Source organism: Ochotona princeps, chromosome 19 (assembly GCF_030435755.1).
Source record: "Ochotona princeps isolate mOchPri1 chromosome 19, mOchPri1.hap1, whole genome shotgun sequence".
Lineage (NCBI taxonomy): Eukaryota > Metazoa > Chordata > Mammalia > Lagomorpha > Ochotonidae > Ochotona > Ochotona princeps.
This window is the reverse complement of record NC_080850.1, coordinates 43,394,716-43,803,009: the sequence shown is the minus strand read 5'-3', so window position 1 is coordinate 43,803,009 and position 408,294 is coordinate 43,394,716. Positions and strand designations below refer to the sequence as shown.

Sequence of the window (408,294 nt, the reverse complement as noted above, 5' to 3'; positions counted from 1 at the left end):
AATCCCTGGAACTGAGACATTTCTAGCCGCATGGGTCAGGAGACCACGCAATACAATCCATCAACATGGGTGGAGGCTGTTTCTATAGGAGAAGTGTAGTGGAAGCCAGAGTTCTCCGTGCCCTCAGAGGGGTTCATAGGTGTTTATTGTGGAGATGGAAAAGCCTGCCAGGAAGGCTTCCCCACCCAAGTCCCAGGCTCAGCCAGTGCCTTGTGAAATCACTGTGTATTTCAGAGTCCTTGACTGTGCTTTCATCCGGGCGTACTATGCTGGGATGAGGCCAGGGCTGGGGAGGTCCTCTGCCTGGGAAATTCTGCTCCCCCAGGCAGTGCACCATCACCTCAGCTCCAGCAGTTTTGCTTGAGATCTTTGTTTGCAACGGCTGAGTTCCAGGACTGTTCTGCATCCACTGGGTTCCTGCACGCTTTGTGCGTGTGTGTGACCTTACTCGGTACAGTCATCCCCAAATTATACAGGCAAATTGATTCAACCCAATATTTTGGCCATACATCTACTTATTATACAGGGTTGGGCCAGGATAATTGTGCTAATCACTCTGTTTTTCCTGCCTGCTCCCAAAGAAGTCCAAAGTAAAGTTTTAGACAGTCTTGAAATACCCACAAATAGGAACATGTGAAACGCACAGCATGCAGTGACTCAGCAAAGCTGCCATAGTCTCAACAAGAATGGGGAAGACACCTTGGCTTAGGCACAGTGCTGAGTGGATCCATTTGTTGTTTTTAAGATTTATTCATTTGTATTGGAAAGGCAGATTTACAGAGAGGAGAGACAGAGAGAAAGATCTCCCATCCCCTGGTTCACTGCCCAAGTGGCTGCAAGGGCCAGAGCTAAGCTGAACTGAATCTAGGAGCCAGGAGCTTCTTCCTGGTCTCCCACATAGGTGCAGGGCCATCCTTGGGCCATCCTTGACTGCTTTCCCAGGCCACAGTCAGAGAGTTGGATGGGAAGTGGAGCAGCTAGGACACAAACCAGCGTCCATATCACATACAAGGTGAGGATTTAGGTGGCATGCCATCATGCCAGGCCCTAAGTGGATCCATTTGTAAACAGTTCACATCAACTTGGCAAGTAGGTATCATTGTTCTTACAGGTCTGGGGACTGATCTTTAGTCTTAAGAGCAAGTTCAAAATCACACTAAACTTGGAGCAAGAGCTATGGACTAGGGAAGCAAACTTGGCGGTGTTGTGCTTCCAAACCTACCATCTTACCCATTAACTATTTACATTCTAGATATCATCAATCATAATGTTATCCATGCTAATGCAAGTGATCTGACAAATATGAAAATACTTGTACATTTGGTAACCAAGGCAATGGGAATCCTAGCAGGCTTGAAGTGTTGCTGTTCATCTGGGTTAAACTTAGACTAAAGTTCAGACTACCTTGTAATGCATTTCAAGAGAGGCTTCTGTATTTGGCTAATGTTTGGACATCAAATAACAGAAAAAAAATAAAATAGTTCTGAACTCAACTTTGAAATGAGTTACCAGTCAAGACCACAATCAGAAATTCTTAGATGTGGCATTACCTGCCTCCCCCAACCCCTACCCTTCCCCCACCCAAAGTCTTCCTGTGAATCATTAAGTGTGTGAGTTCCTGATTGAAGCAGACAAGCTCTTGGAGTCACACACCCACAGGGATCAGTGAACCTTCCCTAGGGACATCCGGGTGCCATGTATGGGGATTCCATGTGTAGCTCCAGCTCAGGTAGTCCCCAGATGACCTCAGGGTTAAGTCTGGAGCCAGGGCTGTTGGAACGACATCAGCCCAAGCATTCGGGGTCAGTGTCAAGGCAAGTCAAGATTGTCTCCCCACTGATAGGAGAGCACACTCTCTGTGCAGTGAGCCAACATGTTTGCAGACTTTGCAATTCTTTAAAGAAAGTTATTTCATTCTAACAGTTGGCAAACCTCGAAACCGTTCCTATGGGGACACTCTCCTACCTGTCGAAGAGCAGGTACTAGATGAAGGTTATTGGAATAGGATACATTGTTGCTACAGAGAACCAAAACAAAGCCATTTTTTTTAACTCTATTACTGGGCACCATACAAACTTTCACTAAGTGTCCATCAGGTTCGAGTTACAGGGAGAATCCAGGATTCTCATACAGAATGTAGAGTTGCAGGGCACATCCCACCAGGAGGGGACTGAATAAGCTGATCTTAGAAAGGGGAGCTTGAGCACACAGATCTCTCAGGTGCAGCATGGGGCTCTTCCGGAAGCTTCCAGGAAGGGTGTATTATAAAACAAGTATTTCCAAGGAAGTGTCAAGCATGGCTCCTGATGCATTGTTTAGTGCGGGCAATGCTGGCCTGATGCCTTTTGTGCAACAAATGTTGTTATTGACATGTGGGGCCATTTGTGAACAATTAAGGGAGTGAAGGTAGACACCCAGAGACACTGATCCTTGAAGGTGGCCCTCGGTCTTTCTCTGCGTTAGTAGTGTTTCTTCTCTTTGCTCTGTCCCAGCCCAGCTGGCATGCTGGAGTGTCTCATATCAGGGCAGGAAGTTCAGCCCTTTCCTGCCCAGCCCGGAGGGGTCAGCCCTCTCCCTCCTCTGGCAATGCCCCCCTTCCCTTATCGCCCATGGCTCACACACTGACTCACTGTCTGGCCCACATGAACTCCTGGGCCTGGTTACACTGGCCTGGCCTGTGTACCCTTGAGCACTGTGGCAAAAATTGAAAAATGAGGTTTTCCTGCACCCAGAAGAAACAATATAGATATGGTCAGGTTCACAGTTGAGTCCGAACTGGGTGGGGCCGAGAGAACACATAGCAGAAAAGATGCTAATTTCCCACGAGTGGTGTACCTTTACGCTTAGCGCTCGTGACCTCTTGTTATCAATAAGCTCATACAGAAGGTGTTATGCAGAAAACTCTGAGGAAGTCTTCTGTTCTCCACATTCAGATAAACTCAGCTTTGGACATCCCATGGGAGTTGATTTCAGTGGTTTAAATTCCAGCTTCTCCTTTATTGGGTGAAAAAAAAAAAAAAAAGAGGTGATAGGAAAAGGTTCTTGCAACCCAAGATGCCAGGGCACCTGACAGACCTTTCAGTCCTACTAAGGACAACATGAGATTAAGCGTGGGTATAAGAGTGACCACAGATGTGATGAAAATGCAAGACCCAGCTTAGGTCTTGGGGTAGGTCGTATCATTGACTCACACTAGGCACCTACAGGCCAAGGTGTTAGGGACAATGTTTTGGGCTAGATGATGGTCCCCATGGACAGTGGCCCTGTCATTTCCAATGTCTGTGAATATATCCCTGTAGATGGTAAAGAGGCTTTTTAGACCTGATAAGGAGAGTATCTCATTGACCCAGTTGAAATACACAAAGCCTCAAAAGGGGAAGAGGAAGCTGGAGGAGAGGTTGAGGGAGACGGCACAGCAAGGACAGGACTGTGTTCAGGGCTAAGGGCAGCCTCCAGGAGCCAAGGCAGCCCCAGCTGACAGTGAGCAGGGACCCTGAAGCCTCGGCCTCACAAGCTCAGGAAATGAAATTCTCCCAGCAAAGGGAACAAGCAAGGAAGACACTCTTGTCAGTGCTACCATGAAGGAAGGTACTGACCGAGCACTAGAACACACACAGCAGGTTGTACATGGGCTCTGAGCAAGCTCTCTTCTGTGTCCGGCACCAGGCCCTCCTGAGGAGCCACGTGCAGGTCCCAGAGGTGGACCAGATCGTCAGGAGAACCAGAGTGGAGCAAAGGATTTGCAAAAGGACCAGTGTCCTGCTGGATCACCAAGTAAGACACCTGGCATCATGCCCTCCTCTGCACTCTGTCCTCTCAGTCCCCAAGATGCCCACTCCCACCCTCCAGCCACCGCTGCCCAGACTCCTGTTGGAAGCAGATCCCCTGCTCCATGCCCGACTCCCCTCCTCCTCTCCCAGCCTTCCCTTCAGCCCGTGACTGCCTGAGCCCTTTCCCTGTCACTTCGGGTTTCCTGGGGAATAAATCTGAGTGACTTTGCTCTGCTCATGGGCTCATGGGAGATCATGGTTGAACATGTTAGCCCTCCCATGTGAAATAGCTATTTTCAAAGAAGATTTTTAGGATCACAATTGTCCAGAGTTGTAAAATTCCTGTGGTGCAATTTCAGAGTGAGTTGGAATGGAGGGCAAAAGGACACGGGAAGGAGGCCCCTCCTGGACCACGGCATCCTTCATGCTATGACCTAGACTGTCTGGGCTACTCTGACTGGTGGCCACTTACAGCTTTGCAACAGGTGTGTGGGATGAAGACATGAAGAGACTCACCCTGTGTGATGGCCCAGGTAAGATAGAAGATCGCTGCAGGGCAGGTGGTCAGGTTGGCAGAAGGTCTGTTCTGCCTCAAGTCATCCCAGGCTCAAGGCTGATAAGTAACTGCCTTTTTCTACATTCAACAAGTGGTAGGTACTTCAACGATACTGCGGGGAGATCCACGGGCCAAAAGGAGGCTTGCCCACATGGCAGGATGCTCAGGCCAGCCCTGGAAGCAATGCTCATGAGTCCACTCAGGTTCATCATCAACATCCCAGCCACAAGAGGGTGCTGACATGAACGGGGGTGCTGGCGTGAATGGGGTGCTGGTGTGATGTGGGTGCTGGCGTGAACGGGGGCGCTGGCGTGAATGGGGGTGCTGGCGTGAACGGGGGTGCTGGCGTGATGCGGGTGCTGGCGTGATGCGGGTGCTGGTTGTGTAGCATGATGGGAACAAGCACCAAACCAGGGATTTGAGGGGAGGAACTGAGAGCCAGTATGGCCAAGCTGAAATGGAAATCTGCTACTCCTGCTGTCCTGTTCAGGGTCACTCTGCCTTGTCTAGAAGATAAAAGATGTGGGCAAAAACCCAGGGGCACAAGTCAGTGTTCTTGTCGTCAGGGTAGAAATGGTTGAGTAGGCTGAGAAAGAATTAACTGTGGCCATTTTCCTGCAGCAGGGACAACAGCCTCATTCAGTCTGGAGCAACATTGGTCCATTTGCTTGACCAAGTCCTTTCGGGCAGAGTGGCTGGTTAAGTCTCATCAGAGTGGTTGTGGCAGAGAGGAGAGCATTTTACAAAAGCACACGAATGTGTGGATGGCCACAAATGATGATTAGAGAATAAGTTGGTTCTTTATCCTCTAGCTGTGGTTAGGAACCTCCCGCCCTCCCATCCCCAGCCACAGGAGACAGGAGCCCAAGGTGAGAGAGCAGGTAGGGCCTCCTCACAGCAGGGCACTCACGTGCATTGCCGTCAAGCCTGAGCAATCCCCTTCCTGCATTCTACTTCTCTATAAAATTGTCTACACGCTCTCAGAGAAATAGCTTTGATTGCTTTGATAGGATGTGGTGTGGAGTTGAGAATGAACCAGGCATAATGTGTACACACGTACAAGCAGACAGGGAAAGTAGTTGACCCTTCACGGGACATGCAAAGTGGCAGTTACAAGCCAGGGACAGCCAGGGCTGGTACATGTTCCACAGTCATCTTCAGACTCAATTTCTGACTTCCTCAAAGGGGTCTGGATCTTGGGTAAGTGATCCTGGAAGAACAGAGAACATGGGCCAATGTTTACAAGAGCTCAAAGCATCAGAAAGCAATGCATGCTGAGTGTCCTCGTGTTAAGTAACATTGCACAGGCTCTAACTCCCGCAGCCTAAGCATCTCGGAGGACTGAGGTCTTTAGGAAAACATCCCCTGGCTGAGCAGGATGCCTTGGGGAAGAGGCTCACAGAGCGTGTGGGCTATTGCAAAACCTTAGAGTTAGGACTTTGTTTCTGACCCAAGTGGTCTTCCCGCTGGGACCTGTCCACAGAGTGTTCAGTCATTTGATAAGGCAGTTCCTTTGCCTTCATTTGGTTTATTTTTTTTTTTAACACCTCAGTTTCCCAATCAATGTTTCTGTTATTGACGTGCAAACTCATTAAACCTTTCGGCCCTCCAGGCGGTCTTTCAGGGCCTGTGGTGGTCTTTCTGGTGGGCAGAGCCTAGTTGATTAGCTCTAGGGTGCAGGTACTGAGTCAGCCCCTTCCAGATGTGCCGTGAAGGGAAGCAAGGTGGTTCAATCCAGATGTGGCACATGGGCCGGGGTGAGCCCAGAACCTTCAGCCTCCTAGACTTTGGCGTCAACTGACCAGAGCTATCCAAGTTCGTGTTTATTTTTCTTCCTCTCTCTCTCTTTTTTACTTGTTTCCTTCCTAACTGCTACCCAACAATGTGGAATTTTCCAGAGTTAAAAAATTTCAGATCCAAAGGCGGTAAAGCAATTCCATATTCTGTCTAGCAATGAGGCTGGAAGGAGATACCGTTTATAGCTGGAACCATCAGGGTAGGTAGATGGGCAAATTCCCTGGGAGGTGGACAATGGACAGCCAGTCAGAGGGTCAGCTGGAGCAAGGGGGAAGGCTGCAGTCAGGGCTTGGTGGCAAGGGAGCCAGGAAGAAGGTGGTGCTGACAATGTTAAGGTCCAGGATGGCTCCATTCCTTCTAAGCCTTACCCTTCTGCGGATGCTGAAGTTCACTGGACAACTCGTCTGACGTAACTGTTGTCCTTCAGGAGGGTATGGGACAGCAAGATCTCTACAGCAAAAATGTGGATGAGTGGGTGTAGCGAGCCGGAGGATTCCACGTTTGCCCTATTCAGTTTTCTGCTCGCAGTTGCCTTTCTCTATCAATATTGCTGTCTCTATCCTATTGTGTTTGGTCTCTGTTTCTATAAGCAGGCTCATTTCACAGGGCTTGATTAACAGGCACTCAGGAACCACAAGAGGGCAGTATTTAGAAGCAATGAAGACAGAAATCAATACTGAGCAATAGAGCAGGAGTGTAAAATCGCTCGCTCTCTCAAACATGCAGTTGAAACCTACAAAGGATGCCTGCATTTTACTCCTAAAGTCCTATCAAGTGATTTTCCATGGCTCTCCTCCTTTGCCAACTTCTTAAATACGTGGAATGTGGGTGTCCACATGACATCGTGCCTAACACACCGTGTTTCGGGTGGGTTTCTGCCTGGAGACTGCCACCAGGACGTGTGCATTGGTTCTGCCGAAACAGACACATTACTGAAATGACACCCTTATGTCATTAGAAAATGGTTTTCTACCAAGTTTTTGAAGAAGTAATTGCATACATCATGTATTTTTTTTAAAGACTTATTTATTTTTATTGCAAAGTCAGATATACAGAAAGAGAGACAGATCTTCCATCTGATGATTCACTCCCCAAGTGACCGCAATGGCTGGTGCTGCATCGATCCGAAACCAGGAGCCAGGAACTTCCTACAGGTCTCCCACACGGGTGCAGGGTCCCAAGACTTTGGGCCATCCTTGACTGTTTTCCCAGGCCGAGAGCAGGGAGCTGGATGGGAAGTGGAGCAGCCGGGATTAGAACTGGCGCCCATATGGGATCCCAGCGCGTTCAAGGCGAGGACTTTAGCCACTAGGCTATCGTACCAGGCCCACATACATCATGTATTAACTTGTAACACATTTATTGCACACCTAGGAAGTGTGAGGGACCACGAGGAGACCCATCAGTGACTGCCACAAGCAGAGAGAGTGGTGGGATGGTTAGAAGGCATAGGCTGAAAGGAAACCGTTTGAAAGAAGGATGAGCGATTCTGAACAGGGAAAGCAATGAGAAGCTATCCCAGCCTGTGGACCGTGGGATATGGACACTGGCAGTGCTGCCGGGGACAGCCCCCTTGTAATGCTATTCAGAGGAATCCCTTTGAACCTGCTGTAGGTGGTTTTGTTGACAGCCAACCAGAAGTCCATGAGGAAGGGGATGAGGGTGGGAAGTAGCCAGTTCTGGCTCCTTTGGGTCACAGAGAAGCAACACTTACAAAGGCCCCTGCTTTGCTGTAGCGTTCTGCACAAGGGACCACATGTTTTCATTTTGCCCTAGGCTTTGCAAGTCCTCTGGTCAGAGGTCACAGATGCGCAGGAGCTTTTGGGTGAAGTGAGACTGGAGGATTCAGGATCCATCCAGACGTGCGGATGGGTCTCCACCCTCCCCTAAGAAGCCTGAGCTCTGCTTGTGTAGAAGGTAAATGGGGTGAAACACAGGCATCTCACCTAGCAGTGCTTAGGTCCCAGCTCCCAGTGCCCAGTCCCAGCTCCTCTCCTGACTCCAAATTCCTGCTAATACACACGCTGGATGGCAGCAGTGATGGCTCAAGAACTTGAGGCCCTGCCATCCACGAGGGAGACTTGGATTCATTGCCTGCTCCTGGCTTTGATCTAGCCCTGCTGTGGCTGTTCTGGACATCCGGAGAGACTAGCACAGTCTCTCTGTTCCTGCCTCTCAGCTAAATTTTGAAATGTGTATAGTAAATGTGTATAGTAGCTAATGGTCATATAGGGTTCTAGTTGCTAATGTCCTTCTAGCACAAGGTGGAGGTGCTGGGGGGAGGACGGCTCATGGGGAGCTGTGTTTGGGGATCACTATGGACCAGTGGTCAGGCATGCGGAAGGCTGACATGCGGCAACAGGTGTCTCCCTTCCCCCTGGAGCCTATTCTTTTCCTCTCTAAAGTGAGATGTCGGCATTAGAGACTCCTCTAAAGCCCAGTGTAGGCGTGTCATGTCTAACAGATGCTGTCGCCACCCCTACTTTCTGAGTGTGATATCTGCTGGGACAGCCTTCCCAAGCCCAATCCCAAGAATGCAATCTCTTCCATTTCTTCTAACGAGCTGTAGTTGTAACGTTTAGTCCTTTGTTCCTCTCAAATTTTGTTGACCTATAGTATTTGCCAGGGATCTAAGTTTTAACCCAATGACTTTGTTATCTGTACAAACAGGTCCATTGTTTGAATCTTCATTCTGTTCAATTGATCTGTTTCTCTGTGTCAACAACTGTATCACTCCGCCGACATATCTCGAGGGTGTATTGTAACATTCTTTTGCAAAAATGCCCTTGGCTCTTACTCCCTTTGGTCAAATTTTGGAATCATCTTTGTCTAGAAACAAATAGTTTTGTTAGATATTGATTTATGTTGAACTAAATGGAAACATTCAGGAAGAATTGGTATTTCTGCAACATTGACTTTTCATTTAGGAACATGGTACACAATTTGTATTTAAAATCATAAACCTTCCACCCTGAATTCTGTTCAGCCATTTTTTCTTATTTGCTTCTCTTGCCAGCAACTCAATCCTTCATGCGTTTCTATTTGTTTGTGTGTTTGTTTGTTTGTTTTTGCTGTTTTATGAGAATTATGGCATCCCCCTTCTCACAGCTGTGTGGGTTTTACAGATAACTCCCTGGAGCAGGCAGGGAGCAATGTATACGGAGGGAATTGAGAGGTTGAGGATGATAAATATCTTATATTCGTGTTGAGAAATCGCCCGTCTCTCTGCAGCTTCAACATATTTGTTAAATTTGTGTCATTCAATTGAAGCATTTAAGGACAGGCATTTGGCAGGGGAGTTAAGACACCACTCATTATTAGCCTACATGCCATAACGCAGTGATTGGATTCAAGTCCCCTTTGCCACTTCCAATTCCAGCTTTCTAGTGCACGCCCTGGCAGGCAGCAGTAATGGCTCGGGTACTCCCTGCCACCCACACGGACACCCCGATGGAACTCACGGCTCCTGGCTGCGTCTCTTCCTAGCTTGTGCTGTCGTGGACATGAGGAGACTAAATCAACAAATAACAGCGCTCGTTTGCTCTGTCTCTTTGTCTATTTCACAGTCTATTTCTCTGCTTTTCAGATAAACTAAATAAGTAAATGTTTTAAACAATTTTTCTCTTGAGTACGTTAGACACGATTTGGAAAACTCCGTTTTAAATCCTGGAGATACTCATAGCTACCTGTCCCCTGTAATCACAGAGTTCACACTTGGAGCTGGATGCAATGATATCCCAAGCATGACTGCAGACAAATACACAGTTGGAAAAGCACATCACATAGCTCATTTTTTTCTTTCAAGGAAACCAAAATCTTCAGACAAAGAAGGCTTGCAAAATACGGATTTTCAGAAAGAAGAAAATATTTTGTTTTTATTCAGCTAGCTCACTTCCTCCACTGTCCCAGGCTAATCAAAGCATGTGATTAATAACACAGTGTTCCCTTAAAATTGCATCCTGGGAAGTGTTTTCACTTTGAGTTAATGAAAAACACTTGGAAGTCACTGCATGATTTGGAGAAGTGGTTGCTTATTATCCGTGTTTATGAATTAGCAGGGGTTTTAAAGAGCAGCTGAAATGAAGTCAAAGCTGTTTCTTCCTCATCAGCATTTTCCCATCTAGCCTGAAACAGAATGATTGACGAATGTCGGAGGCACTTAGCCCACCACAGCAGCCGGAAAGCAGAGATGGGAGCAGAGATGGTTTTCTGGGAAGCCTGTTGAAAACAGGTCGCCCAGCAGGGGGCAGTAGAAGTTTTCGTTCCCTCCTGGTCATGGCATTCGAAGTTACTCAGTTCTCAACCCTTCATTACGACCAATGTAATTTCAGCTATCTGAGGTCCCCTTGTGCTCAGGAACATAACAACAGTGGGACACAGGGTGGAGGAGAAAAGATGAAAGGGGCTTAAGGCCCTGAGCCATCCAGACCATAAGCAGGGAGCTGGATTGGAAATGGAGCCGCCAGGACACGAACCAGCGACCGAATGGGCATTACAGGTGAAGGTTCAGCCTGGTAAGTCTCTCACTGGCCCTTTGTTTTTGAAGTAGAGTTGGTGGAAACAGAATAGAGTTTGCAGTTTTGAGTATTTTTAAAGATTTATTTTTATTGCAAAGTCAAATATTCAGAGAGGAGGGAAGACAGAGAGGAAGATCTTCCGTCCAGTGATTCACTCCCCAAGTGGCCACAATGGCTGGGAGCTAAGCCGATCTGAAGCCAGGAGCCTAGAGCCTCTTCTAGGTCTCCTGCATGTCCCAAGGTGCTGCTTTCCCAGGCCACAAGCAGGGAGCTGGATGGGAAGCAGGGCTGCCTGGATTAGAACTGGAGCCCATATGGGATCCTGGTGTGTGCAAGGAAAGGGCTTTAAACGCTAGGCTACTGCACTGGACCCGGAGTTTTGAGTTTGAGTTAAAAATCCCAATCACTTCTTATTATCTATGCAATCTTGAGTGAAGGACTCATCCTTTTTGTGCCTCAGTTTCTTAATATATAAAATGGGATCAATGATGGTAGTTACCTCATGGGGTTGTAAGAAACATAATGCACCCCAAACAATGTTATCATGGAAGAACTCAATTATTGGCAAAGATAGCGGAGACAATTAGTGCACCCTGGTAATTCCTTCTCTTACAATCCTCAGGCTCCCTTGCAATTGGGTTAGCACCAGGTGTCTAACTACAGCCAATGACCCGGAACAAAGGCTGAGGGAGGGAAGAGCCATCCTGCCCATGTGCTTGGGAGAGCTAGCCTTCCCTGATGACCACAGCTTGAAGGCCACGTGACTTGTATAGACTAGCTGCAAATCCTGGGATTTCACAGCTAAATTATCGCCACAAGGTAGCTTCATTCTGTAGTGAGACTTGACATTGGATGGAGTTTCTCTGTCAGTATTGTTATCTCTTCATACTTAATGACTAACAACATTCTCAGTTGCAAACAAACTTTTAGTTTTTAATGAGCAAAATGTAATCTAGTTTAAGACAAGGTTCGCTTTTTTTTTTTTAATCTTACCAACCATGAAAGCCCCAGTACTAACAATAACACTTGGCCAAAATTGCTGCTTAAATTTATATTGTTTGTGAAAGTTCTACCCACCTACAATGCGTACAGCAGTCCTCACACATTGTAAAGCATGTAAGAAATTAAAGGCATTTCTTTATCTTTATAGTTTATAATGTGCAACCATGACACAAATGCACCTGTTTCTTGCTCCGTCTTTGCCCCCTTCCCTCCCCTTCCAGCACACACAAATTCAATGTTATCGCTGCTTTCATGAGAGGATGCATTTAAATGCTAGCTCACGCTCGGAACCGAAGGCCTTCAGAGAGCAGGGCTGCAACGATGAGGATAGGAGAAAGAGGAATTGGTGGAGTAGCTATTGGAAAGACCCGAGCTTCATGAATATGAGACTAAAGCAGGAGAATTGTAGACAAGCATGTGTTGGATAAACAAAAGGAAAAGTGTGGATGGTGCATGCCATGCTACGCTGCCAAGACCCCAGTCAAGACCCAGGCATCCGGTTTCCTCTTGGGTGCTGTAGACGCTCAGCTGAGACCCCTTCAGACGCCTGCGTTCAGCTGCATTGGGGCCTCGCTCTCGCCCTGGGCGCAGCTACAGCCAGTGGCTGCTGCTAAGGCATGAAGCCTGAGCCCTCCTGCCCAGTGGAGTGATGTGGTACTGGGAGTCATTGCAGCTGCAGGGCTCCCGGCTTGGGGGGGGCAGTTCTCAGAGGCTCTGCTGCGACAGTATCACCACCTAACCTCTCTCTCTGCTGCTTCCTGTTTCTATGACTTCCCCACAGGTAAGGATTCCAGGAGCGGGCCCAAATTCCCACTTCCAAATTTTCTCTGCGTCAGGGAATATGGGTGAAACAAGCTCTTGGGGAGCTGTAAAAGGCAAAACGAGGTGCGACTTGCTGGCAGGGCGGGGGGTGGTCTTAGAGTCACTAACCGCTTCTGAGTGGGGAAATGACATGGGGGGAGTGGGCTGCGTGGTGGAGTGTAAGGTGGGCAGAGGGAAAGGGCTTCCATTCAGAGAAGCAGAAGCTGCTTTGAGGAGCTGTGCTGGGCAGTTCCACCGTGCAGACCCCAGCATGTGCTCGTGTGGAATGTGTCTCTATGTCTGAGTCCACTTAGGACACTGAGCTACAAGTCTGATGAACAAAAGGGGAATGAAATTCATTCCTTGGAGCAACTTCAAGTATGATCGCTTGCCTCAGGATAGATTTGAGGGTAGCCAGACTTGAGGGTGAATTCTAGGTTTCTGGAAGAGAATCTCATCATTTGGGCAGCTGGCGGAGCTGGTAGAACAGGACCAACTGAGAGAAACTTCAGGCTGAAGTGGAGAGCAAGCCACAGCTGCCACCTGCTCGGCTGGCGTTGGGAGCACGGGCCACAGAATTAGATGTGAGCTGCAGGTGGATTTACCCAGGAGAGAGGCAGACACAGGTGTCAGGACGGATAGCCAAGGGTAGCTCAAGGACGTGAGACATGATGGCAGATTTTGGTCAATAAATCTTACTGTGGCAACTTTTCCTGACAATCTCACCTCACAGTTAGAGCCTTTTCTTTATGCTAATGAGATCCTTTCTTCCCAACTTGCCTTTGGTTTCGTGTTGTTTGCCTTGAGAGATGTTTCCCATGATACTGGCGATAGCAGGGCATCATGTCTTCTGCACTGATGACTCTTACAGTAATGCTTATTGGACAAGAAAACTACATGCACATCTAATAATCATGGCCCATGGAGTCTTGGACAATGGTGATCTTGGCTGAAGGAGTTGTAGAAGTGTTGATTAAGCACTTAGAGCAAAGCACTAGGGAAAAGGTGAGTCTTCTAGAATGTTTTTACAATGAGGTCATTAGTTCATGTGAGCATGGTGTGCTAGGATGGAGCAGATGTTATAAAGGCTCAATGAGGGAATTTCTTTACGGCAAGGACAGAACAAGCGTGAAACCACGTAAGGCAGGGCATGCGCATTGAAGAGTAGCTTGGACTCTAACAAGCCCAGAGGGATGGGACTTACCTGCTTTCTAGGCTGTCGACAAGCTCTTCTTAAGTCTCTACCTCATGCCTAACACACTAAGAGGGAGTGTTTGGCGATTTTGGAAAGGAATGACAATGGATGCAGACGGATGAGCAGAAAGACACAAGGCACCAAGAGGAAACAGGACTAGAATCTGTTTTGTTGAATACATTGGGAGAACGAAGGCTGGATTGAGTGGCTCCTGTAAGAAAACTGTTCAAAGAACAGTCCTGTGAGTTGCAAGCTAACTCTGGGGATCCATGGCTATCGGGAGCAGAGCCCAGCGCAGCATTACATTGTGACTAGAAGTGTCTGTCTGAAGGTCGGGTCACCCCTGTTTATGTTCCAGTCTCCGTCCCTCTGACTGGCATCTTGGCCCGGTTCCTTAGTCTCCACCCCTCAGTTTCCACGTGTACACAATAAAGTGGATGACAGCACTGCATGGGATTGTTGCTGGAAATTAATGACCTGATCCTTGCAGAGCATTCCCCATGATGCAGCGGAAGAGACCGAGCAGAGATTGGCATGTGTGCTGGGGGAAATCGTGCAGGGAAGGGTACAATCTGTCCTCGCCTAGAATCCTGGCCAGAGCCCTTCCTGAGCGCCCCAGGGGGGGTGAGCATGGAAACATCAGCCAGCAGCAGCACAGGATGGGCTCGCTCTGGGGTCATCGGTCTCCCAGCAGACATCCACACCGACTGGCCCTTTCTTTCCCCTTAAGTTTGCAGCTCTCAGGCTGTCTGGGTGCCTGGCACACTGCAGGTACCTTCTGCTGAGGCTTAAGCGATCGTCTCAATTTTTACTTAATAAGAATAATTCATTTGATGTGCCAAGCCTGCATAAATAGTTTTTGGCAGATGAAACAATTTATAAATCCTCAAGAGCTTTTTAGTATTCCCTAGAAAAGGCTTTGCACTTACTATCTGTGTGCCCCAGGGGCCTGTCATATGGAAGGAGTCTTCACTCCAAAACGTAAAAGAGGCAGAGTTGTTCAGAAACAAAAAAGGCTTGACTGTCCTGCACGGGCAAGGCCTTCTCCCACTCACGGTTCGCAGTTAGCATAAAAGCGTGAGCAACGGCCCAGTGCAGAGGGCTGTAGTGGCTAAATCCTTGCCTTGCATCCACCGGGATCCCATATGGGTGCTGTATCCTGGCTGCTTCACTTCCCTTCCAGCTCCTTGCTTGTGGCTTAGGAAAGCGGTTGAGGATGGCCTGGGGACCCTGCCCCCATGTGGGAGACCTGGAGGAAGCTCCTGACTCCTGGCTTTGGATCAGTTTACCTCCAGCCTTGGCGGCTACTTAGGGAATAAACAAGGGGACGGAAGATCTTTCTGTCTCTCCTTCTCTATGTAAATCTACCTTTCCAATAAAAAATAAATCTTTTTTAAAAAATAAAAATAAAACATAAGCAAGACCAGGAATGAACCAAAGTCACAGGGCTTTCCTGATGGCCCTGCGGGGTCTTTTTTTATTATTATTAATTATTATGCATTATGTGACAGTTTCATAGGCTCTGGGAATCCCCCCACCCCTCCGCACGCCCCTCCCCCCTGGTGGATTCCTCCACCTTGGTGCAGTATTACAGACTCTTAATTGACTGGGATGATATTCTACCGGCCCTGTGGGGTCTTTGCATGACAAGGGATAAATGGCTTTCCCTCTTTTTCCTTTGCGCTTGCAAATCCTGCTACATCCGAATTTGTGCTCCTGTGTGTCCCCTGGCCTTCCAGGATGACAGGGTGACTGCATAGGAGGCAGAACTGCAGTAGCCATGGCAAGGGTGGCTTACAAAAGCTTCAGATAAGAAAAAAGCAGCTTACCCCAAGTGACACTGCATGCAATATTTGTGGTGTTTGTCACATCTTTTGTTCTTCCTCCGAGACACAGCAAAGCCAGGTAACAGGAGAGGTGTCCATGTGGCCAGCACCATCTTAGCTGGTCACTTGGGTTATTCTGCCTGCCTAAGGACGAGTTGTGCACACCATGTAGAACAGAGGGGAGTATTTTGAGGTGCATCTTTGCAAGGTATGTAAGTGAATAAAGGTGGCAGAAAGCACTGCCCCAGACATGCTGGTGACAGGCAATATCCGGGTGTCTCACGTATCAGCACATTTTGCAAAAGATGTTGTGATGTGCTTTCTTCGGAGCTGTGTCTTTCAGGATGTTTAGGTGGTGAGCAGCCTTGGGAGGGCAGGCTTGGCATGACCACTAGGAAAGCTTCCCGGAGCCTGAGCTCGGGTGGCTGCCGCTTGCTCACAGCACAGGCCGGTTACAGCTCTCCTCCAGGCGGCCAGGAGGCACCAGGCCAGGGAGCAGCAAAGACATGTCACTCCTTGTGGTGCTCTGTGCAGGAAGCTGATCTCCCCTGGCCAGGGGTCCCACATCTTTTGCCAGCAGCCACAATACTGTGGCAGTCTAGCTTGTTTGTATGCAAGCCAACATCTCAGACTTTTCCCAGTCCTTGATGCCTTGTTCCAAACCTAAAATGATCCCGGAGAACCAGCTCATGTCCAAAAGTCCTGGCTAGCATGCTGAACGTACGGACCCTGGCGGAGCCTTCCCAGATGGGTCTGCGTGTCTCTCACTCCCGTGGATCCTGAGAGCTTTGTCCGGATGTGTGAGGAAGCAGCTGCTATCAATTAGCGCCCACCCACCCCCTCCCCCCACCTTGAGCCCTTATTTCTAGAACGTACTTGAAAGTTGGCTGAAAAGCATTCAGCCCTCAGACACTCTCTAAGCGCTCTCGGCTCTCTGAACCATATGCTGAGGATTAATCCCCTATAAATGGGGAGGACAGTTTGTGTCCAGCAAGGACTCAAAAGGTTCCCACTGGGTGGATTGGCCCAGTTCTAATGATCTTGGGCAGTGAAAAAAACATTCTTTTCACAGAAGGAAACAAAACAAGGGTAGCTCCTGTCTTTGTGGAACTTGGAGACTAAGAAAAAGGGACATGGTAGATTCAGAAGTCGGTAGTTCTGTGAAGAAGTGCCATGCCTTACCACGCAGCATGCTCTAGGAGGCGATGATGAAGCGCGTATTCTTCCCAAATAGCCGATGTACTAGAGCTGAGCAAATAACTCCATCATAAACTTGCCCCTTTTTCTCTTCCCCCTTTTTTTGGTGGGTGGGTCCCAGTGGGGGGTGGTACTTGGATCAAACAGATAAAAAAATACTGAAATGTATATTCTTCACGATTGCACCAAAATAAAATAACATTTCCCTTGAGTCAAGGAGATTCTTGGAAGGTTCTATTTAGCTCTCCCAAGACAACAAAAATATAGGGATTGGTCGGCAGGCCATCGTTGAGAAGTTGAAATCTGTGACTGTGTTATAGGAATCAACAGTGGGAAAGCATCTCACTTTGTGCCTCAAGGGTTGGGTGGACTTCAGGTCTGGAAGGTTGTTCTCACCAGTCCCAACAATGTTCCATCCTCCTCGGAGGTGACTGGCCTGCAGTTAGCAGAAGCTAATCCAGGGAGCATTAAAATAAACCTATTAAAATCATCGCGGGAAAGTGCATGTAAAATGATGGATCATTACTCACATTCTAAAATGAAGTCAGAAGAGTAGACACTTGTGAAATTTTCTAGAAAACGCTCACCTTCTTTCAAGCCGCAGGTTTGATATGAGCAATAAAATTACAGGCCAAGTTCATTAGCAGCATGGGACTGAAAGCAATTGTGGGTTTATGGTGTTGGTTTATAGCATCTCTCTCTTTTGCCTCCCTTCATGTGAAGTGAAATATTTTTATGGTCCTGGTTTTCCAAATTTTCCCAAACTGTGCAGATGATTGACTAAAATCTGAACTTTTGCCTCCTATTTGCAAGGCATAAACATAAAAGCTGTCATAAAGGCTGTTTTTAAGAAAAGACAAGGTGAGGAGAGTTCTGATGGAGAGATTGCTTTATGCAAAGGTGGTGTTTACTCATCTAAATTAAAAGACCCTAATCCCATTGAAATTCTTCTTTTAAGGTGGTTCCAGGAAGGAATTTTTTTATTTTTGTTTTCTTTCTTTCTAGGTCCTGAAATAACTTGCTAAGTAATTAGTTACTGCATGGGAAAAGCAAATTTCAGTAGTGTTTGCATGATTAAAAATGACAGCAGAGCAGCCAAGATGTGGTAGACCAGTTCTCCGCACCTGTCAGCAGTACTGGATGCGTATCTGCTTCATCCTTAATGCTGCATGACCATGCGGATGAGCCTGGCCCTTCTGCAAGGCGCACAGAGCTCATCTTTGCTACCCAGCTATTGCTTCCGACTTGGTGACCTGCACGCCAAGCTCGTCTTGGGCAGGGAATGTTTATGGTGATTGTTTCCTGCTCCTGCAAGCAACACACAGTGCACACTGCTATAAGATCTCTGGTTTCCTTTTCAGAGCATTGCTAACCAATGCATTTTCTCTAGAATGCTCATGCCTTATCCTTTGACATTTTATCTTTATAAGACCTTGACTGGAATTCTTGTTCATCACTTTTGCATCTGTAGGAGAGAGGGAGTCCCTGGGCAAGCTAAAATGGGGTTCATAGGCTCTCCGTGCAAGAAGCAAGTTTCTATTGATCATATTGCCTCCCTTTGGAAATATCCGTGTGGTGTTCAACTTCTTTCCTCACATTCAACGTTTGGTTCTTTCTGGTCCTTCACAGTACAATGTTCCCTGAAGGACTCACAGTGAGTGTGACCACTTTAATCTGAATTCTCCTCTTTGAAAATAAGAGGAGAGGCTGCCTCACATCGTCTCCATGAAGGAAATCCTCTTGCTAGGCCAGAGCAGTCCCACTTTGCCTGCGCAGAGACCAAGCACAGTGCCTCACGATGGCATTGCTCGTAAGGGTTCTCCCTGGGTAGATCTCAGTGATGCCTCCTGAAGAATTTTGGACAGAGTGAGCTATTTCAGTTTCTGGGCATCTGAAACTCCAACAGATGCTGCCATCTTCAGACAGTCCTGTCGACTGTCTGAGGTGCTGTGGCTGGAGCATCCTTCGGATGCATTTCACGTGGTTGGAGCAGGCACTCTTGCTGGCCTGTGTGCTGTTCCATGTCTGTCCAGAGTTTTGAGCGTGGAGGTGCTGACCTTCACACTGGCTATTAGAGCTGCAACAGCAGAGTCAGTTGGAGAGCTTTAAAAATAACACGAATGGAGAAGGCAATTTTCATGCAAAATATAAAACACATAGGTAGGTGAACAAGTCTACACACCTATTTTCATAAACGTATAATGGAGACTGGCATACTGGGGAGTGAAGATACGTTACAATAGGCATCTCTACTCCCAAATAAAAAGGGATTCCTAATGAAGCAGTTAATGCGATACTTGACAACATGACGCTAGATTTTCTACCTCTGTGTATACCTACAATGCCTTGATGTGCTTCAACAGCAGAATGTTAAACTTGTAACTGTTACTAAAGGACTATACCACTGTGATGATGTGGGGGGTGGCAGGACCTGGCGACAGAGGCAAAAAGAGTAAAAGAAAGAACAAGGGAAAGGGAGGAGCCTATACCTATAAAACTGTATCATGGAAAATAATAATGACACGGATTGGGAGATACCAATCCCAGGAATTCAGTCAGTGTGAGAAGCAACGCTGGAATCTGTGTTTTTGTAAGTCTCTCATTGGAGTTTGAGATAATGTTTGGTAAATACTTTTAAAATTCATAGCATCTGTAATCCCTTTCCCTGCATTGTATTTTTCAAAAGACTGATTAATTAATGGGCTTGGAAGGCAGAGCAACAGAGAGGCAGACACAGATAAAGAGATCGCCCATGTGCTGGTCTGGCCCCTCCCCTCTACCCTGCCACCCCAGATAATCAAATCAGCCAATTCTGGGCCAGGCCTAAGCCGGAAAAGCCTGGAACTTTATCTGGGTTTCCCACGTTGGAGGCAGGGGCTGGAGTACTTGAGCCATCATCCGTTGCATTGTCAGATGCCAGAGCAAGAAACTAGATCCAAAGCTTAACTGGCTATGGGATGCGAGGGCTGTATGAGCTGGCTTAAGCTGCAGCATCACAACACTGCCGCTCATGTTTTCTTCATTGAAACAAGGAAATAAAATCATAACCTACAACTTCAAAAAAGTTTTTGGGGGAGAAGAGAATGTGCTTCTTTTTTTGTTTTTTTTTCAAAGCGCTTTCTTTTTAAGGAAGCGCTATCTCGGGCAGACTTGGCAAGGTACCCTAGGTACTCCCTAGTTCTCCCTCTGCCCACGGGCACCAGTCAGAATCACCTAAGTTGTCCTGCAGGAACCGGTGGGAGTGAGATCTCCGTGGTTTCATCTTGCAGCGTGCATTTAATACGCACACTACAGTGGACTGAGGCTGTGCGCCATAGCACTTCCTCTAGGGCTCAGTGCACCACCCAATGGCTTCTGTCTGGAACCTTCTTAGGGGCAGTGGCAGAGGAACAGAGGAGAGAAGAGACTGTGCACACACTCTGCTGATGTCTGCCCAGAGAAGGTCACACAGCTGTGTCTGTCCCACAGGGAGGATGATGAAACATTTAAGAATGAGAACACACCACATAATTCCTCTCAGAGAAGAAGCAGCGTTGGTCTTCAACCACGAGAAAGCAAGTATTGATTTTTGAGTGCCTCCCACGTCCTAGACACTGCCTAAACACTGGGGGTGCTGCTGTAGGTGAGCAACCAAGTCTCTGCACTTGTCCGGCTTTTGTTGGAGGGACAGAGGAGGGAAATAAAAAGTCAATGTTTATCTCTGAAGATGGAAAATAAAGCCAGATAAGAGAATAAAAGTGATAAGGTGATAAGGTGAGAATTCAGTTTAGGCATGGAAATCACTGCAGTGTCTCAAGAAGAAAAGTTTGAGCATAGAATTTAGAGAACAGAAGCCATTCCCAGACTAGAGGAAGGACAGGATGGGACAGAGAGGGCACAGTGGCCAGGACCCAAAGAAACCACGTACAGCATCCTCATTCCAGACTGTGTTCAAGGCCTTGCTCTGGCTCCTCATTCCATCTTCCTGGTAATACATCCTCTCACAGAGAATGGCTCAGGTAGTTGGGTCCCCGCTACCCGTGTGGGCAACCCAGAGTCAGCTACTGGCTCCAGCCTAACTGCACCCTGGCTGATTTGGGCATTTCAAAAATGAACCATTGGGTGAGGATGCTGTATCTTCTCTTTCTCTCTCTCTCTCTCTCTCCCTCCCTCCCTCCCTCCCTGCCAACAAATAAAATAATCAACTTTAAAGAGAAAGCTGCCAAGGCCAGGAATATGTACAGCCTGAAGGATAAAAGGAAGATCGGATTGTCTTATGAAAAGACAAAATAAGGCAAGAGGTCATCAGAAACCTGGTTAGACAGCTCCCTCCAGATTTGGTTAGGGCTTCGAATTTCCTAACAAGGAGATAGCAAGATAGGAAGACATTAGTAATGTTTGAAAAGTATAGGACAGGATCATAATCTCAGTCTAGTGCTATCTTTCCTCCTGATATTTGAGCATAGATTATTTTAAAAAATAAATAAGTGAAAGGGCCTGGTGTGATAGCCTTGTGGCTAAATCATTGCCTTGCATCTGCCAGGACCCCATATGGGCACCAGTTTGTATCCCAGCTGCTCCACATCTCATCTAGCCCCCTGAGCCCATGTGGGAGACCCAGGAGAAGCTCCTGGCTCTTGGCTTCAGATCAGATCAGCTCAGCTCTGGCCGTTGTGACCACTTGGGGAGTGAACCAGCAGATGGGAAATCTTTCTCTTTGTCTCTCCTTATCTCTGTAAATCTGCCTTTCCAATAAAAAATGTTTAAAAAGTAAGTGAAAAGGGGCAATAAATCATTGCCTTTCTCTCTCTCTCTCTCCCTCTCTCTCTTATTCCAGCCTTTCTTAAAGGAAAATATTGTTATCACTTAACAGTTCAGAGAAATGTGTACGAGGTGATTGTGACGTTTTGTGACTCTCATGGACTTTTTACGCAAACCTCAATGATGCAGCCTACCACACAGTTATTGTATATACAGGACACACACACACACACACACACACATATATACACACCAATTACATATTTGATTTACCCTGTGGTTGAAAACTTCAAGTGAATTACTTTTGCTGTTTCTATTTCTCTGTTGTTTTTTTTTTTAATCTATGCTTTAGGCATTTATCTGATTTTCTTTTTATTGCACTTTGGTTTGAAGATGTGACATCATGTTCCTGCCTTGGGGAGTTTATTGAGATTTTGTTTGTAGCTGAAAATGTGTTATACTATCATGAATGAGTGTTCTGTGTCTGGGAAGACGCTTGACAAATGCCTATCTATTTGTTCATGTGCATTTTTTTCTAAATAGTCTACCTAATCATTCACATTTTTGTCTGCATAAATTTCAGAGACAAGTTTAAGTTTGCCAAAGTAGCATACTTGGGCCCGGCGGTGTGGCCTAGTGGCTAAAGTCCTTGCCTTGAACGCCTGGGATCCCATATGGGCGCCGGTTCTAATCCCAGCAGCTCCACTTCCCATCCAGCTCCCAAAGTAGCACACTCTCTTATGATTGAACTCATCTGGTACATGCATCCCTAATTCCTTAGGTCTACACTTCCCATGGCTCTCTACCCCCGTTGGCACCAGCTCAGGGTTGGCAGGGAGAGATAACGGAAAGACAATACCATCGAGTCGAATACAGAGCTTCTTCCATCATCTCTGCTTCGCTAGCTGCAGCCAGATGAGCGGTACATTCGGCAAGCCACACCTCTCCCTGGAGGTGACTACATATAACTGATGCGCAAATCCGTCTCCCGATCTACAAGACTCTAAGATGAACTTGACGTGATGAAGGAAATCGGAAATTCCTTGAGGAAAGACCTGTTTGCCGTAAGACACCATTTTGTAAACTTTTTTTTTTTAAAAATTTATTTTTATTGGAAAGTCAGCTATAAAGAGAGGAGGAGAGACAGAGAGGAAGATCTTCCATCCACTGATTCACTCCCCAAGTGACCACAACAGCTGGAGCTGAGTTGATCTGAAGCCAGGAATCTGGAGCGTCTACCTGGTCTCCCACATGGGTGCAGGGTCCAAAGATTTTCAGTCGTTGTCGACTGCTATCCCAGGCCACAAGTAGGTAGGTGGATAGGAAGTGGGGCTGCTGGGATTAGAACCAGCATCTATATTGGATCTTGACATGTGCAAGGCGAGGACTTTAGCCACAAGGCTAACGTGCCAGGCCCACAACTTTGTAAACTTTTAAAGGGTTGAACAACAGTGCCTTATTTTGAAGGAAAAAAAGTTTGACTTACAAAAAGCTGGAAATATTGTGAGTTCAAATGCATTCTTCCAAAGCAAGTTAAAATTAATTATAGGCATGGAGTATTTAATTCTCACACTAGGCAATTTCATACTAGCCACAGTACTGTGGCGAAAGTAAAACGTGGCATGCCTGTGTGATAACCCGAAACTTTGAGTGATTGGCGCTTTATCGAGCAAGCCTTCTCTGACTTCCAGTTTTTTAGAAAAGGTCACCTCGGGTTTCATTTCGTGCATAAGATGAAATGTATAATTCTGGAAATGAGGAATTTCTCAGATGCATCTGTTGAATATGTCTGAGTTGATTTTAATGTGAATATGTTAGACCTCTTCCTGTGGCTCCATGCAGTCTCCCCCAGCATGCTCTGCACCTCAGCGGGCTGAGGGCTCTCTGACCTGGGAGATACGGCAGGGGTGGCCAACAGGAGCACCAGCAAGAACTGCAGGGAAATGGGAGGGTGAAGTCTAAGGATTTGTATGTCTTTAAGCATGTGCTCTAGTCCGGTCCCTGGCAGCTTGCCATTTATGTTAGCAGAGGATCCCAGTTGTTAAAAGGGGTCCTCTTCGTGCAATCTCTGTTACCTCATTCTCCAAGCAATGCTTCTCCTCACCTTTAGCCCTAACTTATATTTACCCCGACATAGTACCACCCCCTTGGGTTCACCATAGCCACACCTTTGTAAATGTTATCTTTTTCAAAGCATCCTCAAACTCCCCAATCCGAGAGTACCAGCTGTTTCTTGTAAGGACCCTGACTGATAAAGGAAACAAATGACTCCTAAAGCATAAAAAAGGGTGGGGGGTGAAGGGACCAGCTTCCCAGCCAAGCCAAAAGCTATTCATATCTGAATCTCCGACTGTGCAGTTCTGGAAAGCAGTTGCCTCTCTTAACATATTCTTCATTGAGGATTACACATTTTCTGGAGCAAAATCATAATCAGATCCAAAAAGAGTTCTAATATTTTATATACTAATAACATTTAATAGTAATGAGAAAACCCCAGAAACTACCTACCCTTTTGGTTCCCAAATCAGTGAGAAAGCCCAGTGCATTGTTTCTCACTCTGGGACCATAGAAGCTTTTGTCTTCACCCCCCACCAAGTGCAATGGAAGAAGAGAGAGGGGAAGAACTTCCTTAGAGGAAGGACTGAAACAGCTCTATTCCAGAAGGGAGAGAGAAGGAAGAGGAGAGAGAAAGAGAGGAGAGAGAGGGAGAGAGAGAAAGAGAAGAGAAGAGAGAGAGGGAGAGAGATTAAGAGAGAAAAGAGAGAGAGGAGAGAGAGAGAGAACATGCGTATGTCTAAGCATCAGAGTTCACACTCACACATACACACAGCAGGCTTGCAGAGAAAATGTTGTGCTTGTAAGAACTCACTCAGGTACGTGGGTGGGTGGGGACTCACTGGGCTGGGGGCTGTCGCACCCCCTGGGAACCCGAGTTTAGCCATCTGCTGCCATGTTGGCTGTTTGCTGCCAGCTGGCCACAGTTACAGTGGATGGGATCGCGTCCACCCTCCTCCTTTATTCCTTTGCCTTTGGCGAATTTGTAATACAGTGTCACAGGAATATTATAAGTCACAAAATCAGAAAAGAACCAAAACATGCAGTTGTGTAATCAAGTTAAGGTAGGTCTCCACTGTCCGAGTGGAGTAGAATGACTCCAGTGGATTGGTTCTCCAGTCATTTGCACAGGAGTTGAATGATCATAGCTCTTTGCCTTCTTTCTGAGAAAGGAAATTGAAGACCAAAATACAATGGCTGGGTCACTGGAGAGTTTGAGGTGGAGCAAACCAAGAGTGAATCTTTCATTTTAGCGTTTTTCATTTGAGAAATAAAGCCCCTCTGTTGTCATTCAGGATAAAGAGATGAAGTTGTTATTTTTGTTTCAAAATGTGTGCCTCATAACAATTGTGGGCTGCCAGTTTCTTGGATTTATTTTTAGCAACATAGCAAGATATCTCATTAGGTATCTAGTTTAAGTGTATAATCATGTCATGCAATTCAAAAACATTTGTGCATCAGTCTGAGTTTGAAAAAAAAAAACAAGGGTGAGCATTAGAAACCAAGATAACGACTGCCAAAATCAACATTTATTTCCTATTCTCTCAAACCGAGGGGAAACAACTGCCTTTTAAATCAAAATATGATATATGGAGAACCTGGTGGTTATCACCCAGATGGCCGACTCCTCCCAACACCATCCTCCCTGGCAGAAACCACAGAATAATAAATCCACAACTCACTTTTGACCAAAGTTACTAAGAGAGAGCTCTGGAGAACAGAAAACAAAGCTGTGTACGTCCTAAGGAGAACAGAAGGCCAGGGCTGGCTGCAGAAGGCAGGGAAGGCAAGAGAACACCTCTGTCACACCCAGCTCACCCCACATGTGGGGCCAACTTAGAGGCTGTCCAGACCTCTCCCTGATGTAGGAGGGAAGCCGAGGGGCCTGGCTGCCCACTTCTCCAGCAAACGTGCTGCATAGGTTTACATTACCATCAGACAAAACTGAAATCAAGCTGGAAATTTTAAGTCACATAATATTGGAGAATAAAATCTACAATGAAATCACTAATAAGTTCCTTTTAAGTGAATAACAGTACTGTGTATAAGATCTAAATTACGGAAGAGAAGACATGGTTATAAGAACACAGTATTAGTGAAAAACAATGCTTTGCTTTCAAATTTTTCAAGAATGCAGTTTTGAACAGTGGTGTTTGTAGTGATAGGCATGCATATGTTTAATGCCAAAATCCCAGAAACAAAAGGTTTTCTTCAAGAATCCATAGACATTCCCGATTAAATTCCCAGAAGTAGAAATACCATAGCATTATTGATAAACAAAATTCTTTTAATGCTGTAAACAAGCAAGAAACTTAAAAATAGGACAAAAATGCTTTCTAACTGGTTCTTATGTCAAATGAATAATTTTGTAACCATAATTACAAAATATTTAAAAGAAAAATTTCAAGCCATGGTACTAGAAAATAGTAGACATAATAAAATATAACTTGTTAAGCTAGAAAAATGAGAGTGAAAATAAACCAGAAAACTTGCAATAAGGAATTTTTCAAAAAAAGACACAAAAATCCAAAGATTCCAATAAGAATGACAGAGATTATAAATGAATTCAGAACAGGTTCTGCTGTCGGGGTAGGGGACAACAAACACGACCAAACAGATGAATCACTTAATACCAAATCTAAGGGGGAAACAACAAATGCATGAACAACGAAGAGGGGAATGATTGCAGACAATGAGAAAATTATCACAGAAACAATACTCTGAAGTTTACTACCTATATAATGAGATTCAAAATTTAGACTTTTTCCCTAAAAACGTGGATTACTAACGCAGAAGACATTGTACATGTTGTCAATGTTCTTAACAAACTCTGAATCCAGAAGGTACTTTTACTCATATTTTTTATTCCAAGAAATAGATTACTCCAATATGACTTAAATTTTTTCCAGATCAACAAAAAATAAGGAATTCGCTTCAGATTATTTTATGACAGCGTGGTTCTTTCTCTCTCACCCCATCACAAAGTTCTAAATGATATACTAGCAACGATGATTTACCAGTGCATTGAAAGGGTGGTGCAGTGTAACCAAGAAGTACTAACTCTTGGAACATTTCAAATCCAATATTGGGAAATCCATTAGAATTCTTTCAAATCACAAGGTCTACTAAAACGTTTTTATTGGGCCCGGCGGTGTGGTGGCCTAGCGGCTAAAGTCCTCACCTTGAAAGCCCCGGGATCCCATATGGGTGCCGGTTCTAATCCCGGCAGCTCCACTTCCCATCCAGCTCCCTGCTTGTGGCCTGGGAAAGCAGGAGAGGATGGCCCAAAGCTTTGGGACCCTGCACCCGCGTGGGAGACCAGGAAGAGGTTCCAGGTTCCCGGCATCGGATTGGCGCGCATTGGCCTGTTGTGGCTCACTTGGGGAGTGAAACATCGGACAGAAGATCTTCCTCTCTGTCTCTCCTTCTCTCTGTATATCCGACTTTCCAATAATAATAAAAATCTTTAAAAAAAAAAGTTTTTATTGCATTCAGGATCTTTTGCTGTTGTTTTTTTTTTTTTAATTAAAGATGAAAGATATTCAACTTATTTAAGGTACAAAAGTGGATTTCATGTTTGTGGTTATAACAATTTCACTTAAAAATTTCATTAAGCCTATCCAACTATTCATTTTTCTCAAAATGTTTAACATCTATATGTTTTTGTTTAAAATGAAAGCAAGATTTTTTAGGGGCTTATAAATTATACTAAAATAACTTTGTAAAACAGATGAATGAAAGAGCCATGACAATTTGGAAGCATTTTTTTTAAAAGTTCACTGTAAGCTTTCTTGTCCTGTCATACAAAAGGATATATAAACTGCAATTTCTAAAACAGAACTGCTATAAATTGCATAGAAGTGAATTGAAATGAAATAGAATAAAGTAGCCAGAAATAGGCCAAAGAATATGTGGCAGTGAACTGTGGGATAAGATGGCATTTCGCATTGGTAAGATGAATCTGATTTCCAGCAAATAACCTTGAGATTACTGGCTGGACATTTGAGGGGAAAATCGCTTCCAGATGGATCAAAGATTTAAATATGAAGACAAAAAAAAAAAAAAAAAAAGGAAAGAGGAAACAGCAGCTATAAAATACTAGAAGAAAACAGGGTGAATGATATTAAAGTCTTGAAATAGAAAACCTTTCTAAGCTGTTTGAGGACCTTAGGATACATAATAAAATTTGGAAAACTTCCATGAAATTTCTAATAATGAAAGTGCCTCTTAAAGTAAATCTAAAAATAAGGTACAAACTGGGACATATGTGAGAAAGAGTTAATATGGTTGATATATAAAGAGTTTTAGCAAACCAATGGGACACAGTCAAGTATTCCAACAGAAAAATAAATGAAGAAAATGACATATCTCCAAAAGGAAAAAGAAGGGGACTTTAAAGCCTGTGGAGAAGATAGTCATTCTAATGGGGACATGGAAAAGACATTATATATCATTTTTCACTCATGAAATTAGCAGATGTTTCTGTAACTGTAGGGATCACTGAAACATCTAACGCTTCTTAGTGGTGGAAATGTAATTCTATCAGGTTTCTAGAGGACATTGTGGAAGTACATATACACATCTTTAATGTATTTTGGCCTAACAACTCCAGTTCTAGAAATTTAACAATAGGAGACAATTTTATATGTGAAATTAACATATTTATGAGGATTTTCTTTGATGTACCGAAGCAGTCTATACATGTTCCTTGGTATGGAGTTGTCAATAAATTACAGTACAAATTATGGAACACTCCATATCCAATAAAATAACAGCACATGTTTGTGTGTAATTACCCAGAAATCTACTCTTGACATTTCATTTGTACTACCGAGTAACCCCACACAGATGTAGAAGCAATCTGTGACAGAGGAGCAGACAACCCAGTGCCACAAAAATGGCCTTTGTGACTAACAGTGCTGGAACCAACAGGAAACTCACAGGCAAAAAGGTAGTTGAGACACAGACCTTACAGCTTTCAGGAAATGCAACTCAAGATGTATCACAGACTTTAATGTAAAATGCAAAGCTGCAAAACCCCTAGAAGATAAAATAGGAGATCTAGATGACATAGAATGTGGGATAACCTTTTTATATATTGTGCCCAAGATACAGTCCGTGAAGGAAAAAGTTGATAAGCTGGACTTTATTAAATTAGGAACATCTTGCATTTTAAATACATGTAAAGAGAATTAAAAGGCAAACTACAGACTGAGACATATTTGGAAAAGACACACCTGATAAAGGACTTGTATCCCAAATTGACAAAGAACCAGCAGTAACCCCAACTTTAAAATGGGTCAAACCTTTTTACAGATAGAAAGCATCTTTACACCAAGAAGATAGAATGATAGGAGAAGTTGTTTCCTTTGAAGAAATGCAACCTAAGCAATGAAACATCACTTTGCACCCCCCTGAATAATGAATGCCAAATCCAAACCTCTGACAATGCCAAGTGCTGCTAAGGATATGGAGCAAGAGGAATTCTTCCTCACTACGGGTAGTATTGCAAAGTGTAGAAGCACCTTGAACGGCAGTGTGGCAGTCTTTTACAAAACTGAAAACACTCTTGCCATGTAATCCATCGATTAGACTTCTTGGTATTAACCCAAAGGAATTAAAAATGTATGTCCGCATGAAAACCTCCACACAGATATTGATACAGCTTCATCACAGTTGCCAAAGCCTGAAGTCAATTAAGATGTAGGTGAAAAGATATGGATAAAGTGTGATACATCTGGGCAATGGAATATTATTTAATGTTAAAATGATCTCCCAAGCTGGGCAAAAACATTGAAGAAAACTAAATGTATATCGCTGAGTGAAAAAAACCTGAAAAGTTTACGTACTGTGTGGTTCCAACTGTATGCTGTTCTGGGAAACACCCAACTTGGGAGATAGTGGACAGATGAGAGGTTGGCAGGGATTGTACAGAAGGGAGAGGAGGGAGGGATGAAAAGGGAAAATGCCAAGGACCCCTAGGACAGCGAGGCCATTCTGTGTAGCATGTGCGGATATTTCCATCATGTATTTGGCCAGACTCAATGAATGCACAACCCCAAGAGGAAATGTTAACATAGAATGCAGACTTTACAATGCTATAGCCCTGTAGGTCCATCAATTGTAACAAATGTATTGCTCTAGTGTGGGATATTGCTGATGGAGGAGGCTATGCTAGTCAGAGGGAGGAAGATTTGTGGGAAATCTCTGTACTTCCTGTTTTTCTATGACTCTAAATCTGCTCTAAAAATTGTCTTTTTTCGTGAGATTTGTGAAATAATCTCATATCAGAGTTTATTTTGTTGAATTCTTTATATAGTGAAGGGTTAAGCACATGATTATAAAGTAAACTGAAAGTATGTCATTGTAAGAAAAAAATACAAAAAGAAGAAGAGAGCGTGAAAGGGAAGGCAGGCTAGGAGGTATTATGTTCTTAAAACAATATATATACATATGAAAGAGCCCAGCGCAACAGCCTAGTGGCTAAATTCTCGCCTTGCACACACTGAGATCCCATATGGGCAGAGGTTCATGTCCCAACTGCTCCTCTTCCCTTTCAGCTCCCTGCTTGTGGCCTGGGAAAGCAGTCAACGATGGCCCAAAGTCTTGGGACCCTGCACCCATGCGGGAGACCCGGAGGAGCTCCTGGCTCCTGGCTTCGGATCAACTTAGTGCTGGATGTTGGGGAGTGATCCTATGCATGGAAAATTTGTCCCTCCTGCTCTCTGTAAATCTGACTTTCAATAAAAAAATTTTTTTTATTTTTTTTTTAAATCTCTGTAAATGTAAAATATATGAAATTTGTTCTGTTTATATACATTAAAAGATTTTTTTAAAGATTAGAGTTAGAGAACATGAGAGAGAGAGAGAAAACAAGCTTTCATGTGCTGGTTCACTCCCCAAGCGGCTGCAGTGGCCAAGGGTGAGCCAGGCCCATTTGGGGAATTAACCAGGGAATGGAAGATCTCTCTTTACATCTCTGCCTCTCTCTCTTTCTCTCTGAAACTCTGCCTTTCAAAAAAAATTAATTATTTTGAAGAAATCACGCAGGGTGGAATGAATAGAATGAATATTTCTGTTTTTCCTAGGATAGCCAAGATTCTCTCAAAATCTCTATGCACTTTTCTTTTTGATTTATTAATGTTGTCATCCCTGACCCTTGTCATGCCTTTGTCAACGTTTATGGCATTGGTGGGCGTGTCATTTAGTATGTAAATTAGATTATAATGAAGCTTGAAGTCCTCTGGAATAGCTCAGGAAGCCTTTGGAGCTGGTTGAATCCAGTCTACGTCTTCCTGTTCTCAAGGAGAAACATTAGGGTAGGGATGGATATCTAACTGGGCTTTATTTACACTATATTTGTTTTCTTTTTCTTGTTAGCAATAATAACTCAATCCAATCAAATTTAAGGAAAAGAGGTAACTGTTAGCTCAAGTAATTGGGTCCCTGTCCCCACATGGGACGCGTGAATGGAGTCAGCCCCGTTCAGGCAGTTCAGGTGCTGGAGTGTGAACCAGCAGAGGGCAGCACACACGTCTCTGTCTGTCTCTCCCCGATCTTTCTCTCTTATCTCTCTTTCTTCCACTTCTCAAGTAAGTTGAACATACAGATGTTAGAGCTACGTGGTAGTTGTTTGCCTCTTCATTTCGTGCTGTTTTTTCCCATTCGTGTTTCTGCCTTCTCTTTCACACACATGCTCTTTTTCTTAGAGGGCTCTAAGTATTGTTTCTTTCCGTTATCTTTTCACATCTGTTTCCAAACCATCCAAAATCATAGACAAAAGAATCCATGCAAAAAAAAAAAAAAAAAAAAAGAATCCATGCAAAAAGTGAAGGAATTTTCCTTGGGAAGTATTTAAGAGAAAGAAGTAAAGCAAGGGGCTATCTTGTGGCCCCAGAATGTTTGTTAAGCAATGGACTCATCTTGAAATTACTCTTCCATAACAGGCATGATTTTTCTCTCCTAAGTGAGGTTACATACGGTTGCAGGAGGGAAGGGTAGTGTTCTAAAGCCTGTGTGATACTTTGGTACACCTGTATGTGTCTGTTAGTCTGCAGATTCTAGCCCAGGATGTCACGTTGGGACCCAGGTTCATTTCTCAGCAGCTCGGAAGGTAGGCTGCAGGTCCACATATCATCCTTTGAAAAGGTAAGATGCAGATCCGGCTTATCAAAAAGCAAGGAAGACCAAAGTCTGAATATTTTTCATAAAATTGGTAACTTATTAGAATGTACTTTCAGTGATTTCCAATGTGTTGGTATATGGTACAATTTTTCCTATTTAGACCTAACTAAAACAAAATTTGATTCCACGTTACTACATCTTCAATGAAGGTAAATGTTCTGGTTCTCTCCCACCACCATTCTATGTTTTTGTATTATTTCATAAAGGAGAAAAATGCTTCCTTGCTCTCTTAAATACTATTTTTCTTGTCCTGGAACCAAAGATTACTCAATTCAACTTGGGAACCACACTGGGAATGTGTGGAAAATCCTTTGTTGTCTGAGATTTTGACAAGGTGCTTTATCAAGGGCAAACTCTAGAGCCATGAGTTTTATTTTATTGCTGTTGACCAGGGTGATTTGTGGGGCCGAAGGAGCAAGGTGCTAAGAATTTCTCTGGGAAAGCAGGCATCCTAAAGCTTAGTTTCCCACACATGCTCAACGATGGCTTTTGCTCCTCACTGTGGGGCTCTCGGCCTTGGGCAGAGGTATAACCTCGTCTGAGCTTTCAACACCTAGAAGGTATACAGGCCCAAGTCATCGAACCTGTCCTAGGCCACTCTGGAGGCTGCATATGAATGTGCTTTGGGTTTTTGAAATGATTCTCAGGGTAAGGTTCAAAAGCCTTCTTCAATTCCAGACCCTTTGCCAAGATAATACAATCTAGGAACCAATGTTTACCAGCAAGAGTCTGCTTTGTTTGATGGAGGGAGACTCTGTGTGTGTGTGTGTGTGTGTGTGTGTGTAAACTAGACACACCTTCCTCCATGCCTTCATCAGTTTAGTTGCCTATCTTGGAACTCACCCAAGGAGGCCCAACTGCCTGTAGTAGACTCTGATAGGCATTCAGCAAGGTCACGGTGGTAGCCATACCACTCTTTGTACTCAGGTACAAGCATGTCCTTCACCTTGAGGTTCTACTTGTTTTTGCATACGTGGCATGGCATGGTTGCTGGGTGAGCCCTGATGTTATCGGCCTGAGGACACAAATTCAGATGACCATACTTTTGGGGAGCTTATTAACTGGATTTTCAGACTGTGTTTTGCACCTATAACTTCTTCCTTCTTCCTTGTGGATCCTGCCTTATGTTTCGTGGCCTCACTGAAGAAGAATTCCAAACTCTGTGTACCTGCTACAACCGCCAGCTGCCTCTCCTCCTTTGGAGGACCGCTCACCAGACAGTTCCAACATCCTCACTTGGTCAGTGCCTCTGAGGAAGCCATCGGAACTCCTAAACAAGGCAGATCGAGGGCCCGGTGGCGTGGCCTAGTGGCTAAAGTCCTCGCCTTGAACGCGTTGGGATCCCATATGGGCGCCGGTTCTAGTCCCAGTAGCTCCACTTCCCATCCAGCTCCCTGCTTGTGGCCTGGAAAAGCAGTTGAGGACAGCCCAAAGCCTTGGGACTCTGCACCCGTGTGGGAGACCTGGAAGAGGTTCCTGGTTCCCGGCTTCGGATCGGCATAGCATCGGCCGTTGTGCTCACTTGGGGAGTGAATCATCAGACGGAAGATCTTTCTCTCTGTCTCTCCTTCTCTCTGTATATCTGACTTTCCAATAAAAATAAATAAGTCTTTAAAAAAAAAAAAGAAGACAGATCGATTCAAAGACAGAAACATTTTAAGAACAAAAATGTCTGTGGCCGAAGAAGGAATCACCACAGTGTACATTTCATTCTGCAACAGACATAGGTTTTTGACCTCACTTAATATTGAGTGCTAGGTCCCTGTTTGATACACACAGTCAAAACCCTATAGTGTGAGTTTGCCTGTTAGCTTTTCTGTCTTTACAATGGGAGTGAGGCTCCCACAGCGTCTTCCCACAGTGTGGCAGTTCCTCCTACATTTCCTTCTGTTGGCCTTGGACAGTTTCGCAGCAGGATACTGGAGACCCTACTGGAGTCATAGGAGTATCCATGACATTGTCTATAAAGGGAGAAAAAGCAGAGGTACTTTTGCCTGTAACTGTTTTAATCATATACAAGGAAAATCATATTCGAGCCTCATCGATTTTTGGATGCCAAGCTTAAGCTTTGGAGCAAAAAAAAAAAAAAGTATTCAAATGTGTTTTGAATGATCCTCTTTCTTTCTTAAGCATCTGGCAAGCATAAACGACAGAGTATGGGAGAACCTCCATGTTAACAGTGGCCATGTTCCAAAGCACAGCAAGGGATGTGTATTTCAAAAACAGCAACAACAAAGCAGAAACCACAATCAGCCGCCACAGAAGTGACAACCACAGGGATCCTCAAGGGTGGTGACAATGAGTGGAAGGGTAGGCCTTTAAGTCCTGCCAGCAAAATGCAGCCTAATTAAATGACGCCTTAATGATAAAAGCAGATAGGACTTTCACTTCTAGTTTTAATTTTATGGATGAACAGTAAGCTTCAGAAAAACCAAAAAGAACCAAATAAAGTCATCCGATCAGAGTCACCAAAACTCCTCTTCCCATTGTCGCTTTCAGGGACTGCTTTGGCAAGCAAGAGATAAATACAAGCAAACGACAAGCCCTTGATTTTGCCTTAAGTGGCAAAATGCATGAGGAAGACAGGCCTGAGAGAATCCAAGTTGATAAACACGGTCTTATTCATCGGCTTCCTAAGTGCAGTTCAACACAAGGTGCTGTGCTGGAAGCAGCCACACCATGTCAACCCCTGAGTGGAGAGAGCCTGAGGGCCGCAGCTGTGCAGAGGGCATACTCAATGACTCCTCCAAAGCAAGGATCGTCCAGGGAAGCTTGTGTATGGAAGAGTTTAACTAAATAAAGACTGTGGTTCCACAGCAAGCGTTCTGCCTGTGGCAGCAGGGCAATCACACATGGGTCCTGAATGAAGGATGTAGGCCAAAGCCCCCGAACAGTCCATCAGATCAAGCTGAATGGTTTTTCCTGTAGCATTTTAAAACTTTTTTTCCGGGTGAGGAATGGAAGGGAAGGGGGTGGGCAGGAAGGAGGCAGGGAAAGAATTATACAAAGTGAAGGGGGAATAATGATCAAGAAGTTAGTTAAGTTGATTCAGAGCAACTCAGTGGGAGGTCTCTTGGATTTTTTTTTTTTTACATTTTATAGTAAACGCAAAACTGTGTTGGTCTATTTTTCCAAAATTGGCAGCATTTTGTGGCTGTGTTCCTCCACACCCAGTCTGAGTGGGCATAAGGAAAAACCAAGCAGCTGAAAAAAAAAAACACAACTTTTTCTGTCTCCAAGACATTTTAAAACCAATTTCTTTTTACTTTACATCATTATTAAAGACGATTATTTAAACAGAGACACAGGCTACTTTTTGGATATCCTACCCTGGGACTAAAATTAGCAACTAAACCCTTGAATTTAAACCATTCCCAGGTTTGGATCCAGTCGTATTAACCTTTCTACCAGTGTTCCTGCCTCGATTCATCTGATAGCCCCAGGAGATGGACTCTGAAGTCGCACCAGGGCCACGGGGGAAGGAAGTGGTTGAGCAGGACCAAGCATCCTCCTTGGCAGTCTGAGCTTGCAGTGACCACTCTCAATGCTGCCTTAAAAGTGCCTATCCAACGAATAGTATAATACAGAAGCATCAGTAGACTCATCAATTCCAAAATTCTTGGTTCATCATTAAATTCACTCAACAGGGACACATTCGTTAATTAAACATTGAGAAAGGAGGCAAGTTTCCTGTTAGGCAATTTCATACAGTGAGGAAATCAGTCCTTGATTTCAGGAAAAGACTCACCTCCTGTTTGCCAGGTCCTGTCAAGAGTACAAATGGAAGCCCACAGACGATTTGCCCTGATGTTGATTGGCTGCATATTAGCCTTAAATGTTAAAACAATTTAAGCAAAACTGAAGATGTTTGAAGAATAGAAAAATGTCATCAAATCATTTTACGAAAATAAAACTATTTGCATTTCTTTTTTATTGGAAAGTTAGATATACAGAAAGGAGTAGAGACAGAAAGGAAGATTATTGGAAAGTCAGATGCACAGAAAGGAGGAGAGACACACACACACACAGAGAGAGAGAGAGAGAGAGAGAGAGAGAGGAAGCCCTTCCACCCACTGATTCACTCCCAGGCAGCTGCAACAGCCAGAGCTGTGCTGATCTGAAACAAGGAGCCTAGAGCTTCTTCTGGAATTCTCACGCAGGTGCAGGTTCCCAAGGCTTTGGACCATCCTTGACTGCTTTCCCAGGCCACAGACAGGGAGCTGGATGGGGAGCAGGGCCACCGGAACATGAACCGGCAGCCATATGGGATCCCTGCATGTGCAAGGCAAGGACTTTAGCCACTAGGCTACTGCATGGGACCCACTATTTGCATTTCTAACCACTGAGTGGCTCTTTCACTGTCAATTGGAAGAATGAATAATATGTTCCATGCATAATATGCCTAGACTTCAACACAGCATGGGAAGTGTTCAGATATTTCAAACTGCTACCCAGCTGCCACAGGGATACTATACCTCCAGAACCAGAGCCATGAACACAACAGAAAGTAAGGGACTCTGGGCATTACATGGAACTGAGACTATTTCACAAGCTCTCATATCATTCAGCAGAAGGTATTGAGGACAAAGAACAAGAGACAAAACTTTCTCCATTTGATCACAAGAGCTGGAGTTTAGGAGTTACAAGCTCCGTCGTGTCAGGATTCACAATGGAGTCTCAAGTGACTAAGAGCCTGCTTGGTATTCTTGAAGGGATTTAAATGTTGGTATGTATGATTCATGGCACTTATTAATGGGACCCCTGGGTCATGGACCACTTTTATAATTTACTAAGGGAAATAACCGTACAATGGTACCTCAGAATGTTTATGGAAAATGGAATTAAAAGATAATTTTATTTTGCTACAAAATATTTGAGATCTATGCATATGAAGAGTCAAAAAAGCTGATGGGGGCCCAGCGTGATAGCGTAGTGGTTAAAGCCTTGCACACGCTGGGATCCCATATGGGCACCGGTTCTAATCCTGGCAGCTCCACTTCCCATCCAGCTTCCTGCTTGTGGCCTGGGAAAGCAGTCGAGGACACCCCAAAGCCTTGGGACCCTGCACCTGCATGGGAGACCAGGAAGAGCTCCTGGCTCCTGGCTTCGGATTGGCTCAATTCCAAGGCTGTTGTAGCTGCTTGGGGAGTGAATCATTGGACAGATCTTCCTCTGTCTCTCCTCCTCTCTGGATATCCACCTTTCCAGTAAAAAAATAAATCTTAGAAAAAGAGCTATATAAAAAAAAGCTGATGGAAAATGCATATTATGGAAAATCTATGCATCAATTTTAATTTTTTTCTATGAATCCTATTTTTTTTTCCACAAACTTGTTGAGTAGCTGTGTGTGCATTGTTAATTCTATTAGGCCAATCAGTAGAATGGTGTTGTGATAGAAGCATAGCATTCTTTGACTTCGGTCCTCTATATTACCCTTACAAGTACTTTATATACATTATTTTATTTGAACATCAAAGAACAGTAAATAAAAATTACAGAATTAAGGTCCAGAAAGATGAGGTAGCTTGCCAAGCATGTCAGTCAAGAAATGAAATTTTTTTCCAAGAACTACATTTTTATATAAAAGTCTCTTGGACATAGTGGTTTGTCAAATTTTATGATAGGTTTTTAAATATATATTCATGAAGGGCATTGGTGTTTATATTTTGCTCTTCTTATATGCTTGTCAGGTTTTGATTCTCTGTAAAATACTCAGTAGGATCTGTATGTGAGAAAATAAAAGAGCTTGGTTTAAAATGTATATGGAGAAGTCAACAGCCAAGAATAGCCAAGATAATATTGTAGAAGAACCAGGTTGGAAGACTTGCACTCAAATGCATGGAGACATATACATTGACAATTATTAAAACAGCATGGTGATATAATTTGGAAATAGACCCACACCCAAATGGACCTTTGATTTATGACAAAGATGATTTTGCCCAGAAATGAGGAAAGCGAAGTGTTTTCAATAAATGATCATGTGTCATGCACATATAGGAAAAGATAAAATTTTATTCTCCTCTTTATTCATACCAAGACACAGATCACAGAATTAAACACAAAAGGCAAAACACCAATGGTATTAGATGGGAAGGCTTTAGTACATCTCTCTGACATTGAGAGGTGAAGAGATAATTTCACAACTGAATACAAAGGCACCAGCCATGAAGAGAAATATGTACAAATTGGACTATGTTAAAATTAAGTTCTGCTTATAAGAAGACATCGTTATCAGGGCTAAAAGATAAGCCAAAAATATGTAAGGAATCCCTACAACTTAGTAGAGTTCACATAGTAGAAAACTAGGCAAGAAATTTAAGCAGGCATTAAGAAGAAAGAAATGGAAAGGCTCACGCACATTTGCTAGACCTTATTAGTCACTGGGGAAATACAACTCAAAACCACAATGAGATATAATAGTACATTCACGAGCTAAAACTTAAAAATGATTATCAAGGGTTGGCATGGTTGTGAAACGCTCTCATACTTTGGTAGTAGGAATGTAAACTGGGACAAGTAATTTGGAAAGCTCATCTGTGTTATTATCAAACCTGAAAATTATTATTATATGAGCTGGAATTCCACCACTGTGAATATAGCCTACAGAAATACATACATACATGCATCGAAATGCATGGACAAAAATATCCACAATGTTATTATTTTCAGTTGTGCCAAATTGGAAACAAATTGTCCATCAGCAATAAACTGAATAAGTATGTTGTGTTATATTTTACACAATTAAATTATGTTCAAATAGGGGCCATCACAGTGGCATAGGCCTGTAGCAGTGGCATCCCATATGGACACCAGTTTAAGTTGCAACTGTTCCATTTCTGATCCAACTCCTTGCTAATGGCTTGGGAAAGCCACAGAAGATGGGCCCAATAACTTGGGATCCTGTACCCGCATTGGAGGCCTGGGAGAATCTCCTGGCTCCCACCTTTAGATCAGCCCAGCTCTGGCCATAACTACCATTTGGGGAGTGAATCAGTGCATGGAAAATCTCTCTTTCTCTCTCTATAACTCCTACCTTCAAGTAAAATAAATCTTTCATGCTCAAATAAAATGAGTAAACTATACATGAAACAAAATGGATAAAACTAACAAACATTATGTTACATGAGAAAAGACTCAAGTAATTTTGTAGAGTTCAAAAATGTGCAAACCAATCTTTGGGGCAAAGTGTCAGGAACGTGATTACCTTTGTGACGGAAGAGGAGGAATGACACGGGGCTCTGGGACCTCAAAATCACGTTCTATGGCGTGTCAAGCTGTGTGCTTATGATTTAGGTGCTATTCTGTACATGCCAAATACTTTGATACAAGTTTTAAATACACAGTGATGAAATAGAGATAAGACACCAAGGAAAGCCTTTTGCAGGAGGTGACCCAGGAAGTGAATCCTAAAGGAGAAGAGACAATACAGCTAAAGGAAACTTCACTATGTCTCAAAAAGTGAGCGCATTCCCTCACTTTCCCACTGCCTGAGGCCAGTTTGATGACTCATTCATTACGGATCTGCCATTTATCTAAGGACAAGAGGCTGTGACCCAAAACTGATGCATTCGAACGGACTTCAAGACTAAGGAATATTTCCCAATGTGAATACCCTCGCTTCTCTGTCCCCTAGCCCTCCACGCACCAGCTCTGGTGACCAGCACGAGTCCATTCTATTTCTGTGTATCTGAATGTCTTCCGATTCCACAAATAGGTGAGACCATACAGCGTTTGTCTTTCTCTGCCTGGCATATTTCATTCAGCATAATGTCTTTCAGCCTCATCCATGTTGTCTAAAGTGGCAGGATCATTTTAAAGGTTGAATAATAGTTCCTTTTGGTGTGTGTATAATGTCCTTATAGATCCATCCATCACTGCACTCAGCTGTTGATGGACATGTAAGTTCTTTCCATTTCTTGGCTGCAATAAACGTGGGAATGTTAGAAGAATTTGTTGGCTAGATGGTAGTTGTATCTTCTTTCTTTATTATTATTATATTATTTAGGAATATATATACTCTTTTCCACAATGGCTGTATCAATTTGCATTACCACCTCCTGTAACTTGTCAACTTTCTTTAATAGAAGCCATCTAGCAAGTTGCTTTCATTTACTGATGATTTGTGATATCTGGAAACTTTGCCTACGCCCGTTAGGCCTTTCTGTGTCTTCTTTGGGGCAATGTTCTATTAGAGGCCTTTTCTGATCTTTCAATGATGTGTTATTATTGCAGTTGTGCTTGCTTTGCAATTGTGGTGTGGAGTTGGTGAGTTCCTTACACAATCTGCATAGTAACTGCTTTTCAGACACGTGAATTCTAAATATTTTCTCCCATCCTGAAGGCTGTCTGGTTTCTATATGTTCTTTCATTGTGGGGCAGTTTTTGATATGTTTTAGGGTTTTGTTGTTGTTGCCTTTTTTGTGTCAGATCCCAAAAAGGCAGTGTGAAGGAGCTTTTCCTTCACATATTTGTGGGACTTTTATAGTGTTTCGGTGGTTTTTACATTAAGATAAGGTTTTTGTAGGTCTTCCGTCTAGGTCTTCCATTCATTTTGAGCTGATCTCCATGTCTGGTATAAGTGAGGGTATAATTTTTTTTCTGTTTTTTTAGCTGGTTTTTCTTAACAGTATGAATTAAAGGGACCATCCTTTCCTTATTTATTTCTTACCAGTGTTTTTTTGTGAAATATAGTTGACTCTATGTGTTTGAATTGGGGACTCTCTGCTGTGTTCTGCTGACATCCTTTATTTTCATAAAGTTGTGAAATCTCTAGGTTATGAAACAGAATATCTGAAAATTAAGAAACTGTTAATAGTATGATTAATCAGATTCTGGTCCTACAGCTAAGAAAATGGAGTGAGAATTAAAACAGCACCAAAATTTTTCAACTTGTCCAAGTGAGAAAATGCAATTAATTAATGAAACGTAACCAGATACTATTTGTAAAAAGTACTTGTCTCATTTAGGCAAAGTTTTAAGTACAAAAAACATACAGCCTTCCAGAACTAATATCGATAATTCAGTGATAGTAAAATAATTTATTTTGTTAAAATGTATTATCACATCATTTGAAAACAGTGATCTATCATTGTGAGGATATGAACTTTTTTCCAAAATGTATTTTCTCTAAATATATTCTATAAAGTAAATTATGGAAGAAAAAGTAAAATTGGAAATGTTATATGCTTTCCACAGCTGGAAAGAGAAAGCCCTGGGGGACTGCACTGGGGAACTGGCTGAGAGAGAGGAGGACAGGTTAGGGATGAGAAGCTTTGCTCCATTCTGGCCTGCTCCACCTAGGTGGAGCCCAGTGATTGGGTATTCTTCATAGAATATCAAGAAAGCAATGACCAGAAAAATTCTAGTCATATGTGTAGACCGCACATATCTGCAGGTCATGAGCTCTCCTGGGAAATCACGCATGAGTGAACCGTGGGGACAAGGCCAACACTGGCAGGGGGTTTCAGAGGAGCAAGGACTCCACAGACAGAGATAATCAGAAAATCATAGACACATATGTATGTGACATCATTGGGAAAAATAGGGATTGTTATGAGCATAAAATGTAAGGACTGGTAAAATAGAAGAGAAATCCAAATCCAAAATAAAAGGCAAAGGTGAATCCCTGGCTATCTGTCTTAATTGATGTCATAAATATGGATTAGCAATTAGTTAGGAATCCTAACAACACTAAAACAAAAGGGGGAAAATTATGCTGTTCTGATGTTCAATAATATTTTTTGCACTATTCAGAAAATACCCAGAGGTGGACCTTTAGCCTAGTGAGTGTGGCCCCCACATCCTTTACCACATTGTCTGAGTTTAGCTTCTTGTTAACTGTAAACCCCAGGAGGGTAGAGGAGATGGTGCAAGTCATTTTGTCACTGTCAGCCACCCAAACGGGTGACCTGGATTGGATGCCCAGTTCTTGGTTTGGGCCTGGCCTAATTCCCTGCATGTGTGTAAGTATGCTTTGCATATGAATCTCAGGTCAAGGACTGGGAAGGCAAATACGGGTGAGGATTGACGGACATGTGAGCGTCATCATAATAAAAAGTCCTGCAGATGCTAGCTCGGGTCATGGTGTAGTTTAACTTAACACTTTACTGCAGCTTGTCACTTCAGAGACTTGGGTATCCACAGAAGGACTGAAAATGTGCAAATGCGTTGTGGTGATGAAAATCGATTGCAATAAGAACAGGTGAAATCGAAGGACCACTCACATTAACTCTCTCAAGTGATCACAGTGGCAAAGTCAAAGTTTGGTGTGAAACAGGTGTGAAACAGATGCTGTAAGGGTGTGTTCAGGTACTTTTTCTTCTCCAAAAACTTCCCTTTCAACATGTTTTCAAGGATTACACAGCGATGATTCATACTTGCATTGGATATATTCCAGATTGCCTAAGTAGGGACATCTTATAACAGAAGTCACACAAACACTTTCAAGGATTTCACTGGCTTTTATTGGGAGTCACACACAGTGTTTCAGGAAAATACCACGAGAAAACATAAAACTATAATGGGGTATTATAATTATTAGAAGAAAATGAATTGTATTAACAGATTTGCAATGCAGTAGAAAACAGAAAAGTCTTCATTTATTCGTTTTTACTTATCTGAAAGGCAGGACTATAGACAGAAAAGGAGAGAAAGACAGCTCTTCCATCCAATCACTGGTTCATTCCTCAACTACCCAAAACAGCCGGACCTTGACCAGGATGGCACCAGGAACCAGGAAGTCGATCAGGGTCTTCCACATGGGTGGCCGGGGACCAAGTTAGTGAGGCATCATTTGCTGCTAACAATGCTCATTAACAAGAAGCTGAGAGACTAGAACTCACGCACTGTGATGTGGGTACCAGCTTACTAAGTAAAGGAATTTTTTTATAATTGGAAAGTCACATCTACAGAGAGATAGAGATACAGAGAGGAATCTCTTCCATCCACTGGTTCACTCCCCAACTGGCCACAACGGCTGGAGCTAACACAATCTGAAGCCAGGGGCCAGGAGCTTCTTCCAGGTCTCTCATCCAGGTGCAGCATCCGAGGCCATCCTCTATTGCTTTCCCAGGTCACAAGAAGGGACCTGGATGGGAAGTGGAGCAGCTGGGGTAACAAACTGGTGCCCATATGGGATCCTGGCAATGCAAGGAAGATTTAGCTGCTAGGCTATTGCACCAGATCCCCAAGTAGAGGTTTAATGTGCTGTGCCACAACATCTATCCCAAGGAATATTTTTTTTCAGGAATAATTAAACTTTATAAACATGAGACAATAGAACATTACAACAAGACACATTCTCTTGGAGTAATCAGCTTTGAAATATCTGGGGAAAACTGACTATATAAAATATATGAATAATGAATCCCACTATTTTCATTAAATTTATAAGTAGTTCAAATATAATAAAATTGGTAAATTTGTGAGATAATCTTATGGTCAAGTTGTTTGTCAGAAGAAAAAATCATTTATTACACATAAGCAAACCAAGAAAATGTTTAGCCTTCTTTCCATAAATTTTCCAATAGTACTAAAAATGCTAGAAAAGTAATTTTACAAGGTCAGCACCACAGGATGGCAAGCTGAGTCCCTGCCTGTGGCGCCAGTTTCTTATATGACCACAGGTTCAAGTCCTGGCTGCTCCACTTTCAATTAAGCTAATGACCTAGGATGGCCAAGTGCTTTGGCCTCTGCACCCACATGGGAGATCCAAAAGTAGCCCCTGGCTCTTCGCTCTTGGCATCAGAACAGTCCAGCCTGTTGGGGAGTGGAATCTGTGGATGGAAGATTCTGTCTCTTTCTCTCTCTATAACTCCATCTTTCAAATAAGAAAAGGAAATCTTCCATGCCATCTGGAAAACACACAGTTGATTGTGGCACCCATTACAAAATGTATTTGCATATCAAGTCTTATTGTATACCTTGAATATATTCATCTTTACTAGTTAAATACCTTAACACACACACACACACACACACACACACACACACACACACACACAAATAACGCTCGAGGACCTCAGTCAGGAGAACAGGGTGCTCCCGGAGGAACACCTCCCACCTCCCCCGGGCTCCCGCCTCCCGCCTCCCCCACCGCCCACCTCCCCCACCTCCCACCTCCTCCCACCCCCGCCATAGCTTTGAGTTTTCCAGAATGTCTCTTAATAGGGATCAACAGATTCATTTCTTTTATTTAAAGATTTATTTTTATTTATTTGAAAGGCAGAGTTACAGAGCGGGTGGAATGGCCAGAGAGAGATCTTCCATCCATCCTCTGTTTCATGTCCCACGACGGCCACAGCGGCCAGGAGCTGACCAATCTGGATGTCCCACATGGGTTCAAGGAAGGGCCCAAGAACTTGGAGGGTCTTCTCTTGCTTTCCCAGATGCGTTAGCAAAGAATCAGATTAAAGCTGGAGCAGCTGGGACTCAAACCAGTGCCCCATGGGATGACAGTGTTGCAGGCAGCAGCTTAATGTGCAAGGCCACAGTGCTGGACCAGATTATTAATTTCTTTCTTTGGTAAAAGGCTTTCAGGTTTTTCCATGTCTTCTCATAGCTTGCCAGCTCATTTATTTTCAATGATGGTTAATACTCCCTTCTCCAAATTACCACAGTTTATTTGCTCATCCGAAGGACACAGTGGTTGCTGTCATGATTCTGAAATCATGAATAAAGTTGTTATAAACAGCATATAACAGTTCCTGTAATGATTTAGGTTTTCGTGTCTTTTAAGAAACTAAGGGATAGGTTGCTGGGTTATATGGTCATGGTATTTAGTTTGGTAAAAAAAAAAAAAACCTGCCCATTTTCTGAAAAGTTGTTCCATTTTGTGTTCCCATCAGCAACAAATGAGAGTTCTTGTTGCTCCACACCCTTAAACAGCATTTGATGGCATCTGTCCCCTGGATTCTGGCCATTCAAACACATACAAACTGATGTATCACTGCTGATGTATTTTGCAGCTCCCTAATGACCAGCAATAAAGAATAACTTTTCACATGCTTCTTGGGTATCTGTTTATTTTCCATGTGAAATTTCTGTTCAAGTCTCCAACCTGTATTTATGTTTTAATTATGCTGCTCTGAATCTTCTTGTTGCGTTTTGAAATGTCTTTGTATATTTTGGAAAACAGTCCTTCATCAGAATTTGTCTTTGGCAAATATTTTCTCCTACGTTGGGACTAGTCTTGCTCTCTTAATAGAGATGGTATTTGTTTTTAAATTTTTCTTTAAGGGCAAAAGTTATTGTTTCTTATTTAGAATTTTTTTTTTCATGAAATGAAGCTTTACTGATTAGTTCCGAATCTGTCATGGAAGCACTGAAATTGTTGTTTTTTTAAAGATTTATTTTACTTTATTTTTATTGGAAAGTCAGGTACAGAGAGGAGCAGAGAGGAGAGAAAGATCTTCTGTCCGATGATTCACTCCCCAAGTAAGCACAACGGCCGGTGCTATGCCGATCCGAAGCCAGGATCCAGGAACCTCTTCCAGGTCTCCCACACAGGTGCAGAATCCCAAGACTTTGGGCCGTCCTCAACTGTTTTCCCAGACCACAAGCAGGGAGCTGGATGGGAAGTGGAGCAGCTGGGACTAGCACTGGCGCCCATACGCCCATATGGGATCCCGGGGCGTTCAAGGCGAGGACTTTAGCCGCTAGGCCACCGTACCGGGCCCACTGAAATTGTTTTTAAAAGTCTTTTAAACTACTTATTTACTACTTTAATGGAAGCATACTCTGAACAGGTGCATATTTTTAGATAGATCTGTCAAAAACATTTTCATGCAAGTTATCAAATGTGTTATCTTTGCTTGCATATTAAAATATCCTCTCATTCAACAGCAGTTATTGTCAAGAATGTTCTTGTGCCACACTTGGAATCCCAAGTGCTAAAACCCAACCAGTGCCCTCAAGTCTAGGTAGAAAAGCAAGCAGAAATCCAAGCCCAGTGCAAAGTGATAGGCAGCAGCCAGACAACGGGAAGACTCTCCAAGAAAGCTCATGGGGATGAGATTAAAACATACATTTATTTTGGTGCAAAAAATTTTTCGAATTGGTGCAAATGAGCAGTCCTCAAAAAGTTCATGCAAAATTATGAAAAAGCTTCACATAGACGTCAAAATTTGCACTGAAATAAATGTACCTTTTACTTCTACCTATTCTCTATAAACTTTTCAAAGTGCCCTTGAATAGGCATGAAGGGAGGACTGGGAAAAAAGGAGTGTTTAGACATGACTTTCCAGAGGTGGCGACTGGGTTTGAGAATTCTTGTGGGGATTTGGCAGGTTCTGAGTGGAGGTTCTGGGGAGAAACAGACATTCTACCCTGAGATGTAGGAGAATTTAAGGCTAGAAGAACAGCCTGCAGACAAAACACTGAGGAAAGTTTATATTCAAGAAGCAAAAGGGAAAGAGAGATCTTGGAAGAAAACAATATCTGGAGCTCAGTTTTAAAATGACGTAGAATTATCTGCATGCTCCCCTCAAGCCAAAGCAGACATCACCAATACGAACCTCCTATCAGTCTATAGAAAGCCCAGCTCACGGGAGCTCAGGGGGGCTCGTTGTCAAGGCAGACACTCTAGCTAAATTTCAGGGATTCACATGAATGTGTAACTTTAAAAAAAACATTCTCTTTTGGCAATTCAAATATGGGGGAATCGATGAGCACTGACTGTAAGTGCAGTGCTTGGGCACTTTAGAACCATCTGATCAAACAGTGTGGGCTCACTAGATCTCTAGCTTTAAGAGGGAACAGTGTGTAAACTAAACCAATAAACTCCTAAGGATTAATTAACTGATATTTTTTACTTCTATTCATACTCCTTCCTGCCTGAGAAACTTCTAGATGCTCTTTAAAGAAAGGGCTTCTTTTCCATCTACGCTTATTCTCAACATAGCTCAACTGCAAACCTTAGCTCTTTTTGGCAGCTTGCTTCTCTTTAGGGAGCGATCTTTCTCTGACTCAGACTTTTCTGCCATTCCCCCTAGCTCATGTAAGACCTCTACCTACATTTTCCAGTTACATTTCAGCTAAAAGATCCCTTCTTTCCTGTGTGGATAATTCATTTCTCTCTGGTTTATTTTCTCCTATGCAGTTTCTCTGTCTCTTGGAAGAGAGAACCCTTATAGAACTTTCTTAGCTCTGAATATTTTTTTGACCACAGTGATTTAAAGATCTGTTGCAAGTTTTCTCAAATGTAAGAATGAATGCTGGTTAAATATCCAGATTCCCTTGTGATGGAAACTCAAGTAAGACTTATTAATGTACCAGTGAGCTGATTTTTTAAAAAGATTTATTTAATTTCTTTCAAAGCCAGAGTTACAGGCAGGGAGAGGGCACAGCTACACTAATGCATGCTGTGCGTGTGCATGAAGAAAGAGCAAAAGAGAGACAGATCTTCCATCTGCTGGGTCACTCCCTAGATGGCTACTACAACCAGGGCTAAGCCACACAGAAGCCAGGAGCCTCATCCAGGCCTCCCATATGGCATAATGCTGGGGCCTCCTTCCTCTGCTACTTCAGGCACATTAGCAGGGAGCCGGGTCAAAAGTAGACAGGACTCAAACAGGCACCCATATAAGATGCCAGCATCGCAGACACCAGCTTCACCTGCTTTGGGATGCTATGCTTTCCCCTGATTTTTGTTTTCTATCAAAAATTTTTGTCATCACTAACATTTCAATGTTACACATTATTGCCTAAGTAAGGGTTATTTAGTATTTAACAACATGAAGTCACATTTGTGGATTGCCTATCATGTCAACCCAGGAACCACCAGCTTTTAGAATGATACCACTGGGCAGAACGGAAGAAATGAGAAAACTATGAGCATTGATCAGTGAAATTGAAAGTAGGAAAACAGCAGAGAAAATCAATGGAGCAGAAAGCTAGCGGTGTGAAAAAAATCAATAGCATTGAGCATTTGCAACAAGACTGCAAAGAGAAAGTACAGATCCCCGTATCAGGAATGAAATAGGGGTTATCATTATACAACCTGCAGACAGAAAAAGGGTAATAACATAAGATTATAAACAATTTTAAGCTCACAAATTCCACTACTCAAAAGAAATGGGCTTGAAAAATCACAAGCTACCAAAACTCACATAAGAAGAAATAGGCAAATTAGTGATTAAAAAGCCCCTGTAAAGAAATCTCTGGACACAGAATTCTACCAAACACTAGAGTAATTAAAATCAATTTTATACCATCTCTTTCAAAAAATATATAATAAGATTTCCTGCCTCATTTTGTGAAGATAATACCATCCTAATACCAAAACCACACCAAAGCAATAAAGAAAATGAAAACTACAGACCTAAATGTCTCATGTACTTAAATGCAAAAACCGGCAGCAAAATATGGACAAAACAAGCTGTGAAAAACTACATAACCTGATCAAGTAAAAAGATTACTTATTTTCAAGAGTTACAGAGAAAGAGAGGAGGAACAGAGAAATCTTCCATGTGCTTATTAACTCCCCAAAAGGTCATGATGGCTGGGGCTGGGCCAGGCTGAAGTCAGGAGATAAGAAATTCTTTAGAGCCTCCCACATGGGTGTAGGGACTCAAGGACTTGGTCCATCCTCGGATGCTTTTCCAGGCCATTAGCAGGGAGCTGGATTGAAAGTGAAACACGCAGAATTCAAGCCAGCATCCATATTGCAGACAGAGAAATTAACTCACTGCACCATAGCACCAGCCCCTAGTTCAGGATTTTAAAAGATCTTTAACTATCCTCTACCAAGCCCCCTGGCTGGAGAAGAAAAATTGTGTGATTATATGACCTTGTACAGTAAGATCACTTGACAAAAATCCCACATTAAATCAGTAAAATTTATCAGCAAACCAGGAATATAGGAATACTTCTTCAACTTGATTTTTAAAATGTACCCACAAAACACCTGTAGTTAATACCATACTTAGGATAGAAAACTCAAGGCAGGGATGTGCACTGTCACTCAGAGTGACAAATTCTAACTACTTGAAAAAGAGAAAAGAAAAAAGATAAATTAGGTAACAGGTGTTAGAATGAAATAAATAAAACTACCCTTACTTGTAATAACATGATTGTACAGAAAATCCCAAGAAATTCATAAATATTAATGAATAAGAAGTTTCACCAAGGTTGCACATAATATATCAGCACAAAAATCATTTTCCTATAACAAATAACATACAAAGTCAAAATTAAAGTCACAGTTCCATTAACATACTTTGCAAAGAAAAAAAAACACACTAAATATAAACTTGACAAAAAAATGCATGTCATCTGTTTGCCAAAACTTACAAAGTGATGATTTTCAAAATCAAAGACCTAAATGAATAGAAAGATTTACTGCTTTTGTGACTTGGAAGTCTCAGCAAAGATGTTAATTCTCTCAAAATCAATCTATAGGCTTTACGCAACTCTATCAAAATCTCACTAAGGTGTGTTTCAGGCACAGACAAAACAAGTTTATTCTAATATTTATGTGGAATGATGTAGGTCCTAGAATAACTATAACCATCTTAAAAACACGGTAAGGTTGAAAGACCCATTGATAATGGAGACTACTTGGTAATTAGGCCTAGTAAGAAGATACAATCAACACAATGTAATGTTGTTATACAGATAGATAAAAAGCAATGGAACAATATAAAGAACACAGCAAGATATCCACTGAGAATCTCACTAGATGCTGGACAGGCACTCAGCAGCAGTTCAGTGAAGGAAGGGGAGGTGTGTCCATGCACGATGTGAGAACATCAAGGGAAAAAATGAATCTCAACCTAAATTTCATTCCTTTTACAAAAATGAACTAGAAAGTATGTCACTGACTTTGCTGACTTTGATGTATAGTTTTAGTTTTTCTTTTATATTTTACATAGAATCTTCCATTTAAAAAGATCTTTGGAAAACAATGTTTTGGTATCTAGGATCACAGAGAGTTTTTATATTGAAACAAAAATCGTAGTCCAAATTAAAGGCAAAATTGATAGGTCAGTCCTCATGCAAGTTTTTAAATTTCACTCAGTAAGACAGCCTTTGAAAAGAATGAAAAATAAATCATAAGCCAGGAGGGGCTGACTAGTATATAGAATATATTTAAGACAGTCCAAAGCTACAAATAATCCAAAACAGTAAACAATGAAACAGCAAAAAACATGGACAGCAGCTCAACTCACAATAGCTAAGAGATGGAATCAACCTGGAGGTCCATCAAAAGATGACTGGGTGAAGAGAATTGGCGACGGACTCGTTATGGAATACTACTCAGCCATAGAAAAGAATAAAATCCTGTCATTTGCCACAACATCGTACAACTGGAAAGCATTATGCTTAAGGAAGTAAGTTCCTGAAAACACAAGTGCCATATGTTTTCTTTGATCTGCGTCAAGTAACACAGAGTACGAAGATGCAATCAATATGAAGGAGATGTGATTATTGTTTATAGCCCGTGTCTGTCTTCCTAAAGAACAGATTATTTTTCCCAACTGTTATTTGTTGAAATCTTTACTCAATTACTATTGAGTGAAATAAACCTGTGATTTCAGAGTGAAATAAACATATTCCATTGCAAAACTTGAAAAAACAAAAAAGCAACAAGGAAGGAGGAGAGTGGGACGTGCGGAATCCCACCATATCCCCTAATCCGCATTGTGAAATGTCTAAAATTTGTTCATTTCATAAAAATAAGTCCTTGAAAGAGGGTAATGTAGTTGACAAGTTAGCACAAGAAATGATATGATCTTTATGGCAATGCAAATTGAAACCATAATAAGGTATTAGTACATACCTATTAGGATGACTAGGCTTATAAATAGCAACACCACCAATTGCTGGCAGGGCTGCAGAGAAACTGACTCACTCATACCATTTGTGGGCATGAAAAATGGTGCCACCACTATGGAAAATACTGTCACATCTTCTTATGAAAATAAACATGCAGTTATTATATGAAACACTAAGACCAAATTTGAGCAACCCGAGAAAAATGAAAACTTGTGTTCACACAAAAACTTGCTAACAGATGCTTTCTTTATAACAGTCTCAAACTGGAAATGATCACATGTCTTCCAGCAGGGCAATGGCTAACCCAACCAGCACATCCGTGTCCATACTCAGCAGTGAAAAGAATACTCATAACAACTTTACATTGCTGGGGGATTATGCTAAGTAAAAAAAAAAGCCAATTCTAAAGATTGGCCTTCCCTTCCCTATGACTTAATTTATGTAACATTTTTAATTGGTGAGATTATAGAAATAGTGACTAGGTTGCCCACGTGCAGGATGTGGGTGTAGTGTGGTGTAAGTGGATGTAGGCAGGGTATAGGTGGCCTTAAAGGACAGCAGAAGGGATGGTGCAGCTGTTTTATATCTTGCCCACGCCAATCTCAACATCCTGGCTGTGACATTGTGACGTGGTTTAGAGGGTGTTACTACTGAGGGAAATGGAGTTAAGAGTACATGGTGGGAGCCTGGCACTGTGGCAAGTAGACTAAGCCTCTACCTGTGGTGCAGACATCCCATTTGGTCACCAATTTGAGTCCCTGCTGCTCTACTTCCAATCCTGCTCCCTGTTAATGACCTAGGAAAGCAGCTGAAGATGGCTCAACTGCTTGGACCCCTGTATTCCTGCATGTGGGAGAGCTGGAAGAAGTTCCTGGTTCCTGGCTTTGGATTGGCTTAGCTCTGGCCATTGTGGCCATTTGGGAGTGAACCAGTAGATGGAAGCTCACTCACTCACTCTCAGTCTCTCATCTCTGCATATCTACCCCTCAGATAACAACAAACAAATATATATTTTTAAAAACAGCACATTAGTGGGTCAGTAAATGCTGGCCCCATATTTCCTTCAATGTTCTTCAAATCCTGAAGCATCCATAATACAAAGTAGAAAGTCTTAACATTTTCTAACATATAATTCATAGAGGCAAAGGGTCATCAGCATTCAGAAGAAGAGATGCAGTGAAACAAGGAGACCACCTGAAGAGGCTAGTGTCAGGTGGAGACTTTCAGAAGGCTGGGTTAGCCAGGCTGAGATGGTGTCAGGTGGAGTCTTTAAGAAGGCTGTGTTAGGCAGAGATGGCTGCAACGAAGTTGGAGGTCATGTAGACTGACAAAGGTGACAACGGTGTCTGTCTCATCTTGCACAGTTGGTCACATGCTTGGATTCCCAGTGACAGCGCAGTGTCTGCTTTATAGGAAGTTTCTTCAGTTACTCAGTAAATGTCTTATTGGGCTCTGTGTTCTCTTTTTATAAAATGAGTGTTCATAAATTAAAGACCCTAAATATTTCTCAAGTAAAAACATATTTTTGTTATTTTTTTGTGAACAATGCACATAGAACTAGAAGTTATTCACATGAAGGATAGCAGTCGGACAGAAAATGATCAACAAGGATGGAAACTGGGGGTGGGAGAGCTTGATGTTGAAGGGTGGTGACAATGAAGCCCTGGTGGTGATGTCTAAAGAAAATGAGACACTACATGTCACCCTCATAAGGAAGTGCTAGACTCAGTCTTTTCCAAGTTGAGTCCATGCAGTTGAAGCTCAGGCTAGTAAATAACTGAATTGCATGCATTCATTCATCATTCATCCTCTGAAGTGCTTGAGACATGTGTTTGGAGTTTTCCATTTGCACACTAGTTCATCCTGGGTCATCTTTTTGTGAAGGTCACCCATATACTTCCATGGTAGACAACCGGTCAAAACTGAATGTCAGACGCAGTATCCGATCACACATTTATGGGTGTGTGTGTGTGTGTGTGTTGGAGTGGGGAAGCCAGAGGCAACAGATAAAGTGAGTGTCTCACATGTGAACTATTAGAACTGTATTTCATTCTACCTCCTTAAAAACTCTAAGAACCACTTCCATTAATTGTAAAAAGTAGGTCTATTAATTCATGTGAGTATTTAACTGTGAGTATCCCAAACATAATTATCAGTTTCTTGTGAAACTTCACGTGTTGATCTTGAGATTATTTAAACATTAAAATAGTTAGCTGTTATCATGCCCCATTTCCAGTTTGTCAATTGGGTGATATAATGAAAGTAAACCATACATAAGGTCTTGACATGTGAACATAAATGATTCTCACATTCTCTGCTGACTTGTTCTCAAAGTCCTTGGAGATCCTCTGAATTTATATAACAAACCTGTTTCTGTTAGCACATTAAAAAAAAGCATACTCAGATCGACAGTGTTTCCAGTTTAGACTGATGAGCCGCGTTTCATACAGCCATGCAGATAGCAGGCTCGCTGTCACTCACACCCCTCCCCGCCCCCCACCATCTGATGATCACAAAGCTCGCTCTTGTAATCACAAGATTGCAGGACTGAGCTTCTTGGGAGACATGCTGTCTAGGATCCCACATCGTCACTGGGACCTTTAATTACTACATGGCCTCGAGAGCTCATCCTCAACTGTGACGAGTACATTGCACGTTCACCATGTAAACAAAACATGTAAACTCTTTCTGACTCATTTTCTCAAGTACTCTGCACATTTTCCCAAGTCATCAGTCCCATGGTAAAGACCCCCTAAGGGAATAAGATTTTGTAAGCTGAGGTGGTCTCGTCAAACCCCTGGTAACCACGCAGAAATACACAGCACTAGAGTTCTCTTTCCTGCAAAGGTCTAGTGTGCTCACCTGAAAAAAAGCAAAACAAAACAAAACAAAACAACAACTGGCTTCTTGTAGGTGCTACAGCATGAGATCAGAATTTCGGTCCTTGGATAACACTTAACTTAGAAACACGTGAAACTCCTGTGTTGAATATCTGCAGCTGGAATTGTTGTTAAGTACTTGTAGTCACTGGAGGATCCTGAACATTCAATGTTAAAGTATTGGTTCCAAATCACAAGTTGCACACGTTAGAGAAACACCCCACACCCACATGCCTATAAACAATTCAAGACCTAGGTTAACAGCTCTTTTATCTCCACACCTAGGTTGTCTCCTGAACTCTGTGATCTTCTTGATGTCCAAATTCAAATTGAAAGGTGATTAAAAACTATGGAAAAGCTAAGTAGGAGGCTAAAGAATCTGAGGAACCTGGTTGTTCTGGACATGGCTTTATCATTAGAAGTGTTAACAGATTGGAACTGTGGATTTGTAGTTTTTTGGCAAGCATACTTATTTTGTACTGACAGAAATATTTGGCTTTGCAGAATGTGTTGCGGTCAGGTATGCTCAAGACACAGGCAGTTCTCCAAAGGGCTAATGTCAGGACTAGGGCTGTTGGGCATGGCTGGAGGAGCATGATTCCCCAGTTCCTAAGTGAGCAGGTATCTATGGTGGTCACACACGACCCAGATGCCTTGAAGCAACTTCAGGTCTTTGTCTTCTTTCCCATCTCATCCAATACACATCTGTCAACTGCAGTGTGACTCAGTTCCCCACGACTGGGGGAAGAGCATACAGGACCACACTCAATCTGAGTGTGGGATGAGGTCCACTGTGGGTTTGGCCTGATCGTCCTCACCTGCTGGAATTGTCTCTCAATTGCCACTCTTTGTGTCCTATGGGACAGTGCAGTGCCCTGGGGTTAGCTGTGAAGCAGCTGTAAGCCAGAAGAGAGCTGGAAGTTGATGGTGATAACTATATTCCTATCCTTGCCATGAGCGGGCACAGCTTATTCCCCTAAGAATTTCACTCAGTGTAAATGACGAAGTCCACAAGTTCTGTGAGTCTGCTGACCATACTAACACAGATAAAGGCACAGTCAGCAAACGGATGCCCATAATCCTCCTGGCACTGGAAACAGACCAGGAGGAACCCAAAGACCCCTTGCTATCACATGACACTGGAAGGTTCCAACTGCTCCAAGATGACAAACAACCAAAATGTCCTCCTTGTTTGAACTTGAAGAGCCAATTACAAGTGCTTGATTTCCCCTGCTGGCTTCCGTTGACAACCAGCTGACATGCCGTGCTATTACAAATAGCTGCTCACATTAACAGCTGGGATCACATGGAATAATATCTAAAACATCTCCCCGTGTTCTCTGTTCTGCACTTTAATACACTTAGTCTTTCGTCTACAGACTGGTGCCGTTGAAGACACACTCCTGATGTAATTTTTCAGATCTTTTGGCGTTTGCCAAACCCCATCCCAGGTGCAGGACCTGTTTCAAAGGCGTTTGTTTTTGAACTGCTCAGTTTCTGGCCCAGTGTAATGGCAGAGATGTCTTTTCACAGTTTATAGATATCTGCTTCCTCTTGGTGATTTATGCACATCCTGGCACCTACTCTTTCAAGTACATGAGAACAACAAGTGTCCACCATTCCCTTCCTCCCAGAATCATAGGCTCCTTTGTATGTTCTGAACTGGGGCACTGCAGGATGGGGGTATTTCTATTAATGGATGCAAGATGAATTGAAGAGAAAAGTTATTGACAGCTAAGCTCTGTCGAGCAATAGGCATGTCGGGCTGGCACTGCAGCCCCTGGTGGGGGTGCTGGAGCCCCAGCTGCTTCTTGTTTGCTTTCCCATGTGCCCCAGTGCCCGCTCTTGCAGGAGCACATGATTTTCACAGCTGAACCGGTTTTCTCTAACTTGGCTCTTTTACATGCAAAATATTTTAAATCAGAGACACATTAGCTTACAGTCCCCTTAATTCCAATCTGTTACTTTAAAATAAAAGAGACTTATTTCTCTTTTTTGAAACAGAGAGGGGTTACCTGAAGGGAAAGGGGGTGTTCAAATGCCTCTTCTATGTTTGATACTAAGTTCATCTCCTTAATTGTCCAGTTTTTGCTAATATTTTCAAGCACTGTGCAGTTTTATAAATAAAACAAAGAATGCAAGCGTTTTTATGCAATTATGCTAGGAAGAGGGGCGGAAGCTTGGTGCAGCACCTGATATTCCACTTGGGACTCTGCTATCCCGTATTGGAGTACCTGGTTTAAGTCCTAGCTCCTCTGCTTCCATTCTAGCATCCTAGTGCATCCTGGGATGCAACCAATGCTGCATGGCTCTTGGATTCCTATAGGTTACATGGAAGATCCAGATGGAGGTTGGGATTCTTGCTTAGGCCCATCCTTGTTCTGGTGAGTGAAATGTAGATGGTAGCATTCACTCTCCCTCTCTCTGTATCCCTCCATCCCTCTCTCTCTGTACCCCTCCATCCCTCTCTCTCTGTACCCCTCCATCCCTCTCTGTACCCCTCCATCCCTCTCTCTCTGTACCCCTCCATCCCTCTCTCCCTCTCACTCTGCTTTTCATAGAACATGAACCACAAAAATGTTTACAAAAAGGAAAATCATGTTAGAAAGGAAATTCAATGACATATATAAAACTAAAATGCAAATTATCTTCAACTGATTTTTCGAATTCCTCAACCCTTGTCTAAGGGTACAATTGTCTAGGTAAAACCCATTACACTCACAGTTGATCAGTTTGCAGCTTGAGCCCTCTGGCCTTGCATGCTTGATTATTGAAAGGGTGGAAGTGAAGGACAAGACTTACTTGGGACAACCTTGGGCAGCTGGTGATTTCCTTCCCTCCGCTCAGGCAGGTTGAATCCCCTTATTTTCAGCTGGACCAGGAGCAGATCACAGCTGCATGGCCCCTGTGGCAGAAAGTGCAGAGGGCTGTGCATTTGTGGGGGTATATGGATTAATACTCCAGTTCCCCTGTTTTTCCTTGTATTTTCATGGAGTTCCCAGGAGATTGTGTTTTCAAACTTCTTTTTTTTCTCTAAATTCCTGTGCCTATGCAGCTTACCTGCCTCCACACCCCAAGTCCTTCTGCACAGCAATGAGGGCCATGCAGAGGCACAATGCAAGGGGGTAACCACTTTTTAGTTTACATGGATGACACCTCCTGGTGTGCTTGCAGGAGTTAATGATGTCCCCAGAGCTGAGTAACTAGAAGCTGAAAAAAAATCCCAAAATTCACTTGCAAAGTCCTGTAGACTCAAAGCTGATACAGGGGTAGAAGTGATGGAAAATGATGAAAAACAACCAACCGTGTGCACGTGGCTGATGGTGATTATATCACAGGATGGCAATCACTTTTAGGAGGGGAAGGGGCTCAAATTTTATAGCCCTACAGCTCCAGACCATAAAAATATTTTCTTTTAACAAAATTCCAAAAGGAATTCAGATTCTTTCTTACACCTTTACCTCAAAATGCTGAGGTGACACCTGTTTTTCTTGCCTTTACAGATGGTTGGAAGGGAAAGGAGGGAGGGAGGAACTGTAGGAGACCATCTGGCTGCTTCAGGACTATGGCAAAGTCCCAGGCTGGAAACCTGACATCCCAGGACTCACCCCTATTTGCTGCTTCATATTATGTATTCAGTCTTTCCCAGACTGAGGGCAAGGACAGCTTTTAGATGCTACAAAGCAACAAGTTTCTCTTATCTAGCCAATGCCAGCCAATTGTTTACTCTATTGATTTGAAAATCTCCTTGCATTGCCAATTAGCTTGTTCCTAATGTACTATCACCAACATTAAGATCCCCTGATTGGGGATTTATAACTGCAATCTCATTTTTAATTATATTTCTTGAGACATGAAGCTTTTCCCTACTGTGTAATTCCTCTCTCTTAAACATGATTGGTATATACACATTTAATTAAATGAGTGAAAAGTAAATACATTTTCTTAAATGATTTATGAGAACCAATGCAATTGAAACCAAAGGTATGAATCATTTTAAACCTTCAAATAACTATTTCATTGAATAGAAAATTAACTCATGTTGTACCTATAAATTTTCTTTATGTTGCACTAAAGCTCAGTGAACAGAAAAAAAGATTTTTCACCTATGGAAAAATTAAAAAGCATGGTGCCTAGATAAGTCATTTCTACAATGTAGCCAGGAAAACCTACCCCTGACAACAGAACTGTACTAGGTAGTTCCAGAGTGCCCTACAAAAGCACCTAAGTGGAACTAGAGGAACTGGAAAGAAAACAAATTATCAGTCAAATATAGGGAAGTATTCAGATGATACTACTAATTGCAGTCTGTTAGCTGGATTTTTGCTTTTAAGAAACACAGATGTCAGATTTGCAGTGTGGTGTGTTAAGCCACTACTTGGGCTGCGGGCTTTCCATGTGAAGGCATTGGTTTGAGACTCAGCTACTCCATTTCTGATCCAGCTATTTTCTAAAGTATGTGGGAAGGCAGCAGGAGATGACCCAAGTGCTTGGACCCCCTGGTATCTATGTGGGAGACTAGGATGAAGTTCTTGGTTCCTGGCTTTGGCCTGGACCAGTCTCCGCCATTGCAGCCAGTAGGGGAGTGACCATGTGGATGGAAGATCACTCTCTCTCAGCCTGTTCAATAAGTAAATAACTATTTTTTTAAAAGAAATGTGGAAAAACAAGTTTCTTCATTCAGTATTAGATGTTTTCCCTGTTATCTTAACCAAAAATGGCATCACATGCTGGAGCTTGGAATACGATTGAATCCGTCCTTGCTGTTTAAAGAAATCTATGAAACAGAATTGCAGGGTGCCAGGAAGATGGGAATGAGCTGAAAAAACTCGAGTTAGAAGCAGTTGCTGAGCCCACTAGAGCAGTGCAGTCTTCCTTATCCTGCCTTGACTCAGCATGGATGTCTTCTGCAACAGGCACCGAAACAAGGTTCTTTGCACACTCGATCTTAGCCAAAAGGCCGAGAAGCGATGAAACAACATTCTTTTGAAGCAGTCAGCAACCTTGTTACCCATGTGCTCTATAAAACAGGAGGGCAGCTTAGCCATGCAGGAAGTGAGATATAAGTGTCAGAAAAATGATCTCAAAATCCACCCATTTCAAACAACGAGATCTTTCATGACCTCTCTTGAGTGCCAAGAGGCTGCTTCCTCCTGTTGGAGATTTTTCCCTGGCATAGCTCTCTTCCCCTGCTGTGGGAAGGAGACCTAATGGCTACTGAATTGTACTAAAGCCCCGTGAGGAAATCCCATGAAATTTGCAGGCAAGAGGTGGAGGGCCAGGCATGTGGCAGCCTAACAGAGTTGCTCTCGTGTGTTTCAAAAAGCAGCTCTGGTGGCCCAAAGACAGTGTTTGAGAGTTTTACCATAGGATTCATTTAATATGTAACTGTGTGTGACTGCCCAAGAAGTGTACCCACTGATGGCATTCACTAATACAGTGTTGTTAGCTTGGCCCTGTATCCTTATAAGGATTGAGAGAAATTGGGAACGAGATAAACATATTTTGATGGCAAGTGTTGGGTGGAGACAGAGATGTGGGATACAATGTGAATCCAAGAATAAAGACAAGCAAGTAGAGTCGTGGGAAGCCTAGCCTAGGGTGAGAGTCATGTTTCTAGAGGTAAAGGAATTGTGCTATATTGTGAGGGACTCAGGGTAACTGGCAAATCAAGTGAGCTGGGTGGTACCCAAAATAAACTTGGCCTAGCACACTAAGTTTTAGTCAAAATCTTGGCCTAGAGTCAGGAGGGGACACTGCTTTGGTGGCATTTGTGACTCATTCCTATCGCCAGACAAAGCAAATCAAAGAGGTCATGGAAGTCTGGCTGGCAGGGGCTCCAGGTTCTCTCCCGTGGGCCAGTGTTGAACAGGAATCTGCCCTCAGGAGTTGTTTAAATTGAACAGTACTTTTCTGGCCAAACTGTCTGTCACAATCAAAGGTTTTATGACAAAATAGTCTCATGTTATTGTCTTACTTTCAAGAGAGCTGAAGAAAACAATAAAATGGAAATGAAATGTGGCTCTCTGGGGCCACAGGCAAGTCACCTGCACATCCTGTACTGGTCAGGTGACCTGGACAAGCCAGGATAGGGAACAGGGGCTGCACTTGAATAAGTTCTATCTCACTGTTCCCAGATGTAAGAATGTCAATTTCAGGCAGAATAAGCCATGTGACAATCCACCACCAGAAGGGATTTGGGGCCCAGTTTTCTTATGTTAAGACAGCAAACGAAACTCTTAAAGACAACTGGGCCAAGTTTCAGTCACCTTAGGTGTCATGTACCACCATCCTGTCCCCCAAAAGGGCTGGTATGATCTGTAGGGTTAACAACAATATAAAACTTTAAAAGGAGAGAGGGATCATTGTCTTAAAACCATAGGCATTTCCTTGGAAAGGAATGCAAAGAAAGTATAATAAATGAATCCTGCTCACTGGGCAGATTAAGGAGTAGCAGTTGTGTTGAATTCCTGCCAGGACTCAAATGTCCCTAAGAATTCAGAAGTAGAGGTGCTTGTAAGCCTCTTGATGTAGACAAATGGACAACAGACCTCTGTCTGCAGGTGAAGAACTGTTCTATGAACCATCTGACGTGCTCACAGAGAGCCGCCGACCATGAATATGGCAGACATGCAAGTTAAGAAGACAGTCATTGGCCAGGGCCTTAACCCAGGAGCGTGGATGATTTGAATGCTTTCCAGGAACACACAGGAAGGCCTGTGCACATGAGTGACTATGGCGTGAGTCAGTGGTCCTGGGTCAAATAGTACATGATGCTGCTGCTTCTGCTAGCACTTCAGCCGCTGCCTCCTTGGTCAGACCCACAGCATACAAGGCTGTGTGCAGGGCAAAGGGTTGTGCTCACCTTGCCTTGATCACTCGTTCATGGTCTGCAACAAGGAGACTGCAGAAGCAATAATGCAAGTAAGCATCATTTTTTTTAAAAAGAGTATAAGAGTATACCGAAGCCTCTTTATTATATCATGGGGTCTAAAAGGGCACACAAAGCTAAAGACATAGATGTCCAACCATGCACTGAAATATCAGTCAGCTGCTAAAGAAAATGAGATTGAGCTGTAAACCTTTTGCATGAAGATATCCTAAAAAGCCTAAAATTAGTTTTCTAAGCATTAGAAATAAGACTTGATACTATTTTAGTTATATATATGTATATATACACACACACATAGTTATACATACATATATTTATATGTATATCTGTATTACTCCATGAAAGGAAAAGATCTGGAAGAGAATATTCAAGGATGCACTGGGGATGGGTTTAGGAACAGGTAACATTTCGATAGATTATGCGGGAAGAGCCAAGGGGGTTAGATCCATACTTTGCATTTCCATGGGTAGACAACATACATTTCCAGCAGTGGTTACTTTGACTGTGGTTACACAATTGGCAAGCAATTATGGAGGATAAGTTAAACTTTGCATTGTCTCTTTTGTATGTGCACGTATGTAGTTTCTGCAAACATATCAAAAGAAAGAGAAGATACAGAATCATTTCTACTTCCCTCTTCCCTTTTATTATATAGTTTTTGTTTTAAAATCATCATGTGTGGCTCATGAATCTTTTTTCCTTAGAGCAAAGCAGCACAAAGAGAGACATAGAGATCTTACATCTGCTGCTTCATTCCACAAATGGTTGCAACCATTAATTATGAGCCAGACCTAAAACCTGGGTCCCTGAGCTCTCTCCTGATAACCCACACAGATGGCAGGGGCCCAACTACTTAGGCCATCTTCCATTGTTTTCCCAGGCATGTTAGTAAAAAGAGATTTTAAGTGGAGTAGCAAGGTCTCAAATTGGCATTTCTGTATATGAAATGCCAGCCTCACAAGTAGTGGCATTAACCTGTAGCACCACAATGCTTGCCCCAGTGAGAATGTTTTTGTTTAAAAGAGGCAGAAATCTTGGGGGCCATCATGATGGTGTATCAGCCCAAGGCTCTGTGGTGCCAGCAAAACACACGGGTGCTGGCTTGAGTCAAGCTGCTTCACTTCCAATCCAGCTCCCTGTTAATAATAGCCTGGGGATGCAGCAAAATAAGGCTCAAAGTCTTGGGCCCCTGCACCCATAGTAGAGGCCAAGGACCTCATGGCTCCCAGATTCAAACTGGCCTAGCTTGGTTGTTGCAGCCATTTGGAAAGTGAATCAGTGATCTGGGGAGTGAACCAGTGCATGGAAAACTAATCTCTCTCTCTCTCTCTCTCTCTCTCTCTCTCTCTCTCTCTCTCTCTCTCCTCTCTCTGTAGCTCTGACTTTCAAGTAAACCAAATGCATGTTTTTTTTTAAAGAAAGAGACAGAAATCCAATTCAAATTAACTTACACCAAAAAGGTAGCTGGATTAGAATTCTGTGATTTTGTGAGTATGAAATCTGGAACCTTAAATTTTTCTATCATGATGGTCTTTTTAAAAAAATATTTATTTTTAGTGGAAAAGCAGTTTTATAAGAGTGAAGAAGACACAGAGAAAAAGACCTTCCATCTGCTAGTTTACTCATCAAGTAGCTGCAACGGCCAGAGTTGATCCAAAGCCAGAAGCCAGGAACTTCTTCCAGGTCTCCCACATGGGTGCACGGTCCCAAGACTTTGGGGCATCCCAGGTCACCAGCAGAAAGCTGGATAGAAAATGGAAAGGCTGGGATATGAACCAGTGTCCATATGGGATCCTGGTGCATGCAAGGTGTGGCTTTAGCCACTAGGCTATCGCATCAGGGCCATGACTGTCTTTCTTTTTCTACTTCCCAGTGCTACTTTACTCTGTCCTGCTGTCATTCTCAATTAAATTCCTCCTGTATGCTAATAAAGATGGCAACTACTTATGCCACTCTCTATGCTAACAAACCTAAGGGAATAAGAATGAGTTGTTTTTGAATAGGTCTGACCAATCCTCAACCTTGTGCAGTCGCTATGGGAATAGGGTCAGAGACTGCCTGACCAGTCTTGGTCATGTGCCCACCACTACAATGAGGGACACAGGTCATGGGCTCCATAAGTCTCTTAGGTTCTAGGGATAAAAAGCTAGCAGCTCTCTCAAGAAAGGAGAATTTTTGCGAAGTGGAGAAACACTGGATAAAAGTAAACAATTTCATGGGAAATGTCTGTAACAGAAAAAGAAAAGAAAAAGATGCATGGGCTTCAAAAATGTTTTTCACAGAAGTAAACTATTTAATTCCACCTTCCTTGGTCATTTCAGAGAACCTTCTAAGGATGGAAGTTTAAATGTGTCACATTCCAAATGAAGAATTAGCAGAGCTGTAACTATCTTCTTTGTATCTTTAAGTTCTTGACTTTCCCTGCCTTAAGTTTCCATAATTTGTCTTGAAAATTTCTCACTGGATTAGAAGACAGAGTTGCCTGTGTTTTTCCCTCTGTGTATCCTGTTATGGGCAAAAGGGCCTCTCTTCCTCTGATTTGCCAAGCTGTCCTATCTCTCACCTCTTAGTGATTTATCGCCAAAGGAAATTCTGGTAAAATGGAAATTTTTGATTTTGAAAATACCTTTTTTTTTTCTCCAGGGTACAAAAATAGACTGTTGCAGAAACAAATCTATGAAGTCTTGAGCTGATGAGTTATTGCATAAAAATGACTTATGTTCTTCCTGAGCCAGCAGCCCTTTAAAAAGCAGGTGTTCCGGATGCTAGCAATGACAAACAGCTTCATAACTACACAAGGAAGAGCCGAGGACAGTGAACCGCTCTGCCAAGTGTAAAAGCCAAGGAGAAAAGACTGCAAACGGACCTTTTCTGTGGCCAGCCCAAAACAGAAGCAGCAGAGGGTGAGTGTGACACCCGACGCATCAGCTGCTGTGCAAAGGGTGCTGCCCACTTGTACAGATCTCATCAAGACGACAATGTTTCCTTCCGCCAAGTCTGGAGATGTGATAGGCTTTCTGTCTCCAGCTTCTGTTAACTATCACCCACATCTGTTGCACAGGCGACTTGGAGCGGGGCTACCATTGCCAAGTTCTCAGCATGCACACTGGATGCTGCTTCCTGATGGTTTTGTTGTTTTGGAAAGAGAGACAGGAGGAAGCTGGGTGTAGGCTTGGAGCATTGGATGTTCTTCTGGTTGGGAAAGCATCACAGGTGTAAAGGATCCTACGTGTCGCCACTGTTCCGCCACTCAGTCTAAGGGAAAAACAGTGTTTTGCTCTCAACACTCTCAGTTTCTTTGGTGGGAACAGCTACAGAGCACATCTGTATTCTTCTGACATTTATGGATGGGTTTTCCACCAACCATCAATTTTTTCAATACAATGTAACCATTACATCCATCCACTACCTTCCCTATAAATGGTGGCTGATTAGCCACCTGTTACCCTTGCCCTCTCCCCAACCCCACACTTGCAGAGAGCCCTGCCATCTATTTTGACAGAGCAATCTGGGATGAATGTCTGAGGATCAGGTATGACAGGGAGGCTTTTCTACCTTCAAAGAGCAGAGCTATCCAACAGAAATCACAGCAAGAGTGACATATGTGGTTTTAAGGTTTCTAGTAGCTGGGTTAAAAGCAAAAAATCAGAGATGAAATTATTTTTAATATTTAATTCGGTATATTCAAACACGAGGCAATTGTTACTGAGTTCTGCATTTTTTCTTTGCATTGAGAGTTTAAAATCTGGTGTACATAGCACACATGTAACATGCCTCCCTTGGGACTAGCTTCTTGCACTCAGGAATGACTGTGCCTAGCAGCTCCTGCAGTGAACAGCGCAGTTCTGGAAGCAACCTGTAGACTGTAGAGTATGAGGAGCTAGAGCAGGACACAGTGCCTGGGAAACCGCTTGTGGCGCCTGGGTCCCATATGAGAATGTCTGGACCGAGTGTTATCTCCTGCTGCCTTCAACTTCCTCCTAATATACAGTCTGGAAGGCAGCAAGTGGTGACTCAACTCCTTGGGTAACTTGTCACTCGCATGAGGAACTCAGATTATGTTCTGGGTTCCTAGTTTTAGCCAGGCCCATGCCTGGCTGCTGCAGGCATTTGGGGAGCAAACCAGTGAGGGCAATATCTTACTGCCTTTATCGTGTGTGTGTGTGTGTGTGTGTGTGTGTGTGTTTGTGTGTGTGTGTGTGTGTGTACGTGCGCCTTTGCCTTTCACATATAATGAAAAAAATTTTAAATTGCTGTACACTATGTGGCACTTTTCCTATAATACTTGTTTCTTAGCAATTCAGAGTGATGTGAACATAGAATTTTTTAAATACCTGTTTTCTCAAACCTATGTTAAGATTTCCAGTTCTTTTTCCTCAGTCAGTATATCCAGCAAATGCCATTTCCAAAGCGGTGACAAGATTTGAGAGAACATGTGAAATTCGAGGTAAGGAAACTATAGCAAATTTCCAGGTCATAATTCTTACGTTAAATTCCACATGACCTAAAATGACTTTTCAATGTCTAACTAATTATCTACGATTCTCACAGAGTCTGTCATCGCCTTCATGCTGTTTTGCTACCTGACTTGCTCTTAATTTTTTATCTGGTGTTCTAGTCTCCATTCACCTGGGACTGGGAACAATCCTTCTCTCCTGTCTGCCTCTGCCACACATTTCTATTGGCACTGATTGGTCCTCACTCCTGGATGGAAGCCTTGGGAGCTCTACCCAAGAGGAAATACAGGTGCAGATACTTTGCAGGTGCTGTACTGAGTCAACATTTCCATTGCTGATTCCTGACTTTGCAATTAGCAGCAATGTTCATGAGCATTGTTCTTGTGTGTGTGTGTGTGTGTGTTGTGCTGGTCCAAGAGGTCGATTGCATGTGACCCTCCCTAAATCACTCAGCTATTTGAGAACTGCTCCAATGCTTGAGCCTCTGAGTGGTTGGGGATGGATGCTCAGCATGGTAGGGAGCTTCCTCTAGTGGGAAGGTACCTTTTCACACTGCTGGCCTCTTCTCGAGCATCTACACTCAAGTCACATTGAGTAACTAAAGATAATGAGAAGGCGAGGCGGGAGTTGAACCATGGATCTCTGAAAATTCAGGTGCATTTGTGTAACTGCTACACAGCACAGCTCCCTGGAACCTTGACTTTATCTATTTATTCCATCACAACTACATTTTTTTCTGATCCCACAGACCTTTTACAAACTTTCTGTTATTAACAAGGAACATTAAAAAAAAAACATCATCAGCTTTTCTCATTCAATATAATATGCATTCCAAGTTTTTCTCCTTGCTTCTCAAGAGGAACATGCATCCCCAGGCTCTGGAATCATACAGTAGAAGGTCGAGAGATTAGTTATATCTAAGAATATGGAGAAGCTTACTTCATTTTCAGAATGAATGTTTCCTCCCAAAAACCGTTTGGAAATAGGATTTATTCTGTTTTGGAATGAAGTGGGGGAGTCATAATTAAGCACTGCATTTGCTGACAGCTTTCTGCTGCTGCTCTGCATGGCTTATTCAAGGGGAGACCGTTTCTGTTATATTAACCCACTAAAAACTGCTTACAACTAAAGCCAGCGACTAACATCAACTGTGGCTTTAAGTCCCACTGAATGCAAATCCCTCTGCTCCATTCCATGGCCATCTGCACTCTCTGTAAATCTAATTCTTTCCAAACACTTCTCATTTGTCTCAAGGCAGAGTCAGTGAGAAGTGGTGAATTACTTGTAAAGGCATCAGAAATGCTGACTGCAGCAAAGATAGACATCAAAGCTACGTTCAAAGTGCAGATTATAAGATACAGCACAATAACCATCCCAACACAGAAAGGAAACTTCACAGTTGTCTATAGAACCGGATGCAATTAAATAGACAATGTGGTGACAGTTGATAATTATTTGATGGAGTATATTTTCATAAAAGTCGCAGGCTGAAACCAAATGGGTCCATATGAAAGTATCATAGTGTTCAGAAATGGCGCTACATTCCTCTTCAAATCACTGAACCACATTCAGCTAACCCACATTCCTTTGAAAAACGAACTAATCAAATGCCAGAACTTCCAGATAGCGATTTAACCTGTTTCTGCACACGTGTGAAATCTCTAGTATCCAAGTGTGCCATTGTTGGGGAAGACTTTGTTTACGGAAAATGAATTTCCTAACGCTTCCCAGCCACAGTGAATTTTCTTACCTCTTTTTTCTTGCAAGGTGGAAATCCCCAGTCAGGGTCAGGCTGTCTTGGATGATGTTTGGTTTAATGCACATCGAGGTCCAATCGGGGAGTCTGTGTATGCAGACACAAGTGCCCCTCCCTGAACCTCTGCCCTCTGCCTCCCTCGTTCTTCTCCCTCAGGTCTTCTTCAGCATGTGAGATAGACAGTTTTTTAAAGCACCCATCCTAGGCCCTCTGTTTAGAAAATACTTCTTTCCTAATGGCTTAAATTAGAAAGTAGAGTAACTCAGCAGGCAAACTACCAATTTGGAAGCTTTGGAAAATATATTAATCCCATGTGCAGCCCATACTAGAGAGTCTGGCTGAGTAGTCACAACTAAGCTAGCGTGTGCACATGTCACATTGTGAAAGCAAATGTGGCGCCCACTCAGCCAGCGTATAGCGTCATATTTATCTCTCAGGTGAATACTCTGATGTGGGGTGGCTATTTATTTCATCAACAGAAAAAAAATCCAACTGAAGAGAAATTTGAATAAGCTTATACCAGTTGAAGTGCTTTAGCTACTCATTGGTTGTTGTGGACTATTAAACATTTCCCTTAAAGTTACAGGTGCAACAGGAGTTGTCACTCCAAACCTTGAACACATGTACACACTTTGAGTTAAGGGTGGAAATGGATTAATTACGGCATCTGAGAGATGGGATGCTTGGGAAGTGCTTGAGTCAGTGGGGGTGTCCATTTGGAGGGTGTTTCTTGCTAGAGGTTTTTTTCTCTCTCTCTGATTTTACCTGTTCTCCCCTCTCTTTTTCTCCCTGTCTTCCTCCCAGTCCCTTTCCTGGCTCAATATATAATCTTCCTTGCTTTCCAGCTCCAGCCTCCACAACTCTAAGCTGAAGTCAGTCTTTTGTTGCCAGAAATATCTTCCTCAGGTGTTTTAGTTCAAGTAATGAAAAGCGGACTAGCACACTTCAATAATGTTCAGTTATAAAAGTTTGCTGATCAATAACCATTCTGTGGCTACCTATCAGATCTATAATGTCAGTAATTAACGGAGCTGATGAGAAGAGGATGAGAGAGAGTGGAGTCCAAAAGGGTTTGGGGTGGAAGGGTGGTGTCTGAGACAGAAAGCAGACAAGGTGGATTTATTTCATTCCAGTTCATGCAATGGGAAGAGTAGCCCAGTTTGATGAGCAGAGTGCTTCTGCAGGCCGTTTTGTCTTACACTTTTATAGGGGCTAGACAAGTTACAGGTGGGCAATTTACAGTCGGGGTTGTTTCACAATCTGGCAGAGTCTAGGTCAGTCGGCTGAGCAGGAAATGCGTATCTGTGTGTCTAGCAAGCCATTCATGAGACTACAAAGGGGAAGCTGGAGGGTCTGGATCTGGTCTTGTCAGCACAATTCAGGCACAGTGGAAATGTGTTTTGGGTGTTGTCATAGGTCAACAAGACTGTCATCTGGAAGTCCTATGGGAAACATGGGAGACTGATGTGGAGAGCCTTATCTGGGTGGATCTCTGTGTGAGTGATCCCCAGACACAAAACGGTGGAAGACGGCTCTGTCAGCCACTGCTGCTCCCTGAGCTCTTAGGGTTAAGCTGCGGCTCACCATTGTGCTCTGTCACAATGGGATTCACTGGGATTGAAGGTGTTGGTGGACCCACAGGGAGATGTGATGTGTGACCAAGGGGAGTCATTCCAATATACATAGAGTTAGCAAATCACCTGGAAGGGAAAAGGCGCTCCAGGAAAAATCAAAAGACAATTTTAAAAGCCAACCCGTTAGAGACAATGTGAGCAGAATGTCCAGGGAAAGACTGCTCACCTGAGCCTGAGGGAGGTGCAGACACACCACTCTAAAGTCAAAATGTTTATAGAAGAAACCTGCTGGAAACAGACAAGGATTCTTTCAAGGCCAAGGTGAAGAGGGAACCCAGGTCTCCCCTGGTTCCCCTCTGCAGCAACCCAGCTATTAGATTCCAGTTAAAACCAGTCATGAAACCTGTGCTTGACCTTTCTGAATCAGGTCTGGCATCTGTAGCTTGCACTCTGCAGCTGTACATGCTCAGCATGCTCTCTGATGGAAGATGAATCTAGGGAAAACACCACAAACCCTGGCTCAGAGGAGTTACCCAAGATGCCCTGGTCTCTTGAAGAGTTGCTCTGTATTTTTGTCCCAGAATGCCTCCTAACACATGGCAAGAAACTCTTTCATCTAATTATAATTTGACACATAGTCTAATTGTTCCCATGGAAAAAAACAACAGAATTTCTAATAGTCTGTGTAAGAATGTGTAAAGCAGAATAATAGGATTAGCTGGAGTCTAGGATAATTCCAGTGAATCAGAGTAACAATCCATATATTCTCTGCCACATGAAATCTTGTATTAAAGCGGATCGTGTTAAAAGCATCAAAATTGCTGAGTCTGGATTTCATCTCCCTCCCCAGTTATCCCTTATTAAAGTTCTTAGACAAAGCAAAAGCCATAACTTGATCCAAGAAGTCAGAAAAGAAAAAATACAGAGGTGGTGGTGGGGGGGAACGTTTAAAAGACATGATCACAGAAAGCCAGCCAGGTAAAGCATGCCCAGAAAGACACTGCAGAAGACACAGATGCTCTGAAGAATGAGGGAGGTCAGGGAGCGGACACTCGGAAGAGAAGAGGTCTCCTGTGAGGGTGTCCTGAGACCTGGTGTGAAACTGGTTGACAGCACGTTTTTCTTCAATTATCCCTTTATTTGTGAAGCTCACGTGTTCAAAAACTGAGTTCCTTAGTCCACATGTCTTCCTATATCTGTGTTTATTTTGGAAATCAGAGCTACTACTGGATTTTTTTTTTTACTTGTGTTCGGCATCAGTGTTTATACTGAAGCTTGATGGCTTTCATGTAAAATATTCAGAAATGGCTCTATCCAGCCTTTGTCCTATTCTTATGGCCCAGGGATCCTGGGTGCTCTTGGATCGAGGACCTTGGCTATTATCTTGTGATTGAGTGGAGCCACACGACTGGTCCTGGTCAATGAGTCGTGAGCAGGAGTGACCTGTGCAACTCCTGAGCTGTAGCGTTTTATTCCTGGTGTGGGACACTCTAGAGAGCTCTTTCTCTCACTGGAATGACCGGCAATATTGCCGTCAGTAGCTGTTCTATTAGGCTGGAGTTTTAGAGTGAGAAAGACATGAAACAAAGGTGCAATGGGCCTGCCACGGTGGGATAGTGAGAGCAAAGAATAATCTTTATTAACCTGCCAGGGCATGGGGTGGCTGTATATGATACCACAGCAGAATCTAACCCGGCCTATCTGATAGTGATCACACTTGCATATACCATAATGGCTTGCCTCTTGGTAGAAGTGATTTAGAATTTGATGCAGTGAGGACCAGGCAAATACAACAAATTAGGCTCCAGAATAAAAAAAAAGTCAGCTTGATCACACTGAATTATAGTTCCCAATCGGAAATCAGGAAGGTCCTCCTCAAACAGAACTCTTCATGACCAAGACTAAGAATTCTGAGGCTTTCCTTCAGAGCTGAATCTCTCCTTAAGTAAACTCTACACTTCAAAAAATAGAAAATATTTTTCCATTTTATGACTAGCAGTATTATGGTAGTCTCATCCATTTTTTGTAGCATGCTAAAGATACAGAAATTGAGCAAAAGGAGAGAGGAGGCAGATGTTTAGTTGTAATAATTCAATGAACAATTACATGGCAGCTCTTTGGCAGATGATAGGCAGTGATTTGCACTTCTCTGCTAATTATTTTCAGTAGCTAACTCTGAGGATAAAAAATGTGCTCAGGGTTGAGGACCCAAACACTTGTAATAGGAACTGCTTGCTATCATAATGGGAAGCGATGACGGAATGGTAGGGGCTAAGATGCCGACAAGCAGCAGGAGGATGCTAACTGATCTCCCAGAATGTACCCGATAGGTGCCAGGCATCCGATGGGTTCCAGGCATCTGGAAAAACAGATTGTGGTCCCCAGCTATGGCTACAGAGGTGTTTCAACAGTACCAACCAGGAAAAAGGCATTATCACAGCCTGCTGGTCAGTAACAATGATCCAAGGGCCAGGACAAGTGTGTGACTTGGTTTTAAAAAGTCAACATGCTATAGAGGAAGCTGGCATTCTTGCCACTCGGTTTAACATCCAGCCTCTGTGTTGTAACTCAGCCACTTCCCAAGTGCCACGCTTGGTGTATTATCGACATGTGGTTTGGATCTGGCAAAGGTTTGCACAGGAGAAGCAAAGCAACACACAGTCCAAACAAAAGCAAACTCATAGCCTACATGGGAAAGTGTACACAGGCACCGGCTTAAATCACAGTAAAAATAATCTCATGGAAACAATGGTAAATATGTAATCAAAAACATACTAGAAACAGAAAAACATAACAAAGGAACTAGAAAAAAAAGTAGGAGGAACTATCTGAAACATCTCAAAGATGACTTTTTCTTTTTACACGATGGCATGCCAAACTGCTCCAGCTACACCAAAACAAAATAATTTTTTCCAGGACAATACAATTTCTTCTTTTTTTTCCCATTTCTTTTTCCTTTTCAGACAACACAGCCCAGGCTTTTCTCATTGAATCATTTATATTGAATTAACACCTGACTCATAGATTGAATTAGTGGATTTTTAGGACAGTTGGAAAAGATACCCAGTTACAATTCCTTAGTAAAGGGTTTTTTCAATTAACTACAATCTGATTTAATAAAAGAGCGTGGTGTCAAAATATTTAAGAGCATGGGACTGAAGGTCTACTTTCTGTTGGGCATCTCGATAGTGACACCAATTCCACTTCCACCTAGTGGATAGAAGCAAGATGTGTTTTCCTCAGAGTTTACACTAGCCAAAAAAAAAAAGCACTTTTATTTTAACCAGATGTGAGTGAATTAAACCCAATATTTTCAAGTATTTTTAGTGCTGTATGATGTCATCTGACTTTATATTTTCTACTGAGGAGTAATGTGTATTTTTAACATTGTGAAACCACTTTCCATGGACATGAAGTCTTATACACGACAAATTATGATCAACACACGAGCGACATAGGACAGGCTCCTGGCTGTCTGATGTCCAAAGCAGAGAAAAAAAATCCAGATTTTCAGTGGCAAGTGTAATTAAGAGCATGTGGAAATGTCCTCCTCTGCCACTCCACGGCATGTCACTTCAGCAACTATGGTGTGACGGGGCACACGGGGCCAGGACAGAGAGCAGGACGGTGAGGGCCCCCAGCCACCCTCCTTCCCCACCTTTCCTCAGTCCCTGTGGACTTCAAGTTGCCTTAAGGTAATCGATCAAGCTCCCAAAACCGGGTTCCTCCTTGTCACTGGACACAGACTCTCAAACGCCAGGCCCACAGGGGACACACAGCTCAGTGTCATCGCCCAGAGGGAGCGGTGCTCCCCGGGATGGTGTCCTGTGGGATCGGCAGGGGAGCCAGGTCGGCCCTGTGAACTGGCCAGCCAAATCCGGGAACCCGAGTGTGGTCCTCAAGGGCAGTGCTGAGCCGGCTTCTCACCACCGTCTCACCAGGCTGAGGGATTTCTCTAGAAATCACTTAAAGCTTGCCACGGGGTAACAAACAGCGAGATGGTTGTGCACGGCCATCAAGGCATCCACTCGCCTGATGGCATCTCGGAACCAGGAGTGTCAGAACAACGCCACGGAGGGGGCGTGGGCTGGTGGGAGACGCCGCCGGCCCCACAGTTATAAAAAAAAAAAAAAAAGTGAAGTGAATATCACCTCAGAAAGCTTAGAAGCCGTTATTTCAGACCCAAGCTCCCTTTCCCTGCCACACACGGCACGCGGAACCTTCTGGGCCAAGCCTCCCTCGCCAGAGCCCTCAGGGGGAGCCCGGGACTGGGAGACCCCGAGTCCGGCAGGAGACGCCGCGCGTCCCCGACCCTGGTAGCCTCTCCCCGGGGGAACGCGGCAGCCCCGCGGGGCGCCTCACGGACGCGCGGTGAGGGGCGTCTGCGCTTCCAGGGGGGCGAGGCCGTGAGGCAGGGGAGAGGGGTGGGAGGAGAAAGTGGAAAGCGGGGGCAAAAAAAAAAAGTAGGCGGGGAGGAGAGAAGGGACCCGGCTGGTGGGGAAAGGAGGCGGGGAGCGAAAAGGTAACGGCGAGCAAGCAGGTTGGCGGGTGCCGCGGTAAGGACGACGAAGGGGCGCCTCCGGGGCGGGGAGGGTTCTGTCCTTGGGGCGAGCGGGGCGCCCAGCCCTGTGTGTGTGTGAGGGTGTGTGTGTGTGTGTGTGTGTGTGTGCAGCGAGGTCGCGGCCGGCGACGCCGGAGGGCGCGGCGGCTCCGGCAGCCTGGCCAGCGGCGGCCGCGCCCCCGACCCCGGCCGTGCGTCCACGCCGCGCTCCTCGGCGCCGGCTCCGGACCGCGGACGCTCCTCCGGGGCTGGCCCGGCCGGCGCGCGCCCGTGGGGGGTTCGGGGAAGCGGCGCCCGCAGTTCGGCCGCATTGTGACGTAGCGGGGCCGCGGCAGCGCCTCCACCGCCCGGCCGAGCGCCGCGCTGCTGTTTCTGCTCCCGCCGCCTTCGCCGCCGTCCGACCGCGCGTCTGTCGGTCCTTGGCCGCGACACCCCACCCCTGCCCCCGCCCCGGTGAGTCCAGGTCCCGAGCCAGCGGTGCGGGCGGCCCAGCCTTTCCAAGTTTGCACCCGGCCGACCCCGGGCGCTGTCGCCCCTGCTGCCCCAGCCCCGGGCCCCCTTTGTGCCGCCAGTCGGCCGGTTCGGGCGGCCGCGGCGCCTCGGCCCCGGGCGGGGAGGTCTCTATAGTAACGCCTCGGCCCCGGCCCGGCGTCCACGGGATTGTTCTGTACCTCCTGAGCGCCTCGCGGGTTATTCTCTGCCGCCGCGGCTCGCGCGGGCGCCGGGGATGGGCGGAGTGGCGGCGCCCGGCAGCTGAGAGCCGGAGGAGCGCGGGACTGGGAATGGCAGGAGCACCCCGACACCCGGGTCCGCGGCGAGGGGGCGCCCCGCGCAGCCCCCCAGCCCGGAACCCCGCGGCTGCCGGCGACCCCTCCGGTGCGGTCTTGCGCCCAAGGCTCTCCTCGCGCGTCAGTGCTGGAGGGAACGATCTCGCGGGGCCTTCCCTCCGGGTGATGACTTTTTCTGTGCAGGTGGTCAGTGGGGGAACCGAATTTGGGCCATTGTCAGATGCCACGTTTTGTGTTATGTCTTTTTGACGGAGAGAAGAGGGGGCACGTTACGAGCCGTTACTGGCAGCCATACAGTTTCCACAGGAAATACTAGCATTCTTGGAGGAACACGCTACTGCTCGCAGGGAAGAAGAAAGTCTTTGGGAAACAAAAAGGCAACAGCATTGTTGCTGGTTTTCAATGGACCGCTAGGAGGGGGGTGTGGGGGAAGCATGTTGTTTTTTCCTGTGGGAACGTCGTCGTTTTCCTTGGGAAAGTTGATTAGGAAGCCTGGCAGCCAAGGGGAGGTCTGCTTTTTGATGGGTTGAAGGCCAGCAGGGGCTACTTTTGGTTACTGACAAGTGCCCATCAGAGGAGGCCTGCTGTGGGGGCAGTCTGGCCAGGGTTAGGGCGCACTTCGCGGACTGCAGTGAGGGTTGCCTGGGGAGGTTTGTGCCGGTCGCGCGTGTGCAGGCTGTGTCAGGGCTCCAAGGCACACTGCCCGCTCTGTCAAGCCTTGCCGCGCCACCTGAATCCAGCCTGTTATCACGGAGGGGACATTGCGTTTTAAAGTGTTCAACGTCTGAAGGCAAAGAAAGTGCAGGAGAGCAGTGTGCTGGTGTGTGTGGGCGAGCGGGGTCTGTAGCATGTTTCCTTTCTGAAGATTGATTTATTTGAAAGAGAGGGTTACCAAGGTCTGTCTGCCATCCACTGGTTCACTCAGCAAATGCCACAAAGTTGGGGGGGCGTGGATCAGGTTGACCCAGGAGACTGGACATGGGTGCAGAGGCCATCTCTGGCTCTCTTCTCAGGAGCGTTAGCAGGAAGTTGAGTGTGAAATGGAACAGCCAGGAGTTGAACCTACACCCTGCCTCTCTTGGTTGTTTTGGATGCATCTCAGTGTTTATTTGAATTCATTTGGTTAAAGGTTAGAGAAACACTTTGACGGTGTCTTTAAAATTACTTGGAAAAGATGTAGGTTTTGGTTCTCCATCACAGAAGCCTCTCAGGAAAGTGGTAACAACAGGGTGATCACGGCTTAAGATTTACAGTTCTGGGTGTGGAATCAAGGGAAAAGATGCTGCGGCACCTCTTCTCAGAAACAGAATGTAGAAGGGATTTCAAAAGAAGCCAGTGTTTTTGTGCATAATCTTTCTTTTCTTCCTAGCAGGCATTTGGTAGGGGAGGAAGAGGTCGCTGGGTGATGTGTTTGGAATGTTTCACTTATTTGACATTTAGTGTTTGTGGAAGCCAGAAGGAAGTGAGTAGAGAAAAAATTTCTCTGTGGCATCCCAGCTTTGCTAGTTGCAGGTCCTTGCTCTGGTGCAGGTGTATGATGGAAAAACAGAACAGGAGCCAAGCATCTGGGGATGGTGGAACTGCAGCCACGACTCACTGCCCTTAGGAGGAGGGAAACCCACCCAAACATTTAATACAAACAAGTGATCTTTGATATTATCACAAAAAGCCTGGAGCCATTTTTCTTGCCAAAGTTGAAGCATTCTTTATCAAAAGAGGCACTCTCCCAAGGAACAGGTGCATCATTATAAGAAACACAAGGGGATTTCTCTTTTAAATGCAAAATGTAATTGAAGAGCAACCAGAGAATCAGTGACACTTGCAGAAGAAGCCTCGGTTTTTGGCAATCTGTCAGCTTACAGTTGAAAACCACATAGGAAAAATACATGTCCTGGAAGAAAAACAATATCCTGATGAAAATCAAATAGTTGCTTCTGTGAAACTTTTACCTTTGCACACTTGTTTCCTTGTGCTTGATTGCTTTGCGGTTTCATTTGCAGGAGGTCATTTCCCAAAAATGAATAAAAAAAATCAGCTACTGTAGAGTACCTATCCTTCATGAGTTACACTTATAGGTGAGACTACCAGATTTCCTAATTTATGACTTACATCCTAGTGGCTCTTTTTAAAGCTTTTAAAATCAATGAGCAACATGTATGTTCAAGTGCTGATTGCTAATTGATAGGGTTGGTGGCTGGGCCCTGGGAGAGTACCGATTCCTGAGGAGTTATTCTGTATTTTCTGTGTGTGTACTTGCACTTGTGAAGTGGGGGTAGAGAACACATGAAAAATCAAATCATCATACAGGGCAGGAAAGAAGATGTCTTGTGATTGAGTACCTGGGGTGCTAAACAGGACTTGAAAAGGAATTAGAGATAAAAGGGACCAAATCAGCTTAGATCTTCATCACTTGTCCAGGACTGCAAAGCAGGCCATCCCAAGAGGGGGCCGCCGGACACAGGCTCAGAAGCCCATGGTCCTGGTGACCATTGGCCTGGATTCCCCTGGGTGCTTCTCAAGGCAGTCTGAATTGGGTGCCCATGGGCATCATCGTTTGGCTGATAGGATGGTCTGGGATAGCCTCACTCGTGTCTGGCAGCTATCAAGGGTGACCAAGTGACCAAACCCTGTCGCTGCCACTCTGCAGGAGATCAGGCAGGGCTGCCTCACGTGGCAGTCAGCGGTGTTCTGTGAGCAGCCGAAGAACCACCACCACGTTGAAGTCTGTCCATTGTCTCACATCAGCCGTTCCCCCACTGACCATGTCAGATCACAAGGCCACCTGAGTTTCCAGGGTTGTCGGAAGACTTCCCGCTTCAGATGAGCACCCACTTGGCAGCCTGCTGCATCAGTGCTAACACTTGTTTCTCATGAAGAGAAGGGCAGGAGACAGGAGCAGCTGTGGCTCCAGCCGCCTCCTGACAGTCGTTCGGACAGGGCCTGGAGACAGCAGGCAAAGTCTTCGGAGTGCTATTGGGAGGTGAGCAGCTTCTGGGACGGGTGGTCGTGGGCAAAATGGACATGAAAAGATTGATCTGGGAGCTCCTGTGTTTAGGATTAGGCGACTGATTACAAGGAATTTAATGAAAGCATAGACCTAAAATCATTCTGAGATTTTAGAAAGCTTAAGTGACTGAAAGAATGATTGTGCTGTTGTGAGAAATAGAGAAATCAATAGGTGATTTATTTTGAGGGAGGAGAAAAGTTCAGTACCAGAAAGGTTGATTAAAAGAGATAAATCGAATGTGAAAGTACTTTACAAGCTGCGGTGTAGGTTATGAATGTTAGTGTGTGGTGTTTCAGCTGCAGTGGACTCTTGGCTATAGGTCAGTCTCTGTCATTGTAGAGCAATGCATGAGGTTGGAGGTTCCCTGACAATGCAAAGGGAAGACAGAAGGATCACTTTTATCAAGGGAACGGGCTGCGTTGGGGGTCCAAGAGCAAACTGACATTCTTTGGCACAGCTAGAGGTCTGCCCTTGCACCCAACATTCCAGGAAAGGAAGCAGTGTTTGTGCGTCCTGAGTGCTATGGCAGCAGCATTGGTGTGACCCCATGCGAGAGCCACGATGGACAGCTCTGCTGCTAGACATGGGGATGGCCACCAGGGCCAGCAGACACTGCCTTGTGGACAGTTGGCCTTGCTGTGGCCAAGACGGCGCAGGAAGTGACGAGTTATATGTATTCACATGGAGTTACAGGTGCATAAGCACAGTCACAGTCGTGCTGTTGGTGAAAGGTAAAGAAATGAAAGTCTGGCCCAGCGTTTCATCCAGGCTGCTCCATAAATGTTAGTGGACATTTTATTAGAGGTTAGAGGAATGCTAAACACATTGTCTTTCTCTCCTTCGCCTGGGGCTCATTCGAGTTGCTGCTTCACCAGTCTGATTTTATAGAAGGCCAGACACATACTCAGGTGGTGTCCTGCCCTCCAAGTGCAGCTGTTGAGCCAGACAAACACCTGGCCTCGCTGACGTCACATAGTCAGTCTAAACAGCATGCACAGCTGCTCTTTATGGAAGGGCCGGGATGGTCCAGCTCAAGGCCAGCATACACTTTTATAGTTTTTACTGCATGAGGCTAAGAACCCTGAAGATACTCCATAAATGTTAATTGAATGAGTGAATGTGCCATTATCTGGTGCAGTAACATTTTCTAAAACATTCCAGTCGGGCTTTTTATTATTCAGGACAGAAGAAGTCCCTAAGTGCCTTTTGTAGATTTAAATGTTTTAAGACACTCTTGTCAGTCACACAGGGTTGGGTTTTTTTTCTCTGTTTCTCAAATCTGCCACTCATGAAAATAAGCTTTTCCTCCCATTTTTGGAACATAATTGTCTTTCCTCCTTGTGTTTGTCAGCCTCATGGTAGCAAGTGGGAGAAGCCCAGGTCATAGTTCTTGGCGGTCAACCCCTGTGATCCCAGTGCACACCTGGAGTTCCTGTGGCCAGAGACGTGGACCATGCCACTTGGATTCCTTCTGGTTCTGCGTTTGGTCTTGTAACCCTTTGGAAGGGCAGGGCGACTGTGTGCTGTGTGAGGCTTGGGGGTGGAGGAGGCGCATAAGAGTGTGGTCAGCAAAACCCTCCAGAGCCACATGACCCCAGAGTGGGGAGGGGTGGCTTTAGAAAGAAAGGCTGGGGAAGCAGGGATGTATGCTGTGCCAGCAGAAGTCACGGCTGTCTCCCATTCCATTTGTTTTCGGGGCAGGATGCATCGTTCTCTCCCTCTTCCCTGAGCCAGAAACCTGGGAACGATCTGCATCTGACCTCTGCCTTTCCTCCAGCTCATCAGTCACCAAGACCCCCGCTGCACCTCTTGGCCTTTCCTCCCCTTGCTTATCACTCGTCACAGGTCACCTCTGAGAAGTTCACCTCTAGGCTCTGAAATGCCCAGCTAATATCCAGGTAGAACTTTATCACAGCTTTGGGGAAAGCCCCGACTCTGAGCTGTGACTCCCAAGGTTGCCCGTGATGGGCTGCAGGGGCACGGGGACCTCAGCGTGCTCATGCCATCCCCGGGCTGCCTTGGGCTTTGCTTCCTCTCTTCTCTCCTGCGCTTGTTCTCTTACTCCCTCATCTTCATGCTTTTGCATTGCTGTTGTCCTGGAGTTGGGGTGGTTACCCTTCCTGGCCTGCTGAGCGTCTGCCTTCTCAAAGCCCAACTGAGGGTGGCCCTTCCACCTCCCACTTCACCCCGTGGTACAGTCTTGGGTAGCCCAGGGTACGACAGAAAGGTTATAGAGAAACAATGAAAAGTTAAGCTAGCTTTGGTAGGAAAAAAAGATGTATGCATACATGTATGACATGTATGCATCTGAGGGGTCTTCAGAAAAGTCCATGGAAAACACACGTCTGAGAAAACTGCATGCATCTAAAAAATTTTTTTTTGCCCAAACTGATCTCATCTTTTATTTTTAATTTTCTGTGAATGTCTAGAGTTGCCCTCATATGTCTACCCCCGTCAAAGGATAAACAGAGGTCTCCCATTCTCCTGGTTTACTCTCCAGTGATCACAACAACCAGGCAGAAGCCAGAAGCTCCGAGCTCTGTCTGGTGTCTTGTGTGAGTGGCAGGGGCCCAAGAACATGGGCCATCTTTCACTACCTTCTCACAAGCATTAGCAAGAAGCTGGATCAGAAGCCAGGGAGCTGGGACTTGATCCAGCGCTCTGTCCCAGGAGGCTGGGCTCTGGCTTACTCTGCTCTACCTGCCCCTCTCTTTGTCTTGCAAATAAAGTGCAAAACAAAAAAGATTTTAAAGTTACTGAACTATCCTAGCTGTCTCCCTTGGGCATAGGCTATGTCAGATAGACTGTGGGAAAAGATTCATTTAAAGAGGTAAGTGCACTGGTACAAAGTTGAAATTAGGATGAGTCTCCACCTTAGACATCCCGGAGGGTAGTCCTTTGGTGTGCTGTTGCCCTACCCTGGGAACCCTTTGTGGACATTATCTTGAAGTGTGCAGGGTGTGTCTGGAGAAGACATAGAAAATGCTAGAATATTCTGTAGATACATTAAAAGGAACTTCACACTTTGGAAGCCCCAGACACACCATGGTTCCTAACTTGTGCTCGGTGTGAGCACCTTGTGTAATTCTCATGAAGTCTGTGTGTTTTTTTCCTCAGAGAACAAGATGCACATGCACACACCCCTTGTACTTCGTTTCTGAGGTGCTGAGGAACCTCTATGTCTTGTCTGGATTTTCTGGAACTCTCTGTGCTCCAGGTTCAGATCCCTGTTCCAAAACTGTCTTCCAGAGGAAGACAGTGTTTGCAGTGTTTGTTGTGGACCAGACCTCCGTGAGCAGCATAGGAGAGCTCTCCAGCCATCTAGGCCACACGCTCCAAGCTGTTCAAAGGGTGGAGGATGGGGCCGAGAGCAGGGACTTACTCAGCCACCCAGCTCGCAAGTGCCAGGAGAGGAGTTCAGTGCAGAACCCAGTTCTGGTCCCAGCAGCTTCAGGCTGCCTTGCTGGTCTCCCCTCCTGCCTATGCCACAGAGGCCTGTCAAGGCATCCTGGGGCCTGTGTGAGTCCTGACTTCCATCTGCCACAGCATCCCTGTTGAATATAGGTTAAGTGGCTGCTTCTGCTGCAGCAGCCTCCTGGCACGTGCCAACCCAGGGGCAGGGCAGCTGGGAGTTCCTCTGCTGTCCTCCTCCCTCTCAACCTTCTCACATGCGTGACAGAATGCTACGGAGTGCCAGCCTGGCAGCTGAGCTCCTGCCTCATTCCCATCAATGACGTGACCGCAGGGTCTCCCTGTGACCCTTTCTGCAGACGTTGACTGAGGCCTCTGCATGCCTGCTCTGTGCTGCAGTCACAGGCAAGCAGACAGATGAGGACCTAAGCTCATGCTACTGCCGTTTTGCTTCTATTTTGCCAGGAGGAGAGCTAATAAATATTTAAATAAAGTGCTAGAAGTTTTATGAGAAAGGAAGTATTTGACTCAAGTTCCGTTACGTTTTGCAGCTTTGAAGCTTTTGTCCCAAAGCCTGGTGTGCTTCTCTAGGGCTTTGGTCCTGCGTGGGTGCATCTGCCACAGTTGGGGGCAACTCTCGAGCCGAGGAGTTCATCTCGGTCTTCCCAATTGCAGTTGAGAAGGCGAGAGTGACCAAGTGCCCTCAGCACAGGTGACGTGAGGACAGGGCTAACTCGTGGATTGTCCGTGGTAGAAGCTGCTCTTGGTATATTCCAGATGTTGCCATCCTGGTGTTTATGGCCAGGACTTTCTTCCCTACACGCGGACCTGGCAGGCAAACACCCCTCCGGCAATGAGCACCCACAGGTCTCCACCCTCCTCACGCTCCCCATGGCCTCCCTGTGTGCTGATCTGTCCACAAATGGCCTCGCCAGGGTGTTCACCTCAGCATTGTCTCCTGGTGGCTTTGACCAGCCCTGCGCAATGGAAATGCAGTAGGTCAGGAAGCTGAGCCACACAGATGATTTCATATTTCCAGTAGGTGCCTTAAGAAAAGTCGAAGGAAACAGGTGGGTTTGATTTTAATATATTTCCCTTACCAGATTTGTCCAAACCACTGGCTGTTCCACACGTAGTCAATCGAAAAATTCATTAGCCAGATACCTGACAATCTTTTTTCATACTCTGTTTTTCACATTCGGCATTTTTTTTTTTGCTGGATCCCACCTCAGGCCTGCTATATTTTCAGTGTTCTGGAGCCTCAGTGGCCAGTGGCCTTACCTAGTAGACTGCAGACAAGAACCCTGAAGGGTCTACCATCTTCCAGCCTCCCTGGGCACTCAGCTTCTGTGGACACCCGTGCACCTCAGCCTGGGATTTTGAGGATGGGGGTGATGTCTGTCATCCCACCTCCCCTAGGGCTGATGGTCAGTGTTTGAAGGCCCAGAACCAGCACTAAGTACAGTGATGATGTGTGAACGTTTGGGGAGGGGTTATGTGTGACCCAAGGGCTGAAGGATGTGGTGTATGGGGGCTGTCCTGTCTCAGAGCCCCCATTCCATCTCCCAGCTCCACCCACAGTGCTGCAGGACCATCCTGGAACCAGTCAGAATGCCCAGTCATGCGCCTCTCACTGAGGGTCGGCTGAGCCTATACACATCCAGTGTAGCTTTTGACTTGAGCTCTTCTAATATTGAATACTGGAGGAGCTTACAAAGAGCTCCAAGATTAGGTTGTAATGGGTCTCATAAATGGGATGGATAACAGAACAGGAGAGAAGCAACAAAGCAGTGAATACTCCTGCATCCAACACGCTGGCTGCTGCAATTACTGAAGGGCGGCTGACATAGAGCATGCTCAGCATGCCAGGGTGGACTCCGAATGCAGGGGATGCCTGAGCGGCTGCTGTGAATACACTGTGCTACCAGTAGCCCCGGAGTCACGGCTACCCCAGAAGAGGGTGTGAGAGCGGTAGCCTGCCTGGTAGGTTCACCTCTGCGCATCCAGGACTTCAATCTCTCACAGACAAGCACTTCTCAGCAACTCACGGCTTGCTTGCCTGTCCCCAGTGATAAGTGTCTCTTAAGATAATCTGTAGAACCATGCCAAAATGATCGCTTGCTTGGAAAACCACCCTCACCACATATTCAAATAAATGCGGAGTTTGCAAGTGGAAGGAAATACTCATATTTTGTCTCTTGAGTCATTGGAACTTTTAAAGGAGATTTCTGCCTCAGAAAAGACTGTAGTGATCTGAGGTTCATTTACATGGTGCAAGGAAGTTGAGAGCAGAATGAGGGCCAACCTCAGCTTTTCCGTTGATGAGCTGTTTCAACCTGTGCAGCATTCTCCTACTATGTCGGGAGAATGAAGTGAGAAAATGCTTTGCACAATTCCTGGAACAGTTTGAGGGTGAGGTGCAGTATTTTTGCAGAGTAAATCTTTAGATTTGAAAAGATCCTAACATTTCACGTAATAACAGAAGCCATGGTAAGTGGTGTGGTGATCTTGTCTGTAGTAAGGTGGGGGCGGTTCCACATACACAAAGCTTGCATCTATTGACGCCAGCTTTAGGAAAGCTGCTTTAGTTTGGGTCCCTTGAAACAGACCTTGGGGCCCTCTGCATCTAGAATTCGCTTCAAACAGGGCAGCTGTGGTGTGCTGTGTTGGTGTAATTGAAAACCCATTTAAAAAAAAAAGGCTGAGAGCTACTTTTGAATTGGCTCAGTGAACTTGGACTGGATTTGTCAAAGTGGTGAAAGGTTTAAAGGAATTTTCATAAATGAGGTCTCCAAGCTGTGTGCTCACCATAGAATTCCAATGAACTGCAAGGCCTGTGAACTTGTAGCAGAGCGCCTCTGAGCAGAGCAGTCATAGCTAGATGGAAGGGTATGTTTCTTTTTCATTCCACGAGTTCTGCAGACGTAAGCACACTTAGCTGCTGATACTCATAATTTCGCAGTACTATTGTGCACTAAAAATACAATTTAAAAGTATAATCTTTAATTAAGTGGAGTATTCACAGATTAACGTGGTTACAGATCTCTGGCTTTGGAAGGAGTCAGTGTTTACTCCTGTTGCTAGGAAATACAGCAGCGCCCTCCCAGCTTTACAGATTGGTTCGGTGGGAAGAGGGCTGTGAGTCGCTCCCAGCGATTGCTTTGCCATAACGTGTCTTAAGTGCTTCGAATGGCAGAAGTCCCATGTGCTCACAGCGCCTCCTGGCAAGGAACCAGCAGTGTTGTGCAGCCAGGTAAACGTTTAGGGGGTATTTTTAAGAAACAGCAGGAAGTAAGCACCACAAGGGTAAGTATTTGCAATTTTAGTGAAATTAATTTTTTATAATTATCACAAAAATAGATTGCTTTCAGATCTGATTATCATAAGACTAATGGGTGGTTTTGTATTGTTGTGTTAATGGCGAAACTCCCAAATTAGTGCAGAAATTTAATCCATGTTGATGGTTTCCCAAAATGATGTAAAACTCGCATGTAGAAAACCAACATTATTTTGCTTTTCTTTCCTTCCCTTTTCCTTCTCCTCGCTTTTTGGCAAACCTCACTGCGTGATGCATTGTACAATAGATTTTTTAAAATGCAAATTGGACACTTGCACAGTATGAAAAGGAGTAGCTATGCCAGCTTACTTGCCTCGTCCCTGGAAAAGGCGAATGATTACCGAGTGCTGCTTCAGTCTGGAATGGGCATGAGTGTCTCCTAAGAAAAAGCCTGCAGGGACAGAGCCCTGTTTGATCTGTTTGAGGCCAGCCCTGGTGTACAAGGACTCGTATATGCAAGTAGGAACCCTAATGAAGGGAGGGGGAAATGGCAGCATCGCTGACTGTCTCAAGGAATGAAATCAGGTTCAGGATGACATGTACTATTATGGGGTTATAGCCACTGTTCAGGTGCAGAACAGTCTGGCTAGAATGAGGGCGAGATATTCCTGAGGGCCAGGATCGTGACTGCACTCCAGCAGGTGTGCCTGGAGTCTGTCTTGGTAATTAGGACATTTTCATCTACTCTCTGGACAATTAGCAGCTCATTGCTGTAGAAGTTCAGTTGTTGGCTGGGGTAAGAATTGTCTTCTTGTGCAAGTATCTAGCATGGCATCTGGCTTGTACTGTATGCTCAATATGTTTGGCTGGATAGATCAATCTTTGATCCTGTTGTGTAGGTAAATTAGTTCATAATAAAAGACTGAAGGTTTACTGTGCTGCAGTTAATAGAGGTTAACAGAGGTTAGGGGCTTGTGTTTGCAGAAGATCTGGCTTTGCCTATGTGGCCTCTACTCAGCACAGTCCCCTGATGTAGGGTGCTGGCAGACCAGTGAGCAGCATTCATGTGATGCAGGGCCATGAGTTGGAGTAAACCATGGAGTTGTGAGAGGTTTAAAGTCTGCTTTTATAGAGTTTCTAATGCTGGAAAGGAACCTAGTACTTTGAAAACAACGAGGAAAGTAAGGTAACCAAAACTAGCGTGCAGATCACACACTTCTTGAGAGCATTAATCTTGAAGCATCCACTAATGTATAAATGATGTGGGAAAGAAAGTTGAGTGAGCAGGAGGCAACACATGCTGGCTTTGAGTATGGCCTTAACCTAACCTAACACACACAAGGCTCGGCTTCCTTTCTAGATGAACAGATACATCTTCATTACCTAATCTACTCTGATAAGTGTTTGGGTACCAGGGCTGAAATGCGGATTCCAGTTTTCAGATCTGCTCTGCCATCCACTGCCTCTTCTAGGTTGAGAACCCTGTCTGACCTCTGGTGTGAGTTAGCCCACCCATTAAGTGGGTTCTGACCTCTGGCTGAGACGTGGCCAATGGGATTTTCAGATGGACATAAGTTCATGAGTGGGGAGACAGAGTGTGCTGTTTAGTGCTTGGCCTGTCTCTTAACCAGGTCTCCTTCCCTATCTGGAGGCCCCATTCTGGGCAGGCAGCCTGCTCTGTAACCCCGCAGTCTACATTCTGGTGGCTGTGTCCTCCCCAGCCTGACAGCTGTACCCTATCTAGTGTTATGGCTAAAGCCACTGCACTATCTCTTGTAGTTTCCCCGAACCCTGCCATGCCTTTGCAAATGCCTTTTTACTATGCTACCCTCAAATTACATTTTTGAGGATACCACTAATTTCGTCTTGTAACTAACTGACATCTGTCATTGTAAAATCATCTTGATTTAGGTCATATTGTCATTATTACATTTTTTTCTTTTTACAAACTATTAGGCTTATAATCTTACCACATAATGTTTTTGTTGTTGTTGTTGTTTGTTGTTGAGTGATTAGAAGAAATCTGTTACCTTGCAAATGGATGAAGGGATAATGAATTGTTACAGGCTAAAGTCCGTGCTTAGATTACAGTCTACAACAGTAGACCTAAGCAGTGAAGTTAGAATTTTGTAACTTGGGTACTGACACCATGGCATAGGACGTTAACCCTCTGTCTGTGGTTCTGGCATCCCTTGTGGGCACCAGTTCAAGTCCTGGCTGTTCAGCTCCCAATCCAGATCCCTGCTAATGGCTTGGAGATTAGTGGGGGATGGGCCAGATGCCTGAGCCCCTGTACCCACAAGGGAGACCCAGAGGCAGCTCCTGAATCCTGACTGCCCACTGGCCCAGCTCCAGCCACACGGCCATTTGGGGAGTGAACAAGCAGAAGGAAGATTTCTCTAACTCTCTTTCTGTGTCCTTCCCTCTGTGTAATTGTGCCTTACACACACACACACACACACACACGAAAGAATTTGCTAACTTAATTCTTTAGACAGAATACATGGTCACAGCATGTCTAGAAAAGAAAGCTGAAACTTTAAACAGCTGAGTAAATTAAAACATAACTAACTTGGGGAAAAAAAGGTTTGTCTGAAGTATTAGACCTTTTTGGTGATTACTGCTTCATAATTGGGTTGTATCATGGATTACTCAGCTCCTCCAGCTTAATTATTGCAGGGCTTGGGACTAAGCGTTTTCTCATTCCACATTCCTCTTGCTAGTTCCAAGACAGATGATGCTTAGTACCAAATTTCTTTTAGGCTCTTGAGGGTAACTCTGTTTATATAGAGTTGAGGCTAAGTAAGCTTAGCTTTCTAATGTGTGTCTAGTAGATTTTCTACTCATAGTTTTCTGAGTTCTGTATTTGAGTTCTCATTCTTGAGCCACATCAAGTAAATTGCTGTATGATATTTAGACTTATGTATAACATGTAGTACACTTATTCAACTGTTTCTCAAGAATGAAAATGAACAGATTCACTGAAGGAGTGGTCAGTTTGAAGAACAAAGCAACTGTGACTTCTTTTCCTTTGATGATATATTTGTCATTGCAACTTCAGACCACGTGAATGTGTATTTCAGTGTCTTGACAAAATTGTGCAAGTCTTTCCTAGCAGAGTAGGACAAGAGTGTCAGAAATCTTCATTTTTTACAGTGGAGTAGAGACCAGGAGGAACAGCAGCTTCAAGGTCTTTTGATGTTGGCACAGGTAAGGATTTATAGGTTGTCCCTCTTGGTTCCTCCCATGGCAGGAGGAACTGGTGATTCTAGAAGGAATTGTTGTCATTTATAATTTTGAATCTTTTTCTTAATGTATTCTTTTTTAAAAAATTTTTTGGGTGGCATACAGTTTATGTTTGTTTTCATGGTGTACAGTGTACTTTTTCAACACATATACAGAATAGAAATTACATCTCTGATTTCCAACCCAGGTAGGAACCCTGCCTCCCGTCCACTAGGAATATGCTTTTCTGTATTGGGCACTCCACAAATACAGACTTTCCTGAGTATTTATGTACTGTCCGTGGGTTACCATTCCCAAGGGAGAAACTACATCATAATGCCATAATGCTCCACACTTAATCTGTGTGCAACTTCTCTGGCTTTGTTCTAGCTGTCTGTTTTGCCTGGATTGAAACACAGTTGTATTTTCACCAAGAGACAAAAGTTTATTTATAGCAGTTACTATTCTAAGTGATTGCACTGTTTTCACTGCATCAGCTGTGTCAACATGAAGGCTGGTCATGCAGGAATAGTGTAAAGTCCTGAGAGGGTCACACTACGGTAGCACATTGTACTCACAGCCTTCTGCAGCTGTTGCCAAGCACAGGTGGCACTGAGGGCTCTTCAGAGTTCAGTGATGTGTATGCAGCCACAGGATGCGTTCCTTGATGCACTCATTCTGTACAGAGACTTTGGTACCTTTTCCTGTGTTGCTGTGGAATTTTCTTCCTAGCAACTAAATGTTAATGATGGAGGCCCAGCGACCCGGTGGTGAAAGGGAGGGAGGGAGCAGCGAACTGTACCTGGACTACTGGGCAGGAACTGGTCAGATTACCAAAGGCTTCTCAGTTACCAGTGACATTTGATTTAGAGTTCAAGGCCGCATGAGGATTTTCCAGGAAGAAAATTTAGGGGAGAGCATTGGAGTTTGACAGCTCTTCGAGAAATTATAGGTATTGTGATGTGATTTCACAGTAAGATATATGTTGTGGGGTGACAGGAGATAATGTTAAACGGATGGTTGGAGCCAAATCTTCATCTGTTTCCCTCTGTGGAAAAAAAAAGGAGCTTATATATTTTTTCAATGAATGCTATCAATAAGTAATATGATTTCCCTTTACTTATACCATCACCTGTTTTGGTGACTTCCAAATTGTTCCCTCAAGTACTGAGCTGGAATTCTGTTGAATCAGAGCTCACAGAATCTATACCTCCAACGTGAACTTGTACCTTTCCTACAAAATCTTGGCTCCATCTCAATTTTTCTAGTTTAGTGAATGGCCCCAACTTTCAGGGGAATCAGCCGTGCTACCCCCTTGTCTTGGACACCTTCAGAACTTGCCATGTCCCAACTCTCAGCAAGCCTTATTTATTAGGTTGGTTGCAACTTGACCATCTCCTCTCCATCCTCTGTGATGCTTCTTCACGCTGTCACTGTTTCCCCCTGATCGGTGCAGGAGCCTCTGCACTGAGCTCTACCTCTTTCTCATCAGTCTGCCCTGTTACTGTGTTTGTCTTTTCTTGATCGCACCCGTGACTTCACTGGTAAGGTTTTAGAGAAGTCTTCATTCCAAACACCTTAGTAACACACAAATGCCCTTAAGATTCGCTGCCCACCTGCCCAGCCTTGCGAGACCTGGACCAGCAATGGTGGGTAACTAGAAGCTGCCTGAGATTTCCAGTGTGGGCGTTTTCCTGCTCTTGCTGCTGCCTCTGCTGTCAGCCTTCCCATCCTTTCAACCCGTGTCTCCTTGGTTCTGCCTGCATCCATGTTAGGTGTGGTGACAGCATGGCATGGCTCATTCACATCTGTCTTCTTCCCCTTGCTTAGCATCCTGTCTGGCAGTTAGAGCAAAAGCAGAAGTGTTTACTGAGCACTCGTTATAGACCTGCGAGGTGATAATTTATTTACATATGCATCTCATTTAAAAGGGAAAAGCAAAATCAAACTATGTTTTGGAAAGTTGATGTCCAAATATGAAGATTAGCAAGAATGAAGATTAACAAGAGGTTTGTTTTCAAGGGTTCAATCAGGATGGTATTTTAGCAACACCAATAAGCATCTAAAAAAGCTGCATCCTGGGGTATAGGCTCCAAAAATAAAAAGGTGGTTTCTAAAGGTCCTAAAGGTGGTAGGTAGATGGATGGATGGCCCAATATTGTGAAAAAGTGAAATGACATGGTTTTTAAAAATAGACATTTTTCAAAGATTAGTTACTCCTCACTAGGGCATTGAAGATTTCTCTGCACCACCCCTCCATAAAACTGTTCTGCACCTAAACTGTTGACATATGTCTTGTTAGAGTTATAACAAGACTTCCCCCCCCCCCAAAAAAAAAGGCCAGGTTCACCAAAATTACGCTTCAATGCTATAAAAAGCTAAATACTACACTGAAAATAGACACGAGACAACTGAATAGTAATCTATAGCCATTTTAAGGTGTATAGAACCCGGTTGTATGTAAACTAAAATCGAAATGTCAATGAAGAAGTCGCAAGTTGTGGTTAAGAACTTGCATTTTTTTTTTAACATGTTGGTTACTCAGTACTATGTCCACTAATTCCATAACGTTATGAATTGTTGCTGATGTCATGTTGGGGCTTTTAATTGATCGGGATGATACTCTGCCGGCTCTACCTTCAGGCCAGAGATGGTCTCCCCAAGAAGCAGTTGAACTTATCTGGACAATAAGATACTGGACTCTATGCTTAATATATGCTTGCAATGAAAGAATCTCAACTGAACTTGAACTGTGGAAACGCAGCAAGTAGGAATCCACCATGGGGGAGGGTTTGGGGAGGGGTGGGGAGAATCCCAGTGCCTATAAAACTGAGTCACATAATACAATGTAATAAAAAAAAAAAGAAAAAAAATAGACATGTGTCACTGGATGATGGGAAATACTTCAGTAGGTCGTCACATCATTGTGTGACATTACACAGTATATTTCACTTGAAATACAGAGAAAGAACTTCCACCCACCAGTTCTCTCACTCTGTGTCCACAACAGCTGGTTCTGGGCCAGGCTGAAGCTAGGAGCTGGGAACTCAGTTCAGGTTTTGCAAATGGGTGGCAGGGACCCCAGTGACAGGTGTTCAGTAGGCAGAGGTTCCGGTGCCACCAAGATTGGTTTAGGTAATTGGTTGGCAGAGTTTGGCTTACCAGGGAAGAGCTGTTTCAAGCAGCAGCACCTAGGGGTTTGGAGAACTTTCTTAAATATTCTGGGTTTATGGCTACATAAGCAAAAGTCTTGTAGACTTTGTGCTGACCTGTGTCCGACAGACAGGAAGCAGGGCAGGATAAGGTGTTCTGAGTAGCAGGTATGAGGAGTTCCTGTCAAAGAGAGCTGAGAGGAAAAGAAAACTGAGCTGAGTGAACATTCTATTCTGAACATCAGTTAAAAGGGGCATGGATGTGCTTTTTCCCTGGCACCAAGTAATTATTAAGTTCAAAATTACTCAAGTAAGTATGAGACTGTATTACATACTTTAGAATTCTTTTGCTCAAAAGCATAGCCTCTAGTAGAGTAAACAGAAGTTCAGGGGTTGTTAAGTGACAGCTGTGGTTAAAAAGTATGGACGTCAAGGGAAATGGGCATTTGACAAAGTGGCTAAGATGCTGGTTAATGTGCCCAGGTCATCCTGGATCAGAGTACTTGGGTTGGAGTTTTACTCAAGCTCCCTGATAGTGTACGAACTGGCAGGTGGCAGGTAATGCCTCGGGTGGCTGTCCCTTCCCTCCACATGAGGGACCTACACTGAGTTCCTAGCTGGTGGCTTTGGCCTGATCAGCACTTTCCTCTTTCTCTCCATCACTATTTCTCAAGTAAGTTGTTTGTTTTTTTTAATATGGATCTTGGAATCAGAGTACTAAGGTTTACTTCTTGCTCAGCCATTTTGCTCACTGCAGGACTTGTAGCTTAACCTCTGAAATGTGCACATATTCTTTGTTAGGTGTTTTCAAGGATTAAAAAGAGAATCACCTGCTGCGGTGGTTCTGTGGTATGTAGGGAGAGCCCCATGGAATCTGGGCCAGTCTCTGCATACACATAACAGCTTGATTCCTTGGCAGTAACAGGGAAGCCAGCATTTACTGCAGTTATGATTCAACTTACATTTTCAATTGGCTCTCATGTTTTGGAGAGATGACTTGTAATTGCCTTGCCTTATATTAAAAATCATGTCTTTGTGTACTATAATTGACCCTAATGAACCTTATGTTTATTAAAGTGCAATGTAAGTGCATTTGGTTTTCCTATACCATTCATGGGAAAACTCTTACTGAGATGAACACATGTTAGTAGTAAGCATTTAATGCATGCAATATGTTACAGTGCAGTTGCTATTTGATTCCTGTTTAGTGGGAAATCTTAAGTCCATTGGTCTTGAGTGGTCATTAAGCAGTCCCTTTTCATTATTTTAGCTGTTTAGTAAAATAAGATATTTTCCTAGGATATTTACTAGGATTCCTAAAAAAAAACCTTTAAAGTACATCATTTTCTGTATAGTCAAAGATTATTATTGGCCTCTGCATTTTAAGGTGGAAGTATTATGCTGAAGGAGAGCTGCATCTAAGTTAAACGAAACCAAACCAAACCTAGCTTTGATGCCTGGATACCAGGGACCTAACCAGTTGAGCCATCATTGCCGACTGCCTCTCAGGTGCACATTCGCAGGATGCAGGAACTAGGAGTGGGTTTCGTCTCAGTGTGTTCAAGCTATCAAAGAAATGCCGCAAAATAGGGAGTGTGTGGGGAACCAAAAATCGTTGCGTACAGTTCCTGAGGCTAGGAAGTCCAAACTCAAAGCTGATTTCATAGAGGACCCTTTCTGAGTTTGTCCATGGCTCCTTCTCACTGTGCCTGGAGTGGGGAGGGAATGGGTGGGGAGGGGGCAAGGCAGCTCTCTGGTTTCCTTCCTTTGTGACCTGGTGATCTCCCAGAGGGCCCTACCTCCTGAAATTCCACCTCACCAGTGCTGAGGCCTCAGCATATGAATGTGGGGGCAGTGGAGAGGGACCCAAGTATGCAGACCCTAGGTCGGCCTCACAGATAATAAACAATGAATGAATGACAAACATCTGGTGAAGCTCTTCTTTTGCCACACTTGACTTCTGCGATCCATCCGGATTCCACATGTTGGTGTCATCTCTCACTGCTTGTCATGCCCTGGACTTTGGCCTCTTATCATAGCACTTACCGCAGCTTAGTAGTATCACGATATTTGTTTATTGTCCAGTTCACCCCACCGAATATAAGCTGATGAGTGTGCAAGACTGTCCTGTGTTTACTGTTAAATCCATCAAACCCAGAACACTGCCTGGTTCACAGCAGGACTTCAATAACTATTTGTTGAAGGAAGAAAAGCATAGATATGGGAGTGTATTTTAAATAAGCCTGAGAAATTGAATTAAAGGATAATTAATTTTGTTTCAAAGATATTTGGCAGTTCATATATGCTTGGGGGAGGGGGGAGGTCTTCAAAGAGTTTTGAAAAATAAGTATTATGAAAAAACGATGAAAGGTTTAAGATTTTTTTCACCAAAATATATGTTTCTTAATTTTGCATTCACACAAACTTTTATGTATTTATTTGAAAAAATTGTTAGGCGTTATTCTTCACTTTTTTGAAAGGCAAAAATATGGAAAGATGGAGAGCCTATCGTCCATGAACTAGTGTACTCTCCAAATGCTGTTGATATGTAGGTGTGGGCTAGACTGACACTAGGAGCCTGATGCACCAGCTGGGTCGCAAGAACTTGAGACATGAGCAACTGCTTCCCAGAATGCATTAAGAAACAGCTCGAGTGGAAGTGGAGTAGCTTAATCTCAACCCCAGCACCCTAATACACACCTGGGGTATTCAAAGCAGTAGCTGAACCACCACACCAAACACCACCCCTCTACATCCTCTTACTGCATGTAAGCCTATGTTCAGTAGAGAATGCCAGTCAGGTGTTATTGCTATTTAATGTGTTTTTGCAAACATTACTTGCTGATTGTAATATAAACTTGCCAAAACAAACTTGGGAAATGCAAGAAAATATTACTAGAGGAAGAAAAATTCTCCAACTCTGAGATGATGCTTTCATGCTGAATTTGTTTTCTCCTTCGTGGAGCTGTTCATTATTGTTATGTAATCCTGGATTATTTATTTTGAATCTTGCATTTTTTAAACTCAGTATTCCAACGTTAGCATCATTTCACATTTGTACAAAAGTCTTTATGAAGTGGTGGAATAAAATACAGTTCTCTCCACCTTCCAAAATAGAAGAAATAACAAAGCACAGAGAAGAAAAATCCATCTGCAGTGAAACAGGTCTCTGGCAACAACCCAGAGCACAGTCCTTGAAACACACCTGCCAAGTACATGATGTTTGACTGCAGGTGAGGAGGGAGGACTTACGAGTCTGCACTTACCTCATCCCCTTGGACTTTAGGACAGGTTGCCCTCTAGTGAACTAATGTCCTGCCATGGAGGACCTCTCCAGTGTGCTCTGATGCATGTGGTGGGAGCTGGAGCTGCCCTGCTAGACGATGGGGTGGGAGTGGAGTGACTGTAAATGAGTCCTTTTGCCCCTGTCCTGTTGGCTGAGGGCACCCGCCAGGGAGGAAGAGCAGGTCACAGTTGTCCAAGAGGAATTGGCCTGAGGCATTCCAGATGGCAGGAGTAGGGATAGGACAAAGCAGAGGCTTGCTGGAAGAGCTGACCAGCCTTGAAGAGAAGTGCATTACTTGTTTCAGAGCTCCAGCGTGCACAGACACTAATATACTAAGATGTGGTGAACTGAAAGAGAGAGTACTTTCTCTCTAACTTATTTGGAGAGACGTGGCCACTAGGGAGAAAATAAGCCATTAAGATTGGAAATAAGAGCGCAATAGCTGAGCTTGTACAAAGTTTGTGTGGTTTGTAGAAAGAGGTTAGCACAGAGATAGGAACCATAAATCAGAGATGAAGCAAGATGGCTCAAAAGGGCATGTGTTTCCGTAATTGTAAGATGAGCTTTGTAGCAAAAGGTGAAGCTCAGCTTTTCAAATCGCTGAGATGTCACTGTTTATTTATGAGCCCAGATAAAACTCATTTTCAGATAAATGACTAAATTGAAATACTATAATGCAGACCATTCAAGTGCTGTTATGGTTAAAAAATGTGACTATAAAAATGTCACATTCTTCCAGAACCTATTTGTTGGTTAGATATTTTCAGACTCCTATCTACTCGGTTTATTGACTCCCACTAGATTTTGCTACTGCTTCACTTGCAGAGCCAAGACACAGTAGCTATTTTAAAAGTGAGATACGGTGACTTCAGGAAGTTCACGGAATTAAAAGGTAGGTTTATCTTTATGCCAAAAATTTGTGAAATCCAAGCTTCGTTGTGTAATAATACCATATTGTTCATGAGCCTTTTGAGGACTTCTAGTCTGTAGTTGCAAACTTTTGATATCCTCATTAGCTTCTCTTTTAATTCCATTTTTTGCGTGAACTTTTCGCAAGTGCCTGATAGAGTCCTTCTTCACCTCATCCATCCCTGAAAAACCTTGGGAACTCTTTAAACCAGAGCCTCTGCTGTTGCTGATGACATTAAATGATGTAGAAATGAAGGTGCAGGGATTTTATTGGCAGAACCCACACATCATTTACAGAAAAGCAGTGGACTCTTTAAAATTCCAGTTCATATGTGACTTGGAACTACGTTTTATATCCTAATTGTTCCATCAGTTTGTGTGTGTGTGTGTGTGTGCGCGCGCGCACTTAGACTTTAATGGTGTCTCTCTGCCAGATGGAGTCAAGACAGGACTTACAGCAGCAGCCCTGTGTTTGGCGTGCCTTGAAGCCTGTGAATTGCAGTCTCCTTTCAATGCTAGTAAATTATGTTTTACATCCTAAATGCTCAGGCCGCAGTGGGCTGGAGACAGATGGCAATCGGGTGTTGGAAACCGTGGGGAGACAGTATTCACTGTGATGGAGACGGGGGAGATGGAGGTCATGAGAAATAGTTGCCCAGGAGGGGAGACTGAGCTTTATGAAGAGGCGAGAAGGGAACCAGCAGTCAGCTGCAGCATGAGGCAGTGACGGAGCAGGTGCTGAGCTCTCCAGAGATGGTAAGAAGAGCAGTTTAGGAGAACGGAAAACAAAATAGCAAAATAAACATCGGGACAACTTAAACAGCACATGCATGCCATGTGTAGACTCTTTTCTGCATGTTTTGCATATGTTAATTCATTTAGTCTTCATAATAATCTAGTGATGTGGGAATGATTAAGGTCTCCACAATACAGATGGAAAAAGAAAATGAAGAAAGTTTTAAAAAAGCTTACTTATGCTAATGTCTTACAGTATTCCGCCTGTGTTTTCTTTCTGTAGTCTCACAGCTTTGGGTCTTAACATTTAGCTCTTTGGTTATCACTTCATTTTGAGTTGATTTTCACCAGGGATGAGATGTTGGGGGAAGGAATATCTAGGTGCAATCTCTATATGGATATCCAGGTTTTTTGCTGTTATCTTTGTTTGTTTGTTTGTTTGTTTTTTAACTCCAGCACTGAGTATTGAAGTGAGAGTCTATTCTGTGGTGTTTATCTTTGTTGCCCTTTTCAAGACATTGATATGGAGAACTGGTTTTTTTTGGCTTTTGGTTTTTTAATTTGGTTTTTTTTTTTTTTTTTTTTTTTGGATGAGAACCAAAAGCACAGGCAATAGAACCAAACCTAGACAAATGGAACTATATAAAACTGGGAAGCTTTGTCACAGCAAAGGAGACAATAAAGATACAACCAACAGAAAGGAGAAAGAATATGAATAAACTCAGCAACAAAATGAAGAGTTAAGAAATGGGAACTGGACATGAAGAAGCATTTTACAAATGAAGATACACAAATAACAAGAACTATTTGAAGAAATGCTCCATATCACTAGACACCAAGAAAATGCACATCAAAACCACAGGGAAATTTCATCATTTCAATTAGAAATATATTGAAAAGATTAGAAATGAATGCTAGTAGAATCATGGCTACAGAGAGAATCTTTATACACCGTCCAGGGGAGTGCCCGTTAGTATAGCCATTGTGGGGAGCTCCTTAGAAAAATCGATCTCAGTGACCAAGCTACCACTGTCCTGGGTATATGTGCAGTGAAAGCGAAATCAGCCTACCGAAGCATCACTTGCACTCTTCTGGATGTGTTGATGGAATGAATGGCCAGAAGAAATGTTCTCTCTCCCCTTTCCACCCCTGCTTTTATACACATACACACACACACACACACACACACGTCGTACAATCAAAGAGTGAAATCCTGACATTTGCAGCAAAATTGATGGATACTTATGTTAAGTAAAACAGATGCAGGAAGACAAATGCCACATGTTTTCTCTCATATGTGGAGGTTTGAAAAAAGGTTGATCTTGAGCTTAGAATAGTGATGACTGGAGACTGGGAAGGGAGTGGAGGGAGAGGAGAGGAGGGGTTAGCTCACAGGTGCCCAAGCATAGTTAGAAAGAAGTAGTGGGCTCTGGTGGTGTGCAGCCCCATGGGGCATCTGCTGTCCACAATAGTGTGTTAGATGCTGAGTAAAGAACTGGACAAGAGGGTGCAGGAGGTGCTAATCAGAGAATAACAGGAACTGGAGATGCTGATTGCTGGATTTGGTCAGTGTACCCTGAATGTATGTGTTGCAGTGTGGCTCAGCTACCCATAGAAATATGCAAGTATGTGTTAGTGAAAAATTTTAAAAAGGTGATAAAGCAACTTGCTTAAGTTGACCAACTAACAAGAGGCCCAATGGAAATTTGAACCCTGGGAGATTCCCATGTAACTCCATGCTCTTGATAACTCTGAATGCCTCTTTTAGACATGAGTGAGAACAAAATAGGATGATTGTTAAGACTTCAGTTGTTTGTAGTATGAAGGAATCAGTTGGCAGACAGACCAGTGTTCAAGATCAACACCTGGTTTGTTGATACATCACAGAATTGGTGAGTACAACAGGTACTAAGATTCGTATCAATGAATATCTATTGGTGAAATTGAGGATGGGGCCTCCAAGTGTGGACTAGAGAAAAAAAAATTATAAAAAAAAAAAAAATATATATATACATATTTAAAGATTTATTTATTTTTTATTGGAAAGGCAGATTTATGGAGAGGAGAGACAGAAAAATCTTTCATCTACTGGTTCGCTGCCCATGTGGTCACAATGGCCAGTGCTGGACCCTGAAGCAAGAGCTTCAACCAGATCTCCCACATGAATGGTAGGGACCCAGACACTTGGGCCATCTTCTGTTGCTTTGCTAGGCGATAGTAGGAGCTGAATTAGAAATGGAGCAGCTGGGACATGAACCAGTATACATACAGGATGTTGACATTATAAGTGGTGTATTTACTCAATGCCAGTCCCATGACTACGATTTTTAGGAAATGTTACTAAATTGCTGCAGATGTTAAGTCAGTTTAAATTTGGCTTACAGGGGGTAGTCTAAGGTGCATTTCACAAAGGCTTCACTTTTCATCACTTAGTTGAAAGGAGGGGGAAAGATTGAAGACGAAATACACGTCTTTGAGTATTTCCCCCTGCGTCTTATTTCTGAATGACCAGAATACTGTCTAATCTGCTTGTGAAGAAAAACCAAACCTGCTATTTTAGTTTCCATCTTCAGTGAATGCAGTTTTAAAGGGGTAAAGTTGGTTTTGTAAAAAAATTAAAGACTTACTGAGAATAAAAAGAGACTGTAAGAGAAAGCTTCCATCTGCTGGTTCACTCCTCAGATGGCAGCAACAGCCATTGCTGGGCCAGGCCGTAGCCAGGAGCCAGGAGCTTCTTTCAGGTCTCCCACATGGTTGCCAGGGCCCAGACACTAGAGCCATCTTCCGTTCCTTTTCCCAGGCCAGTAGCAGGAAGCCAGTTTGGAAATGGAGCAGCCAGGACTCAAACCAGCTCCCTTATGGGATGCTGACAACCACGGCTGTCTACCCAATATGCCACAGTGCCAGCCATGAAAAAGCAGTTTTGTGGAGAAGTTTGAGATGAGCAAATGCGAATGCCCAAGACCCAAAAGTGACAGGCTTCTTCAGATGACATTTTTAAGGTTTTTGTCTCTACCACGTCAGAACAACCAACCAGTTTCATTTACCATGTGGTTTGTGAACAGATTTTTCCTGTCATCTTTTATGTTGAAAGTTCCCTTTAGTCACTACAGAACAAACAGATGTGTACCAGCTGTTAAGAAAAGTAAAAGGTGTCTCCAAGAAGAAGGTGCAGGGAGCCTGACTGCTCTGACTTCCACCGTACACCCAGTCTTGGTAGTTTTTCTGCATTTTGCTTTTAACGCATCGGGTGCTACAGGACACAGGGCATGCACAGGAACTTTGTTAGGGAGTGCTGTTAGGCTGCACACCCAAGGCCTGTTGCCCTTTGGATGAAAGGAGAAGTTGGATTCCAGTGTTACCTCCCCCAAGGACTCTGCTTATCCACATTGTTCCGCGCCCTGGCCTATGCAGCAACACCCTCCAGACATTGTGCACCCCTCCCCTGCCCTGGGAAGGTGGTGGTCTCTGCCCAGAGGCCATGCCTAAGAAATCTTCCATGCCAGCAGTGGGGGTTGGGAGTGGGTAGTGGAAGAGGTAGAGTTAAATCCTTTTGTCTTGAGAGGGCATATCCTTGACACACACCGATGCCCTCTATGGTATCTGCTGGAATATTAGACGGTTTTAAATGAGAAATGGACCAATTAAAAGTAGCATTTATGTTTTATTGCTGACATTTCAGTTATTTATAGTTTTATCACAGAAACCTTTATATATATATGTATGTGTGTATATGTATGTATACATAAAGAAAAAGCATATATAAAATAAAAAAGAAATAGAGAAGAAAGAAACATAAAAAAGAAATATATAAAGAATAAATAAATATATAAAGAAAAAGGAGAAATTTTATTTAAACATAGATCTTTTTGGGCCCAGTGTGAGGGCTCATTTGGCTAAGTCTTCCCCTTCAAGTGCCAGCATCTCATATGGGCACGAGTTTGTGTCCCGGCTGCTCCACTTATCTGCTTGTGGCCTGGTGAGGAGGGCAGCAGAGGCTTACCAAATGGCTTGCCTTGTGCCCATGTAGGAAATCCAGAAGAGGCTCCTAGCTCCTGGCTTAGAATCAGCTCAGCTCCAGCCATTGCAGCCATTTTGGAAGTGAACCAGGGAATGAAGGATCTTTCTTTCTGTCTCTCCTTGTCTCTGCGGATCTGCCTTTCCAATAAAAATAATGAGTGAATCTTTAAAACAAAAGATAAGCCTTTTTGCATAGTAAAGAGGAGAAAGTATTATGTTTAGTTCCATACTGGTTGTACGTGTGTGTGTGTGTGTGAAAGAAAGAGATTGAGAGAGAGAATGTGCCACTTTAGAGCACTCTATAAAGAGCTTAACATGTTTTATCATTTAAAATTTATAATTCTCTTTCAAGGAAAGTCCTGTTCCAATTCTCCATTGAGTAAGCAGTATCAGAGAGGTTAAGGCACTTGTCCAACATCACATAGAACTAATTAATGGCATATTCATGACTCTAAGCTGAGTTTGCCCCAGACCCCTGTTTCTTAGTGTTAGAATTATCTGTTCCAGACCTTGAACCCTAGGCAGATGTCCTGCTTCGGTAGGTTGCTTTCCGCCCTAGTTTTAATGTTTTCAGCTTTTGGTGTTCACAAAACTTACTGTTTAAACAGAGTGTTGTTTTCCTGACCCTGACCACATGCTCTGTTGGTGAAAAGGAGGAATTTTACCCCTGTTTTACGAAGGCTGCAGTGGCCCAGCAGCTCATGAGGTTGGGACCTTCTGCCCTGGGCCTGTGTCTGCCTTTAGTGGACGCATTGGCAGGTAAAGCAAACACACAATGCACAGTTTTCCGGCTGAGAGTCAGAGCTAAGCCCAGGTCTGCTAATTGGAAATCTTTTGCTTGGTCTCCCCACGAGTGCGATTAACCTAGAAAGCAGAAAAACAGGCCTATTTGAAGCATATAAACCAATCAGCCTTTCAAGTTCCCACTTTAAAAATCCTTTTATTTATGATGAGATTCTGGAACCAGTAGAAAGAAATCATTTGAGTGGCCATTAGGAAAAATGTAAGCCCATGCTCTTTAAGTATGTGTCTTAAATGAGTTTTCCTATGATTTTAAAGCTCATTTACATTAGAATGACTTCCTAAGGGATTTCTAGTTGATGAGCTGCCTGAGCCTTGTGTCTTTGAGTGATGCTCCTGTTGGATCCTGTTACAAGTGAGACTGCCCTGTGACATTGGTGTCTTCCGGTTTGGTTTGGACAACACAAGCAGAGTGCAGATGGGGTTCTCTAGTTCCTTTGTTTGTTTTAACGGGGAACTGCTTGAGATGGATAATTCCAGAGGATTGTAAGACTTTTGTTAGAGCCTCCTATATTTCATTTCTATAATAAAAGTAGGAAGAGACTCACTGTAATATCTTCAGTTGCGTATCTTTGATGTAATGATGTAAATGACAGTTAATCTCCATCTGACATGTTTTATGTCTTCTCTCGAGCCACTGTTACTGTATTCATTTGTCTTTGGTTTCAGCCAAATCAATTTAAATAGAGGATTTCAAGAACAGTTGGATGGAACAGATATTTTTGTATGATTGATGCACTGTCATATAGACAAATATATATAACTCTGTGTTATAAATTATTTGGCACCTTAGTATCAAAAACAGATGACAATAGGTTTGCCTTTTCGAATGCAGAAAGAGAGATGCGGGTATATACAGACAGCGATTTGAACATGTTGGGGCATGCATGCTTGCATTTGTGTATGTTCATTAATTTCTGTGTCAGTCTCTTTGAAAATTGATCATCACTACCAAGATAGTCAAGATAAAGAGTTTATTTTTGTTTTTTGTTTTAGTATTAAAATGGTCCTAGAACTACAATAATATTTTCTGGCAACTTATGAATTTATAAAATTTTGTTAAGCCTGAAAATTTATAAAGCTTTGTACAGGAGAGCCATCAAGAATGCCTTGAGTTCCCTTTGATGTGCAAAATCAGAACTGAAGTACCTGCATACTTATCTTAGCACTCACGGATCCAGGACAGTGGTTGCAGACTCTTGGGTCTCACTGCTGCTTTAGGTTCCCATAACGTGTGGAGGAAGGTATCCTGTGTCAGTTGGGCCTGCTGACCCATGCTCCAATGAAAATCTCCTTTCCTAAAATTTCTTTGTGTTCTAAACAGGTGAGATGATGCTAGGAGTCACGTGGGCTTCAGCGTCTGTGGCAAGAATCTCACATATTTCAGATAAATTTTGCAATAAAATAAACTTATCCTTTTAATTCTGTTTTTTGTCCAAGCTTTTGAAGACCTCCTCAGGATTCACAATTATATCCAGGAAGTTGTGTGTTCAGCAGTCAGGAAGGGACTTGGGAAGGTTTGAAGAGAGGAGATAGTGGGGCGAGATGTGGGCCTAGAGGCAGGCAGTTGGGTTTGTATCATTTTGGAATGTAGGATCACTTTTCCCACATCTTCTGATTTCTGACCAAATACAAAAATATGGATGTTTGGGAGCTGGTGCCATATGAAATAGGCTAATCCTCTGCCTTAGGCACCAGCATCCCATATGCATACTGGTTTTAGTCTCAGCTGCTCCACTTCCAATTCAGCTCCCAATTTATGTCCTGTGAAAGTAGTAGAAGATGACCCCAATACCCATGTGGGAGCCCTAGAAGAAACTCCTGGCTTCAGCTCAACTCAGCTGCGGCCATGGTAGCCATGTCGGGAATGAACCAACAGATGGAAGCTCTCTTCCTGTCCTTTCCCTTCTTTCTCTGGACATCTTAGTTTCAAGTAAAAATAAACAAATCTTAAAATATATATTATATATGAATGTTTGGTGGAATTCCTGGCTTTGGGGATGCTGAGTGGACTGCTTTTCTGGTTTAAGCTCTGTATGTGCATTGTTTAGCAGGGGAAAAGGAAGGAGCATTTGGAATCCTGTTTCACTTGGCTTTCTGTCTTTCATTATTGATTGGTCCAAATCGGACACCAAATTTCCTCTTTTCCCATTTATATCTCAATATGAGATTTCCTGTCCTGATTCAGACCTTTGTGGGCAACTTTTATCTGATCATTTGTCTGTCTGATGCCATTACTAGGATTTTACAGCATTTATAACAGAAAATGTACGTGCTATTTATGGAACACAAGTTGGTCGGCTGTGAAGGGTCTCTTGTGACTTCTCAAGTTGTAAGCTTTTTTCATGTTCCACTGATGCTGGCTTCCAGAGCAGAAGTCTGGGAGCTCACAGTGAAACTTAGACGGCTGAACACGAGTTTCTTTCCTTTCAAGTCCGTCTTCAGGAGCAGGAAGAAAAGATGAATGAGAATGGAAAAGAGATGTATGTAGCTGAGTGGGTCTGGGGAGGGGAGAGGGTTAATTACTTTAATTTCAGACTCGGCTCAGCTTAAAGACAGTATAATAATCTATAAAAAATGGAATGCCAAAAAGAAGCCAGATATTATTACCTTTTTTCCTTTTAAGAACACAATATGTTATAGTCATCAGGAGCTCGTAAATTGCCCTTGTGCGCAGTTGAGAAAAAGACACTGTAGGAAACCTACTTAGGACTGGGAACTGCAGGACGTGTCTTTCCCCTGTTGCACCTGAGGTGTTTTTTCCACGGGTTGAGTTTCAGTTTGGTTGTTCAGAGGAGAACATGGGAATTCTGCTGTTTCTTAAACATGTGACAGCTCGGGAAAGGTCAAGAAACTGCTGGATTGTTGGAAATACTGAGGAGTCAGTTGTGGCCTTGTGACCCAGAGATGCGTTCCCTTCTCATTCCTACTCAGTGGCTGGGAATGGGCACAGGCAGAGGCAGTGACAAACTGCGCGGTGCCGTGTTTCCCAGTGCCGACTGTCCTGTTCCCTCACCAGGAGAGTTCCAGTTCTTCTCTTTTGTCAAGGAATCTTCAGGTGAGAGATTACCTCTTGAGAACTGCGTGCACCTAGAAGCAGCAGATGCTTTGCATGGCATGTACCTTCAGTCTCACCTTCAGGTGATTAGCTTTGTCCGTATTTCAGAGTTTTCTCAGTAATTATGTTACTTTCCTTACACATCCGCTGTCACTTCAGAGACCCCTTTGGTCTGAGTATATGAATGCTCATATTTAGTCATTCAAAAAAAAGATGCATCTAATCCTGAAGTAATTCCAAGTAAATTTTGCTACCTCATCATCTGTGTCTAGACAAATTTATTAGGCACTTGTTGATGGTGAGTAATACCTGTTTATTAAGCTGATTTTCAGACTACTTACATGAGCGCTTTCATAAATTAACTTTAGTGCCTTAGAGTTTAAGCTTAAGCAGGGATTAGGCATTCATAAATTGAATCAAGTGATCGTGGACTGAAAGGAAAGAAAAATGTTTTTTAATGTATTTCTGGCACACCAGCCCTCCTGTTTTTTTCTTTCACTCTCAATAGCCTGCATTACTACAAGAATGGATATATTTAAAACTAGAATCTCTAGTGCCAGAAATTTCTGTTTTACGTCTTGGCTAGCCAGTAAGAATCAGCACCTTGTCTCTCTTAAAACTGACAGGTACATTTTAAATGTGTTGAGAGGGAAGTACACAGAGCTTACAGGCTGAGTAGTCTCAATTTCTTGGCCCTGGAGAACATTCTGAAACTTCATTTGCTCTGCGGTTGTCAAGGTGAAACTCCAGTCAGTGAAAGGCATCTGCCTCTTTCATTCTAGATACCTTGCAATGGATACATTAAAACCAGGAATACACTCTCAGCAATGTAAAAATCACTGTTACTCATCACATTTTTCATTTTGAAAAATAATTTATTTGAGAGACAGAGGGATGCAGAGAAAAAGAGGGAATCCTGTATGTGGTGGTTCACGCCTCACTGGCTCACAACAGCCAGCGCTGGGTCATACCAAAGCCTGGATGCTAGAAGTCCACTGTGGTTTCCTCTGTGGGAAGCAGGGAACAAGCACTTGAACCTCATGTGCTGCCTCCTGGGCACATGAGCAGGGAGCTGGGTGGGAAGTAGAGCTGCTCAACCAGCAGTCTGGAACCAGATGTAGGCCATCCAGCGGATGACAACTTGCTGCACCGCAGTGACCATTTTTTTTTTTTTTTTGATCTTTGTCTTTTTACAGTTTTATGCTTAAAAAAGGAATAACACATTTCCCAGTCTGTCAAGGATAGTGGCTGTCTCTGAACATTAAAAAAGCAAATCCAAGCCCGGCGCCATGGCCTAGTGGCTAAAGTCCTCACCTTGAATGCCGGGATCCCATATGGTCACTGGTTCTAATCCCGGCCGCCCAGCTTCCCATCTAGCTCCCTGTTTGTGGCCTGGGAAAGCAATTGAGGACAGCCCAAAGCCTTGGGACTCTGCACCCACGTGCGAGACCCGGAAGAGCTCCTGGCTCCCGGCTTCAGGTCGGCGCAGCACCGACTGTTGTGGTCGCTTGGGGAGTGAATCATCAGACGGAAGATCTTCCTCTCTGTCTCTCCTCCTCTCTGTATATCTGCCTTTCCAATAAAAATAGATCAATCTTTTTTAAAAAAGCAAATCCATTTAAAGACCTAGGCTTAATCCTTTGGAAGTTAATCCGCTTATGGGTCTTAAAAGAACTCTGCCTCACATCAGACAAGGGCACCGAGTCTCTAGCTTATTTTGCACTTTTCCTTGGGAAGCTGTGTGACTTCCCACCACATTTCAGACCTGTGCCCTTCCCTGGGCTGCCTCAGAAGAGCAGAAAGGTTCCTCACCTCTTGGGGTCCATGGGAAACTTGTCTGTGGATAGGCTCCAACAATGTGAGGTCCATTCTAGGAACTTGGAAATGCTACATAGGAGGAGATACTGGGGTGTGGCGAGTAGCCAGCTGCTCCCCAAATTCCATCTCTTGTAAATCTGCTTCTTGATTGTGTCATAGGATCAGGAGTTAAAGGGGTGTTAAATAAATTTAAAGAGCACCCTTTCACTTGCAAGCCACCTGCCTCTCGGCGAGTGGGGCTGCCACTTGGGTGGACGGTGTCGCCTGGTGTGAAAAGCTTCAGATTTCAGCTGTGTGAGCATCAGTTGTTGGTTCACATGGCTGTCAGGCCATTGATTGCCAAGCACCTGAATTAGTCCAGGCAAAGTGGCAGTGTTTTGGTTTTTTTCTTTGCTCCTCCTCTTCTCCCAGGAGGCATGTCCACTGTCATAACCCAAGAACTCAGGTCAAAGGCCACAGTCCATGAGATGAAAGGGTCGATCCTGCACCTGCCACATTTGTCTCATAGGGAGTCACTTGGAGGTGCTTGTGGCCTCCTGCGAGCCAGATCTGATTTCTCTTCACTGTGCTTTGTATCCCAGACATGAATTTCTATAGGAAAGGAAGCACAGGATAATTTCAATCCACATACAGCTATTGCAGTGGCTGTTAGCTGTCAGTCATGGTTGAGTCCTTGTGGAGTACCCACTGAATTGAAGGAATTTGCAGACATTATTTTAATTCTTAAGAGCGCCCCCAGTTTGATGACCAGTATCCCAGATGAACAGAGAGCAGGAGAAACTTGCCTCTGGGTATCCTGCAGGTGAGTGGGGTCAAAGCCCTTGACTGTAACAGCCCTGAGTCCTCACAGCTGTCTGCTTTTCTTACCAGTGTGAGTTATGCCTTCCCAGTGATGGCTTCTTTTTATCTGTCATTTGTTTTCACAGTGACAGTGTGATACACAGGCATTGCTCTTTTTCTAGTGACAGAATGTTTAAGATTTATGGTTTTCTTCCTAGAGACAGCTTGTGAGGAGTATCTGCAATTGATGCATGAGTTCTCTCCGTATTTGCCTTCAGAAACAACATTGAATGCCTTTTCCTCTTAAACATGTGATTACACTTGTGTTACAAGAGGTGCCAGGGCAGATGGCATCTTAAAAATAGTTTTACAAATATGCTCATGGTTGAAATTATAAAAATCCTTGTGCCAGCCAGATTTTCCAGTGACACAGTAAAGAGTGAACATTTTAATGTTAGGATTTAATTAGGTTCTGATCTCTCAAACTAAATCAATTAACTTTTTTCTGCTTCCCTGTTAGTTTGGGTAGCTAAATATTTACTTATGGAGCTAAACTCTTGCTTATCAAATAGTTTTCTTAGTGCTCCCCCTTTTAAGGATGTATTTATTAATTGGGAAATTCGTACAGAGAAGGAGAGAGAGACTTTCCATCTGCTGGTTCACTCTTCAGATGGCTCCAACGTCCAGAACTTGGTCAGACCAAACCAGCAGCCAGGATTCTCATCCAGGTCTACCTTATCGGTGGCAGAATGCCCTCTGGGGCCCTCTTGCCCTGCTTCTCCCAGGCTGTTAACAGAAACCTGGATTGGAAGTGGTTCAGAGACATCAACCGAAGTCAATATTATGTGCTGGCATCACAAGTGGTAGGTTTATCCCCTTTACCAAAATACCAACCCTTCTCATAATGCCCATTTACCCTTTTTCCTACTAATTGTTTCTGGTATCTTCCGTTTAAGCAAGAACATATCATTCAAGTTAAAACACTTTTTAAAAATTCAATTATTTGAACTGGAAACCTTTGAATTTAGTGCAAATTTTAATCACAGGGTGTTTAAAAACAATAGCAGTTAACTGAAATAATGAAATATTAATAATCATGAATTTGAGTTGGTGGATAGCTAGGAATGTTTCGTAACTCAGTCATCAGTTCTGTGAAAAGCTGCTGAAAGGGTGGCGTTTGGTTGTGTGTTCTCTAGGAATGGGGTGAGGGTTTGGGAACGGCCATTTATGGCTTAACTTGTGGCACGGGTTCACACACTCTGTCCTGCTGACCCTTTGCAGTTTGGGGAGTTGGTCCCATTCATTTTTAAATATGTAGTGGTATTACTAAGCTCTATCCATTAGGGGCAGCCTGCTCCCCATTATGACCTTACCCACTATCTCTGGGGGAAAATCACCCTAGAATAACAATGAATGTTCTGTGGCTTTTAACCAGATGAGAAGCCACAGGGTAAAGAGACTTCAGAATAGGAGATGTGCTGATGGCCACGCTGTGGTGGAGCACATGGTGGACACTCCTGCCCGAGTAGCCCCTTCGAGGCTGTCCATACTAGATGTGTTCAAAACTAGCACAGCCATGTGCCTGTCCCTCTCACCTCACCCTCCTCCACCCAAAATTGTGCACTTGTGTACCTCCTCCCTCTGCACTAGAACGGAAGCCTCCTGAGAGCAGGGCGGTTTTCTGTTGTTTAGTGCTGTAGCCCGAGATCCGTGGCTTAATACCCGGCACATAATTTATAGTCCCTAAGTAATGGTTGGCTAAATGAGTCAATTATTTAGAGACACTTGCTATAGAAAGATAAAGAGTAAGGATATTAGTGATCACTACTGAAGGCAAAAATAAATTGTTGAAAGATTTTTTTTTCCTGAAGAAGCACAGCTTCAGCTATGTTAATGCTACCTAACAGTTTCAATAGTTAATTATTCCATAATTGAGATTTAGGTTTCCCCCTCATTTTATATAATTAGTTTCACTGGAATCTATTTTTCATGTCACACAAACAATGGCTTCAGAGAAGGGAAGGCTTTGAGTTGTGAGGAAATGAGGAAAGAAAGCCCCAATGATTCATAAGGCGAGCTAATAATAGGAAAATGCCAGTATTTCTTATTCAGTCAGTCACTGAGAAGATGTCATAAGCAGAAGGTGTTCGTGAGGTGTTGTGCCTGGGAGGCACAGGGCAAACACAGTATTCCTTTGAATGCTGTTTTAAGATGGAGAACTGATGACTAAGTGTGAGTTTAGAGTAAGCCTTATAGCTCTTGGGTTTAAATTCCTGTTGTATATTTAAACAATTTTTTTTCTTTTATACTTTTTCAAAAGCTCACCACATTTAACCAATTTCCAGTGCTTGAAAATATTTAATATTTTAAAGTGAAGTATTTACCTTTCAAAGGAGATCTACATTTCATCCTAAAAATGGAACACAAAATCCTGGCCTTGTTATAGTGCCCAGTCATGGTCAGCCTGAAATGCTTCACGAACAGCCAAGGTACACATTTCACCAGAGATGTAAGAAACTTGAGACACGGCAGACATTCTGGCAGGGTAGGAGTGCAGCTTTGCCAGGCTGAACTTTTGTGAGTCCATGAAAAGACTGACCACCTGCCTGCAACCATATACCGGCATTCACCCTTTCCATCAACATAAAGATCACGGCAATGTGTCTTTCAGAATATGTTAATGTCATTTAATGATCGGTTGATTAGAATGCCCTCCTACTTTTTTATTGTAAGATTTATTTAGTTCATTGACAAAACCTACCTAACACTATTTTAAAGGTAGAGTCCAAATAATTAGTGTAAATTCTGGCTTTGTTGTTTTTTTCTTCCTTTGCTCATGCCTGCTTCCTGGAGTAAAGTCTTTAAGAGTGCCAGACAGATGGATTCAGAATCCTACTGAACATCCTATCCTGTCCCATTTCTTAACTGGCTGTGGCTTTGCTGGAGTTGAGTTCCCAGGCCAACCATGTGTTAGTGATAGTCTCCTGTTGGAAACCCAGTTTCCATGTTTACTGTTGGTGCTTGTCCACCCTCCATTTGTGGCATAATATAGACTATATTGTACCCTCCAGTCTAGTGTTGATCAACATTGAGTCCCAAGAGTCTCTGTTTTTGTTTTGTTGTAGTTTTACAGCCAGAAAAGAGAAGGCTACCGTATCCTGAAGCTGTCTGACAGCCGGATGTTTCCCAGTCAGTTGAGAGATTACATTTCCAGTAGATAAAGGTGTTGTAGGTGATGTGTGGATGCAGACATGGACAAGATCTCGCCCAGCACTGCAGAGAGCCTGGACTGCAACAGCTTTCCTCTGCTAGTCAGTTCAGTGCACCTCTTAGTCCTATATTTTCCAGAAAGTGTCAGAGACTCCAGGCTGTTAGGCTGCTGTGAGTTTCAGACACACAACAGAATGACTTCCTCTGCATTATTTGGCTAGTAGCATTTTTATTGTACTTGAGAATTAAGGGCTTTATTTTTTTAAATGAAAAAAAATATTTCATGTGTCTCGTGTTTTTCTCCACATGACTTTGTATTTTCTAAGTACATTAACATCACTGAATGAGGTTAGAAGTAGTCTTCCAGAGTTAGAGATGAGGGAATAGAGTTTGTCTCAAATAACTAATGATTTTTCCAAAGTTGTAACAGAACTTCCTCTTTCCATTCAAGTGGAAGGAGAGTTGACCAGTAAATTTGATTAGATCCTGCATGCTGCAGAGAATAAATTCCGGGTCTAATGGAGTTACAGAGCTGTAAAACTAGAGGTTATATACACAACTGTGTATACAGTTGACAGTAGACAGTGTACGTTTTAGTCATTTGAACATTAGGACTCTCACATTCATTGCTAATGGGTTACTGAAATTTGTGTAGATAAAAGCAGGATGCAGATGATTTATTTGCAAGTTTTTGACTTGTCCAGTCCATAATGGTGCCAAGTATTTTGAATCTCATTGGTAGCTTCAAAATTGTAATTTTGACTACTGAGATGCTTGAACTCTGAGGTTGTAAGAGACACTGAGGATACTGGTGTAATTATGAATATAATGAAAGCAGTTGTCAGTGGATTGTTTTGAAATCTTTAAAGTCTTATTAACTGTATTGCAAAATAATTAAAACAGAGTTTGAGGCAGACTTTTCACGAATGATTTCCAGATGTGAGTTAGCTAATTTTTATCATTAGATTAGAGATAACCTCATGTTTTTATGCCATTGTAGCAAACAAACAAAAAGTACTTTGTAGAACCATCTAGACACCAGTGTCATTTACCTGCAAGTGATTTGAAAAGATAGACTGTATTGTTTGTCATCCGTAATATGGTGCAGCTTTCTGGAAGGCCTGTGTGAGAAATGCTTTTCAAAGCTTGTTGGAATAAAGTGGCCATCGTAACATCCTTACACAGGGAACATCTGCTTACCAGCTCTGTTCTCTGACCAGTGGTGTGAGGACTTTAGCGGATGATTTTTTTCTTTCTCTTGACAGGTTTCTGTGCTCAAGGCCAGACTCCAAAGATAACAACAGTGTGTGCATATCTGTGTGTGTGTGCACACATGAAGAGCATGCTAAAATTAGACACAGCCACACGCGTCTGGCTCTCCGGGGCCGTTAGTTCCTCCACATACATGTAAAAGCCCTCAGTTCGAAAACATACTTTGATTTTCCTTCTTCTCTCTTCTAATTTAGTTTTCATTTTCTGGGAATGCTTTACCTTTTCACTAAAATAAGCATTTCAGCATAGTACTTGGCATGATGATTTCCTTAGTTAAACATTTCTGGGCATATCTTACAAAAGTTAGTGAAAAGAAGATAGCTTTCTGTTTTTTTACCGAAAATGTGACCATGGTGTTTTTCAAGGGGAACAAAGTTCTATTTGGGAAAGAGTGGTCGTGATTCTTTCCTCTGCTGATATTTTTCATTAAAAAATTAAAATGAACATGTTCCCCATCCTAGTTCCTTTTTTGTGTGTGTCTTTTTTTTGCTCAGGCTATGAACACTGAGCTCCACCAACAGGTGAAGTACAAGCTATACTATAGGCATTCCGTTTTTATTGCTTGAGTCAGTATTGGCTCCCACTGTGTAAAGAATTGCTACAGATACTGATTCTATTTAGATCTTCCTCAAATTACTGGGATGTACCCCCCATTTCGTTATTCCTAACATCTAAAAACACACTGAATACTCATCTTCCATTCCAAACACTTTATAATGTAAGTGATCTTTAAAAAAATTACTTGTCTTTGAGAAGCAGGTTTTACAGAGAGCAAATGGAGAAGTTCTTCCTTCTGCTGGTTCACTCCCCAAATGGCCACAGCAGCCAGAGCTGCTGATTTGAAGCTCAGAACCAAGAGTTTGGGGTCTCTCCATGTGAGTGCAACATCCCAAGCAGTTGAGCCATCCTCTTCTGCTCCCCAGGCCATACGCAGGGAGCTGGATCCAAAGTGCAGCAGCCAGGACATGAATCGGCTACCAGCACTCCTGGGTGAAGGATTAGCTTGCCTTGCCATTGCACCAGCCCCCTCAGGATGCTTTAACAGTAGAGATGCAAGTCGATAATTTTTTAATTCTTAAGTGCTTTATACATTGCTTGAAGAAGCAGTAAACTTAGAAATAACTGTTTATTATGCTATCTTTGCCCATTAAAGGGAAACAAGATACTGAGCCAGCTTTCACTTTCTAATACGTAATGGACTAGGTAATTTCTGTTGTTTATTAACTTGATGTCCTAAATGGGTGGTGAGTTAACAGGCGCCCTGCTCACCACCTGGGATCCTGCGGCTGAGTTGGGCTGTGTTGTCAAGGAAACCTGCTCACTGATGAAACAACTCTCGGGAGGTCCAACAAGCCTATCAAGCCAATGTTTCTCCTTGGAACTCACTGTAAGCTGCTTATAGAAACTTAATGGGAAAAAAAGCCTTGTTAAAAATAGAGGGTATCTATAATCCATAGAACTAAACACATTGATGGTAAGGATTCCTTAAAGCAATTGTTATTCAGAAGTCACCTGAATCATGTACAGATTGGGAAAGCCAGCAGAGTTAGACCTTTGTACAATTGACAAGAGGAAAAAAAAATGGAGAAGGTGTGAGAAAATGTTTCCTGTGAGAATTATTAAGACTCAAATGATAATAGAAGCTCCTGGGAAAATTGGTGACATTTTGAGTACTTTTGCAATAATGGTTCCAGTTGAGGTAGAATTACTGTATGACATTATCTGGAGAAAAAGAAAAATGTCCCCTCAAGTCATTCAGTCTTGACTGTAGTTCATTGCTATAGTTCCTTGTGATACAGTTTTTAATGAACATAATTAAGGTAATAAACCCCTGTGTGATCTTCTGGAGTCTTTTCTGCTGCCAGTTGTTTCCTAGAGTTAAGCTGCCATTCTGCGTCCTCAGTCAGATCACTGTGCCCTCAGTGGTCACTCTGTGTGACCCCCATAGCAGGCAAGAGGCCTCACAGTTAGACACCACCTCCCACCGTTGGAAGTGCCTGGATTGATACCTGGCTCCAACTCCTGAACTCAGCTTCTTGCTGATACAGATACTGGGAGGCGTTGGTTGGTGATGGCCCCAGTAATTGGGTCCCTTCCACATTGCAGACCCAGCTGGACATCATGGCTCCTAGCTTTGGCCTGGCTCATCCCTGACTTTTGGGAGTGACCCAACACATGCTTGCTCTCTCTCTCTGCTTATTAAAAAAAAAAAGTATATAAAAAGCCATATTGTTTGTCAACTTTTTTCAGAGTATTTAGCCTATAGATGTTAAAAATAATGGAAAGAATCTTTGAAACAATCAATGCCCAGGCCCCACCCCCCCTCATAAAAATTAACTTAGAATCTCTAGGAAAATAGATCTTCAAGCAAATTTTTTAAAAGATTTATTTTTATTACAAAGTCAGATATACAGAGAGGAGGAGAGACAGAGAGGAAGATCTTCCATCCAATGATTCACTCCCCAAGTGACCACAATGGCCAGTGCTACGCCAACCTGAAGCCGGGAACCAGGAACCTCTTCCGGGTCTCCCACGCAGGTGCAGGGTCCCAAAGCTTTGGGCCGTCCTCGACTGCTTTCCCAGGCCACAAGCAGGATGGGAAGTGGAGCTGCCGGGATTAGAACCGGCGCCCATGTGGGATCCCGGTGCTTTCAAGGCGAGGACTTTAGCCGCTAGGCCATGCCGCCGGGCCCCAAGCAAATTTTTTTAAAGGAAAGATTTTATTTAGGTACAGTATACATACTAAGCAATGTACATATGCTATATGCTTTGAGTTTTGGGTCATCTGATTATTCATACCTAACATGCAAATTAAAAACAAAGTATTGTTAGCACCCCAAGAGTCCTTGCTGTTCTTCTTTTTTAAAAAGGAAAACTCCTTAGCATGAAGAAGTAGAGTTTATTGTCATTTAAATCATGTGAATCAGTGAAGCCGTATTTAAACTATATACTAAATATAGTGATAGTCGCACAGTGTTTAGAGAGAGGAAAGGGGGAAGAAAGGGAAGAGTGGAGGGAAAGAGGAAAGAGGGAAAGAGAGAGAGAATGAGAGTTTTCTAGCTGCTGGTTCACTCTGCAGATTGCTGCAGTAGCTGCTGCGGGGCCAGACCAAATTCAGGAGTTGTTAGCTCCATCTGGGTCTCCCCTGTGGGCAACAGAGGCCCAAGCACTTCATCATGCTCTGCTGCTTTCCCCAGGTCGTCAGCAAGGAATTTCACTTTAAGTGGAACTACCAGGAAGCAAATTGACACGGGTATGGCATGTCCCTGTCATAGGTAGCAGCGTTACCAACTGCTTCACGGTGCCAGCCCCTGGTTCCTTTTTCTTCTCTATTTTTTCTTTTCTTTTTTTTTTTTAAGATTTATTTTTTTTTCCTGGTTTCTTTTTGTTGTCTATTCGCTCTGGGTAAAACATTCAGAAATACATTGAATAATAACGATGAGAGTAGACATCTTCATATGATTGTAGAGCTTCATGAAAAGCCTGGTTGTAGGTTTTGCCTGTGCTGTCTTGATTGTGTTGGAGTATGTTCCTTCCATACAAAATTTCATTAAGGGTTTTAGCATGAAAGAATACTATGTCTTACCATATGTTTTGTGTGTATCTGTTGAGGTAAGCATATCAGCAAATCATTTGTTTTTTGTTTTCTTGACATGATAGATCGCATTTATTGATTTGCAAACATCACTTCATCCCTGGGATAAATCTGACTTGGCAAGATCAGATGGTCTTTTTGATGTGTTGTTGGATGCCATTTGCTGAATTTTGTTAAGGATTTGTGTGTGTGTGTGTGTGTGTGTGTGTGTGTATCAGGGAAATTGATCTATAGTTCTCTTTCTTGTTGAATCTTCCTCTGATTTGGGAATTAAGATAATGCTGGCCTCATAGAAAGAGTTTGGGAGGACTTCCTCCCTTCCTATCTTTTTGAATAGATAAAGGAGACTTGAAGTTAGGTCTTCCTTGAAAGTCTGTTGGAATTCAGCAGCAAAGCCATGTGGTCCTGGGCTTTTTCATGCGCTGGGGGGAGCTTTATGAATGAATCAGTTTCAGTCTGTGTCTTTATACGTCTTCTGTTGGTGATTTTTCTGTGACTATAAATTATCCATTTCTGTCAAGTTTTCCAGTTTGTTGGCATATAGCCATTTGTAATATCCTGAGTATACTTTGTGTTTCTGTGGTAGCAGTTGCAACGTTTTCTTTTTTTCATCTCTGTCTGTATTAATTTGGGATTTTTCCTCTTTTTCTGGTTTGTTGGGCCAATGACTACTACCATTTTTGCTTAGTTTATCGAAAAATTGCCTGCTCAGTTCACTGATCTTTTGTATAATTTAAAAACTTTTATTTTGCATTTTTTTTCTTCTCTAGTTTTTACCATTTCTTCTATGAATCTTGCTTTTGGTTTGTTTTTGTTTTTCCATTGTCTTTGCAATGTATTATTAGATGACTCATTTAACAACTTCTCCTTTTTTAAAAATACGGGTACTCTTTGCTGTAAACTTCCCTCTTGACCCTGGTTTTGCTTTATTTCCTACATTTTGACTGACTGTGTTTTCATTTTCATTCATTGCAATAGCTTGATGACTTCCTGTCTGTTTCTTCTATGGCCCATTGTCCATTCTGGACCATGATTTTCAGTTTCCATGTGTTTGTTCATTTGCTAGAATTTCTTCTGTTGATTTCCAAATTTATTCCATTGTGGTTAGAAAAGTACATGATCAGGTTTTTTTTTATTTAAAGATTTACTTATTGTTACTGAATAGTCAGATATACAGAGAAGTGGAGAGAAAGAGATGAAGATCTTCAGTTCAGTGATTCACCCCCCAAGTGACTGCAATAGCCGGTGCTGTGCCAATCCGAAACCAGGAGCCAGGAACTTCCTACAGGTTTCCCACATGGGCACAGGGTCCCAAGGCTTTGGGCCATTCTTGACTACTTTCCCAGGCTACAAGCGGGGAGATGGATGGGAAGTGGGGCTGCTGGGATTACAGTTGGCACCCATATGGGATCCTGGCACATGCAAGGCAAGGATTTTAGCTGATAGTCCACCACACTGGACCCCATGATAAGGTTTTATTATTGTTATTATTATTATTATTATTTTGGTGAACTTGTTGAAACTTGTTTTTGACCTCATGTATGATGTGTCCTAAAGAATGTTCCTTGCACTGATGAAAAGAATCTATTTTCTCTATCTATGGGATGAAATGTTCTGTAGATACCCACCAGGTCCATTTGTTCTGTAGTATAGATTAGCTCTGTTATTTCTTAGGTGCTTTTTTTTGTCTGGTTAATACGTGCATTGATGCAAGTGGGGTATCAAAATCATTCATTATTGTTGTTCTGGAGCCTATAGGTCCCTTTAGATCCAGTAACATTTGTTTTATAAAACTAGTTTGCTAGCATTGGGTGCACATTAGCTATTGTCATATCTTCTTTGTGAACCAGTCTCTTTAACTATTACATAATAAGCTTTTAAAAATCTTTTGATAGTGTTTGCTTTAAAGTGATTTGGTTTAGTATGAATATAACAATTTCTGCTTGATTTTGACTCTCATTTGCATGGAGTGTCTTTTTTGATCCTGTCTTTTAGTTGAAGAATTTAGTTGTTTTACATTCAAGTTTATTATGGATAAATTAATATTTGATAACTTGATTATTGATAAATAATACCTTGATCCTGCCATTTGCCATAAGTACTATTTACCATATCAATATTTGTGGTTTTTTGAATCTTTTTTGTTGTTTTACCAGGAGGTTTTTCTGCCTTCGCATTTTTCCAAAATGCTGATTGTTTGTTTTTTATATGAACTGCATGTCTGAATATATCAATTGTAAGGCTGGCCTGGTGATAACAGATTCTTTCAAATTTTGCTTGTCTTGTAAAGTCTTTATTTTCCCTTCTTTAGGAATACAGGTGTCTGGGTGAAGCATTCTGGGTTTTGGAGCTTTTTTCTTTGAGAACTTGTACAGTATCTTTCCAGTCTCTCCTGGCTTGTGATTTTCTGTTGAGATCTGCTGTCGTTTTGATGGGAGAGCCTTTAAATGCAATCTGACATTTCTCTTTTGCAAATCGCATGGTCTTTTCTATGTTTTATATTCTCTGAAGAATTTCTCATCCATGTCAGGGACTGACTTCCTTACTGTGTTTCACTGTTTCTGTGTGTTTTTTGAATGACATTATAGTCATTCTTTTGAATTTGCTTTTGGGCATTCTGTCAGTCTCCCCTTCTTCCTGGGCCAGTATTCGTGTATTATTGGATTCTTTGTGGAGACTGTAGTGTCCTGCTTGTGCACATTTCTTGTTTTTCACGTTGATTTTTGTGCATCACAGTTACTTATTTTCTTCATTTGTTTGACTCCATTGAGTGTGGCTCTGTGGAGCACCTAAGGCCTATGGCTGGGGATCAAGGGAGTGTACTGGATGGGCCTAGGGAGCTATAGCTTCAGTTTGTGGGTGGGACAGGAGCCCAGAGTGGCATCCCAGTTGAGCACAGTGGAGCATTCAGCTGCAGCCAGTATGGGAGAAGGCTTGGAGTCCCAACCTGCTCTGTGACAAATGACGCAGCTGGTTCACAGCCTGGAGTGCATTCACATTGTCTAGTGTCCCACCCAGCAGGCATGTGCATTGTACAGAATCCCTACCCATTCTGCAGTGTGCTTTTCCACCCCAGCTCCTCCATGAGATGGCTTGTTGGCTCTGTGGTTTATACCATCATAGAGTATAAAAGTCATAGAGTACAGGGTGTCAACTCTACCCTGTGAGCTCCTGCCCCAGTGGACTGCAGCAGTGTCAGAACTGCCCCATTTCCCAAACAGAACAGAGACCTGCTGTGATCCCATCACAGCAAACTGCACTGGTATTGTGGTTGGGGTAAAGAGAGAAACTATGGGATTGCCCTTCATGGGGCACAGCAGTCTCCCAGAGGCTGTGCCAGCTCTCCCAGCCAGGGAGGGTTGCAGAATTCTCCCTGAGTCCAAGGGTCCACTGCTAGGGACTGTAGCATGCTCCTTTCATCTGACCCTGGGAAGCTGGTGCCTCCCAGCCAGGAGCCAGCTCTGTAGGTGTGGGAGTCTGCTGCATCCTTCCCTTGCTACTCCAGAGTCTGTGTTTTCTCTCTGCTCTCCACTGAAATTTCTCTCCATTAGTGTTTTGGGGAGATGGCCCTTCTGTTGTTTTTCTGGTATCTTTCTGTGGTTGATGTCTTGCTACTCAGACTTCCTGGATCTCCTGAAACAAACTGTTTAAAATCTTCCCCACTGATAGTGTATCATACAGCCTTGGAACTTACAAGGATTAGCTTGGCATCTCAAGAAATGCAAGTAATTTGCCTCGTAGCCACACATTTATTATATTAAAACCATTTTAGGGCTTCTCTTAGAGAAATCAACTTTTAAAAATTAATAGCAGCATATTAGATTTTTAAGCAAGATAACTCATGTTTTAAACTAGATATTTCTGTTTTTTCTGTTATGATTTGAGAATTCAAAAAGTCCATGAAGATCAGAATGAAAGAGGTGTTTGTTTTGGTGCAAGAAAAACTGAAATTTATGCCAAGTGTTTCTGTAATATGAATTTCGCACTGATTTGTTGACACCTGCTTGTGCATCACAGTGCTGTGTATCTGGGCAGCTGAAAACTTGTACACCAGCGACCCACGTGCCTCATCAGGCCTTCATCCTTTGGATCAGGTACGCAGTGCCCTCCTCAGCAACCTCCAAACGGTGTGAAGGCCATCGCTGCACCTCGTTAGTCTGTGCTACTCCACCAGCCATGTACTTTCTGCAAAGGGCAGTGCATTGAACTCCTCCCTTCGTAGGGGTTAGAATTCCCAGCACTGACTAGATGGACAGTCGGAGCTGACCAAGGGATGGTAGCCCAGGATGTGATGCTGAGGGAGATTGCAAAGTTTCATTTACCTGTAACCAACCTTAGGGAGATTAGTTTCCAGAACTTGCATTTTCTGGGTCATGGCCGATTGCAGTAAGCAAGGCATGGTACTGTCTAAATTTAGAGATCTGTCCCAGCTGGAAAGGGTTGTAAATATATAAATACGCTTTATGGTCATCTTTGTTCAAAAGAAAGAAAAGTAGGTGATTTTTAAAATTTCAGCTAAATACAGAAAACTTTCTTCATTCTTGTTTTCTAAAATTAATTTCAGCGAATGGGTATTTTTTTGGATGACAATGATGCGAGTTTATTATTTTGTCTTGGTACATACTAAGCAGGCACTGTCATTTCAGTTTGTGTATTTAGTGCATAAATAGTGCCTCACAAAGGGCTTAGAAGGAGTAGAGAGCTTTAGATAAAATCAGTGTTGATGACTGGAAAACTCTGACCAGTCACTTTGCTGTGGATCTTTGTTGTGGATCTCAGCCCCCTTAGCCTGTTGCTAAACATTTCACTTTGTAAGAGTTGGAAGCAATGGTCGTGTTATTACAGGTTTTTCCAAGCTACGTGTGAGCCAGGGCCTAGGGGAGCACAGGATGGGATGGTGGGATCATGAGAGAGGTGAACCAGCCTCCCGCAGCTTTCTTCCCAATAGAGCCAGACAAGCAGGTGAGCCTCACGTGGGCATGTGGCATCAAGGGGAGATGTGAGCAGAGACCAGCCTGTCTGTAATGGAGTGAGGAGAACAGACTTGCAGAGTACTAATGGGTTCTTTAGAAGAAAGCTTAATGGAAGCCAGAACACTAAAGTCCATGAACAGCAAGACAGTCGGTGTTTATTCTTGCTCATAGCATGAATTGCTGGAGACTTGCTTTCATCTTAAAGGCCATTGTCGGAAACGTTAAAGACGTGTCAACACATCCTGTCCCATCTCCCAGACAGCACTGCACACTGTCATTGCAGGGATGTTAGTACAGCAGAGTTAATGTTCTCTTGCATTAAAAAAGTGTTACTTCTTAACAACTTTTTACTACCCTGTTTAAATTCTGCCTATGATATCTTTTTGTTTTGTATCTTTCCCCTCCTATTAGTACATGTGCATATTCAAATGCAGAGGAAGAATTGAGAATGTGAGCTGATGAAGGCCATGCTATTCTGTGGGGTTTGTGAACTAAGCCCAGCCAGGGAACAGCTTTTGGGGTTTGCAGTTGGTGTCAAGAGGACCCAGACAGGCCTCCACTAAGGGCACTCATCAGCAGTGCGCAGCGTCTTTTGTCTGTATTTGGCCCCAGCTGTAATTTAGATGTTTGCTGCTGACCTCATCGGGGAAGGCTAGCTGCTTAGCAAATTTGTTCAATTCTAACCCAAACCAAATGAGTTTGTATACAGAATGTGGGCTGTGTCCCAGAAGGCCAGAAGGCTGTGTCCTACAGAAGGGCTATGAGGGCCTTTTATCTCCCGCCCTCTCATGTCCTTTAGGAGGAGGCCGTGACTGGTGGATGCCTGGCTCTCAGGAGCATGTGGCTTACCTGTCTGTGGTCAGCAGGGAGTGGCTTTCAAAACACTGGATGCTTAGTGCTTGTGAATGATATTTTTAATGAATGATTTAGATGGGTAAAGCGATACTTTTGATGAAAGTCTTACCTTTTGATTTCTACTCTAGATTTCAGGCAGACCTTTCCAGGAAAAAAAAAAAAAAAAGGGTTCTTTGTATTGTGAGTTCTACACTGTCGTCAAGATTATACCACTACTTGCATACAAACCTCAAGGGTCTTTACTGACTTTCCAGTGATTTTTAAGCTGTATGTTTTTGTTAGGACTTCTTTTAAAATATAGTATTTGTTTCCTTGATATTGCAGTTTCTATTCAGCTCTCATCGGTGAGTACAATTCAGTTCTGTGGCTGAATTATCTCCCCTGTTTCTCCTGCTGAAAGACAAAAGTTCAGTGGCCTTTTTTGTTTGCATGATTCTATTTTATCAGCAATCTTCCTTAGAAACCCTTTTTTCATAGTTTCATATAGAGTTGAGAAAAACAGTTCCCTACTACAAAAAAGGACCATAGAGATTTTTTTTAATGTTTGTGTGTCTTTAAACCTCTTTAAATTTTCAAATTTTTTTTCCTGCTGTGCATGTTCTAAGAAGGCTCAGACCTTTTAATTTTCCAAGTGATAAGCCAGGAAAAAAAATAACCTTGAGTTATGGCCAAACGACACAGTAACAGAGAAGACTTTAGGTTTCTGGTGGTATTCTACTCATTCGGCACTTAACTACGTCATCTTCATACAGGTGAATTACAGGCTGCTCGAAATCACCATTTTTGCATGTAAGTTTGTGGTAATCTGTGATTAATTCGCCATGGCTTTGAGTTGTTCTTTAGAACCATGGCCTTTTGGGAACTTTAGCTGCGAGAGCATTGGCACCATCAGAGCTTGCAGTCACTTGTCTCCAGAGGCAGAGCTCCATCTGTGTGGGGAACCATGGAGTACACACACGAAGATGGCACTGCCCAGCTCTCCTTACAGTAACCTTCATCGCTGTGACCAAGTATATCGCATGGATGCGTTCGATCATGCTCTTCTCTTATGTGTGGGCTTGGTAATTAGTAGCATTTTGGAGCTGGAAAGAGTCAACTGTTACACAGCAGCATGGATGAGCATTCCAGCCATTATTTGCGGCAAAGAAGTACTCTGGAGTACATAGTGCTTGGTGTGTGATTCCTGTTACAGAAAGTTGACAGGGCAAAGCCATCCTTGAAGCCGGGATTTAGGAGCCCTGTGTCCTGCAGCTGTGCAGGGGACAGGAACTGAAATGGTGTAGGAGGGAAAAGGCTTCAGTTTGTGCAGATTATCTCATCAGGTTATATGATTTTGATTTGTATGCATTTCAACAGACCACTTAACATAGGAACATTTAGGAAATAATTGGGAACAAAAGGCAGCTGGTGTAGTGAAAGCAGGATAGTAGAGAGGGCCCAGAGCTGGGATTGGGTGGGGTGAGCCAATATTGAAAACCAAAGATCTGACCCACCTCCTCTCACCACATTTTAGCAGGAGACTAAAAAGCTACTCCAGAGAAGGTGATGTGCACGAAATTACACAACCTCTTGCTGGCAGCATTTGTTAACTTACCTAATACTTGTATATGCACACCAACCACTTCCTGTGTGCCAGACGTCCTAAAAGGTGCCAGAGTAGTTGGGCCAGAACCTAATTTCCCTGGATTTAGTATTCAGGTGTTCTGAGCTGAGCTGAATCATTTGCAAGTAAGATCTGCCTGGCCCTTCTAGAAGTCTGGTTTTGCATTTCCCTGCTGCAGACTGGGCTTCCCTGCCTACCTCTACAAGTTGCAGATTGTGCTGTGTTGAAGGAAGGGAGTGTTTTGGGAGAGTTTAGTATTCTTCAAGAGTACATGCTTGTCCAGGGAGGCTGCAATGAGGACAGAGAATTCCAGCCAGCTCCCCTCTGGCTGGCAGGCAGAGTAGCCCTTGCCTTTGTGCCTGTGGACTCCTCCACTGTGCACCCAGGCTGGTCATTTGATCAGGCTCTCATCTGCATGTCAATGAGCCTAAAGCCCAAGGAAAGAATTAACTGGCCTGGGTTGTTTATGCAACTTTTCAGCAAGAGCAATTGAAAGGAAAGTTGCTGTGACTGAGCTGATTGTCTTGGAGCAGAGATACAGTGAAGTAATCATGTTAATATTATGTGGCTCGGGTTATGTGATATTTTCGACCATTGGTCTAGTAGGAGTTCAAACATGAGCAAAAACACAAACTAATCAAAAACACTAAATGCAACATCCTTTTAAAGCAGATCAACTGGCCTTTTGTTTATTTTTGTACTTTTCATTCCGATAAAACATGGTATGAATGCAGATCTCCTTGAGAGTATGTGAACCATATTTTCTGTAGCATTTTTAGACCAACACTATTAATTTCCAGTTGTTATTTCTTGTCCTTTAGGACTAATTAAAGAAAACATGTTTGTTTCTCTAGGCATCACTCCCAAATCTGCAAATGCCAGGATATAAATTCTGACTTTATGTTCCAGATGAATGTTTAGGTTTTGAGATCGCATAATCTTCAGTAGGAAAAAAAGTCCATGTGTGAGAGGATGCATGTGTTCTTTGTGTTAGAGTTTAGCCTCTTACCATGGACGTTTCTAGAAGGATCAGCAGATTCCATGCCAAGATGGTCCTGTTTCTTGTCCACAGGTTGCATAAACAAACACAAAGCAAATTCAGTCCAGATTCAACACATATCACAAGACATGCAAGTAATGGGTCCGTCCCTTAGAATTTGCATATTCTCCTGCTTATGTAGATGTTGTTTGTGTTATAGGATGACTTTAAACTGAAATATAGTAAGTTCCATCCATCATGATGTTCCTTCTACGTGAAGTCAGAGTAGTCCCATGCTAACGCAGGATTCATCAAATCTTTATCTTACAAAATAATTTAGGATATAGATTCAGCATATGAGGCAAGATTATGTCTATTCATAAAGGCCCTTAAAAGCTTGCTTAGTTGCCCATAAGATTCTACCTCATACGAACCTAACACTGCCAGTTTTTCCCCTAGCATGCACTTGGTCTTTGAGCACCAGATGAGGTAAGGCCTTGTTATAGGAAGAAGTACATTTCACTACACGCCACAGCATAACTCATTATGGTCAGGTCTCCGTGATGCAAGTGGGAACTCAAGTGACAGAGGAAACAGGTAGTTTTCTCTCTCATTCTGGAACTTGTTAGGAAGTATAGACTCGAGGGGAATGATGAGTAGAATTTCCTGCCCCGTGCCTTCCTCCCTGTCTGTGTGAAGTTGAACTGAGCTCAAGGCATACACGCTCAAACACTTGTATCTGTAAGGGTTCTTTCTGTACACACTGCACCAGTGGCCACTCCGGAGAACCAGGCCCAACCTCAGCACTTAAAGCAGCCCTTGTTAGGAAATTCAGTGCCCATTCTGTACCCAGTGCTTCTATTTGGCACTGTTTATGTTTTGTAATAGCTGCTTTTTTCTTAAGATATGTTTCTTTTTATTGGCAAGGCAGAGTTAGAAGGAGAGGCAGAGAGAGAGAAAGATCTTCCATCTGCTGATTCACTCCCCAAATGACTACAATGGCTGGAATGGAGCAGGTTCAAAGTTGGGAGCCAAGAACTTCTCCGGCTCCTCCACGTGGATATGGGGGACCAAGGACTTGGTCCAGCCTCCTCTGCTTTCTTAGACCATAAGCATGGAGCTGGATCAGAAGCATTTGAGACAGGAACCAACACCTATACTGGATCCTGGCACTGTAGGCAGAGGCTTAGTATGCTATGTTACAACACCAGCTCCTAGAATTTATATATATATATATGTTTATATATATATATATATATATATATATATATATATATATATATATATATAATTGGAAAGGAAGATTTATGGAGAGAAGAGACAAAGATCTACCATCTGCTGATTCATTCTACCAATGGCCACAACAACTGATGCTGAGCTAATCCAAAGCCAGGAGCCAGGACTGCCCTCTGAGTTTCCAACACAAATGTAGGGCCCCAAGATTTTAGTTCATCCTCTACTAGTTTCCCAGGCCACAAGCAGGGAGTAGGATGGGAAGTGGAGAGTGAAGTAGCCGTGACACAAGCCAGCACTTTCAGGAGGAGGAGGAACGAATTAAGTCATCTCACCAAGGCCATTTGACTGTCCCTCACATCCGTTGCTTGACACCCCTCCACTTAAAACCTTTCACTGGCTCTCCTGAGCGTCACTCAGTTCTCAGCTTCTCTCTCCGGGGCTGGGACCTGCTCCTCTGCTCTTTAAACCATCAAGAAAGGCCTGTTTAGAAGGTGGGTTATTCTGGGAGCCAACAGGTGGGACCAGACTCAGGGGTTCCTGTCCGTTAAGGCCCTTACTGATCTCCATCAGACTGGGGAAACAGTCATCAGGAAAGGCCATGGTAGGAAGGAAAACCCGCAATGGATGTGCACGCTGCAGAGGATGAGAACATACAACATGGCACGGACTTGATATCCACACATATTCTTTTAAGTATGTTTATTTGAAAGTCGGGAGACAGAGGAGGAGGAGGGAGAGACAGAGAAAGAGGCCTTCCATCTGTTGTTTCATTCTCCAAATGTCCACAATAGGTCTCGGGCCACCCGAAAATCAGAGGCCAGGGGTTCTTTACTAATCTGCCACATGGGTGGCAACGGGTGAGATCCTTGGTCCACATTTTGCTGTCTTTCCCAGGAACTTTAACACGAAGCTGGATGAGAAGCAACATAGCCTGCACTGTAACCAGCATTGCTCTATTGGACGCCAGCCTTGCAAGCAGCAGCATCACATGCTGATCACTACCACCTTAATCGTGTTAACTTGCCGCAGGTACATACAGTGTCTGTCTATTCCTAAAAACTTAAAAGCGATGGGTTCACATTTCTGCTCGCCTCTCTGTCCATCTCGTGACACTCCTTTTTCTGCATTCTGGTCTTAATGCCCAGGCTTTCTGCTTAGCTCACTTCCACCTCGTGTGCTGACAGTACTCTCCACCTGGATTCTCTGTCCCCACGTTTTTGCATGGCTTATTCTCTCTTGTCAGTTACATAACCTCTTTAAAGAAGCCCTTGTTTTCTTTTTGGAGAATAGAATGAGCATTTATGTATCTAGGATAAGTTTTATGTTAGGGTTTGGGTCTGATTTTAAAAATATAGTGCTTTTCAAATTCTTTGCCACTGCTGTGCTCATCTTGTGTGCAAATACATGCTTTTGCAGATGCTTCTCCACGCCCTTTGATGCCCACTGCGTCCTCCTGGTCTAATGTAGATAATGTGTTCATCTGGAAGACCCACATGGGCCTTGGGGGGATGGGAGCTGCTCGAAACTGGTCCCACATGTTACTTTCCAGAGTAACCCCTTCTAAAGAGGCCTGTCTTGACCTGTCGTATTTAAGCAATTCCAACCTTTGCCAAGCCTGCTTTTCCCCTTGGTTTCACCACTCTAAACCTAAATAGATTTCATACACTTACTTGTCTGTCATCGGATTAATCCATTTGAACTGTGCTGTGGTAACCACTTCACACACGTGGCTGTTTAAATGTAAATGTAGTCGATCAAAATGAAATGGGACTGAAAATCAGTTGCTGGGCTGCACTAGGTGCGTTTCTGATGCCCTGCAGCCACTTGGCCTATTGCGTGTGTTGGGACGCAGACACAGCAGTCAGACTGTTCTGCTGCTTGGTTGTGAGCTAGAGTGCAAATCCCTGAGAGCAGTGAGCTCATTTGTGTGGCTGATGCGTGGTGCTCAGTTAGTGTGAGAGGCATCAGTTAGTGAATGAATGTACAGGAACCTTCCAATGTTCTGGAATAATTACCTTGGTTGCTTTAATACTTATCTTCAGTCCTTCCATACCCTACATTGGCTTCAATTTCACATTAAAGAACTTCGCCATTGTCTCTTAGTATGGGAGGGCCAATTATGGGGGCTATTTCATTGCTGTCTTGGAGTCTCTTCTAAGGTCTCCCAATTTGCCAGCCTTAATATCATCTCTGGTGTAGAGCCCTTACTTTGACACTCCCTCCTTCAAGTGAACTCTTTCCTTGACTTCCAGCTGAAAGATGCATTTGCCTGTGGTCTTGGTGTAACAGAAGCTGTTTCCCCTCCTATCTGCACAAGGCAGGCACATGTTGACGGAGTCAGTGATGGCAGCCCAGCCCTGGCCCCAAGCCGAGTGCTGATTAAAAGCAGCACCTTGCCTCTGGCTTGCCTCAGGACAAGTGTCCTTACAAATGGTTCCTGTGAACTTCTGAACTCAGAACTTCTGCATGGATGTGAGAGGCAGTCAGCAATCCAGGTCTGACAGTTTGTGTCTTCCCTGAGACAAATCACACAGGCTGCAAAATACTTTTGATTCCCGACTTTTCCCATGGCTTCATAAAATTTAATGTTTTAAAAATTATCTTAAACCTTTAAATACACTCCATGTAGGTTTTTAAAGGAGCAATACATTTTTCAAAATAAAAAAGAGCATAGTTTCTAAGGCAGAGTCACACAGAGAGAAGTAGAGGAAGAAACAGATCTTCCATTTGCTGGTGCACTCCCCACATGGCCACGGTGGTTGGGGCTGGGGCAGGCCAAGCCAGGAGCCTCTTCTGTGACTCCCGCGTGGATGGCAGGGGACAAAGTGTTTGGGCTGTCTTTTGTGACTTTACCAGGTCATCCGTGAGGAACCGGAAGGGAAATGACCTAGTGCCTGTATGGGATGTTGGCTTTGCTGGTGACAACTAAGCTCACTGTGCCACAGTACTAGCCCCAGAAGAACAATTCTTAATAAATGAGAGAAGAAGAAATCATTCCATTAAGTAGATATAAAATTATCCACTGAAGACGGTTTCAAAAATAGTACTTTGTCATTTTGAAGACAAATCATTTAAGCCAGGAATAATTTACTAACTTATGATCTGAAGTCTAGATTCTAGAAATCGACTGGACTTGAACTGCTTCAATAATGTCAAAACACTTAAAATGTTTAATAGGTTCTGTGTTCAAGGATCATGGCCCTGAAGAGCAACATGAGTTTTTAGGACTGGAATAAAAAGATATAACTGGCAGATCTACTGTGCCTTTCTCCAAGAAATTAATGAGTTAGTGAACACTTTTATTTAACATGGCTTGAAAGGAGCAGAGCTTGTTTTTATCAGTGGCAGGCAAGTTGAGTTGATTTTCTTTTTCTTGGGAAAAGTGAATGATAGTGGATCTTGAAAAGCTGGGTAGATGCATCCTGTGAATCAGTGGTTCTGGCTAGAGACTGCTGTGCCTCTCCAGAGGGGATCTCCTGATATGCCGAGTTCTGCCTGAGGAGCATGCCAAGCTCAGGGAACCTGCTGGAGCCTTAAAACCTGTCTGTGTCTCAGTTGCTGGTCGGCACTGGTGGGTGGGGCTGTCCAGGGAGCACCGGAAACCACTTTCCCATCCTCCTGTTTAGATACAGATAATGTGCTAGTATCACAGTTGCTTTTGGCTCATTGAGACCTGAGCATTTTGCAGCATAGCTGGGAGACTTTGCCATCACAAGCACACAGCTGTGAATGCTTGGACATGCTTCGGGTGTCTGCAGCGGCACCAGTGGACAGAATGCCCAATCCACACAGCCCTGCTGGCAAGGGATCTCTCTACTGACAGCTGCAGGCCTGACAAATGCAGGCTCCAGGGCCTGCATTTCAGTCTCTGTTTTGCGGAGCCTGGTAATGAACAGCAACTGTGCTGAAAACTACAGCTTGCCACTAGGTCCAGTGGGCAGCACCACACGTCCTGTTCTCTTATCAGGCTGTTTCCCTGCATAGATTATAACTCTTTTTCCACTAGTTACTTACTCGGTGAACTAATGAATGCAATGAATGTTAACCATCATCCCAGTTTTCCTGTCATGTGGCATGATAGCACCAACTTTGCAGAGTTGAAAGTTTTAAAATTAGGTATGGAAACCGCTTGACAAAATAGTTGCTCAAAAGCAGTTATGTGTCTTTAGTGCCGTGAAGGTGATTAACTGGAATTCTCCTTGGAGAGGGAAAGAATTCTGACATTTTCAGCTTCATTTGCTAAGCACTTGTGTTTTATTTGTATCTTTGTGAATTTCCTGTAAGCCTCCTTCATGAGAAAAAGTGTTTTTGCATTTTCTAGAAGTCTCATTATATATTCATGATCAGAAAAAGGGGAAAATGGACCAGATGAGGAATAAAACCATTGGAAACTGGAGCCGTCTTTTCATAGTAAGTGGGGGAAACCAGTGGAATGTGTCTTGAAAAACTGAAATCATGAATGTAAGTCCAAGAATGGCTGTGTTTAGTGGAATTTAGGTTAGATCTTTGTCATGAATTGGCGATAAATTCTTTCAGTTACACACTGGCATTATGTTACCTCCTAAATATCTTGTTTGCCTCATAGTGTGTCAAAAGAGAGTCGGGCTTTTTTTTTCTTAATGTCCTTGGGCTTCTTCACCTTTCAGTCCTGTTTATCTGTTGGAAGTCACATATCCATTTTGAAACGTGTCTGTCACACCACTAACTTATCCACTGACTTTATTTAATTTCTGCTCCATCTTTCTGGTGCCCAGGTGTGGATTTCAGCTCTTGCGTATCACTTTCTCTGACCTCATGGATCCTGCAACTTTTGCAAACTTTGCAGTTCCACTTCCAACCTACTTGCACTGCATTTATCTTAGATAGAAGAAGGGTTTGAAACCTCCCACATCAGTGAGATTCCAAAGATGATTTAATGTATATAGAGAGATGCTGTTATCAGCAGGGAAATTGGAGGAGTGTTATTTTTTTTTCCTAAGAGCCATTTCCTGAATATTTTAATGTTATGATGACTTTTAGATCCCTAAGTAACCTTGAAACTGTGGGAAATTGAATAAGCAGGGCTCCCTGTGTGGAATTGTCATCCCCTTGTAAAGGGCAGCATCATGTCCTGAGGGTCCCCAGCAGGATCTCTTGCAGCAAGTTTGTTCACCCTGTCCCCTGGGTCTCCCCGGATAACTCTTCCGTCGGCATCGTTTGATCATCAGTTCCTAATGACAGACTGGGGATGGTCATGGGGAGCAGTCCATCATGCCCTGAATCGCCACAGTCAGCTTCCATCCACCCTTCTGTGAAACTGGCCAGTCAGGGCTAGGAAAGGATGATGCTTGCAATGTTCTGCTCCTGGGTGTTGGATACAGTCTGGAAACAATAGAAAAGGAAGATAATGTTTGAAAGAGTTCTGGGCTGCAGTCTTGAGGTCCTGCTTTGGTACACTGAAAAATCTTGTTTAATCTAATAAAAGGGGTTAATATAGTCATTCTGTAATAAGAAAAAAAACACCAATCTTGAACATGTCTGGAGTGCTTTGTTCCAGTAGCTGTTGCAGGAATGTGGCATGGTTGTCTCGTTCATTCATCACAGTGCCACCCAAGTACCTCACAAAGTATCTGTTTTGTAGGTGAGGTGACCGTGTCTCCTCAACTGTGAATTTTGGGTAAAGAAGAAGCAATGTGGCAAAAAAAAAATGCGAGATGAATACAGTTCTTGTGGCACCTTGAGGTGCAGAGAGCTGGAAAGATTGTTAAGATGGCTGTCTACAGGGTTGCATAGAGACTTAGGAAATGGGGGTTTCCTGACAACAGGAAGAGCAAATGGAAAGAACAGTGGGAAGCTGGTCCACTTTCCTGACAAGCTCAGAGCTATTCAGTGGAACTGCAGTACTGACTCGACAAGAATTGTGATGGATAAGAACCAGAGAAATGTAAGGCTTATCAGTGGAAATGGAATGTTTGAAGTCAGAGAACTCATTGGAATTTGTAATAATTACCAAGTGCAGGATCAGATTAGCTATGGGAGCAGGGAAGTGGAGAATGTCTACGTTACACTAGATAACAAGAAGGGAGTGAGCCAAGAAGTTCATTGGAGTTGATAGAGTGAAGCTGAGGGTCCAGCTGAGCGCGTGAGCCAGTGGCCTTGGCAGGGCCCACCTGCCAGTGAGAGCAAGCATGTGCGGAAGAATGGAATGGTAGAGCAGCATAGGCTTCAGATGGCTTCACCTAGGGAGTTGCACTGTTCGACTTCAATGAGCTGCTGACGGCCAATCCACCCTGAGTGTGCCCAGTGGCAAGTGGGTCAGGGTTTGAGCCTCATACCACAAATGTAGTCCCAAAGGAAAGGTTCTGTGTTGAAGCATTGAGTTGACTACCCTGCCTTCAGGCTTTTCTCACTGACTCAGTTACACTTGATGCCCAGAATTCAAGTAGTCCCGTTACCATGATACTGCTTCCATTCTGCTCACTGGTATCACTCCCTGGAAATGGTGGAGCTCCTTCTCAGGCCCCATGTAGAGGAACTGGGATTGTGCATGTCTTCGGTCATGCCTTTCTCTCCCCTATGTCACCGAGCAGAGCTAAGAAATTCTTAAGGAACCCCCAAGATGGGTCCTTTCAGAGTGGGAAGGGCAAAGAAGTAAAGTTGAATGAGAATCAAAGAAACTACTCTTAACTATTTCAGATTTTAACACTGGAAAGACACAGTAAACTTTCTCCAAAATAAGGCCATTGTGAAATCAGTGAAAGCTGGAATGCTACTACCACCCACCAGACTGAAAGGACCAGGGAACAAGGTCTGTGGTTACCTCTAACTCAGGAATTTCTGGCCAGGTTGGAATGACGCTACAGCTGTGTGCTCAGAGCTGGTGACACATGGAAGACATTACCTGTGATGCCACAGGTGTGTGTGTGGTGGAGGTTGGATCGCGGAGATGGGTCTCCATGCTCTCCAATCTTTGCCTCAGCTTCCCTTTGCCTGCACCTACTAGGAACTCAGTCAGTTGACAAGCTTAGGGAATACTTTCCTATGAGTTAGTTCTGGGTATGAAGAAGTGAATGATTGTACCACTCACTGGCAAGAGAAAAGCCAGATGCTGGTGATGGGAGGGCATGCTGTGTTCACAAGAGGAGGTTACTGGTAGAGTCACATGAGCCGACACCAGTACCCTAGGGAACGTGGAATTCACACAGGATGGAGCTCACTCAGCTTGGTCAGTTTACACTGTGAGTCAGAAACTGAAAACTCAAGAGGTGGACATCGACCCCAGGAAGCCCTAGGCAGCTTACAGGGGGCCGATGCCTGCCCTGTAGGCGGTGGGAAAGCACCCAACGTTTTCAGTGGGGATTGGCAAGGTCATCTTTGTATTTTAGTTTGCTTGGAGAGCTGTAGGCACAGAGAATGATTTCAAGAAAGTAAAGATCTACTAATTTCCTTATCTTTAGTCTTTTTCTTAGATTCTTTTAAGCATGAAATAATGAGAGGCAGTAGTACACAAGCCGTGGAAAACGGTTGGATTGGATAAAAACTTTCCTGGGGCGTGGGATGTGGAAGTGAGAGAGGGCGAAGCTGGGGGTGACACCCAGCTCTCTAACTTGTACTAAATAGCAGCTGGGGTGTTGCCTGCAAGGTTCAGTCTGGGTAGGGGAGGCCCTGGGGCAGCTGGTGCTGGTCAGCAGGAGCAGGTGACATCTGCACACAGAGGGACCAGTGAAGGAGTGAAGAGAACTGAACCAAAGCTTTTGGCTAAAGGGAGAAAAGTAGAGAGAAGATTCCTAAAGGGAAGAGGAAAGAAGGCTGGCAGATCCAGGTGGGGTTGAATCCCAGGTTGTTTTCAGAAAGAAAAGCAGCAGAAGCCAGGTTGTGCTGGGTTACCGAAAAGGAGATCAGAATATGACAGCTGTGACTGTGGCTGCCTTTTCCAGAGTCTGCATGAGGGGAGAGAAAAGAAGGGAGGGACTGCAAAGTGGGGCGGGGTCTTCTTGGTAGGGTTAGTGAGACTTGAGGGTGTGCACACCCAAGTGTGAGCTCAGTCTTTGGAGGGCTTAAGTGAGGCCTGGAGAAGCTTTGGGGGACTTTGAACACCTGCTGGATAAAGAACTGAGCTTATACTCCACAGACAGTGCTTAGAATGCCAGTCTTTGGCAAGAAGCTCGGTAGCACCCTCCCGTTACATGCAGGAAGCACCTCTGTGCCCGTGTGCATGATTTTAGGAGATAACAGCCCAAAGCAGTCATCATTTGTGCGGCCCTCCATTCACTTTCCTTTGCACTTTGTGGTCATTTTGTCACTCTGTGCAAGACACACACACAATTGTGTATGTCCCATTGTCTCCAGGCAGCTCCTGATTGGGATATATGGAGCAAATGGGACATGTCAAACCAGTCACACGCTGTGTGTGATTTAACTGCATCCTCTGGCTGTGGATCCCTGGACATGCCTCACAGACTGTTGCTTTGTTAGACCAGCCTAGAAAGTGTCAGACCCAAGGAATCTTCACTTCCTGGCTCCCTGGGCCTTCTGCTGCTCGCCTTAAGGGGGCCTCTCCCTGGGCCCCCTCGGTGTTGGGGGATTCCTAGTACACTGTGAAGTTGGTGCTTTCCTGGTGGGGCCCTTGGGTCAATCCTGGATCAGCTGGAACTAACTGGGAGACTTGCCTGTTGAGGTGCCTCCCGGGGAGGGGCTCACTTGAGGGCTCCAGTTCAGTGCCAGGCTTATTGAACCTTCACCCACTTCTCCAAGCAACGTGGCCTGGAGCTCTCGTCCACATCTCCTGGCAGGTAGCATAACAGTGTAATTCACAGCATCAGTGTCTCTGTAAAGCAGTTACTATTTACTTGTAGTGGCCCCAACCAGCCTGAGTTTGCTCTCCACTTCTTCTTTGGATTTAGAGGGCTTACGTCCTCACCCTGGCTGGTCACAAAATCACTGAATTAGAGAGAATTAAAAAACTGCTTGAAGCCGTTAAATCCAAGATGAAAGGTTGGGTGAGTCCTTCCATTTTGTCCCATATAAGAACATGGCCACCAGGTTGCTCCTGGCAGTGGAAAGGATCATGCCAGTCATCTGTGGGTCAGTGGAAAACTCTGCTCTGAACTCAGCCAGGTCGGCTTGTCCTGGCTCGCCCTCCCGAGTCAGTGCCCTGGAGAGATGCAGACTGAGAAGTAAAAAGCATCTCTTCCTAGAAGATGTCTGTTTGTATTGCATGTATGTGCCCATCTCTCAGCTTGAGAGTTTGTGAGAACTGAATGCCCAGATGAAGGCCGTGTGTTTTCCTCTTGCTCTGACTGGCAGTCTCCAGTTGAGGGGAGCCCCGGGGGTACTCTTCAGAAATGCACCTGGTTGCTTTCAGCCACTGAGAAAGTATTTGCAACTGAGCCGTTTTACACATGACCGTGAGTTCAAGTAAATCCTAAAGAACGTTGAATAGTGTGCAGTTTGGAAAAGAGCCTGCGCTGTGCTAAATCTCCCTTGGTTCTCTCTTAAATCTTGTGCCAAAGTAAATGGCAGCCCTGGAGAACCTCTGACTGCTTACTTCTCAGATGACCTCAGTGAATTGGGCTGGTTGGGCCAGTGTTTGGCTTGTTTCCCCTTGAAGGGTCCATCCCACACTAACCTTACACACCACAGTGTGGCTTCCTCCGCCTGCCTGGACAGGTGGGTTCTCTGTGCAAGGAGCTCATTGACGAAGCTCTGGAATCCCGCAGGAGACCTCCAGAATCCCAGCACCTCTGGCTCCCAGCTCAGTCTATACTGCTTCCTCCCCCGCTCCCTCTCCAAAAGAGCCTTGGATGGCAGTGGGCATGGAGTTGAACACGCTCAGGGCAAGCAGTTCCACTTTCCAGACTTGGGTTTCTTGACTGTGAGCTGCAGGTAAAAAATGATATAGCCCTTCTCTGGGAATTTCGTTCATGTATAGTCAGGATCATGACGTTTACTGCGTTGGGTTAGTCATTTTTAAACTTAATATTAGAAAAGCATTTTATTAAAATATTGAACATCTGCTGTAAGTGCACAGACACTATACATGTAGTACACACACTGTTCATTAATATGTTCTTATAGCAAGGCTGAGTGTCTGCGGCAGTGACCGCAGGTGACATGCCTGTGCCCTGTCCTTGGAGCCCGGCCATGCTGGGCACCTGGCAGGGTCTCAGTAGGCAGCCATCTGAAGTCAGTTTATCTCTCGTCTTTATCCTCTTATCATGTAGTTGACAAGGGAAGTATTCATCAGTCAGATATTCACAGATAGTTTTCTTGCCCTTCATATAATTATTTTTTAAAACCACTTTTATTCCCTTTGTATTTGCCGTATGCTCTTTCTTTACACAGGAATAATCCTGAAGGAAAAAAAAGTCACACACTCCATTGATCCTAACAAGAAATAACATCATACATGTTTGCCAATCCTTTAAAAAACAAATGCTAGGGGTAGCATTGTGGTTAAACACCAGCGCTAACATCCCATGTGGGTGCTAGTTTGAGTCCCTGCTCCACGTCCAAACCAGCTCTCTGCTGATGCATCTAGCCAAACATCAGAAAGTGGTTCAAGTGTCTGGGACCTCTACTCAACGTGGGAGACCCAGGTGAAGTTCCTGCTTCCTAGCTCAGCCCTGGCTGTTTGAGCCGTTTAGAGAGAGTGAACCAAGGAATGCAAGATCTCTTTCTGTCTTGCTGTCTGTGCCTCTGCTTTTGATATAAATCAGACAGTTTACAAAAACAGAAAAACAAATGCATATGTAAGCTTTTTATCTTATTTGGTTTTACAAAACATTTTCATAATTAGTCCCCAAATTCTGTGTGGGGAAAGTAGGTGTTTGCTGTAAATTGCTGTCTAGATTTGAGAAATGCCATTACGCAGCTGGTCTCTTAGTACAGTGTCCCAAAGTGAAGGCCCCAGTGACAAAGGTCCTCTTGGGGCCTGCCAGGCAGGTCGTTGTCACTGCTCTGCGGATGGAGTTCAGCCCATTGTACCTGTCCTTAACCCTGCCTGTGCTGGAAACAGCGTTTTCCGTTTCCAGTAGGGCATCTTTAACCCATATACAGAACTCTTGGAGATTATTATGACTTAAAAAAAAATCCCCATTTGTGATTTTCATTGAAAGATGATGAATAACAGCCATGCAGAAATCAGCATGACTTGTGTCTGACAGAGTCAGGATGGCTCTGGGTCCTGGGTGCACCAGACCTAAGTCATCGGGGGAGAACAGTCAGGAGGGATATGGTCTGGCAGCTGAGAGCCAGTCCTACCTGGCTGTGATTCCTGGCCCCGTGGTCAACAGTGCCGAGGGATTTACTTCACCCTCTGCCTGCTTCCTCCTCAGTGTGAATGACTAAGTATTAAGTCAGGTGAAATTTACACAGCAACGTGCCACACAGTGTCTGACGTAAAGTTGTTGTTAAGTAAATGGTGAGAGAGTTATCCCTGTGATATTACTATGTATCTTCATGATCATCCTCAACATTTTTATTTTTAGAAACACAGTGGTGTCTTATTGACTGAGTGTAATTGACACCGAGGCAGTATATTTCTAAGGAAGGAAAAGCGTGTTGTGTAGGGGAATCCGAGTTTTCTGGCTGTCTAAGCAACACACGAAGGGAAAGGCCATAGTGGGAGAGGCCAGCTCCTAGCACTCTGCTCCTCCACGGTGGAGTTGTTTGTGGACCACTTTGCTACCTGCCTAACCATAGTCCTAAGCCTCTTACCGTATGTGGCTTTATTTTTCCCTTTGCTTCTCTGAAAGTCTTACTTATCTTTATGTAGAATAAGGATCACCTACTTGTGTTTTTTGACCACACCAATGTTGTGCTTGTGAAGCACAAGGAAGTCCTCTTTTGTGGTTTTCGTGAGTTTCCATGGTGTAAATGTCCCTAGTATGACTGACTGCAAACTCTCAGTGTGAAGTCACTGAGCACAGAGGGCTGGGCAGTTGTTCACCTTTGCTCAAGTCCATATCAGCTGGCTGCATTCCATCACTTGGGAGAGGCGTCAACAGAACAACATAGGATGACTGACAACAAGATCTGAAAGGAATACAGGAGAGAAAAGTGTAGCCATGAGTCAACACGGTTTTGGTTAATCACGGCCACCATAGTGGCCCCATGAGACACTATTGCCTAGTGAAACTGCAGCCTTCTGCATTTGTGTTAGTGCACTCCGTGAGGTCTGTATTAGCATGGAATCACCTGATAATCTGTTTCTCAGTTCGTGTCCCCACCATTAATCAATGCATTACTAAAGTGTATCCCCAGAATAGATTATTATGGTACACTTGACTCACAGGAGTCATCCAGAAAGTGAGTTCACTGCAGACCAGTGGAGAGTGTATTTCAATGTCCATCTTGTATTCTCTCCACTCGCCTTGAGGTGAGAATTCTTCCTAGTCCTTCATCACTTCCTGTTGCTGAGTGTTTCTGTAGCCAGTGTTTGAGAGGCGTGACTGTGGATGTGATGTCTGTGTGCATGGTGGAGTCTCTTGTTTCCTTTTCCCTGTCTCCACATGCATTTTCCCCTGCTCCCTTTTCTGTTCCCTGCTCTGCTTCCTACAGAGGTATTTCTTTCATCTTCCTTTGTGCGCCTCCCAAGCCAATGAAGTCATCAGGATAGATAATAGTGTCCCTGCTTTGAGAACCTAGATGAACCTTCAGCTCTCATCAGTCTCTATTGTGCTATCTCCCTTCATCTGATCATTTTTTATTTTCATTGTTGCTCGGACACCTGCTGCTTTAATTTTTCCCTGTGAGTATAGTGACGGTAATTTTTCTGGTCACCTTTCCTTTGCTTCCATATATTTAGTGTCATCCTCTTGAAATCTGTGATGTATTGTATCTAGGAAATTGCATTACTGCACTATAAATACTTTTCTGGGAACCTTTAATTAAGAGCTGTTGCCCAGAGCTTTGTCATCTTGCTCAGCTCCCCGGAGGTGAGCCCACAGAATCCTCCTGGGAAAGTTCTGTTTCCAGCATCACATGTTGGAGCCAGCTGGTAGGATTCTGTTACACATCGCTCCAGCCATCGTCAGTACCACTTTAGGGTGCTGCTAACACAGTGGGGTATTTTTTGGTAGATCCATGTCTTCTTTTTAAACTTCTGCCAAACGGCAAATGACTTAAACCAAAGAGAACAGAGTGTTTGAGGTGTGGCGTTGGCCATGAAACCCTCCGCAGACATGCTTGAACTCATCGCCTGTGCTGTTTTGGTCCTTGTGAGCTGTGTGGGGAACACGTGTTTATTTTACACCACCAGGAAGTGCATCACTGGACGTGTGCAGGCATCTTTTCTTGTCATTTTTAGTCTTGCATCTGTTAACCTTATTAAAACCTTGGTGGTGAACGTCATAAGGATTGTTTACTCTTCAGGGATCACATTGGATTCAGCTGGCTGCAAAGTTCTGCAGTTCACAGCAGCCCTGACAACCTCACTGGCCATCTGGTTCGTGTTACACTTGGCGCTGCTCTACCACCGGAAGCTTTACCAGATTGTCCACCCCTCGAGTGAGGCTGCAAGCCCGGACCAGCAGGAGCACTCCCTGAAGCTGGTGTCTGTGCTCTGGTTGGCTGGGGTGACTGTATACATCCCACTGGTGGTTTATACCAGCAAAGCAGCGAGCTCGAACACAGGAAATGGTACGGACACCTTGTCCACGAACAGGGTTTACGTGGATTGCCTGATAGACTTTGGAAACAGGCAGGTAGAATTTTACTATGGGAAGATCTTTTTAGTTCTGATTGATGTTCTGCCTTTAGCCGTCTTAGTCTTTGTCTGTTTCTGGATGTCTTTGCTCCTTTCGGAGAGAAGGAAGATGACATATGGTGACATCTGGATTGGAGATGATGATTCAGAAGTTGAAACCCTTAGAGGAGCCAAGTTCAGCATTTTATTAATGTTGCTGATCACTCCACTTTGGATTTCTCACTTTATCTTAGTCTATTTCTTGAAAGACTTGGCAACGTGTGTCTTCACTCCAGCTGTTCTCTCAGTCCTCTCTTCAGGCTTCTCTGCTCTCAGTCCTTTCCTGCTTATGCTGGTAAATTACAAAATGAAGTTGGTGTCCTTCTGTGGTGCCAAAAAGCAAAAGCCCATGCCTCCGCCTGCAGATGTTGTTGTTTCTCCGTATGCTTAGAGGCAGAGAGCTGCATGTTCATCAGGAGCAGATGAGCCTTGTATTTGGAGGGCACGGCTGAGGTGTCTGTAACCCTCACCAGCAGACTGTTTCTGAAAGAACCCCCAGAAAATGGACTCCTCTCCAGAAACTGACCTCGGAGGGAAGGCTTGCAAGAAACAGATACATGAAGTCAGTCCTTGGAAGTTGAGTAGAATAGCCATTGTGGCCCGTGTGATGTAGGACAATGCCAAGATGTCTAAAGTAACTCAGCAGTGATCACAGCCTGGGAATGAACTCAGCATAAACAAGATGTTAAGTGTGTGTTCCGTGCAAGGTTCAAAAGCTACATACAATTGGCACCGAAGAGAACATTTCCTTGCTGAATCCCTAAAGGTACTCATGAATATTCCCCACTCATATTCTTCTTGAGATGCCCCCCCACCCATGTTGGAATTGTGTTAGGGAATATGTAGTCTCTCATTTTGCACCTTGGATGCTAATATCTCCTCGAAGATGGAAGCAGATTTTGATCACTGCTCTCATTTTATCCTCAGTGTCTTTAGTAAATCAGGGTTAGATAGAAGCATTGCATTGAGTTAATATGTTACGAAGTTGTGCTCTGCAGGTATGAGTAGATATGCACATAAATGATTGCTACGAATATTTTGTTCTCTATCCTTGCTTATTTTTCTAAATATATTTCAGAATTTAATATTTTCTTCAGGAGGTAAAAAGGACTTTCATGCTTGTTTAGCAAGTTGGTACATTTATAAATCAGAAGAATTTATAAATCCTCATAATTAATTTCTGGGTTTAAAGTCAATCAAAATATTCACATTAGGAGTCTAATTAAAAATACATGGCCAGCTTTTGTGTTTCACTGTTAGCCAGTGCAACCATTTGGACTGCTTCAGAAGCAATGGATAATTGTTGTAAATATTAATGCATGTATTTGTGTAAGCATTAACTTTTCAGCTAATTCTTACTGAGATTTTTTTTCCCATTTTCCTTCTATATTAATGGAGCCAGAGTTTATTACAATGTAGTTCAAGAGTGATGTCAACCAGTTGGGATTTCTGCTGTAAAAAGGCTGCATTGAAAATTACAAATCTGTACCTCGTTAACAAGAGACAGCGAACATTTCAGAAGCCACAGAGAAAGGAAATTTTAAAGCAACCAAGGCTCCAATTCTTTAGGATTGTACAGGCCAGTGTGTGTCCCAAGTATAACACAGGGGATTGAAAGAATATATATGTATATATGGAGAGAGAGAGAGAGAGCAAGAAAGAGCGAGACTAGACTTCTGAGATTTCTGGGTGGTCTTCATGGGAAATGCTTAGCCAAGTCCACTGAGGCAGTTTAATCAGAAGGGCACTAGCCATGGATCCTGTGTAATGAATTTAACATCTGGGGAGATGGAGGATGTGGGGAAGAGGTCACTGTGTTTTAATTAAATACAGATGTAGGCAGAGCTGGGAATAGCCACTGATCTTAGATAGTGGTTCTCTGATGCAGTTCTGAGACCAGCAGCATCCATATTACCTGGAAACCTGTTGGGAATGAAGATTCTGGAGTCTCATGCCAGAGTGTTGACTCAGAAACTCTGGGAGTTGGCTCCAGCAATCTGCTTTAATAAGCCTTCTGCATAATTTGTATGCATGATAACATTTGGGAACCCATATCTAGGGTTCCTCCAAAGTTTAATCCTCACAAGTGCTCACAGGGAAGCCAAGATCACTGACTTAGGATGTGGTCTTCATTGCTCCCCAGGCATCTCACTGTCGTGTCTGCCCCTCTTATGTAGGGTCAAGGTGTCCATTCATGTCCCAGAAATTTGCAGTAATAGCTGCTAAACAAGTCCGTTGTCAGAAGTAAACAGTCTTTGCAAAATCAAGCATACAGCATACACACTTCAGGTGTGCCAATAATTTAGTACTTGGATTAGATTTGGATGGTTTCCTGTACATGACTGAATGAGGATCCAGTTCCCAGATTAGTCTAAAGCTCCTTTCCAGAAGCCAGTGGGAGAAGCAGTTGGCTTAAACTATGCTCAACTTCCCAGCACTAGGAGTGTTTCCGTTTTCTTCCCCAATACTTTGTTTTATTTGTTTGGACTTCCTGAGGTCATAATTTTGTCCTTGTGGAATTGATCAGTTGTAATCTACAACAGAGAATAAATCGTATGCTCACTGAGTGAACCAGAGTCTCTGTTCTCTTTGTAAACTAATTTTCACTTAGACTCCGTCGCTCGTTCTTCTCTCCCGTAGTGGCCATATTTCACCCAAGTTGCTGGTGGGATCAGGGGAAGGGATGAAAGGAGACTAGGCGGGTTCAGCAGTAATGGTCCCTGTGGCATTGTGCGGAAGGATCTGGCTGGGTCAGGACTGTGTAGGGCCCAGCTGGGGCTTGAAGGGTTGTTTACCAAGGCCACCACCACAGCCCACTCAGGATCCTTGAGTTGTATGGGCTCTCTGCCCTTTGCTGCCTGTGTAGGGCTCTACCCTTCCTTTGCAGGGCTCCTCCTTGCTTCTCTGTGATCCATTTCTTGCTGAGCTGGCTTTGATCCCCCAAAGCACCCTTCCCAGTGAAGCCCACTCAGGTGTCTTGATTACAGTCTTTTCTGAGACTCACTCCCTGGATGGTCCCTTGGAGAGAGCTGCCCTTGAAGTCAGGTCCTCATCCTCAGAGTTTGAGAAAAAACTTTTCCTAGTTCTGTGCTTCCTTGGCTACACTGCCTCCACCTTGCTGTCACAGACTGTCTTGGCTCAGAGGCCCTGTTCAAAGGTGAGACCCAGAACTAAACGGTGTATGTCTTCCTTGTGTGTGTATTTCCTTGTATGTGTGCATATGAGTGTGCTTTCTTGTATTTCCTGTGTGTATGTGTGTTTGTGTCTTTCCTGTGTTACCCTCCTTTATCTTAGACTCACTGATCTTGTGAGTATCGGTTCTCTTCTTCCATAAAGAAGTTTGAATGGTAAATGCGTTTTGAATTCTACACATGCATAGAGATGGTGAGTTAAAGCTACAAAAAAGTTGAGTACATCTACTCTAGGTTAAAAAATCTTGAGATCTTCCCGAAGTCTACAGTGCTATTGCAAGGAGGTTTGTCTCAGTATTTGGATTTTAGGAACTGAAATGACCCCCAAATCATTTGGAAGAATTTTAAATTGTGAATTCCAGCTTAAAACTTCTTAAGACCTAGATATGATCCCAACTTCCAGTATGAAGTTTCCTGTGCAGTGCTGTCTTCTTGCCTTTTTTTTTTTTTTTTTCTTTTTTTGGCTTTTGCGTTTTAAGACACAGCATGCAGGAGAATAGAGAATGGTCACAATGCATTTTTTTTTTGAAGAGGAACAAAAGTTAACCCTCTATGGAAAGTAATGTTTTTGTAGACTAGGTCAGGAGAACTCGTGGATACAATGTGCTAAATACACAGAGGCCTACAGACCTATACTATGTATAGAGTATACATACTGTAATGATGATGATCTTTTCTGCCATTTCTCTTGTTAAAATTTACTTATGTTCATTTAATGGAAAGGCAAAGAAAGAAAAAAAATGTACAGAAATCGTCCATCTGCAGATTCATTCCCCAGTTGACCATAATAACTGGGACTGGGGTAGACTAAAACCAAGATCCTGGAAATTCCATTCAGGTCTCCTTCATGGGTGACAGGAACTTGAGTTCTGGAGCCTTGCAAGGTGCATCAACAGGAAGCTAAGCAGGCAGGACTCAAACATCAGATGCAGCTGTCCCAAGCAACACTTTAACCCATTGTGCCAAGTGCCCACCGCCATTTCTGCTTAGACTCTGCTGAAAAGAAGAATTTGTGTGGGTTAATGGTTTGTGAACACTCATTACAATACAATTCAGAGATAAGCATGTCCAAGGAATCCCGGGCTTAGCTGCTCTGCAGCAGTCTGTGCTGAATTGGAAGAGTTTGGGCCATTTAGCAGGAAGTGATTTGCTGACTTTTGCTCCACTGAGTAGATCCTAACCTTGACCTGAATATTTCTGAGTTTCTGTCTGTCTATTAGCAAGTATATGATTGCAAGGCATAAATCACTCTGTACCCCTCTCTTTTTCCTTCTTGAAATTGTAATGGGTAAATTCACATGGGAAATATCGAAGATGATTAGAAAATATAAAATGCTTGACACAGGTGCGGTGTTCCTTGACTACTACAGTTTTGGCAAGTTAAGTAGCAGAGAAAGACTGCAGCCAGAAGCCTGTGTGTATTTGTGTATATATGAGACAATTTCAAAATCTCCTTGAGCCTTCTCTAATATCCAATTGAAAAAAATTAATAAAAAGATTAATTTGTATTTTGGAAGGCGTGGTTACAGAGAAACATGAAGAAATGAAGAGATATTCCATCTGCTGGTTCATGCCCCAGACGGCCAGGTGTGACGCTTTGCTGCCTTCCCAGGTGCGTTAGCAGGGAGCTGCTTCTGAAGTAGTACCCCCTTCAAAAGCAAGAACACAGCAGTTGGTGTATCCACATTGCCCACCCTTCCTCAAATCCCACCTCAAACTCTCACCACCAGGCCTTTGCGCATGTTTCCCTCTACCGTTCTGTCTATTCTTCGTTCCTCCTCTCCTCCTGCAGCCCCCAGCCTCAGCAGACTTCCCTTTCTCTAAGGTCCAGATTAAGTGTCTGGGGCCCCTGTGCATGCGTTTGCCAGATACCCCCTCTGGGGCCCCTGTGCATGCGTTTGCCAGATACCCCCTCTGTTGTGGTGGCTGTAGTCTTAGCATGCCCCATGCTGCTGTGCGGAATACCCAGCTTGGGCACCCGGAATATTCCATAAAGAGAGAAGTGAGAATCCACAGGCCCTTTGCTTCCCGCTTTCTTCCTCACATATATTGCTTGGCTCTCCTTCAGTCTCCTTTTTGTGCAACAGAAATGTCGTTTCTGTATCCTTTTTCTGCCTCAAGATGCATTTAGCAACTGCCATGCTCTGGCCTCTGTTGAATCAACGAGTGAAGGAAACTAAATCCAGCATTTGGGATGAGTAGCTTCCTGGCCAGGAAAGCTACTGAGCCAAATGGGGACAGCATTTCCACTCCACCCTTTCAGCACGGCATTGGTAATTTTTGGAAATTTATCCCAGGGCAAAATTTGGTAGGCACGTGTGTGTGTGTGTGTGTGTGTGTGTGTAGGGAGTGACTGTAATTTTGAATGTTTGTGGGTACAGAGGGAAGACACGGTGTTGCAAATGGACTCATATGACCTCATCAGCAAATGCAGTCTTCATCTATTGTGACAAGACTGCCTTATTTTTAATTATCAGGTCTTGTGGTGACTAGTAACCGTAGCGATGGTGACTTTGGCAGTGGAGAAGTCTGTGTAATGTGAGCCCTCAGAATGAGCCCTTGCTGACTCCCTGTAAAACAGAGTGAGGCAATACATTTTAACAAGAATTTCAGTGGAGCGATTTATGTGATATGTGGCTGGAGTCGCAAACCAGTGAGCCCTTTATGAGCCAAGCACACCAGAAAGCGTGCATTAAAATGAGCGTGGTTGCTCCAACTAATGTGGGCCATTGCACACTTCTGCCAGCAAGTTTTTGGAAATCTTCATTCGCAATGATTTTCGAACATCAGTTTTCAAGTCATCACATAAACAAAGCAAAACAAAAACAAAACAAAAAAGCAAAATATTATCACCTGAAGGTAGGGAGGTGACCGCTTTGTAACTTCCTTGTGTAGTTGTTGTGACCCAACTTGAGTCTGCCCTTTGATTTCTTTCCAGTGGACCCTTCCCTTGAGGGAAGCTGTTGGGCCAAGAATGAGGTCCCTTAGGAGAAGGTAACTGGGTGACCCCTTAGGGGTTTGAGCCTGACACCTGCATTTCAGTGGGCATTCGAGAGACCCCTGCCCTTGGCAGTTTATGAGCCTGCCAGCTGCAAAAGTCCTGCAGACCTCTTGTGTGTGTTGATGTTCTTTGTGTGGAAACTGTGAGGAAGTGGCCTCATATTTGAGTCTGGCTTCTCCCATGTCTAGGGCACATCCAGAGAAGGGGACCAAGGACTCAACCCTGGCACCTGCCCAGCACAACGATCCCCTGGCCTTCTGTACCCAGTGTCCTGATAGCTTTTTTTCTTACCCGCCTGTCAGTTTACCTATCCATACTGGGAGAACCACAACATAGTGAAATATTCCCTTGACCTCTCTGCTCCCCTCACCTCGCACGCCATGCATCTTAACCCTCCCCCTTCACCCCTCAAAAAAAAACCACTTATTTACACACAACACCCCTGCCAACATGAATACTAAGTAGACATTGCCAACACTAGTGAAGAGAAAGTCAGTTGAAATGAGAGTAGGAAGGATCTAGTCAGCGAAGTTAGTCTTCAGGGTGAACAGATTGAGGGCACATGGCTCTGATACAAAACAAAGCCCATGGGAGACACCTGAGACCAGAGACCAGGGACTACAGCCTCTGGGGTCATGACTGCTGGTGGAAAGTTGCAGGACTCGCTGAGCCCTGACTGGCAGCTGTGGGCCCGCTGCAGTACACAGCAGAAAAACTCCCACAGGAGGTTGGGTGCACCTGCTAGGGAGCCTGGAGGCTGTCTTCCCCCAGAGACTGCCCACTCCCATGGGCTCTAGTAGGTTAGCCCTCTGGCCTCCCTGCCACTGCCTGGGGTCAGGCTATGGATGGCTTTGGGCCTGTTCCTGGGCTTGCCCTTGGCACAGCTTCCTTCCTCCCCTCTGGTCGTAGCTGTGGAGTGGCACCATGTAAATTCTCACCAGTCACAGCAAAGCCAAGGCTCTTCCTTCCTCCAGTTGTAAAGTGAGGGAAACGTAATCCCACCTCATAACCTTTTACTGTGTTTGCGAAGGGTTTCTCTTTCTCTTACTAAGAGGTAAAAAGAGACTGTGGGAGCACCGAATTGTGACATGTTGGTAGTGCATGTGCAGGAAACTTTATTTTGTTGCTGTTGTGGATTGAAAATGATCTTTGGATGTAGAATCAATCTGAGTATATGGATGCAGTCAATGTTTTGACAGGAGGTTCCGCTAGAAATGGGGTAGTGGCATTGGTGCTTCCTGCAAAGCACAGAACTCCTTTTGAGGTTCAGCTTCGTAAATGCTCACTGTCCTGAGATGAGTGCAGCGACCTGGTCTGGGTCTTGCAGCCAAGTAAGAGATCCTGCTGCCATCTCCAGCTGGTCATTGCCCAAAGGAGAGAAGGTCTGTGTCGTCAGAGCTGCAGGTATTTTTTAAAATGAAGTAGAATTTTATGTGACCTCATCCCAAGTCTACAGGATGGCAACTGATTTGGTGTTTGGAGCCTGCTGCCAGAACCAGACTGGGCTCATAGGCCTGTCCTGCAGGCCCCTTGGAGCTGCTGAACAGCCTCATTCCACCCGTGACTTAGCAGGAGATGCAGAAGAGGCAGGAGGAAAGCTTGGGCTCCTGCTCACATCTGGTTCAGTCCAACCTCATCTCTTCCTGTGTCCTGCTGAGTCCTGAAAGGAGTGCATGCCCAGGAGTTCCAGGGCAAGGAGGCAGCATCAGTGGCAGCTCCGTGCTTGCCTTGGGGGAGGCCAGGGTTGGTGAGCCCTGGGGGCTTCTGCCAGGCACCAGCAAGACTCAACTCTCTCCACGTGGCTCTTTCCAAGGAGTGCACTGAAGCCGGACAGAAGGGTGCCTAGGCAGAGCCAAGGAGGCCTCCTCACAAGGGAAGCGAACATGCACTTGCCTTACTCTGGGAAGGGTCATGCAACCCACTGGCACACATGTGAGCTTTGTCACGGCCTCTGTGACTGCTGTGATCTGCGTGCCCCAGCCTACAAAGAACTGCACCCTCCTGGCCCCATTCACATGCCAGGCCAGCCTGCCGTACCATCATGTGTGTCATTGTGGGCCGTGTTCCACTGAAGAGGCGACGCTCCAGTGGGCACTGCTTAATTTTCTGTTGTCAGGGTACCTGCAACAGTTTCCATGATCTTGTATTTGTTGGCTTAGTTAAGCTGAATTCATCTGTGTTGATACCAGGGATCTGGGGAAGGATCACAGAAAATGTGTCTTCTGTCTTTCCTACAAGCTTGTTGAAGTAACCTCGTGCTTTATTTTGGTATTTTTCACGTATTTAGAGAACCCCTGGGCTGTCTGCTGTCTGCTTGCTGCTTGGTTTTCTCACATTTCCGTGTTCCCTGTGCTGTGCCACAGCCTGGCACCCAACATCCATTGTGTTTAGCTCCAAGGCCATGGGACGGGTTCTGAGGTGAGCAGTGTATCATCAAAAACAGATCAGGAAGGAGTTGCAATAGTGTGCTTGCTGCCTAGCTGGAAGCCAGAAGGGCTAGGTGCTCTCAGAATCCACCAGAAAGGACAAGGACGTTCTTGAAAATAACTCTCAACTAGCAATACCTGTGTTTTCCTCTGATATGCCCCATGAGGATTCACAAGAAAGAGATGAATACTTGCATCCAATAATTTCAGAACTCAGGTTTAGATTTATGTAAATAATATAATCTCTTGTTTTAAATATTTTTCAGAAACACACATAGATTTTCTTTTTATTTTAAACTTTTGTTTGAAAAAAAAATTACACAGAGAAAGAGAGCATCCTTCCATCTACTGGTTCGTTCCCATATGGCCATCATGTCCAGAGCTGGGCTGATCCAAAGCCAAGAGCCTGGAGCTTCCTCAGAGTTTCCCACGTGGGTGCAGGAGCCCAAGGACTTGGGCCATCTTTTTGATGCCATCCCAGGTGCATTAGCAGGCAGCAGGATAGGAAGTGGAGCAGTTAGGACCATTAAGGGATACCAGGACCACAGGTGGAGACTTCACTTACTACATCAGCTCACCAGCCTCTAAAAGAGCTCTTACACTGATTTCATTTCTTCTTATTTGAAAGGCAGAGACACAGAGGCAGAGTTAGTCATTGACAGAGTTGCCATCCTCTGGTTCGGTGTCTCAGTGCCTCCAGTAACCAGGACTGAACCTGACTGAAGCCACAAGCCAGAAACTGAATCCAGATTCCTGTGTGGCTAGCAAGAACCAATGTATTTGAACCAGCACTGGCTGCCTCCCAGGGTGAGCCTCTGCAGGAAGCTGAAATTGCAAGCAGAACTGAGATTTCAACTAGGATACAGGTGTTCCAAATGGCCTCTTTCTTTTTTTCCTTTAAGATTTATTTTATTTTTATTGGAAAGTCAGCTGTACAGAGAGAAGGAAAAACAGAGAAAGATCTTCTGTCTGCTGGTTTATTCCCCGAGTGGCTGCAATGGGCAGAGATGAGTGGATCCAAAGCCAGGAGCCAGGAGTTTCTTTCAGGTCTCCCATGAGGATACAGGGTCCCAAGGTCTTGGGCCATCCTTTACTGCTTTCCTAGGCCACAAGCAGGGAGCTGGATGGGAAGTGGAGCAGCCAGGATACAAACTGGTGCCCATATGGGATCCTGATGGATTCAAGTCGAGGATTTAGACACTAGTGTTAAATTTTATATGCACTTAAAGTTCCTAAAGTTCTTACATTGTCAAATGCAGCTAATTCTCACAGCTAAGTCCTCTTTTCACAATTAGTTTACCATGAGCCAAAACACCAGACATGATGAGATATTAGTTATACTTTTATTCCAGTGGGGTAGAAATGGGAGCGAGGGAGGTAGAGGGAAACAGGAAGGGACACGTTTCCTGCCATGGTGGCAAGATGGGGGTTGCCAGGGCAAGGGAAAGGGGCAGGATGGAGGGGATGGGGAGAGCCAAAGGGAAGAGAAGAGAAGGGAGGGGCTGTGTGGGCTGTGTGCTGGCCCCAGGGACTGGGGACTGAAATTATTTGAACCACAGGTAGATGGGTGAAGAGTAGGCGGAGGGGCTAGAGATTAGGGAATGGGATTCTCAGGTAAGGCACCAGGTTACATCTGATTGATGCATAACCTGAATGGGGAGAATTTTGTGAGCTGTGGAGAAGCGGAAGCAAGAAGTGGCGCAGGTTAAGGTGTGTAGAACCTGGTTGTATATAAACTAATAATTGAAATGTCAATGTAGAAGTCACAGGATGTGGTTCAGAACTTGCATTCTTTTTTTTTTTTCTCTTTTAACGTATTGGTTACTCAATACCATGTCAGCTAATTCCGTAACGTTATAAATTGTTACTGATGTAATGTCGGGGCTTTTAATTGATCGGGATGATACTCTGCTGGCTCTACCTTCAGACCAGAGATGGTCTCCCGAAGAAACCGTTGAACTTATCTGGACAATAAGATGCTGGACTTTATGCTTGCAATGAAAGAATCTCAACTGAATTTTAACTGTGGTAATGCAACAAGGTGGAGGAATCCACCATTGAGGGGGGTTTGGGGAGGGGTGGGGGGATTCCCAGTGCCTATAAAACTGTGTCACATAATGTAATGTAATCAATAAAAAAAAAGTGACACAGGGTCTAAGATGGGATGTTGGAATCGCTCCTCACAACTAGGTTATTGCATTGGGCCCTCAAGTGGCTTCTTAACCACTGTGCCAAATGCCTGTCCCTTAGAAGAACTTCTGCTGTTCGCTCTGACTAGATAATCTCACTTGATCTTGGAAGTAGCATCCTAATCCTTTCCTGGGTAGATTCTGTATCTGCTGTGATTAAAATAGGGTGTAACTGCTTTTGCTTTTGGGAAGGGAGGGAGAGAGAATGTGGAAAACTAAGATGAGTTTCAGGTATGAGATGATTTTAAAAAACGTTTTTGTTGTTGTTTAATTCCACTAAAGTGATACCTTCAGAATAAGAATTTCCTTATAAAATATAGGTGAATCCACATTCCTGCCCTTTATTGGAGAGTCAGTTTTACCAGTGTGGTTGAACTTTCCCTTTGTAATAACAAGTTTCATGCGGTTCCCCAGCACTCGGGTTGAGGTGAATTACTTGAGATCTCAGTTCTGACTGCTCAGGACAACTCTCACAGGAAAGGCAAGTGGTAGGAGATGAAATCTTCTGTTGACAGTCTGAGAGTTCTCAGGGTGCAAATAGGAGCTGGATTTCTGTACTTGGCTTCTGTGGGTGTGGCTGGCACTGCCAGAGGTGATGTTGATCAGAAACAGGAAGACACCATGGGTAGTGGTGGATCCTAAACCTGACAAATGCGCAGGAGTGCTGCAGGCAGTCCTGGGACAAGTGCTGAGAGAGGATGCTCTGAGGGCTGCAGCAGGTCACTCTGGCAGTCAGGCAAAGCTGTCTGAAGAGGAGGACACCACAGTAACTCCATGGTTTAAATTGGACCTAGATTATTTTCCTTTCTTTTGCTTGGAAGGTGATCTGGAAGCTGTATAATATTCTAAAATATGCATTACTCTGGATTTGTTGCTGTTTTGTGCTCATGTTAGTACCGTGGGGTTCCAGTATTCATTGCTATATGCCCGCATCCAAGAATGTGCTCACAGGAAATATCTGAATGTGGTTTTCCTGAGATGGTCAGGCTGGCTCCCCATCTCCAAAGTCCCTGATCTTGCCCCGGGTGTGGTGGCAGCTGGGATTGGACTGAGTGAGTCCTAGTAGCCACCAAGGGGGTAGGAGGAGGGTGGACTTCTGACCAAGTTACAGCTCTGGCAAGCACAGAGGGCCACAAATCAAGTAAAGGCTGTGGGGGTGCTCACTGAGAAGCCAGCCAGGGCCGCATAGATGCCATGCTCACTGCCCTGGAAAGCCGGGCTGGAGCATTGAAGAGGGAAAGTGGGCTGCGAGCAGGACCAGCATCTGTCATCCTTCCCTTTCTGTTTAAATGTAGGTGTTACTGTGGGTTGTCAGATGGCTGACTTTTTTTTTTCTGCCTTTGTTTTGCCCAGGAATTTTTAAGTATCTGGGCATACTCAAAATGTGCAAGAAAGAATAATGGAAGCCCCTGAATACCTTGATTTGGATGAAATTGACTTCAGTGATGACATATCTGTAAGTATTGCTATGTGTATGCAGTGTTTTCAAACTGCTCATGAACTGTTTTCTCTGTAGCAGTCAGTATGTATTTGACACTTGAAGCACGTTTAGAAACTGACAGCAGGACGGGCATTTGATATTAGGGGATAGGATACTGGTTGAGATCAAAATGCCTAGGTTGGATACCCTGCTCTGGCTCCCGACTTTAGCTTCAGGCTAATGCAGACACTAGGAGGTAATTGTCATGGCTCGGGTAGTTGGGTCCCTGCTGCCCATGTAGCCACAGGGGAGGCCTGGATTGAGTACCCACCTGGTCAGTGCAGACATATGTGGCATGAACCAGCAGGGAATAGCGTGCTGTCTTGGTTCTGGCACAGTAGCCTGGTGACTAAATCCTTGCCTGGCATGTGATGGGATCTCATATGATCACCGGTTCATGTCCCGGCTGCTCCTCCTCCCATCCAGCTGCCATAGGTTTGGGTCACCAAAGGCCTCTGTGGGTCATTCCTCTGCTCCTTTCCTCAGATGAAAAGGTTATGCAGATCCATCCAAGAGCTGAATTAATGGGACTCTGTTTTGTGAAACTTGGAATGAGATGTTTTGGGTGCCACTTTACCCTTTTTCGGTTTCAAAGCAGTTTGTTAGTTCCTATCAGGATCAATGTGAAGAACAATAGGTCCTTCCAACAGCATCTCCCTGTCTCTCTTCTTTCTCGCCTTGAGCTTGGCTTGAAAGTACCCAAAATCTGGTTTCCATGTTCAGACTCCAGAAGGTGTTTTTCATCTGATAAGGGAAGAGCAAGGCAGGTGGCTGATAGGATGGGGGACGCAGGTAGGAAGGAAGGTGGTAAGGAAAGGACAATCTGTGTTAGGATTGGGTGTTGAGCTTTTATAATAAACTTATGTTTCAAGAGCTTGGGAGGCAGCCAGCCTGAGCCCCTGCTTTGCTGTCTGGTCTTTATGTGGCAAGTGTTTTGGGAAATGTGAACTTCACCTCTCTGAGATACCCATATCATTTTAAAAGTTGTGTTTTTTTTGAGACTTGAGTGAAATAACATACATGAAACACTTAGCTTGGCACACAGAGAGTTGCTCTTAGAAATGGTAGCTTCTGTTATTACTTCAACGAATAATACAATAATATTTATATGACCAATGGTGAAGAAAGAACTCAAGGGAAAAGACCAGGCATGATGTCAAGCTTTCTTTTTCTCAAATACAATGGAGCGGTTGTATTTACAGAAGAATCATCTGGCAGCGGCCCATAATTTTGATAAATTAGGAATCTCCACTTGAAAGATAATAAAATATGTGCAGTAATAACTGAAGCTGTTTAGCAAAGCAGTCTACAGGATTATGCAATAGTTGAAGTTCTATAACTTGACCACTTTGAAATATAAATAAAGATATCCATCTGTAACTGTGTAACTATACCCAAACCTTCCCCCCTCTTAAATTAGCCTCTGCTATTGGCATCTTCAACCTGCATTGAAGTTCAGATCAGGCTTTGAAATTGTAGGAACTGATGGCACGGATAGGAGTAACAGTTGTTGAGCTTTCACCGTGGGACAGGCGTTACCTTGTTCAGATCTCACAACAGGCCCAAAAAGAAGGGAACATTATCAACTTCATTGTACAGAGGAGGAGACTGAGACATGAAAATACACATAACTTCTGCAGGGTCACCCAGCTGATTAGGAGCACTCTGTCCCCAGAATAGCCCCTTTAGGAGTGCTGTGGGTGTTACGGAACAGAGGGTAAGCCACTGCATGAGACCCCTGCCCTCCGTATCACAGTGCTCGAGGTTGAAGTGCTGCTCCCAATTCTGATCCAGTTTCCTGCTAATGCATAGCTTGGCAGACCCAAGTATTTGAGCCCCTATCACCCACATGGGAGACCCAGAGGGAGTTCCTGGCTCCTGGCTTTAGTGTAGCCGAATGCTAACTCTTGCAGGCATCTGAGGAACAAATCCGTTGGTGGATCTTTGTAGATCCCTCTCACTCTGTCTTTCAGATGAATAAAAATAAACTTAAAAAAAAAAAAAACTGCCTTTAGCCCCAACACACTGCTGCCTCTCCAGAGTGGAATTGGTTTGTCGCACTGGTGCTTAGTCAGGGATGGCATTCCATCTCTGTCTTCCCCAGGAACTCTGGCCAATGCCAGGTGACATTTTTCATTGTCATAGTTGGGCAGGTGCTACTGGCATCTAGTGGGTGGAGATGAAGGATGCTTGTGACTCTCAGTGCACAGAACAGTCCCCTGTGGAAAGAACTCCCCAACCCCCAATGTCAGCAGTTCTGGGAATGAGAAGCCCTCCCTGATTCATCGACTTGAGACCAAAACTGTCCACCTTGGCTTCTAAAGCATAGGCTGTTTTATCAGAGTTCTGTTTGCTGCAGGTTGAATACCGTAAACATGCCAGAACTGCGTGATCTCATTTCATGTTTTCCTGAAAAAAGAATCAGAGATAGACAGCCTCTTAGATAATACGATACTCACTGGGAACAGTGAATGCTATACTTTCTTTAAAGGGTTAATTGGAGATTACACCAGTTGTTAAAGCTGGAAAGCTAAGGGGTTTTCCTTGTGTTGATTCATTGGCATATGAGGAATTGTAGCTTCCCAGGAATGAAGATTCCATAAAGCTCCTTTGCTGACAGCACTTAAGCCTTGTCCCTGGTCAACAGGCAGCAGGGGAGAGGGCACACCATCTTCGGAAGAGCAGCTGGAGGGCGGGCAGGGTACCCGCAGCTGAAGCCCTCTTCCTGCTCCACAACCACGGTGCCCTTTATGCTTTCGTGATGTTCCCCTTCTGTTCATAGCCCACTGCTTGTTCCCATCTCAACACATGCTCTGCTGCAAAGAAAGAACTGGAATTTGTTTTGCTTGTACTTAAAGAGACAAAACACAGAAAGCAACCAAAGTAGTGTGAAGTTTCCCAGACTTGGAACAAACGTGCATCCTTTGCAAAGTGCGGGGCTTAAACTGTGCATTCTTGTACCCCTGCCACGGGAGAGCTCAGCAGGCCGTGCAGTCACTGCAGACCTGCATGGTGAATATGATGCTGTTTGCACGCAGCAGCTTCAGAGTGAGCTTCTGCCGTCCCTGCAGAGAGATCCGCAGGTTTCTCCTGATCTGTTGGGAGGCAGACCCATCTGTGTTACAACAGAGCTCCCTGGAGGTCTTGGGAGCCATAGTGTGTTTGCTTTATTAAATAGAGGCAACCGTGACCAATGCAGCTTTGAGCAGATCTGGGGCTGGCTCTTGGAGCTGAGGACAGGCTGTGTGCCCTCCACCACTATTAGTCACTGAGCCCTGCCTGGAAGCCTCTATTGTTAACCCATTTGGTGGATGTTAGAGCTGAGGTGCTGGGAACACTGACTGTCACGAGGTCACAGATGGATGATCAGCAGGGCACAAGTCCGCAGGTGTGGCCTCATGACCTGGACACTTAATCAATGTCCCTACATCAGTCAGTTCCCCCACTGTCTTCAGCTGGTGCTGACATGAAGTAGCAAATACTTTTTCTTTTCTTCAGATTTGTTTGTTATTTATTTGAAAGGCAGGGTTACAGAGAAACAGGAAAGAACGGAGCTTCCTCTGAGTCTCCCGTGTGGGTGCCCCGTGTGGGTGCCCCGTGTGGGTGCAGGAGCACTTGGCCATTCTTCAGTGATTTCCCAGGCAACCAGGACTTGACCCAACACCCATATGGGTTGCCTTAAAGGTGGTGGTTTTACCCTTTGCACTGCAACACCCACTACCCCATGGTTGCTTTTTCTAAGTCATGGGGTTGTATGTATGATAGAAAGATGGAAATCAGCTAAAGAGAACTAAAGAAGACCTTGATTTTACCATTCAAGAATACTTTAAAAACTTGGTGGAACATGAAATTAAAAGGTGGTTATTTTTGGTGCAGAATCATTTTAAGATCCATACATATGAGGGGGTCTTCAAAAGTTCATAAGAAATGCATGTAATGAACAATGTGTGGATTTTAACTTTTTGGCACCAAAAATAAGCATCTTTTTTATGACCTTTGTAAAGCGCCCTTCTTATGCCATGCATTGTGTGGAGGAAATTGAACATTTGTGTCTCTGTGTTTTAGAAATGTACTCTTGCATGTATCAACATATGTGTGTATGTAATGATACATGCATGCACACACGCAGACATCAGTAATACTGTTTTCCTCCAGGTGGGAATCTTTGTCACCTTTCTGTTCCAGTCTGCAGCTTCAAGGAAAGCTGCTACCTGTTGGCAGTTGTGTAGCCTGTTCTGTTGTGGGGGGCTCATGAGGTCAAGTGAAACAAATGTCCTTCTACTTCACTGCCGCTTACAAGCTGGAGGAACAACACAATGTGATATGGGTTCAGTTTCCTTGGGTGGCGGTTGACCCATAGAAAAATCAGTGCTCCTGGTGAACGCCCCTCTCACAGCGTGAGTTTCCCCATTTCGCAGCGCTCAGCCAGGGAGTGACTTTCATCAAACCCCTGCTTATACCTATTTGATTTCGACAGTAAGAGCTGCAGGTAGAGGCGTTGAGCTTGGAAGGCCAGCAGTGACCCAGATGCCCAGCTGAAGTTGTTTTCAAGGTGGCTGCTACACACATGGATTCTGAGGCCAGCCTGAAAATCAGGTTAAGAGAAAGGAGGCAAAAACGGATCATAGCATTTGACACATTCAAATGAGCTCACCTACATTATCTCCTAAGATAAGCTGGCTATTACCATGAGCACGTTGAGCCCCCACTAGGGGGACGATTCCTTTATGCAGAACCACAGAGTGGAATACCAGAGCCGTGACTGGAATCCAGCTCTCCTGGTTGCAAATCCTTTTTCCTTTATACAAAAGGCTGACGCATCAGCTAGTACTCTTACTAGTAATATAGTCTAATAATACAGTAAAGGTATCTTTTTTTTCTTTTAAGTATGTTATGATTGCTACACTTGTGGGTCTTTTCCTAAAAAAAAATTAGTACTAAATATTAACTGCCATCATTATTACTGGCAGTAAAATTGTGGGATTCCTAATCAAATTCATTTGATTCCACTTCATAAATGCCTCAAATTTTGTGGGGGAAAAATGTTATCCTTACCCTCACAGGCTGTTTCAGTGCTTGGGTGCTGCGTTTATGATGAGCACGAGCCTAGGCTCAGGAAACAGTATGGACTGGTGGGCCTTAGACCTCATGGTACCCCAGAACCCCTGGTGTGGCTTGTGACAGATGGCTGAGCCCGCCCGCAGGGCTCCCAATTCCTTGGGAGAGGCATGGAGCCCATGTGTGAACTCCTACTGAGTGTCTGCAGGGGGCTGGAGTGGTACTCATCTGCTGGTCCACAGACCATACTTGAAAAGCTGACACTTCTTCATTGGGAGATTAGAAGATGGTCCAGTGGAAATTCCCAAACAAAAATCGGACAGTTCAGATGAGTTGGCCTAAGACAGGCAGAGTGAACATTCTGGTGGAGGGAAACACACGCAGAAGGGTGTAGACAGATAGTACTGCAAGTAGGATAAGAACTGTGATATTCCATGATCCAGCAAGCAATGGGGCGGGATGAGGCTAAGCTCATGGAAGGCTTTGAAAGCCTGGACTTTGTCCCCCAATACAGTGCAGGATTTCTCACAGAGGCTCACCTTAGTCACATTTGCATTTAGAAAGCTGCTCATCTGTCTCCAGTATGAAGGCTTGGGAGAAATTCCCTCAACATGCAAGAGCCGCTTTGAACATGTGTATATAATAAAATGCCTGGGAATTAGCAAAATGTGTGTATTTCTTGGTATTTCTTTCAAACCCTTCGTTGGACCCTGTGTACAGTGCACTCACTCAAGTCACAGATACCATCTTTTCCCTCAAGTGCTGGCGGAAGCCAACACACAGAGAAAGCCCCAGTGCACACAGCAGGACAGGGACTCACGAAAAGAGCTGAGAAAGAAGGGAGAATGTACGTAGGTTTAGGCAGCAATGGCATTCACACAGCTAGAGGAAGGTATTACAGGCCACGCAGCCCCACAGTGAAGGGATAAAAGGTCAACTAAGCTTCCAGGACACAGGGACCTGGAAGAAATAGAAGCAGCCTCTTTATCAGGGGCTGATCTTGAACCACGGAGGAGGAGTCAAAGAGAAATTGGGGCCAACAGTTTGCTTGTGCTGTGTCACCTCTGGGAGAATTCTGGAAAGTAGCTGAGGGCAAGAGAGTGGTGGGAAACAGTGCTTCTCAGTGACCTGCAAGGCCAGTGTCCCCCGTCCTCTCCACGGTCACAGGAACTAGCTGCCAAAGCCTGGACTGGAGGGCAGGAGGCAAGGTGAGGCCTTGGGTTTGGTTTTGCTGTTGACTAGTGACTCTAATGACTGCCTTGGGAGCTGGCCACTGTCCTGAGCATGAAACAGGCTGGCCACATGACAGTGCCTTGTAAAAGGCCATCTGTCCTGTGAGCTGTGGTCCTGCCTGCTTCCAGCTCCCAGCCGGTGAACCGTGCGGTCTTCTAAGGGAGACTTCCTGGGCCGCTTCCCCAGTCCCAAATTTGCCAACAGGAAAGCATTTTTGTGTGTTGGTTTTTTGAATTGTGTTTCCTGCACTGTTCTTCACATTTCCAGCTTGACCTGTGAACTTGTCCTCCCCTGCAGCAAACCTCCAGGCTGCGTCCCCCTGTGTCCTTCTGAAGAACAATGGACTTGTTCATTGTGTAGATCAGAGTCACTGCTGAGTCTAGCAATCCATGCATCCTGAAATTACTCCTAAATTATGGAGAAAGAGAGATCATCCATCCACTGGTTCACTTCACGAATAGTTGCAAAGGCCAAGACTATGCCATCCTGAAAACTGCAGCCAGCAGCTTCACCTGAATCCTAGGTGGGTGGCAGGGGCCAAGCACTTGGACCTTCTGCTGCTTTTCTTAGACACGTTATCAGGGAGCAGGACCGGAAGTAAGACAACCGGGACTTGAACAAGCATCAGTATATAGACTCTGACTTAATGCACTGTGCCACAGCACCAACCCCTTCAGTCCCAACTTTTTATTTTCTGGCTGACACATAATCCTTTTCTTAGTTTGATATACTTTTTATTTTCATTCCCTGGAGCAGCATGTGGCCATTTTTCAATGTCATTATTCCCAAAGAATCAACACTTAGGATGAGCTACAGGACTGATAGAAAGGCAAAGCCACCACATGCTGTGCAGGTGTACATGGTAGGCAAGGCTGACCAAGGCTGGTCTCTCCCTACGACTCAGTTGCTGTGGTAGCCAGGCAGCTTGTGCTGCATGAACTTGAACCTCATGAAATTACAACTTGCTGCATGTGATGGGATTTGGGACTCATAAAGGGAAGGTTGGAACTGGCTGATCTAAGATTCTGACATGTGTGACTTTGGGGTGGGAGTGCAGGTGCATGCCTGAAAATGCGGACAGCTGCCTCACTGATGTTAATACCGTTCATGTCTGTGACCAAACCTTACTGAATTTCTCTTTAACTACATTTAAACACAATGCCCTCCTTTTAAAATTTTGCTTTGGTTGGGGGAAAAAAAAAAGGAGAGAGAGGCTTGGTGAGAGAGCATTTTATGGGCACATGGCAACCAACCCACAGGGCCCACTGTGTAATTGAATTAGAGATGCTGTAATGATTTAGCTTGTACCAGCTGGCCCCAAGAAGCTACAGAGTCCTTGGAGAGCTGATAACTGGTGAGACATGAGCTACCTTATTAGCACCAAGAAAAATGCCCTGTGTGCCTGTGTTACCTGCCGCCTAAAGAACATACTATATATAAAAAGAGGAATACTTTGAGGTTCGTTTTTGGCTGAAGGAGTCAGTGAGCCCTCCATTGGAGCATGTGGGTGGACCTGCTAAAGTGCCCCTAGTCCCCAGAGGCTGGCCAGCATAGACACGCTGGGATTGCATCAGACAGGTGAGCACAGCTTCTCCAGTTAGTCATCTGAGATTGCATTTTTCACTTGGAAATATTGAAAACGTAATTTGTTTGTGACATGCAGTTGGCAGAGTGATAGTAGCTACAAGCACCTCCCTGACAGCGTGGGCGGCAGTGAGGTGTTGCCCCGTCTGACAACAGCAGGCTCCAGGCATAGCCTCTTCCTAACAGCCGAGTGCTAATTATACAGCCCTCACTCGCAGCGTAGAATGACCCTAGTGAGTTGCCCGTGATCACTTTTCTTTCAGATTAACTGTTTTTTTCTTAATTATTCAAAATTTTGCAGTAGGGAACTAATACGTGATACATACTTATTCCATGAGAGTGTTGTTCATGGAGTTACAGAGTAAGAGATGTTTTTAGGAAGATGCGTTTCATGAATTAAAGAAAATGTGTGCTTGAAGACAGTTTCTGGCTTGGCCTTTAGGAAAGAATTCATCCTGTTTAATTTGTTGAAAGTATCCTGCTCTAAAGAAAGATTGATTGGCGTCCAACACAGTCCACATGAATCATAGCTATTGATCTCCTATTTGCTTTAGCTCTTTGAAATTCATTCTTCCTAGGCTGTAATTTGTTATCCTGATAGGCGGCTTTAGTTGGTGCTTAGACAGAGCCTGGGTGATCTTTTTCAGGCTAATCTAGTCATGAAATAGATGAGATTTCAAGCATAGCATCATACTTCTCTTGCCTTGTTTCCTGATTTCTGCTTGGAGATGACATAAAACCAGGCATACTCCTGTGTACGTCAACATAGCCGCATCTCCCTCCTGACTTCCCTGCCAGCTTTGCACGTTTAAACTGACTCTGAGGATCCGTAATGCAAACATTAGGGTTGTTTTCTGGAAACTCTCCGGGGCAGATGGTTCTTCACCTTCCACAGTGGCAGAAGTGATGGGGCATGGAGTGTCTGCTGGGCTGTCCTTACCTTAATGGTCATGGCAGAGCTGCTCAGCCATGTTAGTCTGAAACTGTTTCTGCAGGTATAGTGGAGCCGGGGAGCCTGTCAGATCCCCATACAGCCGACTGAGGAAAAACAAGAAACCGTTTCTGAATGTTCCTGGCGTATTCAAGTATCACTTGCTGTGATTGGCTTCTCTAGCTGATTTGAATGAATGCACTGACTTTGAACTGCCAGTTTACACCCTTTTCTCCTCTGGCTTCCCATCCAGTATTCAGTCACGTCACTCAAGACCATCCCGGAACTGTGCCGAAGATGTGACTCACAAAATGAAGACAGATCAGGCAAGTTTCCTATGTGCTCTCTGTTCCCCTTCCTCTCGCCGCTCCATGCAGCATTCCTGAGCCACGAGCAGCTTGCATTCATCCATGACTCCTGCTGTCCATCTCTGTCCCCTCTTTGCCCTCTCTGCTTGTACCACCTCCCGCCCCTCTCCAACCAGCAGTAGTTCACAAGAGGTTAAAAAGACAGGGAGGCCTGAACAAGGACTCACTGTGTACAAATAAACATGGATGATCATCTTGGCGGCTCCAAACCACAGTATACTCAGCGATTTGCCGAAAGCCCAAGAATTCATGGGTGACAAAACATGATGATGCAGGCGCCAGTAGAGAAAAAAAAATTGGGTAAGGATCAGCTCTGAGGGTGGGGCTTCGCAAGGGTTGAACCCCTACCAGGGATGCGACATGGTCTAGTCCACAGTAAGCCAGACTGTGGCAGGGAAGATGAAAGTCAAGCTTCAGAGTTTAATAGTGTAAACCAAACAGAGAATTATGGCACGTTGATGAGAACCAGCTGGCCCGGCTCTCCTTGCTCCCCCTCCTTCCAATGAAAAAAAAGTAGAGTCAGGGGTTTTTTTTTAACAACCCCCCCACTAAATCAAATTAAGTCTCCCTGCCTTTCTCTGTGCAATGAACAAACCTGAAAATGAAAAAGGGATGTTGATGGGAGTGATAGCAGGTATGTGGCACTGCAAGGCTGTGTTTGGTTTTTTTCCAGTGATTCCTGAATCCTCATTACTCTTGCCAGGACTGGGCCCCACTGATAGTAATGAAACTCCTGAGAACTGTGGGTGAAAAGGGGTGAAAGTAAAGCCCTGTTAGATGAGAAACACATACAGAACAACAAGTACTGAACAGCAACATCACCTGTGCAGCTCCTCCGGGCTGACCAGCACGAAGGGTGCTGCAAAGCCTGTCCAGGCTGTTTGTTTTCCTGCGACATCTTGCTGAGCAGAGAGAGAGTCTTTCTCCATTTATCTCTGAGTCTTTTGAGTGTATTTGAAAGAAGAATGAAAGGACTGTTTCCCTGTTTGGGTTAGAAACATCCCAGAAAGGAACTTGAAATTCAAATAAAAGTTTTCACTTGTCTTCAGTTTTTCTTTATATGTATTTTAAGCCGCTCCTATTCATGTAGGGCTGAAAGGAGGCTTGTGGCTCTCTGCCTTGTAAGGCCGTGTCCCCTTAAAAGGTGATGGAATCGATGAGGGGGGTGAGTGGCCCGGCAGCAGCCACCTACGCCCAGCCTCAGGGTTCAAGTTAGAGTCCAGCCACTTGTCAGTGAAATGGCCTTGAGCTTGTGACTGTAATGATCAAAAACATTTTTTTCAGGACAAATTTGGGCCAGTGTCACCAAGCTGGTGCGAAGAACAAAGTTAGATGGTGTGTTTAAAGATACTTTTCAGAAATAAGAAAAAGAAGCAAAGACGTCAGCAGAGCTGCCTGTGCTTGTCCTGGTTGTGAGCTCTGGAAGTGCCTCCTGTGAGTCACAGGGGAACTTAGTCACATAGCTGGCTCTGGTGGACCCAGTTCCACTCGCCAGCACCACCCCAAGAGGAGCCCCCATAACCAGGACCTGGCCAGCTCCCTTTGTGGTCTGCCCTGAGGCTGCCAGCACTATGAATAGCCCAGGGTGTACCTCAAGCCCCCCTGCCTTTAATCCGCCCCCTTTCCAATGTCTTCTGGGAAGGGCCGGAGAAGCTGCAATGTGAGCCAGCCCTCACTCTGCCCTGCAGCCTGGCCAGCCCCCACAGCAGGCTCCAACACAGGCAGCAGACACTGCTGGCCTTCTCCATGTACCCTCCTCCAACTCTCCAGGGCCCACACTCAGGTCCTTCCCCTAGCCAAAGGTTTTGATTCCAAGGTTGCTGTTTTCCTCCAAATAGAATTGTTTGAACTGTTCTCCATCAGATGCATTGCACTATGGCCGCAGCTCAGTTGTGAAAAAAGAGGTTTAGGACAGAAGGAAATAGGAGTCAGATCTGCCAGTTATGATGTGGGAGCAGGAGTGACAGAGTACCCGTGGGAAGCCCAGAATGGGCAGAGCTGTGCCAGCCTACTGCACAGGCGAGTTCCCAAAGCTGTTGAGCCCTTCTCAGGGGCAGCATGCCACCATGCCAGGCACTGCTGCTCAGAATGACCTCCTGAGAAATGACTCTTGGGCCCCTTTCATTGAAGAGAAGACTGAGACTTGGCAGTTTGCTTAGCATCCTGGAGCCAGTAATGTTTCTGCCCTCTGCAGAGCCGCTGCAGGCTGAGTCACCTGACGACTGATTTGGTCACACGGTAATTGTGTAGGGCAAGGCGTGGATGGCAAAGGAAGTTGTTCACAAAGGCCCCCTGCAACAGAGGCTTATGTGTTCAAGGTTTGTAAGCAGTGCTCCTACCCGTGTAGCAATAAAGGACAGCTCAAGGCGTGAATGTTGACACTTGCTCTGGCTTTTTTCCCAAATGCAGATAAAAATACGTTATGTCAACATACAGCATACGGTATTCAAATCAAAACATATTCAGTTTCATTGACTTAGAGATTTTAATTAATTAGACATTCAGATACATATTTGTTTCCATTCATGCTCTACATGCCATGTGATTGTCTCAAAATATGTATCTGCTAAGCTCATTGAGTAATTTTCTCACAAAAAGAGGAAAATAAATATTAATGCAGCTTTGGACGTTCTGAGGATATAAACTTCAGCTCTGACACAGTAATAAATAACCCTGTGATGTGTTTGTGAATAGATTCTGGAAGAATTGTAATACCTAAGTAATAGAAAATGTTATTTGTTAACATTTTTTAAAAATGGTAGCTGGTAACAGTGATTTTGAACATATGTGTAAAAGCATTGCAAATTTGTTAAAATTTCTAGACTGTCTTCAGGAAATTTTGCAAAAGTTCCAAAACCATGAAAGTAAAACTATTACAATGTTCTGAAATGTTCATGGAATTTAGCCAGCACCTGAAATAATAAATTGGTGTGGAATTTGTCCTCTAGATATGTCTGTGATAGCATTGACGAGGGTAAATACCACAGGCCTGCTGTTTTCAAAAGCTTAATGCTAAAGGCATGAGAACAGTTTAAATTGACAGGCCTGTTGATCGGCCTATTCCACATTTGTGCCATATCAACCAGATTCCCAGGAACAGGGAAATGTATTATCTGAGATCTCAGTCAAGAAAATGAACACCTCAGGACACCAGAGGTTCATGCTGACGTCCAGGCTCCTCCTGACTCCGGCTTCCGGCCAGTGCAGGCCCGGGAGTCCCTGCGTCAACACTCTGGTGATCGTCTCCCGTTGCCCACGTGGGACACCTACATTGAGTTCCAGGCTCCAGGATTTTGAGCCCAGCCCCATCCTCTGCAAGCATTTGGGGAGCTAACATTTAGGACAGAAATCTCAGCTTAGCTAAAGTAAGCATCAACAAATGGTAAAACACCTAGAAGACGATATTCATCAGTAAAAGTTGGGTTTTTGCTTTTGTTTGACAAAATTATCCAAGTGTATGATGGATCATAACAAATGCAAAAAGCAGTTACCCTTACCAGTAAAGACAAAGGCAGCAGCGCAGTCACGGTGTTCCCCAGGCAGTGTCCTGTGCGATGGGAAGAACTGCCCTCCACCCCGAGCAAGAGACTATCTTGGTCTTGATCCTGCTAATCCTCAGTTTGTGCTTCTGAGAGAAGGGGCGTCAGTGCTTGGGGCAAGGGTGATGGAAAGGTTGGGAGCAAACTTTGTTGGTGTGAAAAGGAACAAAAGAATGGAAGAGTTGAACTGCCTGTCTCTGGCCCCTTCTCTGTCCTGGAACCCCTCTTCTCTTTCTGGGGCGTTTCTTTCTCCACAGGCTGGAGTGCACAGCTGCCTGGTTTTCTCAGTGGTCAACAAGCAGTAGAATTAAGGAAACCCAGAATGAGGCAGTGTTTGAGGGAAAGAGAGCTTCAGAAGGGGGTCACTGTTGTCCCACGGATTTATTTTTTGGACCCTAGGGAACATTTTTCTCCATTTCTGCATTCCTCTTGTTGGTGCTCATGGGCACAGAGAAATCCCAGGAAGAGCAAGCGAGGACACAGGGCCAGGTGGCCATGGTCACCTCCATCTGTCCTACGGGAGTGGCTTGCTCATTGCAGCTTCCCAGCATCCAGATAGGAGGACAGGTGTGTGGGTAACTCCTCAGAAATGCAAATCTGGTTAGTCACTCCATGCCCCAAACAGGCAATGGTTTCTCATGATGGTCCTCAGAGTAACTGATGGGAAAATCTAATACTCTACTGCTGGACCAGCAAGCATTCTAGTTTTCTGATTCAGCTGAGTCCTGCTTCCCTCCGTTTGCTTGACACCATGATCTTTGCATTGTGTCTCCTTCACCTACACCACCAAACCTTTGTCAACGGGGCTATTACCTTCCATGTATGAGTGCACTGTCCCCCTTCCCCCATGTTAAAAACCCAGTAAGACCTCTTTGGAAACCCGGCAACTGTTTCCCTGCTTTGCTCCTCCCCCATTTAGAGCCAGAGTATTTGCATCAGAGTTGCAGAGAGGGACTCCATGAGCCTCCTGCCCCTCCTATTCCCAGTGCACACGTCCAGGATGACTTCTCCTCTCCAGGGAGGACCACAGCTGCCATGTAGTCCAGTCCATTCTTTCTTGGCCACTCAGCGTCCTTTGAGACCCTGGGCTGCTCCGTTCTGGAAACAGTCTCCTTTCTTGGCATGGTGCGACCATGTCTCTCATTTTTCTCCTGACATTCTCATATCTCCTTAGTGTCCTGTGCAGCAACTCCTCCTCCTCGCCATGACCTTCAAACAGACAAGTGGCAATAAATATTCAGCGGGACCCTGCCTCCCTCATCTCAGTCTCTCTGTAGCTCATGGCTGAAATCTTAACCCTGTTTAAGTGGCTGCTCCTTCTGCCGCACTCTGGCTCTTCTCTAATGGCCTATTTGTGTTTACTCGTCCCTGAGGTGCCTCACTGGGATCCCTTTCCCAGTGTGACCCTTCTCCCACACTCCCCCTACACCTGCACATGGCAGTAAATAGCATTCCCCTTACTGCCACCTGCGCTCAGTCCCTAAAGCCAGAATTCCCACCTCCTTCCTCCTTCCTGCTCATGCCAGTCTTTCCATTGTCCAGGTCCATGCGTGTTTTGTGCGTACACTGCAGAGCCCCATGCTGCATTTGCCTCCCTCCAGAACCCACAAATTGAAACCCAGGAACCACCCCCTACTCACATACCAGATTGGGGTGCTCAGAGGTGGGTTCTGGGGAAGGGGATTAGGCTTTTGAGGGGCGCCCTCCTGAATGGGATTAGAGCCCTTCCAGAAACATCCCAAGATAGTGACATTGCCTCTACGTCAGGACACATAGTTCGCTGTGAAACCACCCCAGGGACACTTTATTTCAGTTCAGTTACAAACCAAGATGTTTGTTGTGACCAGAAAGACCCCACCTGAACTCCGGCTCCCTCTGGGCTCCCTCTCGGCTCCCTCTCGGCTCCCTCTCAGCTCCCTCTCACCCTGGCGCTCTCTGCTCTGGTGCTCGGAGTCACAGATCCTGGCAGGTGCTCTCCTGCTTTGGGCCTTTCCCAGTGTGCTTCCTTCTACCTTTCCAGCAGGCTCTCGTGTGTTTTCCCCTAGGTCCTTCTCACTGCCAGGCCTTAGCGGAAACGTCACTTCCTTGAGGGGGCTTCTTGGCTCCTGTCTGTCACAGTGCCGTGCTGGTCTGCTTTTGTATTTGTATTTAGATGTGCACTTGCATGGTTGTATGGGTGAGATTGTGTCTGTTTTACTTTCCCCTACATCCCTGGAGCCATTGAGCATGCGTCTGTGGAATGAATGGACCTTCTAAGAGCACACCACGTTAACACATACACACATGCTTTATTTTATTCCTGGAACTCCTGCTTGCACTTGAAGAGGAGGGACACCAGTTGAAGGAATCATTGGGTGAAAGTGCTGTGAAAGATAATGTAGAGTAGGCAAATTCCTCACTGAACTATACTTAAGTTATTATCAAAAGCCATTTCCTTACAAACAGAAACTTCATACAAATGGCTACCAAAATTAAGGCTGAGAGCACAGTTTTGGATTTAGATTCTAGTAAATTTCAAGTGAGTATGAGTGGTTTTTGCCACTGGTTTCTGGGATTCCATTGCCTGAGTATGACCCAAATAGAAAAAATGTGAGTTGCCTGTAGAGAGACTAATATGAGTTTGATGAAGTGGCCCTCTGTGTCCTAGATAGAACGCTGGATTCTGGGAACTTTAGTCCTTTCTGGGCAGTCAGCATGCAATGTCATTTTCCACACGACACTTAAAATTCCCTGAGTTCTCATTTATTTTTAAATGAAAACATATAAGAACTTCCCATCTGCCCTCCAGAGTTATTGAAAAAAAGTCTCTGACAAACTCATGTTCACTTTGTGCTCAGAAATACAGACTAAAATATATAAGGGGACCACGGAAAGTTCATAGAAAACTGAGCTAAAGTATGTGTTTACAGGCAGGCCTTTGCTCAGAGCCTGAGGCACCCACATCCCGCATCCGAGTACCTGGTTCTGATTCCAGCTCTGCTACCAGTTCCAGCTGCCTGTTGATGTGCAGCCGAGGAGGCACCAGTGATGGCTCAAGCAGTCGGGTCCCTGCAGGCAACACAGAGAGCCTGGGCTGTGTCTCCTGGCTTCCTGCTTTGGTCTGGTCCAGCCACTGCAGACTCTTAAGGAATCAAACAGCACATGGGATAGCTGTCTCTTGTTTGCTCTCTCTCCTCTGTCTGTCTCTCTCACACACAGTCAGACAAATAAAAGATCAGTTTATGTTGTTGCAGAAACATTTAACATTCATGTAAGTTTTTCTCATAATATGTAATTCCCGTATTTTTCAAGATCTTCTTGTATTAAATGGAAAAAAATTTAGAAGAATTCCAAGTGGGATACCACTTTTGGGTGGGCGTTGTGCATAGCAATTAAGTTACCACTTGTGGGGCCTGGCTTGGTGGCCTAGCAGCTAAAGTCCTCGCCTTGCATGCGCCGGGATCCCACGTGAGCGCCTGTTTTAATCCTGGTAGCCCCACTTGCCATCCAGCTCCCTGCCTGTGGCCTGGGAAAGCAGTCAAGGACGGCTCAAAGCCTTGGGACCCTGCAGCCGTGTGGGAGACCGGAAGAGGCTCCATGCTCCCACCTTGGGATCAGCTCAGCTCCAGCCATTGCGGCCACCTGGGGAGTGAATCAGTGGATGGATGATCTTTCTGTTTGCCTTTCATCATCTCTGTATATCTTGATTTTCCAATTAAAAAAACTGCTTTAAAAAAAATAGTTACCACTGTGACATCCACACCCAGATGAGGGTGTCTGTATTCAAGGCTCATCTGTGCTCCCTGCAGCCTTCTGGTACACATGCTAGGAGGTAGCAGGTGCCGGTGTAAGGGGTTGGACCCTGCCATCCACCCTGGAGGTGTGATTGAGTTCCTTGCTCCTGACTTCTGCTTTCCCACCCTGCCATTATGCACATTTAGTGAATGGGTGTTCTCTCTCTTTCCACTGTCTCTTCTCCCCCCACCGTGTCTCAAAAATTAAAAATCAGTTAATACCAAAGAGCTGAAAGGAAAGCCTGAAAATAAACCATTTTTTAAAAAAGAGAAAGAGCACGTTTTGCAGAATTCTGGAAATGTATTTTGTCTCTACGTCATCATTCGTTATGATGCCCATGAGACATAGGCAGAGGTGCTTATAGGCAGAGGCGCGGGAGCCTCTATTCCCTGGCAGGGGAAGAAGTTCCGTGTGCTTGTCCCCGGCTTAGCTTTGTTCTGCTGCACCTGCCCGGCTTCTCTGCAGCCAGGACAGAGCTCAGCCAGGGCAGGAGCCTGCAGGGGCAGATGTGGCTGCCAAGAGGAAGCCAGGGCCGCAGGCCAGCACCTCTGCTTCCAGCTCTGCTCCCCTCGAGAACTTCCAGTGCAGCCCTCTCTAAAGCAGACCAGTGTCACGGAATCCCCACTGTGTTTTTTGTGGAAAAGAGAATTCAGCGAACCTGCAGCAAAAAGGAAGAAAGAGAGAGTAGTGTGCATTCTTATACCCTAAAGACACGCCCCCTTTCCTCTTTGTCTTTTCTAATGTCAGCAGCCCCCCCACACACACACACATATTAAAAACTAAAAGAAGCATTTTAGGAGCTGTGCATTGGAGCAATCTGGGGAGTAAAAGGTAAGGATTTTCCTGCCTCCCACTCCTTGTTCTGCGGGCCTCCAGCTAGGTCTCTCTCACCAAGGAGCAAGTCTCCCTGTTCTTTGTCCTTGCCGGTAGCCTACACTGTAAGACAGCGCCACCTGCAGTGAGAGCTGCAAAGTGATGGCTCAGCACCAGAATCAGCCAGGTCTCCCAGCTAGCACAGCCCTGACACTACACAGCTTGCACGTGAGCCCCTCCACTGGCCCTGCAGCTCCAGAGAGAGTTACATAGAAGGAAAGGAGGTTCAGCAAGTAGATCTGGAGTGAGCGCAGCCTTGAGTCCACTTGCTTGGTTTGGCCAGTGCCAGACTGAAAGTGAACATGCTTTGGAGATGGGAGAGTAATTCTGAGACCAAGTGCTTGCTTCAGACTCACCAGCTCTGTCTTGTGGAAACTGTACTCCTAAAAACTCAAAGTTCAAAAGTTGTCAAGGTATTAAATGTGTCTTCAGGAAAGAATGCTCTTCTTTGGTGAAGAAGCAGCTTTTCGATGGAGGTTGGCAGGACTGGAGTGCCTCAGTGACACCAGGTGCTGGGTGTGTGACAGGCCTTGTTGCTTATAGTAGCATATAGCAATATGTCGGTGATTTGATGTGCTCAGAGCCAGCTGCTTGGCATCAATAGCCACTTAAAGAGAAGCTTCTGCTGCAAATCAGTGAATCTTACCCATAATATTTTGGCAGACCTAACATGGATCGTTGACTGGCATTTTATTTGAATAAAGCCTCTCTGTATTTTTCCTGTAGCCTCACAGTACCCTCAGTAAAGGGGTTATGGCACTGGTAAAAGGGATGAGCAAGCCGGCCTGTGGGCTGGACCATTCAAGAGCATGTATTCCTTTCACATCTCTTTGCTTGTGTCTGCACAGTTCCCTGATACAGCTCCGCTGGTCCAGAGTGAACCCAGCCCTGTCATGGCCCAGGGTGCAGCCTGACCTCGAAGGGCAGCACAGAGGAACAAGATGGCCATAAGTTAGACCTCATTCCCTTCTTGCTGTTGTCATAAGATGGCACAGACCACCTGCCCTCACCTCCTGTGGAACCTGAGGGGTTGTAGTAATGAGGGGGCTCTACCACAGACTGCAGTTTTAATGGGACTAAGAAAGCCCATGACTCCAGCTCTGGTGCTCTAATGGCACCCAGGAGATGGACTGGTGGAGACTGGACTGGCGTGGCTGCCAGGCTCTGGAATGGAGTGCCTGGTGTGGAGACCTCAGGGTGACTGCCACTACAGCTGACCACGTGTTTCTCATGGGAAATAGAGCTTACCTAACTTGGACAACAGCAGGGGAGCAGCAGTGTCTTGCTATCCAAACATGCCCCTTTCTTTCTCATCTTGATATCTCAAACTATCATTCTCATAGGAAAATGTAACTCCTTATTTACAAATTTTAAAAATTAGGCATTTTAAGAGCCAGCATGGATGTTTGGTCGTAAAAGCCGGGTCCTCCATGACAAGAGCAAACTGTCCATTATCTCCCTCAGAAAATACTAATTTATCAGGCCTCAGAACCCGAGCTGCTCGTGTCAGCAGTCAAAATGGCCTCATCATGATAAATTTGTGAGGAATTACAGTGTTTCATAGTGAATCACTCAGAAAAAAGAGCCCTGTTATTTGTGGATATTCCATATGGCCAGAGAAGAGGGGCGGGGGTGGATCAAGTCTTAGCCATTGGTGGTCTAACCCCTTCCTTTTACGGATTGGGAGACTGAGGCATGGAACTTAGCAAAGGAATTAGGTGGAAGCTCTTTGTATGAAATGTATCTGTTTAACACTTGAGGTTATCTTCAGCAGCTTGCTAACACTGTCCTTATGTAATATCAGCACTGAAGCATGCACTGTACTCACAATGAGGCAGGAGCGATTATTCTTTGTAATAAGGCGTGTGCTTGTCGACTGTACTTGGCATCTCTAGTCTGGTACGGTCCTTCCTCGCTCCCTCATCCCCCTCCTTTCTAGTGTACGTATTCATTCACTGAAAGATTTAGACCCTGAGCCCCGGTATCTTTGAGCTACTGTGTTAGACAAAGATCTGGTTGTCAAGTAGGTTTCAGACAGTGTTTTCCCTGAGGAACTCTCGGAGGAGAAGGTGGGGTGGATGCTTGTGAGAATTGTTACCGCAGAACTTGGAAATGGCCCAGCTGTCTGTAGTCAGGTGCGGGTAATGCCGAAGGACTGATAAGCCACGAGTAGCTGTTACCTGGGAGCTTGAAGAAGTGCTGGGAACTGAAGTACAGTGCTGTGCAAGATCAAGAGAGTAGATGGAGAAGAAAGAGGAGACATTGTAGGACAAGGAGAAGCGGCCAAGGGCAGGAATGGTGGAAGAAAAGCGTGGTAGGTAAAGTTCACTTAACAGTGCAGCTGCTGCAGCATGTGTTCTATGCAAGGCCTACCTAGGGTGTTTTTGCTTTATTTGTGCACCACATACCCAGAGATTCTCCAAAACGTCCATTCAAAATTTGCATAATGAAAAAAGTTTGCATAAACTTTAACAGCCTTTGCACCAAAGCACCTTTTTCTTCCATTTTTTTCCATGAACTTTTTGAAGTGTCCTTGTGGTGTTACTTAACATATCTTTCTGAAACATCTTTTAAACATGCTTTTTAACAGTAAGCTTCATGACTGTGGTAAATAAAGAACCAGGGTCCCTTGCAAAATGTCCAAGCAATAACTTATGAGAAGCAGGGAGAATTCTGCAAGGCTGTAAGAGAGGATCCCAATGTGGCCCAGGCAGTGCACTGGGGATGAAGAAAATGGCCCAAGATTTAAGAGGATTTGAGATAAAGCCACAGCAGGGCTTAGTGCTTGAGGGATGTGGGCCAGAGGTCAAGGAAAGAGAAGGGTCAGTAATGTCTTAGAGATAAATTGCTTGGGAGGCTGCATAAACGGTCTTGTATAATCCAGGCCAAAGCACAAAAAAATCTACGAAAGAAGATTGGAGAAGGGGAGGGTGGGAGAGAGGGGAAAGAGAGAGAGAGAGAGAGAGAGTGTGTGTGTGTGTGTTGGCTGAGGGGGGGACAGGATGACCAGCAAAGGTGAAGAGAGAGAGAGAGAGTGTGTGTGTGTGTTGGCTGAAGGAGGGACAGGATGACCAGCAAAGGTGAAGAGAGATAAGGCCCTGGTTAGGAACATGCCGGTCACAGATCCTTGCCCATCTCAGGACCTCGGTAAATGGCTGTTGAATAAATCAGTGGCTGCCTGAATGTGCATGCTTAGCGGGTTGTGGAAACGCCTTCCCAAAAGTCAGAGGCGTTATAAATGTCAGCACAATTCAGCAAGATAACTTCTGGCCCATGAATCAGCATCAAGTCTGTGCCCATTTACCTACTGGGCACTTCAGAAGATTTGTGACATAAATTTCAGGCAGATTTCAGGTACATTAGGCATGTTTGTTTCTGTAGGATGTTACAAAACATTCAACAAATTGAACTCATCCAACCAAAAAGTGATTCAGACAAGAATTTACTTCTGTAAGGCAATTTGCTGGCTACTTTAAGGGAGAAAAATTACATGAAACATCCATTATCATGGAGATTATAAAAGTCTAAAATAGATTAAACCTTTTGGCAATTTAAATTTTGTTCACATGTGAAGAGTGTTTTTCACAATTTAAGTCTTCTTAATAACCATGCTTAGTCTGAACTTTTTTTCCTTGTGAGTTAAGACATTTATTATGGCATTGGAGCTGAGCAAGAGTGTAAGTGAAATTCTGAGTAGACTTACAAAATTGGAAGCAAAAATGTGGTGAGTCTGTGTCTTTTTTTGGTGTTGTGCTTAAATTATCTATCCGTCCAGCTCATATATCCAGGAGAAATAAATTAATCAAATGTCTTGCATTTGGCATAAAATTGCCCTTCTTCTCATCCAAATATATGATAGAACAATAAGTTAGAGGCCATCCACTAATTCATTTATCGTAGCTGGGATTTTTTTTTCTTGGCAGCTAACATGCAGACTAGAAAGCCTAGATTCTCCCCTCAGCCTGAAAGAGTCATGGGTTTGAGTAAGGATAGGGCAACAAGCCTAAACGTTGATGTTCCCTCTTTAGTTTCTAGACCCTTCTGTGGAGAGAAGTGTTTTTGCTCAGACTCAGACAGAATTCATCTCCATAGAGCGTTCTTAATGGCTCCTGTCAGAACAGGAACAGCTGGGAAGCATATGGTATCCATTCCCCTGTATCACTTGGAAAAAATTCCACATGTAAATAAAGCCAACATAAAAGAGTACGAACCCTTTGAACCCATGACCTGGTAGGGTATATAAATACATTGGTTGGTACAATGCACTCATTGTGTTGGCCCATGAAATTATGTAGCTTTATGTTGTTTTTATTACATTCTGAGATGCACATTTTCTGGAAGTTCTGAAGAAATCAAGGTAGTTGGCAAGATATTAGCAAATACCATACCTAATAAGTATGTGTTTCAAACATCCTAAATATAACACATTTTTCAACCTATAATTTAAAGTTTTTCAGAAAGGATGAGTACAATAAAAGACATACTCGAGCCTGAAAAATTCTATGTTCTCCCTTCTTCTCTCTCCCTCTCACTGACTCCTGTTTGCAGTAGGTAAGTCACCATTTGTTCTTGAACAGCAAAAAGAAAAACGTGGTAGAAACTTCTGGCAGACCTTAGTGTTTCATAGCTTCACATCTTTAGTGAGAAAAGAACTTTAAAAAGTTAGGAGACTTTTAAACTTGAATGGGGACAACAGCAATTAGTTGTTTTTCCCTTTTCTTGGTTGCATTGTATAAATAACTTTGGAAATTTTACCTTGTACTTCAAATTATTACTCTGAATTTATGACCAGGACTTTTGTCCCCTGTTCAGTCAGGGTGTGAATCCACCAGAAGGATGCTCTTTGTGATTTTTCAAAGGTTTTGAGTTCTGTAGGAAATGAGATCCACATTTGTATAGTAGCATTTGTTAGTTGTCTGGGTAAAACCGGAAGTGAGAGCCCACAGAGCGGAAGAGGAGCCAGATTCTGCCACCATCTAGGTTCCTGGCTTCCTGCCAAAGCACTGGGTTACACTCTGCTTACTGGAGAGAATCCTAACCTCACTCCACAGCTCACAGTAGTTCCTCCTTAGACTCTGAAATGCTCGTTCCAGAAAGATTTTACATCTGCTCCCATGGTGCAGGCCCTCTGGAACCCCAGGACAAACTGTTGTCCATGTGGGAGAAAGAACTCACTGGCAAAAACATAGCATTCGGGTTCAAAACCTCACCTGCTTCCCTTGATCTCAGAGCCCCTCTTCGTCCTGAGCACGTGTCCCTGGCAGGAAGAAGAGTGATGAGCGGTCTGAAGTGAGGGAGCCTTCATAACACGCACTTTGACCCTGCGGATCAGTCACTCTTCTCTTTTACCGTGGCAGAAGTTACAGACCTGACGACACACTCTCATTGTGGTTGTGCTCCAGAGCAGACTCCACCCACCTGCACATGTATTGGGCCAAACACTTGCACCTGCTGCCATTTCAAGGGGCAGGGAGGGACAAACAAGAGGGACCCCAGTTCAGGGCGTGCCCTGAAATCTGCCCCTCGGGGGGCAGATAGTACACCGGAAGCTTGGAGTAGAAGCCCACAGAGCAGTGGCACACAGGTTCCTGAGGGTCCTGGGTCGTCTGGCAGTAGAGCAGAGACGTGGTTCCTGGAGGAAGTGCTGTCCTCATGGCTGAGCAGAGGAGATGCCACTGACTGGGAGATGTGGAGTGGTTTCACTTCCATGTGTGTCTGTCTGTCTCACTTCCCACTTCATCTCAGCCAGGCTTACTTTCTCACTTAATGCAGACAACACACATCTCTGCTAAACTCACAAAGCAAAGAGAAAAAAACAAAAATAACACTACCTGCCCCATCCTCCCTTCCTGGCGGTTCTCCTGCCGGTTGCTCCCAGCTTTCCCAGCAGTGGAGGATAGCACTGAATTTTAAAGAGGAGGCTGCCTGGGGAGATGGGAATGCATTAAGTTGCTCAGCCATGGTCCAAAATGAACAACAAGGAAACCCCCTGCACGATGGCTGACCATGCTGCTGGTCTAGGGTAGGAATGTGGATCCTCTTTTCTCCCTAAATTAGTTTGTATTAATACACAGTCCTGTCCTTTAATCCCATCTTCCCGTGTGGAGCCAGGAGCCAATGTGTTCTATCCAGGGAGTAAGCCTAACTCTCCATGCAGGTTTGTTTTCTTCAGTTGTTCACTCTCACCATTACTACCACTACTGATCAATCTGTAAAGATCTGTTTGTTCGAAAATCAGAGTGACAGAGAAATCTCCAAATGTCAGCACCTGCCGGGTGCACACTAAGCCAAAGCCACGAGCCAAGAACTCAGTCTAGGTCACCGGTGTGAGTCGGAGAGCCTCACATACTTAAGCTGCTATCTGTTATATGCCCAGACGAGTGAGCAGGGGCCCAGATTGGAAGCAGAGAAGCTGCACTTGACCGTGGCACTCTTAAGCCACTGTGCCACATGTGCCCACCTATGCTTTGAGTCATCACATCACAGCTTTCTGTTAACCATTCATGGTCTTCCAGTGCTCCGTGTGAATTGCTGGTTGCGTGTGCCCTCAAAGGCATGCCTGTGCCCAGGGGCTGATTCTGAACTTGAGATGAATAGACTGGGCATTCTTGGTCAAGAAGTGTTTGGCTGTCTGATTTAACAGTGTCCCCTTTTAACCCCTGCATGAACAGTTTCTAGCTCTGGCTGGAATTGCGGCATCTCTGCTCTTATTACGAACACACAGAAGCCCACAGGGATCGCCGATGTATACAGCAAGTTCCGCCCGGTGAAGCGTGTTTCCCCGCTGAAGCACCAGCCAGAGACTCTGGAGAACACTGAGAGTGATGACCAGAAGAACCAGAAGGTAGACTTCCAGAAGGGAGGTGATGCCGACCCAGGCCCCCAGCCGGAGGAGCTTGGCCCTGAGGAGGGAGTGGGTGGACCGCCCAGGAAGGGCTCAGAGCCCCCCACCTCACTGGGCGAGCTGGAGCATTACGACCTGGACATGGATGAGATCCTGGACGTGCCTTACATCAAGTCCAGCCAGCAGCTTGCCTCTTTCACCAAGGCGACTTCGGAAAAAAGAATTCTGGGTTTGTGCACTACCATCAATGGCCTTGCCGCCAGTAAAGCATGTTCTGCTGGAGGTGCTGAGAACCCGCCATCCACCATGACGCCCTTCTGTGTTCTGTCTCCCGTGAAAAGTCCTCACTTGAGAAAAGCACCCCCCACAGTCCACGACCAGCACAAACTGGCCCCGGAGGAATCCGAGAGCGTGCCCGCTCTGGTCCAGTGTGGCTCCACATATGAGCCTGAGAACCAAAGCGGAGACTTGGTGAACAAGGCCTTCTCAGAGCTGCCCAGCGGAAGGGTCGAGAAGGCCCTGTCAGACTGCCAGCTGCGAGGCTTCCGCCTGCCCTGCTCAGCTGCAGAAACCAAGTTGGAAGAGCCAGTTAATGGTGTGAGCTGGACCAGCTGCCAGGGGCCTGAGGAGAGGACGGAGTACCAGAACAAAGCCAGGAGCATCCTGAACATCGTTAGAGAAGGGCAGATCTCTCTCCTGGTGAGTGGCCTCTCCTATTGTAGACACATCCTAATCCTGGAATCTGTCGTTATCAGCTCTGTTTGTAAGGCATGGAACGATGATGCATCTTTGGCTCCTTGCTTAATCTTGGAGCTTTAGTTAGGGGGTGTGTCCTATTGAGCTTTTAAAGGAAAAAATCGAGAGATTAATATGGGAAGACAGTTGCCGAGGGGGCATTATTTCTCATCTTAACTTTGCATGAATTCTGCTGGAATAAGGCTTTTAATCTAATACAAAAACAACATTGAGCCTGTATGAGTTTGCTTTCAGGTGGTCCCAAATGCCCTCACTGTTATTGGGGAGGGATGAGGGGTGTGAACCCTTCACTCATGATCGACCTGCCAGCCAAGTGAACAGAGGCTCTTGTGTTTGATCCTGGCTGCTGTGCAGAAGAGGTGTCCTAGGGTGTTGGAGGCGTGTTTGCAGATAGAGGCTTACTCCGTGGCTCCAAATCCTCTGACACACAAGGGATTTTTTTTTAGCTTAGTTCCAACTTTGATCATCTAGGGAGCTTGAGCAAGCTTTCCTAAGGATTGCAAATAGCTAGCCTGAAATAGTGCAGTAGCGTGCGTGGGCACATCCTGTAATGGTACGGAGAGTTGCCTTCGAGGAAATCACTGTGCTTTGGCATGGGATTCTACTTAGCATAAAGCCATACAGAGATAAATAGAACATACTTGGATTGTTATTACAAATAGTTTTGTGAAAGGACAATGTGATGGAACAATTTTGCCAATTTTTCTTTCTCCTGAAAATGTCTTTTTCATTGCCCTGGCTCATCTCCTCTAATTCTCTATGAATCTTTGCTTTCCTCTGTCCTCAGTGTCTTTTCCTGTTTCTCAAGTGTTAGCACCTCCACTCGCACAACTCTCAATCCACCCGTCACACTCAGGGGACCTAAATTCACTAGCAGTGAGGAGGCAGAAGGCCAGCGAGCCTCCCAAAGCCCCTGGAGGTGGTGTGTGGATGACAGTGTCTCAGGTACACACCAAGAGCACCAAGAGTCTGTAGTCCAAGCCCATTGTCTACAATTCACGGCCGGGTAAGCTGGTGGAAGCAAGCTGTTGCACTCCTACGACACACCCTAAGTCCTCAAGGACTGGGTCGTGAAGCAGGTAGACAGACAAGGAACCTGCCAGTAATGTCATTGCAATTGTTGGCACAGCCAGCCAGTAGCCTCATAGCTCATTGGCCCTGCACCAGTGCCAGGCTCACATGAAGAGCTCTCTCCTGGGACCTCATGACCTAAAACGTGTCATCACAGAGAGTCCCAGCAAACAGCTCTGACTGGCTGACTTCCCGCACTGCCTAAACAGCTCGTTTGTTCTGCCCAGTATCCACCACATCTTGCTTCTTGTTCTGCCTCCTGACTTGGCTCTCCCACCTTACTCTGCGCAGCCACACCTCGCCGCAGACAACCTGGACAAGATTCACGATGAGAACGGGAACAACCTGCTGCACATCGCCGCCTCGCAGGGGCACGCCGAGTGCCTGCAGCACCTCACCTCGCTGATGGGGGAAGACGGCCTCAACGAGCGCAATGCAGGCAAGCTGACTCCTGCAGGCCTGGCCATCAAGGTGAGCGGGCGGTGCCTTTTCCTGAGAGTCCTTGGGGGCCTCTGGGTCGGAAGGGAGAGGAATGTGTTCGTCCGGCCTGCAGCAAGTCCATGTGGGGCAGTTGCGTGCTGGTGCTTGGAGGTGCTGACACCATGTTCCAGGCTACTGTCCAATGAATGCAGGATGTAGATCAGCCAAGAAAGAGGCGGAGGGTGGTCTGGTGTGGCTGTGGAAACTCTCTGCCTCCAGGCACACCTGGATCCATCAGAGGACAGTTCACTTTTCTTCCTGGAGTGAGCATGTTGAGCACAGGGAGGTGTAGGGCTGGAAGGAGTGCTGGCACCCCGGGAATCTCACAGCTCAGTGTCAGCTTTGAGAGATGCCCTCGGCGGTTTCACCCTCCACAATACCTGTTGTTCCACGTTTCCCATTTCAGTGCTGCATTTTTATTTAGCTCTTGGAAAGTATGGTATGTCTACAGAAACTGCACAATGGATGCCAAGATAGAGTTAAAACCGAAAAACTAAATGCACAAAAGCATGGGGCACTGTAGTTCACAGCGCTGGAACCAGTATCTCTGTGAAATCTTACACATCCCTGGAAGGTTAATGATTAAACTAGGATTACTTTGAAGATCTTTGGCAAATCAGTGTGGAGTTCAACCGTCTTTATTCACAAGCCAGAAGTGACATTCAGGGAAATAGAATACAGCTGGTGCTTCTGCAGCAGTATTCCATGTTACATAATAGTCGTGTTCTCTATAAGCTGCATAGCATAATTTTTATAAATGGGATTATATTGATACTGACTGGAACTCACTAGTGAAATAATTCTACTTACGAATTCATGGGGAAAAAAAGACCATGTTACTTTTGAAAAAAGTCAGTTGCCATCTGAACCTAATATATCTTTTACACGGAGATGAATTTTTTTTACTTTTAGTTTGTTTTCCAGTTGGTAAAATTCTATACAGTTTAAAAAAAGTTTCTTTTTTAAAGATCGTTGCTCCGTGGTGAGCTATGACTTTCAAAATAATATAAAACTAAGTTTTTGCAGAATAGGAAGGGGGGTGACCTTGGCAGGCATCATTTTCCTTTGGTTGTCAGATTAAGAGCTGTGCTCCTGGCAGGCCTCGTGATGCACAAGAAACCAAATCCAAAGTTCAGTGTCACTGAGCCAAATCATGGGTTCCAAGCACCAAGTACTACCCAGTACTGCACCAGTACTGCTCAGATGCTGACAGTGCAAACGCAGCACAGTCCCTACTGTTAAGGAGTGCACAGCCTGGTGGCTAAGGTACACAAACAGGGAGACAGACACCTACGGGGGACCCGTCACTGGGCGTGTGACACTGACGAATACTTTTAGGATGTGAGCAAAAGTTGAACTTTACCTGGAAACTTTAGTGTTTATAAACTACTGTTCTCATTTTTCATGGTCAGTGATACGTTACTTATCTCCTAAATATACAGTTGGATAAAGAAAATTTTAAATGTATATTGCACAGTGCTTATTTTCATAGATTAAACAACTCTACGTGGAAAGGTACAAAAGAAACGGCGTTCACACAGCCAACCCTCAGTGTTGGCATGTCCTGCAATGTCTGTATGTACTAATCTTTAGTTCAGTCCGTAATTCAACACATAGAATCTGCATCATACAGTCAGTATGTAAGCTTGTGCGGCAGTTTTGGGTTGGCTTTAGTTTGTTTAGGGTGGAAAACTCACGTCAGACTCAAAAGTCTCAAAAATGTGTACAGATTTGGGATCTCAGGCCTTCTGTATCTTATTTCTTTTTAAAAAGATTCTCTTCCACCCAGTAGTTCACTGCTCAAATGGTCATAACAGCTGGAGCTCTGCCAGGCCAAAGCCAAAAGCCAGGTGCTTCCTGGGGTTTCCTACATGAGTGGCAGCACCACAGGGGCTTGGGTCATCTTCCACTGTCTGCCCAGGATCGCTAGGCAGGGAGCTGCATAGGAAATGGAGCAGCCAAGACTTCAAGCAGTGCCCATCTGGAATGCCAACATTGCAGGCAGGGGCCTAACACGTTAGACCACAACACCAGCCCCTGTATTTCATTTCTGAGCCATGGTGTAGGAAATGGAAGCGTTCTTGTCATCCCTTATTTAATCTACAGTGTATGAAAGTAAATGTCAGTGTTTTACAGCAAACACCACAGACTGTGGAAAGCACTCCGGGCACATTTCCTGCCCCGGTCCATCCAGCACCAGGAACTTAATGGTGGTGTTTCATCTTATTAAACGCCTTGCCGAGAGCCTTGCCACCACTGCGGACAGACACACTTACTACACTTGCAGTGTAGACCTGGCTGACAGGAAGCAGAGTCAGAGATAGGCAGCAGGTAGCAGGAGTTCCCAAGAAAGGGGCTTTCAGCGTTGAACCAGAATCTCTCCCCTGCTACTCGGGGCACAAAGCACCACATGCTTTCCGGGAACCCAGGAGTAGGGACTGGGGAGTTCCAGGCTTTTTTGAGTGCCCTTTGGAAACGGTTAAACAAAGTAATTGGAAGAAGACATTTCTGCAAGGTGAGAACAGTCTGATTCTTAAACTGGGACCCACAGAAGAAATTATTTGGGGGAGCCAAACAGACTTGGCATGAGATAACCTTAATTCTCTTTTCATTTCTCATTTAGTCTTTCTAATTAAGCCCAAAGGTACAGCCTTGCTGTGGTGATGACACAACTTCAAACACAGAGCCTCACTGACATTCCTTTGCAACACACCGTGAGTGACCCCAGGCTAAACACTTTGGCAGGCAAAAGTCTCCTACGAAAATGTAATAACATGGTTGGTTTCTTTGGTATGCAGATTTATAGCAGGTGATATTGATTTCAAACTCCTGGTTATGCATTTTTTCCTTCTGCCTCTCTAACAGCGTTTTATTGCCTGCTTGACTAACTCATCCTAACCCATCTGGCAGAACATTCTACCTAACAATAGCACAGCACACATTTTGTCAAGAGCACATGCTGTGTAGAACAGGGTTCACATTTAAAAGGATTGAATTGTAATTCTGTCCTTTTACCATAATAGGATGCAATTAGGAATCAGAGGCACAAGGACATTTGGGATGGTTATAGATATGTTAGGTGAACACACTCCCCAAATCATCTGTGTGTCAAATGAAAAATCATAGAGGAAATTAGAAAATATTTAAAAATTAGTGAAAATGCACCATGCCGGCTTTTATAGGAGACAGCTAACTCAGTGCTCACTGAGTTACTTGTAGCTACCAGTGCCTGTGTTAGAGGGAACACAGGGAGGGGTGGGCACGAAGGAGCTCTCGCATCAGTAGCCTAATCTTCTACCTTAGGAATGAAGAAATGAAGTTTGCATAGAAATAATACAATAGAGAAGAAAATCCCCAAAGACAAATTTTTGGCTTCTGAAAGGATATAAAAAAAGATAAACCTTTACTGATGGACAAAAATGATGAAGCCTCAAATGACTAAAATAAGAAATGTGCTCTGCATAAACAAACAATTTTTGTAAGCTGTCTTGGCTCCTAGGTGGTTAGTACGGCCTTCCTCCTTTCTTTATTCAAAAAAAATGAAGGACATTGTATAGTGATTTTATTTCTTAGCCTGCTCAAAGTGTGAAGGTCTCAAGTGACTGTAATGAAGGCATAATACCTAAGGGGGTGGGTGGTGTGGACAGAGTCCACTAAGGAAAATGTCATATCCTGAGATTGGCAACAACCAGGGCGTGGCCAGCACCCCTGAGGCCACAGGGAACTGGGAAAAGAGAAGCTGTAGGAACCAGAGGTGGAGAGGGCTTAGCTGGAAGCAGGCAGGTGGAGTTAAGCCACCTCTTAGGACACCAACACCCCATATCAGAGTTCTTGGGATTGAGTCTGCTTCTGTTTCCGATCCAGTTTCCTGCTGGAGACCACACCGTGAAACAGCAGGTGATGGTGCATTTGTAGAGTGAGGCAGGGATGAAGTCTTTCTGTTCTTTCTCTCTCCTTTCTCTTCCTTTTCCTTCTCTTCTCCTCCTTCTCTCTCTCTCCATTACATATATATACATATATATATTCTCATCTGCTTTTGAAATAAATAACAATAAATTAAATACTGGCTGACTGTTGACCTTAACTGATGGGCTCATTTGGCCCATGGCACTCCATGGCAGGGAGCCAAGAGTATAAGGGTCGCAACCTGACTCTCCTCTGAGCTTTGGGAACACAGAGAGGTACGAGGAAGCTCGGAGCTTGGGGTCCAGCCCATGCAGTCCAACCTCCCGTAGCAGCAAGACAGGCATGCTGAAAGGTGAACAGGGCACCTAAAGCAATGTCAGCAGATACCTCCAGCAGGGCAGCTCTGTGGGAACAGTCGTGAGCTTCCACTTGAAATCCCCTTTTCAGGGCTGGTACTGTGGCACAGTGGGTTAAACCACTACCCACAATGTTGCTGGAATCACAGATTGGCGCCACATCATATCCAGCTGCTCTACTTCCAATCCAGCTCTTTGCTAAGGGCCACTCCTGTGAGAGCCAGATGAAGCCCCTGGCTCTTGGCTGCAGCCTGGCTCAGCTATGGCCATTGTGGCCATCTGTGGAGTGAGCTAAAGGATGGAAGATCTCTCTGTCTCCCCATTTCTGTTTGTAACCATCTTTCAAATAAACAGAGAAATCTGTAAGATAATTTTTTTTTAGTTCCATTGTCCAAATAGAGTGAAAATGGGCAAAAACTGCCTCCTCTGTCTTGCTTTTCAGCATGAACTTTTTCCCTCGAGAACATTGTTAAATGTTACGATTCTAAAAATAGAGAAAACAAATCCTATTATGCTAGCTCGGTCCCCCCTTGTGGCCCTCCTCCTGCTCCAGTCCAGTGCTAGCCCTGCACTCAGGCGGGCGCCGGGAGCACATGGTGTGGTGGAAGGGGACAGCGTGGGTTGTGTGTTATACAACTGTTCTGTTTCGCTTAACCTTCACTTTGTGTGCTGAGGTTTCACTGTCTCCCCCTGCTGTTTCAGAGATGAGAAAATTACCAGAGAAGTAAGTCATCCTTCACTGTCTTTTAAGAAAAGGTTTCAGCCCATTTCAGAGGCTGTCTGGGTGTTAATCCTTAGCTTATGACATACTCACTACTCAGTAAACAACAGGGAGGACTCCCTCTCTGGATGTGTGAATGTTCTGTTGTAACTGTTTACTTAATCATTTTTCAAAAGCTCTCACAGTGCCAGAGAGTAAATACTTAATAAAGGTACACAAGAAGATCAATTTTCTTCAATTCATGTTGATGGTTTTGAAAGACGGAGAGATCTCTGATCTACTGGCTCACTCCCCAGATCCGACAGTAAACAGAAGCTGGGCTGGGCTGAAGTTGGAGAGCCCAAAACTAATCTGGATTTCCTTTGTGGATGGAAGGAACTCAACTCAAGTACTTGTGCCATCCCCTACCAACCTCCTGCTGTGCTCATTAACAGGAAGCTAGAGTTGGGACTAGAGCTGCAGCTCAGCCGCAGACCCCCTGATGTGGGATGCAGGGTTCCTACACAATATTGGAGGGGGTGAAAGCCAAGGAAAGCTACAAACTCATCTAACCTAATGGAAATGGCCTTTATCTTGACTGGAATGGTAGTATAAAGAGTACTGATATGAATTAAAGTTTGTCAAATATGCAATTAAGAAGTGCATTTATAATGTGCAAATTAGACCTCAATGAAGTGATTTTAAAATAGCTAGTGGATATTATGAAACCTTCCTGGATACTGGTTTAAAAAAAAAGTCAGGAGAAAATTATGAACATGTGTTCAAGTAAGTTTTGCAATTGATTTAGAGACAGAACCACAAATCATGGTTATAACGTGATACATTTATACCATCAGGAAATTAAGACAGCCATAAGAGCCATCTCTGAGATATTTTCAACCCTGAGTTCCCTTCCTTGCTTTCTGTGACCCTAGAATGGCCAGCTGGAGTGTGTGCGCTGGATGGTGAGTGAGACAGAAGCCATCGCAGAGCTGAGCTGCTCCAAGGACTTCCCCAGCCTCATCCATTACGCCGGCTGCTACGGCCAGGTATGAGGGAGAATCCCGGTGTGTCTCTTCCCATGCTGGGTAACGTTCCTGTTCTCATTGTCCGTTGGAATCCATAAGAAACTACCAAAAATATGTTAAAAAATTCATATTTCTTACAGCATTTTTTTCTGTGAAGAAGAAAGTCAAATACTTGGCTAAATGAAGCTGCAGCCATATTATGGAAATGTATGGCAAATGCAATGACATGGTATTGAATCAGAACGCTTTCTGGGATCCAGCATTAACTTTGACTTTTGTAGAGGAATGAAAAATAAGGTAGAACGTGCACGGTAGTTGTCACTCAAGGTGGAATTACTAGTGGCTCCTCTTTTTTTTATACTTTTCAATATTTTTTAAAGATGTATTTATTTATTTTTATTGGAAAGTCAGATATACAGAGAGGAAGAGAGACAGAGAGGAAGCTCTGTCGTTGATTTACTCCCCAAGTAGCTGCAACAGCCAGAGCGGAGCTGATCCGAAGCCAGGAGCCAGAAGCTTCCTCTGGGTCTCCCATGTGGGTGCAGGGTCCCAAGGCTTTGGGGCATCCTTGGCTGCTTTCCCAGGCCACAAGCCGGAATCTGGATAGGAAGTGGAATAGCTGGGACACGAACCGACCGGCTCCCATATGGGATCCCAGTACATGCAAGGCGAGGACTTTAGCTGCTAGGCTACTGTGCCAGGCCCCTACTTTTCAATTATTCAATGAACAGATGGAACACTCAGCAAGAGAAAAGATGATGTATTCATTTAACTCAAAGTTTAAAAGAATATCTTTGTAAGACGTTAATCAAAGATGTCTCACTCAGGGATGAGTTAGAATGCAATAGATGACTATTTCTACATTGGGAAACCCCAGTGTGAATCATTGGTTTGCACAGATCATGATATAGTATGAGAAGAGGAAAAAAAATCACTTCCTCCCTTTCAGTGAGGTGAGCGTAAATTATCATTAAGAAAAAACGTGGAACCACAACATGCCAATCTCATTCTCAAAAAATAATCAAGTCAGCACCATATTAAAATAGATTTAATCATATTTACTTGTGGCAAAGAAAATTCCTTCTCATATAACCATATCCCCTTTGGTTTCATAAATGTTCCCATTAGCAGTAAATTGCGGTGTGGTCAATGAGAGACGGCACCTTCTCAAGTCCAAAAACTACATCCAGTGTTTCTCCCATGTGGCGCAATGCTGGGTCTTGCAGCAGTCTGTTTTGTGCTATGGTAGTTTTGATTGATACATACTCTGTAATATGTGTCCTGTGTGTGTGTCAGGCACCACCCATTGTCTGATGTGCTCCCCGCAAGCAGCTCTGCAAAATGTTGTTCAGTAGAGGAGGGGACAGAAGGAAGACGGTAGGAGCAGAGACTACATTGCAGGTCAGGTTGTATGACTTTGGGGACAGATTCTGTTCTGACCCCCTTGTCTGGTTCAAAAAGGAGAACAAGACGAGCACTTGCAAATTGCAGCACCATTCTCGTTGAATCATTACAACAGCTGTCTTGGTGCCCAATTCTGCTAGTCTCCATCTGTGGTGTTCTGCAAACAGCTAGTAATGGTGAGTGGCCCTAATGATGCCCTTAGTTAGTTTAAACCAGGCAATTAGAGAACAGTGTTTCCACATGACCAGAAGTTTATTCAGGGCTAACCTTTGGGATTCATTTTTGGTATGAAACAATCTTGTTATCCAGCCACCTGAATAGTTTTTTGGTGTCCCTGATTCAGTTTGCTGGGGTGCAGCCTCTTTGGGAACCCTAGCCCTCAGCAGAAAGGCTGCCAGGGTTCAAGAGGCAAGGGCGGCAGGCCTGCTCCGAGGCCCCAGCTACACACTGGGACTCATGGGCTGCTGTGTCTTGGCGAACAGCCCTGTTAACTCAGATCTCGCAGGCACCAGGTTTCTCTTAAGGCTGAAGTTGGGAGAGAACAAAGGAGCGCCGTTTTGTGGACCGGTGAGAACACGGTGAGGCTCACATGGAAGGGTTGGAGGAGATGGGCGACCCAGTACATGAGCTGCGTTGGATGTTCGCTTCGGGCTGCTCTCAGGCCCTCCAGGTGTTCTTTCAAGCTGAGAGGTGTTTGTCACCTGGAGCACAGCCTTGAGGGAGGTGCAGGAGAGCACCCTGCAGGTTGTGGGGAGACGGGCAGAGGAGCCCCCAAGGGCAGTGGATCCTGCTCCGCCCCCTCTGCTTGTAGCAGATCACCTGTGGGGAGGCTGGATTTGGAGCCACAACAAGGCTAATATTTTCCTGAGAAGGATATTATTGAGCAGTTTTCTAATGGATTCGGCACATGCGTGTTTTTCTACATCAGGCGGGCACTTGAGTGGATCCTGGTTTGTTTCCTCAGTAAACACCGCTGAGAAGGGGAGCACAGAGGAAAATACCTCCCTGGGTGTGTTTTAGCTGCCCTCTGCCCTGCCTATAGATTCTTAAAGAATGGGCCCACTGCACTTCCAATTTGTGTGCTTTTTCTTGTAAAAATTATCTTTAAAGACTGCAGTACCGCAGGATAGCTAGCAGTTTTTAGTGACCTCCTGCGGTGACAGATCTTGGCGTGATAGAATTGATTTTCCCCATCCTGACATGCAAAGTCTCAGAGGGTGCAATTATTTCCTTGCCTGATTGTACCCCGCAGAACCAGCCATGGGGAGCAGGAAGGTGAACGCCCTGGGGAGACTCAGAACAAGCAGGGGTGTCCTGGCGTAGCCTGCTTTACCGTCTCGGGAGAGGGCTGTTGCCAGTAGAGCAGTCAGAACAGAATCCTCTCCATTCCACATCTCTGCCTGTGTGTCTGGGGCTGCATTATTTAAGGATGCAGGTTCAGATATTGTTGTCCAGGCACTCCCAGCAGCCCCAGCTCCGCAGGGTGGGGTGGGGGCATGGGCACTGGTCACTGACCCCAGTGGGCTCCATGTTACTTTCAGCATCAATCCTGTGATTCCCTTTGTTTTTGCTACATTCGCATGGACTCTTGAGCCAGGGCATCCATAGCTGGTGTTAAGCGTTTTCTGAAAGTACCTTTGCCTGTGCTGTGTGTGTTCTTCACTCTAAAATATTTGCTTTGGCGCAAATTGCTTAAGGGCACTTTATAAAGAACAGGCCACTCACTAGGCTAGCGTGATTCCACGGGCCACATTGTTACTGTTTTCCCCACAGTTTACTCTAAAAGTGACAGAGATGCCCTGACTTTCTTGTTTCCCGCTCATGGGGCAGAAGCTAGTAAATAATCTGATAGTGCCATGATCGCAGATGAAAGCAAAGTAGCAAAGAGCTTTGATCTACGTGAGCATCCATCTGATCTTGAGAAAGCATAATCAGCACAGAGCTGTACAAAGCCCAGACTGACAGGCAGTTCCTCATGATTTCCTTGACGCCAGGGGCATGCCAACAGCGTGTCCTTCTGCGAGGCAGTGACCAGGAGGCAGCATCACAAAGGAAATGAGCGTCGTGAATATCCATGCTCAGAAGACACAGTCACAGGAGTGTTGCTTCCTAACTGCAGCTCCCTGTGTTTTAGTCCTAGCTCTACCACAAACACTGCTTCACTGAACCCATTCTTTCTTTATTTAAATATATTTATTTTTGTTGGAAAGGTGGATTTACAGAGAGAAAAAGAGAAAGATCCTCCATCCACTGGTTCAGTCCCCAGTGACTGCAATAGCAGGAGCCGAGCCAATCCAAAGCCAGGAACCAGGAGCTTCTTCCAGGTCTTCCCTGTGAGTGCAGGGTCCCACTGCCTCAGGCCGCCCTCTACTGCTTTCTCAGGCACCATCAGGGAGCTGGATCAGAAATGGAGCAGCCTATAGATAGTTGAGCTGGTTAGATGGAACTAAGCTTCAATACCCATCGACATGTATGAGAGCCAAATGGGATGTGAGACAGACTGGACTAGTCTCTACACATACTGGCAAACCAAGGTAGGGGCGTTCCTGGTAGGGGTTATTGTGGGTTGCTCCAGCTAGGCTGCAGCTCCCACTGGTTTATGCGAGGGTCGAGTATGTGCTGGGCCGAACCAGGCTGGACTGCAACACCCATTGGTTCCAGTGGAAGTCGGGGCCGAAAGCAGAACCAACCCAGCAATTGCAACCACCAACTGATCGGGGCGATGGACTGTGGCTGGCCCTGTACTTGCTAGTACATACAAGAATCTGGTCTGGGAACACCTCAAAGTTTCTTTGGGGATCTTCCCAGTCGAAATGGCGGACTCAGAACCCTAACCAAGAAAAGACAGAAGACAGAACAGGTCAATCAACCACTTCAGCTATATGTTAGCAGCGAAGTACTGGACAAATGGAGACTCTATCATGGACTTTGTCAATCAGTGGATTCTTCAACGACCTCATCGTGCTTGGAGTGGCGAGATTGGCAGCGATTCATAACTGGTGAACTATCAAAACCACTTGAGCAAGTATCTCAGAGCATGCTCCACATCCTGGACCTGGGGTGGGTGGGAGACTGGGTGGGACTTCTCCCTCAATAGTCCCTTTACCTCAGATATATGAAGGAAACAATATGGAAATAATAGTCTTACCCACTTTGGTATAGCCCTTGTACCTTTTTACCCTAATTAACTATGTAAAGATTGTCAAAAATATAATTAAAAAAAAACAACAAACCCCAAACAAACAAACAAACAAAAGAAATGGAGCAGCCGGGACATGAACTGGTGTCCATACATGATCCTGCTGCTTGGAGGGGGAGGATGAGCCAATTGAGCCATCGTGCCAAGCCTGGACCCAATCCTTTTAAAACAGAAGGACAGGAGGTTTGTCTGAAGGCTGTTTCTTACAATGGAGATCATAGAGGCTTCTTCACGGTGTTGTTCTGAGAACTGAGTGAGGAAAAGCAATGCTGCGTACCCAAGGGTAGGTGGTAGATGCCGGCTGCTATGGTTATTTGGGCTCTCCAAATTCCTTGTTTTTATTGCTACCAAGAACATTTTCTATTTTCACTATAAATAAAATATAAGAAAAAGTTTCCTGTGATGTAGAGCTTAACCTACTTGATTGTTAAGTGTATTTTCTCTCCATATTTTACCACCTCTGGATTCCACATTTATCTTGTGATTTTTTAATGCAACTGGGATAAGTCTTACAAGTGATGATGTGATTTGTTGATCTGTGATCACAAAACTGACTCCTCTAAGAACTTACGGAGTTTAATGATGCCAGCAATATAACTTGACATGCATTTTAATATTAAATTTTGTAAAAGACTGTCCTGTAAAGCTCATAAATTATATATATTAATTGCTTCTTTAAGCAAAATTTCCTGCCTTTAGATATACATAACATACAACATTAAAACAGATTATAAAATACCAGAAAATCTCCAGAAGAAGGAATAGTATATGAAGGAAATTTTCAGTGAACAGATGGAAACTGAATGGGCAGATGGATGAAATGCAAATAGGAGAGAAAATCTGTGAGGTGGACAGTGCAGGAGGCCCTCTGCACCCGCGGGCTGCAGCCAGAGTCTGTGAGGTGGACAGTGCAGGAGGCCCTCTGCACCCGCGGGCTGCAGCCAGAGTCTGTGAGGCGGACAGTGCAGGAGGCCCTCTGCACCCGCGGGCTGCAGCCAGAGTCTGTGAGGTGGACAGTGCAGGAGGCCCTCTGCACCTGCGGGCTGCAGCCAGAGTCTGTGAGGTGGACAGTGCAGGAGGCCCTCTGCACCCAGTGACTGCAGTGTATGTTACAGAAAGCAGTACTCACAGGAAAATGAGTGTCTAAAGCTACATTCCACTTTAGCATTGCCTCCCGGTAGACACATGTGTGCATGCTTGAGAGAGAGAGACAGTAAGGGGCTAAAAGGGACAGTGTGCAGCATTGCAAATGTCTCTAGTCATGTCTTCATTAATGAAGATTTCTTAGTTGTCAGAGAAACTATTTTGTCCTCCTTGCGAAGTATTTGTCAGCCAAGTCACTGTTGAACTGTGTATCCCCACAGGCATGTTCTCCAGAAGCCTGAGAGCGTGTGCCAAGTGTGCTTTTACCAAAACCGTGCGTTCTGACCATCTTCACAGCTACCTCAGAAACCCTAGATGCTGGTCTTCCCATCAAGACCAGGATCAAAGCCAGCCAGCCAGTCCCTGTGGGTAGGACTTTTTGCTCTGTTTGATAGTAGAGGCTTTGGTTTTCACAAAGTATCTCAGGAGACAGGCCAACTGCAAATCTCTTTATTCAAGTGAATGCTCCTCCTCAGAACACAAACCTGAACTCGAAGTCTTATCAGCAAGCACTCTGGGGCTGAGACAGCTCTTGGTTCACACCGGCCTTGTGTGTCTTGTGGTCCCAGGTTCCTCAGCTCCTGCAAAGTCCAGGGCTTGCAGTTTTGAATGGATTCCACAGCAGAAACACTCCTACTCTTTAAAAAAATGCTGCTTTCCGTTGCCTACACCCCCACTACCTTTTTAAAAGGCATTGTGTGTGTGTGTGTGTGTGTTGACATGCAGGTGACAGTCACATATACCATAATATTCGATTTGATATGAAAGATAGGAAAATTTGCATCACAAGATGATATAGATAAAACATGTCTTAGTATCCTGAATACCACTGAGATTAACTTACTAAACAAAGAAAGAAAAGCAGCTAGAATATCATGCTAGAATGTACAGTTATCTGGTCAGTTTTCTCATTTGTAAAATAAGGGCTATGTGAGTGAATTGGATGATTCCCTAAAATCTTTCCCATTCTGCACATGAAGAGTCCAGGACTCAGGATGACAGAGCAAATCAAGCCACTACAAGCATGGAAATGACCCACCAAGGAGAATCTGCCTTGCAGATAGTATTACCTTTCTCCATTGAGGCTTAGCAGCCTGGCCCCAGGCAGGCACCACCATCTGAGCTGTTGGCTTCAAACCAATTGGTTCTGTCTTTTATCCTAAAGCACCTTTGCTCATCCAGATTTTTAAGTTCAGATCACATCATGCAACCATCTGTTTCCATAAAGTAATCCAGTTATTTCCTTCTCTACATAGTTAGGAAAGATGAAGGAAGTGGTGTTTTACATCATGCATTGTCAAAATAACCTCTGCTGGACCCAGCACAATAGTCTAATGGCTGAAGGCCTTACCTTGCATTCACTGAGATCCCACATGGGTGCTGATTCATGTCCTGGCTGCTCTACTTCCCATCCAGCTCCCTGCTGTGGCCTGGGAAAGCAGCAGAGGGCGGTCCAAGACCTTGGGACCCGCCTGGCTCCTGGCTTCAGACCGGCTCAGCTCCAACCGTTGGGGTGACTAGGGGAGTGAACCAGCAGATGGAAGATCTCTGCATCTCCTTCTTTGTGTAGATCTGCTTTTCCAATGGAAATAAATAAATCTGAAAATAAAAGGAAGAGGAAGTGAGTGAGTGAGGGAGGAAGGGATAGAGGAAGGAAGGAAGGAAGGAAGGAAGGAAGGAGGGAAGGAAGGAAGGAAGGAAGGAGCGAGCACCTGGAGTGGTCTCTGTTCACCAGCTCCACCTTTGTGATAAGCATGTGGGTGTTTCCTTACCCAATGCCGAACTCACCTCGGGACCGCCCGGCCTGTTCTTCCAGTGCCTTTTGTGGAGTTGACTTCCCAGGAAGCCTGTGTGCTTATGCAGCCAACATTCACCCTGCTCCTCCAGAGCAATCCTGGTAGATTGTAGACATGGATTACATATTTCTCTCCTTGCTCTTTAAGGGTCTTACTCATTTGGAAGAAAAGTGTGGAGCAAATGTGCAGCCTGCCCATGATGTCTCAGATGGCTTCGTAAACAGTGTCCCGTCCCCCCAGCATAAGGCGGAAACATGAAAGGAGCTGGCTGGTTTCATCCGGCATTCCTTTGGCAGGGTAGTTGGCATGTTCAGAAGTTGAAGGCAAATTTAATCCAGAAAAGTATAAAAGTTCATGACCATTCGAGCAAATAACTGGAAAGAAATCCTTTAAAAGGCTAAGAAGAAAGAAGTTCAAGGCTATTTCAAACACATGATCATCTTTTTAAATGTCACATTCCACCCACTAAACTTCATGCTGTTGTTTTTACCACTCTCATTTTTTTTTTAACTTTTTATTTAATTCTTCTATTTTAAAACAGTGAAGTCCCATCCCCCTGCTTTCTGCAAAGGCCAAGCATAACAGGAAAATGCCACAAAACGCTCAGTGGATAAAATAAAAGCAGATTATGACAAGACGTACTGACTGGTTTGTGCTTTCAAATGGCCTGTGTTCAGAGCTGTTGGTTCCCTGCCTATAACATGGGAGAAAAAAATAACTTTACCTTTAAAATACCACCAACAGTTGGTCAAAAAAATCCAGAGTGCTGGTTTTCTCTCATTGTGGTTGTGATGGCCAGCTGAAATGCTGCCTCTTTCTGTAAGCCTGTGGTTGCGGAACATGTGGGATTAGGAAGGCATGTTTGAAAATTATCCTGAAAGCTAGACGCTAGTTCTAGCCCAAGGTTCTGTGATAATACTCTTGAAGCCTCCAGGCTGTGTAACATGTAGCTAAAATGTGGCCTTGCATGTCTTGGAATCCGAAGACCTGGGTTCGGGCTCTTGCTTTGATCAGTCTAGCCACGTGGCTTTGAGGTTTTCCACCTTGTGAATCTGTTTTTGCATCCGAGAGTCAGTAAGTAAAATGCAGGCATTTGTAAGACCCCGTGGGGTCTCTGATGTTTGTTTCAGTGAGTCCTGGGTCTTTGGTTCATTCTGTAGGGGGATTTTCTCTCCATCTGATAAGCGACTTCACACGTTGCTGCAGTTGTTTGTTCCTCTGCCTTTGCATAAGGTTTGACTTTTCTGAAAGGCATTCTGCTAACCTCACTTGTCTCTGTGTTTGTAGGAAAAGATTCTTCTGTGGCTGCTTCAGTTCATGCAAGAGCAGGGCATCTCACTGGATGAGGTGGACCAGGATGGCAACAGTGCCGTTCATGTGGCCTCACAGCACGGCTTCCTGGGCTGCATACAGGTACACGGAGAATCAAATGATAACACTCACAGGGAGGTTTTGTTCGCTAGAGGACAATGCCTGGATTGTGTCACCACTTTGCATTACAGTGGACAGTAAGGAATGGTATTGATCTCTTTGTATTTCCAGAAATCCACACAGATAATGCCCTGAATACCTTCTCGGAGTTTCTGCTTGCATGTCCCAGGCTGCTGGAAGGACTTACTCTGTCCTCTCAACATTGCTCAAAGGCTCTCGTGCTGAGGGCCTTACACATTAAATACGCCCTGTCCTCAAGACAGCAGAGAAACCACTGTGACACCGATTACCTCGGTTGCTCAGGCTGCCTGTGACAGTATAGCCCAGATGTCTGAGACACAGGAGAGGGGTGCTCATTTGGCACAGTGGTTAAGCTGCTGCTTGAAACATCCTCTGTTGGAATGCCTGGGTTCGAGCCCCAACCCACTTCTGATCCAGCTTCCTGCCGCTGCACAGTCAGGATGGGCAGCAAGGCTGGCTCAAGTACTTGCAATTCCAACCTCAAGGAGGAGACCCAACTTGAGTTCCCAAGGGTGGAATTGACCCTGGCCAAGCATTGGAGAAATTTGGGGTGATAGATGAAAGATGTTTCTGACCCTCTCTCTACCTTTCAGGTTTCAAGATAAAAACGTCAAACACACACACACACACACACACAAAATAGTAGAGAAAAAAAGACAGGACAGATTTTTAGCAGTATTGAAAGAAGGGAGTAGCAGACACTGAAGAGAATGCTGTGGTTTCCCTCTTCCTCCAGAGCTCCACACATGCCTTTCAAAGCTGAGAACTGGGGACAAAGCCCTAGATACTGGTCCTCTTGTGCCTTGCTCTAGGTGAGGCTGGGCATGATTGTCCGACCCTCCCACCTGCTGGCAGCAAGTGCTCGAATCCTGCGGACAGCCACACCTTATGACGCCCCATGTGGACAAGGAGGTCAGCGAATCAGGGTGCAGAATCTGGGGAGAAGGGGCTCCATGTGAAGGGCCTGCTATCCCTCCACAGGCCTCCTGAGGGGCCTCCCAAGGCACAGGCTTCCTGCCGGGCAGAGATATAGCCCTGTTCCCCCAGGCTGAGTGCAGAGCTGCCTGAAGCTGAGACAGTCCTGGGTCCCCATCAGACAGCCCACAGAGGGTGGATGGAGGGGACCCACTGTGATCCCCAGAAATTTGCTGGTATGACTGCTGAAACCAGGTAGACCTCATGGCCTAGCAGGTGACAGGCCTTAGTGTTGCAACAACACAGAGAGAAGAGAGAAAGGGCAAGTAGAGAGGGAGGCTACACATGCAAATCCATCCGAGTTTATAGAGGTTTGGCCTGGCATTTTATTTTGTTTAATTTATTTGCTTGTTTATTTATTTGAAAGGCAGAGTTAGAGAGACACAGGTCTTCTATCCCCTGATTCACTCCCCAGCCCCCAGATGACCATAACAAGCCGAGCTGGACCAGGAGTCAAGTGCTTCATCTGGTTCTTCTACCAAGATGCTGGGGCTTAAGCACTTGAGCCATCTTCCACAACCATCTTTCCAGGCCATTAGCAGGGGGCTGGATTGGAAGTAGAGAAGCCAGAATTGAAACCAGCACCCAGATAGGCAGCTGGTGCTGTAGGCAGTGGCCTTATCAGCTACGCTACAGTTCCAGACCCTGGAATTTTATTTATTAACATAAATCATAATGACCAAAATAACTATGCTTTGCTATGATTCAGTAGAAAACATACCCTGTTTTCTGTTCAAGAAAACAGACCCAACATCTGTGGACTCATTCCCATATCTACCTGAGATGGGAGAGGGAAATGACAATGTAACATTGACATCTATAATCAGAGTAAATACTTCTGCAGCAAGTTCATGCCATTAAATAAATGTTATAAGTATTGCCTGATAACTAAGAAGTTATTAAGTGTCAATTAAAATGAAAAATAATTGTCTGTGATATGTAAAACACTTTCTGCCTCTCGGGAAGCTGTGCTCTGGCTCATAGATGGAGCACTGACTTGGTAGGAAATATCCCGAATGTCTGAAGGACTTCTCACTGTTGTTGGAAAAGCATGCATCTTCTGCTTTGAGGATGCAAGTTTTCAAAGGAGAGATAAGAAATTGGAAAATTAGACAGGAAAGAAATGGAAGTTCTTACCAGGATCTGCAGAAAGAAGAAAGGCATAGTGTTGGGTTTTTGTGGCGGATAAAGATAACTGAATAAACACCGATAACTGTGTTGTTGCATTTAACAAGACACTGTAATGCTTAATAGTCTTGAAATAAACTTTTTATCAGCTGCTAAATGACTGAAAGCCAAAGAAAACTGGCTCTCCCTGATTGCATTTCTGATTTTAGTTATTTTTCTTCGTAATAAGCAAGGGGAGGTGGCCTGTCTTCATCGCAGTCGTCCCTCCACTTAATACAAGTGATGTTCTTGGCACAGGAACCAGAGATGTGAAAATTTGGATGGTCCTGGGAAAGCCTCTGTGTGCAGGATGTGTGAGAGCAATGAGGGGAAAAGAAAGATGAAAAGGGTCCATGATGTGAGGCAGGCAAGGCAAGCAGTGGGAAGAAGCCCGAGCCAGCGGGTGGCACGGGGAGTCAGTCTCCATCACATCTGTGGATCGCACTGTACTCCTGCAGTCTCCGGGACAGCCCTGGGAAGCAGGCGACAAGGGCTGTGTGGCAGGCTGACCCTTCCTGGCAAGGAGTCATCAGCCAGAAGGAAAATAAAGTTCCTGCATAGCCCAATCCTAGACTTTAATGGTACAAGTTCTATTTGTGGGAGAAAACAGTTGCCAAATCACCAGGAGTTTGCCGTCTTATCACGGTATCATCCACCAGTCTGTCAGTGACTACGGCTGTTATCATAGTTTGTATCGTTAAAAACGATCCAGTTCTGTCATGTTCCATCAGCTCTCACCCCTCTAGTGCTGATACTTACCTGGGCCAGGCTCTGTGACACCCTACAAGCTTAGGAGCACTCAGATCTACTGCCATAGCAGTTTAAAAATCCTGAGACAATATGGGCTCCCCAGCCCAAGCTAGACTCGAGATGCCAGGGACAGCAAGTGAGGCATGGCCAGCCTCTGACACATAGCTCTTGTTCGCTGTCAATCCCAGCTTCAGTGAGGAGCTCAACTGGGGAGGAGCCTGCAGCATCTGCTCAGGCCACAGACACACTACGGCCCTGGCAGGAGTATGGAATGCTCCACCATCTGCCTACTGTCTGTCCTGCTACTTGTCCACCTGCATTAGCAGCTGTTGTCCTTAGGACAGGTTCCCAGAGCCTCAGAATATGGGGACAGGTACATACCACTCCTCTGTCCCCTTCCTGGTATCCTCAATTTCATGAATGGAGCCCACTGCACATCTCACCGTGAAAGGGCCTCTGTGAATTCAGCAACCCCTGTGCCACCCAGACCTCCCCTCTGTCCACAGCTTCCTTGTGGGGTGGGTTCTGCTGGGGCTGCCCTGCTGACAGAACACTAAGCGTCTGGCCGGGCAGGTGTTTTGCCCAGCACCCTGCCTCAGGTAACAGACGTTGAGATAACAGGCAAAGTCATGTTCCACGTTGTGTTACAGTCATTAGGAACCAGCGTTGCCCAACAGTCTGCATGCAATGACAGACACTTCTCTGCCTTTCCCAACAGACTCTGGTGGAATATGGAGCAAACGTGACCATGCAGAACCATGCCGGGGAGAAGCCGTCCCAGAGTGCCGAGCGACATGGCCACACACTGTGCTCCCGGTACCTGGTGGTGGTGGAGACGTGCATGTCCCTGGCCTCACAGGTGGTGAAGCTGACCAAGCAGCTCAAAGAGTAAGTGGTGTGTGACTCCCTTGGGCATCACCTGACTCGTGCTTGGCATGCTAAGGCACAGGTTGAGCTGGGGTGGGCATGCTTGGTTCCTGTTATAATGGGAATTCCAGGCATTCTCCTCAGCTGCTTTTCTTCCTCCGTCCCACGACTGCACAGACAGTGTCCCTGGGCAGATGGCATCTCTGCAATAACAAATGGCAATTAGACAGCATCGGGCAGAGCAAGCACCCTAGACAGAAAGTTCTGCCTGTGGCAGATGACAGCATGCCTCTGTTCTCACCAGGAGACGGAGAGCCCATTCGGATGCCAGCTGTGCCTAGTGTCCCAGGAAGCCGTCAGGGGTGCAGTGGGAGGGAGAAGGAGTGCCAGAGATCGACCAGGCTCGCACTTTTCCCCAAAAGTCAAATGCATATTTGGCAGATTTAAAATAAGTCACTTGATAAGCATCACAACACATTTACTATAAACATGAAGCAATGAAATCATGAATCCTCAGGATAGAAAACGCTGGTGGTGGTCAGTCAGCAGTTACTTAAACCCTGTGCCTCGCCTGAAGTTGGCGAGGTCATTAAGCAGGTACCCATTGGACAGGTCATTGTGCACAGGGAATCATTTCTGGGAGACGGCTGTGATTTGCTTGACAGAAGGGGGACCTGATGAGAATCTATCAGGGTGGGCCCTGGGGACGTGGAGGACTAAGCACCTGATGCCACAGAAGGGAACCAGAAATCACAGTGGCCAGCTTGGATGACAGGTGCCGTCCAGGAGATTGTGTCCTGTAAGTTTAAATCAGTATGAAAGGTACTATTGGTGGATTGGGGAGGAAAAACCTTGGGCATTACATTTCAGAGGGAAAACATACCAATTCCTACCTGTAAGATCTACATACATATGCACAGAAGTCCTTCAGAAAGTTCATGGAAAATACATACTTTGAAAAAACTATACATGCATTTCAAAAGCTTGTACACCAGAACAGACATGTATATTTCAGTTCCATTCCCCATGAACTTTTCAGAATTTCCCGTGTGTGTGTGTGTGTGTATGTATGCATACATACACATACATGTTAATACGTTGATTTCTGAATACAGCGTATTGGGGAAAGGCCTGGGGTGGCTGAGGCACCTTAGCTGACTGTGCATATGAGTCATGCCACAGATGACAAGGCTCTGGGCTCTCCGTCTCCATCTTCTCACTGCCACCTCAGAGGTGCAAGTCTCTGTCCCCGAATTCCTTCCCAGTACCTATCATGAGCTCTTTCATGAGTTAAGACTTTTGCTAAAAAAACAAGATGTGGGATTTTTTTTTTAAAATAAGGGGTTATTTTTGGGCTTGGCGGCGTGGCCTAGTGGCTAAGGTCCTCGCCTTGATCCCATATGGCTGCTGGTTCTAATCCCGGCAGCTCCACTTCCTCTCTGTCTCTCCTCCTCTCAGTGTATCTGACTTTGTAATAAAAATAAAATAAATCTTTAAAAAAAAAATAAATAAAAAATAAAATAAAATAAGGGGTTATTTTTAAGTACTTCCCCGGGACGGGGGAGCCAGGTTGGCTTGGACACCTCAATGGAATTCAAGGGAAAGTGCACATGACTGGTAACTCAGCAAGTGTCTCCCCACAGTGAATGTACTTATGTATATAGCTTTGGAGTATACCTTAGAAATACCTTTAGATGTGTATTTCTGAAAGTAAATTCCTAGGAAATACTGAAACAACAGGCTTACGTAATTGAAATATGAAGAAATACTACCTAATGTTTTTGCAAAAATATTCTCCAGTTGTCTGCTTGATCTGGTGGTATGCTCTAAAGGGAACTGAAGAAGGATCTCCTACAGTATTTTTCTAAACGTTCATATTCAGAGAGAAGGTGGTGAGAACATTCTTCTCCATCTTGGCCTCACAGAATCAAAAAGCTCCATGAGCCACAGCAGCTGTTTTGTTGGTGAACTGCTGAAGAATTAGGTCTTGAACCCCTCTCTGTTGATGATCCCAGCATAAAAGACTCATATTTGCTGCAGGTAACGGTCTCTCAGTGGCCTCCGGACTTGAATGCAATGAATTGGCAGTAGGACAATGACAAAGTAAATTATGAGAGATTATGTTATGGATTTAGTCTTCTGTTACCACGAACCTCGGTGAGGTTGGCAAGACTGGGCATCAGTGGAAGGATCTGCTAGTGAGTACCACAGCAGTCTACCTGGCAGGGCCCTGGATGCTGATAAACTCAGAAATGTCCAGAAGCAGAGAAGAAAGCTACCAGTCTTCCCAGTCCAAAATTCTGGGTGCAGACGCTCTTGGGGTCCATTGCCAACTCCTCATGAAATGGCAAGCCTCAGCTTCTTTGAGCTCCTTGTCAGCAAGTTAAAACTGTGTTGGTGTCCTGACCCACAACACCTTCAAGTGTGAGCTTGTTTGAAGATAGGGTCATTATAGAAGTCACCAAGTTGAAAAGCAGTCATGAGGCAGGCCTAATCCATTCCGACCAAAAGGAGGAAATGTTGACACCAAGGCAGTCACACATACAGTAGAGAGAACACCACAGGTATGTGGAGGCAAAGAGTGTGGCAATGAGTCTGTAAGACAAGGACTACCACAGTTAGCCAACTGCCAGAATGTGTCCGTGGACCCTTCCACAGCCCTGGCAGGAGCCACCTTGACCTCGGACTTCAGGTTTCTGCAATGGCGAGAGTCAGTTTCTGTTCTTGAAGCCGTGGGGCTTGTGGTGCTTGGTCACAGCAGCCCCGCAGCACTGACGCAGCAGACAACGGCTGCTGCATTTCCTTGCTGTGGAAGAAGCTGATTAGTCCTGTCTGAGGGTTTCTTGAGACCTTAAGAGGAGAGTCTATGTTGTCCAAGCATCAGGTACCCCAAGTGTTGCCTGCATTTTTCTTGACTGTGTCATAATTCACTGTAAGATCCTAGTTAAGCCTCTGTAAGGGACAGTAGTGTTTCTGAACCCCAAAACGTTTTTCCCTCAAGAACTGGACATGCAGTACCAACCAGCAACATGGGAAAAGTAGACCCTCTAATGAGTTTTTGGGTTTTTATGATTTCATGAAAACAGAGCCAGAGCACATCACAGACTGTGGCCAAATCCAGCAATGCCCCTGTGTTTGTAAATAAAATTTTATTGGAACATAGCCATGCAGTCATTTATGTGTTGTGTAGAGCTGGCACCATGCTATAGAGCACAGATTGAATAATTGTGATTGAAACCATATGGCTCAAAGCCCAAAATATTTATTCTGTGGCCTTTAATGAAAAGTTTGCCTACTTTAGGCAGTTAAATTTTCAATAGGTGAGTCTGGCAAGATCACTAAGATAACATGTGATCACAGACTTCTCCACTCTTAGGGATGGAAAGTCAGGACTCAGAATTATTTCCTGAGACAAGCAAAGAGAGTGCCTGAACCTTTGAGTGAAGCAATTCAGTGACTTGGCTCTACAGAGGCTGACCCAGGCACACAGGAGTTATGGAGTAGCAAACAATCCAGCCGACAGAACCAGGAGAACACTGAAATTCCTCTATCCAGTACCCATGGCTTGGCATCATTTTAACACTGCTCTTTTATTTAGTTCTGTTCCCCAGTTTAGAAGGGCTATTACCATTTTTGGTTCTCATTTTATATTTTCTCTTGTTCTATAACAGATTTTTCACAAAGTAAAGGTAGCATAAATGGACCTTACATATCTGTGGGTCAGGAGGCTGGGAGAAGCCTCCCTGGACTAATGTGAGATGCTGGCAGGCAGAGCTCCTTTCTGGAGGTTCTGGATTGGCTGTCGGCACAGTCAGCCCTTGGCAAGTGAAGGGTGGAGATTAAGCTCCAAGAGGCTGCTGAGTTCATGGCTCCTGGCCCTTTTCCTCCAGCATTCAGGGAGCAAATACAGGTTGAGACATTCTCATACTTTGACCCTAATATGAAGAGATTGGACCACCACCAGGAAATATAGGGTAATCTTCCCACATTAACATCAGTTGATAGGCCACCCTGATTGCCCATTGCCAGGTGAGGTGACCTTACACACCTTCTGGTGATTGGAGTGTAGAGGGATATCTCTAAGGACGGCATACTTGTAATTCAGAGCTCGGGAATCCATGATTAGTCTTCTTCAATGCACATTTTCGATGAGCTTATCAAAGATGTCCAGTGTCTGAATGGGCCTTACTGGTTAACCATCTCGAATCTGGACAGTCCTCAGGGAGCTCACAGGTACGGCTGCTGGGCTTCTAGTGTGCATGCTCAGATGGAGATCTCTGTAATCTGTGACTTTGAATTCTGAAGCACTTTCTGGTACACATGCTCTTATAACCAGAGGGAGTGTGTTTCTTCCACAGGGAAAAAAATTCATTGATTTTACGCAGAATGTAAGTAGTCTTCTTGCTTTATTGTTTAGTGCTTTTATGATAACTAAACTAATTACTGCAAAAACTCAGTGTAGAAGGAGTAATATTTTATTATCCTTCCACTTTTTCTATGTAAACAGCAAGTATAAGTCATCTTGAATAGCTTCTATTAGAACAATGGCTTATTCACTCGATCTTATTGATGAGCATTTATTTACAGTGTTTCACTAACCTGAAAATAAATACCCGTATGGGGACTTCTGATTTTTTAAGATTTTTGTGTTTTTGTTTGTTTGTTTCAAAGAATTACGCAGAGAAAGGGAAATATAGAGAGAACTCTTCCATCTGCTGGTTCAATCCCCTACCCCTCCCGATGGCTGTGATAGCTGGAGCTAAGCCATGCGAAACCAGGAACCAGGAACTTCCTCAGGGTCTCCCACGTGGGTGACAGGGATCTACGTACTTGGGATTCTTCTGCTTCTCTTCCAGGTACATTTTTGAGCAAGCAGATCAGAAGCGGAGAAGCTGGGACACAGACCAGAGTGCATGCGAGATGCCAGCATCATTGCAGAGATTTTAGCCACTAAGCCACAATGTTGGCCCCTTGATTTTTTTTTTTCCTTTAGAAAATGTCTGCAGTGCAAGGATGATGACCACACACACTGTCAAGGCTACTGAATTGATCACAACTTGCTGGAGAGTAAGGAAGACCATCGACCCACTCCCATGGTCAGGGCCAGTCACTAGAGGCTCACGGGTTTTCGTTGTTTCCGCAGACAGACAGTGGAGCGCGTCACCCTCCAGACTCAGCTGCAGCAGCTTTTGGAAGCCCAGAAATCAGAGGGCAAGTCTCTCCCTTCCTCTCCCAGGTAACTCAGCACTTGTGCTTTAGAATTCTGAAGTATTTTACATCCCTGAGCCTTCTTCAGGACTTCTTCTAATGTCTTCTGAGAGGGTGATGACAGAGAGCATTCTACTCTAAAGAAGAGGGATTTAAAATGAGCTATCACAGTGAACAAGGCAGTGGACATAAAGTCAGGAGACCTGGGCCGGTCTTGGATTCTGCCATTTGTTTGCTCCAACACTGTCACAAGTCACTTATTCCTTCTGCTTCTTTAATTTCTTCGTGTGTAAAGTGAAAATAAGGATGCATAGGTTTGTAAAGTTTTTCAAAATGGGACTGAGAAAATTCTTGCAAAGCTGATGTCTGGATAGTGAACCCACAGATGTGTTTAACAATCACAGTGGCCCCTGCATGTAGTGTGGGGCATGCTGTGCCATAGTGGTGGCTGTGAATTGCTTTGAAAAGACAGTAAGTGATTATGCTTAATTCCATTTGTGTTGGTTTCAAATGACTAGTGGCATTAAAGTCCTAGGAGCTCCTTGTGTCCTGGTCAGCCAATCCCAACAGGAAACCTTCTCTTACTTCCTCCCTCCTCTTTGCAGTTCCCCATCCTCACCTGCTTCTAGAAATGCCCAGTGGAAGTCTCCGGATGCAGAGGAGGAGTCTGCAGCCAAAAGCAAACCAGGGCTCCAGGAGGGGATTCCAGCGCTTGGCAGCCTGTCCACCTGCAGCCGGGCCAGGACCAGAGCAAAAGACGAAGATCCCGACAAAATCTTACGTCAGCTACTGGGCAAAGAAATCTCGGAGAATGTCTGCACCCAGGAAAAGCTGTCCCTGGAATTCCAGGATGCCCAGGCTTCCTCTAGAAACCCAAAGAAGATCCCAGTGGAGAAGAGAGAGCTGAAGCTGGCCAGGCTGAGGCAGCTGATGCAGAGGTCGCTGAGCGAGTCCGACACAGACGCCACCAATGCCGAGGACCCCAAGGCCACCCCGCTGAGGAAGCCTGAGAGACCCAGGCCGCAGCCCGTGGTTGAGAGCGTGGAGGGTGTGGACAGCACCGAGAGCCTGCACCTGATGATAAAGAAGCACAGTGTGGCGTCCACACGCAGGTTTCCTTTTGGTATCAAGGCTTCTAAGCCCCTGGATGGCCATAGCCCATCTCCCACGTCAGAGGGCAGCGAAGCAGACATGGAATCCCAGTACGTGAGCCCCGGAAGCACTGCCCCAGGCCAGGGCCCTGGAGACTCTGCTCAGCCCAGCCCCGACAGCCTTGCAGCCCAGAAGGTGGCCACCAGTCCCAAGAGTGCCCTCAAGTCCCCCTCGTCTAAGCGCCGGACATCTCAGAACTTGAAACTCAGAGTTACTTTTGAGGAGCCTGTGGTACAGATGGAACAAACAAGCATCGACCCAAATGGGGAGAGAGACAAAGACCGGGGCAGGACCGCCCCCCGGGCCTCCCCAGGTGGCGAGTCAGGGGATCAGCTGAAAAGGCCTTTTGGGACCTTCCGGTCCATCATGGAGACACTAAGTGGTAACCAGAACAACAACAATAACTCACAGACAGCCAGTCAGCTGAAGACCTCGACCTTGCCCTTAACCTCACTCGGAAGGAAGACAACAGATGCCAAGGGAAGCCTCGTGAGCTCTGCTGGCAAAGGAAAAAGCAAGGCAGTGAGTGCTTGTGGGACAGTTCCTGTCTTCCCCCCTTAAGTCCATCGTGTCCTGCCTGACGCTGCCACTGGGGCCCCAGCCATCCTGAGGGAATGCCTGGGAAGTCGGATTCATGGCCCTTTAGTGTACATTGCCTTTGCTCTCCCCCTGGAAAACTCTCTTAAGAGAGAATGGTAAATAAATCACAGAAAATTTCCATCTGGTCCTAAATCACCCCTAAATGTCTTGATCCTTGGGGCTTAGGACTCCTCAATTGGGAGGTGTTTGTTAGATGAAACCACTAATCGTGCAGGGTCATGGCCTTCCTGGGCACAGATTCGGCCCCATAAAGAGTTTGTTCTCCTCATGGGCCTGCCTCGTTTATTCTCAAACCCAGTGGAAAAAATGCATGAGTAGAGACCCATTGCTCAGTACTCTTAACTGCTTGACCTTGAACACACCACAGGGGCCTCCGCATTGGCGTTTTACAACACAGACCTACCAGTGTTCCTTAGAGGCCATTAGAGTGGGAAATGTTTGCCAGAACATGGGAGACGGCAGAGTGTGCCATGAACTACTTTTTTTTTCTTAGTTGCATTTATTGGGAGACAGTGTTCTGCAGGCCATGGTTTATATCCAGTGAGTAAGAGAGGTACACGTCTTTGAGGCAGTGTTTCCTGCATGTTCTGTGCTTGCCACATCCAGGAGCAGTGTAGCAGCCCTGTGCAATTCAGTGACTCAGACCATCCACCCAACAATTCAGAGGGGCCTCCACATACATCGTCACAGTCTTCATAGTTTGGAAAGTCCTATCCCAGTGAGGTCTAACAACTGTCCAAGTTTTTTTCTTACCAAATCAAGTTTTAGTTAGTGTCCCTCTGATTGAACAGAGAAACTATTGCTCACTTAGCACTTGCTACGGAGGACGCTGAAGCGTGAATGTTTTCAGCTAGAATAGGCACACTTGGACCCAAGACACCAAAAGTCTTAACCTTAAATCACTTGAATAAAACCTTCCAAGTAGCTCAGTGGGCTCTCTGGTTCAGTAGCACAAGAAGAACCACCTCAGCAGTGCTGGGTGCTCCTGCAGTGTGGGCTAACCCGTGCTTCTCTCATCTCTCCTGCATGCCTCGTGTCAGTTGGGCCTACGCACATGCTGAGCTGTTTGCATGTTCTCAGATGACTTTTTAATTGCACCTCTCTAGGGGATGTTTGGCAGCTGCGCCAGTCTGTCCTCTAGCATGTTGACTGAAGAGCCTCTGCGTGGCTGTGCACGGTACGTGGGGCGGGCAATGGCATTGTGCAGCACTGGCTGTGCCTTTGCTTTGAATTGCTTGAGCTGCTCTGTACGGGCCCCAGAGCACCTTTCAGCTGGGCGTGACGCCAGGGAGAGGGACACGTGGGCCAGCTCCCTCCCTAGCGGCAGGCGTGGGCTGGTGGCTGGGTCTTAGAGAGGAATCTGCTCCGTTCCTCACTGTGTAGCCTCCTTGCTTTTGGCACTCAGTCTTTGTTTCAGTGGCGTCAAGTAACAAGAAAGGGTTGAAATTAAATTTCCTGCCCTGGGTGGAGTGAGTCAGTCCCTGATCAGAATCAGAACTTTGAAACCGAGCTGGGGTTTCATTTCGGGGCTGATTACAGACCGAAGGCTCCTTTCGTCACCGTTCTGCTGATCTCAGGAGAAGCAAGGCTCTGCCACTATGAAAGTTCTCCAACTTGGCATTATAAACCGTAATCTCACTCCGTGAGCCAGTCTTGAGAGTGTCCCCCAGTGTCAGAGAAGAGGTTTGCAATGTGGAAACTGTGGACTGAGCCCACACAAGAGAGAGGCTCATGCCCCCGGTGATGAGCAGGCAGCTCATGGGGCCAAGCCCTCCTCCGACAGTGCTGGCACCTGCTGCCATTCTGGTGTGTGACTTCCCAGCGAGCAGAAAACACGAGGAGGAGGCAGGAGTAGCTCCTGGGCAGTGAATACGGTCAGCATCTCTTAAAACTGGTTTATTTCAGCAGGTAAACCCCTAACCCACTTTAAAGCAGGACTGACTTTTAAAAAAGAATGTATTTATTCAAAAGGCAGAATTACAGAGAGAGAAGTGTTCCATCCATTGGTTCACTCTCCAAAATGGCCAAAGCGGCCAGGGTTCCCCTGTGGGTGACAGGGGTCTAAGTACGTGAGCCATGTTGCATTGCTGTCCCAGGTGCATTAGCAGGGAGCTAGATTGGAAGTAGAGCAGCCTTCATATGAGATACCAGTGTTGGGGGCGGCAGCTCAGTCCACTGCCACAGTCCCAGCCCCCACCAACTAGCACTGTAAAATCATCTAAATTATTTTTTAAAAATCATGACATGCCATGTAGTACTTTTCCAGCTCCTCCAGGAAGAGGGAAGGATAGAGAAACAAGAAGCTGCAAGTTACAGAATTGAGTTCAGAATACTAAATCATGAAGAAATCATCCTCCTTTGGTTTCCCCCCCCCCTTAATCAGATTAATCTGTGCTTGGTCTCTATTGAGGCTGCAGGGGAAGCAAGCCCCTGTCCTTTTGAGGAGGTGCCCCTGGGGATCTCATTATTCTGGAGCTGAAGGCTGAGCCTTGGAGCTGCAGGTCACCAGTGTCTGCCTGGACCAGTCTCGCATGTTGCCCAGAGGTCAGGGGAGTTTGGCCAGTGCTGACAGCCGGAGGCCTGGAGTGAAGGAAATAGTAGAAGAATACCCCTTACCCTGCCAGACTTTGGAGTTAGCCCACTGTTGTCTCACCCCCAGCCCTGGCTCCCCACCCCCAAAGCCTTTCGCAGCCCCATGCTGGATCCAGTGTGTTGTGGTGCCAGGCAGATTTTGCTTTTGTCCATAAACAGACATCATCAACAACCCCCAGGGCAGAGAAACACAATGACTCAGAGGCAGCAGAAGGCCTGGGAGGGAAGGAGAAATGTTCTCCTTTGTGTGTCGCCCCTGCAGCTACCCTCGGAAGCCAACAGCAAGTATCCCAGCAGATTTTCCTGCCATAAAATAGCTCACCCTGTCTGCACAGGCAAGGGAGCAAAACTCAAGCACAGAACAAAGTGGTGGAGTTGCTGAGATCCACCCAGTCACACTTGCCCGCCCAGCTCAGGAGTGGCAGCCGGTTGAAGGCTCCACGTTCAAGCCCTCGCGCTCACTCGTTTCATATAATCATGGAGTTTGCTTTCAGCAGCAAACACTTAAACTCTGAAGTGTAAAATGCTCAGTGTGCTTCCCTAAGACTCTGACCCCTCCACAACTACTGTCTTGTTTATCGGCCTGTGCTTCATCGGGGCTTTAGTTTGACTTGAGTTTGCATAAAAGAGGGAACCCTGGTTTTTGCCTGCCAGAGTCCAGCTTCACTGAAGGCTTCAGTGTCACACACAGGCAGGGAGAAACTGACCCAGTTCCCTCGATAGAGGAAGCAAGGAGGCCTCTGTCCAGCTGACGAGGGTGGGATACCTCTTGGAAATCAAGGCTGGAGTGAGGAAATGTTGCCTGTCGCTGCTGTCCATGGAATCCTGCTGCAGTGAAAGTCTGTCCACAGTGGCGCAAGTCTTGGCCCAGGAAGTTGCTAGAAGGCCAGATGAGCTCCTTGTGTCAGATAATCAGGAGACTGATGGCAGTCACTCTACTGGAGTGGCCAGTGGGCAGGTCAGCACAGCAGCAGAGACAGGCATGGCGCAGTGTCCTGAGAAACTCCTTCCTTCCTGGTGAAAGAAACAATGATTATTGTAAACGTTAGCACCACGTCAGAAGGCCCTGCTTGCTGTTTATTTTTCTAAGCTGGTTACAGCTTGATAGCAAAGTAGCTGAGTTTTCTTTCCAGTGCCCTAAAGGTTAGATTCAACCCAATGACTTAAAACAGCTTTCCCAGTGTGTGTCAGTTGCAGAGAATGACTGGCTGTAGAAACGAGCAGCTTTCTCTTCACGTTGTCTTACAGGACAGTGCTAGCGATGACTAGTCTTAGAATGCCTGAGAAACATCCTTTGGTCAGTTCCAGTCTGTCTGGGACCTGAGTGTGCGGTTGGCTGAGGTTACTCACACCCGGAGGGCATCGCCTGCACCTTTATCCCAGGCCACACTGGCACTGTTGCCTGAAGGGTTAACATCAGGAAGTCCCCTACCCCAGCAGGCAGCATTCGAGGAGACTCATTTAAAAGCAAATAAGGGAAAATACCATTAGTGTGGGGTTTACTGCCAAGAAATGAGCCATACGAGTAGTTATGAGTTGGAGCCAGGGGATATTAGTTGTGGCAGTTTCTAGGTTGTCCAACAGCCACTTCCAAGGGACTAGTCCCTGGAGACCATGATGATGTGACAAATGCTGTGTGCAGTGACAGGTGAGAGTAGCCTGCCACACTCCCAGCACCCACAAACCCATGTCTCTTCCTCATCATATCGTCATACCAAACAGAAACAGGAGCCCAGAGACATCAGGAAAGCAGAGGCAAGGCCAGGGCCGGCACCTGCTCCCAATCAGTGTGCCTCAGTCATACCCCACCCTGACCCGACTGCAGCATTTCTAGAACCCTAATGGGGAAATGCAGTCAGCACTCAGAGGAGCCCCTGGTCATAGGGCACACGTGTGTCCTTGCCATACTTTCTGTGTATTGAGATAACCACATCTTCATCTTCAGTGGCTGTTTTCTGTGGGGGAAAGCATAGTGGCCAGTGTGCAGCCAGGCTGTGCTGGTGGCACAGGTAAGGGGTGAGTACCCCAGGGTGGGCCAGAGCTGACCTGTGTGACAGCCAGAACAGTATGCTAAAGATGAAAAAAAAGTGTTTAGTGAACTAATTGGTTCTTATCATACAGACCTCGTGGTTTCTACTCAGAAACCACAGCACCAGATCCTATGGCCTGAGGTGAGGTAGGTTTTTCTGTGTTTTCGTTTCCAATATGTGGCCACTGGAGTCCAGGGCTGACTACCAGGATCACCAGGCACTGAAAGGCAACAGCCAGTACAGAACCTGAGCGAATTGCCTATGCTCCAGGAGAGCCCTAGGGTGGTGCTGCACCTCACTCCAACTCTGCCTGACCCTGCACACAAATGGGTTTCACAAAGGGAACCTTTAGTATTTCTTACGAAAACTTTGTGCCTATGATGTTGTGTCTTGAGCCATTTCTCTACAAGAAGTGGAGTGAGTTTCTTCTTTGGAACCAAGCCATAGTTTTGGGTTGCCCTTGGCCGTTGCTTAGGACAACTGCAGGAGATTGCCTGCTACTGAGACAGAATCCTGTGTGCAGAGAACAATGTGCAGGGTACATGGAACAGTTTAGGAAGTCAGATCCCTCTGCTAGCTGACACAACTTAGTGAGTTCTGTGTCCAAGATGAAAGACAGGATGACTCACGTACGGAGTTTCCTTTCAGAGGCTCCTTGCACAATCTGGGAAAACGGCCCGCACCAGGAAGATGGGGAGAGCTCAGTGCTGAAGTATGATGAGCCACAAGGAAAACCCTATATTCCTCTCCAACCATTGCTCTGGGGAGGCGGGAAATGAACGTGGGGAATCCGCCCTAGAAACTAGTCATCCCTCCAGAGCGCATGCTCTCAAAAAGTGTGGAAAGAAAACGTCAGGATGCTCTCCCACCTCCACCCTCCTCCCCTTACTCCCTCTGCTCCAATTTGAGTATTGAGACCCCAAAGGAGTGTATTCTAGCAGTACCGGGCTTGCAGTGCAGGTCTGCCACCGCTAGGGGCACCTTAGTACATTGAAAGAGCCTAAATGTTCTAGAAGTCATAGTGCGCATAGGTTTAAAACGACCAACTGAAGGTTTTCCCCAAACACCCTTCAGTGCCTGCTCCAAGCATTTCCTTCCTCGAAGTCCCTAAGAGAGGACTTCAGTATGTGTGTGGGAAGATGAATTCCCGTTGGAAAACACTTGGAATCTGTATAGGACTTGGTCATCATATGCATCTTTTGGAAGCATGGTAAATTCTAAGAATGGGCGTGAGTTTTGTTTGCACATTGACCCTCGACAGCGCCATGCTGCTCTGGTTTGTAAGCTTCAGGATCTAGCTTGGCACTGGGCACTTGGCAGGGGTTTCACAAATACTTGGAGAAAGGCTACGTCAGGGGAGGAAGAAGAGAGAAAGGAAAACAAACAAAAAGGCTCCAAAACTTTGTTCTGTGTCCCAAGTTCACCTTCCTCTTGTGAGTTTCGGTTGGGGTACTTTATGCTGGGACCTCCCCCACTTTCCCCTCTCCGGTCATTGGAATTTATGGCTCTTCTATCCATGTGACTCTGAGCAGGTCCCCAAATTAGCAAGGCATCCCTGTTTTGACCGTCTGTGGAATGGACCACTTGATTCTGATCCTGTGAATTTCTGCGTGCTGTGAACCAGGCAGATGGGACAGGGTGTGCCCCCACAAGTTAAAAACTACTTGGAAAAGGGACTGTTACTGACCGTCACACCTTTCCCTTCCACTTTTGGTCATTAAGGAGTACCCAATAATGCAATCAGGGAGTGGCAGATGAGCTGAACCATTCTTGCCAGAGCTACTCCAGTTCTTTGGAGTATTAGCACTTCAGGGCAGGTGATTGCTGGGCTCCAGGGGGGTTGCATTATCTGCATATTCTTCAGATCCGTGCCTTAAGTGAACGTGTTCCTTGGTGTAGACTCACCTGCTAGCCATGCCAAGTTGTGTCCCCTAAAGTATTCTTTTCAGTGCTTTTTCACCATTACCCCCCTGGTGACCAAGTAGAAATGTCCACAAAGATATAAATCGTTTTACATTTCTGTTTTTAGTTTCTTATCCAAGTAGTATAGCTACATGTAGTAGTAACACTGGCATTGCGACCATAAATGGCTGTCCCTGTGCCTTGCCCATCCCACACCCCTGAACCTACCACTGGCCTTTCCTTCACATGATTTTCCTAATACTTTCCCATTTGTGAACACTATGCTCCCATTAGAGTTCCATTTCAATTTCTCTGTTATCTGTTGGCTTACTACTATGGCAGATAATAATGATGATTGGATGTACAGTATCCCAGAAAACATTCCAGGCATTTTATACATGTTTATTATTTGAACCCCCCTAGTAACACTCTGCAGCAGACATGTTTATTATCCAAGTTTGGCATACTGGATAATAGATGGTTATGTATCTTGACCAGGGTCACACAGCCAAGATGGTGACAAACTGTGGAGTCAGGATTTGAACTCCGTCTGGTTCGAGAAAGTGGTGCATACTTTTATCAGTGAACCAAATTTGCGGGCCTCTGGTTGAGCATACAGCACTGGGTTACATCCTCACACCTGGGCTCACCTGGGCTCACATCCACCAGCTTCTCCTCCCCTGCCAGGATAGCAGGAGTTAAATCCACCTTTGTCTCCATTGTGGCTTTCTGAATGGTAATCACAGTGAATCCACATGGTCCCAGATTAAAGTTTCTTTCTTGTTTAAGTTTGTACTATCCCTGGCAATAATTTAATGTCTTGGCTCACCATCACTCTCTAAATCTTCTGTTTCTCTGCTGAAGACAGAAGCCACCTTTGGGTTCTTTCATATAACCTAAGTGCTCTTCATTTCTCTCTGTGCAGGGAGGGTCCCTTCATCCTGCCTCAGGCTGCATGGTGGCTACCTGGCCCAGGGCACAGCTGAACCCCTGGCACAGCCCTATCCTCATTGCCTGAGAATTTCTCTCTGGCTTCTCTCCTCTACAGACTTATTTCCTGCACCTGTCTGTTCCTTGTTTTGGTGGATTCTGCTTTGGTAAGCAGATGAATAGATGCTAAGTTTCTTGAGACCTTGACTATCCAAAACTCTCCTAAGTTTACTAGATGAGGGGTGTGTGGACTGGGATAGAATTCTAGGCGGAAACGATTCTCTCCCAGAATCTGGGTGATTTAGTCACTCCATTTTCCATTGCTTGCATGTGTCTGTGAAGAGCCCATGCCTGTCTGAGTGCTAATTGCTTGAAAACTTCTATAATCTATTTTCCCTAAACTTTTGATGTCTTCACACTTCACCGACCTGTGGGTCTATTTTCATTCCTGGGCTGTGCACCCAGTGGGCTTTTAAACTCCAGAGTCTTGTGTGCTTCAGTTATGGAAAATGTAAAATTTCTTTGACAATTTTCCCTCTTCCATTTTGTCTATTTCTGCTGAAAATCCTCTCATTCTGTTTTTGGACATACTGATCCTGAGGTTTTCTGTTTGTGCTTCCTGTTTTACCCACACTTTTATCTTTGTCATCTTACATTCTAGCATTTTTGCTGACATTTCCCTGCCACCCTAGCTATTGGGTATCTTTTGTAGCAACAGTATTTGTTTCCAGTATTTGGGTTTCTTGTGGCTTCTCATTTGCTGTTGGAAAATATATATCTTATCTAAATGTTGACAGTCAGATACAATTTATATTTTTTGCTTCCCATTTGTAGTAAAGGTTGTGTACTTACTTCTTTTTTAGGATTTATTTATTTTTATTGGAAAGTCCGTTATACAGAGAGATGGAGAGAAAGAGAGAGGGAGATCTTGTATCCATTGAGTCACTCCCCAAATGGTCACAATGGTCAGTGTGAGCCAATCCAAAGCCAGGAGCCTCTTCTGGGTCTCCTAAAAGGATGCAGGGTCCCAAGGCTTTGGGCCATCCTCAACTGCTTTCCCAGGCCACAAACAGGGAGCTGGATGGGAAGCGGGGCCACCAGGACATGAACTGGTGCCCATATGGGAGTCTGGTGTGTGCAAGGCGAGGACTTCAGCCGCTAGACTGGGCTGCTGCGTTGTGCCCTTGTACTTTTCTCTTTTTTTCTTTTTTTCTTTTTTTTTTTGCCTAACATGTTGGAGGCCTTTACGTATTCACGTGCAGAGAGCTTCTTGGCTGTTTTCCACACTTGCTGTCGTCTTCAGAAGTGCATGTTGGTCCTCTTTCCTGTAACATAATTACAAGTCAGCATGCTGGGCTTGCTGACTGAAAGCCTAGATTTCTGCTTTTTCTGCACTGCTAAATCATTCCCAAGTGCCCATCTGCCCTCCCTCTTCTGAATAAATACTAAATACGGTTAGCATTTTTCTATTATCATTTCCTCATCCGTTTTCCTTATTCCTATAGGATCAATATGCCTTTTAAAGTTTACTGATTTTCATTTTAGTGTTGTGTTGAATGCAAGATGATAAATGTGTGTGGGGGCTGGCACAGTGGTGTAGCAAGCTAATCCTCTGCCTGCAGCACAGGCATCTCATACGGTTGCCAATTCTTATAATTCTTATCTGACTGCTCCACTTCTGATCCAGCAAACTACTTATGAACTGGGAAAGCAGCAGAGGATGGCTCAGCTCCCTGGGCTCCCTAGGACTCCGAGCAAGCTTCTGGCTTCAGGTTGGCTCATTTCCAGCCATTGCAGCCATTTGGGGGGTGAACCAGTGGATGGAAGATCCTTTCCGTGTCTCTCCTTCTTTCTGTAAATCTTCCTTTGAAATAGAAAATTTTAAAGTGAATGCTAAATGTGTGTAATTAGAAATGCCTAGAACACAGTTTGGTTAGCAAGGAGTTTCTTTCTTGTTCCCTTTCCCTTTGTTGTCAATGGATAACTCTCTGATGCTTTAGTCAAAGGAATAAGTAGGGATAAGAACTGTGACTTCCAGGTCACCATCAAGCCACGTCATCATTCGATGTGTGCTAGAACCCTGAGAGCAGGCTGCGTGGCCTTTGCAGGTTTTCTCTCGTGGACCAGTGGGAAGTGATCGGCAGCCTTGCCTGCTCTCAGGAGATGGCGCATCTTTGACAGTTTTCTTGGAGGAAAAAAAAGTGTTCCCAGAAAATTTATGTAGAAGTGCATGCCAGTCTCTTGTTCCTACACAATTAGCGGTTCTGCACATCTCTGCTTGGCTCTGGTAAATGCACTTGATGGTGGGACACCAAGATTCCAGTCATTATGACTGAGAAATTACTTCTGGAGCTGAAAAACAAAGTTCAGTCATTGTGTATTAGGAGTTTTATGTTACTGTTGCTTTTATTGTTTTAAGAGTGGTTTATATAAAAAGAGAATAATTTCCCTGTTGGAATGAAGTGTTCTTCAGTGTGGTTTGTATGTGGATAATTTCCATTTTTGGTGAAATGTTTAGTGGTAGTCTCTTGTAACTTGACTATGGTTTTATCTAATTTGGGCTTGTGGTTTTTCTTCTACTTAGGCATAATGACATCAATAGAAAAATGAAGAAATCCTACAGCATAAAGCACATTGCTGAGCCAGAGTCAAAAGAACTCTTCTTGTAAATTCGTTTTTTGAATCTCTCATCAATGTCCCTGGGACACCATTGGAAATTACCGGATATAGATCCACCTCAACACCACCTCACCAGCAGAAGAATAAAGTATCAGGATGCCTTAAATTTATAGTATTCAACTCTCTAGGATACATTTTTGGGGATGATAAATGTATATAAACTTGTTTTTAAAGAGATGCTGTTTCAAAGCATGATTGGTTAAGTGTTTTTTAATATTGGATGGAGCCAGCCCACATACAGAACACTGACCCAGCCATGTTCATTTCATGTTCCAGTTGCATGCGTGTTTGCTAACGTTGGCTGAACTTCCCTGTCCCCGTAATTATGGGCTCTTTTGGCTCAGCTCCTTCATGAGACCAGGTCAGTGGTATTGTTTCCTGTCATTTCTACTTTTTGTATAAAGGAAATAAAACACTGTTAACAGCTACCTATAAAGCTTGGGGAACCCTACTTTGTAATAAATCTATGATGTTCTGATTTCTAAGGGACTTTGAAAGTGTTTTGAGTGCTGATATTTGATTTCAGGAACAAACTTCCCAGTTTAGTGCTTTCCCGTAGGAGTCAAATAAAACTGTGTGTTTCATGAAGTACTGAAGGATCAGACAAGTATACAAAGTGAAGTCAGTTCCTTCTGCCTTCTCAAATCTCAGCATTGACATGGGAAAAATACTAGCAACAATGAAGGATTTAACCGCGTCGTGGGTCTCTTTATTATGCTTCTGACACGTTATGAGACCTGTCTAATCCCTTTAGGAGACAGCGTGGAGCCCAAGTTCATAAGGCCCCTATTGTTGATGCAGGTTTTTTCAATCCGCGGTAAGCCCCACGTTCCAGAAGGTTTTTTCCTATCGTGTAAGATGTTGAAACTACAGGAGTTTTATTTTCAAAGTGTTGGCATGGCCTGTAAGAGACCTTTCAAGTTGAAGTTTGAAAGTAGAATGTAATGTTACCCGTAGGAGGGAGAACTATCTGTTGTCACAGTTAGCAGCAGTGTTACCGCAGTTCAGTGTACACCAGTCTGTCCCCTGGGGCACAGAATTTTATTAAGAAGTGGGAAGTCATCTCGTATATGGGGGCTGTCCCACAAACTTGGGCTTGGTGAGCTACAAGGCGCTACAGAACAGTTGCATACTTAGGTGCCTTTAAGACATCATTCTGTGATGATAACGTGGCTCATTTTATGGATTAGAAGATGAAACTTCAGGAAGTTTTAAGTCCAATCTGCAGGGCAGCTTTGCTCATGAATGGCAGAATTGGGCTTTCAGACAGATTTGCTCTCTGTCCCACTGTGAGTTCCACCCTATGCTCTCTCCACGGTGTGTGACCATTGGCTTGGCACACAGGAATCAGGGTTTGGGCGCTGTCTCTACTTCTGGATGCCTGTTTGGTCTTCAGCGTGGGGTACTGGCTCCTCTGGAAGTTCACGTGAGGGCAAAGTTTGCCTGCATCGAGGAGGTAGGTTCCTTCAGACTTGGAGAGCTATGTGTGTGAGACACAGTCCCTTTGCCTCTGTCCTTGTTTGGAGTCCCATCTGTTGCTCCTGCATTTCTTCCATGTCTCTTTCTCATGTGGGATGCCCCGTCTCCATGTTTGTCCCCACATTTCACAGAGTTATCCTGTTGCTTGAGGTTCTCCTTGGGAATGTACAGCAAGCGTGCGTGCACACACGGAGTTCCGTGTTTGCTGCTTGTTGGGGAGGTGAGCCTTGAGTCCCACCAGGAGCCAGCCTTGGTCCTGGCCCAGAATGGAAGCTCCTCAGCTCCTCAGAAGGATGCAGGGGGCTGGGCAATCTGTAGAGACCTGCTAAGCCATGGTTCCCAATAAAACAGCAGAGAGCATGTCAAGACTTTGAAAGACAGTGTGCTGCCTTCATCTCGACACCTGGCATCTCCAGTTGTGCAGCACTGAAGACAGGAGCTGCAAGAATAAGACGCATGAAATCAGGAAAATAAGGCAGGGTCAGGGTACAGTGGACGACAGTGCATCCTGTGTGTAAAACACTGGCCTTTAAATCACATGTGAACACATCTTTCCTGCCCAGGTTCCTGTGAAACAGGTTCATTATGCTTGCTGCAAGTGCGTAGAGGTGGTGGCTTTCCTTGCCACAGGCTTGGCTTTGTTGCAGCATTTTTTCCAAATGAAAGCACAAACTCTGGATTTCCCTGTAGACACTGAGGCACATCTACATGTTTAAGAGAGACTGAGTGTGTTTCCTTTTAGGAAGTGGAAGCTTGTGGTCCCTGCCCTCACTCCCTCTCGGTGAAATCATCGCGTTCCGTCCCCATACGTGACTGTACATGGGGAAATGCAGCTCCCCTGTGAACAAACAGTCATGACCCCTGTGAGCATCTCTCAAAGACTGGCTTTTATACCTCTGAAGAGACTTGCAGTGCCCCAGCTCAACACATCAGGTTTAAAGCAAGTAACCATCCCTACTCTGAATGGATTGAATGCCCCTTCTTTATTCTCCTAAAACATGGATAACAAGGCTTCAGCCCTAATTTTAAAATACATGACAAGGTTGGAAATGGGGATAAGCTGTTCTGAAGATCTCTTTCAAGAAGCAGCTCTGGATGTTTTTTTCTCCAAGTGAATAGTCAAGCAATATGATGGCACAAGATAGAGGAAATGCCTGTCAATATTTGATTTCCCAAGTTACACATTCATTTCTTTGTCAGTGTCTACTGCTTCACTTAGTGCTAGTTGAAACAATTTAATACAGAATACGGAGTCCATTGCAACAGTGCTGGTGCCCTTTCCCCTCTGTGTGCTGCTCAAGCGCTCAGTGTGGACAGATGCACATTCATGCTTGTGTCTTCTCTGATAGGGTTTCCCTCTACTCTTTGTTGCAATGTTCTACATAATTTCTCAAGCAAGCACTTGATTGCCGTCTCCTAATGAGACCCTCAGTTTTACAGAGGTCAACAGAATCTGTTACTCTATCTCATGGTTGGTGATTATCAGATAGCTTACTGGGAGCTATTTTCAGCACCCTTCCCTTCACCTTGCCTTTCTTCTCACCTCCGCCCCGTTGCTCTCCTTCCGTCCCTGCTTCGTCTTCCAGTTCTTTCTCCCGTTTCCTTCCTTCCCGTACTGTCACCCTCCTTCTTCACTCTCATCTTTCCTCCTCTCCTCTCTACACTCTGCAAGATCCCTAAGCCCTGATTCTAGGATATTCCTTGGAAGACAGCTGCCAGAGGAACTGTGGGAAGGAGCAATGTGCAAGACCCAGTTTTACAATGAAAAGTAAGTTGCTGCTCTGGCCAAGCCTGCAGGTAAAGCAAGCGTCTTTCAGTTTGCCCATGAGTTCGTGTAAGTGCGACTGAGCTCATGCCAAGAATGTAGCCCTGTGCTAGGTCCTTGCTTGAATCTGCAAGACCCAGGCCTTGGTATCAGCCATCCTGGGGGCTTACAGAGATGGATAATCTACCCAGTTGTGCATTTGGAAAGGCTTGTGGGAGGAAGAATTCTAATCGCTTTGTACCAGTGATTCTCAACCTTAGTTACACAGTAGAATCCCTGGGAGGAACTTTGAAAGCCCTGATGCCCAACGGAGCCCAAGCAAATAGAATCTGTTTCTTTGGGTAGAACTCAGACATCAGTATTAAATCAGTATGTTATACAGTTGGTTTGAAATTGGTACATAATAGTTGTGCATACAATGACACCTCAGAAAGATTCATGGTAATGTACATCATGACAAAATCATGCATGAATTTCAAATGTTTTATAGCAAAGTAAACTTATCTTTGAACTCTTTTTTCCACAAACTGAAATACTGTTGTGTTCATGGAAAACAATGATATTTTAATCAAGATTTATTTTTAATTGAAAGAGAGTTACACAGAAAGAAGGCATGACACAGAGAAAATCTTTTATCTACTGGTTCACTCCCCAAATGGCCACAGCTGCCAAAGCTGAACAGACCCAAGGCTAAGAGCCAGAAGGTTCTTCTGAGTTTCCCACTTGGGTGCAGTGACCCAAAGACTTGGGCCATCCTCCATTACTTTCTCAGGTCATAAGCAGGGAATGGATCAGAATTAGAGCAACCAGACCAGGACAAGGGCCCATATGGGATGCCAGTGCCACAGGTGGAAGCCTAGCCTACTGTGCCACAGAACTAGCCTTACAGTACGATGGTTTTATCTGTGTACACAGTTAGCATATCCAGTCCCACAGATATGGATCATATCTTTCTATTGGGAGCCTTCAACATCTCCTCTGGCGTTTTTGAAATATTTAGTAAGTTATTCTTAACTGTTGTCACCCTGCTGTGCTACAAAACATCAAACCTACTCTTTGAGTTTATAATTTTGTGCGCAGCCAAAAGCTCTGCTTGTCCTCTTTCCCTGCTGACATCCCAGCCCCTGGTAACCACAATTACATTTTTTATTACATAGGACCAGTTTTCTTGGCTTCCACGTGTGAGTGAGGCCATGCAGTGTCTGGCTGTCTCAGTCTGGCTTATCTCAGTTAAGTGTAGTGTCCTTGCACTCAGCCTTGGTGCTATGAAAGACAGCATTTTCTTCTTTATGCCTAAGTAATATTCCACTCTGTGTCTCAACCACATTTCTGTACCCAATCATCTGCCAGTAGACACTTAGGTTGACACCATACATGGGTTCTTGTGCAAAGTATTTGTGTAAAATAATGTGCAACAAGTTGTAATACCAGTACCTTGCTAACCCACAGTGTGGTCAAGAAGTATGAAGTTGGCATTAGCTATGAGCTTGTTAGAAATGTGGGCTCTTCCAGATTCACCATGGCCTCAAATGTTGGCATCATGGTGCCCTGAGACAATATTTCAGAAAAATGATTTAACGGGTGAGGATCCTGCCCTGAAAGGAACAGTCCTCCCCAGGCTGGAGTGGGACGTGGAGAAGAGGCTGTTGAGTGTTGTAGAGGGGTGTGTGCAACACATAAAGCATTTGGATGTCATCTGCAATGCTGCAATTTCATGTGTGGGGAATTTTTAAAATTGTTCTTGCAGAAAGCAAGGCGTTTCTAGAGGGATTTTGGGGAAGATGGAGCAATGCTTTTTCAATGCAAGATGGGATTGTTGCATATTTACGTTCATCAGAAAGGGCCTAGGCTTTCCATTCTTATGCAGTGTTTCTCTAAACTGCCTGAATTTTGTTTATAGATGTCAGATCACCAGCAAGCTCCCCCATCTGGCAATGGCATAACCAAGACTGAAGTGTGCCAGAGATTGGATCCTTGCCCCATACCGTTCTCCAACCACCCTGCAGCTGCTCTTTATGGAAGACCTCAAAGAGACTCATTATGTAGTAAGGTGTTCTGCTGTGGGTCAGATGTGTTTCTTTCTTCACATAGCTCAGGCACACATTGGGTGCCTGCTGTGTACACAGCTCTGTTGTAGGTCCTACATTTGTTAGTGCCTTCGATGACATGTGGAAAGTCTGAGTGAAGCAGGTAAGTTTGAAAGACGCTGTGATCGGTGGTGATGGGCCAGTGTTTATGCTTTATCAGTGTTTATGCTCTAAGGAAAATCTTCACGCCAGTGTTCCTCCAGTTAGGATCCTTGGAAGAATAACTTAAATCCTATTACTGTTGTAGAAAATACCACTTCCTTTCTCAGTATCCTTTCTCCCTAAAAGATCCAGTGAAAGGCCCCAGGTGAAATAACCTTCCCTGATGTCCTTGGCACTAAAAGGGCTCACACAACCTGAGCTGGCCAGTGAACTCAGGGAGGATTTGCAGCCTGGGGCCTGGGGCCTGGAGCTCGGGGCAGCTCTGTGGAGGAAGCACCTTAGCCTCACGCTCTGTCCCAGCATTTTACTTTCTGCTACCTGGCCATGCAGCACTGCTTCATCAACCCAGAAGTCCAGAGTCAGGTGTCAGAAAATGGAAAGAAGAGGGAAGGAACTTGTCTTCTTCAGTTCTGCCACAAGACCTGAGGCACACCCCGCATTTCTTGTTGGATAAAACCAACTCTGCCAAGGGACTAAATCACCAATATGTGGTGTCTGGAAGGGGCAGAAAAGCATAAAGCCAAACTAGTATACTCAGTTGGCAGAACAGGTGTGTGTATAGGCTGATGAAACAGCACAGCCTTCCAGGGTATTCTGTTTGTCTCCAGGTTTGGGGGGCATTAGCTGTGCAGCAGGATTGAAGTAGGTGTGGCCAGCTGCTCTGTCCACGACACCTAGTAAATCCTGTAGCATACTACTATAAGCACACCTTTAGAAGCCAAGGAAGGACCCAGCTGCTGGCAGCACAGCAGGCTCAGGCCCTGGACTGAAGAGGCCCTTCCTGGGTGGCCTGTACCCCAGGACTGCTCGGGGCCAGCCTCCTCCAGAACTTCAGTCTGGAGCTCCCTTCCTGTGGGTCTGCCCACCTGTGTCACCTGCCTTACCCTGCTTGCTGCCTGTCCCCTCGATGTACAGTAAGCCTCTTGCTTGCTGATCTCCAGTTAAAGGATGACATTTTAACATGTTCAAGTCTTTAAAGATTCCCAGGGTGCACAGGAAGCTTAGTCGTGGTTCATGCACACAGACATGCAAACCAGAGGACTTTTGTTGGAGCACACTTCATGTCTCTGAGTGATGCCTCCTGGTTTATAGGACATGCTGGGATCTGTGTTAGATCATTAGATGTAGTTGGAATTTCACCTAGCTCCCATCCTGAAGGGCCCGTGTGTACCAGGGAAGAACTGTTCCTGAACTTGCAAAGAAATGCAGCCCAGGTTGCATTCTGTTTGAGTACAGGTTTGCTTGTTTGCTAATAATATCAAGTTGATACTTAATCTGGCAGCCTGTGGTCAGATCACAGAAACATGCCATTTACAGGGCCCAGCAGCAGACTGTGGGTCCAGATGTAACCCATCAGCCTATTTTGCTTGCTGGTGGTTGAACCATATCCTAAGTCTCCTTAGAAATAGCATTGCACTATGGCATTTATCAAAAACCAATATAAGAAATAGCCACATAGAAACAAATTCCATTTTTTTATAGAACTCTTATTGAAACCATCATGCTTTTAAAAATCCAATGGGTCTGGAAGGAGCCATAAAATAAATTCTTCTTAGAGTTAGTCCTGGGCTGGGGGTGACCTGTCTCAATAGAGAAATGGCTGCTGCTTTCTATTTGCTAATCAGAGCCTTCTGTGATGTGGGTTTTTCTTGTAAGGTTTGCGTTGATCACAGTAGCACTCCTCAGCCTGTTTTTTTCTAGGATCTCTCTCTCCAACTCTGCCTCCTGCCTTCCTTCTCACCTTCAGTGGTTGTGACATGTTTGCATCTGCTGTTACAAGCTCACCCCTAGACCTTTGTGAAGTAGGCAGAGTGGAGATCAGCGTCCCTGTCACCTTCCCGCCTTTCACCTGTGCTGTTCTGTCGTGTCTGCTTGTTGCTTAACTGATCTTGAGACCCATAGCAACTTCGGGTGCACAGCAAGGCCGAGCAAAGCATAGGATGGCTGTTGCCTTCAAAGGAGTATGGGATAAATCATGTACATGCACACACACGTAACATGCATGATAAGCAGCAGAGTTTTGGTGGGAACTCAGGACAGTGTTGTTGTAAGGAAGAACTCTCTTAATTTGGCTGAGACCAGGCAGATGTGCTGTAAGAGTTGCTATTATTGGAGTCAAGTATACTCAGACATGGTGGCTGCTACTCAGGCACCCACATAGTGTGATTAATGTGAACATGACCATCACAGGGATGGGTGGTTGACCTAGGGGTTGAGACACAGACTAAGATGACCACATCTTGGTTGAGCTTACTGCATAAAATGGTTAACGTTCTACCTTCAAGGTCAGCATCTTGTAAGGGTGCTGGTTCAAGTTCCAGTTGCTCCGCTTCTGATTGAGCTACCTGCTAAAGCACCTGGGAAAGCAACAGAAGGTAGCCCAAATACTTGGGCCCCTGCACCCACATGATAGGCCCAGATGAAGCTCCTGGCTCCTGCTTTCAGCCAGGCTACACCCTGATCATTGCAGCCATTTGGAAAGATAACCAGCAAATTACTGACACTTCTTCCCCTCTCCACTGAAGTTTCTGCTCATGTACTCCATACTTACATTAATTTGACTTGAGAATATGTAAGCAAACCACTGCAGTTGCTGTGATGTTTGTGGAACTTACTTCTCTTACATTCCTTGTTGAAAAGGGTGTTCTTTCAAAACAGCATACCTAAACCTTAATAAGCTCATTACTGGCGGTAAATAAGATAAATTGTGCGTAATTGCAAAGTGATGACCAGCCATCATGTCATCCGTCAATGCAGTTGCCTTCTTCTACCCGTGTGCACTGTCACAGCTGTATACCAAGCCTACTTCCAGGAGGACACATCTGGTCATGGCTTGTTAGTGTGGACTGCAGGACACATCACACTCACCTGGCTCTGCTCTTTCCTCTGTGAGGAAAACCCTGCCATGTTTTCTTCCCAAGCCTTGCTGGATTGTGAGGCATGTCTCATAGGAGACAGGTCAGCGCCCAGCATGAGAGTGAGAAGGTGGGAGTGGGAGGCCCCTTGCTTCTGCCTCTGAGCACACAGCAGCCTCCTTTGCGAATGCCTTCCCACACATCAACTCGGACAACCAAGGCTCACAGCTCTGATGCTAGGCCATGATGCTGCCATTTCTCTTGGCCCAGTGGACACCTACAAAGAGTCACCCTGCATGAATATCCATTGGCGTCCACCTCCCCTTCCATGCACTCTTTGTGTTCCCAGCACACCATAAACCAGAGGAACACATGGCCTCTGCTTCATGAAATGTTCAGTAACAGGCCTCCCTTATTGGCTATCTAATGAAGTAAATCTCTTTGCCTGGAAGAAACTAAGCTAAAATAACATTGAGGTCCATTCCCAAGCCCACAAAGACAAGAAAATTAAAAAGCAGGGCTGAAAAATTTTCTCTCTTGTGCAATGGGTATTGCAGAATGGCTGTCAGATGGTGTTTCAAGTATTAACATTTTCCGAAACTCTAGCTCAGGCCCCACCAGTGCTCAAAAACTTTGCCGATTCAGCTGACGTTAGTTTCTGGAAGATGACACTGTTAGAAACCAGCAGTAATGTAGCAACTCCTCCAACTCTGCTTGCTATTGGATCTTCTTCTTTCCTTCCTTTTTTTTTCTTCTTCTTATGAGGTCAAGAGAGCTCTCCTGTCTGCTTTTCAATGATAAATTCCTAGGGGAAAAAAATGGAAGGTGTTGGGCAGAGACCTGAGAGATGAACTACCTCTGGTGCTTTCTGGAAGTCACAGATACATGTGACTCCATGGGCTGTCTGCTGATGGGACAGCATACTTCCCCCACACTCAGTGCCTTTCTGGGTCACTCAAGCCATATATCCTGGACCATCCTTTCTCCATCTTCAACCTGTGGTCCTGCCTGCCTAGCCACGCTGCCCGCAGGTAACATGTCCACAGCAACAAGGTTACAGAAAAAATGTATATTCTTCTACTCAGGTGCCCACATAGTGTGATTACTGTGCACGTGACCATCACAGGGCTGGGTGGTTGGCCTAGTGATTGAGACACAAGCTAATTCTGGGGATAGTGAGGTGAAAGTACATGAATTTCTAAGGCTTTCTACACCAAAAGCAGCTAATCTTTTCATTTTGCTTTTCCATATGTTTTGTGAAACCTCTCATATTTTGACTGACTCAGCCGTGACAAACACCCAACCCAGAACAACTGTAGAAAGAGAGGAAAAGAGCCAGTTTTACAGACAATAATAAGGATTGAATAGCTCATCAAGTGTCACAATTGACACTTCATTTTTTGTAACCTTGAAAGAACTAAAATATATCCCTTCACAAAGTCATGTTTTATTGGTATATACAGACCTCCTATGTGGTTCAATAAAGTGAAAAGTAAAGCTAAGAAATAACTCCTATTCCTCTGGACCATCAGAATAAATAATCATGAAGGGTGCACTTATGGATCACACATCATCCTGTTGGTATATTTGAAATAACTGTGTTATGACATCACAAACCCAATTCTTAATTAATTCATATTCAACACTGTCAGATAAATAGTGACAAATATCTTTAAAGAATTTAGCATAACCCATCTAAAATCTACTTTAAGTTCCTCTCCTCCCTCACCCCCACGGAGATTGGTTACATGGGAGTTACCTGGTTTATTTCCACCCTGGTGTGTGATGTCTAACGTGGCTTGTTAATGTAGCTCACCATATTTTCTGGGTGTAAGTGTTTATGGGAAAAACTTGAGATTTATACAAGGTTTTGGACATCTGACTCATAGAAACTGGAATATGAGTATTGTTGCTAAAACCTGGGTTCCCTTTGAAGCCTCTTCAGGCTGTTCTTGGAGAAACCATTAAGCAAAACGCCCTGAAGGGTTGGAGAAATTGTGTTGAGCAATAAAATGTCCACAAACTGCAGAATTTGAACATCAAGCACTTTCATCTAAACATGCCCTTCTTTCCTTTCACTTAGCAGGGGTTTGGGTTTTGAAAAGTAATAAACTCTTGCACTCCAGTTGGCCTAGGATATATTTAAGAAATTAAATCCCAGAGCCAGAAGCAGTGTGACCTTTAATGTGTACTCTATCTCAGACAAACCATAAAATAAAAGATAGAAACAGAGAAGAGAACAGGAATACCTGTCTCAGTTGTCTAGGTCTTAAAATTAAAAAAAAAAAAAAAAGAAAGAGAAAGAAAGGATACACATTGAATCTGAGGCCAGAAGACCTACATACAATCACACATCTGTTTCAACAGGTGTAAAATAGCCACTCATGAACACCAGATGGATAGGATAGCCCCCTCAGAAGGCACTGCACAAGAAAACCTGTTCACGGGCCTAACCTCTGTGCACTGAGATACACACGTTAGCATCGGAGCAGGTTTACACCAGGAAGTGTCTTCCTGCAGCCCGAAGTGATTTTAAAAGAAAAAAATTCAGTCCTCTACTTAGGTTTCATAAAAGCTACAAAGGTGTCCACATTCACAAAACCGTAACAGGCTTAGCAGTGTTTGTGTCTTCCACACTTCCCCGTCCCACTTGTGGCTCATCCAGCACATTTCTGTTCACAGCTTGGATAACTTCTCTCCCCACCACATTCTCTTCTCCCTTTCTCCTCCCCTCCCCCTCCTCTCCTCTCCTCTCCTCTGCTCTGCTCTCCTCTCCTCTCCCCTCCCCTCTCCTCTCCCCTCTCCTCTCCTCTCTTCCATCCTCTTCTCCCTTCCAAACCCTCCCCTTCCTTTCCCTCTCCTCCTCTCCTCTAGCTTTCTAATTTTCTGTATCATTTTACTATGTACATTGACTTCTCATTCTAACAGAAACCAACCCCTATTTTGAAGAAGTACAATCAGATAACTAGAGAATTCTCTTTGGGAGTGGATAGGAACAGATGACAAACATTGGACAATAATTTGATCCCAAAATATATATTTGACTGTGTCTTGAGAAACTACTGGGGAGTAAGAGAACTGTAACATACCTGTGTCTGTTCTGGACCATGAAAGTCTAGAATTTCTTGGAGGAGAAGGGAAGGAACCATTGTGTAACACTGGGAAATTCTCGTGTCTTCGTATAGACACCATTGGCATGTGTTTCATAATGCTGTAAATCAGGGGTTGCATGCACGCAACCTGCCTTAGTCTGCCATCAGATTCTATCCTACAAAATCACGAGTGGTGAATTCAAATCCCTACAAGAATCTGTATCCTTACCAAGTACCTCTGGCTGAGTGGAAACTATAACAAGTCAGGAAGAGCATGCCCTTACCATGTAGGAATACTAGCCCAGTGCTACCAGATTGTCCACCTTATAAGAAGCCTGCAATTTTAGATACTGTATGTGATATCTCCCAAATTTTAGGTGTTGATGGTTTGATAATTCTTATCACTTGCAGGCCAAGTAACTATGCTAAGTAACCTGTGAGTTGATGAAGCTCATAAACCACACCACTTCTGTGGGGAAGTGAAAATCCATTCATTTTACCAAATGGATTTCATTAACCTGTTGGCTATGAAGGAGTCAGTTGTTGGTTCCTGGGCGCTGAACCTAGAAATCCTGACCAAAGGTCTACTGCAAATCCAACACAAAGGGTGCAGGGTCCTGTGCCCATTGCTTACATCCACCTGCACTAGATTTGGTGTCTTTGCTACAGAACTCTTTACTGAAATTCAGTTCTTCCTGTGTGCAGGCTGGCATGGGGATCTGGCCCTATTTTGTCAGTAATGGCTTTTTGTAAACATTAACAGCTTAGGGTAAGAATAATGTTGCTCTTATTGTTTATACACCACATTATGAGATACAAAGGAAGATACAAATACAAATGAAGAGAAATCTAGCTTTCTCCTAGTGCGCTGTCCCCTTTAGTGGTCACAAGACTCTCCAGGGACATGTCCACATAAGCAAACTTTAGTCCTACTACCATTGCTTGCCAGGTGAATGGGATCCAGGGCTAGCCATAAAACAGTTTCGAGGCCAAGCAAAAAAGAAAAAAAAAAGGATCAATGTTCTACTTTTGTGCCAAGCCCTCTCTAAGAAACTCTTACTATTTAGCTATTTTGTTAAATCACAGAGTACATTTTCTGGCATCTGTGCCACAGACCATGAAAATTACAGTGGTGAGGAAATCCCTTTGTCTGAAAACTATTTTGGTCTCATTAGAAAAATGTCCAAGATTGAACCCCCAAACCCGCGACTATTAGGATGTGGATGTGGCTCTTATCCTGGAGAGCCATTGCTACTCATTGTGATTTCCCTAGTGCCAGGCTTCATTCATTGGCCCCAGCCTACAGGACAGACTTGACAAAGAAGTGATGTGTTGTCTGTGCGGGTGCTGGCGACAGCAAGCCTGCACCTGTGAATTCCAGGTAAGACACTGGTGACTTTCCCAGTCTGCCATTTTTCTGTATGTTTTGCTGACCAATGGTTGAATACATGAACTCGATTTGTGCAGAGAGTTGTTGAGAACTTGTGGGATGATTGGAACAGTAGCTTGTTGAGGAAGAAATGAATCTCTATGAAGATCAGTACTACAGAACAGGACAGCAAGGGGTGTGGAAGGTGGATGGCCACATGTGGACGTTCAATAGCTGGAGGGGAGAATGGAGTGGTCTGTTACGCAGATGCAAGCTTAACCTTCTCTCCCCACGTGCTCTTGTGTTTCTGCACGTTTTTTCAACAGGAACACTGGGAAGTGGAGAGCAAATGTGCTATACTTCTGGTCAGTTTCCACAGTGACACATCCTGATTCTTGCAAATGTCTTCCTGGTTCTCTCCAGGGAAAAAGAAAAATAGAAGCAAGTTCATTATGACCATACACATTCCCTCTTGTCTGTATGGTTTTTACAGATTTCTCTAGTCTAGGATTTTACAGGAATTCCAAAAACATGCTTGTCATTTTACTAAATTGATCATGACTCTTAAGATTTTTTTTAAAAACTCACAATTTTAGTTCCCACATTTTAAATTTATTTAAAACTCAGAGGGAGAGAGATCTCCTATGTGCTGGATCACTTCCCAAATGAATACAACATCCATAGCTGGATCTGGCAGCCAGGAGCTCAGGCAAGATCTCACACACAGGTGACCAGAATCCAACCACTTCAGCCATCACCACTGCCTTCAAGGGTACACATGAGCAGGGAGATGTAATTGGCAATGGAGCCAGTACTCAAACCTTGGAATTCAGATGGACAACTGAAGTACCAAATGCCCATTCCAAGACTCAAGGTTTAGAACTGTAGAAGCCATTGGAAATTTGCAAGTCTGAACTCTTCACCTTCTGTTAGCAAGAATTGTACATATGTACAGGCTACATTGTGATATTTTAATTCATGTATACACTGGAGACATATCAAATCAGAATTGCAAGCTCTTAAGCATTTATGTAAAACTCCATATTAGGGTATCTCTACTATGAGCCAGGACTCACAAAGAGCTTAGAGAATGTCCCTTGTTTACTGTCTGTGTGCCACTGGTTGTGAATTTCTCTGTGAGTAGGGTTGTGAATTCTTTAAGCCATTACTTAAAATTTAGAAAGTAGTTCTTCATCTGTTCATAGGTTTACTTCAGAGTCTAGAGATATAATCCTAGAAATAATAGTAGTACATAAAACAGATAAACATCCTGCTCCTGGCGAACTCGTATTTTAATGAATAAAACAATCAACAAAAAATACATACATACGCACCCTGGCAGCTGATAGCCACAAGAAATGAAGACATGGCTAAGTAAGCTGATCTAAAATGAGGTCGTGTGGGTGATTTATCTAGATGGTGGGATCGGAATAGCACTCTCTGAGAAGGAGCTGCATGAGCAGAACTGGAATAAGTGAGAGAGCAGCCAGGTAGAAATGTGGAAACAGTATTCCAGACAAGGGAAAGACTATGTGCAAAATTCCTGAGATGGAATGAACTTGCATATTTAAGGAACCACAAGAAACACACTAGTATCCATTGATTATGAGCAAGTGAGGCAGAGTGATGGGAGGTGAGGTCACAAGCTGGAGACCAATCATGTACAGATGTGGGATTTGAAGGGCCTAGAGCAACAATATGGGAGATTTTCCAAGATCAGAAGTATAATTTGTCCCCACCACCACCATACTCCACAGAGAGTTGTTTTACTTTAAGATTTATTTTATTTTTATTGGAAAGGCAGAAACACAGAAAGAACTGTCCACTGGTTCACTCCCCAAGTGGCCACAATGGATGGAGTGGAGCTGATCCAAAGCCAGGATCCAGGAGCTTCTTCTGTGCCTCCATACAGGTGCAGGGTCCTCAGGCTTTGGTTCCTCCTCCACTGCTTTCCCGGGCCACAAGCAGGAAGCTGGATGGGAAGTGGAGCAGCTGGAACATGAACTGGCACCCATGTGGGATCTCGGCAAGTGTAATGTAAAGATGTAGCCACTAGGTTATCATCCCAGGCCTGAGATAACTTAGAATCACCCTAACTCTTTGCATTTAAAGTCTATACTTAGAAACCAGATAGTCCCAGTTATTATACATAATGTAGACCACCGTGTAGGAGCAGACTGAGAGAAGATGAGTATTCCCCAGAAGGAATGAGATGACTAATCACATTCTGAAGGAAAGCTGTACCTTGAGAGACTTCGCTGACATGTTTAAAACCATGGGACACGTGATGGAACCCTAACAGAGTTCTCTTCATCCTGTTCCTAAGTATATTGTCAGTGTTATTTCCACAGGTCTGTAAAATGGATCCCTTGAAAGTGCAGTCCCATGTGGTAAATCTTTAAGGGGTGGCCAGAAAGTGGCCCCAGAGAAATAGTACTGGGACCTGGAGAGCCAGCATCCAACTGTTATCATCAGTGGACACTGTGGAGGACAGCCAGCCAGAGTGAACTGGAAACATGGTATCTGTGAACTCAGGCTCTGCCGCACAACAGATCACACTGATGAAGAACTCCTATAAACAACACTGCTGTGCACAAGATAGATTAACAAAGTGGGATTATGTAAGCCATTCATCCCCAGGGGCTCTAAGCACGAGCAAGTCCTGAATCCAGCCAATGGATGAAACTGGAAATAAATAGGCAAAAACAGAAGATGCACCACAGAATGCTCTGTACTAAGACTGCAACTATTCCTTCTTCCATCCTTCCTTCCTGCCCTCCTCCCTCCTCTCCGTCCTTCCTCACTCTTTCTTTCGTTTTTCCATTTACAAGCACTGCACTAATCACTTTTTGGCAAAGTTTCTCATTTTTAGAAAAGATGCTTTATTTGAGAGGTAGGGTGACGGAAAGAGAGGGACAGAGCTGGGGTGTGGGGGTTTGGAGGAGACAAAGGGAGGGAAAGAGAGCTTACTGCCAGGACCCAGCCACTCCATCCTGGACCCCACATGGATGACATCTCCTCTTGAGCACTCTTCTACTGCCTCCCAGGAGCATTAGCATGGAGCTGCATTAGAAATAGAGTACCAGGACTCAGCCAACACTTGGGTATCAGATTCTAGAGTTGTGAACAGTAGCTTAACCTGCTTCACCAACATACCGACTTCCAAGTTTTGTAGTTTAAGCTCCACAGCTCTGTTCTCTGCTCTCTTCCCACTGGATTCTGTTTATTAGACGTGGAGATTATCTTTCTCCTTGCTAGATCCTAGGTAAATAAAACTCTGGCCACTAGAATATATACCTACCTTTAGCATGTGGCTCACTTCAGAAAAAATAATTTTGCCATTCTTGCTATTACTGTGTTCATGCACAGCAGGTTCTAGAACAAATAGAGGGATTTAATAGAAAAAAGAGAAAGGGAAATGATGTGTATTACCTCTTGCTTTTGAAAAACAGCGGAAGTTCTTTCTCTAGGCTGCTTCCTCTTAACAACCAGCCCAAAGCAAAAAGCAAATTCTAGAACGCCTTCTGTGCCATCCTACAAAATCATGCCTATTTTTGGAATGAGAAGGCAGAGTCCCTGCATGGGATGGTGTTGGTAAGAAGAAGACATTTCTTTAAACCCTGATCAACAGTCCAGTTATTTTTTTCCCCCAAATTACAGCTTACTCCCAGAAATGGTTCCCTCTTTGCAAAGCTCCACTACTCATGGACTTGGATCTGTGTTCCGTGTGTCCTGAATCGCCTACGCTGGGGAATTAAGGTCATAGCTTCAGAAACCATCAGTGACCTGCTCTTCATGGACAGCAAAGGAAGCATGCAAACCCCAGAGCCACAGTACGTGGCCTACGGCTCCACAGTTGCTCACGGGGCAGCTGATCCCATCCGGCAGGAATGTGGAAGACAGCAGCCTTCCCAGACAAGACCCCAAACTGTACTCTTAGATGATGCAATCCAGGCCAGCCTTCCTTGTGGAGTGGGCTCCAGAGCCAAGTGAAATTTCCGTCAGCTCCACAATCTTTCTTGAGCTGTACGGCTGCCCAAGATCTAAAATTACAAAGAAAAAAAAAGCACAACCTAGGAAAATCCCAAGTACTAAACTGGTAATAATAGGTGCCCTTGGAAGGCATACCACATGCCAGGGAGTGAGCCAACTTGACATTGTTTCTAGTTTGTTTAATAACCATGGAAGCTATTTTGTGAATCAGAAACTAGGGTTTAAGTGTTTAGCGAGTCTAAGCAATGGAACAAATGGTAGAATCCAGAGTTTCTCGCTCAAGGACACCTGCTAAAGGCTGGCCATGCTGTCGGTGGCTGCAATGGGAGGGGGTCTCCTGGCACCTGGGAAGTAGAGGTAGGGGATACAGAGGACAGATTCCCCTAACACTGGATGACACCAGCTGAGACAGCAGGTCCCGCTGAATCTAAGCATCCAACCTTCAGATACACAGGGAGACCATTGAGGCTGTGACGCTGTGGTCACAGTCAAAGAAGACCCAGGGTCACTTGCTGGGTGAAGTCGAGATTTCCACTGACTGGCCATGGAGGTGAGGCATGCATGGGTGTGTTAATTTCACTACAGGCTCTTGCCTCGCACAGACAAGCATTTTAAGTGCAATACACGTAGAAGGTGTGCAAGGTGACAGCAAGGTGAGAAGGCTCCCAGACACACTGGAGTAGGATTGGCCCCTCCCATAGAGAGACAGCTGTAACCAGAGAATAGGAAGCCAGAAGCGGGAGGAGCGAGCGAAGGAAGACAGAACTGCTCCATCTGTGGTCGGAGGAGACAGAGCGCAAGCTTCAGAGTGAGCGAGCAAGCAAGCTTCCCTCCTCATGTTTGCCCCATTTATGAGTTGAGGGTGGTACCTATAGAGAGATGAAGTCACCTGGGAATTATATGGCCCCTCTACAAGTTCCACTCAATAGCCTTATTCTCATGGCATCCCGCTCTCAGGTCCTGGATAAAAGCAGATGCATCCTGAGAAAGAAGGCACATTTTAGTTGATAGGAGGAGCCAGTTACCTATGCAGGCTGTGACATCACGCTCAACTTAGCTAAACTAACTACCTGCCTATCACACATGAAAGGGGTGGAGAGGGAGTGGGAAGTAAATGGAAAGCAAAATCCTCCAATCATTTAAACTATCCCCTTTGTTAGCCCAAGGGCACTGCTCAACCTAACCTGGGAAAGGGAGGACAGGCTAGTGGAACTGGAGAAAAGCCGGCCTTCCCAACCACGAAGCTCTCCTCTCTGGCTGCCTCTGGCCACTGTCTGCCTGCCTGGAGATTGATCGGTAATGGGGCAGCCCATGCTGCCCTTATCTCAGCACCCCACAGCTGGCTGGCTGGCTGGCTGGGAAGGGCCCAACCGAGTCTGTTCCATCACAGCCCAGCCGTGTTGTCAGCACCTGGAGCTGGGCCAGTGGGCCAGGCGAGGCGGCTGGTACCAGACACCCATGCATGTTCCCTGTCCTCCCCCTACTAATAAATGGCTTTCCTGGCGCTGCCGCCACAAGGATCTGGGCAATGCAGACTTCCTGTCGGCAAGCCAGCCATTTTTCTGGACTGGCGTGCAGCTTGAGGCGTGGAAGCTGTCTTGGAATGGAGCTGTGTGGAAAAGCTTGCTCACGCGTCCTCCCCAGTATTAAGCGGTCATCAATCAATTGCCTATGCACCCTGACTTTCCCTCTGGGGAGGTGTTCCACAGTCCTCCTTGAACTGGGCTTGGATGGAAGAAATCACGCAGCAAAGTCAAGGCAAGCCTCAGGGCCTTCTCTGCTTGCAGCCTGAATAAGACCCATCCGTGGCTCCCACATGTACACTTGCCTCCACAGCAGAGGCCACTCCTCTGGGCACTGGATGCTTTGTTTACCTGCGCTCCTGTTTATCTCCCTGGCAGGACTGTGTGCCAGCCTGGAGTGCTCTTGACCACAGCGTTACCTCAGCATGTGGCAGGAGGCCCATTCCCGTTGGGGAAGTGCGACTACTTCAGTGAAATGAACACCCAACTGCCTTCTGCCTCTCGGGGGTCGCGGCCTCTGTATGAAAGAGAAAACTTGAAGGCAGAGGGTTGCTCCATAGAGTAGGAGGATTTCACAAATTTCCTGGAAAAGCGAAATTCAGAAAATGCTTAAATTTGGTGTAAATTTTTTTTTAAATGCATGCATTATACTCATTTTCTGTGAGGTTTTTGGAAGAACCCTTGTGGGGGGGGGGCGATATCAAATAAAGTTTCAATTTAGTTTCATTTCCTGCAAACTTGTGGAAGGACCTTGTGTTGCCAATGCCTGGTACATCAACCAGAGCAGAAATGGCTGAGCAACTACAAAAAAAAAATTGAAGCAATTGACAAACCTGAATTTGATTTTTCACTTTCAGTTTCAAAACAGTCCACCAGAGATTACACAACTGGATATATTTGCCAACACTCACTAAATTTTACACTAAACAACGTGACTGTTAATATATAAAACTCATAATGTATAAAAATCTAAGTTAACTTCATTTTTCAGAATATTAAAAATACTGTGGGAAATATCTTTTTTATATGTATAACATAATTGTGGCAGGTTACAAATGCTTTTTTTAAAGGCAAAGGAAGAGTGAGAGAGAGATTCCATGTGCTGGTTCACTCAGCTGAACCAAGCCAGACTGAAGCCAGAAGCCTGGAACTCTGTGCTGTTTTCCACGTGAGTGACAGGGGGTCCAGGTATGTGTGCCTTCCTCCTCCATCTACACTCCCAGGTGCTGCATTATGGGCTACAGGTGTCATACACAGTGGGTTCACTGGTTGCACCACAGCACTGGCCCCTGGTCATTACAATTTTTTAAAGCAATATTCTTCCTTTAAAAATATTGTACCAAAAAAACGTTATGCTTTAGTAGAATCCTCACAGCATTGTCATACAAAAAAAAAAAATACGTAATAACGCCTAGGAAGGACAAAACAACCCTACGTAATGCACAAACTTAGTCAGGGGCGCTTCCAGCTCCTTGAGGCAGCATTTAGCTACCGCTGTCAGCAGAGAGTACACGCTATTTTAAAGAGTATGCTCCCGTTAGATTTCAAAGTTAAAAAAATTTTTTTTGTTTTGCCTGAGGGATTTATGTACCACTCTCCCAACATCTTACATGATCAAACAACATGCATGAAGACCCAGAGGCCACTAGCTAGGGACAGACTTCATACAGGATCCTGTTCATGAAAGATGTTTCTAATTTTTAAAATTTCATCCTGTGCAAATATCTCCAGTGTTTGAATGGCAAAAAATGAATGATCCAGAGGGCAGCACGAAGCTGTGGAAGTGCCCTGGTCCTTTTGCTCTGTCTCCTGTGACACAACCCATACCAAATCTCGCATGGCTGAATTCTCCTGGCAATTTCTCTTCGTTTTGTTGGAGACTGGGATCAGCCGCCTAAGGCAAGTTTCAGTCTAGACTGCTTGTCAATTGAATATGGCGTAAAATTTTTGTGCACTATTTTGACTTGCAGGTTTCAAGAGATTTGAATTTATTGTTATTTACAAAATGGGAAATTTCCCCTGTAAAAGATCCAGTGTTTCAGTGTCTCCTAAAAACCCAGGAAATATCTGGTAAGGGCAGATACAGGCTCCCCCTTGGGCCGAGCCAAATGGTGGCTTGTCCTCCGACTGGCCTGAATCAACACAGTGGTTGATGCTACTGCCCTGACCTTTGTGTGCTTTGATGGACAACGGCCGGCCTGAGGAATAGCCAGCTGTGTGCAATAATGGTGCAACCCCTCTCGCCATGGGGAAGCAAACTAAGGTGGCGGCAGCTTCCTGACCCGACATGGGTCTGCTGAACCTAGTCATGAATTTGCAAAGCCTTAAGGCCAGAGGCATGGCTTCTTATTAGCCTTCAGAAACAGAATGTGTGAATTCAGGCTGCAGAGGCCAGGGCATGATCTGCCTGGCTGCTGATGCACTTGGCTTCTGCAACAAGGAGTCATGCTGATTGTTGCATTAGCAACACAGGAGTATTGTCTGGACCCCACAGCTCATGACCTCTAACAGGTGTGCTATGATGATTTCCTTCTACACATGCATCTTTCCTGAGCAAGTGCCTTCTTGTCTTCGAGAGTTCCGAGTCCTCATCAAGGTCCCCACTGTCTTCGGAACCCTTCGCTGAGACCTCGTGCATGCTTCGTTTCTTCAGGTACTACCCTCTGTAGGTAGGCACCATGCCTTGCAGTTCACCTGTTGCCTTCTCTGACTAGTTAATGTGTGTTCGCTGGGTAGTTTGTTTTCTTGTTTGTTAGAAACTGAATCAGCCTGAATAGGGCCACAAAGACAAACGACTAGGGAACTATAGTCGGACCTTATAATAGGGCCCAGCTTTGCTCTCCAAGATGGCCGCAACTGCTCGTCTCTGTGGGCCTGGGACTGTCATGCATAGAACAGATCCTTTAAGTTGCAAATCTAGCAGTGTTCCAAAAAGGGACTTCAGGGAAAGAGGCTTCTCTAGATGATCCCTGAGAACATATGTTGGAGTTTTGAGACCACAAGCCTTCGAAAGGTGCTTCTTTTCTCCAAACAACTCGCATCAGTACCCAGCTACCCAAGGGCTAGCTACCCCGCACAGGAGTCTGAGCGAGACTTTATGTTGAGTGAGCTTTATGCTGTAAGGCACACTGGTTTTGCAGCCCCACTGCTCATTAGCGTGCACCCTGCCTTCTAATTACACCCTAATTTGTACTGTACAAACATCTAACAATTCCTCTACCAACAGCTCTTAATTAGTAAGAAAATCTGTGGCAGATGTGAAATTCATGGGATGCTGAATGGAAAATGTTAATTAATTTTTAGAACTTTGAAGCTGTGTAAAAAAAAAATCCTTTTTTTTTTTTTCTGGGAAAACTTTAGTCAGATGTGCTCATCCGTAGAGGTTGCAGCACAGCTTGTGTTCCTTCATTACATGGCACTGTGATTCCTCTCCCTCTGGGCTCCCCTCTCCTGTGGATGAGAGCTGTTGGGGGGATATGAACTGTTGGGTTTCATGGGTAAACACGTGGCTTCCGGGGGCTGGCAACTGGCTCCTCTGTCTTACGTTGGCTTACACTGTTGAATTTCTTCTGTGAAGATACCAGTCACTTTCTTGAGAGCAGGTGAAGCTCCAGCCATGTCACTGGTTGCCGTTTCTGATGAATGAATGTGTGTGCTTGTCCAGTGAGTGAAATCCCTAGCTGTCCTGTGTGAGCCTGCAGAGCAGCAAGAGACTGTCCCTTGCTAGCAGACAGGAACAGCAGCCGGAGCCTGCAGGTGCGTCGTCACGAAGCAGCCTGGGTCTCTCCCTGCAGCTTCGTCTTGCCTCCCAGTCCCCAAGCTCCCCGAGACTGCCAGCAGGCCTCTGTCCAACAGGCCTGCCCCAGGGATGATGGAGTCAGAGCTTTAGAGAGGCACCAAACTTCAGGGCTCAGCTCCTTGGTGTAGGTTGATTTGAGGGTTCTCACAGTGCATGTTTTCCAGAATTTCTGGAAGATCCCTTGGTCCTCATTTGATGACACTGAAATGCACTGAGAGACTTGGTAGCTTTTCACAGCTCTGCTGGAGGAATCATGCGGCAGGGAAGCACTGGCACCCTGACAGGTCACGTTCCAGCTCATGTGGTAAGCAGCATGGCTGACACTCAACCAGGGAACAAGTGAAGTGACACCCTGGGGTTGTCCCCCAAAGTACTGCCCTGTGGCACTCAGGGTGGCTCTGTTCCACGTGTTGGCTTCTCTGAGGCTGGAAAGGAAGCCACTCTGCCCTGGGAGCTTATCCCCATCTGGCTAGCCACCACCTGACCCGCAAGTTATTCCCAAGAGAACCCTGGGTCTTGGATGGATGTGCCGGTGATGCCACAGACAGAGGAGGTCCTCCAGGCAGCTCCACCCCGTCCCGGCTAAGACGTCCTCCACAGCACCTCACACACTCTTTCCTTGTGAAGACTTGACTTGTCTTCCTTGTGACGACATGCAGGAACAGGTGTGTAGAATGATCCAGGTTTTGGAGGACGGTGGGCTTTCATGTAAAGAGGATTTCAGAGCAAATAGCAGCAAGTGCCTGGTGTTGTACAGCGATGGTAGGACAGCAAATATCCTATCCTTTCCCACCGTCCTCCTGCTCCTTGGAATCCCACACAGACTGTGCTCACAAAGGGCTTTTTTAGTTTGCATACCTTGGCAGATTTAACATGAAGACTGAGTTCTGTGTGTGCGTGTGTGCGTGTGTGTGCCTCATACAGGTCAGAGAAAACATGGCAGGGTCGTGGTTCCCACCTTGGTTGCCCCTGAGAGAGAGCCCCATACCAGGTCATGCCTGAACCAAATGTGCCAACAGCTAGAGGGTGCAGCCAGGGCTTCTGTGGTTTGTAAAGTTCCCCAGGCAACTGTCATATGCAGTCAGTTCTGCAAACCACTTTTTACAAAGCGACTGGATTTCTTTCCGCTGGCCCCTGGCTTTAGAAATCCCCGTCAGTGAGCATCTCCTGTACTCTGCTTCAAGGGAGAAAAGCTGGATTTGGGTTGGAGTTGGTCAACTGGCTGGGACACTGAAAGCTGAGTACACAAGCACTCCCCAGGGCTTGGTCTCCTGCCATCCTCCCAGAACGGCCGGTGGGGTCGGGGAATGGGAAGGAGCCGCTTTTGCTCCCATGTCCCCACCTGATGGGCCGTGCCAAACTGCTGCAAAGTGAAGGCATCTAGATTTGACCCAGAGTCAACTCAATGCAGTTCCCAGTCTTCTAGTAATGGTTTAGGGGAATGGGAAGATATCCTTCGTGGCGAGGAGAGGTGGGCCTGCGGTCAGGCCCTCAGATGACGGCTGTCAGGTTATCAGTTTAACCACTTGAGTTTGAACCAGTTCACCTGCAGCTGCTCTTTATGCAGGATCTCCCTTCTGCGCATACTCGGCTGACACAGGCCTCACCTGTGGCGGGATCCTCCCTCTGCGCATGCTCTGTGAGTACCAGCTCCGCCCTTTTGTGGGATTGCGCATGCGCCAAATACCCACCCTCCCCTCTCCCTTTCGTTGCCACCCCTTCCTCCACCCTCACCTTCAAGGAGACAGAAGCGGTGGGGTCACCCATTCTTGGACTTGGACCTCGGAAACTGAGGTATTTACGCATTTTTCTTTACACGGGATGAGTGACCTCAGCTGATTTGGCTGTGGTGACGACAAGCTCAGACCCTTGCAAAATGTTCCTGAGGTAGAAACTTCGAAATTGTTCCGCTGAGGTCGGAGAGCTGTTTCTGTTTTGTTTGGGTTTTGCAAAGTGTAGACCCACTTGGAAGGCATGAGCCGTGAATTCCTAACGGGGAAAGTGGTTTCTAAGGCCTGCGTCCCGTCAGGAAAGCCGTGGCCCATGGCGTGGGAGCGTCTCTCGGTGCCAGCCCCCAGGCCTGTGGGGACGCTGCCCTTGGCAAGGCCCAGGCACAGAGGGCTCCTGCAGAGGGCCCTGCTACCGGCTGCCTGCCTCCAGCATCCTCTCACCTGCTGCTGCCCCCAAGTGTCCATGCCAGAGAGCAGGTGGTGAGGTCAGCCTCCCTCTACCCGGCTGTGTCCCTGGAGTGTGGCAGAACACGTGGCTCCGGGTCCCGTGGGCACCAAGAACAGAGTACCCACCCGCTGCGCAGCGCTCTGAGTGCCAAGCCAGGTGACCAGTACAGGGGGGCAGGAGATCTTCAGATGGCCGAGCTGCCCCTGCTGTCACTGTCGCTGTTTTGCTCCTGTGCTCAGCCTGGCATGGGGAACTTGGGGCCTGGCGGGCTGTGGAAGCTTCCCAGGTTTTCTAGTGATTTCCAGGCTGTTTTTTTGATTCACGTGTTCATGTCATCATTCTGATCCTTTGCATGCTTTGAAATAGTCTCTAAGTGAAGCAGACCATGCAAGAAGCTCAAGGGGCATGTGTTAGTCCCAGAACTTAAAAGGCAGCGGTTCCCAGGCAGGGAGGGCACCGTTGTAGGCCACAGTGCGGCCAGCTGCTCCCTGGGCTTGGGAAGTGAAGGTCCAGCAGCTCCATCTAGCAATGGATGATGGAAATGTGGAGACTGCACTCACTTCTGTACCCTCACTTTAGCATCTTCTTGTTCAAGTAGTTATTTTTACAAGATCGATTTATTTGAAAGGTGGAATGCCAGAGGGGGAGAGACAGTGGCAGAGATCTTCCACCCACTGGTTCGTTTCCTAAATGACCCCAACAGTCAGAACTGGGCAAAACTGAGGCTGGAGCTCTATCCAGGTCTCTCCCATGGCTGGCAGGGACCCAAGCGCCTGAGCCATCCTCTGCTTCCTTCCAGGGAGCATCGGCCAGGAGCTGAATCAGAAGTGATGCAGCCAGGATTTGAACCAGTGCTAAATATGGGATGCTGGTGTCACAAACGGGGCTTAACAGGTATGTCCAAAAGCCACTCAATTTAGCAATTTTGGATCACCTCTCTTGTGCTGGGAATTGGTATAGTTAGGGGTTTTAAAAAGTCTGACTGCTCTCAGGGTGTTGGTAGTTTACAAAGAGGACAAAGATGGTAATGCCTCATGCTCTAGGGAAATGAGGGTGTTCTAGAGAGCAAATGCTCAGTGCTGGGTCGTGAAAAGGGGCGCATGTACATCTCCCTCAGCCAGGAGCTGTACCCAGCGTGTGCCCACCTCCAGGGACTGCACCGAGTGTGTGCCTACCTCCTACCTCCAGGGAGTGCACCCAGTGTGTGCCCACCTCCCACCTCCGGGGATAGCACCCTGAGTGTGCCCACCTCTCACCTACAGGGAGTGCACCTAGTGTGTGCCCACCTCCCACCTCCAGGGAGTGTAACCAGTGTGTGCCCATTTCCTTCAGCCAGGGAGTATACCCAGTGTGTGCCTACCTCCCACCTCCAGGGAGTGCACCCAGTGTGTGCCCACCTCCCACCTCCAGGGAGTGTACCCAGTGTGTGCCCATTTCCTTCAGCCAGGGAGTATACCCAGTGTGTGCCTACCTCCCACCTCCAGGGAGTGCACCCAGTGTGTGCCCACCTCTCACCTCTGGGGATAGCACCCAGTGTGTGCCTACCTCCCACCTCTAGGGAGTGTACCCAGTGTGTGCCCACCTCCCACCTCCAGGGAGTGTACCCAGTTTGTGCCCATCTCCCACAAACAGGGGCTCAAATCAGAGACCAACAAGGCTTTATCATGAGTGTTGGTTTTCCAGACACATGTTAGCACTCAAAATAATTTTTAAAAGCAGCCCCAATGGTATATCTGCTTTTAATTCTCATCTCATTTACTTCCTGCATATTCAGATGATCAAGCAATATTGCATTCACATTTAGCTCTCTAAGTTGGGGAAAAATCTAGTTCTCCTTTGGTGATATGTCCCTTTGTTTATATTCATGCTTCTTAATTCTTGTTTGTTTATCTCTTTTATGGGAGGCTGTCTCTCCTCTATAAATGGAGCTGTTTGCTTCCTGCCATCTCCGTGTTTCAGAGAATATTTCTTTTTGTACCTCCAGCTGTTTATATAAACCATACTCTGTGGCCCTGTGTCATTACTTGGCTCTGGCATCTTAAACAACATTTACAACTCCTTTGCACCTGGAGGAATTTTTAAGGTAAATAAGAGAAGTCTCTCCATTCTAGCTTTGAATCAGACCCATCATCTAGACTAGGAATCAGAACCTTTTTCTTTTTTTTTCTGCCAAGGACCATTTAGCCAGTTATAACATCATTTGTGGGCCATGCACTTAAAAATTCAACTGCTATAGAGTTGTTGAGTTCCAAGTTCCCTTTGCAGTTGCCGTGGCAGGGGAAAACGGAGTGATTTTTGCAGGTCATATGTATTCCACCACTCTGGTAGCATTTGATGTCATGTTCAAGGGATGTCCAGGAAAATGTCTAAACCATTCGATTCTGATCTACCTAGAATTCTGATTGTAAGACAGGTTAGCATTGGGCTCATTCCCTATCCCTGATTCAGATGCAACTGATGATTTCTTATCCTGATCATCTGGATTTGTGGGAGTGAAGGCTGTTGCCAGAACAGATCGAGTTTTATGCAAATTGAAGTAACTTGCCATCGGGTATCAGGCATTCTGGTCAAGGCTGTGGAACTGGAGAACCAATACTGTATAAATGCTGATAGCTACCCTGGGAGCTGCCCACAAGAAGCTCCCAGGTGCCAGCCCCACCTGGTTCATGGCTGGCACATGGTGTAGGTGCTGACAGGTACAAATGGGATGCATTCTTGAATCATGCCATTCATGTGTTTCAGAGTATTGAATGAGAGTGGGAAGAACTCTACAGCATTCATTTGAGTGTTTCTGTTAAAATGCATGAACTATTTACTTGCTGTTCCATTTGTGTAGTGAGAGACTTGTATGTTTGAGCTGTATTTCTTGTATAATCTTGTCATGGAAGCCTGCTGCTTTTAGTAAGTGTCAGAGACCTAAAGTATTTCTCTGCACCAAGACACCAAAGAGAGAAGGAAACATTTTCATCTTTGAACTGTACATCCTTTCTCCATAACTGGAAGACCACAACTGAAAGATGTAAAACCATTAATGTTATCCCTGGTGTTTCGTGGGTCAGGAATCCAGGTGCAGCTGAATGTCCTCCTGGACAAGATTCTGCCTCCAGTACTAGAAGCTGGTTCTTATATGTATGCTAGTCTGTTACACATCATCAAACACGTGCTTGGTTGATGGGCTTACTTTCTCTGGTAGATCTTTTGTTTTGTGGTACTTCTTAAGCTTGGGAATATTTTATCTCGAAGTCTTGAAGAATATAGGTCATTAGTAATGAATTTTTGTCTGTGGAAAATGTTAATGCAATATTCACATTGACCAGATAAGCAAGTAGTCTGGATCCCTTTTCATGAAGGCAATTTGGAGTAAAGGGATTCCATGAATACATGAAAAACCTTTATGGGCAGTAAATGGAGTCGAGTTGCATTTACTGGAAGAACCGGCAGAATGTAGAAGTGTTGGATGGAGTTGAAAAGGCAATGCATTTTCTACACTGGTTGCCATATGCTCAAGATCCTTAAGCCCTAAAAGAATCAAAGACAGTTCCAAGGATGAGCCTAACACAGTGCAGTTGTAAAGGCTGATACTAGGTGCAGCTTTCTGCCTATGGCTGCAGGGTACAGATCACAGAGAATGAGAACTAGCCAAGGAAGGAGAAAGTGGTTGTAGCCTCGAGTGTTTCTCTGGGCTGCGCTTCTCTGTTAGGCATTGCCTGTCCTCCTCATTGCCTGCCCCCCACCTTGCTGGTTTCCGTGTCTTAGTGCGCCAGCCAGCCTTGCTGCCTTTCCCTGCTGCTGCTGCCCCTACCCCAGACCTGCATTGGGAACGCTCGCCCTGCAGGTAGCTGTAGGTCTCTTCTGGAATGCCATCTTCAGAGAAGCTTGTGCTCTTGTGCCCGCCTCCTTCCTCCACACTGTTTTGTCATAACATAGAGCTCCAGCTACATTCTCCCTTACAAGCTTGTCCACAGTCTTCCCAACTGGACCCTAACCTTCTGACAGCCATGGATTTGCTTCATTCCCAGATGAATCCCTGGCAGGTGAATCCATGCCTGGCATGCAGTAGTTACTCAATGAATTTTTGTTGTGCTTCTCTGTGCCAGTGGCCAGCAGTTTGTACATAGAATGTTGTAGAACCCTCCTAGGAGCTTCTAGAAAAGATCCCGTTAGGGTCACCCTCATTCCAGGGTTAACGAGCTCAAAGAACTTAATCATCCTGGATTGCCTAGCAAGGAGGTAGCTGTGGGTGCAAAGGATAGTCTTAACAATGCTCTCAGCTAGCTGGCCTAAGTGACATGATGGCATAAACATTGCCTGCCTCGTGTCAAGTCACATCCATTACTAGGATTCTGCCCAGTGCCTACTGGTGCAAATGCCACCACAGGGCAGCTATTGGCAGCTTCTGTCAGGGTGGTAATTGAGTTCCTTGCCTCCCTGGAGTCCTCTCTTTTGCAGGAAGTGAGCTATCAAAGAACGATTTTGGTGGATTTTCTTTCTCTCATTTGGAAACAAAGGGCAGGAAAGTCAGCCCTCTTGGTGATTGAAGGAGGATTGCGGGGGAGGAAATTGAAAATAATAAGCTTACTTCCAGCGGCAGCAGGCTGACATGGACCAGGTGAGGCTGGCCGCTGGGAACTGGGCATGGAATGCTTGGCAAGCAAATCCTGGCAGATCCACGCACTTGCCAGTCCACATTCCACAGAGGGGACTAAGGGGATTGCAGCCCTTGTATTGGCCCTGGTGGCGAGCAGGTTTCATTTACTCACAATTCCTTGTTAACTGTTTTCCAGGTTCTGGGTGCCATGCAGTGCCCATAATGTGTGTTGCCACTATGAGAGCTGATAGTTTGCCGCCAATGTATTTGCTATTTAGACCAATATTTGCTCCAATTATTAGTTCCTGCAGTCACTGTACATTACAGTGTGCATGAACACACTTCAAAAGTTCATAGAAAAATGGATTTAAAGATATCTACTTAGGGACCAAAAAATAAGTGCAAATCCATGACTTTTTAAACAATGTTTTTCTTGCAAACTTTCTTTTTAAAAATATTTATTTATTTATTTACTTATTTTATGATCTAGTTCCATAGGCTCAGGAACTTCCCTTCCTCTGCTTCCCCCCCATTTTCCCCTATATTATTACAACTGAATAGTCCTTCACAAACAGCCACATGTCCATCATTCTGCTATTAAATTGCATCCTGACATTGAAGGTATGGACAATGGCAGAGAGTCCAGCATGCTATTGTCAAGATATATTGAACAGTTTCATTGGAAGTTCTGCTTTGATTTAGAAGTAGAGATGCGTACTGCATTGTATCTTCACATCATGGTATGATAGTCTCCATTACTGTAGTTGCTCTGCCTGACTAGGACTGGACCAGTGCAAAGCTGGAAGCCAGAAACTTGACCCTGGTCTCTCACCTGGTGCCAGGGGTCTACGGATTTGAGAAAACCATCAGCTGCTCCCTCTGAAGGTGCATTAAAGCAGGAAGTTGGATTGGACACAAAGGAGCTGAGATGCACACTTCCAGACCGTCTCCTTCCATGGGTACATTGCAAGCAAATCTCTTTAGATTTGTCTGCTGCCCATCCAGTCTCCATTCTATTCTGGTATATGAAGTAAGATTCTAGCTCCATCCCAGTGGCTGCGTGTCACGCACTGTGCTAGCTAACTTGAATAAGACTTAGGGACTGGAGCAGGTGTAGCCTTCTCTGCTCATACTGGCTGAGTCTCTCACAAGACTTGGAAGCACAGAGGCAGTAGGGATTTGGGCCATAAAGGTGTCCCTGTAGGCTTATGCTTCTTCTACTCTGATTCAGCAGCACCTCAGTGTTGCAGCATCTGTGTGGTCACCCTCATAGGATAAGAGGTTGGTAGAGAGAATCAGACCCTGCACCACCACCCCAGAGACTATTCCAACCTTTTTTGGTAACAGTGATATTTTCAAAGACTAAGATGCCTTTCTAATTAAAACAAATAAACACTTAAAATACAAAGAAGGACCAGTATTGTGGTGTGGCAGGCAAAGTTGCCACCTGCAGTGCCAGCATCCCATATGGCTGTTAGAGTCCTGGCTGCTACACTTCAAATCCAGCTCCCCTGCTAATGTGCCTGGGAGAGCAATGGAGGATGGCACTTTCTTGAGCTCCTGTACCCATGTGGGAGACCCAAATGAGGCTCCTGGCTTCAGACTGGCCCATTTGATGAGTGAAGCAGCAGAAGAAAGATCAATTCTCGTTTATTCTTTCTTTCCCTCCCTTCCTCTTTCCCCCATTTTCTTTGCTTCCCTCCCTCTCTCCTCCATTTTCTTTGCCTCCCTCCTTCCCTCTTTGTTCCTGTAACTATGTAAATGTTTTAAACCACCATACAACCCACTGGAAGGGAAGTGAAGGTGAAATGGGATCAAAGGATGCTGAGACAGAAAGTTAATAAACCTTCAGTAGTAAGTGCACGACTGACGGCCCCTCGCCCTTCTTTCATAAGCCAGCAGAGAGCGCTGTTGTCATGTGCATGTGTGTGTTCCTGGCCAATTGGCTGAGCTTCACAGAGCAGGGAGTTCTGAGTAAAGATGAAAGCTATGAAATCGGGGTCCCGGAGACTTGGATTTCAACCTTTGGCAAATTGTTCTCTGTGAACACAATTAGAGCCTATCAAATGATGGGAAAGCGGAGCTAGGACAAACTAATATTCCCTGATCATACCCTGTGTGCCACCCTCTGTCCTGGGTCCTACTGTCACCAGGGACTCATCCGCTGCCTCTGCAGCTCATTTACTATCTGCCTGGCATGGGGCAAGGCACTTCACCTTTTTAGACCTGAGCTTGCTTACCTATATGTGAGACATCCTGCACCCTCTATCTGAGGCTTCTTCCAAGGATTCGGTGAAATGAATGTCCCCGAAGCTCTCAAAACAGTGTCCCACACCTGCCCTTGACTGGTAGCAAAGAACAACAGTCACCACTTACTCCCTTCACAGAATCATTAAGATGAAAGTGGCTAGTCATGTTTTCATGTTACATAAGTGAGGAAAGGGAAACTCAGGAAGGTCTAGAATTCACTTGTGATGTGCCAGTGCAGAAGTGCTATGGTCTAGATGTGAAAGCAGTAAGGATGCTTGGGTTCCACTGTGCCATACTACATTGGAGGTAGAACATGCTGTGCTGGAACTGTTCAGGCTTTGGGACTATACCAATGTAGACATGACCCAGAGTGAGGAGGTAGGCTGGCATTCAGCAGGTGCCAAGGCTAAGTGAGCACTGGGAGGTGTGGAGTCACCTTTGAGCTTTGCAGTTTGGAATGGGCTGCCCTGAACTGAGCTCTGAGCATCATTTTCTAGGTGTGGCCCACTTTCTTTGACCCTTCCAAATCATGTTGAAACTACTGATTCCCTAAAAAGGATATCATAGTGTGCCTTTTATCCAGATGTCTGTTAAAAAGCAAGATGAGATCAAGGACTGATGAATGAAGTCGACCCAGTCATCATAGTGAAGTTCCTGCACTATTGATATGTGGTCGACTGTGGTTGATGGCAACAGAAGCAGGCTGTGTACAGAGAATGGCGTTTGCAGCTAACTCTGGCCTTCTTGGGCAGTGTGAGGGGTCATGGTGCTGGGAGGTGGGACACTGCTTCTGCTGATCCCTGTGGCCACAACTCTCTGGCTGAGCCTCACAGCCATGGCAGTAAACCTGAAATCTGGTAGCACAGGCCTAGTCTTTCAGGTAATTTGATAAGCATCAGAATCTCTGCTTGAACTACTCCAAGTTATTTCTGGTTTCCTGTCTGAAAAATGACCAGTGTTTTACTTAACGTTTTCTACATTGGTTTTTATACTCAGTGTTCCTTAAATATAAGAACCCTGCTGAATGTCTGACGCACCCTTCTGTGTCTTCTTGCTTAATATATTTCCTGGCATACTGCCTATGTTTATGGCTTCAGTGATGGACTGTGCGTGGTTGACTGTCAGTTCAACATATACAGGCCCAGTCTGCACGTGAGCTCTAGATTCATGTACCCAACCCTTGCCATATGTGTTCACATGCCTACCATATAGACACCCCATTGCAGGTACTGTTCACATGCCAACCATATAGGCACCCCATTGCAGGTACTGTTGCTATATATCAACCACTACCAAAACTTGACAATATGCAACCATCATGAGGAGGCTCACAGATTCTTTGGGTCACAGAGATGACTGGCCTATGATGCACTGTACTTAGGGCTTCAGCTAAGAAGGTTAAAGTCCCTAGTTGGGCAGCTGAGGCCTGGAATGATCTGGGTAACCCATCATTCCCATGTCTGGGAGCTCATCTGACCTCTGTGTTGGAAGGTTCACACAGGGTCCCTCCCAAAATTCACATGAGCCAGTTTGAACTTCCCCACAATAAGAATGAACTGAGAGTTCATGTAAAGTGAAATTAAAAGATAGGGATGTTTTGGAAGCCAACACTTTTGAAATCTATGTGTAGAAAATCCGTATTATGAAGATTATGCATGGATTTCAGAACTGTTGCCAAAATCAGCTTTGTAAAAGAACATTGTTTATTCAAGGATATTTTTAATACCTTCATGTAGGAGCTGTGTTCTAAAAGAAACTCTAAGAAAGCAAGGTAGAAGTGATGGGATTTTTACCATCTTGCATCAGTTCCACACTATTGGATCAGTGGAGACCTCCCAGGTTCTAGGAGAGAGAATGGAGAAACCCATCACTCAGTGGTGATAGGTGTGTCAGTCACATTGTAATGAGAGTGTATGGGATGTGTGTCTAGTTGTAACCAGCCCTAGAAAATGCCCATTGCCACATGCCTGAAACATAGTTACATGCAAAGTCAGAGACCTGTGTCTTTCCTATTTCCCACATTTATCTTCCCCTTATTGTCTAAATAGATAATACTTTTCATTATATAGGTCTTGTAACTTTTTTTTTAAAAGATTTTATTCATTTTATTACAGCCAGATATACACAGAGGAGGAGAGACAGAGAGGAAGATCTTCCATCCGATGATTCACTCCCCAAGTGAGCCGCAACGGGCCAGTGCTGCGCCGATCCGATGCCGGGAACCAGGAACCTCTTCCGGGTCTCCCACGCGGGTGCAGCGTCCCAATGCATTGGGCCATCCTCCACTGCTTTCCCAGGCCACAAGCAGGGAGCTGGATGGGAAGTGGAGCTGCCGGGACCAGAACCGGTGCCCATATGGGATCCCGGGGCGTTCAAGGCGAGGACTTTAGCCGCTAGGCCACGCCGCCGGGCCCGGTCTTGTAACTTTTTATGAGGAATGATGTCATGATCCCTCAAGTAACTAAGCTGGCCACCTAAGGAGTCAACATGAAATTCTCCCCTATCCACTGCACCAATACGAAACCCTCACATGGGTGCGCCTGATTTGTTACCCAGTTCTCCCAATTTTGCCTGGTCAGTGTGTCTGGAATCTCCTCTCCTTTTGTCCCCATGGCCAAAGATCAGACCGTCAAAGCAGGCCCCTGTTTTACTCCTTGCTTCCAGCTTTCCCCTTTCCTCTATCTCCTAGCCTCCGTTCATTCCATGAGCCATGGCCAGAGTCATTTTTTAAAGCACAAATCTAGGTGGAAAACCATGCACTGACTCCTCACACCCTCCGTCATGGAACGAGCACCTACATCAGCTGCTGCTCCATCTCTGCTCTGGCGGACCCATCCAGATTCTGTCCAAGCGTCACGAGACCCTGCTCTCCTCCAGCCACATCCTCGTTGATGTTCACCTGAGCTTCAGGCGGAGCTCCCCTTTGCTTTTCATTCACCGTTTCTTCCTGCCGGGCTGTGGGTTTTTGCTACTTTTCAATTCTGGTTGCTGTGAGGAAATGTTCGATATAAAACGCTGAAGCTGGGAGGAACTTTTGGCATTTGCACTCTTCTGTGTTGCGGTTGTTCCGTATGTAGCAGGCACCTGAATGCTTCAGCCATTCCCTGCTGCCTCCCAGAATGCATGTTAACAGGAAGCCGGAATCAGAAGTGGAGCTGGGATTGGAAGCAAAATACTCCAGTGCGAGATGCAGGCATCCCCAAAGAAAGATCTTACCTGCTCCCACAAATGTCCAAACTCTTAGAGCAAAATTTGACAGTTATGGTTTCATAACGTCATTGGCAACCTGGTGTGAGTAGAGCATCAGAAGCAGGCAGGTGGAGAACATTCTGTTCAAACCCCTGGGAAGATGGACCCCACTCTGCCTGCAGTTTGGGAATGAAGCTGAATCTTCCATTTGAAGATCCTCGAGCGCTTTTCTCCAGTGGCTCTGAGGAAGCCACCATTCATGAATGATTCGTGCCCACAGTCTCCCTCTCCTCCTCCTCCCAGCTTTGGCTGATTTAACTTCCTAAAATTAAAAAAAAATTATACAACTTATGCAGACAAGGAAGATGCATCCAAATGCAAACCAAAGAAGTCTTTTTTTTCCCCTGATTTCATTCTTTCTCAGGATGTTGCTGATAGCAGTATCTTATATGCATCAAGGAAAGCGTAACTGTTTTCATGGTTAAAAAACCAGCCATTCACATTCCTGAAAAAATAAAGCTTGACAAGCTTTTGAATCCCACAGCCTGTCTAACATCTACAGTCTTTCTTGACAAAAGTACAGCATAGAAGTAGTTCAGCGGTCTTCTCACTTCCCAGAATGAGAAGACAAAGTTAAACGTGAAGGAGGGAAGGAGATGACAAGAAAGCCACCATATCCCTTCCCTTCCCACCTTCCAAAGAAAAATGAAAAAGCCGAGATTGTCTCTGTCATGGCCACCAGGACTGATCTGGTTTAGGGTTCTATGGAAGTGTGTCTCTGGAAATGGCTCAGATCCCTTCCTCCAGGTGAAGGACCTAAGTGAAATCTCTCCGATAGCAAATTCCAGCAAGGTTTTCAGTATTATGTACAGCAGAGGACTGACTTCTGCTGAGAAAGGGAAGGCAAGACCAGGAGGGGTTGCAATGGCCTCTAAAAAATTCCAAGAGTGGGCCCGGCGGCGTGGCCTAGTGGCTAAAGTCCTTGCCTTGAAAGCCCCGGGATCCCATATGGGTGCCGGTTCTAATCCCGGCAGCTCCACTTCCCATCCAGCTCCCTGCTTGTGGCCTGGGAAAGCAGTGGAGGATGGCCCAATGCATTGGGACGCTGCACCCGCGTGGGAGACCCGGAAGAGGTTCCTGGTTCCCGGCATCGGATCGGCGCAGCACCGGCCCGTTGCGGCTCACTTGGGGAGTGAATCATCGGATGGAAGATCTTCCTCTCTGTCTCTCCTCCTCTGTGTATATCTGGCTGTAATAAAATGAATAAATCTTTAAAAAAAAAACTAGTAGTACATGTAGGAGCCTGGACTGGGAATGCCTCAAAGTTTCTTAGGGGATTCCCCTGAACAAAATGGAGGAATCAAAGCATTAATCAAAAAAAGATGGAAAATGGAGTAGATAAATCAACCACCTCAGCTTTATGCTTGCAGCGAAAAACTGGACAAGGGGAAACCCTAAGACGGACTATGTCAATCAGTGGACTCTGCACCAGCCTCATCATACCTGGACTGTTGCTGATGATATGTTGGAGCTTCTAATTGATCGAGGTGACACTCTTCTGTTCTGCCTACAAACCTGAGAGGGCCTCCCTAAGAGGCCGTTGAACTTGAACTGGACAAGTGGGATGCTGGACTCTGTATGGTGTAAACTTTTAATTAGGGAATCTCAACGGAACTTGAGCTGTGGTTATGCATCAAGGTGAAGGAATTCATGATGGGGGAAGGGTTTGGGGTGAAGGGGGGGGAATCCCAGTACCTATGAAATTGTGTCATGTAATGCAATGTAATTAATGAATAAATGAATATTAAAGAAAAAAAAATTTCTTGAAAAAAAAAAAAATTCCAAGAGTGCCCGCCTTAAAATACAGAAATAACACCAACCCTGTGTGTACAATATCAAAACTATGAACAACTAAAAAGTTTCGATTTTGTCATGCTTGGAGTGGTGAGATTGGCAATAATTCATAACTGTTGAGCTATTTAAACCTTTTGAGCAGAAACCTCAAAGCATGCCCCATATCAAGGGCCCTGGGGTGGTGTCAGGTGGCTGTCTTCCATCCCAGGGTGCAGAGGCGTTTGGGAGGCTGGGTGTGGCTTCCCTGCTTGTCCCTCCCTGCCATCCCCAGATGCAGAAAGGAAAAAAAAAGAGAATGTGGAAATGGTGATCTCACCTACCTTCCTGTAGCCCTTGACCCTTATCACCCTAATCAACTGTCATCAAAAATAAACATAATTAATTTTTAAAAAGTTTCTGTAATCCTGCTACCTCAAAGTAAACACTGTTCATGTTTTAGTAGACAGTCTCATCAGTTTCTCCCCCCACCTGTGTTTGTATACACACACACACACACACACACACACACAAATGCATGTGTGAGCGGGAACTCAAATAATGTCAATAAATGGATTGTAACCCTAGATTGAAGCCATCTCAACATAATATTTAATGAAGGATCCTGTTTTATCTTAACTATGAAATCTCTCTTCCTTTTTACATTATTTGTGGTTGAACAGCATTGGTATTTTAGTGATGGTATTTTGACATTGGTGCTTGGCCCAGAAAAAGCTACACCAGAAGGACTTGGGAGACACTGAGCAGGTTGGCATTACCACCTGATGCCAGCCCCACCCAGTGCTGCTTCATTGCTAGGCCTTCCTGCCTCTGGCCTAACCTTTGCTTCCTTGAGAAATCTCTGACACATGTGAGTGAGGCTGCTAGATAAAATACAAGGCAACAGGTTCATTACAAATTTCAGGTTAAAGGATGGGCTTTTATAAGTGTAGGTATGCCCCAGGCAACATCTGGAACATTCTTATAGCCAAGGAAAAGCAGCTGTTGGCCTAAAAATCAGATTTCCCTGACATTTCTGTACTGTTTTTATGCCAAGTCTAGCAGTTTACTTCTAGAGCTATCTCTGTGCCCATAAGTTGTCATTAATCAGAGCGTAGGTTCTTGAGAAAATAGGCATCAGGTCTTTTATTTCTTTGATGCAAGTTTTAATTGAGGAGTGGTTGGGCCATGTTGGCAGGTCTACAAACCTCATGGAAGACATAGACACTCTGTGTCATATGAGTGAAAATTCATATTTGTACACTTCAGTATAACTTTGTCAATATGCATTGATCTTCACCAAACAAATTTAAAATCCCATTTTATAAATTTAAATGAGGTAGGCAATGCGCATGAGATCATAACTACAGTGATCCAAGTGATTATTCCAATTTTTGTAGGTACTAGGCACTGAAATCCTGGAACCCCGCCTCCCTCTGGGAGGCTCATGATACATTTATCTCAACTGAAAAATTCCCTTAAGCTAGTTTTGTTTAGAAACCTCTAGTTATTAAAATAAATTGACAGATAATGATATTACTTTGTGTGGAAAGCTGCATGGCATTTCTTAGCCAAGTGGTGGGAAATGATGAGAGTCTCATTATCTCTGTTGACCATCACAGTATTGTAGGCCAGAAGCTTTTCTGGAGATTAAATATTAGATGACTAAGTTGGTGGTAAGTTTCCTATAACTCTAACTGCTGATTGGACAGTTTGCTAGAAATCTACTTTGAGACCTGCTTTCTCTATCTTCAGCATTTCTAATATTTACACTGCATTTTCGAGCTGATGGGAAGAAGCCAGAAGCAGTCTTGCCAGCACCCCACCGTGGAGTTTCCATCCAACATCCTGGGGTTTGGCCTGATGTTGTCTGAGCATTATGGCATGGCCCTGTCGTCAGCATTACCACAGAAAAAAGAGAATTTCCACCTCCCTTCTCGATACTTATTAGGTGACCCTAGTAAAGAATAAGTCCAGGATACCCAAATCCCACATAGGACCTGAGTTAAATCCCCACCTTTGGTTCCTGAGTGCAGACCCTGAGAGTGGGTGACCTGGGTGGAGCTCCCATGTCGGCCAGGGGTGACCTGGGTGGAGATCCCGTGTCGGCCAGGGGTGGCCCAGGTGGAGTTCCTGTGTCGGCCAGGGGTGACCTGGGTGGAGATCCCGTGTGGGCCAGGGGTGACCTGGGTGGAGTTCCTGTGTCGGCCAGGGGTGGCCCAGGTGGAGTTCCTGTGTCGGCCAGGGGTGGCCTGGGTGGAGCTCCTTTGTCAGCCTGCCTTTAATGTTTTGAAACTCACAGATCGGAGTTTCTCTTTCTCCTTCTCAAAGTTTTCAGAAGCTCTTCTACATCAACACGTACATTCATGAAAGATGAAATGGGGTGTGTAACTGCTTACATTACACATCTCCCTGGTACACATTCCTCTCAACCCACAACTCCTCCACAAAGCATCATGGCCTTCCACAGCCACTCCTGTCTTCCAGTGCCCAGGGTCCCGTATTCAAATTGCAGCTGATAACTGCCATATTCTTTGAATCTGACACAAAAGTTTGCTTTTGTTCATGTTGTTTGCTGTGTCCCGTATGCTCTTCTCCTTTACTCCAGTTGGAAAAATTCTGCTCACCCATTTGAGTTCTGCATTGTTTGTCATCAGGAGCTGAGTCTTGGCCAGAGAGAAGATGGCTTTAGTTTCTGAGTGATAGCCTCAGAGGGTTGTGCCTGGTAGAATGCAGTTCCTTTGTGGCTGGGACCAAGGATCAGGTAGGGTGATCTAACACTGCGGTTTAGGGTACAGGTTGGTCACACCAGGTAGCAGTAACCAACCAGAAAGAACAATGACGCAGTGTAGGGTGGTGCTTTCAATGACCTAGTATCAGTTGGAAACAAATAAATGTGTTTGTAAGCAGTCAATTGCGCCTGTGTGATGGATCCCCAATGATGCCAGGCTGGCCACTCTTCATGGCATACACCAGTGCTGTCATAGCTTAATGCTAAGGAGGAGAGACTGTCCATGACTCAGCAGAGCGAGGACAGGCATCTCTGTCTGCTCTGACCCTGTGCTTCTGGTGTGCTCTTCCCTCAGCTGATTTTACTGTGCTTCATTTTCCTGTAACACACTGAACCACAAGGATGATGGCTTTGGAGACTTGTTTGAATTCTAGGGAATTGTCACATGGGAAGGAAGGGTGGTTTTGAGAACCCCTTACACTTGCAGTTATGGTCAAAATGAGGACAGGGTGGTGTGGTGTGTTCCCTTAACTTCATAGCAGATGGAGTCTTACATGGTAGTCCCCTCTAACGAGCCTGTCCTAACCCCATTGACCCTTTCCTGAGGCCCACATGTGACCATGCTGTCTAGTAACACTCGACATGTTAGCTGGGGGTGCATGGTTGTCTTAAGCGGACTCGATTGTTTGAGGCAACACACTTACTGTTTCAGTTCTGGAGCTATTAATTTCGCAGTGGGCTTCACTGGGCTGAAATCAAAAGGTCGAAAGGGTTGTTCTCCTTCTGCATGCTCTGGAGATAATGAAGCTTTGCCTGTCAGCTTCCAGAGGCCACCTTCCTCCTTGAGCTGGTGATCCCTTCCCTCTGTTTGAAGAGCCAGCAGTTGAGCATGTTCACATTTCTCTCCTGTTCTGACCTCTTGCCACCCTTGTTAGAAAATCCTGGCAACCTGGACCCATCCAGGTAATCCAGGGCACTTTTTCTATCCCAAGATCCTTAACTGAATTGCCTACACACAGACCACTTTGTCATAGAAGGTCACATGTTCACAGTTTGAGGGCAGGGGGTTTAGAAGTAGTTATCTTTGGCCTGGCAATATTTGTACTTGGTACCATGCTAGATTTGTTTTAGCCAAAATTCATCCCAGAGTTGAAGTATCTTCAACTTCTTCTCTGTGTTAAAGTAACTAACAGAAATTATGATAATTCACATTGAAACTGTTGGGACTAATTGATAATGGCCACTATAGGATCATTGTGAAGTTCAGTAGAAACGATTTGTTAAAATCAGTTGGGATAATGGCCGATGCCAGAGAAAACACAGTGTTCCTGGTTCTGTTGCTTTTAGTTAGGGTTATCAATATTCTCTGATATGTCATAATTGCCAAAAAGTATGAAAAAAGTCAAAATGTCTTGTTCAAAGAGAAACAATTCAAGAAAATTTTTAAAGATTTATTGTTTTTATTGGAAAGTCAGATATGCAGAGAGGAGGAGAGAGAGAGGAAGATCTGTCATTGATTCACTCCCAATGCTGAGCCAATCCAAAGCCAGGAGCCTCTTCCAGTTCTCCCTCCCACACAGGTGCAGGGTCCCAGGGCTTTGGGCTGCCCTCCACTGCTTTCCCAGGCCACAAGCAGGGAGCTGGATGGGAAGCAGGGCTGCTGGGATTAGAGCCCAAATGGGATCCTGGCACATGCAAGGTGAGGACTTCAGCTGCTGAACTACTGTGCCAGGCCCAAAGTCATATTTATAATACAGATTTTTTTTTTAGAGGATACAGGAAGCAGTAAGGAATGGGAACAGGTTGAAAGACAATCAGTTGGAAGTGTTGTTTAAAATTCATCTAGGAGTATTTCTTGGCCATCAGTGTTACTGAGACCATTCAGAGCCATCTGCACCTAACGCTACAGGGTCGTGAGTGGTAGAGGGAAGGAGAAATCTCTCACTGGTGCTCTGCAGGGGCTCAGGACAGTCAGAGGAGGCGCTTGCCCGCTGCACGAGGTAGGAGCACACAACGTCCCCACAGGGCAGTGCAGATGCCCACGGGGCAGCCAGGTTAGACCACTCTCACTGCCCTCTCCCGATCCTGAGGCAAAGTGAGTAAGGATAATGATGCAAAAGTAAATACAACATGCTGGTAATTATTCCCAGTTTCTGCCCTTTCATAAAATCTAATAAAATTGGATTTTAAATGTCTGTCTTTATAATGCAGCTGTGATATTTTTTCTGCTATTAGTTTTTGGTTTGTCTTGAATTTAAAAAAAAAAGTACATTTCATTGGAAAACAGTACATTTTTTATTTTAAGTGGAATAGAAGAAAATTGATTTTTTTCTAAGCCCTAATTGCGAGCATGTCAAATAACATGTCACGTTTAAAGGCTGTCATGGGAGCCAAACAGTGTAATTGTATATGGGCAGTGCTATCTAATTTAGCTGGGTTGGTATGATTTACTAGGATGTTTTGCTATTGGTTACATTATTTAGATCTTTGATAATCTCTTTCTTTTCCCTGGTAATCTAAATCTAGAACTATTCCCTTCTTTCGCCTTGAGGTCATATTTTGTGAATTGAACTACTGGGGATGCACCAGGGACAGAGCCCAGAAAGGAGTTTAAGCAAGGAGAACCTTGAAAGGTGGAGAGTTGGCAAAACACGAGTGCATTTGCAGGCATAGGATCAATGAACCATTTAGAGTTTTCAGGGTTTCATTTGCATATATTCTATATAAAGCTAATTGTTGGAGAATTCACTACCAATTTTTTCTCACCAAATCTTTAATTTTTCTGATAGTTCTTCATGCGTTATTTATTTAGGTCAGTGTAGAAATCTGTCAGTCTTGGGTCGGGTTGGGACATTTTCAATGCAAATTTTTTTTGACAATTAAGACCAACCTATTTCAACATCATTTCCACAAAATCATTCAATAATTTTTTACATCTTTAAATTTGATGAGTGTGAATGTGTCACCCTGTTTTATAGGCTTGTTAAAAAAAAAAAAGTACTGCTTGCCACCGTTGAGTCGATTCTAAATGCAGTAATACTAAACTCTTTCAAATTTGGAAATCCCAGGCTTCAGGCTCCGCTCCAGTGTGGGTGTGAACCTTCCCATCATCTGTCTGAGAACAAGGCAGCAGGTTAGTCAAAAACAGAGGTGATTCATGGAAAACTCTGGAAAAACATTTCATAAATAATTGCACTGTGATACATACTGTAGTCAGTTTCCTTTATTTTTAATTTGTAGTGGACTTTGGCTCAGTAAATTGTCCTGCCGTCAGCAGAGGTCTTTGCTGGGGTGATTTACAGCCTAGAAATCAGCTTTTAAGGTGGCCATGTTGGCCATTACATGCAACGACTCGAAAAGGTGCTTTGTCTAGGAAAGAAGAAAAATGGTCTGTGAGAGGAAGTTGTTTGCTAAATCAGTTCTAGCATGGCTGCGGACATCACATGACTGTCACACTCTTCAGAAAGCACAGGGCAAGTCAAGGTGAGACTGCAGTCCCCTGAACTCATCATTTGGTATAAGCATGACTTGAAACAGAAGAAAAGTAGAATTGTAGAAACTGCAACTGATTGAAAGAAATGGGTCAGAAGCAACATGTCTGCCTTGAATGTTTTAGCTTAACTTCGATGTGCATTCATCTGACAGTCTGTTGACTCAATGCCATTCATATTCAGTGTGCCTTACTAATTTTATTGACATTACTTCACACACCAGGCCTACAATGTATCATGTGTGATTTCTATTTCCAGTTTGTTTGATGAAGTGAGAACTTTAAAGACTTGTGATGTAATTCTACTGTAAAAGCCATGTGGACCTTCATGACATGTTTTTATGTTTTTCATAATTGTCTTGCCCATACTAAAAGGACAATTTTCTTTAAATAACTTTGGGTGCTAAGAGTGTAAGTCTCTACCTGCTTTTATTCAGGCCGTTTCCCCAGGTTCAACTGGGGAGCAGCTTTGGGAGGTAATGTATTATCTTCCCAGAGTAGGCTCACTGCTTGTTCTAAAAGAAGCAGATTCCCCTAGTCCCATGTTCCTCAATGCCGTGCAAACCAGTGCATTTGCAGCAGCAACCTGGGCCAGTGACACTGCCCTTGGAAATGAGGAGCTGGTGTAAACGTACCACTGTTCCTGCAGCTTGTCATACCGTGAGTAATTAACTGCTTTGTCTCTGAGCCAGGAGTCTGTGTCTTCTACTAGTATCCATGAACTTATAACCAACTAACGTACTAGCATGTAGGTAGAATAGAAATCAACTCTAAACAAGAACACAATTTAAGCTCTAGCTCTGGAAACACGCACATTTATTGGAGAATGATTTCTTCACCACAAATATTCGGCGTATCATAGAATTCAATCAAAAATTGGTTTTTTTTTAAGTAAGTGTGTTTATTTTGGTGAAATCAATTATCTACAAGCCAGCTGAAACAGTATATAGAATGCAAATACAGAGTTCATTACTTGCAACAACCTTTAACTATAAAAGTGAATCAAAATGATTATATAGCATAAATAATAAGCATGGTAAAAAGGTGTTACAACCACAGAGTTGGTCCTAAAATAAATGTCAGTGACTAAAAAGAAATTTTGTGGTCCAACATTGTGGTACAGCAAGATAAGCTGCCTATTGCAACACCAGCTTGTATTGGCATTAGTTTGTGTCCTGGCTGCTCCATGCTAACGTTCTGGGGGAAAACAGAACATGGCCCCATGTGACCCTGCTCCAGGCCTAGCCCTGGCTAGTGCAGTCATTTGGAGAGTGGATCAGCAAATGGAAGATTTCTGTCTGTCTCTTTCTGTATCTGCCTCTCTCTCTGTAAATCATCTTTCAAATAGGTAAATTTTTAGAAAGAAAAAGAAAATTGGATATATTCATCTGTCCTCAATTTTTTTTTTAATTTTCTTATGCAATTAGTCATTCAGTATGGTTTTCAAGGGTGTTAAGAATTTAACCCTGCCATGGTCATTTACTCAATCAAGTCCAGATTTGGTTCTTACTAGTTATGAAAACACATATACACAAAGAATTGTAAGAATGTGTAAGTAGGATTTGATCTATAATATTTCTCTACATGAAATCATCAGTTTTCTGTTGAATGTAATGGAATTCAACCCTAAAGGAAATTAAATTGAATATTGTTTTTCTACTGCCATACGCTTTGAACATAAAATATTTTCTCTTCCTAAATTCTGAATACTGTTAATGCTATATACCATGAAGGTAAATATAACATGTTCTTTTTATGAAAATCACAATTTTATGTATTACTCACAGTGTTATGTGTATGTTGTAGAAAATTCAGACTATTCTTAACACCACAAGAAAGAAAATTGCTGGTGAATAATCATAACTTTGTTGGATATTTAGGTTGTTTGCAATTGTTGGTATAATGAAAAAAATTACATGCTCTAACAGGTAAAGAAGTCCTTTAATTGAATAAGGTAGCACAATAGAACTTCATTTACTGCTCATGCACAATCCACAGCCCAAAACAGTGTTTCTGTGCATCAGGTAACCTTTCTGATGGTGACTCAGGCTGCAGGACCCTTCTATGCAAGGTGTAGCCGTCTTTAACATGTGATTTACAGGGTCACAGTAAGGCTAGAAGTGGATGCTTCACCCACTTCTGCTATATGCCACTGTACAACCTAATCAGAGGGCCACCTCCCACAAGGGAGGCAGGGAAGTTCCAATTAGCTATGTCTATGGAAGGAGAAGATATTGAGTTAGTGTTAAAAGGAGAAAAATCCTGCTACATCTTTATTTTTAAAGATTTATTTTATTCATTTATTTTTATTTGAAAGAGAAAAAGAAGAGCAAAAATTCTTTCATCCAACTGGTTCATTGTACAAATGGCCACAACAGCTTGAGCTGGGCCAATATAAAGCCAGAGCCAGGAGCTTTTCCAGGTCTCCCACATTGCTACAGAGGCCCAAGGACTCAAGCCATCCTCCTCTGCTTTCCCAGGTCATAAACAGGGAGTTGTATCAGAAGTGAAGCACCCAGAACTCCAACTCGCAGCGATAGGAGATGCTGGTGCCATAGCTGAGGATTAGTGTGCTGCACCAACACTCGGCCCCCCTTGCTCAGTCTTGTTGGAGGATAATTGTTACGAGTATAACTCCTCACGCGAATGGTTATTTCTTAAGAGAAAAATTCTTGGATGGTGAATGATGTTATTTTAAGCAGATTTTAGAAGTCTGTCAGGTTTTAAAATTCCTATTATAGCTCTAAGAGGTAGATTAGTTAGTATTCTTTTTTTTTACATTTAAAAGCATTTTATTTTGTTTTATGATACAGTTAGTATTCTTATCAGTAATCCTTATGTACTTGAATTGTGTAAAGTTGGTGAGAAGACTGCATGCCCTTGATGTTTCTATAATGATATGCCATTGACAAAAAGAATTCTTTAAGCATAAATGTACGCATCTGTGTACCCAAAAAACTGTATGCATAAACCAAGACAGGGTTAAATATATATAAATAAATTTAAGTTTTTTCAGAGGCTTATTTATGTTTCGGTACAATACAAAGATAATTTACAAAATTTTAGAAGTTGGGGGCCCAGCGGCGTGGCCTAGCGGCTAAAGTCCTCGCCTTAAACGCCCTGAGATCCCATATGGGCGCCGGTTCTAATCCCGGCAGCTCCACTTCCCATCCAGCTCCCTGCTTGTGGCCTGGGAAAGCAGTTGAGGACGGCCCAATGCATTGGGCCACTGCACCCGCGTGGGAGTACCCGGAAGAGGTTCCAGGTTCCCGGCATCGGATCAGTGCGCACCAACCTGTTGCGGCTCACTTGGGGAGTGAATCATCGGACGGAAGATCTTTCTCTCTGTCTCTTTTCTCTGTATATCTGACTTTGTAATAAAATAAATAAATCTTTAAAAAAATAATAAAAAAATTTTAAAAAATTTAGAAGTTGGGAAATAATTAAATAGAAATTTGGGTGGGCCAGACTAAACAAGGCAGTGGCCTCTGTCAGCGCATGTGAGGGCTGGGTCTTGGGATACGGGGCAGGCTGAGCTTAGCTACAGAACCTACAAATGTGTCTGAGAGCATGATGGGAAGCGGGTTGGGCAAGGCTAGGTTGAAGTAGAGGCTGACATGTTCAAAATCCAGGGCTGGGAGCTGGAGTTATTGGGAATTGCCACAACTAGGTCACAGCACCTGCTGGTATACCTGAGGACCAGGTCCATGGCAGGCTGGCTGAGCTGAGCCATAGAATCCGTCAGTTTGTCTGAGATATGGGACTGAGGCAGTGCTGACCAAGCTGTATCCACCAGTGTATGCATTCGCCGATGCAAGTGACAGGCCACAGTTAACCCTACACTGATTGGTGCACGCAAGAGTCAAGTCTGAGGTCACCTCACATGAGGCTTCCTGGAGGACTCCCCAGCTGGACTGCAGAACTCAGACCCTAGCCACCCTAAAAAAATCACAGGGTGTGTGGTTCAACTTTGGAGGGCATGTATCAGAATTGGGCCTCATCAGTTAATTATGCCTGTTCAATGGACAGCATGCCCAGATGTACATGGGGAGACATTATGGCCAGCTCATCTAGGCCAGCAGGGGCATTAACTGCCTCCTCAGAGGATGGACAGCAGAACAGGTTGGATAATTGTGGCCAAGCTAACAGTATGATCTTAGGTCTGTGGATATACCAAAGTAGACTTTGCCAACCAGAAGAACTTGGAAAGATTTTTCTCACCTCTGATGCAACAAAGTTGATGACATCTCAGAACTATCAAAACCACTCAAGTAATACTTGGAACACCCTTCCGTCCATCGGGGTCTCTAAGGTGTCATCAAATGACCATCCCCCATCCCTGGGTGTTGATACAGTTTGACAGCAAGGAATGGTTCCCTCCTTCTCTGTCCCTGCAGAGATAGGAGGAAAAAAATAGAAAAACATTTGTCCCACTCACCTTCCTCCATAACTGACCCTCCCCACCCTAATTAGAGGCCCACGTGGACATGCATCCCTCTCAATTATTATGTAAACAATGTCAAAAAGAGAATTACAAAATTTAAATATATATATATTTGTTTTAAAAATCAACAACTCTTTTAAAAATATTTCTTTGCTCCTTTCTTTGAAAAGCAGAGAACTACAGAGAATGAAATAGAGATCTTTCATCACCTAGTTCGTTCAGCAAATGATCACAGTGGACAAAGCAGGCCCACACTGAAGCTGGAATTCCATGTGGGAATCCCATGTGGGTGGCAAGGATCCAAGTATTTGGGCCAGCTTCTGCTGTTTTCCCAGGTCCCTAGGCAGGAAACTATCTGAAGTAGGACAGGGGGGCTCAAACCTGTGCACTTTGGGGGTGCCAATGTTTTATGCAGTGGTTTAACTTGTTGCCCCACAACTCTGGTCACACCATCAACATTTTTAACTCATAGAATAACTTAAAAATCCAAATAATATGTATACTCTAAAAAAATGTTGTTTCTTACTTATCCAAATTGAACAATACCCCAAATTATTTTCTTCACCACTTACTCTTTACCATTCGTAATCAGTGGAAAATGAATCAGCAAGGAAGGAGAATTCCAGAAAGGGGGCGTATAGTTCCCTGGATCTGGTGTTGGTGCTTAATAAATGCTTGCTTGTCTGTTTTCTCCATCATGGAACCTGTTTCTTAACAAGGTGAAAGTTTAATGACTGTGTTTGCCTTCTGTAGGGCAATATTTTTTGTTCACTTAATTAATGTATAAAATGAATATTTTCACGTGGTTGGCTGCTTAGTTTTATTAGTTGTCTCAGTTCTAAATACAAGCCAAATTTTCCTGCTGTATTTCCTGTATAAAGTGATGGCTCACCCTTAACAAGAATCCTGTCTTGAAACAGAAAATATGGTTCAGAGCTTTGAACCAAATGAAATATCGATTGAGGTTGGAGAATATTTTGATGTTGTACTTTTGTTACAGTTCAGTTGTTTGAGAAAATATGTAGGTTTGGATTTAGTTCAGACTGGTTCACTGGGTTTCTGTTTTTAATGGATTTGATTTATGGTTCCGTAAAAAGTTTAATTATTGGGTTTAGGTCATAGAAGACACATTGGGCAAAGTGGTTGTTACTTTCCAGTTTTGGCTCATGGGTCGTTACAAGGCCTTGATGTTGTAGTTGTTTCCCGATTCGGGGTGTGAAGTTTGCAGCTCACAGTGGACTCTTCCTCAACATGGCAATAGATGGCATCGGCTCCTGAAGTTTTTGACCCCTCTCCTGATCCCTGAAACTAACGATAGCACCAGTACCCTGCAAGAAATGGGAGGGCAGAAGGAAGTTGAGTGTTGGCTTTCTGTTTAGCTTTGAACTGTGACCTGAATTTCTTTTCATTTTAATAGGAACTTTTCTATGATGCAGAATTTTAAATTCACCTTCTGTTTTGCATGTACTTAACTATACTCTTTGGTGGACTTTACATTCAGAATTTGTGCAGACTTTCAGGTGGTTCAGCCAAAATGCTCAGCTCAGTTCCATCTTTTGGATCTTATTTTAATGGGCAACTGCGGGGAAGGATCATCAAATTCTACAGAAGAGAGGTAGTTTTAACAACATCCTTCCGGCAGAAGAATGCTTTATGCAGAACTGCATTTTAAAATATTGGTGAAGTTGTCATTGAGTGTAATAATATTTAAAGTGAAGAAAGAAGGCAAAACCTCAGTAGAAAAACTCTTTAAAGGCTGGATAAATAGTAAGGAGTATGTTTAATGCAACTAATTTACAGATAAATGTGGTGCCAAGCTAAAATACATTAACAAGGTAAGGCTTTGGGGTCTCTAGGTAAGATAATATATTGCTTTCATTAAAAAGCAATCTGCATGGACGATATCCACCCGTGGAAACTCTGCAGCTGTCACCTTTATCAGGGGAACAAGAGCAAGCCACTACATTTTAATCACTGGAGTTTGTCAGGAACGAAAAACAGCCAGCTTCCCACAAATCAACAGACATGTATCCTGATAAGGGAAATGCATTGGCAAAGGACAGCTACATACCACATGACACTGCCTAGTCCAGGGTGATCAAAGCTCTGTAATTGTTGAAGATAAATCTACTGAATTGGGTTTAGGATGAAACAATTGTCTTTGAACAAAGCAGACATGCACTTACAAGAGTTACCCATGACTTCGACTGTGTTCAGATCTGAGTTATTCTGTGCTGGGGGAAGGGGTGGGTGGGAGAATGGCAATACATGAGGCATCTTCACAGTACACTTGTTCTGATAACTAACTCGTTTCTGGCTGTCATGCTTTGATCAAATTGAGAAGCCATCAGGAAAAAAATGAAATCAGCCAGGACAAGACAACTGAGTGGAAACGGAAAGCGTGTAAAAAGAAGGCAGAAATGAGGAGTTACTTCTTGACATGCTCACTCCTTTACTACTCATTGTTAGGGAAACCTGGAGAGAGTAGTGCAGGCCCATTGCTGCACACAGCCTTCCCTAGACCACCTGTAAATATGGACAGGGGCCTCACAGGTGTCCCGCATCTCTGGGCTTCCAACACAGGAAGTGGAAAAAAAAAAACCTAGAAAACTGAATCTCCAAAAATGGATATGAATAAATACTGCAAATGTGTTTTAGGTCTGATGATTCATGATGAAAAATCTGACTGTACGATAGAAATGTAGAAGTGGCCAAGCAAGCTAGTATTTACAGAGTACATCAAAGTCAACAACAGCTACAGATCACTAAAGTATTAGAAAACAGAACCAATGTGGATACAGCATGCTGGCACAGAGACCAGTTACTTGCAGGCAAAGCAAATGCCAGCCGAGCTCGCACTTTGAAAGTCGTCGAGAGCCTCAGCCAAGGGTGTTGTGCTGTATTTTCACAGTTCAAAGCAGGACTCAATATTCTGGCATAAACTGTAGCTGTTGAATGCTGGCTACCCAAGCCCCGCTAAAGCAATCTGTTGTACAAAACTGGATTTATTACTTATTAAGATAGGAGAACATCAACACCACAGAATATATATACATTTTTAGTTATAGTGGGAGTCATATGACATAAAAATAGCTATTTTAAAACATGCAAGTCAGTAGCAGTGAGTTTACTCGTAGTGTTGAACAGCCATCAACTCTTGCAAGTTCTAAAGCATTTTCATTATCTCCGAAGAAAATCCCATGATTAAACTCCTCTGTTGCCTTACCACCTCCATCTGAAAACTCTGGAAATCACTAACATTATATCTATATTGGGATTCATCTACCCTGAAAATTTCATGTAAATAGAGTCATGCAGTGTCTGATCTTCTATGTCTGGATTATTTCACTGGGTGTAATGTTTTAGAGTCATCCATATTGTGGCATATATTAGTACTTCATTTATTTTTTTATAGCTGAGCAGTATTATACTACATGGAAATACCACAATTTGTTGATATGTTCAGGCATTGATTGACACTCGGTGCTTTGGGTGTGTTTGCTTTACCTTTTAGCTCTTATAAATGTTGCGGGCTTGATGGGAGGAGAGCAGGATCTGATTTATTGGAATTTTGAAATCTGGATTTACAATGGGTCTTTTAATTCACAGACTTGAGTAAGAATAGCTAAGGACCATGACCTGATAGTTTAGGGTTTATAGAAGCAGCAAGCATTTTAATGCTTTTCCTCAAAGAGTCAATGAATGGGTCTTTTATGAAATTTCTGTCATAAGGCATCACATTACTGATCTGAAAGAGACTCTCAAAATATTTGTTATGCTTTTGATAACAATGGAATAGTGAAGCAACATTATTTTTTAGGTTTATGTATTTATTTTTATTTTTTTGAAAGAGCTTCAGAGAGAGGGAGGGAGACAGAGCAAAAGAAAGCTCATCCATCCATTGGTTCATTTCTGACATGGTTGCATCAGCGGGGCTGAGCCAGGCAGAAGCCAAAAGCCAGGAGCTTCTTCCAGGTCCCCCATGTAGATGCAGGGGCCCAAACGCTCTAGTCTGTTGCTTTCTCAGAAGCTTTAACAGGGTGCTGCTTTGGAAGTTGAGCAGCTGGAACATGAACCAGAACCCTTATGGGATATGAAAATCACAAATGGTGACACTTGCCACTGTGCCATGCCCATAGAGTCGTGTTTATGTGAGTTGTAGGGATGAGGCTTAAGGACTTTGATCTTCATAGCACAGGAGATGAGACTGGTGAAAGAGCACACTTTCTGCTCACGTGGGGAGACAAACTGTTCCCGAGCTGTTGCATCCTCAGATTTCTATAAAATGAGTCAACCAGGATGTATCCATATAGATAGATCTATTACATGGGGGATCCTCTGTGCAGAGACTTTGTTTTTGGCTTTTTCTATTACAGCAAAATAGCGTATAACCCAACACAGTAGCATTTCTCAAATCTGTAAGAGTAATAATTATATGATACTCTCACAGTAGTGATTAAGCAAACATTTATCTCAGCACACTGTATTTTGCCAATAAAAATAAACACTACTTTAAATGAATTATTCGTGCAAAGCTTCTGTGCTTTAATAAATGATATTCTATCATTTATTAAATAATGATCCTCTGCAGCCTGGCCATTAACCATTCTTTAAAAGATGGTGGGAGAAAATAGAATGTCTTTGTAAGAGGTGCTATCAGGACTAAGGAGATTTTGGCATCCAGGCTAAGTAGCTAGTAGCCAGTGCTACCTGATAACACAGCGTGTATTTATAATGATTTTCCTGTAATTAAAGAAAAACTAACTATAAAGGACTAGGAAGAACAAGCATTTCATTCCTGCTGCCTTTAGGTTGATCAGAAAAATTACAAAGATAAAAAACAGATCATTTCTTTTCAAACAAAAATAATCCAAGCAAGCATTCTACTACCACACAAGGGAAAAATCATTTTGACTCCAATGCGTGCACCATTCTGAAATCCTTGGGGGGTGTGTGTGTGTGTTTTTAGATTTATTTATCCTTTTGAATGAGTGAAAGAAGAGGGAGAGAGGCCGTCCATCTAGCGGTTCACTTTCCAAATGACTTTACCAGCCAGGACCGGGCTAGGTAGAAGCCACAGGCCTTGGGTCTCCACGTGGGTGGCAGGGACCCAAACATTTGGACCATCTTCTGCTGTTCTCCCGGGTCCATTAGCAGGGTGCTGAATTGGAAGTAGAGCAGCCAGGACCGGAAGCAATCTCCATAAGGAATGCTGGTGTTGCAAGGTGGAGCGTAACGCACTGCTCCACAATTCCAGTCCTCTCCCTTGATGAGGTTTGCTAAGCTCGACACAGTGAAATGGTTTACCTGCTACTAAATACTGCCATGGGGGAAAGAAAGTGGGATTGCCCTAGTCATTTGCCTTTGAACAATGATGACTTGTGGTAACATTTTAAAAAATTACTGTTGCTGTAAAAATTATTTTATAGCTAATTTTTTAAACAAGTACTGAAATATTAGGTTCAGTTAAGACCGGTTCTGCGGCATAGCATGTAAAGCTGCTGCCTGTGACACTGGCATGCTCTGTGGACACTGGTTTGAGACCCAGCCACTCCACTTCTGACCTAGTTCCCAGCTAATGTGCCTGCGAAAACAATTCAAGATGGCCTCATGTCTTAGGTCCCCTGGTACGTATATATGTAATCCAGAAGAAGTTGCAGACTCCTGGCTTCGATTTAGCCCAGCTTGGGCCACTGGGGCCGTTTGGGGAGAGAGCCAGCAAATAGAAAGTCTGTCTCTCTCTTTCCCTCTCTGTGTGTAACTCAAGTAAATCTTCTTTTAAAGATTTATTTTCCACATTGCACGATTTTCACTCAATTGTATTGCAATAAAATACACCATTTTCAAATTGACCATTTGAACTTCTTTTTTAAAAATAACGACTTATGTATTTTCATTGGAAACTCAGATCTACACAGAGAAGGAAAGACAGAAAGATCTTACGTCTGCTGGTTCACTCCCAAGTGGCTGATCCAAAGCCAGGAGCCAGGAATTCCTTCCCGGTCTCCCACGTGGATACAGGGTCCCAAGGCTTTGGGCCATCCTCCACTGCTTTCCCAGGTGACAAGTAGGGAGCGGGATCAGAAGTGGAGCAGCCAGGACATGAACTGGTGCCCACAAGGGACACTTGTACATGCAAGGCAAGGACTTTAGCCACTAGGCAACTGCACCAGGCCCCATTTGAGCTGTTTTCTTGTTTCTTTGTTTTTGTTTTTTTCTAAAGACAGCTCTTTTATCTGCTGGTTTGAAGTGTTTACAGTTCTTGGCACTAAGTGCTTTCACACTGTCATTCATCCCCAGAAGGTTCTCATCATCCACAGCTAAAACTCCAGCAGCAATCACCTCCTACGTTCTTCTCCAGTGCCCCTACCAACCACCATTCCATTTTCTGTCTCTGTGAGGTTTAAAAACCTCACATAAAAGGGGTCTTTATCATTTAGAGAAAATTATATCGGATTTTAGCATTTTGCTTGCTTTTTTAAACATTTATTTTACTTTTATCAGAAAGTCAAATATACAGAGCGAAGGAGAGACAGAGAAGAAGATCTTCCACCGTTGGTTGATTCACTCCCCAAGCAACCACAACGGCCAGAGCTGAGCCAATCCAAAACCAGGAGCCAGGAGCCTCCTTCAGGTCTCTCACACAAGTACAGTGTCCCAAGGCCTTCCTCAACTGCCTTTCTAGGCCGCAAGTAGGGAGCTGGATGGGAAGTGGGGCAGTCAGGATTAGAACCAGTGCCCATATGGGATCCCAGCGCATGCAAGGCATGAACTTTAGCCACTACCCTAGTGTGCTGGGCCCAGCCAGCATTTTGCATTCTTTGAAGTAAAAATATTTCTTACCTTCTTTCATTATTTTATTTTACTTATTGAAATAAGTTTTTGTACCTGGAGTGAAATTGCTGGGCCATGCAGTGACTGAATGTTTGATTTTTGAAGAACCACCCTAGCATTCTCTGTTAACCGCACTGCTTGAAATTTTTGCCAGCAGTTCAGAAGCATTCTGAATTCTCCACATCTTCCTCCTGTGTTTGTTATTTTCTTGTAGACCTAACATGGTTCCTCGGCACATTTTGATTAATATCTATTTCTCTTTCTTTCCCACTTCTGTTTACTTTATTCTTGTCAACAGTCCGCTCCCCATTCCTTACACTTGCTTTAGTTAAATAAGGAAATCAATTGTCAAACATACTGGGGGGAAAAAAGATATCTGATAATAAGAGTGTGAGCCTCAGGCAATTGCTGTGAGGTGGCTTTCCTGGTTAATCCTTTGCCTGTGGCACTAGCATCACGTCTGAGCACTGGTTCATGTCCTAGTAGTTCTACTTCCCAATCCAACTCCCTGCTAATGGCCTGGGAAAGTAGTGAAAGATGATTCAAGTTTTTGGGCCCCTGCACCTGCGTGGGAGACCCTGACAAAGCACCTAGCTCTCAGCTTCAGACTGACTTAGTTCCAGCTGTTGTGGCCATCTGGGGAGTGAACCAGACATTGGAAGATCTGTCTCTTCCTCTCTGTATATAACTCTGACTTTCCAAGTAAAAAACAAAGGAATCTTTAAAACAGAAGGAAAGAATGCCAACCGCTACTCAGAGAGTGATGACAATGACCCTCACTGTCTAGAATAATGCTTGGGAGCTTAGTGGGAAGTTTGGGTCTGATGTTCTTCTGTATGTTTTAGTTACCTTTTTTTAGAAAAAAAAAAAGGCAAAAGAATACTCCAGTTTCTAATGTGTCACAGCAGTTTGAAAGGCAGTAAAGGTATTCTTTCTTGTTTATCCTTTCAATACTGTAGATAAGAGCGATCAGAGAACATTGTTGCGTTATTGTACTTTACCAGAAATCTGATAACTAGAGGAACATGCCATTCAACATATACTGTCCTTTTCTCTCCTCTTGATTTCTCTTCTCCTTTCCTTTTGAGAATTGTTTGAGAGCCAAAGTGTCAGAGAAATAGATGGATATTATACCTGCTGGTTTACTCCCCAAATGGTTACTACAAATAGGGCTGGGCCAGAATAAAGCCAGAAACCAGAAACTGCTTCCAGGTCTTCCACCTATCAGGGGCTCAAATACTGGGCCTTCATCCACCTCCCCAGGCCTATTAGCAGAAAATTGGACCAAAAAGAGAGGAGCTGGGATTTGAACCAGTGTTCCAATATGTGATGCTGGTGTTGCAAGTCATGACTTCATTTGCTGTGCCACAGTCCCAGCGGCTTATTCACACAGTGATCATGGAAGGATGACTGTTAAATCTTGAATCTCTGGGTTTGTGCGGGAAGGAGATTTGAGCTTATTATTCCTGCCATCGCTTGCAGTTATCAGGTCCTTGTTTTACATATATATATGATTTCTTCGTTTTCACTTGGAAAGTCAGAGTTACAGAAAGACAAGAAGAGACAGAAATCTTCCATCCACTGGTTCACTCCCCAGATAACTGCAACAACCAGAGCTGGGCCAGTCTGAAGCAGGGAACCAGGAGATTCCTCCAGGTCTCTCTCATGGGTGCAGAAGCCCAAGACTTTGGGCCATCCTCCACTGCTTTCCCAGGCCACAAGCAGGGAGCTGGATGGGGAAGTGAAGCAGCTGGAACACAAAGAGGTTCTCATATGGGAAGCCAGCACTGACACATGGAGGATTAGCCTGTTGTGCCACCACACTGCCCTCCTCCTCGATCCTGTTTAATATGCAATGATACTCAGTCATTACCTAAAATGATAACATTTATAAAGAGTTGGGTAGCGATTTTCTAAGAATGTAAGAAAATAAATGTCTATTGAAAGAAAAAGTATTCTGTTTCATGTAGTTTTCTGTGGATTGAAAAAGAGAATAGAGAATATCTACACACAAGTCAGAACCCAGTCAATGAATGTAAAACTGCAGACATTTTGTGGCAATGTTGACAGTCATAGAAAAAAAATCTAAGTTTCATCTTCAGTTATCTAGCTTTCTCATTCAAAACCTTATTTGCCAACAGAGCCGGTAGGTCTGAGTAGTGAGTGATGAATGATCTGGAACTCTTGCTCATTGTATCAGGAATACTGAATGCTTCTAGAAAAGCCATGGGAATATAAACTTTTCTCATCTATATAACCATTGAGCTCTACAGACAGCAGCTATGATCTTCTGATATGAGTTAAAAACCTACGTTTGAATAGAAATAGGCAAGTATTGTGCTTTGGTAGGTAAAACATTACTTGTGATTTTCAGTATGAGACGTCTTGTGTTGGAGTGTCTAGGATTGAGTCCGCCTTACTTTGGACGGAACTTCCTTCTAGTGCACACTTGCAAAGCAACAGGTGATGGCTCAGGGACCTAGGACCATGCTGCCTGCTTCAGAGACTCATTTGACATTCTGGGTTCCTGGCTTTGGCTTAAGCAAACCCTAGATGTTTTGGACACTTGGGAATGAAGTGAGGTTTGAAAGATATCACACACACTCTCTCTTGCTCTCCCTGTAGCTAGCTCTACCTTTGAACAACTAAATAAATAAACATTTAAAGAGTAGTTTAGAAATATTTAAAATACAAACAGAATTTTTAGTAGCTTTCAGTCTTTTTCATGAAGGCATAAAATTCAGTGTTCTTTCAATTATGTTCATATAAAGTCAACATACTGTTTACAAGCCAGGGTTTGGGAGTGAATTGGATCATCCCAAGTTTGAATGTTATTGCATGCCTTCAGGACACCTCTTAGTTTTTCTAAGCTTGTTCCTGTCTCCTTAATAATTCCCCAAGGACAAGAGTTTAGCACAGTACCTGGAATATAACAGACAATAAATATGGAGTAAGTAAATGTTTCATGCCTCTTAAATGCCGTAGTGTCTCCATGATCATCTCTGATAAATGGTTCTGGGGGCTGTTTCGTCCCCACAGGACCAGTTTTGCTTTGCCGGATGTCACTTGCACACATGCCGTATAGCTTTTACCTAGGCTGCTCTTTCGCATTCAGAAGACCCTTCTAGTATGTGTGTCAAGGCTAACAACCTTGCACTTTCTAGCACACAACTAAATACAAGTGTATTTTTTTAAAATTCATGCTAAGTTAAGTTAAACCATAATGCAAATTTTCCGTGAACTTTTTTGAAGTTCTCTTCTATCCTGAGTATTTTGGGTTTAAGATGTACTTTTAAAGTGCTCCACTAAATTTTTGACTGGAAGCTTTATAGTTAAAAAAAAGAGAAGCTTCAGCCAAACTCCATGTTAATCGGGGATTTATCACCCATGATCATGGCCACCAAAAATATTTGTGAGTTCTTGTGTGGTCATAGTTGTTCACTGAAATTCTTTTGTTGGAATGAATGTGGAATGTTTTCTAGGATATGGGGGAAAAACTTTTTGCTGAAGTCCAGAAAAGTCAATAAAGAAAAATGGTATACCACAAACTCATGCTTGAGAGTAGGATTGTACTTCAGTATCCTGAACAGAACAAGAATTAAATGGTTTGCTTTGACTTTAATTTTCTCCTGGAGTAACAGCCGCTGTAATCCGTCATCCAGAAAACGATTTAAATAACGTCACCAGCTGTCTGTTGGCTGGGAAAGGAAGCCACATTGTCTTTTCTGTGTTCTTGTACTTTTCAAGAGAGCATCTGAGTATTTCATGTTGATTGCTTGATTGGCTGCAGAGGGACTCTTTAAAAATACTAAAAAAAAAATTGAGGAATCCAGTACAAATCAAACATGAGCTGCTATCCATCATGTGCTCAGGGCATTATGTGAGGTTTTTACTCAGAAAGATGTCATTAAAAGTTGCAGAAATTAATTGGTGCCATTGAATATAATGGCCTTTCCTGCTATAGTTTCTGAAATGTAAAGAAAAATTATGGATAACGTAAATTCCTCGTGGGATTCTTATAGGTGTCTGCTTTGTTCTGTTATTGTTTATTGCAAATGTTATTACCATGATCTATGGCCCTATCATGCTTTGTCTATACTGTGCTGCTAGCCTGCGGCCCACAACAGCAGAGGGCTTTATTCACAAGCTAAGACCGTGTTGATTTGGAAATTCTTTGCTTTATATATTCTGAAAGTGTCTCAAGGTGTTCATTTTGTGTGTTTAAATTTTTATACAAAAACAGATTTGTTCTGATTGATTAAATATTGACTTACACCATTTTTAGAACAACTCTGAATCTTATTTAAGTTCAGGGTTTGTGTTCTGCTTTCCCAGAAGGCTTGAATTCAGCATAATAATGCCTGTTACTTTGTGTGAGTCGATGCATTGGAATCCACAATCTTTCTCAATAACCACATTGGTTTAATTAGTAGTGGTTTAAAAATTTGACTCTTAATTAAGGAGCAACTTTATATCTGAAAAAGTTTAAAGAGCCTTTTCTTTAACTCCTGTTTCGCATATTAGATACTTTTGAGACTGCCTACTTTTCAGCTCTATATCGAACTTATTCTGCATATTTATCTAACATCATTGGCATAACCTTTTCTTTCCAGATATTTTGAAGGCATTTGTGGATGCCTGACTATTCTTGAGAAGTTTTATAGCACAAGGTAATAGAAGATCACAGATAGGCATGCGATGTCCCTTGGAAACAACAATACAATGAACTTAACATCCTAGTTTCTGGGATAGGTGTTATGGTGTGACAGGTTGAACTGCAATTTGGGATACCCATATCCCATGTGAAGTGCTGCTTTAAGGCCCAGCTCCTCTGCATCTGATGTGACTCCCTGCTAACACACCTAGGAAGGGAGTAGATGATGGCCGGTGCTTGGGCCCTGCCACCCATGTGGGAGACTAGGATGGAGTCTTCGGCATTTTGTTTAGGCCTGCCCACCCTATAGACATTTGGGGAATAAATCCACAGATGGAAAGACATATCTCTTCCTTTCTTCCTTTGTTTCTCTTATTTTGTCGTTTAAATGAATGAATTCATTTATTTTCTTTTTAAAAATCTCCTAGTTTAAAACAATTCTAGTTTCTAAATTATCTTTCGGTGTATCTCTTAAGACTTGGACTGTTTCTTGGTGAAACATCTTAAGGTACAGCTAGATAATTATTATGTGCTGATAATGTCAAATGTTTTGAAAATCTGCAATGAAAGGTAAAGTTGAAGTACTTTCATTGATAGACACAGTTTTTGTTTTGAGTATCTTTTCAAAACAATTTTTTCACATGTCAAATCTTGTGGGTGACAAAATAAAGTACTGTTGTTACTTAATATGATAATAAGAGAAAAGAAATGAAAAGAAAATGATTAACTGTTTATTGTAAAATTAAGTTGATGAGCCCCCATTGTTGTCTAGGAGATGAAACTGCCGGCTGCGACACCAGCATCCCACACAGGCACTGGCTCATGTTCTGCTTGCTCCATTTCTAACCCAGCTTCTTGTTAATGGCTTGGGAAAAGCAACAGAAGGTGTTCCATGTGTGTTGACACCTACCACCCACATGTGTGGGGCTCGGATGAAGCTTCTGGTTTCAGTCTGGCCCAGCACTGGTCGTGGGCATCTGAGGATTGTACCAATAGGTAGAAAACCTTTCTCTTGCCCAACCTGTCTGTGACTCTTTCATAATACATAAACAAATATTTCTAAAATATATACAATTTCTTTCTTTAAAAGGCTTACATATTTTACTTGAAAGCCAAAACTACAGATAGAGAGAAGAAAAGACAAAGAAGTCTTCCATCTGCTGGTTCACACTCTAAATGGCCACAGGTGGCTGGAGCTGGACTGGTTCAAAGCTGGAAGCTAGGATCTTCTTCTGGGTCTCCCACTTGGTTGCGGATGCCCAAGGCCTTGGGCCGTCCTCCGCTGCTTTCCCAAGTCATAAGCAAGAAGCTGGATCAGAAGTGGAGCAGCTGGAATTTAACAGACCCTTTATGGGATGCCAGTGCTGCAGGCAGATTAATCTGATAATGCCTCCATGCTGGCCCCAATAAATAAATCTTCAATAAAAAAGAGTCAAAACAATTTTAGTGTATATTAAAAACAGCAACTCCAAACTCTAAAAAGAAGTTAACATGTGGTTTGGAGGGGTTTTATGGTATTTAAGCCTGGTAAACCCCCATGTTTGATTAAAAAAAAAAAAAGGAATGTTATTGTTAGTTCACATCTCCCTAAAATACCTGATGAGATGCTCTCCTGGGGCTCCTTCCTAGTTGTTTCCAGGTTGTTTTAAAATAGGAAGGGCCTAGCACAGTAACCTAGTGGCTAAAGTCCTTGCCTTGCACATGCTAGGATCCCATATGTACACCAGTTTTTGTCCCAGCAGCTCCGCTTCCCATCCAGCTCCCTGCTTGTGGCCTAGGAAAGCAGTGAGGAAGGCCCAAAATTTGGGACCCTGCACCTGCGTGGGAGACCTGGATGAAGCTCCTCGCTCCTGGCTTCAGATTGGCTCAGGTCTGGCCATTGTGGCTACTTGGGGAGTGAGCCAGCAAATGCAAAAGCTTTCTCTCTGTCTCTTCTTCTCTGTGTAAATCTGATTTTCCAATAAAAATAAGTATTTTTAAAAAACCAGGAATACAAATTATAAAGTAGTGACCTCCACAATGATGTGAATGTATTTTATAGATGTCAAATCAGCAAAGAAAACCAGTAGAAAAAATTTTGAAAATTGTAATAGTCTAACAAAATGCAGGAAAAAAAGGGAGAAAAAGCAAATAAATTACAACCAGGGTAAATAAATATTCTCTCAATTGGTTTGACAAAAAACAAGCATTCCAAACTGTTTCCCTATCAAATGGAGACGAACATCTTTAGACAAACTAGAATGGTGAGAAAACCAGATGAGCCTTGTAAGTGCTGCTTTCATTCTGATAAGGCAGAAGGAGAGTATTAAAACTTGGAACAAGATGGGAGTTTGAAATTCACACACCTGAATTTCGTAGGGAATAAAGTAAGCAATTATATGGGCTTAGATTTCCTTGTAACATACATGGGTGCAATTGATGATGTTGCACTTACCAATGGCTGTTAATATTCTGCTGTAGTCTACAGCTGTCCTGCAGGTGGTAGAAGCTGTTATGATGGACACTGTTGACATCATCAACCTTAAGAGGGACTGATGAATACAGCATGATGTCACTTTCATTTCCACTGCTACTCTCTTCCTGGTGCAGACTAAGCACAAGTTGACTCTTCAAGTTAGAACAAAGATACACACACACACAGATTATAGTTTTAATTCATGTAAAAAAATGAATGCCCATGATCCTCTGGGACTCTATTTCAGCCTTACCCATTTGCAACGGAGCTTAGGAGAGTGAGTGTCAGCTCAGCCTGGCTGATTCAGGTCTGGCTTTTATGTTTTTTGTGTAATCCAGGATAAGCCAGAACCTCAGTGATCGTGTGTAGTAATGGCATCTCTGTTGCCAAAGTGAGCGCTGCCTGCCTTCTTCCTAACCTAGGCACCCGCTGCGCACATAGAGCAAGTCCAGATCTACAGCCTAGGCTCCGTACATTTATTTCCCTTTCCACCCCTCTTTTGCTACCTCATGTCTCTGGTCATAACCAGCAGAAATTCTCTCATTAAAACGCATGTTCCTCTTCAGATTTAGAAATACCATAGGTAGTTCAGGTGGCTTGTGGAACAGGGAATTAAAGTTTATTTGGGTGCAAAAAGAAACAACAAAATTGAAATCCATGGATATGAGACCTCTTCAAGAAGTTCATGAACATGTATTTGATAGAAAAATAATGTATGGCTTTCACTTTTTTGTGTGTCCAAATCAACTAACACTATTTCCATTTTTCACAAACTTCCTGAAGTTTCTTCACAGCAAATAGTGTGGATCAAGTTGGCATCTCCCTGGAACATCTGACAGGATGTTCTTTTGGAGCTCCTTCCTAGTTATGTTCATGTTATGGGCATCATATGTCTTCAAAGAGGAATGAGTTTCCTAATTCCCACCTATTCTTTCATATTATTTTATTTTAGAATAATCTGATAGTCTTAAACATCTTAACTTTTAGACATTTTATTTAAAGTAGTTATTCCATATTATCTGAAACTGAGATGAATGGTTCAGAGATACATGAAGTAGATAAACATACATTTTAATCTTTTAATTTTGTTTTATTTTATTTATGGTATAATTCCATAGGCTCTGGAATTTCCCCTACCCCCTCCCCAAATTCCCTCTCCCCAACTGATTTCCCATAATTATTGTAGTAGTTGAGTCCTTCTTAAGTCCATCATTCTGTTTTAATTTGTCTCCTGACATTGCTGCTATAGACAATGGCAGGCAGTCTAGCATCTTATTGTCAAGATGTATCCAATAGTTTTATTGGAAGTCCATCTTTGATTTGGAAGTAGAGATACAGACTGCATTGTATCTTCACATGTGGATGCCATCACTATACATTCCCTTAAGCAAGAAGCCATGAAACAAAATACGACAACAAAAATAAAGTTAAAACATTTACAGCACCATGGAATTAAATAATAAGCTACTGAATAGGCATTGTGTCAAGGAAGAAATGAAAAAGAAAACAAAAGCTTCTTAGAGAAAATTATGCTACTCAGTGATCTATGAGTCAGTGAAGAATTTAATAAGAGAAAAGAAGCTATTCTGAAGAGACAAAAATAAAAACAATATCAAAACACATGTGTTGCGGGCCCAGTGCCGTGGCCTAGTGGCTAAAAGTCCTCACCTTGAATATGCCGGAATCCCATATGGGCACTGGTTTTAATCCTGGCAGCCCCGCTTCCCATCCAGCTCCCTGCTTGTGGCCTGGGAAAGCAGTGGAGGATGGCCCAAAGCCTTGGGACCCTGCACCTATGTGGGAGACCTGGAGGAAGTTCCTGGCTCCTGGCTTTGGATTGGCACAGCCCCGGCCATTGCAATCATTTGGGGAATGAATCATCAGATGAAAAATCTTCCTCTCTGTCTCTCCTCCTCTCTGCGTATCTGACTTTGCAATAAAAATTTTTTTAAAAATGAAATGCAACAGAAACAGTATTGAAAGGGCTATTGATCTTATGATTTGCATTAAGTTTGCCTTGTATCAGAGAGACATACAGTATTTGTCCTTTTGGGATTGACTTATTTCACTAAGCATAATGGTGTCTAGTTGGGACCATTTGGTTACGCATGATATCATTTCATTCTTTTTAATGACTGAATAGTATTCCGTGAAGTAGATGTACCACAGCTTCTTTAATCACTTCTTTGGAGGCACATCTGGGTTGTTTCTGTGTCTTTGCTATTGTAGATTGTGCTGCTGTAAATATAGGATCACAGAGGCCTATCTCATGTGCAGTTTTCATTTCCTGTGGATATATTCCTTGGAGCGGGATAGCTGGGTCATATGACAGGTTTATTTGGAGTTCTCCAAGCACTCTCCATACTGATTTCCATAGTGGTTGTACTAGTCTACATTTGCTCCGGCAGTGAAGAAGGATACCTTTCTCCCCACATCCACAGCAATAGGTATTAGTGAAGTTCTGAATGTAGACCAATCTCACTGGAGTTAGGTGGAACTTCAGTGCGGTTTTCATTTGTCTCTTTGACAGCTAGGGAGCCTGAGTATCTATTCATATGTCTGCTAGCCATTTGAATTTGTTCTTCTGAAAAATGTCTGTTCATTTCCTTTGCCTGTTTCTTCACAGGCTGTTTTCTATAGATACTCCCTATCACTTGTGTAGTGTGCAGCGGTTTTCTCCCTTTCTGTTGGTTGCTTCTTCACTTTGTTTCCTTTGCTATATAGAAGCTTTTTAGTTTGATGTAGTCCCATTTGTTTATTTTGGCTTTGATTGCCATTGCTTTTGGTGTCTTTTCCAAGAAGTCTTTCCGCATTGCTTTATCTTGGAGAGTGGGAAACATACATTTTATAACATAGCACTTTTATGAATGTTCTTTATGTAATAGAAATTCTTGTGAAAAAAATTTAGATCCCTGAATATTCTGGACATGGAATCCATCGTGGCAACTATCAGCTGGAGCTGAGTCCAAGTCATGGTTACCCCGGCTGTGCTGGACATCTTTGTGGTCTCCAGGGAGAAAGGGTGAGTGTCTGTTGACTTTTTTTATTCATGCCGTGAGCTGTTCACTCACTTCCAAGGGCTCCCTGCCGGCATTGACATGAGTTGTTCACCTTCACCTAAAATCCATTGTGTGTCTGGGTAAAATAATGCCTCAGGAAGTTGCTTCAGTTAAAAGAACTGCTTGATTGGCTGTGTCCACACTCAGAACCCAGCACTTTGTGCCCTCACCACAAGGCAGATTTTACTGGGATTCATATAGCAATATAGGAGAACATAGGGCAACTCAAGACTTCATGAAACTTAGGGTGACAAAGCACATGCTAAGGATGACTTGCTAAGTTTGGGCTAGTCTGTATGATTTCCCTATCCTGTGTAACAGCGATGTATTTACCTATATATATTTATATAATAAATGTTGATGTGGTCATCAACTTTTGAGGGGCTCAGAAAACTGCTACAAAACAATTCTGAGTAAAAGTCAATGTGTGGAATAATCAGAGAAAGCACTTGGAAAGAATTCAAGGTTTTCCCAGTTCTTGAGAGTTTATCACCTCCTGCTTGATGGCAGGGCTGGCAAAGCCTCTGATGGCAATGCCTTCTGGAAGGTCATGGCCAAAGTTGTGGCTTCTTCAGGGCCTCGAATTTGCCTGTTTGCTTGAATGTTTTACCCACCTTTGCCTGAAAAACAGTCAGTCATGATAAATGACTCTTGTGGGAAAGTGGCGAGAATTCAGGGGTTTAGCATGAGCTATGTCCTCACTCACAGAAGCAGATACTCTTCAATGTTATAATTACCAAAGAAAATCTTACTTCTGCAAAGTACACAAAACATTATAGCTACTGTTGTCGAAGACCAGTGTGCTTTACTGTCAGTTGTTCTTCTTGCTGAAGTGTTTTTGGTTGTTTTGTTCATTGTATTATAGTTGATAGAAGTTTTAATAAAAGATAACATGCTCTATTAAATATTGAAGTTGTTTTCCTATTGTGGAAACACTTTGTTATAGAAAAAGCAAACAAGCTAAAATTGTCATCCTGCATGGGCATCAGTGTTACACTTGTGTGTGGAAGATTCCAGGCTCTGCTTCCCTTCTCTCTGCAACAAGCCCTAGCAGAGCCTCTAGCCTGACTACCAGTGCCCACAGGCTGCACACAAATGTGGTTCTAACTCAAGTGTGTGCCTCATTGCTCCCCTTGTGTCCAAGTTTCCAGATGGAAATGGTCCAAATTCACTTTTGTTAGAAAAATTCATTTTATTGATTTAAAAGATAGAGTGACAGAGAAGGAAAGAAGAAGAAATTTGACATTTGCTGGCTTACTCCACAAATGGGTGCAACAGCCATGGGTAGGCCAGGCCAATACCAGGAGCTTGGAACTCTATCCAGACTACCCTCATGGGTGGCAGGAACTCAAGTTCCTGGGAGTTGAATCTGAAGCAGAGCAGGGACTCAAATCAGGGTCTGTAATAGCATTCTAGGAAGTAGATTTATGCCATTGTGCCACAGCACCAGCCTCCATGGTTAGTTTTTTTGAGATAAGTTTTTATTTGTATGTGTGAAAGACAATAGAGGAGACAGGCAGACAGAGCTCCCATGTATTTGTTGTTTCCTCAGATGGCCACAACTACCAGAGGTCAGAAGCCAAGAGCCAGGAATCTAGAACTCAATCCAGATTTTCCATGGGATGTTGGGCAACTAATCATTGAAGCATCATCTATTGCCTTCCAAAGTATACATTAGTAGGGAGCTGCCTCCTCTTCTGTGAAGGAATGTCCCTCCTTGGTAAAAATGAATCATTTCCTACTCTGTTCTCCATAGCCTCATGCTTTAGTCATGGAGTGAAGGACAACGTGAATACTGGGGTGTTGAGATTTACTTAAAATTCTGGCCCTGTCACTTTTTGGTTACATGATCTTGGACCCATCACTTTACCTCTCTACAATCCAATTTTCTCTTCTATAAAATTGAGGCAGTAACAAATCTTTAATGGGTTGTTGTGATGGATGCATGAGATAAAATATGAAGGGTTTCAGAAAGTTCAAGTAAAATGTAAATTATCTTTTAATTCTGTTTTTTCATGGACCACGAATGCTTGGCACTTGATGAAGTTTGATCAATGTTAGATTCTCTACCTGACACATGGTAAACATTGCATTAGCAGATCTACATGCAACAAATTCACACAAAAAAGGAATGTGGTAAAACAATCACATGCATGCCAAATTGGCCACATTATTGAGTTAAAGGAAGTAACAGAGCTGTTTGTTTCCTGACTACATAATTTTGCATATATCCCTTTGTATTAGAAAAACCAAGAAAAGCAAGCTCAATGACAGTGCCACTTGAATTGTATTCTCTCAGCCCAGAAATGTTAGGGCATCCATTACATTTTCACTTTGTCTGCACAGTTAAGATGCACTAATGAGGGTGAATTTTAAGAAGAAATAAAATGTCTATCTTGGAGATTTGTTTCATTGTAAATAAGCCCTTGTCTCTTCCACTTTGCACAGGCCAGTGACATACACTTGCAAGCATAGTCCACTTCTGAAGGGCCTAACCTGGCCTTTGCTGTTGGCTCCACCACTGTTTGTATAGTCATTTTTGCACAGTAATTTACCAGTCACTCCTGTCCTCTGAAAGAGAAAAACCTAAGCAAGTGTATCAGTTACCAGAGTCAAACCACGTTGGCATAAAAGTGACCCTTCTGACCAAGCAAAGTTTGCCTTTGTCCTTTCAGTGTTTTTCTTTCTTTGGATAAGTTTTTGATTCATGTTATTTTATTCCATCCAGAGGATGGGGCTGAGTGCAAAGTGTGACCCCCTGGTTTGTTAGGACATCGGAGTCATCTTATTAATTGCTCTTTTCCTTGCTTGCGTAAGAAAATGCCTTTTTCTTTCTAGACTGTGATTTCTCCAGAATATCCAAGTTTGTCATGTTAGAGGTGGTGCACAATAGCCCTTGGTGCTAACGCTTTGTGACAACCATGAAAACCCATCGTGTGAACTGAGGGGAGCTGCCAAGCTTGACCAAACCAGGAGAGAGTTCCCAAAACTCCTTGGAAACACATCAGAGTACTCTTTTTCTAAATTATTAAAAAAAATTCAATGACTTGAGATCTAAAGCCAGTGTAGGCTTTAAAAAAAGATTTATTTTATTTGAAAAGCATACTTACAGAGAGAGAAGGAGAGGCAAAGACATCTATCTGCTAGTTCACTCCCCAAATGGCCACAATGGCCATTGCTGAGCCTATCCAAAGGCAAGAGCCAGGTGCTTCCTCCAGGTCTCTGTGTGAGTACAAGAGCCCAGTGACTTGGGCCATCCTCCACTGCTTTCTTGGGTCATAGCACGGAGTTGGATCAGCAGTAGAGCAGCCAGGACTCAAACCAATGCACATACAGGATGTTGGTGCCACTGAGAGGCCCTACCAGGGCACTCTAACTGCAGGCAGGAGACAAAACTGAGAGTTACACAGGCCACCAAGAGCTTAAACGAGTTTCTCCTCATGCAATGAGCTGGCAGCCCCCACTGCTGCAGACAGGGCCACCCAGCTTGTTTTTTTGGCATAATTTAGCAGCTCAGTCTCAGAATCATGTCTTGGAGAGGCATTGAAAGAAGTCAGGTTGGTTCTGTGTTCATAGGGGAAAAAAAACTATTTTAATCATCATCCTGGTTTAAGTGTGCTTTCCAATGAGAAAATGAAATTCTGTAAAAACACAAACACATTAAAGCCAATTTCTTTGGATTCCCTAGTCCCCTCATAGCCAAACTCCTGAACAGTTTTGGCCCATACAAGCCCCGTTGTGAAGTTCTGTTGTTGGAACAAAGACTGTGCTGAACACGATCTTCTTCACCTCCGAGCTCATGGGCTTCACATCCTGTTTGTGGGATCAGAGGTTTTATTTCCACATTAAGCTATTCTTTCTTATCATTTCTATAAAAGCCACTCTCAGCATATCCGTTTTTCCAGGGCACGCTAGATTTTTTTAAATTTTTACATGTGAGTGGAAATATTGCATGTGATTCTGAGTTTTAACTGTACAACTTCAAAGACAATACGGGGAAAAAAGGGTAGAGGAAGGAGTGGAGAGAGGAGGAAACTGTTTATCAAGGCTATCTTTAGAACTGCAGGAAGGGAGCATTCGGTACCTATAATTATTCAGATTTCTTTAGTCTTCTTTCAAACTAAGATTTGTTTACTAGAGGCATTACAATTTAGTGAGACAAATTAGACTAAACTTTTTTATCTCGGGTGGTTTGCACATGCACTGATTGAACTAGTATTTCTTCCAAAGATTGCCTGGAAGATAAATGAACAGAAGGAGCAATTAGGGTAAGGAAAACTAAAGATTGGCTGACATGATTTAAGTTTACCACTAAGGCAGTTTGTCATTTTGTCTCTATAATCTCTATCAGAATTGACTAAAACAGTAAACATAAATCATTATACTAATTTATTTCACTGCACTGTGGTCTGGGAAAAGAAGATTTCATTTTTTTCTTAGAGACTTTGGGGATTCAGGCAACCACTTTGAACTTCTTTTCATTTATATATTGGGAGGAAAAAATGAGAAAATCAAAGACATGTATCGTGGGTTCTTCAAAAACAATATTTTTTGGTGGCAAGACAAGTTATTTTTATTACACTATGCGAAAATAACTATGGGCTGTGCATTGAAAGCAACTCAACATTGATTGTGTTTAAAAAAAAAAACCTTAATTCCTAAGGTAGCAATGTAATCAAATGTACCGCCGAAAGTGATTTTTCATGTAGTAGTTAATAAGCCTTTAGTTTATTCTCTGAAGAAAACTCTGTGACCAGGGAGAATCAGAATGCTATAAATTATTGAGTTCTTTATGGAACATCAACAGCCTTGAAAATGAGCACCACACCCAGGCCCTTTGGATGTTGAGCCCTGCGTTGCCAACAAGCCAACACAGAAGTGGCACCAGCAGCCCTTGGATGTTAGAGAAACCAAATGCCCACTTGAGCACATACAGTCATACACAACACAGATGTTTCAGAAAGTTCATGTGAAAAAGAATTAAAATGTACATGTGAAGAACTTTTGAAATCCATGTGTGTTTTTTTCATTATGCGGATTTCCACGGACTTTCCGAAGATTCCCAATACGCTTGTATGTTTTCAATGAGAACAATAGAAAGTTAGGTGTTATCATCACAATTTAATCCAGGGAATTTTGAGTTATTTCCAAAATATGCATATAAAGATTACAAACAAACTTTCTACTCAAAACATTTCATTAGGTAAACTGGGCTTGAAACCTAAATTTTTTTGTCTTACTTGTTGGAAGAAGGGCTGTTTTCTATGAAAGGTAGCATAGAAAGGATGCTACCACTGCTTAAAGACTTCATACACACACATTTGCTAACCACAATTAAAAACTTGGGAAATACTAAATCTGAAAATAATGTTGGGTTTCACTCATCAGGAGCTTTGAATCCTGACATAGAAAGGACTTGTGAATTTTGTAGCCCTGCCCAGCCTGGTCTGCCCTCAATCCCAGCTCTCACATTCACCAGTGGAAATGGTTGCCCAGCAGGGGAGCTCCCTGCAGCCCCCATACCGGGTTTACCCACTCTCTCCCTAGCCTCACATGTGCTGATTGGGTGCTGCAGCCCAGTCTGGCATGGCCCACCTCATCCTAGCATTTGCCAGTGGGTGTTGTAACCTGGCCTGGCCTGGCCTGGCCCACCCCCAGTACCAGCTCACACTGGCAGGGGCTACAGCTAGCCAGTCCAGCCAGCCCCCAATCCTAGCCCTAATGTGAACTGGGTTGGTATCGTGGTAACAGGCCCGGCCTGGCATTACCCATACACATTCTGGCTCTCTCACACCTGAACCAAAGGTAAGCTCATGGGTACCATAACCTGGCTTAGTCTGGGCTGCTTCCTTTCTTGGTTCTTACACTGACCTGCAGGGAATGTGTCCCGACAGGGGTTGCCAAGCTCCTCCATCAGAACCTCTCCCAATACCAGATCTCGCACACACTGATGGATCCATGGGCCAACCCTACCTAGTCCACCTCCTGTCCTAGCTAGAACAGTGGCCTTTCCTGACGAACCCTCACCCATTCTGGTTCTTGTTGTTGTGAGCTACAGCCCAGCCTAACCTGGTCCATACCCAGACACAGCTCACACATGGTTCAGCAGGGACAGAGATCTAGCCTAGCCTGTCCTATACCATCCTGGTTCTCATGAGCATCCGTAGGTGTTGGAGTCTAGCCCAGTCTTACGAGCCCCAGACCCAGTCCACACCCAGGACAAGGGACCTTGCATCCATGTCCAGATCAGACTGCTGCCTCCACTCTGGCCCTGTGCTCACCAGTGGGTCCCACAACCCAGCCAGACCAGATCCCAGCCACAGATCTTGCTTATGCCAATGGTTGCTCTGACCCAGCTTGGCAAAGCCCCTCCCTGTCTTGGCCTTTGCTTTCAGATGCTGCAGCCTAGCCTGGCCCAGCTGGCCCCCAGTCCCAACTCTTGCTGGCAGGTGCTGGAACCTGGCCCTACTCAATCAGCTCTCATCGCTGGCTCATGCAAACCAGTAGGTGTGGCAGCTTAGCCTGGCATGACTTGTATTCCATCCTGGTTTCTGCACTTGCCAGTGGACTTGGCCCCACCCGGTCCACTCCCTTCCAAAACCAACTCACACACTTGCTGATGGAGGGAGCTATCCTGCCCAGCCTGCCCAACACCCAGACCTGGACCATTTGCTCATCAGCGGGAACTGTGACCCACTAGGGGTATTTCCCAGGTTCCCAGGCCTCTCAGGCCACTCCCAGACCCAGATCTCAACCATGCCAGTGGGTGTTTTGCCCTTACCTAACATGGCCTGGCCCATCTGTCCTGGCCTTTGTATGAGCTGGTGTGGCTTGGCCCACCTCACACCCTGTTTTTAGGGTGCTTATGCTCATGCTGCAGCCTGGGCCTGCCCGCTTGTTCCCAGTCCCAGTACATGTGAGCATCGGTCAGTTCCATGGTCACGCCTAGCTCAATCCATCACCATCCCAACTCTCAATCTAACTAACGAGACTTGTAGTTCCATAGGGTTGAACCCACATATCCCCCACAGAATTCGACCCCAGACCTGGTTCTCTTGTGTGCTGCTTGGTCTCAGGGCCCAGTCTAATGTGACATATCCCCTGATCTGTCAGTCAGTCAGGTACTTGGATCTAGCCCTGGTAGACAGGTCCCTAGCCCTAGTTTTCACTTGGCCTGGCATGTGCTGGTCAGCGATGTTCCATGATAACAAACCCTACTCAGGACTCCCATGTTGGCTGGTGCATCAGTCTGACCCATAAAGATCTTCAGGTCTCAGTCCCCTCCAAACCACCAGGTCTCAGTCCTCTTGCTTACCTGCAAGTGCAATGGCCCTGTCATTGGATATCCTTCAGGATTCATTCCTCAACTACATGTACAGGGGCCTTATCCGTAAATGTCCTTACCCCCATGACCTGAGCTTGCCACCAGATGGCCAGGGAACAAAGCTTGGCACCAGTTGGCACTCTAGCCGCCCACAAGCCCAGGACCCTCCCCCTGCCTAGCAGCAGTGGATGGGCAGCTAGCCCCCAACATGAAGCTGGGGCCGGCACGGGTACCCCCAGCCAGGCTGTGGCTGGGGGATTCAGACATCTGTGCTGCTGCACAGACTTACCTGGATTATGCCCACCAAGATGGCCAAAAAGTTTGCATTTCAAGCTGTGTCCATTACTAGGTTTAGTGTCATTTATTAAATAAGGACATTGAACTTGTGAAAACCTTTGTGGGGCATACAAATTGGCTGTGTATACATACATATGTATGTGTGTGTATGCATGCATCCCTAGTAAAAGTCTGTTACACTGTTGAAAAAAAATTCTCATAGAGCTATTAAAAGACAATTTGAGGTGCTCACATCCCGTATCGAAGTGCTTGGGTCTGAATTGCAGCTGGCTTTGTGATTCCAACCTGCTGCTCCTATGCACCCTGGGAGGCAGTAGTGGTAGTTCAGTAGTAGGTAATGGCCACCCATAGGGGAGGCCTCTGGCTCCTGGCTCCTGACCTCTGCCTGGCCAAAAAACTATGTGGGCTTTCAGGGAATTAAGCAGGAGATTGAATTTGCCTCTAAGTTTCTCTGTCTCTCTGTCTTGTTCTCTTTCCCTCTCCTGTATATGTGTCCGCCTTACAATTAAATGAATAAATTCAGTTTTTTTAGTTTCATAAAACCTGATCTTCCAGTGAAGAAAGAGGTTCTGTAAACACATTGAGTGTTTTACAAAGATATTTTTCATGATTTCTCTACAATGCCAGTACAATTGCTTCCATGTAGTTCAAGCCAAAATTGAAGAAATGCCCATCCATCTAGTTTCTAGACACTGATTATCTCTAATGAGGGAAGGAATTATTGAATGCTTAATTGAATGCAATCTCTGAACATTAAGGAGGTTGTCATCCATCCTTGGGTTGACATAATTATGCTTTTACATGTTTTTGCCATAGAGTGTTCTGTTACTTACTGCTAGGCTATCCTTATATTCTCCATTGGAGGGCATTTTTAAAAGTCCATGAAAAGAGGAATAAAAAGTAAGTTTGTTTTGGTGCAGAATTTTTTTTAATCCCATGCGTACTCATGTGTCCTATTCATTTGTAAAATTGAGTATCTGGAAGTTTGAACAAAATGTGAATTTTTGCTAATTATCTGTTCAAGCATTAACTATGGGTCACAGTAAAATAAGCATGGTTCCAATAGCAAACTTGCTGAAACAAAAACAGTGCCGTGTTCAAGCAAGTAAGTAACATCATTATTGTATATCTCAGTCTGTAGCCCTGTAGTGGCACCCCATCACATCTAAGTCTTCCACATGCCAGGGTCAGTTTTGACTCACCTGCCTGCAGAGTCAAGGCTAGGGCATGGTTTCCAGGTCAGAGTCACCACCCTGTCCAACATGACATTCTCCTTTGGTCTGTGTCAACTTTTAAGAAAGAACATGGGGGCAGGGGTGGTGTAATGGCTCAAAGACTAAATCCTCACCTTGCAAGCACATAGATGCCAGTTTGTGTCCACTTCCCATCCAGCTCCCTGCTTATGTCCTGGGAAAGCAGTAGAGGATGGGTCAAAGCCTTGGGACCCTGCACCCACATGGGAGACCTGGAAGAATCTCCTGGCTCCTGGCTTAGATCAGCCCAGCTCTGGCCATCATAGGCATTTGGGTAGAAAAATCTTTGTTTCTGTCTCTCCTTCTGTCTCTAAATCTGATCTGCGTTCCCAATAAAAATAAATAAATCTTACAAGAATAAGGAAAAGAGGGAGAAAAAGAAAATGTTGAGCTATTAAATAATTTTGGAAGGAAGTTCACTCTGTCAACAGGCCCCATACCGAACCAAAGGAAGATAAGTTAGGGTACTTGTTCAGTGATTGTGGAAGACAATCTGTGTGACAGAGAAATGGTGTTCTATTGTTTTTTTCTTTTAAAGATTTGTTTATGTTAAAGGCATAGTAAAAGAGAAAGAGACACAGAGAGAGGGATTAGTTCACTCCTGAAATGACCACAGTGGCTCCGGGTGGGCTAGTAGCCAGGAGCTTCTTTTGGGTTTTGTGTGTGGATGCAGAGGTTCAAGTGCTTGGGCCATCTTCCACTGCTTCCCAGGCACATCAGTAGGGAGCTGGATCAGAAATGGAGTAGCCGAGACTTAAATCAGCTTCCATAAGGAACATGGGCACTGTAGGCAGGCAAGACCTAACTCGCTACATACAACAATATTCTTTAAAAATTTTTTAAAGTGTTTTTTAAATCACAGCACCCAAGTGTTCTGTGTTTTTTTTAAATAATCTGTAGTTTGAATGTTGAGAGAATGCTTAGTTGATTACATGTAACCTAAGACTATACCATGACCTTAAAATTAACATCAAGAGAGTTTGTTTTTGAATCAGTACCCAGAACTCTGCAGTTTCCTCATAGGGCACACATCAGAGAATTGGTAAGTTAGCCTGAGAAACTTAGTTTCTGATTTGAAGAAGAGAATAGTTCATCTGTATGTACAAGTAGCATCTCTGGCAGATCATTCACAGATCTGTACCTGGAAAAATTAGGTTGTCTTCCAATACAATACAATCTGAAACCAGGATATAACTTAATTACCCTGTTATTTGGTAACATGTCAGCCATGAGGAGATGATAAATGGGAACTGGAGAGGAAAAATTGATCAGTTTCCCTCTCCTTCCTGTCTCCCAGAAAGCTCAAGCTTAAATTTATAACCCACCTCTGTCAAGCAGACAGATCTCACAGACTGGTGTTTTCCATGCAAACATCAACTGATTTTCCCTCTTTATTGGTCTTGGACCCGATTTTCTCATTTAAATTTTTTAAAAGCATCATTGTTTTATATTGTGATATTGCAAATAATTTTAATTTGCCTATTAGAATTATAAACATCAGTGTTCCTCCAACACTGTCTAGGAGAGAACTGATTTCCAAAGATGAAGCAGAAGAGACTGTAACTTTAAGCACCTGGACTGACTTACAACACTGGAGGGCCTGAACCCATCAGACCCTCCACACTGGCTCCCAACAGCATAAGGATCACACACCTGCCTCTGGGGCCAGCCAGCCTCTTCACACTAATTCAGGTGACTCCGAGGGAGGGATGCTGTCCAGCAGCAGGCCTGAGCTTTCTGCTTTCATTTGGCCAGATCTGCTTTACTCTAGCAATCAGTCTTTTCTGAGTTTGGCACACATGACTCTGTGCTAGTGCATGCCCAGTTTAGCAATCTGGTAGAATTTTGGTCCATGAGGAACAGATTCTGATCTTAATGCAGCACCCACACCCCTGCTCCAGGTGGTTTCCAGGAGTAGCCAGAAAACTCTTGTGAAGAGAAAAAGACATTTCATGACAACATCTTGCATTCGAGTGTCAAGCATGTTGTCACTCCATTACCACCTCAGTGTTTCTCAGTGTAAAATCTACAGCTGTGCCTTTTTGGAGAGGGACCGTTAGGGTACTTAGTCTAGATGCTATTTAGGACTGAAATCCACCTGAAAGGCACACAATCTCTAACATTTACTTTGCAAAAACTTAAATAACTTAAAAATATTCTCATGTAATCAGATGACTTATGTTTATTTGCTTATTTGTTTATCATCCACCTGATAAGCATTAACTAAGCACCTACTGCGTGTTGATATGCTGAACTGGTTGTGACTACCTCTTTCAGGAAAAAGTGCTGAGGGACACAAATGTCTTGAAAGCACATAAATAAATGTGTTATTTACTGGGATAAGAGACATTAAGCCAACAACTGGTTGTTAGTAGGAAATAACCAAGAGCAGTTTCAGTGTTGGTTGGCAAAACCAGAGCTTCTGTCACATCCCAACAAGAGATGCTTTTCAATTACGTCAGCTTGTTTGTTGCATTGGGATAGTCCCAGTTAATACTGGTTGTCCCAGCATAATCATTAAGACAGCCTCTTTTCTCATTCAATGTATCTTGCTTAAAATAATGAATTCTGTGATCACGAGACTGCTAAACAAAGTGCAACTCACAAAGTGCTAGGTCCTAGGAGGGATAATGACTTCTAAGTACTTTGGAAAACATCCCGAGGTGAAGATCAGCATTAGTGGGGTAATGGGCTGAGATTAACTTCAGTCCTGGCTTCCTCCCAGGGGAGAACATCACAGTTTCCAACCTAATGTATTAAGGGCATGAGAATCTGAGGGCACGGAGTGAATACATAAGTAGAAAAGAATCAGGAAACAAAACTTGAATCATTTTTCCTGTTATAAAGACAAAATTAGCAGACGACAAAAAAGTAAACAAACCCAAGGTCTTCAGTACCTGGGTACCCAGAAACTTTTGAATATAAAGACAGATGGCAGAATGTGGCCATAAAACATGTATATTGAAGGGATCTCTGGGTTTAGCTCATACACATCTGTTATCTCAGATAAGAGGATACTACATCACGAAAGTGAATGGTAGAGCTAGACGTGGAGCATCAATGTATTGCAAAATGCGGAAGACACCGGATTCATCCTGGTTTCTCAAATTAATTTCTCTGAACCTTAGCTTCTTCTGGTATAATTCTGGTATAATCCGGAAGATGGTATGGAACGCAGTACCCTTCATACTATCTTGTAGAGTTTTTGTGAATATTAAACAAAATCATATGTACTAAGAAGGAGTTTGGTAATTTAGATGATGCAACACATTCATGAGCTTAGCTCATGTTTTAAGCAGAAGTCGTCCAAGGCTGTTGTAAAGTTGGTTTGGGTTTTGTGGATCTCTTATTTTATCTGTCCCTGACCCCTCAAAATTAACCGTATCAAATACAAACCAAAGGCACTAATTGGGCAACTGAGAGAAATTCAGGCTTTATACACAATCTGATTTTGGAGGAGAGGCCCTAGCCACAAAAGCTACAGGCACCACAGTTGCGTTAGTATCTTTCCTTTTAGGATTGAATTAGCTTTAGCAGCCAAAGCACTGAAACACAATTGAAACAGGAATTTTAAAGCAGAGAGTGATCCTGAGTAGTGAGAAAAGTCCAGTGCAATATGAGTACTGTGAGTTGGTGCTGTACCAGGAAGAACCCGAGTCTTAAAAAGTGATCCCACAGGGCTATGCCATCGTCGGAGTCAGCTGGACAAAATATTCTTGAGCAAATGCAACAGATTTGGTATTTAAAGTGCTTTATAAAGAATTAAATATGTCTGTGGCTATATTGAGTGAGGATGTGTGCAGGCAAACATGACACAATTCTGTTTCTTACTCATAAGAGAAAGCCAGCAAGTTCTCCTGTACACGGTGAGCCAGGGGCTGCGCCCTGGGCGCTGTCTTCCACACGGGCCTACCATGAAAAGGGAGGGAAACAATTATTCCAAGAAAAGCCCAGACCCGGAACCAGCACACTGTGTCACAAGGTCTTCCTAACTGGAAGTTCGGTTCATAACCACACCCCATTCGGATGTGGAAAGAGGTTTTAGCTGGGAATGAAGTCAGAGCATGAGTTCTGATATCCACCTAACATGCCCTGCACGCAGAGATTTCCAGTTACATAAATTCTGTGGCAGCACTGACGGTTGAGTAGAAGCAAGACCAAGAAAGGGTACACCCTTCATTTATAGCTTTCTCTTTGCAGCATTGTGCCCTCAGTGTCCCCAGTTTCTTCTGAAGTTGACAAAGCATGAACAAGAAGCAGAATTTTTTTTTTTTTTTTTTTTTTTTTTTTTTTTGTGACCAGTGCTTTGTGTCTACTGCTTGAGCAGTTCGAGTGTTAGTATTCCAGAAGTGTCTTCAACTGGCATAGGATAGACCCATTTTGCCTAACCGAGTCAGTACCTTAGAGGCCAGGGCTTGCTAGAACTTTCCATTTGAAATTCCTTGTATGCCTTGGCAATGATTTGCATGAGCAAAATACAGGAATAAGAGGCAATGAAGATCTTGGCCCCAGAACAGATTCCAGTTATGCTCCCACTTTTCTCATCACTCTGGACACTGATCCCTGTCTAGCCAAAAATTACTGTGAAAGCCAAGAAGTCACTGGGAAAGAAGAAAGTGAACCTTGGCTATAGGGCTCAATGTTCAACTGCAAGGCAATACACAGGAAATTGTGAAACCACTCCTCATTAAATCGACAGTGTGAAGATGGAGAAGATTTTCTAAAAATGCAGGACTCTGATGAAGGGAAGTCCTTTATAGCTACCATTTATCTGTCTGCCTCTTTGTCAAAGTGAGGGAGAAATTGGATTTCTAGACTTAATCTTTCCTTAACTGTAGAGTAGCAGATTTTCTGTTTTGGTAGACTCATTTTTAATACAAGAAACAGAAGTATTTTCTCCCCCAAGGGTCTTTATGACCAAAGGACATAATGGTGTGTACCATGGACTTGAGTAGAGCAAGAGGGGAGCATGCTGGAGGTTAGGACAGATGGCCAGAGGCAGCAGGACTATTAGTGGGTTGATCATTTTTGTGGCAGTCTTTCCCCTTATATGTGGAACCAGACCCAAAAGTAGGCCTTAAATCATCAGAATAATTTCTAGTGAAGTTGGACTGGGAGGTGCGGCTTGGGCCCACAGCCTCAGTGAAGTTGCTAGGAATACTGCATGTCCTCACTCAGGCCACCTTGCCCACCCACTGATAGGTGGCTGTCTCCACAGGGAATCCCCAGGAGCTCTGGGAGACTTTGGAAGGATAAGGAGGGTGTGAGTACAAAATTGATGGAGAACAGGGCAGAGATGTGAGGGACAATGACAAATGACCTCAGAAGCTTGGGGTCTGCAGTGGGAAGAAAGAACGGGCATCAAGAAATGTCCCAAGGAAGCAAGGGAGAATGTCTTGCATGCAGAGGTTCAGCTGAGAGCAAGCAGGAGCAGCCTAAAGCCGGGAGTAATGGTTGAGCAATTCAGTAGCAGAAGCTTCACAATTTATGCTGAGGAGCCTGGGATTGGTGGCAGCTTTTATCTGGGCGGGGCCAGCTTTCTTCCTGGTGTGGAGACTCTCTATGGCATTAACAGCCACACACTCCCACTCCCCAAACCCCAGTCTGCAGCTCTTTCTCTGTATCAGCTGCCTCCAAAATCATTTTCTAAAATATTGAAGGCACTCAGAGCCTCTACCCTGTGGCATCCGCATCCCATTGCCAGTTCGTGTCCTGCCCGATCTACTTCCCCCGAGTTTTCTGTATATGGCCTGGAAAACAACAGAGGGTGGCCTGAGTCCTCAGGATCCTACGCCTATGAGGGAGACCTGTAAGTAGCTCCTGGCTTCGAATCAGCTCAGCTCCAAATGTTGCAGACCTTCTCTGTCTATTTCTCCTCTTTACATAAAAATCTGCCTTTCAAATAAAAATAAATCTTTAAAAAATATATTGAAGGATCTCAATGTAGACAAAACATTTATTAAGTTGGACCATAGAAAACTTCCAGTTTTAAAATTAGAATCTGTCCACAATTGGCAAGTGTTTGTGATTCAATTTAATATTCACTGAAGAAGAGGTTCCTTGAGTGCTTTGTACTTTCGTGGCCTCGCGGTGCATATTTCATGTTTGGAAAGCCTCCAGGTGCTGCCCAAAGCTTCAGGGTCAAGCTGTCCTCAGAAGACTCAAGGGAAACACTGACATTGTCACCGAAGTCCTCAATAATCCCAGGTTACCAAGGATGGATGGTAGAACACTGCCTGATGGGCTTAATTCATTGAATTATCCAAATATTCTAAATTTGCATTTGTTTATTCTAGAGACAGAAACAAAGTACTTGCACCCTATGCCCACTGCAGCTCTGGCTGGACTGAGGCCTTAGCTACAAGCCAGAATTCAGTCTCGGTCCCTGTCGTAGATGACAGGAACCCAACCACTGTATTCACAAATGCAATGTCTAGTTGTATTGTGCATTGAAATAGTCTTTCCAAATAGATTTGTTAATGAGTGGCTAAAAGTTATAGAGTAACTGTGCTGAATAATGCATTTTCTAAGTGCTAGGTGTACCTAGTTTAATCCTTAATATTACATATAGAGTTTTCATTTTAAAGAGAAAAAAAATTGCTTGTTTATTTGATTGATAAGTGTATATTTTACATATCTAATGTGTTTTAAGCAGTTTCCATCTGAATTCCAGTTGAAACAATAAACTTTAAATGTGACATGTGATCTCTTTGGATAAAAATAGAAATATCTTGATTTTCTAGTAATTCATACTAAAGGAACTTTTGCCTACTAGTTTTTACTGCCCCGACTCCCATCACTCCTCCTTCCCATGCTACAGAGTGGCATCCTTCATAGTTCCTGTTTGCCTGTGGGCTCGCCTCTGCCGTAGGTTCCACTGACAGTCTCCACACTCAGGGTCTCTGAGCAGCGGTGGACCCAGGCTGCAATCCAGGTCACTCAGAAGGCCTATCCCTGCCTGGTGGGTTTTCGATTGGAATAAAAGAACGTGACATGGCAGTGCAGAGAAGATGAATGGCTCCAGCTGATGGGCAACATTTGGAATTGGGTTTAGTTTTCGCTCAGAATGCTGGTGTCATTTTTCTTCGTCTTATCCTGTCTCTGCTGATTCCATCCAGGGGATGTCTTTTAATGTGAAAAATTGAGTCACCGTTTCATAAGGAGTCATGAGAAAACATCCCCTTGGATCCCAACTTACCCTCAGTTCGTACAATCTCCACCCACAGAGTAAAGGGCTTGTTTTTATTCGGTTAGGCCTCTGCTGCTTGCAAGGAAATCATTGTCAAAACTAAGTGGGAACAAGAAGTGGGTAAGAAACAAACGAGACTCATATTTTTGCCTTTCTCTCCTTGGAATCAGTAGTTTCTTCTTTAAATAGTTTGAGAGAGTTTAATTGTAAGTTTTTGGAATGCTCCATGAAGCTGTAAATCAGCAGCTTCTGCTAGAATTAAAAACCGGGCATGAGATTATGGCATGCACACCCATGTACCGAGGGCTAAAGGAAGCTACGACTGGTGATTCCAGGTCTTAACACTCACCAAAATCCAAGTGGTAGACATTAAAAAGCAGTGCACATAAAATAAAACTACGGAATAAACGTGAAAACACTCAGGTCCTCCTCTTCTTGCTGTTATCCTTCTTTCCAGCACAGTTCCCAGTGACTGGGAAACCTGCTCCAGCTGTCTCTACTCAGAAGGGACCTGGTTCACCCTGGCTGCTCCTCCAAGCTATGGGAGGAGCTAGACAAATAGAATATTTACTCCTACAGATTCTGATCCCCTTGCCAATAAAACACAAATAACCTGCTGAAAGTTCTCTCTTCTGTTGATCCCTACTCCCCACACCACAGAAAAGTCTCCAGAACCCCAAGGCAAAGCTAGAACCTAAGCTTCCAGTACTCAGTCCACATGGCGAAGGAAAGCCAGTTGAGTTAAGCAGGTTTCCCTGAGCTGCTGCCTGGGTTCTATATTCTTACTTCTGGATAGAGAATTATTGTGTGCTCCCCCACTGATAGCTGCCAAGAGAGAATTCCGGGCCTCACCGTCTGCTGGGCCCAAATTTGCCTTTTAATCAGAACCCTGCAAGATCTGCATGCATGTTAGAGGTTGGGGAGTTTTCTATCTCACCATCTTCAGCAGCCTCCAAGTTGATTTTCCAAATCTCCCCCAGCGTGTTCCTCTGGGGCAGTGTCTGTCAAGTTGTTGAATCCTTCCTGGATCAGACGCTTCCCAGTTCTTCTACCTGAAAAATATCTGAAGTCTTGACCTTAAAGCTGAGCTGTTGGGCCCTGCCAGCTGCCTGCAAAAACCCCCTAATGCTGGCATGGGCTGCCTCCAGACTGTCTCCAGAAGCATCATTTATAATTGGGTTCCTCTAGTGCCACACCAGAAGCGTGCTATTAAATTTACAGATTTCTCGGGGTAGCTATTTGTTTAAAATTCGGTCAGCTAGAGGCTGTCTCCTTATGAAATGGAAGACATGCTCTCACTTAAGAGAGGCATGAAAATCCCTAATACCTTTGCCATTGTGCTGACCATAGAGATAAGATACATGGAAGTATAACACTAACCTTTCTAATATGGACACCAAACCAAAATTGCAAATGTGTATTGTGTTTGATTAATAAGAAGATACCTAGAAAAGCAAATAATAGCATGCAATTCATGGAAGAGTGGAGTGCAAGTCCTGGAAATACAAGTAGAGGACAGACATTAAGAAATTGAAGTTGAGCATGTAAACAGTTGCCAGGTATCTGTCTGTGATTACACCATCAACTCTAATGTTAATAAGAGATTATCTACCTATCAAATCATATTCTTGAGAACCAACTATGATCTAGATGCTCTAGCTATGAGGAATGCTCACTTTTTAACAATGTGTATCCAAAACCCTACTTGCTAAATATCGTGTGTTCACAATTCAAAGACAGTGTGTGTCTTTGAAGTGGTAAGTAGGTGTCTGGCAGTTTGTGGGCTACAAGGAAAATATCCGTTCTCTTATGGGGAAGCTGCAGCCGCACAGGAAAGGGGGGCATGAGTGTATAAGTGTAGAGGTCCATTTGCCTGGCCCATTTCTTGAGTGGTTTGTTCATTTGGTTGTTACGGTTGTTTTGGAGTTCTTTATATGTTCTGGAAAGTAGCCCCTTGTCACCTGTGTAGTGTGTGACGATTTTCTCCCATTCTGTTGGTTGCATTTTTCACTTTGCTGATTGTTTCCTTTGCTGTGCAGAAGCTTCCTAGCTTAATGTGGTCTTGATGTCCTCGGCTCTTGATGATTTTTCTAGGGAAATGGGCAGATGCTTTTCAAAGGAACAAATCTCAATGGCTAACAGGCATATGAAAAGAAGCTCAAGCTCCTGGTAATAAGGGAAATTCAAATAAAAACAACAGTAAGGTTCCACTTAACTCCAGTAAGAATGGCCCACATACAGAAAACTACCAACAACACCTGCTGGCGAGGTTGTGGGGAAAAACGAACCCTACTCTACTCCACTGCTGGTGGGATTACAGGCTGGTGCAACCACTGTGGAAGTCAGTATGGAGAATACTTAGGCAACTGAAAATTCACCCTTTGACCCAGCAATACCATTCTTAGGAATTCATCCAGAAAACTTGTCACATGAGAAAGCAATGTGCACCCCTATGTTCATTGCAGCTCAGTCAATAATTGCAAAAACATGAAGGCAGCCGAAATGCCCGTTAACAGAGGACTGGATAAAGAAACTGCAGTTCATCTACTCTATGGAATACTATTCAGCTATTTCAAAAAATGAAATATGATTGTTTGTGTTCAAATGGGCCGAACTAGAGACCATTATGCTAAGGGAAATGAGCTAATCCCAAACAGTCAGATATCATGTTTGTTCTAATATAAGATAATATGATGTCAAATCTAAGGATTTTACCTGTGATTATAATCTTATTCCACCTCCAAATTATTTGTACCTTTCATAATAAAAGCTTGTAATGTAACCTATTAATCAGTCATCCATAAAAATTGCATAGAGGACTGGAAGCTGGTGTTTGGCTCAGTAGTTACATCGCTACTTGGGATGTCCACATATCATACGGAGTAAATGGATTGAGTCTTGACTGCTTAGCTCCCAAACCCTGGCGGGCAGCAGCTGGCAGGAGACTTGAATGGATTTGCTCGTTTTACTCTGGCACTGGCCTTGCCCAGCCCTGTCTGTTTTAGGCATATGGGGAGTGAACCTGCGGATGAAAGATCTCTCTCCATCGCTCTGTCTCTTTCTTTCTCTTCTTTCCTTTTCCCTACCCCTTTCACGTTTCTACCCTTCAAGTAAAAATGAAAAAAGAAGTTTAAAAAGAATGGAGGCATGGGAGAATGTGTCACATTCACAGACCTTGAGGAGTTGTCTATACTGAGGGTTTACTTCTGTAAGGAAAGGCAGAAGGGCCTGGAGAGATAAGATTAAATCTATTACATCAATCAACTCATTTAATCCCCAGAACAATTCTGTTGGGTATTTATTGTCCATCCTCATCTTCTAAAAAGAAAAAAATACGTATTTTATAGCTAACAAGCAACGCAGCCTTATATTTCTGTATGACGTCATGGTCTGTACTTTTATGTAAAAGAATAAATATGATCCTTGATAGCAGTACATGAGCAAATGGTCTGGAGACTTCAATGGATAAGGTCAATATAAAATAATAAGCCTCATAGTCTGTATTGACCGTAAGAGTGGGAGGGATGGAGCTGGTGTTTGTGGCATAGCTGTAAAGCCATCACCTGCAATGCCAACATCCCATTTAGACACTGGTTCAAGTCCCAGCAGCTCCACTTCTAATCTAACTCCTTTACAATGGCCTGGAAGAAACCGCAGAAGAGGGCCCAAGTGTTTGGGTACCTGCCACCCACATGGGAGACCCAGAAGACACTTCTGGATTCAGTCTGACCAATTCCCTAGCTGTTGTCATCTGTGTAGTGAACCAACAGATGAAAGCTCTCTCTTTGCTTCTGCCTCTCTCTCTCTCACACTGTCAATCTGAGTATAAATAAATAAATCTTAAAAAAAAAAAAAAATAGAAGAAGAGCCAAGACTGGGTGGTGGTGGTAGGTAGTGATAGGAAGCTGTAGTTTGGAACAACCCAAGAAGACTAAATGGCAAGAGAAAAACTGAAGTGGAAAGTGAGGACAGCTTGAGAAAGCTTCAGACTGGATGGCCACATCCGCCCATGTGGCGGAGCTGCCCACCCTGTCTGATCCTTGTGCCGATTCCCCTCCTGCTTTCCCCTTGTGTTCCCTCATTTCGTGTCCAAATCCGCTCTTCAAGGAGAGAGAGGAAGAGGAATGTTCTCTTGTCTCTTCCTATGTATAATGTAGTTTACAACATTTGCAGCTATCGTGAGAAACTGGAATTGCATTTCTATCAGGCGAGAACTTGATGAACTGGACAGTCCAAGTTTTTGGTTTAATGGAGGCAGAGGATGCTGGGAGACACCACCCCAAACTTGGTCTATATGATTCTTCTTCCAGGAGTTGAAAGAGATGTGTCTTCTGCTTTCCTGCCATAACCAAGTTCTAATTTTCCTCGATGTCGATGGATTTCTCAGGTTTATTAGGGCAAAATTACAGAGAGAAAGGAAATGAGGAATGAAATGCTGATTTTGGTACTTATCATGTGCAGTTGTCTGAAAAAAAAGTGTCTGGGTCGTGGAAAAAATGTTGAGACTCCAGAATAACACATACTTACTTAGAAATGTGATTTTTATCCAAACTCTAATTATCTCCTGGCTGAGACAGAGCTGCACATTTGGGAGTGCTTTCAAATGTCATCTCTTCCTGTTAAAAGGACAGTGGCTGTGTATTGAGGCTTGGCACAGGTGTCCTGCTCGTAACACAGCACTGCCCATTCACCTCTGGTCACCTTTTCCCTTCAACTCTCTTCTGCAGATAAACCACTTTCTAACAAAATGATTTAAAAGTTTTTTTGTTTACTTTGGTTCTATTTTTTGTTATCTTGCTTTGCCCCATGAAATCTTCCTGTAATCCTGTTACAGTATGTCAAGACGTAAGTTTTTCCTTGACATTTGTCTTCATATTCAGATGTATTAGCTATAAGTAGTTTTCATGTGGTTAGAAGTTTGAGCTTTCAGTTGTACTGTTTATCTCCTCAATAGATTTGAATGATTTTTCGCTCAAGACTCTTCATTAAAGCATCTGGTCCATTTATTTGTACAACTTAACAAAGTCCTTTTGAGAAATCTGCTTATGAACAAAAGGGGGGAAAAAGCCTCTACATTCATTTATTTGTCACAAATCTAATCACATGTTCACTCCTGCTGCCAAAATTCACTTCTCAGTGCTTTGAACAATGGGAATTTTCCCATTGTGACTATACACGTGTAAAATTTTGTCAAGAGGGAGCAGCTCCTAGACCATGATGTGCCAAAGGCAGTCTGGGCTTAGCTTTATGGTGGCATGTGGGGGGGTTCTGGTACACTCGTGTGTAAAACAAGTGCAAAACGAAAAAGAGAGAGCACAAAAGAGTTGGAAAGTGTGCACTGAAATTAGAAATAGGGAAAAATGCACCCAACCAAATACACCATAACTTTTGACCACCAGGCTGTCGGCAGGGGTGCCTCACTGTGTAGGTAAATGGAGCTCAGCACTGTGAAGCATTAGGTTTTTAGAAGTGAAGTTAAACTGATAAATTAGACCTCATTTATTGAACAGCAGTTAGAGCTGATCGCCTAGGGAGTCGTTTGACACCTTTGAAGACCCTGCTAACTTAATTGGTGATAGTTTGGGGGCTGAAGGAAACATTTAAGCCGGGAGCAGCAGGACACCCTGCCGCATGAAAATGGAGAAGACAAGCATTCTCTCTGACAAGGGGAGTCATATATAGATTTTTGTGTCCATTGTTTTCGCTTATTTGTGTGTGTGCTTTACTCAGTCAATCAAATATAATTGACACCACTGGGTTCTGTTGTTTTGTAGATGACAGGAGCTAATGCAAGGGAAAAAAGCTGGAAGTAAACTTCCCCTGAAAGGCTGGGAAAAGGTTTTTCCACTGGGCCCGTGACATTTTTTTGCTCAATTGTATTAATTGATGTACTGACAAGGCACTCGGAAAGATGATGGATACTGATCACTACAGCCTTTTTAAGGCCGGGTTGCATCTTGCGATTAGCATAAGCACTTGTTTGTGCAAGGAGCACACAGCAGCCAGATAGAACAAAAGAAAAAATAACGAAGGCACTTAGCTGACAGGAAGAGAGCAGGGGGTCCGCTGTGGACAGGGGCCTAGGCAGTGTGGGAGGCGGGTGCTGGGACCAAAGCGTGCACCCAGATTTGAATCTCACTTAGAGTCTCCTTTATCGTGGTCTTTGAGGAGGTTCTGCCTCAGTGCTCTACAGCAGAAAAAGATCCTAAGAATTTTTTTTTTTAAGATTTATTTATTTTTATTACAAAGTCAGATATACAGAAAGCAGGAGAGACAGAGAGGAAGATCTTCCGTCCGATGATTCTCTCCCCAAGTGACCGCAACAGCCGGTGCTGTGCCAATCCGAAGCCAGGAGCCAGGAGCTTCCTCCAGGTCTCCCACATGGGTGCAGGAACCTAAGGCTTTGGGCTGTCCTCAACTGCTTTCGCAGGTCACAAGCAGGGAGCTGGATGGGAAGTGGAGCAGCCGGGATTAGAACCGGTGTCCATATGGGATCCCAGCGTGTTCAAGGCGAGGACTTTAACCACTAGGTCACAGCGCTGGGCCCGATTCTAAGAATTTTTAGAAAGCCCCAAGTGCTTCAAGGCTAAGAAAGAAAGCAGAGGAAACCTACTGGCACTGGAGCACCTGGGATGAGAAGTGCCAGCTCACTCAGATAAGGGAGCTATAGGTTATAGGATGCTCATCTTTTAGACTCATTGATGGTGGCAGTGATGCATTAGGGTCACCACATGGCTTAGCAAGGTGATGCCAGGGCTCAAAGGACCCACTGCTTACAGTAGATCCGCTCAGGAAAGACTTGGAGTACCTCAAAGGTCAGGGTGTGGGATTGGCAGTCTGTCATCCACTGATGTTTGCCTGGGAGTCACTGGAATGTGATCCATGGTTACTTTGAGTTAGCTGTAGCCTTGTGAAGTCAGTGTCCTTGGATCATTCATGGTGTGACATTTCTTCATGTTATCCAGATCCCTAAATTCACACTTGAATTATGTTGTCAGTTATATAACCAAACAATAATTTCATTGAAACATTTTCATTTTTTTTCTCTCTCATACACATGCACAAACATATAATGGCATTCTACCCTTTTCTCCTTACATTTATTCCAGAAGCAGAGAGAGAGCCCACATGTCTGTTGATTCAGTCCCTTGAGTGCCCACAGTGCTTGGGGTTTGGGAAGTAAACCAAGAAACTAGAAATTAAGTCTACATCTGGCAGCTGGTGGCAGGAACCCTACCATTGAGCCAGCGCTGCTGTTTCCCAGGGTCTGCATTCACGGAAAACTGGAGCCAGAGCTTGCAGGCACAGCCAGGGACTGGGTGGGACAGGCATCCTAACAACTGGATGAAGTGGTCACCTTGTCTGTAATTTCTGTTGCTTGGCATTTAAATTTTGACTTGCATAATTCAATACTGCGAAATTTAGAGGAAGGGCTGGGAGAGATCTTGAAGGAAACTTTCCATTGTCCAAATCCTCCAAGGAAAATTCAGTAGCTCAAATGAACGTGGATGCCTAGACTTCTTTTTGGTTCCACAAATATTCATGACAACACTTGATAAATTTCATCATAGAATCTCCACAATACAACATGAGAGAGAAACAACATCCAGTTTGCCCAGAAATTCAGATACACCTTATTTTTCAGGAGTCGGTAGATGATCATGGCAAGTGTAGAGCAAACATCTCTAGAAAATCTAGTTACAGCAGCTACCTCATGCTCTTTCTTAGAGAAAATCTGGGAGTAGAATGCATTTATAAAACACCTATTCTGTGCCAGGCACCGCGATGGCACCTGTGGTCCTTAAGATCTTGCATTTTAATGAGAGAAATTACAGGCAGGCATTGTGGTGTTGGATGTTAACCTGCTGCCTGCAGCAACAACTATTTTATGTGGGTGGCAGTTCATGTTCTGGCTGCTCCATTCCCAGTCAAGCTCCCTGCTGAGAGTATGAGAAAGCAGCAGAAGATGGCCTAAGTGCTTGGGTCTCTGACACCCTTATGGGCAATCTAGATGAAGCTCCTGGCTTCAGCCTTGCCTGGCATTCCCTCCCTCTCTGTAACTCTGACTTTCAAAATAAATCAATTAATCTTTAAAAGAAGAGAGATAAATCAATGATAAACCCAAATAGGTTTAAAACTGAAAATGTAGGAAGTGGCATGAGTGAGACATGAACATCACTCTGAACATTGATAATTGGGGAGATTTACCTCCAGAGTTTACAGTGGGCCTCCCAGAGAAAGTAATGACTTAGCTTTGGATCTGCAGAAAACAGTGAATTACACATGAAACATAAGGAAAACAGGGAAGGAAGGGAAAGCATTTTAGTCCCACACACGGCAAGAGGGACTGGTGTGGTTGTAGAACTTCCCATGAGCCAGAGGAGCTGGAACCCTAAGAGTGGCCCAGAGAGTGTGAGAGGTGCGGATCTATGGGAGCAATAGACAAACGGCTTGGATACACAGGAACCAGGCGGGCCCTTTGTCCTCTTCCACCAAACTCTCCTTCCTACTACATAAATGCATTATTTTTCTTTTTGAGATCTCAGTTATAGGAACTGATTACCAAAACAAGGGCAGAAGTCTGGAGGCTGCCTTTCTCATAGGTTCTGAAAACACTTGCTGCAGCAGGTGGCAAAACAGGATAAAGTGCGAAAGGAGTGGTATAGGCCATCTGTGTCTTGGAGAACTCAAGGTCACAACTGTAGCAGCTTTTGCTGTTTGTGTCTGAAGCAAAAATAGACCTTCTCTTTGGGACAGTGTTGGCCCTCTGCAAAATGTCTGTTTGGGGAAGGATTCAGATTAGACAGCAACAGTGATAAACATCTTGAATGGTGGTGTTCTTAGTATCATTGGAAAAGGGCAATCTTTGAAAAACAGTGAAAGAATGGAAGGATTGGGCCCGGCGGCGTGGCCTAGTGGCTAAAGTCCTCGCCTTGAAAGCCCCGGGATCCCATATGGGCACCGGTTCTAATCCCGGCAGCTCCACTTGCCATCCAGCTCCCTGCTTGTGGCCTGGGAAAGCAGTTGAGGACGGCCCAATGCATTGGGACCCTGCACCCGCATGGGAGACCCGGAGGAGGTTCCTGGTTCCTGGCTTCGGATCGGCGCACAGCATCAGCCCATTGCGGCTCACTTGGGAGTGAATCATCGGACGGAGGATCTTCCTCTCTGTCTCTCCTCCTCTCTCTGTATGTCTGACTTTGTAATAAAAATAAATCTTTAAAAAAAAAAAGAATGGAAGGATTGTCTAATTCATATGTAGGTACTGCTTGCTTTATATCAAAGGGAGAAATATATTCAGTACATTTCAAAGAATACAGTTCTTCCTACATCAAAGACTACAAGATGGAGACATGTTTAACCTAGCAGTTAAGACACTGATCAAGGCACCTGTGTCCCGTATTATAGTGCCTGGGATTAATATGCTGCCTTAGTTTCCAGGTAATTCAAATCTCTGGGTTCGATCATAATGGCTCAATCTGTTGGGTCCCTGATACAACATGAGAGACCTGAATTCTGGCTTTGACCTAGCCCCTAAACATCATTGGCCTTTGGGCAGTGAATCAGTGAGTGGTAGAACTTTCTCTTGCTCTGTATCATGTTTCCAAGTAAACTTCCTGTGTTTCAGCAAGGAGCAAAAGGTACAGAGGGGGAGGCATAGAAGCTTGATGTGTATTAGACACTCCAGTGTGTCTAATCCATGAAGCACACACAGGTTGACAGTGGTGTGAAAGCTGAAGGCCCAAAGGTTCAGGTGTCTGCTTCACCTGCCAGCTGTTGCTAAGCAAGTTCCTCGTTTGGTTCTAATTTATGCAAAATGAAGGAAGAATTTTTTTCTGTCCTATGAAAAAAATGTCCTAAAACCAAAATTTTCTGTGCAGCACACCACATTCTTCACAGAGCTACCAACTAGTTTAAAACACAACTATTGAGTAAGTTTAGTTTCTGTTGAAATCCATTTTCATTTTTACCAGAGCACCCAAACACTGTCTTCCTTATTCCATTTTCTTAGGCAGTGAAAATGGACTCTGCCCAATGAGCTGTCAGATCATTGTCGTGGCAAATAATGGAATTTCTTGGTTTTAGATATGAGAATAAGGGTCTTGGAAATAATTTATTTGAAAATGTAAAAGTAGCCCAGAAGATGAGATCATTCTTGGCAACCTAAAAAACAAATCAGAATTGGCTGTTATGCATCCCAAGTGTAAAACCATGCTCAGCTTTCCAAAGGCACCACTGAAACTTACAAGAAAGGAGTCAGACCCAGAGAAATTTCACGGAAAAAAAGAAAGGGGAAAAAATCGATTTGATCCCTGTGACCCTAACTGAATTAATACATAGGAAATGAAGTAAGAGATTAACCTGAGACCAGGTAAGGAAGGGGTGGCATTGGGACATGGCCACTTAAAGTGTTTCCTGTTGTACAGACAGCCCATAGAGGTACCAAATGAAAACTGACTGTTCTACTTCTGATCAAGCTGCCTGCTGCTACCCCTGAGAAAGCAGCAGCAGATGGCCCATGCCTTTGGGCCCCTGCACCCATGTGACAAGCCCAGAGGAAGCTCCTGGCACCTGGCTTTAGCCTGGTCCAGCCCTGGCCACTGCAACCACTTTGGGAGTGAGCCAGCAAATGGAAAAAATATCTATATCTATATCTATATCTATATCTATAGATATCTCCAACTCTATCTTTCAAATAAATAAATCTCTGTTTTTAAATTTTTGCTTGAAAGACAGAATTACAAAGAGAAGGGAAAACAGAGAAGGATGTCTTTCATCCGCTGGTTCACTCCCCAAATGACCATAATGGCTGGAGTTGGGCTGATTTGAAGCCAGTTGCTTCTTCCACATCTCCCACAGGAGTGAGGGATCCCAGGAACTTGTGCCATCCTCCACTGCTTTCCCAGGCCGTAAACAGGGGCGCTAGATCAGAAGTGGAGCAGCCAGACTGGAACCAGTGCCCAAAAGGAAGCTGGCACCACAAGCAGAGGTTTAGCCTATGCATCGCACCAGCACCTAAATAAACCTTTCAAAAACATGGGTAAGAAACTGCCACCTGTACTGAAGGGTAGAGCTCATCTGTCAATTTCAAATATCTGTTTCACTCTTGTTCCACTTTACTGCAGATATAGTTAAATGACATGAAAGTTTTCTGAAAATGTCCATGGGGTGAATAGAGAGGGTCGGTGGGCAGGGCCCTGGGCCTCGAACTGGCATGCTGGTGGGGCATGCCAGCAGATGGGGATCAGAAACCCTCATGCTCACAGGTGTGGGGGCTGTGGATTGCTCAGGAAAGGAAATATGGGGATGTGTGGTAGGGAGGTTGCTGAGGGAATATATCAAGGTGAGGAATTACTTTTGGGGGGAATTCACTGACCAGACCACTGTACTTGCAGCTGAATGAGGGGGCTGAAACTGGATGGTTTGGAGAAGAGGAACAGGAAGACCTTTCTGGGTCAGACCAATGCACCCACCCACATCAGGGACCTGAGCTGGGCTAGTTAGCGTCAACCATAGCTCACTGGCACACACTAAAGCCAGAAAACTAAGGCTGGGAAGCCTGCCTGGCACTTAACTGGGAATAAAGGCAGTGGCAGAAACAGAAACCACTCTTCCTCTTGGGAAAGCAAGAGGTTGTAGAAGGGAGAATTTCAGACCACCTTCCTGCTGCCTGGGGTTCAGGCCCAGGGAAAGAGGCAAATACCACAGGTCTGTTGTGCTTTCCCACAGCCAGCTCTTGGGGCTTCCCGTTTGAACTGCTCCGCTTGAACACAAAGTACAAAATGTAAATGTGTGTTCTTAGATGCAGGGAAAATAAACAGGCACCAGGCTCACCAAGGCACCCGAGGAACTGCAGCGGGCAGAGCCCAGGCCTGCTCCAGTCACACAGCCGGGTGCTTACACGATTCACTACCGCCTCTGACACTCCTCACAAATCAAGGCTGATTGGGCTTCTCATTGAAGCGATCTGACAGCCTTGCCCGGCCGCCTCCTGGGGCTGTGCTTTTTTCCCTTCTTTTTTTCCCTCCCTTAGTAATGGATAAAAACAAGCCTAGAAAACAATCAGCTGCGAAGTGGTAGGATCCAAACTTAGTTTTCTTTTTTATTTATTGTCATGCAATTGCTTCTTTAACCCACGCTATTGATCTTGAGTGGGAAGTGGAACAAGGCAGATGGAAGCGTTGCTTTGAGCCAGGCCTCCTTGGCTTGGTCCTGAGGGAGAGAACTCACTAGTCCCCACCTAGTGGAAGTGAAGAGGGGTGGAGAGTGGGGGCAGACAAGGGCAATGGGGAGAGGGTTTAAAAAGAAAAGAAGCCAGAAGATTGACTGGTTTGCCAGGGACCCCAGTGGATTCCCTGGTACACCAGAGCATCATTTAAGCCTATGTTCTTTCATCTACCTTGTTTGCAGTAAATAGCTGCCCATTATGTCAGGTCAGGCAAGTGCAGCTTCACAGCTCAGTGGCTGTGATGTGCCTGCAGAGCCCCCCAGAGAGCAAACCCATGTGTCAAGTTCTGGAGCCATCCAGGTTCTAAGCGACAGCTTATCTTGAGGGTTTAAAACATGCAAGCTGTCCCTGCTTGCTTCTCTCTCCTCCTTCCCCCACCCCTACTCTGTTCCCGCCTCCACCATCGGCCCTCCCCACCCTCCCCACCCCCACCCCAGCCTGTTTTCCTCCTGACAGTGTGCTTGAAAGAAGACAGATGCTGGAGCAGTTTTCCTGAAGCTGGCTCCAATTCCATAAGGTGCAATCCACCCAGGGCGGCTCTGTTCATCTTCTGAAAAGGCAACCATCCTGCGGCAGCCCCATTCATTACCGGCCGTGACACTCACACAAATGTTTTCAGATGAGTTGGAGGCTGTCACTGGACTATCCTTATGTTCTTTACCCCCAATAAATAAGACACATTAAAGTTCTTAAAGGCAAACAAAGGACTGTATCCTGGGTCCCATTTGTCCTGCAGTTGCCATGTTTAATTGAACATTTTATAGCGCTCTAATGCCATGTCAGGGTCTTAATGTGACATGTGTTCCTCTCCTGCATTATCGGGCTAAGCACAGCTCAGACTCTTCCTTGGGTTTCTGTGTGTGAGCAACAAGATTTATCCCCAGAGCTTTGCTGAATCATTTATGAGTTGCCTTATCTCACCCAGGCAATTTTACAACTTGTAAATGGCCCCTCTGGTTGGCTGTCTGGATCCTGTTTACTGTAAGGTCCCCAAATAGTGTGACTATTTTCAAGATAGCAAGCTAAATTTTGCTACAGTCTAGAATTACCCCCAATCTGTCCTCGACTTTGCCATTTATTGGTCCCAGATAGGAAGATAGGGCTGGTGGGGCCAGGGGCAAAGTTTTAACATCCTAGGGTATGTAGTCCCTTGGGACAAAGGTCAAGGCTGGTGTCTGCTGAGCCTCTTCAGATAATCATAGTGTTAGGAGATGGCGTTGAGAGGATGCTGCCAGGGACAGAGCTGAACAGTGACACCACTCTAGCCACTTCATTCCATCGGTAACCAGCTGAGGCTGAACAAGATATGCATCTGAACCTGCACTGGGAAAGCACAGGGACAGACTTCTGGCGCAGTAGTTGCTAGACAACCACTTGGGACAATCATATCTCATATTGGAGTGCCTTGTTCAAGTCCCGGTTCCACTTCACATCTGTCTTCCTGCTGCTGTGCATCCTGGGATACAGTGCTCAAGTGCATGAGTCCCTGTCACTCAGTGGGAAAATGTGCATTGAGTTCCGGCCTCCTGGCTTCAGCCTGGTGCTTTCTGGGTGTTGTTGGGATGTGGGGTAGAGAACCAGTGTAGAAGCAGTCCACCGCTGTCATTTTCTCTTTCAAATAGAATAAAGAATAAATAAGTAGAAATTTTTAAAAGAAGTACAAGGGATAGCCTTGTGGTGTTTTGTAAGGTGCTTCTCAATGGGGGAACTCTGCACAATGCATTGATTGGCTGAAGGCCCTGCATTGAGACAATATCAGCTTCCAGGGTTGCCAAGCCAGCAATGTGCAAAGTCCTCAGATCCACACATGCTGTGATAGTCAGCCAGCCCGTGCAGGTCCTGTCTGTCTGGCTACACATCCATGTACACTATGGTAGTCAGCCAGCCCGTGCAGGTCCTGTCTGTCTGGCATGTGGACTAAATCATCTAAGTTTATTACAGGGATGTCTTCTATCGTGTGGTTCTCCCCATTGCGCATCCATAATGTATTAGTTTCCTTTATGTTTTTTGAGTTGTTCTGACTTGGGGCCTGCTAAGTGGGTCATGGAAAAATTGAATTGAAAAGTAAATTTGTTTTGATACAAAAATACTTTCAAATCCATGAATTCTTCATAAATATATTTTAAAGAATTTTTTGAAGATTCCTCATATGCATGGGTTCTAAAAGTTGCACCAAAATAAACACCTTTAATTCCATTTTTCATGTGCTGTTTAACTAAGCCAATAAATAAAGCTTAATGTTTATTTCTGATGGCTATTTCAAGGGGACTGTTTGAACTTTCAACATCTCGTGTAATAAGATGCATGCAATAGTCCTTGTTTTGGATCAAAATTATATAATTTTAGGGCCTGGTGTGATAGCCTAGTGGCTAAAGACTTCACATTGCGTGTGCCAGGATCCCATATGGGCACCAGTTCGTGTCCTGGCTGCTCCACTTTTGATCCAGTTCCCTGCTTGTGGCCTGGGAAAGCAGTCAAGGACGGCCCAAAGCCCTGGGAACCCCCATGTGGGAGACCTGGAAGAGGCTCCTGGCTTTGGATCAGCTCAGTTCCTGCCATCGTGGCCACTTGGGGAGTGAATCAGCGTACAGAAGATCTTTTTGTCTCTTCCTCTCTGTATATTTGACTTTTCAATAAAAATAAATAAATGTTTTAAAAAACATATCTATATACAACTTTTAAAATACTTAAAAAGTCCATCACAAACATTGGAAAGGCTTTTTATTGTTGTCACCGGGTCTGGATTGATTTCCATCTGGCTGTCTAGGTCATTTTTTCTCTCAGTCTCAGTTTGCTCATCTGTCAAGCGGAAGTCATGATATACATTGCAGCCTGCGACCAAGACTGAAGAAGAAGCACCTAGTCCAGTACTGGAAGCATTCAGAGGCACTAAATAAATGTCCACCATTGTTGTTTCCTTCTTCACTATTCTTTAAACTTTTTATTTATTTTCGTTTTATTTGAAAGATGGAGAGACAGAAAGACAAAGGGGAAAAAAATCTTTTCTCTACTGGTTTATTTCCCAAATGCCCACAAGCAGTCAGGACTGGGCCAGGCTGAGTCCAAAAGCCTGACTCTCAATCTGAGTCTCCCATGTATGCTGCCAGGATGTAAATGCTTGATCCATCACCCACTGCCTCTAAGGGTGTGTACGAGCAGGAAGTTGGGTTGGAAGCAAAGTAGCTTGAACTCAAAGCAGATACGCCACTGTGCCAAACACCTGCCCCCCTGTTTTCATTATTATCAGAGACATGTAAATTTGATGTGTATCTGTAGAAAAGACTAAGTACAAAAATTGACTGATATTGTAGTACTATCTTTTTAATATTTTCAATTGCTTTTTTATTCCTTATTTTCCGTTTTACAATTTTGCAGGCGTAGGTCTTCCTTCATCTCCACCACCCCATCCTCTTGGTGATAGGTCATGGCAGGCGCAGGATGAAACTAGGGAGGTTGGCTACAATTTTTTTTTTCCTGAGTGATTCCCATGCACAAGCTTTATGAGAAGTGGTAAGAAAGATGGCAATACTCATTTAAATGATCATGATATTAGAGTCACAACTGAATACATTTCTCCTTGAGTCCAAACCAAGGTCCCTGGTAGGTGTTCAAGGTGAGTGGGATATTCTGGATTCATCTAGAGTGTACCCCCTCAGGGGATCAAGATCTTGCACGTGTCAGACTTTAGAGTGTAGGCATTCACTCCTGTCCTGTAGACTTCAAATTTGCAGCAACATCATGTGTACTTTAAAATAATCCTGTACCTTCTCATCCTTTGATTTTCCATAAGAGAAAGTTAGCAGACCTGTTCTGATCTCCCTAGCCTTCCTGGTCTTTGTTGAAACCTCTGTTATTAAAATATTTTTTACAGATGAACAGTTCATATCATGCCTATAATAAATCTTTCCTTTTTCCCCAGGATGCAAATGTGAGAAACATCAAAGAAATTCAATTATATAGAAACCTATTTTCACCCCATGACGGACAGGGAAATTTATGATGGGTTCCTCTTTGCCATGTTTCACATGGGCATAAATGAGTTCAGTTTCAATCAACTCTGTCCTAGTAGGTTTGGCCTACACCAAACACAGACATCTGGTCTTGTACATTGAGAGGTGACAGCGCCACATACAAACTGGAGGAGTGAGGATTTTACAGGAAGACTTAGATACCTGGACACTCTGGGACCTGCTTCTGGACATGTTTATTTAAACACAGTGTATATGTAGTTAGAATAATGATGGTCTGGATAGATTACTTTAAGTTGTCCCACCTTATACACCTTGTTTTAGGGGAGAAATGCGTGCCTTTCCATACTCTCCTGGACACCCTACTGCTTCTCCTGGACTCTGCCTGATCTCTCTGATCTGGCTGCCATGGGAGGGAGCTGAAGGCCTGCCATTCTTTGTCCTGAGCTGTGTTATAAATGGCCACCAATATATCCTTTCTGTAAGAGGCTTCTTGCCTCTGCTCAAGGAGAGCATGATACAGAAATTGTGTTTCTTTGTTAAAGCAATGGGCACAATCATATTCCATTCTTCCAACATCCATCCTGGGTGACCAAGGAGCATGGCAGTGAGTGTGTAGAAGGTGCCAGAAGCTCCTCCTTTCACAGGCTAAGCATCTCAGAGGCCTTGGTCAGAGAAGTGTGTGTCAGAGGTGAGGAACTAGGGAACTAACACCATGTAGTGATGGGCAAGCCATCCTGTCACCTCCTATTTCTCCCTCCTCTGTTTTAAATGTTAGCAATGCTAGCCCAGTGTCCTTATGTGTGCGACTGGTCAACAGGAGACCTTCATTCAGTTCAGAAACTGTGTTAATTTATGGAAACCATCCCATTGTGTGTGTGTGTGTTTATTTAGATGAGAATGCTTTTGAATGGAGTTTTCTTAACTGATAGAGTTATATTTGTAATGCCTACTGTAATCTACACTTTGATCCATATACATTGTGGCTCCATTTTGGAAAACGTTTGTTATTCTCTTTTAAGGTAGCTGCCTACCCTAGCTTCATGTTTCAGTGAGACAGGAAATCTGTTCAGAATTTTGAACCCTAGAGAAAGACACAAATCCAAAGTCATAAAGAAGTGCAGTCATGGCCAGATCGCCACTCCTTTTATTTGTAGTTGAAAATAAACAAACATGAAAAACTTAAAATAATATTGGGGGTCCTGTTATGACACACCAAGTTAAGCTGCCATTTCCCAGAGTGACACCATATATTAAAGAGCCAGGATGAGTCCCAGTTGCTCCACTTCTGGTCCAGCTTCCTGCTAATGTACCTTGGAAACAGTGAATGAAAGCTTGAGGACCTGAACTCTTGCCATCCATACAGGAGACGTAGATGGAGTTTCTGGCTCCAGGCTTTGTCCTATTCCAGACGTGGGTATTGAGGCCATTTGGAGAGGGAACCAGTAGATGGAAGAGGAAGAGAGAGAGCAAGAGAAAGAATGTGCATGTGTGTGCGTGTGCGTGTGTGTGTGTGTGTGTGACTGTTACATCTGTCTCCCCTCTCTGTCACTCTGCCATTCAAATAAAAAAAAAAAAACTTTTAAAAATTAAAAGCAGAAGGCAGATTGGAAACAGTTGTTCAGCAGCTTGTATCATTATGGAAAATATTTTTACCTCTTCAGTCTGAAATATGTTTTCATGACATAATCTAAAAACATGCCTAAATGGAAAGAAATGTTAGGGTCGCAGTTTTCAAAACCACGTCTTAAAGCCGCTGACGGAGCCCTCTCATTGTGACTGAAGGTATTTTCACCCAGTGACTATGACACTGTGTTAGAGGGAAGTTATGGCTGGTGACACCAGCGCAGAGCCGGCGCTCTGGGGCTGTGCTGGGAGGTGAGCGGAAGCGCTTGCCAGCTTCTCCTATTGATTGTTGTTCCCCGGTGTGCCTCCGGGAACAGAGCCGCTGAGAAGTGTTTTGATCAGAGAAAGAGTGACCTTTTCTGTGGAAGGGTTTTAATGCTGTGATTGCAGAAGTAACTAACTGAAAAGATAACAAAGGAAGGAAAACCTTATTATTTTGTAACCCATGGGGAAATGGGCATTTTTATACTTTTCTACAAAACCAGGGCTTTGGTAAAACTTCTCAAGGTTGTGTGTGAAATGCTGTGTTCTTGATTGGAGCAGGGTTTAATACCTCCCCTAGGCTGCGAAGGAGCCCGCAGGTGTGCTTCTCTGAGGTGGACCACTGGCATGAACAGGTGGAAGAGCTGCCTCCTCCCCTGTGTGAGCCGTCATGCTCTGTGCACACACCTGCAGTTGGTCACACTTCTCCAGCACTCGCGAGTGGCCCTTGCTCTCCTCCTATTACAGCTAAAGAGTCTGATGTGCAGAGCATTTAACTAATTTGTCTCCAGTCACACAGCAAGTATATGGCCAGAGTCTAATTCTGTTCCTGTTTATGCCAAGACCAAAGTTTCTAGCAATAGTGACCAGAAGGCCAGATAAGTTACAAAACTGAAGTTTAGCTAGTATAAAGAACGACTGTGTGGTCTCTAGGGTCAACCATTTGGTGCAGCTGTTAGGACACCTCTGCACATATCAGAGTGCCTGGATTTGGTACCTGGCTCTGACTCCTCACTTCAGCTTCCTGCTGGTGCAGACCCTGGGAGGAAGCAGAGCTAGCTCTGTTAGTTGGCTTCCTGTCACCACGTACGGTAGCTAGACTGAGTTGCCAGCTCCGCACTTCACCCTGGTCCAGTCCTGATTGTTGCAGGCATATGAGACAAAAAAAGACAAGACTGGAGGTTTCTCTCTCAGCTGTTTTTCCAGTCAAGTTCAGCATTTTCCTCGGAGTCTGGCTTGCTTTCTCCTGATGCAGGGATTTCATCTGCTCCCGGGATAGGAAGCATTTCCTGATGTTAGCACTTGCTCAAGTTGTCAGTGGTTTCCCTCAATAGATCTCCATGTTTCAATCAATAAGCTAGGAGGATGAAGGTGCAACCAAAAGCCCCAAGGGGGAAAAAAACATAATGCTTAACTATTTAACTCATCGAGAAAAAGCCTCGGTGGACGTGAGCCTGTTATCTTCCTAAGCAAATCATTGCCTATGATCTTGAATCAGGGAGGGTCAGACAATAATAACTATATTGTGTTTATTTTTACCATCAAAGAACACATCCCAAGATGATTATTATCCTGGAAAATAGACTTTCAAAGCAGTGGACAGTCAGAAATGGCCAATTAAACCCAAAGAAGTGGAGAGAAGACATTGTGTGCCTCTAGTGCAGTAATAGCTGTTCCTCAGAATTCTTTAAACATACATCATGGGAAAGGCCAGATCCTAGAACATCTCAGAATAAAGAACATGGACTCCTGGGCCCGGTGCGATAGCGTAGTGATTGGAGTCCTCGCCTTGCACGCGTCGGGATCCCATACGGGTGCCAGTTCTAATCCCGGTGGCCCCGCTTCCCATCCAGCTCCCCACTTGTGGCCTGGAAAAGCAGTCGAGGACGGCCCAAAGCCTTGGGACCCTGCACCCACGTGGGAGACCTGGAAGAGCTCCTGGCTCCTGGCTCTAGATCAGTGAGTACCGGCTGTTGCAGTCACTTGGGGAGTGAATCATCGGACGGAAGATCTTTCTGGGGAATAGTGTACTCTGCGTGCTCCGGTCTTCTCATTTGCCAGATGATGGGGATAATACTCTCTGCCTTGTACAGTCATAGAGAAGATACGGAATTCAGTCTGTACCCATCTGTACCCTTTGTGTTGGCACAGGGAGGGCAGTAGGGCTGCATCCATGTCTAGAGTTATTCGTTTGTCCAAACATGGCTATTTTAGAGTATGTGATTTGTGAAACTAAACTTTCCAGCAAATCAGCAAAAATATACACAAAGCTTGTACTCCAGTGTGGCGTGGCAAACAGGGTCCATAATAGAAAAAAGCATAAAAATAAAGCTGGCCTTTGGTGTTTTCCAGTTGTATGGCTCTGCTCCTCTGTTTTTCATATGCCCCAGCCATATTTTAAAAGACTAGTAATTTTTGGAACCTTGTAATATACACCTTCATTCTTCTGTGTTTGAGTTCATATACAAAGCATATTCTGGATACCAGGAGACAGTGGTGACAAAGTCCTTACCTTGCTGGCACCTAGATCCTAGGTGGGGGAGTGGGTAGAGCATAGGTTGTGACCAGTTGCAGGATAGAAATGACAGCATGGAGAGGTACGCTGGGATCCTTGCATCTGCCTGGTTAAGCAGTGTTTCAACTGAAGTCCAAAGGAAGACACAACCTTGTAAAGACCTCAGGAAGCATCAAGGGCCAAGGGGTAGAGGCAAGAAATAGCTGGTGCTGCCAGACACCAGAAGTGCACCAGAGGAGACGGTGCAAGGCCCGATGCAGGGATGGGGGCCTTTCTCTGTGGTCTGCAATGTCCACAGCCAAGGGCCTGGGTGCTGAACTTCAGCCAAAGCGGGAAGAAGCGAGTGAGGGGTTTTCTGTGAGTGGGTGAAGCAATATGTGTTTTGTTTTTAAAATACTGTTCTTGCTGCTCTCTGAAGAATGAGGAAATAATTGATTTGAGCCTGGGTAAGCACAAGTCCAAATTCCACTATCTTCAAGGCGTTTATGGTTGTGCCTTGGCCCCACCTCTGTGGGATGGAGTTGGTAACAGCTTTCCAGAAAACCATTGCAGCACAGACTCTTCTCCTGGCAATGATGGAAACTCAGTTCTCATGGGTTCCTTGACTGAGTTTTTCCTCCTTGGGTGAAAGTCTGCTTTTTAGGGAAGGAGGGACAGCCTCCCAGTTCTGCCTCATCATGCCCATTCCCAGGAGCTGCTGGAGTCCTGGCATGTACCCTAGAACCTTCTCTTCCTTGGCTGCAGCCTCCGGGCAGTGGGTCACCGGGGCTAGTCCATCAGTCTAGAAACCACCTGAGCCTTTTCCTTCTTTGTTCAGCCTATTTCTGTCAAATGCTGGGAGCTCCAGTCTTCCCTCTGCCTCCCTGTACCTGACCCCCACTCCATGGGAAGGGACAGGGTGGTTAAACCACACTGCCCTTTCCTCTCCAGCCCAAGCTGGTATCATCAACTCTGTGGCTCATCCCAGAAACAGAGAAAACCAATGCTGCGGCTGAACCCTTCAAACCAAGGCAGAGGAGACAGCCAGTCAGAACTTACGCCCTGACATTTATTCCATGGCATTTAGTGGTGCGGATTTTGCACAATTGTTCCTTTAAAAAGAGATTTTTTTTTCTGAACAGAAGCATGATCCTTTTTCCTTGAGCTTCAGGGGAGAAACACGAAGGGCAGTGAGAACAGGAAGGGACAGCAGTGACCTCAGCAGGCAGTGGTGGGAATGGAGGTGGCAGTAATGACAGCCACCTCACTGGGTGCCAGGCACAGTAGTACACAGCCTTGCTTCTCTTCATGATGGGCACACACTTGGAGAAAAGCCTTGCTAAGTTACTTCATCATTGCGGGAACATCACCGTCACTGACCTGAGGCTCACACACACACTTGGATCTCATAGGTCAGTCACTCAATCTGGCCTCTTGAGGCACTCAAAAAACAGCAAGGACAAGACCTGTGAGGCTGCTGCCAAGGTACCGCGATGCTGGCAGTGAGCACTTCGTTAGGGCATAATACTATGTTAGGGCAACTTTTTTTTTTATAAGCAAAACTACCCTCCACAACATGATACACTAAATGCTTTATATAAAAAAAAAAAACCAGAAAACTAGTGAAATGATGAAAACAACTTATTGTTCCTTGCTGTAAACCTTCGCTTCTTAACCTTTGGATCCTCCTTCCAGACTGTAGTGGTTGGATGTGCTCCTAAGAATGTCTGTCCCAGGGTAGCTGAAGGTGGCTTTTTGAAGAAAGCATTGCCTGAACAGAATCTAAGGGATATTTAGGATTTAGCCAGGCAAAGTTCTTAAATATCTACACTTCAGTGTCCAGCATTGGTGAAAAATTGCTTTTTTGGGGCAGAATTAAAATGCAGTAAGTGCAAGCAGTGGGGTTGTGACACATCTTACTAACAGGAATCTCACATACACACGTAGAGGAGCCCTCAAAAAAGCAATCTTTATTGCCCAGAAACACATATAGATAATGGAGCCTTCCCCTTCTTGAGCAGATCAACTTCAGTTCACTCTTTAAAAGTAAACAAATGAGCCACTGATATGCAATGCCTGTTAGTCTGTGTTGGCTCCTGTTTCAAAGAGATCCATATTTTCCAGGGCCGTGTGATACTTGTCCCTATAGCAGGCCATGATAGAGTCAAGTGTCACACGATCACAGAAGATAAGTATTTTTCATGTCTCAGTACATAGTAATAAAATCTAGCTACTAAAGCAAATAAGATTGCGTGTGGGTGATATTTTTGTGTGATGGCAGAATTGCTGGAAGTGCCTCCTTGTGTAGATCTCTGGACACATAATAGATGTGCTGAAGGAAAACAAGTGTGTGCGCCCTTGATGGTAGATTTTTCCTAAAGCCTGTGCCCTGAGTATCAACCTCAGAGGAGCCATTGCTTCTGGATTTCTGCATCAACCACTTAGAACTGGTCTGTGGGGAAGCTAGCTTTGAAAACTTGTGAAGGCCTATGACTTGTATGTCTAAGAGCCAAAACCAAGGTGTCAGAAATACTTAGTAAAACCAACACCAGGACAGAAATACTCACAAATTAAATTTATGTTACTGAGTAACTCAGCAAGACACTTGGAGTCTCCAGCTGTTCATGGTTCTCAGATAACAGCAAAGCACTAGACCCATTTTCTTTTCTAGTTTACGCTCAGCATTGCTGTTTTATGAGTCCAGTCATGTATACTTGGAACTATGAAAAGCTCAGTGATCATGAAATGAGAAAGGAAAGTGTGTGGAAGCTGCACTGACCTGTCTTATGCAAAAGTGACCCACAAAGCCAGCTCTGGAGGTGGACAGAGCATTCCTTAGCAGATGTCTAAGAGTAAGTTAGCATTACTGCTATGGCCACCTTAGCCACCCCGCGTGGTACAAAACAAGTCTTCGCTTATAGCCAGACTTTACAACCTTTCATGAGAAGACCTCACTGGCTGAGGTCAATCCATGCCACTGTGCACCCAAACTTCCAGAGAGAAACCAAACCAGGTAGAAGACATCAAAAGGCTTAATAGGGTTAACAGCAGTTGACAGAAGCTCTTATATGAAACTCTGGCACCGTTCATTCTCTGCTCCAGGATGCAGGGACACTCCTGGCGAACCGAACATTCCCAAGAAGATGGAGCCATCTGGCTGTTCAGTGCTTCACCTTCATCACAGCATTTCAGACTGCAGTTCACTCATTGTTTTCTAATTTTCCTTTAATTCAAATCTTTATTTTATTTATTTTTATTGGAAAGTCAGATATACAAAGAGGAGGAGAGAAAGAGAAGACTTCTGTCTGATGATTCACTCCCCAAGCGGCCTCAATGGCTGGAGCTGAGCTGATCTGAAGCCAGGAGCCAGTGTCTCTTCTGGATCTCTCGCGCGGGAGCAGGGTCCCAAGGTTTTGGGCTGTCCTTTCCCAGGCCACAAGCAGGGAGCTGGATGGGAAGCAAGGCCACCAGGATTAGAACCAGTGCCCACATGGGGTCCCAGTGCGTGCCAAGGCAATGACTTTAGCCTCTAGGCTACCACACCGGGCCCCACTCATTTGTTTTTAAAGCAGATGCTCTTTACCTGATCCACAATCCCTGGAGAGTAAGATGGTCCTATATGTGTCCAGGAACTTCCAAAAGTTGAAGCAAAATTGTGTGACTATACACCACATGCATGTGCAGCTTTCTGGGACTTCTCAAAATCTGAGAACACACACCCCAGCCTTGATCTCTGCCTGGTCTATATCGTCACAGGGAGACTTCTAAAACCAGGTGCAGAGGGCTGCAGCCCAGCTCCCCCAACTCGACTCACATGTGGGCCGGAAAGCTCAGGTCCTGGCTGAGGGATGCAACGCCAGTCACACATCTGTCCTTAAATTCCTCATGCAGCTCGTACTCTGTCCTTCTGGTTGCCAGGTTCACAAATAAGTTCTCAAGGGGCTTTCTTCAGCCCCCCACGCTAGGCTAAAGTGAGGGACAGTCTGTCTCTGCCCTTCCTCTTTGAGGGTGGCAGGGAATCATAGACTGGCCCCTCCGTGAACTGTCTCTCCTGGAGTCTCCCTCCCATCCTTGGCACCACTGCTGTAGAAGCAACACCTCTGCACCTGCTGCTACCAGCCAAGAGCTTGGGTGCTGTGAGATGTGAAGAATACAATCCAGAGAGGCTCTCAGCCCAGTCCTTATGAAGACTTCCAGGAGGATGACGTGGTCACTGCCTATCAGAAGAGCATTACTGAGACCCATGAATGACACTGCAGCTTAAGCTGCCGCCTGTCATGCCGGCATCCCCTAAAAGGTCATCAACTCAGGACCTGGCTGCTCTGCTTCCTGTCCAGCTCCCTGACAACGTGCCTGGAAAAGCACGGGAGATGGTCCAAATGTTGGGTGTGTGTTCCTGCACCTGCATGTAAGACCCAGAAGAAGCTCCTGGTTCCTAATTTCAACCTGGCCCAGGCTCAGGCATTGTGGTCATTTGGGGACTGAACCAACAAGTGGAAGATCTCTCTCTCTCTCTCTCTCTCGCTATGCCTTTTAAATAGATTAAAAAATAAATCTTTAAAAGAAAAAAAAGGAAAAGCATTACCTTGAGAAACAGCTGTGTTTAGGCATCTGCCTTCTTGGTTTTCTGATTTCCTTTTTTATTTTCTTAAGGGTTGTCTACTTGTCTATATGGAAGGAGAACATTTTTTGAATATAAAAGTGATGGAATTTCATTTTGAATTTTCAGCTGTCAGTTAGGCAAAGTGTTGACATTAAGGCTACTTTGCCTGGCACCAAGCGTGTCAGAGGAAGTAGCATTCATTTCACTTAAAAACACAGTGAAACTTCCTTCTGCCTGACCACAAAACTTCAGAATCCAGCTTATATCAATATTTGCCTACAAGATAGTGTGTTGTATTGGGAGTTGGGGCTAGAGTTCACGACTGTGCAGCAAGAAGCTGAAAAACAGAAATCCTACACAGGATCGAAGAGAACACATTTTCTACAAATCGCTGAAGGATGAATAGACAGGAAGTCACGGTATAAGAGAAATGAAAAGAGAACATGATTTTTCTAAAAAAAAGATTTGTTTGACCCATGTAAGGCAGAGCTGCAGACAGAGGGAGAAGGAGACAGAGATATTTCATCCCACAGTTAGCTCCCCATGTGACTGTATCAGCTGGGGCTTAGCCAGGCTGGAGCCAGGAGCAAGGAGTTTCCTCTGGACCCCCTAGGTGAACAGCAGCAGCCTAAGCACTTGGGTCAGCCTCTGCTGCTCTCAAATGCATCAGCAGGGAGCTGGATTGACAGTGGAGCAGCTGGGACTTGAACCAGCACCCGTATGAGATGCAGCATTGCACAGTGGCTTCACCTGATGTGCACAACACTGGCCCCAGGAGCATGATCCTAAGTGGCTCTGTGAAGCCCAGGAAGGGAACCACACTAGGAAAATACCTAGTAGGCCTGTGGTGTGCAGCTTCAAGGGAAGGCTTGAAGCTTCAACAACCACAAGACCAGCAGCCTGGTGCGCAGTCCATACCAAGGGAAGGCTGGTCACCATACCCCTCTTGTTTGCCTTCAGTAAACGTGGAACATTAACTAATATTGACCCATATGCTGGGTCATAAAACAGCAGTCCATGATTGCAGAGTATTTAAATCTTACAGAGTATGTTTTCTGAATACAGCAGAATTAAGCTAGAAATCTATCATACACACAACCATAGAGTCCTCATATTTTCCAATAATAAGAAAAACTTATATCAGTGGGTCAACGATGAAGTCACAAGAGAAATTGGGCAATATTTTTAAATGAATGCTAATAAAATACTACATATCAAAACTTGTAGCTGCAGCTAAGACATTGCCTAGAGAGAGATTTACAGCCTTAACTTTAGAATATTAAGAGTGTGAGGAAAAAAGAAAAGCCCAAAATCAATTCACTAAGGATTCGTCTCAAGAAGTTAGAAGCAGAACAGGAAATTAATTCGAAAGACAATAAAAGGAAGGAGATAATAAAAACAAGTTAAATAAATAAAACATAAACATGCAATAGTTGGACTCAGCAAAACCAAACACCTTCCTTGAAAAGATGAATAAAATTGAAAAATCCTTGCAAAAACTTTCAAGACAAAAAGTGATTATTAACAATTTACCAATAACAAGGTCCTCCACCTGCAAGTGCCAGCATCCCATTGTGGGTGCCAAATCATGTCCCAGCTGCTTGCTTGTAACCTGAAAAAGCAGTGGAGGATGACCCAGGTCCTTGGGACGCTGCACCCACATGGGCTGGGCGGAGCTCCGGCCAGTGTGGCCATTTGGAAAGTGAACCAGCAGATGGAGGAGCTTTCTATCCTCGTCTCTCCTCCTCTCTAAAAATCTGCATTTCAAATGAAATTTGTTTTAAAAAAATCAGCAGTATCAGGTATCTGTATGATTATATCCTACTGATAACTAGACTAGTTTCCATGGGTAACAAGTCATCTGGTGTGATAGACAACAGTTACACTTCACCTCTCCACCTTCCTCCCAAAATCCACCCCCTCTGACTACGGAAAATACATCAGAAAGCCCAAATCAAGGTGTATGCTACAAAATGCAGATTAATACACCTCAAAACTGCCAAGGTCATTGAAAAAATGGAAATCCACAAAAGTGGAGCTGTAATGACTAAATATAATACAGGCTTGTAGGACAAGCACCTAGACCAGATAAAAACACATAGGGTTTGAAGTTAACAAGACTCCATCCTTTGCAGAAGAATTTCGGGGCAGGAAGAGTTACTCTTATTTAGATATTCATGCCCCACGGCCTGGTGCTGTAGCCTAGTAGCTGAAGTCCTTGCTTTGCATGCACCAGGAATGCATATGAGTGCTAGTTCCTGTCCTGGCTGCTACACTTCTTTTCCAGCTCCCTGCTTGTGGCCTGGGAAAGCAGAAGAGGACGGCCCAAAGTCTTGGGACCCTGCACCCACATGGGAGACCTGGAAGAAGCTCCTGGCTCCTGGCTTTGGATCAGCTCAGCTCCGGCCGTTGGGGCCATTTGGGTGGAAGATCTTCCTCTCTGTCTCTCCTTCTCTCCGTAAATCTGACTTTCCAGTAAAAATAAATAAATCTTAAATAAATAAATATTCTTGCTCCAAAGGGTGAGATGACAGTGTTCTCTATGTTGCGGATGGTATGGTCTCCCAAGTATGTTTGTTCCTGTTTTCAAGCTCAAAATGTGTATAGTTAATGTAAACACCTGTTTGCATATTCATTACACCCCCTTTTTAAAATGGCTTTAGAAGTAAATTAATGAAATCCAAGTCAAGTACAGAATTTAGCTAATAATAATGCACAAGTGCCGGTTTATTAGCTTTGCCAAATGGTCCATGACAACCCAAGTTGTGATCGGTAAGAGAAATGGGGGGAAATATCATGGGAACTCTATATACCATCTTTTCAAAATTTTTTATCAATCTAAAACTTCCAAAGTAAAAGCTTTATTTAAGCAAAATATTATTAATTACATTATTGAACAAAAGACTAGCAAATGACAAGTTTAGTGGCTGGATAAAGAAGAACATAGCTTACACAAATGAGCATATGAAAAGTAGATTATATGAATAGTAATATAACAGCTGTTTTTGAAATTAAATTTTAATTTAAAACTTGTGCATGAAAATCTTGTTTCTAGAGAAACAAGATTCCCAATATTAAGGAATATACAGTATTCTTGCAGGGACATTCCACAGAATTAGGACAAGGGACTAGCTTTTAATTCATTTGCATTCTTTAAATTTTAAGAAACACATTATAGAAGGGATAGCTATAGTCCCACTTCACTAATAGCATTTTTAAAAAATTTTGAAAGTTAACAGACTGAATCCAATGATAAGCAGAAAGGTTAAAATGGTGTGCCATAACCAGGTTAAGTTTATTTTAAGAATGAACACTTGGTTTAAAATTTGAATATCAACCTGTGTAAATCATTACATAATAAAGTAGAATAGCAAGTTTCTCAGTAGACACAAAAAAGCCCCATGTATGATTAAACAAATTATTGAAAACCTGGAAATGGAAGGGAACTTCTTTAATCTAATAACATAATTATATACGTATAGAAGAAAAAAGAAATCTATGGGTGTTAGAATAATATCAAAATACCAGAATTAATGGGTAAGTTTCAAGGACACTGGATATAAAATCAATATATAAAATATATACAAAATAGTCATATCTTTGTGGATGAAGAAAAAAGCAGTTAGAAAGTTTTAAAAATATATATCATTGAAACTCCCAAACAATGAGCAATTAATATAGTGAAGAAGTGAAAAACCTTGCACACAGTAGGTACAAAATGTTATTGAAACAAATTGAGGAGAAGTTCTTGAACTCACCTGTTCTTAATATTGAAATATGATGTGAGGTCAAGATTTGATTGAGGCCCTGAACAGCTGAATAAGCCCCAGCCTGCAGCACCAGCATCCTGTATGGGCACCTGTCTGCTCCACTTCCGATCCAGCTCCTTGCTAGTGCACCTGGAAAGGCAGCAGCAGATGGCCCAAGTCCTTGGGCACCTGGCACCTATGTGGGAGACCCAGGAGAAGCTCCTAACTCCTGGCTCCTGGATGCAGCCTTACCTAGCCTAGCCCCAGTCCTTAGAACCATTTGGGGAGTGAACCAGCAGATGGAAAATTTCTCTGTATTTCTTTGTCTCTATAACTCTGTCAAATAAATAAGACAATAAGCATTCAAAAATTGTTTAACTGATTGTTTTTTCAGTTAACAAAGTGAACACAAACTGAGTATTCCTTTGCTGATTTAAAATGTCACATGTTTTTCTACACCAAAGTTGTGGTTATTCTTAGAGCTATTTTGGGGCTTGTCCCATGGAAGAGTTTATTGGCATTATTAAACTGTTTTTGAGTATATTCGATTTAAAAATCAAGTTGGCTTTTATTACTGATTCATGAGTTGGCAATATTTTATGTAAAATTAGAAAGTGCTCCATTGGAGCGTGGCGGAGAAATTGGTTTTCCTGAGATAGCTTGAAGAAGAATGAGGAGCCATTCTTGTTTATTGAGGAATGGGAAGAACATCGGCATACTTCTCTGGGAAGGTTTAGAGAGCAGGGGCCTTCTGTATGACTCGGGCGGAGGGCGACTGGAACCATTCCTCTTGGTGTCTTTGGACCTCCGGATTTCCTGCTTTGTTCCTTGGTTTTTCACTTTGATAAAAGCTGTCTTGTTGATGCATTTTTTCACTTCAAGGTTCAGTTTGATTACATGGTGTTCAACATCAGTGCCTCCATCTTGGTTTGGTCTATTTGGGGCAACTGCAAGAACTGCTTTCAAATCAGGATCCTGCCAATAATTTTATTTAGCGTAGGCTTATTCTGCATTTCATGATCCAAAAAGACAGTCTCATGCAGGGTAATGTTTTTTAACTCCTTAGCTGTGTCTGAGTGTTCCCTCCTTAAGACAAACTTTAAAATTCCTTTGCTGATTCTTTGGAGGACCAGGAGAATTTTCTGGATTGGAGTGGGGAGTTGGGAAAAGACTAGGGATGACTAGAGGCTGGTTTGTTATGTTGAAGCTTCCCGCTCAGCCACGTAGAGTACAACTCTTTATTCATGGCAACTCCTCATGGGCCATGTTAAACATGAGCGAGCAAGTCCTGAATTTCTCTTTGTAATACGAATGCTGATGAATCCAGGCAGGGTTTTGATTTAGAAAGCCCTGGGTACAAACCAAAGCTCCGTTGCGTTACAGCTATGTGGCCTTGCAATGTATAATTAAGCCTTCATTTCCTCATCTGGAAGTCTGTGTAGGGGGTTTTTCTGAGATTGGAGACTGTATAAAGTACTTAGCATGCGGTTGATGTTTGAGTTGTACTAGTTGCTAGTTTTATTGTTATTCTGTGTAACATTCATATGACTTGGAAAAATGGTTCTCAAGTGAATGCATATGAACATATTTTAATCAGCGGAGTTTGCAATGAGGAATTAAGATGCTTTTTACTCCACTGGTGGTTGTACTGGAGACAAGGCAGGAAGTGACTGTGCTGTTGTGACAGCCTGAAGGGAAATGTACTGTTCTCTTTCCTTTGCCACCTTTTCTCCAGCTGCCTAACCCGGCTTCAAGCAGACAATAGATTCCCAGCCTAAAGAAGGCTTCTATCGTATCTACAAGCAGACTTTTAGGAAGAAAATTTAAAGGAGAAACAGTTAAATGCGCTCTCTCTCTTTCTCTCTCTCTCTCTCTCTCTCTCTCTCTCTCTCTCTCTCACACACACACACACACACACTGGCAGAGACTGAGGTAGTGGAAGTGTGGGAAGGACAAAGGCACATTTCCAGGGTTGTGGCCCCCAGCCATGCCTCATAGAGCACGGCCTGACAGCGTGAGGAAGAACCTGTGTGTGCTGATGAGGTGAGAGGCAGTAACAACTGCACAACAACAACAGCAAGAAAGCCCTTGAGTTCATTCTGTATTCAAGGTGGGCTGCTGTGGAACAATTTGTTTCACAACCCCAAGTTGACAGAACAAATCCCCAACATTGCTGTGCGCGTGTTTACATGGGCAACGATTGGCATGTGCAGAGGGGCTGAAGGTGTGCCTCAAGTCCCTTATGCTTTTTGTAACATTTTCAAATTCATTGCTGTCTTCTGGATGACAGGAAATTCAGGTCTGCCTTCCTCCTGGGAGATCTTTATTCACAGGCAAGTCAAAAACCCTTGACAAAAGGCAACCAAGGGAACTTGTTGACCTTTTAGCTGTCTGCCTAACATCAGTGCAAGTATTGTTCCCTGATAAAACAAGAAATTCAATTTAAGGGGAAATTTAGAAGGCATTTGAAGCATTCTCATTTTATTTTACCTCTCAGGCTGTCTTTCAAACTGAGAGCAAATGTAAATAAACAAGAGCTGTGCTCTCATTTCAAGGATTCGATAACAAATATCTGATCTCACAGCTGGTTGTAAATGAGATATTGTCTGTCTCCTTACTTGCCTCTGTGATCTGCCATTTGTTCGATGTTTCTTATCACTGTCTCCATGCACACACATAAACACCCATACACACAATTACTAAGAAATTAAGGCTTCATCTCTTGGATAGATCATTTGTTCTGTGGTTTTTACAACTTGAAAAATCTGTTCTTTTATGCACAATGGGCAAAGGGTAAGTCACTTTCGAGCAAAGCGCTTGCAAGTGCTCATTCTTAGTTTGTTTTATCCAGTAGCTATTTCAGTGATGATTGTATTAATCTTTTAAATACATCTTTGTTTGCTTAGATTGTAGAAATTTTTTACTTTCCTATACACTAGCCAGTGAAAATATTTTTTTCCTCTTGGTATTGAGGAAGCATTAATTCACCCAATACCTGTTTGCTGTGCTGGGATTAGAAGAGTCAGGCAAGATGGGAGAGCCTGAAGAGAGAAGGTATAGCAGCAGACACAGCCAAACCCTATGCATGACTTGAATTCATAGCTCCTGAAGGAAGCCCCCACAGCAAGATTCACAACATGCTAAGTTTCTGCTTAGTAGAGCTCATATCCCTGTATTTTCCAGAGTCCACATTCAATCCAGCCAGTGACGCCCAGTCTCTTCACCCCTTCTTATCCCCAGTTGGTCTGAGCATCTAGAATTTACAATCATCTTAGATGCTAAAAGGAAGAGCATTATTACATCTGATTCTGCAGCCCAAGAGCATCCCCACTGGCCTTTCTCGAAGACGAATCTGTCTGGCTCTGGAAACCATCTCCGGAATTGGGCAGGAGAGCTGGGACCTTTTCCTTCATGGATAGCAGAAAAGATGATAACTCTCCTTCTCAAATTGGATGTGAGATCCAGACACTGTTTCATTATAGCTACCTTTTCATTTGCTAGCATCACAAATATGGATGAATACTCAGCGTAGTTGTTGAGATTGTGTGTGATTTTTAAGAGCTGATTTTGAGGGGAAATATCTTCATTGGTGGCATCATTTGACCTTGATTCCTTCAGTTGTGAGTTGCCAGGGTAGCCCACACATTCCCTTTGCTTTGATTTGGGTTTGGTTTGTTTTTTTTTTTTTTTTTTTACACAGAGGTAATTACGTGTGGTAGCTTAATTTGGAAACAACAAAATCAATTGATAGTTTTATAAACATGGCTGTAAGTTCCTTTCTAGTTTCAAATCTATAAAATAGGCAAATAGTTATTTGCTTTTTCAAAGAAGGGGTGCTATCTCTTCATTAAAAGTCTGAGAAAGCAAGGAGCCTTTCTCCTTATTTTAAAGATGGCTTGCAGGAAATCTGCAGGCCCCATCTGAGTACTGCCTCTGTCACAGCTGCCGTCTGGGCTGCAGCGTGAGCCGCTCCACAGTCTGCGTGGCCGTCACTGCCAGGTGGCAGTGGCTTCCGCACAGCATCCTCCTGTCTGCCATGAGGGAATAAAGCCGTGTCTCCCCGGGAAGCGCCTGCTGGTGACTCGGGAGAAATCTGTCTGCAGAAAAGAGATGGCAGGCGTACTTGGAAATTTGAATTATTGCCGTCATCAGCACATTGCTGTCTGCCTCACACTGAACCTTTGACATTGAAGCAGTGTGCTCATCCATAGTTACAGTATTTGCAATTTGTCTTGGGTTGCTCAAATAAAGAGATTCATAGTTAATTGTTTGTGGCTTTGTAGGAAGGAGAAAATCTTTGTGGAATTTATGCAAAGGGAATTAGTAAAGTAATATTCACGTAAAATGCCTTCAAACTTGTGCAATTGCTTAATTATTATTTATTTTTGGAAAGAACCATCATATGTTTTGATTCAAATTGAGTTGAGCGTAAACCACACCAAGAATTAATGTGCGTAGCTCAAACCTTTGATGCTCCACAGAGAAGCAGACGGTCCCTGGTTTAAAGCTAAGTACAGCACCAAAGAAAGAAGACAAGGAAATGAAAGGGACATCAGGAAACCAGGGCCTACACCTCTGGGGCACCAGCGATGGTCACCTCAGTGGTACTGATGACAGAATGCTTACGCCTGCAAGTCACTTGTGCCAGAAGACTCAGCCAGGCAGCCAGGGGTACAGTTGGGACTACAAAATCAGCCATTTGTAAGAACCTATATTTTCCTCCAACAGCTCCTCAGAGGGTTTCCCCCAGCCCTTCACTATCAAGTAATACAGGGCTGGCTCATTTCTTCATAGACCAGGGGAAAGGCAGGAAAGAGATGCTTGGCCAGCTTACAATCCTGATACAATATGATATTAAGGAAAACATTTCCAGTCAGTTCAAAAATTTCTTTCACACCCAACTTACTTGTACTTTTTTTTTTCAAAAGATTTATTTTTATTGGAAAGAAATATTTACAGAGAGAAACAAAGGCGAAGATCTTCCATCCAGTGGTTCATTACCCAAATGGCTGTGATGGCTAGAGCTGAGCCAATTCAAAGGCAAGAGCAGGTAGCCTGGAGCCTTTCCAGGTCTCAAACATGAGTGCTGGGTCCCAAGGATTTGAACCATCTTCTGCTGCTTTCCCAGACTGTAAGCAGTGAGTTGGATAAGAAATGGAAGATCTATGTGGGTCAGACTGATTCACCAGCCCACTTGGGAGTCCTGACATGGACTTGTTAATGCAGAGCATTCCTGACCGCCACACACCAGCCCACACAAAAGGTAGTGCTGGGGGCCTGTCTAGCGGAGCTAGATCTCAGTATCTGAGTGTTGAAACAGAGGACAGGTCACATTAGGCAGAGCCATGGCACTAACTACCACACAAGAACCAGGCTCAGGGGTAGATTCTGTGGGGGATAAGGTTATATTCTCAACCCTGTGGAAATACAAGTCCCGCTGGTTAGCCCAAGAGTTGGGATGGGAACTGGCTGAACTAGGAGAGAACATGGAATCCGCCAACACTCATGGATACTGGGGCTGAGAATAGGCTGGGCAGGTCCCAGCTGCAGGACCTGCATGTGCATCCTAAAACAGGGTGTGGGGCAGGCCAGCCCGCACCATCCTCCAGCTCATACAGAGGCCAAGATGGAGGGGCCGGCCTTACTGGGCAAAGGCCTAGCATGTACTGGCAAATGTGAGATCTGCATCTAGGAATGGGCTGAATGGGAGAACCTGGGAAACTACCCTACAGGGCTGTAGCTCTCATTGGTAAGCACGTGGTCCAGACCTAGCGGTCCAGCAAGCTGGGCAAGGTAGCCCCATCTATTGGCAAGTGTGTGGATTGGTTTTAGAAGGGGGTGGACCAGGCAGACCAAGCAAACCTTAGCCCACTGGCGAGTGCAGAAACCAGGCTGGAGTGCAGATTATTCCGGGCTAGGTTGCAACACCTACTGGTTTACATGAACCAAGGATGGGAGCAAACTGAGCAGAGCCAGGCTGCAGCACCTGCCAGTGAGAGTTGGGACTGAGGGCTGGCTAGGTCAGGCCAGCATACAACATCTGAAGGCAAAGGCTAAGAAAGATGAGGGCCTATGCCAGGCCAGTTCAGAGCAGCCACTGGCACGTGCGAGATCTGTGGATGGGAACAGTCCTGGTTGGGAAGCAAAGGGGACATCCTGGCCAGGCAGTGACTCATTGGTGAGTGCTAGGGCCAGGGAGGAGGTTGCAGTTTGGTCTGGATATGGATGCAGGGTCCCTCAGCATGGATGTGGGCCGGGTCTGGGGTGCACCAGACTGGGCTAGACTCCAGCACCCACTGGTGCTCATGAGAACCAGAATGGGTGTTGGACAGACTAAGCTAGGTCTCTGCCCCTTTTGATCCATGCTTGTGCTGTGTCTGGGAGCAGATCAAGCTTGGCTGGGCTATGGCACCCAACAACAAGAACTGGAATGGGTGAGGGCCAGTCAGGAAAGGCCACTGTTCCTGCTAGGACAAGAAGTGTACTAAGTAGGGCTGGCCCATGGACCCACTGGTGTGCACAAGATCTGGCATTGGGAGAGGTTCTGATGGAGGAACTTGGGTAACTCCTCTGTTGGGATGCATCCTGTAGGTGAGTGCAAGAATCAAGAAAGGGAATAACCTAGACCAGTATATATTTGGCACAGGTCTGAGGCAGGCCAGACTGGGTTTGCCATATCACCCACTGGCAAATCCAAGCACCAGAATGATGTATGGGTCATGCCACATTTGACCACAATACCAGCCCAGTTCACATTAGGACAAGGACTGGGGACAGGCTGGGCTGCCTAGGCTGTAGCCCCCACCAGCGTGAGCTGGAATTGGGCATAGGCCAGGTCCAGCCAGGATGCAGAACCTACTGGCAAACTCCAAGGTGAGGTGGGCTGTGCCAGACTGGGCCACAGCACCCAACCAGCACGTGTAAAACCCAGAGGGTTGGGGGACAGACCCTGTATGGGAGCTGCTGCTCCCCCCACTGAGCCATTACTTCCACTGGTGAGCATGATAGCTGGGATGTGGGCAGACCAGGGTAGGCAGGACTACAACATCTGATGGCATAAATTTGAGCTGGCTCAGGGAAAAGTTAAGCTGGACTGATTTTACCTCCTGGTGCATGCATAAACTAGAGTGTGGGTGGGTTGGGCTTTGCCACAGCATCAGCTGACAGATGCTGGCACAGGGGGCAAATTCTGTTGGGCGCAGGCTTATCTAGACAGATGGTGGCACCTGTTGGCACCAGTGTGGACTGCAGAGTGGGGCTGGTTGGGATGAACTGGGCTTCAGTGCCCACTGACATGTGTGAGAGCCGACTGGAATGAGGGACAGATGGAATCAGTTTGTGGTACATACTGGCAAGAACAGAAACCCAGGTAGGGGGCAGGACTGGTGGGGCTTATTACGGGTTGCTCCAACTAGACTGCAGTTCCCACTGGTTTACATGAAGGTCAAGTATGGGGTGGGCAGGATCGGGGTGGGCAGGATCGGGCTGGGCTCCAACACCCATTGGTTTGCGTAAAACACGGGGCTGGAGACAGAACTGACCTAGCGATTGCAACTACCAGTGTGTGCATAGGCTGATTTGGGTAATGGACTGTGCTGGACCCTGTATTGGCAAACCCACACAAGAATCGGGTCTGGGATGGCCTCAGCTGAGATTTCTTTGGTGATTCCCTACCAACCGAACTGCTAAATTCAGAACCCCAACTGCGGAGAGAATTGCAAGTTCCATGGGCTGACTGTGGGAGTGGATGTGTCAGAGCTGGGCCTCCATGTGGAGCAGTGGACAGCATATCCAAGTGTACATGGAGAATATGGCATGTATTGGAGCCTCCAGAGGACACCTGTAACCATGGCAGAGGATGGAGGACAGAACAAATTGATCAACTACCTCAGCCAAGCGTTGGCAGTGAAGATTTGGGCAGAGACTCTAAGGTAGACTATAGCAGCCAGTGAATTCTGGAGAGATTTCATTGTGATTGGAGTGACAGGATCGACAATAATTCAGGACTGTTGAACTATCAAAAACTCTTGAGAAATTCATGACATTGTAAATTTCTATTTTTTTTTTCCCTGTTGTTGATTTTGTAATATGGCCTTTCACTTAAGGGGATGTATAGTAACTGTGTAATGGAGACTATCATATCTAGATGTGAGGATAGAATGCAGTATGCATCTCTACTTCCAGATCAAAGAATGACTCCCAATGAAACTGTTAACTATACCTTAACAATAGTATATATCTCTGTCATTGTCCATGCCTGCAATGATGGACATGTGACAGTTTATGAAGAACTATACTATGGTAATAATGTAGGGGAACTCAGTGGCGGGAAGGATGTGGGGGGTAGGAGGGAACTTGGAGTGGGAGTAAGGGAAATCACAAGGCCTATGGAACTGTATCATAACATGATAATTTAAAAAATGGAAGTAAACAATAACTTTAGGAGCACTCATTTGGCACAGCAGTGAAGATCTCTCTTGAGATACCCAGAGCTAGTATTGGGTTGGCTTGATTTAATTCCTGGCTCTGCTTCCAATACAAGCTTCCTGCTACTGCACACCCTGGGAGGAAACAGGTGACGTTCAGGTGATTGAGTCTTTTGAGTAATAGGTTCCACTTATTTCCACTTTTATAAATCCCTCCATCGTAGGTTCCAATATGGGACACTTGGATTGGGTTCCTACTCTTGGCCAACCCCGATGTTTGCAGGCTTTGTGGAAGGGAACCAACAGATAGATTTATCTCTTGCTTGCTCATTACCTTTAAAACAAATAGAATATATTTTTAATTTCTTGTGAAGACTCCAAAACAAATTATTTATTTTGTACAAAGATTTGAAATCCATATACAGTGTTTTATAATACATATTTGCATGAACTTTTTGAATAATAATTACAGCCATGGCTTTCAAAAAGAATTTACACCAAAATGGGTTATCTTTTAATTTTATTTTCCAGTAACTTTTTGAAGTTGGTATATGCAAATTATTATATGATCCTGTTTACCTAGTGGCTTGGGGAAATATATCCAGGATCAAAAACTGAAATATTGACCATGAGATTAACAATTGTTTTTTCTCACCACTGACTGCAATTAAAACAAATTATAGTAGCACAGCTTACATACCTCTCTAAATTGTTAAAAACATTTTGTTGACTCATATTCATGTGTTACTTTTAATGATGAAATATATTGTTTTAGACCTACCCTACCACTGAATTTTGGGTAACAGATTCCTACACCTGGCTTTCGCTTTTAAACAATGAGTCTAAGAAAAAATAAAAAGCTTTGCTATAATAAGATATAAAGTAGTATTGGCAGGATTTAGAAAAATGGCTACATCTTAAAGAATGCTTTTAACATTAATAATATTTTTCAGAATATGACTTGTAAACTCACTATTGATATTTTTGGAAGGTCGTAGGAGGGGTCTGTGGCAATTGTTTGTACCAGAGGACATCAGAAAGTTCGCAGAAACTGGGACTGAAAGGTAAATTTAAGGATGGTCATAGTGGTCAAGCCGCTGAGTGAGACACCTGAATCCCTTATCAGAGTCCCCAGGTTCAAGTCCCCAGCTATGCGCCCAATCCCAGTTCCTGCTCCTGTGTACCCTGGGAAGCAGCAAAGGTAGCTGCAGTAACTGGGTCTCTGCCACCCTCACTGGCAAATAGCATTAATTTATGGGATTTTTATGAAATCTGAAGGAGCTTTTAGAATAATCTTTCACTGTTTTTCACTTAGTCACATTTTGTCCAAAATGTTTGATATATTTTTGATCAAATCTATAGAATAATTGTATCTTGTTTTATTATGAAAAGCCATCCAGGCGAGCAAATATGAATGACTAGTATTAGCAAAACAACAGAACCCTCACTAGACTTGAAGAGCAAAGCTTAATAAGCTTCAGTTAATAAAGAATAAGTATAAGCTGTGCAAAATTTAACCTTCTTTGCACAGAACTGAACAGAGTTGTCCTGAAAAAGGATCTCAGAGAAAGAATTGGAGCTTTTGTTGATTGAAAGTGTAACATGAGCCAGTTGTGTGATTTATCTGACAAAATGCAACTGCAGTCTTCATAGTTCCAGTCCCTTACAAAGTGAAGTTACCTTTCACTAGGCCCTGTCCTGGCTGACCACATATGGAGTACCAGATTGACTTCTGGGGCACTTTGCTTAAGTCCAGTCCATCTTCAACATGACAGTCTTTCAAATATTTTAAGACAGCTCCCATGCTGCCTTTTCCAAGCTAAGCATTCTGATTCTTAATAGAGAAAGGGGTTATGTCAATAGGACAATTCCTTGTAAGTTACATTGCCCTTGCCAACATTTGTCACCAGCTCTGGAGAACAGTGTCACACAGGATTGGACAGGTTGTTTCAGATGTGGTGTGACCAGCAAATAAGAGCGTAGACCCTCACTTGTGATAGTTCTGACAGGAATCAGTCTACGATTACAGGCCAGCTGTGTCATACATGGAGTTAATTCACGTGAATTCTAGACACTTCACAAAAACGCATTAAAACATACACAGCCTGAGTGGTGAGCATGTGCCCCAGCATGAACAGGAAATGCAAGATGCAGATCTGGCGTTCGTGGGTCAAGAATTCAGAACTTCTTACATCGAGTGACTCAGGAATGTTAAGATGTGCATCACTTTGTTCAGCTCGGAACTGAATAAAAACGTTTTTATGTGACACTGAAGATTTTTCAAGGTATCTTTGGCTTGATGAGAAGCTAAGTTTTTGTGACTTTTAATAACAAGACGCAACTTCTGTGTTTTTTGACAGGGACCACACATTGTTGAATTTATAGCCAATTTTTAACAACACTCTTCACACTAGTGCATAAATCATTTCTGCTCCATCTTATTTTTTGGAGAGGCTTTTGTCTGAGCCTATTTTAAATTTATTCCTATTACATTTCCTCCTATATCTGATTTGGTTAATTAAATTGCTACTATACTTAACTTGTATCATCTAATTTCCATGATTCATCCATTCAAATAACTAAATGTATCCTTTTTTTAAAAAAAGTAAATAAAATGCCTATGTGCGGTATGAGTCCATTGATAGAACACTCTAATAAGGGGCAAAGCTGTGAGCCAGCACAGGGATGAGTGGCTGCAATAGACCAGGAGGCAGGAAGAGTTAAAAGACAGAGCAGAATGATTTAGTATTGGAACTACTCTGTGTGCTGCTGTAATGGTAGACCACTTGTCCACACGTAGAACATTCAGCACCAAGAGTGACTGCTAACAGAGCCTGAGAATTTAGGGTGGATGCAGTGTGTCATTGAGTTCATCAGTTAGTAACAAGTGCCCTGCCCTACCCTCGAGCAGCACGCTGAGAGTGGGCAGTTGGTGACTATGAGGGCTCGGGGGTAGGAAGCAACTCCACCTAATTAATTTTACTGTGAGCCTAAAAATACTATGAACAACTGAAGTATACTACTTTTAACTTGTATTGATTGCTTTTATTTATTTGAGAGGAAGGCACACAGCGAATCAGAGAGAAAGAGCTTTTACTACTGGCTGATTCACTCCCCAAATAACAACAACTGGAGTTAGGCCAGTTCAAAGCCAGACAAAGCCAGGGGCCAGGGAAGTCAGTCCAGGTATCCCAGATGGATGCCAGGGCTCTTGACGCCCAAGCAACTGGGCCCTGACCTTCTGCCTCCCAGGCTCCAGAGGGTACATTATCAGAAAGCTGAAGTCAGGAACAGAGCTTGGGCCCAAACCTGGGTAATCTGACATGAGGTAGGTGTCTCAAGTGACATCTTAAACACTGACTCAAACATCCACCACAGAGTATGTCAGTGAGATCTTGACACCCTTGGAGGCTGGGTGATGGCCTTGGTACAGTGGTCATTATCTGGAGATGCATGAATGAAGTCATTGCTGCTCGTATTATGAGAACAGGCACCATTGAGATGCCTCATATTAGCTTTATTTTCAAAAAGAGCACCATGATCCAAACTGAAACAAAAGTCTGTGGCTGTGAGTCAGAGAGGAAGGTAAACATTTGTAATTAGAGCAGCAAATAATTTCCACTGGAATAATGACCACAGTTTTTTTTTTAAATCTTTTTAAGAATGTAGAACCTAGGAAAGAAAGATTACAAATATATGAAGCTACACTGCATCTCATTTTTGAGATTAGTATAATCTGAGGGTGGGTTTTGTGTGATAGTGGGTTTAGCTGCTGCGTGGGACTCTTGCATCCTATATCAAATTGTCTGGCTTGAGTTCTGGCTGCTCTGCACTTGTGTTATAATTTCCTGCTTATATGTACACGGGAAGCAGCTGATGGTGGCCTGAGTACTTGGAACTCTGCTATTTACATGGGAGACCTAGATGAAGTTTTTAGCTCCCGGCTTTAACCTGCCCCAGCCTTGACTGTTGTGGGCATTTAAGGAGTGAACAGGAGAGTGGAAGATCTTTTAAAAGAGTTGACAAGTGAACTGGGTGACAAGGGTTTCTTTGAAAGATGTGAAGGTGAATGTAAAATCAGGGTACATGAGAAGTCTACATAGGACCACTCTGCGTGGCTGTCAAAGGTGAATGCAGTAGACAGAGGCAGTAGATAGTGGAAACTTGATGTTCAGGATCACATGGGCAGAACCAGCAAAACTTCTCTTAAAAACTTCAGTGAAACTCATGTCCAAGAGTTGGCACACTTTGAAACATTTGATCAGTTAAAGGAGCCTAAACACCTGAATTGAGAGGCATGGTATTTTTTAAACTAAGTTGATCATTACAGCACAGACTGGTCTGGGCTAAGTAGGCCCAGGAGCCGACTTAAGTAGCCTCCTACTCGGTACAACTCCTACTCCTACAACCTCAGTAGCCTCCTAACTCTTCTGTTTACCTCTGCTTTTGCTTCCATTGATTTCCTTTTTATTTCCATGCTTTCCTTTTTATTTACTTAATCACTTTTCTAAGTTTTAATATTGCCTACCTAGTAGCAGAGGGATGCATACCCATGTGGGCCGCTGCTTAGGGTAGGGAGAGTCTCCATGTGGAGGAACATGATGAGATGAATGTTTCAGTTCTTTCGTTGTTTTCTTTTTCTCCAGCACCCACAGGGGAGGAAAAGAGGAGGGCTCTCCTTGCTGTCAAACTGCATCAGCACCCAGGGATTGGGAATGGTTGTTTGGTAATGCTTTAGAGACCCCAAAGTGGTCGCTAAGAATGTTCCAAGGATGTTATTTCAGCAGTTTTGTTGTTGTTGTTGTTGTTTTGTTTTTTTGGGTTTTTTTAAATTATTTATTATTTGACTTCATTAATTACATTGTATTATGTGACACAGTTACATAGATACTTGGGTTCTCCCCACCCCAGCGTGGCCTAGTGGCTAAGGTCCTCGCCTTGATCCCATATGGCTGCTGGTTCTAATCCCGGCAGCTCCACTTCCTCTCTATCTCTCCTCCTCTCAGTATATCTGACTTTGTAATAAAAATAAAATAAATCTTTAAAAAAAAACAAAACAAACAAAAAAAAAACAATCAATCAATATTTCAGCGGTTTTGATAGTTAGATGTTGTCAGCTTGAGTGCATCAAGATTGAGAAAATCATTCCAGGGTCTATTGGCTGACGAGGTCATACTTTCCTTATGTAGATTCACATATGTGAAAATTTTCAGATATCTGCATGACTTACTATTGCTTGTAAGGAAAATGCAAAACTTCTCGGGGCTGGTCCTGACTGAATCTTCACTCAAACCGGTTGGCACTCTTGGTTCCAGGTACTTGTAACTTCTTTCTGTTCCTGCTTTGAGCTCTGATCCTGCTTGCAGGTGGTTAAAATCATCCACTTATTTCAGTGATCATTTGACCAACATTTGATCTGTTCCCCTTCAACACACACAGTAAACCACAAGCCCTCAGAATGTGGATACCATCTTTCCCTTTACTGTGGTACCCTCAAGTGTTATTCCAGTATGAACCAGGAGTTCAGTAAATATTGAATGAACGAATGTTAAGAAAAGACACCTTCATATTTCTTCTTCATTTTCTGTAACCACTCTCCATAAATCCCGAAAGCTAGCCACCTCAATCAAATAAAATGTTTAATTATAATGTGAATAAAAGGTGGTAGAAGTCCTCAAAAAGATAAAGTTGAAGAGAAGACTTCCCATTAATGGGTTGCAGTTACATGAGGGCTAATGTTACAAGGAAGACCTGAGAGCTGAAAGATGAATACTCGTGATCCCACTGAGTAAAAATGTAATTCTTTTCACATCATATTTGTCATTAGCTGTCTAGTTTAAACAAGGTATCTATGTGACAGCCCAGATTAAACAGGGATTTTCTTAGAAGCAAATTTCTAGTTACAGAGATTAAATAGAAGAAATTTTTCTTAGTCACTGTTCTGCATCAGGAGGGGATATATCAGAAGGGAATTCCTCTGTGATTATAAGGATTATATTTTTCTAAAATTCTGTCCGTGTTTATGTAACTATGTGAATGTGAAACCATTTTGAGCTCACTGTGAAAAATTGTTGATTGTGTCCCTTAATCATTGGGCAGTTAGACAGAAATTGAATGCATTAACAGGATGCTAAAGGTTCTGCTTGCCACTTGGAACTTCTCAAGGTGCTTTGGGAGAGCCTTCAGCTACAGAACAATCAATCCTTGCTTTCAGATGCCACTTGCATGCAAAGACATCTCCCCTTTGAAAGCAGTATATAAAATGAACTTCGTGCAGGGTTAGAGCCCAAACAATAGGTATTGGGGAGGGATGAGTAGGGTGTGGTAAGGTTGGGGTGCTCAGAGTCCCCACTAGGCCGTAGCCATCAACGGTGGTCTTGGAGGTCCCACCTGGTGCTTATTGGCTGTGAATCTTCTCAGGAGGAAAGCTTCTCCAGTCACCAAATGGGAAATGGAATTCCTACTGAAGAAAAATCGAAGAATGAGCTCATGATCCAATGGCCTAGTGCCATTAAGTCAGGCTCTGGGCTGCCAGCTGTCCGTAAAGTTGTCCAGAGAAATAAGCTGTCCCTGATTTCTCTGAGGATCTGGGGCGTGTGTGTGTGTGTCGGGGAGGTGTTTTGCCTTCACTGTGCCATCATCAAGGGAAGCAGATGCTCCCTCCAGGTAACACTGCATCCTTGACTTCTGATAGATGGGTGCCTACGCAGCTCAAGGTTAGCTCAAGGTTAATTCTAAGGCCACTTTTAGATCATCTCACCATGGTGTTTTTAATAGTCTATTTCTTAAAAAAAAGTTTGGTGGGGTATAGGGGAGGATTTTGGCTAAAACAAAAACTGCAGAATGCTCTTTTACAGTTGTTAAATCTGAGATGGATGTTTGTAAGGATGTTAGTAGCATGTTGGAGAAAAGATACAGACGGAAGTATTTGAAAGCCCCTTTCCCAATCCCTCAGTCCCACTGCCCCCTGAAAAATGAAATTGCTGCAACAATTGTAGTGCCTGTTGTCCCTGGCCGTATTTTTCTAAGGATCACATACACACACAGACACCGAGTGTATGCTTGGGGGAAGAGGATCATTCTGTTTAGCATCATGAACATAGAAAATGAGGGTTTCCCTTTTGTTTTGATTTTGATGTTGGAGTTTCTGGATTACTTGTATTGTTCCCTTTTGTGAACATATTAGGATGGCAGTTGGTTTTCTCAAAGATGATAGAGCAGGATGAAAAGCCAAAGTTGTGCAATGTAAAAAGGCAGCTGAGAACACTTTTGCTTAGGGATTGCTAGATAACCTGTTCCTTCATGACCATGTAGCCCATTAGCAATTGTCATTCTTCTGCTACATACAGCCTCATGAGGGTCAGATGTGAGACAGTGGGGCTCATGGCTTCCTTGCTTGTGAGAGCATTCGTGCTTCAGTTTGTACAGAAGGTCGCTGTGTCTTGAGTGTGTGCACCTGTAGATATACTGTCTCCTATTGAGCTTAAGATGTCTTTTGATTCCTTCAACATCAAGGACAAGAAAAAGGCATCTTTCCTCTTTAGTTGAAGGACTTGCAGTCTCTCTATTGGTCATTTTTCAGGTGGTTCTAGAGTATGGCTTCATGCCTCTCTATTGTAGACGCATAAAATACCCCCGTTTTATGTATATGAAAGAATGATTTTTATTTAGACCAGTCTGTGAAGTTGCAGTTCGTTCTCTTTTCCTAACCCCTCTTCTCTCTTTACAAGGCCCCTGTTTGATCCAGCCACATTTTTATATGGAAAACATTTTAAACAGCTCCAGTTGCTGATTTTACAAAGAATGAAAACAGAACTGTTGGGAGAATTTGGCAGGAAGCTGTCGACCTGAGCAGCAGGCCACGGAGCCATTTCTGCTGCAGAAGGGATTTGTTTGGCTTTGTGAACTTATACAAGCAATTCTTTCTTGTTCAGTGCAAATGTCACAGCCAAAAGGGAAGAAAAGACTCACATAGCAGGGGGTAACACAGATTCTGTTCTTTAACCACCTTTTAAAAATATGTTTTATGTCAGTATCTAAAATACAGAGAGCAGGCTAATGTCCTCTTTTTTCTTTTGTTCATGAACTCTCTGCTAAAGTGGGTATGAAATAATCCTTTTGCTTTTGTTTCTGGATTGGCTTTGATGAGTCAGATATTAAATATGACTGGTTCAGATGTCACCTATCGACGCAGGGAGTGTCAGCATTTAGATGGAGAATAATTGGATTCATATCTGTGTTATGTTTTCAAATTGCTGGGTCAGTGCTGGGTCTCCTGCTATAAATTCTTCATTGCAACCCCGAGTAAAAGGAATGTGACAGATTTAATACCTAGAATAAGTTATTAACTGTAAGGATGCATAAAACAGTGGCGCTGCTGAGCAGAGAACATGACACCACTCATAATTCTGTAAGTGAAAATTAAAGTGTTTTTTTTTTCATTGCAATGGAATATTTTTCTTTAACTTTCTTGCTTTACTCAAGAAAGTTCTTTATGTTTGATTTAATGCAAAACAATCACTTTTATTTGACTGCTTAATTTATGGATGTTTAAATGCTAACACCCAAGTGTGAGAGAATGGATTTGATAAGAGAAGGGAGTTGTTTATAATGTTTCACTTCCCAAAAGGTCAAGTGGCTGTTGTTGCCTGTAGCCCTGTTCTTCCACAAGAACAGTATCTAGGCCAAATGCCATCACAAAGCCTCCATGAAGTTTCACCACTTTTGTCATGGAGAATTTGCCTTTCTGTTATAGTCAAAGGGAAAGAGAATTGAAGTCCTGCTGCTTTCATTTAAAATTTAGTTTTTAAAAAAAAAAGCAGTAGTGTCAGACACTTAGCTTAGAAGTTAAGATCAATCATGTCCCATAACAAATTTCCTAGGTTCAGTTCCTGGCTCCAGCTTCTTGCCGACGTGGACCCTGAGAGCCACAGGCGATAGCCTGAGTGGTTGAGTGCCTAATCTAGAGTGACCCAGATTGAGTTCCCCATGTCCAGCTGTAGGTTGCCTCAGCCACATCTGCTACAGGCGTTTGGAAAGTCACTGTCACTCTCCCCACCTCTTCATCTTTCTTTCTCTGACTCTCAGGTAAATAAATCAACATCTTAAACAGTTAAGAAGTTGGGTCCAGCGTGGTAGCCTAGGAGCTAAAGTCCTCACCTTACACTTGCCAGGATCCCATATGGGTGCCAGTTCTAATCCCAGCAGCTCCACTTCACATCCAGCTTCCTGCTTGTGGCCTGGGAAAGCAGGAGAAGACAGCCCCAAAGGCTTGGGACTCTGCACCCACGTGGGAAACCCGGGGGAGGCTCCTGGCTCCTGGCTTCAGATCAGCGTAGCAGCAGCTGTTGCGGCCACTTGGGGAGTGAATCAGCGGACAGAGATCTTCCTCTCTGTCTCTCCTCTCTGTATATCTGGTTTTCCAATAAAAAAAAATTAAGTAATTAATTTTAAAAAGCAGTGAAGAAGTCAAAAATCCAGAAGGAAAAGACACAAGTGTATTCACTTCTTCTTGAGGATGATGATGCTAGCTGCTGGCACGAGTTGTCCCCTCATGGGCATCAGCAGTGACTTGCTGGTGCCTATGTTGGCAGAACAGACTCACCTGGAGAAACTTCTCCACTTCTACACTCCCCTTGTAAAATGTGAGCCCAGCATGAACAGCCGTTCAACACCACCACTATTTTCACTCAGCCATTCATTTTCTTAAACATTGGCTGAACACCCCCTACAGAAAGGGCCCTTGCTTGCTGTTAAAGAACTCTTACTTAAATTATAGAATTTCTCCAATGGGTATCATTCAACACTATTAGCTCGCACATATGCAGGATCTGTTGAAAGTTCCTTATTAATACTAGCTACTTTAATCCTCATAAGGCTGCAACATCTTCTTTTATTATAGTATCAAACTAAGGTTCAAAGAAATGTAGCTTGACCAAGACCACACATTCACAGATTTGACCATATCTATGTATCAGCCTTTGGTCATTTATCTGTTGATTCCCGTCAAGTGATTCACATTTTTCTCCTTAAATCTAAGAAGTCTTATCACTGCCATTAGTGGAAATAAAGATATTGTGAATTCAATATTTTAATTATGCTTTCGCATATGCATTCAAACATGTAAATATTAATTTATACCTAATAGCAGGACTATAATTGCTGCATAGAAAGTAAGAAGTTTTAGTGAGAATATGGAAAAATTGGAGCCCTCCGGCACTACTCATGGGAAGGTAGTGTGGTATGACTAAACAGAAGAGTTCAGTGATTTCTCAAGAAGTTTAACATAGAGTTGCCATCGGTACCTGTGGTCCCACTACTCAGTCACCTGAAACAATTTGAAAATAGAGACTCAAACATACTTGTACACAGATGCACACAGCAGCATGATTCTCACTAGCCACATGAATAAATAACCCAGTACTCCATCAATTGCCAAAGGAACACAAAATGTGGTACATCCATGCGATAAAATACTATTCAGTCATCAAAAGGCAGAAAATACAGATGACACAGAATGTGTGAGGCTGACAAAAATTATGCTCAGCCAAAGAAGCCAAACATCCAAGAATACACAGTAAATTGACTTGGTTTATTTTTTTTTTTAATTCAGAATAAGCAAATGCATAGAGACAGAAAATAGATTGGTTGCTATCGAGGAAGGAAGGAGAGAGGGAGGAAGTGAAAGCTCGGTGTGTAAGGAATTTCTTTCTGAGTGGCAAAATGTCCTGGAATGAGCCTGTGGTGATCAGTGAACAGCTTGGGGATAACTGAAAACCAGTAGAATACACACTTAAACCAGTGAGCTTGGTCATATGTGTATTCTGTCTAAAGAAAACTATAATTCTAAAACAAGGAAAAATAGAGAAAAACATTGAGTATGTCCTAGGAATACCATAAATATTTGTAAGGCAACTGTGTTTCTTTGTGAATGAGGATTTTCCAAGACCCCTAAATCAAAATACAAAAGTACATGGATGGAGAGGTTATTATTACTACTACAGCGCTCTCTCTCTCTCTCTCTCTTTCTCTCTCTCTCTCTCTCTCATACACACACACAGACACACACACACACTATATTTTAAAAGATGTGTTTGTGTTTCTCCTAAAATGATTTCATAAATGCTACTGGAGATGAAGGTGTCAAACTTGGGAACAAAGTTGTAACACACAGTCACTTAGGTCAGGTGTCAGCATGCCTGGGTCAAAGTCCTGTCCCTTGCTAACCATGTGAAAGGAAACAGTGCCTTAGTGTTTCTAAACCTTCATTTCTCCCTGAGTAAAACAAGCAATCCCTGGGGGCCATGGCAAGAAAGTCTGACTTACTAGCTGCAGACAGGAACAGATTTTAGAACATATTTTAGATGCCTATTACATGCTAGCCAGGCCGTGTGCTAGAACATTCTGTGTAATTTTATTAAGTAAAAGACCTTACAGTGCCAGCACTGTGCTACAACAGACTAAACTGTCACTTGCTATGCTGGCATTCCATAGCAGGAGGCCTGTTCAAGTCTTGATTGCTCTACCTCTGATCCAGTTTCTTGCTAATGCTCCTGGGAGGCAGCAGAAGATGGCCCAAGTATTTGGGCCTCTGACTTCCATATGGGAGACCAAGATCAAATTCCTAGCCTGGCTTTGGTCTGACCCAGATCATTCTTCAGCATTCATTTGGAGGTGGGAAATCTCTTTTAGTCTGCCTTTCCTTCTCTTTCTTTGTTGGTCTGTCTTGCAAATAAACGTATCTTTCAAAAGAAAAAGACCTATGGTCTGATTTAAAAACACAAAAACCAAGTATAAAATAATCAACTATTTAAAAATAGCTAGTAAATTTTGAATGCTACCACCTCACAAGATTGATATGTATTTGAAGTGATGAGTATAGCAATAAGCCAGCTGTAATCATTAGTCATTATATCATCTATTGAAAATCACATTGATTCTCATAAAGAGGTAACATTGTGTGTCAAATAAATAAACAAAGGAAAACAAGGATGTAATCCACTGGTGTCCACTCCCTCTAGGTTCTCTTAAAAATCTAATGCCTTGCAATGTCACACTTCCCTAAGATGGTTACTGATTAAGGGTTATCATCTTCTTCAAGTTCCTTACATTTAGATTCTGTTGTCCAATAGACCATGCTTTGTGTTTAAGACCTTGAAGCATCCATTTATGATAAAGTAAAAAGATGACGCTATTCTAGCTCTAGTAGAACCAAACAACAAGTTATTTATATCTTATAGGTTACCAGTTGGTAGAATCTTGCATATACCTTCAAAAGGATCACATTTTAGGCAACAGAAAAAATTTGCCCAAAAATTCATAGTATTTGCCCCCCAAAGAACAGATAAATAAAGCACAGAAGCCGTTACTCAACTGTTAATTGACACTGGGGTCTTGGTGTGTCCCACTGGCATCGGTAGGCCCCCTCATGTACTACAGCATTCATTAACTAAAAATAAATTTCAAATGTGAAGATTCAGTGACAATAATAATAAACAAATGTCAAATTACCAAAATATATTGTACCCTCACACTAGCAATTGGAATGAGCTTGGAGTCTCAGAAAGTCTACATGGCAATAAAAGAATGGCCCCCAGCAGGATCAGAAATGTGAGTGTGAAAACACTTTTTCTTTTAAAGAGTCTATATTACAGATCCTAAGGTAATAATTCAAATATTAAGGCTACCATTACCCCTATCTGCTCGTCAGGTGTTTGATTGAATGAGTAGAAGCTGCCTCACAGGGAGCCGCTGTGTCAGCCATCAGCTCTGCAAGTCAGGCTACAAAAGCAGGCAGTGTTCTCAGACAAGGCCCAGAAAGAACTGAAACAACTCTCAGTGTAATTTTTTTCCCCAAAAGTTCCTGGTGTGTCCTTAAATATTTCTGTCCAACTCAACTTCTACACTTACAGAGTCAAGAGGGAGAATGGAGCCACCGAGAATTGCATTTTCATTAAAAGCCAGTGGTAACTGTTAACCCACTCGAATTGTGGGTGGCAGCTCACTTGGTGATTTCCTCAGAGGAAATTGGGCTGAACATGTGGGGCTGGGTTATGTGGCCAGCTCACTATTAGCTTCTCAAGTCAGTGTGTGTACAATGGTGTTTGGCAGACATTTACCAAAGCCCACAACTGAGTTGTCCTGCCTGCTATCTTGCAGTTCCTGAAATCAAAAGATCGCATTCATGACCCTTTTTTGAAAAATGCAAATCTTTGCAGTAACTGTAACAAGCTTCCATTTCTGTTCACTCTATTGGAATAATATTTCGCTTCACACATTCTGGGAGCTCAGAAAATACTTTCAGAAAAAGTGGAGCTGGGCAGGTCAGGCTACGAGAACCATCTGGATCTCCTATGAAGCGACAGGGGCCCAAGAACTGTCATCCGTTGCTTCTCACAACCCATTAACGTGGAGCTGGATCAGAAGTTGAGCATCTGAGGCACTAACCAACACCCATATGGGATGCCAGCGTTACACGTGACGGCTTCTGCATGCTACACCACAATGCCTGTCCCAATTTCTTGTTTTGAATAGATTAAATATAGTTTATGAACAGAATTCTAAGCGTATAATTATATTTATCTCTCAATAATTGCAGATTTAAATTGTAAACATAGAAAAACAAATGAATATGTAAAATAAAAACATTTGCAACATACATGACAAAATAAAATCTACTATAATGAATAAATAAAGACTAATTTGAATTACATAAGAAAAGATGCAGCATGTCTCAATAGAAATGCTTGCAAAGATCATGAGCAACAAGAAACAAAAGAAAGACTAAAACATGCCCTTTAAATACAGAAAAAAAAATTCAAATCCTCTTGTAACTGACAAGAAGCTATTGTAAGAGAAAAGTGGTTTTGACCCAAAAGAGTCCTAAGGATTTAGAAAGTAATAGTACACAATATTGGCGATTTGTCTCATTAAAAACACCCCCCTGTTGTGAGTCAGGGCATAAGCTGGCTCAACCTCTCTGGAAAGCAATTAGCAACTTTGTGTTAAAATTTAAATATACCTACCCTTTGGATGAACCAATTCCAGTTCCAGGAAATAAACTGGTGAACACAAAAAAGTGTGGGTATGCATTTTATGTAAATATAAATATAGACATATTTGTGTGGAGGTGGATTGGATATAAGGTTCCAGAAAAGTCTGTGTCCCCGGGCACAGCATTTTAGCCTAGTGGCTAAAGTCCTCTCTCTGAATGCACTGGGATCCCATATGGGCACTGTTTCTAATCCCAGCAGCTCCACTTCACATCCAGCTCCCTGCTTGTGGCCTGGGAAAAGCAGTCAAGGAAGGCCCAAAGCCTTGGGACCCTGCACCCGCATGGGAGACCCAGAAGAGGCTCCTGGCTCCTTGCTTCAGATAAGACAGCTGCAACCATTGCAGCTGCTTGGGAGTGAATCAGCAGACAGAAGGTCTTTCTGTCTCTCCTCCTCTCTATACATCTGACTGTCCAGTAAAAATAAAATATTTTTAAAAAAAAATAAATATCCCAAATCTTCACATAGAATTAATTTGTTCCCTAAGTTACTTCCATAGGATACTATGAGCAACTGGTCAGAAGTGGCACTTCAGGCATAGGTTGTGGGTTAATTCACCACTTGGAATGCCCACTTCCCAGGCAGAGTACCTGGTTTGAGTCCTAACTACTCCATTAATGCACATGGAAGGCAGCAAGAGGCAGCCCAAGTACCTGGGCTCTGTCCCCCTTGTGAGAGACCAGGAAGGAGCGGCTGGCCCCTAGCATTGGCATGGTCCAGTTCTGGCCCTTATTGCCATCTGGAGAGTAAGCCAACGCATAGAAGATCTCTTTCTTCTGTTTTTATTTTGAATTATTTTTATTGTTGATGACTTTTACATAGTTGATTAGGGTGAATAAGATCAAGGACTGTAGGAAGGTGGATAAAACCATTGTGTCCACTTTCTCTCTCTCTCTCTCTCTCTCTCTCTTTCTCTCTCTCTCTCTCTGTTTTTTTTTTTTTTTTTTTTCTGTATCTGGGAAAAGGGAGGGGGGAGTCAGAGAAGCCACACCCAGCTTCCCTAATGCCCCTGCATCCCAGGAGTCACCTGATAATGCCTCAGAATCCCAGACATGGGGCATGCTCTGAGGGTCCTGCTCATGAGGTTTCAATAGTTCAACACTTCTGAATTACTGCTGATCTCACCACTCCAAGCACGATGAAATCTCTCCAGAATCCACTGGCTGACGTAGTCCACCTTAGAGTCTCTGTTTGCCCAGGTATTCACTGCCAGCACTTGGCTGGGGTATGTGATCAGTTGGTTCTGTCCTCCGTCTTCTCTTGTGGTACCAGATGTCCTGTGCAGACTCCAGGTTACTGCCATATCCTCCGTGTGCTGTCCACTGCTCTATCCAAGCCATGCAAGATATCTTCCTTAATCTGGCTCTCTCATTTTGCCTTCAGATAAATAAATATTTTAAAAGTGATCATGTAAAGTTATATTCATTAGCAAGAAAAGTCTAAGCTATCAGTTGGATAACAAATTTTAAGCAGTTTTAGCAGTTTCTCCAGTCTCTCCTATTTTTCCTGCAAGTATAGAGCTTTGCTAAAATAATAACACTAGTTATCTTTGGACAGTCAGATTTTGTGTTTTTCTTTCTACCATTCTGGATAGTTTGCCTTTTTGGCAGTGCATGTGTTGTGTCTTTAATTAAGACAATAACTCAACTTTTTATCTCTTTTCTCCATTTTTAGGAATAGCAACCATGGCCTGACAAGTCAGACTGTCCAGAACTAAACCTCAAGTGTAACCTTCACTGTCCCCATTATTTTTGTGTGTTGAAATTACTCCACTTCTCTGGGAAACATAAGAAATAAAGTTCAGTAGTAGAATAGTGATGGGTGTTGAGGCTGTTTTTCCGTTCCCAACACTTGTAGCATAGTTCCACTAAAAACAGACCCGGTTTGCTCAGTGACCACTGCTCCACAGGCAAAGATCACAAAACCTTCCAATTCTGAGCACGGTCATCTGATTTTAGTGAAGGAGCCATGCCACTGGATTATGCAAAAGAACGAAACAAATTCTACTTCTCTTGTGTTTCTTCTGGATCTAATCAGTTAGCACAACTTTGAGCTAAACTCTAAGAAGCAAAAGGAAAGGGGTGTCTGGTTTGCATATGTCAATTTATAACATGGCCCAGTTAGCAGGCATCTCAGGCAAGTACTTTTGTATCATACTTGGCAAGCATGACGCACAATCACCTGATTTTCAGGCATGTTTTATTTAAAAAATAAAAACAAAACCAAAAACACTTCTTCCTACAGTTATTTATGACTGTGGGGTTTGTGCTCATAACGCCGTTATAAGACTCTCCCCTCCCCATCCTCAGGAAGCCATCAGATTGCTGGGAGCTCATCGTGAAGGTGAGAGACAAGGCAGTGTTTCAAGACGTGGGAGGGGGACAGAGCACATGCGTGCGCACTGGTAGACATTTCCTCCAGGGCCTTCAACCAAATAAATACCCAAAAAATGAACCACTCTGGTTTGTAGGATCTCCAAGTCAGTAAGTTATTGTTGCCACTGGCTCATCCCCAACCAGAGAGCTTTCCACACTGCAGCTTCGATACCGTTGTCTGCAATGTAAGATGATACAGACTCCAGTGAGTGTTCTGAATCCTAGTGTGTTGCCCTCCAACGCAACCACACTTGACTGTATAGTTAAGGTGCCTGGGTATTGGATCTCTTGGGTTTGAGGTTCCAGCCCTTCTCCAGATCCTGGCTTCCTGCTGATGTGCCCCTTGGGAGGCAGGAAGGAAGACTCCAGTCATTGAGTCTGTGCCAATCGCTTGAGAGACCCAGATCGAATTCCAGGCTCCTAGCTTCAGTCTGGCCCCTTCCAGGCTATTGCAGGCATTTGAGGGGGCGGGAGGAGAGCCAGTGGATGGGGGAGCTTGCTCATTCTCAAATAAACAGATTTAATACATATTTTTTAAAGTAAATATATAGAATCTATGGGCCTAGTGCGTGTTAGCCTAGTGACTAAAGTCCTCACCTTGCACATGCTGGGATCCCATATGGGTGCCAGTTCTAATCCCGGCAGTCCCACTTCCCATCCAGCTCCTTGCTTGTGGCCTGGGAAAGCAGTCGAGGACAGCCTATAACCTTGGGATCCTGCACCCACGTGGGAGACCCAGAAGAGGCTCCAGGCTCCTGGCTTTGGGTTGGTGCAGTTCTGGCCATTGCAGCCCTTTGGAGAGTGAATCCACAGACAGAAAATCTTTGTCTCTGTCTCTCTTTCTCTCTGTAAATCTGATCTACCTTTCCAGTAAAAAATAAAACAAATATTTCTTAAAAGGTGATACTCCGTTTTTGTTCTTTCCCTGATAATGTATCCTCAGGAAGTGGAAATTAGTACCACTTGTTTAAATTGATTTGACTTCCTGTAAGATCTTTCTTTAGATTGTTTCAGGGAGTAAACCGTATACTAATTAATTCTCATTGTCAGAAATATATGAAAATAGCAACAATACAGAAGCTATGTTTTTAAGATTTATGTGTTTTTGTTTGAAAGGCAGATTTTTACAGAGAGAGAACTTCTCTCCAATTCACTCCTCAAATTGTTGCAACGCCTGAGTTGAGCTGATCCAAAGCTCGGAGCCAGGAGCTTCTTCCTGGATTTTCTTGTGGGTACAGAGGCCAAAGCCATCCTCTGCTGCTTTCCCAGATCATAAGCAGGGAGTTAGGTCAGAAATAGAGCAGCCAGGACCCAAACCAGTGCTCCTATGAGATGCTGGCCCTGCAGGCAAGTGATTAGCCAATTCAGGGAAGCAATTTATAAACTGAATTTTAATGAGGAAGACCAAAACAGCATTAAACCTGAGGTATTTCTGATATAAAACATAGAGATAATTTTATTACATGTTGCTAAACAGAACCTTTATGACATGAAAAACCATAAAATTAATGATGCTCTAATTGAGATTTTTATGGCTGTCAGATTATATTTACAAGCTGATGTAGAAAAAAAGAATTATATGCTGTCTTTGTTTTGAGGTCATGATCATATCAGACTTCTAGGCCAACCTTCCAGGTTTTAAAGATACTATCCACATCCTGATATTATCAGGAGGATTTATATGATCATCAGTTTAATTGCAATGACCTTAAAAAACAGTCCAGCAAACCCACTTGGTTCCTGAAATATTTCGTCCTTTCTTTCATAAGTCCTTAAGCAGACCATTGGTCAGCCATTCAGTCTGTGTTCCTCAAATTTATGAATTTGTGCTAAATTTCAAAAACTAAAGAATGTTGCTGTTGTTTTCATATATGAAGATAATCTTATGGCTCTGCCTATAGGTTCATTTCTTTGGACTCCAGCAAACTCATTCAGTTTCTTGATAGCTTGCAATGGATGGGTGTTTTCAAATGAGAACTTAGTTTGTTACCAAATGGAGAATCTCCATTTTGACCTCAGCTTTGGTTGTTTTCTAATGTATCAACCCAAATCACACACATCTCACAACCTCCTGGAAATTTTTTGCCGATCCTCAGGCTCCACCAGACCTGTGGAATGTGAAGCTCCAGATTAGAGCCCAGGATTCTGTATTTATAACTGTTATTTCTTCCCCCAAAAAATAATGGTGCAGAGAGGAAACATCTGTGCACAGACTAAAATTTGGGAGCCACTGCTTTAACTCCCAGGAGTTGACAGTATATTTATCTGATCGAGTATTTCTAAGGAAACTTACCATGTATGTTTTTCTAGGTGTTACAAATGAAATAAATAATCCCCATAAACAAACTTACTAAGAGTTCTGCAAAATGTATTGCATGAGATGTATGTAGGCCTCAGTTGAAAAAAAACAAGTCATGATCAAACAAACTTGGCAACCTCTGTGTTTAAAAAAAAAGGTAAACAGTACTTTTTTTCCACTTGAGAATTCCTCAAGGTCTTTAATATGTTGTGACTTTTCACAAGGGAAGTCAAACTTCTTGGAACATTGAGTTCTTTTCCCACAGAGCATGTCTTGGAACCAGTGTTTCCAAAAACACAGTTTTGGAAGTACTGCCCTCGATGACCCATTTTCAATAAGCATTGACAGTGACCACACGTTGTATCCCCTCTTAGGACTTTAAACAAAACTAACTCATACATGTAAAAGGGGTTAGTCGAATACATCTTCATAATCTACGAGGAAGGGCTGTCATCCAGGATGTCAAGGAAACGCGAGGGCCGAAAAAGCAGTGAACATTACAAGTACTCCGTCATTTATTCCATTGCTTGCATGTGTTTTGTTTCTTTGTTGTAGTGTTGGCTCAGGTTGGTGCCACTCACAAAAGCAATGGCTCCCCTGAGAATTGGCGGTCAATTTGGCTCCCATTAATTCCCAGAAATCAGGCTGCCTCAATGCTGATATTCATTCTAAGATGAAATCTCTGCCTGATAAATGATGTTGGAACAGGAGACGCAGAAAAACCATGGGAATCCAAGGAACTCAGTGTGCTCCAGGGGTTAAGAATGGCACACACACGTACCAGTCCTTCTAATCGAAGCAGACTAGAGTGTGCGCAGAAATATAAAGACATCAAGGATAATGACAGCCCAAGGAAAACAACTTGCTAGTCTTGTGGCTGGCTCTTGCTTGAGGGCTTCATGGGACTGTATCCACCAGGCTGTGGTACAGAAGTCATTCCACAGCGTGGGGAGTGGAGTCGGCTCAGGAGGGATCACAGGAAAATCGAAAGGACACTTTCTGTCATCACTGCTCTTTTTCCAGGACTGAGGCGAACTCACTCGATATTTTTACTTTACTTGACTCTAAACAGCAGGAAAACGATTCCGCTTCACTGGGGGAAGATCGGTTGGAGTGAAAATGGAGTGGCTGAGAACTGAGATTCTACATTTTATCTCTTCGTACAGGAAAGAACAGAAGAAAAGCTGTATCTCAGAGTGATTGGAAACCAAACTGTTCTTCCTGGTCTGTGTGGTGCTTTGATGAGATGGGGGTGGTTTTCATGACATCACCCCCAAGGCTTAAATAAACAGGGTGAGGAGGTTAACAAGCTATAATCGCAACAGAACTGGGGATGGGCTGGGGGATTAGAGTCAGGCTAATTTGATCAATTACCTTTCGTTCCAGAAGTCTCTCCAGGAGACAGAAGCCAGTGTACACGTGTTGGCAGGTGAAAAATCTGTGTGGTCAACACATACCCTGGTGGTAATGAACGCTCTTTCCAACTTCATTTTTCATTCTCGAGAGACGGTAATCCCACTAATGCCCATCACTGCCCCGTCAGGGCAGCCAAGAAACAACTGTAAATATTTCCAGGAGCCAAAGTCTTGAATTCCATGCAGGGAAATGAAGACTCATTTCTTTTTTTATTTGGTTGTTTTGTTGTTGTTGTTTTGGTTCTTCTGTGCCTTTCTTAAAATTTATTTATTTATTTGGAAGGCAGATATAATTTGCATCCAGCAGCTAACTCTCCAAATGCCTACAACATGTGTCTTTAAATAGCATATTTTCAGTTTTCCTCACATTTTCCTCTTAAAAATTCTAATTATCTAAAGATTTTTGCTACCACATATTATACCTTCTTTAAAACCTGAGTTTTCTAATTGTAAATAGTCAATTACATAAAGCTGGTCATTAGTTTCATATGCATGGAGTACTGGGGGAGGCTTCACAGAGGTCACAGATATCTCATTATCTGATTTTTCATGTCTGTTTGAGAAACAGAGAGCCCTGAATCCCTGGTTCACTCTCCCAGATACCTACAATGTCCCCAGTCAGAGCTGAGGCTGGGAGCCTGGTATTCTGAGCACAAGTTTCCCATATGGGAAGCAGGAACCTAGTCATCCCAGTGATTGCCACAGCCTCCCAGGACCTACATGAGCAAACCCTGGAATCGGGAGCTACAGCTGGACACTGAAGCTAGGCACTCCAGTTGGAGATGCAGGAACCTTTTTTTTTTTTTTAAGATTTATTCATTTTATTACAGCCAGATATACACAGAGGAGGAGAGACAGAGAGGAAGATCTTCCATCCGATGTTTCACTCCCCAAGTGAGCCGCAACGGGCCGATGCGCACCGATCCGAAGCCGGGAACCTGGAACCTCTTCCGGGTCTCCCACGCGGGTGCAGTGGCCCAATGCATTGGGCCGTCCTCTACTGCTTTCCCAGGCCACAAGCAGGGAGCTGGATGGGAAGTGGAGCTGCCGGGATTAAAACCGGCGCCCATATGGGATCCCGGGGCTTTCAAGGTGAGGACTTTAGCCACTAGGCCACGCCGCCGGGCCCAGATGCAGGAACCTTTATCGGTGCCTTAGCACAGCTCAACACCCATCGCTGCGTTATATTAAAAAAAAAAAAAAAAACACACACACACACTTTTAAATTTATTATTTATTTTTATTGATTTGAAAGAGAGTCAGGGATCTTCCATCTGCTAGTTCACATCCCAGATACCTGCAACGGCCCAGCTGGGCCAAGCCAGGGCAAAACTAGAAGCTGGGAACTCAGCTGAAGTCTCTCACCCAGGTAGTGGGGCCAACCACATGAACCATCAGTGCTGATGCCCTGGGTGCATGTTAGAGAGAATCCAGGATTGGAGCAGAGAAGGTACCCCATGTGGGATGCAGGCATTCCAAGTGGCATCTATGTGGGATGCAGGCATGCCAAGCGGCATCTGAACCGGGGCACAAACACCCGTCTGATTCTGTCTTTCCCGGAACTTTTGGAAGTGACCTTGCTCACATGAATGAACTGAACAATGACCACCACAGGTAGATGAATTGAGTGTTAACACACTTAGAAAAGGATTTTGGTATATACATGGGAGAAATGGGTAATAACAAAGAAAAGATACATTCCACAGTTGTTCAATATGTAACAGACATTGGGTTAGTGCTTCAAGACACAAGGTTGTTGTCACTCAAGGACCTGATTTCTGTGTCTCCTTGGGACATGATATGCACCCCAGAAACCATCACAGGCAGATATGCCACAAAATGTTTAGGCCAAGCTATAAAAATGCGAGCATGTAGAGTAAGCCCTGGGTAATACAAACTGTCAGCCCATTGTGCTCTTAGAAAGGAGAGGCAAGGATAGAAAGATACATGGAGATCTTTTCTGAAAGATTTTACATTTCATGGGAATTATCTGGAGAGAAAGTCGTATTATAAATGGTTGAGGGGCTGGCCTTGTAATGTAGTGGGTAAAGCTTCTACCTATGGCACCAACATCCACGTATGAATACTGTTAAACCCGAGTAGGCAGTGGCCAGGGGCCCCTCACCCCTGGACGAACGGAGCCCTCCGGCAGACACGAGACAGGAGACCAAGAGATGCAATCACGCATGAGGCAAGGTTTATTTCACACGGGCTCGTGGGCGCTCCCGCTCGTTCGAGCAGAGTCGCGCAGAGCCGCACAAGCTGGGTCTTTTTATAGGATATGGGAAGCAGGAAGCGGGATTACAGAAGCAGATGCATAGTTACAGGGATCCCATTGGCACCTTTAAGTCGCACAAGGCTATGATTGGTACAGGAGCTGCCCTTGCTTGGAAGGCGGTTTTCAAGAATGGCTCAGTGTCCAAGAAATAGAAACTTATCTCTCTTTTGTAAAATAGAAACTTGGGAAACTGAAACTTACTGTTCCAAGCTCTTGGAAAGCACCCAACGGCTCCTAGCTCTCTATCTTGCAAGGTCTTCTGCCGCTCCTTATCTCACAAGGTCTTCTGCCTGCAGGCATCCTATTGACCCTTTTTCTGCTGGAGCTAAATTTGGGCTCTACAATACCAGTCATTTCCAAGTGCTCCAGTTCCAACCTAGCTCTCTGCTAATGGCCTAGAAAAGCAGCTGAAGATGGCCCAAGTGTTTAGGCTCCTGCTACCCACGTGGGAGACCTGGAAGAAGCTCCTGGCTTTGACCTGGCCCAGCTCTGGCCATTTAACCATCTGGGGAGTGAACTAGTACGTGGAAGACCTCTGTCTCTCTCACATTTTGTTTGTGACTCTGCCTTTCAAATAAATAAATCTCTAGAAAGAGAGACAGAAATTGTTGAAAGTTTTTTTTTTTTTTTTTAGGAAACATGAGAATCAGACAAATTAATCTAGAGGCAATATCCAGGCACTTGTAGCTGGAAAAGGCCAGAGGTGAGGGAAACCAGAAACTGCTGCCACAGTGAGCCTGGTGGAAAGATGAAAGTCCAGATGGAGGCAGTGGGAACTGAAAACGGAGAGGCAACGTACCAGGATCACCTAGAGGGCTTGACCACGGCTGTGTGGGATAATAGAGTAAAGAGACCAAAGGTGGATTTCAGCCTTGGTGGATAAAGAGGGGTGGTGCTAACACTGACAATTTGAAAAATGAGGATATTTTGATGGGTGTAGTTATTTACGCTTGGGATTTGAACTCTCTAATCCGTATCCAAAAAGTCATAAAGCTTTTTTGGGGGGAGTTTGGCTGAACACAGAGTGAGGAGTTTGGGAATTAGCAGATAAGGAATAAAGAGTAAGTCGTCTACAGAAAGAATTTTGGTTCTCATTCCAGAAATAATACAATGAGCTCCTTTAATATGCCAGGAGTGTCGCTGGGCACAGGAAGGGAAACTTACAGTTGTGAAACACGGACCTTAAAGAGTTTAAGATTGAATAGTTCTTCATTCTGGGTCTGTCACTCATTTACTGAGTACGCTAGAGCAAATAACAACATTTAGGGATTTTTTTTCATCTTATTTCTATCTTCGGAATTCTGCAGTGTTCAGTTTGTGGGTGTGACAGATTTCAGAATCATTGGGCATTCATGGGACATGCCACTATGAACAGTCATAGGGTCTGGCTAGGGCCACAGATGCAGTGGTTGTTGGAATCACAGAACAGAAAGCACAAACACAGCAAGCTTTGAGAGGAGTCGGTGAGGTTGGAAGTGAAGCCAAAGCCTTCCAGTAGTGCCTCAGCTTCCCGCTGCTGTGAGCCAGCCTTGACCTGGAGCTCGCCCATGCCGAGTTTTAGTAACTAGCTCCAGAGGAAGAGCAGACACATTTCTGAAAAGGGAACCTGCTCAGGAAGAGACACTCCTCTCTTTTGGGGAGGGATGAATATGCTGGATGTATTCCTATTGTGCTGGTGTTTAGTCATTCCGCTGATCTTGGCTGAGTGCTTCCCATACTCAGTGCTGTTTGATCAGACTAGGATGGTGGCCCTGACATCTCCAAGTCGGAGGCCTGAGGAGGAAGACAGGGATCAAACTCCATAGATGTAACAGGTGCTGGGACAAAGAGCTGTGCAGTTCAGTGACAGCCTCTAAAAGCAGGCCTTTCCCTCAGTTTGGGTAGCAAGAGGAATGTGAACAAACAAGGCACAGGGCTGGCCTGCGGACATAGTGGGTGGAGTGTTCCTCAGACCTAATCTTCCAGGCATCCCATTATAGGATCCTGGAAGATCAAAACATCAAAAGGTTCCAGAACACCAAAGCTGAACTCAGTTACTGCAATACACAGATTACAGGAAATGATGAAAGGTCTAGCTATGCTGCGCATAGAAGCATGGCTGCCAAATGGTAAAAACTAGTGTCATACCCATGTGACTCGGGCTGTGGTTTTAAGACTCTGTAATCCTTAGTTTCTTCCTTTGGGAACTACAGCATGTCACAACATCTAATTATGAATATTGGGAAGAGTTCGATGAGTTAACCCCTAAAACAGTACAGTTTGGGGCACTCTTAACAAGTATTAGCTACTCTCATCATATGTAAGGATTTTGTATTGATAGATAACACACTTACTATAATCTCACCCTTTTGAGGCATACACTTCAGGGCTTTTATTATATTCCCAATAGTTCACAATTGTCCCTGCCACCTAATCCCAGGTCATTTTCATCTCCTCAAAAAGAAACCCCATATCCATTGCTTCTCACTGCCCATTCCCTTTCTCCCCAGCTGCTGGCAACCACTGGTCTGCTCTTGGTCTCTCTGCATTGCACTGTTCTGGACATCATTTAAGTGGAATCAGCTAATGTGTGTCCTTTTGTATCTCTACTTGGCATACGGTTTTCAAGGTCCACCCTTGTAGCAGTATACGTTAGTACTTCTTTCTTTGTGAGACCTCAGGAATGTTCCGTGGTATGATATAACATACCCACTGCCTCAGTCTGTTCACCAGTTGGAGAACACTTGTGCTGTTTACACTTTTCACTTTTATGAGTAGCTCTGCTGTGAACACTAGTGTACATGTGTTTATATGACCCTTTGCTTCAAGCTCTCCTGGCTGTGTACCTAAGAGAATGGCTTCCTTGAGTGGCAATTCTGTTTGATTTGAAATGGGAGCCCACCAAACCAAGTCCAGTACTGTTGTGTTGTGCACATCCCAACAGAAAGCATGAGTCCACTTGCTCCACATCCTAATCAACAGTTTTTCTTGTCTGTGTGCCCTCTTCTGGCCATACTGGCTAGTGTGAAGTGGCATTGCAATGCTAGGGTTTTCATCTGCATTTCCCTAAAACCTATTAATATTGGTAATCTTCTTCACATACTTATTGTCCATTTGTGTGTCCGTTGTTTAACTGTGGGGTTTTTTTTTTTTTTTTGTCCTTTTGTTGTTAGAATTTCTTCCTACTGACTGCTTCCTTTATGTCAACTGTAGCTTCTGATTCCCAATCTAGTCATAAAATTCTGTTTGAATTGTTGTCTGAAGTGTCCTGCCTGCAAGTGTGATGTACTAAATTGCTTGAAGGCTGTCAGGAGCCTGTAACGTGTCATGACCCAACAGTGGATGTGCAATAGAAGCAGCATAAACACTGGGGAGCTCCAGTGATGCAAATGCATCTGTAAGTAAAAGTCCCATGATGCAAGTGCGTCTTATTCTTACTCACACATGGGCCTCTGAACTCTCAAGCACTCTCTCCATTCTTCAGATAGGCCTAGACCAACTTAGGGTGTGAAGTTCCAGGTGCTTGATGATGAGTCATCAGTAGATGGAAGACATCTTCCCAGATGGCTCGCTGTGCTAAGCATGTGCACTGTGGGACATGCACGTACACATGCATACACAGTCACTTGGACATACCCCTCAAGGACTTGACTCAGGGTTAAAACCATTCTAAAATATTCTGGCTCAATGACCCTTTCAGATATTTAGATGTGTAAATGAAAGTCTGCCAAATTTACAAAGATCTCTTTCCCAAGTACGTTTTAGTAGAATAAAATTAATGCTAATGAACTCTAGTATGTGAAGATACTTAGGAAAAATAAACCATAAATTATTTTAAGAAGATATTTATGTTACCCATATTTTCTCTGTAGTTTGAGTTTCTTTCCATTTGAAGTGGGAAGGAAGTTTGCTGCTTCCAGTGCATAAAGCACACGTTCCCTTGGCCACTGGAATCAGGAGAACTCAAGCGCCTTTCTATGCAATACCCTCTCATTGCTCTTTTTCCTTTCTTATTCAAGACATGTCTCATCGTGTCAAAGTTTTAGGCTTCAGATTTGTTCAGTTGAAGTCAGTGATGCCAGAATTCAACAAATCGTTTAGGGTCACTGAAAACATTTATAAAAGAGGTTTAGAGTTAACCAAACAAATTCTGTCATCAAAAACTTCAATCAGAGTGTATGAAATAACAGATTCCTTGAAATGGTCTGATAATACAGACTTGGAAACTAGGCGTTGTTCTCGGTGCTTTTGCTCAAATGCTGCCAGAGGGAATAGGAAGAAAACAGCGCTGGGACTCAGAAGATCTAGATTCTTGTCCTACCTCGCCAACAGTTCGGTACACTAATACAGAGTGCACTGAATTTGTAAAACTGCTCTGGGTGAGATGCACACTGAACAATATCAGCCAAATCAATCAACAAATTCATTGTAATCTGTATTAAAATTCCAATGACATGCCTTTGTAGAAATTTTAAAAAGCAGAAAGAAATCATGATAGTCATATGGAACTAGAAAATAAGCAAAGCGCTTTTAGGGTAAAAAAAGGGGGGGCAGAAATTTGAGCTAAAAGAACAAAACTGGAGGCATCACACTCCCTGATCTGAAAATGAAATAAAATATAATCAAAACAACATGTTCTGGGATAATAACAATGTATGAACTTAAGGAACATAATCAAGCCCAGAAATAAATCCACACAATTAGAGTCAATTGATCTTCAACAAAGATGCTAAGAACACATAATAGTCTCTTCAATGAATCCCATTAAAAAAAAACTGGATAGCAACACGCAGAAGCTAGAAATTTGATCCTTTTCTCACACCATAGACAAAAGCCAACTCAAGTCAATGTAAAACTGTGAAACTCCCAAAGAATACATACAGGGAAAACTTCTGAGCATTGCTGTGGGGAAATGACTTTTTTATACGATTCCAAAAACACGGGCAAGAAGAGCAAAAATAGACAAATGGAATGATATCAAACTAAAAAGTTTTTGCAGAGCAGAGAAAACAACAAAAATACAGTATGCAGAACTGGAAGCTATTTGCAAGCCATATGTCTGTTAAGAGGTGTGTATCAAGCATGTGAAAAATTACAACTCAATAGCAAGAAGTCAAGTTACTGAGAGCTCTGAAAAACTGGAAGTCTAAATTCCCATCAGCAGGAGAATGGCATATATTTATAAGAAGAAATAACGTTGGGCCCGGCGGCGTGGCCTAGCGGCTAAAGTCCTCGCCTTGAAAGCCCCGGGATCCCATATGGGCGCTGGTTCTAATCCCGGCAGCTCCATTTCCCATCCAGCTCCCTGCTTGTGGCCTGGGAAAGCAGTTGAGGACGGCCCAAACGCTTTGGGACCCTGCACCCGCGTGGGAGACCCGGAAGAGGTTCCTGGTTCCCGGCTTTGGATTGGTGCAGTACCGGCCGTTGCACTCACTTGGGGAGTGCAACATCGGATGGAAGATCTTCCTCTCTGTCTCTCCTCCTCTCTGTATACCTGACTTTCCAATAATAATAAAATCTTAAAAAAAAAAAAAAAAGAAGGAGAAAAAATAACGTTGTGTTAGTACCAGTGAACTGGATTTAAGAATCTTAAAAGAATGTAAAATGAAAAGAAACAAATGGTAGTTTTATAAAATTCAAAAACAGAATATAAGGGACAAGACTAATCCTCGTGCTGGTGCTGGTATCCCACATAGTCCTAACTGCTTCACTTCCACTCCAGCTCCCTACTAATGGCTTGGGAGGGCCATGGAGGATGGCTCAAGACCTTGGGCCGCTGCACCCATGTGGGAGACCTGAGGAAACTCCCAGCTCCTAGCTTCTGATCAGTTCAGCCCCAGCTGTTGAGACCACTGGAGGAGTAGGCCAGTGGATGGAGAGTCTCTCTCTCTCTCTCTCTCTCTCTCTCTCTCTCTCTCTCCCTCTCCCTCTCCCTCTCCCTCTCCCTCTAATCTACCTTTACATTTTTTTGAAAAAATCTCTAAAAAAGGGATGGGGGCAGAAGACTTGAACAAAGAAATACAAATGGCCAAAATAATATATGGAAAAAGAATGCTCAGCATCACCAGTTATCAAGAAAATGTGAATTGAAACTACAATGAAGAACCATCTTAGACCTATTAGAATGGCTATCATGAAAAAGGAAAAAGATAACAAATAGTGATATGTTTGCAAAGAAAAGGAACCCTAGTACACTGCAAATGAGACTTCAAATTAGCACAGCCATAATGGAAAACAAAATTGAGACTCTTCTGAAAATTAGCAGGAAGTAAACTGATTTCTGCATAGGGACCACAGCCTTAACAAGTCAGGCTCACAGGAAGAGGTGCTCATCAGTTGTATACAGGAAGGTAGAGGAGGAAAGCAAGAACCCAGCCACAGGGCCACTGTGGTACCCCGTGTCAGCCAGGAGAAGCTGTGCCAAAGGAAAAGTTACATCCACACAAAGCCTCAGTGAGTGATCGCCCCTGGCTGTGTGCACTGCTACCAGGCCGGTGCAGGCTGTGTCTAGTCAAGGTTTCCACCGTGAAAAAAAACGGAAGCATCACTCTTATTATGTTTCCTCTAGTTGAGAAAATGACTTTGTATGTTTTATATACCAGGGATACCACCAAGCATACAAGCATAAAAAAAAGCATAAAATTCATTAGGGAAAAACTGCTTAAGCTTAGAGGGGGAAAAATCATGATTTACCAGTTACTTATTTCTGCAACACTTCAAAGTGTGAACCATGATTTGTTTTGCCACTGCCATTCAACAGTGTAATACCCGTTTGCCAAAATAAAACCAGTGAAACTTTATGGATGTAGAGAGAAACTGTATGTGGGACAGTCCCACTAATGAAAGAGAGATTTGTTTAGTGTGCATAAATAACAAGTGAGAGATCTTTCAAACACTGTCAGGTAATCACTATGTCACAGCTTTCCCCCATGAGGTGAAACAAAACTTAGCCATCATTGACTCTCTCTGCAAACAGCCAAAATCGCATCAACAGATGGGTGACTGTCAATTAGCCATTTGTTCAGCAGTGTGGCTCTCTTGGCAGCTCTCACAGTCCTCAACAAAATGAGGAGTTGAGTTCTCCTCAATCCCATTTTTAACTTTTCATGGTACTTTATATTCTTAATAGAAAAATAGTTTAGTGGGAAAATAATAATATGATAAAAAGAGAATCTTAGCCAACATAAATTACACCCCTCTCTCTAAGACATTTATGAGTAGCTGGGTTACTTTTCTGACTTTAGTTATTTTTCTTACTTTAGATCTGCTGATGTCAGAAATATTAAAAGAGAAAGAAGTTACAGCTCTACCTCTCTCCAATTCTTAAGTTCAAAGACACTTTTTGTTTATAATAAAATTTTTTTTTAGTGTTTTCATCTAACAGCATTGGTGTTCATGTCAAGCTCTTCATTAGAACATTAACACAAGTTAATGTTCAAATACAAACCTGAAGGTTTAAAATAAAAACTATTTTCAAGATAAAAATTCTCCACTTTTGTTTTTTCTTAAGATTTATTTTATTTTTATTGGAAATCAGATACACAGAGAGGAAGATCTTCCATCCGTTGATTCACTCCCCAAGCAGCCACAACAGCCAGAACTGCACCGATCCAAAGCCCGGAGCCAGGAGCCTCTCCCAGTTCTCCCACATGGGTGCAGGTTCCCAAGGCTTTAGACCATCCTTGACTGCTTTCCCAGGCCACAAAAAGGGAGCTGGAAGGGAAGTGTAGCAGCCAGGATTAGAACTGGCGCCCATATGGGATTCTGTCATGTACATGGTAAATACTTAGGCCACTAGGCTACTGTGCCAGGCCCAATTCCCCACCTTTAAAGTGAAGTATGTTAAGACTCACCAAAATGTTTTTTTAGAATTCAGATTCCAGGGCATACCTTTTATTTGGTAGACCTGAGATTGTTGTAAGTTGACCAAATCTATCCCCCCCAAAAATGAGTCTGAGGCAGACTCTTAGAAGCTCAGCAATCTTTATTCACTGACCAGCACTGACCGGTGGACTGTCCCATTCCACCGCACATGGTTGAGGGGAACAGCTCTGATCAGCCATGTTCAGGGGTTTTTAAGTAATAATGTTATCATCCAGTCAACAAAGATAACATTGATAGAGGGTAGGAACCATTCAGTCAACCACAGTGGCGCAGAACACAGATACTCAAGCACCATCAACATTGTGCACCCTAAACTATCCAGTCTGTAAGAGCTGCCTCCCACCTAGTAGGAACCAAGCAAGCAGGTCCTTCAGTTTTGTTTACAGAAAACTCAGCTTACTGCTTACTCCCTGAGCTGTCAAAGGAAAGATCTCATTCTGGAATGAGATAAGCAGTCTCACTTATCTTTCAGAACTTTCTAAAAACCCAAGATTATGGCAAAGGTCAGGTTATGGATATGTCCCGGAAATGTTTCAGAAGACCCAGCCTTCCATTTGATGGCTCACTCCCCAGATACCTGCAATCACCAGAACTGGGTTAACCAAGATCAGGAACCCAGAGCTTCATCCAAGTATTTCATCTCTCTTCTGCTATCATCCCAAGCATATTAGCGGGGAGCTGTATCAGAAATACAGCAGCTGGGACTTGAACCAATACTAAACGGAATGCTGGTATTGCGGGCAGTTGCTTAAATCGCTGCACCACAGCACTGACCCTATAGGGTATAACTTTTGACAAGGAAGGACCAGGAAGAAATTAGGAAAATGCAAAAACTGGGAGCTGCTTGAGGAAAAGGGATCTGGGCATGAGACCTGCCACAGAAGGCTTGGAATGCCAGAAACCACATGAGGCTGTGAGCCACACCTCTAAACTGTTTTTTAAATTTATGCATTAAAAGTAATCAAGCCCCAATGTGAAGAGATTCTAAGCCCAGCTGACTCATTGCAGTGGTGAAACACTTAACTATTTTCAGGTTTGAATGGCTGCATGGCCCAGTCTCACAGGCATGCACTTCAAAGACTTGGCAGTTGATCTCAGTCACCGTTTCTGAAGCAACAGAGAACAGCTCTGAACTTTGTGTCAGTCTGGTCAGTGGTCAATCCAAGTTTGCCAAGAACCCCCACTGCACAGATCCATGTCCAAGGTTCTTCAATGAATCACAGGAATGGACTACAGAATTTCAATTCCTCCAACCCCCTACCCACACCATACTTAGCCTCTTAACTCCTTTCCCCACTCCCTTTTCCTCCCCATACCAATTTCTTTCCATTATTCATTTGAGTGGATTCAGCTTTAAAGGTATGTAGATGTGCTAGTCATTCATTGCTTGCTTACTGGTTTACAAATCTAGCAGTTTATCTTCACAAAGGATGTGATGTTTGATGCTTTGAGTAGCCTCTGGTTAGAAGTGTGGGGACAGGAAGGTCACAGACAACAACTGTGAGGGCTAGAGTTGACATTACAAAGAGAGGACATTTTCCTGTAGTCCCTTCCATCTGCCCCTCTGCTGTGCCTCATTCTTCCCACACAGACCCTCCAGAGCTCCTTTCTGGAGAACTCACCCCAATGTGTATCTTCTATACAACATTGCCATAATCTGAAATCCACACAGCCCCCCATTCTTCTTTCTTGCATCACAGTTTACTTCTTATTTCCTCACATCTTCACTAAGTCACTGGTTAATCTGAAATTTGAATTCTAGAATAGTACTACTCAACATGTGGCACCCTACTAGCTGCATCACATGGGACTGTATAAAAATACAATTTCTTGGGGGCAGGCATGTGGTACAACACGTGACACTTCTTGGGATACCATGTCTCGTATCAAAATGCCTAGGTCCTAGTGCCAGCTCCACATCCAATTTCTACTTCCTGAGATTGTGCATCCTAGGAGATTGCATCGGATGGCTCATGTTCTTGGGTCCCTGCCACATAGGTGGCAGACCTACATTGGCTTCTGGGCTACTGACCTCAGCCTGCTCCAACCTCAACCGTTGCAAGAAGTTGAAAAGTGAACCAGTAGATGAAAGATAGAGATGTGCATATCTCTGTGTTTATCACATAAATAAAAATAAATTTGAAAAATACAAATTCTCTGCCATCTCCAACCCGATAAGTTGTGGCCAGATTTTTTCTTAGGGGAAGTCGGTGGAGGTGGGACAATGAGGTGAACAAGTCCCAGCCTTTGTACTGTCGAGGTGATTCTGCACCCGCTGGGGCTTGGGAGGCTGTTGTGAGGACAGAGAATGGGTTACTGTCACCTCCAGAGCTTGCGCATCAGCTTTCTATCGGCACCTTGGGAATTTTTTCCAGAGAAGATGTTTTGAATGGCAGGAAGCCTTGTTTAGGGAGAGGGTATCCCTTTGCGGACCAGGGACCATATTGCACCCAGGGTCCTGGCTTCCACAGCCTTGAGGATAAAAACAGTCACTGGGAGTCTGGTCTCTGATGAGGCTTTTTGATGGCACAGCCAGAGCCATCGAAGCATCTCCCTATGACTTGAGATGCCAAGCAGAGCAGAACGCTGCGGCACCCGATCCCAGCCCCAGTAGTCAGACAGAGAAGTCTCTTCACCCTCCCTCACACGATCATGGCCCAGCTCTAATCACACATCATTTATTGAATGTGAAGGGAGGTCTGATCTGGGCAAGGCGGGACGGCCTAGCAATTTATTTTGCTTCTTGGTGTCACACATGGGTTTCTGTGGGTCCTGCAGGGTCAAAGAGCTTCAAATGTTATCTGGAATGAGACAAACATGTAATTTTCCTCTTGCTTTCTTCTACTAATTTTTTTCCTTTCATGATTAATTAAGATGCATTCTTTTACTCAAGAAATTTCAGACTAGGTTGTGTCAGTCCTACGGGTAATTCATGGAAGCTGAAGTGTACAAATGAAAGCTGACTCAGGAACCGTGAGCCAGAATTTGTAGCAGGGAAAAAATTTTCTTGAAACCTTATGCACCCCATCAAACCTCTTCTGTAGGGTAACATCCTCCTGGGCTTTGATTTTCCGTGGGGACTGGGGCTGCTCTGTAAAAGCTTTCAGCGTGATGTGTCTTGGGGCTGGCAGGGTTTGGAAGTCAAGCAAACAAGCCTTTCAGAGCTCACATGGAGTTAAGAAAACATTTTCTGCATGACATTTAGGGCCAAGTGAGGGACCAAAGTCCTTTTTAGCTCTTTGAGTCAAGACTGGGTTTATGTCTCCACAGGCAATGTGAAATGGAGTGTGGAGAAATGATCTCATGAAATAAATTAATTTAGACAGGGTACGTGGTTGGTTCATCCCCCGCTGAGTGTGTGTGGGGGGGGCAGGGTATATGTGCACATGTGCATTCAACAGAGCGGCACTGGAGGCTGCAGCCGTAGGATCCAGCTTTACCTCTGGGTGCCACCACTTGGCAGTCATGTGACACTGGGCAAGGCTGCCTGTGCCTCCGTTATGTCGTCTGTTGCATGATCATTTAAAACCTGTTCACCTGTTTCCCAAGGTCATGAGAGTACTCTGGGTTGATGTAGCAGCGGTCAAGGCTGTTGCTGCTCAAGTTCCTCTAATAGCTGCACCCAGTTCTGCGCAAAGAGGCCGGTGATCTCCTCTCCTAGGGACACACCCCTGCACCACTGCCCTTCCCAGCTGTGCCACCAGGGCCTTTCAGCCACATGTTTACCAACCCCAGATGAACTCACTCACTGCCACCAGAACAAGACAGCAGAGTAGGAAATTGAGTCTGAATATCTCAGAGGGAATGCCAGGCATTAATCACGGTGAGCACACAGGGGGTTCGCTGAGCTGGCCAGTTGGGTTCACAAAATCTCTTTCATTTTTCATCAAGAGATTCCAAGTTTTATATATTTATTATCCCTCCCATTATTTCACAGCCAGCAACATATTTGACTTGTAGCAGTGCCTAACTTGGAATCATTCTGGAAACCACAATGCTTATGAGGCATGGCTTACTGGGGCACCAGCAAGCAAACCTTGCTCTTTATTAACTGGCTGAGCTAAATAGTGTTTACATTTGCACCCTGGTGTGCCCCACCATCTCAGCTTTTCCCCCCTAACAGCAACTGCAGAATATGGGGATAATTCAACCTGGCCTTCTCCACCCTGCTACCTTCACCTTGTGACAGTTTAAAGGAATGTGGTATAAACATAATTTATGTGACTCTGTGTATGCATACTGAAAGCCATTGACCATTGAATAACGACAGCAAGAACAGTTATTTTCATAGCAAACGTGCTTCCATGAAATACAGTGAAGGGTTGCGTCTGCCTCTTTCAAGCCTCTGTCTACCTTTTTAAAAATTAGTGCCCACGGGTGGTTGCCATGATAGATCAGCCTAAGAGGGAGAATGTGTTCACTGAGAAGTTCTTTGGCCCATGCCTGTAGTGCGCAAGGAACGTGGCAATTTCCTACAGTGCCTCCTCTGTGAGTTCATTTGGCCTCACATAGGTCACTCAATTTATTCAATCAAACACAAATTGAGTCGCTCTTCAGAAGTAAAATGTTTGTGTGTTTCATTTAACATTTCTTTTTACCTTCGTGAGATGATTGAGTTAATGCCAGGAAGGCTGAGGTCATTCTGAGTTCCCAATCAGCATAAGGTGAAAATACGCAGGCAGAGACAGATGAGAGAGGAGAGAGGCAGTAAAAGGAAGAGGAGGAGGAGGAGGAATCAACCAGAGAATGGTAAGACTGATCTTTGTCCCTTTGGAGTCCAGAATGACATTCTTAGAGCAGAGTCTCATGAACCTTATCCAAAGGCAGCCCGTGTGTCTTAGAAGGACACTGGCAAATCAACTAAACCATCTGCATTCTTCAGGTCACCTCAAAAACTTATAATAGCACGCCCCAGGAAAAGGCATGTCTACAAAACCCTTGCATTAACCAAAGCCCAAAACTGGGTTGGTGAACCATTTTACTCCAGCATTAGCACAATGCCCAGATACTTAAAAAGGTCCTTCTGGGAGGATGAATGCATAAATGTAGACTGTTTTCCTGTGAGCTGACTTATGTAACTAAGGGACTGTGTGGGATGGTGTGGTGTGGTACATTGAATCATATGATATGGTGTGAGCTCCAGCCCTGAAGCCACATCTGGGCTCAAATCCCAGTTTTGCCACTTATTTAGCACTGAAATGCTTTGCACCTCAATTTCCTTTCTTGTAAAATGAGACTATCGGGACCCACGTCATATGATTATGACAAAGATAAACTGAGTAGAATATTCTTAGGATAGTAGAAGAGATGCAGTAAGCACTCGAGAAAGCTTTGCAGCACTGCCACGTTACCTAACTCCTGAGAACACCAATCATGGCCAGGTCTAAATCAGTGACACACCCAAGAGCTTTGCAGGTACAGACCACAAGTCCCAGTGGTAACTGACCACTGGCCATGGTGGCCCATACACTATGCTTAGGTTCATTCTTTTCTTATTCCTTTTTGCGGAGAAACAGGAGAGTGGGCTATCCAAAGTGCAAAGTAAGGAATATACTTTCTGTGCATGTCAAGCAGAACTGAAGCATTTCCTGTACTGTGTTAAACATGTTTCCTTAAACAAGAGAAGCACTAGGGAAAGCCCTGTTTGCCAATAATAATGCACTGGCATCCTTGGGTCCCTGCCCACTGGAGTAGAGGGAACATTTGAAGCACAGTGGTAAATTCAAACCCTATGTTTTGTGTTCATCTCAAGTTGCCATTGTGAGATTGAGAGGCACATGGGGGAAGAAGAAAAGAAAGAAGGAAGAGAAAAGGAAGGGAGAGAAAGTGAAAGAATAGGGGAGGAAGAATGGCAGGGAGGGAGGAAGAGAGAGAGGAAGAGAAATGAGCAGGCAACCTAAGCAGACCCCCGAGGACACTATGAGGCCAGGTCCCTAAGTGATGGGGCATCTAGTTCAGAGTCTTAAGAAGGAAGAAATACATCTCTGTGTTCCTGAAGCCACCAATTATTGTTCAGTAGCATGCTGCAGCAGCTTAACCTACTTAACCTTGACCCTGGCACATAGTAAGCCCTCAGTAAATTATAACTCCTGTTCAAATAAGAAGAAAGAAACATCATTACTGAACTTTGCCTTTGCAATAGAACCATGATGTTGACAAAAAACAAGCTGTTAAATCTTTTGGTTTGTCACCTAATTACAATGATTATGAAATGTTTATTAAATTAACATTTTAAAAGAACTTTCAGAGTCTAAAACTTTCTCAAAAATAATGTCATAACAAGAAGATTGCATATAGCTAACATGTTGCTCTTACAGAAGTTTTTATTTTCTTCCAGTAAAGTAAAATTTGAGTTTATTGCTTATTGCAACAAGGAGAAAACCAGTTCCACCAAGCTTTGGCAGTGCCTCAGAGGATAGAGACAAGAATTTATTAAGAATTAGAAGTTTGTTGAAAGATGCGTATTTCAGTGTGAGATCTTAGAATTGAGTAAGAATCATTCTGCCATTGACCAAGAATGTTGAGAGCTGCAGGATGATGATTTTCAGGTGACACATTTAAATACACTTAGTGTAAAAATTTTTGATGATTTCCATTGAGAAAGTGGTGAGTCCTATGTACCTGTGTCTACTTGAATCTTTCTATCCACGATCATGAAATCTCCATGTGTTTGTTCTTCTTTAATTACCTTCATCACAGTTTTTACGATATTTCTAATATATAATTATCAGTGTATTTTATTAGATTTATACTTACTTGTAGGAAACTCTTCCTATTATGATAGGATAATGAATTGTGTTTTAATCTCAAATTCCATTTGTTCGTTGCTGGCCTTCAGGAAAGCAATTGACTTTTGAATATTAACCTTGTATCCTGGAAAAATGCTTGTAATGAACAATCAATTTATGTGCGCAGGACAGTACTGGAAAATAAAGAAAAGCTAACATAAAAAAGTTACCTTAAATATACGTAGGAAAGTGTGGGTTTAGCCCTCCAAGTCCAGGCTGAGTGTGGGCTAAGGTTAGGGTTATCTTTTGTTCTCACTGGTACCTCCCAGGGAAACTCTTCAAGTTGAGCTGAAAGATAGACTGTGGATAGAGTGTGTTCATTGCACAGCTTCACAGTTGTCGCAGGTGTCACTGTAACGTGCCCAGTTGCTGGCTGGGCTTGTCTCAGCCTCCCAACGTCCCTTAATGGTCATTGACAACGCAACAGTGCCAGGCATTGTTGGTCTTTCTGCTGCACAAAGATTTGCTGGATCATTTGACAAGACGGTGGCTGCATATGTAAGAATTGTTAAGCAGAGATTGTTATTGAAAAATAATAGGAATACCCTAATCTAAGAAAAATGTAGCAATAAAAAACCTTTAGGGGAGCTACAGTCAGATAGTTTTAAATAAAACTCTAGTGACTTAATTATAGCCATATGGATGTTAAGAAAATAGTAATTTAAGTCATCATAACTGAGTTCCTGCAAGTAAAAATATTTAACATGCTGAAGGTTCAAATATTTTCAGTCATAAAAGTAAATCACCCAGCTGCGTGACGATATGAGAATTTAGGGTTTTGCACATCCTTTGCTTGTTAGTTTTATAAATTTCTGAAACCTTTCCTCTCAGCAAAAGAATTTATGTGAGGCATGACTTCTCGGATTGACCTCTATTCTCTCTCAAAAAGAAAAAAGGTGGGGATGAGCTTTATGGAAAGTGAGCCATTTGCATATGCACCCTGGTCCATTTTTTGCCTTGTGACTTGCAGTTCTAACTGTATTCTTTGTGCTACCTCTGCTGTCATTCTACTTCTGAAGAGTGTATCAAAGCACTGTAAGAAAACTCTTAGTTACCTAAAACTCAATGTGTTGTGGATTCTGTTTTCGTGGAGTAGCCAGACAGGAATGCTGGTTAAGGAAGATGTTGCCAAAACCTACCTTCTGAAAGAAATCACTGTGCAAGAGTCTACGAGAATAAAGGACAATGAACAATTGATTATCTCAAGTTCAAGGTGACCACATTCTTCTCTCTGAGAAGCAGGTGTTTATTCCGTTTCTTGTGATACAGAATTATAGTAATTCCCTGGAAACTGTTTTTCTCAAGTCTAGGGTCACAAAGGCAGTGCACAGAAGCTGTGGCTGTCTCACCGTCGGCCCTGCGCTCTTTCCCTCCCAACGCATCACATCCACCTCGCGAAAATACTGATCCAACATCAGCTACTTGCTCTCTGAGTGCTGATCATTGACGACATAAACTAAATGAAGCAGGGCATTTTTATATTATTTTAACAATGGATCTCAAAATATCTCTTAGGGAAGAAATATTTATTTGTTTTTTATCCGGGTAAAAGCTTTGATGAAGACTTAGAATAAAAAGTGACATTTGAAGAGACTTAGAATTGGCTGGTGCCCAAGCTTGCAGACTGAACAGTGGAAGGGGCATGTGACAACTCATTACAGAATTCTTTGTCATTAGCCCAAAATGGAAACAACCTAAGCATCTATCAGGATTGGACTAGAAAATAAATTTTGTAACAGCTATACCATTAAATATTGAGTAGCGTATTTAATGGTTTTTAAAATTCCTTGAGACAAACTATTTAATGAAAAAGGCAAGCTACAAGACAGGCATTTGGCAAAGCAGGGAAGCCACTGCTTGGGACACTTGCAGCTCTTCTCAGAGTGCCTAGTTGCTCTGTTCTCAGTCCCAGCTTCCTGCTAATGCACATGCTGGGAGATGGCAGGTGCTAACTCAAGAACCTGGACCCTCAGAGGGGAGATGAGTTCTGGGCTCCTAGCTTCAGCCTGGCCTAGCCCTGCCTGTTGTGAGCATCTGAGAAAGTGAACCAGCAGAAGGAAGGTCTTTCTTTGTCTCCCTCTCTCTGACTTCCCAGTAGAAGAAAAATTAAAAGCAGATTGCAACTGCCTGTAAGTCCCTTTTTCTTGATCCTGGGAGAGTTGCTGCCGACTTTAGAGCCTAGATTTGAATTTTAAAAGCTGCAATCTTATCTACATGAGATTGTCTTGCCCTGTCCTAGGAACACTGCGTTGAAATGTCTGTTACCTGTCACCATGGAAACCTGCACTAGCGGCGAGATCACGCCTGTGGAGAGGTTCAGACTTGTTCTTCCAGGAAAATCTGTTCTGGACTTCAGCGATGCACATGAGTGGATGGGAGCAGCCAAAAGTCAGTGCTATTTTAATGCAGCTGGCATTAGATAATTTATGAGGTAAATTCGCCTCCTTAATTGTGTTTGTTTACACTGACTCTGAAATGAATCTGGTTTGCATTCCTGAGTGTGGATGGATTGGCTTTCAGAGAAGGTGCTCAGAAGTGAATTGCGGCTACACATGGTTCTAATAATGACCATAGATACCCTACCAAGTACGTAATCCACCCAAGGATAATAAAAGACCTTTTAGTTCACTCAATTATCTGCTTAGATAAATATAAACTCCAGCCAGGCTTCCCTCACCACTTAGCACGCTTCTGGGGGGCCTCCCCCCAGGTCAATGGGTTTAAGGTCAGGAATACATATGCGTTGTTGTCCTGGGTGAAAAATGTTTCCGAATCACTGAATCCTGAAGGTGCATGAAGGTGTGTCCACTCCCCCACACCACCCTGCGCGCCATGGTTGCCATGTTCCTGCGGGGAGTTTCTGCACAAGCTTGAGGGGGTGGGCAAGGCAAGGCTCCATGTACTCCCTGTGAATTAGGAATGTTACAAAGCCTTAGGACCAAAGCTTCCACCGCTGCTTGTCCCGCTCCCCACGCCTGCTCCTCTCCTTTCCCTGCCTTCCTCAGCACTGAGGGAATCACCCAGCAGGAGCCAGAGCAGACTCAGGCTCTCCCGGGACCTGTTATCCTGACTCCTTTCCCGAAGCCTCCTAGGATAAAACTTAAAACTTCAAGAAGCCACCTTCTCTTCCCACTTGAACCCAGTTTGGGGTTATTCACAAAGGCTCGAATCGAAGTGGCCCGTGTGGCTGGAGCTGGAGAGCAGCTGTAGCTTAGCCCTCGCTGTCAGAGGCCGAGACAGGACCAGAGGGAAGGAATGGCCTTCCTGGATGCACACCACGAGGAGCCTGCTGAGTTTGCAGTAGAACCCTGGCCTTGAGTGGTTCATGAACAGCTAGTTACAAGAAGTAAAATTAGAGGTGGGCCACTCAGAATGCTGCCGTGCCCTCTCATCGTGCCTGGGTTCAAGTTCCAGCACCACTACCTATTTCTTCCTGCTAATTCACCCCCTGCAATGCAGTAGTGATGGTTCAAGTACTAGGCTCTTTGCCACCCTTTGGAAGATGTCAAGGAGCATGTCTGCCACCCACACCCATCACAGTGGAATTCACAGCAGCAGCAGAGTGTGACGAAGTCATGGTTGCCTGCCACGGCTCCTGAAAGTTTCCTGTGAACACCAGAGTAGCACAAAGAAGCAGTGGAAAATTCCCCATGCTTTCACCATGCCCCCAGATGGCTAAGGATCCACGGGTCTCATAGTGTTGAAAGGACTCAGCCATAGAAGGCAGCATAGACCATGGGACTAGACATGCAGGAGGCTTAGAAATATCTCAGAGGTTGGTGAGAAAGGAAGCCACAGTTACAAAATCCTACCAGGCTGGTGGCCACTTCTCCCAGGATGCCATTGTCCACCTGTCACCCAGGAGGGAAAGAGGGGCAGTGACACAGCTCCAGGGAGACAGTCAGATCCTCTGGACTTCGTGCTGTGCATATGCCACTCAGAAATCCCTTGGGTACTGAGTTCACTGGTTCCTTTGTGTCCCTTTGTGTCCAGTTGAAATAACACAAAAATCATCTTCCCATTTTATTTTCTCTCACCTTCAATAAAGTTTTTAAAAATTGGGCTGGTATTGTGGCATTAAAAGTTAAGCCTCAAGACCCAGCTATTCTACTTCCATTCAGTTCCTTGCTTATGAAAATGGGAAAGCAGCTGAAGGTGTCCCAGTTTCTTAGGCCCACATGGGAAGGAGCTCTGGACTGCTGGCTTTGGCCTGGTGAAGCTCTGGCCATTTTGGCCATTTGGCCATTTAAAACAAAAAGTAATAGTGATTCTGCATAAATAAAACAATGGCTAAAAGAACAAACTGAAGTCAATATAAGCCAGCTGGGGTGGGTACAGAGCTGCACCTTGGGACTCATGTTTTAGTGTAGTTCAGTGAGTCCTGGCTGCACCAAAGTTGTGATTTAGCTTCCTGCTAATGCACTGGTGAGGCAGTGGGTGCTGGCCCAAATACTTGGATCTGTGGCCGCAACAGATGGGGCCAGGCTAGGCTCCCATTTGAGAAACCTAATGGAGTTGCAGTCATGCACAGATCCAGCTGTGATGGCCATTTGGGAAGTAAGCCAGTGAATGAAAGATCTCTCTCCCTCCCTCTCCTCTCGCATCTTGCCTGTTCCCTCTCTTACAGCCTTTCCAACAATTGCATAGATCTTTAAGTTGGTCTGAAATGTTTAAACCAGATTTTAAATAATTTGAACCACTAGAGGGCGTATGTACAGGTAAGACTGAAATAAGGTTTTAAAATTACATTAGAATATTTTAATTGGCATTCATGTGTCCCATGATATTAAGATATAATTGTAGGCCAAATTTCCTCTCTATTAAAAATATAGATACTTGAAAAACACAGACTATTCAGAATGTGGGCACTCAAGTTACTCCTAACACAAAAGCCAAATTCAAACACTAGTTGTGAAGATACTGTGAACTTTCCAAAGTATTAAATGTAGAAAATTGTGGAAATATTGCTCAGCAATCAATAGCAAGTTAATATGCCTTAACTCAAGGCAACAGTGCAATCCTGAACTTATATTTTAGAACTTCCCAGTCAGAAGTCTTACATTGAATGGATCACTTATCTCACTTCAAAATTCCAACAGAATACTTCATAACTTCCATTTTATACGGAAAAAGAGACCCAGAGTAGTTCATAAGATTGTCCAAGCTCACATACCTAAGTAATGGATGCTCCTTAGAATTTAGTGTATCCAAATAAATGCAAGTCAAATAGTGGTTCTATTTCTTGATACTCAAGTTGAAAAGTATCTGGAATTTTTAAAATGTTAATATATAGCATTGGTAAAGGTGCAGGGAAATGGCCTTTCTTATCAATTTTGGTAGACCCAGAAATTGTTGTAATGTTTTTGGAATACGATTTGGCAGGAACGAGAAGAAATTTTAAAATACGGGGGCCAGAGGCCAGTGTATTGACTCAATTGGATAATCCTCTGCTGACAAACTCTGGCATCCCGTATGGGTACTATTCCTGTCTCAGGTGTTTGTGGCCCGGGGGAAAGCAGTGAAGGATGGCCCAGAGTCTGGGACCCTGCACCCATATAGAAGATCCAGAAAAGGCTCTGGTTTCTGATCAATTCACCTCCAACCATTGCAGCCATTTGGGGATTGAACCAAAAGAGAAAAGATCTTTCTCTCTGTCTTTCCTTTTATCTGTAAATCTGCCTTTCCAATAAAAGTAAACAATTCCTTAAAAAATATATATGGAGGTGGCTGTGTGGGATGGTGGGTGCAGGTGCCACCTGCAGTACCAGCATCACATATAGGTGCCAGTTCATGTTTCAGTTATTGTGGCCGTCTGGAGAGTGAAACAGTACATGACATATCTGTGTGTGCGTGTGTGTGTGTGTGTGTGTGTGTCTTTGTAACTCTGACTTTCAAATAAATAAGTAAACCTTCAAAAATATATTTATATATATACTCCCTCACCATGATTGTTGTGTTCTATAATAAGGAAGTAAGGAGAACTTTCTTATTTTTAATTTATTTATTTAAAAAGCAAAGTTACAAAAAGAAAGAAAAGGAAAGAGATCTTCCATTCTGTGGTTTACTCCCCAAATGGCTATAAAAGCAAGGGCTGAACCAGGCAGGAGCCAAGGGCTTCTTCTGGGTCTCCCACGAGGATGCAGAAAAGCCAGCATTTGGCCCATCCTCCACTGCTTTTGCCAAGCACATTAGCAGGGAGATGGATTAAAAGAGAAACAATCAGGACTTGAACCAGCACCCGTATGATATGCTGGCATCACAAGTAGTGGCTTTACCTGCTCTGCACAACACTCGCCCTAGAGAAACTACTTGTTAATACAAGGAGTGTTTACATAACATACATCCAAATAATGACATTTTATAGAGCCATAAAAAGTCATTATTCTCAACACTGTTTTGTAGCCTAGAGACATGCATTCAGAATAAATAAGTATAAAATGTTACTTGTGTAGAAATACAAGCAAGTATGGGTGTGTGTATGTGCAGAATGAGAGAAACTTCTAGCAAGGCGGGGGGCAGTTCTCTAATTTTCTCTTTGTGATTGTTGGTTTCTTGGGTGACTGAACAAGCTGGTCAAATTGTTGACTGCCAGGGCAGGTGGCAAGGGGGACATTTTCTTGGTTACTTCTCTCTAGTTCTAGTGTAATCATAATAAAACTTCCCCACCTCTGCCTCAGCATCAGCTGTTTCAGGCCAGGCCTGTGTGCATCCAGCTAGGAAGTAGAGCTAACGGTACCACCAGGAAATCCAGGGAAAGTCAACCCATCACTGATACCTTACCCAGGTGATTTCTTCAGAGCAGGATGGTGTCTGCTCCCTGATGGCACCATGTTCTGTCTGGGCAGTGCCCATCAGAAGTGGCCTACTTTCTCACTGAGGTAGAAGATCTGTTTAAAATTGCCACCCTCTTCCTGAGTGGGATTGCCCACCCCTGACTCCCTTCCTTTCCTCCCCAGCATTTGTAACTTTCTAAACTATTTGCTGAATTCACTGACAGAGTTTCAGGATCTTTTTGTTCCCTGATATAGCCCCAGTACCTAGAACAACACATAAATGATTCTCAGTGTGTTGTTTAGATAGAAGAATCAAACAGACGAGTAGATATTATAGCTCTTTAAAATTTCCTGTGCCATGAAGTTACTTGATAGAGCAATAGTCATAACTGGCAATGTATCAGCCACACCCAGACCATCTATTTTTAGTCTCCAAGCTCGCCTCTCTCTCTCTTTCATTTTTAAGATTTGTTTACTTAAAGGCAAAGCAGCAGAGAGAGAATAAAAGGAAAAGGTGGAGATCTTGCAGCTGCTCGTTTCCTTCCCAAATGACTGCAATATACAGATCTGGTCCAAGCTGAAGCCAGGAACTAGGAAATCCATCCAGATCTCTCATGTGGGTGTCAGGAACTCAAGCACCTGGGCCCATCTCTCTCTGCTTTCCCATGCACAGTAGGAAGCTGGGTGGGAAGCACAGCAGCCAGAGCTCAAACTGCCACCCCAAGTAGCTTAACCCATTTTGCCAAAATGCCAGCCCCTTTAGTTTTTCTTTTTAAAACAATTTAAGATGAGGAATTGCAAAAAAAAACAAACAAAGAAAGAGTTTGGTGACTTTCCACAAAGCTTTTATCAAGCTTCCCCCAATAATATCTCCTTTTTTAAAAGATTTATTTATATTTATTGGAAAGGCAGATCCACAGAGAGAAGGAAAAACAGAAAGATCTTCCATCTACTGGTTTACCACCCAAGTGGCCGCAACAGCGACTCCTCCAGGTCTCCCACACAGGTGCAGGGTCGCCAATTGTCCCATTAACACTTGTTCTGCTCAAGGCTCTAATCCAGGATCTCATCTTTGATTTGGTTTTTATATCTGCTTTGTCTACTGCGATCTGTATGGTTCTGTATCCCCTCCTTTTTTTTTTTTTTTTTGGTCTTGATTTTTAAAGAATATTCACTAGTAACCTGGAGTTTTCTTAATTTGTTTGTCTAATGTTTCCAGAGACTTACTTCAGGTTCTACAGAGTAGAGGTATCACACAAGTTCCATGGAGCCCTTTCCATAGCTTCTTTTCTGAAGGAGTATGAAGTCAGTATTCTCTAGTTCTGATCACATCCATCTCTAGGATAAGGACGGGTGTACCAGATTTCTCACTTTAACGAAAGGGAGTTTCACAGGAGGACACTCTGAGCCACCCTGAATGATGTTTCTTATCCAGTTACCACCCACTAATGAACAGCATTTATTAAATATTCCTGTCTTGTTTGGGGGGATTTTTCATGTGTGTGTGTGTGTGTGTGTGTGTGTGTGTAAGGCAAAATTACAGAGAAAGACAGGCAGAGATATTCCATTTGCTGGTTCACTCCCCAAATGACTGTAATGGCCAGTGCTGAACCAGGTAGAAGTCAGGAACCAAGAGCCATGAGCTTCGTCCAGATCTCATACCTGGGCACAGGGACCCAAGCACTTGGGGCATGTTCTGCTGCTGCTTTCGCAGGCAGGTTAGCAGGGAACTGGATCAGAAGTGGAGGAGTCAGGAATGCAACCAGCACCCATATAGGATACCAGCACCGCAGATGGTACATTTACTTGCTATACCACAGTGTTGGCCCCCGAGTCCTTTTTGTCAAATGGATATTTGATATTTCCCTCATTATGTACATGTATTAGTTGCAATTCCCTATGAGAAAGGATTGTGTATTCACCTGTTTTTTACTATTCTTATCAACATTGACACGTGAGTTATTTTAAGTTACCATTTGGACATTTTTAGTGATTTTTTTTCTTTGAAAGGCAGAGAGACAGAAAAATCTTCTATCTACTGATTCAATCCCCAAACCCTACAACAAGCCAAAGCCAGGGTCCAGGAATTCCAGCCAAATCTATCATGTGGGAGGCAAGGACCCAACTACTGGAGCCTTCACCTACTGCCTCCCAGGGTGCATAGCAACTGGAAGCCAAACTGGAATCAGTGGAACCAAAACTCAGATCAGGGACTCTGATGGGGCTTCAGGCTTCCCCAGGAGCAGTGAGGCTGCTGCGCCAAACATTCACCCCATGAGTACTGTATGTGTTACAGTCAATGATTTGATTGATTTCCCCCATCATCCTTGATTTGCCCTGTGGGAATTCCCTTGTCTGGCTCTTGTGTCCTTTTTGCCTGACTCCACACAGCTCTTCCTTCCTGGCACCACAAGGTGTTTCCAGTTCAGCTTGTACTCATACTTGCCTTCCTCCAGCCCTGCAGTCAGCTTCTGCGAATAACCATGTACAGAAAGGGAGAGAACTAAATGGAAAATTCTAACTGCAGGGTCTGTCCTGGCTTCTTCTTACACACTGAGTCTCCTGACACTAGGACTTGGAGGTACTCACCAGACAGTCGGTTATTTGAGAAAAGAGCTTAAAAAGTTACAGGACCATTTTCAAACTTTGGCTGAGACAAGCTTGGTTGTGAGTTTCCCAGCCAGCTGCTGGCCTTCTTGTCACTAGAGTTTCACATCCATCAAGAAAAACAGTCCCCTGGGAGACCTGTGGCCTCCATCCACCATTTCAACAAAATATTAAATGATGTGATTCTTGGTAGGGAACAACAAAAGTCCTCTTTTTAAGGGATAGTTTTCAACATTCAGAGAGTTCCAAAGGGTGTTTAGGGAGGATAAAATATTTCAGACCCCCTGCGGAAAACTGAACGCCTCATGTAACTCACTGTCACAGGACTCCAGACAGCAGGCTGGGGATAACACAGCAGATATGGTGAGACCTTACCTAGAGCCACCCTCCTCTGCCTTAGTTGGTGGCAGCTTAGTTTTCAGTGGAACATGCAGCAACTCTAAATAAGGCCATATTCTCTAGGTGCCTTTGATGGGAGTGCAACCAGGTGATCACTACCCCCCATTTTTCTTATTTCTGTTGGCTAAGTGATGGATGTTCTAGCAAACACTAGGAATGCCATCATGGACAAAAACATGGAAGTCACATGCAGAGGAAGGCACACAGTAAAGGCAACTAGACAGAAGAGATTTGAACCTGACACCAGAGTTACCATATTAGGGATAGTCAGCATATATGTAGGTTGAAATGAGAGGAAGAAATTGAGCTCTACAGGATTTTTTTTAATCTGAAAGGTAGAGAGACAGAGACAAATAGAGATATTCTTTCCTCTTGTTCACTCCTCAAATGCCCACAACACCTGGGGCTGGCACAGACTGAAGCCAGAAGCCCAGAAAAGTCAATCCAGATGTCCCATGTAAATGGTGGGCACCCATCATGGCTTCCCCTCCGCCAGAGTATGCTATGCAGGAAGCTGGAATCAGAAGCCAAGCCAGCACTCAAAGCCATACACTCTGACATGAGACACAGGCACCCCAAGCAGGATCTACCCACCTCATGTCCTGTAGTTCTTTAACCACTGCTGTCCAGGAATTTTTGTTGCAGCATTTAATCCTACATTTTGCAATCCAGACATACTATGAAAGTGGGAGTCTGGTAACAAAAGACAAACGTGATATAACAGTAGGGGTCAGGATGCAAATACTGAGGAAATCTAGGATGGAAAAATGTGTGTGTGTGTGTGTGTGTGTGTGGCATAACAAAAGAATTTTTGTAAGCCTACCATACACTGGAGGATAGATGTTGAGCTATCAGCACCCCCAACTCCAGGGGAACTGGTTGGAAACCGCAGAACATTTGTGTGGATCGGTGTTCCTTTTCTTTGGAAGCCAAATCTTACACAAGAGACAAAGTCCGAGATTGTTTTCCATCTGAGAGGAGAATGCGGTGTTGTTGCAGGAGGACCTCTCTGTCTCTCCAGGGATCTGCACTGAGGGAGGGGGCAGCGATCTGAGTGTTCAAGGGATTGAACAGCTGCCTCTTCCTTTCCAATCCCTGAGGCAGTAACAGGAGGCAGCTCTCAAAGGGAGGAAAGACAAGATGACCCCCAGAACTTTGTTACATGCCTCTCATGAGGAATCCCCTGGCAGACACCCTGCTTCAAATGACCCCATGGTAGCCACCAGAAAATAAAGAGGCAGGTACACAGTGCACCAAGGCAATCACCAAAAGGTCAGGTTTCTCAGTTCTAGAACCTGTGTCAGGGTGGGGTCTTTGAAGCTGATGGAAGCAAATAACCCAGAAAACCACTTGGCAGGGAAGGATTGGGTGCTTGGTGTGAGGTGGAGGGAAGGGGAATCTTGTGTTTCCAGAGAAACAATGAGGCTATTGTTGGTGATTTCTGCACCTGTACCAGGCAGGGTTCTACCAGCAGATACTCAAAGTGTGCAACCTGAGGGGAACAGTTTGGTGATTGAATAAGGGGATTGTTTGCTGATTGCAGGAAGAAGTAAGACACTGGAAGGCAGAGGGAGACCTCGTCTTATTGAGAAACAGTGGTGGCTCTTACCACCTGTAATCCTCAGATAAGGAGAGAAAGCAGCTACAGTAACCATGAGATGTCAGAGCTGCCTGGCAGGGAGTGATAAATGAGGCCTTGGCTGCCCCACAGTGTGAGAGCCTCTGGAGTTTACCTTCCAAGCTCTCTATCTCGCTTTCTTCTGGCTTTTCCTCTGAAAACGCCTTAACCCACCTGAGAATGAGGAAGCTTTCTTGGTGATAAGAAATACAGTATCCCAGAGAAAGATTGGGGTGCTAACAGAAAAATCAGTTATTGGTACACACACACACACTGTGCAGATCTAGAGCATAACCATGGTGGATATGGACCAAGATCTTCCCAGAACATGATGCTGCCAGGTGGGCCTGGCGAGAGGGAGTCCATCACCAGCAATGGGAGCCTCACAGTGCTGCCCATCTGGCCCAGTGACAACCTCCTTCGATAAGTGGGAGTTTACACTGCAGGTATTATGTTGCTGGGAAGAGAACCCACTGGCCCGTCAGTTCATAAGGGACAAGGCCACAACAGACAGTATCCAGAAGTGAGAGGCTTACACATCCCCCAGTTATTCCATTTTCTGCCTAAGATGGCAAGAATTAGGTATTACCATTGGTGTCCTCTCACCTTTGATAGAAAGTATTATGCTTCGCTGATGAGAGAAAGCGTGTGTATAGATACTTCATTGACTAAAGACATGGACTGCGGCAAAGGTATTTCATTATCCTCCAAAAGCTGTTTTCCTCAACTTCCTTTAAAAATAGTGTCCACTTGATAGCCATGGTAGCACAGCACGTTAAAAAGACTCCTGCCTGCTCCTCTTCTGATCCACTTTCTTTCCATTGCACTTGGGAAGCAACAATAGATGGCCCAAGTCCCTGTGGCCATGCATGCACAGGAGAGACCAAGACGAAGCTCCTGGTTTCAGCATGGCCCAACCCCAGTCAGAGCAGCTATTTGGGGGAGTAAACCAGCAACCGAAAGATTCTCTCTCTCTCTCTCTCTGTCTCTGATTTTTAAATTAAAAAAAATAAAACCCTTCACTTGCAACACGCATATTCCATATCAGAATGACATGTAAGTCCACTACTCTGCTTCTGATCTGGCTCCCTACCAATGTACCTGGGAGGGTATCAGGTGACGGCTCAAGTCCCTGGATCCCTGCCATTCATGTGGTAGACTTAGGAGTATTTCAGGCTTCTAGCTTCACCCTGGTCCAGCTCAAGCTCTTGCAAGGTTTGAAGAGTAAACCTACACTCTCTCACTTACTCTTTCCCCTCTCCCCATTTCTTTATCACTCTGACTTAGAAAAAATAGAATAAAGTAATCACAAAAAAAAAAGAGAGTCATATTCCCCTGGCTTGGACATTTGGCTTCCCAGTTAAGACACCAGTGAGGACACCCACATCCCATGAGGTTTGACACTGGCTCCAGTTTCTAATTCCAGCATCCTGCTAATACATTCTCTAGGAGACCCTGGTCCTTACCACTCAGGTGAAAGATCTTAACTGAGTTCCCATCTCCCAGCTTAAGGAGGGATGGGAGTTCCCAAGCCTGGCTGATATGGGCATTTGGGAAGTGAACCAGTAGATTCATTTTCTCTCTTTCTCTCTCTCTCTCTCTCCCTCCCTCCCTCCATCCCTCACTCCTTGTTTACTGTCTTTCTTCTTGCCTGTGTCTCTCCTTGTTTACCTGCTATTGTCTTTCTGCTTCTTACATTAAAACAAAATATTAAAAATAAAGATCCCAAATTATAATCCAGCCTTTTCTGTTACTCATATTTAAAGAAGAGTGTAACTCATGAGAATAGGAACTGTCCTGACCCTGGAGAAAGGCACCTGCTTCTAGGTTTAGATCCTCTGCTGCTCGTACCCACCACAATCTCTGGTTCACGACCCTGTGGGAGACTTTTAGAAATACAATGTAACATGAGAACCCAAGCATTTCCTCACTGACATTGTATATAAAAGTGACTTCTCTGATACACCACACACTAGATGCATTCTCTCCTCTGCACCCCCTGAAATATCTGTCTATGTGAACCAAAAGGACGCTGCAAAGCCCTAAAATCAAGAATTACTTAGACAAACAGCAGATGCCCCCTTTGTCTGGGGGACTCAAGAGTGCTGGCTTTTTATTTTCTTTGTGATATAAGAAGACCATCGAGGTTTAAATGAAGTATATACTGAGTAATGGAAAAGAGTGATTTGTGAGAAAGGGGGCAGAACATGGAGCTCAATGTGAGGGAGGGGTCTCTAATGGGAAAGCAGGACACGTACTGAGAGGGAAGGACTGTCACATAGTGAGAGAGCCGTGTGGCAGCAGACACAGAACTGAGCCAAACACATAATGGAAACCAGAGCTGCCCAGGATGACAGCATACGTTTAAAAAGTGAGATCATAAAACCAGTTCCAAGTAGGCATCATATGTATGCCCAGAGATGAAATTAGTCCTCAGGGTCTCACCTATTTTCTAAGCATGATTAAGCTCTACTGCCCAGAAGGGACACTTGAAGGCTGTGAATAAACACAGTCCCCTCTGATGGGCCTATCACATGGAAAAATCACTATGTGCATAGCATATTGAAAACTTCTTTTGAAATGCAGCTATGGGAACGAAACTGAAGTGAGAAACAACTGTGAACCTCTAGGAAGAGAAATATGAAGTTCTACCTGGTCAGTTTGTCTCAATAATGTGATTTCTCTTTACCTTAAATGCCCCCAGAGCAAGATGACCCCCTTGTGGACTATCAGCTGTTCATAAAGAGAACCAGTACAAGATAGTCATGGTCCTGGTAAATATCACTGTCTCCTTGTTCCCTTGGTAATCTTTCCCTGTTTGACAGACTCCATCACTCATTCTACTTATTTGTAATTAATTATGTAATTATCTGAAAAACAGAGAGACAGAGAGCTCCTGCTCAATGGGTCACTCCCTGAGTCCCTGCAGCATCCAGAGCTAGGCTGAACTGAAGCCAGGATCCAGGAATTCAATCACAGTGTCCCACATGGGTGGGACATCTTGCTGCCTTCTAAGGTGCACATCAGAAGTAAGTTGAAATGGAGGGAAGCTCTACTATTCAAATATATTTATCAGATATGAGATGTGGACTTCTCAAGTGGTAGCTTGATTGCCATGTTGCATGTCCAGCCATCCATTACTCCTTCAAAACAATACCGTTACTGCTGATTGCCAAAATGTACTATCAGTAAATGATAAAAAGAGGGAACAGACTTTTAAATGCTAATAAAATACTTTTCAATTGAATCTTAAGAATGGAAATGGAAATCTATATGATGCATATTGATTTCAAAAAATTCTTGCTTCTCAGTGTGTGGGTTTCAAAGATCTTTTCTGAGTCTTAATAACTGAGAAATTAGCAACTTAAATATAACCTAAAATGAATTGCCAAAATGTTCATCAGAATTGAGTCAGAAAGCCAATTTTGGTATTTGCTAACCAAGAAATTAATTCTAACGTTACTTCCTATCTGTAAGTTCTTGCACAAGCTGCTCATTTTATCACCGCTAAACTAAGAATAAAATATATATTTTTATCTACATTAGAAAGCACCACAAAAAGAATCATTTAGATTTATTTTTTATTGGAAAGGCAGATTTACACAGAGAGGAGGAGAGACAGAGAGAAAGATCTTCTGTCCTCTGGTTCACTCCCCAAGTGCTGCAACAGCCAGAGCTGAGCTGATCCGAAGTCAGGGGTCAGGAGTTTGTTCCAGGTCCCCCACGTAGGTGCAGGGTCCCAAGGCTTTGTGCCATCCTAGACTGCTTTCCCAGGCCACAAGTGGGAAGCTGGAAAGGAAGTGTAGAAGCCAGGACACGAACCGGAGCCCATGTGGTAGCCCAAAGCATGCAAGGTTAGGGTTTGGGTTTAGCACTAAGCTACCGTGCTGGACCCAAGAATCCATTTAAAGATTTATTTTTCTTTAAAAGCGTTACAAAGAGAGAGGAAGAGACATAGTTAGAGATTGTCCATCCACTGGTTTACTCCCCAAATGGCTACAATAGCCAGAGCTGGGCTGGTACAAAGCTAAAACCTGGAAAATTCTGGGACGCCTCTGTGGGTGAAGTGGCCCAAGGGCTTTGGCCGTCTTCCACTGCTTTCTTATTAGCAAGGAGCTTGATGGGAAGTAGAGCAGCCAGGACACCAACCAGTGCCTATATGGGATGCTAAAAGGAATTCATCTTAGAATTCCTACACTTCTGCTGGCTTGACTCTAGGTGAAAAATGGAGATCATATTATTTGCCTAATGCAACTAATGTGAGTAAGCCCAGGTCCATTCTAGAAACTGAAGAAGCAGTGGGCACAGACCACCAGAGACCGTCTTCTCTACTTCATTCTTCTGCAGGTGACAACGCTGGAGTCTAGACAGCGCTGAAATTATCCAGTTGTACACTAAGCAGATTTCAATTCACTCCCAAGTCTCTTTGCTCCCGGGTCTCTTTTCACATGTAGGTGATTCAGGGGAAAGTCGGCAAGACCTGTTTCCCAATGGGATCTGTTGATGCGACCGGGACAAAGGAGGGTTAAGGGAGAGGTGAAGGAAGCAGAAGGAAATTCAGCTTTTCTCACAGAGGCTCGGTGCCCTATCTATGGCCCCTCTCTCGTGCAAACCTTCTCATTGCAATTTTATGATTTGATGCAGCACATATTAAAACCTACTAGCTTTCCCAAAAAAATGAGCTGAACCAACAGGCATGTGCATGAAAAGACACACTCCATGTATTTAGGAACAAAAGGGCATTACTCGCTCAGTGTCTACAACAGCGTCCCGTGTTTGCTCTGGATGTACGGACAGATGATCATAAGTCTGGAATGACATCTTACACACAGTCCACAGTGGCACTGCTTCCACATTTTAAAGATTCTTCCTTCTCCTCTATGTTTTTGTATTGCTTATATTCTCCCAGGCAGATGGGTGAGTTTTCTCACGAGGGGCAGGGGAAAAGCTTTGTTAAGCAAGACATCTGTTGAAGAGCAGTTCTTCTGTCTAGTAATTCAGACACTGATTAAAACACTTGAATTTCATATCAGAGTACTAGGGTTTCCAACTCATGCTCCCAATTCCAGCTTTCTGCCAATGTACTTGCTGAGAGGTAGCAGGTGATTGGCCAAGTGCTTTGGCCCCACCCACCCATGGGGAGAGCTGAATTTTGTTCTGAGATCCTGGCCTTGTGACTTGGTCCAGCTCTACCCATGGAATCATATGAGGAACGAACCGTAGATAGAAGTGTCCTTTCTGTCTGCCTCCCTGTGCCTTTCTATCTCTGAAATTAATAAAGGAATAAAATGTCCAACTATTGAAATAAAGGGCATAAAAATGAAAATATTCAGATATGCATGAAGCCAGAAGCACAATGAAAAAAATTATAAATAAAAGCATCATGTATAATTAAAAGTCTTGATAATAATGATGGAAATATTCACTTCCTTTCTTTCTCAAAGGTGATTGCTTTCTGATAGTATTTCATTCATCTGAGCAGAAAAAAGTCAGACCATAGAGGGAGGCACTTTTGATGTAACATCATTTTCCCATATATCTGATTTAACAACATCAACAAAAAATAGCAAAACTGAATACCTTGAAAATAGATATGAAACTCTCCCAGACTCATGTCAAAAAGAAAATAGGAATGAGGTCTTAGCATAATAGTTAGGTTGCTACTTGAGGCACTCACATCCCAAATGGGAGTACCTTGTTCAAGTGCCAGTGACTCCACTTTCAATGTGGAGAAGGTGATGGCTGTGTGGTTGGATCCCTGTCACTCCCTTTGGAGATTCAAACTGACTCCCATGCTCTGGGCTTTGACCTGGCCTGGCATGGTTGCTATGGACATTTAGGAAGTGAAGCAGTGGATAAAAGATTCATATTTTCTCTCTCTCTCTCTCTCTCTCTGTCTCCCATGCTGTTTATCTTTGTTTCTCCCTCTCTCTCTCTCTCTTTCTTATAAACTGTAAGTAAATAAATAAGATAGACATTACGCCCAGAGCACATGCCCAACAACCTGCAGTTTTCCTGTGCTGTCACTCAGCAGCCTAACACTCGTGATCATAACTTCATCAGAATTCCATGAAATGTGCCAGGATGTTCATAAGGACTTGTGGACAAGCAGTTAATTTCTGGATTTGAGTCCTGGCTCCGTGATGAGTTTCAACATGTTGCTGATGTATACCCAGGGAGGCAGTGCCGTGGAGTAATTGGGATGCCTGCAATGAGTTCTAAACTCCTAGCTTCAGCACCCGACCAGCCCTGGTCATTGCAAGCATTTGAGGAGTGAACCAGTTAATCTCCAGGGATTTCAAGGGGTCTTCTTAGACCAAACCCCACGTGGAATCTCTTCTGTCCTGTGCTATGTCCTTGTTCACAGTGCGATTCTGATCATCACTTCTCTTCCATTTTCCAAGAAGGCCTTACTACAAAGTCAATACATTTCAATACAGACAAACCGTTCTTTAAAATGATGACTGTCTAAAAAACGGAGAGTCCATGAAAGAAAAACACCAGATCTGTCGCAGGCTGTCAAACATATTTTTTATGACAACAGGTGAAATTCACTGTGTCACATGGTGCCTTTTGTGAAACATATGAATGGGATCTTCGAATGATGGTAAATATTGCTCCAATATAGAAGAGAACAGATTCCTCCGTAAACTAAATGACACTTCCGTGTTGTGACTGCCTTTTTGCTAAATGAAGAGAACTGGTAGAGTCCATCAAAATCAAATAAAGAGGATTTGAAACTAGCCCTCATTTAAAAATACCGAATGATCAAAACAGCCTTCCACGGGTAAGGATGCTTACAGCAGGCCAGGAGTAGACAAAGATGGGCCACCATAGAGTGGCGGAGGAGGCCTTTGGGAAACTCAGTGGGGAGGAAAACATCCTACTTCTGGCCATTTCTAGTTGTAGCAATATTTGGTTTTTCTTCTGGGTCCCAACCACTGCCTCTGCATGTTCAACTATCCTGTTGATTTGTTTCCTTGAGCCTACACATCAAAAGTAGTTTTGGCAGTAAGTTAATATGTACACTGCCAAACCACAGAAAAACTTGTGTTAGATTAAACCAAAAAAATTTTTTTGAAAATTTTAAGTCTTTCTGTCAGTAGAAGTCTTTGTTGCAAATGCTGGAAAATCCAACTGTAACTTGCCTGATTAATGAAAATAATGTATTGGTTCTTACCTCTGAAGGCTCTGGGACTGGGCTTCAGCCATAGCTTGAAAGGGGGGATTATGCAATGTTATAGGAGCTTATTGATGTCCAAATATCACTGTTGATGTCTGTATTTTGCTTCATCCTGATACATCTCCTGTCAGGCCCCACATCCATTAATCACAAGATTCTTGGGAAGTGTACATGAACTTCTTTCTCAGAAGTCCCGCCAACATCCCCTCATGTCTGCTTAACTCCAATTTCATGAAATGCCCAAAACTGACACTTACTTGGCAACAGCAATGGAATATGCCAATCAGTTCCCTTGGTTTTCCCCTGGACCAGAAGAAACAGTCAGTCTATCACAATTATGCTAGAGCATAGGGAAATGACTCCCTTTGCAAAATGAGGTACTAGAAGAAACAGGACTTACGCTGGGCAGAAACAGGAATCCACTGTGATACAATGTCGTGTTATAGAAAGATCATTTGAATATTGTTTGCATCTTTTCAGTTGAGAAGCAGAGTCGTTCAGCCGCACAAGCAGCTGTGGTCTGAAACACATTATAGGAGGAACAACCAGAGCACTTGGACACCTGGTAAGATGATACTTTTATTCCTTAGCGTGTTGTCTCCAAGCTTGTCTCCTGTGGCGTCCAGCTTCATCCGTTGGCTGTTCCTCACTGATACACCTTGATCTCAATTCCTACTGCCTAGCCAGTCAGTTCTCTTCATTCCCTGCTAGTATCTCCTCTTCCAAGGCCAAGTTCATAACAATCTTCTCCATGAAGCAATTCAGAAATACTTCTCCTTTGATCTAAATTGTTCAGAATTGTTAGGTTCAATTTTGCAGTCTTACCAGTACTTCCCATTCTCTGAATCATGGAAGGTGTCACTTGGTGGCAGTGCTCATGCCTGCTGATGTTGAATATGGTTCTAGAATTCTCGATGCACCACTCCTGGAAGTCCCTATGAATCCAGTTTTCTCATATAAGAAAGCTGATTGGCCCTAGTGGACAGATGCTTAGCATTTTATTCTGTCTTTTTTGCATATGCAACCCTAACAGCTTGTATCTGAAGTGCGTAAAACTTTGCCCCTAGAAGATGTTTGAGGAGTACATGGGGAATGGACTTTAACTAAATGGAGGAAACCCTGCAGGTAAGTTTGTGACAGTGATCTAGAACTCATTGTGCAGTAAGGCATACCTTTCCATGGGGAGTGTTTAAAGCCTGAGCATTCAGTTTTCTCTCCCCAAGCATCTTATTCACAAAATGTGAAATAAAACCTTAATGTACATAAAAGGTTTCCCTGAAGAAATAGTTGGGAACTATTTAAACAAAATATTGGAGCTTAAGTATTCCTGATTCTAAGAAATAACACATTTTTACATATTCATTTATATGGAAATACAAACTATGGTAAGTGGTATATTTTGGGGAAGAGGTTGTAAATCTATTATTATAACTTGGTTTTTAGGGAATGACTTCAAGGATTGTAGACAGTTATTGTACCTTCTTTTTAAGCTGTGGTTTTAGATGACCTTATACTGTTGGGAACAGCGGCATTTTACAGTCCAAACATGATTACATAAAATCCTGTTAGAGATTATAGTCCGAACAACAGAGGGAGTAATGTTTGCTACTCTGCAAAATCTCAGCCCAGAAGACTCCTAAAAGCTGAATGAGCAGAAGATGCTGCAAGCCATATTAGACCTATTCCTGGTCAAGGTCAGTCCTCAGTGGCTGCTGCAACTCAGGACTGTTGGCTATGAATCTCACAACTCATTCACCACTGGATAGCAAAGCTACCAATTACATACTTGAAAATCTGGGCAGATTAGTCATTTAACCTCATATCATCAACAACACTTCACCCATCTCATGTCACTTCAGAGAGTTCACTTAAATGTTGTGGAAGACACTATGAACTTTTATTTCATAATATAAACTTTCAAGATTATGTATTTCATTTATTTTTTTTCATTTTATTTGAAAGGCAATGAGGGAGAGAAAGTTAAAGATTTTTCCATCTACTAGCTCAGTCCCCAAATAGGCTAGGGCAAAGTCAGAAGTCTGAATCTCATTGCAGGTCTGCCCCGTAGGTAGCACAAGCCCAACTACTTGAGCCATCGTCTGCTGCCTCCCATGGTACACATTAACAGGAAGTTGAACTGGAAGTAGAGTAGCCAGTGCTCACACCAGATACAGAATGCAGATATGCCAAGCAGAGATTTAACCACCATGCCAGACACCACCCCAAGTTTTATGCACCTTTTACTAGCAAATACTTTTCCACACCCATCACTAAGACACTTGTAAATAGGGCATGCATCATGCTTTTTCATACAAGTGGCATTTCATTGCATCCATGTAGCTGATGAAGGAACACTGTTCTTAGAAAACCCCACCAGACCCCAAGAAACTGTTCAACCCATCTGGACAATAAGTAGCTGGACTCTATGCTTGGTATATGTTTACAAAGAAAGAATCTTGATTGAATTTGAACTGTAATACTGCAACAAGGTGGAGGACTCCACCAGGGGGGGAAGGGCGTGGGGAGGGATGGGGGGATTCCCAGAGCCTATGAAACTGTCACATAATGCAAAATAATTAATAAAAAAAGAAAGAAAACCCCACCAGAGAAATGCAGAAGGAAAGGTGCACAGCCCCTGGTAAGAAAACAGATCCAGTCAGCAGGTGCCAGTGGCTCCTAATATCCCCTAACATGGGGAACTTTACAGAGGATGGTTCAGATCGTCAACATCTGAACATCATGGTTAATTTTAGCATTACTGTAAACAAAGGCAGCCATTTGACACAACTTGTGATACCCACATCTCATATTCGAATGAAGGGTTAGAGACCTGGTTCTTATTAATACACACCCCGGAAATAATGGCTCAAGTAATTGAGTCCCTGCCACCCATGTAGAAAGAAAGCATGGATTGAGTTCCTGATCCAGTTTGGTTCAGCCTCAGTCAACATGGGCACCTGAGGAGTGAACCAGCAGAGTGCACTTACATGCTGACTCTCCATCTCTCTCTTTGTCTCCCTCTCCTTCTCCCCCCCTCCCTTCCTTCCAAATAAATGAAGGTATGTCATGCAAACTGTATGTGAGATACCGTGGTGATTTTTTAAAAATATATCATCACCTGAAAATTTATTCCAAAACTGAGTGGTTTAAAGCACTATGAATATTCATGATCTCATACAGTACCTCTGAATTGGGACTTGAGATGTACATTGGCTACTGGTTCCAGCCCAGGGACTTTCAGGAGGTTACAGTTATCTAAGGGATAACTGGATAGAGGCTGTAGGATATACTTCCAAGACGAGGTACTTACCTGGCTTTTGGCACAAGGCCTCAGTTCTTTTCCACATGACCTTCTCTATCACCCACTGAGGCTTGCAGCTTGCTTCCTGCAGGTTGAATGATCCAAGAGGGACAGAAGAAGATGCCTCAAAGCTTTCATGACATATCTCCATCAGTATCACATGTCATTGTTTCAGTCAAGTGCTGTTGCTTGCCAAGTGAGTCCTCCCATGCGTTATGACAGATGACTGCACAAGGGCACGAATGTGAGAAAGTGGGGGTCACTGGATGATCCGGAAGACTAGCTTCCACCAATGATGATGGGGGGCATCCAGGGAAGCATTCATGCCCCCTTCTCCAAAAAAGCTGTTCCATAACCTAATCAAATCTCTAGGTCTAACTGTGAGTTTTTGGGGAATACAGCATAGATGAAGAATGGGTAGAGAGGCAATCAAGCAACAGCACAGGGAAGCCACCCATAACTTTCAGAATATAGAACAATCTAAAAAGAAAGGCTTTGTTTCACCAGCCAATAGACTGTGGGCAGTGGAAGGTATTTGAGCACAAGGAATAGTTATAGATGAAAAGAGATTTAACAGCTTTAATGAGCAAAATTAAAAAGATTGAAGCAAATGCATTGTCAAAAGATTTCTTTTGTACATTTCATGGACTGGGTAATGTATTAAGAAATTGTTCAGTATGTTTAGTAGGATAATAACACTGTGGGTGAGTGCACTTAATGTTCTTATTTCTTATCATTGTATGCTGAAGTATTTACAGTTGAAATGCTGTGATGTCTGGGATTTGTTTTTAAAACAATCCAGAAAAAATAAATATTTGAGGGGATGGATGGGAACATTGGCAAAAATGTAGAAATTGTTGATGCAGGCTGATGGGGCTATGGGATTCATTTTATTACTCTTTGTAGCTTTGATTCTGTTTGAAAATCTCCACAGTTTTAAGCATCTGGACGTTTAAAGTTAATCAGGATAGTTAACATCAGCCAGCAGTGCCCAGAGAGGCAGACTGCAAGACTTCAGACTGAGCTGGGCTCCCAGAAGTGAAGGAGTGGTCATCCTTCACTTCTGTGACTGTAAAGGAGCCTGCAGTCCTAAGAAGATATACCAGGACAACCAAGCCTGGCAGGCCCACGACACCTGTAGGCCTGCGTGTGAACTGGGTTAGGAGGAGAGCCAGGTTGGGCTAACCGACTTTATCCATTGGTGCACACATGAGCCAGAGTGAGTGCAGGTTGGTTGGGCTTTGCCACAGCATCAGCTGGCAAGTGCTGGGACTGAGAGCAAATTCTGTCCAGCTAAATTGCAGTACCACCTGGAGAGTGCAAGATCTGCAACTGGGGGTGGGCAGTAGGGAAACAGTGGGCACCTCTTTGATGGGCTGCAACTCCCACTGGTGAGCATGAGAACCACAGCTGGGGATGGAACTGGCTAGACAGGCAGTGGCACCTACTGGCACAAGTATGAGCTGGATAGTGGGGTAGGCTGAGCTGAGCTAGGCTGCTGTAGCCATTGATATCTACGAGAGATGAATGGGATGTGGAACAGACTGGACCAGTTTGCTGCACATGTTCGCAAGCACAGGAACCAGGGCTGGGAGCAAGCCTAGTGAGGGTTATTGAGGTCGTTCCAACTAGTCTACAGTCTGGTGTACGTGAGGGCCACGTGTGTGGTGGGCAGGATTGGGCTGGGCCACAGCACCCATTGGTTCACATATGAGATGGAGCTGGAGGCAGAACTGACCCAGCAATTGCAACTACCAATGTGTGCATAGGCTGGTGTGGGTGATGGGCTGAGCCAGACTCCATACTGATAAGAACACATATGAGGGCCTGGTGTGATAGCATAGTGGTTAAAGTCCTCGCCTTGCACGTGCCAGGATCCCATATGGTTGCCCGTTCTAATCCCGGTGGCCCCGCTTCCCATCCAGCTCCCGGCCTGTGGCCTGGGAAAGCATTTGAGGACGGCCCAAATCCTTGTGACCATGCACCTACATGGGACACCCGGAAGAGCTCCTGGCTCCTGGCTGTGGATTGGCTCAGCTCCAGCCATTGCACTCATTTGGGGAGTGAACCATCAGACAGAAGATCTTCCTCTCTGTCTCTCCTCCTCTCTGTATATTCACCTTTCCAATAAAAATAAATTAATCTTAAAAAAAAAAAGAACACACGAGTCAGGACTGGGATCACTTCAAATGAGGTTTCTTTGGGGATCCAACCCCAACTGCTGGAACCAGAACCAAGGGGAGAATCGCAGAGTCCGTGGTCTGACCATGGAGTACGTTTCAGAACTGGGCCTGCTCAGTGGCTTAGAAGGAGTAGTAGATGGCAAACCCAGATGCACACGGGTATGGCAGTCTGTTGGGGCCTGCAGAGAACATCTGGTACCATAGCAAGGGAAGGAGGGCAGAACAAATTGGACAACTACCCCATCCAAGTGTTGGCAGCAAATATCTGGGTGAATGGAGACTCTAAGGTAAACTGTGTTAGCCGGTGGACCTTGGAAGGATTTCCTCAGCCTTAAATTGGCGAGATTGACAGAATTTCAGAATTATTGAAACCATTTCAGCAGAACCCTCAGAGCATGTTCCACATCACGGACCCTGAGATGACGTCAGCTGACCGTTCCCCATCCCCAGGTACAGAGGCAGTTGGGAGGCTGGGTGCATCTTCTCCCCTTATTTCCCCACTTCTCCCAGATACAGGAAGAAAAAGAAAATTTGCAAACAACAGTTTCACCCACGTTCCCCTAATACTCGATCTTCCCTCCCTGATCAACTATGTAAACATCATCAAAAATAAAATTTAAAAAGAAGATGGACCAGAATGCAAGCAGAGGATGAAATGGCAGAGCTTTGAGTTTAAGAGTACGTCCTAGTTTGTTTCCTGTTGCTGTAACTTACTATCACAGCCTGGACCATTTGTAAAGGAAAGAGTTTATCGTAGCTCAAAGTTGAAGGGCAGCATCTGGCGAGGACTTTTTTGCTGATGAGCACTCTGCCAGGGTCCCACATGGCACGTGGCATCACATGGCACACAAAGCAAGCGTCCTAGCTTATGTCTCTTCCTCTCCTTTCAAATCTACTAATGCAAACATTGGGGGCTTCCCTCGTGTTCTCAACTTACCCTAACTGACTTCCAAAGCCCTCTACTTCGAACACTTGGCCTCAGGGGACAAGCCCAAGCGACAGCCAGGGCCATTGCACATGCCTGCATGCAGTGACGGTCATGGCCTCTTCTGGGAAAAGGCCAGGAAAGAAGCAAGGGAGGGAAAATCCTAAACTGATAGGAAGCCACATCCTCCCAGAGCCTGCAGTCACTTCCTGTCCCATCCCCACTATTTCCTGTGTAACTTCCCTCTCCACAGTAACACTTCCTTACTGCTTTTGAATGAATTTCTTCTAATGTTTCAACTCTGGATTGCTTAAAGTTCATTAGTTTTCATTTTGTTTAGAGCCTAACATTTACTTCTTTTTTTTTTTTGAAAACCATTTGAAGTTTATATTTATCAATCTTTGATCAGCCTCATTGTTAAAGTATAGCTTCCTAACATTTACTTCTGAGGGTACTAGGGAAATAAGAGAAAGAAGATAATAGTTGATTTTAATTATCCTTTCACTCTATATTTCTCATAGAAATATTTTGACAGTAATTTTAAGTTGGGACACATTTTGATAAACTTAGACAAAGCCACAATATAAATATCAAGTAATAACTATCATGAAGATAAACCAAGGGTCGAAAAAGTAAATTAAGAAGGAATTTGATTTGTTATTTTTCATCACATTCTGAAAGCATTTGTATGAACTTCACTAAAAGGGCTCATGCTGACTTAGAAGTTTGCTTAAAATGCTTATATCTTCCCCAGATTTCCTGCATTATCAGTTAGAAAACTCTCCATTATTCATGAACAAGAAAAGAGTATTGTTTTAGATAGTAGGAAGCCTCAGAAGAAATCATCACAGAATTTGTTTTGTCAAACGCCTGTTATTAAAAAGGTTAAATTTTATTCCAAAATAAAATGGAATTTCCTGGCTTATCATAGTTCAGAAAGAAAAAAAAAATCCTGATGGCCAGCTTCAGATATGATTTGCCATTGAATGTAAAGTTTTCCAGAAAAGGGAGCATTAGCAAGTTTCAGTTCCCATTACTAAGATAAAGTTGGTCACATGACTAACTGTTCCAACCGTATATAATGCCTTTGGAGAATTTTTAAATTTTTTCCGGTGCTTCTGTAGTATGGTTGTAACAATAAGGTCTAATAAGTGAGTAAAAATCTGGAGCTCTCTGAAAATAAAGGCACTTGTAAAATTTAAACTTATTTCAAACTGATCACTTGGAGGTTATATAGAACTGTGAATGTAAATTTAATTAAACCATGGCACTCAAGAGAAAACAGCTAAACAAATAAACAAAAACACATTGGTTTTCTTTCCAGAGGGGCCAGCTTCCAAAGCTTGCAGCAAAGCAGACTATGCATGCCCCAGGCAGGTGTGGTGTCTCCCTGAGCTGCAGCTCGGGACACCTACTGCTGTCTGCCCGTTTGACCCGGTAACCTATTTGAGATGCAGGCTGTCTGTGATGCCACGTCCCGGGGGGGCGGGGGCGGGGGGCAACAGTTCATCCCAGCTTGCTCCACTTCCCATCCAGCTCCATGCCCATGGCTTGGGAAAGCAGCAAAGAATGGCCCAAGTCCTTGGGACCAGCACCCACATGGAAAACCCAGAAACTCCTGGTTCCCAACTTCAGACCAGTTGTAGATCTGCCATTATGGCCAGTTGGGGAGTGAACCAGTGAAGGGAAGATCTTTCTTTTTCTGTCTCTCCTCCTGTTACTCCGGCATTCAAACAAATAATCTTTACCTACCATGCGCTTGGATCAGCAGGATCAACATCATCAAAATGTTTGTATTACCGAAAGTAGCATACAGATTCAACACATTCCCGTCAAAACCCCTACAACATTCTTCTCAAAAATAGAAGATAATATGAAAATTCATCTGGAAACAAGAGACCATGAATACCCAAAGCTATCCTGAAGAAGAAAAAAATCAAGCTGGAGGAATCACAATTTTAGACCTCAAGACCTACTACAGGGCAGAGGTCATCAAAACACTCGTACTGGTGCAGAAGCAGAGAAGATCAATACAACAGAAACCCCAGGAAGGAACCCACACATGTATAGACAACTAATCTTCGACAAGAAAGCTGAAAACAATCCAGAGAAAAAGCGTGACCTCTTCAACAAATGCATTTGGGATACTTGGATAGCAGCCTGCAGAAGAAGCAGGACCCCCACCTGTCACATTATACAAAAATCAGCTCTAAATGGTTCAAGGACCTATCTCTGTACCAGAAACCATCAAACTATTAGAGGAAAACATAGACCCAGAATAAACTCCTGGCTCCTAGCTTCAGACCAGCCCAAATCCAGCTGTTGCCAGCCATCTGGGGATTAAACCAGTAGACAGATCTCAATCTCTGGCTCTCTTTATAACTCTGGCTTTCAAATAAAAATAAATTATTCAGTTTCTTTGGAGATCCCTCCTACTGAACTGCTGATCTCAGAACTCCAACCACGAAGAGACTATGTCAACCAGTGGATTCTGAATAGGTTTCAACGCGGTTGGAACGGCGAGATTGGCAGCAATTCAGAACTGCTGAACTATCAAAACTGCTTGAGCAGGACCCTCAGAGCGTGCCTTACATCGGGGACGTGGGATGGGTGGGAGGCTGGGTGGGGCTTTTCCCTTTGTTTCTCCCCTGACCCCAGATACAGGGGAAAAAATGATGATATTAGTGTGGGAACAATGGGATTACCCACTTAAAAATAAATAAAATAAAATAAAATATTCATTAAAAGAAAAAGAAAGAAATATAGTCTGGAAGACCCCAGCCTACTAAATCGGAAGCTGTGCCTTCACAGTGCCCGCCCCACAAGTCACAGGGTCCCATCACAGTGCCCACCCTGTACTCTGAATGTTACCCAAGTCATGTTTGCATCTACTTGTCTGCGATGTTGCCTCTTTGCTCCAGTGTTCTCCAGCATGAAGACAGCTAGTAACCCTGCAGTGGACCTGCACTCTCAGAAGATCAAACGCCAGCCCAGACCTAGCACCTCGGCTGTGAGCTCCTGGGGAGCAAGGAACAGATCAAAATCCTATCTAGAGTCATGTCAGGACCTGCCACTTCACAGAAACTCAAGTAGTTTTGCAGAATGCAATAGATGACTAAGAACACAGCTTTGATATCAGCTTGGGGTGAGTATCAAGTCTCACTCCTCTTATAAGTCACGAGATTTTAAATACATAACTGAATTTCTCCAAATCCCATTAGAATGGGAGTCTCATCTCTGAATTCTTGGAATGATAACACAAACTTCAGTACTGGCAATTCTGTCCTAAGGCCTCTGGGTTTTCAACACATGTTATTAAAAGCGGTACTGTATTTTTCATTTCTTTTAAGAAGTTGGATGCCTTCTTAAAGAGAGATTTATTTATTTTTAATGGAAATGCAGTTTTATGGTGAGAAGGAGAGACAGAGAAAAAGATCTTCCATCCTCTGTTTCACTACCTAAATGCCTGTAGCAGCCTAAGCTAAGCTGATTGAAAGCCAGCAACCAACAGCTTCTCCCAGGTCTCCCACGCGGGGGCAGGGTCCCAAGGCTTTGGGCCATCCTCTGATGCTTTCCCAGGCCATAAGTATGGATCTGGGTGGGAAGTGGAGCACCCAGGATATGAACCAGTACCCCTGTGGGGTGCTGGTGCTAAAAAGGGGAAAATTAGCCGACTGAACCACGGAGCTGGGCCCTGTTTTTTTTTTTTTTTAAACAGGTATATTTAAGTCCCCTCTCACCACTGAATTCCCCTATATTATTACTATAGGATAGCCCTTTTTATAAACAGTCACATGTTCATCATTGCAGGCATGCACAATGGCAGAGAGTCCAGCCTCCCATTGTCAAGATACAGCTAACAGTTTCATTCGTAGTCTATCTTCGATCTGGAAGTAGAGATGCACACTGCACTGCATCCTCACATCTGGACATGAGAGTCTCCATTACAGTCACCACACATCCCTCTTAAGTGAAAAGCCACAATACAAAATCAACAACAGGAAGAAAAAAAAGAAATTTACAACACCATAAATTTCTCAAGAGATTTTGATAGTTCAATAGTCCTGAACTGCTTGCTGGCAATCCTGCCACTCCAATCACAATGCAATCTCTCCCAAATACCCTGGCTGCTATCATCTACCTTAGTGTCTCTGCCCAAATCTTCACCGCCAATGATTGGCTGGGGTAGTTGATCAATTTGTTCTGTCCTCCATCCTCTGCATGGTCGCAGGCGTCCTCTGGAGGCTCTGATGTACTGCCATATCCTCCATGTACACTTGGATATGCTGTCCTCTGCTCTCTATGAACCACTGAGAAGGCCCAGCTCTGACACATCCACTCCCACAGTCAGCCCATGGAACTTGCAATTCTCTCCATGGTTAGGGTTCTGAGTTTAGCAGTTCAGTTGGTAGGAAATCACCAAAGAAACCTCATCTGAGGCCATCTCAGACCTGATTCATGTGTGTATTTGCCAAAACAGGGTCCGGCAGTCTGTCACCCAAATCAGCCTATGGATCTTCCACCCACTAGTTCACTCCCCAAGTGGTCGCAACAGCTGGAGCTGAGCCAATCCAAAGCCAAGAACCAGGAGCTTCTTCTGGGTCTCCCACATGGGTGCAGGTCCCAAGGCATCAGGCCGTCCTCTGCTGCTTTCCCAGGCCACAAGCTGGGTGGGAAATGGAGCAGCCAGGACAGGAACCAGTGCCCATATGCAATCCTGACAGGTGTAAGGTGAGGACTTAGGTCACGAGGCTACCACACCAGGCCCTCTCTCCCCTTTTCAAACAAGTTTTTTTTGGGGGGGAGGGGGTGGGGGAAAATGCAACAGATGCAGCTGTTTTCCTACATTGTACCACAGTAAAATTGATTAATATTTAATTCTAGAAAATTTTAATTTGCTTTCAGAAAACACTGGTCAATGAAGCATTTCCCTTTCCTTCCTGAATTCACCCCTGACTAGTCTTCTTCCTTATTTGGCTGTTGAAGCATTTAGCCCTGAAAAAAAAAAAAATCATTTTTCTTCCCATCTGAGATTAATAATATTTCTAAAAGAAATGCACACACTTTCATAAAATGTCTAGTTGTCAAGTTTTTTTAAATAAATTTTTTAAAGATTTATTTTTATTGCAAAGTCAGATATATAGAGAGGAGGAGAAATAGAGAGGAAGATCTTCCATCCGATATTTCACTCCCCAAGTGACCACAACAGCTGGTCCTTGACTCCCAGGCCACAAGCAGGGAGCTGGATGAAAAGTGGGGCTGCCAGGATTAGAACCTGCACCCATATGGGATCTTGGCATGTTCAAGGAGAGGACTTTAGCCGCTAGGCTGCCACACCATACCCTAGTTGCTGAGTTTTTAATAGCTGCCATTTCTACCATTAAAATTTTTTATTTATTTATTCACTTTTTAAACAGAGAAACAAACAGATAGAGATCTTCCAGCTGCTGGTTCACTCCAAAGATGCTCACAACAGTCAGAGCTGGGCCAGGCTGAAGCCAGGAGCCTAGAATACTGCTCAGCCCTAGATGGTCACAACAGCCAGCGCTGAGTCAGGGTAAAGCCAGCAGCTGGGAGCTGGGTCAGGGTAAAGCCAGCAGCTGGGAGCTTCATGCAGCTCTCCCATGTGGGTGCAAAGCTCCAAGCACTTAAACTTCAGCAGGGAGCTTGAAGAGAAGTGGAGCAGCCTGGACTCAAACCAGCATCTCTATAGAATGCTGGTATCACCCATGGCAGGTCAACCTGCTATGTCACAATGCAACCCCCCCAAAGGATATTAAAACCACTATGTACATGCCTGCCCCTGATATGCATTTTATTCATGTATTATTTATTTTCATTCTTTGGGAGGCACAGAGACAAAGATAAATATCTGCTACCCGTAGATACACTCCCTTGTATCATTGGATGTGGAGCCAGGTCTAGAAGCCGGGCACTCAGAAATGGGATATGAATCTCCCCCGTAGTGGCCTAACCTCTGTCCAAGCACAGGAAGCACCTGACGTGCTTTTGGATTTTATCATCTCAAAATCTTGCCCAGTTAAACTCTTAAATATTTCCAAGGACCTTACAGAGAAAGGCAAGATATTGAACTCAGAGATGCAGGAAACAGAAGGTGGTAGTTATTCAATAAACATCTGCTTTGTGTTTGGCAAGACTGGAAAGATGAGAAAAACACAAATTCTTCACTCTGGGTGTTGGATGGCTAGTAGAAATGATACATGCATAAAAAGAGTTAAATGGCTGTGATTGTCTCACAAAAGCAACTGTAGGATACAAATGATTGGTTGGGTTCCAAGGGTGCTTTGATTGTGGTCATAAATCAGTACAGATGACAGGAAAATTTCCAAGTGTTGTCAGTGTTTGCTCCCCAGGCAAGCTTACTGCATTCCAAATGGCTTCTGTTCCATTCTGACATCTCCTCATCTGGTTTTTCCATTTGAACCTATTAGAATGTAAAATAGGAAATCAATATTCTATCTTATGCTAAACCCTTAATTTTTGCCCTAAATCCTCCTCCATGAACGGTTCCCCCTTCTTACCAGGCATCTGACTGCTCGTGCCAAAAGTTGTAGAACTATCCTTAATTCTCCTCTTTACATCCTTCAAGGTTCATCAGCAAATTCTGTTGACTTCACCTTCAAATAATATCCCAAGCCTCACAATTGGCATTAGCTCACCTGGCCCTGCCGCTCCAAGCCATCAGTGACCCTTGCCTGGGTCCCGCAGCAGCCTGTACACCCTCTCCCCTGCAGCCCATTCTCTACAGAGATGCCACAGGCTTGCCACTCCAACCACAGTCACATTATTCACTCCTCCACCTCCCAGCCCTCAACAGCTGTCCATCTCACTCACTGTAAAAGTCAGTCTATACAGTGCACAGCAAGGACCCATGTGCGCTCCTGCATAGTTGTGGCATGCCACCAACTATGAATTCACCTCTAGTTCCTCTCCCCACCCTCATGATAAGTCCTCTGCCCCGGTGACCTCCCTGCCCTCACTCCAGGCCTGCTCCTACCTCAGGACCTTTGCTCTCTGCCAGAAATGTTCTAGCTCCGGGTCTGTTTGCATAGCTCATTCCCCAGATTGCTTTGTGTCTTCACTAAGTGAGGTCTTCTGTTTCAGACAAGCTTCAAATGGAGAAGCTGAATCCACTGGAGTGGACCAGCAGCGGAAGTGGACCTTGCATCAGGGGCCACCCCCTTCATCGCAGGGCTGGACACACGCCTGGCCTAGGGGCCCAAGAAACAGAAGGAAGTGTGTGAGACTGGAGAAGCTGTAGGCCAGCCTCATCCTTGTGTCAATAAGGGGCTAGCCAGTGCACTCCACCCATCCTGACCTTTCAAACAATTAAAAAAAAGAGCTACTTCACTTCTCTGCCAAGAGTACCCAGAAATCAGACAGTGAGAGAAGGGTAAGTCCACCTTGACAAGTTGTACACTTAAAGGCTATTGCCCTCAGCTCAAAGTAGGACTCCCAGTCCTCCCAGCCTGAAGTCTGTCCAACAGCACTGTATCTGCTGCTTGGTTTGGTTCACCATCGGCCTCACCTCACTTACTACAACCATAATGAGTTTATTCATTGCTCTGTGCCTGGTTCCTAGTCATGTCATCAGTGAATTATGATTTTAAAAATGAGTTTAATATTGTTTTAATTTGAGAGGCAAAGAGATTAAGAGATTGAGAGAGAGAGAACTCCTAGACCCAGCACAATAGTCTAATAGCTAAATCCTTATGTTGCATCTGCCAGGATCCCATATAGGCACTGGTCTGTGTCCCAGCTGCTCTACTTCCCATCCAGTTCTCTGCTTGTGGCCTGGGAAGGCAGTTGAGAACAGCCCAAAGCCTTGGGACCCTGCACCCGTGTGGGAGATCTGGAAGAAACTCTCGGGTCCTGGCTTCGGATTGGCTCAGCTCCAGCCGTTGCAGCCACTTGGGGAGTGAGCCAGAAGAAGGGAAATCTTTCTCTATTTATCTCCTTTTCTCTATAAATCTGCCTTTCCAGATTTACAAATAAATCTGAAAAAAAAAATAAAAACTCCCTTTAGATTGTTCGTGCCACAAATGCCCACAATAGGCAGGGCTAGCCTCCAAAACCAGGAGCTAGGATTTCAGTCGCCATCTGCCTCCTGCGTGTCAAAGATTCATCCACTAGCACTGTCACTGCTGCCTCCTAAGGTCTGCAATGGCAGCAAGCGAGAACTGGAAACCAGAGCCTTGGTTTCACCTCAGATACTCCCAGGCCAAATGGCTGCCCCTGTCCCCTACTGCACATGCATTTTCTAACTGAAGCCAGTGAGAGTCAGAGGGGTAGGGGATGGATTCACAGCCCATGAAACAGGAACAGAGAAAAAGTGTATGGCCTCTGACTTACTCCCAGTCCTTGACCCTCAGGAAGGGGAAACAAGTTCAGTAGAGCAAAAAGACGTCATAGTGTCTTTCACATAACAAATGAGGTAGTGAAGGTAACAGTGTGTTAATATGGGAAGGAGCGCTTATAACCAACTTCTCACATGAAGTCAAGCCTTCGGTTAATACATTTGGTTGCTGCTAATGTTTAGCACTGTGTCTCACCTTCCACTCTTTTGCAAAATGTACACAGTGGGTGGAGATCAGTGTGCAAATATAACCATATAGGATTGGTGTCGTGGCCTATCAGCTTAAGCAACTGCCTGCAATGCTGGCATCCCATGTGGGCACTGCTTTCAGTCCCAGTTGTTCCACCTTGCTGTTGAGCCTGGGAGAATGGTGGAGGAAGTCCAAGTGCTTGGGTCCCTGCCACCCATGTGGGAGTTTGGGAGGAAACTTCTGGCTTCTGACTTCTGGCTCAGCCTGGCCCAGTCCTGGCCATTATGCACATGTGGGAAATGAACCAGTGAATTGAAGATCTCTCTCTCTCTCTCTCTCCTGCATCTCCTCCCTTTCCCCCCACCCTCTCTCTGCAACTCTGCCTTTTAAAAAAACAGAGCAAATATTGTTTTGGAAAGTGATTATGATTATGATAGAGACCAGTAATGTGTTTTCCTGGGCACCTGTTCAAACCTTGCTTCTCAAAGAAAGCTTTCAGACCATTAATTGCTCCCTTTTATATCCATGTATCTACAGCACAACTCATGTCTCCGTGACTAGCTTCATATATGTCATGTATGCTCACTGTAGTAGCTGAAGTCCCAACACCAGACAACATGCAGGCATGAGGACGAGTTACATGGAACTTGTTTCACAGATGTGGAAGAAAACCACAAAAGGCAGTCCAGGAAGCCAGGACTTGCCAAAGGCTGCTGTCAAGATGTTGGAAGCCTGTAAATGGGGTACTTCCAGGAAAGGGGCAGTGACCCAGTGACCTTGTCTGAGGGCCACCTAAGAGCGACATCTCAGGCATGTCACTGGGGTCATAAATATCCTGACCTCTTTCTCCTTTTTCCAGTTTCCTGCTGAAATAACCCATTGGCTGACCCCAGTCAGGAGCCAGGAACCACAGGAATGCATTCCTGGAGTAGGCAGCCAACTGACAGAGCATGGGGCAATCCTGGAATAGGATTTGGAAGTGACCCGGCACACCCACTGAAGGCAAAAATTGTTGTGTGTGTGGGTCGCAGGCTCTACTCACCTGTCTCCAAGGGCGATGTGAGAAAGCCATTGTAGTATCATTGGCATAGCTGCAAAGAGTCTTGCATCTGAATGGCCAGGGACCAGCCTGGAAGTAAAAATTTTCAGTGGAGTCATGTAGCATGATCAGAAGTAGGATTAGTGGGCAAAACTGTTAGCTCCTGACCCAACTCTTCCCTTGTGTGGAAGGCATTGGTGGGAGACATGGACTGGGCTGTGGAATGCTCAGTGTCATCAGACTCTCAGTTCCCACAGCTGTAGCCTCATGGTGAAACGCAATGGGGTCTGAAAAACGGGCAGCGCCTCACAGGATGGTATTGGTCACTGGCAAGCAGCTCTCTCAAAGAAGGTTTCTGCCAAGGCCTCACAGGTTGATCATTCTCCTTGCATTACTTTTAGCTTTATAACTTTATGTGTATGATTTATGTGTTCTGTTTAAATGTTGGTCGGTGACAGATTTAAAGGAAGATCAATAAAGGAAGGCGAGAGATGCCTGAGAACTTTGGAACTTAATTTTTTAAATGTCAAGCTCAGGAAATCAGACAGGTCAACTAGAACGTGGCATATATCTTAAAGACCAATTAGCATTCTACATGCCTTTTATTAAATGCATACCTCCTTTAACTAGCCATATTGCTTTCACTTAACAGCCTAATAACCCAGAAAGTAGTAAAACCAAATGCCTACCTTATTGATTAGCCATCAAAAAAATATTATAATATTTCACCTTTCCCATAAAATATGTGCTAAAAAATTTATTAGGACATTAATATAACCTGTTTACCTCTCTAGTAGGATGAGCTATGACTCCAAAACAATATGCTTCCTTTGGTCTTTCCAGAAGTAGCATTCTAGCAGGGTCCTCCATAAGATACATATGAACGTGCCTGCACGCACACCGAGGGCTGCTTCCAAAAGTTGCATTTTATAAAAAAAAAACTTTTGCCCCATAATAAATATATCCTTTACTTTCATTGTTCTGCAAAATTTCTCTTTTTCTTTAAGATTTATTTATTCTGGGCCCGGCAGCGTGGCCTAGCGGCTAAAGTCCTCACCTTGAAAGCCCCGGGATCCCATATGGGCGCCGGTTCTAATCCCGGCAGTCCACTTCCCATGCAGCTCCCTGCTTGTGGCCTGGGAAAGCAGTCGAGGACGGCCCAAAGCCTTGGGGCCTTGCACACACATGGGAGACCTGGGAGAGGCTCCTAGCTCCTGACTTCAGATCAGCTCAGTTCCAGCCTTTGTGGCCACTTGGGTAGTGAATCAATGGATGGATCTTTCCTCTCTGTCTCTCCTCCTCTATATATATCTGACTCTCCAATAAAAAATAAAAATAAATCTTAAAAAAAACTTAACTGTGTAAAATAATAGTTACTTATAAAAGACTTTATGACCTAACACTGAGTGAAGCAATAGGGAAGCCAATGTCCTTTGGTAGGCGTACAGGATGCCAGGCTGCTCACAGCCTGCTTTGGAGTGAGCTCTTTCTGCCTCTGTTCTCCAAGTTTGCACTTTCAGACCTTCAGAATGGACTTTCCCTCCGTAGCCCTCTCTTTTCTTCCTTCCCAGCTATGAACCTTAACTCTTTAGTAACTGGAAAAGGAAGCACAATTAGTGTGTGCTTTCTGTTGACCATCTGTCCCGCTACTAATGGTTTCATAGGGCGTAAGTGAAAATATTCTCATAGGAAAAAGAATGTTTATTTTCCCTGAGATTTTTGACAAGTGGGATATTCACTAATAAACCTGATTGCAGAGCCCGTACAAGGTACCCCGATCCACCTGGGAAGAGAGCTTAGCTCTGGTTTGGTGCTGTTACAGAATTTACCAGCCACTTCTTGGGCAACACTTATAATCTCTGCACTTCACCTCTTCACCCTGCCATGCTTCAGTGCGAGCAGCTTCCTGCTGAGCCCACGGGGAATAGCTCATTGTCTGAACCAATTCTAAGGGCCTCTTGTTGCCAGTCCCTGTACCCCAGGAATTCCCCACAGGGTTCACACAGGACACACACACGTGTGGTTGCATATGTGTGGGTGCTGTGCAGATGACATTGGAAGAGGATAAGTGGGCAGAAGAACAAAGAAGGTCCACCTCTCCATTTCTGCCCTGTCTCCACAGAAGGTTCTAGCAGAGATTCTGTCCTCTGTGGCTTTGCTCCAGCACCCACCAGGTCATTTGTTCCTCTGGTCCCTTGAGGGTCCGCAGCAGTTATAACTTTGTACTGTTCCAAGTCCCTGGGTGGCTGAACATGCCCGTCTCTGCAGATAGCCTCTTTGCTAAATTTCCATCCAAGCCCCAGCTGAGCATGCCATTTATTTCCTGCTAGAACCCTGCTAAAACAATTGCACTTACTGAGATTCTTACAAGAGCTAATAAGCTTCCTCTTTTGTCAAGAGCACAGGCAAGAAGAAGACAGGTAGGAGATGGGCACAGTTGAGTACGTTATGAAATCCATGCAATAAAGTAGGAAGAAAGAAACGGGGTGTGTCATAGGAAAGAGATCCTGAGCTAAACAAATGCTGGTCCAAAGTTTTCTAGCCAAATACAAAAGATCATAGGCTGCTTATTTTTAAAGCTAAAGATGCAATTCCATGACTAGTGAGAAGAGGTCCAAATATAAGAAAGGCACAATTTGTACTCACTGTTTTTGATGTTTAACCAAATTAAGTTATGCTGGGCACATAAACAGTTTCCAGACATGTTCATAGGGAGAGATACAGTGGACCTGCAGCATAATTCACTCTAACAAAATGTGTGTCAGCAATTCACATGTTTAAAATGGTCATAAACAATGACTTCAACTCTAAATACTATTAGCACAGGTCACTTGATTTACGGATGTCATGATAAATAAATGAGCTTTTAGTAAACAGTAAGTACCGGCCAGGCCCTGTGCTGCTGTACTCGTCTATATCATCTCCATTTATTTTCTTAAAAACTGTGCTGGAATGTGTGCCTGTCAGCTTGATTCATTGGGGAGCTCTCTTGCTCAGGGTCCCCCTCTCTGTGGCGCTCCTACTTAGAAATGGGCAAAGACAATGGACTTGTGCATTTTCTTTTTGTCACCCACGCGTTGGTTACTCGGTGGCACGTTTTCTCATGGTGCTGTAATTTTGTTGTTCTAATTAATACTGGCTGTTGACCTTATTTCATGGCTTCTCATTTATGGGAATGTATAGGGATGGAGAAATAGATACTGCCATATTCAGAAGTGGGGATACAATGCAATTTGCATCCCTGCTTCCAGATCTGAGATGGACTCCCAGTGAAACTGTTGGAAATGTGTAGACAATGGGATGCTGAACTGTCTGACATTGTATCAACAATGTAGGGGTACACTTACATAACAGACTGATGGAATCATGACTCCTTATGAAGGACTATACTATTGTAGCAATGTAGGGGAAATCTGTCAGGGGTAGGAGTTTGGCGGAGGGAATTCCAGTCTTTACGAAATTGCACCATAAAATTGAAAATTTTTAAATAAAAATTTAACACCAAAAAAAAAAATGTGGGCCAAGAACAATTTGTTTGAGGTGGAATACCTGTGACCCCTGGGAGGTAGGCAGGCACAGTGACATCCAGATGCAAAGGACCCCAGCAGGTCCCAGATGGTCCTATTGGCATCCATCTGTGCCCTAGTCAACTGACCGCTGGCACTGCTGGTCAACCCTGGCCCAAGAGTCAGCACTCACTTGGCTGTGGACTAACATAGCCCATTTCTCAGATGACAAAACTTCCTTCCCTGTGCTGTCTCATGCAAGAATCCAGGTCTCAGGGATAGGGGCAGGGGTTTCATTCACTCTAGCTTAGATTATTCATGAAGACAGCACTTTAATATATGAGGGACTGAGCATTGGGACAAAAAGTCTGGGGAAGCAGGAATGGATTCTAAGTGGCCAAAAGTAACAATGTGCACCAATACCCATCAATGCATTTCCAACTGTTTTCTCTGTTGTGGACCAACTGATAATCACAGACAGTATTTATTCAGCTTGTCTGTGCCGGTAATTCAGTAGCTTATACATATAACATTTTTAATACTCACAGCAGTCATGGGAAGCATGCAGTTTTCATTCCATTTTACAGTAAAGAGGATAGACAAATTTGGCATTATGCCGACTTCCAATCTGCACATGACAGTTGGACAGACCAGCATCTGAAAAGCTGTAGGATTTTCAGCATCAATTTTGCTATCATTTTTGTTAATCCGTAATACAGTGATCCCAGTACTGCCCATAATGACTAATTGTGTAGCATAAATCTCATCTGCCTGCTTCACAGGAGAGCCCTAAGCTGGCATGATTTATTTTACTTTTTATTGTTATTCAATTTATTAATGTTAAAATTTTAAAACCTATACTTGCCTTAAGCTTTGAATTAGACTTCGTAATTCTTATTTTAAACAGTATTATGTTCATTTGGTTATGTGAAAAGCAGGAAGAGAGAGAAGGAGAGAGGATGTTCCCATCACAGACTCGCGCTCAAATACCTGCAACAGCTGAGGCTTTGCCAGGCTGAAATCAGAAGCTGGAACTCCATGCAGGTCTGTGAAATCGGTGGCAGGGATGCGGGGACGCAGGGACTCAGGAGCATCGCCTGCTGCCTCGCAGCATGCACACTCACAGGAAGGCAGCATCAGGGGCAGAGCTGGGACTTGAATCCAGGTACTCCAATGCACACATGCCCTACAGGCTGCATTCATCACTGTACCAAATGCTTGTCCCATCCTGTTTTTATTTCAGAGAATTTAAATGCTCAGTTTCAAGACAATTTTTACAAGTTAAGTTTTTGAAAAGACTTATTTATTTATCTCATTGTTTGAAATCATAAAAGAGATAGATCTTGCATCTACTGATTCATTCCTCAAATGCCCATGATAACCAAGCCAAACCAAGAGCCCAGACTTCCGCCTGGCTCTCCTACATGGATGCCAGAGACCCAAGCTTTCCAGCCATCCACTGCTTCCCATGTGCATTAAGCAAGTAGCTGGCTTAGAAGAAGAGCAGTCAGGAACCAAACCTGAACCAGACCTCTGCTAATGGGATGCTGACATTGCAGCAAGGGCTTAACGTGCAGTGCCACAACAAAGCCCCATAAATATTTTTAAGCTGAATTTTAAAGTGTGCTACATTTTATTGTTATTACAACTGACTTACAAACCTCAAATATGCAATTTTTAAATACCCTTGTAAAGATATGACTCACATGCCATAAAATTTACTCATTGAAAATATAAATTAAAGTGTATATGATTTACTACTTGTCTCGGGTAAAGCAGCCTCCTGTGACACCAGCATCTCATATGGCTACCGATTCATGTCCTAGCTGCTCAGTTGCCAATTCACATCCCTACTAGTGACCTGGGGAAAGCGGCAGAAGATAATCCAAGTGTTTGGGCCCCTACCACCCACATGAGAGACCCAGATGAAGTTCTTGCTTCCTGGCTTTGGCCTGGACCAGCATTGGCTGTGATACAGCACTGGCTGTGATAGCAGTAGGGGGAAGACCTGTCTCCCCTCAGCCTGTAGCTCTTTCAAAATATATCTTTAACATATTTAATAAATACGTAAAAACAATTATGTATAATTGGGGTTGCATTTGTGGTACAGTGAGTTAAGCCATTCTGTGCAATGCCAGCATGCCATGTGGGTACTGGTTCAACTCCTGCCTACTCCACTTCAATCCAGCTCCCTGATAAAGCACCTCAGAAATCAGAACATGGCACAAGTGCTTTGCCCCCTGCCTCCGTGTGAAAGAGCCAGATGAAGTTTCTGGCTTCGGACTGGCCCTTTGCAGAGTGTCTCAGCGAATGTAAGATCTCTCGTTCTGTTTCTTTGCCTTTCAAATAAGGAAATGATTTTTATATATAATCAAAGTATGCAATTTAAAGTGTACAACTGACCTACTTTCAGGTATTTGTAGAAAGGCATCCACCATCACTATCAATGTTAGAATGTCTCCATCACCTTACAAAGGATTCTCTCACTCCTTAGTCAGGTGTCTCCTACCAGAAAAGTTTTTATTTACAGATAATGTAAAGCTTACATTTTCTTCATTGTTTTAATACTCTGTAAAGTTAGTAAGGCTTTCAACATAAAATCAAATACAAAATATTCAATTATCTCTTTTAAAGAGCCCTTCTAATCAAATTAACTAAGATGTTATAAATATCTCAATACAAGTTATTCCTTAGCAAACATGCTGTAAGTTTGATTTGCTTCATCATTTCCATGTTTTATTCCAAATCATCCCAAGGTCAAAACTACATCTACTCACTAGGAAGAAAAAATAGAACCTACAGATATAATCTGGGGTTTGCTGTATACAACATGTTTGGGAACTATTTTCTTAGGAGGAAAATCAGGGCTGCCAGGACCATGAGTGTGAGAAGTAATACCACATCAAGAGAATTGGTGCCTTCGAGGCCACTAAAAGAGAAGGAAGGGCTTGGGAACTTGGAAGAGAGAGTGGCCCAAGCACAGAGCTGGGGGCTGAGCCTAGAGCAAAGTGTGTGCAGGAACAAATGATATACGGTTGAAAAATAGCCGAGGAGTGCTAGGACAGAAGGGGTGATCGCTTGTGTTGCTATCACCCTGTGGGGTTGTTCCCAGCCTTCATGCACCACTTTCGTGTTTCTCCCGAGTAGTAGGATAATGGGGACAACCAAGAGCCTAAAGGGAAGCAGGGCACTTGAGGAGCAGGCAGCCATGTGACCTGTTGCAAAAGTGGCAAGACCACGCACATGTGCGCGCGCACACACACAACACGCGCGCAAACCATCCCTTCACCCCCCTAGAGTCCTGTGTTCTGACTTGGCAAGCAGGGTGGGCTGTGGGGCCATGTTCTCTGCGTACCAGCAGGAGGGGCTGGGGGACTCCCAGGTGGCAGAGGTTTGGGTCCAAGAAGGATGTAGGTTTGAGCTCTTTAGGAAAATAAAATGCTACTTCGGAGAAAAATGATGCTGGGTTATTTCCTGCCATTGTTTCTGCAAAGACCAGCTCAGGAAGAATCTAGTTTATGCTGAGTTACAAGGTTCCACCCAGCTGCCTTCAGCTACTCAGCACCTCGACGCCGGAAGGGAATTCCAAGATCCTCTTTTCTACCAAAGCTGACATGCAAGAGAAGGTTCCAGCTGCTGGTGCTGTGAGCATGGAAGTGGCTTCCTCAGCTGTTCTAGAACCCAGTTCTAATGATTGGCTCAGTGGCCTCAAGAATTTTTCATTTTGGCCTTTGTAAGTAAATAGGGTGTTTTGTTAGTGTTTTCATCAGGTTGATTTGTCTTCATGATCCTTCAACTTGAATTCAAGATTTTAAAATATCTTAGGTGTCAGCATTTTGCTTAGTGATGAAGAGGCAGCAACTGATGGTTCAAGTCCCAGAGTCTGTGCTACGCACATGGGAAGCCCAGACTGAGTTCTGAGCTCTTGGCTTTAGCCTCCTGGCCGAGCTGCTGCTGGAATTTGGGTAGTAAACAGTATCTCATTTCATCTCCTCTCTCCTCTCAGCTCTGTTTTTCTCTCTTTCTGTTTGTGTGTGTTTGCGTGTGTGTGTTTGCCTTTCAAATAATGTTTAATTCCCCATATCTTTAAAAGATGACAGCTAATTGAAAAATGTTTTAAGCATTGTTGTGGGCAATATTACACAAATACAAACCTGTTCAAGTTTTGACTGCGTACTGTTCAGCCCCAAATTCAGCCCACAATCCGATGACCTTCAAAGAAGGTTTGTCTGGGACCCTCCCAGAGTCTGTGAAGAGAGCCCACGGGCTTCATTCCCCAGCTCCTGAAAGCTACATGGGGCTGTGAGATCAAACCTAGCCCATAGAGGCAGCAAGTGGGAACCAAGCATGTCACATTATGTTGGCACTGGTAAGTATCTGGGGGCGCCATCCGCATCTGCTTATCCCCGTCTGGGACAGCCTTGCTGATTCATGCTGACCTTACCAGTTTAAGAGGTCACATTTAATCTGACAAACGTAAAAAGCTGCAGGAGAAGAACATTCTATTCTAAGCTGGTCAGACATTGGATTTTTCTCCCTGGCTTTGACCCCAAAAGAAAGAACTAGAGAAGATCTGAATGGAGAGAGTTGTATTAAGACACAAAATCAAGGTACATGGTTCCAGCCTCCTACTCTGAAATCCAAAGAACAGATAAAACCCAAGTTAGGGTCAAATGCCGGGCTACCCCTGGGAAAGGCAGACTCGGTAAGATGGGGATAGTGGTCGCCCATTGCCCGAGAACAACGAGGAAGAGTTTTCCACCCCTCATGCATTCGTCCTCCTAAGCTATTTATTAGAAGCTCACACGGCAATGTCCAAGGGGGCTTTAGCTTTGTCACTGCCTCTTCTCCACTGGGGGTGGTGATGCAGCCACTGTGTAAAATCTACTCACCCTTTAAAGAAAAGATGTATGTACATATGTATTTGAAAAAGCAGAGTGACAAAGATATAGACAGAAACGAAGAGATCTTCTGTGTGCTGGCTTACTCCCCAAATGGCTTCAACAACCTAGACCGGGCAAGGTTGAAGTCTAGCAGCCAGGAATTCCATCCTGATCTAAGACATGAGTGGCAGGAACCCAGGTAATTGAGACACCATCCACTGCTTCCCACGTGGGTTTGCAAGGAACTGGATCAGAAGCCAAGTAACTGGAAGTAGAACTGGTACTCCGGTATGGGATGTAGGCGTACCAAGGTATGGCTTAAGCTGTGGTACACTGCACCTGTCACTGCCCATCCCTGTTGTGCTCCAGAATCACACAATCAGCATAAT

At 44.2% G+C, this 408,294-nt stretch overlaps 2 protein-coding genes and 2 long non-coding RNA genes across 11 annotated transcripts; 3 read left to right on the top strand and 1 right to left on the bottom strand.

Moving 5' to 3' along the window:
- Nucleotides 1-71,737: 71,737 nt before the first annotated feature.
- On the top strand, nt 71,738-211,368 carry SNCAIP (synuclein alpha interacting protein). 5 transcript variants are annotated; one of them, XM_058677610.1, is made up of 12 exons: nt 71,738-71,958; nt 148,413-148,515; nt 157,599-157,671; nt 172,571-173,442; nt 174,862-175,041; nt 180,948-181,061; nt 189,870-189,995; nt 193,645-193,814; nt 198,937-199,029; nt 199,607-200,675; nt 201,860-201,930; nt 210,792-211,368. In XM_058677610.1, exons 2-12 carry the CDS (start codon nt 148,459-148,461, stop codon nt 210,874-210,876), a joined length of 2,910 nt encoding a protein of 969 aa, XP_058533593.1. In that variant the 5' UTR covers nt 71,738-71,958; nt 148,413-148,458; the 3' UTR covers nt 210,877-211,368. The 5 variants fall into 5 exon arrangements, with proteins under 5 accessions (XP_058533593.1, XP_058533594.1, XP_058533592.1 ...); XM_058677611.1 differs by lacking the exon at nt 71,738-71,958 and adding an exon at nt 72,492-72,531; XM_058677609.1 differs by lacking the exon at nt 71,738-71,958 and adding an exon at nt 72,838-72,989.
- On the top strand, nt 135,672-136,643 carry LOC118760105 (uncharacterized). Its single transcript, XM_036496956.2, has one exon. It carries the CDS (start codon nt 135,672-135,674, stop codon nt 136,641-136,643), a length of 972 nt encoding a protein of 323 aa, XP_036352849.2.
- Nucleotides 211,369-227,302: 15,934 nt separating the features above from the next.
- On the bottom strand, nt 227,303-234,631 carry LOC131482663 (uncharacterized). 3 transcript variants are annotated; one of them, XR_009247209.1, is made up of 4 exons: nt 234,557-234,631; nt 229,563-229,794; nt 228,558-228,669; nt 227,303-227,738 (listed from the first exon to the last, which is right to left on the bottom strand). It is a non-coding gene; the product is annotated as an uncharacterized LOC131482663 (long non-coding RNA). The 3 variants fall into 3 exon arrangements; XR_009247207.1 differs by lacking the exon at nt 234,557-234,631 and adding an exon at nt 232,766-232,913; XR_009247208.1 differs by lacking the exon at nt 234,557-234,631 and adding an exon at nt 232,766-232,913 and having other exon boundaries at nt 228,578-228,669.
- Nucleotides 234,632-234,688: 57 nt separating this feature from the next.
- On the top strand, nt 234,689-365,409 carry LOC131482664 (uncharacterized). Of its 2 annotated transcripts, XR_009247210.1 has the most exons (4): nt 234,726-234,804; nt 253,017-253,259; nt 274,562-274,675; nt 365,267-365,409. It is a non-coding gene; the product is annotated as an uncharacterized LOC131482664 (long non-coding RNA). The 2 variants fall into 2 exon arrangements; XR_009247211.1 differs by lacking the exon at nt 253,017-253,259 and having other exon boundaries at nt 234,689-234,804.
- Nucleotides 365,410-408,294: the final 42,885 nt, after the last annotated feature.

Excerpts from the sequence above, each read along its gene's own strand:
- LOC118760105 (XM_036496956.2), top strand. The coding sequence starts at position 135,672 with ATGAAACCCTCCGCAGACATGCTTGAACTCATCGCCTGTGCTGTTTTG.
- SNCAIP (XM_058677610.1), top strand. The coding sequence starts at position 148,459 with ATGGAAGCCCCTGAATACCTTGATTTGGATGAAATTGACTTCAGTGAT. Across the intron at positions 157,672-172,570 it reads ACAAAATGAAGACAGATCAG|TTTCTAGCTCTGGCTGGAAT; the intron begins GCAAGTTTCCTA and ends CTGCATGAACAG. Across the intron at positions 200,676-201,859 it reads GCAAAGGAAAAAGCAAGGCA|GGGATGTTTGGCAGCTGCGC; the intron begins GTGAGTGCTTGT and ends GCACCTCTCTAG.